The following is a 463,241-nucleotide window of genomic DNA, read 5'->3' on the forward strand; positions in this document are numbered from 1 at the left end:
GTTAGTTAACCTCTCTCAGTCTAAGTGTCCTCATCTGTAAAGTGAAAATGATATTAGTAGTTAGACCTTATAGATTATGGTAAGAACTAATAAGGTTATTCATGGCAGTGTCTGATAGAGTAAATACTCAAAAATAATTGTTGCACTATGAATATGGAAGGATGGATGGATGGGTGGATGGAGAGGTAGGTGAGTAGGTGGATGGATGGATGATGGAGTGAGTGGGTGGGTGGATGGGTTGGTGGATGGATGGATGGACGGATGGATGGATGGATGGATGGATGGATGGATGGAAGGATGGATGGGGTATGGGGAGATAGGTGGATGGAGAGGTGGGGTAGGTGGATGAAAGGGTGGATGGTGTACTGGGGGATAGGTGGATGGAGAGGTGGTTGGGTAGATGGTTGAGTGAATGGATAGATTGGTAGGTAAATGGATAAACTGAGATATTAATTGATGTATAGCTGCATTGATGATAGATACATGAACAAATGAAAAGAACCTTCTGGAAAGGATGTATCTCTCAGATCATGTTCTTTTTCAGACTGACCTTATTTCCATTTTGTGGGCTTCTATGTATTAAATTAATTAGTCCCCAAACTTAAAAAGCCACCTGGTCTTGGTTTCTGTGGAAGCCTTGTGGCCTGCTGCCATTGAATGCTGACGATTTAAAGTTCTTATTTTAGGTTCTGTCTAGACACCTCTCTAAATAGGAACTTTATGCTAATCTGCAGGTGTTACTTATGAACAGGTTATTTCTAAATAGTAGCTGGTGTATTACAAAAAAAAAAATCCAAAAGCCAATAATACTTATTGAGACCAAGGTCTCCAATGGGAGGATTTCTAGTCAATGTGTCCACTCCTCCCATACCACCTGGCTCCTGCCTGTACCCTACCCAATTACCCATGAATCGGCTATTCACAGAGGGTATCATTAATTAAATGCATTTTTTACTAATTAACTTAAGAACTGGTAAATAGGGCTTCCCTTTGGTAGTTGGAAGATGCAGCTACTGGTGCTGCTGATTAAAATGTGAAGCAAATCTGGCTGGAAACTAGCATGTAATAGATGGGAGCACTTTTGCAACATTTCTTTTAAGGTTTGTCAAATTGTATCCTACTGATATTACTAACCCCCTTTAATCAGTAAGTATAAAATTCATCTGAGAGCATAAAATATATCTGACAATGGCATACATCAAATCCCAAACTGAACATTCAAAATAAATTGTATCGAGATTTTGTCACCATCATTGATTTCTGCTTTTCAAGCTGGTTTCTAGGGCAGCCACATAAAAGTTAAATACAAGCTATCTGAGGACTCATCGGATCTCGGTAATTCATTAAAGCAACAGTGGCTTTAATAAATCTGAGCATAAAGATTGCTTCCACAGATACCCTCCACTTGGAAATGTGCCACTCATCAAAGAGGGTGGCAAAACTAATCTCATTGGTGTGTAGTAGAGGTGAGAGGTAGCTTTGGGGGGTGACTGTGGCTCTGTGGGTCCTGCTGACCATAGGCGGCTTGTAGGCAGCAGGCTGTGGGTGCAGCTGGGCTTGGTCTTCATAGTGAGCCCCCAATGACGATGAGGATCTCTGGGTTCCAGACAATTTACAAGGAGCTTCCATACTGTGACTTCTTTCATCCCATAGCAATCTGGGGGCTGGGGGTGGACAAGGCTGAGATGATGATGGTTTTCCCATTTCACAGATGAGAAACTAATATTTAGAAAGCAAAGTGATTTGCCCCAGATCTCACAGCTGGCAGAGCTGGGGCCCATGGTCTGATTGTCAAAAGCTCAAGTTCTGGGTTTAGATCTCACTTCTGTGGCATTTGTGTCCTTAGTGCTAGCATAATGAGCACTTAGTACATGTTTACCATGGTTCATAGACAATACCAGGTTGCATCCAAAAGCAAAACAAATCAGACAAGACCTGGAAGTAACCAATGGAAGTTTCGAGTCCTGCTTCACACCGGTAGAGGAAAACCTCACTCGGGTCCCGCGTTAGCCCGTCCCAGCCGAGCAGCGCCCTTCTTATTGGCATATGTTAAAAGAAACTGATGATATTTCAGTCCCTTTCAGCTGTGACTCATTATTGTAAATAGCGGTGCAATGAGAAGATGAGAAAAGCATTTAAATATACTGACTGACAGAATTTTTAGGGAAAGTGATACACACGAAGATAAAAAGCAATCAGAAAGATTTGCATAAACCCTTGTGATCTCAAAGGTCATCTATTTGGGAGTCTACTAATGGAAATATGTCTTTTTAAATTCTGGGTGATTGCTTAATTGAAAAGGAAAGAATTTAAATGAGTCAAGTCATAGGAGCAGAGTAGATTTATGTCAACTGCAGCCAAAAAAAAAAAAATGCATGTTTCTTTGAGGGGAAAATTGGTTCATTCATATACAATTTAAAATTTAGAATGGAATAGTAAATTTGGCCATTTATTAGGATTTGGTTCAGTACCTTAAAATATGTTGATATCCAAGGGCTTTCTGAATTTATTTCTAAAAGTCATTTCCTATTGCAATCTTTATTCTGTTTAGAAAAGTGGGTGGTTTTACATCCTTTAATTTATTTGAACTTTACAATGACTCTCAGAGGTTTAAGGGTTCTCATTTCCACTTTATAAAAGAGTATAACATTCTCTTATTGAGGGCAGGGATGAGAACTTTTTGTGTTTTTTTAATCCCCAGTGCCTGACTAATAGAATGTAAGTCGATGCTACAACATAACCTCCTAAATGTTCCGCTTAAGACATCAGCCTTTCAGAAGGCAGCACAGACCAGAGGGTGAAGCCTCACTGTATATACCACCAGACCTCCTTGAGTTCAAACCCCAGCTCTGCCACTTACTGTGTGACCTTTAGAATTTATTTCTTGGATCGCAGCTGATAAATAATCCCTACCTCATGGAGTTGTTATAATAATTAAATTTCAAGATGAAAATCACAGGAAGAAATACAAAGTATTTAGTAGAATGTCTGACACATATTAATGCTCAAAAACTCTAGTTTTCACTCTCTCTTGAGTATACTTAGAAATGCTAGAATAGGCATGCTATTTGACCACTGCCGAAGTTTTTATTTTAAGTATGCCTTAATTGTCTGATTGGAAATTAATGGGAAAAAACTGAGTGACTGGGGGATGCTGGATGAGGAGCATAATCCAAGAGCCTCACGTGGCGGCAAGGAATTCCTATCACTGCTGTGAAAAGTCTCTCCTCTAATTTAATGCAATGCGCCGGTATTAATAAGTGGCAGGAACCCAGTGTGAGGCTACCTGCTGCCTTTCATACTGGGTCCATTCACCTGATTACTTTCTAGGACATCATATAGACCTTTTGCCACATCAGGGGAGAAATCTGCTCATTTAATTTCCAAGTAAGGCATAATTAGCTCCGATCGTGATTCACAGCTACAGGAACCCAACAGCTTTTTCACTGCATACAGTTAAGGATATTTGCAAATGCACTGGCATTCTCTGGGACTCCCAGGTATTCAATTGTGTGCCATCAGCCCAGTTTTCCCATCATCAATGAACAATGAATGCATCCTTCGACTGTATTAGCAGAATGGTCATGTGTAATGGATACTGCTTAACTGCTGTTGATAGATGTGGGTGATGAAGGATGAGTGATAGCTGGGAGTTGGGCAAGTTGTGTAGCAGGTGAAGAGGGATCAGGAGAAAAAGGACTGGTATTTAATAAGCATCTACTCATTTTTAATGAGTATTTAATGCACCAGGGTTTGAAAGATGTGCTTTATCCTTTCAACGCCCTATGAGCCCCCTTATCAGGGCCACCAGTAACCTCTGCATTGCCTGATGCTTATTCAGCGCTCGACGCTCCATGCTTGTTTGGTCTAATAGAAAGCTTGAATGGGGGGGCTTCCCTGGCGGCACAAGCAGTTGAGCCCCACACTGCGGAGCTGTCCGCAGCCTCTGCAGCGCGGGTTCAATCCTGGCCGGTCAGCGAGAATCCCACATGGCGCAGCAGACCTCTCCTGTCTCACCTGCTGCTCCCCTTAGCGGTGTATTTCATCTGTCTGCCTGTTCTGTTCCCTGCTCTGTCTCCAGTGAATCCTCTCACCCTCCCACGCATCTGGCCTGTACCCCAGTTCTTGTATAAAAATAAATAAATCTTTTTAAAAAAAAAAGAAAAAGAAAGCTTGAACAGGGCAACCTTCACATACTGTCTGCACTTGGCTTTCAGGTTCTCACACCTACTTTACCCCTACTCACTTTCTTTATAGCTCCTCCGAATTCTCTTTTGCCCAGCCCTCTAAATGTTGGGAGACCCCAGAACTCAGTCCTTGGCAATTTCCTTCTCCATCAACACACATCCATTAGAAGCTGTCATTCCATTCAAGGCCTCTGAACTCCTAGATGCAGCCGACTTCCAAATTCACATTTTCAGCTCAAATCCATCACCTGGATTCCATGACCGCACCGCCCACTGGCTCTCTCCATTTGGGTGTCTAACACACATCTCTAAGTTAGCACACAGCCTCCCCGGATCCTGCTTCCCCAGTCAGTGGATTTTCCATTCTTGCAGTTGTTTTAATCCAACACTCAAGCATCCTGACTCCTCCTCCTCTCGCACTTGCCACGTCAGCCAAGTCTGGGGCCCTCCTTCAGCATCTCTCTCGACCCCGATTGCTCCTCTTCTTGCTTCACTCAACTTCCCTCCACCCGACCACCATCTTTCAAACCTCCATCATAACTGGCTGCTGAGAGGGCTCCCTGCCTCCATGTTGTCCCCCTGGAGTTTCCACACAGCTTCCTGGGGGAGCATTTTAAAATATAACTCATCTCCTACACTTCCTCTACCCTCGTCAGGGGTTCCCATTTCAGGATTAGAGCCAAGGACCTTCTAAGACCCTAACTTTTTCCCAGACAAGCCAAGGACCTGTTGCCTCTGGGCCTCTGCACATTTCCTTGTCTGCTTCGACCATTAGACTGTGGACCCCGGAAGGGAGGAGCCAGCTCTGCCCCTGCCCAGGTCTCTAGCATCTGATGCACGGGCTGGTATAAATAGGCACAAACCTTGGGAAGCATGTGCTTTGTACCCAGGGAAATTGAAAGCCCTTTATGCTCATCAGCTTATTTAATCTTCACTTTCAAGCTGGAAATATGAATCTTAATCTATGCAATCGAAACTGTTAGTGTGGTCACTTTACAGATGAGAAAACAGAGGTCCAGAGAAGCTAAGTGTCTTTCCCAAGGTCACAGACTTGTAGAGGCACACCGAGCACTCAACTCCAGGCAGTCTGGCTCTGGAGGCTCTGCGCCCTCCGCTGGTACTTTATCCTGCCTCTTGTAAGTGTGCCACTGGCAGATGGTGGTAGATGAATGAAAACGTGAACAGTAATGATTATCAGTATCACATATAGCTCTCCCTGCATGCCAGCTACCAGGATGCCTCAGATTAGGTTCTCTGCACTCAGACAGTTTACCAGGGAGTCCCCTAAGGAGATACTCACGTCAGGGAAAAAAGAAGTCTGATGGGGAAAGTGAGAAGTTGGCAGGCCAACTGTGTTGCCCCGATGCCTACAGAAAGCTCTGGATTAACACTCCAGGGTGGTCCTAAAAGGAAGCAGAGGGGCTGGGTTTTGCATCCAAGTCACTGGCCAAGGCTGGTCTGATGGGGCATAACCTTGCAGCAGCAGCAGCGGGCAACTGCTGGTGAGCCATGTGACTGTGAGCCTCCCGGCTGGTCTTGCCAGCTCAGGTGGGTGTGCGCATGTGCCGGAGGAGTAGCACTAGAGGGAACACTCCAGTATCCCCTGCATGGAAGAGGACTTTGCACACCATCTCATTTAACACTCCTCACCATCCCCTAATGAGTCATGCGTTCGTTAGCCTCACTTTATCAAGAGCAAAACAGAGTTTGAGAAGTTAAGCAACTTGGAACAGCTAATCCCCTAGGATGAGAGGCTGGAATTCCAGGCTGGTGTAGCTGAGGGAACATCCAAGTGAGTGGCTGGATTATTGTACCTCAGCGGCCACCCAGGCCCCTGCTCATCATGTTGTCGTTGGGGCAGTGGGTGGGAGGGGTGAGCCTCGGTCGACTGGTCTGCCCTGAGTCCCGCCTCCTTCTGTCACATCACCCCCTCCCTTGACCATGTGCCTCTGCCAAGGCCCCCAACCTTATTCCCTGTAGCTCCAGGATGGGCATGCACCAGGCCTACTCAACCAAAGGGGTATCCTGCCCTCACCAGTGCAAGACCACACTTAGTGGACGTGACAGTGTATAGCAGCTCTCTTTTTCCTCTGGGCAGCTGACGTAGAAAGATGTAAGCCTGGAGCCACCTCTAGCCAAGTTCCCCAGCCTTCTGCATGGAGAATGGCCAGTTGTCTGGGAGACAATAAGAATGAGGCCAGCAAAGAGAGATCTGAAGGCGTGATTGAGCCCCTGGAATTCTAGAGGTCCTGCATGCCCCTAGGCTTCCCAGGTTGATGAGCCAATAAATTCTCCCGGGTAGCTAAGCCATGCACTAGCAGGTCAGGGTTCAATGATGTATTAGTCCTTTTTTGCTGCATAACAAACAGTCTCAGTCTCTCCATGGCTCACAGTGACAGTCATTTCCCCCATTTATGGTGAGGTTGTGCCTGCAGTTTGGCTGGGTTTACTCTGGGTGGTGGGTGTGGTTCAGCTCTCCCTCTGGGACCCAGAGTCTGAGGCCATTGCTGGGGTACAATGTTCTCACTGCAGAGCAGAGGAGCATAAGAGGCCAAGTGAAAACATGCAATACACTGAAGACCTGCTGGCTGCATGTCTGCTAGCATTCTAGTGGCCCTGCAGGCTCCCATGGCCACACCTGGTGTCAGCTGGGCAGGTGCTCTGTCCATGTAGTGGGAGGTACTAGAAGCCACAGAACAGGTAATAGAGGAAGGGAAGGTGTTATGGCAGAATTTGGTCAGGGAAGCAGGCAGCACTCAGAGAGGAGGGAAGTTCTTTATTTATGTCAGTGGGCTTTAGATCAGTGGGCCCAGAGGAGATTTCTCTCCAAAGTCTGTGTACCGAGCAGCCAGGTTACAGCTTATTTATTGACTAAAACAAGGGGTACAGTCACCTGGAAATGCATGAATCAGGCGTTGGCGTTGAGGGTGCTTATCAATTGTTCCCTAAAACTTTCAATCTACAGGCGATGTCCCAACTTCAGCTCATCAACAAGTCAGCCTGACATTTTCCACTTCAAAGGGAGTAAGGAGTGAGGAACAGCAATCCCACCTGCCACACATAGGCCAGGGGGATGAGGAGAGGGGCTGAAAGGTACCTGAGACAGCAGAGCATCCCAGCCAGCCACACAGTAGTCAGTGAAAGTGTCATGTGGCCCAGGTCCCCAGAAAGACCAGCCTCTGTGTATTATCTGCTAGAATTACAGCAGCAGCAGCCAGACCTCAATCCCTGTTCAGAATTGCACACCTCAGGCAGGGAACCACATGCACTCAAAGAGATCAGGACCCGTCACAGGCTGCTCCCCAGGGTAGGGGGCCAGAAAGTTTAATTTCTTTTCATTTTAACGTGTTGGAATTACCAAAGGAGATGTTTAAGGTTTGATCCTGAATTTCTGGAATATTCGGTGGCCAAGTTTGCTATTATTGTCAAGAAAAAGAAGTGTAAGATCAAAGAGATGCCTCCTCACAGAGGTTGTCACCTCATATTGAGTTTGGAAGCTTCTCCCCCCAGCACAATTGGAAATAGAGCCTGTCTGTTGTTTGATGTTCTCCTCTGGTGGATAAATCAAACACCCCCATTGAATTCTTTTCCCCAAGCATTTACTGAGCATCTCCCGTGAGCATGAGCTGACTTATAAAACATCAGTATTAAGCATAGTATCACTTACGGGGTCCCCATGTGCCTGGGTCACCTGAGCAAGGCAAATCATCTCCCAGGCATGTTTGGGCCTCCCTAGTGGTGCAAGGAGTTAAGCACCGCACTGTGAAGCTGTCCACAGCCCCTGCAGCATGAGTTTGATCCCCGGCAGGCCAGGGAGATTCCCACATGGCACAGCAGACCGCTCCTGCCTCACCTGCTGCTCCCTTCAGCAGTGTACTTCGGTCAATCTGCCTATTCTGTTCCCCACTCTGTCTCTGGTGAATCCTCTCACCCCTCACATCTCTGGCCTGTACCCTGGCTCTTGTATGCGTAAATAAATAAATCTTAAAAAAAAAAAAAAAGAAAGAAAGAAAGCATGTTTGACCTGTGAACTCTGAGGTCTTCTTCTCCAGATCTAAAATCTTGAGGTCCACAAACTGGGTGATATTCTTTTCACGCTTGCTGGTAATTAAGCTTGCAGGGATGTGCAGAAAGGAAACAGGATGGAGTGAGCTCTGAGCAAGCTCAGGCTGAACAGGGATGCTCCAGTGCCATCCTCAGCTCAGTTTGTCTCTGAATCCTGTCTTTAATGTGCTGTTCACATTAACAGAGCGAATAGCAAGTTGGGTATAAAGAGGTGATACAAAATAGTAGGAAAGTGGAGGATTCCCATAGACCCGAGGCAGAGTCCCAGTCCTGCCACTTATCAGATGTATGACCTTGAGGAAGTGACCTCACCTCCCTAAGCCTCAATTCTGTTACCTGTTAAATGGAGATAATAATCATAGACTCTTCCCCTGAGGGTTGTCACAGGGGATGGAAGTTAAGCGACTAGCTTGTCTTCTGATGTAAGAACCGCTTACATCAGAATTATCGTCACTTTTCGTGATCCTAGCGCCCCCTCCAAACACACTTGCAGACAAAACTGCAGCTCATTAAGTTTAATCTGTAAAACTTCAAGAAAGAAAGGGCTTCTGCTATCGCTGAAATTTAATGAAAAATGTACAATGATGTCGTTCTGTGTTCTTCATATAAAAGCTGAACTCGATTTGTAAAAGTGTGTGCTACCTGGAACAAAAGCACTAATAATAAAAAGACTCGATAGAAATAGAAGAGTTCACTGTAGACACCCCTGGGTTAAGACAGTGACGCTCTGGCAAGTGACACATGGGCCACTGAGTTTCCCAAGGAAGCTAAGACAAGGAGAGCCAGGGCTCCTTCCTCCGGGTCTGTGCCCGGGAGCAGAGCCATGCAAGTTTGCCTGGAGGAAGGGTTTGGGGCGTCTCTAACTTTGAACAAAAGTGTTCTCTGGACTAGCCCAGGCCTGGACCAGCCCCTCTTTGGGGGAGGCATTTAAGTGCACATTTTAGTTTGATGTCTCTTCATGCCTCGCAGGACGAGGACTGGAGGGCGTGGATCTGTGTCTTTTCTATGAGCAAGGTTGCAGGCTCATCATTCCCCCAAAGCTGCTAGACTCCCAGGAAAGTGACTTTCTGCTGACCTCCCTCAGCGCCCCAAACTGAGTGGGGGAAGGATGAAGCTGTTTCTTCTTTTCCCAGCAGTTTCATTTCTTTGACACAGGACAGCTGTCTCAGACAGATGCATTCCAGCTCTCAACATCTCAGTGATTCCAAGGGTGGGGACAAAACCCGCGTGCTAGGTGCAGGCTCAGGACTGGGTGCAAGATGGCAAGATGCCTTGGCAAGGGGAAAGAGTGAACTAGCCTTCACAGCAGCACCCAAACCTCTTATTTCTTTGTTTTTCATAAAGGAAGAATTTGAGTAAGGAGCTGTTTCTGGCCCAAGGTGTGAAAGCACCATTTTGCTCCCAAGACGGCCCAGGGCAGTGCTGACCACAAGTAGCGGGACTGGTGTGGCTCTGAGCCTTGCCAGTTCCCTCTTGAACCACACACACCCCTCATTATGTGGTCTTGGGGTTCCAAATATTCAATTAAATTTTTTTTTTGTATCTCCCCAGCATTAAATAAGCAGGTGAACAAATGAAGGGCCAGTCAATTAAGCTCTAGGCAGCCACTTCACGATTTACTGGCTAGAGGCATGGGATCGCAATGAACTGAGGTTGGGTCTGAGAGCTCTGGCGTAAGGATGGATGTAATCAGACAGCCCATCCTGAATGGCAGTGAAGGCTGTGAGTTGCATCCTGTGAGGCCCACTGTGTTGGACGGTCAACACTTCAGGGCTGGAAGGATTTGGTGTTGACTCCAGAGGTAAGGGTCAAAGCCCTTTCTTATTTCTGCTACTGGCAAATTCTGAAGGACAGTAATATTGCCACATCTGCATCGTCGAGAGGCCTCAGGGTCCTCATTGCTCTGGTTGGTCAGTTGATGTTACCTCTATGACCTTGAGTGAAGGTCACACTGTTCTCTTTTGTCTGGGAGAGGAAGCGCCGGTCCTCAGAGGGCACTAGTGCATTAGTCACCATAGGAATAGAAAGAAGTAGACTAAGAGGGGAGCAAACACAGGAGTCAGGGCAGGGGTGGGGATGGGAAAAGACATTTGTGACAAAAGCTTTTCCTGCTGAAGTTAACATTGAGTTAAATAGAGGAGAGAGAGAGACAACATCATAGAGAACGGGGTCCTGAGAACCCTATTCTTGGAAAATCATGCTCTGCTCCTTCAAGTCTCATGCGCTTCTGTTAAAAAAAAGAAATTCATTTTTCCCCACCTCAGGAAGCATAGGAAACAGCTTTCATAGGATACAGATTGCAAGAATTATATATCAGTAAGAAAAGAATAAATTACCCATTTAGGGTAGGTCTATAAAGTATTTCAAGCCACTGGGGTACCATTTCATGAACCGAAAGAACTAATTTACCAGATGGGTCCCCAGGGCCTGGAAGAACTAATGCAGGGCCACAGAGGAGCGGCTCCCTCGCGACTTCACCACCAATCAGTCCCTTTGCAGGGAGAGGAGGGCCTGGGATGAAAGGGCCCCTGGGCACTTCAGCTTCAAAAGGGTGAGACTGTATCCAGGGATCAGAGAGAACCAGCCAAGGAACGAAAAGCGGGTTCTGCAGATCAGACATACCTGGGCTGGACTTACCTACGACAGGTGAGTGAGAACAAACCTTCTAAGCCAAGGTGTTTCCTGATCTGCTGAAAGGGGATAGTAACCCCTGCCTTCCATGTTGGGAGGATTCAACCCGAGTTAGTGGGATTAAATGGACAAGCACAGTGGGGACTATAAGGGATGTCCAAAGAATGGGATATGCTATTATAGCCATCACCATCATCATCCCTATCATCACCATCAGCATCCCCATCACCATCAGCATCCCCATCACTATCAGCATCACCATTACCATCATTATCTCCATCACCATCACCATCACCGTCTCCATCACCATCACCATCATCATCTCTATCACCATCATCATCTCCATCACCATCATCATCTCCATCACCATCACCATCATTGTCTCCATCACCATCACCATCATCATCTCCATCACCATCAGCATCACCATCGCCATCATCATCACCATCATCATCTCCATCACCATCATCATCTCCATCACCATCATCATCTCCATCAGCATCACCATCACCATCATCATCACCATCACCATCACCATCATCATCACCATCATCATCACCATCACCATCATCATCACCATCATCATCTCCATCACCATAACCACCATCATCTCCATCACCATCATCATCTCCATCACCATCATCATCTCCATTACCATCAGCATCACCATCACTATCAGCATCTCCATCACCATCATCATCACCATCTCCATTATCATCACCATCATCATCACCATCACCATCACCATCATCATCTCCATCACCATCATCATCTCCATCACCATCATCATCACCATCATCATCTCCATCACCATCATCACATCACCATCCCCATCATCATCTCCATTACCTGTATCTGCATCATCTCCTGAGTTTTTCCAGGTCCCAGGCACCAAACACTTCACGTGCATTGTCTCACTTAATTCTTCAACAAGTCCATGAAGTTGGTGGAAATAGTATACCATTCCACTCCTGACAGAGGTGAAGCTCAGAGAGGTGACTCGCCCATTGTCACAGAGCTAGTAAGTGGCAGTTCTGACCAACTCCAGGACATATGCATTGAAACTCCTCTTATCTTCGGAGAAGGGGGGTGGTGTCAGTGGCACGGTTAGGTGAGCAGGCTAACCATAGACAGGGGGCTTCAGTGAGAGGTGACAGGAACCTTCCCGAGACTGCTGTGGGATTCTGGAAAATAAAAAGTCACCTGACCCATGTTGACAACCAAGACATGTGGGGGGCAGAAGGTCCAGCAAGAAAGCTGGGGTTGGGCCCGTGGGCTGGGGTGTCATGAATGTTCTCTGCAGGTAGACGTGTCCCCTCAGGGTTCTGTACTTTGCTTGGCTGTGCTATTGTCCACTGTCACTCACAGACGCTGTGACAAAGCCAAGAGTCCAGAGCCCAGGCCATCACACACATTCTCTTGTAAGCCCCAAATAAATAAATATTTGGTGCCTGCACCAAATAAGCACCTCAAGCAGCCAAAGACATTCAAAGAGAGAAAAAAATGCACTTCTCTCTAGAGACAGTGCTTTATGAATATATGCTTGTGTGGTTAAGTCTATGGTTAGTATACATATTTAATATTTATGTCATACAAGGGAGCTTCTGAATAATGTGATTATGAAAGAACTATGCAAATGAGAAATACTCAGAAGGGGTTGGGCTTGTTAAATACATACACAGAGGAGAGGGGCTGACCAGCTTGCCAACCCTTTGATGGGAGGTGACTGGGGAAGGCAAAAGGAGAATGTCTTTACACTAACAACCGTGCTCTGCGTGCACGCAGATACATATGTGTGTCTACTCATAGATCCAGACGTGTGTGTGCTGTGCATTGGTGGGAGCTGCGTGGTGCAGCTGTAGAACTACACGTCGCCTGTACGCGTCATCGACAATCGTCACCCACATCCCACCTAGCAGGTCAGGCTCTTTCCCTAAGCCCCACTGTCTGCTGCCCTGTGCCTGCCTCTTCTCTCTATGCTTCTCCAAGTCCTTGCCTTCGTGACTGAGGCTGTGAGGGTGACTAGCGGTGGTGGAAGGGGAGTCTTGCTGGGAAGGGAATGGAGCTTAGCCATGGGGGTTCGCTGCCTGCACACCCTTCTGCCTTTGATGCCGGCTCCCTCCTGCTCTGCTCACCCTGAGCCCTGGACCTGGTGGCCCCATCTGAGCCAAGCTCTACCCTTTTCCCCAGAGCTCATGTTCAAGCCACTCAGCCAAAGTAAACTGTGTAAATGCACAAAAGATACAGCTCTAGATTGGCCGATTCGCCTGTGACAATTTGAATAAACAGAGCATCCATCTGCAGAAAGGGCGGGGGAGGGGGTTCCCCAGGGACTCTGGGGGGGAGGGGGTGGGTTAGACGCTGACAGACTGCATCCAGAGAGACAGGGCAAGGGAGCCTCACAGCCCACCCGAGGCTGGAAGGCCCCACATTTATGCCTTTCGCAGTGAGCTGGTGCTTTATAAACACTCGCCCATGGGCGCACCCCACCAGGCACCAGGCGTCCTGGGCAGCTCACTGCAAATGCAGATGCACAGGCACTGCCCCAGAGACTCTCGCTGGTCAGGAGCGAGATTCAGGATCCACATCTAAGAAACGTCTCCTGGGAACTCCCTATCAAGGGGTCTTCGTCCTCACGTGGAGAGACATTGGGTCAGCTGCAGTCCAGAGCTCTGCCTCGCGGAGTCTGGCAAGGGACACGTCTGAGGGAAGGGACAGTTCCAGTTGGAATCCAGGAGGCCAGAGGGCATTTCTCCTGCCTCCTGTACGCAGCCACCTGCCAGCCAGAGAGACAGTGGGGGGGGGTCACAGGGCACTGACTCCTGGGCCAAGGGTCCTTCAGACCTTGCCTTTCTCACCCTGTCCCACATGTCATCTGAACCTGGCACGGGGACATGTGGCCGCTGCCTGCAGTCTCTGCGCCAGCCAGTAACCAGGTTCTTGATTAAGTCACAGAGGAAAAATGGGCCACCTTTGGGGATACCAAGTCCTGACCGCCAGCTCATCCCTCCGGCACAGACGTGTTGAGCACTGGGGGCTGAGAAGTGGAAGAACTTGAGGCTTGGGCCTCGTGGACCTGTTAGTTCAGTTTGGCCGTCATAGGATAAACCCCTGAACCTCAGTGCTTAATCTGTCAAATGCAGAGTCCAGGTCACCCCTCTACACGATGGAATTGATGCAATCACAAGACAGGAGGGGAGGAGCTGTGCAAGTACTTGGAAAAGTAAGATGTGCCTAGAATTCCTGGGGGAGAAGAAGACAGGCAAGGGAGGGTTTCGGTGAGAAAAACCAGCATCTTCACGGCTGAAGCCGTGGGGTGGTAGGAGGAGGTGTTTGTTCAGTTACCCACAAACTCTTGGAAGCATCTGCTAAGCACCAACAGTGGAAGCAAAAAGAAGACCTGGACACAGACTGGCCTTCCTGGGGCTCTCGGGTGGGCGTCTTTGCCAAGACACCCTGTTGCATGCAGTAGAAATCACCAGATTCTAGTTCCTATTCTGAACTGCGTGGAATCCAGACAAAGGGGAATGAACAGGACTGCACTGGGGATGCTGGGACCAGGAGTTCAAAGCCCTTCATCCCAGTGACACTCACTGGGACGCTCCAGTCATACCCTTCAACCTGGATTTCAAATTTGCAAAGAAATAAACAGAACAATGATCAGTGGCAGGACGTCAATGTGGCGTGTTCAAGTTAAGGGATGAAAAGCCAGATGCCAGATTGAGCATGACCCCATGGGCTGGAGCGCCTGCATATGGAACCCGGGAGGCTTGGTGGTCGGGCCTTAGCCTGATTGTCTGTGGGGCTGGACTCGCAGCAGAAGGTGCTGGGTCACTTTGAGCGGCCTGTCTCAAGAATCCCTTCCTGCCTCTGGGTAGTTGCAACTGATGCCACTTGTTGCAACTGAAATATTCATCACACCCTCTTTTGCTGTCAAGAGCATCTCAGTGTGGACATTAAATTATAAGGTCACTATTGATGGCACGAGGTTTCTGCCCAGGACATTGCTACCAGCAGTGTGTTCAGCTCTTTCCCTGGGTTCTCACTAGGAACTGACTTCCTTTCTCTGAGCTGGGCTTTTTTGAAGATTCTTCAAGATGCCCAGGCAGGCTCTCACGGGCACCAACGAGCGCAGTTCATTTGTTCTGTTCAGAAAGCTCGGATGTTCAGCAAATCCTGGCAGAGGCTGGTGCCAGCCTGAGGGCGGGGGGCTGCTCCAGCTGTGCAGGGGGTTGGTTGACTGGGAGGGTGGGCAACTAGGAGCAGGTTGCTGTGAAGCAAACCCATTTCCTGATGCAGTTCTTAACATCAGCTTGCTGGGGTGTGAAATGGGGGTGAACTGAGAAACATGTAGAAGGAAGGACGCTGAAACAGGCACAGAACTGCCATATTCAGAGAGAGAGAGAGAGAGAGAGAGAGAGAGAGAGCTCTGAAGCTCCTCCCCCAATGGTTTGTCTCCCAAGAAACAGTCATCAATGCTCTCAGCGCCCCCAGATAGACTGGTTTATGGGGCAAACAGGCAAGGGTACTGATTCTCTGACCATGTTGTTACCTAGGGAGGTGCAACAGTGGAAGTTGGGGGGAGCAGAAAAACAGACTGGTAATGTTCGGGGTTTAAATCGAATATATTCTAGAGGGTAATTGATCTCAGACTTCCTGAGATCTGGTCCTTTTGTATGTGGGTGAGCATAAGGAGACACAGCTGGAAAAAGCTCCTTGTTTCATGTTAAAAAAAAATCTCAGAAAATTAAATTCTTTAAAGTCCTAGAAGGCACCCCAGGAGTTTCTAAAGCAAGGCTCTTGAAACCTCAATAGTTGCGTCACCATCAGGGAAGAGGCAGAGAGCCACGAGGACAGGCCCGAGGAATCTGTCTTTGCTTTTTTTTCTCCTTGTTCAATGGTTTGTTTTGTTTTGTTTTGTTTTGACTCGATTTTAAGACTCTGGTGTGTGGGAATAATCTCAGTGAGTAGGAAAATGAGTAACACTCGGTCAGTTCACTGTACAAACATGCTCACACGCATTCATTTGCAGAGCGCTTGCTCTGGGGTAGGTGGCAAGGATGCAAAGAGGAACCATACTTGAAAACATGGACCTGATTGCCCTTCTCCAGAAGCTCCCAGTGACATGGGAGAGACACATACACATAAATCGCTGCACCTTGTGATGAGCCCTGTAACAGAGGTGTCAGCTCGCAGATTTACTGCAGGACACCCCTCTCCACCCCATTTTTGGCATTTGCATACATGCCAACGTTTTTATTGAGGTGGAATTCACATAAAGCGAACAATTTAATGGCATTTAGTACCTTCATCAGCCCGTACAACCACCACCTCTGCCTAGGGACAAAACATTTTATCACTCTCCAAGTAGACCCAGAACCCATTAAGCAGCTAGACCCCTTTTTCTCTTCCCCCCACCCCCTGGCATACATGAATCTGGTTTCTGTCTCTATAAACTTGTCTGTTCTGGAGATTCCACATCAATGGAATCATTTGGTATGTGACTCCCCATGTCTGTTCCTTTCACTTAGCATGTTTCCATGTCGTAGCATGTGTGTCTTTCATTCCTTTTCGTGGCTGAATAATATTCCAATGTGTGGATATACCATCATTTGTTTGACCATTCATTTTAGGGAGGGTTGTTTCTACCTTCTGGCTACTAGAAATCATGCTTCTTTGAACATCCATGAACATGTTTGTCTGAATACCTGCTTTCAATGATCTGAGGCTCTCTTTAACTTTTTTGAGGAACCAGCAAGCTATTTTCTACAATGGCTGAACCTGAGGCTCCATCACCCTTTTCAAGACCCTCAAAGTTCTATAGTTTGATGTACCCCCTAATCTGAAGGACTTCAAAGAACGGAATCCTGGGTTACCAAGCACTCTTCCTACGTGGGTGGTCCAATGGGTCATCACGTGCACTGATGAGACTTGAGTCAGGGGTTCGGTTCCCTGCTGACCCGTCAGCTGAGTAGCATGAACACAGAGGGACATTATGTCTTCTGCACATGCTCCACTAACACTGCCCTGTCCTCCTGCAGAACCTTGTTAGTGGACACAGGGGATGGAGCTGGAGTGGGTTTTTATGGCTCCATAGAAAAGGGGTAGAAATGTAGCATCCAAGGCAGAGTGGAACTAACTTGGAGAAGGGCTCGCTTCCAGCCCTGGTTTCACTTGGTTTCTGTGAGCCTCTAGGGTAAATTGCTTAATTCCCACCCAGGGCATCTGTTTCCTTGTCTCTAAAATGGGAATAAGAATCCTTACGCCCAGGAGATGATTGAAAGGTTCAGCTGCAGAAGACGAAGAGGGCAAGATGAGGATGACAGACTAAGTTTAAAAGGGGCCTTTATTGCGTTCCCCGGGGCGAACGTCACGGACCCAAGGTGGGGGTCGGTGAAGCAGTGCTTATTGTCGGGGAAGGCAGGTTTTTATAGGATGGGAAGAGGGAACCGGGCATGCAGGTAACGAGGAACAGTTGTTTTCTGATGGGATCAGCAGGTCCTCATTCTCGCCCCTAAGTGGGCTTCCTCATTCTCGCCCTTAGGTGCGCTTCCTACCAGATGCCTTTTCGCCCTGGTAACTCTGGTTCCTGGAACACCCCATCGGGGCTTCCGCAGGGAACATTTGTCGCCAGGTCAAGGGAGCAGAATGTTGGTGCTCTGTTGCCCTGGGGTACATTGGCTGTTGTAAATTGTCCTATTTGCAGGGACTGAGCTCGCTATGGTAACAGGATGGAGTGGCTGGAATCCAGGGCCCCAGTGAAAAATGCAAAGCTTGTGGTCTGGGAGAAAGAGGAACTAGGTGGGTTTGTCAACTTCATGGCTACCTCCATTCTCCTGGGAGGAGGGAGTGGGTAAACCGAGGCAGCAGTCCCCAACACTCCTATTCCCAGCAGGAGGAGAAAAGTGTGTGTGTGTGGGGGGGGTAGATCCACTGTCCCCGTCCAGTTGTCCAGTTTTCTTTCCTAGCCTCTTCCCTCTCCTCTCCCAAAATTTGGTCCAGCTGAGGAGCTGAGGACCAGGCTCTGGAGACCCCCCCCCCAACTAGGGGCACACAGCACACCAGCAGGGTAGGGAGGCCATGCAGTGAGTGGCCCACCTGGGGAAGGCCAGAGCACTCACTGATGGCTGGGGGGACAGCGCACTTTGGGGTGGTGGAGGTGGGGTGCAGTGGGGTGGCGAGTGAGAGCTACAGCCAGTTCAGCTCCAGGCTGCACGTTTCTTACCTGCATTTTACGGAAAAGGCAAAGTGAGGACTCCTCTCTGGAGCTGGAGCACGCGCTCCCCTCCCCTGCGCTTCCTCGCCGCTCCCCTCCGGGGCCCCTTCGCCTAGCACCCCTCGCTCCCAAGCACCCACCTCCTCCCGGGCCCCAGCGCTCGGCGCGGGGCGCCAGTTCGCCAGGGCGGGGGCTGCCCCACCGCTGCGGGGAGGGGACGGAGGGCCCGCCTCGGCCCCGAAGGTCCCCACCCGGCGGCGGGGGCGCCCGCTGGGCCCACTCCGGGCGGCCTCACGCCACCCCCGCCTCCCGGGGGGTGTGTCCCCGAAGTGGGGGGGGGCCCGGAGGCCGAGGGTGCGCCCCCGCCCCCGGCCCCGGCCCCCTCCGGAGCGCGCGGCGAATGGTAGGCTCCGCGGAGAGGGTGCGGGCGGCGCGCGGGTCCTTGTGCAGCCGCGCTCGGCGCCGGGGTCTCCGCGCGCGCGGCTGCTGCTCCTCCCCCGGTCCTGCCCCCCTCTTTCTCCTCCCCCTCCCCCCGCCGCCTCGCTACCGCCCCGGCTCGGGCTGGAGGCGCCGCTGTCATTCCTGCGCCGAAGGAGCCGGCGCGGCCGGTGCCGGGGGGTCGGGGCGCGGGGAGCCGGGCCGCGGGGGACCCAACAGGTAGAGCCGGGGGCGCCCGGCCGCGCGCCCCCGCGCATCATGCAGCTCTTTGTCACCTCTCTCGCCCCCAGGCCAAAATCCTGAGCATGATGGAAGACAATAAGCAGCTCGCGCTGCGCATCGATGGGGCGGTCCAGGCGGCCAGCCAGGAGGTGACCAGCCTGCGAGCCGAGCTCACGGCCACCAACCGGCGGCTGGCGGAGCTGAGCGGCGGCCCCGGCCCGGGCCCGGGCGCCAGCGCCTCGGCGGCGGCGGACGCAGCGGCGCTGAACATGGAGAACCAGCCGCTCGGCGCGCAAGGTAGGGAGCGCCGGCGCCGCGCGAGGGAGGCCGGCGAGCTGGACCCGGCCCCGCGCTGGCCGCTGGCCGCGCACTCGGCGCCCCCCGCGCGCGGGCGGCAGCGCTTTGCCCGGGGGCCGGGGACCCTGGCCGGCCGCGGGGGTCGCCGCGGCCACCGGGCTGGGGGGGCCGGGCCGCTGTCAGGAGCGAAACCCGGGGCGCAGGGAGCGCGGGGGCGCGCGGTCACGCCGGCCCTGGCCAGCGGCGGGAGGCGCAGCAGCGGCGGGTCCCTCCGGCAGGAGGAGAAAGTGTCCTTTAGGCGCCCCAAGGCGCCCCCCGGCTCCGTGGGCAAACTTTTCGTGCCCGGCCTTAGCCCCCCAACCCTGGCAGGGGTGAATGCCGGGGCTCCCCCAGTTCCAGAAGGCGCCTCTCTTTGGAAAGCTGCTTCCGGGGAGCTCCAGGCCTTGCTGCCCAGGTTTGGGGTGCAGCCTTGAACTGGTTTGCACTTTTCTCGCGGATGCCAAGCCCCTTGTCTTGATTGCATCTGGACTTTATTTTCTCCTCATTTGCGATCGTGCAGGCTTTGGGATGTATCGATGCAACAGTAGATGCTGCCTGCTCGGCAGGGAGTTCAGGTTTCCTGCAAATATAAACAGCCAGAGCACTTTCCAGGGGGAGACCTTAGCCCCCCAAGGCTGAGTGATGGGCGCCTGCAGAAAGGAAGGTCTAGGTGGTGGGTGGCAGCGACCCTGGGCTGGAGGAGACTCTGCAATTTGGAGGACGGCAGGCGGGCTGTGGGCTGTGTTGACATTGACAGTGATGAAGCTCTGAACCCCCCTGCAAGGGTTAAAGGTGCAGGAAGCATCCAAAAAATGTAGCTTGCTTTGTGTGAGTTGAAAAGCCAAAGGGAAAGCTGGCTTGGGGCATTTTCTCTTTTGCTTTCTTCTCTCTCCTTCTTTCTTTCTTCTAATTGCCCTTTAAGAAGCAGTGTGGCCGGGTATTAATATCATTTGCATTGTAAACTAATCTGCGGAAACCCAGGGCTCCACAAAAAAAAAAAAAATCCAACCCCGGAGGGCCACTTGTATAAATATGTCACTTGAAGTATGAGGCACCAATTGTTCAGTGACTGGAAAGAATTTTCTGGACTTGTTGTCATTTCAAGAGCATCTCCTAAGTGTGGAGAGAAAAGGGTCTAGAAACGCCTCTCCGCCCTAGCAGCCTAGGTCCTGCTTACCTTCCCGGGGAAAGTGTGCTGGGGTGAGAGGTGGGACCTGAACACAAGCCGTTTTCTGCTGGATTCCGAGAGAGACCCTACCTGGGTACTTCAGGAGTCTGTTGAAAGTGGGAGAATTGGGGCAATGATTTGGTCCCGAGGTGGCATGACGTCATGGTGGGAGGGTGCTGGGAGACTGGTGTCTGTGCGTGGGTTTCTAGCGGGGCACGGGTGTCCATGCTGTGTCGCGGTGTGTGCAAGGTGGTCTTCCCTGGTAGGTGTGCAAGGTGGTCTTCCCTGGTAGCTGGGTCAGAGCAGGGAAGGTAGACCGCATGGCCGCGCTCTACTTTCTAGAAGCAGCAACTCTTCCAGCATTAAAGAAATAATAACTAAGAACTGGCATTTTGCTAAGAATCCCAAGCCATGGTGGGGTAAGGGGGAAGCTGAACAAAGCAGGTTTATTTCCTAGAGCCTGCCCCGTCCCCTGGCCCAGGAGAAGTTAAGTGGCTTTTATCTGAGTGCTGGGTCGAGCTGCCGTTGAGCACGCGAGAGACCAGTGCAGCGGAGATGACACGCAACTTGCACACGAGCTACTCAGTTGCTGGTTTCCTTGGCTTAGTGGGGCCACGGGGAGCTGTCTCCCAAATTCTCTTTTCCTAAAAACTACCAAGACTGCAGCAGTGCGAGTGGCTCTTGAATCTCTTGGTACCTTTAAAGTCACACACGCCACCAGCAGCTCCCCGTGCTCTCGGGAGCGTGACTGCCCATGTCAGCGCCTGCTGCGGGTGGGTGGGTGAGGGATGGTCTGGATGTTTCCTCTGCGAACCACTGGCATTTTTCAAAACCTTTCCTAGGGGGCACTTAGTGATTTTATAATCAGAAAATAAAACGTTAAAGGTTTTAACTCATTACTTTGTTGGTGGGCCACATGTGCTGCTACATGGATGTGAATTGAAACTGATGTGATGGTTGAAAAGAAAAGGACCCCCCCAACCTTAAGTCCAGGGGGACAGCTCTCCAGTGCTTTTACTTTATGGGGCCTCTGAGTTTTTTGGTGTCTGCTTTGGTTTGGTTTGCTCGTGACCTGCTCCCACGTTCTCCTGGGACAGCCCCTCTGCAGCCGTGCTCTGGTGGTTGCTTCTGCTCACGCCTTGTATTCTTAAAGACAAGTGCTGGGTTCCCTTGAGTTAATTTTGAAGTGTGGCGGGTTGATGTCTTCAGGTTTCTTCTCGTCACTCCTCCAAGAAGGCGCACGGAAACTCAGCTGCTGGGAGTTCCTGAGTGCCCGTCGGAAGTAGTCTTCTGTTTTCATGGTCTGTGTTGCTGTGGTTCAGTGGGCCCCAACCTTAACAGGATTTGGTGCTATAGAGTTATCACTTTTCAAATCAAGGTTTGGAATGAAATGAGTATCTTTCAAAATGCAACCGTCTAAGCCACCTTTTAACTAAAGGGCATTATGCACATACTCAATGCGAGCTAATGTACTTTTAATAATATTAGCACAATGGTTCTGGGTAAGAATCACCCTTGGCTCTCCCTGCCAAGATGTCGTAAGCTCCATTTTCAACATTTTTTTGTTTAAAAAAAAATAATTTCAGTGAATTAAACAAACCCATCACTTCCCCCATTGGGTGTTTTGTTCCAGTGATGCTAACAGTAGCGAAGCTGATGAGGGAAACTTGAGTTTTCCCAGAGGGTTAATGCAGAGTGTCATTTCAACAAAGCACTGACTCGGTTGGTGCCCTCTGGGCTGGCATGCAGCAGAGTCTAGGAAGTGAGAGCTGCTGAAATTCTGGGCTTTCGACACTTTTGCAGAATCTTCTTCGGGAATCTGTGTTGAAAGAATACCTGGCAGCCCGCCCATCTGAGCGCTCCCTGCGGCAAGTGCATCGGATAATCCTAATGAGGAGGCTGGCTTAGGGTGCAGAGAGCACCCTGGCAGGGAGGCCCGTTTCTCTGCCCCGGAGGTGCCCGTTGGGTTGGTGGGGTCAAAACTGCCTTGACAGGTGGACAGAAGGAGTCTTGGAAAGGACAGAGCCAAGCATTTGTTCCAATCCGTCTTGTTGTTGGTAGCCAGAGAACGGATTTATTTAAACTAACATTTCTAAGCTGTTTTTCCTCAGCGTAACATCTCCAGGAAAATGTGTTTTAAATGCTTGCTGTTCTTTGAGGGGAAAATATAGCAGTTTGTTTCTCTGAAAATGTTTTATCTGATGAATGACTAATATTAGATTCAATTGGCTGCTGTGCTGTGTGTAGAATAAAACAATTAAGCCCTATTGTAGTCAACTCAAATAGGTGTTAACTTTACGTTACATAAAATGCTTATGCCCAGTAGGATGTACACCTACTGCCATTACTTTGTTGGTTTCCCTTTTTTTTTTTTAATGAAATAATTGTATTTTTATGCATCTCTCTTTGGTGTTGAGAACTTACTTCTTTTGTTAGGATGGGAATGGGGAAAAGAGTCATTTTCCTACACCTTTGTGAATTTCCATAAACAGACGCAAGTTTTATTATTTTCTCCCCAGGTGTTAAAATAGGTTGTTCCTTCAGGTCTGACTGCTTTTATCTAGCGTGACTACCACACTGGCAACTCTTCGGTGAAGTGTAAATTACCTTTGGACTGAATTGAATGGTGAGCGGTCTGTGGAGACACTAGACACTGTTGCTTTGCAAAATAAGTTCTGTCTTTTGCCATCCCCTTCCCGATCCATTTTGTCTCATCTCTCGATTTCCCGAGTAGACTTTTATCTTTTTTGAAGAATGACGGTTTCCAAGTAGCTGAGGGCCTAGGACAAAAGGCAGGGGCAGTCTCTGGACCTTCTGTTAGCTTGTCCGGGTGACAGAGCTCACCCCTCTGTGCATGCCTCGATTTTCCAGCAGCGTCAGGAGACTTGCGAATTTTCCTCATCTGGTAGGTGTTGTGAGATGGGGCTTCAGAGTTCTTCCTGAAAACCAGCATGCATGGTCCCAGACCGATTACTTACAGGTCAGGACAGTGTGGCTGAAATTAGTTATTGATTGGTTTTATTTACTGTCTTTCCATTGCCTTTGGAAAATACCTTTGGAGGACCCCTTGAGTCAAGTTTCTGGTTCTGGTTAATTTCATGCATCCGATATTTCATGATTTACTGAGGTTTTTCTAAACTTCTTGGATTTTAATCAGAGTCCAAACCAATCTGATTATTATCAGAGGACCCTCGTCACCTACCCTCCCAGTGAAAGGCAAGGCATGTTTTCCCCGTTCCTTTACCACCGTCACCACCTCGCCCCCCCCCCCAAAGTGCTGGCACTTTTGAGGAATCCTGTAGGTTATAATTTGTGACTTCCTGGCCGTCAGCAAGCTTGCAGCAGATGGGCTTAGCAGGTGGGAGTCACTCGTCATAAGGCTGGCTCGCCATGCCGGTCATATGGGGTCCAGAAGGTCAAACTTGGGGTCCTGGCCATGTTCCTTACGTATTTCAGCCCTGTTTATTCCAGAGCTACATAGTGAAGGGAAGTGAAATCCACATGAATTCCTCGGCTCTTTTTTAGACCTTCTCCAGGATGGGTTTATGTGAACATTAGCACTTGGCTTCTTACCCCCTGCCATCCATCAGGCAAGAACAACCCATTCTGGCTGCTGAGGCCAGGGAATGGGTTTTTAAGTGATCTTGTAAATGAAAATTAGTCCGTACTGTTTGGGCTGGGTATTAGGGCACCTAACAAATGTATGCCACTAACAGCCGTCACTGCACTGTCTTGTCATCTGACATGCAGGCAGAGAGGGTTGGGGCAGAATCATCTGGAAAAAGAGCAGAGTGATCAGGTCGTACCTGACCATTCTGAGTAGGTAAGAGTCCCGCTAACCCATGCCACCACCTTCAGTGCCCCCTGCCAGCTGCTCCTCAGGTGGAGGAAGACCACGGAAAAGATTCTCTTCTTCTTCCCCCTGCGGTCAGATGAGACCAGAACATTCCCAGTGGTTTGATGTAACCTCAGATCTCTGAGCTGGCGTCCAGGTTGTGCTCTGTGGGCATTCCTGCCTCCCCTTGGAATCCTAAGCTGCTGGAAACATGAAAGAAGCTGAACGCACTTTTAATGAGTTTGGCAACAGCAACTGTTTGAGCAGGTGGCTTCTGCATGGTGGGAAACTATTGGTTCTAAATTTGTTGTGTGCCTTTGCTGCCTTGGCCTTACTGGACCTTTGCGTCAACTTCTGAAAAGCACCCATGCTCTTCACCCACTGATGACTTGAGACCCCTGCAAGAGAAATCAGGGAGTTGCAATAGGCAGTTATGCAAGCAAAGTGCTCCCCTGCTCCCCAGGCCTCAGTACTCCCCTTATGGTGTCAGGTGGGAGGATGAGGGGGGTGGGAGAAGGAGATGCCAGCATGAGTGCCTCTGAGGGTATGTAAAGGGCTTCCATTTCCAGTATTGTCTCCACTCCACAGATTGTTTGAACTGATGTGAATCATTAAGAGCAAAGCGCCTTCTGAAGGGAGGTGGATCCGTCCCAAGACACCGGGTGTTCTGGAACCATCGTGACCATGCCATCCTCTTCTTTTTGGTGGAAGTGAATAGTTTAATCCAGAACTCCATGAGAACTACATTCAGTGCTTTGGCAAACTTTTCAATAACAACAATAATAAGGATTTAAAACAGCAAGTGTTGAGCCCAAGGCTTAAGATGTGTAATTGCCTCCTGAGTTCAATGGGGTAGACTCAAAAGGGAAACTGAGACCTGGAGAAGATAAGTTGCTTGTCTGCCGTGTCATAGTGATGATGGCCATGGTGTGATAAGAGCAAATTGTGACACAGTCTTCATCGGGGCCAGGTCTAAGTGCTTTTATGCATTAATGCAGTTAGTCAATGCAACCAGTCCTCAAAATGACATGGGAGGTGGGTACCATTTCTGTACCCATTTTACGTATGAGAAAACCAAGGCTTGGAAATTCAGTACCAAGCCCTGGCTTCAGAGTCCACATCCTTACTCATTCCACACTGAGGTCCAGGGTCACTCAGCTAGCATGTCATGATCAAGGAATTCAGTCTCACCAGGTGTCTCTGTTACTAAGTCTGTGTTATCTCCTAAGTTAGAAACATCTTTTGATTTGTTTTGTTAGGAAGGTTGAGGGAACTAACACTCTTAATTATTATTTTCCCAAATCAGTGGTAGTTTCTGGATCCTCAATGACAAAATCTTATGGTTGAGAGTTAGAGAAGCAGCAGGTACCTCTCGCGATAGGCATGAAAGTAACCAACAGGAGGAAGTTATTGGACCCTCCTTGCAAGGTTAGCAACCCAGGGGTCACTTGTCACCATTATGAACCTGGGTTTGGGGGCTGCCTACTTCTTGGACACCATATGTATCCTCTCTCTTTGAAAGGATGATTCTAGGCAAAGTTGGAAGCTTTCTCTCCATCTAAACCCATTTTTAAGGCCTTCCCATTTCCTGATTCTTCTCCCAGTGGTCTCAGTGGCTTCCAGTGGGCTGAGACCTCACCCAGTGGATTTATTAAACCTCTTACAGATCCCTTTATCTTTGAGTTCATCAGCCTGAGCATCAGTGACACTTGGAGCAGACTAATTCTTTGTTGGGGGTGGGGGAAGGTTGTGTGCATTATAGGAAGTTTAGAGCATCCCTGTCCTCTGCCCACTAGATGCCAGTAGAACCCTCTGCACCCCAATTGTGACAACCAAAAGTGTTTCCAGAAGTTGTCACGTGTCTAATAGGCACCAAATTTGTCCCCATTTGAGGACTCCTTTATCCACCAGCCATTAGGGGAGATTCAGTTACGAGTCCCAGAACAACAGCTCCGGGTTTGTCTGGTTCTTTGCTCCATTCACAGCACCTAGAACAGTGCCTGGCACATTCCAAGAGCGCAGCAAATCCTTGCTGAATGAATGGAAGGGTGGATGAATGCACAATCACCGCATTGCAAAGTATGTGAAGTTTGGCTCAAATACAAACACAAACAAATGTAACTCAGAAAGTCGCCAGTGGTGGCCTGCTGCCCGACCACGACCCCGTACAGCTTTGTATAGTTTTCATTCATCATCTTTCCCATTTCTGCTCAAGACATCATGTTTACTCTAAAGCTGGTGTGGTGGCCATTAGAGCTAGGATTTGCCTGTCAGACTCTGTGTAATTCATCATAAACCTCAGAGCCCCACTGCACGGGATATGCTTTGTCAACACTGCAGAATCTGTAGCCAGGAAGGACTGGTGTTTAGCCAGAGGTAGGTGGCCGGGCCATGTTCAGATGTGAGAACTGCTCTTCTGCCTTGCCGTGCGCTCCCACTGGAAAGACTCAAGAAGGATGTGATCTTTCCTTTCTGGAAAAGAGAGCAGGGGCCCATGGAGGTTCTTCATAGGGGGTTGACTCATTCTTAGAAAAAGGAATGTTCAAAGATCAGAAATGGAGAACTGGAGAGACATTTAGGATAGTCCAGGAGTTTAGAAATAGCAATGGCCAGTTGGCTGAGCTTTTTCTTGGCTTTCCCGGACGCCTGATACACATTTTCTCATCTTACTTTCTTGTCACAGTGCATTAGGTAATGTCACCATCCCCATTGTCAGGATGACAGTGTTGAGGCTTAGGAAGGTTGTGATGCTTTCCTAACCTCAGAGTGGTCATCTGCTGTGAAGGGCAGGGGACTGGCTACAACATAGTTTCCACCAACCCTGGAACCTGCCAGCTTCTCCCCGGCAAGAATGTGGGGATGTGGCTGCCCAGGCACCCCCTGGAAGGCCAGTGAGGAGGGTGTGCCCTTTTGCTTACATGCCTCCCGTCCTGTCTCCCTCTTCCTCTCTTTTCTTTCTTTTCCTCTCTTCTCTATCTCCATCTATCTTGAGAGATGGGGCCCATAGATTCAGGACCACAGATTTAATAAGATATGGACTTACTTATCTCTGTGCCACAGTCTAGAAGGTGTGAGTGACATGGAAACATAATTATATTTTATAATAAAGGTCTAGACAGATATAATGGGAAAACAGACAATCAAGTGACAGATTCAGAAGCCTGCGGAGGTGAGCATGACAGCGACAATGTGTAATAACAGCGTGCTAGGAAAATACATTCATTCCACTACTAAAGGTTAAAACTGACCACAAGAGCTTATTATTAAAAAGTGCAGCTTTGGGCCTCCCCTGGTGATGCAGCAGTTGAGCTCTGGGCTGTGAAGCTGTCCGCAGCCTCTGCAGCACCAGTTCGATCCCCGGCCGCTGGCGAGGGTCCCACATGGTGCGCAGACCTCTCCTGCTGCGCCCACTGCTCCCCTCAGCAGTGTATTTCGTCAGTCTGCCTGCTCTGCTCTCCGCTCTGGCTCTGGTGAATTCTCTCACCCTCCTGCTCTTCTGACTGTGCCCAGTGCTTGTATAAATAAATAAATAAATCTTAAAAAAAAAAGTGCAGCTTTTTTGAAAGGTTGAGATTGGACACTACAGAGAATAGCTGCTGGCCAGGACCTTCTCTCTTAAGGAGAAAGAAGATATGGACGATACAGCATTTAGTCCATAAATAATAGCTTTTTTCCTCCAAGAGAACAAGAAAAGGCAGGAATTTCAGTGTGGGTACAGCCCCACATCTTTTAAAATAAGCTCACCCCTTGTGTTATCTTCCTGACCATGGCTGGGGCTTCTTGTCAATGGCAACAAATGAATCAATTCATTGTCCTTGATTAATTTGAATTGTTTTGGAAACCATTGACCATCGTGTATTTAATTGGTAAGTGCAACTTGCCAAACACAGTGGGATTGGTGCCATCTCCCACCCACACATTCTTGCCATTTGAAATTCTGTATTCACCATTTCTTGATGATAACAAGGTATGAAATTCAGACATTTGCAAAGAGCAGTCGTGGTACTAGGTGGCATGATAGATGAAGGCTGGGGAGAAGTGACCTGTGATTATATGTATATTGATTATCTTAATTAATGTGTTCCTCAAGTGGGCTGCTTTTCCTATTCCTGCCAGCTTTACCATGTAAAGTGAGAAAAAAACAAGACCATCCAGCATCGCTTTAGATTGGAGGGTTAGCAGAGAGGCCAGGCCTGGCCTGGCTGCCATGGTAGAGGTGGCCACCGATTAGCTGGCACATGATCTGATTCTCTTTGCAATTCAACATGGTACCTCCTGCTGAAACAGGGAGGTATATTTAAATCTTAGCAGAAGTCCTTTGAGAAGGATTATGATTCTATGGATGGCAGTTCAACTCAGCTGATCAACCCATGAGTTGGTTCCACCACCAGAGGTTAACTCAAAACCCACCCTTCAGTGCTTTCAATGTCATCACCACCTTGCCTTTAAAATACCTTGGTCTAGGACCCTCCGTTCACAATGTCAGCCCTCAGCCCCCTTTTCCAGGATGCCACTGTATTTATTCTGTCCTTTGCATCTGGGCGGGGGTGGGATTAAGGAAGTGCTAGTCTGTCACTGCCCCGCTCTTTGGGGTATACAAAGACATTCATAGGTGTTGTCTCCAAGTCCCTGTCATTTGGCTCCTATGGTCGAACTGAGATCCACACAGAAAACTATTTCTTAAATAAAGATTTGTGCAAGATTGTGGTGACTTCTCACTGCAGATGAGGCCAGCTGCACAATGGTGGGAGAGGTCAATATTGGGTGAGGTCTGACCCGGCCTTGCTAGACCTTCTTGTGCATGGCCAACCCTATCTGATAAGCCTGGATGGCAACACCATCCCCCGCAACTCTGTGTTCCTGAACCCCATGTGCAGGGTCCCCCTCACAGTGCAGGAAGAATCTAGCTTGACACATGCAATCCCATTTTCATACCACACCCTCTTCTCAGCCACTGGACTTCTCTCTCAATGGTCTATCTTCGTGTCTCAGTCTCTCTTCGCTGCCCTACTGAGCAACTAGAGAGGTGTTAGTCAGGGCAGAGCCACAAAGGAGAACTTCCTCTTTATTTCATTGACCCAGAACTGGAAATGACAGAGGAGACTTTTCTATATCACCATCACTTGGGCTCCTGGAATGTGAAAGCACAACTTTGTGGAGACGCATGGTCTCAGCATGAGACGTGTGTACCCTCTTTGCTTGTCAGGGTGGGATTTGGACATCACAATATAGCCACATGATTTCTCTTTCTTCACTGCCCTTCAGGGAGACTCCCTTAAACCATTTTTAGCAGGGTCTTTGGGTCGATGTCAGCCAAAGAATATTGGCTTAACTTCTCCACTGAACCTATTGGTGACGTGAGACCACGTTCTCACTTCTGCTATAACAGTCAGGGCCCTCTCTGCTTCACGTTCACACCTAGACCTTGTTCTCATGTCAGTGGAATTTCATCCACAGACCAAAGGTCAAGAGTGTGGCAGAAAACTCAGGAGAGATGAAAATAGGATCTTTTGCTGTGCATCTTTGAGGAGTGCACAGGGGCTATTAACCGGAGGCCACTCACCCTCTGTGGTTAACTCGTTCCCAAGCGGCTAATCCAGTGACTGGAAGTGTCATCTCTGTTTTAATTTTAGTGCAACCAGCAACATTTTGTTCTGGGCATCCAAATCCACTGACAGAAAAAATACAAATAACATACAATTAAACTTCATCTGAAGCTCCATTAATAATGGACTCTAGGAAAGCAGAAAGCATTTTAAAGGATCAAAACCTTTTGGAGCTTTTGGGTTTTAGATTTGTATTAGCATTAGACATGAAAGGTCCCCCCCACTGCCGCTAGAAATTGTAGTTGCAATCGTAGCTGAAAGTGCTTCTTGATTCCGCTTGGAGTTCACTGCAATCTAGCTCTTGTTGCTTGAATGATGGATCAGGGTACATATTAGCAAACTTTTTCTGTAGTGGGCCACATAGTATTTTCGGCTTGGAAGCCATGGAGTGTCTCACAAGTTCTCACACTGCTGTTGAGATACGAAAGCAGTGGTTAACCATGGTTAACCAGTGGGTAATGGATTGGTGTCCTTGGGTTCCAATAAAACTAAAACTTTTCTTTACAAAACAGGCGGCCCTTGGGTCAGTTTGCCAATGCCTAACCTGTGGGTCTCTTTTATTTGTCTTCTGACCTGTTTACACCAGAGTGGTCACCATGTGCTCAGCATACACAAGGAGCTTAATACATGGTGATTGAATGAATAGTGAATTAGATGCGAGTAATAAGACCCCTAGATTGTCATGCTAGGGGAGCAGAATCAAGAAGTTAATGACTGGGAGTATCGCAGTCAGCAGGATGGAGACATTTGGTGGCTGGAGATGAAGTCACTTGTGTTTAATCATTATCTGTGACCTTAAGAGAACTTTGAAGTCATTGGTGAGACACTTGGCACCTGAGCCTCAGTTTCCTTTCCTGTGAAATGAGAAGTCTACTTCCGTCTTCAAGATAACAGAGGTGGTGTATGGGCTTAAGGGGGTGAGGCAGGCCTGACCCCGATGTTGGCACCGTGACTTATATGCCTTGGGAACCTCCCGTTCTCCGTTTCTGAATCTGCAACATGAGGATGATAACGCTGCCACTCAAGGGTGGTTGGGAGAGTCTAATGCAGGTTTATACAGCCCAGCACTGCTGACATTCTGCGCCAGAATAATCTTTGCTGTGGGGGGCTGTCCTGGGCATCTTGGGACATTTAGCAGCACCTTGGTCTCCACCCACTAGGTGCTAGTAACACCTCAAAAATGTGGCAACCACAGATGTCTTCAGACATTGCCAAATGCTTTTCCTCATTCCCTGGGTGGGAACCACTGGTTTTGTGGACTAGCACATAGTGGGCTGGCACAAAGCTTGGCAGGTTTTGGGGGTTCAACAGCCAGAACTTGTCATTATTAATAGCACATTGTATTATTAAACTCTGAAATCTCCCATCTTGGAATGAAATGCTCTTTTTCCTCTGGTCGATTTCTGTGTCCTAAAGGCAAAATTGCGTACTTTTGCTGCAGACTTCGAGTCTCTCTCCTGCTATTTCTGTTACTTAGAGGCCACGCCCTGGGAGGAAGCAGACCTCCTGTGATGTCCTGGTGACTGTGCTTTTAACCTTTTAACACACGCATACCCTAGACATGCATTTGAGTTTATGATCAAAATCCACATAAGAAAATGTCCAGGTATCTGCCATGTGAATGGATAGGGAGGGCTAAGGGCTAAAAGCTTAACTCAGAAAGACTCACAGGCTGAGATAGCAGGTTGTACTCAGAGGATACAGATAAAGACCCCAAACAAGCACCAACCAGGTGATCACTTCCCTGGTGAGCAAGGACATGCTTCTCAGTCATTCAGGGACCCGTTCAGTAGCTTAAATGTTAGCCAGGGTGTCTCTGGTGTTCTAAGGGCTAAGTCTCAGCAGTATCACCACTACAGCCTCAGTTCCATGCCCAGCCAGGGAGCTGACCCACACAGGGCGCAGCAGACCTCTCCTGTCTCACCCACTGCTCCCCTTAGCAGTATTTGTCAGTAAATCCATCTGTTCTCTTCCACTCTGTCTCTGGTGAATCCTCTCAACCCCACACCTCTGGCCTATACCCCAATTCTTCTATGCAAAAGTAAAAAAAAAAAAAACTGAAAAAATAAACTTTATTCAAGATAGTTACTCTAAACTCAATTCTGCCTCACGACGACAGAGTCAGATTAATCTATGACTTGGGCCGTTGGCTTTAAGAAAACCAACCCTCTTTTATTTCGGCAAAAAAATGTATACAGTGACCTCCCGGCATGAATATTGGAAAGCCCCAGCTATACTCAGAATAACAGAACTGGCCCTGAGCTAGATCTCGGGCAATATGATTTGATTGGCCAACTGCCATGGCTAACTAGCGTCATCCTGCCCCATCTCCAGCTAACTCCTAAAACCCCTCAAGCATGCAATTCATCATATCATTTTCTCATTTACGCCAGCGCTGGATAATGGCCTAATCTCTCCAGCAGTATTCAGATTTATTAGAGAAGATGGCATTTACAAAATCATTTCACTGTTCCATGCAAACACCCCAAACTGGTATGTGCTTGCTTATTATAAACCTTCCTTTTAACAATGGTTTATTACCTGCAATTAAAGTCACCCGGAAGGTCCAAGTAAATGGCTTTCAATTTTTTGGTGCTTGCTTACTCTTTGGCTGCTGCACTATCTCAGACTCAGAAGCAAACATCAGGGAGAGACAGGTTTCCAGGCCCAGAAGGCCAGCCTGGCCAAGGATGAGAGCTGTCCAACGGGACACAGTCACTGGTCATGGCTGCAGCCTGGAGAACCATCTGCCAGGCGTGTGGGCTGGGCAGCTCCCTGACTGGGTTTCAAAGATCAAGCGAGAAAAATATGTGGAAAACCAAATGCGCTCTGGTCGGGAGGATCTTCCCTGCATTGTGTTTGTATCAGGGTCAGCCATCAAAGAAGACAAGGCTTGGCAGCCTCAGTCGGCTGTCATTTGGGTCCAAACCAGAGAGATGTTGCGAGTAGTGAGTAATTACTAAGAAAAGACCTCGCTGACTTTGGCTGTAATGACTTGTTTGGACAAACTAAGTGATGCCGACACAGGTACGCTCGACATATAGTGTAGTGCAGAAATCTCTGGCACCATGGACTGGATGCGTAGCCTGTTCTCTGAACACATTTCAGCTGTGTGAGGCTCACACGTTCCTTTATGATCTAGGCCTCAGTTTCACCCCCAGGGATAACTAGTCCCCATATCCCAGAGTTGCCATAAGACCACAGGAGAGGGTGTGAATGAAGTGCTGAGCACAGTGGCTGGCACTTGCTACGTCCTCCATAAATGTCGTAAATGCCTTAAAGGGGTGTCTGAAGGTGCGTGATTGTACGGCATCCCAGCAGGCACTGCGGTGGTGGGCTAGAGGGGTATGGACTCTGCCTTTTGTGTGTCAGTATACATAAAGCGTGGCTTCTGATTGAGGGGGCGCAGTGATGGGCCCTGGGGATGGCAGGACGAATAGACGCTTGCCTTCTGAACCCAAAGAGGAAAGAGCAGTGTGAGGTGGTGGGCAGCTGGAGCCTAGCAGGAGTGGATTCTGGCTGTGACTGTGCCGCTGAGAGGCTAGAGAGGAACAAACAGGGAATTTGCAGCCTCCCCAGCAGCTTGCGATGCTGACTGTGGCCAAAGATAGGGGTCAGCCTCTCCCACCTCCATCCCGCCCCCACCCCCAACGTGTAAGAGTCGCCCTAGTCTCGCTTCACAGTCAGGACATTGGGTGGGCTTTGGGTAAGACCTCTCTCAAGGTTTCCCCTTTCTGAAATCTATAACCTTAACAATATCACCAAATAAATCAATTCCACCTCAAGGAATATTTCAAAGTAAGTGATTTGCTTGAATTTGGGAAATATTGGCTTTCCTGACTTAGACATAGTGTGTGTGCTTCTAAACTCAGCAAAAGACTAGGAAAAAAATGACATGTGTTGGAGAGAAACTTGGAAACTGGGGTTCCAGGGAGTGGCAGCACCGGAGAAAATGCATTCACCTGGGTTATGGAATCACAGAGACCAGCGCCGCCCTGGGAGGGCCATTGGAGGCCATTGGCCCAGCCTCTACCTTGCAGTGGGAGAAGCTACAGCCTCAGAGCACTTTGTGGCAGAGCTCAGAGGCCTCGGGGTCCAGCACGTCCCCCGGACCCTCCTTCACCCGGGCGCTGCCCTCTCGAGTGTATAGGTAGGCCCAGGCTGCAGATCCCAGCAGAGGCCTTTGTGCATCAGAAACACGTCCCTCTGTCCCCTCAAGGAACTTCCAGTCTGAACCAGGCAAGTGGGGAAGGGAGGAGCCCTCTGGTGTGGGCTTTGTGGTTTGGTCTGGTTTCCCAGCAAGCAAGGAAGACGATTATTTGGGAGGGGGCGGGGGGAAGCACAAGCCAAATGCCCAAATTAAAGCACTAAATTTTCCTGGAGTTTATGTGCGGCGAGTACTGTAAATAAAGGTGAGGGCTGGGCCCCTCTGCCCATAAATCCGCCTCAGCCAAAGGCTCCCTCCTCTGGTTTGTTTAGGTATTCCAGCCCCTCATCCACACCTCTGGGCATTTCCAGATACAAGGGGGAGCGTTCCATTTGTCATCCTGATTGTCTTCCCCTGGGTTTCTAGGAACAGCGATCTCAGCGTTGCCTTTTGCATGAAATATGAAGCTCAGGGATAGAGCCAGGGCATTTCAACGTGGGCAGGATACACTTGGGAAGGCTGGTTTTCTGCCCTTGTGGCCTCATTTGCATTTATTTTGCTCCCAACCATTTGCGATATAGTGGTGGGTGTCCATCAAATAGCTATTAACTCTTCAGCCAGCCCCTGAGGGGGCTGTCTGGGCTGCCTCTTACAAGTTCAGGGGTAACACGGTCCATACCTCTGGTCATCCTGTTGGTGACATGAGCCACTGTGGAGGGTAGAATGCCCCATTTTGTTTCTGAATGGTCTCTCGAGGTCCCTGCACAGCAACACCCTTGATTGTATGACTGTGTTCTTGTAACTGCACTCAAGCTCTTGGGTTTAAGCACCAGTTCCGCCACCTCCCAGCCTGTCATCTTGTTGGATCGTATCACAATGCTTCCTCATTTGAATCAGGGGCCTGATAATAGTCCATACCTTCTAGGGTTTTTATAGTGATTCAGGGAGTTCACAGATGTGAAATCCTGGGCTTAGCACATTTATGCTAAGGATTTAATAAATATCAGCTGTGAGTACTTAAATCTATGCCTCAAAGCCTCCCACAGAAAACCTCTAGTACTGTAGGGTGACTTTCCTCCAGGGGTGACAACAAGATCATCTCAGGAGGTGCTAGTTTAAATTGGAATCTTGATGTTTCAAATATAATGCGCAGAATGGATGAGGCCTTAATGTCCTCATTTATTTGGTGGCTTGATCTATGGAGTTTCACATTTGGTGGTGGCAGAAGCAGCCCCCGGAGTGCCCACTGCTATCTGTGCTCACCTTAAATATGCCCAACCAAAGTCTTATCTCCGACAGCTCATGCATCATCCTTCCCGGGAGAGGGAACCCCACTGACTCGCTGACAGACCCTCACTTAATTTCTGCAGTATTTTGCCCTCTATTATTTATAGCTTGCCTGCTGATATTTCAAGCTCTCCTGTTCAGCAAAGGCCTTTGGTGGTAAGAGGGGCAGCTGGGTCCAGTGCTTGCTTCGCTGTTGTTGGACAGATTGGTTTGGCCCCCAGGATCTAGTTTGTGGGGTGCACCCTGGGGTCTGCAGAGAAACCTGGGAACATGGTCCCATTAGATTCAGGTGGCAAGTGAGGACTGCGCATGTGTGGGGTTGGGGGTGGTGTTCACGACCCCCTTCTGCCTCTCCAGCTGGTTGATGTCTTCCCATCAGCAGAATGAGGGGAACAGAGGGGATGGATTAGACCTTCATTCAGCATCTGTTTCCTGGGGCAGGCCTGGTTGGTTCACGGAACTCACGAGCTCCTGGGGTGGAGGGAAGATGGTGGAGACTGAGGACAAGGATACACAGACATTCACTGGGGGCTGCTTAGAGAGTCCAGGCACTGTCCTCAAAGCTGCATGTGTGTTTCTGTGCTTAATTCTCACACAAAGCATTATTATTAGCCCAATTTTTACAGAATAGGCAACTGACACACCAAGTGGCTGAGTGATCTCCCCATGCATAGTGAGAGCTGAGATTTGACCTCTGGCCCGGGGACCTCAGAGTCTGTATTTTTAACCACCACACACCCCCTCCTCATAGGAAAGCATACAGTTACAATGCACTGGGACAAGAACCTGACAGCAGTACCTTCAAGGCCTGTGAAAATATCCACCAAGGGACACTGCCCAGGTGGAGGTGAGGACCTTGGTGGCTGGGCCCAGTGGATACTGTGTGGAGTTGAATCTTGAAGAACAAGCAAAGGAGGTGTACGGGGTGGCTCTCGGCTACTTGGTGTAGGGCAGAAGGCACAATGTGGTTCACAGGGGAAATAGGCAGTGTTTGGGTTGAGTGCCAGCTCTGGGTGCCATGGGGGAAGTCGTGGGAGGTGAGAGAGAGAGAGAGGAGAGTAAGGATGGATGTGGAGAAGACAAAACTTGAAGATTCTTATAAAGAAATAGGAGGAATCTGGATTTTACCACATGAATGATGAAAGAGGCATTGAATTTTTTTAGTATTATTATGGGAAAATAGACATAATACAGAATTTACCAGTTTCATCACTTAAAGTATATAAGTCACTGGTATGAGGTAGACTCACAATGGTGTGAAACATCACCACCATCTAGTTTCAGAACTTTTAAATCAGCTGAAATGGAAATCCTGTGCCCATTATAGTGACTTAACTTTCCCCCTCACCCACTCCTGACACTACTAACCACTAATCTGTTTTCTGTCAATGGATTTACCTATTCTAGACATTTCATATAAGTAGACTCATATGACATGTCAGGCTTATCTCATTTAGCATAATGTTTTCAAGATTTGTCCATGTGTAGTGTGTCATCAGAATTTCATTCCTTTTCATGGCCGAGTAATAGTCCGTTACCTGGATATACCACATTTTATTCTTCCATTCATCATTTGATGGACATGTGAGTTGTTTTTAACTTTTTATTTTTTTGAATAGTGACTATAAATCATTTTGAGTTAAATTTTGTCCTCAGCTCAGCAACTTAAATCAATGTCCAATACCTGACCCTATTATCAGTTTACCCATCTGTAGAAGGGTGCGATCTATGTGTACATGTATATATAGACTCTCTGCAAACTTATACCATCTGCTTGTCTCTAAATTATAAGTGTGGGAAAAATTGGATAACTGGAAATTATTTGAAACTCTGAAAATTCTATTTAAAATCAGAGTGAAATCTTCTTCAGGCATAAAATGGGGCTGAGAAGAGCCCCCACCTCCAAGAATGTTGAGGTTATTAAGTGTGTTCTTTTACGGAAGGCACAGATAACAGTGCCGGCAGATCAGAGGTACCCCATGAATGCTGGTTATGATCATTCCTGCAATTCTCATTATTATCTCTCATTAATATTCATTATTATTATTGGCATAGCCTCTACTTTGTCCCATGATCTCTAGGCAGCAGGACACTGGGACAGGTTTCCTGAATCTTGACCAATTTGTGAGGGAGACTTGCTGGGTAGACTTTAGGCATATATTATAGAATTCCCTATTTTCCTATTCCTTCTAGAATACTCACCCTGGCATGGGACAACCCCAGGCCTGATGGTGGAGGTGGGCAGGTCAGACCTCCTCTCTGATCATTTGCAATCTAGTATCTATAGCAACAAACAAGAAGTCCAGGCTCCAAAGTAGATGGTCTGGAATTGAGCCCTTACTCCACTGTTTGCTCACTGTGTGCCCCAGACAAGTTACTTAACCTCTCTGAACCTTAGTTTCCCCATCAGTAACAGGGCACAGTACGGTGGTATCTGGCTTTGTTTGAAGTTTCATTGAAATGATGAACGCAGCAGTACTTGGTACAGTGCCTAGAACCTAATATCTTATTTTTTAAAGGGGGAAAACATATTTCCATGAATTGCATAATACAATTTGGGAAGGGAATTTCTAGGATAAGTTTTTAGCATCCTTTAAAAAGGCAAAGGAGAGAGACTATCTGGCTAAAATGAACCGTGGAAATTTTATTGGGGAACTTGTGAAGAAACAACCCTATTTTTTAGCACTAACTATGTTCCAGGAATTATGTTTTTTAGCTCTTTAATTTTTATTATACTTGATGACATACCTACCGAGTGGTGTTACTCGGATTGCTGTGATTTACTAGTGTGACTTATCCATGGATTTTAGATGAGACCAAAGCCTTGCCCAAGGTCACCCAGCTCATAAGTGGTAAGGAAAGGAATGAACTCAGAGCTGTCTCCCTCAGAATCCCCTCCAGCAGGTGCCTTGGAAGCAAACCTCAATTCCAGGTAGGTAACCCATGGCAACAAGAAGATGCTTTGGTGTTGGTCATCCAGGAGCGCTTCTCCTTCTGTAAGTAGAAAGTAAGTTTTCAGTCTGTGAGTTCACAGCACCACAAATTAAAAAGAAGCCAGCTGAGGGTGAGCAAAGCTACTGGAACACCCCCATGGGCAGGAGACTGAAATCACAGTGTTGTGGGTTCAGGTCCACCACTTACTAGCTGAGTGTGAAGCCTCAGTTTTATCTTCAAAGTGGAGACAACATAATCCCTGCGTCTTGGGGTGGTTTAAAGATCTCAGGAGGCGGAGCTGCAGGCGTGCTCCTGCGAGAACACTTGAACAGACCAAAGTTAAGCGACCGTGTCCTCTTTGTCATCACAGTTCAAGTTCAATGCACTGAGGGGTCTCCATCACCTCTGGTGTCCTTGGAGTCAGAACTTCTCTATGTGGGAACTTCCATGCTGGCCTGGAGGAGGACCCCAGGGCAGCTGGGCAGGTCCAGGCTCCCTCTCCTGGGGCATCACCCCCCAAGGGAGCTGCCAAATGAAAAGACAATTACTGAGGTGGAGGCTGGATCTTTTGTGCTCTCCTCACCAGTGCTGGGGCCAGGGCTACCCAGGTCATTTGTCATCTGCTAATGGGACTAATCAGTGGTTCCAGGGTGGGAAGAGGAGGGGTCATACTGCCCACAGCAGCCAGATCCATGCCCGCGTCATCGGGGTGACTGTGTTACAAGTGTGTGTGTGTGTGTGTGTGTGTTTTTTTTCCTCAAAAATGGATGCTGCGTTTCAGATAGGTTTCTGTTGCTTCTGAATGCAGAAAGGGCATGAGTTTAATCCTTGTGTTCATTGAAGTAGAGTATTGACTCCAACTTCTGCTGTGCCTTTTAACCACCTCTATTTTGCAAGACAATGAGCCGTGAGGAACCTCTGGGGCTTTCTCCTGGTAGCCCCCAAGTTCCCCACCTGCCCTCCCCAGGATCAAGCTCAAGTCCAGAGCCCACTTTGCTGTGGCTCCCAGGCCCAGTCTGCTCTCTTTGCTCCACTGTACTTGCTTCTGTCCAGCGTTTACCCCCAAGACTGGCTTAAGAATAAAATTTTTTCCCGGTCTCCCTTTTTAAGCACCTGAAGCACATTGGTCTTTGCTTGGGTTTGACTCATTTTGCTCTGGGGAACCAGACAGAAGATGAGAGACTAGTAGGGACAGGGAATTGCAGACCCTAAGAACCTTTGAAAGCCTTTACCCCCTGCGTAGCCAAAACAGGAACATAAAGTGCAGCGACCCAGGGACCCAACTCTCTGAGCCTCATCCATTGCAGACAGTCAGCTCCACCCCTTCTGGCACCAATCAAAGGGGCAGTTTTTGAAAAAGAGAGTGCTCATTTGCCTTCTCTCTTTCCTTGTGCACTTCTTCTAAGGATTAGATATGCTTCTCCCTTCTTTGAAACACAGCTGGCATTCAGTAAATGTTGACTGATCAAAAGTCCTTCAAGGAAGCCCTTTGTGAAGCCATCTGGGAAGGAGAAGGCCGTATTGATTTTTTTCATTGGAAAGTTTGTGTTTGCTTAATAGTTGACCCTTGTGGGTCATTTAAAAAACACAACAGATGGTAATAAGTGGCATCATTTAGTAAAATAAAGTACCTTTGAGGTTTAGTCACATAGTCACACCTATCAAAAGCACTTCACCTTTAAACCTCACCTGAAATGAAATTCAGATCTTGCATTTTTCTCTTCCTTCTGATTCATCTTATAATGGAGGTGGTAGGTCTTAGAAACCTGGCAAACCTGGATCAAATCTTGACTCTGTTACTGAAATAACCGAATGATCTTAGAAAATTTGCTTAATCTCTTTGGGTGTCAGTTTATATGTATGTATATGTTGTGTGTGAGTGGCGGGGTATGTGTGTGTGTGTGTGTGTATCCTCAAAAAATTAAAGGATTTTTGAGGATTCCACAAAATCTCCATGAACCTTGAATGCTGTGCTTTACAACTAAGGACTCAGAAAAGAGTTTGTTTACTCAGCTCTGACTGAGTCCTTGGCCTGTACAGAACGTGACCTGGTCCTATCTGCTGAGAGTTTCTACTCCAGTGGGGGAGTTTCTAGTTTTTTGCCCATTGAGTTCTGCCTTTCCCATAAATTTTGATTCTGGAGGTGGCTTAGTGACCCCAGAGCAAAGAGCTTTTCATTCCCCTCAGATTCCCCACATTCCCCCCCCTGCCCTCACCAGACATTTCCAAAAACTTCACCAGAGCATGCCAGAACATTTAGTTTTTGATGAGGCAATGTCTGGTTTTTTTAATTTAAGTATCGCAAGTAAATTACTGGTCTGCGCCAGAAACCAATATAGACAGGGCTATAGATATGCAGACAGGGCCACCGTTTCTAAGAGAACTGCATGGGCCCAGTGTGTCATCTGTCACCTGGAGGATGTCCCCACCCTCTGCTGTTGATCTTGGAAGAACTGGCCAGCAGGCCCCTACCAGGACGAGCAGGACTTCCCGGATTTTCCTCTGGAGCATGTTTTCTGCAAGTGTTGAATTGCTTTAAGCTTCTGCACACAGTTCAGAGGGTAACACCATTCATCAGACCAACAAGATGATGTAATGAAGGTAGCAGCTTCATCATGGGTGAGATTTATTCCTGATGAGCAGGGTAGCCACCCCCACTTCAGCCCCCCTCCAGTGAAACCATACCCTGTACCATTCCAGGATGCCGCTCCGATGTAATTAAAACCAGGGAAGCAATTTCGCCTTCTCCACCAGTGGAAAAATGAACAGTTGAAAAGCAGCAGACGACCAAATGGATCACTTAGGGAAGTCAAAGAGCTACCCCAAAAAAGCCCCCAAAAGAGGCTTGACTTATAATTAGCTGCTAAAAGATAGCCAGTGCTATTTCATCAATCTTTGTTGAATTAAAAAAAAAAAAACTTTAAAATTATTTTGACAAGACAGAGTTTTGAGTGAAGTTAGGGGAAGCTAAAAGCGTGCCTTTCAAATGTAATTATGTGAAATTTCAATTATCATCCTCCTTTGAAAAGCCTCTCAATTTGGCAGGCAATTAGTAGACAAGAAAGAGGGCGGAAGGCGTCCACGGTATGTAGTGTGCTGTCTTCCTGGGGACAGACACATGAGGTGTCACTGACTGTTTCCAGCTTCCTTGCAAGGGAGAGGCTGGCAAAGGCATCTGGACATTGTAGCTACTCTGCTCCCTGGAGTACCCACAGTGCTCCCTGGAGCACTCACTCTCCTCCTTGAACACCTATTGGTTGGTTTATCACCTCTCTGGGGACCTCAGAGAGTCTGAAAGATATTTGAGATGTCATTTCTTTAGCTCCAGGTGCTATTCCCCTACGAGCCAGGACCTGAGCCAACAGAGCTGGCCTAGCACAGAGCAATTCTTTTCTTCTCTATCAGACCTGGTGGAGCTGACACACGAAGGACCAGCCATTTGAGGCCTCTCCTGTGGCCCTGCTCTTCTCCTGCGGCCTGTCACATTCTATTGAATTAATGATGTTTGGCTGTCAATCAAATGGCCCCATTATTTAAATTCATCAGACTTCCAAATCTGACACATCCACTAAGTGCTGTGCTAGGGTGAAAATGTAAAGCTGCAGCCATTAGCCAGTAAAGCCAGCCATCACCGTAATAGCTTGCTTTGGTAGGCATTTAACTTGGCATTCCAGCAGAAGAGACGGTATTGATACACAGTCTCACAACAGAACCTCGTACTGGTTCACGTGCCCTCTTGGCAGGTCAGAGCCCAGAGGCCCAATGACGTGAGTGCCCACTAAGAGGGGGTCTAGGTGGGTGAAACAACTCAGAGCTGCAAGGAAAGATGAGACTGTGCCCTTCACAGATAAATGGAAGGAGTTTGAGGGCATGACATGCAGTAGAGCAAGTCAAACTACAAAGACAAGTATTGGATGTCTACCTAGCGGACAATTTGGCAAAGCAAAATACTTATAAACACTAGCAGATGCTAATAAAGTGAGGTTTGTGAGGTTAAGGGGATGGAGGAGGGCCTCCCTTGTGGCGCGGGTGGTTGAACGCAGCGCTGGGAAGCTGTCGACCACCTCTGCAGTGCGGGTTCCATCCCGGCTGGCTAGGAAGCTACCCACATGGCGCAGCAGACCTCTCCTGTCTTTCCTGCTGCTCCCCGCAGCAGTGTATTTCAGTCAGTCTGCCTGTTCTGTTCCCCACTCTGTCTCTGGTGAATCCTCTCACCCCCTGCACCTCTGGCCTGTAGCCCAGTTCTTGTATGCATAAATAAAAAATCTTTTTTAAGAAGGGGGGGAGAGGAAAGTCAAAGGGATGGGAAGGGATGGTAGTGAGGAGAAAAAGAAATGTCAACCAAATAAATGCCTGCTTAAAAAAAGACCCCAAGGGCCTCCCCGGTGGCGCAGCAGTTGGTTGAGCGCTGGGTTGTGAAGCTGTCCGCGGCCTCTGCAGCGCAGGTTCGATCCCCGGCTACTCCCCGGCCACCAGAGGAGGGTCCCACATGGCGCACAGACCTCTCCTGCCACCCGCTGCTCCCCTCAGCAGTGTACTTCGGTCCTTCTGCCTGTTCTGCTCCCCGCTCTGGCTCTGCTGAATTCTCTCACCCTCCCGCACTTCTGACTGTACCCAGTGCTTGCATAAATAAATAAATAAATAAATAAATAAATAAATAAATAAATAAATAAATAAATCTTAAAAAAAAAAGACCCCAAATACTTCTAATATGAAGCAATCACTTGTAGTCATACAATCATTTAAATAAAAAAGGTCGCAGTCCAGATGGTCAGGTGACTTGCCCGGGGACGGTGGGGTTCCTGAGATGGGCCAGGCTCAGCTCTGTCCAGGGCTGCCTTCCTGGCTGGGGGGTCTCCCCCGCCCACCCACCCTACACAGCTCCTTCCTCTTCTCCTCATCTCCTTGCCCCGAGGGGACCTCTCCTGCCAGAAACCCTCACAGCAAGTCCTCACTCAGCATCATCATAGCTTCTTGGAAACTGCAACTTCAGGCAAAATCCCCTACAACCCAATCAGTTTGACCCTAGGCTCACTGATATAAACTAGTGTTCCCTTTCTACGGCAGGTTCCTGCTCACCAAATGTCACCAAGCTTCTAAATGAAGACCTGAGGCCCTGACGGTAAACCGTGGTTTGCCTTCAGCCTTCGTTGATTCATTGACTGGCTGGCTCCAGTTTAGGGTCAAGCGTTGGCACCAGCTCAGGGTCAAGGCAGGCACCCACCTGGACGGGACCGCCTTCCATGGCAGGGCACGCACACACACTCACCTGACTGGCACCACTGACACGCCCATGAACCTCGTCGGATGTGGGAGGAAATCCAAGTAGGTGGAAATGATGCCAGCCCCGCGCAGATTCTTTTCTCATTGAAGTGATAATGAAATGACTTTGGATGAGATGAGGTTGTTGGAGGACCTGCCACAAATGGCTGTTCGAGGTCCGGGCTGGACCCAGACGCCTTGCTGTGGTTCCCAGGTGCCGCAGGGCTGCCCCCACCTGCCCTCATCTCCTTTCCTGCTCCTGCGGTGCTCCCTGGGTCTGCACACCTGCAGGCAGACTCGGCAGCCTCTCCCCAGCTCCTCCAGCTGTGCCCGCTGCTTGCAGCCGCTCACACAGAAAACCCCACTGACCCTCACTGCCACTCTGGGGGGCTTTCCAAGCTCTGTGGAGGCTGCTCCTTCCACATGCTCCCTACCAAGCAGGGGAGGGACCCATCAGAGATGAGGCAGGAGGGTGGTCAGGCCAGAGCATGCAGTGGACATGAGCTCAGAGCGAGCCAGCTGGGAGCCCGAGGAGGCATTTATTTCTGCAGAGACATGAATGATCCAACTCAGGATTTCCGAGGCTCCCTCCTCCCTCCCTTGGCATTAGGGACTTAACCTGCTCCTTTCCTGCTGCCGAGAACTCCAGGAGGCAGGAACTGCATCTGCTGTGCTCACCGGGCATCTCTAGGGCTTAGCACGCTGCCTGCTCCTAGAGGGGCCTTACAGATGTATGTGACATGGCCTCAGCCCCTCTGAACCCTCTTGGCCTCGAGCATCACTGACAAAGCAGAGGGGTAAGTGCCCCTGTTCTGTAGTGCATAGGGATCTGTATAAACCACCCCCCCCCAAAAAAAAAACAACCAACCAACTCTAAGCTATCATGCACCATAGGCGGGGCATCCAGGTGCAGGGGGGAGGCCCTCTCAGGGACAGAGGTTGTCCTCTGTCCATCAGGCCCCCACTAGTATTGGGTTCCATGTAAATAACCTGTGCATCACACAACTGGTAACAGCGAGAGCCAGATGCGTGTGGCAGTCTCTCTCAGCCACGTGCCCTTCTGCCCTCTCCTTCCCAGGAAATGGGCAGCATCCCTCCACTCCGAAGTATCTCAGGGCCTTCTCTGATGCTGTTTTCTCCCCCACGGGTGCTCAGTTCCCCATGCTGCGGGCTTCAGAGGAAGTGCGCCTGCCTGGCTCCTCTGCGTTTCGGGGAGACCTGATTGGAGGGCAGCTGTGCCCACCATGTGCACCTATGGGTGCTGTAGGTCTGTGTGAAAGGACGACCTTTGGTCAGCAGAGTCATTTTAGTTTTAATTGGCACCCGAGACAAAGCAGCCTTTCAACGCACCCGGAGCATATAGGCCGCCAGGACTTTTTCAGTGAGATTGCAGGAAATTTGCCAAGTCGTTTGGGGCCTGTAAATTAGGCCTTGTTTAAAAATTTAGATAAAGCCCAATGTGAGAGAGAAATGCTTTCATAACATTAAACGTGAATTACACTGAAAACCCCTTTCAAGTTAAATGGAACCGTTCTCTGGAAGCACAGAGACATGAAATGCTTCAAATGTCAAAAGAGTTTTCATTTATTGTCCCAAGCGCAACGCAGGCATTTTATGTGGCTTAATAGTTCAGATGCACATGTAAATGGAATGCACTTGGAGAATGCCGGCCTATTGAGGAATCTGTTTTCACAAACCTGCCTGATTATGTTTCATCTGCAGTTGTCCTACAAGGGGCAGTACCACTCGCTGTTGCAGGACCAGGAGGCCCATTCCTGACAGCACACCCTTGCTGACAGCGCACTCTTGCACCACAATCCCGTAGCAAAGGGGAAGCTTGGTCCCACTCTAACCATTCATTCTTAGAGAGATGTTTGAGTGTGGGGCCATCTGGGGGGGCCTCGTGGATCACCACTGAGAGGTGTCGGGATGGCCTTCTGTTTACTTGTCAGCAGCTGACACTGTAAGCGTTTTTCTTTCCCGGCGTTCTCTACATTGGCCTTATTTACTTTGCCCCGATGGCAGCCCCTTCTCTAGAGACTGATCCTGTGGCTGCCCTGTTGTTTCACTTACGTGTGTGTGTCCTACCCTGCACTGTCCCCCAGGAGTGTGTCTTCCAGAGCTTCCCTGCACCAATAATCCGTTCTCAGATATCTGCAGGGTATCCGAGAATTCACCTCGATTCTGCTGCTTTCTACAGAGCTAGTATCAGATTCTTCAGGCCAAGGGCTGTGTCTCCCAGACAGATGCCAGCCACAAGCTCAGGCCACCTCGCTTCTGACTAACAGGCTGTAGATCAGAGGGTCCCCGCAGCCCCCTCCTTCAGGTGCCTGTGTGAGTCCAGATGATTATCTGTGCTTCTGACCACCTGACTATAAATCAGAGGTTCCCAGGACACCCTCCTTGGGTTTGATTAATTTGCTAGGATGGCACACAGATTTCAGGAAGCCCATTTACTCACTAGGTCACCAATTTATTCAAAGTTTACTAAGTAATAGGAATCAGCAGCCAGATGGAAGAGCGTCGGGCAAGGCATGGGGGAGGCGGGCAAGGCATGGGGAAGGCATGGACCTTCCTGCCCCCCAACTGTGCATCCCTCCCCCAAGTCTTAGTGTCTTCACTAACCTGGAAGTTCTCTGAAGCCCTCTACGCTTCATTCCATAGGCTATTGGTGTGACTACCTGACTGGCTATTAGTAATTGAATTCACCCCTCCCTCGAGGTAAAAGGCATCTGGGGAGGAACTGAAAGGTCCACACTCTGTTCATGTTAGTTTCCTTGGCAACCACCCCCCATTTTAAGGTGTTTTCCGAAAGCTACCTTCATGAATACAACAAGAAACCTTTACCAATCTTAGCATTTAGGAGATCCTCAGAGGAGCTGTGAGCTAGAAGCTGTGAATGAAACTTGTTTCCTTATCAATAAAATGAGGGTCCATAACAAACCTTATCTGGAAGGCTTGCTGCAAAGATGGAATAAGATAAAGCATGTAAGTGTAAAGTCATTGTTATGACATAATTTTATTGCAAGTATACAGTGATTAACCTTTCCTGCAAATCCATTGCTTTTCTGGCAATAACCTCTAGAATTTGGTTTGGAGAACCACGTTTTTGTGGCTTTAGGCTAGAAGATGTGTAACTCTGAACCTCTTTCCTTATCCCATGTCCAGATCTTTAAGTCAAATAACTTAGTTATTCATTTAGAGGTCCAATCAGAATGAATCCAAGAGTTGCTATAAAAGCTACTAGGAAGTGATTCTCTTTGTACTAGGACCTGGGGGACAAAAAGGATGGAGCTCCTGCATCCATCTTGTCACCATGAGGTAAGAGCCTAAATCAAGTCCCTGGTCCTCAGACACTTCATTTGCATGCATCCACATATTTTTATTTTCAAGCTAGTTTACATTGGAATGTCCATCAATCACAACCAAAAAGGTCCAGTTTGATGCATCACACCCAGAGGAGCTAAACCTTGGTAAGATCCCACAGGCAGGAAGAGATGGCCCTGTTTAGGGGTGATGGAGCAGGGACACAGACTCCCTGGCTCCAGATACTGTTTCCTCCCACCCCAGGGTCCTGCTGCTGCCTCCGGAGGATCATTCTCGAGCTTCCAGCTGGCAGCTCCCGCATGCACCCAGACGTGTGACTCCAGATTGCACACATGACGACATCTCACCTCACACAGTGTACTTGAGAGCCTGCATCCTCCGTCTGCCTGGATTTCTCCCAGGAGACGATGTGGCAAAAGTTCCCAGGCAGTTGCTGCCCTCGGTTGTTGAGGAAGCTTGTCGTTGAGATGCACCTCTGTGGGTCGTGTAGCTGAATCTCTGAGCTGTTTTTGTACAGGAGGAAAGGGTAGTGATGAGTGAGATCTGGGGTTGGCCCTGTTAATATCACACCGCAAATTCCAGCAAGCAGCCCCAGGTTTTTAATAAATGTTATTTTGATTGGATTTCAAAGTTTGGAGAAGATAAAGTGACACATTTTCACAGTTCCCTGTCAAACCAAAGCGTGGCTGCCAAACTGTTAAGTTTAAAAAAGGCAGGAAAGGGAGCAACTTCTGTGAAACATCATCATAGCAATTTCACGTTTCTTGGGGGCTTTGCCCTAATTCTCATTTCCCCCATCATCATTTATAGGTTACCTCTTTTAGTGTAGCTGAGCTTTCTGGGGTCGGGTGGAATGGCAGGTAAATTATTATGATTGAAATTAAAACATAGGATTGACTTCTTTTTGCTCTATGTGACACAGAGCATCTGTCAAAACATGTTTGGAATGTATGGAGGGGGGCTTGTTTTTATATCAAAGCAAACTTTCATGAGGCATGGTATTCCTGTAGTGGCTGCTTTTAAGGGAATTCGATGTGAATCCTTCTATAAACAGATGAATCCACCTATTGGAGGAACACTCTGGTGTCTATATCAGAAAATGTTCACATGGGAAAAACTAGATTAGTGACATACAAATTGTCTTTGTTGAGAAGAGTAAGTGGAATTTCCAAAATTTGCTGAGGAAGTTGAACAAACCTCCAGCAGGAAAATCTTTCCTTTCTGTCTTTTTTTTCTTCCCCTCCCTGAAGCTACAAGTAATCCTTCACCAGCACTTTTTTTCTGATCTTTTTTGAGTGAGATAGTATCTCATTGTGACTTTGATAAGCATTTCCCAGGTAAGTGGTGATGAGCATTTTCTCATGTGCCTGCTGGCCTTCTGTATGTCTTCTTCAGAGAAGGATCTTTTTAGTTCTTTCCCCCATTTTCTGATGGGGTTGTTTTCTTTTTGTTGTGTCGTATGAGCCCTTTGTTGGTCTTTGACATCAGCCCCTTGTAGCAAGTTCTTTGACACAATACTTTCCAGATATAGATCTTGAAAGTAAATTTTAAAAGATGTCACATAGAGCAAAAAGAAGTCAATCCTGTTTTAAAATTAAATCACAGGCCTCCCTGGTGGCGCAGGTGGTTGAGCGCCACACTGTGAAGCTGTCCACAGCCTCTGCGGTGCGGGTTCTATCCCGGCCAGCTGGCGAGAATCCCACATGGTGCGGCAGACCTCTCTTGTCTCGCCCGCTGCTCCCCTCAGCAGTGTGTTTCATCAGTCTGCCTGTTCTGCTTCCCACTCCGTCTCTGCTGAATCCTCTCACCCTCCCACGCATCTGGCCTGTACCCCAGCTCTTGTATAAATAAATAAATCTTTAAAAAATTAATGAATTTAATTAAATCACGAAAGAAAACACCCACTTTCAGACTTCTGACCCCAGAACTATAAGGTGACACGTTTGTGTCCTCTTACGCAACTGTGTGTGGGTATGTGTTTAGGAATCTAACATAGACTTTCACTCTCTGAAGCATTAAAATAACACCCCAGCCTCAACTCTCACACTGTAGGAACATAATTCACTCTTTCTTTGATGATTCAGAAGATACTTTAAATTCCTACAGTGCCTTGGGGACATGGTTATGAAGATAAGTTCCCATTATATTAGTGCTGGTGCAGTGTGAGCCCAAATGGACAGAATGTAACCACTTTAAAAAATAATAAAATAATTTGGAGTGCAAAGAAGACTGCTCCAGTTGCTAACCCCAGAACCTGACAGCCAGGTGAGCCTGGGGTCCTGATTCTGCATCACACCTGCCTTGCTTCTGAGCCTGCCTTGCTCTCTGAGGCTCCTCCTGGGAGTGTCTGACCCCATGGAACCCCAGACAGCAGTAAATAAGGGGTTTGCAGAGAACGGCCCATTCTTTTCCCTCTCTTTGCCTGCCTGCCTCCTATTAATGTCACGAGGAGTTATGGGTGTGGATCTAGAAAGCAATGGATGCCATTTATTGTAATACAGCCACACATGAAACCCCGCACTTCCGCGCACGCACACTTCAGCCATTCCTTGCTCCCCAGTCCCCCCAGAGCTGTGGATCAAACACCTCCCAACTCCGTCTTTATCAAGCCTGGCTGATAAAAGATGAAAGATCACTGAGGATTTTTTTCTCTTTTGTCTTAAACATTTCCATTTCATAACCATACTCGGAGAATCTGTCTTCACTAATGGATTCTCCCTTAGCAGGAGGTTGGCTATTTAGGTGTGTGTCAGTGAGAAGGATTATGGATTCCAGTCCCTGGTGGCTGGATAGCAAAACAGGAGCCAGCTCTGGTCAGCTGTGGAGTGGGGATCCCCCGCCTGTGTTTGGTTTCTGCATCCTTAATCCTGGCTTCTTCCCCACCCCCGCAGCTTTTCTGTTACTTCCTGTTTATAGGGCCCAGCTTTGTGAGTGATATTACCTTTTATAAGGCATTGCAGGCCTGTTCTGAGTGCTCTGGCCAACGAGGTGCAGGTTTTGGAGGACAGTCATGCACAGAGAACTTCTGTCTCGTTTTTCTCCTGGGTCAGCAAACATTCACCTTATGTGCTCGCATAGAAAAAAAGTGTTTGGGAGGTAAGTGGCTCAGAAATTGGAGTACTGGGTCCCACTGCTGACGAGCATGTGGCTTTGCCTGTGATAGCCAAGTAACCTAGACAGGACCCTTACTGCAAATGTCAGCTTCCCCACTGGTGCAGTGGGGGGCGTGGGGATGGTGAGATGGTACCTACTGCATAGATCTCATAGGTGGGGGAATCAGAAGGCTAATTATTTCTTTATTTGTACTGGCTTGTGCTAAGTGTCCAGCAGATACTGGCTTTTTGTTGTCATTGATGGGGTGAGTGAGGTAAGGGATTCATTATGCACACAGTTCTGAAATGCAGAAATCCTCAGCGCAGTATCCCAGCATTGGGCTTTGAGCTAGTACCCACCTGAAGTTCAGGCACTTCACAAAGGGAGCTAGCGCTTGGGAGGGGCGCTTTCAAAGGAGACCTGCGGAGAGGCTGCCCTCCTGCCAAGGAACCAGCTGATCCTCAGGCAGGCCCCACCCAGCCCTGGCCCCTCAGGCTTCCTCATCCCTTTGTTGTGTGCCCATGGTGGGGCTCCCCCCCACACCCACCCCACACCCCCATGGCCTGGGAGGTGCATGGTATGCACTGAGCTAGAGCAGCCTGTGTAGAGCTCCTCAGTTTCCAGGGGAGATGGAAGTGGGTGGGCGGGGCCATCGCCACTGATAGGGTTGCTGCCAAGGATGGACGTGTGCTCACACTCACAGAGCACCTTCGCGTGCCAGGCCCTGCACTCCGTTCTGTACGTGTTGGAGAGGGAAATTGAGGCCCAGAAATGTCACAGCTTGCCAAGGCCCCAGGCTAGGAAATGGTGGGGAGGTGGGTGGCTTGACTCCAGGCCTGTGCTGCTGGTCAGCCCCCCTCAAATAACTCGTAGGTGTGGGTTCTCAGCGGGCCCTCCACATAGTGGTCAGGAACCTCCTTGAAGGTTGCGCCTTCCAAAGATTCAGGTCGAGGTGGTCCTGGTTGGAGGCTGGCTGTTGGAATTGTTTTCCTTTTTATATTTTTAAAATTCTTCAGGTAAACCTGGGGAACTGGGGTCAAGAACTACTGTTGTACATAAATGTTTGTGCACACCCGTGCGTGTATCACGTACATAGAAATGTACCCATATGTGAGTGTGCACATTTACCCATATGTGAGTGTGCACATACATATGCACATGTGTGTTTGTGTGTGCTTGTATTTATTTCTCAGGGTTGTAATCAAGTTGTATGAAGTGCATAGTTTTAAAGAACAGAAATGTATTTCCTCACCGTTCCAGAGGCTAATGAACCACAATCAAGGTGACAGCAGAGTTGGTCCTTTCTAGGAAATCCAAGGGCAAACCTGCCCCAGCCCGCACCCATAGCCTGTGGTGATTGCCAGCCATCCCCGGGGAGCCTTGATCTGCATACACGTCACCCTAACCAGCTGTGTCTTCACCTGGCAGCCTCCGTCCACATCTGTCTCTCTGTCCGTTCTCCACCAGTCATAAGTTTCCCCAAGGATCACATCTGCAAAGACATTATTTCTAAATAAGGTCCCATGGAGATGAATTTGGGGGGACCTTATCCAGCCCACCACGTGTGTGCATGTGTTGTGTGCATGTGTGCATGTGTGTGTGTAAATGATCTGGATGGTGTTATGACATGTCCTGCTGGGGAGACCTGTCAGGGGAAGGCTCTCCCCACAGTGAGAGACACTTGTGTGTGTTTGTGGGGGGAGAGCAATGGAAGGCGGGTTCTCTCCCAAAGATGAGGGTCACCTCTTGAATAGGTCTTGGTTCCTTCTACTTCTCCATTCTCCCCGCCCCCTGCAGTGCAGGCCACCATCCTCTGTCACCTCCATAAACAGCAGCAATCTCCCCACAATCTCCCTGCCTCCTGTATTCTGTGCTCTGCCAGCCCCTGCCCCACCCCTCCACCAGCTCATCTCCAGCGGCAGCCAGTCTTCCACAGGAGCTTACGACCCTGCAGCGGATCTCTGTCCTCCTAGGAAACTCCCTGCCCACCTCTCCACCATCACCTCGGGCTACTACATTCTGAAGTCGCTTCCGTCCCTGAAATGCACCTCTTGCATTAAGCCGGTCTTTGTAATTTCCCTCGCCCTGGAAGTTTGGACAAGCAGCACCCCAGGCCCAGGCATGCCAAGGCTGATCCCCTTAATCAGGACACTGACCCCCCCCCAGAGGTTCCAGCAGGCAGAACAGAGAGAGGAGAGGCCTCCTTCTTGGATCCCCCTTTGAGCTGAGAAGGGTAAATATTGAGGTTCCCCCAACCGCTTTCTAAGCTGGAAATGAAATGTTCAGCTGTAAAAACGTGATGCATGATACAAGCCAGCTTAATGGTTTTCTGAAACATTAAAAATTAATGCTCAACATCAACACTTTTAGTGGTCAAGTGTCCCCTATGGAGTTCAGTGACTGGAAATTGTCCCCTCTGGGGACATTGGGGACCGTGACTGTGGGTCTTTTTGGAATGGTATTAATACCCCATGGAACGGAAGCCGTTGTGGGTGAGCTCAGCCTCGATGGCACAGGCCAGAGCTGGGTAGTGCCCTCCCCTCCCATTTCTCTGCTCTCTCTGGCTGGTGGTAAATTTCTAAGACCTTTGATAACCCTGGCTTGCTTTTCCTCTGCATGCAACCCAGAGGGTCAGCCCATAGATGAGCTGGAATTGGCGAATTCATGTGACTGCTGGACACTCAGACCCATATCCTTTGATTTTGATTTTTGCCATCCAGGGCAAAGAGGTGAGGTGCACGTTCCGGACAGCTGCCTGTGGGCCCATCTCCAGCGACCCGCCTTGAATCTCACTGACTCCTGGAATTTGTAATGAATTCCCTGCTCCCCACATTCCCACCCCTATGAGGTCAGACAGAAGGGGGTGTGTGTGAAGGTCAGGGACGGACGCCACTCTAACATGCATGGTTGCTAAGCACCCCAGGTCCAGGTGGAGAGGGAGGACCACAGGCACAGCTTGGGATCTGGGCAGCCACAATGGAAGGTTGTTCAAGAAAAGCTCTGATTTTGTTGGGTCTGAAACAGCAATATTTTTTTAAAACCCAATCTGCTGCTCAACTAAGTTTAAAAACACCCCTTTATATTTTAGATAATAAAGCTCAAAATTATTCACTATATTAAATGCAGCTTAATAAAATTATGGTCTAATGAGCTGCCTAATTTGTGTTTGCCAGGTTTCAACCGTCTGGGACCTGCTGGGAAACGCTCTGATACTGTTGATTCAGTTGGAATAGGTGGAGTAGCCTCTGTGCTACTGCTGTGGGGGAGGCAACAAGTTGAGGTCTTTGTCATTCCATTAAATGGAATTTCTCTTAAATGCCTGTCCCTTTTCTTGCTGGCACGCATGCTGAACCAGGGTTCCATGGCAACCTGGGGTACCAGGGTAGCCTCTAATTGTAGCAATTAGCAGGGGGCAGGCAATCGAGAGATTCTTTATGCTTGGTTTCCATGATGGGTTTACAGTAAATCACTAACTTCTTATCTTAATACTTTCCAGAAGTGTCCATCCATTGCTTTGCAGGCAAAAACCCCAAACACTACAGCCTGATAGGAATCTTACCCTTTTGTTGCAAAGTTCAGTTCAAACAGAAAGTTCGCAACATGACTACTAATATGGTATTCAGGCTGCCCTGGGCCTTTGCACATGCTGTTTGCTCTGGGTAACTCTTTACTCTCAGGCTTCATAGCCTCACCTCTACCTCCTTTACCTTATTAGCTCCTGTTTTTGCATCATGTTTGAGATTAAATGTATCTTTGTTTGGAAAGTGTTACTGAACTGCTCTGAGTCTCTGTGCTTTGGCCAGTACATCTCCTCATTCCTTCATCCATCTCCTCATTCTGCTTATCACTGAGCTGGCCGTATTCTTATGCAGGTTCTCTCTGTAGTGGAAAAGAGGCTGGGCAAAGCCCTGAGTTCTTATTTCCTAGATGAACCACAGAACATCATGCCCAGTGGTTCCAGCAAAAGTCCTGGGTCATTTATCCATCAATGAAGAAATTCGACCATGAATCTGATGGGCCAGGCTGGGGCCATGGAGCTAAGGAGCAGAGTTAGTGCCTCTCAAATTTTATGGTATTCTCTCAGTGACAAATGGATATGACAAGGTCAGAATCAGGAGGAACACAGATTATTAACCTCAAAATTAGGAGGAATACTGGTCAGAATATATAATGAATTTTTAAAACCCAACAGTGAGAAAACAAACCCACTTTTTAAAATGAGCAAAATGCTTGAACAGACTCCTCTCCTGGAAGGATATACAGACAACAAACAAGATGTCCAACATCCTTTGGTAATTTTAATGCAATTTAAAAACATGACGAGATCCCACTATGTGCTAATCAGCATGGCTAAAATTAGGTGGATAATACTAAGTGCTGACAAGCCTAGAGCATACCTGGGTCTCCCGGGGTTGTGAAATGGCACAACCTCTATAGAAAACACTTTAGCCTTTTCTTACAAAGTTAAACATCCATCTGCCATAAATCTCAACAGTCTCACTTCTGTATATTTATCTTAGAGAAATAAAGGTTCACACAAACACCTGTGCATGAATGTTTGTGGCAGTTCTACTCATAGCCAAGTGGAACTGGAAGTGGCCCAGTGTCCTTCAACAGACACTTGGAAAAGCAAGTCGTGGTACATACATACAGTGGCAAACTGCCTTGCAATAAAGAACATGGAACTACTGGGCTGAATCTCAAAGGCATTAGGATGAGAGAAAGCCGCAGCCCTCAAAGGTTACATCCTGTACAAGGGCTTATATGGCAGTTATCAGAAGATAAAATCTTAGTGATGGAGAGTAGATTTGGGGTGACCAAGGACTAGGTATGGGGTGAGGGCAAGCCTGGAAAGGGACAGAGGGAGCTTTTTGGGTGATGGAAACATTGTTAAATATGCACAGGGACACAGTTCCTCCTGCTGAGAAGCTCTGGGCCAGCCCGTGTGTTCTGTTACTTACAACAGTTGTAAGACCTCCAGTTGGCTGTTCCTTTCTCAGAGACACAGTCACTTTCACCCTGTTCCATTGCCTCCTTGTGACAGCTGCCCAAGAACATGGCAGGTATAAGTGGGATACGCCCGAGGACAGGGCTCTTGGATTATGTGAGACTGTTTGTGAGCCTCTATTTCTTGCAGTCCTGGGCAACCACCCCCAGGTCCCCTCTTTTCTCTGTCCTCTCTTCATACTCTGTCACCCCGTTTTGTCCCCAGGTCCATTACATGACAAAGGGAGACTAAGTCCTGCACAGTTATGGGCTCCACTGAGTGGAGGGTTAAGCCCATATTGTAGTTACATCTTGAGCCTTAGGTTTTCCCTGGGCTCATTTTAAGGCTCAGAAAAGCCATTCCACTATTTAAATATAGAAGAGTAACATATTTTAATAATCATACCCCAGGGCATAGTTTTTCCTGTTGCATGAAAAAATAATGGTCAAAACAGCTCACAGCCAATTGCAAAATTATGTAAAATAATGAAAAGAAATCCAAATCCATATGCCTTCCATCATGCTAGACCACCTTTGCTGCAGTGCTGAATTTCCTTCTTCACATACCCCCCTCCTGGGATAAAGATGGGGAGTTGTTCAAGTCTTTATTTCAAAAAGACTACCTATTCCAAAGAGAAGCATAGTCCATTAACTTAGGGACCGGCAGTCAAGTCTACTGGATTGTCTTATAATCGGGGAAAGGTCAGAGAACTAGAAGTTATTTTAGGACACTGGGTTGCAAACCCCTGTTGCAAAGGCTGGCTGGTAGGTCAAAGATGGAGCAGGCTAGATGACACTACTGCGGCGAGTAAGTTAGAGAGTCTTTGCCTCATCTGAAGACTGAAGTGTCTTCTCACATCTACAGAATTGTTGTCATGTGGGAATCCGGGCCGGAGCTGTCAAATCTTATGTGCTTTTGATATAAGCTGTCAAGTTGACTCTTTATTTGGCCCCTCATGATTTGTAAGTGCTGCAGTAAATTCAGACAGAAAAGAACAAGTCTGCAGGCTAGGGATGTCCTATAGCCCACGAGATGGTGACTTCTCTACCCTGCCCTCTGCAGAGCCCTGGGGAGGAAACTTATAAGGACGTTAAATGTTGGCACTACCTCCCCACCAACCCCCACTTGCTCCCCATCTCCCAGTCCTAGTGGGTCCTTCCTTCCCAATCTTCTCCACCTCAGTTCTCTCAACAAGATGAAAATGAAGCCCTTCTCCCCTTTACTAATGGAAGTTTTCCATAAGAATCATTTTGATTTAATCTTAGCCACAGCAGCAGGCTTGTGCCAAAGGCCCACGTGGAGGAAGGAGGGTATGAATTTGCATGGATGGAGAAGTCGTGTCTGTGTAGAGATCCCCACCCACAATGCGGGGATGTAAATTGGCACAGCCACTATGGAAAACAGTATGGCAATTCCTAAAAAAATGTGAAACAGAATTATCATACAGTGCAGCATCCTACTTCTGAGTATATACCCAAAGGAAATGAAATCACACTATCTCAAAGAGATACCTACACCCCCATGTTCATAGCAGCATTATTTACTGTTAACCAAGAAGATATGGAAACCATGTAAGTGTCCTTAAATAGATGAATAGAGAAAATGTGACGTGTGTGTGTGCATTCCATTGTGTATATATACAATGTAATATTATTTAGCTGTGAAAAAGAAGGAAATCCTGCCATTTGTGACAATGTGAATTGTCATGCTAAAGGTTGTCATGCTTGAGGGTTGTTATGCTAAGTGCCATAAGCCAGACAGAGAAAGACAGATATTGTATGATCACACTTATATGTGGAATCTAGAAATACCAATCTAGAAAACAGATTGGTGGTTGCTAAAGGCAGGGGATAGCAGGTGGGGAAAATAAATAGAGGGGGTCTTAATTATATGATAAATAAGTCATTGAGATGTAGCATACACATGGTGACAATAGTTCTAATATGTACCATATATTTGAAAGTTACTAAGAGAGAAAATCTTGAATGGTTTCTCCATAAGAAAAAAATAATTGCAACTACATGAGGCAATGAACATAGATAAATTTGTTGTGATGATCATTTGGTAGCACACACATATACGAAATCATTATGTTTTATACATTATACTAATACAATGCTATATGTCAAGTGTACCTTAATAAAACTGGCCAAAAAGAACCTATGACGAAGAGACTGAAAGGAAACACAGCAAAATATTGACAGTAGTTCACTCTGCGAATGGGCGGTCATTTTTTTCCCCACCTGCTTTCTGGTATTTATCAAGTTTTTCTTGTTGTCAATGGGCTATTACTAATTTATAATGGGAAAAAAATTTTTGTGAAAGAAATCTTACATGGAGACTAAGCAAGAAACAGAAAAGTGAGAGAGAGCAAGTTGTTTAGTGGCACTTGGGGAGCATATATTTTTTTTTTTGAAAGATGCTCATGAGTTTATTTAACTTACCCCATGGTGGAGCATTTGATCTTAACCAACCTAAAGAGAAACTAGACTCACCCTCCGCAGTGCACCTGTTGGATGAGATTGTGGGAAGGAGGTTGCTTTGCAGAGAAGCTGTGCTAGATGTTTCCCCTCGGAGTGCTAAGCGGAAGGGGTGGGACTTGCCCAACATAGAGAGGAGCCCCTTCCAGTGCATTATTAGACAAGGACAGGATGGAAGGACCGAACTCTCCACACACAGGATTTCTCCTTCCCCGCATACTTAATGAGAGTTGGAGATCGGAGGCACTATTGGAAAAAGAGGAGAAATAGCAGGGCTGGCTCATAGCAAGTGCATGCCTTGTTCATGTCCCCCTAGAACTGCCCCCCCACCCAATCTGGGGGGAGTTACTAATGGTTAAGGGGGTCTGTTTGATCTTTAGTGCATGAGACTCTGCTGTTCTGAGTTAGAGAACCCCATCTACATCTTGACATTAAAAATTTGCAATGCAAGTCGTCAATAAAGGGATTTGAATGAACTCCTCAGTTCTCTCTACACCTTCAGATTTTCCAGAATGACTCCGACCCCCTCAGCAGCAGAGTGTGCCCCCACTGGTTTGCCATCAGAACCTCGCAGGACAAAGCAGAGCTAGTTACTGCAGAGCAGGCACACAGGGTTGTGATGCTGGTGGCCAGTCCTCACTCTGCAGCCCTGCAAAAGTTTGTCCTCTTCCCAGAGCTGCACAGGACAGATTCCCACCATCACTACCTACCCGCCTCCCAAGGCCCAATTGTGAGACCACTGATAGAGCATTCACTCTATGCCAGACCCACTGTTAAAATCTTTACACTTAAGAGTTGAGGAGGCATAATTGTTATTAGCACTTTATAGATGGAGAACAGAAAGAACAAGGGATTTGCTCAAGGTCACACAGCAGGCGACTGGAAGAGCTGGGATTTGAATCCACGCAGTGCTCTCCACAGTGCTTGATTTGTGGGAGGTGGTCAGTGGTTTACATTATGTCGCTGGGCCTGATTGATCCATTGCCTTAAACCAAGTTCACATTTTGCTATGACCGAGGATGTTTAATAACACGTGCAGCCCAAGAAGAAGAAAGGTCTTAGGCTTTGCCTGTTGGCACATTAGAGAAACACTCTTCCAATAAATATCTGCTTTAAAACAGACCAATCTTAAAGGCAACCAAGAAAGCTTGTTAATTAGGATTGTCTCAGTGGGTGGTTTTTAGCTCAGGGTTAGGAAGAAAGCTATGGTGTGGACCCTGATGGACTGAGATGGAGAGAAAAGGCAGAAAGCCCCATCCAGCATTGTTTTATTCTAATAATCACCATGATTCCACAGAATCCAAAGTCACCTGTCCTTTTTTGTTTGTACAATGTAATTAGTGTGAGCTGGTGGGAGGAGCAAGCAGGATAAAGTGTAGGGAGAAAAAAAACAGACTTTGTGCCAAGCACAGGGCTTGGCACCTAAATTCTATGTCACTTAATGCTCAGCTGTCCCACGAAGGGTGGATATTGTTCTCATTACTTTTATTTCACTGTTTAAAAAAAGGGACGCACAGAGAGGTTTAGTAACTTTCCCAGGGTCACATAGCACATATATGACAGAATAAGTGACAAAAATCAATATGGGTTGTGTGTGTGTGTGTGTGTGTGTGGAGAGAGAGAGAGAGAGAGAGAGAGAGAGAGAGAGTAAGTAAATAAACAGGTTTTATGGGACATCCATACTCGTATAACATTATACCAATTAGATATTAAAATTTTCAAGGAAATATTAGGCCAAATATGTATTCAAGAATTATCATGGGATCAAAAGTCCACAGAAATGCTTTTAACATTGTATTTGAGCAGCTTTTTGATTATCAAAATGCTTCCCTTCCCACGTGATATAGCTCCATTTTTTTTCACATCGTTTGAAAGATTAAAAAATCACAACTAACAGGGGCCTCCCCAGTGGCGCAACCGGTTGAGCGCAGCACTGTGAAGCTGTCCGCAGCCTCTGCAGCGCAGGTTCGATTCCCAGCCAGCCAGGGTGATTCCCACATGGCGCAGCAGACCTCTCCTGGCTCGCCCGCTGCTCCCCTCAGCAGTGTATTTCAGTAGATCTGCCTGTTCTGGTCCCCACTCTGTCTCTGGTGAATCCTCTCACTCTCCCTATACTGACCTATACCTCAGATCCTGTATAAATAAATAAAAAACTCTTAAAAAAATAAAAAGACACAGTGAAAAAAAATCACAACTAACAAAGAGTAATTTTTTTTTTAATTTTTAAATTTTTTAATGTTTTCCCTACTGCAAACAGCCACAAACCTGTTACTTTTCCCCCCACAGTCATCCCTTATGTCACACAGCAAGTATGACTTAACCCTTTCTCATACCACCTCCCTCTCAGGCTCAGAGACCTCACCCTGTTCATGTCCACTAGTTTTCATAATTCTTTGGGTTCGTCAAATTGTCCTCTATGTAAATGTCCGATGTTGGTCTTTATCATTCTGACTTGCTACACTACACACAATCCCCTCCAGTCAATTCAGTCATGTGTAAAATAACATCTGAGCAACTTCTTCCTATGTGTGAAACCGTGTGCCCAGCAGCCAGGGGTGCCTTGCCAGCCCACCCCAAAGCAGTTCTTAGCACTTAAACACCAAGGGCCCCTTCACTCTGCTGGGGGATGCGATTCCTCAGTTCGAGAACAAGTGCTTGCAAAAATCAGAGCGAGGACACAGCTGGCTGTGTGACCCCGGGGAAGTTCCTCAACCTCTCTGGGCTTCAGCTTCCCTATCAGGGAGATAGGGGTGCTGAGAATAAGCATTCAGTCCCCAGTCCCTACCCACACCTAAGGAGCAGGAGCCGGGGGAAGAGGAAAACTCAGCAGGCAAGCAGGTCCCAAGGATGAATTTCAAGGTCAGAATCAGTCCCTGTCACATTTCACATCCCACAGTATCATGAAGATAAACTCATTTGTCCTTTCAATGACCAAACGAGGCTCCCAGTGAGAGCTAAAGCACTTCCTCTAACTCCTCATTCATTTTCAGCCATGCCGGATTTGGCTTTATGAACCTTGAGGAGGAAGCTGTTGTTGAAAATGGGATGTTGTTTTCACTCGCGGCTGCAGTGTTTGGAAGAAATATTTAGACGCCCTTTGGTGGCAGGAAGTCCAACCTCCCTTTATTTTGGATGGGAGGCTGCATGCACAGGGTCGGGGAGGGAGGTGGGGGCTGCATGCACAGGAACTTCCCGTCAGTTTACTGGTTGTGATGGGGCAGGTTCTCCTTCACTCCCGAACCTGCTCTCGTCCTAACCTTTCATATCAAACAGTCTGGAGGCTTCTGTGTGACGAGCCCTGGAGGGCAGAGTTTACACCCCAAGACACCCCAACCCCTAGAACTAAAAATGCTCCTGCAAAAAAGGTAGGAATCACCTGGTACAAGCCATGAACTCAGTCTTAATGAGCGTGATCCTGTGGCATCATCAGTGAAAATAACAACATCCCCTTGATTGGGTTTATTTTCCAAAAGTTTGATTGGGCCTTTTTTTCCAAGAGAATAATTGCAGGGTTAGGGCCTCCCCAGTGGCACAGCGGTTGAGCGCTGGGTTGCAAAGCTGCCCACAGCCTCTGCAGCGCCAGTTCGATCCCCAGCCGCCGGGCGAGAGTCCCACATGGCGTGCAGACCTCTCCTGCCGCCCGCTGCTCCCCTCAGCAGTATAATTCATCACTCTTTGCCTGTTCTACTCTCCTGTTCTACTCTGGCTCTGGTGAATCCTCTGACCCTCCCGCGCCTCTGACTGAACCCAGTGCTTGTATAAATAAATAAATAAATCTTAAAAAAAAATAATAATTGCAGGGTTAAAGGGAACCATCAGAACTCAAGCATTAGAAGGAAAGACATTGGGGAATGGTTCTTAGGAGGACCCACTTAAAGGGCCAGGTTTCGGACATATCATCGTGGGGTGATATGAACAGAGGTGTTGGGCCTCCCGGTGGCACAAGGAGTTAAGACACAGCACTATGAAGCTCGCCGCAGCCACTGCAACACGAGTTCAATCCCCAGCCAGGGAGCTAACCACATGGCACAGCAGACCTCTCCTGTCTCCCCGCTGCTCCCCTCAGCAGTGTATTTCAGCAGATCTGCCTGTTCTGCTCCCCACTCTGTCTCTGGTGAATCCTCTCAACCCACACCTCTGGCCTGTACCCCAGTTCTTTTATTATAAATAAATAAATATTTTTTTAAAAAGATAAGAACAGGGGTGGGCCAGGAGGTGACAAACCTCAGCTGACAGCTGACGTGGTACCTGGATGGTTGTAGGTGCTCGATAAATATTGGTCAGGATGGAAACACCAGAACCAGGCTTTTTCAGCTACTGTGATTCCGTTTGCAGCCAGCTCATTCTTTGTGGTGGGGCACACTGCACTTACAGAAAGTTGAGCAGCATCCTTGGCCTCTCCCCAGAGAAGCCAGTAGCACCTACCCTGCCCCTCCCAGGACAAAATGAAACTGTTTCCAGACACTCCACCAAGCACTTGCCCAGCAAGTCACCATTTAACTCAGGCCAGGAGTCCTGAGATCTGGTTGCTGGTATCTGTCGACCCCAGTTAGAAAGAATCCAGAAAAAGCCAAGAGAGGCATCTCTAAAGCCCCTTAGCCTTTCCGGGACAGACATCGGGCCCCTTTTGCTGAGACAGTCATTTTGTGCTCTCTGCTACTTCAGAGGCCTGCGGAGCTTGAACTTTGCAGGCCCAAGTCACCTGTCTGGTCAGCACTCACAGAAGCCTGCAGCGGGCACAGCCAGCACTCAGTGTCACCCACCCCTGCAGGGGCTCCAGCTGCCAGAAAGAGGCTGTTTGAATGGCCCCTCCCCTCCATGAACTCAGCACTGCCCACGTGTCCATCCACAGGAGCTGGGAGACCACCCTCTCTACCAGGTCTTGGATGAAATTGGAATTATTGAGAAAACACAAGCCCAGAGCTGGGACACCCACAGACCCAGGCATGTGGGTCTCAAACTTGAGCCTGAAAAACACCTGGAGAGCCTATTAAAAGAGACTGCTAGACCCCATCCCAGATTTTGCTACTCAGCAGGTGTAAGGCAGGATTTGAGAATTTGCATTTATTACTGGTTCCTCAGAGCAGCAGCTGCTGGCCAGGGGCCCCACTTTGAGAACCCCTCCTCTGGGCCCTGACAAAGGCCCCAGCAGCTCTCCTCCACCTGGTTCCACCCCGCAGCAGAGCAGGGGAGGTCTGGGAGATTTAGAGATGCCCATCTAGCTCTTTCTGGGTTCTATACCTGAAGCAGATCCAGCAAACCAGGGCTAAGAACTCAGGGCATTGAATTAAACTGTAACTTGCTTTGCAAGTACTTTGCTGGTTCAATAAAGTGAATTTATATGCCTACCAGCTCCTTTGTTTTTTAATTATTTTTCTCATCCCCTTGATAATGTAGCGCATTTGGATGGGTTCTGGTCATTAGAGTGAATTAGTGAAATCCCTCTTTATAGGGTTTTGTTTGTTTGAGCTTAACAGAGGTGGTCTAAATCACTGGACGTCTGAGATGCCTTCTGCGCTGAGTGCTTGGATAATGCTTCATTATAAGCAGGCTTAGCTGCTGGGACAGATATAGATTAGAACAATTTGCTTCTCTGCTGATGGGGAAACTGTGACATTTTGGTGGCTCCGATACAAAGCTGTTTTTCAGGAAGGCAAAGCCTCTTACATTTCTGTTCAGTTCTAGATTATTTAGCTCCATGTGCCTGCGTGTCTGCAAGGGTGGGGGCTGTCAGGAATCACAGTGGGGTCTTCAGGAGGGAGTGAGCTACTTGTGCAGAGTGGACTGACCTGCTCTGCTTTGCCTGGGACCTTCCCAGGCTGAGCACAGAATGTGCCCTCCCCGGAATGTGCCACCCCCATCCTGGGAGATCTGGCCGGTGGGTTGGGCCAGCTAAGAGGGTGATGGTGGCAGGAACTCAGATCTCAAAATAGTAATAACATTTTCACCCACGATACACTACCACTCACAGAACAGATCATTAATCTACCTGCCTTGTTCACCCTCGACACAGTGCTAAGCAATGCCATCGGCACCATGTACAAGTGGGAAACTGAGGCTCAGGGAGATTGCCACTAACTGTCAGAGGGCTTGCTCTCAGCCGGTGAAAAGCAGAGCCAGGTCGGCGACCTAGGCTTCAAAGCCCGTGCATGTATTCTCACCTTGGTGGTGCCAGCATCATCGGGGCACCACCAAGGGTAAGAATACAAGCATGGGTCCCTCCACAGCTTCTGGTTCGGGAGGCCTGGGTGGGGGCCCATGAACGTGGCTTTCTTACAGGTGATATCAATTCTGCCATTCTAGGGATCTCAGTTGAGGGCTGTCCACTCTGCCTGTGCAGAAGAAGTGGCAGGTGTCACCTGTGCCCACCAAGTGCACTCAGAAACTGGGGTCATGAAGATTGTGGGCTCTGAGTCTTGGGCATGTTGAGGGAAGGGCCAGGCCTCTGCTGAGCCCAGTGATGCCCTCAGGATAGGTCTGAGGCCCCATGCTTTCAGGTCAAGGCGGACAGAGCCTGTGACAGTCCCTGTGCGTGGTGGCAGCCAGAGGGGGTGTGGAGCAGCTGACATCACCCATGGCCAGGACAAGCTATTCCCTCCTCTGTGAGGACAGAGGAGGCCAGCATCCCAGGGCAAAGCAGATGTACCTGGAGGATTTCTGAGACCTGTGTGAAGCAGGGTTCAGCATGCAGGGAGGCAGGGCTAGGAGGAGACATTTCAAGCCACCATCAGAATCAGGGTCACCATGCTTACAAAATCCAGAAAGGGCTGAAGTGGGGGCCATACCCTCTCAGCTCGGAGCCCAGGGGTGAGTGTTAAACATTCTCAGTGGCTCAGGGAAGATCCTGATGATGAGGACCCTGGATCATCCGTCTATAGATCATGCCTGGCACATAGTTAGCGCTCAGCTAACACAAGCAGACACTCTTGTCATTATTCCTTACTGCTCAACCAACCATGAACCTCAATCTGTGAAAAAGGAACTAAATGATAACCTAGCTCACGGGAGGGGAAGATCGGGTAATCCAGTGAAAGTAAAGCACCTGGCCCAGCGCCTGGGCACCCCTGGGCCCTAGATTAATGTTGGCTGTCATTATTATAACCTTGGTAAGTCAAAATCCTGAGAGCGTCAGATACCAACTGTAGACTTGGGGGGATATGTGTGGATGGCGGCATTTAACACGTCAGGCGCTTTGGCCCCCTAAGCAGGCTCTCGAGCCAGGTGTTGAATCTCTGCAGTAGAAGTGTAATCATGAAATAAGTCACTTAGCCCACAGTCCACTGGTAAATTCTCACCTGGCCCTTTAATCTCCTGCTTCTCTACCTTGTATTACCACCCCATGCTGTGTCAGATAATCCTGGAGTTATCCTAATTCACACAGAATGTTTAGAAACTGGCAAGAGCTTCTCCTTTACCTGCTTGAATGCTGTTAAAAATTTATGAGAGGCTCCCAGAAAAGGCAGAATCTAGCCAAAGGAATGTATTACTAATGGTGAAATTAGAGGTAGTTCTGTAAGTCACCCAGAAGAAGAGATGACATGTAACCTTGATGAAATCTAGGACCCTGTGCCTTTGTGGTGAGGTGGGGCCAGAACGGGGGAGAGAGAGTATTGGAAAATAAGGGAGTAGAAGTCGTCAGTGACCTCATCTCTTTTGCTCACCTATAAGCCCAGTACATTCTTTTCCCATTCATATCCCCCACAGGCAGCATATTTGTTGTTTCCTTTACAATCAGTGGAAACCTCTAGAATATCAACACCTTGTTGGTTCTACCTGCAAAGTAAAATTTTATAATGTTTTCTGAAAAAAGCATCCCAAAGCTGTCCCTGAATTGGATATATCATCTTAGAGAGTTTGTGGCTTTTAGAACCCCTGCTCCCTATTGGCCCTACAATAAGGTGATTTTCAAGGCAGGCCCTGGCATCTGGGAAGACTGGCAATTTCCTTTGTGGCCAGGGAAATCATTTTGAAATGGAAAAACCCCTGAATCCCAGTCCCCAACATTCTCCAAAACAATACACGTTCTTAAAAAAAAAAAAAAAAAAAAAAAAAGCCCAGCAACAGAACAACCGAGGACACAGAACCCAACGCATTTCCGTATGTTAGGAAGGTTTTCTCCCCAACTGAAGGGATGAAAGGGCATCATAATTTTGTTTTCAAATGTGTTTAAGAACCTGTTATTAAAACGGAATTAAACCCAAGTCCCAGGGCAGCAGCTCCGCCACTACCAGGAGCTAATCTTGATAATGCGATTAGTGCAGCTTCCATGGGGCTGCAAGGGAAAGAAAAAGATCCAGGCGAAGTTGGCGCTCTGCTGAGCCACCCCCAGCTGCCCTGGTCTGCACACGAGGCTGTGGCAGGGACCCCTGCTGCCAGGAGATGTCGGGGGCCTTAACCATGAGACTGGTGATAGCATTCATTAGCTGCTTCTACCTGCCAGGCAGCCTCAGCATGTCACAGGTGAGTTCTCGCTCCCACCCCGCAAGGCAGCTGTGAGTACACACACCCCAGCTTTTTCAGATGAGAAGGCTGAGAGGCCCAGCTTCCTGAAGTCACACAGCCGATAGGCCCTGAAATGCACAAGACTCAGATCTGTTGGGATTTTTTTCCTTTAAAGCCACCCCCACTCCCACCCCAAGCCAGTAACCAGGCTGCAGGGATGGAGGCTTAAGTGACCTCCAGCGAAGCAGCCGTGACCTTGCAAAGCAGATGCTCCTCATGTATATGCTGTCTTTTGCTTTGTGCTTTTTTACTTACCCAGAAAGTATAGCCCTGTCAGTACCTCTGCCCACAGAGCCTGTGGGCACATCCGCCATGGGGCCACGCTTTGGCCAGACATCTCAAATGGCCCAATAGCATCCTTGGTGAAAGGCCTAAGGGAAGAGGTTGTGTTTGCAGAGTGTTGGCTCTGTGCCAAGACCAATCTTTAACTTTTACCAGTAGGTAACAGTTCCTTTTAAATGCCAGGAAAACTCTCTGAAGGAGGTAATTCTGTTTCCTCCATTTGTAGGTGCAGAAACTGAGGCACTGAGTGTTTCTTGAATCAATGAAAGGGCAATGGATAATGGCTGGAAGGACGGGCCTAGTCTCTGATGATTTCTTCCAGAAGGTCCCTCTAACCCTTCCTGCCTGGTTTAGTCAGCTCTTTTGTCTTGGATTGTCTGCTGGGGCCCCTGGCCCTGTGAGCAAGTAACATTGCCATGATTAAAAGCAGCAAGCTACAAGCTTAATGTGTACAGGGTCAGATAATGGGTCCTGTGGTGTCTGGTGCCACTGTTTAACTCTGTTGTTTAACAGGAAAGCAGCCATAGACCACATGAAATGAATGGGCTGGCTGTGTGCCAATAAAACTTTATTTACAAAAACAGGTTATGGACCATAATTTGGTGACCCCATGAAGGGGCGCTGGGGATAGAATCACAGCTTCACCTACTAGTGGTGTGATCCTGAATGATGTTTTTTACCTACCTGATCCTCAGTGTCTTCATCCTTAAAGCCAGTCTGTAGTCAACTCTACCTTGTAGGATGAGGTGTCTGTCTCTGCACCCTTCATCAGGAAGGAGAAAGAAAGCTCCCAGGAGAGTTCGGCTTCAGCAGAGGCTTGTGCCTGGCCAGACAGACGCCATTCCCTTGAACATGACCACTCTTACCAGGTAGCCGGTGTGGACTCAACATGCAAACAAGACTTTTGGGGACCTCCGCAATGTCAGGTCACCTTGGAGCTTACCTCCCAAGGGGTGTCTCGGCCTTCCCATGAGTGTGATTTGCAGGGCAGAACAGGAGCCAGACCTGCTGGGGAGAAGGGTGTTCAGTGCATGCCTGGGCCAGGCTGCTCCTCCTTCAACTCCACGAGGATTTAAAGTCTATGCATAGCCATCTCTATTTCTCTTGATGTGAAGATCTTCATATCTCTAACCAATATTGGTCTCTCTTGGTTTCTCTTTTAGGTTTCTCTTTTAGGTTCTCTTTCAGGTTTCTCTTTTCTCTATGTATATGTGCAACTGTGCACATGTGTGTATGGGGTATGCTAACATGTGTGCACACGTGTAAGTTTATGTGTGCTGGTATATAGTGTAAATGTGTGCATGTGTATGAGTGTATGTGCATGAGTATAGATATTTCACCTGTCCTCTCTTTTTTATTTTCCTAAGAATCATGCTATTTATTGAGTACCTATATGTGCCAGGAACCAAGCTGGGTACTTTTCACCATTGTCATCAATCCTTACATAGTTTTTAACACATAGCATGTGTTGGGCCTTCTTATTCCTATTTGACAATGATAACAATGAGTCTGAGAGAGGGGGAGAACTTCTCTGTCCAAGGTCATCCAAATAAGACATGGGAAAATAGGAGCCAAGCTCAGGCCTACAGCCATGTGTTGTTTAGTGACAGGGACATGCTCTGAGAAGTGTGTTGTTGATTGTGTGAATGTCATAGAGTGTAATGACACACATGTAGACAGTCTAGCCTGTTGCATGTCTAGGCTACGTGGTAGAGCTTGTTGAGATGAGGCTCCTGTGTGGTTACCAAAGCATTGTTAAGTGACTGACTTAGCACAGAAGCTCTGTCTTCCTTTCTTGACCCATCACCTCCCTCTTTAGCCAGTGCTATGCAAAGCCAGCATTCAGGATTGCTTTTCTGATACATATTTTCAAATGGAGTATAAAATTTAAAAGGATGCTGTATTCTCTTGTTAAAAGAAAATGATTCACACCCATTAAGATGACTGCCATTAAATAAAAAACAAAAAAAAAAAACAAGAAAGTAATCAGTGTTGAAGCGGTTGTGGAGAGATTGGGACCTTGTGCACTGTTGTTGGGAATGTAAAAGGGTGTTATCACTGTGGAAAATAGTACGGCAGTTCTATATGATCCAAAACTTCCATCCCCAGGTGTTTACGCAAATGAAGTGAAAGCATAGTTTTTAAGAGGTATTTGTATACTAGCACTATTTGCAGTAGCCAAAAGGTAGAAGCAACCCAAGTGCCCATTGATGGGTGACTGGATAAATGTGGTATATCCACGCAATGGAATATTACATAGCCTGTAAAAGGAAGAACATTCTGACACAGGCTATAACATGGATGAAACTTGAGGTAGTTGTGCTAAGTAAAATAAATCAATCACAAAAGGACAAATATTGGGGCCTCCCTGGTTAAGCACAGCACTGTGAAGCTATACACAGCCTCTGCAGCACAATTTTGATCCCTGGCCAGGGAGCTGACCCACATGGCACAGCAGACCTCTCCTGTCTCACCCGCTGCTCCCCTCAGCAGTGTATTTCAGTCAGTCTGCCTGTTCCCTGCTCTGTCTCTGGTGAATCCTCTCACCACCACCCCCCACTTCTCTGGCTGGTACCCCAGCTCTTATATGCATAAATAAATAAATCTTTAAAAAAAGAAGACAAGTATTGTACTTCTAAGAGAACTTAGAGTAGTCAAATTCTATAGAGATAGAAAGTAGAAGGGTGGTTGCCTGAGCAACTGTCTTGCCACCCATTTGATCGATCTTTTGCTTTAGGGGAAAAAAATTGGTGATCCCTACCCTTATTTATGCACTGGAGTCCTCTGCTGTAAATCACTCACTATGACAAATACAAGGCAGACTCCTGACCCCACTCCAGATCTCCACTGATAGGAGGACTCAGGAATATGTATTTTCATTAAGCTCCCTGGTGATTCTGATGTCCAACATTTGAAAACCACCAGCACAAGCAATCCCTCTGCCCAGGAGCAGGATGGGCTGTGAATCCTTAGCAAGACATGTGGGGCTACCCATGTGTCCCTGTTTCTGCCCCTGCAAAGGAGGCCCAATGTACACAGACACTGCAACCAGGGGCTGTGGTTAGCACCACAGCCTATACTCCACCACGCCAGTGGCATCCAAATTCACTCCTGGGAAAAGGACAATAGGGTGTAACAATGAACAAAAGATCTGAGTGAATTGAGCAAACCTGCCTCTTTGTTATTTTCTAGCCATCTCAGTATGTTCAGTGGCTGCCCTATTTTTTTTTTAATTGCAGTGGAAATGTGTTATCACTGTTTGCTGTGCAACCTTTTCATCCCATGGAATATTTTGGCATCAAAAGAATGACATTTATCGACTTTACTGATAGAGTGATTGATGAATAAGTTATGCAATGGCTTCATTTCCTATCAAAATCAATTATTTAAGTGCTACACATTCATGTTTGCTGTTGAGAAGGCTGAGGTTGCAATAGTTAAGGCTTGGGTGCTGCTTAGGGTGGGGGTGGGGGTGGGGAGGTAGAATAGAGACAAGGTCTGGGCTGCAGGTGTGGAATCGAGGCAGACTCTGCTTGCTCATGAAACTTCTCAATGCATCATTTCCAGTACACAGCAGTACAGGTGACGACCATTCTTAACTTCCAAGGATTCAACTAGAAAAAGCCCAGAGTGTGTTTGGCACAGTGCATGCCCCCTCGTGAGACGCCTGCCCTCAGCAACTACCTTCATCCTCACTCTTCACATTCGAGTCATTTGGTTAAAGCAAATGGCCACCAGTCAGCTCCTCACACCCCACCACTGGGATCCAAAACTTCATTTTCCTCTAGCAACTTGAAGGCTACAGGAAGGGAAAGATTTGAGGAGAGAGAAATGTAGAGATTTGGAATTTGGGGAGTGGCCCTGAATTGAGATATTATATTAGTTTTCTGGGGCTGTCTTAACAGATGATCACTAGCTGGTGGCTTAAAACCTGAAGGGAGGGTCTCCCTGGTGGCGCAGCAGTTGAGCTCTGGGTTGTGAAGCTGCCCACAGCCTCTGCAGCGCCGGTTCGATCCCCGGCCGCCAGGCGAGGGTCCCACATGTCGGCAGACCTTTCCTGCCGTGCCCACTGCTCCCCTCAGCAGTGTATTTTGTCACTCTGCCTGTTCTGTTCCCCACTCTGGCTCTGGTGAATTCTCTCACCCTCCTGCGCTTCTGACTGTACCCAGTGCTTGTATAAATAAATAAATAAATAAATAAATAAATCTTTAAAAATAAAAATGAAAACCTGAAGGGAAACCTCCCATTGTTCTAGAAGCCAGAATTCAAAAATGCAGGTGTCAACAGGGGCCCCTCCAGCCTCTGGGGGAGTGTCCTTCCTGCCTCTTTCAGCCCCAGCATCCCTCCAGCCCCTGTTCCAACAAACATCTGTTTGTTCTTCAAGAACCCTCGGCTGCAGCTCTCTGGGTCTTCCCCTTTTCTTACAGGGACTCCAGCCATCCGATTTAGGGCACACCATGAATCTGAGAAGATTCCAGCTCTAGATTCTTGACTAACTACATCTACAAAGGCCCTTTCACCAGATAAGGTGCACATTCCAGGTAGATGCCTGTGGGGGATACTGGTCAACCCACTATAGGTATTAACTAAGTCACCAGCCACAACCCCCACCCCAGGACACAGGAGGAAGTAGGGGGAGCTCTTGCCTTCTGCGAGTCAGACCATCAAAGCACTTGGTCTGAGGCTTTCCTAGGACACTGGCCCTTCCCTGAGGTGGAGAGTGTGATTCTCTTGGGAGACTTGAGGAAGGGACCCATTCAGCCCGTGATCAGTGTGCCCCCAGCCCCTCAAGCTCGCAGGGGTTGAGGACAGTGGGACTGTGGCAAGAACAGCGTTGGATACTGCTCGGCTCTTCCTCTGATTATGCATTTGCGGGTCGGAATTAATCCACAACACGGGGCACTGAATAATTTGTGCCTTCCTAGGCAGGCTGGCTGTGTTTTATCTGAGCCAGACATCTGACTTTAACCCCAGGCAGATTTCCCTTCAGGTTGTAATTATTCCAGAACAAACAGAGCAAATGGGAAGGGGTTTCCCTGGGGGACAACCAGGGAGCCTCCTGCATGCGGGGATTCCCATAGAATATCTTCCAGACAGTGTCCTTAAGTTGATAGGAGGGCGGCCCGGCCATCTGCAGCCCAGCGCCTGGTGCATGTAGATGAACTCTCCAAAAAACAGAAGGAAAGAAGGAAGAAAGGAAGCAAGGAAGGAGAAAATAGGTTTCATTTCCAGATTAGATGCCGTCTCTGCAACTCTTAGGATCAAATTTCTCCTTTGACGCCAAACCAGAACAACACCCTGACTCCCTACACCCTACACATAACACCTTCAAATCCATCTTCTCCATCTTCCTTTGAAAATCAAAATCCTTTCAGCACCCGAGCTGGCACGCAGGCTGACGTGACCGATGCTCGGCTGAGAAGATCCCTGGGGGGATAGCTACTGAGTCTGGTGTTGCTTTAAATGCAGAGTTCGGGCACTCGACCCACCTTCTGCACTTCTGCATAAATTCTTTAGTTAAGAAGGAAAAGGAGGGGGAACCTTCTAGGGAACTTCTTTCTTCTAAGTAGAAGGAAGGAATGAAAACTTTCGAACATGTTCCATTCAGGCTGGTCCACGAGAACCCAGTGTCCTGCTTCAGAGCCCCCCGGGGAGTGGTCAGCGGCGCAGTGGCCGTTCCATCCTCACTGTCCCACGTGCAGCAGACCCCTCCCCGCGCCTTAGCCTCAGAGGCCCCCTCAGCCCAACCTAGATGGCCCCCTAGAGTGGAGAGAGAGAGAGAGAGAGAGAGAGTCTCTTCCTTGTCTCACAGGAGCTCTGGCCACACACGGGTCCGCCTGGACACGTCCTCCCGTGGACATGACCTATGAGAAGGGGCAAGAGAAAGATTGGGGACCCAGCATCTCAGATGAGGTCAAAAGTCTCTGGCCTGGGAGTGGGGTGCGGTGGGCGCAGGAGGGGGCTTTGTAAAGGGGATTGACGGGAGGGTGGGAGCTGTATGGGGTGCGGTCACCGCTGCCCCTGCCCCGGCCAGGGACACCCTCATTTCCTTCTCGGAGAGGACGGGTCTGGTCAGCTTCTTTGGTCTACATGGAACTGCTGGTTCTTGATTCAGCAGACACAGGACGGGCAGGACAGACCCAAAACCAGGGCCGCTGTGCCCGGGGTGTTACTGGCTTTGGCGTGTAGGTGGCAGATGTGGGCAGGGACTGAGAAATTCACCTGGCTCAGGTTTATCGGGGAGCAGTTCCTGAGAAAGGCAAGGCGTGCAGGAGGGTAGTGAGCAGGGGGTGTTAGACCTCCTCGACAGAGGCCCAGCAAAACACAGGTAGCCCAGTGGGAACCCCAGAGCAGGGACCCCCGGGCACCTCCTTGCTCTGTGCCTGAGCTGAGCACCCCAAAGAGCAAGGCAGGGACTTGGCTGAAACCTGGAGGCTGAGCTCACTTCTGTTTTGTCTCTGCCCCACCTGAGGCCCAGCATGATGTGTGATCGTGAGTTTTAACCTTCCCAACACCCCCCGCGCCCCTTTCTTTATTCATCCCCTCTCCAGTACCCATTTGCTACCTGATTTATAATTTACTCACCTTCGTCTTAGAATCCACCCCCCTGCCAGCATGCAAACTCCAGGCGGGAAGCATTTCATTCACCTGTATAGCCACAGCACCTGCGACGGTGCCTGGCTCCTAGTAGGTGCTCAAGAAATAGCCATGAATGAATGGATGTCAAGGTCTTTGGGGAAACGGGAAGGAAGTTGGTGTTGAGCTGAACGCCGGGGACAACAGGCCAATTATTTGTTAGCCTCGCCTGACACCAGCTGCTGGGCACACACCGTTGGGGTGTTCACAATCTGTAAAAGTACCCCTGTCTTTTCTTGCCTCTCAGACATTGGGGGAGGGGCTGTAGGGTTTCCCCCATGGGCACGGAGCCCGTACTGTTGTTTTTTTTTTTTTTTTTTTTTTTTAATTGAAACATCCTAAGTTCACCATGCTTGGGAAGGGATCTCTCCATAACAGAGAAAGGCGAAATGAAAATAAATGTCTCTATCTCCCTTTAATTCACTGCCTGTCTTTCCTTTTTCTTTTTCAACCTCATTTCCATTTGGAAAGTTCTTGCCCTGTATTTTCTGAAAATTGGAAAATCAGACCCTTCATTTGTGCGCCTGCTATTGCCAGAGAGGCAGCGAGGAGCTGGTTTTCAAAAGGAGTTCTTTTCAGAACCTTCCATTTCCCCATTAGCGCTGGTCTCTGAGCACCTTTGTGGAATTCTCTTCAGAGGGGAATATTACAAAAACACTTTCTAATTATTTTTGGCCTTTATTACTTTAGAGCTTCTGCAGCCTAGAAATGAACAGCCTTGCTGCGAATTTTGTCCTTTTTTTTTCCCCTTTGGGGAGACACGTCATCCCCACGGGGTTATTTATGAAGCCTGAGCTGGCAGGACACGTCAAATGCGCGTGACGTCAAAGAGGTCAAGGCCACGGGGAGAAGAGCAGCTCCGGGTTCATTTGCATTCCCCGGCGGCTCCGAACAAAAGCCCACCCCGTGCGACCACCTTCACTTCATGCTCCACTTATTTTGGCTCATTTCCTCCGAACTGAGTAGTAGATTAAATAGAAGGAAAAAAAGTCAGGTTTCTCCCCAATGTCCTCTGCCCAGCGTTGTCACCCAGGCGGTGATGTGGACAGGTCATTTCTGCAGCAAAGAAGAGAGCCTTTGAAGGCGGGGTGGCCGCCACCCCCCACCCATCTGCAGGTCAATTCCATAAGTGTCTGGCTCTTTCTGGAAGTCCGCCCGGGCTGAGGATCTTTGAAAGCCCCGTTGTCTTCGATCCCGCCCAAAGGATCAGTCCTCTTCTTTGGCTGTGCCCCATGTGTCATCTCTGTACAGATGACACAATTGCTCTCTGGCACATTTAAGCAAAGAGTTTACCAAAGACTATGAGGGATTCAGTCTCCGGGATGCCGCCGGGCAGGATCAGGCGGCTGCACAGCAGGAATGTTGCATCCGATCTGCCCGCCCGCCTCGGGATGCTGAACGGCTCCGTGGAATGCCAGGCCCGGATGCCAGGGACCAAGCGCACATCCAGGCTGCTGTCACAGTTGTCCCTGGGAGCTGTAAGCAGTGGCCATGGCCTCCCGCAGGCCAGCCTGGGCACCGTCTGCTCATCAGAGCCCAGGTCACCCTCAAGGAGGCTGGGAAAGAGCGTGTCCATCTCTTCATTGAGAAAGATGTGGGCTCCTGAAGGGGGACCCGAGGAATGACAGGTGCCCAGCAGCTTAGCCAGGCTACATCTTGAGCTTTGGCCTTGCTGTGAGCGAGAGGTTTCAGGGCACACGAAAGGATTCTCACTGCCCCTGACCTCCCGTCAGACGCAGAAGTAAGCTCAGCTGCCCTGCGGTTGCCAGGCCTGTTTGCCATCCCGAAGGTGGGTTCTGCCACCAGCTCTGCTGACCAGTGCTGGACCCCGCTGGACACAGTGCCGTGGCGACCACCCACAGCAAAGCCCCCTGGACACCCCAATGCTTTCTGAGGGGCCAGGTCAGGTGCTCTGAGCTGGTTTCCTTCTGAGGAGCAATAGACAGGCTTGCAGCGACTTGGATTATTTTGAAGAGGCAGGACTGGCGGATCACACAGAGGCGGGTGTGATAAAGCACTTGCTTGAACGAATACCTGAAATCCAGAATGTGAGGGGGGATAGGCCTGGGGAGATCATCGGGCTGGGTCAGCCCTGGGGTTCACGGTAAGGAACCTGCTGGCAAAGGTGAGGCTCACCCTGAACTCCAGAAGGGAAGGGGCACTTCCTCCACGCCAGGTGGCTTCCATGCCTCCTCGCCACCCCTGGGAGTTGCTGGCATTTTCCCCGGTGCATTTTCCCCTTGCAGCCCAGGCCGCTCCACTCACCAGGGTTCAGTGGCAGCTCCAAGTGTGAGCCAAGGACCGAGGCCAGGCATCTTGACCACTCCACTGGTTTTTGGCCAACCTTGGTGTTTTAGGGCAGTGTATCCTTTGCAGGAGAGAAATGGAAATCGCTTTATCTCTCTCTCACTGTGATTTTATCTTCAAGGCCTCGCTCACTCCCAGGGGCCCTGTGCTGGCACAGGGGTCAGTCCCATGGTGCCAGTTATGTGGACAGAGTGACTTGACTCCACTGCTTTGTGTAGCCCCTGGGGATAGCTGCTGTGTTCCTTCTTTGGGGGTGTCCTGGCTGCCGGGCTCAAAAGCCACAGGCGTCCCCAAGCTGGGCTGCAAGGTTGGCCACAGGCTGACCTGCCAAGGGAGAGGCAGCTCCAAGGGGACCCCGAAATCACATCCTCAGAGTGAGTCACAGATGCTCAGTAGCAGGAGAGGCCCAAGGGGCGGCCTCTCTCCTAGACATCTGGCAGGAGGTAACTGCAGAGGTGGGGTAAGGCACCGTTAAGGGTATGCTCTATAATCTTCCCTTCCTGTTTCACCTGTTCTTTCTTGAAGCATTGGGCCTTCTACCTGAAGATGCTCCTGGCCCCTCAGGCCCGTGCCCTCCATCCTAGCCCAGGGTCACACAGGTCCAGGGGGCAGCCTGACTCCCATCAACACGCTCTGTCATTTCTCCACTACTTCCTTTTTTCTCCTTTCTTTGCATATCTACTCTCTGTCTCCACTGTGGGAATTTAAATCTGAGTTGAACCCCCTTCTGGCTTCTGACATCATCTTCTGACCCCTCTAGGCCTGACCCACAGTAGGCACAGAGTGAATGTCTTGGAGAATGAAGGTTTCACTAAGCTCATGCCCAGTAACTGCTCCTGGCGTGTGGAATGAGGACTTTCTGGGAATAGCAAGGTTGTCCTCAGAGACACGTCTGGCCGTCTTCGATAGAACAACCTCGCCTCTCGACCCATGGATTCTTTCCATCCTCTTTTGCTGATTGTCAGTGACTTTCCCGTTGGTCTTGCACTCTGCTGTGTGGTTGGCCTCTTGAGTCTAAGCATGAAAGAACTAAAAAGGGGCAAAGAATGCAGAAGAAACAATGGAGAATCTGACTTGACATGTCGGGATGGTGGGGAGAGGTCACAGGCGCACGCAATTTGGCGCACGCAGGTAAGGCCCGAGGATGCGATGGGTTGTTCTAGGTTTCCAGTGAGTAAGAATGAGCTATTTTTTCTCCTTAGATGCTGGCAACGATCCATTTGGAATCTGTTGACTCCCCTGCTGGGGTTACTAAGCAGTGATCTTTAATTATGCTCATTCCTTTGCCTTGCAAGGCCAGGCTGAAATGATCTGCAATGTGTTGTTGGAGGCCTTCTCCAAACACAACAAACACCCTCCCGGAGACATCGACTGAGCTTGAGGAGGTCTTGAGGACTAGCCCGAGCCCTGTGTCTGCCCAGCTAAGTGACCTTAGCACTGTCCTTTCACCTCCCTGAACTCAAACCCCACCTCGGTGAAGAACTTGGTGGTACCTGCTCTGTCATTGTACAGGAAAGGTTGTGAGATCTAATAAAATAATGGAGGAGAGCCAACAGTGGAGACAATGCAAGTATCCATCATGTGATGAATGGATAAACAAAAACGTATAGTCAGACAGTGGAACATTATTTGGCAATAGAAAGGAAAAATACATGCTATGAGTGGATGAACCTAAAAACATTATGCTAAGGGAAAAAAACAGACACAAAAGCAACTTATTATAAGTCCATTCATATGAAATACCCCGGACAGGCAAAGCCACGGAGATAGAAGGCAGATTAGTAGTTGCCATGGCCAGAGAGGGGAGCATGGAGAGTGAATGCTAATAGGTTTAGGGTTTCTTTTGGGATGGATGAAAATGTTCTAGAATCCCATGGTGGTGATAGTTGTACAACTTTGTGAATACACTAAAAGCCAATGAATTAGATACTTTAAAAGGATGAGTTCTATGGTAAGAGAATGATATTTCCATACCAAAAGAAATACACGTGTGCATGTGCACGTGCACACGCACGTGAGCGCGCACACACACACACACAGAGTATATGGGAAAAGGGCTAGTGGTAAGGTTGCATGTGGTTGGAGAGTTGTCAACAGCATGGTCTTCATATTTTAACGTTTATTGACATTCAGTGCCTACTCTGTGCCTGCACTGTGATAGGAGCTTTCCATGCCTTGCTTCACATACCAGATCTTATCTTTATTTTGTAAAGAAACCTGAGAATCAGACTTGTTAAATCATGTGACCAAGGTCACAAGGCTGCTAAAAGCCCAGAACTTTCCTTTATGCCAAGTTGCTGTCTCTTGAGCTGGAGGACTTCTGAATATAATCAAATATCTTGTTTTTTCAGTTCTTAGAACTTAAAAGGGGAGACCCAAGACTCCCATTGGAGAGACAGAAATATCTCAAGGTTCAATTTATATGACCTTTCTAAGCTATAGCAATTGACTGGCCCCTGAGTGGCTTATCTATGCAATTAGCAGCTGGTCTCTTTAGCCTGGGAATTAAGAGGCGAAGCCAAGAATTCCAAGAGTGAATGACAGGTACCCCAGGGGCCCATCCCCAGGTTTGGTGTGACTGGCACCCCAGAATCTAGGGATGCTATGCCAGGGTTCCTTCCTGCAGGGGTTGAGAATCAGCTTTGCAGTTACATCATATGGAAAGGCTGCTCTCAGGCCCCAGAAATTATTGATGGGGATCTCTCAAGCCAGCTCCCATCTATGGGGACCAAGGATATGCCTTTCCAGGTCCCAAATAGTTTCAAGGTCTGCCCCAATACATCAAGACCTGCTGAGTGGTGACAGGAACTTCTAAGGACAGAACATAAAGCACTGGGGTGAGCACAAGACAGCAGTCCAGCAAGGAGACAGCCCCCAGCTTCCCAGGCATCCACATAGCTGTGTTTCATGGGAAAAACACAGATGGTACGTCAAGAAGTTGTGATAGTTGTACAACTTTGGGCTGCTCCCCATGGCCTAGGAAAGTCAACCCCAGATTTAGGGTAACATGGCAGAAAGGACCCTAAGAGTCCAGGGGCTCCAACTGAATGGACTATGTGACTTGAAGAGGCACTTCCCCTCCTGGTTAGAGTCCATGATCCACTAAAGGACTATCTTAGCTGCAAAATCAGTGGGTCATCATCCATCAGGTCTTTGCAAATGCCCTATGGATTGCCTGGTCAGGGCTAGGTGGGGGGGAATCATTACGGACGGTGATACAAAGTGATGGCATGAGGGGAGGGCCCTCATTACTCTGATTAGGACCATTATAGGAGGACACCCCAGAGAGCATGCTTCTCTGTCCTGTCACATGAGGACATGTGGGGAAGGTGGCCATCTGCAAGCCAGAATGAGTTCAGCTGCCAGCACCTTGATTTTGGACTTCTCAACCCAGAAATAAATGTGTGTTGTTCAAGCTACCCATTCCACAACAGTCTTGTTACAGCAGCCCAAACTGAGACACATAATAGTGAACAAACACCGCATTGCCTTTGTGGAGTTTAGAAGTTAGTGGGGACATAGGTATTCATCAAAGAATCTTCCAAGTATATGATTACAGATGTTGCAAGTACTGTAAAAAAGTAACAAAGATTTCTGTTATCGGTGTTCCAGACACTCTCTTGCTTTATGTTTGTACTGATTTTTTAGTTGTCATAAAACAGGCATAACATAAAATTTACCCTCTTAACTGTTTGTAAATGCACAGGTCAGTTCTGTGAAATGTGCTCATATTGTTTAACCAGCATCCGGATGTATGGGTTTTAAAATCCTCACATCTGTCCTTCAAGGATGGTACTATTAACAGCAGCACCCCCATTTTATAGACTAAGAAACTGAGATCACTCCACTGGTCAGAGGGGAGTTGGGGTTTGGACCTAGGCAGTCAGGCTGACTGTCTGTACTCCTTAGTCCTGGCCTCTGCATAAGGACGGCCTTGGTGGAGTCTTGTTGAGAATATCTAAGCAGTGGCTTGTGAGCTAAGGTTCAAGGAGGCACCTGTGTCAAGGGTGAAGGGGGCAGGACAAGGGGGAGCAGGGAGATGGCTCCACTGCAGGAGGGAATGGGCCATCTGGTCCCGGGCAGGCCAAGCAGTTCACCTGTGGTTACTTTAAGCCTGAAGGCGAAAGGTTGCTGCTCCAGACCTACTGAAGGGAAATCTCAGATGGGGTTTTGTGGGGAAGAGATGATATTTTTCATGATCTCCCTGAGTGACACTTTAAAATGTTCTTTTTTAAAAAATCACATTATAACTCACCTACAGAGAAATTCATAAGTTTTAATGTGTCCAGTTTGATGTTTTGACAAATGAATACATTCCTATAGTTCATGCCCCTGTGGAGATACTGAATATTTCTGTCACCCTAGAAAATTCTTTGTGCCCTTCTCCACGCCACCCTCCCCATAAGCAACCAGTGTTCTGAGTTCTGCCCATATAGATTAGTGTTGCCAAGTCTAGCGCGTCATAGAAATGGATCCCACAATATGCGCGCTTTTGTATCCGGCCTGCTTTCGCTCAGCAAAATAATTTTTGAGATTCATCCAAGTTGTTGCATGTTTTAATCGCCCATTCATTTTATAACTGAGGAGTAATCAATTGCCCGGATATGCCACAATTTGTTTATCTGTTCTCCTATTGATGGACATTTGGATTGTTTCCAGTTTCGGGCTGCTCTGAGTAATGCTACCGTGGACATTTATACACAAGTCTTTGTGGAATTATGTTTTCATCCCTCCCGGGTAAATATCTGGGACGGGAATGGCTGGGCTACCCCCAGTTGACTCATCACTGTGAGCCTGACACTGACATTTCAGAAACTCCAGACTGACCAGCTTGTGATGATAATCCCTTACAGCTCCAAAATCCTGGGACTCAATTTCAACTTGAGAGTGTGGCATTTGCAGTGGTTGCATTTTTTTTTTCAGTTGTGATAAAATGGACATAACATTGCATTTACCATTTTAGGTCAGTGGCATGAAACACACCCACGTTATTTTGTGACCATCATCACCCTCTGCCTCCAGAATTTCTTTCCTCTTTGCACTTAAAACTCTGTCCTCGTTAAATACAAATTCCTTATTCTGCCCAGCTCCAAGCCCCTGGCACCTGCAATTCTTTCCACTGTTTCTATGGATTTAACTTTCTATGGTATTTGTGTAAGTGGAACTGGACACTCTCCTTTCATTACTGGTGAATTTCACTTCACGTAATGTCTTCAAGCTTTCACCGTATGGTAGTCGGTACAGAATCCCTTTCCTTTATAAGGCTGAATATTATCCCATTGTATACCTAGACCTCATTTGGTTGTTACATTTTTAAATGAAGAAGAAACTCATTTTAAAAAATCCGTACAACTGTCCAACCCTGACAGTCTATAAATCCATCCCTCATCTACCCAGGACGTGTTTGACTGTACAAAAGCTCGTACTATTCTAGACCCCGGTGTCTAGAGGCAGACAACTCAACATAAGGCGGGTCCACCATCATTTTCACTATAAAAGACGGGATGCATGGGGGTGTCAGTACTAGCCTGCCCCATCAGCAGGTGCTCTGTGGTCATTAACATCCTCTCTCCATTCCTCTTTCCAGAACTATTGGTAGCAAACATCAGATCTTTCTGTTTATATTTCCCTTGGCTGTTTGAAAGGCCTATTTGTCATATCTGACCCCCTGCAACCTTCCGATCAGATGGGAGAGGGACAGCCTGTCCAACGGGTGATGGGATACAAAAGGGAGCTGAAAGCCACTTAGAGTTAGACCCCCACACCTTCCCGGGAATTGGAAGCTGCCGAGTGTCTCAGTAGTGGGAAGGAACCTGAGAAAATAGGCAGAGTTGAATTACCTGGATGCTGAGTTGCTTTGGAAGTGCAAGGACTTACAAAAGGCTGCGATTAAAAACGATCCTATTGGACAGTCCTGGCCTGTCCAGAGGAGACACATAGGTCAAAGGCACAAATTCTATTCATGGGATATTAATACAAAAATTTCTCACCCACTTTCCACTTGGGGGCATCGCTCAGCCTGAGTCCTCACCTCCTCAGACCTCTGGGACCCTGCAAGGTGCACTGCCCTCACTCTTGTGACCTGTCTGTTTTCAAGACTGTCACTCCGGGCCAGACACAGTGTTGATGCAGAAGAGGATCTCGGTTGATACTTGTCAAATAAGTGAAGGAAGAACGGATGCCACTGATTCATTAACCTCGATGGTTCACCTCGAGACACTATTAGAGCTTCCATAGCAGGAATTGTCTTCTCTTCTCCCCAGCTTACAAGCCGGCACATAGTAGGTCCTCACAGACAGGTCCCCAGGCTAATTTAGTAATTATCATGTATGCGTGTGCTCCCTCCCACCCCTGGCAAGGCAGTTATTGGGTCTTGTTATTTATTATTCTTTAGCCTCTTGGCCTCTTGCATATGCCTGGCACATAGTAGGAACTCAATAAAATGCATACTAATTGTTGAATAATATTTGAGTAGCAATTCTTTTTTCCTCACCCACTGGAGTATTTGTTTCTTTAGAAATCAGGTCAGAGGGCCTTGTTTTTCCCAATTCCCTCAAAACAGAGGCAGTGAAGCCGCCTCGGGCTGCATCTGAGCAGGTTCTGTTACTCCCACCCACATCAGGTGCCTCCGAGCTCCTCCTGTCATCTCTGCAAGGCTTCACGTGTGTCTTGCTGATGGGCCTTTTAGTGGGCATCACAGCCTCAGGAAACCTCCCAGGGTGGCAGAGTCAGTGCCACAGGGGAACTCGCTGCCACAGCTGGACAGACTGGGTTTGAGGGCACAGCTCTTTGACCTTGGGGCCAGGCTGCTCCACCCTGAGTGCCAGTTTTCCCATCTGCAAAATGCCGATAAATGATATCCACGGGGCAAGGATGGGCCGTGTGCAAGTTTGCTGTGGCTGCTGAAACAAATTGCCATAAACTTGGTGATTTAAAGCAACTCAATTTATTATCTCACAGTGCTGGAGGCCAGCGGTCTGAAGTGAGTCTAATGGGGCTAAAGAGAAGGTGCTGGCAGAGCTGTTCCCTTCTAGAGGCTTCTGGGGAGAATGTTTCCTTATGAGCGTTTCTGCCTTCTAGAGGCCACCTGCTCTCCCTGCCTTGCGGTCTCTTCCTGGGTCTTCAAAGCCAGCGGTGTAGCATTCTTGATTTCAGGCCTCTCTACCCACCACTTCCACATCGCATAGCCTCCTTGCTGACTTACTCTGCCTCCCGCTTGGAAGACCCCTTAGGCTGCATCAGAGTCCACTAGGCTAATCCAGGCTAATCTTCCCATCTCAAGATCCTGCTCTTAATCTGATCTTTATGGGCCTTTCACCATGCAAAGGCAAAGGTTCCAGGGGTTAGGCTGGGCACACCTTTGGGGGTTACTATGCAGCCTGCCACATATGGGATGGTGCACATGGTGACCTTCATATAGCTGAAGTGCCATATTGTCCTGTTCTCCATTCCCAGGGTGAAATGTACCCCTGAGGCACTCTTGGTTTGCGTCCCCCCAGAGCAAAGCCCAAGTCAAGGCTTCAAGAGCAAACAGTTCATCAAGACAGTGCCAGGACACCAGCAGGATTTCAGGGAAGTGAGAAGTGCAAGGGGCGGCCACAGGAAAGAGGGACTCCCAAGGCTCCTGTTAAGGGAGATGGGGGTTTAATCCTGCTAGGAAATTTGGGGAGCCTCTGTTGAGCCTGCCTCAGAGTTATAACCTCACAGGCAAGGGAGCGGTGTGTTCACAACCCCTCTGGTCAGTCATTGATATGAGAACCCCCATGAGCTCTGGCACTTCGGACCAGCTGTGTGGGAGGCCCGGTGGGCTTCAGTGGAAAGAGGAGACCCAGCCACATGCGGCAGTGAAGCTGGAGGTCAGCCCTGCTAGGCAAGAGGATATGAGCAGAGTCCCCCCCACTTTGCCTCCCACGGACACCCAGGACCTCTTGAGTGCTCCCGGCCAGCAGGCACTCGCACAATGCCCCGCACCTCTGCTCCCAGCATCAGCTCATTTAATTGCCAAGTGTCACTTGCAGTTATTGCTGAGCCCATCTGTCCCATCGTACAGTTATTAAATGAAACGAATTGAATGTCTAGTTATTTAATGAAACAAAGGTGAAGTCTTGACTAGAGTAAATTGCTTTGAAAAATAGACTTTTCAACTAGGTAGAGTTGAGACAGCAAAACTAGTGATGGCTCTGAGGAAGAGGCACAACATTCCAGAAGGGGGAATCGTTTCTGCCTTTGAAGAAACTTCAGTTGGAAATCCCGGATGACAAACGTGCATGTGCGTGTGTGTGCGCACATGTGTTTGGTCCTTATAACCTGGGGGGGGGGGTTATTTCCATTTATTGATTATTGGTGTAGAAAGGGAGGCCCAAGGAGGTTAAATAGATTCCTGAGGCCCCACAGTTAGTAAGTGGCATGAACTTGCCCTGCGCTGCCTCCTGCCCACCTGGATCTGGAACTCCAGGAAGACGGGCAGGACTTCCAGGCGAACCCACTTTATTCTGATCCATTTCCTGAAGCCGACACCATCCCACCTGGCTGGGAGTCTAGGGGCTTCTCCTGCCCGACTTGGGAGCTTCCTTCATGGAAAAAAGGACCATGATCTCTTTAGTCCATCTATTCTTCATTGTTGACTTTCCTGGTTTATTTTTATGTAGATCTTACATATCTGACATACCTATTTGATATTACTGATGCTGCACTGTGGGAACACCTGGAAATCGTGGCAAAGGCAGGCCTAGCCTTCGCCTTCCAGCAAAGATGACCTAGCCGAGATTCTGGGCAGTCCCTCTCAGCTCTGCCGAATGTCAGGTGTGGTGGGGAGAGAGAAGAAGGCCCTGGAACTGGTCTTGGCTTTTCAGACACGCAACAGGCGTCACACATCCCTGCAGAATCTCAGTGTCAGGGGCTTCCCTGGTGGCGCAGGTGGTTGAGCACCACACTCTGAAGCTGTCCACAGCCTCTGCAGCGCAGGTTCGATCCCGGCCAGCCGGGGAGCTACCCACATGGCATGGCAGACCTCTCCTGTCTCGCCCGCTGCGCCCCTCAGCAGTGTATTTCAGTCAGTCTGCCTGTTCTGTTATGCACTCTGTCTCTGGTGAATCCTCTCACCCTTCTGCACATCTGGCCTGTGTCCCGGTTCTTGTATAAATATATAAATTTTAAAAAAAGAAAAGAATCTCAGTCCCGGGGGCGAGGCTTCCATTTTAGTCCCGACTGCCTGCGACTGGGCTTTATCTGGAATTCTGTTTTCGGGGAAGAGGGAAAGGCTTTCATGGAAGTAGGGTTTATTAACCAAGCTCTCAGCAACCTGACTGGCTGAACTTCTTCCATTTTGTGTGAACCCTCTGCCGAGGGGACAAGGGGACAGAACTCCCCTCCAGTGCTGGCTCAACAGGAGGTGCCTGGAGACCCCCGGTCCACCCAGGTGGGGATGCTCAGTGCTGCTCTTGCCAGGCAGCTCTCGCCCCACCAAATGGAAAGTCAGTCAGCTCGCTCTGTGGCCTCCAGCCTTCCAAACAGCCTGTCTTCTTTTCATGGAGGTCTTGTTTGTTTATTGTTAAAGAAACTATCTGCCGGCCCATTGGCTGGTGAATTCAGTATCAAAATGGCAGCCGTCTGTGGGACTGGGTGGGGAGGGATGGGCCGTGTTCATTGAACATTTATTCAGAGCTTGCAGTGGGTGGGCGCTGGGCTTGGCACTGGGGGCATGGAGCTCAGACTGCCCTTTGCTGGATAAGAGAAAGGAGTCAGCAGGCTGTGGTAGATGTGTGAGGCGGTGCCCAGGGGAGTGGAGGTACCCAGGGGGAGGTGGCAGCTCTCTGCATACTCACCAACACCTCTGGGAGGTGACATCTAAGCTGAGCCAAGAAGGATGAGTCTGGATTAGCCCAGTGGAGAAGGTGACTGAGGGGCTCTAGGGAGCCCAGCAAAATGCAGAGAGAAGCAAGTCGCAGAATAGCACCTGGGAACTTCAGGGAAGTTGCTGTGACTAGGATGTAGGAGAGAAGCAGGGAAGCTGGAGACGAATTCTAACCAGCGGGTCTTTCGCTGTTGCCAGGGAGTCAAGACTTGACCCTGGAAGTAGTCACTAGCTCTACCTGCGTTTTCACGCCGTGGCAATCAGCATCCAGTCGGAGGCAGGGGACCTGGATACTCTATCTGTGTAACAGCGAGTCCTATTTCAAGAGTTTTCTGCACATTTTCATGGGGCTTAACTTGATAGGCAGATTCTGCTCTTCAATTTTAATTATGCAAACCCAAGAGGCAGAAATTATTCTCCTCATTTTCAACGTGGAGTCTGGAGTCTGTGCTGCCCCCACACCAACAGCCTTTGCCAGAGCCTGCAGTGCCCTGCTGTGGGGGGCTGGTCCCAGCTGGCGGTCACTGGGTACCTTCCCTCACTGGGCCTGGTTGCTCCTTTATTAAAAGAAAGTGCTGGACTGCGTGGGCTCTCAAGTGCCTTCAGAGGTGCTGTCCATTCTGTTCACTGTGCTTGCCCCAGTGCCAGGGAGATCAAGCACTCCCTGTAGAAGAAGAGTGCATGTGTGTGTGCCTATCACCTGCCAGGCAGCTTCTGCCCCTAGAGAAGGAACCCAGGAAATTAACCCAAGACCCCCGCCCTCGAGCACAAGTGGTAGAAACCCACAGGGAAGCACGTCTGGAATTTGGCCCAAGGAGCTGAGTAGGCAACACACTGGAACCATGTGATTCCACTTCATCTCGATGGAGGGATCTTAGCAAAGAAGGAAGCCCAGCGGGATTGCATCACCAAGGGTCCGAACGTTCACGTGGCCGTCACCAACCAAGTCATGGGTGCCTGCTTTTCTGCATGGAGAATAGCACAAATGATGTGCACACCCCCTTTTACAAGGAAGGAGGGGCTGACACATTTGGAGAAGAGCATTTTTTTAAAGTGTGCCAATCAATAAGCAAGTATAGGTACTGAGTCTTGTGGATCAGCTTTCATGAAACTTATAAATGGAGCAGGGTTCAGGACCTGGTCTGGCAAGAGACTTAACACCTACCTGCTGGTCACCAAGGCACCCGATCTCCCTACTCATGCTGGATCCTAGGGAGACCTCTCCCCTGACCCAGCTTCTCTCAGAGGAGGGGGTTCCAACAAAGCTGCGGAGGATGTTAACGGCCTGGAAATGCTTTCCAGCAGGCATCTGCACTGGAGCAAACGTGTTGTGAGTGGGGGTTAGAGGACAGCTCTGCCTGGAATTCTCCTCACAGGACCCCGTGGACCCCGCTGGAAGAACAGGGAGTTATTTTCTCAGTGAGCACCTAAAGTGAGCTAGAGGAAAGAGAAGCAGAAGCAGGCTCCTTCCAGCAGCCTCCCCAGGACACAGAGCGTGTCCCCCCAAGCAGGCCTGAGCAGATAGCAGGAGCCACAAACTGGAAGAACCCCTCCTTCCTGGCTGGTGAGCCCCGGGGGGCTGTGTTGAAGCTGGATTCACAGTGTTCAACTAGGCCAGGGGCAGAGGGCATGGTGAGACCCGCGCATGGCAGCAGACCCGCTGAGACCAGCTAGAGCGAAACAAATGCCCCGTGCAAAGCCAGGCACGTGTGTCACTGAGCAAAAGCTTATTTCATGGGGTTACTCTCCTTACACCAGTGAAATGGGTATCAAGTGCCTGCAGGCATCCAGCTTCTCTCTGGGAAACAGACACGCCAGTGGGTGGGGTTGCGGTGGGGGCGTTGTCTTCAAAGCTAAGGCAAAGTTCGTCTCCAATGCTAGACAGGGGTCCTGGACCCTGCTCCAAGCGGCAGGCAGGCCCTCTCTGGCCCAGGCGACCCGCTGCTGGGCCGCTGGGACTTCTACCTCTACCACCAGGTAAACGCTGCCGTCTCTGAACAAATGCAGAGGGGCTGCGTCTCATCCAGGAGCCCCGTCAACTCGGCGATTTCAGTCCTCACCAGGAATTATGCATCTGTGGGCCTGCTGCCATTTCTCCTTGTCTTCCCCTTCTCACGCACTTGTAATATACAAGGCCCTATAAAAACCCCAAGGCGGTGCTGTCCGCTGCCAATGAACCCAGGGCAGCGGGCTGATGCTGTTACTTGGAAGCGGGATTTAAGGAGGCCACGGAGCTAAGGCAGACGTGAGGGGAGAGCAGACCCCGCGCTTATGAATTCAGGCCCAAGAGCCGCCCGAATTCCCGAAGGTGGGTGGGAGAGAGCACCACCAGGGTCCTGTAGGTGCTCCTGGGCGTTTGGTCTCCAGTGACCACCTCCGTGATGGCAGGTCCTGCTGCTATCAGGAGGATGCTCCCTTCGTGCTTTTCCTCATTCTCCGGTTCTTTCAAATCCAGTTCTTCCCTTCCAAAGCAAAGCGGCACTCTGATTTTGGCTGAAGCCATTCACCAGAAAGGAACCGCGCCCCAAAGTCTGCACCGCAGGAGCGGAACGGGCTTTCTTTCATTCAGAGCGCTGCTGTGTGCCAGCCACAAAACCGCCTTCATAACTTGGCCTCAGACAGAACCCCAGGATCCAGAATTCATTCAAGAAGGCCGACTCCAGAGGCGACTCTGGTGCATCTTGCTTTTGTATAATTACGCTCCTCCCACTCAGGATGTACACGGTGATTTGCAGAAATGTGGGCATACCCAGGTAGGATCACTCACTCCCGATGCATTATTATTCTAATTTTGCAGTCATTTGCAGGATGAGGCCATTTGGAAAACAAGTGCATATTTTAATAGCTAATATTGGATTTACATTTATATCTCAGGTGTATAGGGATAATGATGTGGCAATTAAAGGCAAATATATAATTTTTAGTCATGACGAGGGATTACTCCGCTGACAGAACAAACGCTGACTTAGATGTTTAACTGAATGCTAATTTTTTTTAGAGCTTTGGGGATTTTTGACTATTGATGGATGGCTCACTATCTTCACATTTCAGGTGGGGGGGAAATCCCTGATTTTGCATTTTACATCAAGGCATCTGAGAAATATGTGGCCATTTCATTAGCATGCGCACAACGTGCTGATAAGTGAGCAAGTAAGACACAAGAAATATATACGATATATACTAAATCTACATCTATATCCTGTATGTATATGCAGATTGATGTCCCATACAAATATACATAGGCATGTATACAAACAAATGCAAATATACATATTTACATGGATTATGTCTATATACCTACATGATATATATTATCTGTAAATATGTCCACATAGATATATTTGCATGGATATTTATATATATATTTGTATAGTTTATGTGCCTATATATATACAGTGTGTATATGTATGTATCATATGTGTATATATACACATATATATATATAGTGTGTATATATACACACATAAATATATTCTTACAGACATCTTTCAAGGCCTATGTGGAAGAATACATAACAGAATATCAGTGGAGTTTGAATCTGGGCTTATGGGTTTTTGTCTTAATCTTCAAGCATAATCATGTCTCCTTATGGAGATTCTCCCAGGGAATGAGCCACATGGGGAGCAAGCACTGACCCAGCCCCCGAGTATTTAGTGGAGCTCCACACATTTATTCAGGTCTTGGTATCTGTTTTCATGAGTTTAGGTCTCATCAAGGGTTGTTTTTAAAAAGAATGGAAATGTGTCTCCACTTGGGTCACCCAGTGACTGCCCTTGACACGGATTTCAGAGTCCATGTCGATTTGGGATGTTAAGTGGGGGTGGTCACATCACCCCTTCCCGAGGAGCAATGCCCTTAAACTGCTTACGCCTTTGAAACACTAGATCTGGACACAAGACCCACCATCCTCCTATTGCCCCTTCCTGTCTGCAACTCCTAATAAAACAGCTCGAAGAAAACAGGAGAGAAGCTCCTTGACACTGGTCTTGGCAGTGCTCTGGGGATTTGACCCAAAGCATAGGCAACAAAAGCAAAAATAAACAAGTGGGACTACATCAAACGCAAAAGTTTCTGCATATTATGGGGGGCCATCAACACAAAGAAAAGGTGCCCTCCAGACTAGGGCATGCAAACCTCAGATCTGTCAGAAGCGCAGTATCCCAAAGACATACGTAAATCATGAATCCAGTAGCCAGAAGCCACATAACTGGGTTTTAAAAGATGAGCAGAGGACTTGAATAGATATTTTTCCAAAGAAGACATACAAAATGATCAACAGGTATGTGAAAAAATGTTCAACATCCCTCACCACCAGGGAGATGCAATTCAAAACCACAGGAGACAGCACCTCATACCTGTTAGGATGGTTTTTATCAAAAAGTTAAAAAAAAAAAATGTATTGGCAAGGATGTGGAGAGAAAAGAACCCTGGTGCCAGCTGGGCCTGTAAATTGCTACAACCATTATAGAAAACAATATAAGGAGCCTCCAAAAAGTAAAAGTAGAATTCCAGGATATACCCACTTCTGGGCATGCACCCCAAGGAAGTAAAATAACCAACTCCAACAGGGATTTCTACATTCCCATGGTCATTGCAGCCCGACTGGCAGTTGCTCAGTAGGATGACCTGAGTGTCCATCAGCAGATGACTAGACAAAAAAAATGTGATTGGGGCCTCCCTGGTGGCACAGAGGTTGAGCGCTGGGTTGCAAAGCTGCCTGCAGCCTCTGCAGTGCCAGTTCGATCCCTGGGCACCAGGTGAGGGTCCCGCATGGCGCGCAGACCTCTCCTGCTGCCCGCTGCTCCCCTCAGCAGTGTACTTCGGTCCTTCTGCCTGCTCTGCTCCCCGCTCTGGCTCTGGTGAATTCTCTCACCCCCCCGCACTTCTGACTGTACCCAGTGCTTGTATAAATAAATAAATAAATCTTAAAAAAAAAAACTAAAGGGCTTCCCCCGGTGGCGCAGCGGTTGAGCGCTGGGTTTCTAAGCTGCCCGCCGCCTCTGCAGCGCCGGTTCGATTCCCGGCTGCTCCCAGGCCACCGGAGGAGGGCCCCACATGGTGCGCAGACCTCTCCTGCCACCCGCTGCTCCCCTCAGCAGTGTACTTGGGTCCTTCTGCCTGCTCTGCTCCCCGCTCTGGCTCTGGTGAATTCTCTCACCTTCCCACGCTTCTGACTGTACCCAGTGCTTGTATAAATAAATAAATAAATCTTTAAAAAAAAAAAAAAACTAAAAAAAAAAAGTGATACGTTTTTACAATGGAATATCATTCACTCCTCAAAAAGAAGGGAATTCTGCTGTTTGTGAACCATGGTATCCAGCACACCTTACGTCAAATGAAATGAGCTAGACAGAGAAAGACTAATACTATGCAATCTGAAAAATAAGTCAAGCTCATAATAACAGAGAGTAGAACAGAAGTTACCAGGGGCTGGCACAGGGGAGATGGGGAGAGGTTGGTCAAAGATGTTGGTCTAAGGGTATAGACGCACAGTGAGGAAGTGAATTCATTCTGGAGACCTAATACACAGCCTGGAGACCTTAGTCATCCATAATAATCTATTATGGACTTGAAATCACAAGTTCTCACCACATAACCAAAGGTAACTATATGGGGTGAAGAATCTATTAATTAGTTTGATTGTTAATTTGGTGGTTAATTCACAGTATATACAAAGCTTGATGCCTCACCTTGTGTCCCTAAATACATAAATTTTTTTCTCTCTTTTTTAAAGTTTTATTTATGCATACAAGAACTGGGGTGCATGCCAGAAGTGCGGGGGATGAGAGGATTCACCCAGTGACAGAGTGGGGAACTGAACAGGCAGACTGAGTGAAATACACTGCTGAGGGGAGCAGCAGGCGAGACAGGAGAGGTCTGCTGCATCATGAGAGTAGCTCCCTGGCTGGGGATCAAACTGGTGCTGCAGTGACTGTGGATAGAGTCATAGGTTGCGTCTTAACCCCTTGTACCACCAGGGAGGCCTAATATACATACAATTTTTATCTGTCAGTCATGCCTCAGTAAAGCTGGAGGAAAAAGCACCTTGTGGGTGAGAGAGGCAGTTTTATTCTCCCAGGAATGGGAGCTGAAAGGAAAGGTAGCAGAATCAATCAATCTTTTGTCCATCCCACGAAGAAGCAGAAAGCCACGTGGTCCTCATTCTAGAAGTCAGGCTTGCAGACTGCCGTCCTGCTGACCACATGGAGAAACACCCTCCTTGGCTCCCAACTACCTCTTAGAAAAGAGTATCCTAGCATTAGAGAGGAAGCCTTCAGCCTGTTGGTTCTGGACTTGCGATGTGATATTTTTTAAAGATTTATTTATTTATTTATGCATACAAGAGCTGGGGTGCAGGCCAGAGGTGTGAGGGTGCTGAGAGGATTCACCAGAGACAGAGGGGGGAGCAGAACAGGCAGACAGACTGAAAGCACTGCTGAGGGGAGCAGCGGGCAAGACAGGGGAGGCCTGCTGTGCCTTGTGGGTCAGCTCCCAGGCCGGGGACCAAACTAGTGCTTCAGTGGCTGCTGATAGCTTCATAGTGCTGCGTCTTAACCCCTTGCACTATCAGGGAGGTCCTGCTCTATGATTTTAACCTGACCTTGGAAGGCAGCCTCAGGGATGTGATTGTTTGAATCTGGAGTCCGACCACAGCTGACCTAGACAGGGAGATTTTCTGTTTCAACAACCGGTTCCTTTTCCATTACCTTGATCTTCCCTCTGCCCCCCGAATCTGGTGGGGGGCAGGGGAAACGGTGCAGGATCTCTGCTTCTGCCAACTTGTCCCTTGCTATTCAGCAGCATCCAAAATGGTCACTTCGTTTTCAGAGGCACCTGTTTTTCTTGGGCACTTAGAAGCAAGTCCCGAAGTATGTTCCAGGAGAGGCACCTATGCTCATTTCTAGAGTCAACCTATTTCCTTATCTTGCCGTCCAGAGCTCACCTGGGTCCCCATTCAAATGGCCAAACTGGAGAATGGTAACTCTCAGAGAACCTAAGAGGCTGGCCGGTGCAGCGAAGGTGATGGTCTGCCCTTAATGGAGAAGATTTAAACCACAGCATTCAGGCTAAGTGTGATTTTTAACTCGAGGCGGTCCTGCGCTTTAGCGCCAAGTGAGGAGGAGATGGGCTATTAATCCTTTTGACATTCCCTTTGAATAGCATCATATTTCAAGCCTGTTAAGCTGTGGGGCCATTGTTTATTGGTCTCCCTCCCCAAGCAGGACCTCTGTTGTGCTGAGGCTGCAAAAGCTGCCCCGCTCTGTGCCTTTAAGACGACCATGGGCTGCGGCCCTCCGGCTGACCCTCCACCCCAAGCGCAGAGATAAACTCTGGATCCCAGCTGCCTGGGCTCGCCCATCTGTCACCGACCAAGCAAGGGTCACTGGGCCTGGTGCCCTTTTGTTGGAATGCTGAGAAAAGAAAGAAGAAAAGACACATCTGGAAAACAGAAGACAGGGAAGGGGAGGTGGTCAGACTTGCCGAGGAATCCAGAATCCCATCCTGAGCCCTCCACACCTTTGCCCTTTTTGTTCTGACCTCCCCAGCTGACCTGGTTCCATGTATTCATCGTGCACATACGTAGTGAGCATCTCCCGGTCCGCCAAGCATCACAGGGGATTGCATGTTGGGCCAAGGGAAGTTGGGGGCTGGTGAGGGGCCAGGAGTTGAAGCTACGTGGGTGGTCTGAGCTCCAAAGCCCGATGCTACCACTTACAGGCCTTGTGACTCAGGGGCAAGTCAGGCCCCCTCCTGGGGCCTCAGTTTCCTCAATATGCAAAGTGGGACCAGTGGTGGCGATAGGGCTGTCGAATAAGTCATTGCAGAGAACACCCGTAGGAAGGCTTCAGTATCCGTGGGTTTTGTCATTAGATCGTTTCTATGGTTTCTTGTATTGCAAGCATGGGGTGCACAGGGAGCATAATGCAGTGGAGTCTGCCTTATCTCAGAGTCAGGGAAGGAGGCACTGGTGGGGACAGGTAAGCTGAGGTTGGCAGAACCCCTATTCTGTCTCTCTGGGGTCACCACCCACGTGAGGGTCGCAGCTCCCCATTTCGGCTTCATTGCATCCCGTCTCTCTGCTTAGATGAGAAGGTACCTGTGGGCAAGTCGCAGACCTGGTACATCTTTCTAGCACTTTGACTGCAACGAACATGCCGTGTGGTTTTGTAGATCAGTGAGGGGCCAGTCTGTACCCCCCACACAGACTCGCAAGAAGATTTGAAGCTTTGTGTTGTCCCGGGGATAGCGCCAGCCAGGCCAGTGCTGCCCTATCATTGTCAGGTGAATTAGGGGGGGCTGAGCCCTCCACTTGGACCCTCAGCAGGAAAGACACTCCCGCACAGGCTGCCCTGCACATCGGAGGTTAAAGGAATTACGGGAAAGGAATTCAGGAAGGAAGGGGCCCAGACAGCTCTGGAATTCCACCTCTTTCCCCGGCCTCTGCCTGAGTCTTGAGCTCCATTCCCGCTGGCGGGAACTTTTAGGGGTGCTGTGACTGCCCCCCGCAGCCAGCACACACGGGTCTGGACTTAGGAGGTGTGAGTCTGCACGTTTGTTTATAGTCCTCGCTTGTTTTGGTGAATACAGTAAAAAACCTTCCAAGAGACGTGTTAGTACACACGTCATACATAATTCAGTTCTCCTTTGGCTATTAAATTAATTTTGCATGTGCCATATATTTTTTTAAAGATTTTTATTTATTTATTTATTTATTTGTTCATTTGTTTGTTTTGTTTATACAAGCACTGGGTACAGTCAGAAGCGCGGGAGGGTGAGAGAATTCACCAGAGCCAGAGCGGGGAGCAGAGCAGGCAGAAGGACCGAAGTACACTGCTGAGGGGAGCAGCGGGCGGCAGGAGAGGTCTGCGCGCCATGTGGGACCCTCCTCCGGTGGCCGGGGAGCAACCGGGGATCGAACCGGCGCCACAGAGGCTGCGGGCAGCTTCGCAACCCAGCGCTCAACCACTGCGCCACCGGGGAGGCCCTGCATGTGCCATATTTTTAAGCCGCCACCCATGCTGAGTGAGCCATGGGGACCCGAGACCTCAGAAGGCTCTGGGGACCGTTCGCCTATCACCTTCCTCCTCATCTCAGTATCTGAGCCCTCAATTCATCCTCTAAATGTGGGGGAGCACCCCATGTGTGCGAGGCAGGGAGAGCACGGGCAAAGCAACATTTGTCTCCCGCAGGTTTACCATCCCGAGCAGGGAATTCTCGTCCTGCTAAAAGACTCCTGGGGGGAGTTAGGGGGATCACCAGCTGGGATGAGTGGAGAGTGGGGAGTAGCTGGGGGAGCCTTCCAGGCATCCCCGACAGAGGAAGCAGCCTGAGCTGGCGAGAAGGTGGGAAACCACAAGGTACACAAGGGCTGATGCTGTGCAGCATAAAGGGGTAAGTGGGAGTGAATGGCCCAGCCACATGGGAGGGCCCCCACATCCCTCGCAAGGAGAGGGGCAGGAGGGATTGTGAAAAGAGTTGGCCAGGTGAGGCGTTTAGCAGTGATTCCTGCTCGCTGCATCCTCTGGCAGTTTATTTTTGGCAGCAGCATCTACACTATAGGCCACTGGTTCTCAAGCTTGATAAAACCCAGACGGCGGGGTCCCACCCCCGAGCTGCTGATTCAGCAGGTCTGGGTGGGAATGAGCACTTGCGTCCTAACAAGCTCCCAGGTGGGGTCGATCTGCTGATCTGGGGGCCAGACCTTGAGGCCAGCCAGGAGAAGGGTGTCCCCAAGAACTGGCAAGAGGAAAAGGAGGAGCAAGGAGCGAGTGGTCTGGAGCCAGGTGGGAGTGGCTGCCCCCGCCAGGGAGGCGGGGGGGCTGCGTCCTTGTCCCAGGTGATGACTTCCAGGCTGCGTCAACCCCCCCATGCAGGGTAGGAGCCTGGAAGGGGGGACACACCTGCCGGGGCTACAGTTACTCGAAGTAAGTCATCACCTCCTCCTCGTGACCGCACACGACCTCGCTGCGTCTGGAAACATAACCCGCTGCCTTTTTCGGTTATTTTAAGTCATCTCTGTTCTCTTGGAAAGTAAACGCTGCGCGCCGGAGGGTTTACTTTGGAAGTCCATTTTCTCGCGGGTTTGCAGTCTCCTCGCTCGGCTTCCGGTCACCTGGAGGCACCATCCGCAGACAGCAGCTCTGAACGGGGGGTTTCACACCTCCAAATCCCCCTTTTCATCCTCCCTCTCGCTCCCAAATTTAATGGGACCTAAAACACTTCTGCCTCCAAAAGAGTGCCGGGGTGAAGGGTCCAGAGACAAAGCTCTTTCTTGATGAAGACAGCCCCGCTCCGAACGCTGGAATGTTGGATTTTTCTGTGTTGACTCCGGTCTGGGAGGCCCAGCCAGGCTGCCCTGTGAGGGCCCTCCGGCTGCGCCCGCCCTTCCTGCGCCTGTCTGCTCCACACCCTGTCTTCTGTGACTCTCGCCAAAGGAGCAGCAGAGAAGCAATTCCCAGCATGTGGAGCCGTGGGACAAAGTAGAAATGGAGTCGGGGAGGTAGGGCTGCCAGAGAACCCAGTCCCCCTTCCCTGGAGGATGCGGCCAGACTGGCCACAGCTTGGCAGGTCCTTGAGTTTCACCTACATCTTTGCTTCTCCCAGATGACCCCCCCCTACATGCACCCCAAAGACAGTTCAGAGCATCGCACACCGCAGCTCCTGACACCTCTGAGACAGGTGTGGCTCTCAGTCTGCAAAATTGGCCTCATTTCTTTTCTTTCCTTTTTTTTTTAAAAAAAAGATTTATTTATGCATACAAGAGCTGGGGTACAGGCCAAAGGTGTGGGAGTTGAGAGGATTTACCAGAGACAGAGTGGGGAGCAGAACAGGCAGATCAACCAAGTACGCTGAGGGGAGCAGCGGGCGAGACAGGAAAGGTCTGCTCACCATGTGGGTTGCTCCCTGGCTGGCCAGGGATCGAACCCACGCTGCAGAGGCTGTGGACAGCTTCACAGGCTGTGTCTTAACCCCTTGCACAACCAGGGAGGCCCGGCCTTATTTCTTGTACACATTTTAAAGATTTTCCTGTGGCTTATTCAGCTGCACTTACAGCTTCAGCCTCGTTTTAGCCGAGCAGAGGAAATGTGCCATCAGTCCTGTCAGGCGGGGCTGGGGAGGCCGTTAATGTGCCCAGGGGTTGGGGCTGGGTGGGGGTGGGGTGGCGTGGCATCTGCTCCTGATGTCATCTCTGCACCCAGACATCTGCTGAGTCCTCCCTCATCCCATCTGGCTCGAAGCCGCAAGCCACACAGCTGCGCTGAGCTGCCCTCAGGCCAGGCAGCATGCGGTGCCCCATGGCATATGGAAGGAACTCTACTGCCCCACCCATGTGGGCCGGTTCCTATCTCAGGTCCCCACTCCAATGCCCTCTTCCCTGCAAAGGGACCCCACGTCCCCCTGTGGAATAATTCCTTGTACTTGGGAGGACACCTGCTCAGGGTCGCATTGACCATGGGCTGTCCCAGGTCAGAACCCTGTGAATGTGTGTCCACCTTCACTAAAACGTGACCTCCTGGGACCGCTGCCGGCCTGTTTTAGGTCCCTGTTCTCAGAACTCCCGTGGGCCTGGCAAAAGAGGGCGGGCAGTTTCGTGACTTAAAATTCAAAGAGAGTTCAAAGACCTGGAGTGGGCAAATCCCAGGCCTGACCGAAAATGGGAAATAAGCCCCTTTGTCTTCCCATTCATGTTCCTTGAGAAAAAGAGAAGGGGAGAGAGTATTTGGATTGACCAGGACCAGGATAAGGGCTTGACAGGTGAGGTGATGAGGCCTGCAGAAAGTGAAGAAGCCCCAGAAGCTGCTCTTCCATCGTCTGCCCAATGCTCACACCTGGGGAACAGGCCCCAGCAAGTGAGTCATGGGTGTCCCTCAACAGGATAGAGGTGAGACCCCCCTTTACCCCTAGGAAAGGGATCCAGGAAGGGCCAGGATCATGAACTGGGAGGCGACAGCTCTGCTCACCTCTGGGAGACTGTCCTTGTCGAACTTGAAAGCCAGGCCTATTTTGAGGATCTCAGGTTGGACCCAGGGAGAGTGTGGGACACGCCTGGGCCCCACGCCCCTAAGCTCACTGTGCCCCTCCCAAGCCCTTCCCAATTAACTGAAGGCTTCCAAGTGCCTGTTGGGACTCCTGTGCCACTCAAGCCAGCACTTGGCCCTGTGCTAGGCTGGGAGATTACAATGGAGAGGGAAAACAGATCGGGGTGGGGGGTTGAGGTGGCTGCTGTCTGGAGCCTAGAGTAGGGAAGGTGTGTGCCACCCCAAAACACAGCAACAAATAAATCACAACACTGTCGATTGTGAAAGCAACACCAACCATACAACAGGCACCTTGGGGGAGAGGGATGATGGGGGAAGTTTTTTTCTGTTGGGTAGGAGCTGAGAAGTGCCTGCAGTGAGCTGAACACTGAGTGACAAGGAGCCAGCTGTGTATGCTGGTAGATGTTTAACAACCATCTTTTTACAAAAATGTTCTGGTGTGCAGTGTTTGCCCATTTCCATGGTGTAAACACTCCCACCGGGGTGCATTTCAAGCAGTCGACCCTATGTCATGGGAAGAGATGTGCGTAGTTAGCTCCTGTGAGCTGGTGTGGGCCAGGCAAAGAACTGGAGAATGAGCAGTCCAGGCAGAGGAAGTAGCAAGTGCAAAGGCCCTGAGGCAGGACTCAGCAGAGTGGTCAAAGAACAGAAAGATCAGTGAGCAAGGTGTAGGAGGCTTCTGCTGAAATGAGGCCAGATCCTATGGGCCACAGGGAGAAATTGGGACTATGAAGGTCTTTGAAAACCCTAAACAGCTATGCCAGCATACTGGGGTGCTGCTAGGATACGTGACAGTAGCCACAGCAGTAACAGAGTTCGATGAGGACTGGAAGGAAAAGGACTTGCCCAAATTGTTCTTGAAAATTTGCTCCAACCTGGTAATAGGAGATTGTGCTCCCTGCCCCGCTTCCTCCCCACCCTCGCAGTGTCTGGTGGAGACACTGTTTACTGCTTGAGAGTGATGTGTCAACTGGGAAAGAAATATTGTCATGACAAATGTGTCCACACACCCACCCTCGCTAGCAAATGTCACTGGGACGGAAGTTTCGCGTGTGTCTGGCCATATCTAAGAAAGCTGCGGTGCCACTCCCAGATCCACCCAAACCAGAAAAGACCCCGGTGGTTTGCCCACACCTGTCTGTTCCCTATTTCAACAGCCCCGTAGCACCCTCCGAGTGCCACGGTTCTCACCCTTCGGGATTTCCTTGGCCAGGGAATACTCAGCTGGTGGAGCCAATCTGATCTTTTCAAGGAGGTATTGTTTATTTTTCTCCTGTCCTGCAGTGTCGGCTGTATGTAAACTGTCACTTGGCTGGTTTGTTTGTTTGCTTGTATGATTTTTATCATTTTGTTTGCCCTCACCAGGTCCTTGAGTTTAGAGATACTTTTTGAGCAGTGCCGTGAACCAGGGCATCCATATCTTGGTAGTCGAGGCTGTGATTACCTCCCTGCATATCCAGGGCCCCTGGCTTGTCATCGGGCCCTCCGATGACAATGGTGATGGTGGCAATGATGACAAGGAATATGAGTGCTTAGCACTTGGCAGGGAGTGTGACTTGGGGGCCCAACTGCCTCTTCTCGTAGGATCCTCACAGCCCCCTGGGGAGGGATGGTTCCATCACTCCCCACTGCACAGATGGGGAGTCGGGCCCAGAGGCTGCGTGACCTTCCTCAGGGCACAGCAGTGAAGGGAGACCTGAGCGTCAAGCCCCCCTGGGCCTCACTCCCTACCCAAGTTCTTGAATTCTGAAATGAAAGAGCAAATTCATAAATTGCTAAATGTTTCTCTTTCCAGTCCTGTTGCTTCTTTGTCCAGAGGCATTTTTGAAAGAGGATAAAATGAAACTGACTTTTATGAACCACCAATGGGCATTGAACTGACTCTGGGTTGTGGCAAAGTTAAACTAAAAGTCCAGCCATGGCTCTCAGCCTGCCCGTAGCCCAGAAGAACCTTCCGGGGCGGGGTTGGGGGCACAAAAGTGTCCCCCTGAGAAGGACACAGTGCTCCTTAGGGAAGCAAAAGTCACACCAAATGGGCCATTAAGGAAAGATGTTCAGCTCAGCAGAAAGAAGTGGGGGCTGGTCTTTCCTGTTAGGAGTGGATCATTGCCCCCCTGGCCAGGGTGTGGAGGCCACCGCTTCCGGGCCACAGCAGAGCAGAGCAGTCCCTGCTATTCTGGTCCTTCCCACCCAAGGCCGGGGGGAAGTCAGCAGGAAAAGGAGCTCGTCTCCAACAGTGTCAAGTCACTCATCACTGTCACCTGCAATTTCTTATTAACACAGGTTATTAACCGAGTCAGTTTTCTGCACCACAGTTTACAGAGGAGGAAACCAAGGTTCCAGAGGGTAAGACACTTGTCCAAAGCAGAGCAGGGAGTAAGAGGTGGAGTGAAAACTCAGCCCTAGAGAAATTTCTGGACTTCACAGCCCTCTCCACGCCTCCTGGGCTGTGGGAGATCATGACGATGGCTGTGATAGAATCTCCCTCCTTCAATTCCTACCACGTCCTAAACGCCAAAGGCAGAGAACATTCCAGACAACCTCTGCCTTCGTGGAATTAGTATTGAAGAGGGAAACAGATACTACACAATAGCACGTTGCAGTCAACTCCTTATTTACAACTAAGGGCCCTCAAAGAGGCCAGGTTTGCAAAGATGTTCAGAATTTCCCCGCCTCTCCCATCTCTGTGAGCCTCGCGTTCCCAGGCCAGCCTAGGCGTGAAGGACGGAGGCACGTTGGGATGGTCCCTAATAGACAAAGGCACCGAGACCAGGTCTCTAGCGGTGGTTATTTTATAGTAACTCAGAGGCTGTCAACTCAGGGTGCTTCTCCTCCCTCCCCCCTGGAATGTCTGGCCATGTCTGGGGACATAATTGTTGTCACAACTGAGGAGGGCAGGTGCTACTGGCATGGAGGGGGTGGGGCCAGAGGAGCTGCCCCTGTGGTGCACAGGAGAGCCCCCACCACAAAGAACAACCTGACCCTGAAGGTCCGTAGGCCCAAGGCTGGGAGCGCCTGCCTTAGCGGGGTGAGTCCTGACCCTCATCCCTTGGGGTCAGCTGACTTAGACCCTTTCCCGCGTCATCCCTTCCAGAACTAGTCTTGTGCTCCGGGTCTGACTGGTAACCCGTGGTTTGGGGCCAGAGCTGTGTGTTCTGGCTCCATTTTGGTACCAGCTCCATTTTGTTCTAATGGTTTGGTCCGATCCTGAGCAGGCACTGCGCCCCCTGCTGGGACACCTGCCAGGTAGATCCCTTCTCAAGAGGCCACTGATGACACCCTCAGAGCAGTAGAGAAGCTTCAAGGATCTTTGTTCTCAATTAGCTTGGTAATTGGCTCCGCGTGGAATTTCTCACCGGCAGCGTGGAATTATTAAAGGGACTTCAAAAAAAAAGGAAAAAAATACCCTAAGCAACCAGCACCTTAGCAAGGCCGCCTGGTCCATCCGGAACAACTCCAGGGTGACCACGGTGGTGCTGAGGGACCCACTGCTGTTGCTGTTTCACGGGGGTGCAGTGGCGCTCAGCTTGGGGTGACTGTGTCTGCAGATGAAGCTCTTCCCTTCACTTCAGATAATTTCTATCCTCTCGTGAGCTGCTCCTGAATGACAATCCTCGAGGACTGTGTATGAGAACAGCAGCTGCTCCCAAGTTCGGGTGCCCGGCCTCTGCGTGCTCTTCCTGTGAGGCAGGGAGGGGTGTGGGTTGCTTGGTTTTCTCGCCTTTAGGGTAGAAAGACAGAACTGCAGTAACCCCAGAGAAGTTACTGGCTCTAATTCCTGCGAGATTTGAGCACTTGCATGGGAAGAGCTAAGGGCCTTCTGGATGCTTTGCTGAGGATAAAGTTTTACAGAAACTGGCCGGGAGAGGTGATGGGATGGAGTGGTCAAGAGTACGTCCCGTGGACCCAAGAGTCAGCTTCCCAGTCAGGGGTCTGTTCCTCCTTGAGGGCTGCGCCCTGCCCCCTAGAGGTAACTTGGGGTATAACAACACGAGCAGGGGCACCTGGCAGGGCCGTGGAGGTGAGCTCTCTGCAGGTATCTCACCGTTCATCCCAGGCGGCAGTCCTCTGACATGGATTCCAGATTAGGGCCATCTGTGGGTGCAGAAACAGAGGCATAAGAAACCACTTGTGCAGGTTGCACAAGTGAGGGGCCTGGAGTCAGACCCGTGCAGTTCTGCCCAGGACACAGGGCTGCTCCTCTGCAGGCCTAGGAAGCTTGTCCTGTAGAGATCTGACCTCCAAGAGTTTGGCTCAACGGTGAATGTTTTCTGGAAAGTCCCCAACCCCAAGTCTCACCATCCCAGCAGTCGGGCGGCCCTGACCCCTTTGCCTGCGCTTGTCTCCACTCTGGTGAGAATCCTGGCCTGTGGCCGGTACAGCCTCCCTCCTCGCAGCCCCTGTACATCCTTAGTCCTTGTGCCCTTCAGGCTAAGATGCTGCCTCTGGCTGGTGCTGGTTCCGCCGCTTTGCCAGGGTCTAGCTGTGCCACACCAGGAGGGTGGTCAGAGAAGGCCAAAGACTTGCAGGGGGGAGGGGAGGCTTGCTTTTATCTCCACCGACCATGTGTCTGCAAGGGACCCTCTTCCAGCCTTCAGGATCCCCCAGACTGATGGGTCTTCCCCCTGCACCGTCTGAAAGGAGGTTGCCCCCATTTGCAAGATGAAGTGACACTTGGCATCAAAGAAAGATAGTTTGGAAATGAAGCCACCCCTCCAGTCCAGGCAGGGCTGTGGGCAGTGTGCCGTGGGGCCGTTCCCCCTAGGACGTGCCTCGTCTGAAGCCCCGGGGCCCAGAAACCGGCTGTGTGTGCAGCTTGGTGCTGGCGATTGGCAGATAAATCGGTAATGGATGTTTCCGGTCCAAGAGCACATTTTTCTCCGAGGACCATATCACCTCTTCGGGCCTAATTCAGGTTGATATTTTTCCTTTCCTCTGAAAGGCTCTGTAGCAAATGTTCAGTCGGAACCATTTTTCTGATTGAACTAAAAGTATCGCAGCTTCATTTTCTTTTCTCTTTGGGTTAAGTCGTATTTAAAAGGCCTTTCTAAAGAATGAAGCTTTATCTAATTTAAAAAGGTCCGAGTCTCCATCATGGAGGCCCAGGCCAAGACGGTTTGACAAAGATTGTTATTCCCATACATTGCCGCTGTCTCTGCCCTTTAGCTGGATGCCGGCGTGTGTTTTTAGGGCCAGATGAAAGCAGCTCCACAGAAGGTCTTTAATCAGACGGTGGCCGGCAAATACAAGGCAGTGACATGCCCCTTGGATCGCTGCAAGGTTTGATTTCTTCATCAGAAGTATTTTAAGAGCAGACTGTGGGGTTTATCCAAGTGGGACATTGGCTTCCACATGCCAATAGCTCCTGCTTTTCCTTGAGCTTAGAGAAAATGTGTGTGTGTGTGCGTGTGTACACGCAGACATATTGTGTGTGCACACAAACATAGTGTGTGTTTACAAATATTTCGGGTGCGTATGTGTGTTTGTGCTGGGGAGGGGGGGCTACCTGCCTCCCCAACCAGTGTTTCTGTCCCCAGAGCAAATGTGTAGGGCCTGGTTGTGATGCGTTCAAATTAATGAGAGCAGATTTCTCCAGATGCTTCTCCTTCAGGCTGTCTCCCCAAATCCCCACTGCCTAATCGGGAGTCCCTCAAGTCATCTTCCACACCTCCCTCTGCCTCTCTTGAGGATGTGCGAGCAGTCAAGTGGATTTTCTCCCCTCCCAATCTTTTCCCACAACTCTCTGTCCCTCTCCATTCCCCCTACCACCCACCATGGAGCCCGAGAATCCTCCCCTGGGGCTGTGGCAATGACCTCTGACCCCCACCCCCCAACCCCTTCCTCTAACCATGCTGGGTTCTCCAGTAGCCCGTCTCTGGACACTTGTTCTGGCATTTCACAGGCTGATCTGCCACCTTCCTTTCCTGCCTGCTCTGCTACCTGCTGTTAGCCCAACCCTCCCCTCCTGGTCAGCACACTGCACCGGGGGTAGGCAAGGGACTGAATGAGAACCCCTGAGCCCCCAAACACGTGTCATCCTCCACGACAGCTCTTGTCTCCATTTGCTTTCTTGAACCCCCATTCCACTGGAACTGCCACGATGGTTTTCCCCAAAGAAGAGACTCTGCCCCGGGGTCCTCACAGGGGTCCTCCAGCATCTGGTACTTGCTGGCCCCTGTGCCTCTGTTCACCCCCATATTTTCCTCTGGAAGGACTCCCCCTCCAGTCCCATCCTTTGAGACCCAGCAGGATGCTCCCTTGCCCATAGAGGGAGAGGCACCTTCCTCACCACGCGACCAGCTATCTCCGGCGTCTAGGACGTGACCCTGTCATCCTCAGGCACACACACCGGCTTGCATCGGTCTCCATGGTGTGTACCCTTGTCCCCCCCACTCACTCCATACGAACTCTTTGAGCACAGGTGATGTTACCCAGCTCTTTAGTCATTCATTCATTCATTCAGTCGGTCAGTCAGTCATTCGACAAATGCATCAGGCATGCACTCTCCCCAACAAGGTGCTGAGAGTGTGGCCACGTAAAGAAAGACATTCCTTGAGCCTCATGGGTTACACATCATAGCCAGAGAGTTTTAAATAGAAATGCATTGTGAGGAATAGAGAAAGAGCCACAGAAGAAAATCCTTTGTACCATGTGGGAGACTACAAGTCACAGAGCTTCCTGGAGAAAATGCCACCGGAGCTGAGACAGAGAGGTGGAGGGGGAGTGGGGGCAGGGGCCAGAGGGGGGATGGGGGCACAAGGGGAGCATGCTCGAGACCCCGAGACCTGCAAGGTGAGTGTGGTAGGCGTGCAGTAGGGCGGGGAGGGGGGTAGGCAGGAAAGGGCGGTGCAGGCTGCCCCCAGCACTGGGGCCTGTCCCTGGCTACTGAGGTCTCTGGCCTGCACACAGTGGGGGGCTGCGTCAATGTGCTGGATGGAGAACCACGGTAGAGATGAGCGAGGCTGGGTGTGAGTCTTATTGCAAAGGAACTGCTGCTTGCAGGTGACAGCCGAAAAGGGAGTGGCAAAGCAGCCCCGGCCACGTGTCAGGCCCAGGTTGTGTGAGGCCATGGGGCTCTAAGTGTCTGTGTTAGTTCCCTGGGGCAGCTGGGCGGATGCCTGCAAAGCAGGTGGCCCCAAACAATAGAAATCTCCCTCCAAGTTCTGGAGGCCAGGAGTCCTGCATCAAGTACGGACAGGCCTGCTCCCTGCGGTCTCGGTGAGAGGACCCCACCTGCCCCTTCCAGCTCCCGGGGCTCCTGGGCTATGTCCATGTCCCTCCTGTACCATGGCCTTCCTCCTGCCTTCACGCACCCTCACCCCGCCTCTGTGTCATCACCTCTGCCTAAGAGCACCTGTCTTTGGATTGAGGAAGTGCCCTAATCCAGCAGGGTCTCACCTCTTGCCTTACCTCAACTATATCCACAAAGATCCTCATTGCAAATAAGGTTCTGAGGTTCAGGTCAGCCATGAATTGTAGGGAGAAGAACACTATGGAACCCACTACCATGGTCCTCATAACATCTCTTTGGGACTGACGTGGAAACTGGAAACTGAGGTCCCAGAGAGGCAGCTCACTCCAGACCTCCCCGATGAACTTGGCCCAAGGAGGGGTCTGAGCAAGCGTCTTGACTCCAAAGTCGATGCTCTTGCTCTGCCTGCTCAGTTCAGGATGCAAGAACTGATGTGCTGGGCCCCAGCACATCGGGTCAGCGGCCAGGAGATGGGGAGCCCCCATGGAGCTGGCCTGCAGCACAGTAGTGACTTGACCGATCGCATTAGCTGAGCACCGAGCACCAAGTACCCAGTTTCAGCTCATGTCTCCCAGCTGTTCACATCAGGGTCTCAAGGTTGTGTTTCTTTTTAAGATTTATTTATTTATGCATACAAGAGCTGGGGTACAGGCCAGAGGTGTGGAGGGTGAGAGGATTCACCAGAGACAGAGTGGGGAGCAGAACAAGTGGATCCACTGAGATACACTGCTGAGGGGAGCAGCGGGCCAGTCAGGAGAGGTCTGCTGTGCCATGTTGGTTGCTCCCTGGCTGGGCATCGAACTCGTGCTGCAGTGGCTGTGGACAGCTTCATAAATTGCATCTTAACATCTTGCGCCACCAGGGAGGCCCAAGGTTGTGTGTGTCTCTGTAAGGAAAACCACCCTCATTTCCCCCAAGTGCCCACATTTGCCCCCCCCACCCTCCCTGTGGCCCCTCGGCCCCTCAGCCCCTTGGCACCTGGTATAGAACCCAGCTCCCCGCCCCGCCTGCTGAGAGCCTGGCAGGACTTTTCTTTTTGGAGCTTTCAGTCACTCACAATATCCTTTTGATAATACAAGGAGGAGATTGCTGACAATCTTCACAAATGCAGAATCTTGCAAGAATAATTTCCTCTGAATTATATGTGATTCTCCCTTTCTCTGTCTCCCTAACATTTAGTTTGCTTGTGGTGCTAGCTAGTAAATATTTGGTGTCTTCAGCCACTTGGTCTTCAAGCTGTGAGGGATGAGAACCGGTGGACCTGCAGGAAGGCCCAACGTGGGGATCCATCTGCTTTTGCCCATACCCAGGGAGCCACACAGGAGGCAACAGATTAGGGGGTGATTCTGCTCCTAAGTCACTGGACCTCTGGCCTTCCCTTTCTGCCTTTATCTGAGGGCTGAGGAGAGCCCCGGATCCAGAGAGGGTGTGGTGAAACCACAGGATTCCCCAGGTGGGCCTGTGAAGGGGGCTGGGTTGAAAGCTCATAGAAAGAGAAAGTTGGGAGTTTGAGGTCAACATTTCTTGGCTTTACAGACTGACTTTGGGCTGGGACTGAGGATTGTCAGCAGGTAAGAATAAGTCCCCATTTCCAAGAACAGTGGAGCCTGGGACACCCACCATCTGCCCCCAGCTGTCCCGGAGTGAACACACCCAGCTTTGCACACGCTGTCTCTGGGGCCCTCACTTTACACCGTCGAGGGGAAGCACAACTTTAGACAAAATGACACGTTATGAAGGCAGGTCCTCGAATAACGACTCTCCTTCGATGCCAACTGGGATACTTGTTTCTCATCCACATTATATCAAAAGGAGGTGGAGAGAGAAGACGGTGCTTGCGGGTTGTGCACTGGTTCTTATGGTTTTTATAGTCTTCCCTTCACTCACATCTCAAATCCTTCCTGTTTTACCTAGATGTCTCCACTTCACTTTCAAAGGCGTTTTCCTGCTCTTTGCTTTGGAGCCCTTCCAACCTGTTCACCACTGGATGGCCCCTGCCTTTCTTTACCCGACCTCCACAGAGGCAGGCACTCCTTGAGGCTAGGAGCCCTGCTGTTTTTTCCAGGAAACCAGGGCCAGGTGGGGGTTTGGTTGGTTCCTCTCTGATGGAGAATCCAGACCCAGCATGAGCGGACCCCAGGAAGCATACTTGTCCATCCCTGAGGTCCCCTGTGGTTGTGCGTTTCCTGCAAAGATGACATTTCTCCTCTGATGCAGGAGTGCAAATCAGCACCATCTTCTTTGAAAGGCACCTTGGTGATGTCTGTTCAGATTTTCAGCACATTTCTGGGATTTCAGAAATACCAAGCATACCTCAGAGATCCGTGCACAGGCCTGCCCATGGCAGCAGTGTTCCGGTAAGAGCAGATAGAAATCCTAATTGTCCGTCAATCCATCAGTAGGTTGCACTGTGTAAATGAAGACTAGCCCCTATCTGCAGCGTAACGTGAACTGGTTTAAAATGGTGACAACTGGGGCCTCCCCTGGTGGCGCAGCTGTTGAGCACTGGGCTGCAAAGCTGCCCACAGGCCTCTGCAGCACCGGTTGGATCCCTGGCCGCTTGGCGAGGGTCCCACAGGGCGCACAGACCTCTCCTGCCACGCCCGCTACTCCCCTCAGCAGTGTATTTCGTCAGTCTGCCTGTTCTGCTCCCTGCTCTGGCTCTGGTGAATTCTCTCACCCTCCCACGCTTCTGACTATACCCAGTGCTTGTATAAATAAATAAATAAATCTTTAAAAAAATAAAATAAAATAAAATGGTGACAACTGACCCATGTGGACACGGAGATTCCTCCAACCCTAACAGTGCCCAGGAAACAGAGTTAAGTTTAAAATCAGCAAGTCGTCATGTCCTTACCTTGGGGATGATTCACTTTTGTAAAATAAAATGATATATCCACTAGCGAGCAAGTCTGAGGTTATTATTAACTCTCAAACATTGTAGTAGCTTCAGTTCATTAAGCAGCTATACTATTCTATCAAATTAATATAAAAAATAGTATGAAAACCTAGAAGAATATGATCCAGGGGCCAGGGCTGTTTGGTTGGAGGAAAAGAAATACTCATTCATAGAACCTTGTTCTGTTTGTTTTCAGTGAACATGAAGAAGTGCTACCTTCCAAAACTTATATACCCAGATAGATATTTGTAGAAAAGCTGTAAGGATGTGTCCCAGATGTCTGAGGGGGCGAGTGGGGATGGGAGGCATCCACGGGAAGGAGGGGTGTGTGCAAAGGGGCAGGTGGTAACTGATGTCTCTACGGCCTGTGCTTCCAGACCACTGAAGGTCTTTTCCAATCAGCGTGACTTTTTTAGAAAATAAACATGCACAGGGATAAATTGTTTTAAGTTGTGGATTTTGGGTTCTCTGTCTCTTTAACTTTGGATGGAGGAGAATTTCGAACATGCTGAGATGAGCCTTAGTAGGATGACGCCCATGTACCCGGCACCAACCCTAACAGCCATCAGCCCTCCGCCGGTCCTGCCCGCTCCAAACCTGGATCCCTTCCCCAGCCCTGTGTGCAGCCAAAGCAAATCCCAAGCATCATTTAAGCCTCGCCTTCCTCCTCTTGACCTACTGCCCTGCTGTCACCAAGGCTCAGATCTGCTGATGCTGAACTGTTGCCATGAGATCCTAATCCTGATCTCCCCGAGTGCTGTTTGCACCTGCCCCCCACCCCACACACATGAATGTTCTTGCACACTAACCTCAGTCCTGCCTTAAAACGCTCCATCCACTGCGACAGAGGACCATGAGGGTTGCAGGTGCACTGAGATCCCCAGGTTCTCTGTGGGCAGCAGGCAGAGGTAGCCAGAGCTTGCTGACCATGGCCTCATAGAGCCTCATTAGTTTAACACAGTGAGCTGTCCAGGTTTCCTCTAAGTCCATGTGCTATGCCAGGGCAAGAGTGGGAGGCGCTGGACATTCAAATTCTGCAGCCTGGCACAAAGGCCAAACAGCCCTCAACCCATTCCTTGCCTCACTGCTATCCTCTGCACCCAGGTCTGCTTTTCCTGGTAGGACTTGTATGACCCCAGGGGTGAACTTGGGGGCCCTGTGACCTGGCTAGGACCCATCAGACTGTCCATTCTGTCCATCCTCCAACAGAGGTCTCACTGGGATGTCTTCTTCGCTGTTCCAAACACTGGGAACCCAGAAAAGATGGAAACAGACAAAACCCCTCTCCTCCTGCAGCCCAGGAAAGCGTCTGCACGCCGCACCCAATCCCGGGCAACCCCAGCTCTTGCGCCTTCGCCATTTTCTGCATTCTCCAATTTCTTTCAAAGGGACTCATTTCATTTTTACCACAAAAAAGACATTTTTCTTAAAACCACCCCAAACAGAAAGCTCACAGGGCAAGCTGGCTGTGATTAATTCTGGGTGGTGAGAATACGTACTATTATTTGCTTATTTGTTCTTTTATCGACTTTTTCATCACCCCCACCATCATTTTTTTGGCATTAAAAAGAATGAGATGGGGAAAGTGAATTCTTTGGAGTGGGCCGTGAGTCAGTGACAAAGGGAGGGATGAAAGGAAGACTTTTTTTCCTTCTTTGAGTCTACGTAGAAACCACAGCTTCTATGCCGCGCTCCAGGGCACAGATGTGACCGTGGGAAGTGAGATTATAGTCCCCTGGCTCCGTGGGGCTTTCTCTAAACCACTTTTTGTGGCCTTAATTCCACGAACACAAACAATAATTACCAGCCTAAGTAGATTACTCAGCATAGCTTAGTCGCTTCTGGGTCCCTGGATGACTCACATTATCGACTGCTCACAATTAATCTCAAAAATTAAACCGATGGCTTCTCTGGTTCCTTCTCCCGGTCGCATGCCTGGATGACACGTCTACCCATGTATGGCCTGAGCTGTTCTTTCTGCCTCGTGTTCCCATTTTTCTCCAGAACTGAAATGTTTCACTGAAACTCATTGGTTTCCGACCCAAGTCATTTGGATTTCTCTCCTCATCCCTTCTCTGCAATGTCCCCTTGGCTTCGAGAGGCTGCAGCGGAATTGGCTCTTCTGTTTATAATTCTTCCATGCTCTGCCTGGTTTTTCAATTACTCTGCAAACTCCCTCCTGTCCTTCTTTACTTTGCTTCATCAGTTTTCACTTCCTCTGTCAAGTTTGGACCAAGCTGGTGCCATAGCCCCAACCCCCTGCCTCCCGAGAGTGAGTGAGGGGAGAGAAAGGGACCGAGAAGCCGATCGCAGAGACTGATGTGATTGGAGTCGCTGCTAGTACGTGGCCGTAGGAGAGTGTTGCCCAAAAAGCAAGATGCAAATGGGGCTTTTTCCTTTACTGAGCTGATATTATCATGTACCAAAGAAGAGGAGGTCATGGGCCTCCAAATGTTAGCCTACATACAGAGCAATTTGGTGCTGGTGGGGATGCAAACTGGGGCAGCCTCTATGGAAAGCTGTGTGGAGGACCCTCAAAACACTAAAAATGGATCTACCATGTGACCCAGAGATTCCACTCTAGAAATCTACCCAGAGTACACAAAAACACTAATTGGAAAGGAAACCTGCTCTCCTATGTTTATTGCAGCACTATTTACAATAGCCAAAATATGGAAACAACCCAAATGCCCAAAAATACATGAGTGGATCAAGAAGAGGTGGAACATATACACCATGGAATATTACTCAGCCATCAAAAGAGAGAAACTCATGCCATTCGCAGCAACATGGATGGAGCTGGAAGGGAATCATGCAAAATGAAGTAAGTTACAAGGAGAAAGATAAACATCAGGTGGTCTCACTTACATGCAGAATATAGAGAAACTGAACAAAGGATCATAAAAAAAGATAAAACTTGCAAGCTGACCACAGATCTGAGGCATCCAGCAGCAGAAGAGAAGAGTGGGGGGTGGGGGGTGTCAAAATAGAAAGGTCGAGCACAAGGGACCGTGGAAATGGATCGTGGGCGCTATAGTGGTAGAAGAACTACAGGGAATGCTCCTGAGGGGAGAAATCAAGCAGTGCCCCAAAATGAACAAAGATGTGAGAAAATCAATCAACCATTAAATAAATGCAGGGCAGGTGAGGATGACTTGTGAGGCATATAGAGATAACTCACGCATGCTCTCTCTCAGTTCCTGCTGGGCACCTACGCTGTGCCAGGGGCTCTCATTTCGAATGCATTCACCAGTCTGGGACATTCTTCTGTCTCCTGTCACCACCTACTCTTCATCATGCTCCATGCAAACATCTCTTCATCAGGACCCGCCTGCCCCAGCTCTCCGTGGCAGCTTGTGCCACCTTGTGGCAATAAGACGTAGGTTTCCCTGCCTGTTCTACCTCCAGAGCCTCCCACAGGGCAGGTATGCAGGTTGTAGATACAGGAATGAATGAAGCCTCCTCACTGCTGTGCTCATATTGCTCCCATTTTACAGAGGAGGTGACTGAGGCTCAGAGAGCCTGCGGGAGCGACCTGTATCAGTGACCCAGTTACCAAGGGGGAAGCCGGGATTCAGACTCAGAAGCCCAGTGTTTCCACTTTTCATGTCGCCTGTCCTGGTGTATTCCTTGGCTCAGCACTTCCCAAGCCACAACAGGCCTTCCAGCCGCCCAGGAATCTTGTGAAAATGCAGATTCTGATTCAGCAGGTCTGAGGGGCGGAGGGGGGGCTGCATCTGCATTCCCACCAGGCTCCTGGGGATGCTGAGGCTGCGGGGCCTGAGTATCGAGAACCCAGGTACTAGCTGTCCATCAAGGGAGAGAACTGGACAGGTTTCAAGCTGGTGAGCAGCTTGAGCCCCTGGGAGGCACAGAGCACGGTCCTCTCTTGGCCTCAGCTCCGCACCAGAGCTGTGTCCAGTGTGTGTTGGCGGGAGCCGGGGAGAGCTGTCTAGACATTCAAGCAGGCAGGGGCAGGGTGGGGAGGGTCTGAATGCCAATGTCCCTCACCTGCCTCAGGCTTTGTGAATGAGGCTCCCAAAGCTTTGTTTCCCCAGGCAAGGCCACCCAGAGGAGCCTGACAGGCCTGTGACAAGCCCTTGTTTGGAGGTACCTGGACTGTTGTGGAGAAAGCAGCTCCCAGCCGGGCACTGACAGCTGGTGTTTGGGAAAAACAGATGCACACCACCAGGAAACAAGCAGAGACCGAGCACATATGGGGTCCATGGAGGCTGGCGCGGGCTCTCGTCATCACGAGACCCCTGCTCCCTGCCGGAGGAAGTGGCCCCTGGCAGATTTACTTCCAGCATCTCAGCAGATGTGTGTGTGGCCCAGGACCCTCCAGTGTCTCCCTTGGTCTTTATCGTCTTCCTGCTGGTTGCCTGGATGGCGCTGTCCACACCATCTTTCTAGCAGTTTGTCCAGTGAATCCAGGCTGGGCTGGGCTGGGCTGGGCTGGGCTGGGCTGGCCTGGGCTGCAGAAAGACCATTTGAAGCTGTGTACCGAGTGATGCTGCTTCAGGGTGTCTTTATGAGTCAGCACATGGCAGAGGCATCAAGACCACAGCCAGGAACCGCCAGGCTGCCCTGTCAGATGGCCACTTCCTCATCCATCCAGAGCCAGACCAGGAACTTGTGTGTTTGACACACATTGAAGCACACAATAAAATCTTCTTTTAAATGAACACAGGCAGATTCATGCATTCCTGAGGACACTTGTTGCAATACCTTTAGGTACAGATTGGGGAGCCCTCAGCAATCCAGGTGTCTCATGACAGGTGGTACGCAGCTCCCTGACACCAACTCCGACAATCCTTGGAGCTCTCCTGCCCGTCTCTGCCCTCTGCTGTGGGCACAGTGTTAGGTGGGGACAGGGCACCAGCCCTGCAGTTACTTCAGGCACCTGCAGGGGTCTGGGTCTTTGACAGCAAGCACATGGAAGAGACGCCAATCTGATGCTGCTCCTTCCAGTCTAACCAACTGAGTATCTACAGAAATGAGAGGCTTGACTAAGACCTCATCCCACGCACACAGAGTCCCACAATCCCACCATGCTTCCCCGCCAGGCTGCCTCCCTCTCTCCCACCATGATCAGTTCCACTAGATGCTTTTATAGAAGATGCTAGTAGGTTTTGTGAGATGTTGCATTAAGTGTCTGGTCTGTAGATTCATCCTCTCCGACACTATCTAGAGAGGTGGAGGGAGAACCCGGAATTCTGGAACTGAAAGAGGCCTGTGTTTAGACCTGTGTATTGGCTCATGAACGCGATTCTGTTGGGATGTGTTGAATATTTCATGCTTTGGATCAGGGCCTGCTCCGTTCCGTGTCCTGAAATATTCTCCTGTGCAGGACTCACTGACTCCAAGTGAAGAGCAAGAGAAAATGTTGTGAGTTTCAGATCAGAGACTGAACTGTTAATACCATTGAGACCAGGGGCAGGAAATTACCTGCCACCTGTTTTTGGATGGTTCTGGAGCCAAGACTGATTTTTACATTTTTAAATGCTTGAGAAAACCAGAAGGAGAATATCTAAATATTTCATGTCTTGAGAAAATTATAGGAGTCAAATTTCAGCGTCCATAAATTGAGCTATATTGGGACACAGCCACACTCATCTGTTTGCGTATAGCAGTTGTGACAGAGACAGTATGTGGCCGGAAAGCCCAAAATACTTACCATCTGGTCCCTATGGAAACCGTTTGCTGACCTTGCTCACAAATTACTGCTTTACCATGATAACTTGCATTTATTCGTTGATGTCTGGCTTTCTTACTATGTATCTTTCTATGTGTCTTAACTCATCTAATCCTCATAAAACATCAGGACATATACTTTTGTAATCTGCATTGTCCAAATGGGGAAACAGGCAGGTTTCCTCTGACCTCTCTTAGATCCTGCAGCTAGGAAAGGATTGAACTGGGGTCGAAGCCGAGTAGTCTGAAGGCCATCCCATTACTTCTCCTGGCCAGTTTCTGCAAAATTTTATCCTTAGCGAAAGCATCCAGAAGATCCTTAGCTCTTCCCATGCAAGTGCTCAACTCCCTCCTAGGAAGCAGAGCAAGTAACTTCTCTGGGGTTACTTGTACCCTGGGGGTACATTCCCTCCTGATTTGCCAGGAAGTGACAGAGCTGGGATTGGGGTCCAAAGATCTCTAATCACATTTTCATCCCACTGTAAGCTGAGGTCTCTCTCCCACCTGTGCACCCCACTCTCTGATGCCCATGGGCACATTGGGAGGCCCGTGCCCAGCCTAGTGGCACCCAAGGCCCTAGCAGCTGACCTCCCCATTAGCTGCGAGAAGGCCCTGGCTACTGTTCTGTTCGCTTGCCTTTGTGATGTATCACTGCATAGGAAATTTATTTCTTAACAATTTCACTTACAGCTCTTTTGACAAAATGGGGCTCTGGAGAGCTGCATCATTAGCATTGATAAACACTTTACAATACCATCATGAGCAAATGGAAATGCCTAATGAAAAGAAAAGAAACACTGCCGAGTAATTAAAGAGGCTGGTGGGTTTTTATTATTATTTTTGAGCAATTATGACTAAAAGCCCTAATCAAGCAGCACCCATTTGCCCATCCATTTTGAAGTCGATTATTTAAAAAAAAAAAAAAAAAAAAAAAAAACAAAACAGCAGCAGCAGCTTTGTCAGCTTCTGGCCAGTGGTCAAGATGCCCAGACCAGCTTGGCTGAGCAGTGGGCTAAGGGTGACCAGTTCCAGCCCTGTGATTTCTCTGTGCTCCCTTCCTGGCCCTCAGACTGTCTTTCCTCTCCCTCCTCTCTGCTCCCACCCTCCCTTCCTGTTTCTAGGAATTTTATGCTCAGGGTTAGTGCTAAGCCTTCTCCCTACACCCATCAGGCCTTGTCATAAAGACCATCCATTGATGGGCCTCCCCGGTGGTGCAACGGTTGAGCACTGGGTTGCGAAGCTGCCCACAGCCTCTGCAGCGCCGGTTCGATCCCTGGCTGCTCCCCGGCCACCGGAGGAGGGTCCCACATGGTGCGCAGACCTCTCCTGCCGCCCGCTGCTCCCCTCAGCAGCGTACTTCGGTCCTTCTGCCTGCTCTGCTCCCCGCTCTGGCTCTGGTATATTCTCTCTCCCTCCCGCGCTTCTGACTGTACCCAGTGCTTGTATAAATAAATGAATGAATGAATGAATAAATAAATAAATAAATAAATAAATAAATAAATCTTTAAAAAAAAAACAAAAAACACCATCCATTGGCAAAATAGCCACAAACAGCGGGTACAGACTCAAGGACTAGAGAGGTTGACAAACTCACAAAGGACACAAGGACACACAGCTCGTGAATAACAGTGGCTGGACTTGAACCCAGGTCCTCGGAGTGTGCTAGGGAAGGGGCGGTGAGGAACATGGCCCCTGAATCCGCTTGGCTTGAATGTGACTCCCGCTGTGCCTGGCAGTCTTAGACATGTGCCTTAATCTTGCTGATGATCATTTCCTCACCTGTCCAGGTATGATAATGGTGTATGTACTTCATGGGGGGGGGGTATGAGCCTTCAACGAGGTCACGTCTGCAAAGCACAGGATAAGTGCTCATTTGGAGGCTGACTATGGTCTCAGTTCCCAAACTGTGTGCCCCCGCACCTCAAGGTGCTGGAAGTCACTGGAGATTTTAGATTTTAAAAGAAAACATACTGACACCTGTCGAACACAAGCAAGCTACTAGCTCAAGGTAGTTCACAGTTTCAATATTAGATTCTGCAACTTTCCTTCTGATGACAGCATTTCTTTGTGAAGCTGGGATTGGGTGGTGGCTGTGGCTGGGGTTGGGCGGTGGGTTCCAGGCTGGGGGAGCTGCGGTGCTCAGCAGGCACACGCATTCCATTTGCCGTGCTTGTGATTGTTTAAGAATGAAATAAGACTCGTTTTCTTCTTTCTGTGTATCGGTAACACTTCAACTAACCGTTGTTAGGACATAAACACTCATTAAGTTTTTATCTCTATTTTATAAGCACTGTTTTGAGGGATTTCTTTTAGCCTAAAAATGCCATGAAAAAACTAACAGATGTTCTAAGAGGACCACAAAATGAGGAAAATTTGGCCACTTTGGCCCTCAGGTGCTTCCAGGGATTCCCAGTGTCCGTGGGGAATTAGTTTTCACAGTAAAGATCCCGTGAATGAGCAGAGAAACAGAGGTACGTTTCCTTCTTCGTGCTGTGATCAGCGGCCAGGAGAAGGGTCCCCAGTGTGAGATTCGGGGACAGACGTGAGGCCTCTCTTCCAAGGCGCAGCTGGGAGCAGCTCCACAGGCGGTTCAGACTTGAGAATCCACTTCCCGAGAAGAGTAGCTGAGTAGTCCCCTCTCCCCCTGAGAGGGTTTCTGGGCCCCGTAGCAGCAGAGCCTCCAGCTCCTGTTCCAGCCCCCAGACTTTCCTACAAGGGACTTCCCAGCCTCCGCATCCCGCGTGGCGGTCGGCAGCTCGAGTGTTCCCGAGCCTGCCCTGGAGTTCAGATAAAAGCAAGATGAGACACATCCCAGAGAAACTTAACTGACAAGAGAAGATGGTGTTTGTTCAAACAGCCTCGAGAATTCAGCTAATGAAATGGGGACAGGGAGCTGCCTTCTGGCCTCACTGCTCCAGGCAGAATTGAGCCCACAGTCTCCCAGCGGCCCACCTCTGCAGCATCTCATCAGCGCTCATGTTAACTGCCTTGGAAACACAGCCACGGGCCAGAGGGCAGGGCCTAGAACCTTCCAAGCTGGGCAGAGGCTCCTAGTGAGATGCCTGCATGGCTCCACTTGTTGGGGTCCCGGCAGGTCCAGCACCAGGAGCATGGCTGCAAGGGTTTGGGATCCTGCCCTCCAGAGGCATGTTTAAAGTTCAAGAGGGGGGCCCCAGGGAAAGTAGCCTGAGCCCTGGAGCTCTGTTCAGTGTCTTCTTCAGACAGAACCTTCCCTTTGCCTACTTTGCAACCCAGGCCCCCACTGCTTTGTGACCCCTGCTCGTGCAGAGCTGCGAGCCGCTCCTGCCTCCACCCAGGTACCTTTCCTCTGAGCACCTGCCCTCTGGAGGCTGAACTCAAGGGTCCTCACCTCTAAGGTCTGAGCTCAAGTCATACTCTCAGCTCTTGCTAAGCCCATGAACCTCCCTTAGCTTCCTCACCCGCAGAATGAGGATAAAATTGCATCCAGCTCAAGGCTTGTCAAACAGCCACAGGTACTGAAACCAGGCGGGGTCCTGTTCAGCTACAGGGGAGGAGTTGGCAGGTGTTGGAGGAGCCTGCACCCCCACATGATGCGGTGCCCCGTCCCAGGACCTCACTTGGACCAGCAAGGCCTGGCCCCGCGCTGCAAGGCAGGACCTCCACTGAAGGCCCCACTTCCCCAACGTTGTTTTCCCCATTGAATTCCCCAACATCGTTTCACGGTGACACTGAGGAATTCACTGATGAGAAAATAAACGATCCCTTGATTGGAGGGTCAGCTTTTGTCATACGTCCTCTTGCTTGACAACGTGAATTGAGGACCTACTGTGTGCCCCAGGGCATGTGAAGGGCTGAGCATAACCCCTAAGTGCCCATCCCACCGACAGTGTGAATGTGAGGCCTTCCTTTCAGGCGGCCTGGCCTGGCTGTGTGTCTAGCACCTCTCAGTGTCAGTCCAGTTGGCACCCCCTCTGACCACGTAGGTCACCCGAGGCCTGGCACATCCAAACATCATGAGTGCGTTGTATGAAGAAGCCACATCTGGCCTCTCACCATATGGAACAGGCCGTGCTATTGTGTGCAGAGAGGCATTTGCGTTGGAAGGGAACAGGGGAGCAGAGACAGGAGAGGGGAGAGGGAGGTTTGCCCCCTCCTTCTGGTCCGCCTTCCCAGGCCTCCACCCACGTGGGCACTTGGGCGAGACCCCGGTGCTCCCACCCACAGACCCGGATGTTGAAGCTCCGAGAACGGACCCAAGCCCAGCACGCCTAATGACCCATTTTGTGTGGCAGTGCCCCAGTTTGAGGTCCAAATACCAAAACATCGGGAAGTGGCTGCAGGGAGAAGCAGCAGGCACCGCGCAGCTACTTATCAGCCGGTTTCCATTATCCCCACCACCTGGTCCGCTTTCCAAAGCAGCCTACAAGGTAATAGCCACTCTGGCACCAAAAAGGAGAAACACCAACGATTTTAAGAGCAAGCTCCTTCTCTCGCTCTGGGTTTTATACTTTATAAAAGGTGCTTGCTGTGAAATAACCACTTACTGTCCAGGGACTTTGTGATTTGTAAGCCTTGTGCTGAAACTTGAGGTTGGCAACAAGCTCAAGAATCAAAGCATGGGGGAGGCGTGTGGAGCCTGTGCAGGTGGTTGAGGTGCTCCAAGGAGGTACATCCGGAGGAAGCACAGTCTGGAGACGCCATGGGCCAGTGAATTTCCAAGCCCATCTGTTTACCAGCAGTGTCCATTACACCGATGGACAGATGAGCCCGGGTTACAAGTGGAGATTGTCCAGGCTGGCGAGAGAAGGACTCAGGTGGAGGGTGTTTATTTCCTGTACATCAGTGTTCTCCAACTTGCCATGCCTAAAAATGGGGCAGGGGAGGCACTTATTAAAAATTAAAAATATAGTTTCTAGGGCTCCTTAACTGCTGGGGCGAGGTGGGTCTCGTGAGCACATATTTTTACCGACTTCCCCAAATGGCTTTGATGCAGATGATCTCCAAGAAGACAAGGCCATAGTCCCATTTCATTCATTCATTCATTCATTCATCCATGCAACAAGTATTTCTTGAGCACCCGCTATGAGCCAGCAATTATAAATATAATTATAAATGCTGAGGATGGAGGGAACAGGACAGGCCAGAGCCTTTGACTTCAGAGAGCTCTTCCTATGGCAGAGATGGGCCCTACAGAAGGTGGGGGAGGACATGACCACAGGAGGCTCATGTAAGAGCAGAGAAGGTGCTGAGTACCCTGGGGGGATATTGCAGGCAGAGAAAACATTGGGACCGATGTTGTGACTTTATGTTGGGGAGACCTGGACTGTCTTGATGAGGAGGTAGCAAGCTAGCAGAGCTGGGAGGAGGTGAGGGGAGTTGTGTGCACCTCTGGGGTAAATCCCAGAGACCCTGAGACCTCAAGGTGCCCCATCATGCAGGGAGGCAGGTGGTGGAGGAGCAACCAGGTGGGAACACATAAGGCATATGATCAGAGAAAGAACGGGGTACCTGGCAGGCGATACATGTCTGGTTTGTCCAGCGCGGTCCCAGTTTTAAGCTCAGAAGACCAGCTTCATGATTCATGCTTCCTTACTTTGCTCGCAAAAGTTCCCACTGGGAACAATAAAATAATTATCTGTTCCCCAGCTCTTGTGGCTATTGTAAGGACTTGGATGGTAGCAAAGTAAAAAAATCAATCCTTGGAGTGTTTGAGGAGAGGGTGTTGTGATTTCGCTGGTTATAAAGGCTCCTCTGGCTGCTGCGTGGAGGACAGACTGTGGGAAAGTGAAGGCAGAAGAAAGGAGCCCCTCGTCCGTGGCTCGGAATGGCAGATGCTGAAGCCAGTGGGACGCTGGCAGCGCAGGGGAGAGGTCTGCGGGCCTAGGTCAGGGGACCCAGGGGCTTAAAGAAGTGGGGTGATGGGATCAGATTCATGTTTTTTCAGGCACAGAGTAGGACGTACGCGGGTAGGATCATTGCTTATAATAATCCAGAGACACAAACATCTGTAATTGTGGGAAGAGGCAAGGGTGAGGAGGTGCAATAGGAAAATGGTGAAGGAGTTTGCACAGGGCTGGATATTGGGGGATGCTTGCAACCCCACTCCTGAGATCCCCCACCAGTTCTCCATGCATCTGTTGAGAGGCTTCCTGCCCGGGAGCATGTCTGTCACCCGGCACTGCAGCTCTCCAGCACGCACAGCATCCTTGGGGTTGTTACCCGTCACCTCCCTGGTTAGCTCCCTAAGCAAGGATTTCTGAAACCAGAGCTCCCCCCAGGAGGGACCACTTTGCCTCCCAGGGGCTGTTGGGTATTCGCCACAGTGCAGAGCACCCAACTCGGTTCTGATCAGCTAAAACCCAGCTCTGCAAGCAGATGGTCTCCCTTGCTGCACATGTTTCAGAGTCACCTTAGGAAAAGGCTGATTTCATTCCCTGGTCTCAAGGCACAGCAAAGCCTTAAAAATTAAAAATATAGATTCTGGGGCTCCTTAACTGTTGGTGCAAGGTGGGTCTCGTGGGCACATATTTTTACCGACTTCCCCAAATGGCTTTGATGCAGATGATCTCCAAGAAGACAAGGCCATAGTCCCATTTCATTCATTCATTCATTCATTCATCCATGCAACAAGTATTTCTTGAGCACCAGCTATGAGCTAGCAATTATAAATATAATTGCCCCAATAAGCCAGCATCCCCCTTCCCTGCCCCCCAACCAGAAGGGCTCAGGGTGCCACATGCTGCAGCAGAAATCCACAGGTTCATGCCACACCATAAGAAAAAGCCTCTTGTCTGCTTATAGAACCCCCAGAACAGATGCAGACCCTCCTGGGGTCCCCACACCGTTGCTGGTGGGCAGGCGGATGGACAGCTCAGTATTTCATGATTCTAAGGCTAATTAAGGAAAGACTCATTTTCCTGCTCTTTTGAATGCCCTGTGCCCTGGGCTCAGCCATTTTGGCCCCCTAATCCATTTAACATCTCTGTTTGAACTTCAAACATAGCAGAAGAAGGGGGAGGTGGAAGGAGTTGGAGTTTTCCATCATTTGCAAAGTCTTTGAAGCATAAGGTGAGAAACGATACATCCTTCTTCTGAACCAAGTCAGGGAGGTCAGGGCATCTCCCATGTACAACAGGGAGGGGACACTCGGATTGTGGGAGAGTTTGGGGAACTCCAGGCTTTGGAGAGAGGTGTTTGGTGGTCACAGGCGTGTGGGAATGCTCTCCCGGGAGACAGGCATCTCTCTCCCTTCCTCCCTCCCTCCCTGCCAACCACATACTCTCTCCTCCGCTCTCTTTCCTTCCAGCACCAGCACCTGATAAGGCTCGGCCCCAGGGAACAGAAGACATCCATTCGAATCGTTCCTCACTTTGCACAATCCTGGATTTAACATTTGACTCAGCAATTGGGACTCAGTTTCTTCCTTAGACCTGCATTTCTGACACAGCAGAGTGAAAATCACATGACCTATAAGGCTGACGTGGACCCAGATTCTGCCCTCTACTTGCTGTGTGACCTTCGGCAGTTTGCTTAACCTCTCTGAGACTGTTTCCTCCTTTGTGAGATTGTGGTCCCTGCTTTGTAGAGCATCATCTCTGCTTTCATGGGGATATTTTAATAAATGAAATACAGCATGTAAACCTCTTTAGGGAAGAAGGGGCTCTCATATAGAAAGCACTCAGTTCCTGGGGCTTCTGAGTTCTTGAAAAGTCCCCCACCCCACCTTCCTTCTCTTCTAGAGCTTATTAGAGGTATATAAAGTTTTTTTTAAGATTTATTTATTTATACAAGCACTGGGATACAGGCCAGAGGTGCGGGAGGTTGAGACAACTCACCAGAGACAGAGCGGGGAGCAGAACAGGCAGACTGGCCAAAAACACTGCTGAGGGGAGCAGCGGGCGAGACAGGAGAGGTCTGCCATGCCATGTGGGAATCTCCCTGGCCAGCCAGGAATCAAACCGGCGCTGCAGAGGCTGCAGACAGCTCCACAGCACTGCACTCAACCCTCTGCGCCACCGGGGAGGCCCCTATAAAGTTTTTTAATCAACTGCAGTGGTCAGGAAGCCAGGAAGGAGCCTCTTTGCCTCCCTGGATGAATGGCCACAGGTTTATGATTTATTTGTTGATTAATTGAACACTTGGAGACAATTCTGCTTCAATTACCTTATTGGCATGACAAGATATACAAGGACTGCCAATGTCAATACATTAAGACTGAGTGTACTGGGGCGACAGCCAGAGTTCACGGCTATGCCGTGTCATCTGTGCCGCGGCCCATGAGCAGCCGGGAAAGCATTTCAGCCTGATTGCTTCCTCCGCTCAGCTCCTCGGGAGAGGCAGCTCCTGGGCACATGTGCAAGGGAGGCTGAAATTGATGTGGTGCCTTGGGATCCGAGCCCATGACAGCCTCAGCCAGGGTTTCTAACAGAGGTCCACTGCGACCAACCCAACAAAAAATGGTCATTTATCATATTGAGCTGGGTGCTTTGTGGGACCCCAGGGAGAGAAGGCCAGCTCCTACCTCTCTAGTGCCAAGAACCAGAAATCACACACTAGAACCAAGGGTGACAGGTAAAATTCTGAGAGGACCCCATCCAGGATTCCCATCCTGGCGCACATGCCTGGTATAACCCCCGCCCCTCCAGGGGAGGCAGAAGCTGTGAATGAGGTAGGGTTTAATGTCAGTTGATGTTGAGTTAATTAAAAGGTGGGCCTGACCTAATCAGGTGAGCCCTTATTAGCACCTAGGCCCTTCCTAAGAATTTAGAAGGCTGAGAGGGCCTAGAGAGAGGATCATGTGGCAAGGAACTACAGGCAGCCTCTAGGGGCAAAGAGTGACCCTTGGCAAATAGTAAGAGAACAGGAGGTTTGGTCCTACATATGCAAAGAACAGAATTCTTCTAATAACTATAAGAGCTTGAAAGAGGATGTGGCATTCCAGAAAGGCATGCAGCCATGCAGCCCATTGAAGACTGGATTTCAGCCTCATAGATTCTGAGCAGAGAACCCAGTTTGGCCCTGCCCAGACCTCTGACCTGCTGCAGCCATGAGATATCTCATTTTAAGCCACTAAGTTGGTGGCTTGTTATGCTGTAATGGAGGGCACATACACCAAGCACTGTGCAGCTGCTCTCCCAGGCTTTCTCCCTCGTGGCCCTGTGGTTTCTGGCTCTGCTTGTTCCTGCACATTTTCCTCTGTTCTTTTCCTATAGATTGGATCTCCTCTCTCTGCACACTGTGGGTGAGGTCCACCCCCCACCTCCCAAATGGATCCCCATTTGAAAAATACCTGCTGCTGAAAAATACCTGCAGCTAGGTGCCAAGGCTTGTTATCAATTGCAGTCACAAGTTTGGGTTTCTTTGAAACCCACGTCTAAAATCTGAGTGTGCCTGCTTGGCTGGGCTTGATTTTTTTCTTGGGGTCAGGTGACAAGGTCAAGTTTAGCCACACCTGGCCATCTGGGTGTCATCGTAGGTGAGGTCAATGTGAGCAAGGCAAATACCCCAAAGGATCCTCTCCAGCAGGAATTGGCTAGCATTTTCTATAATGAGCTAAGAACAAATATCTTAGGCTTTGAGTGTTTTTACTCAACTCTGCCATTGTAGAAAGCAGCCTCAGATAATATGTAAACTAGTGTGTGGCTGTGTGCCAATAAAACTTTATTTACAAAAACAAGCAGTGGGCCATAGTCTGTTGGCCCTGTTCTAGAGTTCTGGTGAAAGGGACACCCTTCTTTCCAAAGTGCCAGGTTTCTAATAGCAGGGAGGTGGAAGGTAGGGGTAAAAGTGGCATCTTAGGGAGGCTCCAGGCCATTTGCCTTCACTGCTAGGGGTGGTTCTGTTTTCCCAGAGTTATCGCACTGCATCAAGAAGATGAGTGTGCCCGTCAATAAGGAATAGCCTTTTAAAAAAACAGAAAAAAAAAACAATAGTTGTTTAAAAACAGTTCATAGACAACATCAGGTTAGTTCTTAGAGAGGCAACATTTGGGTTCCAGCTCAAAGAGTAAGATTTAAATATATTTCAGAGACCCTCATCAGTTTCTCATAAAACATGTACCCAACCAAAATTTTATCCTAATTGGCTTATGTTTAATTTGCCTTGAAGAAGTTTTTATCTCAACGCACCCTCTGTGGTGGCCGAAACCGAGTCCATGTCACTTTTATTCATTCATGTGTTCCTACCTCTTCGCATCAGAGGAGCCAACGGAACAGAAGCTTGTTCACTCATTCATTGAACAACTACCATTGCCAGGGATGACGTAGGATGGTGGGTAGATATTTGTGGAATGAACTAGCACCCGCATACATGTATGACTGACAAATGAATGAAAGAACAAATGAATGAAGAAACCAAGGAGCCGTCCATCCTCCAATCCACAGCCAATTTCTTTTTCCTTTGTGCCAGTTCTGAAACAATAAGCTTTGAGATTTCTTTCCCTGTATTTTTTCTTGCCAGTTTTGCTCGCCCTCTGCCTGCTAAAACCACTACATGTCAGCTTAAATCACATTTCTTTGATTCACCCCATCTGTGGAGACGTGAGCTCTCTTGCTTTTGAATGACGATGTCATTTTTCATCTTAGCCATTGAGCACAGTTCAAAAACTAGGGCTGAGCCCCTCCTGCAGGCAGCCATGGTGGCAGAAACCAGGCATGCAGAGATGACAAAGGGCTAGCCTCTGTCCTGGAGGTCACTGGTGTTCGGTGTGTCCTGCCTGCCCAGCTGGTCAAAGCATCCAGGCTCAGAGAGGGAGCTTGCCCTTTGCAGCTGCACACAGCACCAGTACTGGTGCCCGGCATCCACTCGATGAGGGGGCATGTGAGATGTGCAGCCTTTGAGAGCTGCCCTTTGGTGCAGGCTTGTCCATGGTCGCTGGACCCCAGGTCCATAAAGTTCAGCAGCATCTACACGTCACTGTTGGATGCCATCACCAGGGGGCCGCTGCTCGGGGCTTTCCATGAAGAGGGCGGTTTGGCTGGTGGCAGGCAGCTCCAGGGAAGGACACAGAGCTGACCTGGAGGCCACAGTGGGGCATTGGAGCCTCCCTGGGCTGCCACCACCCAGCACCCCCGAGCCCCAACTCCCTCAGCCCTGCCAGAGACTGGGTCATAGGACATCCACTCAAGCCACTGAACATATCCAGGGAGACAGGAGCACACAGCACCTCATTTCATCTCCATTGGCCTGCTGTACCCCACTTGCAGCTGAGGCTCAGAGAGGTCAGGCCACTTGTTCAAGGTGACTCAGCTACAAGTGGCACAGTCTCCTCCATGCCATGCTGCCAGTGGGTTCAACTTGCCAGCTAGTTTCTCAGCATCAGGGACAGCTCAGCTTTAAAGCCAGGCCTGTGGGAGGAGGAAGAGCAAGCTGATCGCACTGTGCTGGGGCAGGTGCCTCTCAGATGGACCTCGGAGGAGACCAGGATCTGTGTGACCTACACGAATAGATACCCGTGGGTCATCGCGGCATAGCCAGTGAAAACCTCTTTGAGAGCAGCCCAAATACTTCCTGGACTTGCTTAACTGAAACAGAACAGGACAAAACCCTAAACCACAAGTGATCCCCGGGCAGAGGAGTCGTAGATTGTCACTGGCTTGGGGGACACTCAACAGTGTGGCCCAAATCTGTCTCCCCTCAGCTCTCGGTTCTGCCGTCCTCCATGTTGGCCCTGGTTTCAGACAGACTGTCTTCTGGGCCCCGTTTCGGCATCACCACGGGGAGAGGAGGCCACTTCCCCAGTAGCTCCAACAGGAGCCTGGGTAGATCTGGGACCCTTATGGTCAAGGCTTGGGCTAGGCTGACTGCCCAGCCTGGGTCAGGTGCGTGCCTGGAGGATGAAGGGCAGGGGCAATCTTAACTCACCCTCGTGGTGAAAGAATGGGTCAGGATGGTTCACTAAAGCAAGACGCAGTACCAGCAGGAGTAGCAAATGCAATCTGGATGCCCACTCCTGGCCACTGTGCGTGAGAAGCAGTGAGCATCCCCTAGGCCAGGCCCCGCCTCCCACCAGCCATGTTATTGGAGCCCCTCCTGCTTCAAGGGCAGAAACCATTCTGTGCTTTTTTTTTTTTAAGATTTATTTTATTTATACAAGTGCCAGGGTACAGGCTTGATGCGTGGGAGGGTGAGAGGATTCACGAGAGACATAGCAGGGAACAGAACAGATTGACTGCAGTACACTGCTGAGGGGAGCAGTGGGCGAGACAGGAGAGGTCTGCTCGCCATGTGGGCTGCTCCGAGGCCGGCGGGAATCGAACCGTCACTGCAGAGGCTGTGGACAGCTTCACAGTGCTGCGCTCAGCCGCCTGCACCACCAGGAAGACCCCCGTTCTGTGATTTATGGGACAAACACTTCTGGTCCTGCTGAGTGACCTCGGGCAAGTTGCTTCTGCTCTCCCAGCTTGCCTCAGTTTTGTCATCTATAAAACCATGGGATTGGGGGAAGTCACTTAATAAGGCTTCTCCACACTGAAGAGCTATGAACCCCCATTTCTATGGGTTAGAATGGAGCGGCTCTCCACGGGCACCGCTGTGGCCCTGACCATATATCTAAATGGTTGCTTAAGTCCAGGCAGCACCAACCTGGTCTTTTCCAACACCAGTGATAACAGCAGCAGCATTCATAATGGCTACAACCCTATTTTATGTGACTTCTTCGTGTTACCTGCCACTATTATCTTATTAAGTCTTGATCACAACCCAGTAAGGTAGGAACCCTTGGGCCCACTTCACAGATAAAGAAACAGAGGCATAAAGAGGCTGGCTCATAAGTGCATGGCAAGAAGGCTTTCTACCATGGCCCCAGCCACATAAGCAGCACCCATATGAAGTAGGAAAGAATCACCTGCACATAGAGGCGCCCAAGTCTCTGCCTGGTCACTGCAGTCCTGACTTCTAGCCCCTGTGCAGCCACAGCTGCGGAGGGTGGTCTGGCCCAGAGTCGAGTTCCTGACCTGGGTGCCATCCCACCTATGAGCGAGTTTCCATTATCCAGGGTAACCTGTAGTTCAAGTCTCAGCAGGTGCCAAGAGGGCTCCATAGGACCATTGACTTGCCAGTGGCCTAAACTAAAACTTCTGCCAAAAACTCAGCCCCAGCCTGACAGGGCCAGTGCCCCACAGAACCAGGAGCCCAGGGGACCCAGTGGAAGGGGAACCTGTTAGCGATGGGAGGGGAAAACCACCTCTTCCCCTTCCCGTATCAAAAGGGCTTCCCAACTGTTTTGAAATGATACGCAAGAGCGATAGCATGGTAAGGTAAATAAAGAATCCCCTGGAACAATAGTGGGGCTTTTTCTCTCTGCTGGTAGCGAAGCCAAGAGTAATTAGCACTGTGAAAATGGAAGGAAGTGATTGCTGCTCCCACAACTCTCTAATTAACAGTCACTAATAGTCATAATAAAACTCAAAGGAGGCTTTTTTAATCTCACCGTTGAGTGACTGCTTGGGACAGCAAAATGCCCCGTTTTGGGGGCCACTGCTTGTGGGGACCATAAGCCTGGATAGGTTCAGTTCTCTGATGTCATTGGGCTGGGGGAAAGCTGTGGTTAGAGATAGTGGAGCCTGAAGAGAGAGGTCTTCATCATTCGAGAATTATCCATCAGAGCTTGGTTTAGACCAGCGTGGTCCGAGGTGCTATTTTCTTGGCAGTGGCTGCTCACAGGCACTGGCACTGCACGCCTTTCTGTTGGAGCAAATCGCTTTGGTTTGGCACAAGTTGGTCCTCAAGAGCCTGCCCTGTGCAAGCCTTTCTGCTGGGTTGGTGCCTCGGAAGGAGATGCTGCTGCCCCAAAACCTCAGCCCCTGCGGCCTTGGTAAGCCAGCGCACGTGGAGCTGGGACAGAGGCTCTGCAGGAAGGATCTGAGCGGTTGTACAACATGATTCATCATGAGCTCTCCCTGGATTGATTTTCGAATGCCTTTGCGTTCACCCGGAACTAGCTTATCCAGCTCAAGATGACCCTGCATGGTGGGCCTGGGGTCAGGTGTGGGTGCAGGTTCTCTGTGGCTGAGGAATGACGTCATCTCTGCTTTAAGGTCAATCAGAATAGGTGATGTTCTCTTTATTGAAAAAAAAAAAAACTTCTTAACCTTATTGAGGAATAATTACCAAACACAACGATATATATTCAGTCCACAACATACATTGATAAATATACGTTCTGTAGGATGATGACCAAGGTCAAGATAATTAACACATCCATGCCCTCACGTGGTTAACGCTTCGTGTGTGTGTGTGTGTGTGTGTGTGTGTGTTGGTTTTTGTTTAATGGTGAGAACGCTTCAGATCTGCTCATCATGACTTCCAAGTGTACAGTGCTCTATGATTAACCATCAGCACCATGTTACACATTAGAGTCTCAGAACTTTTTTTTTTTGAAGATTTATTTATTTATTTATACAAGCGCTGGGTACAGTCAGAAGCGCGGGAGGGTGAGAGAATTCACCAGAGCCAGAGCGGGGAGCAGAGCAGGCAGAAGGACCAAAGTACACTGCTGAGGGGAGCAGCAGGCGGCAGGAGAGGTCTGCGTGCCATGCGGGACCCTCGCCCAGCAGCCGGGGATCAAACCAGCGCTGCAGAGGCTGCGGGCAGCTTCGCAACCCAGCGCTCAACCGCTGCGCGACTGGGAAGGCCCTCAGAACTCTTTTTTATATCTGAAAATGTATACACTTTGACCTACTTCACCCCACTTCCCCACCCCTGCCAACAGCAACCAGCATTCTACTATGTATTTCTATAAGGTTGGCTTTTTTTAGATTCTATATATTGGATACCAAAGAGTATTTCTCTTTCTCTTTCTGATTTACTTAATGTAGTCTTCATCCATGATCCATCCATGTTGTTGGAAATGGCAAGATTCCCTTCTTTTTCACAGCTGAATAATATTCCTCTGTGTCTGTGTCTGTGTATCTGTGAAATTATCCATTCATATAACTTAACCCTCCTAACCTTTTTTAAAATATACAATTCAGTGGCTTGAAGTACATTCACAATGTTGTGCAACCATCACCACGATCAATTTCCAGAACTTTGTCATTTTCCCAAACCCTACTACCTTTAAACAACCTTTAACTCCCCATTTCTGCCACTCCCCACCCCCCAGCAGCCCCAAGTCATCTCTATTCTACTTTCTGTCTCTATGAATTTGCCTACTGTAAATAACATGTATAAATGGGTCCTTTGATATTGGTCCTTTTGTAACTGGTTTATTCCTTTTTTTTTTAAGATTTATTTATTTATACATACAAGAGCTGGGGTAACAGCCAGAGGTGTGGGGGGTGAGAGGACTCACCAGAGACAGAGTGGGGAGCACAACAGGCAGATTGACCAAAGTCCACTGCTGAGGGGAGCAGCGGGCGAGTCAGGAGAGGTCTGCTGCGCCATGTGGGTTGCTCCCTAGCTAGCTGGGAATTGAACTCATGCTGCAGTGGCTGTGGATTGCTTCATAGGTTGCAGATTGCTTCATAGGTTGTGTCTTAACCCTTGCACCACCAGGGAGACCCCGTAACTGTTTTATTTCAAGGTCCATCCATGTTGTAGCTTGTGTCAGAATTCCCTTGCCTTTTCAAGACTGAGTAATATTCCACTGTATTGTAGGCCTCATTTGTTTATCCAGTCATGTATGGACATTGCACTCTTTGCCACTTGGTGTACCATGGTGGATGCTGTGATGACATGAAGTTACTAGCATCTGTTTGAGGCCCTGCTTTCAGATCTGTGGGATGTATATACCAAGAGTGGAATTTCTGGATCATCTAATAATTCTGTTTAACTTTCGGAAGAACTGCCAAACTGCTTTCCATAGCAGCTGCAGCATTTCTCATTCCCATGAGCAGTGCACAAAAGTTCCAATTTTCGAAATCCTTGCCAACACTTGTTATTTGCTTGCCTTTTTTTTTTTTGTTAAAGACATCCTAATGGACATGAATACATGGTGTTAGGTTTAGATTTGCCCCAGCAACAACCTTGGTTTTGTGCACTGTCCTCTGGGTTTTCCACTTGGTTATGTTCCTGATTTTCCAACAATTTCAGCTTCTGCTGGAGTAATATGGTGGAGACGTGACCAAGGAGCTGAGAAGCTCAGCTTTTAGGCATCAACTGCTGGCTTGGTAAACTGGCCCCCACTTTGTTCCCTTTTTCCTTGAACTTATTTATCAAGTCCCACCCATTTCTTCAGATTCCACTAGGGTTTTTTCCAGGAAATCATCTTGTAAAAAGTGAGTCTAAACAAACCATCATGGATACATGGGGGTGGGGGCTGGAAATCCTACTTTTTCTTCCTTTCTGACAGTTTTCAGTTCATAGGAATTCAGGGAGGAACTCAGCCCAGGAAGGAGTCCCTTGGGGAAAGTCATACTAGAGTGGAAGTCACATGGGTTGGAAGGGGTCCATAGACCAGACCCAATAACTTACTGTTGTTGTGACTTGACCTCTTTCAGTGGGGTCTGGGGAAGGAAGTTGTATGCATTTTCTAACCTCTTTGTTCCTCAGTTGCTTCATCTGTAAAAATGGGGATCATAGTTGACCCTGCTCATGTGACTTTGGAAGATTCCATGGAAAATACCTATGAGTCACCTGTAACTCTGGCTAGCATAACCCATGTTCTATAGTAAAAACTTAACTGAATCTGTTAAGGTTGATGTCTCGGCCACAACTCCTTTCCTGTGAAATGGGGATAATAACAGTTTATGCTTCAAATATTGTTTGAAGCATAGTAACTGCTCAATAAACCGAAGTCATGATGTTGCTAGTGGGATTGTGATGCCAGCCTCCAGGGCTCCTGGACAGGCAAATATTTATCTTTAGCTCAAAGGATTGCGTTGCTATCCAAACTCAGTTGATTGAGCCATAGCTTCCAAGAAGAAAGCTTTGTAAGCCTCCGATGGGCTTGTGAACTCTGTAGAAAAGACCGCTAATTTGTCGAAGAATCCCTGTCTCCAATTTCCTGGGTGACCACAGGCAAGTCATTCTTATGTCTGGACCTCAGTTTCCTGCTCTTAAAGAATTCTCTCAAGGATGGTAGATAATTAGGACCTGTGTATCACCAGTTGCTTGGCAGACCTGTCTCATTATCCCAACTTTAACCTCAGAATCCTCATCACAGTGTCATAGACTAATGACAGACAACTGACTAATGGGTTGAAACCTTGCTGATGTTCTAAATGAGAACCCCAATTCCATTATAAGCTCTTCTTCTGCACCACCATAAACCCAGTTAGACATGCTAAGATTTCTTTTAAAAATATCCCATCAGTTACAGCCACTGAATGTTTTCCCCAGGCTGAGTGCTAGAGATGCCCTCCCTAGAGCAAGAAGTGCTCTTTGGCCTCTCTTAAACCTCCTCAGGACAAGGCTTCAGCTGGGCACAAGGAGGCAACTGTGAATCAAGGAATTAGTCATAAGGGGAAGTGACAGAGGCAGATGCCCCTGCTTACTGGAGAGGAGCAGGCTGCAGGGGGTGGGGACCTACGGCTTCCCCCATAGTGGGAACCAGGTAAATTGCTCCCCTTAGTTGGTTTTTCTAGGAAGGAGCCTTCTGCCTTAGAGCTCAGGGCTATGCCTTCCCACAGAGGGACCTGCCTCCTGTTCTGGTTGAGGCTCAGCACATCTCTGACTTCATCACCTGTCTGCACCTGTAGCTTGGTCAGTCCTATGGGGACTACAGGTGATAAGATGTCATAGAACAAAGACCCACCCCACCACCAAAACAAATAGTGTGCACATAAAAACTGGGGAAATCCTAGACATTGTGCCAGTGGTTTCCTGGTTCTGAAGATGCCCCCATTGGGAGATGCTTTATTATGGATCCAGGGGGCCTCTCTGTATTATTTTTTGTTGTTGTTCAATTTTGTACAAATGTGTCATAATTTCATTATAAAAGGTTTTAAAGTGACATCCTTGAAAATGCATCAAATGCTTTCAAGGCAGTACTTGTGAGCTGTGGCCTCAGACATGAAGTCCCCTACCCCATATTGGGAGCCCTGGTGTCATTAAAGGAACATAGTCCTGCCCTGCCTTTCCAGCACTGGAACCTGTCTTGCAGACCAAGTGTTTACCTGAGCTCATAAAGGAGCAAATTCTAGGTGCTCCACATTCCAGGTGTGAACACTGAGGCCTCTGTCAGAGCAATATGTGAAAAAACTCATAACTGGATACTTTTCTTCTTTTTAAATTCGTAATGGGTTGCTCAGTAGGTTTCTATTTGAAAACAATTGCTTCCTTGATTTCTATACATGAAATACCTTTAGTAAAACCCACCCAAAACCTTGGAAATCCATTTGTCTTCCATTCCCTGTGCACAGCCTTGAGTAGCCCAAGGCCTGGGAAGAATTGATTAATTCCAAGTCTTGTTAATTACTCTTGCAATGAGGAAAACCTGTAAGCACTACTCTAAGCTCCTGAAGATGACTCCCACTTGAGCCCAAAATGCTCTGGCAGGTGGTGGACAGAGTCTGCACTTTAAAAAACATGACTTGTTGAGCTGGTTCTCACACCAGAAATAAGCAAGAGATTCTGTTGCATTAACAGCCAGACCCAGCTTAATCCCTGAGATGCCATTTTTGTTCCCTGCTAAAAATGAGCAGGGTCCAATCATGCTTTGGGCTCACATGTCATGGAAGGAGATCATTTATACTATGACCCCAGAGTCCAGCCTTTTCCTTTGGAGAGGAGATGTGTTGTGAGACTTTATGTGTTTGCTTATTTGTTTTGATCTTTATAAATAGCTCTGTTGCCTGGGGAAATGTTCATTGTACGCTAACTCTATATTCCACCACCAAAATAGAATCGCCCTTAACATGTTGATGAGCATTTCCCTAGATTCTTGCCAAGGCTTTTGACACATGTGGATATTAGTATGTGTGTGGATATAATGTATACTTTGGATTTAATATATACTTGCATGGTGTTCTGAAACCTATCTTTTTCATTTGCATTGTTCAAAGTATGAAAGTTCTTATCTTCATTATGATTGAATTTGATCATTCATCAGCATTGAACTTATGGCTGCCACATGTGCAGCATTTTGTGCTAGACACTATTCACAGAACTTCTCAGATGATCTCACTGAATCTTCATAACATCCCAGTAAGTGGGTACTACTACTGTCTTCATTTTATAGTGGAGAATACTGAAACACTGAGAAGGTATCAGACTTGCCCATGGTCAAACATCCAGGGCAGAGACTAGAATCAGGAAGTTGGTGCTACATAGAAGCTCTGCTCTTATCTCCTGGGCTACACCACTGCTCAAGCCTTCATTCAGGCCACACCGTAATCATCTGGCCCTGGGATAGCAAACACTTAGCATACAGAACACCATTCTGCCTCTTGTTTCCATAGCAGACATCACTAATTGATCACAATCACAGAACCCTATTCCTCCTTATTGTTTCCTGGCAGACATCACTAATTGATCACAATACAGAGAGCACTAATCTTCCTTGTTGCCACAGGAATGCTAGTTGATAACAAGACACAGAACACCATTTTTCCTTCTTGTTTTTCATGGCAGACATGACTAGTTAATTGTAGCACCTTCCTGAGAATCAGAAACTGGCATAGGATCCTTCTTGATAGACCATCATAGTAGCCCCTGCTGAGCCATTGGAATGGGTTTGCACATGGATGCCTGTCTGCTTTCCCTGATTCAGCTAATGCATCTCTCTCTCTCTCTATCTCTCTGTCTCTCTCTCTCTGTCTCTCTGTCTCTCTCTCTCTCTCTCTCTCTCTCTCTGTAAGCAAGGAAATAGGTCCAGAGAGAGAATTGCCTTGTTTAGGTGAGGAGCAAAGCCAAAACAGTGCTTGGTTTTCTCAGTTGTTGTGCCCACTTGCTTTCTACCCTCTGTTTCCTCAAAGCTAACAAAACAAATAACAGCTGCCCATGGGCCCATCCTCATCGGAGTTCTGCTGCAGCGTCACTGTGCATTTGTACAGCTCAGAGTGAGCCAGAGAGGAGAGGCCGCAGTGGGCCACTCTATCACAATGTGCTGTATAGAAGATGTTGCCAAATAGGATGCATTACTGATATCGATACTCTTCATTTATACAGTGACCACAGCTCCAAGGGCAGCAAATGTTAATGGCAATTGCCCAGAGTTTGCTGAGTGTCCATGATTGGAGGGCAATGAGGGAGATCCAGAAGCATATCTTCAAGTAGCCTATTGACTCAACAGGCATGTATTGGGCTTCTCTTGTTTATGCAGAGAGATTCGGTTGACACACATGAAATGATCACAAATAGCACAGGGTGGTGGAGCTTTATGTGGTTGTCTTTCTAGCCCTAGTTAGGTTTCCACTAAGAAGTAGAGAATGAAAAAAGAAATGTAGATCACGAGCATTATAAAAAGAGCAGAAGGGGAAACAGGACTTGGGTTTTGCTGAAGTGATAGGCAGGCTGATGGACCATGGCCCCCAGCTCTCCACTGCAGGAGCTGTCGTTCCATACTCCCTTCTGGGCTAAGAGACAAGAATGCCTAAGTCCCATGGAAACTTACCAGCCAGACAGGAGCAAGTGAAGGGCAAAGGGGGGGGGGCATTGTATGGGTGACTGGGGCCAAGACTTGGGGGCCAGCCTGTGAGAAATTGGTACAGGCCATGGGGATTCAGAAAGGGAAGTCAATGTGGGCTTCATCCACTAGGAAGGGTTCTTGGTGCAGGGCCCCTAATCTGGGCCTGGTAAGCCAGGCAGGTTTGGGTGGACAGAAAGCAGGACAATGATTTGTGGGGGATGCAGCGAGGAGCCAGCAGAGGGATTATGTTGCACCTAATCAGATCTAAACACAGCCTTTTAACCTTAAGTTGGTCTACAGAATTCAAACATGTGAATCCAGATATGCTAAGTTCACCCTGGTGAATGTGGATTAAGTCTGTGCCTGAAGTTCACCCTTTGTGGCACGAGGGAAAATGTCTTTTCGTGCAAGGGGAGGCAAAAGTGTGTTCGGGGGGGGGGGGGGAGAATGGGCTTTGGAACCTGGTAGATGCTCTTTCAAAAGCCAGCTCCAGCACCTGCCAGCTCTGTGACTTTACACAAATTACTCAGCCTCTCTGAACACTGCCCCTCCCCTCACTATAAAATGGGCACAATGACAGGGGGTTCCCAGATTGAAAAAATTGCATTCCACCAGGCTTGCAAAATGTCATTGTTGTCTTTGCCCCTAAATTCTCTTTCACCTTCCCTTCACCCCTCCACCCAGAGGACTATTCAAGTACAGCCCTAACTCAAGATGAAGGGAGGGAAATTGAAAGCTTTTCTGTAAAAAAAAATAATAATAAAAATACACATACATGACATTAAAAAGTCAACTTCCATGTTATGTTGGAGAGCTTTGGTTTTCATTAAGGAAGCTGGAAAGGGAGCTCCCAGGAAGTCATGGCCTCCAGAAGTAACTAACATTCATTAAGAGGGAGTCTGAGCCGATTCCCACACATTGCATGCAAGGAAATGAGATGCAGACTCCGGATTTGCATAATCGCTGCGGTTTGCTGCTCTTTTGCCACTTTGCAGGGGCACAGCCTGGGGGGGCAGCCCCTTCCTGGCCTGGACACCCTCCATGCCCAGGGCTCAGCAGGGTCCCCTTGGAATGGAGCTTTAATGACCATTCAAGGGGCAGTTAGCCTCCCATTCAGAGCAGAGGGGAAGCTCTGGCCAAGTGGGGTGAATGTTCCAGCGTCTTGGCCCCTCAGGAGAAACCTGGAGAATTAGTGGGCACACAAAGCCACCTCTTGACTGGAGCAAGCGCCTCGAAGGCTTCCAGACACCCCACTGGCTGGAGAGGAAGTTGGCTGCGCAGCTGACCTGTCCCTGGATTGTACCAAGGATGCCCTTGAACTTGGGGTGGGGGCGTGTTCTCTGTGGGGGAGAAAGAGGCCGTGAACCATCCCTTCCTACAGGGGCCCTCTCTGCCAGGGCTCGACCTTCTGCTTCCTGCTTGACCCCTGTGCTATGAGTGGAACCTTTGTGTCCCCCAGATTCCTAGGTTGAGGCGATCATCTCTAATATGATGGGACTTGGAGGTGAGGGCTTTGCAGGTAGCTGAGTTTGGATGAGGTCATGGGGCGAAACCCCATAATGGATTAGTGCCCAGATAAGAGGATGGAGCGACCCCAGCTTGCTGCTTTTCCTCCTTCTCTCTGTCATGTAAGAAAACCAGGAAGAGGGTTCTCACCAGACCCCCCCTTTGCTGGCACCATGATCTCAAACTTCCTGCCTGCAGCACTATGGAAAATTCATACTTGCTCTTTAAAATGACTCATGTATGGTAACTTGTGAGAACAGCCTGCTCTGAGTAAGAGACCACCGTTCATGCTCAGGACCAAGCCGCCAGAGCCCCTCCTGGAGGCTGGTGGTGAAAGGAAGGGCGGCTTACCCAGGTCAGCCAGGACTCGAACCTGCGTCCCTGACTCAGTGGCCCATGTTTTCCAGCGCCTGGATGGACACCCTGCTCTCCAGAGAGCCCCAGCTCTTCCTCCCCAGGGCTGCGGTGTTCTTCCCTCTCCAGCTCCCCATAGCCCGTGGTCCACCCCGGGACCAGCCCTCCTGCCTGGGTTGTCCTCACTACTAGGGAAGCAAGGACTTGAGAAAGTTACGGGAAGTTGGCTCTTGCTGCTGCTGACCCGCCTTCAGAGGAGCCGCCAGCTGGATTTGGGGTCCCTGTCCTTGCGATGAGACCAAGGCATAGGTGGGGGGGCTTGGGAAAGCACCTGCCTGGATCAGACCTGCTTGCTCCCCAGGCGAGGGCCTGACCGCCGCTCCTCTGTTCTTCATTAAAATGCAGCAAAAGTCAGCTGTGAGCTAAGAGGGGCCACAGCCTGTTTCTGGGGGCAGAGCCCCCCACCAGGGTCTGAAATGAGACCAAACAGCCCCCCTTCATCTCTCCTACCTCTCCAAACCCAGCATTGTGACTACAACAAGGGGAATTGTGGGTTTTGAATGTCTCCTTACTAAAGAGTTTGCTGAAAGAAGAACAATTAATCTCTTTATTATAACTGGCTCGGCCACATTTCAATACTGAAAAGGAAAAAATAACCTAACAAAAGCCTTTGTATTTCTGCCAGCAGAAGGGTAAGGGATAGGCTTGTCATTTTGCAGACAGTTTTGGTTAAGTGTCCTTTTACCTTTTAATCTGTGCCTCGAGGTTTCAGATATTCTGTTGCAAGAAGGAGAAATTGTCACACCTCACCTGCCTGCCAAAGACTTGGGAAACTCACTTTAGAATCCTCATGCAGAAAGAGGCTCGGAAGTTTACTGAGAAAAGATCGCAAGGCCAGTGCCACCAGCTGATCACTTATGCCCTAAGTATCACTTAGCCTTATTTTCTGCTTCCAAGGACCCCCAGGAAATGAATGGTTACAATGTGGGTTGTTCTCCAGTGTTCACAGACTATGTCCTGGGCTATCTGGGATGCGGGGGACAAAATAATGCATCCCCAAAGCCCGTGGCTAACTCGGCACCACTCTGCTGCTGGTCCTCTGTAGTGGCCCGTTTCTGAGCAATAACAGAGACACAGCGGGCTGCCGAAGCCAGGAAGATCTGAATATATGGGAAGGAAACAGGAATTACGATCTAAAGACCGGGTTTGAGTCCTGATTCTTCCTCATATTAGCCTTGTTATCTTGGGCGAATTAGCCAACCTCTCTGAACCTCAGTGTCCTCATCAATAAAATGGCGACAGAAGCACTTCAAGGAGTTTCACGGGGAAGGACAGCAAGTGGAGGGGACATGCGTCGTGTCGTAGACAGCCCATGCGGTTAGTGGTTTCATTACATGGGAGAGGGTCGAGGAAGCACAGCGTTGCTTCTCCGGGAATCTGTGTCTAGGAGGAAACACAGTCAATCCATGTCACGCTGAGGTCTTACTGGAACAATCAAAATTTCTCACTTGGGGGGCCTCCCCTGGTGGTGCAGTGGTTGAGCGCTGGGTTGTGAGGCTGCCCGCAGCCTCTGCAGCGCCAGTTCGATCCCCGGGCACTGGCGAGGGTCCCACCAAAAAAAAAAAAAAAAATTCTCACTTGGGCTCAGGAATCTTCAGATGGGATCTACCGCGAGCAGCTGCCGCATCCTGGATATGGGTTAAAAACTCATGATTTGGTAAACCCTGTCTAATCGCTTAGGTAATCACGCATCACCCTGATTCACCCTCTGTTGAAAATGGAAGGGAGAGAGGGAGCAAAACATCTGGACAGCCCAGGCTCCATTGCATTGCCTTGGGAAAGTCTGAGTGACCCGTCTCACGTCCCACTCCCTGGAGTGGTGGTTGATACCCCCACAATGTTGCCATGGTCACGTGGTGGGCCATGTGGCCTTCACCGTGCCATAACTTTAGACACAACCGTGTGACTAGTTCTGGCCAATGGGCTGGTCGCGATGGGAAACCAGCAGGAGCTGGGATCAGGTTGGGCTGTTGAATCAGCTTTGCTGCGCAGTCTTTGCTCTCACAGTCCTCATGTTCATTTGGGGGGCATTCTTGGGGAGTGTCTGGAGCTTGGAGGGTCTGTTTTGCATTGCCCATGATGATGAAAAGGTGAAGTTTTGCATTGGGTCATTTTATGTTTCTAGAAAGCAGCATTTCTCAAGCTGGGTCATTGAGTTCGGAACTGAAAGAGGAACAGGACAGAGAAAGAGCCACTGTCTCTAATCTGACCAGCCCACCTGGCCCAGGAATGAGCTCCAGGGCTACCCTTGGGCACACAGAAAACTGAAGGCAATTTCAAGAAGGCTGGCAGGACTCTCGGAGATTTGAGCTCTGGCCTGCTTGAAGCTTGTTAGACTTTAAATAAAAAGGCCCGGCGGGGGGTGGGGGGAGCACGGGTTCTATCGCACCATCACCGTGCCAAGGCCTGACATTTCTTATTTTGATAATTGATGTGGCTGAGTCGAAGCCTGTCAGTGTGAGTGCCTCGGACCGTGGCTCCGGCAATGCCGTGGCTACGTGAAGAGTGAGAAAAATCAATTTCCACTGTCCACGGAGTGTTGTTTGATTTATTACTGCAGGGAGAAGAAATTCTTTATCTCCCACCCCTGCTTGGAGAGGACTGAAACTGTATAAAAGAAACTATATCTATCCCAACTTCAGTATTTTAATAACCTTCCTTGACTATTCAGAGGACAGCGAACGCTCCCAGTTTTACGACCATCATTTGTTTTTGACTAAGCAATTATAGGCATTAAGACACAATCTGCTCCGGAGTGCGGTCAGCGTACCTGCGCTATCGTTTCACGCCACGGGAAGCACTGAGGCCTTTAATTTTTGATGACCGCTGGCTGGAGGGAGGAAACAGGGCTTTGCTCAACTGAGAGTGGGGGATGGGATTTGGCACCAGCCTGGAGAGCCAGTTCATGAACCTCCGTCCATAAGATCCAGGCTCCTAATCTGAACGATGCGTCCAGGGAGCAGACAACACTCCCCCAGCTCCAACGTTCTTAATCTTGGGCCCCACCTGTTTCTGTGTGCTTTTGCTTTCCACATGCAGAGCAGCTGCTCTCCTGAAAATCACCCTTGGCACCTGAAGCAGTTTTGCCCATGAGCACCGAGAGCTGGACTTTCCTGGAGATTAAGGACCTCATGGAAGATCGACATGGGAGCACAGGAGGCCAGCGCCCGCCTAACTCAGGACACACTCTGAGGCCCAACTTCACACTGTGAAGCCCAGCCCCTCACCGTAAGGGTATCTTTGCCTGAAATCTACCCTTTTGAGCCATCCTCTCCTGCCTGACCCCTTTTCTCACCCTGTCCACTGGAAGACTCCCTTCAAACCCCGTGCCCAGCCTCGTCTCAGGATCTGCTTCTGAAGCATCCCTCCTTAGACAGCAGACTGGTGCTTCTGGCCAAGTTCTTACAAACTATTTTATTAGCATTTATTCAGTGCTTGGTGTGCAGGGCGTGGAATTGTTAGACACACGTTATCTTTTAATGTTGGCATGAATACACAGCCTCTGGAAGCGCTTTTCACAATGACTAACACATAGCAGGAGCTCTGCAGACACTGCCCAGTCTGAACTTGGCTGGCGTGCAACATGGCTGGACCAGGGGGACCCCAGCACCCCCTCACTGCCTTCCCGGGCCCCTCCTTTCCTGCTCAGTCCTCCTCCACAGGACCCAGAATGGTCTTTCAAAATATAACCATGAAATGTACAAGACACTTTAGTGGCCACTCGATTGCACATAGAATGAAGCCCAAACTACCCAACGTGATCTACTCTAGGGATTCACAGACTTTTTTGTAAAAGGCCAGATAGTAAATATGTTAAGATTGCTCAGCCCAGCCATATAAGAGCCAAAGCAGCCATCAGCAAATAGATATGGCTGCTTTCAATAAAACTTTATTCATACAAACAGAAAGTAAGGCAGATTTGGCTTACGGACTGGTTTACAAGACAGCTAAATGGTATGGATGGACACTGCCTCCTTCACTAGCTATTGGCCTCATCCTGACCTGCTCTCTCGTGGTCTGTCTGCCCTCATTTTCTCCTGCTGGAGAATCCCAGCTCATTCTTGCATCAGGTGTCTATGCTAACTGAGCCCCTCTCTGACTGTGGGACCCAAATCCTTGAGCTTGCGTGTGCCTGGCTAGTGTTCATTTTGTATGTGTCAGCTCCAATGTCACCTCTAAGAGGTGTCCACCTGCCTGCAGGTCTCAGTGGGGCTCCCCCTTCACCCACTCTACTCTGCATTCCCCTGTGATTAATTTATTCCCCTCAATACTTGTTTGAGGTCTGTCTCTCCCTTCGGAGGGCAAGCTCCAACATTATGTAATGGTTTCCTGTAGCATCCTGCACCCATAGCACAGGGCCTGATGCCCATAAGTGCTCAACAGCAATTGTGAGTTAAATGTCCTCTGGGACACCCGCCCTGGGCTTTAAGAAGAATTTTGAGGAATGAAGAACACTGGAGTTTTAGGTTGTAAGGCAAACCCACAAAATCCCAAGTAATCTTCCTGCCTTCCTCTTTCCCTGTCAATTATCCCATTAAACGGAACATCTCCTAGGATTTGCTCCGGCAAATCCTCACTTTCCTTTTCTCGGTTGCAAGCCTAGGACTACAGACCTCCATTTACAAGGCTCCAAACACCAGGAGGAAGGTGTTCTCTGAACATGGCATTGAGATCATCCTGTTAATTAAAGAGGGATTTAGGAGTTGCTTAACACCTTGATGGCAACGTTTTCCTTCTACTCAGTTTCAGAAAGGAAACGGAAATCACCGTGCACGTGCCTGCTCCATGCACCCGAGGGCCCCCTGGCACACCCATGTTCTGCTTCTCTCTGCCCTGAGACCACCCACTTCCCTCCTGCGTTCCTTGATGCCAAGGCCCCTGATGGCTTGGATGGTGGACTCCCTGGCTCAGAGCAGCAAGCTAATTTTCATTACCGTGACTGTGACCCCCCAAAGTGATGGGGGAGTCCTCGTATTACTTAACTTGAGAGCAGTGGCTCACGATGGGGCCAACGTTGGGTGGTGAAGAGCTTTGAAAGCCTTGAAAATGCTGGTTGGTGTCGGGGCACAGGAGAAAGATCCCCCACCCCATCTTGGTTCCTCAGAAGGTAGCAGATGAGCAAATGAACATCCGAGAGATCAATGGGGGGAAAGACCGGAATTTAATGACATTTGTATGGAGAATTAACAACGTTGTCAATTCTGAAGAATAATGGAGCAGACCAGGGATATTTGTCCTGTGTTTGGGGACCTGGTGTGTCAAGGAGAGAGAGGGGGGAGGTATCATCTGACAGACAAGAAGGGAGTGAGCTCACTTACACTCTGAGAGCGAAGGTGAGGTTCCCAGGTAGAGAGGACGTGTCCCCTGACAAGCCTGCATCCAGCAGATGCCCCCCTCGAGCTGCATTAATGGAGTTTGGACACGAGCGAGTGCGGTTGCTTCTTCAATTAGGAAACAGGGCAAAGCACCGGGAGTGCCTAAGGCCTTTGCAGCTTTTAACTTTTTTTTTAAAGATTTATTTATTTATGCATACAAGAACTGGGGTACAGGCCAGAGGTGCGGGAGGTGAGAGGATTCACCAGAGACAGAGTGGGGAGCAGAACAGGTGGATGGACTGAAACACACTGCTGAGGCGGAGCAGCAGGCGAGGCAGGAGAGGTCTGCTGCGCCATGTGGGTAGCTCCCTGGTCGGGGATCGAACTCATGCTGCAGAGGCTGTGGACAGCTTCATAGCGCTATGCTTAACCCCTTGCCCCACTAGGGAGGCTGCTTTTAACTTAAAGCAAGTCATGGTATGGATTTCCTGAGACTCGCAAGGCCCCCGTTAACCTTCTATTCACATGAAGGTGACCCTGAAGAGGCCTACTCTGGCCATATTGAGAAAAATCCAGCTGACCCTTTTGGGGAGGCCAATCCCTCACAGGCCCGGAGTGGGGGGAGTTTTCCAGTGGGAGGGGCAGCCATGAGGGGGAGGAAGACAGCAGCCTGACCCCAGCCGGAGGTTGTTCTACAAGTCCCAGTGAGAAGCCGTGGGTCCTGGGGTGGCAGCAGGAAGAGGAGGAGGGAACGCACCCACGCAGGGGTCCTCCAGGTCAGTGGATCCTCAGGGAGATGGCCGGGGGCAAGAGGAGGGCGGCCTCTGCCTCAGTGCCGGGGCCCTGGCTGTGATTGAGCATCAGGAGGGGGCACGACCCCTCTGGGTCCTGGAGATTAAGATAACAGGGGCCTTTCTTGAACTTACTGCAGCGAGTTGCTCATGAACCTTTCATCTCCAATCATCTCACTTCCCCCTGCCGCTTCATTCAAACAGCCCTGCAGCACTGGAGTGGGGCTCTCCCCCCTCCCGTGGGACGCTCGGTGTTGGTCTCACGCCCCTTGGTCGTCGTGCTACTAATAAAAGCGTTAGTGAGACCAACATAGCAGTCACTGCAGGCATCCACCTTGTAGCCTCTGCTTCCAGCAGTTTCCATCTGAGGCGCGCCCCGAGGCCGGACCCCCATGAGACAAGATAAGCCCCCCTCTCTGATTCAGTCTCAGGTTGTGGTTCCCCATGTTGCCCTTCGTCTGCCTGGGCTGAAGGGTCTAGAGGATCCGCGCCCCCTGCACCTGTCGGCTCAGCCAGCAGAAGCTGTCAGAACTCGGGGTGAAGGTGGGGGGCTGTCCATTTTGCCTTTGGGTGCCCGTGTCACAGTCTATGCCCTTGAGTGACTTTCGGGAAAGCTGGAGGCTTCTCTCAGGTCCTCCCAGGTGGCAGCGAACTTTCCTCCCATCCAAACCCCCAAACCCCAGGCAGTGTGACCAAGGAGACCAGGCAGGATCACACACAGGTCGCTGTGCGCTTGGGATAAGGCTGCTGGAATCCTCTGGGCCTCAGTTTCCTTATCTGTAAAATGGGGAGCAAGCTCTTGGGGTAGTTGAATGAATTCATATTTGTGTGTGTGTCTGCGCTCCTCAGAAGAGCCCTTGGAATTTAGGAAGCACCTCAAGGATGGTGTCATGGGGCCATGAATACTTTCCTATCCCTGAGGGTCCTTTCATCCCCCTGCGCCATCCAGGCCTCTGTGGCAAGCTCAATGAAGGGATGATTGAAAGGCAAACACGGCTTGGCAGCCAGAGAGTGTGCATCGCTCTGGAGGGATTTAAAGGCTTCCTTCCCTTGAGACATTGGCTTGAATTCTAAGGGCAATAAAAACCAAGGGCCTTTTCCGTCTCTCCCCAGAGAGGCTGGGTTTGCATGACAGAGCAGAGGCATCTCTATCTCTCAGAGGGAGGAGACGCAGTTGTCCCAGCCACCCTGTAGAAGTTCTGAGTCTCATAATTTGGGGGTCCCCCTCCTATGGGGCAAACATCACCTAGGCAAGTCATGTCTGGGCTACCAATCATCACCCCATGAGGAAGAGGGGCAGGGAGAGCCAGTACTGACCCCCAAACCCTGATTCCACCGACATCAAATAGTCACAGATTTTCTCTGTCTCCTTGGGGCAGGCCTCTGGGATGAGTCTCTCCCCTCCTAGGGGCATCCCTGCCACCCTCCCACACCCGCTGGCAAGACTTCCCACCCGTCCCCAGGGCCGGCTCCTCTCCTCCCTCCAGGAACAGAGTCCAGATCTGCTGGAGCCACAGAGGGTGCCTTCTGTCAAGTTCAGTCAAAGCAGAGAGAAGTCGCTTTAACAGAGCCCATCATGACCTGGGGTCGTATTTGGGCATCAGTCCGTCCTCGCCCATTCTCCTGCTGGGTCTTTGGAGGCTCCCAAGGTGATTTTGACCTGCTGGTCCCTACTAGACAGACATTCCTGGCTGTGGGGAAGGAACGGTGGACATTTACCTAACAATAGCGGCCTCCTAGGTTCCAGGGCTGGAAATTCCCACCAGTTCTTTCAGTACCTTCTGTCTTTCCCCTGAACCAGGGCTCCGAGAGGGAAGGCCTGCTAGGGAGGACCCAATCCAGAAACAGGAGGCCCTCACAGCTGTGTTTGCAAGGCCGAAGTCGGAGAGCACAGCAGCAATAGCCCTGAACCCCACAGGGCAAGAAGAGCCCAGACTTTATTTCCCTGGAGATTTTTTTAGCTGATAGGCACAGCTGAGGTCTCGGTGCTTTCCATGTTTGCGAGCCCTCCAGTTTTGAAGTTTTATTTTTTTATGCATGCAAGAACTGGGGTGCAGTCAGAGGTGTGGCGGGAATGAGAGGGTTCCCCAGAGACAGAGTGGGGAGCAGAACAGGTGAATCTACTGAAATACACTGCTGAGGGGAGCAGCGGGCGAGACAAGAAGGGTCTGCTGTGCCCTGTGGGTCAGCTCCCTGGCTGGGAATCGAACTCATGCTGCAGTGGCAGGCGACAGCTTGATAGTGCTGAGACTTTAACCCTTGTGCCTCCAGTTTTTATTTAGCATTTTGACTCAATGCAGGTCCCATGAGCTGGACCAGGAGGCATGTCTTTCTGGGAAAACCAGGGTGGAAAAATATCTCAGAGTAGCCAGACACTGGGGGAAAAATGCCTTTGTTGGTGGCCCTGTTCTGGATGTAACTCCTGTCCACTAGTCCCTGGGACCTGGAGCCTTGGGGGACTCAGTGGACACCAGGTGGCTGGAGCAGGCTCACAATGAAAAAGCCTCAGCAATTGATGTCTGAGGGTGACCACTGGACGCAGGACCTCCTGGGCCAGACGCCGGGATTTTAATTGAACTGCCAGGTGTGGATGGCGGCCTAGAGTGATAGCCCAGGGGGAAATAAATGTCACTTTCATTCCAGAGAATATTACCAAGGTGCCCGCAAAGTTCAATTTTCCTTTCCAAGCCTTTTATTCAACCAAAGGGCCAGGCTTAGGAAAAGAAGGGCCGGCTGCTACGCCCCTTAGCCTGGGTCTCGGGTACATGAGTTTCTCCACCACAATTTAAATATTTTTTAATGGCCAGACAATAGCAAAGAACTGGAAAGGCCAAGAATCCACTCTCAGTCTGGTATGAATTTCTCTGAGCATTTTTGTAAGGAGTATGCGTTTCTGTTATAATCAGAAAAAATAAAATAAATCTGGGAGGGGGGACTGATATATACGGCTGTTTTGAAACAGAATTACTTGACACCAGAGGATCTGTGAAGGTACTAGGAAGACTAGCTTTGCCACCCACTTCTTTTTTCTTTTTTTTAAAAAGATTTATTGATTTATGCATATAAGAGCTGGGGTACAGGCCAGAGGTGTAGGGGGTGAGAGGATTCAGCAGAGACAGAGTAGGGAACAGAACAGGCAGACTGATGAAATACACTGCTGAGGGGAGCAGCGGGCGAGGCAGGAGAGGTCTGCTGCGCCATGTGGGTAGCTCCCTGGCCGAGGATTGACTCGTGTTGCAGAGGCTGCGGATAACTTCATAGTGCTGAGACTTAACCCCTTGCGCCACCCGGGAGGCCCTGCTGCCCCACTTCTGTGCCCCAGCACCACTGCACACAGTCCATGTGGCATTGGCAATGACTCTGTGCTGTTGTCTAGAAGTAGAATCACCCCATTTTATGTGTGTGTGCAAACAGGCTTGACGAATTTCAGTCCCAAGATCTGTGCTTGAAGCAACAGTCAGTATACAGAAGTTTTGTTACAGGCCTCGACCCAAAAGAGTATGTCTTTTGCCCTCTAGGGAAGAACTCACCAGGAGAGTGCCAGGTGTAGCTGAACCAGGCCAAGCTTTATTAGAGGCTCATGCATGGAGGAACCAGTGCTGGAAGGAGAATTAGCCTGGCTCCTGGGAGGGGGCTCGGAGGAGGTGTTTAACTGGTGGCCCACCCATCTTAGCTAAGGTGCTGGGTTCTCAAAATGGTGAGACAATCATTAATGAGGATCTAATGCTTTTTGTCTAGCAAAGCACATCATGGTCAGTGTGGTGGGTGAAATTGTTTGGACAGGGCTGTCAGTCCACGGTTTACACAGTCACCCGTTGACACAGAGCTTGGGACAACTGTCCTACCAACTGCAATTTCTGTTACCTCGGCTGTCTCAGGATTACCTGAGACCAGGTCCCTGGGCTAGAACACAGAGCACCTGAGATTCAAACAAATATAAGATTTCAAATAGTCTCCCTGCTCTAAGATCTCCATGCCCTCCCTATTTTTCGTGTGACACACTTAGAATGAGGGGCACAGCTTGAGTGTGTCCTGTGAAATCCTCAAGGGTAACCACCATTTCTTGTTGACCTGCCAGTCATCCTAGAGCAGCATGGAATGCCCACTCTGGTGCCCACAGCAGCCTGGTAGGGGGTGATACAGAGAGAGAGAGCTTGCTCTGTCCAGCTAGTCATAGGCCTGGGGACAGTAGGCCCACTGTGGCCAAATGGTGCAGTTGGGGATTTGGAATATGTGCACTTTCCCAATGTTTCCATCATTGGCACTCACTCCAAAACCTTCAAAAGTACCACCACATAGGATTGAGTTAGGCCCATGGGAGGCTACCTCTTCCCTAGAGCCTGGCTGAGCTCTTCACCGCTAGTTGACTCCTGCTAAAGGTTTTGAGTTCATGAACTACTAGGCAAAGAGTCCATTTGAAGGGCCAGCCCTTTCAGATTTGTCTTTGCTGCCAGTTTGCAGTGGAATGGTACGGTCTGGTCGCCACCAGCAACAGGAAGCAAAGCATCTGTGAGCCAAGGCCATTATCAGCAGTCCTCGGCCCCAATAGCCACAGCCTGCAAGTGGTAGTTGGGTTTTGATTGCACTAAGTTCATCAATACCAGACGACCTGGACTGTGGAACAGGTGACTGACAAGTGGAGGTTTGGAATCTCCCATAGAGCTGGAAGTGTATCTTGGTCTGCTTTGTACCTTTCCATGGCCCCAACACAGTGTCCTACCAGTAAGAAGTTCTTCATTTGTTCATTCATTCAGCAAATATGGATTGACCACCCACTGTCTGCTGGCAATCTTCAATATGCAGATTGCAGATGCAACTCAGTGTGCCAGGTTTGGGACATGGTTATCAGGGTGTAAGTGTAGAGTCATAACTCACTTGCTGGCCAGAGAAGGTCCCTCTGTGAACTGAGAGCTGGAGGTTAAACCAGGATACAATCAAGTGAACTTGGTGGCAGGAAGCAGAGACAGCAGACTGTGCCAAGGTCCTGAGGCAGAGGGAGCCGGGAGCAAAGAGCAAAACGGTGGGTGGAGCCAAGACCATGGGAAAGAGTGGGTGGGGGAAGCTGGACAGATGCCCTCAGCCAATCCTATGATAGGTCACGGTGGAAATTTGGACTTCAGACTAAGTAAGAAAAGGCAACCAAAGGGCTTCAATGAGAAGAGTGTGATAATTTGCATGCTAAAAGATCTTTCTAGATAAAGTGTGGAGAACAGATTAGACAAGGTCAAGAGTGGACATGCAAGCTAGTTTGCATAGTAGTGTGTGTCTAGGCAAAGGGGGGGGGGCTGTAACTTTAACAACAGAGACAGGTATAATGCCAGGTGTATGTAATACTCAACAGGCTGACTCCACATAAGTTTGTTGGCTAACGGTGTTGGAGGAAGGAGAAACTGGGTGCCCTGAGAAACTGTGAAGAGGTGGTACCATTTGCTGAGACTAACTGGATGCTCTGATTTGATCAGTGCTGTGAGGGCACAACTCTCTCTGCTGTCATCACTTAGACTAGAGTGTGAATGTCTTTCCTAGAGCAGGACAGCATACCAGGCCTGGGGTGGGGGGGCATATTAGAGGGCAAGAACAGATTTAATTTGGAGTTCAATAAAGAAACAAGCAAAGCATCTCCAAAGTCCCACTTGTACTTCTCCATTATCATCAGACCAAAGTGGTCAAAGTCAGGAAATTGAATTTTCAGAGCCGTTAGAACTTAAAAAGAACCAGGCCCCCACGTTTGAGAGAGAAACATGCCTTTTCAATCTTTCAGAAATTACTAACTGGAAGCAGCCCGCCTCCCCAACCAGAAGCAGGGATTAACTTTGAAAGGAGACAGTTTCCAGGCACTGGGGGAAGAGAGCTACGAGCCCACCAATGAGGGGAACTGCTGAACCCCAATACTCATGCATTTGACCTTACCCTTTCCACTGTGGGGAGGGGGTGCGGGGTGAGCAGAGACCCTCCTCAGAGTGCCCGAGATCACTGCCCAGAACAGCAACGTGTGCAGAAAAGGAAGCCCCAAGGAGAAAGGCTTTTAAAGATCTAACAAAGATCTAGAAACACCGCCCCGAACTCCTCTAAAAGCTGTTCCAAGGACGGGTGAGACCAAGGATATAAAATTGTGGTCTTACAGGGACGCCGTGAGAGCAGGCAGCCTCCCCAGACACTGAGGAGGGCAGGGAGGGGGGAACGTGGCTCTTTCTAAGAGGACCAAATATTTCCTCAGGGGGAGGAGACCAGGGCAGGTGGGTTCTGACTCCCTCTGGGGCTGTGAATATTCCCTCTCACCCTGCATTCGGCGTTTTTTTCTCAATGATGGAGTCCCCTTTGGTTGGGGACAAAAGTCTAGGAGGCTGACCTAACAGAGTCAGAACTCCCCCGGAGGCAGTGATGGTGCCTCGGTGTCTGTGGGGATCCCATCGCCCGACAGTCCGTCTCCGGGAATCAGATAATCCCAAGTGTGTTTGAGGACGCAGAAAGAGCGCGCATACACTGCTGGCGGGGGTGGGAAACGCAGGGGCTATTTTGGAAACATCTGGCAGCTCCAAGAAGGTCACAGCAACTGGTTGGACTTCAGCACCTCTTTGGGAGGGGGGACACGGTTCACCCCCAACCATGGCGATGACAGTCCACAAGCAGTGACACCATCCCTCCCGGGGCGGCTCATGCCCAGGCCATGACTGGCACCTGGGTGGGGGCACCTGACACCTCACTCCTTCTGTCCACATGCCCTTATCGTGTCACTGTCCTGGGGTCCTTCTTCCAGGTGGTGAAACCCAGGAGTGTTCTAGTAGCAAAGGTGGAAACGTAGGTCTCTTCCAACCCAAACTCGGGGCTTACCCAGTGTCAATTCCTTGTGTTCTCTAGACCAAGGAAGGTCAGGGACCTTCAGGGACCACTCAGTGCCAAGGTCAGAGGACGTAGCCTCCCGCCACTTCTCTCAAAAGAACATGGAGATGGAGACTATTATTGCATCTGTCTTTGGAGACACAACCTCCCATTTCCAGATGAACCTCCTTCAGGCCACAGAATTTATCACTTGTTTTTGCATCGGCTGCCGCTAGGAGGCAATGTGGGCACCTCTGCTTCCCTCTTGGGCTTTCTTGATGCCAGCAGGCTCCCAGCTCAGGGCTTTGTGGGGTGGAACCAGAAGCCTCCCAAGGGCACTCCCAGAACTTCCTGGGCCTTTGCATGTGCCACTCTCTTGGATGACAAACAGGGTTCACCCCCTCGCTGTGGGAAGCTCATGAATATATTTACCTTTGAGTGGAGGAACCATAATGGATTGGCACTGGCTCCTGACCTCAAAGCAATATTGAACAAACAAGATGTAGGTCTGCAGGGCAATTGCTTTCTTTTTGATTTCCTAGGCTGATTACTATTGATTATCTGCTGTGCACTTTGTTAATTTCCTTTTGACAGGCTCGCTTCTCTGAAAAGTTCCTGGGAAGGGGTTGGTTTTATTTTTTTTTCCCTGGGATTAAGGCGCTCTGTATTCTAAACAACCCCAAACACTCCGTGGAGAATTCATTCAACTCAACTTTCTTTTGGCGGCTGAATTTGCCAGCGACCTCTCCCAAAGTGAAGTGACAGGAAAGCTCATGGGTGAAGTTTACTCATCTTTAGAGATGAGGCAATGCGAGTGATAGATAGAATATAAATGGGCTCCTCCTCTGCTGATGCTAATTGCAGTGAGCCTGGGGTTAATGATAATTTTGCAATAACAGGTAACATTTAGTTTGTGTCAGGCTCACTGCTAAGTGCTTGACAAGCTTTGTCTCATTAATTCCTCCCAGCAAACCCACGGAGTAGGTGCTGACGGCAGCCCCACTATTGTTAAGTGTCCAGAGGAGGAGCTGTAGAACACGGGGAGACGGTGCCTGGGAGCCTTGACCACATCCTTGCTCTTTTTAGGTCTCTGCGCCGAGGTCACATCTTCAGAGTGGCCTTCCCTGACCTGTCCTTCCCCTGTCGCTCTCCCTGACAGGTACCTCCTCTGTTCGGAAATTTACGGTGTTCTGGATTACGCAGAGGTGCTAGCTGGCTGGCCTATTTATTCCTTCCTATATATTCCTATATAAGGAAAAGCTACAGGATTCTCCTAATATTCCTATTAGGAAAAAGCTAAGTTGTGTGAAAGGATTAAACCCTCCCTCACTACTGCCTGCATGATCTTCGCAAGCGGCTGAACTTACTGCAAACTCAGGGTTCTCATCTGTTAAATGGGGGTAGTGATTTAAATAGGGCTGTTGTGAGAATTAAGTGAGATGCCATAAACTTTGCAGGCCTTTCATGGTATATAGGTATGAAGCAAAAGCAAAGTACAATTCTAGAGATGAAGGCTACATAAGCAAAATGAAATATATATAGGGTGAAATATATAGATGATAGGAATATATAGGGAAGTCTTCAGCACAGCACCTGCCACATTGTCGACATTCAAAGGAAATCATTCATTTCCTTCAAATGAATGATCACCAACCAGGAGCGGATTGGGTGGTGATGTCTACTATTGACCGACTTAGCAACCGATCAGACTTTAAAGTTGTAAGTATATTCTATCTTGACTAAGAAATGGAGAAGCGGAGAAGTTCAGAGCATCTGGTGTTCTGGAAAAACAAGATATCTCCTGGTTACCTGCAGCCTGAGTTATAGGATCCCAGAGGAGGCTGCGTGGAGGGGGAAGTAGCTGAGGAGTAAATTACATCCATTAAAAGGTATAAAACCTCAAACTCAAGTACTAAGAAATCATACCCCCATTTGAAAAACTTCTTTCCCTTACGACCAGATTTTAAAGTGAATTATTGCATTTTCTAAGCATAGGGTCAACTTCAGGAGAGAATATTTACAACTACAAACATTTGTGCCTGTGCAACCTTTACACATGCAGGATCTGAATATAGATTGACCAGCTGTAGCTTGACCTTATTTATAAATGCATACGAAGATGCTGACAAAGAGGAATGGTGAAAACAGGAGGTGAACTTCTTAGTCTTCAGACAAATTCAAGATTGGATGTTATTGATGAAGCTCCCCCAGGAATATTTGGTAACCATTAAAGGCCATCAAAAGAGCAAGCGACGATACCTTTGGGCCTCAGTTTCCTCATCCATAAAATAGGAATAAAACAACCCGCTTCACAGTGTGTTCCAAGAACTAATGAGAAAAATACATGCGAACACTTAGCACAATACACACAGAGATATATGAAAACTCTAGCACATAACCAGGCTCAGAGGAAGGCAAGCTCTTGTTATTTTTTTTAGATTAATAGGAATTCAATCCCCAGAGATGAAAAGTCTTCAATAATTGTAGCCCCCATGTGGGCTGAGCCCCTGAACTCTGCTCTGTCCTTCCAGGTAGGGCTCCCCAACTTCCAGGTCTGTGTCTGGCCAAGCCCCTTTACACCTGAACCTCTGTGTCCTCATCTGTGAAACGGGCATAAAAATGGGACCTGCTGTTGAGGATTCCTGCAGCGGTGCTGTGCATAGCTGCTATTATCAGAATTACGACTACTTGGAACCCCACAGTTGTTTATAATACCAAGGAGATTTTCACCCTCTTTAGGCAAATATATTTACCTCTAAGTGGGCAGCTGTGGATGTGTTCTTCTCAGATCTTCATTGGGCTGCGCCTCCCATACAAAATTGGGCCACAGTAAAAGTGGATTCCCTTGTTTGAGTAATTAAAGAGGCTTATAAAGCAATAATAAATATACCTAGGTTTCCATGGAAACAATTATCTAATTAGATTTTTCCTTTAATCAAAGGAGTTCAAATTTAGGAACTCTTATAGTATGTTTCCTGATTAAGGCCATTTGTGGTATCCCAGAGTTGCTGGAGGAACCCCAAAGTAGAGGCAACCCCCCGACTTCATGCATATGTCCTCATTACCAAAGGCCTGGCAGTGACTTCAAAACACCTCCTTTTTCCCCAACAACCCCACTAAACTTGGTTTGCTGATACCCCTCTGCCCTCTGCCAGTCCCAGCAGAGAGCAGCACCACCAAGAACTTGAGCCTTATTTCCCTTGATAGTAGCTTCTCAAAGGACTCATGAGGAATGTCCACTGGAGGCAGCATCGCTGCCCTTAGCGTTCCCGACCTTGAAATGCATGGCACAACCCTGCCTTAGCTTGGCTGTAACATGTCGGAATGTGATGAGGCTGATATTTGGAGTTCGCCCCTCAACATAGTCGCTGCAAAATGCCATTTCCAGCACCTAATACCTGTCTGGGGAGAGATCGGAACATTTAGTTTTAATCTTAAAGGTCATGCAGGAATTCATCCTCATAATGGAGCCCAAAGCCAGGCAGAAAGGCTGAAGGAATCTCACCAACAGGGCCTTCTTTTTTCAGACAGAGCCACTGCAGAAACCAAGAGGACACATGCAGAGAGCTGATAAAGACCAACTGGCCTTTTCAAGGTGACCCTCAGAAATCAAGTGTGGCCCAACCTCTTTCTCCTCCAAGACGTCCTTTCTGCAAAACCAGGACCCTAGGCATGCATGCCTGCATTCATGCAATTATTGAACAAACACTTCTCTGTATGCCAGGTCTTGAGCTAGACTCCAGAGATAAGAGATGAAAAGTCATACTCCCTCTCCTCGAGACAAGAATTGCCAAGCCAAGGAAAAAGAAAAATGCTAAGAAATGATCCCACTGCTGTCAATTTGAGTTTAGAGGGTAAAGCACCATGGCTTGCCTCAAGAAATCAAGGAAGGCTTCATGTAGGAGGTGGGGCCTGAGCTGAGACCTTGCTGAGGGGTAGGCATTTTCTCACAAGTAGACATGATTATGGGTTTCTAGCATAGAGAAGGGTCTGGAAGCAGGGAGACCTGGCTTGGTTGAGAATATAAAGGGGGCAGAGAGACAGGAGGATGAGCGTGACACATCAGGATGTGTCCAACCTGGTGAGGTAGATAGAAAACATGCCCAAAGGTGGGGTCTTTACTGGGGGACCTCTAGGGAGGGTGTACCAGTCAGGACCCATAGGAGATATATATTAAGAGATTTGTTGTAAGGCAATACATTTAATGCAAGGAAGCCTGACATCTGCTAGGCAGGCATCAGAAGGGCAAGGTGGAATTCTCTGACATAGATCACACTGCCATTATAGGCAGAATTTCTTCTTCATCAGCAAACCTTGGCTCTTCATTTAAAGCCTTTCAGCTGATTGAATCAGGCCCACCTGCATGATCTAGAATACTCTTCTTAAAGTCAACTGATTATGGACTGTAATCACACCTAAAAAACAACTTCATGGTAATGCCTGAAAGAGTGTTTGCTTCCATAACCAAAGACTGCTGCCTAGTTAATTTCATAACACCAACCATCACAGAGGGACAGAGTTGCTCTGGAGACATGCGATCTTTGCAAGACCTCTGTCTCCCTCCCCAGATTAGAGATGAAAGACAAAGAGCAACATGCGGTCATGCAAGTGGCCAAAACTTAGGTAAGGACAGCTCTGGGATGAGCGAGAATAAAGGCCGTCTCTGTGCTGAAGTGATATCCCCAAGTCTAAGCAACAGCCTCATCAGGAAACTGGAAGCATGTACTTGCGAAAGTTTTATACAACTTGACTTCAATCCCAGCTTGACCACTTAATTTTTTTAATCTGTAAATGAATAATCCCTTAGAGGTATGTTGGGAGGCTAAGATGCAAACATTTTTCAAGCTTCTAGAAGGTGCTTAACAAGAGGCAGGGATGGTTAACTAGGATTCATTTGGTTACAAGTGGCAGGGTGCGGTGGGATCTGAATTACATAGAAAAGAAAACTCACTGGAGGAATATTGGTGGATCTCATCGAGCCCAAACCAAGTTGACAGTCAAGTCTTGGGGCAAGGGGTGGGAAGGACAGGGCAACTTCCATAGCAGAAATTTTTCAATCTTCCATCAGGAACTCTGCCATTGACCAAACTCACTACTCAATGGTGCTAGGCTGGGATGCTCTGGGTCAAGTTCTTGAGAGAAGGAGAGGCCTGAGGGGGTTGCCACAGAGAACAAAGATGGCTGCCAGGTCATACCCTGTGTGCAGAATGGACCCGTCAGGAGAGCTCCATTCTTCTAGGGCTCTGGAAAGCTGTCACCCCTCCTCAGTGGGAGCTTCATGTGCTTCCCCTCCTCAAGTGACCTTCCTGTCCTGACCATGACCAACACATCCTCATCTTTCCTCCATCTGCCCCATTGCAGACCTTACAGTCACCTCTCTAGTCGTATAGCTCAGGACTCTTTAAGTCCCAGTCTCCTCATTGCTGAAGAGAAATGAAAATATCTTTTAGAAGTGTTTTGTTTTGTCTCTTTTTTTTAAAGATTTATTTATTTAAACAAGAACTGGGGTATAGGTCAGAGGCGCAGGAGGGTGAGAGAATTCACCAGAGACAGAGTGGGGAGCAGAACAGGCAGACTGACTGAAATACACTGCTGAGGGGAGCAGCGACAGGAGAGGTCTGCCGCACCATGTGGGTATCTTTCCTGGCCAAACCTTGCTGCAGTGCTCAACCTGTTGAAGAATAAAAGTGATACATTCAGGTCTTAGCTGAATTGTTGGTATTGCCTTTGTTGTTATTACATTGTTACTAGCTTAGTAGCCACAGTGTTTCTCGTTGCTTATTGGCACTGTGAAGACACTGGCTTTAGAGCCAGCCATGCCTGGGCTGGAGCCTTGGCCTGCATTTAGGGCCCATGGGACAAGTCACTGAATACCTCTGAACTTGTTTTATCACTTACAAATGACAGGGACAATCTTGCAGGATCGTTTTAAATCAATGACATCCCCTCCTCAGAGTGTTTAGCAGAAATACCTAGACTATAGTAGGTGCTCAATTAACGGGAGTTCTAATCATCATTATAATTACAGTTCTTCTTCTTAAACCACCTATCTAGTCAAATAAGCTCCTACAGCTCCATCTTACAACCGTCTATATCTCATGTACATTCTAAGTCGAACTTCATGTGCATCTTGGACACCTGCAGTACCAGATGGTAATTATTAGTAATTCTGGCTCCTGCGCCTTGTCCCGTTGGTAACCTATAGTTAATATTTCCTGTGCTGGGCAGTACTGTCCTTGGCTTCAAGGACATCTGTCGTTTAGGGAGCGGCAATGTGATTTTGGCATTTGGCTTTGGAGAGATCCGTTCTTGACTGAAATGGGAGGTAATTTGGAGCACGCACTTCTTCAATCACACATCCCCTGGGAGCACATAGAGCTGAAACCCCACGCTGAGCCAGACCGGGCATGGTGATTGGGCACCTTGAATGAATTGCAAGAAAATTAAGCTCAAATAAGGAGGCACTGTAAGCACATTTCATTTCCATCTGCCATTTCCAGAAAAAGGCCACTGCCCTGCATCTGAATAACCTGATGCCCATCTTTAAAATGCACCCACTCCGTACCTTTGCCGACTCACTAAATCAGGATAAAGGAAAAAGAAATACCTTTGCAGACAGCGGTGCGGGAACAGTTTGCACACCCTGTAATTCTCACCTAACCCTGGCACCCTCCCCTGCGCTCCAGCAAGACAGTTAATAGGAGGATGCGGTGCTGACATCTCATATCATAATGATATTGTTACCCTAGGGAAATATGCCATGGCGAATTTTCTAGTAAACAGTGAAGTGTCATCACGAGAGCTGCGAAATTAGCCATTTCTAAGCTAACGAAGAGCATACGTTTAGGGAAGAGTCAACATTTTGAATCATGTTCTTCTGCTTATTAATTTCTGACTCTTGCTTCCGGCATCTCTGGCCTTGGACTAAATTAGGCATGCTTTGCAGACATCTTGCGACATGGCCTGTCTTTGTTCCTTTCCTGGAAGGCAGCCGGGTCCGGTGGGTAAACTCACCCCTGGAGTTCTGCTTCTCCAAGCTGAAGTCCTGCTTTGCCACTTTCTGCCCATGTGACCTTGAGCATCTTAATCATAATAACAATAATAACAGCCGCACTGTGCATGAGCACAGAGTATCCTAACCTGCACTGAGTGTTTTAAGAACTGAGCCTCTCTTGCTTCTTTTAACCCTTAAGTTAACAATACTCATTATTCTAATGAGGTCGGTGTTTTTCTTATTATTCCCATTTTATAAGTAGAAAACCAAGGCACAGCGAGACTGATAACTTGCCCAGACTCAAGCCTAGCAGGGGTCAAGCTGGCATTTGGGCCGGGACTCTTGCCTCTGGGATCCCTGTTCTCACCTAGTAGAGCTGAGCTTTTTTACTTAAGCTTCATCTTTGCCACCCATGAAGTGATGGCAGTACTAATAGTATCTGCTGCTGGGACTATTGTAGGGTTAAACTTTGAAGCAAATGCATGTAAAGTGCTTAGTACTTCCTGAAATACAGTAGTAGCTCAATTAATGTTGGCCACTCTGCCATGAACAGCTCTTTGTAGGGCCTCTGCCTTGCACAACTCTGGGGCGCCCTGGGGGCCTCTTACTCTTGGTCCTCAGAGATTGGCATGCCCTGGAGCTGTACCAGGCAACAGCCCTGTTGACCTGCATCCTTCTGCATGGCTCAGAGGGAGTAAGGCTGGATGGAGGGAGGGCTTCGGAGCCCACTGTAGCTTGGGGAAGAGCTGGCCAGGCCAGAGGCTGTGGGAGAGGGTAAAGGGAGTGAAGCAATAGATGCCTTGTTATCCATAAATCAACATTTTTAAAACACCAGCTGACCATGTCAGTGGCCCCAGAAGAAAACCAAGCCAGTCAGCAGTGCGGGCCAGGCCTCTGTGCAACACCTGTGACATAGCGTAGGAGAAAACACAGGGCCCTTAGAACTCCACCCCCAGAAATGCCGACCATCCAGTGCAGTGTCCTGCCCAAGTCATTTGTCTCCTGGTTTTATTGTCCAGGCTTTCTCCAAGGGTTTGGGTCTTGGTCCTCATCTTTCTTTAATACCTGAAGTCTAGACAGTATCTGGTACACAGAAGATAGACAGGCTTGTGTGACTGAAGTTTATTCCCTGGCTGAAAAGTGGCCCTAAACCCCTAGTCATTTGCACCTCCTGCCACCCACTTTCCAAAGGATTCTTTTGTTTCCATTCTTTGCACAAGTGACTCCTGAGAGGGAAACACCGCAACTGGGTGCTCATTGCATTTCCTGATGCATTTTGGGATGTGAAATAAAAGGACTTTTCCATCTTTACAGAAAAAAATATGACTCATATGCCATCAAACAGCGTTTTTAAAGTATCTGATTTTTTCTGTGATTTTTAGCATCGTCACAAGGTTGGGAGACCATCACCACTGATTCGAGAATAATGCTTACAGCACCCTAAAACGTGGAGGTTTGTTAACTTTAAGTACATGGCAGTTGTTTTGTTTGGAATTGTTGGCGTCATCATCCAAATGTCCTCAGTGGGTGCCGAGCTGGAAGGTCTTCCTAGGTGACCCAGAAGCCACTCTGCTTGCTCCAACCTTGTCCTGAAATGTCACATCCTCAGTCAGCTCTTTCCAAACTTGGCTCACGAGCCTGTTTGTGCTGGGATTCACAGTGCTGCTGGCTCAGAGGGGCTGAGGACCCACATGCACCCTAAAATGTGGAGGTTTGTTAACTTTAAGTACATGGCAGTTGTTTTGTTTGGAATTGTTGGCGTCATCATCCAAATGCCGTCCCCGTTAGCACATGCTCACCCGCCGCGCTGCCTGTGGCCCTGTCATCTCCATCCCTTGCCCACCTCGCATCTCCCGGGCAGAGAAAATGCCCAGCACAACCCCCTGAGGGTGCCAGCGCGGGTTCAGGCCCTGGGAGAAGACAAAAGCAGGCGGTGGCCATGGAGTGGAGCAAACTTCTGGAACATCCCAGGCCTAATCCATGCTGTCGCTGAGAGCGAACAGCTCCCCGTCTCTGCGGGCACGCTAGCCTGACGTGCCAGGGCAGGAGGACGCACGCCGGCCTTTAATCTCTGTGCGCACACAGCGTCGCCTTCAGCCATGCATTTGATCCTGTGGCAGTGGCTGCAGGATTATTGTTGTTGCCAAGTGATCTCTGGGCATGGGGGTGGGATTCGTCTTTCTTGGGGAGCAGTCAGTCGCATTAGCCCGCGTGCCTCTGTCGGTGCTGCGGGGACTTCGGTTGTCACGACTGTGACCTAATTTCAAAGCACCTGCTCAGACCCCCTTTCATCCTGCTCCCCGTTCTCATGTTCAGAGACCATTCCATACCCCGTCACCCCCAAAGCACCAGGCTGCCTTTGGCTGTGGGATTCAGGATATGAATCAGAATCGCTACCTGGTTGGAAAGATAGGTAATCCACAGGTGGCCAGCCAGCCATTCACTCATTCTTCTTTTCAGGGGTGATTTAGTGAGCACCGACTCCTACTGTGTGCCAGACTCATGTATGAAGGAAACCCAGGTGCATCGTGCCTGCCCTCAGGGATCCTGGCAGGCCTTATCGGTGAGCTCACAGGATGGCAGGAGCTCTCTGGGTGTCTCCAGGGTGCAGTGGGAGCTGAGAGATTCCCTTACCACAACCTGGAGGTCAGGGTCACTTCCAGAAGGAAAGGAACCTTGAAGAGGTTCCAACATGCATAGCTGTGGGTGCAGAAAGGGGAGCAGGTTGCCAAGCACAGGAAAGAGTGTGTGCGAAGATGTGGAGGCAGGGAGAGCAGGGAGCAGGGAGGCCAGGCACGTGGACGGGACGGGGGGTGCCGCTGGGCAGGGAGGCGGGCATGCGGCCAGCCAGGTGTGCTGCGCTCAGGAGCGGCGCCCCGCCGCCTTCCAGCAGGAGCGGGACCCAGAGGCCGTAGTGAGGCAGGGGAGGGGAGGCGAGGCCCAAGGCAGGGATCAGCAGGAGACAGCTGGAGCCGTCCCAGCAAGGAAAGATGACGGCAGCAGGTCAGGTCTCGGCTAAGTGGACAGAGGCTGGAGGAGCCCCGAGTCCCCACAGCGTGGTCCACGCCATCCTGGGGAGCACCTCCCAGCGCTCTACAGCTAACCTCTGCCTCCCTGTCTGCAGCTCGGTGGGTGAGGGCAGGGAATCTGGAGCCCGCCTGCCTGGGGTCAGATACCGGCTCTACCACCTGTTAGCTGTGTGACTCCAACAAGTTTTTAACTTTCTCGCTGCATTGTTTACCAGGCTATGAAATGGGGGTGAGGATAATGAGGGTATGTGATCATCAGAGAGAGAGAGAGAGAGAGAGAGAGAGAGAGAGAGAGAGGACTTCTGTGCCTGCCATGACTAAAGACAGGTCAGAACAAGCCCAGTTTATATTAGATGCTGGCAAGAACTTAAGGAATGAGGGACCCCTGGGCAGCCCCCAAAGAGTATCTTCTGGGTGGTCTCTCTTCTAGCAATTAAGACTTCCTGCTGCAGGCTGCCAGCCACCCCCCCAGCCTCCCCAGCCCCCCAAGCCCTCCCCCACCCCGTCAGTGCCCCGTGAACCCACGAGGCTGCAGCCTCCACCTGAGGAAATTAAAAACTGGATTGGTTTTTTCAGCGTAATCAAAAGTAATACCACAGGGCCTGACCTTTTGCTCACGAGCAGTTATATAAGTGGCATTTGCTAAAGTCTCACCTTGAGCCTCTGCTCCTCTCTCCCTCCCCTGGCTGCAGCCTGGTGGGGAAGCGGCCCCCCAGCCAGTCCCCAACAGAGTTTTCTAGGTGCCCCCTTGGGAGTGTCGCCACCAGGGGTCAGCCAGGGGATCGCCCTCTTCCTGGAAAGCCCGCGGGGGATTTCTGGCTTCAATCTAAAGCAGACAGAGGTGGGAAGTGGAAGGGATGTGGAAATCTCCAGAAATCCCATGGTGTCCAGAATGAACTTGATGCCCCTGGCCGCTGGGGCCTTGGCCACCGTCGCCATCCACCATCACACACGAACTGTCCAGAGAGAAGCACTGACCTCCCAAGCAAGGGCCTCAGCCCTCCAGAGCCTGGCTGGCCACCTCTGCCCAGCGGGTAGACCCAGGGTGGCCAGGGAGTGCTTAATAGCCGGCTCTCTCCAGGCTGGGGGAGGGGAGGCCATCTGGGATGTTCCCCAATTCCTGTGGTGTAAATGCTAAAGCTGCTAACCAATGTCCCGGGTGGCAGAGCTGAGAGGAAACACACAGTCAGCTCTGAGGAAGCAGGGGAGCCTGCCCCGGGGCACCACTGGGTGCAGCAGCCAGGAGGATCTCATGAGAAGCAGAGCATGAGGCACGTTTGCACTGGAAGGGCTGTGCAAAGGGGCTGCCTGCCGGGCACAAAGGCAGGTCCTACAGCAGGCTGGCATGAGCTGAAACCACACTGCAGTCTTTCCTGCTGTGTGTAAAGCACATAGTAGGTGCTCATCCGGCCCTTTCAGATTGGTGAAAAGCCTTTCTTATTGCTCGATTCACAGATTCACACTCCTTCCGTGGTGAAGCTTATTTTCAGGGTCAGCATCAAAGTGCATGCTCTCCCCCACCCATCAGGACCTCCGAAATGTGACCTAAATCTGCCCAACTCCTCTCCTCCCACCATCTATGGGATCTGGTTGTCATCCGCTCCTCCCCACTCATCGCTTGCCCCTCTCCCCCATGCTGATTCCACACCAGCCTCTGGCCTCCCTGGTGGCCATCCTGTGACATGGCCGGCGCTCCCCTCCAGGGCCTCTGCACATGCTGCCGGCCCCTACCTCATGTTCCACATCACTCGGTGTCTGCTCAGATGTCATCTTTCAAGAAGCCTTTTCTAAAAGAGCAGCTCCTCACCAGGACCGCATCTTCTTCGCCACTGCCTTCCTTACATGTCTCACTACCTTCTATGCCCAGGGTTGCTTATGGATGTGCTTGTGGCCTGTCCTCCTGCTCATCCCTCCACGAGTGCTGAGCTCGGCCTGGAAGGAAATCTGTCCCCTTCTCTGCAGGCCCCACCTCTTCCTCCAGTGGGAAAATGCCACATCAACTACTTTACAGCCTGTTCCCTCTCTGGCTCCTCTCCCGCACACTTCTGGAACCTCTTGGATAAGCCTGTAGGGACCATTTCTGCACATAAGCACCAAGAGGGCCTTGACTTCGCATGGACCTCTTAGCAGCGCCCTCCCCACCGGAGCCAGAGCTCTCTGCAGCTGGAGCTCAGGCCTCCTCCACTCTTAGGGAGGCCCCTGCCCTTGCCTCCACTCACATCAGCCCTCATGACACATTTCTGCCCACCTGCCCACCTGGACCAGAGACCCATGAGTGTGGGGATCTTGTCCTACCTAGCTGCGGCTCCCAGGTTCTAGAACAGAACGTGGCACATAGAAGGTGTGCGAGCAGGGTGGGGGGCTGAGATTCCTCTGTGATTCTGGGGCCTCCTGGAGAGCCCTGTTGTGTTTCTGTTGCAAAAGGGCACAGCAGCACCCGTGTGACTGCAAGTGACATGTTGCCCTATTTGGGGGCTGTCTCCCCACTGGCAAACACAGCACGGCGAAGTCTCTCAGTTGGGTGTGTCCTCCAAGCACTGCCTTTTGCCTAACACGGGCAGTCCTCACCCACTGTCACGGAAGGAAGAGAAAAGGGAAGAGCTGAGCTTAAGAAAGACATGAACTTTACAAAAAGTTACAAAAAAGGTGAAGAGGCTTCTCGATAATCCTTCATTCGGGGCCTAAATCTACCCTTGGAAGATGCTCATGGTTTATCAAGTACTCATGTGGTGCCCCCACATGCCAGGGACCCATCCAGGAGCTTGACAGACATCAATTCAGTCACTCTTCGTTGCACACCAGGAAGGGGGAGGCTATCATCTCCCCCACATTACAGATGAGGAACCGTTCTAAAGTACAAAGAGGTTGAGAAAATGCTCTGAGTCACACAGCTGGGGCTGCCGGGAGCAGGATTCAAGCACAGGCGTGTAACTTGTGTCTGTGCCCTTCTCCACGCTTGGCCCCATGGGAAGGTGCCAAAGCTCATGGAAAAGAAGCAGAAATACAGCCCCATCTTTACATTGTTTGCACCCCGAACAGCAAGTGTGCTGTCTCATGAAGTCCTTCGCTTACAAAGCAGAAGGTAGTAAGGAATCCAGCATCCAAGCAACTGTCGAAAGTCCATCTGTAAACCTCTTTCTCCCCATGCAAAAACTGATCGTCCTAGGAGATGAGTTTTATTTTCTTTAATAGAAATGGAATTAAAAAGAAATGGATTAAAAAGAAATGTGGTGGGCCTCCCCGGTGGCGCAGCAGTTGAGTGCTGGGTTGTGAAGCTGCCCGCAGCCTCTGCAGCGCCGGTTCAATCCCTGGCTGCCGTACGAGGGTCCCACATGGTGCGCAGACCTCTCCTGCCGCCCGCTGCTCCCCTCAGCAGTGTACTTCGGTCCTTCTGCCTGCTCTGCTCCCCGCTCTGGCTCTGGTGAATTCTCTCACCCTCCCGCGCTTCTGACTGTACCCAGTGCTTGTATAAATAAATAAATAGATAGATAGATAGATAGATAGATAGATAGATAGATAGATAGATAGATAGATAGATAGATAGATAGATAAACAAACAAATAAACAAACAAATAAATAAATAAATCTTAAAAAAAAAAAGAAATGTGGTATTCCATATAGTGGAATAGTCTTTAGCCACTGAAAAGAAAGACACACTTGTTTAGAGGGACAGAAGGTAACAAGAAATAAATGGTGTTTTTTTAAATCTCAGACATGTGTGGGGTTGTTCGTTACTGTGGCATCACCTCTCCTGTCCTGTCCACGGCACCCTCTTAATACTACTTCGTGTGTCATTTGCACAGTATGTGTTGAAAGCAGAGATGCAATGAAGACGAGTTGCGTTGATTTGAATTCCATCAGCAGAATGGCTGGAGGGCTGCAGGCACTGAAATGGGTATTTTCATCTCTTCTGCCCAGAAACGCTTCCTTTGAGCCACCTGTGGGAATGAGTGTGCTGCGTTCACGTTAGCCAGTTTTTAAAGCTTTCATTAACTATGATAAATTATTCAAAAAGAAGGAATACCCAAAACCTCTTTAGAATATTGACATCGTCTGGTGGTAAATGAATGGAAAAAGTACCTCCTGGTCTGAAGCTAACTTCCGTTTTAACTGTTAGGGTACCCAGTCCGGTAGTCAAGATGATGGGCAAGGGGCTGGCCAGAGTAGCTCTGCAAAGAGGGGGTGCTGTTGTCTCCCAGAGCACTGACTTAATCAGATCAGGTCATTGTTAAGAAAACAAAACCCCTGTGACAGTGGGGCTCAGGATGTAATTAACAAGCAACTAGACTTTTCTCCGGAAGCCCCTTCAGAACATTTTCCTGAAAAGTAGGCTCTAACTAAATTTAAAAAATTAATGTCCCATTTAGTTTCATTTCTGGATCTCACATGCTATTTTACAGGAAGCCTTGGAGACCCTAATCAGAGTTCCTTTCACTAAGTTCATTTTCATGTCTTCATGTGACTAATAAAAGGGTGTTAGATAATAGATGTCCCAGAAGGCCATATTGAAGTTAGAAGTAAGTATCTGACAAGTCTCTATGACATAATTCTTAGGAGACACTGTCAGGAGACCCACATATCCAGAAAACCAGTGTCCAAGCAATTCATGCTGGTGTATAAATAGCTTCTAAAAGACTTGATGTGGACAGAGGAATAGCAAATCCATGATGAGCCCCCACGAGAAGACAGCAGGGATACAGGCAGGGCCAGAATCCCAACCCTGAAATACCCAAGACTAACCCAAGGTGGCAGATCTCAAGGTTGTTGTAACTCTCAAGCCAAGAACCACATAAATAACCCAGCAATTCCATTCCTAAGTATAGACCCAAGAGAAGTGAAAACCTCTGTCAAGACACATACATAGATGTTCACAGTGACATGATTCACAATAGTCAGAGGGAGAAACAACCCAAGTGCCTCTCACTGGTGAATGGATTAAAAAGAAATGTGGTATTCCATATAGTGGAATAGTCTTTAGCCACTGAAAAGGAATGAAATACTAACATGATCTATAATGTGAGTGAACCTTAAAAGCATTATACTAAGTCAAGGAAGGCAGTCACAGAAGACTGTGTGGTGTATGATTACTTTCCTCTGAGAGGTATGGAATAGGGAAATCCATCAAGACAGAAAGCAGACTAGTGCAACCAGGGGCTGGGGTGGGGAGTATGGAGGAGTTTTGTGGGATATGAATTACATCTAAAAACACAGGAGAAAAAGTGTTGCAAAAATGGTGGTGATTAGATGAATCATTCTAACCATGCAGTAAGCAGAGGGATGTGGTGATTCCAGAACTTTGTATCAAATGTCAAGAAAGGCAGTTAACAAACTACAAGTGTGTCTTTCTTTTTTTGTAAAAGTCTAGAGAAGGTGGTCCAGGGTAGCTCTGCTCCATGAGGTTGTCCAGAGACCCAGATTCCTTCTGCCTTGTTTCTCTGCCACACATTGGTGTCTTGCTCCTTGGGTGAGGCTGACTCTCTATCCACTTTGTCACCCACAGGAGGGGTCGGGAAAAAGAAAGAGGATTCTTGAAGCAGATGTGATCTGTAAGCTCACATACCTCTGCCAGTCACTTTCCAATGGCCAAAATGTGCCCCATGGCCAAATTAGCTGCCAAAGAAGTATGAAAATAGAGCCTCTGGGCTCCCATGTGCCCAGCTGGATTGGTAGCAACAGGGACAGGAAGTAGAGGGACTATTCCATAGCACATATGAAAGGAGCTTAGAGACAAGAAGATGATCAGCCATCTTTGCTACAAGCCAGCTAGTTCAATTAAAGAACAATTAGCACAGCACATAGTAAGGACTCAATGCATGCTAGCTGTCATTTTAGGAAGAATCATTCCTAGTGGGAACAGACAAATGACTTCTCATCTCAGTATTCCAGTTAGGGAAACCAGGCCAGAACAGAGATGTGAGTACCCCAGGACCAACTCCCATGGGCCTTCTGGCCTTCAGGAAAAACCTACAGCACTCAAGAGTCTGGCCACATTTCTCCTGGGGGCTCAAGACACCACTGCTCCTTTTGTCTCAACATCTGATGCCAGTTCCTTTTGGTTTCATGACCTAGAGGGTCAGTGAGGCATAACAGGCACCCCATGGGAGGGGCACTTGATGACTGATTCCCTGCTGTGTTGATTTTTGTTGACATTTAATTATATTTCATTCTCATCAGCTGTCAGGCCAATTTCCTGACAGGCCACTGAATTACACTTGAAGCCAGGCATCCCCTGCAAATACCTTCTCATTTGGGGACTTGTCAGCTGGAAGGCCCTCAGAGGAAATAGACCCAAGTTCCCTGGGCAGGGAAAAGCTCCAGAGTCAGAGCGTAGTCAGCGGGCATCTCCCACACACCTCACTACTAGGGCACTCAGAACACATCAGACCTCATAATGGTCTGCTTCAAAGGAATCTGGACCTATTGAATTGTCTGCTGATCTGCACAAAATCACCCACATCCTAACCATTGCCACCCCTGTCCAATCTTAAGCTGTTATTGGAGTTGAGCTTGAGAAAGGCCCTCTTTTGAAGCCACACAGCAAACACTTCTGTAGCACCAATAATCTGTGTATTTTACATGGCATAATCCATGTATTTTACATGTATTTTCCTCCCTGTCTGAATTAATTCTGCTCCTGAGTTCCAGCTAGAAAACAGCCAAGGTTGAATGGAAGGAATATTTAATCCTCCCACCCACCATATTAATTGGGTCCTAATATTATCCCCATTTTGTGGATGAAGAAACTGATGCCAGCTGAGTTATATGGCATGCTCAAGGCTCCTGGACTAGGTTGTGGCAGAGCTGGGTTTGAACTCAGGTAGGCAGATTTAGCATCTGCACCCACAGCCTCTAGGCAGATGGGTGCAGAGGATATAAACTCCACCCTCATTTCATCATTGTCATTCATTCTCCTGGGCTGACCTGTGCTACTGAAGAGGGAGAGCTGGGACCTTGGTGTCAGGACTCCCTTGCAGCTAGACTTGTGCATGTGATTCACCTTTGACCATGGAGATGAATTCACATGAGGTGTGGAACATAGATATAAGGCTGAGAAGCATTCCTGCTGCCTCTACATCTCTGCTACAGGCATGTTCCTGGACACTTGCTTTCTCTGCCGTGATCTCTGTGCCTTGTGGGGCTTCAGAGGCAAGCATAGCACATCGGTTTTTCTGGTGCTGGTCCTGGCAGGCACAGTATGGTTTTGGGGGTGACAGCAGGAGGGACAGCCTCCTGAGTGTAGTGAGAAGGTGAGGTTCTGAGGCAGCAGGTGGTTTGGTGGCTCAAGTCTATAGTGTGACTTTTCATTCCTGAAAACTCTATTTCTTCACCTTTTCTACAGTTCAGTAATGCATTTTATAACCTGTTGTAAATACTTTCCTGGTAAAAGTAGGCAGAATAGTCTCTTCCCTGAACTGATTTTGGTCACATAACAATTGACCAAAATAGCATCTTCATTCCTCATAAAGCTAGTTTTGGAGAACGTGTCCAGTATCATCAGGCAAATGGCCGCCTTATTAGATGTTTTTTCTCGACCCAGACATGGGTAACACTGGCTGGAGCGGGTCACACTCCCCCAGAGCTGCCCTTCAGCTTGTAAGTTTGTGCAAGAGCAGAGGAGAATGTAAGCCTTCAGTAGACAGTTCACTCCCAAGAGAAAAGAGGGAAAAAAGGTTCGACTTTGTGATCTGTTCTTTATCTTTTATTCTGCAACCCCATAAAACATTCCTACATCTTGCTTTATCTTTTCGATATCCCTCATCATCCACTGAATTTATCTTATCCTGTTCATTTGATTGTATCAGGGTTTACTCTTTGCTTCCAGCCCTGACTCAAAGCTCTGTGGGAGCAGAAACCAGATCTGTCTCCCACATCATAGTCTCCCAAACACTATTCCCAAATCACAACAGTGGGGATTCGGCAAACACTGGTGGGGTGTGAGTCAGAGAGTTCCCCACAGAGCTCCTCTTAGGCCTCAGCTCAGGCATGCCCACTTGTCCCCAAGCCTGGATGGACACTTCCCAGCATTAGCTCACTTAGCCTTACAGATAAGGAAACTGAGGCTCAGTCCAGTAACAAACACCACCAGCAAGTGAGCGAGGCAGAATGTAAACTCAGGTCTGTCTGATTCCATGATGTGGCTTGTGGTGGATACTAGGCCACCTCCCTAGGGACACTAGGACAATTTGGAGGGGCTACTTGGGCACTGAGGTTCAGGGCTTCCCCACTGAGGAAGGACAAGCCTTCAGAGCTGGATGGATCCCGACCCACCAGCCCAAAGGGGCTGCCAGCTGTCCTGCCCAGCACACCTCCGTCCAAGCCTCCAGAGAGTTGAATTTTTTTTTTTCAAATTGGAGGAACTGTGCATCAACAGCTCTTTGGTGGCCTCCAAACTATTTCTTTTACTTTCCAGAGGGAAACCACAATCCAGAGCTCTCAGCCATTTCCTCTCTCAAAGCAGCCTGGGAAATATGGCCTGAGGATTCTTCACCTCCCCCAACCATGAAGTTGCAGGAAAACCTTGAGATGGAGCAGGAGTTTGTGGTGTTTTTCCTTCCCCACCCCCTCCCCTCACAGTAATTAGCACTTCAGTTTTCTCTTGTGGTATTTATGTGTTTAGACAACACAGTTCATTGTTTCCAAATGTTAGTCAATTCTAACTATAAATCAAGCCCCAAATCTTGAATCCCATTCAAGGGAAAACTCACAAGTTGATGCCACAAATAAATTATAAGAAGAAGGTGGGAATGTTATAAATGTAAGAGAGCAAATCAGACTCCTATGCTGGAACTGCAGCTTTGTGAGTGACTTAGCAAGTACAGTAAAGCAATTATATAAGATTTGGGAGGAGCTTAGAACCTTTGTATGTAAAAGGAAGTCCTTGAAAGTCCATAGGCCTAAGAATTAGTATTTTAGCACTTTACATTTTACACAGCCTTCTAATGGCGCATTATTTAATATCTCACAACATCCCTTTTATATAGGGAGGCCAGCTGTTTTACTAAATTTCATCAACTCTAAGACATATTTTGCTTCCATTTCTATCTCTGAGATCAGGCTGCATCTTAGAATCAAAGGCATGTCAGCTTAATGGGTAGCTTTATTTTCTTAGTGATATATAAAATAATGGTGCATGTTACAGAGTCTCAGACTTAATGAAATGCATATTTTTGTGAGTCCTGTTCCACAGGGGAGGTGGCAAACCCGAAATATTACAGACATGACCCAAGTAAACAGTGGATGGGCCGCTTAGTTACTAGTTGCTCTCTCCACTGGCCTGACCTGATCATCTCCAAGAGTTGGGGGCATTAGCGTAACAGCGTAACAGAGTTCATTAGACTCCGCATTACTCTCTATAAATGCTGAAGACTGGCATCCTTGAGCACCGTGAAGTGCCTTTGCTATTCCCATACCCCCAAGGCCCACCAAGGAACGTGTCCTTGGATTTCAAGTTGATGACTTGCCACATCAGCAGGTGGTGGCAAGGTGACTGTAATGGCACGTTGAAGGCTACATCTACTATTGGCCCCTACTGCCTGCCCCTGGCCACAGGCAAGCAGGAGACTGCGCTCTGGTCAAGCAGAGACTTCCCTGCAGACCCAGTAAAGGGCTCTAGTCCAGGCAAGGTCCATGAGCCCAAGTGTCAGCATCCGGCCCCAAGTCCATGGGCCACACCAAGGCTTCACGGGCTCCTGGAGCACATACTTCTGGAATAGCCCAAGCAGGGCTGCAGCCCCACGGGCAGCAGCAGAAGACATTATGGATGAGGTGGGTAGGGGTGCTTGAATGGATGTCACACCCACGGGGGCCAGTTCTGATGAGACTGGGTTCTCGGTGCCCTGCTCACACTCCTGCAGGTGGGCGGCACTGTTTTACTAAAACAGCTGTTTTACTAGATTTCATCAACTCTAAGACATATTTTGCTTCTGTTTCTATCTCTGAGATCAGGCTGCATCTTAGAATCAAAGGCATGTCAGCTTAATGGGTAGCTTTATTTTCTTAGTGACCTACGTAGACTTTTTTACGCAGCAGCAGCAAGACCCCAAGGTAGGGGTCTATGTCAGTCCTTGGGAGGGTGGTCTGGTGATAAAGGTAAATGTTATAGTCTTGGGTGATGTAACAGTGGAGGGAAGCCAAGCCCTCGCCCCCATGGGTGTTGGGCATGATCTGAAACACATGCTATGATGGTCTTGTCAGTCATTTGGCCTCTCCAAGTCTCAGTTTGACCCTCTTGTAGCATGGTGGTCTGGGGTATCCTGCATCCCCAAGGTGTAAAAGCTGTTAAAGAGATGTTACATGTAAGCCCTTGGCCAGCCCCCATGCAGGATGACCTGTTAGGCGTATTCTGGAGAATAATGTTAATGATAATCTTCGACCCTCAGAAGTGGGTCTTGGTTTTCTCCATTGTGACAAAGAACTGGAGACTCAGAACTGGAGATTCAGTGTTAGCAGTTGCAGATTTGGGCAGGGATGGGGTGGAGAGGAGCAAATCATTTTCTAAATATCAGAGAAATCAGAGTCATTTCAGAAATAGGGCTGAAATTAAATCTGGTGCATCTGGGAAAAAGCCAGGTCTCCATCTCCCTGCCTGTGCCCACACACCTGCCCAGTGACGCACATCTTCCAAGCAGATGGTGAAGCCTGTGCTCGTGCACCCAGGTCCACTGCATTACCAGGTAGAGAGACATTGGAGCTCTCACAAGCCCACAAACGTCCCCATGTAGGGACATGGCAAGGCAGCAAGCGCCTCATTTTTGGCATCATCATCCTGGGTTCTGGGGCCCATAATGGGGCTCTGTCACCTTTCTTGGCTCCAAGGAGCAGCTGCCAGAACTGAGGTGAGTGAACCCAGGTGCACCCTGCTTGGAGCATCTGCCCTTAGGAAGTGCCCTTCGGTGGTGTTTCTCATTCTAAACCAGGTGCCTTAGCAAGGCTGACCCAGCAGAAGGCCTGCAGCCCCCAGATTGCCCACTTCACTTCTGTTAGGGTTTAGGGGGATGAAGGGAGAAGCAGGGGTTAGGGAAGTTTAACTGACCTGTCTTCATCTCCTTTCCTTCACCTCCAATTGTCAGAAACTCCTATGTGCCAGCTACCTATCGGTTATCTGTTGCCACACAGCACATTACTACAAACAGTGGCCTAAAACACCACAGGTTAATTTATTATCTCACAGTTTCTGGGGGTCAGGCATCCAGGCATGGCTGACCTGGCTCCTCTCTCCAGGACCCCACTAGCTGATCAGAGTCGTGGCTGCATTCTCATCTGGAGGCTAAGAATCTATAGCTAAGCTCCCTCAGGCTGGTGTCAATTCATTTCCTTGTGCTGTGTGAATGAATTCCTAGCTCTTTGCCATGTGGGTTTCCTCACATGGCTGCTGACGGTATGGAGCTAGCAACGAGAATCCCTCTAGGGTGTGCAAGGAAGATGGAGTCATTCTTCAATAGGCAAGCGTGTGTGTGTGTGTGTGTGTGTGTGTACAGATTAGATATAGGTAACTAAGTATATATACATAGAGAGAGAGAGAAAAGAACAGATAAATCTAGATATCCAGATAAGTACATGTAGATAAAGTGATAGCTAAATAGAGACAAACATGGCAAGACAAACATGGTGGGCCTTGGGGGTAAGGGAATAGCAAAGGAACTTCACGGTGCCTGTATATGTGCATATGTATCTAGATAAATGATGGTAATAATTATTGATAAACAGACAGACAGACATGGTCACATCCCTTCACCCAGCGAGGCTTCTGGTCCATTGGGTGTCCTCCATTAATAGTCACTCAGTCATTCGACAAACATTCATTCAGTTGGGCCACACATTTCTGATACAAAAACAACCGGGTGCCTTTGCAAGCACCTTACTCACTAGCACAGCAAAAACATAAAATAAATAAACTACAGGATTAAGGGACTAGACTACAAGACGTTAAAATAAACTACAAAGATTACTGTGGCCCCAGGGCATGAAAGTGACAGGCACATAGTAGGCATCCACTGATGTCCGTAGACCATTGTCAGTCCGTTACCTGGCATGCCTCTCTGTCTTCTCTACTTCATAGGGTAGAAAATAAAACTCATAAAAGATGAGCTGGCCAGGAAAATCCAGAGAAAGTTTAAAAAAAAACACACTAACATCCCTGGCTGGCTTCAGAAGTTTGACGCAATCCTGCATTCCCTCCACCTCCCTTTGGAACAGAGCTATGCATTTCGAAATAGAAAAAAAAAAAAAAAAAAGACTGTAATTATTAAAATTGTGTATATAGGAGAATTTAGCCTTTCATTTGAGGTGTCCTAATGACACTTCAACAACTGCTAGGGAAGATAATAGGGTTTAGAGCAATTACACAGCCCGTCAAATACCGAACATGAGTGATTCAGATTCATGCTCGGAGCTGGAACAATTCGCAGCAGTTTTGCTCATACACAGCTGTTTCATTTAAAATATTTTGGCAGAAAATTGCAAAGTGGGCTGTGCTGGCCATCCCTGCTCTGGGAGCTTAACCCCTTCCACCACCGGTAGCATCTTTCTCTCTCCCCCCTCCACACCCTCCCCTCTTAATTATTGCTTGGTGGAGACTTTAGCAGCTTGCTAAGACGTGGCGCCTTCCCTGCAGCTCTAGAGGTTGTGTTGCTCCTAAGCCTGCCAGAAGGTTCTGTGTCTTCCTACCTCTTTGGCTGCGGCCAGTAAGTGTTATTCAGTCACTGGGGGGCCTACCCTGTCCGTGCCATGAGGGTGTATTGGTCAGAGATCCGAAAGAGATGGGCCACTCAAGCTGGGTGAATCGAGAAGAGTTCTGACTTAGTTCAAGCTGCCCTAAGAAAATTCCACAGACTGGGGCCTTAGAGAGCAGACCATTCTGGAGACTGGAAATTCTACCTTCCAGGCGCCAGCTGACTCAGCATTTGGTGAGAGACCTCTTCTCATTGTAGAAGGTCCCCTTCTTGCTATGTCTCAGCTGGTGGGGACAGAGATCATCTCTCTGCTCTCTTCTCTCGTTCCTGTTTTCCTGTCTCTTCATAGAAAGGCAGGAATCCCACTCCCGAGAGCTCCACCTTCCTTGAGCTGATTACCTCCTCCTCCTCACACAGGGGAGAAGACTTCAACCCATGAACTTGGGAGCTCACAAACATTTAGTCCATAGCATCTTGAGAGCTGCTTACAAGGGTTCAGCTTGAATCTAGAGAAGCCCACCGGGACAGCACGGCACCCCCAAAATCATGTAGCCATTTCCTTAAAATAAAAACAAACAAGCACAGTCAAGCCTTAGTTAACGATGTTTGGGTCAGTGCTGCTGGGGTCCCGGTGGGCTCAGCGCACAGTCTAGGGGTGTGACAGGCTAGACCATGCATCTGTGGAATCACACTCTGATGTTTGCACAAGGATGAAATTGCCTAGTGACACATTCCCAGTGTCCCCGTAGTTAAGTGATGTGTGACGGGGGAAAGAAAGAAAAGAGAGGAGAGCTAGAGGGAGGAACTAAGTATCCCTTGGTTCTGTTTGCGTTGGAGCATCCTGGCTGACCAGCCCTAACCCCTCCTGCTTCCTCACCAACCTCCTGGCCTAGTCCAAGGGGCCTCCAACTTGAACGTGCTCAGCAATCGCCTGGAGAAACTGTGAACACAATTTCTTGGGGCTCATCTCCAGAGGTTCAGATCCAGCAGGAGGATCAGCCAGCATGTAGATGCCATTGGAGTTCTGCTGGGTAATCCGTTCAGCCCAGCTCAGGCATTGCCCTGCTCATCTGCCAGCGCCATGTTCCCCATCATCTGGGTATGGCCAGAGGCCGAGTCTGTCTGCCAGCCTGGAAGCAGCCTGCTGAGTGGGAGGTGTCCACCAGTTCCCATTAGACCACAATTAGGTTGTCCTCACAGCGGCAAACTCAGATCCTGGGCCGAACAGCCGTGGGAACGGGGTTGGAGCACACACAACGAGCTGCCCAGAGGATCGAGTTGGATTTCTACTTTGCCCACGTAAACTGGCAGTACCTGGCCAAGTGGGCGCTATGATTGCTGAACTGGATCCCTTCAAAAGGAAGATTGGTGTCCCAGAAAGGGAGATGTTGCAGGTTTAAGCAAAGGATGGAAGTAAGAAGATGCAGGTTAGCTCTGGGGAATGGGCTCGAATGCATGGAGGATTTAGTGGGGTTTAGGCTGGGGAGGGCCTTGAGGGACAGTGAGGGGCCCTGAAAGTCGGGAGCAGGGGAGGGACATGCTCGAGACAGAGGGAGGGCAGACCGGCACAGCATGAGGAAGGGCTTTGGTGGCAACCAGGCTGGATGAGGCTGGAGAGCTCCGGGTGCTGGGGGGCCATGGCACGTTACGTAGTAGATAGTTAGAAGAAAGGGGAGCAGGTAAGGAGCAAGAACAAGGCCACAATGTGAGTATGATCCTGAGACACCAACAGAATAGAAGCCCCACTGACCCTGAAATCATCCATGGGAGCCACTGACCCCTCAAAATTTGTATGTTGCAGTCCTCATCTCCAGGACGTCTGAATGTGCTATATTTGGAGAAAGGGTTGTTTTTTTTTTTTAGATTTATTTTATTTACTTATGCATAGATGAGTTGGGGTGTAGGCCAGAGGTGCAGGGGAGTGAGAGGATTCACCAGAGACAGAGGGGGGAGCAGAACAGGCAGCTCCACTGAAATACACTGCTGAGGGGGGAAGTGGGGAGACAGGAGAGGTCTGCCGCGCCATGTGGGTATCTCCCTGGCTGGGGACCAGACTCAGGCCACAGCCATGATAGTGCTGAGACTTAACCCCCCTATGCCACCAGGGAGGCCCTGGAGACAGCATTTTTTTAAAGCAGAAATTAAGTCCACACGACGTCATCAGGGTGGGGCCCTAACAATATGACTGGTGTCCTTACAAGAATAGGAGATTTGAGCCCAGACACAGAGGGACAACCATGTAAAGTCAACACAGATGTCTTCCCCAAGCCTAGGGGAGAGGTCTTAGGGGAAACCGCCTCCCAACCTTGCTCTTGGTCAACCTTGATGAACTCCCAGGTTCCAGATCCATGAGAAAAGCCGTGTTTGATCTTTAAGCCGCACAGCCTGTGGGAATTTGCTATGGAAACCCCAGAAAACCAAGGCAGCCTCGCAGTTGAATCTCCTCCTTCCACAGATGGGAGCATTGAGCACCAGGATCCTCCGGGGCGGAGTCCAGTCTCCGGGAACTCCCAAGAGCGCCTGCTTTTTTATTATTCCATGTCGCCGGTGCTATCATGAAATATTCACCCTCTCCCTGTCTACAGTTTAGTTTGTTCAAACAATTCGCTGCCCCTAGAGCAAACCAGCCTCTGTTTGTTTTTTCTAAGTAATGATTTTCTCCTGGTGTTCTCAGATTCCGCACGCCCATGGCCAAGCACTCTTGGGCCCATTTTTCTCCATTCCCTCAAGTCCTGGTCCTCATGGCCCAGCCAGGATTGACCAAGCTGGGGAGCTTCACCTCTGACCCTTGGAGGTGGAGGTGCCGGTAGAACATTCAGGCAGAAATTTCCACGAGGTCATCACAAGGAGAGAGCCACAGCCAGGAAAGCTCTTTTCTAGAGGGAGGCGGACTTAGCCACCAGCCCAGAGCAGTGGCTTGAGATGCAGAGAGGACGTGCGGTCAGAGAGGCAAGAGGATGAGAAATAAGGAGAAAGAAAGGACTCTGGGTGTCTGCCCAGGAGTCTGGGCCTCTAGGAAGAAAATCTGCCTCTGGATCGAACAAGCAGAAGGGTATACATGGGGAAGACACTGGGATGTCGCTGAATCCGAAGAGAAGGTGGGCATTCAGAACCCAGGGCTGTGGGAACCCAAGTCTGGGGTGCTACGGGGACCCCACTCACCCCTCCCTCCATCTCTCACACCAGGGCCTGCAGGCCCTGTGCCCCGTGCGTGAGTCCTATATGCACCCCAGAGACTCTGGCTCGACAGGAAGAAGACCCATCTCCCCTCTGCCCAGACGTCCTGAAGTGGGGTGCCCCAGTGGGTGCTTTTGGAGGCTGTGTCGTATGTCAGGCATCTGGCTCGTCCCGTCTTTCCAAGCTTCCAGGCTGTCCTTGGTTCCGTCTTAGCTCCCTGCCCTCAGGGTCTCAGGATGGCTGCCCCTTGGAGACAGGGACTCTTCCTGACGGGACTGTTTTCTCCTCTCATATCGGCTTCCTGGAGCATCTCCTTCCTGTCACTGCCCATAACTGGGTCACACACGCGTCTCTGAGCCGGGAGATGGCAGGATGGAAGGATCAGCCCGCAGTCACAGGGAGAGCGGTGCTTCTAGAAAGGATTCTGCCATCTCCACCTGGAAGGCCTCCTCCTGCTCTTCCTGTTTGTCCTTAACAGTTCTAGAAAATTGCATCTCAGCTTCTGCTGCTCCTTTTTTCTCATTCCCCCATTTTATTACAATTATCCCATACTGTCTCTGGACTGTGTATAAATAAGCACCCAGAGGCGCTGCACCGGCCTCAAGCATGGAAGCGCCGTCTCTGTGTCCAGGATCTCTCATCATCCCGTTTTCCATAGCAGCAAACTGGGGCACAGAGAGGGCAAGTCACTTGCCAGGAGCACACAGCCTGTGCGGATAATATAGCGTAGGGAAGCCAGGATCAGGAAGATCACTGGGCTGGGGGCTGGAGGATGAATATTTCTCAGTGCACCAGGAAGGTAAGACCTGAGAGTGGGCAGGAGCTAAGATAAGGCAGAGCTGGGCCGAGAAGCCAGGCCCTCCACAGCTGAAGGCCGAGGACTTAATCCCCTAACTACTCCATCCCTTCTTTGCTGATCAAGCCCTGCTTGTCCATCCTGTGGGCCTGCTCCTGGGTGCCCCTCCCGCTTCAGGGCTGGTTTTCCTGCCCTGCTCCTCTCTTCCCAGGCCTCTGGGGCCACAGCCCTCACCTCTCCGTGCCCTTATCTGTTAGTCCTCTATCTCCAGCCCACAACCACCACCACCACCCAGGAGGATACTCTGTGTCCAACACTTACACATGCTGCAGGCCACACTGCAGGCTCTGTCAGCTTGATCTCCATTCCTGGGTGGCTGAATGGCTGGCCACAATGTTCAGAGAGGTTAGATAGCTCACCCAAGGCTGCACAGCAAGGAAGGGCTGATTCTGGGCTCCACTCCACACCTTTGGAAACCAATGAACACCAAGTCCCTGCCTTTAGGGTGCACACAGAAATGTTGCCAAGCAGCCCCCAACCTCCCCACCCCAAGCTGCCTCCTTTGATTGTTCCTCCCAAATTGCAAAGGCAGGAGTAGGTGACAGGAAGGGGAGATTGCCCAGCATCTGAGAACGGGAGTGTGGTAATTATCTTTTGATGCTCATAATAGGCAGGAACTGGTCTCATTGCCGGGCGCTGCGAGGCTGGCCATATGGGTTTATTTTACTGGATTTTTTGTATTGTGAAAAAAAGTTGCTGTTAAACACGGGGTGAGTCATCATCTGCTTCTGTAATTGCACCCCGGTCTGTACCACCTTTACCAACACTTCTGAAAGCCCAATTGCAATTTCTGGAAAATTCTACAGTGCTCCTTCACTGCTCCCTGGGGCGAAATGCCCTGTTCTCCGGAATCGTCACCCCCTCCTCTGCCCCTACCTCCCACATCCGTGGCTCTGTCGCTATTTCCATCCATTTCTCCCAGGAGATGTACAGTCCTTGGGGTAAGGAAAGGTTTTCTCAGCTCAGTTTCTGCAGGACCTGTTGTGTCCACATCGCCAGTGTACACCTGGGACTTGTTTGCTCACCTGTGCTTCTCCTGGCTGGGAAGCTGGGCTAGAAATAGCTTGGATGACCTTTGCTCCGATGGAGGACAAGTTAACCAGGGAAGAGTGAAGAGTGGGAGCCACACCAAATGGGGTTCAGATCCAGGCTCAGCTACTGTACGATTTGGGCTCAGCCAAGGGCCCCCCAAGTCTCAGTGTCTTTATTTTTACATGGGACTCAATTGATGGAGTTGTCCTGGAGCAAAATAAGAATTCATGAGAGACACATGCTTAGCCTTGCTTCTCCTCTGAGAAAAGGATGGGTGGACCCAGACCTGAGGACTCTGTTGTAAAAAGTAACCTTCCCTGATGCAGTCTCGGGGGGGCCACCAAGCTGGTGACCAACTTGAGAACATTCCAGAATGAGCTCTGAGAATTCTGGGGGCGGGGATTTTGTTTGTTTTGCCCTTCAGGCTGGCCTGGCAGGTGATCAAAAGGCTAAAGCAATGGTTGTTGGATTCAAGGCGGGTTGTTGGAACAGAGAGTGGGGGTTCCAGAAAAGAACCTTCTAGAAACAAACCCCACGGTCAGCGAGGAGCCACCCACCCGAGTCCTTCACAGAACGTTCACGAGGGTCTTCCTGCTGGCAAGCTGGGGTTTTCTGGGTAAAGTAGCCACAAGCCCTTGGGAAGATGGGGAACCAGTGCTGAATGGAAATGTTTTAGGATTTGTAAACCTCAACCCTTTGAAGGTGGAACAGGAGCCCCCATCTTGGATTTCACGTGTTGTCATGGGAAACAGTAGAAACGGATAGGGATGCCTTTTATTCATCCTGTGTTTGCATAAATGTTGCCTGTGTTCCCTTCTTGTCTGAGGATTAGGGTTGAATGACAAAGCTGGAAATGGAAGGCCAGTGCCTAAGCCAGAGGTACTGGCACATGTGCCATAGCTCAGCTCTCCCCTGCCCACAGCAGACATAAACAATCAATCACCACACTCTCTGCCCTCCCTGCAGTGGGCTGCCTCGTCCCAGTTCAGAACCGTGGTCACAGCATTTTCCATTAGCAAAAACTTTCCCTTTTAAAAAAGGGAAAACAAATACAAATTACAATTAAAACATGTACCACTGCACCGTGTAAATATTCAGGACCCTGGGGATCCCATTTCAATAGTCTTATTATCAGCCTATTTTATTGGAGTATAAACAATAAATACATTACAAATTATTAATGGAAAACCATGTTTAGGAATTACAGCGATTACCGATCAATCGGATGGAATAATTACTACAATCGCTGGGTAATTGGATCCTTCCTGGCCTGAGAGGGGAGTGTGTGAGCTCTGAGATTGATTCCTCCACTTGGTAGAGTCTCAAAACCAGGAAGGAAGACTGCTCTGAATCCCAGGGCAGTCAAGTCAGCAATTATAGGTGGAAGTCCTCATCCTGAGGACCCCCAAAGAGGAAGACACTGCACTGGTACTGAGGCTACAGAAACCCTGATTAAAAGGAGCTTCGGCTTCATAAGAAATGGTGTAGGGAGACCTGGATTGGGGGGCAGGTTCCAGCATCATCAGAGCCTAGCCTCTTCCCTCCCTGTTGCCATCAGAGAGGGCAGTGGTCTGTCATTTCATGGCCACAAAGATGGCTGCTAATGCTCTGTGTGTGATTTGGGGTGGGGTCAAGGATGTGTGAGGGACAGGCAGAAGGAGAGGTGGGTGTCCACGTGTGATGGTCTCAGAAGAGGCAGTATGGACCCGTCTGTGGAAGCAAGGCCAATGTAGCCTGTTTCTAGAAAGTGAGCCTGGCAAGCCTGGCAGACACCAGACACAGAGCCAACCTGAGTTTAGACTTGGTCCTGAAGGTCATGTCTACCCCAGCCCTTGTGGGTGGTAGGTACAAGACGCACCATAAGCAAGTGCACACATGAGCCTTTTTCATGGCTGTATGAATTGAGACTTGGTGAGGGAGGAAATGGTAACAGAAAGACATGGGGAGAAGTCAGTGCATGTTATTTAAAAGTCCAAGGATAGTGGGCTTCAGGCACAGGTGCATCCAGAGGCTCAAATGATGTCATCATGAATCTGTCTCTCTTTCTAGACTCTTTCTTCCTTTGTGTTGTCTTCACTCTCAGGCAGGCTCTCCTGCATCATAGCAGGTGAGTATCAGAAGTTCTGAGGCCCAATGGACAAATGGACCCCACAGAAATGAGCAGGAGTTTGAGTAAAGGTTCTAGAAGGAACTCTCTGTGGTCTGTCTTGCATGACATGGTGATCCCTGAACTGATGTCTGAGGCCAGTGGATGCTGTGCTGCAATTGGCAGCCTCAGCCAGGTCCCACCCAGGAGCCTCAGAGTGAGCCAAGAGAGAAGGCAGACATTGACATGTCATCACGCTCAGGTGCACTGCCAGCCACATCCTCCCCGACACCGTGGCCTGGATCAGGCCATGTCCTGGTCGATGTCCACCCAGTTCCTGCCCTCCTGTACCCCTTCCTGCTGACCATCTTCCAGATCCAGTGACTCACACGAGCTCCCCCACATTCACCCCTATCCTCTAGCCAGAAGGTGCTTTCCATGCTCTGGATAATTCCAGGCTCCCCCTGCTGCTGCTGCTGCCCCCAAAGGAACGCGGGACACTCCCTTCCTTCACCCTCTCCCTCACTTGGCAGAGCCCTGCCAACGCCATCTGCCTTTAAAAAGGAAAAATGCTGCAGCCTCCTTAGGTTGCATGGCGTGGTACATGGACCCGAGTGCTGTTCTGTTCAGCAGTTTCTCAGCAGCAGCCAGCATGCCCGCCACGAGGGCATCGATTGATCCTTCCTAACACAAAGCACTGCTTGTTAGCACTCTCAGTCTGACACGAGATATTGAGCCCACCTCCAAGGTTTTACAAAAATACAAATAGAGGCCCATCTGGGCTCTCCCTTATGGGAGTGTTTTGTCCACTGAGTGGGAAACTGAGACAGGGAAGTGATGGGCAGCTTTGCTGAGACCCAGTGGCCCCTACCTGTCCCTCAAGGCTATCCCCAGTTTTCCCTTCTCTGGGAAACCTTCCTGAAACCATTGCTGTGTCATTCAGGACCCATTGGGTTGCTAGTGACAGACACCCAACTCAAATAGGCATCAGCAAAATTAAGTGAATTTATTTGCACTTGAAAGTAAAAAAAACCCAAGAGTGTCTGGCTTCAGGCATGGCTGGCTCCTGGGTTTTAAAAGGTGTCAGGACTTAACTTTCTCACTCTCTCTTGCTCACTCATTTTCTCTCTCTCTCCAGCTCTGGGATTTGCTATCCTGTGTATGGATTTCACTATTTGTTCAAGATTTATTTATTTATGCATACAAGAGCAGGGGTACAGGCCAGAGATGTGGGGGGCTAGATTCACCAGACACAGAGTGGGGAACAGAACAGGCAGACCGACTGAAATACACCGCTGAGGGGAGCAGTGAGCGAGACAGTGGCCACGCCATGCGGGTTGCTCCCTGGCCAACTGGGGATCAAACTCGTGCTACAGAGACTGTAGACCGCTTCATAACGCGGTGCTCAACCCTTTGTGCCACCATGGAGGCCCTGGATTTCATTTGTAAGCCATAATAGACCCCTAGAATTTCCAAGACACATCCTGACAGCTTTGCAACTTCAACAGGAAGAGGAGGCCTCTTTCCCAAATTTTCCAGCGGCCATCCTGCAGCTGACAGCCATTGCCTTTAGTTGACTCAGCTTTGGTCATGGATCTAAGGTCTAGACCAGTCCCACCTTCTGTTTTCCCACGACCTACAAACTAATAACATTTTTCACACCTTTAAATGGTTGAAAAATATCAAAGGCAGAACAGTTATAGTGTGACATGTGACCATTAATATGAAATGCACATTTCAGTGCCCATCAAGGTTGGTTGGAACACAGCCACGCTCACTTGTTTGGGTCTTATCCATGGTTGCTCCGGTGCTGCAGTGGAAGAGTTGAGTAGCTGAGGCTGGCCTTATGTATCCTAAGGCCAGACTTATTTACGAGCTGGCCCTTTATAGAAACAGTTTGCCAACCCCTGGTTTAGACACTCGGTGTAGCCAGTAGGGTTACCTGAATTGAGTGCCAACCCTTGGGAATGGACTCAACTCCAACTAACCAACCAACCACAGGCAAAAAGCTTCCAGAAGAAAAAGGCATGGGTGCTGGGCAAACAAAACCACACTTGTCCACTCTACCCACTCTTTGGGCATGTCCCAGAAGCAGACCTGTGTGTGAGCACTCCCCCTTTAGGTGGGGGACAGGGAACCCAGGGAGCACTGGTAGGGAGAAGGGGAGAGGAGGAGGGGGGAGAGAGAGAAAGGAAGAGGAAATGTAAGGTATGAAGATAAGGTACATTTCAGGCCTCCCTGGTGGCACAGGGGTTAAAGAGACAGCGCTATCAAGCTATTGCCAGCCTCTGCAGCATGAGTTCGATCCCCAACCAGCCGGGGAGCTACCCACATGGCACAGCAGACCTCTCCTGCCTGTCTCTCTGCTGCTCCCCTCAGCAGTGTATTTCAGTAGATCTGCCTGTTCTGTTCCCCACTCTCTGGTGAATCCTCTCAGCCCCCACCCTGCACCTCTGGCTTACACCTCAGTTCTTGTATGTATAAATAAATAAATCTTTTTTAAAAAATGAATATAAGGTACTTTGTTGAGCAGTGACTGCTACAGGCGGTCAGGACTCATCCTGCTAGGGGTCTCTGGGAGACAGTGAGGGAAGAGCAAGACCGCTGGAGTGTTCATCCTCTAACCCCTACCAGCCCCCAATCACTGAGTATATGGGTTCTGTCTTTTCTGGGGGACTTTGAGACAGTTTTCTCTTCCATCCCCATTCAGTTAGTGGTTAATAAAGTCTTCTTCCTGCAGGGAAATCTGGGAGAAAGAATGAGTGATTATTGATAGCCTAACGATGAACGTTCTTTTACTTCCCCTGCCCAGAATCCTTGCTAAAAGACCCCTGAGCACATGTGTCACCACCCCAAGGCTTTGGTGATCTAGACTCATAAGCATTAGGTGAGGGCCCCATGCAGTTCATGGGTTGGCGTGCGGGTCTACCAGATGTCCGGTGTCTCAGATCCGAGAATGTCTTCAAATTGTTTCCAATCAAGAGGCTCTCTCTTGTCCCCGCAAGGAGACCTCTTCTCACCCTGCTCTTGGTCTATAACATACTTACACAAATGCAATCATATACATGTAAATGTCTTGAAAACTCATGCAAATGTAATAGAAATCAGCATTTAAACTTTATGGTTAGTTCAACAAAATTTAGTGAGTGCCTCGTGCCAGGCACTGGAGATTGAGGAGCTCCTCCAGCAACTTAGAAGCTGGTAGAACTGCCATTGTTGTAGCTGTAGAATGAAAATATAACAGTGGCTGTTGTTAGAATCCTGAATCTGGGTTGGGTGGATTCGAAAGTGCTGAGCGTTGTGCCATTTTAAAGGCACCACCCTCTGAGAAGGATCCCTAGGGTGCCGTGTGTTTCTGTCTGGTTACAGCTATTCTGGCAGCAGGTTTTAAGACAATTTGTCATCTATAGATGAGTGTGTGACACTCTCATTAAAAGTATCCATCGCTCCTGCACGGCCAGGGTTCTTGATAACTCCAAGGTGATCCCATGTGCCTACCCAGCGAATGCCAGCATTCTCGACCTGGCTTTGCGGCTGCTGGGCCTGTGGGCACAGACATATGTTGTCTTAAGGGCTGCAGTAAGGAGAGACGTTGGCGTCTGCGCCTAGCTCTAAATTGGAGAAAAACAAAAATTCACTATAAAGTTTCATATTACTACAGAGAAAACCCAGCAAGAAGGAAAGAATGAGGATCATGCTGCAGCTCCAGGGAGCACTTCTAGTCTTTAAAGTACTCTGGAGAAAACCCAATGTGGGGTGGGCGTGTAGGAGAGGGGAGGTCTCACTCGAGTCTCCTCTGAGCACTGGGGTGACCAGGCCCCGTGCTACACACATTGCCTGCATTATGTCATTCACACCCCATAACATCTTGCTGAAGTTGGGGTGATTATTCCCATGTTTAGAGGAGGAAACTAAATTACCTGCCCAAAGCAACCCCACAGTATGTGGCAGAGCTGGGATGGGCACCCAGGCCTCAACAGTAACACGTTGTTTACCGAAAGCCACCCTTCCCCAGGAGGGCAAACAGGGGCCATGCTTCGGAGGCTGCTTTTGCCCTCCAGCCCCATCCCCCTGGACTCCTTCCCAGACTTACAGGCACCCCAGGGAGTCTTCCCAGGCCTGGCATCTTCCCCCTACTGATGGCCTTCCTCCTTGGTATTGGGGGCCAGGGAACCAATCAAGGGCACTCTGGTTTTCCCTGCTGATTCATAACCAAATGAGTTTGAAAACAAGAGTTGGCAGATGGAAGCCAAAACTTTTCTTCAATTACTGGTAACCCGGGGCTGGAGGCTGAGGAATGGGAATCTAATTAGACAGGCAGACCTACCCAGGCCGCCGGGCAACCATGGGGCCCCCAAGAGACCCCCACCCCCCAAATTGGAGAGCTGCTTTGTCAGGATTAGGGTGTGGAGAGACCTATCTGCAAGGGTTCTCCTGCAGGCAGCTGGCTGCCAGAGAGGGGAAGAGGCTGAAGTTTGCAGGGAGGAAAGGGGCGGGGGAAGGGAGGAGGCCAAGAGGGTTACATAAGCCTCCAGAACCAGAGGTTTCCAGGCCAGGCCCCCAGGGCCCAAGCCACCCCACCCTGCTTTCCTCACCAGACAGACCCAAGAGTGGGCAGGACACCCCCGCAGCCCACCCTCCCTCAGGGCCCCGAAGCAGCTTGTCCTTGTGGTTCTGAGAATTTTGTTGTAAATGACTGGCAGGAGGCACAGGGCTCTCGAGGCCAAGGAGATAGCAGTTCCAGGTTCTGAGGCCCCCAGCCCTGCCCCACCTCTGGGTGTCACTGGGCTCCGAGGAAGCTCAGGCTTATTCAGCTTTTCTCCCCTGGGTGGGCCGACCCACATGCTCTTTCTGATGGAAACTGGGCTCTTCATCCCCACAGCATCCTCAAGGCCCCCGGAACCATACCTCCTGACCCCCCAACCCCAATCAGAGGGGACGGGGGCACACAGACGGGGCTGGGCGTGGATTCTCACCAGCATCACTTGTTTTTAAATGTTTCATTAGATCTATGTAATACATTGAAAAGATACTAATCATGGATTTGAACATTTCGAAGTATAATGTTGAAAAAAGACACCCACAGACCCACCCCCAAGAAACATGAGCAACCCAGCTGAGACCCAGCCCATGCCCCACCCCGGGTACCCCAGTCCTGCATCTCAGAGGCTTATCTGTTCGAATCACACATAGGGTCGCTCCTGAATTTTGTCTACCTTTTCTTTGCTTATTTTTTGCCATTGCACATACTTATAGATCTCTATGTAGTCATTATCTAATTTTTTTAAATTCCACAAAAATATTGCCTGTTACAAACACCTTATAGCTCTTTCGACATCCTCTTGCTAAAATGCATCTGTTGTTTTACATACTTGTGCTTTGTTCATTTTCACTGCTGTAAAATATTCTTCTGTGTGCCTGTAAGGTAGTTTATTTAAACATCCTACCCACGATGGAGCATTTGGGGTGGGGGGTGAGTATATAAGCAACATGGCTTTGGATGTCTTAACCCTTGGCTTTGGGACATCTTTGGGTTTACAGCTAGGAGTAGCTTTGCTGGGTTGTGAGGTGTATGGTGAACTGGAATGTCCAATTCACAGCTTGGGAAGAAGAACTACCCCCCCATCAACCCTTCACAGCTCCAAGAACCCCTTCTATAAGATGGTGCATGAGTAGGTTCCATCATCGGTATAGCCAGCTCTCCTCGGGGTCCCATGTCTTACAAGTAAGCTTAGCTCAGGCTCAGGGTTCACACTTCATCCACCAGCTTCCCTGGAAAAAAATGGACAATCTGCGCACACCCCCACTATCACCTCCTACCAGGGGGCATCCTAAGGCTCCAGGCTTCAGTTCAGCCCACAGAGCAAGTCTGTCCCGCAGCAGATGTGGATGAACACCTTGCATGAACACCTGGCATTTACTCAGTATTGATCCTCAAATGCACAGCAGAGTTCTCATGAGAAAGACTGCATAAGGTAGTGGTTAGAAGTGGGGTCTCTGGAGTGGGCTACCTCCGTGTAAACCTGAGCTTTAATAAGTGGGAGTTTACCATCACCAGGAAAACTCCTATTCATCCTTCAAGACCCAGCTGCGATATTCCACCCTGACTCTCCTTGACAGCATTTGGTGCAGAGCTCATAATCCCATCTTTCAGGTTATGTAACATGTTGATAGTTTTCATTGCTGCTGCAGCTGCTACTATCTCCTTTCTCAATTAGATTATATCTTCCAGGACACAGGTTATTTTTCTCTTCCTCATCCCTGTGTCCTTGATGGCCAGCCAAGCATAGGTTTTCAGTTTATGAAATAACGAGGCAGCGTCCATAGAGCACTGGTCTTAGAGGTAGGTCAAGGCTGCTCTGGTCTTGTGCGGGTTGCAGGCCGGTGAGGAAGGGAAGTCAGCCTGATGGCATCCATTCATCCTGTGCATTACAATAATTCCATGGGAGGAAGCGCCAAATGATCTTTGTACTGCCTCCCACCCTGGCCGGTACCTAGTCAGTCCCTCCAGGAGCTTCAGCCAGATGCCAGGCTGGGCCTCCCAACCCGCCTCCCAGCCCTTGAAATTTCTGACCCTCCTCACCACCTGGCACCACAGAAACTGACTTTCCCTCTCTGTGTTGTTCACATTGGCTGCTTCAGACCGAGAATCCCTTTTGATTCTTAATTGAGTCCAGGAGAGGCCTTGCTCGGTGATTGCCAATGTAAGTGTGCTCTGGGTGGAGGTCAATTATTTCCTCTATTTAAATAATAGCTATTGAAATGATTAGATGTCAGGGCTCTGGGAAGTCTGGGATGGGGAATCTAATCACACATAGAATTGCTAGCAAATAGTCTCATTTCAGCCTTTTCTTCCTAGTATGAGTTGCTGCTCCCTATTTTGAATGTTTGGGCCCATGTCCACCTCTCTGGAATCCGTGTCTGTGGGCGTACAGGCACAAGGAAAGAGAGACATAGGTGCACGCATTAAATTTCTCTTAACTGTGAACCTGAGGTTGAAGGCTTTCCCAGTGCCGAGGAGCGATGATGCTGCAAGACGCCTGCTGAAATTACTCTCAGCAGAGACAGGACGACTCTGGGCATGATCTTCTGAACTGTTTAACTAGGGATACCATCTTACTTTAGGCCATCCTGAAGCTGATGAGACCAACCCTCATCTAGGGGGAAAGAGCTGCACCCTCTGATCTTAGCCCACAGGCTGCCTCTTGCCCATTTGCCTCTTGTCCACTCACTAGTCCTGGTGGACACAAAGCCTCCAAATCCATGGAGGGGATTCATTTGTCCAAGTGAACTATTGTAGTATCAGAGTTTGCTGTTCTTTCTTCAGACCCATGGCTACCTGGCTGGCTAGCCTCTTCAGACTTTGCTGAGATGTCCGGTCTCAGAGAGAACCTCCCTCCCTCCCTGTTCTCTCTTTCTCTGTAGCACTTAACCACCACTCACTTAAACAGCGTCTTTTACTGGTCTATCTTTATTTTCTGCCTCACACCTATTAGAATGTAAGGCCGAAAGGAAGGGCGGGGGTGGGGAGGTTGTCTGTTTCTCGGCTGTTTTATACCCAGCACTTTAAACCGTGCCTGGCACATACTTTGTGCTTATTCACCTTTGGCCAAATGCACAAATGATACTTGGTGTCTATGCACCTGCGGTTGAACATGTGAATCAGCAGCCTGGTCTGTGCTTTCTCTTATCCCTCTAGTGGATCCATCAGTGTGGTGGTGTCTCATTTCCAGAAAAAGGTAGACACAAGGGGTCAAGCAGACCTAAATAAAGAAACCAGGAAGGGGTTACGGTCTTGTCTGCTACCAAACATGAGTCCTTGGCACCCATGGGCAGGCCTGCTCTGGTCAGTTGTGTGAGGTATCAGCCCAGCAAATGTCTCATTGTCCTTCACATATCCCCCCTAGAATTTTAGTATCTAAAAGTCATTATTGTGCTGAATGGAATTGACATCTGTTTACATTTTTCCTCCCTTCCTCATTTCCATGTGAAATCTCTTTGCCTTGATGTTGTGCTATCATTTCAGGGCGTGCTGCACAGGAGGCTCAGACGAGATGTACAATTTGCAATGGGATTTTTTTTTCTTTTGTGATTTTCTTTTTTTTTAATTTTTACTTTTATTAAAGTAATACATGCACATAATTAAAAAATCAAAGCATACTAAAAGGTTCATAATAAAAAATGCCAATCCGATGCCCACCCCTCCTGACTTCCCCGATTCTAGCTCCCCAGAGGCAATGACTTCCCACACTTTGAGTGATTTCTTTTGGCTCTCATCTCCATATTTTGAGATATATGTATATAGCTATTTTTTTGCCTTATCCATTTCAGACACTTTCTCTTGATAGCCTGTGATGGTGGCTTAAGATAGAGCTCTCTTGGGGTCCCTTCACCCACCCCTCCTTCTCCAGCCTCCCAATGTAGTTGAATCACAGTTCTTAGCTTCATTCAATGGTCAGTATTGATGTTTATTAAAACCATGTTTGCTGTAGAATTAGGGGGTACTCTGAGGCCCCCCAAAATGGCTTTCCTATTTAAATCTATGCCTATGTGGGGGGTGGTGATGAACAAGACTCAAGACAGTTGGTGGAGAGATCCAGAAAAGAGACTAGAGGTTAAGAAAAATAACCCTAAGGGACCCATTTCAGTGAGTGGTGAGAGAAGGGGCTTGAGCAGTGGAGAGGAGTAGCCTTGCAGCCATGGGGAGTGGCCTGGGGTAGAGCACCAGACCCCTGGTGGCTGTAGTCAGAATGAAATCAGGCTCCTTAGAGGAACACGCCTTTCCACTGGCCCTGAAGATGAGCCAGGTTTCAGCAAACAGCAAAGAGCATCCAGTGCCTGGCAACCATCACAGACCAAGATCCAGAAAGCAGGTTCAATTTTAGCAACCTGCCCCCCTGCCCTGTATATAGATGTCTTCCCTTTATAATCTTAAGTTGTCATTGTTTTTAAAGAAAACAATGCCCTCTCTCTGCCCTAATATACGTCTTTGTAATCACCACACCCCTCCTAGTCCTCACCTCTGCACAAACACTGTTATGTGGCTGTTGATTTCTCTGGTCTTGAGTTTGTTCGACCCAACAGTGGACTCCTAGGTGTGCGTGTGTCTCTGCCAACCTCGTGTGTGTCTCTGCCTCTGTGGCCACTCAGCCAGCTGGACAAAAACACACTGACCTTCACCACCAAGGCTTTGACCCACCTTCTCCTGGCAAGAGAATATGTTCATAGTAGCTTGGGAAAGCATTTGGAGTTTTACCCTCACTCTCAACCTGCCAGATGTGGACAGCAGACTGGCGAGGGATCCAGGCTTCTTTTCCAAAGTGTATGCTTTGAGATCTCAGCAGCAAACCCTGACCTTGAGCCTTGATTGAGCCCATTTCCACTGCAGCTTCCCTGGCCTAGATTCAGAGCCTGCTATGGGTTTGTGCAGGAGCCTGAGAGAAGCCCCTATCCCCTCACCCCCGCATGCTGGCTGCATATCTCCAGACCCACCTGCCAGGCAGGTGGCTTTGCCTCTCTGAGCCTCCATCTCCTCTTCTGTAAAATGGAGATGATAACTAGACCTGCCTCCCCTAAAGTTAAAACAGGGTGCTGTCAGTCAAGGGCCTGGATGCCAGCAGATGCCTGGAAACTTGTACTTCCCCCACTTCCCTGCTATGAACAGTGACTCCCTGAAACACACTTCACATTTTCTCTCGACTCTGCTTTACCAAACAGCATCCTTCTTGGGCTGTCAGCCTGGCTGAATATGTGCTGCAAGAAGTGTGTCTTGCCGGCATCCTTTTGGGCACAGAGTCAAAGCTTCAATGAAATTGTTCTCAATGAAGAAAATCCAAGCAGCCGTAGGATGTATTTGGTCCCATCTGAGTGGGAATCAACTCAGACAACAGAGTCCCTTTCCAATAGGGAGGAAACAGATCTTCTTCCAGTGTCTTCCTGGCTTCCACTGCACTGGCAGGACAACCCAAGCAGCTGGCAGCTTCACAGCTGGCAGCCACCCTAGTGGTTTGTCCAACATCCCACCACTGTGCCTGGCTGGCTTGTGGGTTGGGTGTGGGATAAGTGGATGGATGGATGTAAGTTTGGGTGGGTGGCTGGGTGGGTGGTTGGATGGATGGATGGATGGATGGATGGATGGATGGATTGGTAAATATATAGATGGAAAACCACAGAGTCTCAGGATGCACATTGGCATAACCAAGTCGTTGAGAAGCTCTGCAATAAAGAAGTTGTTGATTCTGGCATCCCCCAAGTAGATTATGGAGCATTTGCTCATAGAATGGTTTCAAGGGATAGAATCTGACACCCGGTATTCTAAGGGTAGTTCATGAGTTCCCACGCCAAGAGAGAAGGGAATAGGGAAATGGGGATGGGGGAGGGGAGGGAGCTCTGCACACGACAAAGGCAGTACACAAATCAAGGGAGAAAGAGAATATCACTGCTTGTTTCCAACAGACCGTGAGATACCATATATACATGTACGTGTATGTGTGGTAGAAAAGATACAGAGGTACATGCGAACATAGAGATGGAATCCCGGTGTTACTGGATTGACACAGCAAACAAATTAGGCCTCCTGTGCGCACCACGCTCTACAGTTTAAAAAGCTCCTGCCCATCCCCTGTATCACCCTAACCTGCTGGTGCATCTGGGCTGGCAGGTGACTCTCATTTAGTCACTAGTGATGACACTGACTGTGATGACAATAAGCCAGGCCACCGTTACTGACTTCATCCTGCACCAGATGACTGTGGCTCCGAGAGGCTAAGTGACTGGCTCCAGGACACACAGCCAACCAGCAGCAGGTTCTCCCCTGAACCTGGGTCTGCCTGACTCTGCAGCCCCTGCCAGCGACGGAGCTGGGTGGTCCTGCCCGGTCCTTCCTTGCCCGACACAGCAGCAGGAATGCACAGCCCCTTCTAAGTGGGCTTTTTATAACCTGCTCTATATCACAGCAAGAAGTAGGCCCGGGGAGTATAAAGCGGGTAGTGATTTTTCTCCCCCTTTCCTTTACTGCCTTTGTTTATTGAGGGACAAATCATTGCTGTTTTCGTTTGTGTTTCTAGCACAATAAAAATAAAAGATATGCTGGCAATCTGTTTAAAAGCTTATGCAATTCCAGAATTAGAGCTGTCAGATTTATGCCGCTCGCATCTCGAAGACACCGTGGGGCCCGCCTTGCCTGCCAGGGGCTGCGAACTCGTCGTGATCAACCGTCTCAGGTGGCCAGAGGTCACGGCGGAGAGGGGCCGGGCGCCTGTGGCCACTTTGCTGCACGTACCTGGCTGTGCCCAGAGCCGCAGGTCTGTCCACAGCCGTCATGGTTTCATTGTGGGGGCTGTTTTCTGGCTTCTTGCCGAAAAGGGGTCCTAGACCTGGGGAGGGCCTGCTCTTAAGGCGTCCGGATGCCCATTCCCCTCCAGCCTTGGGTATCTGTACGGCTGCATCCGGGCAGCGCCCCCGTGAGAACAGGCCCCAGGGCCCATCAGAGACACGCAGATGTGTCCGCTCATCAGCCCCCACCAGAGGGCAGCGCCACAGACTGGGGACTTTGCTCCATTCGGCACAGTGTCCCGCTGGGCCTCGGGCAGCACCTGGATGGAGAAATGAATGTCACATGCCGTCCTGTGAAGAAGTGCCCCTTCTCAACCAAACGCTGGTCCAGCAGGCATCTTCATCACGGGACTCCTTGGCAGGCTATGCCCACATGCTTCCAGAGACCCGAGAACCGCAGGGTGCAATTCTGGCATTTCACATATATCAAAGACAATTACAAACAGGATGAAGGGGCGGGAGTCACCGCCAGTGGGCTGTGCTCCTTCCTCTCTCCCTGCTCCTCTCGGCCCCGGCCCCTGCCTGCCCAGCCGTCCTCTCTCGTCTTTTCTCTTCTTAGTTGCCTTTGTCCAATCCTTGTCTCTTTCTCCCCAAGATGCTGTCACCAAGCTCAGAACTTCAGGATGCCCTGGGGTGGGGGAGAGCTGCCAGGACGAGGGGATCCCCATCTGGTTCTGCCCTCAGGCTTTAGCCTGAGTCCCATCTCTCGGTCTCAGTTTCCCCATCTGTACAATGGGGAGAGCGCATCTGCGGTCACCTCCCTGGAGGCGCCGTATGGCCTGGATGGGCACCTGTGGAGCGGGAGTCAGGGAAGTGGGGGAAATACTCACGCTAAGCAAATGCATCCCGGGTGTGAGCCACCTTGGCTTGGGTATCCAGGGGGAGGCACCCAATGTGGCAGCATGAATATCACTCTTAGTCTGGTTGCCATATCTATTAGTGAGGGGCACCCCGGGACCCCCAAGCCTTGCAAGCTCTAAATAGGTTCTGCCAAGTACTGCATAAAGACACCATATACTCTTTTTTTTTTTTTAAGGCATGTTTTATTTATTTATTTTATTTGTTTGTTTGTTTTGTTTATACAAGCACTGGGTAGAGTCAGAAGCGCGGGAGGGTGAGTGAATTCACCAGAGCCAGAGCGGGGAGCAGAGCAGGCAGAAGGACCGAAGTACACTGCTGAGGGGAGCAGCGGGCGGCAGGAGAGGTCTGCGCGCCATGTGGGACCCTCCTCCGGTGGCCGGGGAGCAGCCGGGGATCGAACTGGCGCCACAGAGGCCGTGGGCAGCTTCGCAACCCAGCGCTCAACCACTGTGCCACCGGGGAGGCCCGACACCATATACTCTTAGTGCATGAGACCTTCAACAGAGAAGAGCTTCACTGGACTTAGTGTGCATAAAGAGGAAAGAATAGAGCATCCCAATAAAACACCCAGTTACCTGTCACCTCGTGGGTAGGTGCCCAGCCAAACAGGGTTGGCCCAAAGTGGGGTCACGAGGTCCCAAATCTGCCACACATCTAAGGCACCTTCCCGTGGGGAAGGGGCAGAAGGGGCCAGGCAGGTCTGGAAGGAAAATAATAAAATCAAAACCAAGCCATTGCCAGCCTCCCCAGGGACGCTCCCCACATCTCTTCCACATCTCCCCTTCCCTGTACCCCCAGTCCCCGGTGCTAGCCCAAGGCCAAGAGCAAGCATGGCGTCTTCTTCCCAGGTCTCTCCCCGTGCTCCTCGGAGTCTTCTGTTTCTCAAGCCTTCTCTCTCCCGTCCTTTCTGGCCTCCCCTCCCCTCGGCACACCCTTCCCTGGGTGGGGCAGGGCTCAGCACCTCCCTTTTTAGATGAAACTGTTACTACAGATGTCGCCTGGCAGCGAGATCAAAACTTCCATTAGGCAGCTGCCCACACTCCGCGAGTGATTAAAACGTCGCCCTCCATCCCGCGCGCGATGCATCATCTCGCCCGCCTGGCACTTCATCAAGGCCTGTGCACGCGGCGCCACGGCCCCTTCGCCGGCTGCGGGGAGGCTGAGCTGGCAGGAGACATCTGCACGCGTGTCCCAGAGCGCCTGGGGAATATAAGCCGGGGTGACTTGGCAGGCAGCTCGAGGCCGGATGCTGCGACCCCAGGGCCCGAGAGGTCGTGGAATAGGAGCTGGGGGGCTGGGCCCCCTGGGTTCCTGCTCTCATTGTACAGACCAGCAAAGCGAGGCTGAGGCAGCCGAGCTCCCCTAGTCTGACCAATCTCAGAGAGGAGGAGGATCCGTCTAGGGCTGTCTGCATCTCCCAAGGGCCCCATCTTGTGCTGTGCACGGTGCAGAGATGCCCGCGGTGCCTGCTGAGTTGCAGCAGGTGGTGACTGCACTGAGGTTAGAGCCACGGTCTCCTGCCCCTCGTTGGAGTGTGGGTTACACCCTCGTCATTAGCTCGAATCTCCACCACCATCAACACCGTCCCGGGGTAGCAGTAGTAACCGCAGCAGCCGGCACGTACCGCGCGTCTGCTGTGCACCCAGGAGGTGCTAATACACGGAGGCATCCCCGCAGCTACCTCTACTTTAATGTCCTGTGTGTGTCCCTGGAAACCCCACTTTCTGTAAAATCATGCTCTGCAGAGATCAGGGCTTGTAGGAATAGAGCTGGGGGAGGCGGCTGCTGAGCCTGTGCCACTAGAGCACCCCCAGGAATGATAAAGATGCCCCTGTGAAGCCTCGCTGAGCTGGGCCTCTGTCTCCGTGAGGGCCCTTCTCTACATCCTGCAAGAACACGTTTAGGCTCACACTTCCTCTTTGAGATGTTGATCCCGGAGGGCCTTGGCGCCTGATAGAGACCATTTTCATCAAAATTAAAAATCGAACGCAGGCTGCACTGACGTCTTCATCCATCGTTCCCATCCGGGAGAGGCGGCCCCGGCTCCCACAGCTCCCAGGCCGCCCGAGGTGCTCGCAGAGTGAGGCGTGTGGCTCCCGAGCCCCCGACTCAGTCACTGCCTGCAGTGAAGAAAGGCACGCGAGTGGATTCTCTACCTTTGTGGATGTTAAGCTCCTCACGGGCTGCTGAAGTTTTCACTTTCATTTGAGAAAGCTTGCCCCCGAGAGCTTCAAAACATGGGGTGTGGGGCTTCCACAGCAAGCCTAAGGGGACAGGTTTATCGTCCCCAAATCAGCTGTTCCAGGAAAGAGCTGATTGAGGGCCCCGACCCGGGGACACCTGGCCCAGATGGGTGTCAGTGCGGACGTCTCCACCTGCTCTCAGAGGTCCCAGCAGGGCTGAGACACCACAGAGCTGGGGACCGGAGGCCCATGGGCCACCCTGGACTGAGGAGGCATGAAGACAGCCGAGTGTGAGGGATGGGGTGCCGGGAGTGCTTCTGGGGTGGGCTGAGTTTAAGGCCCAGAGGAGTGACAGAAGCTTAGGCCAGGATGATAAAATTGTCCCCTTAGGCTTAGCTTAGGCCAGGACGATAAAATTGTTCCCAGCCTGCTCAGAGGGTCCCCCAAGGACTCAGCCTGTAGCCTCAGTGCCGTGAGAGCCCTAGAGGGACCCCCAAAGAGACCTCCCCAGTCCTTTGGGAGGGAGCCTTCCCCATCTCACTGAGTCAGAAACTGAGGCCCGCAGGAGAAAAGAGACTTGCCCAGCAGATGCCTGAGCCTTCGTGCCGATGAATCCCGGGGTGCCCGAACAGAGGCAGGAGACTCTTGCCTGCGGTGCCCACTCAGTATCTTAGTCACCTCTCCTGGTTCCGGACAGGAAGGGAAGCCCTGTTCAGAGTGGGAGAGGCGGGTTTCCCAGCTGCTGGAGCTTGCAGGGGTCCAGCCAAGATCTCAGGAAGCCGACTTCCTGGAATAGCAACACGAGCTGGTTCTGAGGGCCACCACGTACCTGCTTGTGGCTGCTGGCTGGAAAGACAGGAGGGGGTGCCTCGTGCGGGAGCCTGGGGGACCCCAGCGCGAGGAGGTAGGGGAGGAAGCTGGCTGTTGTCATTAATTTAGGGTCCAGGGAATGTGACTCAAGAACTTCTCAGGCCCGTTAGCAGCCTGTTTCCAACCCACAAAACTGATTATGACTTTAAGAATAGAACGTTCCCCTCTGTAGCTCCCTGCCTTGGTATCTGTCTCCCTGCCACACCGGAGTTATTTTTATCTGTTGCCTATTGTTCTGGGCAGAATTATCCTTTCCTGGCCCTGCTGATAGGGAGGGTTGATTCTGCACCTCGTCTGAAGGCTTTTTCTGATTTTTGTCAACAGCACCAACAGCCCAACTCCGCCCCCAACACACACAGCCCCATCCTTGGAAGTCTCTGCTCCCCAGCTCCTGATTCCACGGTCGCCCAGTGGCATAAGGGATGGGGGTAGCCTCCACCAAGATGGGTCACTGGCATGATTGTGTGGCATTCTGGTCAACCAAGGTCTCCTTGACCTGACCTCAGCTTTGCAGCTCGGGGTGACAGCTCCTAGGTGCTGGAGACACACAACCCAGCAGAGGAGGAAGATGCCACTTTACACCTGGACTTTACACCTGGAATCCAGGTGAAACTTGCTCTACCGAGGTGACTGGTAGAGTGGGGGGTTCATAGCTCCTCTGAGGTTGGGCACCTGCACTAAGCTATCCCACCGCTTGCCTGTGCCACTGGAGCAGAAGTTTCCAGGGCAAGAGAAGAGGAAGTCTGTTCCCCCTTTTAAAAACAGGGAGTGGTTGCTTTCACTGCTACTGTCAAAGCAACTCGGTTGAGCGATTGATTTTCCAGTGAGCCACCACAGTCACGCTGCACTTACTACGAACGTCACTGACAAGGAGCACAGGAGTAATTGGAAGGTGCCATTGAGCTATGGCAGGTGGGCGATGACATGACTTACATCCTTGGGGGCTCGGGTTTAAGTTACCAAGCAGTTATTGCAAGGCCTGTGCTAGGACCTCAGATGCAGACAAACACCCCCTAGGGGGTTGGACCCAGGGGGCGTCTTGGAGGCATGGTGGCCATGGAGACTGGGCAGGAGCTGCAGAGCAGGAAAGGGCAGCTGGGAACCCTCCTCCTAGGCTGGTGCTGAGTTCACTCAGCTGCACTTCCATAGACCCCCGTCTCTGAGGAATGGTCCTTTCCTCGTGTTTCTCAAACCTTCTCTTGTGCCAGTTCTTCAGGATAAACATCAGCATCTATTTGGTGCCGGGCTCAGTCAGAGATTTTCCAATTCAATAGCAACTCAGATTTTTTTCCTGTCCTGTCATCACTGAGCTTCTCTTTGGGAAGGGAGTGAATTGGAGTTGCTTAATTAAGCAGAGAGAGCTAAGAATTGCTTTGGAAAATATCTTCAGCCACATACAGGGCTTTCTGCAGAGGACATCGATTTGTGCTCAGAACAGGAGAAATTGGACTGAAGAGCACGGGAGGGGGCTGGGGGACACGTCAGGGGAGAGAAGGGAGCCAAGAACCACAGGTTTCTGAAGTCCGACGTTGCTTCTTGGAGACGCATTTGTCTGCTTTGTAACGTGGGGGAGAAGGTTCCCTCGGAAAGCGTTAGGATCCGGGCGATCACATAGTCAAGCCCTCGGCGCACGTCGGGCCTGTCGGGGGCTACTGTTCTCTGACCAGTCTTGAATGTGAAGTGGGTGAGCACGGGGCAGGCTAGGGTGAGGGGGAGGAGGCATAGGGTACCCCCAAGAGGAAATAGACCTGGAGGAGCTTCACCGCCTCCCCTCGACTGAAAGCCCTACCCAACAGGGGGGCTGTGGGTCTTGACATTGAGGCGCTCACTGACTTGGAAGAGGACCGCTGAGGTGCTCCGGGCCTGGCTGCTGTTGCAGTCTGGAGGGTGCCCATGGCTTCATCGGCATGTGGTGGCTTTCTCCCAGTGAAATCTTTGGAGATGTTTTTGTAACAGGGTAAACCACAGGAAATTCCAGGTTCTCTTCTCCACCCCCCCCCCAACCCCCAAAGAAGGGTGGAACTGAGCAGGGAGGAGAAGCTAGAGAAGACCTGGAGAAGGGAGAAGAGCGAGAGGCGGACCTGGGGGAGGCACATGGAGCAGAGACACGTGAAGACGCTGCTCTTGCTTCTTGGCCTTGGCCTTGGCCCGGGGCTGGGGGGACGAGGAGGAGACACTTGCAAGAGACAGAGACGTGGGTGAGAGACCCAAGGGGGCTGACAGTGGCAGCCTTTATCTTGACTTGGGCTTTGACTTTGCTCTTTTCCTCCCAAGCCTGCCTGGCTCCTTCTACCCCTTTCCTATTGTTCCCCGCCGGAAGGTGCCTTAGACGTGTGGCAGGCTTTGGGGCCTCAGCGGTCCAGCTTTGGTCCAGCCCTGTTTGGCTGGACATTTACCCCCGAGGGGATGGACAACTTTGGGTGTTTAACTGGAAACTATTTTAATTCTATTCTTTCTCATCTCTTCATTGCACGTTGATTATATTAGTTATTTTCTATTGAAAGTCTTGCACACACACAAGAGTATGTTTTGTCTTGTCACAGTGGATGGCAGAACCCAATTTTAAGCAGGCAGCTTTGGGGGTCCCGGGGTGCCCCCCATCCTGCCCTGTAACATTTTGCATTTATATTTCCCCTTACGCTGTGCTCTCATCCCCTGGGAAAGTTATCCCAGATGCTTCCACTCAGAGTCCCCCGAGTGTGGGTGGACAGCAAGAGTGTTTGGCTTTATTTTTTCTTTTTCTGATCGTTTCATTGTAATGCAGTTCACACGCCACACAGCCCACCCACTGCCCATGCCCTCGCTCCGTGGCTTCAGTCCCACCCGCCCCAGGCTCAAGACCATCACCACATCGGTGTTGGGAGGCTCATCAGCCTGAGTGGGGTCCCTGCACCCGATGACCATCACGTTACCCACCAGCCCTCCAACCCCCATCCCCAGGCCCCCACTGAGCCCCCTTCTCTCTGGATGTGCCTATCTGGAAAGTGCACATGAATAGACTCGTGCAACGTTGGTCTTTCGTAACTGGCTTCTTGCGCCTGGTATCATGCTCCCAGGGTTTGCCACGCAGCAGCGGCGTGTCAGGGCTCCACGCTCTTTGAGGACAGGGTGATTCTGCCCCAGAGGGAGAGGCTGTGTTTTGTTTCTCTCCTGGTCCGCTGATGGACGTCTGGGCGTGTCCACCTTTTGGCCATTGTGGAAAGCGCTGCTGCGCGGGGTCAAGTACTGGTTCTCAGGTCAGCTCCGCTTCTGCCTGGTGAACATCGCCATGGTAACGACTGAGCAGGGACCACATTAACTAGAACGGATGACAACATACTCCAGAAGGAGACAAATTTAGAGGAAAAAGGGAAGATACCCGCGCCCGTGTTGCCCTCTTACCTGTTGGCTTGCACTGGGAGGCCTCACTGAAGAACCTTGGAACTCGCCGGGGGGCTTATCTCGTTGGGGACCTGGTCCTGTCTCATCCTGCGAAAATCTGTAAGATCAGATGATCTCTCATCTTTCTCAACTCAATGCAATGAGAATTGCCATGGAAGTCACTGGCTCATCTTTAGCTTATGGACGCTGAATTATGCTTCTGTCTTTGCCATGCTCATGCGTCCTGAGGCAAAGATTCAGGCCAGCTTTAGCAGCAGCTCCTGTCAGCTCTTTTGTCCCCCGACAGGCCTGTGAGGTGCAGGGAGTGATAATACCCCCGTGATACAGAGGAGAGATCAGAGGTAGGTGACCTGCCCAAGGTCACACGGTGGGAGGTGACAGAACTGGGATTTAAATCTAATTCTTTTTTTATTCTCAAGTCCAGGCTCTGAACCACTATCTGCATGACTGTATTCATTTTTGAAAATCCCCCTCAAATCCTTCTTGAGAAGTGGAGGAGAGAGCTAGGTCTCCTTAATCTTCAGCTTCTTTCATTCACTACTTAATTTAACCCTGATCTGATCCTAAATCTGATTATCACTCACCCACTCTGAATCTAATTAGGATGTCCTTCCAGTACTTTCTGGCCAGCAGGAGAGCCTACTATCAAAGGCCCTTATCTGTCAATATTTTTTCTCGATCGCAGCCACCATCAGTTTCTTGAGCAAATGAAGAGGGCAGGATTATTTTGTCCTTCTAGGCTTTTCTGCATGTCTTATAAAGCATTCCTGCTCTTTCTCCTTCTGCTCCCACCATCTCTCCTTAGAACATTCATGTCAACCATCAAATAGCAATAGGAGGAAGTAGTCAGGGTGGGTGGTAGGACTGTAATGTCCCAAAGCCTCACCTGGATATCCCCACCGCCCCCCTCACCCTGTCATCACTTGCCTGGTGCAGTTAGGACTGATGAGCTCGGGCGGGGTGAGGAGAATTTAATGGCATCCTCAGCAAAATCCTCAAACTCCCACTCCCCAGGCCAGAGACCTTATCTCCCCTCTCCGGGTACAACACAAACATAGCAGAATGTGATGTTTTAAATGTTTCCTCTTCTTTGTGGTCAGGGAGCAAGGCCCCCAGAGATCTTCTTCCGGTTCCGTGGGTAGCCAGTTTTTTAGTAAATATCCCGTGGACACTTCCAGAATATGAGTATGTTCTGTTTGGAACCCACACACGTAACATGCTGCCTACGCCGATGTACCTGTGCTTGGCACTCGACACGCATATCCTCAGTCGAGTTAGTTAAATGTATTTTTGGGATACATCGAAGCAAAACAACGTCTATCAGCTGAAAATATAAAGTCTTTTCTCAACTGACCGAAAATGAATTATTGGAAGACGCCAGATCTGATTGATGAAGTGTCTGTCTGCATTTTGATGCTGGGGCTGGCCGTGAAACCCTTTACTTTTATCAATTTAAGTTGCTGAGGGTTGTTTCGCCTTGATGCCTTCACGTTTGTCCCCAGTGCACGTGACTCACAAGCGCTTCCTACCCCCACTCCTGAACATGGCGGGGTTCATTCCAGCATTGCAATCCCCCGGCCACGCTGGTTGGTTCGAGGATGTGCACTTGACCCCGTCAAGCTGGAGAGGCACAGTGGGGCTTCTGTTGAAACCCCCAGACAAGAGCTGCCTGCGTGCCCGGCCAGCGTGCCCCGGAGAGGGCTGGGCGCTGGCAGCCATTTGCCACCAGAAGGCGGGAGTCCCTCCGAGCGGGGGGCCAGTGCAGGGGTGGGGAGCCAGGACTGTTAACCAGTTTGGGTTCAGTTTCTGCCATTCATAACTGAGACCCTGACAGGAGGCCACAGTGCCTACAGCCATTGAGGAACACGTGAAGAAAGAGGGCGTGCATTTGAACAAGTCACGTCCCGCCTCTCAAGGGCCTGACACTGGGGCACGAACAATACAGATCTGAAGTCAGGATGCAAATACAGCTTGGCTGCTGCTGTGATAACGTACGGACCAAGTGCAGGGAGACCCAGAAGAGGACACGCGTGACTAACCCTCTGGTCATCAGTCTGCATGGGGGCACTCGAGTTGGGGTGCACATGGCTCTCTGGGGGTGCTGCTGTGGCACAAGACTTTCCCATGCCGGTGCATTTCCGATCAATCCAACTCCTGTTCCAATCAGACCAGGTAGGGGTTTAATTGCTTTGGATTGATTTTTGCCAGTGGTACCTTCCAAACCCCCAGCCCAGGGACAAAGGGAGATTAGTCACATCAGGCAGCCTCCCTACTGACAATAGCAAAAAGCAGTCAGGGGTGAAGACGATTGAAACTGATTTTTAAATTCAGCATCCCTGAGTGTACCTAGGATATGAGCGGCTCTGAGGAACGGTGCCCGGGGCACTTCGAGTCATTAAAAACACAGCAATGATAATGGTAGAAGCTGCCGTTTGTTACATGCTCGTAATGTGCCAACGCTGCCGGAGCCCCTGACATCTGTTCCGGGATATGCTCAGTTTCGCAGACCCGACCCACGGCCAGCTTCACTAGGTATTGATCACTGGCACAATGCACGCACCTTATTGGATATTAATAATTTGAATCATCACCCCCGTGTAGAGTGTCTCATTCAATCCTCACAACCACCCCGAGACAAGTCTGTGAAGAGAGGTTACCGCCTCGCCAGGGAGGGACAAAGCTGGGAGCTTGACCTTCGGGGGTTCTGCCGCTCTGTGGGTCTATTTATGCCAGGAAGAGGCCTTAGGCTCCACTGTTAGGGCTGAGCTAGTTTTGAGGACTAGTTCTGTCCTGACACCAAGCACACCCCAGTGAGGTACACTGTTCCCACATTTGCCATCTGGAGCAGGATCCAATGGCCAACTAAAGGCACTGCTCAGGGAATGCACAGTGGGGTCATCACACAGTGGGGTCCTGTAGATGACCGTCGTACATTCTAGGCCGTGATGCATGCAGTGTGTGTGCAGGACGCTCTGAGAACCCAGGAGAAGGAGTATGTGGCTCAGCAGAGGCGCGCATTTCCAGGGAATTTTAAGGAGGACAAAGGGTCACTCTGAACTAGCCCTTGAAGGATGGGTGGAGTTCATGAGTGGGAGGCATCTTAGGGGGCACCGAGGGGTCAAAAAAGCCAGGGAGAGATTTGTGCCTGTGCAACAAACAGACTCATCTCGGCAGCAGACCCCCTGCCCCTCGGTGGGACACAGAGGTTTGATCCTTTGGGGAAGGGAGAGATGTGGTTGATGACATAGCTGCCTCATCTGGAATGTTCCAGAAACCAGTGTGCCTGTTTCCAAGACAGCTTTGAGCAGAAGTGGAGAACAGGGTCCAGTGGGCAGGGTCCTTAGCCAGCTCCCACTCTGCTGGAAATGGGAAGCTCACGCTTTAATTTTCAAGACTTCTATTGAACCCCAATAGAACTTGGGGAATCAGACTTGGGGAATCAGAGATGAATGGGGTTCAGCTGTTAACCTTTGGACTCTCACCTGTCAAAGGGAAGGCCAGACCTGTAGATGACCATCAAACAGTCTAGGCCGTGATGCATGCAGTGTGTGTGCAGGACGCTCTGAGAACCCAGGAGAAGGAGTGACTCAGCAGAGGCGTGCATTTCCGGGGAAATTTAAGGAGGACGAAGGGTCAGTTTGAACTAGCCCTTGAAGGGTGGGTGGAGTTCACGAGTGGGAGGAAGGGCACAGGCATTTCAGGCACTTGGGACTAGAAAGGCAACGTCCTACAGATTCAGAGAGGAGGTGGCGTGTCCAGAACCAGTAAATAGTGGTTATCGATGTTAAGCATCAGGAAAGAGGCAGGAGAGGGGAAGTCGGCCAGAGTCGGAGAGGGCAGGATGTTCCCTTTCCAGGGTGCCCAGCACAGAAAGGGGATCCCCTCTGACCAACAGCTCAGTGCTTCCAGGAAGTGTCAGCGAGCTGGAATCTTCCTTTGCAGGGCAGCTGTTCAACTTCTCAAAAAAGTCACTACTGAGAAGCAAGAAAGGCTGAAATTACACTGTTGGGGGCCACAGCAAAGGAGAATGGGGTCCCCAAAGGGGAAGGAAGGAGGCTTTCCAGGCAGGCAGAGCACGGCCCAAAACCCTGAAGTTGAAAGAGCTGCAGAGTCGGGCCCTCTGGTTTCTCCCCCTAATTCCCCTGGAACACTCCCTCCCCACCTCCCCCCACCCCAGCAACATCTGGCCACATCTGGTGGACCACACACTGCAGCTCTCAGAGATCAGGCCGTGAATTCAGAGTGTCAAGGGCCGTGGGTCAGCTGTCACTTTCCTCTCGGGACTTCGGTCTTCCCACGTGTGAAATGGGGGGCAGCAGCCAACCTGCAGGGCGGCTGTGGAGTTCTGATGTGCAGGTGACTTACTGCGTGGAAAAGGTCCTCCCAGGGCCCTGCTCTGTGTGTATGTGTGTGTGTGTGTGTGTCTGTGTGTGTTGACTGGGAGCTGCTGTCGTGTTAACCACACAGGGCAGTAAGAAATCCCCAGTTTCCTCAAGGGAATCATTTCCCCTCCACAATGTGTTGGCGCGTGCAACCAGAAGCTCGTCCACATCCAATGCAAGGATTCTGGGCGGTGGATTCTCTCTCTGCCCCCTGCCCTAGGTCAGGGTCTCCTTTGTCCACACGAAGCCCTGTGTCCGGAGATGCCAGAGACAGACTTTTCTAGATAAATGTGGATGAGGTGCCTTCCCAGCGTGAAAATAGATCTCTGTGGCCCTGGAGTAGCTAATGGAGATGATAATTAGAATTGCTTATTAGGACCCGTCTTCTGGAGTTCACGTGTGCCTTTAATAGAATCTACAACACATCTGCTTAGCGGGGTTGACAGATCCTCCTGATTTGGTGTATTTTAAGACAAGATCCCTGTACCCTGGCTCCTGCTGGTCTCCCTCTGTCCCGCCTCTTCCATCTGCTGCCGAGGTAGCCTCCCTTCCCTCCCAACCACTGCAGAAGCCTGGAAGCTGAGACCCGCAAACACCCTCCTTCTTGTCAAGGAAGCCCCAAGGCCTCTGAATGCACCATCCATCCAGGCCACCCTCCTCCTGACATCCAGACTGCACTAGGGTGAACAGTGTCCCCCAAAAAGTCCATGTCCTTCCGGGACACCAGGAAGCAATCTAATTTGGAAATAGGATCTTTGCAGATGTAACTAGTCCACTTAAGGTGAGGGCATATTGGAGGGAGGGGACCCTAATCCCAAATCTGGTGTCATTCTCCGAAGAACATGTGACGACTCTCAGGAAGAAGTTCATGTGGCCATGAAGGCAGAGGGTAGAAGGATGTGTCCACCAGCCAAGGCATGCCAGGGACTGCCAGTAGCATGACTGCGCACACTTAGGCCTCAGACTTCCAGCCCCCACAACAGCAGGAGACCAAATACCTGGGTGTTAAGTCACCTGTGCTAGATGCTCTATTACAGCAGCTCAGGAGACGAATCTCATGCCCTTCTTCGCCTTCTCTCAAGCCCTTTGCCAACTCACCTAGCTCTCTCCCAACTACCCGTGCCTGGGGCTCTGCCCAGTTCCTCTCCCGTCACATCCCCATGTCACCCATCCAGCCCCTGCTGAGGACCCCAGGTTTGATGACGTGCCTTCTTGGATTCTCCAGACATGGGCACAGGTTGGCGGGGGGCGCCCTAAAGAGCCCTGCACACCCCCTGCGACTCACCACACTTTGAGCTCTGTGTCCCTGACTGTCCTCACCCCCAGACAGTAGGTCAGGCGAGGGCAACGCCATTCTGGGCCCTATGCTCTGACGTGTCGCTGGGGCCTGGCACTGCCCCTGGCATTCATAAAATCTTGGGAGGATTTTGTGCAGTAGGAGTTGAGCTGAGCGAACAGCTGGGCCACTCCTGGCTACTCTGCAGGTGCCCCTCAGCCTCTGCCACCACCTCCTACGGGCACAAGCAGCCCCCTCTCTAACTTGGCCTGCAAGGGCATTGCATGGTCCCTCTCAAGCAGAGGCCACAGGAGCTGCCTCACAGGTGAACTGAAAATTCAGATGAACGACACAGGTTACTTCCATGGTGAGGGCCTGTGCAGCGCGTCCTCTGGATACCCCTCCCCCATTTCCTTGCTCGTCAATGATTGTTAATGAATTGCCTCTTTTAGAGCAGGTGACCTCAACAGAGGGCACACCTCCTGCTGTCCTTAGAACTTGGCAGAAGCCCCTGCCTCAGTCCCATCAGCTCCTGGGAGGGAAGGTCTATGCCCAGATTCCTTTGTCCCCGGAGTCTGGCATTCATTGGCATACAAGAATTTATTGACAAACAAATGAAAAAACTTGATCCTAAAATCTTATAAAAACTCAGTGAAATCAGAAGCCCCTCTCAGGCCCTTCAAGGCTCTGTGAGCGTCCAGACACCTGGCCTGAGGCTCCCAGGGTGGAATTCTCACTGGCCTGGGCCTACAGGAGATGCTGAACTAGGGCTCTTGGGATTGGCACACTGGAGAAAATCACCGTAGCCCTGGAATAGACTTAGATTTGAAAAGACAGACTGCAGGCCCTTCCCTTGTGCCCACAGGGGACATTGGAACCTGGCAATGCCCTTCCCCCAGATCCAAAGTTCAGGCTTGTTTTTCCCAGGCCGCCTTGGCTCCAGTGCTTGACCCTGGCCCAGCCAGGGCCTACGGCCACAGGGGAGCCTGCCAGGGTCAGCCCTCATCCCTAGAACATGCCACGGAACCTCCCCTTTGCTCCCCTCTCGCCTCTCCTCCCTCGAAGGCGCGTTGCTGTGCCAGTGGGGAGTGCATTGCACCCAGGCTGTGAGTGGGCGCACAGGGAAACAGACAAAAGCAGAACCTGACTTAGACCAGGGGACCAAAATAGAAAGCGTGGAGCAGCTGATTCCCCTGAGACCGGCTCCAGCCACTGCGCTGACGGAGGCGGCACATCAGCCCCGGGGTGCTCATCCACCTCCCAGACCACAAGCGGGGCCTGTTGCCTGCTCTGGGGCAGCTACCGGCATCCATGTCACAAGCACGAGGATGAACTGACAGAGTGCACAGCTGTCCCTTGGCCCGTGTGAGGTGCTGTTGCCTGTGTTGTTAGTGACAACAGCTGTTGCCCTACCAAGTGCCTTCTGTGGCAACTTTGCATGGTGTCTTTGAAGACCCTTGCGTGTTGGGCCATGGGGTAGGCTGCTGGCAGATAAGCTGGCATGGCCCTGGCCCAGGAGGACCGGTACTTGGCTCTGCATCCTCAGCTTTCCAGTGCTGTGCCAGTGACATGTAGAGGTTCTGGATTGTGCTCAGGCAGGTCCTGGTGGGGAGATGGAGAAACTATTTGCCACAGGAAGGACAGGCATAAACAGGGGCTACTTCACATAAGCATATCCAGGGATTGTCCTGACACCCCCACGGATGCTGGACCTCACCAACTGCTGCTTCACCTTGAGGTCACTGACCGAGTGCCAGGCAGTGTTCTGGCACTTTCCCTGGGATGGAGTCATTTTATAGATGAGGAAACTGAGGCAGGAGGCCCACTGAACAGACCTGGGATTCGAACCCAGGATGACTGACTCCAGAGACTGAACCAGGTGAGAACCCGCCAGCTGGCAGGCTCTGCTTGGAATTGTGCTTGGAGTTGCAAAACCCAGAATAACTGGGCAGGCCTTGGGTTTGGAGAGCCAATGGGCTCCTCTGCTGCTGGTGCAGCCTCTGCATATCCTTCCCGAAATGGGGCCATGAAGTGAAACTGAGTTAGGGGCATCTGCCTGCTGAGCTTTTCTTCCTTGCCCCTCCACCTCCCCCATGCCACCTCGGGGACCCCCATGGTGGCACTGGTGTCGATGGCATGCTGACTAGAAAGCCAGGTTCCCCTTCGCCTGTTCCTAGTAGCATCTCCAAAGGTTCTGGGAAGTGGCAACAGCCTTGACACAGCAGGTAGCTGGTTCCTGTTCCACTCACAGCTGGGCATCAAAGCCCGGGCACCGCGTTCCACCTTCCCACCATCCCCTGCTGCAGAGACCCAATTCGCTTGATCCTTCCTATTGATTTCTTCAAACCTCCACCTGCGTTTTGGACTGTCCCAGGCTTGTCCAGCCCGGGATGTTTTTTCTCACCTCTCGGAGTGAGCGCCCGGCCTTCCGTGGCCTTCCCCGCGTGAAAGCAATTCAGCCGGCCACCCCTGGGCCCGCTGGGAGCCTCGGCGCAGGGCCTGCGTGTCTGCATTCAGCACGGCGCGGCTCTGATTACAGGCTGCTGCTGGAGACTAGTCATTTTGTGAGTCATTAGGACGCGTGGCTGGGGTTTTATAATATCTTTGGACGAGTTCTGTAATTTTTATATCTTCACCTATGATAGCATTTTCAGCAAAGCTGAACACAGCGGCGGAGCTGGCAAATGTCACAGCCCCCAGACTGTTTCCAATTCAGCGTTAAAAGGGACGTCACCTCCCCATTCCAAGGACAGAAATATTGATTTTGATTGGGTTCGAGGGGGTGAAGCCAGCCCGTGTCTGCCTCTTTCGCTAATCTCTATCCCCAAGCCGTGCTTGGGGGTGATGTTTGAGTACTCACTTCTGTTCTCCTTCGTGTTGGCAAATTACAGCCTTTCAGGTGAGGCGCCTTCGTTCTGCAGAGACTGTGAGGAGCAGGTTTAATTAGCGAGCCGACCTGCTGGAAAAATCCTGCGTTATTATGAGCCTCCCTCCGCCGGGTGGCTGCCAGGCTGAGCCAATCGCCTGCCTCGGCCGCTTCCTATCTGCAGCCCCAACGGCCACCCCACATGACTTCTATTAGTCCCAAAGTATTTCCCAGAAGGGTGAGAGATGAGTAGGAAAAATCCTCTGGAGAGCAGAAAGTTCAGATAAGAGTTCAGAGCCTCCTCTTGATGGGAAATTTCAGAATCTCCCCCAAGATCGGACCTGGTCTTGGGCCCTCAGTTTTCACCCTCAGCCACCAGCAGGCAGATTCATCGAGGGCAGGTGCCAAGGTCTCAACTCTGAGAAAATTCAGGCCCTTTTCCCCAAAGTCCAAAGACCACAGGCTCTGGGGGGAGACAGGTTAGGGTCGAGTCCCAGCTTTTCTCATTTGCTGTGTCTTGGATCAAATGTCTTCACTACTCTAGTCCCCAGTTTCCTCATCTGTAAAATGGGGCTGTTGAGAATGATGCCCTCGTGGGTGACTCTGATGAGATAAGGAAGAGAGAGAAATCTGAGGCGGGCACAGTGATGGTCAGCAAGCAGCTTTCTGAAGGGACTTGCCGTGGGGCTTGTCCTTAAGGCCAAGTTGGTTTTCTCATTACCTACTGGATCTTTTCTCCCACCACCATCCCTTCTACCCCCGTGACCTTTGCTCCCTCGCCCCTCCCCCTTAGCCTCAGAAATCTCACTTCTTAGATCACTGCCCACTAGTTTATAAGTTTTTTCCTTGGTGGACCCATCCCTGTGATTCCTTGCTTTGCTCGGATACATGTAAACATCCAGTATGTGTCTGTATCTTTCCGATCTGTATGAATCTAACTCCACAAGCAAGTGTTCGAGAAAACTGAGCAGCCCACTCCCACTAGGGCGGTGAGAAATGAAGATTCAGCACAGAGAAGGGTCCCCACACCTATGGGTCACACGGCAATCCAGGTGTTTTTCCAGTGAACGAGAAGGGGCCTGGAGTCTCCTATCCACCAAGGTTCTGGCTGACCCCACTCTTTGTGCAGGCCTAGCTGCCCTCCAGAGTAAACAGCCCTCTAGCCTGAGCCTTGGTATGTGTGTGATGTCGGGTGCACCAGTGTCCAGCGTGCAGACCTCCTATGTGTGCCTACCTGCAGCCTTTTCTCTCTTCAGCTTCACCACCTCCACACCGTGCTGGCTGACACCAAACACAGATCCCTCAGACCACTCCTTCCGAGATGTAGGGAACATGCCCATCTCCTCTCTTCTAGAATGTTCCATATTGCACTATGATAGCACCACCTCTTCCCCTCCCAGCCCGTTTCCTGAGCTTTCTGACTGGGGACCAGGGTCAGGAAGGAGCTTAGCCTTCTGGTAAGCTTTATTTTTCTTTTACACACAAATCTCCCCAAGGCAAAGGGACTGAAGGGCCAGCCTTCTCTGGGTGCAGGGAAGCAGAATTGGGGAGAACTGAATAGATTACTCTGGTCTAGCATTTGATAGTCCTGAAAGCAGTCACAGATGAAGGTCTTAATAGAGCACAGCATGCCCTCTTCATCAAGGGGTCTGCGAGAGGGGAGTAAAGAGGGAGCCCCGTGGGTATCTCCTCCAGCCCCACGCCATTCTGAACCATAGCTCAGCGGCAGTCAGCCTGCGCCATCTACTTGAAAAGCAGTGTTCATGCGTGTGTGCGTGTGTGCATATGTGTGTGTCCATGCGTCCGTGCATCCATCTGTGTGTGCGTGGTCTGATGCAGTGTAACGTTCTTAATGCTTTCACGTCACTCCTTCACCAAGTCCGGGAAATGCTGGGATGACCAGGCTGGCGTCACTGCTCACCCCTGAAGTCAGGGTGGGGTGAACCCCACCAGAGGCTCATAGACTGAGAGTCGGGGAGAGAGAGGTGGGCAGGGGAAAATGGGGTGCTGTTGCCAGACAGGGGCACATGAATACTGCACAGACAGCCTGACCAGAGGCCATCGCTGGCAGATGAGTCCCTCAATCCTTGCATCAGAATATGATTTAGGGCACAGGTCTCCGGGGATGAGGCCCCTGTGGGACCCCACTTTGGAAGGAACAACGGACTCAGAGTCGGAAGGCAGACTTCAAGGCTAGCCAAGGGCTCATGCCCCCTGGAGGACCTCTCTGGGTTTGTTTCCTTGTCTACAAATGGGAAATAAAAATTACTTCATAGGACACTAATGGAGCAGCACTGTCCAGCAACTTTCCACCGTGATAAAAGTATTCTGTATCTACACTGTCCAATAGCCAGTAATCACATGTGTGTGACTAATGTGAACTAAGGAACTGAAATTTTGATTTTATTTCATTTGAATGGAGTCAAACAGTCCATGTGGCTGGCAGCAGCCATATTGTACGGTGCAGTTGTGGACTATTCCATAGTGAATGCGAAATTGCTTTGTACACTGTAGAGCACATCAAAGACTAGTCATTGCATCCCTAAAGTAAGTGATCCATGGATGGAGCTAGAGGCTGTGCAAATGAATGTAGATCAAGCTCATGGTTATTGTAACACTGACCTCAGGGAATCCCAAGACTTCCAAATAGGCCAATTGCTGGACATCTCCCTCCACACCTAGAAGGTTAATACCTTTATGTGAACCTGTGCTGACTCATAAATTATTGGATGGATGGATGGATGGATGGATGATCCATCGATCGATAGATGGATAGACAGATTTATAGATGAATGAACTCATCCACTCATTCCTGCTGTCACCTACTGTGCACTTGGCATTGTCTAGCAGTTAGGGATAGAACAATGAAGAAGACAAAGCCCTTGCCTTCGTGAAGATTCTATTCTAAAGGACATGTTTAACAAGAAAGCAAATAGCTGAAATGGTATCATGGAGTAGTAATGCTATGATGAAAAACTAGGGCAAAGAGACCCCAAGTAATGGGAGTTGCTATTTCATGCAGCGCTATTGTGGGAAGGCCTCTTTGGTAAAGCGACATTTGAGAAAACTCTGAGGGAAGTAAAATAGTGAGCCATGCAGAGATCTGGGGACAAGCAGAGAGAGAGATGGAGGGTGCTGTGGTGTGTCAGAGTGTGTCGGGAGGAATGTAAGAGGAGATGAGGTCAAGGGTGCTGCGGGGCCTTTCTGGCTATGGGAGACATCAATTTTCCTTTGAGTGAAGTAGAAAGCTGAGTCTTAAAAAGAGGAGGAAAGGGATCTGACATATATTTATGTTGTGCTGAAAATAGACAGTAGATGGGAAAAACAGAGGCAGGTAACAAATAAAGAAGCTCTTGCAAGGAATCCAGGAAAGAGATAATGCTGGCTGGGGCCAGGGAGAGAGTGGTGTAAAGCAGGACAAGATGGCGGGATTCGGGAGCTAGTTTAAGGGCAGAGCCAAAAGAACTTACTGGTGAGTTGGATGCGAAGTAGAAGAAAGAAGTCAGAGGTGACTCCAGTGGTGTCAGTTTGAGTAACTGGAAGGAAGAAGTTACCATTTGTTGGGATGGAAAAGCCTGAAGCAAGAACAAGGGTGAGGGGGTGTGGAATCAGGAATTTGGTTTGGGGCATTTGAGGTTTGAGATGTCCGCTAGAGATCCAAGAGTGCAGAACTCAAGGGAGAGGTTGAGGTTGAACATATAAATTTGGGGATCATCAGCTTAGAGCCAATATTCAAAGCTGTGGTTACACGCAAGTGAGGATGGAGACAGAAGATGCCCCAGAATTGCAGCCTGGGGCCCTCCAACATTTGGGGGTCAAAGGAGGAAGAGGATCCAACACAGGTTATTGAAATAGAGAAACAGGTCAAGTAGGAAGAAAAGCAGAAGAGAGTGAACTCTGGAGAGCTGTGTGTCAGGGAGAGAGTGACCAACAGGGTGGGGATAAAACACAGACCCTTGGGTTTAACAGTGTGGAGGCCTTTCACGACCTTGAATCGTCCAGAAAAACGTTGGCTGACTGGACCGGCTGGGTGGGGGAAATTTAACTTAGCTGCAGCATCCTTTCACCTGTGACAGCAATTAAACAGATGTTCCCTGACATCTGTTTGGATCTGGCTCGGAAGCCAGATCCAAAAACTGTCAAGTCCAGCCCTCTTCTCCCTTCTCTCAACTTTTTGCACCCAGCTCAGAAATGTTGCTGTGACCATTCTCACTGTAAGATTAGAATGTTGGCGTCTTCTGGCTTGATCACGCTCTTTCAATTACCCATAATGCTCTCAGTTGAATTGTCCCTCTTTTGAGACTTGAGAAGGGAAAGGAGAGGAAGAAAACGAAAGGACAAAACTAGCTCTGGGATTCTGAGTTTACTTAATTTTGTACTTGCGCTTGCCAAATTGATTTTGCTTTGCCAAATACCCCCACCTTTTGGGGAGAGCAGATTTGCAGAGCCATCTCCCTCTGTAGGCGGGCGTCCCCGGTGAGTCTCTTGCACTTTATAGCCGAGTGAGAGATGGTTTGAGACGTGGAGATTGGAGAGTTAGAGAGTTTATATAAAGTGTTATCTATGTTTTTATGGGTTTATTTGGTTGTGGTTATCATTCATTGCATAAGCATGGAAGCTGGAGCGTAAACAGTCTTCTTACATTATTCTTAGGTTTTAGTTTGTTTTTAATAAGAAGATCTGTTTTCTATGAGGCAGTCCATTCTAATAATTGGGAGGCATGAGGCTCAGTGGGGTTCTCTGAACTCAGCTGCTCCAGATTGGGCGAATCGAGGGTTAACCTTTCAGGAATCTGTGAGCCTCACACTTAGCTTGAAATTGACAAGGTGAGAGTATTTACACCAACACCATTGGCAGTCACACAAATCAGGGTTCCACCCACCTCCAGAACTGGTTCTGAAAAGCTTACCAGCACACCAGTGCCCATGACAGTGCTAGGAAAAAGAATTGCAGTCTCAATAATTTCCTGCTTTCCTGGGAAGGGAGATTTCAGCTGAGGTGTGACCACCACATGGACAGAGATGCCCAGGAAGGTGTGTTCCCCCGACACTTACACTACTGAGAGCCCCTGTTTCGAGCTCAGTGAGGTGACATTTAATGGCAGAGAGCTGTTCCTCCTGTGAATGGGAAGATTAAAAGCAGTCGCTTGCCAAGAAAAGGAAGAAGAAAATTTGATCTTCATAGATGTTAGGCTCTCACATCATTAGGGCCCCTGAGAGGCTGGCTGCAAAGACAAGAAACAACAGACGAGGAGATAGCTTTATGGAATTGTCAGTGTTATCAGTTTCCTGTCTCCAATCTGATCTGCACAATCCCCGCCCCTGTTGCCACCTGTCCAATTTCCGACCTTGTGGTGGCTGTGTTTATTACACGTGCAAATGCAGCCAGGATGGCATCAGTGACTGCGGCCGCTGTGGGCTCCTTACAAGGCAAGCTGGGAAGGAATGTTCAGGCAGGTGATTCAACCAGCTCTTGGCAACAGCAATAAAAGATAGTTGGGAGGATACATCTTGGGTGTGCAGGTAGAAGTCAAGACCATCAGCTCTGTGTGGGTCTTTGCAGGGGAAGCAGACATGGTTTTGGGTAGTAGTTAAACGTGGGGGGATCTGGAGCTAGATTGCATGGGTTCAAGACTAGTTCTGCCACTTACTAGCTCTGTGATCTTGAGCACATTTCTTACCTTCTCAGTTTACCTTAGTCTACCCATACATAAAATAGGATGATAACAATGATGATCATCATACCAAAAAGTGGCGTGCTTGTGAGAATTAATGAGTAACCTATGAAAAACACTCAAAACAGTGCCTGCCATGTAAAGGCTATTAATGTTAGCTATTACCATGCTCTTTCAGGCCTTTTTACAGACAGGTGTGTCTGAATTTGGACAGTCTCCTATCTGTAACTTAGGATACTACAAAGCCTTTCACACTGAAATCAGAGCTAAAGAACGCAAATAGGTCTCTGGGCAATTTGAAACTAACTTGTATTAGTCAGACATCCATGGGTTTCAGGAGAGAAAAAAAGCAACCCAAACTGTCAAGTAAAAAAAAAAAAAAAAAAGCATAGCTATGGCTTGGGTATTGAAAATACTAGGGTAGAACCTTCAGGCATGGCTGGATCTAGGAGTTTGAAAATCCCAGCATGGATAAAGGAGCTTAAGCAGTGCCACATGCACTGTCTTACACTGTCCTCCCAACCACCAATCTTGTGACTCTACTTCCCTTTGTATCCTTTGTCTTTTGGCCCCATTTTCTCCTACCAAGGAAGCCTGCCTCCACCGGCCGAGAACATGATCTTAAGTATCATTCTTCCATACAACGTTCTCAGGGGAACCGAAAGTATATTTTCTAGGAAAGTCTCGGGGAGAACTCTGATTGGCTTGCCTCTTGAGTCACATGTCTTCCCCTGATCCAATCATGATGGCCAGAGGGATGGCAGCATGGTAGAGCTGAGTCATGCCCCCATCCTGGACTGAAAGGTAAACAGTAGAAGTCGGTTCCACTAGACTAGCCCATGAGACAAGGGAGAGCCGGTCCGTGGAATGGACACACCACACACATCGTCAAGGAAGTCTACCAAGGCCTCTGAAAGCTTGGGTTCAGATCCTGGCTTTCCACTTACTAGTTGGGTCCCCAAGGACAAGGTTATTGCTCCACTCTGTGCCTCCGTTTCCTCACCTGTAACCTGGGATAATGATAGCACTTACTTCGTCAGGTTGTTGGAGGGACAAGTTAGCCGATGTAATCTGCTAGAACAGTTCATGCACTTGAGAAATAAATGACTCAAACAAATAGCCTGATAACTGAGAAATAAATGACCAATAAAAGCTGTTGCTGCTCCCCGGTGTTCACGGAGATCATGACTCTCCTCCAAATACATTCTTCCACTCATTCTTTCATTTGGAAAGTTTCCATGTTCGCCAAATGCTGGCCCCAGGTATCTCATTGGACCCTACAACAGGGTAGGACAAATAGACATCAAACCAATGTCACTCCCTGTGACTGCCTTCAGGGAGTGACAAAGTGGAAAAACCAGAAGTCTCTGCTTAAAGTCAGGCAACCTGCAGTCATGAGCTCAAACTCCGGTTCTGGCACGGACTGGCTGTGACTGCGGACAAACCAGGAGCTCTCTCTTGTCTCAACTTTCTTCTCTCCAAAATGGAATGATAATTCCTGGTGGATCTCACCCCAACTCCGCGACACCACAGGCTTTTATCACCCACAGACGTGGGCTTGTAAGACCAGACCAGGGTTTCTCATTCACGGCCCCACTGACGTTTTGGAGCTGGCGATTCTTGGGGCATCTGGGGGGCTGTCCTGTATCTTGTAGGATGATAAGCAGCATCTCTGGCCTCTACTCACTAGACGTGGCCAGTGGTGACCTGGCCAAGTATCCCCTGAGGCAATGTCCACCCACCAGCACCCACCCTGCTTGAGATCAGTGCTCTAGAAACCTCCCCTTTTTAGCTGTTGGGTTCAGGACACTGTGCCCCCGATCTTAGTTTCTCCATCTGTCAAATGGACCCAGAAGATAGCTAACCATAGGCCTGCCTGGAGCAAGGTCCCCCAATTCCAGGTCTTAGGGTGAAATCCAGCCAAGTTCTGTCTGCAGGTTGGGAGCAGGCGAGAAAGGCCATCCGAGCCTCAGGTGGATGGGGGCAGAGTCTTCCAGATGCTCATGTGGGCACAGCTGCTGAGCCCCTCCTCTGGCCCTGGGCCCCTCTTCCTGCTGAGTGTCCTTATTGGCCTCCACGTTTGTCTACTTGCCGGAGGGAGGCCTTTCCCGCCCTCATCCCACTGAGACTAGGAGAGTCAGCTGAATGTTAATGAACTTATTGGCAAATTCATGGTGGACATCGATCTGCTTCCTGGAGCCTGAAATGGCCTCACCCCCACGTGGCCTCTCAGGCCTGCGCCGCGCTTCTCAGGGACTTGGTCTTGGTTTTCTTGCAGCTCAACTTTGCTGAGAAAATGAAAAGCTTGGTCTTCTCCCTTTACAGCCTCACAAGCCGGTGCCAAGAACACGAGGTGGCCAGCCAGAGGCGCGGGGGTCAGAGGGCTCGGCTCAAGTCTCAGCTGTGTCAGGACCTGGCAGGTGACCACAGACAGGTCATCTGTCCTCGGCACCTCCGTTTCCTCCTCCATGTAACAAATAATGGCGTAAACACCCCCACTCCTGGGTGTTGGCCTTAGCGCTAAGCAAATTAATGTATACAAGGCCCTCGGCATGGCTCCTAACACAGAAAATATTCAACACATAATCCCTTATCAACGACTGTGCTTGTTCTGATGGGGAAGTCAGCGGGATTATTTATAGCTGGCACTCTGCAAACGGTTCAGCGATTTGCAGGAGGACATCATGCTCAGATGCTCTGGGCATTTGGCGTGTCCTATTCTGAGACAGGGAGTGTCGACCTTCGTCTCAGACGTGCTTGCTCTGGCTTCAGGGCCCCGAGCAGCCTGGACTCCGGGAAGTGGGCCCATTGGCTTCATTGGCTGAAAAATCCACACCACAGAAATGAGCTTCAGCCCATCCCTGGCAAGAGCGTGGGTGATAGAGCATGGTTGGAAGTAACTGGCTCTGAGAATGCTCCTGTGCCCAAGGACTGGCCTGCCCGGGACGTGCAGGCCCTGCGTTGTTATAGGCCAGGTGGTGGCCCGTGTCGGAATGGCCCCAGGGCGAGCCTCCTGATGGGGCGCCTTGTGCATGTGAACCTGCGTGTCCTCCACGAGGGAGCGCTCGCTAACGCCTTGTCATGAATGAGGAGGGTTGGAGATGGACCCGCAAGCCCAGCCTGGCAGGCCAGTGGCCCTGGCCCCTGACCACTGCGGGCAAGCTCAGCTGCGCCTGCCACAGGCACGGGGGCGGGGGCACAGGAAAGGGGCCCAGTGCCTCACTCACTTCCGAGGGGTTCATAAGGACAGCTATGAGAGCTGCCACATCTCGCCGCTTGGTGCCTGTGGGCCAAGTCCGCATCTGCAGGCAGGAAAGCTGAGCCCCGCGGGGCTGGGGCCTTACCTGGGAACACCCTCGTACACGGGTGCAGCTGGGTCTTGAACCCAGGCTCTGGATCATGAGTCGTTCTAGTCCCCATGGCTGCAGGGCCAGCCACCCAACTTAGGGTGTTTATGCTCATGAACCCTGTGGGTCAAGATTGGGGTGGCTTGTTTCGGCTCCACAGTGGCTGCCGCCTCGGCAGGGGCACTCGAATGGCTGGTGGTGACGCAAATAGCTGGACCCCTGGGCTGGGGGGTCCACTTACAACATGGCGGCTTCACTCAGGTAAAGCAATGGGCCAACTTGACTCCAAGGCCCGACTAACTGTCCGTCCCAGCACCTGCCGCCAGCATCACCTTGTCACTTGCGTTCCTTCAAGCATGGGGACCAGAACCCACAGGCCTGTGATGACCTAATCTCAGGAGTCACCTGACAGCCCCTCTCCATGTTACCCGTGAGGGGGGTCACAGATGGCCCAGGTTCAAGGGGATGGGACGTCATTTATTCTGGTCTGGAGGCTCATGGGAGGGGGTGTTGAGAGAAGGATACAACAGACGATGCCCTTGAGTAGCTCTAGTCTTGTGCGGGCAAAACAAGAATTACAGTGCGGCCTGCCTGGCCCTCTGGGGGGTACCTGAAGCCCCAGAGCTGTGGGACCCATTCCTGGAGCCCACGGAACTGCACACATGGCCTAACTGCTGTGTCCATCAGCAGCACTGCCGCGTTCTGGGAGTTACTCCTGACCAGACAAAGCCGAACATTCCCGAGAGTGAGTCCTCCCGTGATAAGAAGGGCGTTTCCAGTTGTACCGGAAAAGCCGGCATGGTGGCTGCTCACGTGGCTTCCCAGAAAACACTTCTCAACCCTTGTCACAACCAGTAGGTACAGAAACAGGTGACAGCCAACGCCATCTACACGGGAAACCCTGGGGCAGAGATGGACCTTTTTTCGAGGTTGTGGAAATCATTTGTGACTTTTTAAGACACGAGAAGGATGAGCAGGCAGGAAAGCACCTGGCCTTGGCCTCGCCTGTGCTTCATCCCACAAGAATTTATTGAGTGCTGTTTATATGCCGGGCGTTCTCCTGAGCCCTAGGGATGCAGTGATAAGCAACTCAGAGCTGCCCCTGGCCTTGGGAGCTAATAGTCTTGGGATCTTTAATGATTTCGGGGCCCTGCATGGTGTGCTCGGATTCATGTTTGGAATCTGCAGTCAAAGCACCCAGGTTTGACTTCCTGCTCAACCACATGAGCCAGAAGCCCTCACATAGGAGTCAGCAATCTCTTAGTGCTTCCTCTGAATTTGTCTCTTTGTCATTGTATATGGGAGTAGGGGTTATATTGGGGGGGGATAGGATCTGCCACACCCTTAAGTCATTCACATCCCCCTGACCCTCCTGGTTATGACTAGGATCCCCGTGTCGTCTCTTAGGCCCCCAGCTCCGATCTGTTTTGCAGAGGAGAGCGGCAGACAAGAAGGGAATGGGGTGCAGCTTGACATCTGTGGGTGACCCTGTAATCCTAGTGAGGGAGACGCTATTTGTCCCATTTCACAAATGAAGAAACTGAGCCTGGAAGAGATGGTCCCTCTCACCCAGGGATTCGTTGGTTGTAAATAACAAAGCCTAAAGCACATGCAACACTAAATACCTTTCTACTCTGCCACTGATTCAAAAAACAAAAAATAGCATTTAATGCTCTGTGTGTAAGGGAAGTGTAAAGTGTAAGGCAGTGATGTGCATATGTACATACATATACTGTCACATATATACATACATGTACTGTCACTTTCTCCAAATTGGGGGTGCCTGTTGCAAGAATCATGGAAGCCAGCCCTGAGTGTCTTGCTGGAGGTCACTTAGAGCAGCGCTTCTTAACTGCCTGTGCATGGCCATTGCCAGGGGCTTTTGTTAAAGTGAAGTAACTGAAGTGGAGCCTGAGGTTCTACATTTCTAGAAATTTCCCAGTGAGGCCCCTGCTGCTGTTGCAGAGACCAGGCTGTGTGTAGTCAGAGACTAAGCTTCCTCTTGCAGGCTGTTGCTATCTAAGAGCCTCTGAAGGATATAAGTCTTTCTCTCAGTGGGAGCAGCGGTGGTGGAAGCCATCCCCCGTGGAGGAGGGGCAGAGTGGACCCTAGGTACCAGCTGAGACCGAGCGCCATTTAACACGCAACATAAAGCCGTGCTTAGCGAGGGAGTTGGCCAGAGAGAGGAGGTCATTACCGTCCGCGGGAAAATGCCTGGGAGGCGGTGATCATCCATCAGTATCGAGTCTTCTCCGAAAAACATTTTAACAAGAAATCAAGGATCAACACAAATAACGTTACCTCCAAGTTCTCCTTCATTAACCTGGAAATGAGGAGATAATTGCCCGCTTTCTTGCTTGCATTAAGCCAGGAGTGCAGCCTGGAGAGGGCGCCTCCTCCTCTGTTCTCAATGCCCACCTCCCCCAGCCACACGCTGGCCTCTCCCCAGGTTCCCCAAAGCTCCCAGCTCTTTCTGCCTCAGGACCTTTGCACCTGCTGAGTGCATTGGCCTCTCCAACTGGTTGGCTTCTACCATCGCCGGGATCCCCCATAAGTGTCGCCACTTCCCCCAAAGAAGCATTCTGACTCCCCCAATCTAAGGCAAGTCCCCTAAAGTTCTGCCATTGTGTCCCTTCATTTTCTTCTTAGCATCCATCAAAATGGCAAATGTATTTATGCACATTTGTTTGCTTAATGCTCTCTTTTGCACTAAAATGTTATAGGTGTTCTGTCTCTTATCTTCAACCCCTCTTCCCCACACTCAGCATTTTGCCATAGTACATATTCAAGGACGCTTTCTCAAAACCCACCCGTCCATAACCATTCTTTATAACACTCCTCACTGTCTGAAATCTGTGTGCGTCTTTCAACTTCAGAACCATGGCATTCAGGGCTGGATAATTCTTTGTCATCATTGGAGACTGTCCTTTGCACTGCGGGATGTTTAGAAGCACCCCGACCTGTACCCACTAGATGTCGGGAGCCCCTCCCCCTAGTCATGACGCGAAATAGTGTCCACATTCCCAAATTGCCTGCGACCCATTCCCTGGGTCGAGAACCACTGATTACCCACTGAACCTGGAGATACACACAAACACATCTGTGCTGAAGGGTATACAAGTGCATGTGTGCTTAAAAAGATATTCCTTTGAGGGCCTCCCCTGGTGGCGCAGCGGTTGAGCGCTGGGTTGTGAGGCTGCCCGCAGCCTCTGCAGCGCCAGTTCGATCCCCGGCCACCGGCGAGGGGCCCACAAAAAAAAAAAAAAAAAAGATATTCCTTTGACATGTGTGTCTGTGTTTACTTGTTTATTATAAGCTCCATGAGGGCATGGACCTTACTTTGCTCACGACTCTATTTCCAGTCCCGACAAGATCTGGCTCCTAGGAGGTGCTCGTAAATGCCTGTTAAGTGAATGAGCAAATAAACCCCCAGCACCTCCACGCCCCAAGTGTGGCTGTGAGGATTAAGTGAGATTATGTATTGCACTTAGCATAGCACTGGGTTCAGCAGATGATCGATAAATGCTAATTCTCCTTCCCTCCTCTCTACCCACTTTCTGTTCCCTGTGCCTTAACTACCAAAGACATCTCTCATTATCCTACTCCTCTGAACCCCATGTTTGGAAAGATGTTTTTCCTAAGCTGATTAAGAGTCATTGATTCCTTTCCTCCTGCACAAGGAAGCCAAGACAGGGTTAGCCAGGCCAGGGTGCGAGTCTGCCCGTGCAGAAGCTGCGGCTCCAAATAGTGGGAATTCTATGATCCCAGTGTGCTGGGGGCCACCACTGCACCCCAGAAATTCTTATGATGCTTTCAACAATGAACTAGACCTCCGGTTGGCATGAACGGACTAGAGTTACCTCTGAGCTGATGTCTCCCAGTCCTAAACAAAGAAACTTGACATTTTCAGCTTGTCTGCCTGTGCCAGGTCATCAGGAAAAATTAATAATTTCCATTAAGCATTTTTAAATTCTTGGAAAAAAAAAGTCCTACCCCTCTCTCTCTGCCAGGACTACTATGAGGGAACCCCAGTTTGGAAACCATGGGCTTTGTGGTGGTGGCGTGAGGCAGGGGGAGGTTCTGGTGCTGTCATATCCTAGGAAACCTGGAAAGGGCATTTTTCTGGGTGCATCTATTTGATCACTTTCCTTCCCTGCTCCCAGTAATGAGCTTTCGGGCCTAATTAGAATGAAATGTGTTGTTTCCCTTCCTTCTCTGTCTCCATAATGATCTTTATCATTAGGATGGATTAGTTTCTCATGCTCCCTCTCTCTCTCATTATGGTTTCATCTTGGTGCGTGCATGCGGGTGCGTGAGTCTGTTTGCTGTGTGGACGGCAGTTGTTGAGGGGTCCTCCATTGCAAGAGAAAAGGAACAAGAAGAAAAGTGACAGAGGAGTGAATGAAAATGGCACCCCATGCCTCTTCCCTGACAGTCTCTGAGGACCGAAAGCACAATGCAGTCGTGTTTGTCCTTCCTGGCTACTGTTGCTTTAATGAGAAAGGGAAACGAAGTGGTGGGGGCATTCCTGTCATCTTCCAGCCCTGTGAGCACATTGTGCAGTCCGCAGTGAACAAGCCTCGCCTGAGCAGCCCTACGAGGCTCCCAGCCTGAGAGGCTCCAGGCACAGACTCTGCCCAGACTTGCTTTGCTCTCAGTGGAGTCTCCCAACTTCCACACCATCTCCTCTCCCTCCCCTGCTTATACTTTTTCTTCCAAATGTCAGCTGACATCTCCAGCACTGGAACCCCCAGGCTGGAGAGTCTCCAGACTGGCCCCGCCCCCTCCTGCCCCTGTACGCATGAGAGTTGACATCAAAGCCTACAAGAAGGAGAAGGGAAGTGAGTGACCCCAGAAGTCAGGTAGGAGGTGCCAATCAGTCCCCCAAATGCTAATTATCTTCAAAGCACTTTCTAGTTGTTAATGAATGAATCACTCTCAATGCACACACTGGAAGGGGGTGGTATTTACCTACTTACCTATTTAACCGGTTGCCTGTGGCTCTGTGCATTACTGATGAATTCAGGCTCCTAGGCAAAGGACCCCTTCCCTCAGACCCCCTGCCCTGGAAGTCACCATGTTATGATGAAAAGTACATGCATATCAGTTAGGATAGGACCAGTTATGCTGCAGTAACAAATGATCCCAAAATCCCAGTCACCTTCAACAATGAGGATTTATCTCTCTCACTCATGCTACATGTCCACTGCAGCTCAGAAGCAGATCTGCTCCCTGCCAGTATCCAAGCAGGTGGAGCAGCCTCTGACTAAGACAGTGGCAGGGGAAAGAGAACAGGGAAGATCATGCAGACTCTGGAAGCTTCCGCTCAGAGGGGACACATACCTGTTCAGATTTCATTGACCAGAGAAAGTCACAAAGCCAGACTCGCCATCACTAGGAGGAAAGTATCTTCCTCCCCAAGGGAGAGCAGTGACTATTTCTGAAAAATATTATAGTCTACCACGACAGGCTTGTCATTGCAAAAGCAAGCAAACAAAAATGTTTATACTGGTGATGTATTCACATCGTGAAGTATGATAAAGCAGTGAAATAGAGGCACTATAGCTTACTCAACAACACAAATGCATCTTAGAAATGGAATGAGGAACAAAAATAAGCAAGTCGCTGGAGACCTCATACACTGTGCCAGCGTTTTTTACTTCTTTATTTTATTTTTGGTGTCTACAAGTTGTGATTTTAATTCTTAATTTAGGCTGTTGAGCATGAAATACAGTAGTTATGTTGCTGTGCCCTTCCTTTACGAAGATACACAGGGAAATTAGAGCAAATATATAAATGATTAAAATAAGTATCTTCTGTATATGTAAAACCAAGAGGAGTTTTATGGGAAGGGGAATTGGTGAGGAATTCCCCCAGGTGGAACAAGCAAACCGCAAGTGGGTACAACTTCAAGGGCACCTACAAGGGGTGTGTCTTGCCCAATTAGTCCCATTACTCGTCTTCCCATGCCTTCAACATGAGACACCGTTTTTTAACTGATCAAACAAAGTGAAACTGAACCATATGTTGTTGCAAATAAATACTGATTAAGTAAGATTTTTTTTAAAAGATTCATTTATTTATTTATGCAAGCACTGGGCACAGTCAGAAGCGCGGGAGGGTGAGAGAATTCACCAGAGCCAGAGCGGGGAGCAGAGCAGGCAGAAGGACCGAAGTACACTGCTGAGGGGAGCAGCGGGCGGCAGGAGGGGTCTGCGCGCCATGTGGGACCCTCCTCCGGTGGCTGGGGAGCAGCCAGGGATCGAACCGGCGCCACAGAGGCCACGGGCAGCTTCGCAACCCAGCACTCAACTGCTGCACCACCGGGGGAGGATGTTACATTGTTAAGCGGTGATTGATAAAGTAAATGCTGAATCAGGACTTGACCCCCAGGGTCATGCCCTTTCACTGCACTAAGTGGGCACAGGCTAGGTTGGGTTTGTAGCCAGGAAGTGAGTGATGCATTGATGCAGCAGAGGTGCCTACAACCAAGGGCCCTGGGGGCCAGAACAGACACAGCAGGGGGTGCTCTGGGGCCTCCAGCTGGTGGTAGAGAGAAGCCATGTTTCCACAGGAAAGGAGACCAGGTGTGATGTTTGAAGGGAGCCTGGAGTTTGGCGGGAGCCGCAGGGCAGACTGGGAAATGGAGTGAGCTGGAAGACAGGAGCCAGGTCAGGACTGAGGCAGAAAACAATTCAAAAGCATGCTGCGTCTGTTTAAAGGAAATGGTGTCCGCACTCACCTGTTGGGCGAATAGCATCAGGCAGGACCTTTTAGGGAGTCCTCCCTCTGGCAGAAGCATCCCCAAAGAGCGCACAGTGTCCCTGCCCTGCCTGCCTCCACAATCCTCCCCAGAGGACATCTGTGGACAGTTCTACCCCAGCAGGAGGCTGGCTCATTCCTAGACCAGAGCAGGCCCCACCCACCCATCTGGAGCTGGTGGAAGTGACAGAGTTAAAGCTTCAACTTTGACCTCAGGCCCTGGGGCCCAGGAGTTGGTGAATAAACACCGCAGCTTTTTCATCCTCCCACAGCAACAGTTCTGGGGGTGAGTTAGCCCCTTAGAGGGTCCTGGAGGACTGACCGCGTGGTCAGAGCGTGAGCCCACTCTTAGTGGACCCTGCCTGTCTCCCCCTCTTTACTCCCTCCCATGCTTCCCAGGACAAAATTCCAAATAAAGTCCTTGCACCCAAATCTTTTCCTTGGGGTTGGCTTTGTAGGGAGAACCCACTGCGACAGCTCCTGGGCCTGGCATTTGTTCCAAATAACTTAACACACTTTATCTCCCAGGACCGGAAACACTGCACATCGCTGCCCTGCTTACACACATACACACACACACACACACACACACACACACGGTGAACCTCCCCTCAGTCGTGTGCAGATTTCTCTGGCACCAGAGGTTGGCGAGCAGCAGCCCCGTTGGCAAATCCAGCCCCTCCCCACCACCTGTTTTTGTGCAACCACAGCAAGAATGATTTCTTTATTTTTAAATGGTTGAAAATATCAACAGAAGACTATTTCATGACAAGGGAGATTTCTGTGAAATCCAAACCAGTTTTTAAAAAAAGAAATTGAAAGCCGTGTCCACAGATAAAGTTTTATGGGCGCCCAACCGCTCCCCTCCAGCACCTGCTGTCTAAGGCTGCTCTTCCAGCAATCACTGGGAGAGCTGAGCAGTTGGAGCCTGAAAGATTGGCTCTCTGGGGCCTCCCTGGTGGTGCAAGGGGTTAAGTCTCAGCACTACGAAGCTATGTGCAGCCACAGTGGCATGAGTTCAATCCCCAGCCAGGGAGCTACCCACATGGTGAGGGAGACCTCTCCTGTCTCCCCGCTGCTCCCCTCAGCAGTGTATTTCACTAGATCACCCTGTTCTGCTCCCCACTCTGTCTCTGGTGAATCCTCTCATCCCCCGCACCTCTGGTCTACACCCCAGCTCTTGTAATCATATATAAATCTTAAAAAAAAAAAAAAAAAGATTTGCTCTCTGGCCCTTTACAAAACAAGTTTCCCGGCCTCTGTCCTGAAAGCAGGTGTGGCGGCTATCAGACTAAGGCTGTCTGCTCCCGAGAAGGAAGACCATCCCAGATGGTAGAGTCGTGGGTGGTGGCCTCAGTGAAAGTGTTGGGGGAAATGGATGTTCTGTACAAACTCCACAAATAGGTTTTATGGACCCCACCCCCACCCCAGACCAAAGAGATCCAAGACGCCAAGGACTACAGTTCCCATAATGTCCTCATCACCGAAGGGGGGATTGCAGGGAACTGAGGATGGAGTCAAGCAGCCAGGCTTGGGATACACCCAGACATGTGGTCCTTGGGCGGCCTCGGTTTTTCTGCTGGCTTTCAGCGTGCTACTGGGGTTCCAGCTCAGCGGATCTGGTAGGATGCATTCACCAATTTATCTCTCTCTCCCTGTGTTATTCATTTCTTCATGTCCCCTTTTTTGTAAATAAACCCTTTATTACCCTTTTTGTGTGTGCCTGCAGCTGAGTCTCATTGTAAGTCCCTTTGAAGCACGCAGGTGAGGACTCACAGTCAGGACAGCCCATTTCACATTGGGGTTGGCCTGGAACAAAAGCACCTTATAAGTGAAAGCCAGCCTGTCGCCCAGTGAGGTGGGCTTGAGGGGCCTGCCCTCCCAGAGGATTAGGTGGAAACCCAAATCCAGTTGGAGGTGCTTCAGAAAGCTGGCCACGGAACCCCAGGGGGCTTCGTAGAACTTGGCGAATAACCGCTTTGTTCTTTCCAGCTCAGCAAGTTTGGTTTGGGGTAAGTGAGCGGAGTTCAGGCAACTCCACCCAGAAACAGGCTCATCTGGGCAGCTGAAATGTCTCTTTAGTGGAAGATTTAGCCTCAAGACCTCTCTGTACCCCCTCCAGAGAAAGAGATCCCCATGGTGGGAGAGGCCCCTCCTGCAGACGTGGTGGAGGGAGCCAACTGGAGGACGGCTCGCGGTCCCACAGTCGCCATCAGAGCCCCCACCCAGGGCCTGTGCTGGACAGAGAAACAGAATCTGCCAAAGCCTGACATCGTCCCAAAGCTGGAGGGCTTTTCATTTCCTTCTCCCTATATAAATAGAAGCCTGTCCCTTGCATGGAAAATACCCTCTTCCCTCACAGATGCTGAGTCACCTTTCTAGTGGTGATCTAGACCCCACACCACCCATGATCCGAGCCTTGGGCTTTACTAATATGATAAAGATATAAAGACATCAAGTCTAACATGAGTTGAAGCCAAACAGCTATATCCTCACTACCTATAAAAGCTGAACTTTTTGAAATTCCTGATAGCAACTTTAAATCTCCTCCCTGTGTGCCTGCCTTCCAAAAGCATTCGGGAAGGGTATTTTTAAAGACATCCTGTAGATCAGGATTCTGTGAATCAGAGACATCTTGGGGGCTTGAACCTCTGTATAGACATCGGGGCCCCACAGCGTCACCACCCACGGGTCTCCAGATGGGCCCAGGTATCTGCACTTTATTAAGCTAGCACTTTGGGTGTGTGTGCAGGATTAAAAAACACTAGTTTAAAATTGTATGTATCCACACGGGGCAATACTGCTGAATAAAGAAAAAGAGGGGCCTCCCTGGAGGGGTGAAGTCTCAGAACTATGAAGCTATTGGCAGCCACTGCAGCACAAGTTTGATCCCCAGCCAGGGAGCTGACCCACATGGCATAGCTGGCCTCTCCTGACTCGCCCGCTGCTCCCCTCTGCGGTGTACTTCAGTAGATCTGCCTGTTCTGTTCCCCACTCTGTCTCTGGGGAATCCTCTCACCCTCTGCACCTCTGGCCTACACCCCAGTTCTTCTACACAAAAAGAAAAAGGCTAGATTGCCTACTATCTTGACTTCTAGAACATTCTTAGTTATCGAATGATTCTCTAGGAGAGGAAAAAGTCATATATAAAATCAAGGGTAATGGGCTTTAAAGTGGCTTGTACTTTTTTCTCTTTTCTTTGACTTTCATGCAACAAGCAGATACTTCTTTAAAATGAGAAAGCAGTCTCTAAAGTTATTTTGGGTGGGGGTGGGAAGAAAGGAGACTCCTGGGCCTGCTGCAATGGGGTCTGACTGGGTGAGGTTGCAGCCTGTCTCCTGCTCTTGGACCCGACTCTCTCTGCCTGTTGGTCTGACCTGGAAGCTATTGGGGAAGTGAGGACAATTGGACATGACCCCCTTGCTGCCTCCTGCCTTTGGCCTCCGGCTTCCCCCCAGGTCTGTGTGCTGTGCAGATGCTGAGAAATGAGTGCTGGCTCAAAGAGGGTGGCCAGGCACGATAGTGACCCTGCTGTGTCTGTGCTGGTGCCCCCTGCCTAGAGGGAGCCTGAGGGCTCCAGGGAGCACCTGCCACCAGCACTACATTCTCCTGGAACTCCAGGGAGAATATCCTGGCAGAATAGAGGTCAGTCCCTGCCGGAGACTTGCCTCTGAGCCATCTCTGTGACAGGTTCTCAGATTGCCCCCCTCATGCCTCATTATGGGGGGACAAGCATGTCTTTCTTTAGAAGCCTCTGCCTCCCTCCCTCCACATACACACACCCTCCTTGTTGAACGGCTGGTACCCCACAGAACACCAGGATGTCTCTTCTCCCCCAGCAAGCCACAGGAGCCCACCCTGTGTGCTGTCTAGATAGGAACTGCAAGAGACAGAGTAGAAGGAAGGTACTAGAAGGTTGCAGAGAAATCCCAGAATGTGTCTCCAAAGCAGCCTTTTTCAGTACCTCTGTCTCTGCATGCTCGCCCACATCCTTGGCCGTGCTGGGGCGGGTGCTGATTTGTTCATCATCCTCAGACTAAAGCAGATGAGCCCAGGAAGCTTCAGCCATGGGGCAGGGAGGCTCCTGAAGGCCCAGCCATATGAAGGCCAGGACTGAGACCAAGTCACTTCACTCATCCTGAATCCCTTGCACTTATGCAGAAAACATCTCCAGGAATTTAAAAAGAGGGAGTGAGAGGAAGGAGGGAATTAGCTTTCATTTTGCCCAGGTTATTTCTCATCCATGCATCCTTTCTACAGATGCTTTAGGAGCACCCACTGGGCCAGGTGCAGTTCTAGGTGCTAGAATGTAATGAACCGAATTGGACCTGCTTCCTGCCTCAGGAGGCTGACAGTTGACAGCCAATAAGCTTACCATCGTGATTTAAAAAAAAAAAAAAATCATGACAAGAGCTACATGGGCATGGGAGAGGCATGGGCCCTTTGATAGGGAATGGCTTGGGGGCTTCCTACTGCAAGCAGAGACCTCACTGAGCATTGAAGGGGGGGTAGGATAAAAGATGCGAAGGCCCCTCCTCCTTTGCCCTCACCCTAACTTTAACTGTCTCTCTCTTGCTGTCATCCCCAGCCCCACCAGTTCCCTGCAGAGTGGCGGGACGCCGGGAAAGCACAGATGTGGAAAAGTTATTTCCAACCATATTGTGTCCAGAGTTTGTTATGATTCGGGGCCTGAGGGGGCGGGAACGCAGAGTGGGCAGAACTGTTCTGTCCCCTTAAGCTTGTGTTTAAGGTACAAGTGCTTTTAGAAAAGTCGCTTTCATGAGGGAGGCCCCCTCTGAATGCAAAAATCCCGCCCCAGCTTAGGAGCAGACAGCCTTGCTTACCGATGTGTCTCAAAAGCTGTGCAAATGACAAGCTCATTTTTAGCTGGAAAGAAGACACATCTGAAATATTGATGTGGCAGCCAGAGCCCAGCGCCAGCCCCGGCTACAAAGGGACGTGCTAAATAGTTGATGAAGAGTGTAATTAATCAGCGGTTAAGGCCCTCTGGCTGCAGGTTTTCCAGATAACTGGTCCCCAGTACCCTCCCCTGACCCAGCAGAGCTGGGGGTGCTGCCATTCAGCCCATCAGTAGCATCTGAATCAAACTGTCTCCCCAACTCCCTCCAGCCCACATGTCGCCTTCACCAGGACCCCACAGTGCTCTGCACACACCCTCCTCTTCTCTGGAACCCTGTATCCTTCTGGACCACCTGGCCCTGGCCCTCTCCTGCTCCCAGGCCTGCCTCTTCCCAGCCATGCGATGCTGGGAACATTTCTTAGCCCTTCGTGCCTCACTCTGCTCACGTGTGAGGTGAGGACATTGTAATGGTCACAGGGGCAGAGGGTCTTTGGGGAGATCTTGGTGGCGTCGAGAGTGCAGAACATTGTATGGCATGTGCTATTCACTCTGGAGATGTCAGCAGCTGAGGCCCCGTGTTCCCCTTACTCAGCCCAAGCGTCAGCTCCTGAGCCCCCGTGGCCTCCCGGTCTGAACAAGTGTCCCAGGGACTGCACTGCCACTCGGTGCTGCTTTGTGGACCTGGCCAGACTCTGAGCTTCTGAACAGAGACAGCATCATGCACCTGTGTTCCCAGTGGTTGGAATGAATGAATGAATGAATGAATGAATGAATGAATGAATGAATGAATGAGTGAAATGACGAGTCACTGAGTGAGTGAATCAACGTGCAGATTTCTCCAGGGTCTGAGAGCCTTTGCTGTCATATCAGTGATGGAGAAATCTCAGAATGTTCTACTCCTGTCATGTGGGCAGGAGGCTCAGCTCTCTGGCCCTGCTGGAGATGAGAGAGGCTTGCTAATCCAGCCAGTGTTGAAACTCAGAAGCTGCTCTCACCCCACAAGCACAGAGTCCGCACCCCAGAAACGTCAGGTACAGCCGCTCTGCTGGGCACCCCTCAGGCCGAGGTCGTCAGAGCAGCCTCAGGATCCATCCCCATCTTTGGGACTTGGCATCTGTGACTGGCCCCTCCTGGCACTTGCCCTGTTTCCTGCTTCCTCCCCCTGCCTCACCAGGTCCCTCCAATCACCCAGGCCTCTTCCCCCTATATTGGGGAAACAGGCAACCCCGAAGTCTATAGCTCTGCCGTGGCCTGTCTTTGGCCTGTCCTGGCACACAGGCACACGCTGCAGGCTCAGGACACTCAGCCAGTCAGGAAGTGCAGGCCGCCCCTGATTAGTATAAGGAACGTGCCTTCCTTGGCTGGATCTGGAGCTGTCGCAGCCTAATTAGCAAAGCCTCCAGATCAGCAGGCCCTCTCATTAACACCCATGCAATCCATGCCTCAGCTGCCGAAGCCCCCAGGCCAGCCTTCAGCAGCCTTGCCCCTGGATCACACCAAGGCTGTGGGAGTGAGGGTGACAGCCAAGAAGCACCCTTCTGTGCCCTTGTCATGAGCTGATGTACCCCAGGCAGGGCAGGGCCCATCTCCTGCAGGGTGGAGCCAGGCCTGGGGGCTTCTGGAAGTTCAGTGCAGGCCCCAGTTTCCAAGTCTTGCCAGCCCTTTCATCACAGTGCCCTTGTGCTGAGGATGCAGAAGAAACCACAGGCCTGGTGCCCGGCATATCTTCCTGTGGTCCAGGCCACCAAGCCCCCGGCCCTGACCATCACCGGTCAGCCCTGGGAATCTATATAGTTCAGCTCAGAACACCTGACGTCAGAGAATAAGAGAAAATGAAGAGATAGAAGAGGGGCAGCTGCTTTGGTTTAAGTAGCTTAAGAGAAGGTGTCTCAGAGGGGGTGACTTTTAGCTGAGACTTGAATGACAAGGAAAAGTTGGCCAGGCAACAGTCTGGGGGAAATGTGTTCTGGACAAAAGACAGTGAGTGCAAATGAGAAAGAAGACAGCTTCTGAAGGAGGCCCGGCCCTTGTGCACAGGGCTTGAAATGGGTGTGCACAGGGGGTGCTGGGTAATGAGATGAGAAGAAAGAGACAGTCAGGCGAGTGAGTGAGTGAGTGAGTGAGTGAGTGAGTGAGCAGATGCTGTCAGTATTGAAGTGACTGGGATGGTCAGGGATGCGTCTCTCATCCTTCCATCGTGGAAGTGCAGTGCCAGGTGAAGGGAGACCCATGGGCGTGGCCAGTGAGACTCAGACTGGCTCTGTGGTGCCCACATGTGGCGGAACCCTGCCTGATTATGACAAGTGACAGCTGAGTGAGCCAGGTACTCGCTGAGCTCATATCTGAACCTCTGAAGGTCACAACAACCCTGCCACGGGTTACCCCCATTTTACAGCGAGGAATCTCACACTCACGAGAGTGTTTAAATCCGTGGCCAAAGACACACCCCTTGTAAATGGTGGAGCCAGGTGCTGAGCCCCTATAGTCCGGCCCCCCAGGCATACTGCTGCAATTATTGTGGAGGGAGGGTTTGCCTTTGCACTTGGTTAGGGAGCCAAGAGGCCTGCTGTGCTGCATGATGGGCATCCCAAGTCCAGCAGAAAGCCATGCATTTGTGCTGGGCACAAAGAAGCTTGCACTCCCCAGCTCCACTGGGTGTGAGTGTCTCCAGAGCCCTGAGTACCTCGCTACAGTAGACATTTGTCGCTCCCATGGGCCACACAACATGCATTTCTCTGCTTGAAGAAGCCCCAGTTGCTTTAAGGCAAAACCTGCTCACCTCAATCAAAAGTGAAAATGCCAGCTTGTTTTCCCAGCATCCCTTGCAGCTAGGGAAGGGAGACATGTAGCCTAGTTTCCACCGATAAATGCGCCCACCTCACCCTTAGTACTGGAAGCCAGTCCCCCAAAGAGATCAGAAGTGCAAAGTAGGATTCAGTTTCCAGAGATCTTGAGCAATATTTGAGTCGTCATTCTGGGCCTGTCATCATTGCTGGCAGCAGTGTCTGTGCCCAACAGTGCCCTGGTCAGAGGGCTAGTTCCATGACTTGGTTTGTGACATTAATTTTGTTTTCACACCCTCCAAGGTTGTCCCGCCCACCCTCATGGAAATGAGTGACTTGGTCAGACAGACACACCTTTTTTGCTTAAACTTGCTAGAATTAGTTTCTAGTGCTTGCCACCAACACCTGCAACAGCAGCAACACCTGCAATCGGGCCTCATTGGGTCTGTAGAAAATGGAAGCTTGATGGTGGGGAGCAAGCTTGGGCTGAACCACGCAGGTCTAGAAATAGCTTGGAAACTTCCAGGGGCGGGACAGGGAACCACTTCATTTCTGGGCCCAAGAATGGGACTTGGGAAGACCCTCCTCAGTATCTGAGGCCACCCAGATTCATGCCTTCCCAACGGATGATATTTTTTGTGAGCTGGATTCAAGACAGAGAAAGGCAAGAACTTAACTCTCTTGACAGCTGTATCCTATGTTGCGGAAAGCTAAGGCTGGGGTATAGAGAGTTTGGAGTCAGGCTTTCCACTTACTGGCACTCACTTCACCTCTCCGGGCTCCCCTGTCATCACATGTAAAATAGGGTACAGCTATCCCAATGTTTTCATCTCTACTCAACAGCCAACTCCAGCTGGCACAGGAAATAAAGATGCTGATGGAACAATGACATTGGACTTGAAGGTGCAGGTCAACTCGATCGGTGGCTGTCTCCTTTCTCCGTGTTTCCCTGGGCTCCGCCCTCCCCTGGGCATCAGTTTCCTCCTTAGATGGAAGGTGTGATAGCTACTAAAGTTCTAGACGCCACGTCTGGTGACAATGACTTTACAGAAGAGAAGGAATTACTCCCGCCAGCCAGAGTCAAGAAAGACGTCCCTCTTATTGGTTCAAACTGGGTCACATGCCCATTCCCTCACCAACAGCGGGCACCAGGGCACTCACTTCACCCTGGTGCCACATACTGATTGGCTGAGGCCTGAATTCCTGAGCCAATCACCTGCCAGGGTTATGAGATGAGGACATGTGGCTCCAAGAGCAGTTCTCAGCCTTAGTCTTCGGTCCCCTGTACACTTCCAAAAAGCTGCGATGGTGGACTGTGTTTATCCATGTTTACCCGTTTTCGAAAGTAAAACTGAAAAGAATGGAATATTTTCATTTGTAAAATGACAAACGCATTCTACATGGTAATATAAATAAGTACTTTATGACTCATACCTGTACTATTCGAAGCACAAAAAAATTAGTGAAAAGAGTGGCATTCATTTACATTTTTGCGAGTCTCTGTGAAGTCTGGCGTGAACTAAGAGCAGAATTCTCATACTTGCGTCTCACGCAGGCTGTTGTTTGGATTGTAGTTTGCAGAGAAAAGCCAGCCCTGTGCGGATAGGTGGCTGGGAAGTGGGGGTGCTCATAGTCCCCAAGGAGGGCCCCGGGGCCCCAGCAGGCCTCAGAATACACATCAACAACCTTTTGCTTGAATTAGCCAGGGATGGCCCCCAAAACTCCAGGTCCCTGGAACCGCAAGGCAGCTACATCTTGGGAGGGGTGCGCAGGTACTGGGGAGACGCCCACGACATCCAGCCCATGGACATAATAATCGCCTCCTCCTCAGAGCTTTGTGGAAAGGGAACTAAATGAGATTATTTACCTAAAGCACTTATCACGGGGCTCCGTAGATGGTGTCTGGTGGTGGAGAAGGATCACAGGTGAGCACAGGTAGAAGCAATAATCCATTACCCGGATGAACGGACTTCTCGCTTCCTTTCCCAGGGTCCCTTCCACCCAGGCGCATCCCACTGCCTCGTCTCTGGAAGCAAAGCTGCCGTGATAACTGCACAGAGAGGGACGTGGGGGTGTTGGTCACCAAAGGGGAGGCTAAAACAAAATTGTCAAATTCAAACACTTGAGTTTCCCAGCTCAGAATGAGAGGCAGAAACCAGAGTGGGCACCAGCTGGGGATCAGAGTGAGACTCAGATGGGCTGATGGAGGCTCCCGAGAGCCGAACCGGGCAGGCAGGGCTTGCTCAGAAGGGGCCACGTGGATGGAGCAAGATTCAGTCCAGGGTCCAGAGGCCAAAGCAAAGCAGCAGGTATTCGTGTCAGGTCAGCAGGATGGGGGCGGAGACAGGAGACTGAAACTGGAGGCGTCAGGAAGTCAGCAGGACAAGAGAGAGCAGAGTGGGCTCTGGTGGTTTGGGGGAAGGAGCAAGAGGCTTTAGGTCAAAGTCAGAGCCTCAAGCTTACAGGGAACAGCTGGGTACATGAGCAGGCGAGCATGCATGAGAGAACACACACACACGCACTCACACACAGGTGCAGGCTGGGGCAGAGAGCGCGGATCAGTAAGTCCTCAGGCAGAGGGGAAGGTGTGGTGTGGCACACTTTCCAGAGAGATCCCAATTTCAAGACTAGAAACCATCCTGTCAGCATCCTGGCGGCATCTTCCAAGTTGCCCCTGGCTCCCAGGAGAGGTACCATAGCCTTCTGCTGACGACGTGTTTGGATTTGCGCCTCAGGACAGCTGGTCTCCCTGCAGACAGTGGAAGGAGGCCTGTCTGGAGATCAGGAGAGGCTGGTTCTACCTGCGGCTCTGGCCTGGGTTGCTGTGTCATTCAGGGCTGGTCACTTCTCCTCTCGGAGACTCCGATCTCCCACCTGAACGTGAGTGTAAGGGCAGGACTTGGACACGGAGCAGGTTTTCTGATCCCATGCAGACCGGGTAAAGGAGGAGTCAGAGTCCTCAGTAGTTTTGCAGGTTTTTTATTTGGGGTTCACCAGGCATATGGCAGGCAAGGGTGCTGGCTGGGGGGCTGGGAGGCTGGCAGGCCTCCCAGCCCCCAGCAAGTCTTCACTCTATCTGGGCTCTCTGGCATTCTCTGCTTCTGCTTCGGCTTCTCTTTCAGATTCTGCTGCTGCTGCTGCTGCTACTGCTGCTGCTGGCTGGGGCTGCTGGCGTCCCCCCATGACGCCGCCCTTAAAAGCAGTCTTAACTCAGCTGAATCCCATCTACCTATGCCCACACCCTATTCCAGGTGCCCGCCATCAGGCATGCATTCAGGACAAGGATCCATCATCTATCCTGATGGCGAAAGGGCAGAAAAGCCTGACATTTTCTTTACCCTACAGTGAGTCATCAGGCAGGGTCCCTGAGAACACATGCTGACTGAGGGGTTCAGGGACCATGGAATGTTCCGTTGGACCAGGTTTTCAGGTGGGACCAGGGGGCAGGTTACCTTGAGGGTTAGCGGCCCCACCTAGTGACACGTCTGCTCGCGGTCCAGGTAACTGTTTTATGAGGCTCTTCATCCAGGTGTTTGTAACCTCTGAAATGATACAGATCAGAGCCTTTGGCGTGGATGTTAGGGTCGTTGCTTCCAGTAAGTGAGGCCTGTGGACTGGAGTCTGAGTTTTGAGGACTGATTTGAAGGGAAGAAGTCGTTTTCAGTTCCAGGCAGGCTCAACTTCCTTTTCTTAAATGTGGGATTGGGGAGGCAAACGGGACCAGAATGGATGATCACCGAGCCCCTGTGATAGGCCGCGCCTCTCTTTGAGGCTTTAACATCATCCGGGACTTTCTATGCATGCAGTAGGTTTCAGCATCCTAAGGAAAGTAAAGGAAAATGGCAGGTTTTTGACCAAGATTGTGAGCAGGATTTGAAACCCCCACCCATGCGTTCCCCTCCACGCCTCTCCCCTCCCTCTAGGCCCCAGGACTCCACCACCCCTGCTCCCCCCGGGTGAAGCAGCCTGTGAAGAGGCGCTGCCCTCATTTCACTCTCCCTTTGTGACCCTGGATTTCCGTCCTGGCATTCAGAGTGGCAGGTTCCTACCGCCCTCTCCCCTCTTCCAACAAAAGCCAGAGCTCTTAATCCTGCCTTCCTGCCCACCCCCTCCATCCTCCAAAGTAATGTCTTTCTTCCCGCATGCTTCCTCCCCAGCTCTGGCCCTGTGGCTGCTTTCAAAGCAGGCCTGTGGACTTGAGCCAAGTTCAGCAGAAAGGCCTGGGATGGCAGGAAGGCAGAGCCTGGTGACCTGCGTGCCCCTGGGGTCACCAGAGTTGTCTCACCTGGATGGCTGCATCTCTGAGCTCCCCACACAGCACAGGGCTGAGGCTTGTGAAGATGCCACAAGGGGGGGAGTCACCTCGGACACTCTGGGGTCAGTATCCTCATCCCCAAGTCAAAAGTGCTTCTCCGGGAATCACCATCACCCCCCAGCCCTACTTGGCCCCCCAGGAGATAAACTGTACTTTTAAGGTGCATGTGGGGAAGGGTGAGAACTCTGGCTCACAGTCAGCTCTCCTGCTTTACATGCGTTGAAGCCACTCAGAGCTTCTGTTTGACCATCTGCAAAATGGGCGGAGGTGTAGCCACCAGCCCAGAGCTTCATCAGGAGGCCTGCTGATCTGCAGCTTTGCAGAGAGCTTAGGCCTTGGCTCATGGGGAGGACCTAGCAGGTGGCCGTCCATAGCAGGGAGACGTGCTGTGGCCAGCACAATGTCCATCTGGCTTCTTCTCTTGTCTGGAGATGGGAAGTCGCAGGGAGGAGAGGCTGTTGGCTTGATGGGTCCAGGGAAGGTTTCCTCTCCCAGGCCACAATAATTGAGCATCTATTCTGTGCCAGACACTGTCCCAAGAGCTGGGAGGCAGCGCTGACAAGCCAGAGGTGGCCCAATCCTCAAGGAGCTCCCTGGTGGAGAGAGGACAACCCAGGAGCATTGAACAAATGATTTCAGAGAAGCCCAAGCATTGTGACAAAGAGGAAACCCAGTCGTGGGCTGGAGGCCACAATGGGGGTTGGGGGAGAAGCTGCATCAGGTAGGGTGGGGTGTGGGGGAAGGGCCTACACACATGACTGACACCCGAGCAGGAAGAGGAACCCGGGCATGTGCAGGACAGGGGCACACAAGCATCTAGGGCAGAAGGAGCAGCATGTGTCAAGGCCCTGTGGTGGCAGCAGCTTGGCTTGGTCACGGGATAACCAGGAAACCAGCGAAAATGAGTGAGCGAAGCTGGAGGTGGGCAAGGATGGGGATGGAGGCGGTCGGCAGCGGCCCATGGGAAGGAGTCAGAGTCCACCCGGAAAGCCGCAGGGAGCCCGTCGGGGGTGCTGGGCAGTGGGCCACAGGTCCGACGGGTTGTGAGGCTGGCGTCGGGTGGAGACTGGGTAGAAAAGGAGCAAAATGGAGGCTGCTGCAGGTGAGGGTGGGCAGCGCTTCACCCAGGCAGGTGGCTGTGGGGACAGTTAGAAGCCGCTGGACTCTGGGAAAGCCAAAGGGACTTATTTGTGGTGAGGGAGAGGAGAAAGGGGGGTCATCCCATGCAGGTCATCCCCTGGCAGCCCAGTGTCCCAGGTCACGGTTGAAAGCGATGCCATCTCTGTGTTATTCCCATAACTCCTCTCTTTGGGGTAGCAACAGAGCAGACTGTCTCCCAGAAAGCAAGGGTTGGGCACCGATATATTTGGGGAGATCAGTGATGCCTGAGTTATTGGACATGTCCTGAAACCCCAAACCCCTCTCTTTGGAGTGTCACGTGGGTCTCCAGTGTTGACAGGGGCTCTCAGCCATCTGAACTGATAGACGATTTATGATCTACATGGTGTGCCCCCAGAGGCCACCAGCTGTGGCCCATCAGGGACCCAGGGACCCAGGGGTGCAGTTCCTGGACAGTCCTGCTGGCAGGTGAGGTATGTGCTCTTCAAATCGCAGCCTGTGCAAGATGCACCCACAGGGACTTGGGACATAAATTCTTACAGACTAGAAAATCCCCAAGTTCTGAGAACTGCAATTTTTTTTAATCTCCCATGTTGTTTCCAAAGGGCACTTAATATGCTGCTGAGCCAGAAAAATACAGGTCCTCTTTCCAGCTTTACAGACATTCTAGAAAGCGCCATGACTTGTTCTTGGTGAACATTTCAAATGTTCTTGTATGAAGCTCGGAAGGAGGAGTTGAGGCCACAGGGGCACCCACGGGAAGGAGGGCTGTGCTCACCTGGGAGCAGGGGGTGTCCACTGGGGGTGGGGATGATGAGGATGATTTTGGTCTAGAAAATTGAGGTGGTTGTTCTCGTGGACACATACAATATAAATAGTCCTTTGCTTGCTCCTCCCCCGCCACCCTCATTCTCTTACTACAGTATCCGGTTACCCACTTAGGACGCCAGGTATAGGAAATGCAAGAAAAAGAAAATGCTGACACATCTCCATGTTCATGAACTCACACGCGGGACCCGAGCTGCACTTGGCAGGGAGCGGCTGTGAAGCTCAGGTTTTGTTCAGTGGCCCAGGGCCAGCAGGGCCTAGACCACCAGTGTCCATCCCTAAAGACAGGGATGCAGGAGGTGACAGGTGAAGAAGCTATTAGCTGAGTAGAAGGACCAGTGCACCCCAGTCTGCACCGCCCTGGGCACAGGTTTGGTAAAAATTTGCCTTGTCTGAAAATTCATTTTAAAACATGATCCTTGAGACAACATTTAATTTAAAACATCACAATCCCAAGAGGTAACATCTATTGGATGCTTACTGTGGCAGATTAACCCCCGCAGGGGCGGCATTATTGTTCCATTTAACAGAGAGGGGACTCAAGCCCAGGATGGGCTTGGCAGGATTCTGTTCACTTCCCCTTGTGCCACGCACCTGGCACCCAGTAGGCACCCGCGGAACATGCTGCTCCCAGGGCTTGACTGGTGGACTGGTTAGTTCATTGGGTGATTAGCTGATTGGGCGGGTGAAGCAGCATAAGATCGTTGTAAAGAGCTCAGTCTTGGATCAGCTGACTCGGGCTCCTGGCTCAGGGCAGTGGCTTCCTATGTGGCTTTGTAGGAATGACTTCCCCCCATGTGCCTCAGTTTCCTCAGTCACAAGACAGACAGAGGAACTGCCCAGCCTCAGAGGGCTTGGGGGTGGGCTAAGGAGATAAATGTACATGCAGACCTGCCTCCTTCACCAGTCGTCGCTCCCATGCCAAGTCCCAGGTGTGAGTGCAGGTTTTCTACTCAGCTCCAAACAAGGCATCTTCCGTGCCTTGTGGAAGTGGCTTGTAGGCTGGGATGGGGGCGGCTGCCCTCCCTCCAGGCGGCAGCATAGACTCACTGTGTGCTGTAGATCACATTCCCTATTTCCAACCATCCAAGCTAAGCACATCTACCCACATGCTCCCCAGCCCCAGGGGCTGCTGTTCTCGGCCAGGCAGGAGATGCATACTGAGTAGCAAATGCCCTGCTGGCTTGTCACTGCCACCCACAAAACAGGGCCAAGTTTCAAAAGCCTGCAGTGAAGACAGAGAAGTCCCCCAGGTCCCGATCCAAAACACCCGCCGCTGAGCTGCTACCCAAACATTGATAATAAAGATGAACCAAATCCCGCGCGTGTCTGCTAAGAGACTAAGAGAATAACACACCATGTACATTCTTCTTGCCTTTATCTATCCAGTGGGACTTGAATGTGGGCGGAGGACAATGTAACAGCTGAGGGGGCTGCCCTTGAAGTACATGGATTATTTTTCTTTTTCATTCTCTCATTCCTGAGCTGGGTGACCTTCCTGATCACTTGGCTGAAGTGGATGTTAAAACTCATTTTCATTCCTTGACTTGGTTGCTATGATAGGAGTGGAGCTCACCACCCAGGAGGATGCTGGGTAATAAGGCGAAGTTAGCCTCAGAAGCCTTTCGTGAATAAAAACAGACATGTAGACCAATGGAACAGAATTGAGAGTCCAGAAATAAATCACATATACAGTCAACTAATATATGACAGAGGAGCTAAGAACATTCTGCTGAAGGACAGAGACTCTTCAATAAATGCTGCAGGAGAAACTGGCAAAAGAATGAAATCAGAGCCCTTTTTTAAGATTTATTTATTTATTTATACAAGAACCAGGGTACAGGCCAGATGTGTGGGAGGGTGAGAAGATTCACCAGAAACAGAGTGGGGAACAGAACAGGCAAACTGGCTGAAATACACTGCTGAGGGGAGCAGCGGGGAGACAGGAGAGGTCTGCTGTACCATGTGGGTATCTCCACGGCCGGCCAGGATCGAACCTGTGCTGCAGAGGCTGTGGACAGCTTCACAGCGCTGTGCTCAACCGCCTGCGCCACCAGGGGAGGCCCTCGGAGCCCTTTCTTACACCTCTCACATAAATGAATCCAAAGTGTGTTAAGAACTTTATCCATTAAGGACTTTGGTCTTGGCAATAACTTTTTGGGTTTATGAGACCAGAAACACAGGCAACAAAAGCAAAAACCATCAAGTGGGACTATGTCAAATTAAATAGCTTATGTCCAGTCAAGGAAACAACAAAATGAAAAGGCAGCCTGTCGACCGGGAGGGAATCTTTGCAAACCGTAACAAGTTAATAGTCTGAATATAAAGTGCTCAGACAACTCAACAACAAGCAGACAATCCAATTAAAAGTGGACAGAAGCAGTAGATACGAAGACATTTTTCCACTGAAGATACAAAAATGACCAACGAGTACATGAAAAGGTGTCACTATCACTAATCAAAATCACAGAATTTCCTCCACATATTCTATGTGATTCTGAACAACGATGTAAAATATATATAAATAAATTTTTTTAAAAATAAAATTAAATGGGAAAAAATCACAAAGAGATGGTACCTCACACCCATTAGAAGGGCTGTGGTTAAAAAAACAAGAAATAAGCAAGAAATAACAAATGGCAAGGCTGTGGAGAAAGGGGCACCCTCGTGCGCAGTGGAAGGCATGTACACTGGAACGGCCACTGTGCAAACAACAAGATGGAGGCTCTTCAGAAAACTGAAATTAGAATTACCATGTGATCCAGCCATTCCATTTACAGGACCATATGAGAAGGAAACAAACACACTAGTTCTGAAAGATATCTGCACCCTGTGCTCCTTGCAGCACATCATTTACAACAGCCAAGATACAGAAGCAACCCAGATGTCCTTCAGTAGATAGATGGGTAAAGAAAATGGGATAGATGTACAATGAGATCGATCTAGCCATAAAAAAGAAAAGAAAAGAAAAGAAACTCCCGCCATATGCAGCCAATGTCAATGAGTTTGGAGGACATTGTACTAAGTGAAATAAGCCAGACAGAGAAAGACAAATACCATATGGTATTACTATATACAGAATCTTTAAAAAGAAAAAAATTATAAGGCCTCCTCTGGTGGCGCAGGCAGTTGAGCGCAGCGCTATGAAGCTGTCTGCAGCCTCTGCAGCACTGGTTCGATTCCCGGCTGGCCAGGGAGGACACTCACATGGTGCGGCAGACCTCTCCTGTCTCACCCGCTGCTCCCCGAGCAGTGTATTTCAGTTGATCTGCCTATTCTGTTCCCCACTCTGTCTCTGGTGAATCTTCTCACCCTCCCACACATCTGGCCTGCACCCTGTTCTTGTATGCATGAATAAATAAATCTTAAAAAAAATAGTTATTTTTTTAAAAAATACACAATTCACAGTAGCACTGGTGATTACTCAGGGACTAAGGAATGTGGGAAATGAGGAGATGCTGGCAAAGGGCATAAACTTCCAGTCATAAGCGAAATAATCTCTGGGCTCTAGCCTACAGCACGGTGACTATAGTGACCCATAGTGGGTCTATACCTGAAAGCTGACCTTGAATGAGAATAGACCTTGAACATCTCACCTACAGAATCAGAATGGCAATTATGTGAGGTGAAGGAGGGGTTCACCACCCTTATTGTGGTAAACATTTCACAATATGTATTTGCATCAAATTATCACATCCTGTACCTTGAGTTTATACCCAGTTCTATGTCCATGAGCTCTTGGTAAAGGTGGGGATGGGGAGCAGAAAAGGAAGAAGCAAGTCCTGGCATGTGGGGGATGACTCTGGGCCAGCGCCTCAGGCTGAACTGGAGTCCCAGATTCACTGTCTAGTCCTTTCCTTTCTGCCTCACAAATTGAAAAAGTTAAGGGGACATGGCTGTATTTTTGTCAATCTCATTTGTAAAAATGATGTTTTTAAAAAGCAGAAAGTCATCAGTTGAAACATACAAGTCATTCTTAAAATTAAAAATCATTTTTTTTCACTCTCACTGGTGAGCTTGTTACGGGGCAACCCCAAAGGGGAAAGGGATGGCCTGGGTGTGGGTCCTCACCCACATTTAAAAAAACTCAACACAAGAACCAAGGGGAGGCACACACAAAAAGTTAATAAACGCTTGTTTTTTTGTAAGAGCAACGAAAAGAGGGGGAGCAGAGAGAAAGGAAGAAAGAGATTGGTCAATATGTTCTACTGGTAATGCTGTCTGAGCTGAACCCCAGGTCCATGCTGAAGGCAGGCGAAACCAAGCCCCTTCCAGCCCACATGTCCTCCCTTTCTATCAAGCACAGCTGCTTAACCACCCCCCCTTAATTCCCAGCAATCCCCCCTTCAAGAAGTCAAGAGCCATGGCAGAGTCATGGCGTGATGGAAGTTGTAGTCCTCAGCACGTGGGATCTCTTTGGCATGGAGATGGGGGTGGAGTCTGTAAAACATTAGTGGGTAGACTTCACCAGGACAAACTGTTCCCCCAACAACTGTGCCCCCAACAAGTTCATATATTTTTCGAAGATAAGCTGGAGACCCTGAATGCGTCATCACTGAAAGCAGGTGGCAATGAAATCACCCCAGGCTGCCTTCAGTTATGGAGCACCCCCTGGTCTGCAGTCCTGGGGTGGGAGGGTGTCTATGAAGAGAGATGTGGGGAAGTTGAAATATTCAATTTGGTGATTCTCCCGTTGATGGGTCCACACCCTCCCCTCCCCCACACTCCAGGGTCCACCAAAGAAATGGCCCCCAGGAAGCCCTCCGAGCTTATGACTCAGCCTGGCACTCAGCACATGGCACCGACAGCATAAGCAGCTCCAGGGAGTTTGTCCTTAGAAAAGCAGAATTTCAACCTCTACCCAGAATCTGCATTGTGAACAAGATCCCAGGAGACCCCATATGCAAGGTTAAGGCTGAGCAGCACTGTGGGGCGATGCCCTGGTGCCCTAAGAGTGCCACCTGAGTCTGAGAAAATGCTCTGGATACAGAGCCACGGGTGGATTGCTTTGCCTGGGCATGTCCTGAACCGCTTGGGGAGGAAGTATCCTCAGAGCTGAGTTGGAAGGGATGAAAGGGGATAAAAGGAAGGGGTTTAATGGAGGTAGAAAGGAGAACATTCCAGGCTGTGGAGATGGAATGAGCTAAGTCATGGAGAAGTTAAAGAATATTGGGGTGGGTGTGGGGGAGGCAGGGATGGTGGCTCTTGAAGGGCCAGTCCCAGATTCACTCACCAACTGCAAGTGGGACATGCATTTTCAACAGTTTGTCTTCGCCGATTCTCCCCTGAGTGAAGGGCACCCTTCCTGTCTCCCCACCTCTGCCAGAACTGAGGTGCCCCTGCAGAACATCCCCGGGACCCTGTTTTCATTTGGCTGTGAACTGGACTTTGCTCCATTGACCTGAGCTTCAGCTCAAGTTGATGTGTCACCAGTGTGCTGGGAACTCAGCTGCTTCCTCCTCCACCCACTTATTCTTAAGGACAACCTGCTGAGAAAGTTCTAGAGAGGCGGAATAGCAGAACAGCTATCTGATGGGGCCAGGCTACCTTCATGACTTAGTGGCAGAACTCACATCTCAAAGTCTCCACTTCTCTAAGATGGAGATAACAGTGTGTGTAGAGTCACCCTGGGGATTATATAATCACCTGGAGTTCGGCGCCCAGATGCAGCATAAATCTGTGCACACGATGCTGTTACTTTTTATTATGCCCATTGACTAGATGAGAGAAGTGAGGTTGAGCATTTGAGTTCTTCTCCAGTGTCACGTGGTTATCCAAATTCCACTGTCTGTACCAGGATCCCCCACCCCACTCTGCTCTCTCACCCCCCTTGGTTTGACTTGAGACCCCAACATTCTGCCCACAATCTCCTTCTTCAACATCATGTCCTTTGTTTGTGGGTCTGTTATTGCTGCCACACCTTTGCCTGGGTTGTTTTCCCTGCCTAGAAGGCCACCCTCCCTTCTTTCTGCCTATCCTAAGTGTACCTTTCGAAGCCAGGGCCAAATTATACCCCAACACTGGAGCGTCTGCAAATAGCCTTGGCTGGAGTGGTACCCCATCCTCACCTGGCCACCTCCCAAACACCTAAAGCTTGTTCTGCTCATCATTGCTTTCTCCCACTTTGTTTAAGGTGATGCTCAGTATGCATCTGGTGCCTAATACATGCGTGGTGAGGGAATGCCTGGTCCTGGCATCAATCGAGCTAGTTAGTCCCTGGCCACCAAATCAGCTCTGGGATTTCTGTGGCCTGTGGGTCTCCTGTCGGCTACTCCGCCCATTCTAACATTTTTCTGGTCTTGAATCACGAGTGATTCTCACGATACCTGTTCATCCTGCAGAACCTCAAGTCAGAGATCCGGGTCCTTGGCAATTACAGAAAAGGACTTGGTGCTCAGCGCTGCTAGGTCTGCTCTGGCCAGGGTGTCTTTGCATATCTTGCCCCAACTTCTGGATCATGCTCCGGGCCTGGGGCTCTGGTGTTTCTTGATTTAGCCCAGGGCTTCTCAACCTCAGCACTGCTGACATTTGGGGCCAGATCCTCCTTCCTTGCGGGGACTGCCCTGTGCGCTATAGCACAGGGCAACCCCTCTACCAACTTATGCCAAGCAAAAATGTCTCCAAATGTCCCTGGGGATCAAAATTGCCCCCAGATTGAGAACCATTGATAGCCAGGATGAGACATGGGTGACTCAGTCTGGGGAGTCTAAACAGCAGGGTTCAAAAGCCCAAAACTAGATGCAGAAGGGGCCGCGGACAAGGCTGGGCTGGTGAGAGGGTCCTGCCTTTTGTTGCTGGCGGGGGGGGGGAGTTATTTTTTGCCAGATCTTGAGAGTTTCAGAGAGAAGCCAGAAATCCTGGCTTTTATGTGAAATCCCCTGGCTCTTAATGTTGGCAACTAATATGAATTTTTGAAAAACATTGAGAGAAACAGAATCTGAGTGTGAGCCAAGTGTGGGCTGTCAGACACCAGTTTTGCAACCTTTCCCGGAGACGAAGCGTCCATCCTAGAAGGTGCAGCCGCCCTGAGCTGCAGGTCCACACTCTTTCTCTTAGGCACCCTGCACAAGCCTACATTTCACCTCTGCACCACACAAATGCCCACAAGGTCCAACTTTAACCCCTTCCTGAGACCCAATTCCAAGAAGTTGGAAGGTTCTAAATCCCCTAAGCAGAAAGGCTCTGGGAAAGACCCCAGGAATGGGGTCAAGAAGCCTGAGCTCAGCCTGGTGTTGATTTGCTGTGTGACCTCAGGCAATTACTCCCCCTCTCTGGGCTTTAGTTTCTTCCTCCATGGAATATGCGCCAGCTGAAGAAAGAGAAAGGAAGTAGAATGCATGCTCTCTGCTCCTGGAACTTGAAAGAGTAGCTGGCTTGCCCTGTCCCTGGTGGGCATTCCTGCCCAGACTGACCTGGGCAGAGGCAAGCTGACTCCACCTCTCAGCTCAGGCATCCTGTATTCAGAGCAGCAAGATCTGGGTCAGCCCTGATGGACTCTTTCCCTTGCCATGAGGCCATGCCAACCAGACACCACTCTGGATGGTGCCCGCCCTCTTGTCCTTGGCAAGGGTCACCCATTGCCCTTGCTGGTGCTGATGCAAAGCTGAATGAGAGACTGCTCCCTGCTGGGGGGTGCTCACGGCCACAGGGATGCTCAGGTGAGCCAGCCTACACCTGGCCTGTCTGCAGCCCCTCACTTTTCCAGTGGACTCTGACTTCAAGGGGCCTTGTTAGGCTGATGGGAGTGAAGAGGGTCTGGAAGATCTTTTTATCCAACCTCCTAATGATAAGGATGGGGAAACTGAGGGAGGGAAAGGGGTCCACCAAGGTCACCAAGCCAAGAGAAAAAAAATACCTGCATCTCCTGACTCGCGGACCAATGCTCCTCTGGTCCACCACATGGAGCTCTCCTGGGCATGAGCACTGGGGAGATGTAGGAGACAGACAGGAGGAGGGATGGATGGATCTGCATGAAGAGATGACTTTGCTTCTTATTAGCTGAGGCCTAGACTAGTGGCTGAAACCCCATGACTGGAGCCCAGGCCGGTCACTTACACGGGGGCGGGAGCCAGAATGGGGAACACCCTGTTCCCATGTGGGATGGAATGGGGGGCCCTCTATTCCCAGTCTTCCTGATTGTCCCAAAATAAGGCTAAATGTCTGATTTTAATTTTCGCTGTAAATGATCCTAACTTTTAAAATGTTGGCAACCAGTTTTTAAATATTTTTAGGTGGAATACTAGGAAAAGAAAACACATTAACAAGCCATTTTTGGCTCTAGGGCCACCAATTTGTCACCTCATTTCTCTTCTCGAACCCTCAGTTTACCCTGCTTTAAAAAGGGTATAATAACAGCACTCCCCCTACCAGGCCGAGGAGGGGTTCGGTGACAGGATGCCCATAGGGGCCTGTACCGCAGGTCACAGTGAATGGTAGGTATTGTTTTATTTTTATAAAAGATTTATTTATTTATGCACACAAGAACTGGGGTATAGGCCAAGGGGTGGTGGGGAGGTGGTGAGAGGATTCACCAGAGACAGAGTGGGGAACAGAATAGGTGGATCGACTGAGATACACTGCTGAGGGGAGCAGTGGGTGAGACAGGAGAGGTCTGCTGCGCCATGTGGGTAGCTCCCTGGCCGGGGATGGAACTCATGCTGCAGTGGCAGGCGATAGCTTTATAGCGCTGTGTCTTTAACCCCTGCGCCACCAGGGAGGCCAGGAACTGTTATTAATAACCATCACTGGGACAGTTTTCTTAGCGAAATGAAGGAGCATGTAACGTTTAGCAACTGGAAGCCCAGAGCTCAAGTCCCCATCTTTCCATCAACCCACAGGTTCCCGTGTGTGCTGGCTGGAGCCTGCCCCAGAGAACGCATCAAGTTTGGACCCCACCCCTGCCTTGAATTTACCAGGGCGGTGGGATTAGGCCCACCCAGCAGTCTGTGGAGCTTCACCCCAGGAATCCCTGAGTAGCCTTCCACTGCCCTCCCTCTCCACCCCCCTTGGGGAGTAACATTCCCCCTTCAAAGGTCAGGTCTTTCAAAATAAAAGGAATGCAGCTTCTTTCACATTTAGCAAAACACATTTTTGCTTGTTTGTTTTAATGAGAAACTTCGAGGGGGAGATGCCATTGCTTCCTACGTTTCTGCCTCCTGAAATCAGTTCCAAAGATATTTAAAGGACAATTCTGGGAAAAGAAGAATTTAGAGCAAATCTAATTAGTTCCCTTGGGACTCAGGACCATTGCAGATTTCTGCCCTGAGAAAACCGGACTCCAGGGCCTAAGGTTAATTCCTGATGGCCCAGTGCGGATGCTCTGCCTTCTTCCTGGGCCTGGCCCATACTGGGGCAGCTGGGCACAGTCAGGTCCGGTTCCAGCTTTGCTGGGGGCCCGTGCAGCCATGGCCCCCCTGGTCTGCTTGCGGGGTGGTGATAGGGGGCCATGCTCATTCTGCCTTAGGAGATGGAGGAGCCAGTACGCTCTGGCTGTGGGGCCCGAGTTCTGGTGGGCGGGCAGGCAGGTAAAGCCCGTAATTATGGGAAAGCAGCAGCCTCAGGCATGTGCAGACAGGCCTTCTGGAGCCCAGGCAGGTGGCCTCCTGACAAAGGAGGGCCCTGGAGTTTGGACTCTGGGCGCAGAAAGCCATCAGGGCGGGGGAGGGGCAGTTATGTAACTATGACGCCACGGCCACAGAGAAAGTGACCTTGCTGTGCTCCACTGCCTCTCTCCTCCCCACTCGGAAGGGCGGCAGGGCCCAGCAGCCCTTCCTCTAGGTGCTCAGTGGCCTCAACTCTGTCAGCATCAGGGTCCCCTGGAGGGGCAGTCGAAGCCCATAACCGTTGGCCTGCACACCACTGAGGTCAAGGGTGGGGCTGAGCATTTCCGTTTTTCATAAATGCTCAAGGATAATGCTGGTGCAGCTGGTGCAGGGGCCACACTTGACGATCCATGGCTGGAGGATACGGTTTACTGTGTGCCGCTGGGCAAGCGTCTGAACCTCTCTGGACCTCTGTTGGTTATTTTTTTCCAGAAGTTAAAGTCAGCTTTGTCTTTGAATAACTAAACCACCTCATTGTTGAGACGCCTAATTACTATTTGCAAGTAGCTCAGCGGTCTGTACACGAAAGGCTCAGACTTCTGGACAGGATTCTTAGCGTGGCTTCGACTTGCTTGTAGCCACAGTGAGAGCGGAGGCGCTCTGGAAGAGATGGGCACTTTAAGCCTTAAAGGGACAGGACGGGTCAGCATCTTGGCCTCAGGGCTCACTTGGCAAGAATCTCAAGTGGTTCACTAGCCTGGTCTTTGGGATCATTTTGTTCCCTTAGGGAAGCAGGTGGCAGAATCTCATCACAGCCCCAGGGATAAGGTATGCATGGCACAGAGAGTTACAATCAAGGTCCTATGTCATCATCAGTCATAGATCTGCCACCAACTCTCTTCTGTCATCCTAACACCCAAGTGGACTGAGAGCTTCTTGCTCACTGGGGCTCCTGTTGTCCAGCCCCACAGTATCGGGGACATGGGCCCAAATGAAATAACAAATGGCTCCTTCACTGAACAGGTGTCGAAGTCCAGCTATCTGTCTGTCTGTCGGACTCTGCAGCTGCACGGCTCTCCTACCTCTGCTCCTCACAGAACAGTCTTGGGGGGCGGGGGGGGGCAAGGATTCTTGTTCCATTTCACAGGAGTGGGAGCGGAGCCATGAGGACGGGGACTTGCCAACTTTACTAATAAGAAAGGGCAGCTGGGGGAGCGAGAGAGCAGAGTTGGTGCCGCAGGCCCTCTCGTGGCCTCTCCCGGGCCGATGAGGTATATTTTCATGTCCCTGGTGGGCCTAGGGGACGGAGGAGCATCAGAGATGGGAGGGGATGAGCTAAAGTCCTGGTGCTCCCTGGCTCGAGGACGAGGGTGAAGGAGCACAGCTGGCAGAGCAGAGCTGGCAATAGAGTTTCTCTTGGGCAGAATTTCCAGTGTTCTCGGCGGCCTGCCTCGGGCCCTCTTGGAAGCATGCTGGCACCCTGCAGGTCCCGGAGCGGGCTGGGCGGCCCCGGGGTGTCTCTCCAGAGCCCAGCACAGTGCTGGCATGTGGCTAGTGCACAGTCAGTATTTGTTGAGTCGATGAATGAATAAATGAAGACAGACTTGGTGGAAGGACTAAACTTAGCAACTATGTAGTCTTAGCTAAATCCTATCCCCTCTGTAAGCCTCGGTTTCTTCAACTGTGAAATCCAAATGATGATGATGATTATAAACAATAATGGGATAGTAGGTAAGAGATCAGGCTCTGGAGCCAGAACTGCCTGCATCTGAATCTGGATCCACTGTCTGCATGTCATGGTATAGAACTGGCCCTGAGGCTGTGTGACTTTGAGCCACCTGCTTAACCTCTCTGTACCTTGGTCTCCTCGTCGATAAAATGAGGATAGTGGTAATACTTAGAGTTGTGGGGATTAACATAAGCTAATATGTGCAAAATTCATTATTACTAATGATCTTTGACAGCAGTGATTCCATCTCTGCCATGGTAAATTAAATTGTTTTAGTAAGAAGCACTAGCACAGAGGCAGAAGTGCTTAGTAAACAGTAACTGCTCATCACGGGCACTCACGGATCCAGGACCCTCTGTGTCTCTTGCATCACATGGAGGAAGGCAGCAGAGATACAGGGTCTGCTGGGCTAGAGGTCTGGTTCCCAGATGTGGCCAATCCAGGGGTGAAGGGCCCCCAGTTGGGATATGGGAAGTACCGCGAGTGGCCACCGGGGGCAGCAGAAGCCTCTTCCTGTCCAGTGCTTTCCTCAGTCCCACCTTCAGGAGCTAACAAGGGGGGCTTGACTTCTCCACCCCAGCCCACAGGCAGGCATTCCCTGTCTCCCTGAAGTGGGATGCATTTCCCTAAAGGTCTCCCCTCACTGCTGAGGGCTAGGCTCCCAACCCTGCATTCACCAACCTTTGGAAAAGTCCCTTTGTCTCTCTAAACCTCCGTTTTCTCGTCTGGGACTTGGGGATAAGGTGGTTCAGGGGGTTGATTGAGCTAGAAAGGACAATCTGTGGGGCTCAGTCAATGACACCGGTTGCCATGGTAGCACCATGGTTAACGCACGGACTGCGTAGCCCGATTATGTGTGCGAACATGACTCCTGCCCACATCACCCATTGGCTGTGTGTCTTTGGGTGAGTAACTTGACTACTCTGTGTCTGTTTCTGTCTGTGTAAAGTGGGGGTGATCCAAGGTACTCTTAGGGTTCTTAAATGATTAAATGGAGATGTGCAGTTTTTAGAACAGAAGCTACGTAAATGTTTGCCAGTGTTATTCTTATAAACCCTGTATTTTTGACATTATTGTTTTATTCTGAGTAAGCTGCAACATTTTAACTTCCTGCAGAAACCTTCTTGCTTGACCTGAAGGATAAGGAAGGACTTTATTCTTTTGTTGCAGCTGAGAATCTAACTTGGGACCCCAGACAATTGGACTGGTGGAGCACAGAGGCCAGCTGCACTGTGAAAATGCTTTAATGCGTGGCTCTGCCCGAGGACTCTGCTAAGCTTCTGCCTCCAGGCCAGGTCCTTTGGAAGACCCCAGCGGGGATCAGGATCGTTTGGGGCCCCAGGAAGATGTCAAAGTGTAGGGGTAAGCGTGTGACAGGCCCATAAAAGTCTCCAGCCAGGAAGGGCTCACCAGGACAGATGGCAGGATGGATCCGGGGCAAAATCCTCTGTCCCCCAAGGGAAAAAGTCTAAGTCTGGAAGAAAAATCCCAGCCTAATCTTCCCTACTGCACCTGTGTCCCGAGTCCTACTGGGACAGTCGAGGGGAGATCAGCACCATCCCCACCCCAGGCCAAAGTCACTTCAGAGCTCCCAAGAATAGATGGAAGACCTCAGTCTCCATGGGGATACCAGGTACAGCTTTTCTGGGCCTGTCACTCAGCCTCCTCTAGCAGTGTCCCTCAAGTGCATTTTTTGAGAGTTTACCTGTGCCAGGTGCCCTTCAAGGATCCACAGAGGCCTCTTGTCACTGAAACCCCCGTCAGGCAGTGGCCACGATCATGTCCATCTTACAGACGAGGAAACTGATTAGCCAAAACTACTCTAATCACACACTTATGAAGGTCAGAGGCAGGACTTGAGTCTCTCTGTGTCCTCAGCCTTTTGGGTGGGCAGACGTCTGGGACACCACTTCCTGCTGTTCACATCTTCCTGGTTCCCTCCCCCACCTATCCAGAATGGGTGGGCCCCAGTGACTTGTTTTAATGCACAGAATGGGGAAAAGACAAAGGATGCCATTTCTGAGATTAGGTTACCAGGAGACAGTGGCTTCTTCCTGTGTCGTGTTCTCTTGCTCTTCCCAGAGTCCTCTGGGGGAAGCAAGCTGCTGTTTTGTGTAGCTCTGTAGCTCTATGGCAAAACTTGAGAGCAGCCTTGGGCCAATAGCCAATGAGGAACTGAGGTCGGAGCACAGCACCCCACCCCACGAGGAGCTGACTCAGGCCAGAAGTCAGCAGAGTGACCTCAGGAGTTGATCCTGCCCAGGCTGAGTCTTACGTTGACTGAGGCACTTGAGAGGGGCTGAGCAGAGGCGCCCCACCTGAGCTCCGCCTGAATTCCTGACCCACAGAAACTGAGAGAAAATAAGAGCTGGTTGTTTCAAGCCTCTTAGTTCTGGGGTGATTTGTTACGCAGCAATAGGTAACTGACATTGCTATCACCACCAGCAACACACACAAAACACAGCCACAGGAAGGAGAATAGAGGCCAACTCAAGCGTAGTGGGCAGAGCTGGAAAAACCCTTCACACCTCTGCTGAGCCAGCCCTTTCTTTGCTTTTGCTGTGAGGGTGCCCAGATGCACAGGCAGAAAGCCCCCCTGGCTACCCCTACCCCCATGATCTCATGTGAGTTGGGGGGACCTGTATCACTGCAAAGTTCTCAGACTCTCAGGAGCAGCTGGCCTGAGTTTGCAAGGCTGTTCTGGATAAAACTGTGCCTTTTCCTGGCAACTAGAGGTGCTGGCTTATCTCAGCTCCAGGTATTTGGAGCTCCAGTGAGTACTGGTTGGGGAGCTCAATGAAACCTCTTCTACAAACATTAAAGACAGCCAAGAAATAAAATACCTGAAAAATTCCTGGGGACTCAGCTATTCAGCTTCAAACAGATGTCAAATAAAGTGGGGGTCTTCTAACATGAGCTTTCTGGGTTTTGTTCCTTCAATCAAATATATCTAGGCAGTTCTGTCCTCTGATCTAAAGGAAGCTCCCCTGGGAATGAGGGGACACTGTGAGTGGGGACTGACCCCTCGGCTCCCTGTCTCTGGCCTCCTTTGTGTTTTCTTTGGTGGCGCCCTGTCAACCTGGGGTCAGGGTCATGGGGACACTGTCTGGCCTCAGAGTTCAGAACCAGAGCAGCTTCCCTGCCCTCTGGCCTGACCGCCCATCCCCTCACCCTATTCCCACTTTGCCTCTGTCTTTAATGAGCTGTCTGGAGGTCTGGGGACAGTTCTGGCTGCCGTTCCCCACCCCCAAATCCTGCTGCCCTGCAGAGGCCACCACCAGCGTACCCTGGAGAAGGACAGAGTGAGCCAGATCCCAGGCCCAGCTGTCTCCAACATCAATTCCCAGCTTCCCCCAGGGATGCTGGGAAGATCTTCTGTAAGTACGACCAACCACATAATTTGCAGGTCCTGATACAAAATGAACATGTGAGGCCCCTAGTTCAAACACAATTAAGACTCTCAAGTCTACAACAGCAGAGCGTTAACAGGGGCGGGTGTCCTGCTGAACTTTGAGCTCTGGGCAGATACAAGGATGCATGCTAAGGAACTGGCCCTGACTTGGAGTCTCCAAAACCCACCTGGTGTTACCCTTGATGAAGTTACCCTGTGACACAGGTTTTCACCTCCTCTCCTAGATGCCTGTTGCAGAACGAAGCAGAAACCTTTCCTGGGCCCAGGACTTTTCAATCAAAAACACATCTCCCACCCAAGGCAGATGCTTTTCTGGAAAACTCTAGGCTGCCATTGCTACCAGAGGCTTACCTGCTGGCAGAGATATAAGCAGGGAGATGGGGCGGGGTCCTGGAAAGGGGAGACATGGGCTGTCTGAGAACCCCCAGAAATCTGTGAAGGTGGGCCCAACTAGCTTGGGAATCCTAGTTCTGAGTGTGGGGAAAACACACACACACACACACACACACACACACACAGAGTCAGTCAGGCCAAACTTAGCTGAGTAAGAGAGCGGTGGAAATTCCCCAGGGCTGTGGGCTTGAGAATGACTTGGATTATTGAAACGCCCATAGAAAGCCCATGCAGACTTCTGAAGAGCTGCAGAGGCGACCAATGAAATGAGCACTGGTGCCAGTGGACTAAACAGAAACTTCTAGATATTTTTACATGTTTATTTCGTAGTCCGTTTTTCTCTTCTTCCTTTCCCTCTCCTCTCTCTTCTTCTCCTTCAGTTTTAAGGAGTTGTCAACATTTCAAAATTAGATTTCACATAAAAATCCATATTCCTAGTGGCTCTAAAAAAAAAAAAAAATAGAAGCTCCAACTACATTAGAGCCACATTCCCGCATGACAATGTTCTTTCTGCCCCATCTACCAGGCAAGGCAGCCTCTCCTCTGCCACTGTCCCCACCGCTCCCTAAAGGCCCCCGGCACTGAATCCAAGTAGCGAGTGCTCCCTATTCGTGTTTGTGCTGCTGTCATGGATTGAGGAGGAAAGTGAGCATCTTTAAGTGGGAAAATAGAAGGTTGCCAAGAGTTTCATGTACCTCAAGAACTATGGGAGAGAGCATGTTTCTTTGTGGAAGCAAGAGTCTCCCTGCGTGCCTAACATGCAAAGGGTGAATAAGTCAAAGGATGCAATGTCGGGCCTCCCCTGGTGGCGCAGGCGGTTGAGCGCAGCGCTGTGAAGCTGTCCGCAGCCTCTGCAGCGTGGGTTCGATCCCGGCCGGCCGGTGAGGGGCCCACATGGCGTGGCAGACCTCTCCTGCCGCCCGCTGCTCCCCTCAGCAGTGTATTTCGTCAGTCTGCCTGTTCTGTTCCCCGCTCTGTCTCTGGTGACTCCTCTTACCCTCCCGCACATCTGGTCTGTACGCTGGTTCTCGTATAAATAAATAAATAAATAAATAAATAAATCTTTAAAAAAAAAAAAAAGGATGCAATGCAATGTCAACTGATGGTGGCAGTTCGCACACAGCCCAGGCCACTCGTCTTGTCCCTGGCTGGGTCCTTGGAGAGCTCTGAAATGAGATTCCTGGACCAGATCTGGGATCCAGCAAGGGGATTCCCAGCTTCTCCTCACAGGCCAGCTCTCAGCAATCTTTCTTTTGCTCTGTTCTCCTTGTCACCCTAGCAAAGGCAGAGAAATACAGGGATTCCCAGTGTCTCTTGTCACTAGGAACGCCTCCAGTTTCCATGCCCCTTTAACCCTGTGGATAGTTTTCTTCCCCAGTTGGGGACACCACTAACATTTAGTGTCACCAGCCAGCCCTCCCCTAGGCAGTCACATTCCGGTCAGGCTCAGGTATGGGGTCCGAGGCAGCCCTGTGGACTGACACAGCCAGTCCAGTTCCTAGTCACTGGAAGGTGAGGGAGATGTAGGGGAGGGCAGAAGCCAGGAGGCCATGATGGATGAGGGCCAGGCCACAGTGGTTGCTGAGAGATGACGCTCCGTCACAGACAGGAAAGTTTTAGAGACTTGATGGGGGATGGAGGAGGAGTGAGTTGGTTCCCACAACTGGTGGGAGAGCCAGATGACCGTGACCTAGATGCCAATGACCTAGAAATTCCCAGAGGTCAGGCCTGGACCAGTGGGAGCTGTAAGTGACAGGGCCAGGTCTGGGAAGGCCGGGGTGCAAGCTATCCAGAAAGGGAAGCTGGGGATGCCAGCAAGAACGTGTGATACCGCACCTGGCTGTATAACCTCAGTTCCCCACGTGTACAAGAGGGGGAAACTGGACCTGCCTCCTGGGACTTCCAGGAGATAATTAGTCCTTCTAAAGAGAATCGTAATCCCCAGATCAAAGGGGGTGCAGAGCTGCAAACTCACTTTGCAGTGAGCTCTGCCAGCCAGCCTAGCACCCGCCCCAGCTGGTGGGTTGACATTTGCAGACCCGTGAAGGCAGCACCTCCTAAAAGGCTCGGTGGACTAGCACCTGGCCCCTTCCCCACCTCCGTGGCCCAGGTCCTCACCTCGGTGAGAACCACCTCACCTGTCCTGGCTCTCCAAGAGGGGAGTTTTTCAGTCCACAAGCAACACTGCTGAAGGAAGGTGGGAATGACGGATGCCCTTTTCTGTAGCTGGGGAAAATGAGGGTCCAGGAAGTGAGGTGCAGGCACAAGGGCCCCCCTAGATCACAGCCTCTTCCTGGGTGTGCACCATCTCAATTTTCTTCCTGCCGGCCAGGCCAGCGCGGGAGCTGTTACAGCCACTCAAATAACGAGCAGTCAGCCAGGACAGGTGAGTAAAGCTAAGCCCAGGGCTCCCACCCCTATCTGCCCTCCCCTGGCCCGTGACTGGACCTCGGCTCTTCAGCAGGGTTGGCATGAGGGTGTCGGAAGACTAGAGATGTGTGCAAACTGGGGTGCCAGGCAACGACCCTTAGACGCGCTCGCTCGGGACTTTCGGGGACCGGGGTTCAGTCCTGCGCCTTCCTGGGCACTGGTCATGTTCCTCACCCGCCGTTTCTGCAGGAGTGACCGTGTTGGGGACGCGCGGATGGCGGGAGCCCAGCGCACAAAGCAGGCCGCGGGCCGGTCTGGGCGCGACGGGCGGGGGCGGGGCCGGGGGCGGGGCCTGGTCCGGGGCGGGGCTGCGGCGGGGGCGGGGGCGGGGCCTGTCCCGGGGCGGGGCCGCGGCGGGGGCGGGGCCGCGGCGGGGGCGGGGCCGGGGGCGGGGCGAGCGGCGGGCGCTCGCCAGCCCGGAAGGCGGGGGGCGGGGCCGCGGGCGGGGGCCGCGCCCACGTGAGCGCCGCGGCGGCGGGTTCCTCGCGCGGCGGCCGCGGACGGCGGGTCCGGCCGAGGAGAGCCCGGGGCCGGCGCGCGGGCGGCCGGCGGGCGGCGGCGGCACCGGCGGCCCCGATGCGGCGGCGGCGCGGGGCGCAGTGAGCGGCGCGGGCGCGGGCCCGGCATGCGGGCGGCGGACGCGGGCAGCGCGGAGCGCGGGCGGCAGCTCGCGGCGCGGGGCGAGCCGGCGCCCTCCTGCGGGCCGGGGCCGGGGCCGGGGCCGGGGCCGGCGCGCCCCCCGGGGCCGGCCGCCTGCGAGCCGGGAGCGGACCCCGCGGGGCTGGGCGAGCGGCCCCGCGCCGGGGCCCCCTCGGCGCCAGCGGATGGCGACCGCGTCCAGCCGGGTAGGTGCGCGCGGGGCGCGGGGGGCGCGGGGCGCGCGGGGGGCGCGGGGGGTCGGGGCGCGGGGGGCGCAGCCCGGGCGGCCTCGGGGCCGGCGCGCAGGGCGCTCCCCGCCGGGGTCGCGGCGCCGCGGGTGGCAAAGTTCTCGCCGCGCGCGGAGCGGGGTGCGGGGCGGGGTGCGGGGGGCCACGCGGGGTGCAGGGGTCTCTGGCCCCGGGCGCTCCCCCGAGGGCGGCCCCCGGGCGGCCGGCCGAGCCTCCCGCGCTGTGAGTCGCGCGGCGCCTGGAGCTCCAGCTCCCGGCCGGGCCCGCCGCGCCCTTTCGGGGCGTCGTGGGACGGGGGTCAGCCCCGCGCGGAGTTGGGGCGGCCCCCTGCGGCCGCGCCTGAGCCCCCGGAGCCCAGTGGCGCGCAGAGCGAGGCTTCCCCGCCGCCCCTCCCGGGGCACGGCGCTGCCTGGCGTCTGCGGGAGCCGCGGCTCGTGCACTTGAACTTCTGGCGCAGCGGGAGGACTTGGGGCGGCCAGACACGGTGCCGGGTTTAATCCCGCATTGTGGGCTCATTCGCCCCAAACAGAGGCAACGTTTTAGGGTTAACCTGTTCCCAGTGGGTGCGCCCTTTGCATTTTGTTCTAGTCTCAGTGGCCAGCCTCCCCAGCAGCCCGGTTAGGTCGGGGGTGGGGGGTGGGAGCGGGGCTTGGGGTCCCCAGGAACCCCTACTTCCCCTTGACTCTGGGGTCAGAAGAAAGGATCTGTCATCGGGTTGAAGTTTAAGTACTTTTTCCAGGAAACTGGCGAGGAGGGCCCAGTACCAGGTTTATTATACCTTGAACACTTAGCCGTGTTCCAGTAACTTACGTGCAGTGTCTACTTAAATCTTATCACTAGCAAGGAGGCATTGTTATCTCCTTGAAGATGGGGACAAAAGGGCCAGAGGTTAATTGATTTGCTCCAGGTTCTCTGCCCTGAGCCCTTCATGGTGCTGGAATTCACCAGAATGCTGCACCCAGGCAGCCAGCCTACCAACCAGAAATACCAGGCTTATTTACCTAACAATTATGTCTTCCCTGTGAGAAAAACTCAGCAGAAAGCCCCCTTAATTCCAGTCTGCCTGTGTCGGTCTCCCTAGGAGACGGAATTCTGGGGGTTGTAGTTCCAGCCATGGAAGCTGGACTGGCCAGGCCCCCAGCTCTTGTTAGCTGAACTGCTGGGGGACCCCTGGAGTAGCCGGAGGCCTTGGGTCACCAAGGGGCTAGAAGGACACTGAGCTCCAGAAGGAGCTGGAGCTCCTGGATCCTTGGCCTGGGGGCTCAGCCAGCTGCCACCAGATCCACCTCCTCCCTATAACTTTGCACCTATATTGTAAAGCAGGGAACAGCATAGGCGCCTAGAACAAGCAAATGGGAGCACCGAGGCCCTGGCTTGCTTGCCTGCACTCAGTCTGTCTGCAGAGGGAAGATAGTGAGGGTCAGTGGCTATTTGGACACTCAGTAGCTGATGCCTGCAAAGCACTTGACCTCTTTGCAGGGGATGGTTAATGAGTGTTCGTTTCCCTCTAGGGGCGGGGTCAGTGGCCATTGACTGGGCTCCCCATTGTGCTATCTGCTCATCTCTCCCCACCTGAACTGTGTCAAGATGACATTTGTTTTGTCTGTAACATACCTAAGTGAGCCAAGGCTGACTTGTGTGTGGAAGTTGTTATTATGTAGTAAACATGTGTGGGAGATGGCTGGGTGGAGATAGAGTTGTTTACTTTGTGTCTATATGGGCTGCATTTGTGTGTTCATAACAACAATATCCCAATGACCTGGTGTAGCCAAGAAATGCCTGTGAGTTTGGCGGGGGAGGGTATTCTGGTTGCCCTGGAGGTGTGTCCCTTTGACAGAGTTCTCCTTTGCCCGAGGCATCGCCTGCGTGAGGCAGGATCCAGCTGGCAGCTAAGCCAGAAAGTTTTGCCTGCTCTTGACCCCACCTCCCCGTGTCCCTCCTCTGGTATGTGGCTCCTAGAACCACCGAATGCTGTTTGTGAGAACTTTCCCAGGACGCCGTTCATGGTCTCTGGCTGTTGGGAGGGCTGGTCTTCTGGGAGGAAATAGGAATTTTTTGGACTTAGAACCACACTCTGAAATTACTGCTGAAATAACATTTTAGTAGGGTGGTGAGATGACTTGTCCCAGAATCCTAGCACCTTGGTCCCCTGCTGAACGTGACACTCAGTCAGGGAAGCTGAAAGAGTTGCCCTGGTAGATGATGGGGGTCTGGGGTTGGCGCTCAGAGGTGTGGTGGAATCGAGACCTGGACACCCTGGTGTTGCTCGTGCCGGGCGTCCTTGGATCAGCAGGGTGACCGGCCCTGGGCCGGGGGCAGCCCAGGCCTCCAGGGTGTAGCCATGTCCAGGGGAGGGGAACCCAGGGCTGGGTCAAGAGCAGAAGGCGTAGCAATGGAATGGTTTTCGGTCTACCTCCAATCTATTTGACCTTGAGGTACTCTAACTCAGTTTCCTTATTGGTACCATGGAAACACCCTGTCTCATGGGGGGGGGGGGCATCATCCCAGAGTGAACCAGGTAGCGCTGAGGGTTCTTGGGCTGAGAGCGTGAATGGTGCTATTCTGGGCTGTCCATGCGTTCCATTGCATTTCTTGAATCTCTGCTCCTGCCAGGCACTGTTGTAGCTGCCAGGGACATGGCAGCAAACCAGACAACCGCGGCCCTGGTTTCCATGGAGCTTCTGTTTGGTGGGAGGAGATTTCCAGTAGGCAAATCTGCACAGGATGTGTCAGGGGATGGTGAATGCTTTGCAGAAGGATGAAGCCAGGTGAGGGGTTAGTGGGGCAGGCAGGTGCTATTTGGTATGAGTGGGGGGAGGGTCAGCGAGAATACCCTCGTGGATGAAGCAAGGCATATGGGTGTAAGTCCTTGAGGCAAGAGGGTGGTTCTCCCATCAGCTAAAGGAACCAAGTCATTTTGTTTAGAGTAGCTGGTAAATGAGTGTCTTTGTAGACTGGACAGCTTCTCTGTCCATATCTGAACCCTACCTGCCTCCATGGGCAGGCACCACAGCCCCCTAAGTTTTCCTCTGACCCCCAGTTGCCAAAGTCTCCTGGAGCTGTTCATGCCCTCTGCCTTCCCTTTAATCATGTGCAGGCCTCCCTTCTCCTGCTCTGCTCCCCCACATCATGTCCCTGAAGAAGGGGACCAGGGCTCTTGGGCATCTTTCTGTCCTGTCCTGACTCCCAGCGCAGCACCGGAGCCAGCCATGGTACTGACCAAAGGCCATGCCTAATCTCGTCAGTCCTCCAGTACCCGGGGAGGGGGTGGAATGAGAGAATGTGCAGTTGTTAATCCCATGCACAGATGGTGAGGCTGGTGCTCAGAGAAGTTTAGTAACTTCCCCAAGATCACACAGCTGGCATCCAATCCCAGACTGTGGGCTCCAAAGCAGGGTGGGAAGACCTTGCACAGATGCCGACAAAGGAGACCTACATTCAGTTTCAGGTTTGTGTTTTGTTGACATTTTTATCTTTCCAAGAAAGGAGATTTGTCCTCTCTTTGACATCCCTTGTTTCAAGCAATTCAAGCATGTGCTTATCTTTGTGCCTTTAGCCATTTCAGTAGTAGCCTGGCTTTGAGGTGTCCCTTCTGGAAGTGATTTCTGCCTGGAGGGGTAGGGGTGGGGGGGGACAGTAAATCTCCAAGTAGGAACTAATGCCCTTAGAGAGCTACCTGCAAGGCCTCTGAAGATTTAGTGTGAGCTTCCTTGTGGGACAGGGACCTTGGAGGACTTGGCTGCCCTGGACAATCCAGAGTGAAGTCACTAGCCTTGAAGTAAATGCAGATTAGTTTCGTTGGGAGGTGTCCGGGGGCCCAGCACCTCCACCTGTGTGACTGAGCTGCCCTTCTCCAGGATGGGCAGCTCCCCCATTGTGGGTACAGAGCCCCGGCCCTGGAATCAGACATGCCCTGTTTGAATGTGTCAGCTCTAGTTCTTACTAGCCATGTGTCCCCAGGGAAGTTACCCAGTGTCCGAGCCTCAGTTTACACATCTATAAAATGGGAGCATGTTACCCATCTTGGAGTTGTCGGGCCACGATCTGTATGGTCAGGTGGGTGGGTGTCTGTTTATCCAGAGTCCAAAGAACTTGAATGAATGTGTGTGTAAATTTAAATTTTTTTTTTTTGAAGTTTGATATATTGGGATTTGAGGAGACAGGTGATTGATTCTGAAGGACCCCTAGCTGCTTAGCTGGCCTCCGGGGTCATCAGGAGATTTCTGTAAGGATCATTATGCACTCTTTATGTTCTCTGTAATATACCAGTTGAGTTATCTGGATGATTGGCCAGGACCCCAGAAACGCAATTGGAAAAAGCATCTCAAGAGCAACGAGCGCATGTGCTCAAGGAAGAGAGTAGATGCGAGACCCTGGATCAGCCTTCCCCTCCCTGGCATGGCCAGTTGATGAAAGTGGAAGATGGGGCACCTGGCACAGGCTGAGGGTTTAGCCCCAGCAGATAGCACGCCCCACATAGCGCCCAGCTTGTCCCAGGCAGCGCCGTGGGGATGCCGCGGTTGCTGAGTCACAGGTCATAATACTCCAGAGAGGACGCAAGCTGTGGTTACCAGGTGTGTGTGTAGCTATTTTTTATGAATGTACTCGCCTTACATGCATTTCACGTTGAGCGTGTCCAATGAGTGCTTGTCGGAGAGGGGAGAAGTCGGGGTCGCCACCTGTTGCCAAGGACCACCCCTTCTGTGCCCCCTGTGGCAGCCACCATGAAGGTGGGGACTTGAGACTTTCGCTGGTCTGCTGTTTGGACGCCTTCAAGAGGGGCCAGTTAGAAGACGCTGATGGTGACAGTGTCTCGATGCCCTTCCCCAGCGACATGAGTCCAACAAGCCCTGCAGCCGCCCCCACTTTGGGAGAAATTCACAGCCAGAAACTTGTGAACGGTAGGTGGTTGGCAGTGGTGCCCCAGCTCCTGAACTGGGTGATGCTGTTCTGGGCTTAGAAGAAGGGGAGCTGATAGGTTCAGGGGTGGCGACCCTCTCTGTGCACCCTGGACCTCGGTGCTTGGCTTTGGGGACCTCTTGGGCAACACCCACCTGGTGGCCAAGCTGCAGGTGCTGACAGTCTTTTGTTGCTTTGTTGCTGCTGGGATTTGGAGGCTGGCCCGGGCTCCCAACTAGTTTGGGCTGTAACTTTATCATAGGCATTGAACGTGTTCAGCACCTTTTAATTGTACAGAAGCTTCGGAAAGCTCTCCCTGGGGGCTTGGAGAGACGTGAAAACAACAGCTGCTAGTTCCTGTACCTTATTCCCTCACCTCACAGCCAGCCTCGCCAGCGCCCTCCTAACTTTGAAGCCCTGTGCACCCCGGGCATCTATGTATCTGCGAGTCGTGGTTATATAATTCAGTTGCAGTGAGGTCCTGTTAACAGAGGAATCGTTGGCTGAGGGCTGCCTGGGAGCCAAGAGCTTTGTTACCTCTTCTGTGGATCTCCCCGCCCCTGTAAGGCAGCTGGCACCCCCGCCCCATCTTGCAGGGGAGATAGTTATCCAGGGGGGGGTAAGGGGCTGGCCAGGCCACCACGCTGCCTGCCCCAGGACCATTGCTTCTTGCCTGTGATTTTCTTCAGCTGAGAAATTCCCCCGGGGCCACCAGGGCACAGAGCAGAGGCTGCAGTGCTGGGAGCCTGGGAGTTTTCCCCCTGGCATCTTTGGCACACTGGCTTCCAATCAGCCAGGGGTAGCTGGGAGCCGGGGCCCAGGGGCCTTGAAGGCTCCCTCTGCTCCTGGAGGCTCAGCTCCACCCCTCAGCCCCAGCCAGCACCCAAAGGGGCCAGCTGACTGTGACTGGAGGCCAGACTCTGGCCCTTTGGAACCTCAAGTGCAGAGCCCAGAGGGGGAGCCTTAGCCCTAAGGATGGGGTCTGTTCACTCCCTTTACAAAGTAAGGAAACTGAGGCCCAGAGTGACAAAGGGACCATGATGTTCAATATGTATGATGGGGTCGCTTCCAGGGTCAGTGTAAAAACTCTCAAAGGCGCATGTGTGCCTTCCCTTTGCATCATTCCCTTAAATCCTGCTGAGCCTCAAAGGGAGTCTCACATTTGGGGGGTAACAGTGGCCCGGGGTGCGTGCTGGAAGCCAGGTGTCAGGCGCCTCTGGGTTTTTATCAGGTACCTCGCGAGATCCTTGATACAGGGCATCCGTGGACCAGACTTTGAGACCTCTGCTGCGTGCCTTTCTGGATTGGGTTCATTATAGAGGGAGAGACGAGGGACCACATACGCTCTGGTTGGCACACTCGCTGCGTCCTGGAATCATCCTCAGTAGCCTCTTTTCCCACCCTCCGGCTGGATAGCAGATCCACGGACATTCTAGTTAAATCTCATTTTTCTCTTTCAAATCCAATCCTGCCCTCGCCTCGACCCTCTGGGCACACGTTCTTGGAGTTTATTCGAAAAGGCACATGTGCCCCACAGGCCTGTCCGGCAGTGAGGGGTCCCCCAAGGCAGCTTTGTCTTTGCCCCGCCCTGGGCTGGTGCTGAGGGGACTCAGGAGACCACACTCTCTTCTTCAGTTCCCCAGATTCTTTAGACCTGATGCCAACCCCATGGGTGGGGCTGCTCTTCCTGGCTGCCTCCCCCGCCCCACGGGATGTTGGCCCAGATGTCGTGCTGGTGACAGGCGTGTTGGGGTGAGCAGCTTGTTTGTTTCCTCTTGGCAGCTGTCACCCTGTCCACAGCGCGTGGGGACCCTTGGGGGCTTCATATCCTGCAGGACTTTCTCAGCTCCTTCCCGCCGCGGGAGGCTGAGGACCTGGGTGACGGGGCAGGGGGCTCTGTCTTTGGCCCTCTGCTGCCTAAGGGACCAGCACAGAGCTGAGTCCTGGGGTCACTAGGCTCAAATGCAGATGTTGGGGCCCATCTCCGAGATCGACTCCACAGGTCCAGGGTAGAGCTCAGGACTTTGCCCTTTTCTTTGGCAGTGAAATAGACCAAACATGAACGTTCCTATTTTAACCATTGATACCTTTCAGTGGTGTCTTACATGCATCTGCAGCATATGCAACTACCCTCACTCTCCATTTCCAGAACATCCTCATCATCCAAGACTGAGACTGTACCCACTAGACAGCCAGTCCCCACCCCCACTCCCAGCCCGGGTCTGGTGACCCCATTCCACTGTCCCTGCATTCACCTGCTCCAGGTACCCCACAGAAACAGAACCATGCAGTATTTGGCAGACCCTACCCTTCCAACACCATCTGTCCTGCACCTGTGCTGATGCTCATGGGAGTCTCTCCATTCTCCTTTCAGAAAAAGGAGGCCCAGTCTAGCCTTTGACTTTGCAGCCTGAGGCCATCACCATCTGCATGCCCTGAATAGTCCCTGCTGCCTGTGGGCTCCAGACTGACCAAGGCTGATGGTCGTTGCTGACCCCAGAGGTGCCTCCCTCGGTGATCACTGCCCTTTTGCCAGACCGCCCTGGGATCATCCCCTTAAACCTCCCATGCCGGTGCCTTGGGACTTGCCCTGGATTCCACAGCACTAGCCCACACCTTCCTCTACCCCTTTGAGGCCCTTCTGGCTGCACCACCTGCCAAGCAGGAGTGACACTTGCGTCCTTGACATTCCTTCTACAGGGCTGGGGACTCCTTCCTGTTGGCCTGGGGCAGAAGTGGATGCAGCTAAGCTGGGCTGCCTCTTCCCGCCAGCAGGCACAAGGGGGGCTCTTTGAGTGTGGGGTAGAATTTTCTACTGGGGTAGAGTCTTTTTTTTGCACCTAGGAAAGACCCGGGAGGAACCCCTTTTTATAGAAGGGGAAACTGAGGCAGACACAGTGTGATCTCTCCGGTCAGGGATGTCTGTCAGAACTTCTGCAAATGGGGAATGTTCTAGCCTGTGCCTGCCAGTGTGGTAACCCCTGCACTTGCAGTGAACTAGTATGAGTGTAGAACTGAATCTCAGTTCTTATTTGATGGGGAGAAGCCACACGTGGCTAGAGGCAGCTGGTCCTGTACGGGCCACGAGGCTGCAGATGTTTCTAAGATCCGTCACAGCTCGTAAAGCCTGAGGTGTTTGTGTTTTCACTGTGCTCTGCCGAGGCTGCCCTGCTTCTCCACGCAGCCCCTGAATTTCCTGTGTCAGAATGACGCGGGAACTTGTTGTGGTTTTTAAGTTTCCAGACCCCGGGCTAGATCCGAACAGCAGAAATATCCAGGATGGGCCTGGGAAGTCCAGGAATCTGCATTTTAAACAAGTTACCTCCACTCCCAACGGATTCTGGCCATCTCTGAAGCTGGAGGAGGGTCAAGGCTTCCAGCACCTTCCACCTTTACTTACGAGGGTCGTCCCAGCCAGTCAGTGCCCTGGTGTCTTTGCTTCCCACCAACTCCCCCATAATCCCCTGGGGTGGGCCAGCTGCTCTCCAGATGCAGGGCCAAGACCAGCAACATCAGCCGCACCCAAGAACTTGTTGGAGATGAAAATCCTTACCCCACCCGACCTGCAGAATCAGAAACAGGGGGGTGGGCCCAGCAACCTGGGTATTAACAAGCCTCCCAGGTGATGCAGGTAGAACTACAGCTCAAAATTCATCGGTGAACATGACGTTCCTTCCACTTAAGTATTTCCCGAAATCCTCTTTGGTTCTTCTCGTTCCATCCCCCCTTCTTGCTCCCAGGACTGCTGGGCATGCTGGAGAGGAGCCATCTGCCTCACACAGCACAGGGCCCTCGGGGGCCCCCAGGGGCGGCTGTAATGGGGATGTTATGGGAGGGCAGCAGAGAGGCAGCCGGCGGCGGCCCCACCCCCATCCTGTCTCCCGCGTCCCAGGTCGTGGCCGCCTGCTCACCCCAGGCCTGGATGTCAGAGTAGCAGCGGGACAGATGGGCCCACTGACCTCACAGGAGGCAGGACCTCCGCTGCCTCCCCTGGCATCCGCTGGCTCAGAGGTAGTTGGCAGCGCCCACAGCTGTGCTGCGCAGACAGCACCTGTTTCGCATCTCCCCAGTATGCATGGAAGAGGGAACCGGCCGTGCACACTTCACCGCAGTGGAGCCATCCTGTGGGGGTCACTGAACCTCAATTTCCCTGCTCCGGGAGGTGGGCTCCACCATCCCACCCAGCTCCGCTCATAGCTGTGCCACGCCCACCCTGTCCGAGCACCTTGCCAGCGTGGCCGGTGTCTTTGGTGATCTTGTACCCTCCGGGATGCTGGTGAGGGCCGACCTGCACTTTGGGTGACCCACCTGGCCTGGTACACCACCAACTTTTTTGGTTTTTGCACTGAAAGCCCCGCATCCTGGGAAGTCCCATGGTTCCAGGCAAACCAGAATGGTCGGTCGCCTTCCTCAGTGGCTTGTGGTGTAGATAGCGATCCCCCTGCCCAACACCTGTGCCCCCAATAACTAAGGAACCCCTCTGGCTCCTAACCTGATCACGTTGACCTTCGGGCCCTGCTCTTACTCTCAGCTCATTCATGCTCTGCGCATCAGTTGACAGGCCCCAGCGGAGCTCCCTCTGTATCCAAGGGCATCTTCCCCTTTAGTCAGTTAACTGCTCGTGGGGTTAGCTGAGCTGGGTGCTCAGTGCTGAGAAGCTGAAGCAACCCTCATGGGGCTTATGTTCTGGAGGAGGGGTTTTCAGTCTGGAACCTTTAACTTGAACCAGAAGGACGCCTCCCTCTACCACCCCCCTCCCCAGACAAAGGCTCCTGGTTCATCGCCCAGTGGGTGTCCAATACCTGCTGACCTGGAATGGGTCCTGGGAACCGTAAATGACTGACACCCTCTGTGAGGCACTCAGGGTCTCCTCACTGTCCCCTGGGCCACCCAGCTCATCCCTTCCCCTGTCTCCTTCTTAGCTCTGCTATCTCAGCACCCTGTAGTACGTGCGAATTCCACCCTGTCCAGGGTCCCCAGCCCTCTGCAAAGCCTTTTTTGCCAGTTCCACCCCTTCTGTGCTTAAGCCTTGCATTGCCACAGGCGCGAGTCTTCTGGAACCTCTGGCATAGCTGAGACCAATCCTTCAAGAGCATTTCTTGAGGGTCACCCTGGGCTCCTCTCCCAAATGGGTGGGGCTGTGTGTTTGGGTGCGTGGGCAGCTGCAAGGATGTCTGAATGACCAGCAGCTCCCTTCCCCTGGCTTCCTGCCAGGCTGTTGGGGTAGACATCAGAGTCTCCCCAAAGGCCATGTGTCCCTGTGTGACTCCCTCTCCAAGGTACCTGGGCCTCACCTCGGGGGCAGAGGTCATCTAGTCCTGGAGCCAGCTCCACCTTCCTGTTTCCTGGACTACTTGCTGGGCCTGTCCACTGGGGGCAGTGAACTTGGTTTCTGAGGTGCAGCCCTGCCTCCAATTGATGGGGTCCTTTGCAGACGCTTGCTATTTGTGGTGGATGAACCAGGATTGAGAGTGGTTGTGTACTTAGAGTCTTGCTTCCCCTGCATCCCCAACATCACCGGAAACCTCCCTATCGCATCTGATATCCATGCTTGAAAAATCACGCACGGGAACCATGATGGGTGGTTTTGGCAGGGTTGCCGACACCCAACTAAATTAGCGCTACATTAATCACCCCATTTTAAAAATTATGTCACGGAGGCACAGGGAGGTTGGCACTTGCCCCAGGCCACAGAGCCAGGAAGCAGAAGAGGCAAGATGCAACTCAAGAGCCCACGTGGAGCCTGGCTAGAGCCCAAGGTGGCCACCATTCCGTGAAGCTGTCCCCTCTGTCCCACAGGAGCTCCTTCAGGCCACCTCCCTGGTTTGGGCCAGGCCTTCGTGAAGGAGGAGAGTCATGGGGCAACTCCACGTCTCCAACCAGAGGCCCAGGCGTGGGGGAGCTCAGCACAGACATCCCCAACAACAGGTTCCCTCTCTGCTCTTGGCCTTCACCTCTTAAAGATAACAGAGAGCATAGGAGGGGCTGGTGACACTCATGTTCACCTGTGAGGTAGCGCGGTGTGAGCACCTTCGTTCATGTGGGATTAGAGGCTCGGAGAGGTCCTTGCGTAGTGCCCAATAACTATGTATTAATAAAAAGACCAACTTTGTGTTGCCTGCACTTCCTGCCTTCTGCCCAGAGAGTCATGTCGTTACCAGATGACTTGAGTTGCACATGGTAGAAACACAGCTGGGATTGACTCATAAAAAGGGAAATGAATAGATCTGCATAACTGACATGATCAGAGATAGAGCTAGCTTCAGGCAGAGTTGTATCCAGGGGCTCAAATGATGTCGTCTCCCAACTTTCCTTTTGTTTACTTGGCTTTATCCTTTTGGTGGCAAGAATGTGAGTCCTGATGTAATTAAACAATATTTGTGGTTTTAGGACTGTAGTACAGAGACTCCATCATTCTTATTATTTCCAGCAAAAATCCCAGGACCGGATCTCATTGGCTTTGCTGCAATCATGTGAGAGCGCTGAACCAATGGATGGCTTGGAAGGCACTGATTGGCCAAGCCTGAGTCAGGTGCCCTTTTCTGGGGAAGATTATAGTAAGGCCTGTGGGGTGTTTCCCAGAGGAAGCTCAGAGAGAATATTCACCACTGGGAGTGGAAGCCGGAGGCAGATGCAAGAGCTGTCCCCTGCAGAATGCAAATGTTATTCCTTAAACAACTGTGCTTGTGCCTCTGGCTAGGTGTTGTGAGGTTCAAGAGGAAGCCTTAGCTGTAGACCTGGTTCATTGTATTGCAGATTTCTTGAGCACCTGCTATGGGCTGGGCCCTCCTGGTTCTACACCCCATGGAGGGACTCAGTTTTCTCTTTGGTGGCTCATTGTTTCTCCCTTTCCCCTGCCTGCTCTGTCTTCAAGGACCAACAAGACAGTTGCCACATCTCAGACTTTTTCACTGTGATCAGTAATCAGGACCCCTGATTCTCTTGATCCCTGTTTATTCTTCTTTTATCACACTTGTCCCCGGTGGGCCTGGAGGAGGACCCCCGGATCTGTTCCTTTCTGCGTTTGGGGCCTGATTAGGGTTGAATCAGCTCCCCTGTCCTCAGGTGCCTGCTCCCTCATGGGTCGGCTTAAATGTGTGCTATAATGGCCTGGCTGCCAGCCTCCTGCCGCATCCCAGATATTGCTAAGCATGCCAGGGGTGGTGGCAGCAGCTGGTGCCTAGGGCACTCCTGACAGCAACTGGCTTCTCTCAGCCTTCCCATCGGGAGTCAGATTTTCCAGGCTTAGCTTTCTCCCTGGAAAACCCTAATTGATTCCCCTGAGAGGCAACCTGGATATGTACCCAGCAGGCAGATGCTACCTCCTCACTGCAGGGCAGGCAGTGGGCAGCCCAGGAAGGTAAGAATTTGGCAAAAGGTCCCAGTCGGGTTGCCTTTGTACCCAGCGTTATTTAGAGCATAGGTGCCAGCTCCCCATTTCATTTGGGGAGGAGACTGGGCCCCCATGCTAAGACATTTACCCAGACCTGAGCTCTGAATGTGAGGACATTGGAGACCGTGTACCAGGCACTCAGAGCCACAAAGCCAGGCTGCCTGGGTCTGGATCATTCCAAGCTGCTTAACCCCTCTGAGCCTCAGCATCTCCGTCTGTGAATTGGGGCTGCTATTCCTGCAGTAGGGCTTTTGTGGGGACTAAATGAGATGACCTCTGCTCAGCGGTGCGTGACACATAGTAGGCGCTGGGTAAACATCACTTGCATTAGCGTTGTACCCAGATGAGCACCGAGTCAGACAAGGTTCAGCAGAGAGATGCTCAAGTTGAACAAGTCCACGACCTGTAAGAGAGGAGGCGCTGGGGGCAGAGGGAGGTCTTGAAGGGAGAATTCTCTGGACACAGCATCTGCTCCAGCTCTGCTCTCCTGCTCAGGCAGCATCTGGCAGCACTTTGTCAGAGACTTAGGAGTTGCGGGAAGCCCACCCTGGAGGCTCCTGGGCATGCTGCTTAATCTTTCTGAGCCTCTCGTTCCTCCTCCTGTTTAATGAGAAGGACCCAGTCCTCTCTGCAGGGCCTGGCAGAGTAAGGATGTGGTCCGGTGGGGTTGCTGCTTTACTAATCAGCTACTTTACATGAAGAATGAGATGGTGTTTGTTCAGCATGGGGTCTGCCTCGGTAATACCGGAGGTGCCTTCCTATGGGGGCTGGGGGGTGTGCTGGCGCCTGGATATCGAGAAACTGGCCCTGACTACGGTTTTTTTTAAGGTGTGTCCGAGTCCGGGTCCTGGGCTGAGCAGTGAAGACGGGAGGTGGGGGAGATGGACTTTGTGTGAGCCCCAGAGTCAGAGAGAGGAGCTGGCCTTGGGAAGTCCTAGGGCGGGATCCCCCTCATAGGCTCAGGGATGCCAGCGGTTGAGCCTCTGCCCAGCCAGGCCGTCCCACAGGGAGTCACCCTCCCAGCCAAGGCTTGCTCTGGTGTCACAGGTGTGAAAAGCAGATGCTTCCTCCAAGGAACGCAAGTCAAAGGGGGGGGGGGGGGTTGTTGTAAGGACTCCACAGCCAGGTGGGGTGGAGCCTGCCCTCTCCCCCACCCCCTTCCCTCTTCTCTCCACCCCCCAGCTCCCCGTGCTCTGCTTTGCTCCTAGGACGCGGAGCCCTGGCCCTCTCTTGAAGAAACTTCCAATCTCTTTCACGCTTGGGAGACAGAAGCAGTTTGGTCCCTGTCTAGCCGGTGATTTGGCCGGCGCTTGATCAGGTGACCGTCCTGGTCCAATCTGCTGCATCTGTGAGCGCAGCGGGGAACCTGCTTAGAGCCGCTGCCTTCAGGGACTGTGGGAAAGGGGGGAATTTAGGGAGTTTGGGGCAAGGAAGACCAATTGATGCCTTAGGTCCCGCATGGCTGTTCCTGAGCGTGAATGCCTTCAGGGCTTGGAAACTCACTTGCTACCCAGGCGGCCCCTACAGCGTTTGACTGTTTCAAGCCTGCACTCACCTTTCTATTGAGCCAAACATCAACCTCATCGCCACGTCCCTCTGGAGCCTGTGCCCTCCCATTTGAAGAGCTTAGGCACTAAATCTATCTCCTCGACATGACAGCCCCGCTGGCCCAAGACACAGCCTGTGACACGTGAATCCACCACAGACCTTCCTGGACCAGGGTCCTTTCTCTGGTGCCCTCTCCTCCCAGCCGGACAGAGCAAATGGGCTGCATGAGTGGACCGGGCTCTTGCCTCAATACCCACCCCAACCTGGTGGGCCTTGGCTCTTGGGGCCCCACAGGAGCCCTTTGTGAGGGCTGTTGGAACTGCTGGAACCAAGTCTTCCTTGTCCATCCAAGGGAGGACTGTTCCCCAGACTGAGCGGTGTCTTCCTGGCTCCCCTGATGTTTGTTTAAGAGGACTCAGCAGGAACTTAAAGATACCAGAAGCCCCCCTGGGAGCAGGCAGGGAGCGCGGAGCTAAAAACTCCATGGAATGCTATTTGGGCATGTGGAGCTGGCACAATAGCCTGCGCCAGCGCTGCGAAATGAAGATGCCCTTCTTTCCTGCAGTACTCCCTGCGCCCCCCGCCCCCATACTGACAGCTTTTAGGTCCAAAGGAACCCACAGACGTCCAGTGCCTAGTTTACAGATACCTTTTGGGGTCCACATAGTATCCGAGGCCAAAGAAACAGCGTTTGCCTCTTCACAGAGGGTCCTGTGAACATTTGCATTCAGCCAAGAGATTCCAAAAGGCAAAGGGCGGAGGTGGAGAGGAAACAATACATTAACTGCCGACCAGTTGGAAAAAGAGATTGAATTTCTCTGCCTGGAAATGTTTAACTGAGTCAGCTGCCTCCCTTCTAAGCCAGGCCAGCCTAGGTGGGGGTCTGTTTTCTTCCCCCTAGCTTCCCCCAAATTAGCTTTTTGCAGTGTGCATGCAGAGAAAATGCTAATTTGATAGGAGATTTATAGCTTTCTCCAGAGATCAGGAGCAGGAACGATTTCCTGGGCCGAGGGGTTATCCTGGGTTAATTTTCATGATTACTGTAAGGATCTGAGCTGAAAACGCTATGGCCCTGCCCCTGGGCTTTGTGGGGGCCATGCTGTCTGCTGGCCTGGAAAAGGGCCCTAAGGCTGCAGTCCCTTCTCCACTGGCCTCTTGGGTTGGGGGGTCATTGTCCTGGGCCGCATGCTGGAGAATAACCAAAGCTTGCATTGGGTCTTGGGTGCCTGGGGAGTCTGCTCTGTGCTGTCCACTGCCGGAGCTGGGGTGAGCTCTCTGGCCCAGCTGGTGATCAGCCTGCATTTTCAGAGCAGGCCTGCAGGACACAGGGCTTTTTCTTGTTACACGTGCAGTTCAGTGCAAACACTTGCTTTTAGTTAGGACACTTACTTCTTCCTTTGGCTAATTTTTTGCTCCTTTGTCCACCAAGAAAGCAGTTTTGAAGCATCCACAGACTGTGGTGTGTGTGTGTGTGTGTGTGTGTTTACATCTGTGTCCCAACAGTCCTATCTGCCTAGGTTACACACATCCTTCCTCCTTAAGCTGCCACGAGTGACCTATAGCAGGAGAAAGGCCCCTGCCTAAGGCCTGGATGTGCCAGGTTTGAAGTGTGTAGAGTGGGGAGAAGAAAGAGGACAGTGCTAGAAGTTCAGCTCAAGAGAGTAGGGCCCCAGGAGGCTGACTTGTGGGAGTGAAATATTTGGACAAAAGAAAAGCCCGTGACTGCTCCAAGCTGTTGGCAGCCAGTGACTCTGCCCTTGCTGCTGCCCCTGGGTGCTCTGGTCAAGCTGGACTCTGCTTCTGCAGCCAAACCCAGAACCTGCTAGACTAGTTGACATTATTTTCTCCCAGTTGGGATCCGAGGGACTGTGGGTCTTGGAGCACCTGTGATTGGAGAGCGCCATCCTTCCGTCCCTGCCCTGTGATTGTGCCCGGAACTGGCTTCAGCAAACAGACGCGTCTTGGGCTTGTTAGCACACGGGTCAGGGTTGTGCTTGGTGCTGGGGCCACATAATACGCGTCTCCTGTCAGGAGGCGTTCCAGAAAGACCTAGAAGGATGCCGTTTCTTGCAAGAGATTTCCTTGTGCAGGTGGGCAAGCCAGTCTTCCTCCCAGGACAACAGCCCAGAGCTGGTCACCACGGGTGACAATTCTGCATCGCCTCTTTGTGCTTATCCTTGTTTCTAAAACCCGGTGCTGGGACATGGTTGTGTGTTCTGTGCCATCGGGGCTGCCTGTGGCTCTGCATGTGCGTGGCGTGGGTGGGGAGAGGTGGCGTGCCATAGGGTTTTTTCAATTTACATTTTTCAAATAGTTTCCTCTCTGCTCTCCCAAGCGGCAGGCAGCGTGCAGAGTGGAGTAAGCGCTTGACCTTTGTGCAGTGTTGGTGGAGCCAGACAGGCGGGGGGCTGGTTTGGTGGTGAGTAGGCAGGGACCCAAACTGTGTCTCTTCATTTTCGGTGCATCAGTTAGAGGGCGGTGGGCAGCCAAATAGCCAGGGCTTCCCATCAGCCTCCAGATTAGGAGCACGTAGGTTGCTTCCCAGTTAGGAGCCTGGCTCTGGAGCCTCTCGGCAAGGAATATTCTACCTGGGGGTCTGGGCCAGGAGATTCCAGAAGGCCCTGGGGATCTAGGGACAAGGCTGCCAGGTGGGGCCTGGAGTTGGGGGCGCACTGACGAGCATGCAGCACAGTGCTCTTCCACAGGTGGTCGCTCATTTCTGCCCTCATGAAGTACTAACATCACCCCGTTCTACAGATGAGGGGCCTGAGGCACAGGCAGGTTATTACGTGCTGGGATTCAAACCCAGGCCAAATTTCCCATCATATTTTAGCCGCGTGGACCGCACTGCTTCATCAAGGTGCTCAGCAAGTACTTGTCAAAACCACAGTCTGAGCTACAGCTTCTGGGCCAGGGCCCGCCTTTCCTGCGGGAAGGGGTCCTGTCCGCAAAGCAGTAACTCAGGGACTTGGCTTGCCCTCCCCATCCTGCTCCCTCCCACCCCCAAATACCCTACATTTTTCTGTGTCTTGATTATACATCTGGTCGTAGACCACACTGCCGAAACTCCCCCAGCGCACTGCGGTTCTAATGGGCCCTGTTCCTTTTAGGCCTGAAGGGCTGTAGCCTGAGCCTGAGGGGCAGGGGCATGTCTTGTGAGCCCCCCGTTTTTCTCCTGCTTTATAGTCTCAGACTCTGAGTGCAAAGGCCTGTGGCAGTGGGATGGAGCATCCTAATGGACGGGGACCTCGGGGGACAGGATTGAATGGAGAGTCTGGCTGGGGTATGAGGGGTTGGGGTAGCTGGGGGCAGACTCATGCACCCCAGACTCCTGAGTGACCAGGCTGAGTGGAGGAACTCCTTGGGCCTGGATCATCTCCCCTTAATGAGGCCAGAAAGCCCACCCTTGTCATCTGCCCAGGGGCTGGGATGAGTAACATACAGAGTAACATGCAGAGATGAGCGCCTTTGGAAGGAAGAGATTTAGCACTGTGTTCCGCTGAGCAATGCGCCCTCTCGTCCCAGACCCCCGGCCCCGCTGCCTGGCACGTGGCTGTGTGCCTCCTGGTGTTCGGATCCGGGACTGGGTGGCCATGTGGGGCACCTGGCCTCCTAGGGATGAGCCCTGGCCTGGGCTTGAGTTTCCTCCTCTGCAAAGCAGACGTCCACCCCTCCCCCACCCAGGTGTCCAGGAGGTTGCACAGGACTGCACCCCACATGGAGAGCTCCCCTGTCCCTGGAACTTGGGGCACTGCTCCAGGCCTTCAGCTGTAGCTTGCTGAAGCCCAGTCACGCTGGAGAGGGTAAGAGTTTCCTGTGAACCAGCCCCCTGTGGCCTGGGCCTGCTCTTTCTCAGTCCGAGGTAATTTTCCAATTACCTCCATTGACTGGGAACTGGGGCGCCCTTGGAGTGTGGGAAAACGTTCTAGGCCGGAAGGGCCCTCCCCTCTGCCCCCACTCACTGGGGGGCTTGGCTTCCAGAGGGAGGCTCCAGTTTCACCTCAGGACACCAGGCTGTGATCCCGATGGCCCTCTGAAAAATCCCAGATGGCGCCTTCTGGAAAGCCCAGTGGGCTCCCCGCTGTCGGGTGCCTCCTGCCCGCTCCCCACCCCGCAGGCCCCCCAACCTGGGCTGCAGCGGTGGGAGCCTCGTTAGTGACTTTATGGCTAAACAATTTAGAAAGGCAAAAACCGTGCCGGTTTTCATAAGTGAAACATTTAAAGTATGCAAAGCATATTTTATGTCTTGGAGGGGCAGCTGCTCAGTCAGCAGCGCTGGAGGATAATCAGGAGTGAGCTCTGTGGGCTCAGCCCTGCCGGCTCCAGGCCCGTGCACCTCCCACCGGCGAGGGCGGGAGGACCCTTCTGCTCCTCCCACCGTGGGACCCGGCCCAGAGCCGCCTGCCAACACGGGGACCTGCACCCCTGCACCGTGCCCCCGGGTCTGTCTTTGAGCCTTTTCCCTATTACTCATAGAGCGTCACAGCCACCCAGGAGAGGGCTACTGTTACTATCTCCTTTCCCCACACGGGGACAGAGAAGTGGCCTGTTGGGGTCAAATAGCCGCTCATGGACACAGCCAGGACTTAGCCCAAGCAGCCCCGTCCCAGAACCGCTGTCCTTCACCGCCACTGTGGCCATGTCACGGGGGAGGAAGCTGAGGGCCGGCAGGACAGCCATCCTCAGCGGGCCTCCCGAAACCACACTCAGGCGCCGAGTCCTCCAGGTATGCCGTTTGTTTAGGCCACAGTTCTGGGCTTGGTTTAAATTTTTCTAAAGCCGGAAGTGTTCGTGACACGGATCTGAAGATGCGGGAACTTCAGACTCACCGCCGTGGGGTGGCGGCGATGTCAAGAGCCTTCTTGGGCCCCGCCGCCCACTTGTCGTCACTGCGTCATTGCTGGCATCTGCTGACACTGGGCTTGCCCTCCAGTTTCCATGCATTTAACCCCGGAGTTGACATCTGAGACTGAGTGGGAATGTTCCTGGTCGGTGGCCAGTCTGACTTCCAGGTTGTCACAGCCACTGGCCTAGCGGTCAAAGTTGTGGATTCCAGCTGCCTTTGTCCGGGCCTCAGCTTGGCTGTCTATTAAATGGAGGGAGAAGTGTCTCTCTTCGCCCAGTCTTACCGAGGGAGGTCTCACCCTCCAGGCTCTGGACCCAGGAGCATCCACTCTCAGAAGTGCTCATACAGCTTCTCCCGTATTCGGATTCTGGTAATGGGTGGAGGAGGGAGCTGAGACAGGTGTGTGCTGCTGACTCAGACTGGGGGAGGGGAGGAAACCAGGCTGGGCGCTCCCCTGCAGGGGCAGGGCCTCTGTCAAGTTGGTTCCTCCTGGTTGCCATGTGCTCTGCTGTCCCTGCATGGACGGGCAGTGTCAAAAGCTGTGGATGTATTCCTCTCCATATTTTGGAATTTTTCTTTTTTTTTTTAAACTAAAGGGTAGGGAAGAAGGAGGAGGGATGAGAATCACACTTGATGAGGACAGAGGGAAACAGGCAGTGCCATGGGTGGCTGCTGTCCCTCGCCTGGGATATGTTCCTTTAGGAACCAGGCCTTGGGGAGGGAGAAGCTTGCCACAAGCAAGTCACTGTGTCAAAGACAAACTAGAATGGAGGCCCTCACAGGGGGTGCTCACTGGTTTTGTGGTAAATTCCGCTGTCCATTTTGCTTGTCCGGTTTCTGGAGGAAGAGTGATTGCTTGGAGTACTTGTTCTCGTGTAGCTGGTGGCTTTTCAATTTGTGGGGCTGCGAAGTGCCCAGAAAACAGTCCCTGAGAGAGGCACTTGACCAGGATTTTTTTTTTTCAGTTGCAACAAACACAAAACACATCTCAAACTGGCTTCAGAATGTATTGGTTCATGTAACTGATCACCAGCTTCAGGTATGGTGTGATCCAGGACACAGGCATTTCTCAAATCAGTCTTTGTTTTATTGGTTTTCTCCTCTGGGTGGCAAGAAGGCTGGCAGCATCTCCAGCTCCATCATCACTGCCATCATTAAAGAGAGCAGAGGGGCTCCTGGTGCAGACACTGGCTCTGATTGGTTAGACAGGTGACATTTCCTCCCCAGGACCATGGGTGACCGTTTCCTCCCCAGGCGAGTGGCCATTTCCAATGGGAAATGGAGGTGCTGTGTCAAAGAAGGGGGCAGAGATGGATAGAAAGCCCTGCTACCCAAAGCAGGGGTGGGGGTAATGAACTTTGCAAAGGCCGGGTGAGCCAGCATCCCAGAGGCAGTGGTAGCTTTGAGGCTTCGCTTGTCAAGGGTGCTAAGATTCCCCCTTGCCCCCAGAGGGTGTCCCAGACAGCTGCTGTCAGCTCACCCAACACATGAACTGGCCCCAGCTTGCTGCTTCTAATCCCTGGTAGGAAATATGTTCAGCCAGGGCCAGAGGAGGCCCTGAGAAGAGGCCAGCCCTTTCGTCTCCCATCCCTCCTGCCTGAGTCAGCAGAGGGTCTGGGCTCAGCGACCTAGCAGTCATGGCTGCTGCCTCCTGGGTGAGAGAGAGATGATGGATCAGGAGGCTCATCTTCCTCCTGCAGCTAGAATCATCTGTGACTTTTGCAGCTCTCAGAAGACCGTGGCTTCCCACTGGCTGCCAGTGCCACAGGTCTAGAAAGGCTACCGGAGGCTCTCCTGTCTGGGCAGTGACATGGGACACACGCTGGCCGGGTCTCCCTCTGGGGCGACATTCCACAGCACTGAGCCTCATTCTGCTCAAGATGAGGGAGTTTTCTCAACCTCCTGGGGCCTCTGCCCTTTGGAGCCAGTGACCGTCACCCTTTCAGGACAGCGGCCCTGTCCCCATGCCAGCCGCCCGGCACACAGCCATGGCTTGTGAGGGGTGGTACGGCCTGCGGGCAGACTCCTTCCCCAGGAGGGACTCAGATCCCTAGGGTTGAGCTGGGTGGACATAGCTCTCCCATGAGAACCATGGACCCCCGAGATTTTGGAAGAGGATTCGCTTGGCACTTGGGGCCCCAAGGAGGTCTGGTTGGAAGGTGTGTTTGCAGGCCAGCAGCTGCGCTGGAACAGTCTTCCGGGAAAGACGGATTAAACAGCACCTCAAGGAAAAAACAATTACTGTGAAATATGAGAAAAAGACAAAGGCGGTATCAGCCAGGTACCTGCCATTCCCACCCCCGCCCCACCTGTTCTGGGAAGTGCCGGGCCAGGCGGCTCTCCCTGACCCGGGTGCAGCTTTAGGGTAATCTCTCAAGCCTGGGGCATTATTTGAGGATCTCCTGGTAGTTGGTGAGTGCCCTATTGCGTCCACCACCCCCAGGCTCTCAGTGTTAGGACCAATGACAAAGGTCCAGAGCATGTGGTAACCTCCAGCAAACTGTTGTCCCAGCTCTGGCCTGCCTGGGCAGGGCCTGCTTCTGTCTTGCGGGTGATTCCATGTGCAGGCACCTGGGAGGGGTGGCATAGGGTGCCCATGAGGAAGGGAAAGCAGGAATGCACCAGAATGCACCTTGAGGACTGCTTCCAGCTGCTCACATGGAGACCAGGCAGGAGTGGGGTGCCTGGGGTTGGTGGGGAGGGGGCGGCAACTGGATGGTTGCCGGGTGGGGGCAGAAGTGTTCCCCTCACCCTGTCCCAATGCCCCGGGGTGGCCGGTGCAGGCGTATCCCTGAGGCTGTTCTTCCCAGGAAGTGCTTTCAGGTTCCTCTCAGCAAACCTGTATGTTCAGGGCCAACCTGGCAGTTCCTGTCACGTACAGGGCGCTCAGGGACCTTTGGGGCTGGAAGCCCAGCTGCTGGGCTGCACAATTCCTGCTACCCTGGACTGTGGGAATCCAGGACTCCCTGTTCTCAGATGTAGTGTCACCTGGCCAAGAGGATCAGGCTCTGTGACTCGGGCCTGGCAGGCAGGGTCCCTCTCTAGGAGGGTCTGCGGGTTCGCCTTACACCCATGGGCCCTGCAAGGGAGCACCAGGGTCCCCTCGGCGGGCAGGAGAGGGTCTACACGCAGGCGAGGCGGCATCGCCAGCAAAGGCCCTGCAGCCAGACCACCTGGCTTCATCCAGCTTCATGACCTCTCTGTGCCTCAGTTTCTTGGGTCATCCTCTCCCCCCACTTAGAGAGGGTTGAGACTTAGAGCCACTACCCGAATCAGTGGCTCCCAAAGGGTTGCTGTTTCCACCGGGAGGAAGAGAATACAGAAATGCACCAAAAACTAGCCTCCTCTGGCCAGAGGTTACCCCTGCCCCAGCAGAAATGCAGCCAGAGGAGGGGCCTCACCCCACTGGCCTGGGCGAGGGGAGGGGACTGGCTTCTTTGGACACATGAACACACTCAGTCCTGTGACTGCTTAGCCTCGGGGCCTGGGGGCCCCCAAAACTCATAGTGATTTTGCATACAGGAATCCCTGTACCTCCATCTTAACATTTTAAGCCGGCCAGGAAATCCTAGTCCTCGTTTTTAGAGCAACCATCCTCCCCGTGGGCTGAGGCTACTCCAGCTGCACCAGATCTGGCCCAAACCCAGTAATACTGAGAACACTAGCAACACTAGCAACCCCGACAGCTGCCAGGGTGTCTTCCGAGGAGTCACTCCCCACCAGGAGCTCCTGGACCAGCCCACGGTCAGGAGGCTCCAGAGCCTACCGACTGCACACACCTCCCCCCTGCAGCTTGATCCCACATCCTCAGTGTCTGTGAACCTCAAGTGGGATCACCAGAGCCCCGCACAGGTAGAGGGAGGTCCAGTGAGATGAAGCCTGTGACCCAGTGTCTGGCACCCCCACGTGTACAGCAGGGCCGGCCACTGGCATCTCTGGAGTAGGGTGTGTGAACCCCAGGGGCGTGGTTAAGCACAGCCAGTGTCCTCTGGAGGTGACCTCCGTGTGGTCAGCCCGTTCACTCACTCTCCCACGGGGCGTGATGCCGGGCACATCTGGACACACAGCCCCGTGTCGGAACAGTGCTTGTCCTCAATCGTCCAAGTCATCCCCTCCTGCTGAGGCCTGCCGAGGCCGTGGGGCTGGGAGGAGGGCCTATAAAGCAGGTTATAATGGAAGTGGGTGACCGCATATTAAGATTATTTTTGTCTTGAGGTGTCACGTATGGCAGAATACCCAGGTGTTAATCATCTACTTTGAGTTGGGTGAGCCTGGACAGGCTGTCTGTCAAGATGTCCACCCGTGACAGGCAGCGAGGGACAGTCACCCCAGTCTGGACTCCATCTCCTCCGAGCCCACCTTCCCTCGCTCCCCAAATGGGGTGACTCAGCCTCCTCCCCCAGCCAGTCCCCCTGCCCGGGTCGGGAGTCCTGCAGATTGGGGCTCTGCGGTGACCGAGGCCAAGGCCTCCCTCACAACATCCGGGAGGTTCACCCTTCGCTGTAATAACGATCGTGACAAGTACACATGACCCCCATTTAGAGCCTCCGGAATGTTTCCAGTTAGATGACTGCTTTGTTTAATGTTTACCACAGGCCTGGAGACTGGTCTTGGCTCCATTTTCAGATAAGCTCAGGGGTCATCTGTCCAAAGGTCAAATAGCAAGGAAGTGGACAGGCCAAGACAGCCCCAGCTGCTGGCCCCAGACCCGCCTGTCGCCCCTCTGCCTCCGTCTGCACTGCACCCCATGCTGTGCTTGTCTGCCAGCCGAGAGCCCACAACGGTCGGGTGCTGGGCACCGGGTGCTGGGCGTCAGGCATGAGCGGAGCAGAGCTCCTGCCCTCGGGAGAGGGATAGGCTGGCTCCGCGACCACATCCTTCCTCCAAACGGTGTGGGGAGCGTGCCCTGCTGGGCACTGGGGAGCTGTGCAGGGAGTGACTGTCTCACTGTGGTGGGCTCCACCTCGGGAAACCCAGCAAGCTCAGATGCTGTGAGTGGCAGCCCTGCCTCCACTGCCGGCCACCTCGCCAGGCCTGCCTGGGCCTGGGCGCCCCTGCGTCACCGCATACTGCTGGGTGCATGGTGCAGGAGTGGACACTGGGGGCGCTGGAGTGAGACCACCCGGGTTCAAACACTGGCTCGGCTCTTTGTGACCCTGCTCAAGTTCCCCAACTTCTGCGCCTCCACTTCCCCGTCTGTCAGCTGGGGGCACTGGGTGGGGATAGGGCCTGCTTCGTGGGGTTGTTGTGAGGATTAGAGTAGTTCAGGCACATCGCATACCACCGAGCCTGGAGTGCAAAGACTGACTTCAAAAAGTGTCAATAAAGGAGGAACGTCACCGATGCAGCGTTGGGCTTGTGTAGCCCTCTGGCTCGAGAGGAGCCCCCAAACCCCCCGCCCACCCGGGGGCCTCAGAGGCCGCGTGGTCCCCCAGCGCCTCCATCAGGCAGCCTGTGGATGGAAGTGCTATGAAGTCATGGAAAGTAACTTCCTTCTCTCCCTCCTCCCCTGCCCTCGCCCTGAGAGCTCACAAAATCCAGTCTGAAAAAAGCCACAGACTCGGCTCTTTCAGGGCCAGAGCAGTGGCCACCCTTCTGCACTGGTGGACCCCCCACGGTCCCCTCCTCCTCCTGCTCCCTGGATTCCACAGCTGAGTGGCTGCAGCACAGACTGCCGAGGCCACGGTTCCTCAGCAGCTGCCTGAACCTGCACTGGGCCAGGGAGCCGGCTACAGGACTCGGACCTGGTGAGCATGGAGTTGCACCTCTCCTGGGCCAGCCGCCCACTGGCACTGCCCCAGGACTGGATGCAGGTGCAGGACTGAGCTGTGCTCCAGGAGCTGCTCTCCCTGCTTGGCATGTTTTTGGCCCTGCGCACATTGCCTCCTTGTTACAAGGTGACTGCTGCAGCTCCAGCCACCACTCCGTATTCCAGGCGAGACGTCAGGGCTGGGCAAAGTCCTCTCTCTTCAAGGGCAGGACCTCCTCCCTAACTGCCCACTCCAGAACTGGGTCCTGTGGACAGCCCTGGCTGCCGACAGGCTGAGGAATGACATATTGAGACACCAGGCACTCCTTGGTCTGCAAAACCAAAAGAGATGTGCCTGGGAAGGGCAGGGGCTGCCCTGGGATCCTTTGCCACCTCAGGGTGGGTCTGCCACACCCTTGCCCTTGAGAAGCGGCCCATAGACGCTTCTGCCTCGCCTGCCTGCCAGGAAGTCTGCACCCAGGGCGACACCTTTGATAACCAGCTGCCTCCCTGGGGAAGGGCAGCGCCGTGACCCAGGCCACACTTACTTCCAGCTTCTGTGCCCAGAGCTGCACTGAGCCCAGGACTCTTGGCACCAGGCCCTTCCACCACTGCCCACCCTGCTGCCCAAGCTCCCAGGGCACAGTGGTTGGCCACAGTGGACAGAGAGGTGCATGTTTCATCTCCCGGACAGGAAAGCTGTCCGGAGGCGGTCGCTGCTTCCTCAGGGGCTGGCTCACCACCGCAGGCTACAGGCTTCCTCTCGCCACTGAGGCTGTGGGACCATGTGCTTATCAGCCCTGTATTGCACTTTCCTCCCTTCTCTCCCTTTCCTGCCCTGGAGCCCAGCGTGGACCAGCACCCCCTGCAGTGATCAGTGGCCCTTGAGCACTGTCCAGCACTAGCTGTACGAGTGCACTTGAACTTCAGCCAGTGCAGACCGGGAAACGAATTGTTCATTTGAAGCAGTGTGACTAGTGGCCGCCCACCAAGCAGTGCAGTTCAAGACTAGAGTCAGGACCCCTGTTCCTGCCAAGGGGGAGCATTCACCCAGATTCATAAAGAGTGGGTTCTTCTAAGGGCCCAGAAAGGGACAGTAACTTGCCCAAGTCACACAGCATGGAAGGAATCTCTGTGAGGCGGAAAGCCAAGTCTTCCAGCTCCAGCCTCTTGATTCCTCCTGAGGAATGTGGTGGCCCTCCTCTGGGCTTAGGGGAGGGGCCTGTGGGCATGATGGCACACGGAGCTCACCGTGTGGACATGTTTAAGTGCCTTATACACAGCTCATTCAGTCCCACCACCCCCATTCTGCAGGGCGAGGCAGGTCTGCCATGGTCCCAGAGTCCATCAGGAGTTCCAGGTTGCCACCTCCTCTGCCCCTGACAGGTGAGGGTGTGCGACATCTGGGTGAGCACACCTAGCTGGGGCAGGTGTGGTCAGGAAGCTTGGACAAGCCTGTCTTCGCAAAGTTGTTTTTCCAGCCTGGTCTCTAAGACATGGCTCCTGCCGGTGCCACACCTCGTGTCCCGCCCTCCTTGTTCAGGGCCAACTCAAGGGTGGGGCTTAGGTGTCGGGTACACCTGTTTGAAAGGCCAACCCAGGAGCAGTCAACCTTTGCCACTGTTAACCAGGAAGGACGCCAGCCTACCTTGTTCTCGGCTCATCTACATTGGGACTGCAAGGAAGGCTGTGCCAGACTGTTCTGTGCCTGCACCACCTTCTTCGTGGCAAAACCCTTACTGGAGATGGCCCCTTTTCATTGTGCCAAAATCCCCGTGGGATGGGAGTAGGGTTGTTTGACAAAACACAGCATGCATAGTTACTTGAATTTCAAATAAACAATGGGCAACATTTTAGTATAAGTATATCCTGATTTTGCATGGGACATATTTACACTAAAAATCATTCTTGGTTTAGCTGAAATTCAAATCTAACTGCATATAGGATTTCTTTGGCTTGTTTTGCTTTGGCTTGTTTTTCTAGATCTGGCAACTCTGAATAGATGGCTGGGTGTCCCCTAGCTGTGTACGTGACAGCCGAGACCTGAGAAATGGCAGGACCCGCTCAAGGTCATGGCAGTGCCTGACCAGGGCTACACTGGAAGCCAGATCTCTTGGAATTCTCTGTCTTCTGTGTAGACACAGTAAACAACTTCAGTGACTGCCTCTTGGCAGTTTGAGGAAGCCCTAAAAAAAAAATCAAATCAAAACAAACCTGTCTTCCACCTGCATGGCAATATAAATAGAAACGGGGAGTTGTTAGCAGTCTCTCACACTTTCCTTCCAGTGCAGGTGAGTGGGAAGGAATCCTGGCAGGATAGGTGGTTGGAGAGAATTGAGAGACGAAAGTATCTTGGTCCATTAGGACTGCAATAACACAACACCGTAGCCTGGGTGACTTATACACAAGAGGAGTTTTCCCCACATTTCTGGAAGTTGGAAGTCCAAGATGAAGGTGCTGGGAGATCGGGTGTCTGTTGGAGACTCTTCTTGGTTCATAGTTTAATGTCTTCTCTCTGTCCTCATGCTGGGGAAGAGGCAGGATAGCTCTCTGCGGTCTTCTTTATAGAGGCATGAATTCTATTCATGAGGACTCCACCTTCATGACTGTATCACCTCCCAAAGGTCTCACCACCAAATACCGTCACGCTGGGGATTAGGTTTCAACATAGGAATTGAGGGGTTGCGGGGTGCAAACACTCAGTCTAGGGGCAAAAATGAAAATTCAAGCCCATGGGTATTACTTGAGACAGCGAGTCAGGTCTGAGGTCACAGAGAGGTGGTCAACGTTAAGACCTTTTATAATCTGACCCTAGTGTACCTCTTTAGTCTTCTTCCTGTTCTACCTCACCTCGTACCCATTCACTAGTCACCCAGGGACCTCTGGTTTTCTGGCCTCTCTGCCTTTGGTCCTGCTGTTCCTCCTGTTCGCTCCCTCCTATGTTCCAGAGACCCCATCTTCCAAGGCCCATTTCAAATGTCCCAAGGAGATGCAGCCCCCTCATTGCGTTCTGCCTGCTCGTGTGTGCTGCTTCTATTTGCTGGAGACTTCTTGGGACCCAGGAGCTCCCTTCTCCTTTCTGCACACCTGGACTGGGCCCACACTGTAGGCCCGAAGTGTTTGCCTGCAGTGACGGCAGGGGAGGGACCCCCAAAGCAAAGCTCCTACTTTGCGGTTTTGCTAAGAGTCTTGGACTGTCCCCAGCCTGTGTGCAAGTGGAGTGAAGTCTTAAGCAGTGAGAAGCCTCCCTGTGGACAAGCTGCTTCCCTGGGTGCAGATCTGGGGTCCTGAGACCCCTGCTTTTAGCAGGGTCTGGGAGTTCCAGCCTCAGGGCAGACCTGTCTATGTCATTCATTCCAAGGGCCCCCGTGCCTGGGGTGGAAGTGGAGTCTAGCAGGGGGAGATCTCTATAATCTCTTGCTGGGTGGATGGGTGGGTGGAGGGGGCCTTTCGCCTGGTCTCAGGGAGCTGCGCCCAGTGCTCCAGACGGTAATAAGTGCACGTCCTGACCCTGCATGTGTGCTCTCCTGGGGGTCAGCATCGAGGTCTGCTTGACCACCCACTTCCGGCACCCCCCGCGGCACCCCATCTGCTGCTGGTTAGCTGAGCAGGCCTGATGTGGCTGTCGACCAGCCTCCAGGCCCAAGCTGTTTCTGGACTCCGTGAGACAAAGTGTACCCTCTGGGGACCTTCCCAAGGCCTCCAGGCTGAGGGGCTCGTGTTCTTGGCCTTGTCCCTGGGGACTCAGCATACAAAGGGTTGGGTTTGAGTGTTATGGAAGCCTTGGCCTGTGGTGCCGCTGCTGTTACTGTTCTGGTACCCTGTTTTCCTGCACAGCCAGGTGTAAATGTGCCTCCTGTGTCCACACAACTCCTGAGGCTTGTGAGCTGTGAGCTGTGCTGCGTGCGCCTCTCTGGGCTGTTCCCATGTGTGCGACTGGGAGACGGGGTGGGGGGGGGGGGCGCTGGGGTCAGCCAGGTGTGGCTTCTTGTCCCAGCACTGCTGCCTGCTGGCCTGTGGCCTTGTGATTCACCTGCCCCCCCCTGCGTCCTCATCTACAGAATGGGAGTTGAGCGTGGCTGCCGCAGGCTTGGGAGGACTTAGTGAGATGGTGCCCACAAAGCGTAACGGGGCCTGCAGCAGGCTCCTGGTGTGATGCTGCCTCCTGCCTGCCCTCCTTCTCCCTCTTGTCCTGCCCTTTGGGGGAGGAAGATCATTGCCACTTGAGTGGCCCCTCCCTGTGCTGTGACAGCAGCCGGGGAGCCCTAGAGAGTTTGCGGGCTATGAAGGGTCCCACTGGATGTGCTCTGCAGACTGGGTGGGACCCAGGACCAGGGCTCTTCTGAATGAAGTAGGGGCTTATGTGGGGGGGTCCTTCCCCGCACATGTGCGGGGAAGGCTTTCAGGGTAGAGTGAGTAGGATAAACCCCTCTGGACACTTCCCCCCAAAAGTGAATGAGTGCGGGCAGTGTCCCATCCTCTAACGTGTGCCCTCTCCCCCAGTGCTCCTGCGGGAGGAGGTGTCCCGGCTCCAGGAGGAGGTCCACCTGCTCCGGCAGATGAAGGAGATGCTGACGAAGGACCTGGAGGAGTCCCAGGGCGGCAAGTCCTCCGAGATCCTCTCGGCCACCGAGCTCAGGGTGCAGCTGGCCCAGAAGGAGCAGGACCTAGCCAGAGCCAAAGAAGCTTTGCAGGGTGAGTGACGCATCAGCAGCCCCTCTTTCCCTCGTCTGGGGCTCGAGAGTGCCGGGGAGCCTGGGTCCAGCCTCTCTGGGGGTGTGGCCTCGACATGGGGTCTCCCAAAGTGGCCCCCTATCCCTTTGGGGATGGAATCATGGGTCTTGCAGGGCTGGGCCCTGGGGCTATTCCGTCTTGTCCTGGAGGTTGTCTGGGGCCTCCTTCCAAGGCATGAATGGAGGGAGCATCTGCTGAGCCTGGACGCTGGCCAGCAGCCGCGCCCCCTTCCCAGTTCGGTCACGTTCCTCTGGCATCTCCCCTCCAGGGCAGTGTGGGTGGGCAGCCTTCTCTGCCGGGGCACATATCTGTTCCCCAGTTGTACTCCACCGGCCACGGTGGGCTCTGGGGAAGGGGCTTGGGCCTCTTGCACTGCTGCATCAGGAGGATCCTCCCCGCCCCCTTAGAAGCACCGTGTCCAGCGCTGGGGCGCAGGGAGGAACTGGGTGACACCGTGTCATGTCATTACCACCATGTCATCATGGGCTCATCACCACCATGTGGTCAGTCTGTTGTCCTTCCGGGTGGTCTGGGACATGGGCCACCGGCATAACCAGTTCCCCTGGGTACCTCCTGTCATCACTCTGCGGGGCAGGGAGTGGCATCTCAAAGGTTACCTGAAAGGGTGACAGGCCATCTAGCAGTGCCCGGGGAACTTGGCGTGAAACATGGGACGGGGGGAGGTGGAGGGGTGAGGCTTTGGGGTCTGTCTTGAATCACATGAGCCCCCCTAGTGTTTTCAATTCTCCTTGGGGAATATGAGACAATAAAACTTGGCATCCATTTATTAGAACCGTCAATACGCTTTGAAAACTGCATTTTTGAAGCTAAAGTGTCAAAACGTTACTGCGGTTTAGAGCTGCCGTAGCAAAGACACCCCAAAAAGCCTGAATGAAGGAGTAGACTTGTCTCATCCATAACCAGGGAGTATTTCAGGCTGGTGGGTGTCTGCTGCCCTTGGCCTGGGAGAGACCCAGGGGGCTGCAGAAACCTAGGGCTGGAGCTTGATGGTGTGCCAGGCCTGACTGCAGGGGTGCTGGGAGAGCCATTTCCAGCTGGACACCCGTGTCCTGGTCACAAGTCTAACTGGGGAGAGTTAAATGAGCCAGGAAGTGCCTGGCCCCATGAGTAGAGCCACTAGTGCACATACTCCGTGATTGTCAGCTGAGAGGCGGCTGGCCCGACCTCCTGGCCTCTGCTTGGAGATGTCAGTCACCTGATCCCCACAAGGCGTGGTCCAGACTTTAGGCCCCCTCATTCCATCCAACTCGAGGTGGCTGCGTCCCGACAAGCAGCGGGATGGTCGTTTGCAGCCACCCCAAGCTTCCCGCCTGGCCTCCTACAGTCGTAAATGAGTTGCTTCCTCCCCAGCCACAGCAGGCCGTGAGTAAATTGCAGACAGATGTGGGCAGAGGAGGCTGGGGCATGAAAAGGGATTTATATGCCCATAATGAGGAGAACAGTCAGCAGCAGATGTTGGGCGACACTTGCTAACAACCAGTGTCCCTGCATTGGGAAAATGCAAAAGCCCCCGAAGACATCGACACCCGTCCACCCGCAGTCTCATCCAGAATTTTCCAGCATGTGAGAAGATTAGAAACCCAAGCAAAAGCTCAAACATCAATCCGTAGTTGCAACATCAAAGCAACAAAAATAATCAAGTTTGGGAAGAGTAGGGATCTAGAAGGTTCCTTTGTTTCTATGGAGATAAGTCTGGGGAATGTGTGGTTTAGGATTCTGGTCTCACCGGGAGCTTAGAGGCAGGAGCCCTGAACGCTGGTTTAAGGAAGAAGAGCGTCATCCTGAGTGTGAGCTCAGCCAGGGTCCCCGCAGACCCCAGGTCTACCGTGTGAGGCGCTTGTAGCTTGTGGGACCCCTTTGGGGTATCTTGATTTCCCCAGGCCCCCTCAGTTTCATTGATTTCTCAGAGAATCGAGATGTTACAGAAACGATGATAATAAAAATTCACTTCTTCCCTTTTTTAATCACTTAATGGCATGTCGAGCGTGTTTAGCATTTTCCCATAACAATAAATACTCTTTGAAAACATAATTTTTAATGAGTGCATAATGTTCTACCAAATGGAGGCACCCTCGTTTATTTCTCCATTTCCCTGTTATTGGACATTTAAGCTGTTTCCACTTTTTTCTTTGCATTTTTTTGCCATTACAGAATGGCAATTCTATATCACCGTTATATAATACCACACTCTGTGGGTGTAAATCTGGTTATTTTCTTCAGACGGCATTTCTCAAACTTGTTGGTCTCAGAACCACTCTCCACTCGTGCAGAGGCAAGAGCTGGTTTATATGGTTTGGCTCTCTTGCTGCCCGCCATCTTAGAACTTAAAACTGAGAGCAAGTCCAAGCCTTCATGTATTTTAAAATAGAAATAATAAGCCCACAAGCAAAATGATGTTTAATGAAAAAAATCACCATATTTTCTAAAACAAAGAGATTTGCATGAGAGGGCCAAGTTGTTCTACATTTTTGCAAAAACGTCCAGCTTCTTGGAAGAAGACGGCTGAGTTCTTACACCTGCTCCTTTATCGGCCTTTTGAGATTGTCATTTTGGTGGCATAGCTGGCCTCACAGGAAAACACAGTTGCGAGAGGGAGGAGATTATTCCTCGCCTTGTCAGGTAACTGTGGCTCTTTGCCATGTCGAAGTTCACCCAATAGCAACTCGTGAAGAGGCCTCTGCAGTCTGGAGTCTGAAACTTCACCTGGGAAGGTGTCTGTGTTGCTAAGGCCAGAGCGCTTGGTCTGGTTTACACTTTGAGCGGACATTGCTGCCCACCCAGGGCATTTTTTAACACCTGACCACTTCCATCGATCCCTTAGAAAATACCGGTCCTCTGATGATCTCTCTAAAATATCCCCCTTCCACAGTGTAGCCCTGTTACCGATATAAAAAAGGCACATTCGTTGTCATCACCACCCGTCCCCTCAGCAGAGGGTTTAAGTCCCGAGAAGCTGTGAGTCATAGTGGTGGATGGAGGTTGCCAAAATGCGAACGTTGCTCCAAAGCTCAAATTTTATCATTGGCAGCAAATACGGCCGGCTGCCTGGGAGGAGCAGGCGCACTCGCTTCGTCTGTGAACTCAGCTTGGTGGCTGGCCAGAGCCCGCGGCTTGTGCGTTAGTCATGCCTTCAAGTACAAACGGTGTCTGCGGAGAGGTGGCCCGTCGCGCCGCTCCAAGGGTGGTGACAGTAGAGACGGCCTTTGTGTGCAGCGGGAGTGCCGCTGTGTTTCCGTTTTATTAAGAGACAGGTACTCATGGCTCCAGCTTTCATAAAATTAATCATTTTTACCCTTTCACCAACGACACGCTTAAGTCACACTCTGATTCCCCCCCACCTGCGGGCGCGCCGTGGAGAGGACGTGAGGACTGCTCCCACGGCCACGGCTTCTGCTGGGATGTCAGCGTTTCACCCCACGTTGCTTTTGCACCAACAGTGCAAATACTAACACAGTGAAAAAGGCAGAGATTCATAGTATTTTGATGCAAAAGGCTTTTCCTGCTGGGTATCCTGCATTCCTAGAGGTGGTGGTGGCAGTTGACAGCTAGTGCTCTGGGGCACTTTCTGTGGGCCACACGTGGGAAAACTTGAGCTTGTTCGAGCCCTCAGCAAGCCCGTGAGGTGGCTGTGCGTGGGCCAGGACTCCAGGCAGTACCTGGTGAGGGCTGGGTTGGGCAGCCACACCCCTCCAGAGCCCTTAGGGATGCTGGCAGGGACGGAGGGGTTTGCTGCAGGGAGACGAGCTTGAACAAAGGCAGCGGGGCTGTCTGTGTCTGGGGGTCGGCAGGGGAACCCCATACTGAGTCTGTGCACTAGTGGGGTGTTGGAGATGGTCGTGGTCAGTCTTGGGCTGAGTGTGTAAGTTCAGGGACCACGGAGGTTCTGAGCAGGAGGAGGCAATGTGAGAAGCAGGGTGTTTAGGGTGTCCCCATGTCCCTCTCCCTCTGTCTCCTGGCCTCTGCGGCCTCGTCTCCCGTGTGTGGGCAGACACGTGGGTCTATTTGTGTTGCTCCAGGTGGGCCTCTCCCCTGCCCCCAAGCCTACTGCTGGTCACTCTTCGTCTGAGGCCCAGCTCAGCCTCGCTACCTAATGGGCTCAGGGCCCGTGCCTGGCAGGCAGCATCGTGCCCCTTCCTCCCACCAAATGTTGGCACCCTAATTCCCAGAAGCTGTGAACATGAAAGATACCATGGCAAAGGGGAGTGAAGGTTGCTAATCAGCAGTCCCCAGTGCGGGTTGTCCTGGGTGATTCTGGGGCCCAGTGTCATCACAAGTCTCCTGGAAGAGGCGGGAGGCTCAGAGGCAGAGAAGGCAGCATGATGACAGAACAGAGGTCAGGGGGGCAGTGTGAGGACTCCGCCACCAGAGAAGATAAGGAAGAGGCCGTGAGCTGAGGAATGTGGGCAAAGGCGGGAAGCTGGACTGCCCCCAGCCCCTCCTCCAGAAGGAACATAGCCCGCCCACCTTGACCTTGGCCTGACCTCCAGAACGAGAAGATAATCAATTTGTTTTGTTGTACATCACAAAATGTGTGGTCATTTGTCACTGCAACAGGAGGAAACTAATAGAGGCCTCGGCACCTTGTACTTGGCAGCCCTAGATGGGGACCCTACGACCTGAGTGCACAGCGGGGACCTCTGTGTCCTGAGGACTTACACCCTCCAGGCTCACGGCAGGGTACAGGCTGCCTGGTTAGGCAAACAAAACTGAGAGTTGCCCAGTGCGAGGGAGTAGGAACGATGCCCAAGTCTCCTCTCTTTAGCAGAAGGAATAAGGCCAGTTGAGGCCTTTTTCCTGCTTCAGCATGAGTCACCTGCCCTAGACCGAGCTCTTGGAAGGAATTCAGTTTTAGTATTTAATTTGCTCATTGAACAAATACTCCCACTTCCCCATACCAAGCCCTAGACTGCGGATCACAGGATTCAGAGGCAGGTCGGCCTCAGGCCCTACCCCCCTACCCGGGACTGAATGCATACCTGGAACCCACAACATCCTCAACCCAGTTGGCTGGCAAACACTTCACTGGCCAGCCAGACTGGTACATAAGAATCTACATCACAGACATTCCTGCTTCGATGAGTTCTAGGCTCTGGAGTTGACTTAGGCCCTGGGTGGGCGCGGGGGAGACTCCAGTGCCCACTTCATTCCCAGCAGGGCGGCCACGCCCTGGCTGCAGTGCAGATGTGGCCAGGCGTGCAGGCGGGCGTGGGGGTTGGGGGGCAGTAGGTGGCCCAAGTGGCTGTCAGGCAGGACACTGTGTCCTGGATGCCGGCGTGCTCTGCCCACTGCTTCTCTCACACACACCCTTGTCCGCACAGCGCCGCGTGGGTTCCAAGAGCGACTCGATGCTCTGGTCGCCCTTCCCACATCTGCGCTCCCTTCTTTCCTTCACTCCTTTTATTACCAAAGCCGTAGTCATGTTCCGGACATTTTATCTCCCTGGGCTGAATTTCTTTGCGTGAAGCTACCACTGTTTCTGGGTCCCCAGATCTAGCCTGATGGCCCCCAGGACGGCGGGTGGGGGCCCCCCGAGAGCCAACCCGCCTGTCCCATGGTCCTGAGTTCACTGGCGGCCACGACAGTGGATCCGCCACAGAGACCGTGTAAAGTCGAATTTCAGTGACTGAATAATCAAGTGATTGCAGCAAATTCTGTCCCTCCGGCTCCCTCGCTTTCTGTCTGGTGCTGAGCCTGATTGACAGCTGACCTCTCTTGTCTTCCCGTGGGCTCTCCCTTTGCCTCTGTGCTTTGGGAAGGCAGTGAATCCAGTCCCCTCCCGAGGGCCACCCCCCCCCCCCCGCCCCAAACAAGTGCCCTTTGCCTCTCCTTCCTCACCTTGTGCCTGAATCTCAGTGGGTTCCTCTGTGTCGATGTTCTGGTTCTGGGCATCCTTCACTTATCCTAAGGCTGAAAGGCTGGTTGTTTCAAAATACACAGGCGCCGCTTGAATTCGCCTGGCATATCTGATACTTGCTTGGAAAATGTGTACAGGAGCCCAGCTGCTTCCCTGTTCAGAACAAAGAGCACATGCACCCATTTTGCAGCTGGGGTGATGGGGGTGTGAGCATGCAGTGCTTTTCAGTGATTCACTCTCCGCCAGCATTTATTTAGCGCCTGGACTGTGCTGGGCACTCTCGTGACTGCTTTGCCTACAGGAACACATCGATCCACCCGCGCCCCTTGTTAGATGAGGCGTGTTTGTTAGCCTCAGTTTCCCCATTTACAGAATGGGGATGAGACAGCTAGGTCTTAAGGCTTCCCCACACTCCTATCTTCACATTATCCTTGGAACAACCCCAGGACTCAGGTGGAGTTCACCTGACTTTGCAGTTGGGAAAACCGAGGCTCCAAGGGGGGCATAGCGCAGACAGGTCTCAGTGTTTGAATTCCAAGTCCCATGCCTGACACAAGTCCCTTACCACTGCCTCCGTGTGTGAAGAGTAGAAATCTCTTCACTGTACTGAAATCTTATGTAGAACCTCACTCACTTAACTCATTCAACAAACATGCATTCAAGTCCTGCTGTTTGCCAGTCGTTGTTCTGGGATCTTGGGGTGTATCCATGAGCAAAACAGACCAAAAAAATCCATTCCATGTGGAGCTCACATTCTAGAAAGCTGTGCCAGTTATTTTTGCTGTGTAATAAGTTTTAGTGGGGTTGGACAATCACTTTTCTTCCATCTCATGATGTTGTATCAGGAGCTTGACAGGGCTCAGCTGGGTGATTTTTCCTCCCATGTGGTGTCTCACTGGAAGGTCCAAGATGGCTTCACACCCTTTCTTGTGCCTTGGAGGTGCCTGGGCTCAGCTGGACCAACACCCAGAGCAGCCAAGGGTGGCCCCTCTTGCACAAGGGTCAGACCTCCTGTGCGGGGACAAAGAGGGTGCCAGGAAACCACGGGGCAAGTTGCAAGGCTTCTTATGGCCTGGCTTCAGATGCCATTTAGCATCACTTCTGCCACACCTGTGGGTGACAGGCCAGCAGCCTCCCCACTGTGAAAAGATTGTGGTATGAGCAATGTTGTGTCCATCTTTGCACAAGGGAAAAGAGTGACCGTGAACAATGACGGGAGGTGTGTCAGAAGATGGCAAGCACTAGGGGGACGTAGGCATTCTAGAATAGGGGAAACTGGGACCTACCTGACTTTCACCCGGGTGCTGACTCACCTGGGAAACACCCACCCACACAAAGGCTAGTCTACAAACGGTCCCTGCAGCTGTACTGATAATAGCCCCGGATGCCCATCTGCAGGTGAATGGGCCACGCTCGGCAATAAAGCCTCAAACCGTTGGTCCATACAAGGGCTCACGGAGGGACGGAGTCCTGAAAGGGGGCGATCTTGTGGGTGGAGGGGAAGGAGGGGGGACACGTGCAGTGTGTACAGTTGATTTCAGGTCATTTATAATTGATAAATTAGTTTGTAAAAAGAGGGCAGGGTGCTGGGGGCGTTTGAGGTGGGGAGCATTTCAGAACCCCCACAGCCCACATCGCAAGGACAGCTCCTGCTTTGCCTCCCTGTCCTCCATGTGGCCTCAGCGGGTCGCAGAGGGGCCCCAGCTGGGCAGGGTCCTGGGGGCCGGGCTGGCAGCCTCCACCTGTGGTGGGGGAGTACAGGGGATGCTCCTGTGTCCCCTCCCGGCCTGTTGACGCCCCAGCCCCCTGGGTTCCCGGGCTTGCACTCCAGACCTGGCAGAGACCAGTGAGGTCCAAGGAGACGCGTGCTGTGGCCTGGGCATCTAGCCCAGCTCCCTAAATAGCGCTGACCACACAGGGCAGCCAGCAGCTGAGACAGAAGCCGCTAATAATGAGGTGAACAGGACAGGCCTTCATGTTCACAGCCCCACATGGGGACACAAAAGGAGGAGAGGCATTTTGGGGCACTGAACTAAAAATAAAAGCTCAGACTGATTTAGAAAGAAGTGCTCTAGTTCAGCTTAGGACCAGAGACTATGGCAGGGAAGAGATGAAGGTTAAAATCCGTGGCTCCAAAGTGTTTTAGAATTGGCATATGTCTGTAATGTATGTATAATGAATATAACGCGTATATATTTATTGAATGTTTTTATGGGCCGGGAATGCACCGACTATGAATTCTCTCAGATCATCATCTCCGTTTTCCAGATGAGGAAATTGAGGGACAGAAAAGTGACCTGCTGGGAAGTGGAATTTAAACCAAGGCAGGTGGCTTGGCTCGAGGCCCACGATCTGTTCTAGCCAGCTCAGTCCACGCGCCCGTGGGAGCCTGCTGCTATTGCTCGGGTGGTCAGGGCCTTTTCGCAATATATGGCTTGTGGGATGGATCTCGGGCACAGGCTGGGCCTGTAACCAGAGGCTGTGGGGCCCTCAGAGCAGGAGGTCACAGGTCAGGAGTCCAAAATTCTTCTTGCCCCCACCTCTGCAGGCCACTTGTAGGGGCAGGAGGACAAGGAGCAGGATCTCTATGACCTGAGCAGATGGGTGAAGGAGAGAGTCCTGGGGCCCTCGGTGGCTTTTCCGGCTTTTATTGGGATTTACCAGGTACACGGCAGGCAGGGGTTCCGGGGGGCTGGGAGGCTGGCAGGCCTCCCAACCTCCAGCAAGTCTTCACTCTGTCTGGGCTCTCCGGCCTTCTCTGGTTCTCTCTGCCTCTCTGCTCTGCTGGGGTCCCCGTGACGCCACCCTTATAAGCCCAGTCTTAGCCCAGGTGAATCCCTTCTACATATGCCCACACCCTACTCCAGGTGCCCGCCATCAGGCATGCATTCAGAGCCACAAGGCTCCATCATCTATCCTAATGGCGGGAGGGCAGAAAAGCCTGAAAATCACTTACCCTACACCACATCTGGAAAATTAGAGGTAGGGCTGAATGTTCTTAGAGGCCACTGTGTCCTCCACCGTGAGGAGCATGCTCAAGATAGAGGGGACATTCCTCTGGAAGTTGGAGGGACAAGGGTGGAAACAACCAGCCTTGAAATGCCAGGCAGCTGCCCAGTACAGCCCACGGGTAGTGCAGGTTCTGGGGTCACCCTGGCTGGGCCTCTGCCTGCCTCGGGGCTGCCACTCTCACCCCTGCATGCTCACAGCCTAGCAGGAGGATTCTAGGGCTGGTTCTGCCTGTCCTGCCAGCACCAGACCTCTCGCCCACCCAGTAGGGCAGACCTGAGTGCCACCCAGCCTCAGTTAAGCATGCACCTGCTGTGTGCAAGTGGGTGTCTTGAGGACGAAGTCAGAATTCCAGGCCACGTCCCTCCTGGGGGCTTCTTACTGTCTCACTACCAGCCCTGGTTGGTTCTGAAGTTTCTCCTTGGGTGGTGCATTGCCCTGGCAGAGCCTGAATCAGAATGATTTTTCTAGCTCTTTGTGGCCTAGAGCTTGTGAGGGAGAGCTCTGGGGATGCACAGGTCAAGGGGTATGACTTGGGGATGAGATTCTAATTCAGAGGCCTGCTAGAGCCGCTGGGTTCAGAGGAGAAGCTGAAGAATAGGCTGGTTCACAGTGTTCTCTCAAATGTCCTAATTATCAGAAACACCTGGCTACCTGATTGCTATGCTTGTGGGAGGTTAGAGATGCATGATCACATACGTGGGGTGGGACTGTGCTCTCCTCTTCAGATGAGGCCATGATGAGCAACCCCCTTTCACCTTCATTGGGAAGGTCTCCCATTCACACCAGTGTCCCCACGGGCGGTTGTCGTCTTTTGTTGGATTCTCTTCATCTGAGAGGGTTTCTTCTACCTACTCTTCTGGAGGTCCCCTACCTGCCTCCAGGCTCAGGGGAAGTTGCACATGATTATCGTGATTTCTAAGCGAGCTGGAGGCTCTGCTTGCCGTGGGATGGCATTGCTCCCCTGCAGGTGTGAGGCGTTCCCTTCCCATCCACGGGGTGCTCAAAGCAGCTCCTAGAAGATAAGTGATGCTGAGGCCCAGCAGCCTCCACCACTGTCCCAAGTGCATTAAGTAAGTGCAAAAGGTGATGAGTAACTTGGGGGTGTGAAGTGGAGGGAGAAGGCAGGGATCCAACACAAGAGGGCTTCACCTCTGCCACATTGCACTCCACATAGGTGCCAGATAGAGTCCGCAGAGACTTCAAACCAAACAATTAGGAGCTGCTGCTACAAGGAAGAGAAAGTGCCCCCATGGCTCTGGGCTTAGCTCAGGTTCCCAGGAAAGAAATGCAAAATGAGAGGGAGCATCCTTTACTGAATACCTGCAGTGTGCCAGCAGCCACAAGACATTCGTTTTCCCTTTTCCTCACGTGAAGGCCAGGCCCAGAGGGGCAGGCACGTGGTTGGGTGGTAGCACCTGGTCCAGGCTCCACTGGCACTTGCCCTTGGCCAAGATGCTCACCGTGTGACCCCAATGGCAGCCTGGGGGTCACAGGGGACCCCACCTATGGTTTTGAGCACTACATGAGATGATTGGTAGGAGGAGGTGAGAACAGTAAGTACCTCTTTTAGATTATTCTTCTAAGCCTTGAATGACACTATAATTTATTGTCCAAACCGGGAGAGTTTGGCTGGAGTGATAGGGCCTATTAGAAGCTGTGCAGGGACAACAGGAGCAACCAGATCTATCCCAAACAGCCAGGATATATGGCCTTGGCCACCAGTCAGGAGCTGAGTGGGTGGGCAGGTGTCAGGCAGGTCAGGGTGGGGAGCTTGGCACCAGCAAAGGTGTGGAATTTGGATGTTCGTGGTATACACAGGTGACGGTGAGGTGACCACAACGTCCATAGTTCCACCCACCCACTGGACATGAGTAACATCTCTCTACCAGCCCTGCTTCTCTTGCCCCCAAGCACACCCTCTCCTCCCTGGGTTCATCTGCAGGCTCCAGGACCACCCGCCCTCTCAGCATCATGAAGTAGGAGGGCACTGGGCCCTTCTTTACGAACTTAAGAAAGTCAGTCTTTGCTACGACCGCATCCCCACTGGTGGTAGCCAGGAGGGAGCAGAGTTGGAGCGGAAAGAGGTGAAATCGGAAGGGGAACAGGTGCACACTTGCAGAGGAACGAGAGGGTGAGATGGCCAGGCAGGGCCCGACAGCTGCTGGGAGCCTCCTGATGCATGAAAGGAGAAGGTTGCAGCTCTTGGGCCAGCTGGGTGGGCGCTGGGAAGCCCCCATGTCATGGAGGACTTGCAGAAGGCCCCCCAGGTGGAGGGAGAACCGGGAGCTATACCAGCATGTGATCCAACCGGGGGGGGGCTGGGAGGTGGGAAAGCCACAGAAGCAGTCATGGGGGTGTTGGGCTGCGAGTTCGATGATTTATTACACCCCTGGTAGCGCATTGTGAAACACGCAGTCGCCAGCTCTGAGAAGGGGGGGCTCTCGGGGTGTCCCCAGTCTGAGTACCTGTCTTCCAGGCTCCAGCAGGTCACAGCCCTGCTTCTCCTCAACCATTTCACCAGGACTCACCCCACACTGGCTGGGCACTGGAAACAGACGTCGGTCCTCGGTTGCAGCTCGGAAACTTGCGCACTGTGATACTGCCGCTGCTTATGAATATTTTAACACAAAAGCAGCAAATCCCGGAAAGTGCTGACTGCAGCTTTCCTGGGCACCTTCTGAGCTTGCTTGGTGTACCCCTGAGCCAGGGCCGCCCAAGGAGCTGTAGGGGCTCCAGCCACACCCCCGTCCCTCCTCGCCAGGGGGCCTCGGGGCCTCAAGGGGATGACCTGTCGTTCTGCTATTTTGATGTCACTTCAGGAAAGTGAAGCTCAACTCAGAATCGAAGCGAAAGAACCCACTGGGGTCGGGAGGCTCTGGTGGGGCCTGGCTGACCGTCTTTGGGAGCCGGCTGTGGGGGCAAACTGAGGAACAGGCGGTTCCGCAATACCAGGGCTGCCTGTTTTCCTCTGTACCATTTAATCACACGCACGGTGGCGGGCACCCTGCCAGGTATCAGAAACACAGATGGGCATTCGCTCCAGAAATACTGATTGATTCCCGGCCACTCGCCAGTCCAGGGCTGGGTCAGTCTCCTCTGGGCCCAGGCAGTGTGGACACGCACCAAGTGGTGAATTACAAGCCAGTAGTAAGTTTCTCAAAGAACTAAAATGGGGATGAGGAGCCGGCGATGTCTCTGGAACAGGGACTTTGAACCTCAGACTGTCGGGAAGGGAGCTCTGGGTGCGTCTGGGGCAGAGGAAGCCCAAGAAGCTGGAGGTTGAGGATAAGGCAGGGTGTGGGAGGGGAGGGCTGGGTTCAAGCAGGGCTTTGCCATCCAGTGAGGACTTTGGGTTTTATTCTGTCCTCCACAGGACCAGGATTTAAGCAGGGAAGCCTACTCAGTTGTTTGCATTTGAAGCAGCCCCTCTGATTCCAGTGTTCTGCAGAGCCTGGGGGAGGGGTGTGGGAGGCGGTGCAGCCCTCCAGCCAGACACAGGCTAATTCTCAGCACTAGCTGGCAGGTGGTGCCAGGCAGTTCCCTCTCCAGCCTGAGGGCACTGGGGAGCCATTGCAGGCTCTAGGCAGAGAATGTTGGGATCAGATTGGGGTTTAGGAGGATGGCCTGGGGTTGCAGAGTGGAAACAGGGAAACCAGCCGTGTGCTCCCTCCTGGGCCAGGGAGGCAGGAGGGAGATGGGGGCGGGTGGTGAGTTCTCTGTTCAGAGTAGCAGGAGCTGCGGGCCAGGCCTGTTGTTTCCGCCTTAAATTGGCCTCTGCCCCCGGCCCAGGGTCCTGCATGCACCATCATCCCATCTCCTCCTCCCTCTTCCTCCTCTTCTCCCCTCTACTTGTCCCTCCCTCCCCCCGCCCCCCAGCTTCCTCCACACCCCCTCTCCTGGAGGACCCCATTCCCAGGCAGAGGCAGAGTTCCCAGGGGCATCTCGGTTTCCCTCCCCACCCCAAGCTGGCTCAGCCCAGCGGGGCTGAGACTCACTTAAGGAATGAGGGCTGCCCAGTGGCTCTGCCTGCCCAGCCCTGCTGGAGGGAATTGTAATTAAAAACGGGGCGGCCTCGCACTTAGAGTAATGACATGTTGCGCTCCGCATTGCTGTCTTGGGCTCTGGTTTTTCCTGATGCAGAAAATCCAATAACCCCGGGTTACATCCAGTCCGGATGTGGTGCAATATCCGGTCAGAGGGGCGCGGCTGTCCCTGCCTGATCTCTGAGCGTTACCTGTTTGCCGGCAGCTCTCACTCAGCTGACGCCAGGTGGCCCTCGGCCTGGGTGGCGTCAGATGCACGGCTCAGCTCGGAGGCTGTGAATCGGGTCCTGTCATGGGGCAAAGGGCAGGGGTTCAGGGAAATGCCGGGTGCAGGTCACCTGTCGGGACTTCCCAGCCCAGACGTCTCTGGGCATGCTGGCACCACTGCCGGCAGGACCGCCCCCGCCAGCCCCTCCCAGCGGGTTACCGAGGCCCAGTTCCAGGTGCTGGTTGCGTTTGGGACAGCTAGTTTTCTAGAGGCTGCCCCAGTCTCCCCAGCCAGGCCCCTGGGAACCCAGCTTACATGTTCCTAACGGCTCCTCCTGGGAATACTCATTTCTGTGCTGCGGGAAATACGCAGGCTCAGTGTTTCTGTTTCTTTCTCTTCCTCCCAGGCAGCAGGCTGTCACTCTTCGGGCCTCAGAGTGTATATGCAGGAAGCACCGTGTGGGGGTTGGGATCTGGACTCTGGTTCAAATCCTGGCTCTGGTGCCTGATACCTGCAGGACCCTAGACCCATGGGCCAGCCTATAGGTATCAATTTCCCCATCTTCAAAATGGGAGAGTAATAGGAGCTCCCTGATAAGAGGGGTGTTGAGGATTGACAGATGTGGCTTCCCCCAGCTGGGAGTCCTGGGCACGAGCGACCCTCAGGATAAAATGACAGCTTCCTTTTGGCCCCTCCCTCCCACTACACCATGCAACAGACCCTTGCCATGCGACAGACCCTTCATGGAGCCATCAGAAGCAGCAGGGGCCGTTCTGGGGTGGGGACGTGCGAGCGGCCTTGTGCATTTGATCTTGAAGGTAGTGGCAGCCCCAGAATGGTAGGAAATAGAAAAAACCTGCTGTGGTGAAAGCTGACCCTCCTCCCCCAAGACCCCCGGGGAGCCTGGGCTGGCCTGGGCCTGTCTGTCCTGCTGAAGCCAGGACTCACGAGGCCTTCCCATAGGGTTCCCTGCAGGCTGTACTGCCCCATTCCAATTCCACTGGACCAGGAGCCCGGGGAGACACCGTCTGTGGGCTGTGCCCCTGTCCCCACACCTGTACTGTCAGAAAGGCTGGGCCTAGCGCACATCTTCACTCCAGCCGCTGGGAAAGCACAGCTGGATCCCGGCAGAAGGAGCTGGAGATGGGCTCTGCCTCACCAACTCTTCTTTCACTGGCTTCCCTTTCCTGGTTCAAATCCTGGCTTCAGCTTCTCGTGCAAACGGCCCCTCTCGCAGGAGGCCTCTCCTGCCCAAACCAGGCCCGTCACCTGCTTTTACTGACCTTCGTTAATTCTAGACTGGTGGCCCCAGGGGTTGGTTCTCTTGAGCCTGGGTGGTGCTTTATTAATTTTTTAATGTGTTGCCACCACTTAAAAGCCAGAAACGGTGCATATTGTGGATTTCCACCGTTGCTCAGCATTGGTCTGGCCTCTCTGGGCCTGTGCTGCCCGGGCCCACGGCCTCGAGAGTGACCTCTTAGTAGCAGCTCACGCACCTTGCAACCCCCACGCCACGACAGCCCCTTCCGGGGGGCTCCTGTAGATGCTGGCGTCTGCCCCCAACCACCGCTGTGCAGCCAACCTGAGGATGCCTGTTGGCGTCCAGTCTGCCGGTAGAGCAGGCTCAGCCCACCCGGCAGTGCCCAGCACCTTTACACATGCCATGAGACAGGCCAGCCGCCCCCGCCTCTTCTCCACCTTCCTAGTCTCCATCCCTCTCTCTTTCCCATGTACCGCCCTCCACCCAGACCACAGCGCAGTGACTCACACCTTCCCTTTTGCTGCCCAGGTCCCTTCCCTGATGGCTGGATGTTATCATACTGGGCGTGTGGCTGAGTCATCCCCCTGGGGGACCCAGCTCGGGGGGGCTGGCCACAGAATGCTGCAGGGATGGTGTGAAGGTAGGAGATGGCCAGACAGCAACCAGGACCTTCCCCTCTGAGGTCCAGGGAGAGGCGGACACACCCCCAACCGCACTCCCTGAGGTAGGGCAAAGTCTCACCACGGAGTGCTCTGTAGCCCAGCCCACCAAACCCTCAAGGGGTGCGGACCAGGCAGGGAGATGCTGTTGAGGGGCTGCTCTCCAGGGGGTCCTTTGAAGGTCTACGTGTTCCCTCTGGGCCCCCTTGCTGTGGAAACCAACCCTCCCTCCTGCCACCAGCCTCTCCCCCATGCCCCCAGGAAATGCTGAACTTCCCAGAGACTCTGCCTCTTTCGGGAGGAAGGCCTCATGGGGAGCTCTCAGCTTGGGGAGCCTCCACCTTCCAGCCCCCTTCATGTACCCTGCACCTGCCGATGTGGCCTCGCCTCCCTGATCCGTGGTCACACTGTCCTTCCCTATCCCTCAGATGTCCTAAACTCATTTGTGGGGAGCAGAGAGGCTGTGTACTTTGCTGATCCCCCAGTCTAGAATATTCTTTCCTGGCATTTCCTGTCTCCTGGAACACCTGGCACCTGAGACCTTTCATGGCCTCACCTTAATGTCACCTGCTCAGGATGATTCTGGGAACTACCTCTCCCACGGACACCTGCCTTGGTGCCCGCCCCTCCATGTCGGCCTCAGATGGTCCCCTCCTTTCCTGGAACATCCCCCGGTTCCTGCTCGTCTCTGTGTTGGGCAATTAGTGACTTGCTGTCGGGGCAGAGGGTTCAGGGACGCTTATCCCTGCTCCGTCCCCAGTGGCCAGCAGGCAGCTGGAACGTGTAGGTTGCAGTGAAATGGAGCTGGAAGTATGACTGGGTGGACCCCTGACTCGTTTGGATCTGGCCAGCTCTGCAGGCTGAGGACGGAGGATCTAGGCCTGAGCTGGGTATTGACAGCAGACCCCAAAGCCTCATGGGCTGACCTGGATTCCAGGGACCAGGGGTCCCGGGGCAGGGTGGGTGGGGGAGGAGGCTGGGCTCAAGAACAAAGGCATCAGGCAGGCCTTTTGCATTCCAGTTCAGCCACTTTTCTACTCCGTGTCTTCGGGCAAGTAACGTGACCTCTTTCAGCTCCTGCTGCTTCATCTGTGACACGGGCCTAGTCCTCTCCACGCACAGGGGCTAACAGTGAGATCGCACGTGTGAGGCATCCAGGCGTCGCCCCTGCACTGGCCATGCACGTGGTATATACTAGTATCCACGTTATCAGATGAGCCTCAATGTGAGTGGGTTGGTTTGGAATGAGGGAGACGGGAAGTAGGAATGTGGGTTTGTGCTCAGGAATGAAGTGGGGCTTGGAGACCCTCTGACTCTTTCACCCTGTCCTTGCACCCCCTCCAGAGCAGCAAGTGCCCTGGAGGCCCCTCGGCCAGCTCCAGGCAGAGTAGGAGGTGGACAGTCCCCAGCTGCTTGTTGACTGACTCAGTGACATTGTTCATAGTTTTGCAGCTAAAGGTGCTCCAAGAACTGGCCTGCATGGGTCTGGGGGTTACCTTCTGTTTGGAGGCCGAGGCCCTCTCTGTGTCAGTCCGGGGATAAGAATGTTGCTCCTTGAAACGCCTGCTTGGAAGAGAGCCCACCAGAAACAGGGACAGCTGGTGGACTGGAGACTTCGGGGGAGGCGGGTGATAATCAGGAAACTCACTTTCCTCTGGGTGTGGCATTGTTCCAGCCCAAACACTCTGCCTGAATTAGCATATGAAATCTCACAGTACCCCACAGCAGGTGCTTTTATTGGCTGCACCTTACAGATGAGGAAACTGAGGCACAGAGGTGAAGATCCCCAGCTTGGTGGAGGCAGAATTCAGAACCAGGCGGAGCTCAAGGACTTGCACTTTCCAACACCTTGCTTTGCAGGGAGCAAGTCAGCAGGGTTTCTTCCAGTTCGTGTGTGACCTGTGGTTTAGGTGATTCACCATGTCTGGCGGCTCTGTGACTTTAGGCAAGTCACTTCACCTCTCTGGACCATCATTTCACCTTTAGGATGATGGACAGAAGAATGCCTCCTTTGCAGGGCTGTTTGAAGGTAGAAAGAGGGTGCAGGCTCCCCTGGGTACCCCACACTGTTTGTTTGCACCCTTTCTCTCTAAGGTTGCAGCCTTTCTCTCTAACGTTTCCTCCCACCCCGCGCCGTCAGCCCCGGCCGTTGGCCCCTGTCCAGAGCCTGACCTTGGCCTGGAGTTCCACGAGGGCTTCGGAAATGGCTTTGGCTGCCCCGGCAGAGGGAGCTGCCCGGGCTGCCTGCAGATCAGCAGCTCTGGGCGCCCCTCATTGTTGCTTTATTTCACAAGAGCCCCGGCACTTGTTTAGCAATGAGGTGGTATTTTTAGAACTTAAAAGTAGTTCTGCTCTTCGAGGAACAAGCCTATAGATGTATCTTCAGCAGGAGCCAGGCCTGACTGGAGGTGTGTGGGTGGGCATGCTGCCCCGGGCCCCCGCCCCCTCCCTGCAGCCTCAGTGGGATGCGGGGTACCCTCAGCCTGTCCTGGGCAGCTCTGCTCCTTCCTGCCTGCTGGCCTGGGCCCTGGGGAGCTGGGGGGGCACAACAATCCCAGCCTGTAATGGGTTGGATAACAACCCCCGAAAGACACACACAGTCTAATCCCTGGAACCTGTGAATATGTTTTCTCATGTTAACAGGGCTTCCCAGACATAGTGCAGTTAAGGCTCTTGAGTGCTGGGATGGGCAGGAGGGAGGCTACCCTGGATTATCCAGCTGTCCGAGTGGTTCCACGAGGGTCCTTGTACGAGGGAATCAGGAAGGTCATGGAGAGGGAAGGAGATGGGGTGACCGAAGCAGACGGCTGAGTTGGGGAGATTTGCAGGTGCTCCGCTGCCGCCTGTGAAGATGGGGAAGGGGCTGCGCGCCAAAGAAAGCAGGTGGTGGCCTCCCAGTGCCGGGAAAGGCCTTGGGGGCTGCCAGAAGAAGCACAGTCCTGCCCTCCCCTCCTCCCGGGGCTGCAAGGTCATTGCTAGGGCTGTAGCAAGGACGACCCAGGGAGCAGGCCCAACCCGTGTTCAGATCCTGCCTGGCCGCCTTCCCCCTCGGAGCCAGTGGTGACCCGCCCGTGAAGCAGGTTCCTTCCTGGCCATTTTGGGAAGAAGCTGTGAATCTTAGTACCTGCCCCAGCCCGTGGCATGTCCTCCTCTTCAGGGGCCAGGGCCATGTCCGCAGTGGCTGTGTCTGTTCACTACTTCAAGGGGATGAGGCGTGTCCTGGAAGTCAGTCTCTGGAAAGCGCTGTTTGGGATCTGAAGGTGCTTTTAGCATTGCCCTCGCATCCCGCTTCATCCCCTGGGGTAGACTTTGAGGAGCACCCTCCCTCGCTCATGGACGGTGCAGCCACGAGCAAGTTACTCAGATCTTATGCCTCAATTTCCTCATCTGTAAAATGGGCACAATAGCAGCACCTACTGCCCAGAGTGGTGGTGAGAGCAGTGAAACAATGCAAAGTGTGGGTGCGCAAAATGCACCCACTGGGGCCATCACCTGGGTCTTCACACGTCTGGTTTTCCGTCTTGTCACTGTTAGTGGTGACCTTTCTTGCGGGCTGGGGACACAGGTGAATATGTCCAGCTCACTCCCTTGAGACCTCACAGCCTCTTGTAAGTGAGGAGGCGGTTGTGCAGGCCGGGCCAACCCTGCCCCCCAGGACACGGAGGTTCTCAGGGCAAAGACTCACCTTGTGCAGATGTGCGTCAGTTATGTAAAGTCATCTGTGGTTTTATTTAGAAAGGGCGTGATTTTAACCTGCTCTACAGTTTGGGCTTTTGCAGGTGCTGATGTCCAGACTGATTGATTGCAAACAACAGGCCGCTGTTTGCATTACTGTCCCCGGGGGCGGGCGCCATCTGTCAGAGATAGGGGGCCCCCTCCTGTACCCGGAGCTTATCCCTCTTCCCTGGGCTCCCAAGGCTCCCACAAGCCCTAGCCCTGCCCAGCCCTCCCTGTTTCCTCCTGAGTTTACATTTTAACCTGGTGTTTGCAAGGCAGCAGGCAGGAAACCAGAGGCCAGCTGACCTGAACCCCCCGCAGTGCAATGACATGTCAGTGACCTGGGTGACACTTGGCGCCCCAGGCAGGCAGGGGTCAGTGTGGCTGCAGGACCGGAGGTCTGCACTTGAGTCTGGGCCTGAGACCAAAGACAGTTCCAGGGCCTGGAGACTTGGGGGCTGCCATGCTCTGCTGAACCCACCCCTGGCCAGCCCCCGGTCCCAGTGAACTCTTCATGAATTAAGAACAAAAGCCAAACACTTCTGAGTTTACACAAGAGTTGTACCCAGCCTCTAGTTTAAACAAAAGAGGATTCCCTTGGCCGGAAATAGAGCTAGAGGTGGCTGGCCGGGCTTGGGAGGGTTAAGCTGGGTCTTCCCTAAGCTAAGTGACGGGAGGGGTCTGCTCTGCAGAGGGCGTGAGCAGGCAGGTGCTCCTCCCCAGTAACTGCCTGCCCAGTACAGATGGCCTTGTGTGCCAGGAAGAAAGATCTGGTTCGGGCAGGCCCCGACAGCTGCTGTGTGCTGTGTGGCCCCGTCTGAAGGACACGGTCATTCCCTTTTCTTCTGTGCTGTCTTGTTTCCTCAGTCCACGGAAAGGACTGCCCAGGGGTCAGCAGAATCCTATGGGTTGGCTAAAGAGCGAAGGGCATGATGGTCGCTCATTTAGCTGCAGACACTTACTGAGCACCTACTACGTGCTCTTCTAGGCCCTGTCTTCTCAGCAGGAATGAGGGGTAGGGAAGGCCGGGAAACACAGTTTAGAACCCTCCAGGGAAGGAAGGGGTGACATCACTGATAGTAGCAACACTGACTGCATCTGTTCAGTGCCTTCTAGAAGCCTAGCCCCAGCAAGGGACACTGTGTGACCTTTTGTGACCCCCTTGAGAGCTACATGGGGCAGCAGGCCCTAGCAGCAGGGGTGGGGGGTGGCAGGGCCACTGTCCTAATGTGACCTCAGGCAGGAAGCGGGAAAGGCTGTAGCACTGACCTGCAGGGGACGCTGGGAGGACTGAGTTAGCACTTGCACAATGCTTGCACCCCGTTACCGGCCTGTGCATGCCACTACCTTTACTAGCATAATTACTGCCATTCCCCCCATTGTCCTGGTGAGCTGCAGAGCCTGGGTTCAAACCTGGCCCTGCAGATCCAGCCGGTTTTTCTGAGAACAGGAATTTTGTTCCCGCAGCCCTAAGAGGCTTGGACCTTTTGGGTCGCAGGTGAGAATGTCGAGGCGCAGAGGGCACAGGGAGTGGGGAGGGTGAGCTTGGAGCCCAGGGTTTTACTGCTGCCCAGCTGCTGGGGTCTGGACCCACAGGGAGAAGGAGGGAGTTCCTGTTAGGGTGTCCTGGGGAGCACAGGGGCAGGGTGGCAGGCAGCAGCTGGGGGTGGGTGGCCTCCTGCCTGTTCCGGCCTCCTCTCAGGCTTCTGCTCGATGGGCAGGTACCTCACCTGCTGCCTTCACGCCAGATGTTTAACAGGCCCCGCAAAGTGGATAATTCCTAAGTGGAGGAGATTGTTTGGGAACAGAGCTCACTTCCCCCACATTACTGCTCGTTAACAAATCTGATTGCTACCGCCCATTAAACTCCTGGCATCGATTTGCATAAAAAGTTTTCCCCTGAGAGATTTACCACTTCCTTGCATCTCCAGGGTGCAGGAGGCTCTATACGCCCTGGCAGCTCAGGAAGGAGCAGGTGCCCGACCTCAGCGTGAAGGTGGCCCTGGGACCAGGACTGGCTGGTGGGGAGCCCCTCCTGGCAGGTCCTGGAGCAGAGGAAAAGAACTGTTTGGCTGGTGAGGCTTGCTGAGGATTCTGGAAGCTTTGTTTGTCTGAAGCTCATGGCCTAAGGAAGTGGCTGTTTGCTCTCCCGGGAGGCGCAACCCTCTTACCGTCCGCCTAGCCCATGGCCAGACCGCACCCATCCAGACTTCTCCTTGCAGAGTCTGGGACCCAGTAGTGCATCTGGCCCTGGGCTGCCACTGTGCCATTTTCCCTATTGATGAGTGGCCTGAGTTGGAGAGTCTGGGTCAGTCTCTGGACTATGCAGGCCTCAGGGAAGCCTCAGAGGAGGAGGCTTTGTCTCTCACTGGCTGTGACCAAAGGTGTCATTTAACCTTGCCATGTTTGCAGAGCACGTCTGTGTTTGCAGAACACTCCACGGAGGTTTTTTTCATGTGAGCCCTTCTGTCACCCTGTAGGAAGATCAGAGGTGATGGTCCCTGTGCAGAGTGTCACCGGGCTTCTCGCCCTGCTACCTGACTCAGTTTATTCTCCCAGGACCCATCTGCTTCCCAAGTTCAAGGTCTGTATAAGACACAGCTGTTACCCTGAGAGTCAGTCCAGGTCCACGCAGGAGCCCTGGGCAGAGACAGCAGAGCAGCAGTGGTGATGGTTGGGGACACTGAAAGGCAACAGCAGTCCCACTCCTGCCTGCCACAGTCCTGGAGGCCTTTTCTTCATCCTCATCACTTAGTACTGTTTGTTTGGGCCTTTACTAGCTCAGTTCCTGTTATTGCCCCTAGACAATCGGCCAGGAAATTCTTCACTTGTGCTTCCCTTAAGAGGTCAAATGCTTTTCTCTTTGCAGAAGTAAATAAATCCTGCGTGCTGAGTTAACAGTTTTTCAGGGAACCTGCAGGCCCCCTGCAGTAAGCTCCACACGAGGGCAGCAGGGAAACCCGAGAAGCCTGCAGCCCATCCTCCGCCCGCCCAGCTGGCCTCCTGAGCGTGTCTGCAAAGTTTTTAAACCAACCCGGGCTGCATCAGGATGATGTGAGCATGAGGCCGCACCTGTTGACACTCGCCTCCAGAACCCTGGTGGAAACGCATGCCAGTAGCATCGTGGCACCCCAGTCCCCGGGACTCAGCTGTGAGACCCTCTTGGCTCCCGCGCATCCTGAGCACCAGGAAGGAAATGCCGCCTGCCTCAGAGCAGGCAGCTGCAGAGTCACAGCCCCCGGCACCAGCGTACCTGACACCCCTTGCTCAGGCCGGCATGACTCCTGCTTTACACCCGTCTCTGATCAACCAAGTCCATGGTTAAGTTTGCTGCAGTTCAGAGGAGACAGGTGGGGAGAGCTGCCTGGGAGCTCTAGCTCTGTGGGACAGCCGTCACCGCTTAGCGAAGGAGGGGAGAGGATGAAGCGACAGAACAGGCCAACCTCATAAAGCCCTGAAGTTCAGGCCTCTCGGCAGAGGCAGAAACTGTTCTCCTCAAGCCCTGGTGGCATTTTTTTTTTATTATTATTATGGAACATTGAAGCATATGCAGAAGTCAGTAGGAGAATGCAGGGAGCCCCGTGAACCTGCCCCCGGCCTCCACGTCTGTCACCCCCTGGCTGGATTCTGTCCCCCACCTCCCCTTCTTACTGTACAGCAAACCCCAGTGGTCTATGTGACTGGGTCACTAGGAAAGATAAGGACTCTTACAACAAACATAACCTCCAAATTCTTATCACACCTAAAACATGACTAGCCAGCCATCATCATACAGATTTCCATTCAGCTCAAATCCGTAAGTTTAATTTTGTTTGTTGGAATCAAGATCCGAGTAAGAGCCACACCTTGCGATTAGTGTGTCTTTAATTGAATGAAGTCTTCATTGCTTCGTTTTGTTTTTGTTTTTTTTTTAATTACTCTTGCTAACTGCGTATGGAAGGAGGTGGTAGCTGGTGTTCCAAGGTCTCCAGTTTGCTCATCGCACCCCACAGTGCCCTTGCACATGCCCCCCTGTCCTTTGAATTCCTGTAAACTGCTGGTGCATCTAGAGACTTGATCGTTTTCTTATTTTTTTTTTCTGCAATATTCCTTCAAAGGAGCTCCTGGGTCCTCCCCTCCGGAGGAAATGCCAGCTGGCTGTCTCTTGGGGGTGGCAGCCCCAGATGCACTAACACCTGAAGTGCAGGTGGCAGGTGACAGGTGCTTGTCTGACCCTCCTTCCAGCAGTAGCTGGGATCCTTCTGTAAAGTGATTTTCTGGCAGCTTCTCTCTGGTTACTCACTCTGTTCAGTTCTTACAGAAAAGAACTTTGCCGCCTTATTTTTTTTTTAAGATTTATTTTTATTTATACAAGAACCAGGGTAAAGGCCAGAGGCGCGGGAGGGTGAGAGGATTCACCAGAGCAAAGCAGGGAGCAGAACAGGCGTACAGACGGAGGACACTGCTGAGGGGAGCAGCGGGCGAGACAGGAGAGGTCTGCCGCGCCGTGTGGGTAGCTCCTTGGCTGGCCAGGAATCGCACCCGCGCTGCAGAGGCCGTGGACAGCTTCACAGCGCTGCGCTCAACCCGCTGCGCCATCGGGGAAGCCCTTGCCGCCTTATTTACCAGTTTCCGCAATAACGAGGTAGCACCTCCCCTTTGCTCCCTGGACATAAAAGCTTAGGCCATCAGGAAACGGCTTACGCAGGTCATCCGTTAAGAGTTTGCTCCTCAAGGGTTCACCCATTTAGAAACCCCATTATGCAAGGTACTCTGCAAATGACCTGGGTATTAGGGCGTAAATGAGGATGGCACACCCTGGGCCTGGTCTTCGGAGACAGAGAGGAGGTTCATCCCACTTTGCTGAAAAAAATACTGAGCCCCAGAGATTGAGACCCATCCTGTCTATGCAGCCATTTAAGAGTAAGAGCTCAGACACTGTGCCCCTGGCGGGGGTGGGGGGGTTGTTGTTGTTGGAGGTCAGTACTCAGCTTACCTCTAATCCAGGCCTCCCAATGGGGGTTGAATATCCCCCTCCCCCCACCCCTTGCTTATAGAGTTCCTGTGAGCAGGCAAGGCACCCTCACACCCCCCATCAGTGGGCAGAGTACAGAATGCCAGCTGCCGGGATGCACTGCCTGGGAAGTGGTTACTTGCACTTTGGTCAAACCGTCTAAAATGCTGGAGAGGGCCCTGTCCTGCCTCCTTTCTGACGTCTGTCCAGTTCCTGATCATTCTCTCTCTTGCAGCCCCTATTCCCAGTTTTCATGTTCCCACGGCCTCTGTGCTCTCCCTGCCTTGGGTCACCCTGACCCAACAGTGGGGTCTCTGCCTGACTTGCATAGGCCAGATCGTGGCAACGGGTCTTGGAGAAGAGAAATCAAAATCAGCTTTATTTTCAAATGAATTGGCAAAGAGGAGATAAACGCAGACCTGCCTTAAGAGAGGGAACGAGGTTATATAGGTCTGGGGGGCCAGGGTGGAGAACAAAAGATTTACCTTTTAATGGCTGAAACCAGATTACGGGCAAAGAAATGTGGGCTTGGCTGAAGTTCATGGGCTGGTCAGGACAGTCCTTTGCTGGGGTGTGACGATCGCGGGAGTTCTGAGCGCCTCCCGGTGCACCCCTGCCTCCGGGTAGCACCCCTGCCCTGCCTTCTCAGTCCCTAACCGGCCTTGGAGCTCTGCTCAAGGTCGTTTGCCTCTGCTGCTCAGGCTGTGTCTGATAAACCGCGTCTGTAAATGCAGGCCTCAAAGAGAAAGTGAGATAAATTCTTTATTTCCTTCTGGTGTACTTTAGAATCTAAGGCCCACGTAACCGTTCAGCCTTGGTGCAGTATCACTCGAGATTCTAGGGATCTTTGTTTCCGTGCTTGCCTGGTGCTTGACTGAATGAAAGAGCAAGTAAATGAGTGAATGAACAAAACAGAATCAGACATAAGATTCTCATTTGTATGGACACATTTATTCCTGGCTTGGCCATAAATCCCTCAAAAGCAGAAATTCTGCCTCCTGTGTGGCTGGCACTGGGTATATGGGGTGGGGGCGGGGAAGGGGACCAGCGTCTTTAGAGTGGGGAGTAGGACACTGGGAAAGTAGGTGATGGGACACAGCCAGTCCGGTGCCCCCACTCCCTCCTCTGTACGAGCAAGGTCACTCCTCCTAGCACCCCCAGGCTGCTGGGTACTGCGGAGGGTCTTCCTCGCCTCAGATTGGGTCAGTTCTCAGCCGGCACTGACGATGGTGGGCCAACAGCCAGGCACTGTGTGTGTGACCCTGTGTGTGACCCCGTGATCCTCTGAGTCTTCTGGGAGGCAGGTGCCTGTCACCATCCCTATTTACAGGTGAGCAGAGATATAAAAGAAGCTAACACACACAGAGTCACCCAACTAGTAAGTAGAGAAGCTGGGGCTTGAGTGGGGTGACAGCCCAGCTGCCTGCAGGCGGAGAAAGAAGGTCCTGTTCAAAGGGACCTCACCCCTGCACCCCCAGACCTGTGCCCTCAGAGTCGAAAATTTGCCCAAAATAGATCAAGTTAAGCCCAAGTCTCTGCCATTGCTGGCCGGGATGGGGGACTGGAGGACAGTTGGCACCTCACTTCTGGGTTGATAGAGCACCCCATGTGTGGAGACATAAGCCGTGGCCTCTCAGTTCTTGCCCTGCTCCTGGACACCCCCAGCTTCTTCCAGGCTTTTGGGGCAGGATGCGACATGGGAACCGGCATCACTTAGCACCTTTGGGTCTCTAGCAAGCTAAGCCCAGGGCCCCGGGCCAGCTCCCAGCTGGGAGTGCTCCCTCCCACTTGGCATTGGGTGAAGCTCAGTGCTGAGTTGAGTCAGTGCCCCAAGCACAGCAGGTGTCCACGGAGCCGCCACCCCCGCTCCTGCAGCCACCTGTGGCCCACTTCTGCCTGCCCATCCTTCCCACGCCCCGTCCTCCCCACTCTCTCGGCCCCTCTTATAGGCACCCACAAATATTTATTGAGCACCCTCTATGTGCCTAAGGGCTGTGGGCACCCGGGAGACAAAAGGGCTGTGGGCACCCGGGAGACAAAAGCCGACTCCCCTCCCGTCAGCGGGGTGAGGGCGCAGCTAGATAATAAACAAGTGTGTGCAGAACACACATGGCGTCAGAGGGGAACGGGGCTTCGGAAAACTAGCGTGCAGGGAAGGCAGCCAGGGTGAGCGCTCCGGGGACACGCCATTTTGGAGATGAAGAGGCAAAAAAGGCCTCTCCATGAAGGTTGGTGGTGAGCGTGTTCCTACTGCTGCAGGCTCCTTGTCACGCCCTCCCAGGCCACGTCTGCCTGTGGCCAGTCGAGCTCTGCCGGGTGGGCATCTCCACTCGGTGGGCATCTCTCCAAGGGGCATCTCCAGCACAGGGATGAGCCCAGCATGTCAGCTCTGTGCTGCCTGCACAAGGGTGTGTGGGCCCCCAGGTGACCCTGGGGCATATGTCAGGAAAGTCTTCTCCCTGGAAAAGGCACGGCACTTGCTCCTTGTTTAGGGGAGTGTGGGGTGCTGTCTGAAAGCTGCTGGCAACACAAAAGGGACAGACAGTGGCACGCTTTGTGTACCTAGAGTTCGCTGTGCTTGGAGTGAGTTCTGAGGGGCCCTCTGTGAACGGGTGTGGTCAAGCCTTGATGACTTGGGGCTTCCCCCTCTTCCACAGGGATACCTGGTGAGTCTGCAAACCATTAGTATGGAGGTTCCAGGTTCCGAGCTTGCTGGGTGTGCCTGGCCAGGTCTGCCCCACTCGCCCCCCCCCCCCACCCCAGTCTGTGTTAGCAGTTTCCTGGCCACCGCGTCCCTCTGGCAGGCACAGGCCTCTCCATGGCGTGCCCACTTCATCCACTTGTGTCCACTCATGTCCACTCAGCTGCTCTGTCCTCCTGCCTGGGCAGCATCCTGGTGCCCAATCTCCTCAAGACAGGTCACCTGGCTTAAATCCCTCTTCTTGTGTATTGCTGAGGACCCCGCGAAAGATGGGTCCTCCTGGAACCTTCAGTGCAACCTTACTTGGGAAAAGGGTCTGTGCAGAGGTGGCTGTGGTCTGGTAAGGGTCTCAAGGGAGGTCATCCTGGACAGCGTCCTTGGAAGAGAAGGGAAGAACATGGAGAGGACAGGAGTGGGCAGAGGCGGAGATTGAAGCAGGGCGTCTTTTTCTGGCAACCCCCAAGCTGGAAGGATTCTTTCCTAGAGCCTCCAGAAGGAGGTAGCACTGGCACACCCACATTTCCAGTTTCTGGCCTCCAGAATGGCAAGAGAACACGTTTCTGCTTTTTTCCGGGTCCCTGGGTTGTGGTCATGGGTCAGGGCAGCCCCGGGAGACAAAGACAAGTGTCTTCTCGCTGCCGGTTAGAGAAAGCTGACTCCACTGCACAGAACCTGGCCTGCCCCTGAGCTGGCTTCCACTCCTGGGAAGTCAGGGCTGTTTGCTGCCTCAAGCCCTTTGCATTGGCTACTATCCCTTCCAGAACATTCTTCCTCTCTCAGCATGTTCAGCTTCTTCTCCGTCAATGATGTCTTGAAGAGACCTTTCCAGACCCCTCCCCCCAAACACCACTCCCCAGGGATTCCCTCCTGTTCCTGTCCTGCACAAGCTGACTTTCCTACATGTTTAAGTCATCGGTTTGTCCTGTGTCACCCTGCTCTGCAGTGTCCCCTAAAAACCCAATCAGTCTCGACAACACCAGCTCCCAGCAGCTGGTGCAGTGCCCAGCGCACAGTCAGCCCACAGTGTGCTTATGCTGCATTAGTAAATATAAGACTCTTTGTCAATAAGGGCACGGCCAAGTCCTGCTCACTTTGTTCTTGACCCTCAGGATGATTTCTTGCTTTAAAGCAATTTTTGCAGCTACCATGACCTCATTTATTTTATGCAATTGAATTCAACTCTTGATGTGCTGGGGGATACCCGATAGTCCCCATAAACCATTCATGTAAACCTTCCTCTGGGTGTGATCATTAGAACCAAAACTGGCTTCTCTTAGGAGCAGTGAGCTCTCTGTCCATGGGGGCATGCAAGTTTTTGCATATGCTGACTTGTTTGGTCATCATGATTTCCACGGACCCAGTGCAGTTTCTTCCCTCTGCTGCGCACCTCTATCCCCTCACCTGCAAATTCCCCGCCCCTCTCCCTTTTCTGGGCATCCCTCTGAGCCTTTCAGCGAGACAAATCAAAGTCCATCTGAGAAATCTGTGTACTTCCACTGACATGTATAATTTTACAGGATGAGAGTTTATCAGTCCTGAATGTATATTTAGTGACAGGCTTGGCTAATCTTTAATCTAATTACACTTATTAACATTTAAATGTATAATCATTAATATATCTGGGCATGGCGGTCTAAATATTTTATAGAGATCTTAATTACAGGAGACGTCCAGTCTTGCCATAAAATTCGTGTGCCCCGACAATTAAGGGGGTGGTGTCAGGGGCCCCGTCCAGAGTGGCAGCGAGAACCTACTATTTGCAGGGGGGCGGCAGTGGCGGGGCCTGCAGTTTTCTGGCGACACCCCAGACACAGCAGCTGACCATTAGGGAACATGAAGAAATTGGACCACACCTATTTCTTCTGGAAAGGGGAAGGGAATGAAAGATACCATCACAAAACTCAAAAATCATTTTTGCTGCCAAAAGTTCATCTGAGAATGTGGCCCAGGTCTGTAGCCTCAGCAGCTGGTTAACATTTGATGCCAGGAATAGGCCTGTCCCCCCAGACTGCACAGCTGGGTACCCACAGCCCCCAGCAGCTGTCCCCTCATAGTGGCAGCTGTTCTCACACCTTGAAGCCTTCCAAAATTAAGGCTCATCTTAGCACTTCTCAGCCCTGATTGTACCCTCGCCGCAGGGGAGGCAGATCAAGACTCCTGCTGAGTCCCACGGTCCATGATCCACGTAAACTCAGCATCCTGAGTCCGCGAGGTGGCCCAGCAGGTCCCCAAGGAGGACAGAGGCCACTGGGCTCCTCACCAATCACGCCAAGGCCAGCGTCCACCTGGCCGTGCTGCACTGGCCACCTGCTCCTGCCACTTAGCACCTGGGTCAGCCTCACTCATCTTTGCCTCAGTTTCCTCATTTGTAAACTGGGGGCATGAAGAAAACATTTGGTGAAAACGTAGAAAGCATGGAACAGTCCCTGACTCCTGGTAAACGCTGTGTAAATAACACTCAGTTGCTGCTGCTGCTGTTGTCACTGTCATATCACCACTGCCATTGTCACTGTCATCACCACCATTGTCACCACCACCACCATTTCCACATTGTCATGTCATCACCACCAGCATCACCATCACTGTCACCACCACCAGCATCACCATCACTGTCATCACCACCACCAGCATCACCACCATCATTGTCAACTGTTATCACTACCATCATCACCATCATCAGGGCTGGGAAGGCCCAGCTGCCACCATGTGACACCATCTGGGCACCTTCATGGAAGCCTCTCCTTAACCCTCACTATAGTCACATGTGGAAGATGCCTCTTTCTTTGTGCAGGAAGGAGTTGAACTTTGAACCCAGGACCAACCTCAAGGTCATGTTCCGCCCCAGGAGTCATGCAGAATTCACAACGAGGGCAGCTGCTCCCCTGGTCTATACCTAGTGCTGGGCATCCCCTGGTGAGGGCCACTTGCCCCCAGCTGACAAAAGCTGGTACGTACTGAGTATGCCCCGTGCCAGATGCCAGCTGAGGGGGATGTGTGTATAAAGCCAGTCCTAGGAGGCAGGCGTTATTTTTACAGCTTTTTATTGAACTACAACATACATACAGGAAAGGCCCAGGCTACGGCTTGGTGAATGGTCACAAAATGAACACACCTGTGTGGCACCAGCACCCAGATAACCTCCCTCCCGCTCCCCCTTCACGGGGCCAAGCAAGCTCCATCCTCTTGTCTGAGAATGACCTCATTTGGCAACATGAACCTTTAAAAATAGCCCTCATTGGGTGGGGGCGGGGGGGAGTGACTGATACTGTGTTTCCAGAAATCTCCACCCCCACCCCACCCCCAAATCTAGGGAATGTCAGTATTCAAGGCCCATCCCCTGCCACTATTTTTAGTGGTGATTCGGAGGAAGGAAGACTTTTCCTGGACTCGCCTTCAATGGCTGGAAAACAAACACCAGCCCCTTCCCACCTCCACCCTCCCACTTCCCTCGACAGGAAGTGGCGCCAGACTCCACACCCCAGGGCTTCCAGGTGAGCCGTGGGCGCTTCGGAGCCGAGGGGTGGGCTGCAGGGTGTCCCCAGCCCTGATGAGGCCATGCACAGGCTGCGCAGGCCCCCGGCCCCTGCAGCCCTTCCTATTACACTTACCACGGGTTTCTAAGTCCCAGAGGATTGGGGGGGTGGGGGGGTGGGGGGCTCTGGCTTGGCCCTTCCCATCGGAAGTGTTCCGGGCATCGGTGATTAGGCGGACTCTGCAGATGGCTGATGAAGCCACGTGTCCCCTCCTCCCATCCCCACCTTGCCCAGCCTCCAAGATGGCCCTGGACCCAGTGGTCTCACAGCCTCAGACCCCAGGCAGGGTGCCCCGTGCTCTCTGGGAAGGCTCTCACTTAGAAAACATCCCAGCCACCATTGGCAGGTTGGGATTTAGGGAGATGGTAGTTGGGGAGGAGACTGGAGGGCATGGGATGGGGTGACAGATGGGTGGCCCTTAGGGATCACTGCAGGGACTTCGTGCTCACTCTTGAATGAGGGGGAGCCATAGGAGAGGCAGGGAGGGACCCGACTTGGGGAACCCTTTCTCTCCAAGTTGATACTGACGGGAGGGTTTGGACACCAGCCAGGAGGGTTCTGTATGATGCAGACACCAGATGGTGGTGACCAGGATCAGATGATGACAGAGAAGTGGTGAGAAGCGGTCAGATTCTGGGAACTCGCTGAGGGTAGAGCTGACCTGAACAGCTCATGAGTTGGGTGTGGGGCGTGAGAGAAGTAGACTCAGGGAAGATTCTGGAGTCTGGGGCCAGAGGAACTGAGGTCACTGTGAACTGTGCGTGGGGAGACTAGGAGGGGAACACTGTTGGGGACTTGCTCTGGGAGGTGCTAATTTGCAGACACCCCACAGAGGCCTGGGGAGGCCCTTGGCTCTGGTTGGCGGTCAGGGACCAGGTCCATCTGGAGGTGGCCAGCCAGGAGGCGTCAGTACAGGGTAGGATTTAAAGCTATCTGAATAGGCGGACTCCAAAGAGTTTACTCAGGAGGTGAAAAGAGACGTGAATCTGTTTGTCTTTTTTTTTTTTTAAGATTTATTTGTACAAGAACTGGGGTACAGGCCAGAGGCGTGGGAGGGTGAGAGGATTCACCAGAGACAGGGAACAGAGCGGGGAACAGAACAGGCAGACTGACGAAATACACTGCTGAGGGGAGCAGTGGGCAAGACAGGAGGGGTCTGCTCGCCCTGTGGGTTGCTCCGAGACTGGCGGGGGTGGGGATTGAACCGGCACTGCAGAGTCTGCGGACAGCTTCATAGTGCCGCACTCAACCGCCTGTGCTGCCAGGGAGGCGCTGTTCAGCATCATTTTCAGTAAGGGGGTTGAGGTGAAAACCACAGCAAAATACTGTCTCATACCGTGAGAATGGCACCTGTTCAAAAGGCTCCCAACCACAAATCCTCAGAGAACAAGGACACTGTTACACCGTTGATTAGAATGTAAACGGGTGCAGTCATTTTGGGAAATGATCAAGAACTGCTTTAAAAAGCTAAGAATGGCAATACCATATGACCTGGTCATTCCACTCGGGCATCTAGCAAAAGGACAGGAAATCGTCGACTCAAAAAACGAAATGTTCCACAGCATTTATTACAAGATTATCTACAATAGTGAGAGTGCAGACACAACCGGAGGGCCACAGATAGAGACTGGGTTAAGAAGGTGTGGTATAGCCACACGATGGAATACTATATAGCCATAAAGAATGATGAAATGTTTCCATTTACAGCAAAATGGAAGGAGCTCAAGGGGATTATAGGCATTGAAGCAAGTCAGGATGACAAAGACAAATATTGGACATTTTCTTATATGCATGAATAGAAGACAAGAAGTAATGATGGATGGGTTGATAAAGTGATATAACTAAACTAGCAGATACTCAAACAAATAAGGTTTCTGAGGTTCAGAGGAAGGAGAGAGGGATAAAGGACAAAAAAAGTGTGAGGGATGGATGGGGGCTGGGCGGGGTGGGGGCAGATCTGGAAGAACACATATATCTATAGCCAAGAAAAAATTAGATCTCTATAAAACTATCAGTAAAATTTCTATCAACCAAGAAAAGGATCAAATGGAATCTGATGTATATAACAGTCTTCACATAGACAGCTGTGGAAACAATATAGATCAATGAGTAAGCTGGGAGGCAGGGTGAGCCTGACCAGGACTTGGTGGGGAAGAGGGTGGAGGCCTTGACTGCTGAGGTCAGAGGTGAGGAGAGGTGGGCAAAGGCCGAGACAAGCAGCCAGAGACGAAACCAGGAAGGCGGGTAAGGAAGGCGTCACCTGTGCCAATGGGGCACCACAGATAAGGATGAGGTCTCAGGGAGCCAGTGGGGGTGGGGGGCAGAAAGGGAGGCGCGCGGGTGCATAATCTTTTAGAGAAGTTCTCCAAAAGGAGGAAGAAAAGTGGAATATATAGCCAGGAGGCAAAGCAGGCCCAGCGCAGGTTTTCTGTTCAAGATGTGGGAATCTTGTATTCCTGGGACGCTGGGAATATCCCAGTACAGGGTCCGGCCGGGTGCAGGGAGCGTGGTGCCCAGTGCAGATCTGCTCACAGGGACCCCTGGCTGGGCAGGGGGAGCCAGCAGGGATGGCACAGTGGTGACCAGGCTGCAGGCAGGGGACCCCCAGGGGGTAACTGGTCACTGCACACCCAGATACTGGGTCTCACCTGGGTGGGTTCACCCCGGCCCTGAGCACCTTCCAATTCTATAGGTGCACAGTCTAGATGCTGAGGATACAGGAGTGACCAGGGCCCACCAGATCCCTGTCCCCGGAAAGCTTGTGTTGCTGGTTGGGCGGGGAGGGGAGGTATCATAAGTAAACTCAGTATCCCTTCACTTGCCTTTATCCATTGAGGGAAATAAAGCCTAAATCTGTGTTCTCACCTTTAAACGTGCAGGTGGAGTTTTAGTGCCGCCATGTCAGCAACATGAAGGGACTGGTTTCCCATCAGTTTAGACAATTGCTCCTCACTCATGGTTACATGGGGTTGACCTTGGTTTCTTGGCACGTGGTGGTAACTGGCGCAGCACTGAGCCAGCCGCAGCTCACCACACCACTCTCAAACATGCCAGCTCTGATCAGTCAGCGACGGCATCCGCATCCCCAGCGGCAGCAGATCTGGAATCTGCTACTGTCCTCCCACGCCGTGGCAGACATCCCCAATCAACCCATGGTCCTCGCGGGCCTGGTTGACTAGTCATGTCTGCATGACTACAGAACTGGGAGCGCAGGCGCTGTGTTCCAGGTGTTTGCTTTTCCTACTCCAGCAGGAGGTTCGACAGGTTGAACTTTCTAGGCTGCACTGGCAGAGGGACTCTGAGGACCATGGGCCTGAACATCTAAAGGATTGGTCTTAAGTGCTAGTTCTCCCGCTCACTGGCAGTGTCAGCTGGTTGACCCACTTCACCTTGGAGGGAAAAGAAAAAGGGAGTTTGCATTCGTGGGGAACAGAGCCCCTCTCCCCCCGCCAGGCCAGTCCCTGGCCTCCCAGCCAGGTCACTGTGCTACCAGGTCCAGCTCAGCAGGTGCAGTTGCTACTTGTCCAAGTCCTTGTTTGACTTTCCTTTCTTACCTGAGTGACACATGATGGGGCAAGAGCCCGTGGACCTTTGTAAAGGAGGTTGAACCCTGACCCGTTCTGAACTCGCCTGGCTCATCTTCCAAACAGGAAAAACCAAACTAAACCGGTGCTTGCTTGTCCCGGGGCCATAAGTCTGTGGGCCTTTCACCTGCCACCTGAGGGGCTTCAGTTTCCTCCTCCCACCTTGGAACCCAGCCTGTCACCCACAGAACCTGTATCTCTGAGGCCTCCTGGAGCCTGACCTCACGCCCGGCAGCCAGGGCGCGTGGGAAGACAGGACGGGAGGCTGACGTTTAGTGAGCACGTCCTGACTGCCTCCCGCCAAGCCCCCAGCGGGGCCGTGTCACCCACGCCTTGCAGGGCGGGAGGAACCTGCTCGGGGACCGTGCCTCCAGCTGACGAGGGGTAAATCCCACTGGACTCTGAAGCTGTGTCTTTCTGAGGTTCTTCTTCCCAAAATGCTCACGGTCTGCATTTCACATTGACGTGGAGGTCCGTTCAGAGATGGCTGAACCTTCCCCTGCCACAGCTGAGGAAACCGAGGCCTCATTAAGCTTTGACAGGTGGACTCCACCTCTGCTGCTTTTCCCCTGCAGGAGATCTACAATCCCCTTTCCCTCGCTGGGCCTCAGTTTACCATCTGCAAGGGAAGTTGAGCTGAAGGAACTCGGAGAACTTGCCAGGCCCTTCTGGCTGGTTGAATGGAAGAGAAAAGGGGGGACCCCTGCTGGCAGCGGCTGGGATAGTCAGACCCAGGCTAAGGTCCCCTCCCCACCATTTGTTAGGGCCGCACCAGGCTGGAAAGTTTTACAAGGGCTCTTGGCCTCGGACCATTCAGACCCAGCCCTGCAGCCAGATCAGACTGATGGGAAATGTGATGGGGAGACTGGGGATCCTGGGCATTGGGGGAGCAGGGTGTTGGGGGGTGTGGCCATGGCTGATACAGAGGATTCCTTAAGAACTGCTGAGACACACACGCACGCGCACACACACACACTCACTCCTTCTAGCAGGCACGGAGCAGTCATGGGGTATGCACAAGAATGTCAAACCGCCTTTGAAGGAAACCTCAGCCAGCCCCGTGGGGCTGTGAGGCAGTTGCCGAAAGAGCATTTTTCTGCAGCGGAAGTAACTGGGGTGCATTTGGGGACCATCGCTGGTTCCATGGTTTGATGCAGGTTGTGCTGCTCACAACAAAGTATCTTTTCCCAGTAGGTCTGATGCAGGTGTGGGGGGGGGGGTCAAGGTCAGACCTCATGGAGGCCAGTCAAGGATCAGCAGCTTGAGCTGTGAGGTCTTGCTGAGGGGCCTCAGTTTCCTCCTCTAAATGCAGGGGCAGCCCCACCCCCGCTCAGGGTCCCAAGGAGCAGGTGAGGCCCACCAGGTGTGCAGGGTTGGGTGGGGGTTGGTGACTTTGGAGGCAGCTGAGCAGCCAGGTGGGTGCCAGGAGCCGAGGGGCACTGCCATTTAGGACTTGGCAAGTTCCTTTGTCTCCCAGGGTGCCATTTCCTTGTCTTATGTGGAACGACTTCATAAAGTGATATGAGGATTAAGTGACAAGAACCCATAGGGGCCCCAGACAGGGCTGACACGTGTGCAATGTCCCTCTTGAAATTGTCTTAGTATCTAGCAAACAGGCAGAGAAGTGACCCTCACGTGGTCTCAGAGCAGGGGTCAAACCCAGATGCCCGGACCCCAGACAGCACCCGGTCGGGCACCCTGTGTGGGGTTGAGCCCTGGCAGGTGTGCGAATGGTCTCTCACCTTTCGAGATGGTCAGGGCAAAGTCTCCTAGGGCCTTGGAGGCCAGAGGAAGCTCGCAGAGCCAACGCACTCACGCTGGGGACACTGAGGCTCAGAGGGGGGCGGGCCGGGAGTCTGGTCTCTCACTCCCCAGCGAGGGTCTCCTGTGTGTGTTGCCTTCGTGGGTTAGAAGAAACCCTCGCGTGCCCAGAGTGCCCTGTAGATCCCCCCTTTCCAGGCCCACAACCCCCCAAAGCTCGGAGTCAAGAATCAGCCTGTCCTGCCCTCCTCGTAGCTGTGGCCTCGCAGCACCGGCCTTGAGGAGAGGTCAGCTCTGCCCAGGGAGGAGGTGAGGGACAACTGCACAGCCCCTCTCTGGTCCCACCTTCACAGAGGTTAAGCAGGGCTGGTGGGGCCACCCTGTCCCCCATCTGGGCCAGGGGCTGTGGCAGCCTCGGCCAGGAAGGGGTTTGCTGCGGAGAAGCCCTCCCCAGAAACCTGAGCAAAGGCGCATCCTCAGAGAACTGAGGCGGGGTCACACCTCTGTCAGGTGTGCCCCTATCAGGCCTGCCGCCTTCTCTGAGTCGGAAAACTCAGCCCTCCCCGCACAGCCTCCCCTGTACCCAGAGCCCCTGCATTCCCGGAGCCTGGCAGGTTGCTTCCGTGATCCTGCAGGGCCCGGTGTGACATCACCGTCTCCATGGCAGCGTTCGGTGGCCTGGCTGCTGGCAAGGCTGCCTGGCGAGGCCATGTGGCTGGGAAAGCGAACAGGGCTGTGGGAAGCCACGGCCAACCCCGGACTCCTGCGGCTGGGCCCTGAGAGACAGCGTGCCGCGCGGGCCTGGGCTCAGTGGCGTTGGGAAGGCTGAGAACACCACAACAGGCTCCCGGCGGAGAAGCAGCTCGGCTGTGACGAAGGAACAGGACGACGTGTCCCTTGTGCCTTCTTCATGGCCGTGTGTGTGCCGTCCAGTTGTTTCTAGGGGCCTGTCGTGCCAAGCTCCTTGTTTATTAAGGAGTTTTGAGACAGGCGCCTTTCTGGGGGGCCCCATCTGATGGGGGCAGCACAGTACCGCGCTGTTTGGAAAGGTGCAGGCTCTGTGGGAGACATCCCCACTTCCCTCCCTCTAGCCCTGAGAGGAGCCCCCAAGGCAGCCAGGTCTGCCCCTCTGAGGGGTTCTTGAGCAGGTATGGACATGTCTGCTCTGTTAGGCCAGACAGACCACCCAAGCTTGCTTGCACCCCAGTTCTGTGGGGGCCTTGCTCCTTGTTTCTAAGTGACCTTTCCTTGGTTTCATCCCCAGAGACTCAGCTGGTGTGTTCTGGGTCTGCAGCCTGGGGAGCCTGAGGGAGGAAGCATGAAGACAGGCCTTTTGCGGTGGGCAGCCGCACGGCCTTGCTGTGTCAGTGAGGAACTCAGGCTGCACGTAACTGGAATCCCATGAACAGTGGGGTTTGTTTATCTCCTGTCATAAGGAGTCCTGGGCTGGCTGGTGCCATAAGGGGTCCAGGTCCCTCTGTCTCCTATACTCAGCTTGTATCTCCATCCCCATGCTCACAAAACAGCTGCTGTGCCTCAGGCCATCACATCCACGTTCCCAGTAGGAAAACACTGGTGGGGGAGAGTTGTAATGTACTGTGACCTGCTTGGAAAGGTGCAGGCTATGTGGAAGTGCGTTCAGGAAGCATTGGATTTTTCAGTAGACTTCAGAGTGCATCACAGTGGCCAGAACTGTCACGTGCCCCTTCTAGTTGCCAGGGAGCTTGGGAAGTTAGCTGAGCACACACAAAATCGAGGTTCTCTTAGTAGGGAGGAGGCTAGATAGAGATCAGTGTCATCCAGGTGTGTCGGCCACACAAAAGGTAGGGACTGTGTCAAGTTCATACCTGTGTCCCTCCCAGCCACTTGGCACACAGGGGCACTTAGTGGAAAAGTTTGGGGGTGCGCTCGCTCTTCTCTTAGGGGGGCTACTAATCTGATGACAAGTTTGCCCTTGTTCTCAGGAAGCCCCCGGTCAAGTAGAGGAGGCGTAGCTCCCGGCCCACCACCAAGAGCACGGATACATGGAGACGTGAGCTGCTTACACACTCCCACGGCGGTGGGCGGGCCGGTAGCTCGCAGCCTCTGCAGCGCGTGCCAGGACAGAGCAGTGAGACGCCCCGGAGGCCAGCAAGAGGATGCCCCTCTCCAAGGCCAACTGGTCAAAGGGAAGAAAGGCCTAGGAATGCTCTGAAGGGGAGGCAGTGCCCCCCTCAGAGCCCCCAGTCACCCAGAGCAAAGTCTGGAATTCGGTTTTCATCCCAGTGGGCTGATGAGGCAAATCAGAGCCCAAGGGAGTTACATTTCCAACCAAAGGGCAAAGACATGACTCCCCAGGGGAGCATGTGTGCTCCGGGGGAGGGGGTCTGCCCCAGGCTCCCCTGGGAAGTCCCAGTGGTAGCTTTGCTTGGGCCAGTGGCCTGACAGGAGACTCTCCCCTCACCAGTGTTTGCCTTGGTTCCCATGCCCACCCTCCTGAGACCTAGAGCCAGCTCTGCCCTCGCTGGCCCTGCGGCCTTCCCGCCTCTACAGTGCGGTGATCAGAATCGCTCACCTCTCCTGGGTGCAGCCAGACGTACTGAACATGTGCAATGGAAATTCCACTCCCTCCGCTGACAGCTGAGCTCCTGCACTTCTGGAGATTCTTTCTGGCCAGGTTACATCTTCACATGCTGGGTTTTCTTAAAATGAGGTTCACCAGTAATGTGGCCACACCATCCTGGTATAGGGCACAGCCAGCTCTGCCCCTGCCCTCCCCCAGGCTCTGCTGTCCTGGCCCTTTAAGGTTCCAGCCCAGCAGGCCTGGAATTCAGCCCTGTGACCTAAGTTGCTCCTCAGCCAAGCTGACCAGGAAGAGAAGGCCCAGCTGTGGGAGTCAGGGAAGCTCAAAGCTGGAATTTAAAGGGCTGCTAGAGACCGGGGTTCCCCACTGCTTGGGTCTCCCCATGGCTCCTTGCACAGGATGACCTGACTCCAGCCAGCCTGCCTCCACCCTTTTGCCCCAGAGGAGGCGGGGCAAAGGGCAGGAGGATGAAGAAGGACCCCCCCGCAGGGACCAAAGGAACCAGCTTATATTGGGCACCGGGCCAGGAGTCCAGGATCCTTAGTTCTTCTGCCCAGCCTCAGCAGAGACACATTCACTGGCTGTTTGCAGGGGGAACACTGAGGATGGGGTGGGGGGCACAGCCACAGGCCCACCCCACATCTAGCCCTCAGCTCGTCATGGGGCCAGGCCCTCTGAGGGCTTCGCCATGGAGGCAGCTTAGAGAGGGTGACGTGTGTGGGCTTTGGCGTCAAGTGTGGCTGTGTGACTTTGGGCAAATGGCTTAACCACTCTGTGCCTACTCAGGATAAAGGCTTCCAGAACTGAAGAGTTGTTCTGCTTCACTTGCCCAGCCTCCACAATTCCAGGCACAAGGAGCCCTTGAGTTGGGGGTGAGCCTCACAGAACCCCTCGGTGGTGGTCTGCAGGCAGGGGAAGATTTCGGGGGCCTCTGGAGGAATCACAGTGCCTTGCCAGGAGATGGGCATGTGACACTGTGTGTGTGTGTGTGTGTGTAACAGCTTTATTAAGATATAACTCATAACCACACAATTCACCCATTTATAGTGTACACTTGAGTGGTTTTTATTATATTCCCAGAGTTGCACATCCATCACCACAGTCAATATTGGAACATTTCATCACCTCATGAAGAAAGTCGGTGCCCTTCTAGCCGCACCGTGCATCTGAGCCCTGCTTCCCATCTGCATAGATTTCCCTCTGTGAGTGCATCATGGAGAAGGAACCCCACATAGGGAGAACTTTCATAACTGGCTTCGTTGACTCAGCATTTATTCTCCAGGTCCGTGTATGCTGAGCTCGAATCGTTGCTTCTCTCTTTGGCTGATGAAATAGTCCATTGTATGGACAGTGACTCCATTTTTTAAAATTCATTCTTCTGTTGATGGATGTCTGAACTGCTTCACCTAGATGGGGAACTTCTGGGTCAGAGAGGAATCTCTCAACTTTAATCACTTGAAAAACCATCAGGCTGATTTCCACCACGACTGTACCCCTTTCCGTTCCCACCAGCAGGTCCCATGGCTATGCCAACATTTAGTACTGTCTTCTTTTTATTTTAGCCATTCTGGGGAGCATGAAATGGAATCTCATGGTGGTTTGGACTTGCATTTTCCTGATGACAGTGACATCAAGTACTTTTTCATGCAGTTATTGGCCATGTCCCGGAGAAAGGTCTATTCAGGTCTTTTGGCTTATTTTTCGCTGGGTTATCTTGTCTTTTTACTACTGAGCTGTAAGAGTTCTTTCTATATTCTAGGTACAGGTCTTGATCAGATACATGGTTTACAAATATTTTCTCCCACTCCCTGGGTTATCTTTTTACTTTCTGGATGGTGTCTTTTTGAAGCAAAAAGATTGTCATAGGGATGAGGTCCAGTTTGTCTGTCTTTTCTTATGTTGGTCATACTCAGGGTGTCACATCTGGCTGTACGTTTTTGATCAGTCATTTCCCTGTGGAGACAATGGGGAAGGGATGGCATGAGGGCTAAGCTGAGCCATGGATGGGTCAGTGGCCCCTGGGGAGTCAGGGACGTCATCAGTTCCCTGTCCTCAGGGGTCAGGCACTCACCAGGCCTCACTAACCGATGCAGGCTGAGAAAGACATTCAATCAAGGACTTGCACCCCTGAGCAGATCATTAAAACTGAAAAGTGAGTTTAGGCCCCTTGAGACAGGGGCCCTGGGTTCAAGTCCTGGGAATGCCTCTCAGTGATGTAGAGCTTGGGAGAGAAACGTCATCTTTCTCAAGTTTCTCATCTCTAGAAAGATGTTTCCTCCTGTGGGGAAAGTGGATAGAGGTGGTGCCCCTTCTTCCATCCGGGCATCTGGAGGAGGCAGCCAGGAGCTCAGGCACTGACGGGCTCTTGTGTTCCCCAGCCATGAAAGCCGACCGGAAGCGCCTGAAGGGAGAGAAGACCGACCTGGTGAGCCAGATGCAGCAGCTGTATGCCACGCTGGAGAGCCGCGAGGAGCAGCTCCGGGACTTCATTCGCAACTACGAGCAGCACCGCAAGGTCAGGCCGTCACCCCTTTGCGGTCCCTTTCCTTCCCCTCCCCTCACCTGCAGGCCCAGGTCTGGCCTCCGGAACCCCCAGAACACAGACACGCTGCTCATGTCACACTGGGCTCATTTGGGAAGGCCCACACACACCTGGCGCAGGTGTAGAACTCCTAGCACAACTCCTGCTGGGGTGGGGTGGGTCGGACGGCGTCCCTGCCTCCTGGATAACAAGCCTAGATGGCTTAGCCCAGTCGGCAACAGTGGATTTGGGGTTTAACTGACCCAAGTTCGATCCCAGCTCCTCCTGTGTATGCCCTCAGGCATCTCTCTTCCCCTCCAGAGCTTCCTCAGTTCCATGGCGCAGACTTGGCAGAGCTGTGATAGGCTGTTTGAGACAGTAAGACAATGAGCTCGGCAGGGCACATAGCAAGTGCTCGGTGAATGTTAGCTGTGTGTCTTATTAGTAACACCTTAACAAAAGTGGAGAGGGACTGGGAAGCATCTGGAACGCAGGGAGAGAGTCTAGGAAGACTTCCCAGAGGAGGTGACACATGCACTGTGCGCTGTGAGGTGAGTAGGCATTGATGGTCAAATGACTGAGGAATTTCTTCAAGAAATAAAGTCTAGCGTATGTGGGGTGGACGTACCAAGAAAGGTACGGAAACCAAAAGAAAAAGCCATCCCCCCAACCAGGCAGGTCTAGGGCGCCACAGGGCTGCAAGAACAGCTGGGACCTTCTGATGTGCAGAAACTTTTTCGAGGACGTGAGCCCCGATGATGAGCTGTGACCAAGGTCCCCAGGTACAGGGGAGTGGGCATTTCTGGCAGCTGGAAACATCTTTGGCCGTGAGGTTTGAGTGGCTCTCGGGACGGAGGATGGCCAGGTGGCCACGTGCCTTTGCGGGGGTGGCTTCTCAGCGGGACCTCAGACGCCAGATTCTCAGAGACCTAATGTGAATGTGAATGCTCAGGCACACAGTCCACTTCCCAGTGCCCCTCCCAGCGCTGGCCTCCGAGCCTGGCCTCCCACGTACGCCTCAGTCCAAGTTCAGAGGAACAAATGAGTTATTTCCACTGTTGACTGTTCACAAGCCGCCCAAGGCAGGGGACAGAGAAGGGGTCATGGCCGTCCCCACAAGGTGTGGGTGGCTTGCTGGACATTCCAGCAGCCACCCCCGGGTTTGAGAGCTGTCACTTGGCCGTGTCTTTTAATGGGGCTTGTGCTCATAACCGTGCTCTTGCTTGGGAATGGAATTCCCCAGGGGAGCCACTGTCCCAGCGCCTCTCCATTGGAGTCACAGGTACCGGGGGGCATTCCCCACGTCCAGCCAGAGTGGAGCTGGAGCAGCAGAAGCTTTGTAACTGGGGTGGCCGTGGGCAGCCCTTGGTGCCACAGCTGAGCTGCAGGTGTCACTGTTACAGAAAGAATCCCAGTGCCCACAGCACCTTCAAAGTCACTCAAGAACATGGAGTTTGGAAAATATCAACCTACTTTTTTAAAATTTACTGTCTTAAATTACTACCCTCTACTTGCAAAAGCCGGCATCATGGCACCCTGGTCGCTAGTGCTTGATTTTTCACCCTTACTAGACCTAACCTCACCTCACAGGTGGCAGGACTGAGGCTGGGAAGGGTCAGATGACTGAGTGGCTTGTTTAGAGTTAATCTGGAGAAGCAAATCCACATGCCCTGGTTTATTCTGCTCCCGCCAAGATCTTGCAATTGGCTTGCAAAAATAACTTGCATCTTACGTACGAGGCAAATGTCCCCATGATCAGGATTAATGGAGCTTCAGGTTCCCCCACTCACCTTGGACCCAGCCACTCAGCCTGCTGTGGCCCATCCAGCAACTCCCAGGAGCCCTGAGGGCTCACGAGCATCAGAGCCAGTGGCTGCAAAGAAATGGAAAGACAAAGAAACGATCCCGAGGGTCCTCCTAGACCTTCCTCCTAATTTGGGACTTGCGGTAAGCAGCTCCCAACACCAGCCCACTCTGAAGGATGGTCCTTACGTGGTTGTTCACTTCCACACGCTTCACTTCCCAGGCCCCTGCAGGAGCTGAGCTGCTTGGGCCTGGGAGTGGGTGCTCAGATGCCCAGGGGCGACACCCATCTGGAGGGGTGCCGGGAAGTGCTGAGTTGTCCATCCTGTGGCTCAGGGCCCACCTGTCACTCTACACTGAGTCTTGCTTCCTGAGCCTGAGGAGGTAGTTTAGCCTGTGACTTTGTTATGGGGTCATCTGGCACTCTCTGCTTGTGTTACCAGCTTCTCGCCACCTTCACTCTGGGATGTGGCCACAAAGGAGGTGGTCTGGGTTCAGGGGAGCTCAGTAATGTGTCCAGAGCCCCCTCTGCTTGCAATGGGCGGAGCTGGGACCCAACACCCAGGCATCCGGACCCCACGATGCCGGTGTCAGCCTTGCCCCCACTGCCCATGCTGGGACATGCAGGCTGGCGACACAGGGCCAGGCTGCCTGCACTGTCATCCGGTGACCTTCAGCGGCAGCCTGGCAGCTGTGTGACTGCCGGGCTGCTGTCTGGGACCTAGCATGTCCTGCAAACTGAAGTGCAAGGGGTCCCACTCCTGGGGGCAGGGGCTTGGGTCTGGTTTGCGCTTGCTGACAGCATTTGTGAACACTGGCTGAATGGCCAAGGTCAGGCTCCAGTACAGCAGCAGGGCAGGGTAGGGGCGCTGCCATCCAAGCTGGGCCAGGGGAAGGGCTCCCAGCAAATGAGCCTGCGGTGTGCCCGGTGCCCTGCTGAGTGCTCTGTGGAAGCGCTCCTTCAGGCTGCCAGGAGCCCTTGAGCTCAGTGGGGTGCTCTCCCCGTTTTTCAGAGGAGGAAACTGAGGCACAGAGAGTCTTTGCACATCACCATTGCAAAGCCACAGGACCCTCCCTGGCCGTCCATTCTCTGGCCAGGCCTTGGGCAACCGGCTTGTGAGGCAAAGCAGGACACTGTTCGCCCCAGGGCCCCAGGGCCCCAGGGGGACCTTGAGTTTGGCCTTTCAGCCGCAGAGGGTCTTTCTGTCCCAGGAAGGACGCCTGCATTCTGGAACTCAGTTCCTGCCATCTGCTCCAGCCCGTGGCCAGTACTCTGAGCCTCTCTCCCACCACCTCAAAACGAACAGCTCAAGCCAGGGGGGCTGCCTGGAGGCGGGCCCTCGGCACTGGCAGAGGCTGTGCTGCGTTCAGACACAGCAGCGAGTTGGGGGTTCAGCCTGTTCCCTCAGCAGCTGTGACCTTGGGGTGCTAGCCATGCTGACGGGGCTGAGGTATCTCCTGCTCTGTCCCTGTTGTCAGCAAACAACAAAGTCCCAAATCAACTCCCGACCCTAACTTGTCAGACTCCCGGAAGTCATTCCATCTTTATGACAATTCTTTCAAACAAGTAATAGCGGCCCCTCCCCATTTTAATATGGAGAAACCAAAACAATGGGTGACACTCATTCCCTCATATAGTCACTGAAAAAAGTGCAGCATCTGCTATGGGCTCACCCTGGGCCAGTCTCCCTCCTGGAGCAGAGTCAGACTTTCCTCCCCAGAGCTGTGGCACCCCGCCACGGGCTGGGGCCTCCCCACATCCTCTGTGGCGGGGACCCGAGGAGGCCCCACTCCCTCGTGGTAACGCCCTGCGCGCCCCCTAACCCCTCCAGGAAAGCGAGGACGCAGTCAAAGCCCTGGCGAAGGAGAAGGACCTGCTGGAGCGTGAGAAGTGGGAGCTGCGCCGCCAGGCCAAGGAGGCCACGGACCACGCGGCGGCCCTGCGCTCCCAGCTGGACCTCAAGGACAACCGGATGAAAGAGCTGGAGGCCGAGCTGGCCATGGTGAGACCCCTGCCCGCCCCGGGGCTCTCTGGGCGTCCTCAGCCGGGGTCCCGAGGTGGAGCAGAGCGGGGTCCCCTGGAGGGGGCCTGGTTAGGGCGGGGGGCTGGGGATGGTGAGACCCCACCAGCCCGAGGCACTGCCTTCCAGCCACCTGGGCGGGAGAGGAGGGTAGCAGATGTGGGGTGCTGGGAGACCACCCACTCCCACGCCTCCGCAGTCCCAGGCTGCTGTTAAGTTTAAAAAAGGAAGAATAATGCTCAGCGAAATAAGCCAGAAAGAAAAAGAAAAATACCGGATGGTCTCACTCATAGCAGGAAACTAGAAAACCTAAATAAGGGACCAGGAAAATGACTAATTAATACAAAGTAAAAATCAAAAGCAACAAGCAACTATAAGCCAAACACACACTACGGGGGCTGGGGAGGCTGGGAGAGGAAGGACTAGGGTCAAAATAAGGGGGCTGCAATTGTATGGGGAATAGAATCAAAATGAAAATGCAGACTTTGTGCAAAAATGAAAAGTGATGTAAGAATTATATAAAATAAATATTAAGAATAAATAAATAAATATATATTTAAAAAAAAGAAGGAACTGTATCAAAATGTCAGTGACAGTTCTGAGTCGTGGGATTTCAAGTGACTTTACCCAGCCCCTGCCCGCCACCCTCCCCCCTCCACCTCCTACCATTTCCGATGCATCTGTAGTAAAACTGTTTCTTGGCTCAACAAGGAAAAATTACATGTTTTTCTAATCAAAAGCAAGCTTCAAAGTCCTTCCAAACACCTTCCATGGAGACACCCATCCCACGTGTGGGGCAGCTCTCCCCCGACCCTCTCCCCCGGCCCCCACTGCTGGCCCAGGAGGCCCCCCCAGAGCCCGAGTCTGCTGTCCCTACTCCCGGGTGACCACAGCCACTCCCTGAACTTCTCTGGACTTCAGTGCCCCTTAACTGGAGCAGGGTGGGAGGGAGAGTTTCAATGCCACCTGCCTTCCCCATGGGGTGACTGGGCAACCTCGGGAACCTCATGGCTGGGAGGAGAGTGCAGGGACGGCTGTGGGGTGGGTGTGCTCTCCTGCAGAGCATGATGCCAACCAACTGTGGTTACAGTGGTGGGGTCTGGCTTCAAGTCTAGCCCCCATTGCTTCCTAGCTGTGTGACCTCAGTTTACCTCTCTGGACCATAATTGCATATGCTCCAAGGGCTCTTGGGGGCAGGTCAGGATCCCCGGGTCCTTCCTGAGTCTCCTTGTCCAATGCTGACCCCTAGTGGTGAGAGCTGCCGGCAGGAAATGCCGCTGCCAGGAGCCCTCTCAGATGCTTCCCACCAGTGGGGTCCGGGTGCTGGCGGGGGGCTGCCTTCTGCAGCCCAGACACCTTTCAAGTGGCACACTTGGGTGGGGGGGAGGGCGTGCAGGGTCAGGCAAGGTCCCTGTTCTCCCAGGCCTTCCAAGTGCCCTCTGCACAGACAGATGTGAGGCACTAGCCTCAAGCATCCTGGAGGACTCCAGGGCCTTTCAGTATTGGGATCCAGCGCCCCTCTGCTCCCACGCTCACCGTGCCCAGACCCTCAGCCGATTTCAGTTCTGGCCAACAAAACCAGGCTCTTGCCTCCTCCTGTAAGCATCAGACCCCTCTGCTAGCATGAGCCCTTAGGGTGAATGTTTGCAACTCAGGGTGATGGATTTGTTGTAGTGTCTTCCCTGGGGCTCAGAGGGAAGGGGCTTTACTAATTGCCATGGCAACCCCAGTGTTGCTGGGGTCCCACCTAACTGGGGGTACCTTCCAGGGCTGCCGTTAACGGAATGTCACAACCTGAAGGCCTCCGGGGCTGCCTGCTCCAGGCGATGTGTACCCAGCTGTGCACTCTTAGAGAAATCACACAACCTCTCTGAACTTCTGGCGTCTCCTCTGTCAAGCACAGATAGTCCCGTGCCCCCTGTCGGAGACCTGGGGCGCCTGCGCTGAGCACATGGGGGCGATCGTCACCCCACTTGGGAGGCAGGGCTGGCACACTCAGCCTCCCCCTACTGTGGGGAATTACATTCTGGGGTCTGGCATTGGAAAGGGAGTGACTTCACAGACTTGTGGGGTGTCTGAGCTGGAGGGACCCCTTAAAGTCGCTGGACCCCCGGCTCGTCATTTTACAGATGGAAAAACATGCTCAGAGGAGGCGGCGGCTTGTGTAAAGGACTCAGCTGGTCAGTGTGATGTGGGTGTAGCAGGCTCTCGACAGGGACTGTCCACTCTCAGCTGGAATCTTTCTCAAGACACCAGCTTTGCCAGGAGGCACCTGGGGTCTTAGACAAGGTATAGAAAGTTCTGGAGTTCGGAGAGATGAGACGAGGTTTTTCGTTTTCTCTGCGTTTATATTGGGGAAAGTTAGCACTCGGGGGTGACTCTCCATCTGTAGCATCGAGGTTCTCTGGAGACCCCAGTGCAAGGCCCTAGGGCCCCTCCCTGTGTCTGTGCCCCTCTACCCTGGCATGAGCCTGGGGAGCCAGCTGGGAAGCAGAGACTGGGATGAAGAGTGTGCGTTAATATATTTCTAAAATAATTTGAGATTGCTTCTAACAAAACCCCATCTGCCCGGGGTGGGGCATGGGGGATACAGGAGAGAGCTGCCTGCCCTGACCCCGAGCTGCCCTCGCCCTGGGCTTCCTGAGTTCCCCTCATTCTCGTGGTGTGGCCCTGACAGCCAGGTGGGGGACCTGCCCTGTCCCCAGCCTGCATCATGTAGCACCTGTGATGGGAGGTCACAGGTCGAATTTGAGGGCAGCATGGGTGATGGGAGCCAAGGGGCGGTTTCTTACCCTCTCACTGCAACCCAGCTGGTCCTTGGCAAAAGTAAAAGCATGCTGGGGCCCTGGGAGTCCTCAGGCGAGGCCTGGGGTGCAGTGCCCCTTACTGATGGGCACACAGCACAAAGCCGAGCCCCTGGCACAGAGGCCAGGTGCTCACGGCCAGGCAGGCTGCCGAGCAGTCCCCTGGTCACGTCACCTCCTCCTGTCTCCCCATCTCTCGCCAGGCCAAGCAGTCCTTAGCGACGCTGACCAAGGACGTGCCCAAGCGGCACTCACTCGCCATGCCGGGCGAGACGGTGCTCAACGGCAACCAGGAGTGGGTGGTGCAGGCGGACCTCCCGCTGACCGCAGCCATCCGGCAGAGCCAACAGACCCTCTACCACTCGCACCCCCCCCACCCTGCAGACCGGCAAGGTGAGTCCTGCCCCGGGCCCCAGCCAGCAGCTGTGGGGGGGGCTTCTTAGGAGACTCTCTGGCCAGCGGGGGAGGCAGCCTGTTTATTCCACACTATGGCAGCTTAGGGGAGCCGGGGGCAGAGACCAGGAGCTCCTATTACTGAGAAGCCTAAGAGATGGAGCTCAGGCAAAGCTGGATCCAGAGGTTCAGTTAATATCTGGGCCTGTCTTTCTGTCTCCCTCTCTCAGCCCCGCCTGCCTCCATTTGGCCTCATCTTTAATTCATCTCTTTCCAGAAGCAAACAGTCTCCAGAAGTTCCAGGCTTTTAATTAAGGCCCTTACAGGCCCAAGTTTTGAGAAAGAGAAACTTTCTCTCTGTGTCCATGTCTAATCTCAATAGACTCTGACTGGCCTGATCACATGCCTCCCCAGACCACCACTGTGTCCAGGGAGTGGGCATGCTGAGCGGCCAGCCTGGATCACGACTGGGCATCCTAGACAGGGGAGGGGGGCAGGGAAGCTCCTTGACTGACAGCTCCACACAGTCACAGGGGGACTGACCTGACTGTTTTAGATGGTCTCCATGTACCTGGTGGGGGAGAGGCCCAGCCTCTGGGTAGTGTCTGCACCCACTGCCCACCCAGCTCTGTTCTCTGTCCTCCCTGTGAGTGGTGGCTGCCTCTGTGTGACGGGTGCAGGTTAGAGACAGGTGCCTGGTCTCTGGAGCCCACAGGTCCTGCCATCACCTGCCTGTGAACTCAGCCTCTGACTCCAGGCCACCTCGCTGCTCTGTCAGACCCCCTGGCCCCTGGTGGCCAGGACTGTCTCCCTACTGCAGCCCCACCGCTCATGTGCCCACCCAGAGTAGGCCCTCGGTCAGTTGGGCTGGACAGAAGTGTTTTTTTCCCCTCCCTCGCAGACAGGAAGGAACAGCTGGAGGATTTGGGGGGCTTCTGGGCTGTGCCTTCCGAGCTGAGCTAGGCACTGCGTGCTCTGGGCCTGATGTGGGGACGGCACAGGCTGACTTCGTAGATGTGAACACAGCATTATTCCAGGGAGTGATAAGTGCAGGCAGAGAAATCTGCAGCAAGCAGGGGCATTGGTGGGGAACACAGACAGCGGGGTGGGGGGCCAGGGGGCAGCTGGCCAAGGAGGCCTGCGGGACGGCTGAGACCTGAATGAGAGGAGGCCCGACAGGCAGCGGGGCCAGCAGTGCCAGAGGCAGGAAGGGGTGGGGGGCACTGTCAGAGGCCGGGGTGGCTCGGCTCAGTGAGGGGCGGCTGACTGGCGGGTGGTCAGGGCCCCATCCGATCTGGCCTCTCCTTCCATTCTCGGGGTGACCCAGTGGCTGGCTCTCGCCACAGGGCGAGGAGTAGAGGGAGGGCGCCGTGGTCTCCGGGGACAGCCAGCGATGCCCTAGCCGCGCGGGTGGCAGTAGGGTGGAGAGAAGTGGCCGGGCTTGGGTTTGGGTTTGGGGGGGCTGCTGATGAGTGGGGGTGGAGGGCAGGGGGAGGGGGGGCCAGTGGTGGCTTCCAGGCGGAGTGCTTGGGAGGCTGGTGTTGCCCGGCAGCCAGCATTGTGCCGGGCCTGGGGAGTGTCGGGGGCAGGGGGAGTACAGCTGGTGAGGTCCCTGGAAATGCCACCCAGTTGCCTGCGCCCTAGTGGGGAGAGTCTGGTGGGCTCCAGAGGCTGTGGGTGCTGCTCCCCAGCAGCTGCTCTGTGACGGGTGGGGCTGAGGAATAAAGGGGTAGGAGGCTAGACAAGCCTCTTCTCTGCACCAGCCTTCTCCTCTGTGTCGTGGGGGCCTCGGGGGTGCTCCCTGCAAGGCGGTCAGGGTGGGGGCGCGCTCTCCACCCCACACTTACCCGCTGTCCCTGCTTCGCAGCGGTCAGGGTGAGCCCCTGCCACTCGCGGCAGCCCTCCGTTATCTCCGACGCGTCCGCCGCGGAAGGCGACCGGTCGTCCACGCCCAGCGACATCAACTCCCCGCGACACCGGACGCACTCCCTCTGCAACGTAAGGCCAGCAGCCGCGGGGCCTGGGCCGGGGGCCCTGCCCGGAATCCCAGGGGCGGGCTGGAGGGGTGAAGACGTACCCGCTGTTTCCTCTCGTCCACCCAGGGAGCACTCTGGCGAAGGCATTTCCTGTTCTGTTCTTTCCTTTTGCGAGAAGAGATGGCTGTGGGGAGAGAAAGAGAGGAGGCCCGTTTGCTCCTTGTATCCGGGAGGGCAAGGAAAGTCCAGAGGAAGGCGGGCCCGGGTCGGCCGAGGGGTCTGTGTGCCCCGGGTCCCCTTGGGGGGGGGCCGTGTCCAGGACCCTGGGCCTCCCCTCCCAGACACGGCCCTGACGGCACCACCTCAGTCCCCTGTGGGGCCGGCACTGTCCTCCGCACAGGAAAGAACTGGGCTGTTCTGAGTTCAGGAGCTTGGGCGCGCACGGCTTCCAGAGAGGAGCCCCATAAACTCGTCCTGAGTCTGTTGCTTATTTAATCAAACGCTTGTTGCTTGCATACTGAGAGCAGCCACCAAGAGGCACATGTCCCTGGTCAGCTAACTCTTGCTGATCCGTAGGGCAGATAGACGGGCTCCCCAGGAGTGAGGGGTGAACACAGGTGGGTCAAGTGACTAGGCCAGGAGGAAGCCATGTTGGGGCTCTGTCACAAAACCTGGGGGGGTCAGAGTGTGGGGCCACTTTTCAGGCTTGTTCCATCATGGGGCTGACCATAGGGAGGACCCCCCACCCCCGCCATGGTCTGAAGACAGAGACAGGGAGAGTTAGGTCTCCAGATGTCTGGAAGGCTTTCTCTCAAAAACTCTGTTAATGTGACTTTATTAACCAGAGAGAAAGCTCATAAAAAAGAAATGAGGTGAACAGAGAGGGAAAGAAAGACCAAATAACCTTTATTTACCAATGATATGATTATCTACCTGGAAACTCAAGAGAATAACCTGAAAAGCCATTAGCACTAATAATAAGCAAGTACATACGCCACCGGTTGAAAATCAATTTATAAAAAGCAATAGCTTTCCTACATATGAGTTATGATCACGGAAACTTTTTTTTTTTCCCATCTACACTAGCAATGAGAAGGGCTTATAAAAATAGCTAAGGTTAAGCTTAAAATACATTGCCTGGTCCTGGTGCCCTGGGCAGCCCTGATCGGGATGGGGAGAGGGATCTGGGAATGTCTGCCTCGGGGGTGGGGCAGGCTCCCCATGATGGAGGCAGGGCTGTCCCTAACTCCCAGGCCCTGCTGAGGTTTTGTTTTTATTTTTTAATTAGGGCTTTAAGGAAGCCATTTGTGCCAAGACAGAGACCTGCTGACAAAGGCTGTCTTGACTGACAGGACTGAGGCTAGCCCCCAGAGGGGACACTGGCATCTGCTCTGTGGTTCTGAGGGTGCATATGGAGTTATACCCACAGCCAGCCAGCAGTGCCCTTCGTTACTGAGTGGGGAGGAGCGGCCCAGGCAGGGGCCAGATGCCCCTGCAGAGCAGTGCCCTTTGCAGATGAGAACCCCTTCCCAAGGGGCCCTATTTTCTCTTCTGGTGGTGGGCCCAAGTGCTGTAGGAAAACCCATTCTGCTGAAAGGGTTCAGCAAAGACCTCTTGAATCACCTTTGGCACAGGCCTAGCCTGTCTCCAGCTTGGTCTTGAGACATTCCTGCTGCTACCAGTGGTGGGTCTAGCCCGTTGATCTCCAGGCTCACTCTATACAGGGCCCTGCCGCCAAGATTCGGGCACTTTAATAAGACAGTTATCCACATCAGTGGGCTCTGGCTGCATTCTCTTTGCCATAAACTTGGCAAAAATGGGCTAATCCAGAGTAGACCTATCTTAGCTGCCCGCCAGTGGATGCTGTTGGCAAACCTTGAGCTGGCATGAAAGACTAAACAACCATATGTTCCACCCCTGCCCTCCCTCACCACTTTCATCCCACATCTCAGCAGATGTGCACATAGGTAGGCCAGGAAGAGCCTGAAAATAGCTCCAGGTAACCCTCTGTTCTCAGGTATCTGACCTGGCACCAATAAGAACAGCCTAGGCTGAATTAAGGACCTCTCATACTCTGGCTACTCGTTTAGAGCAGAGGAGAGGAACTCAGCACAGGGACGTTGGAGAGGGCTGATTGGCACTGGCCCAAGTGACACATATTGAATAATTTTCTTTCTTCAAGGGCATTTTGCCTGCAATTCTGTGAACAACCATCAGGGGTCTCCCCAGTAATGACTTTTGTGATCCAAATGATCTTGTGACCCCACGCAGGATAACTTATTCTGGGATGTAGTGAAGGCTTTGTACACCCAGGAGTAGGAGAACTCAGCCAGCAGGAACCAGACAGTCCTTGTAATCAGCTCCACGATACACTGTCTAGAGTCTTTATATCCGTAAATCAGGCTAATGACTCCTGCCTGCCCACGCCACCCCCCCCATAAGAAAGTGACTGTGTTGCTTGTAAGGAAAGCTAGAGACTACATTGCCTCCTGAGTTTTTCTGGCTTCACATTCTTTATTATTGTGCTTTTCTCTATAAAATTATATTTCTTTAAGAAAAGGACCCAGTAAAACCAACCTCCAGTCCTAACTCAGTGTACCAATTGGGGCTGGAACTCAGATGCCTTTAAGTGACTGAAACGTTGGCCAGAGGATATTGGGGGACAAGAGGCCAGAGCAGGCAAAGGCAGAGGGCCTCAGGTCAGAACCCCTAGTCTAAGAAACATCTCTGCCACGTGAACCCCAGGTTCCATCACTGCGCCATCTGGGAGTGTCTGCTTCAGTGGGTTGAGGACAGGCTCCCCATGATGGAGGCAGAGCTGTCCCTAAGGGATGCCTTCCTTTCACGGAAGGTCCCCACGGGCCACCTCTGCTCTCCTGTGTGTGTCTCTGCTATTTCATCTTCCCCTTCTCCTTTGGCTACAGGGCGACAGTCCCGGCCCAGTTCAGAAGAACCTGCACAATCCCATTGTACAGGTAGGTGCATCCTCCCTCACTACTCAGGACCTTCCCCTTCCCCCAGCTTCACCACGACTTCATCCCTTGTCCCCCCGGACCCTTGATATCACCATTTCCAAACTTGGGCACCCAAGGCAGAGGAGCCAGGCCACATCACCCAAATCACACATGGGTTGGTACCTGAGCCAGGCTTAGTACCTGGGCCAGCCCTTCCATGTCCCCTTCCACACCTATACACCTACTGAGTACATCTTCCATCTTCCTGCCCAGGTGAGTCTCCTGACACCAAAGGCTGGTGACCCAGGCCATGGATTCTTGGGGTCCCCTTTGCTGCAGGGAAATTTCCTAAATTTATTTTTAATATTTTCACACAACATCAGACTAAGGAGGCTGCAGGGAGAAAACCAGCATGAACGGGAAGCTCAGAAGGGATCTTGGGATCAGTCTCTAGCCTGGGGGTTACCACCTGTTGGTCTATGCACCACACACCTGCATCAGGGTCCTCCAGGGTCAGGTATTCAAATGCAGATTTCTGGGCCCTTCATCTAGGAGATTCTCACCCACCAGATGTGGAGTATGGCCTGGAACTCAGGAAATTCTGATGTGTTTGGGAAACCATTAGTCTAGTCTAATTCTACCTTTTTGACAGAGAATGGCACCCCATCTGCATGAAGCACTTAACTGTTTGCAAAGTTCTGCAGACACCACACATGCCCAGACCCCTGTAGTCACCCAACAGGACTATCCCGTCATCGTCATCGTCATCGTCATTGTTCTTAGCCCCACATCACCCATGAAGGCACTGGGCTCAGAGGAGCTAGGGCTCTCCCTGGCCCCAGGGGCCTGACACAATCAGGACTGGAACCCAGGCCCCAGGCCCCCGCTCTCCTGTGTGTGGCCAGTCCTGCCCCTTACTTAGAGGCTTAAGGTCCTTGCTCAGCTGAGACGTCAAGCTCAGGTTGGCTTCTACCTCTTTCTGGAGCTTTCAGGCCCCTTTCCCCAGTCACTGGGATGGGTCGGGGAGCCCTTGCTGCAGTGCCCTGCAGGCCGGGCACCAGCCCCAGAGAAGCACAAGGGGTGTGGGCACACAGAAGCCACCCTCTGGGCATTTCCATCCTCACTTTAGTGACCTCCTGTGCCCATCACCATGAGTCCTGCTATGTCCCTGAGGCCTGAGGGCTTCCCTAGCTGAGCCACCTTCCCTCAGCATCCTCAACCCCTGGGGTGGGCATGGGGGGTCCCCACTCCCTCCACCCCATCACCGCCTTGCCCAGTCCCCAGCTCAACTTGGCCTTGTTCTTCTCCCCTCCCTGTGTTCCCCGGGCCCGACCATTCAGTCACTAGAGGATCTTGAAGACCAAAAACGGAAAAAGAAGAAAGAGAAGATGGGATTTGGCTCCATCTCCCGAGTCTTCGCCAGAGGGAAGCAGCGGAAGTCCCTCGACCCCGGCCTCTTTGATGGTACCGCCCCTGATTATTACATTGAGGAGGACGCAGACTGGTGATGCCACCTCCCCCGCCCGCCAAAGGCGGGTGTCTGTGCGTGTGGCCGTGCGTGCGAGCGTGGGGGCGCGGGGGGCACGGGGGCGCGTGCGCCTGGGCGCGTGGGTGCGGGTGGCCAGGCCCGGAGGAGCAGACGCGCGTGTGCCCCCTCCCCGCGTCCACCTCTGTAACTGATGTACATACTACAAACGTGTGTGACTCTGTCAACTGTTGTCTTTGGGGCGATACAGCTGTGTTGTTAACCTCAGTTTGTTTTTTTTGTTGTTTTTTGGTTTGTTTTTTTTTTTCAATGTTTGTTCTTTATTTTTTCCTTATTGTTTGGTTCGTTGGGTTGTCCCCCGCCCCACTTTTCCCCTTCCCTCCTCCTTTTTATGAAACTTGAAAACTTGAAGGACTGCTGTGTATTTGTAAATAACAAAATTATTGTGCACTCTGTGCTTGTAAATGTCCCTTGTCCAAACTGCTACTTTCGGAGCCCGTCTCCCCAAGAATGTGGTCTGTTTTTGATGTGTCCCTCCCTCCCACCCTCTCCCAGTGTGAACGCGTGGGACCAGACCCTGACTCGGGGCGCAGCGCCCAAGTCACTTTAACCACCCATTGCCACCGTCATCAGGGTAAGGTCCGCCCTCCGCAAGGACTTTGGAGCCCAGGCCGAGCGCCTTTTCCGGGCTGGGTTTGTCAGAGATCAAATGGGCTCTTTTTAACAGCCTGCCAGTTTTTAAATTGCGTTGCCGTTTCTTTCTTGATGGAGAAAAAAGAAGAAGAAAATTGTTTCGTTTAATTTATTTGCACAAATGCAGAAAACTTATTCTATCTAAATTATTGCATAAATATGGGGATGTCTATTTTTCCACGGGGCGGGCGGGAGGTGGGTGTTTCTGTCGACTTGTCTGTTCTATTCTCACGCTGCTGCCAGACTGTGCAAGGTCGAGTTTGGGGTGACCAGAACCCAGGGACCATTGGCTTTCAAAGCTTGCTCGTTCTGTTCTTCCTTCTCTCCCCTCCCCCCCAAATTCTTCCGCCCCTGCATGGAAGTGTGTCCACCTGGCTTCCAGAGCTCTCCCCGGCCTCACTCGCTCTCCATTTATTTATCTGAACTAGAGGTCACTGACCTCGGTGGGTGCCGTGCCCACTGCAGTGGTCACCTTCTCTCGGGTCTGACTTTGAGAGAGGTTGAGCCCCGGGCGAGCTGGCCGACCCCTCACCATAGGGCATGACCGCAGGCCTGAGTAGGCTCCTCTCTGCACCTGTGTCCTTCTCATCTTTGGTCTGCACCAAGGTCAGGAGTCATGCGGGGAGGTGCCCCACTCCAGGGGAGTGCTATGGGGTCACAGCATCCAGCACCACCCCCTTGCTTTCTGGTTGGTTCCTTCAGCCACACTTAAAAGAATTCGGGATCCCAGGGGCCCCCACCTCCCACTTGTCACTGCAGCCTGAGCCCGCTCATCCCGGGAAAGAAGGGCAGGTGGGAACATTTGGGGAGCAGTGTGGGCCCACAGGGAGGCCTCACCAGCAAAGGAACCATGTGTTTTGTGACGCTGGGTCATGGAGGAGACATGAGCTGCTCAGCCAGGTGCTCCCCGGAACTAAAACTCCATCTCCCTTTTCTCTTGACCTGTGAATCCGTCCCCGCTCTCTCTCCATCTTAACCACTAACACAGCTCCATTACACCACCCTCTAAACAACCAGAGTTGTGTTTCCACTCACAGCGACACGTTGGGCTCTTAAAGAGAAACGAGATTTTAAGATGCTGGGGCGTCTCTCTCAGAATGGATAGGATACTTCGTCCAAAGTCTCTAAAGCAGAGAGGCCCCGGCGCCTTCCCCGCAGACCCGGTGGGGGTGGGAAGCAGGTGAGGAGCTAGCAGGCACCCTTTTCCCTTGGCTAAGCTGTTTGACGAGCCTGGCCGGGAGGGAGAGCAGCCAGAGCTGCATCTCTCTCTGCAGAGAGAGATCTAGAAAATACTTCCTCCCCCACCCCCTCCCAAACTGGTGAATTTTAATTTTTTTGGTTGATTTTTATGGTTTTCCCTTTACTTTTGAGAAACTAAGATCACAACCACTCCTGGTAATGATTTAGTAGTTCCTTTTCATTTCAGTTTTTTGTAAATTAGGAGATAATTCTAAGAGTTACTAAGGATGATTTATTTAAGAGAACTACGTCACATAGCGAATGAGTTATGGGTAACATTAGATGAAATAACCTTTCCCGTGGGAAAGGTTTCTGGAAGGCATGGATGCAAATATAAAATATTAAAAAAAAATCTAAATAAAGCTTATTTTAAAATATTATCGAATTCTATGTTATTTGATTGCTTCTCTCTGGCTCTGGCGGGAGGCTGCGCCCTGCTGGGAGGCAGAGCCCCCATAACCTGTTCATGGAATCCCACGCTGGGTCCCCAGGGGCTGCCGGGAGGGGCCGAGGAAAGCTGGCTGGATTCTGGGCCCGAGGAGGGGCTGAGGCCAGGCTGGCCTCCCAGAGGCATGTCCCCTTGGCCGGCCTGACTAATTTGGAAGAGCTGTGGGCTTCCAGGGCTGCCCCTGGTCTTAGCGCATCTCTAAGCCGGGGGCCCTGCCCAACCCCAGCCAGCAGCCCCCCATCAGCTTTCATCTGCCTCCTTCCCCTCCCGGCTCCTTGCACAGGCCCAGCTACGAGTTTGGGGTATGTTGCTTCCTGCAGATGCCAGGGGGTCTCTGCCTAGCCCCAGCTTCCTCCTTCCCTGGGCACAAAGTGGCATTTAAGAGAGATGGAGGGAGTCACAGCGCAGACCTGGCTTTTCCAGGCCTTCCACTATGAAACTCCAGTGTGGCCCCAGAAGAGGCCACAGATACCCCAATCCCTGAGTGTAGCCCAGGCCCTCAGCCTCCACCTCCCAATTTAAGTCCTCTCCAGCAATAAAACTGATGGAAACTGGCCTGCTAAGTCCCCTGTCATTTCTGCTGGAAGAAACCCCAAAGCTCTTCGATGCAGAGCACATGGAAATCCGGGGCTAGTGAGGATGGAGGTGGAAGCAGGCTCCTGAGTTGATCGCTGCAAGGGACTTAAGAGCATCCACCCTGGCAGTTCTCCACCTGGCCACACCTTAGACTCACCAGGGAGCTTTCAAAAACACGACTAATGCCAGGCCACCACCCTGAGTTCCTGACTCGGGGTGTTGGTAAACCTTCCCCAGAGATTCTAATGTGCATGCAGGACTGAGGACGTCAGGGCTGATCCCAGGAGGGCAAGTGTTCCAATCACGTGCCCCTGCCCCACCTCTCAGGCCTCATGCAGACATCACCAATCAATTTAAGCCCTGTCCACCCAGCCCCAAAGGCCTCACTTTATAAACTTCTGAAAGCCACTGCCAATAAGGAGAAAGCCAGTTTGCCATGCCCAAATTCACCCAGCCCCCTACCCAGAACAGATGGGGAAAACTTTGGACCAGAGATGAGTGATTTGATCGAGATCCTACCTAGCCTGTGAACTCAAGGACCGGGTACATCTTGTTCAAATCACTGTAGTTCTAGTCAAAAACCACACTACCTCCTTTGTTGAAAGAATTTCTTCTGAGACTTGGCCCCAAGTGATCCAGTTTCAAGTGGTGGACATTGGAGTAAGCCTGTCCAGGGAATGCAGGGCCCATGCACAGCTGCACAGGTTGTGCACTGCATCACTCCAGCAGGCACCCCCTGGGTTGTGCAGTGCACAGCCTGCATGGCCATACTTGGTCGCTCTTCTGCGTGTCTTCCACCTTTGCTGGTAAGCTCCAGCAGGTGTCACCTAATAATAGTAATAACAATAATAATAATAATATCATCTAACACGTATTAAGCACTTACCATGGGCCAGTGTCTGTGCTGCGTACTTTACGTGTATTAACTCGGTTAACCTTCCAGCGGCTTGCATTATGGATGATAAAAACAGGTTAAACAAATCACCTAGGGCCATGAAGCTGGTAATGAGCAGAATTAGCTTCACACCTGGGGAGGCGGGCTGCAGAGCTCATCCAGAACCACCCAACCCTCTGGGTAGAGAGGACTGCTGAGGAGCAGGTAGGCACCTCCCATGCTCTGCCCAAAAGCCTGGTTTGAACCTTGCCTCACCGCCCCCAGTCCTTCTTGTAGCCTCTGGCATAGCCTAACACAGCGTTGCCTTTGAGACTGAGCCTTTTATCCCCAAGCCCTGAGCCCCCACCCCACCCCAGAGCAGAGTGGAAAGGAGCTGTGTCCGTTGCAGACAGGACCACCCTGCTTGGCCTGCGTTTGAACTCCTCGCTGCACCTTCCCCTCCTGGCTCCTTGCACAGGCCCAGCTACGAGTTTGGGGTATGCATCCTGGTGGGGGGTGGTCCCTCCCTGCCCCAGGTGGAGCCTGGCCCAGGCACCGCCCCAACCAGTGCCCGAGGGTGTTGAGCTGCTGCTCACCCCCTGGGTGCCTGAATCAGGGCTAGCAGGCAGCACCTCTGGGTGTCCTTAATCCCTTAACAGGACCTTTAGAAACTCAAGCAGCCCTCTCACCAAAAACCTGCATTTTCACAAAAAGTGTTGCACAGACTCCCCAGCTCATCTGCTCTGGACAAATGTCTCTTCAGATTTTCTGGTCAGGTTTGGTGGGGCAAACAGACCATGGTCCCGCCTCCTACCAACTCTGTTTTTCAGTGAAAGAAGCATAGAGATGATAAAGTAGCAAGAGAACCCACATATATTAACTTTAGCTTAGAACAGGTAGAGTCATAATTTTGTATTATGGGAAAAAGCCCTGTAAACTCATAGTAGCTGAGGGGTTGGCCTGGACCGTGTGGTAGAAGTTGCTTGGCACAGCGGGTCACTACAGGCAAAGTGAGGGTGTCAGTTGGCTATGACAGCGGTGTGTAGCTAATTCCTTCTGACCCATCAGCATAGTTACTAGAAAATTAATATGCCACCCTGCACTCCAGTGGGTCACCCCAACAAACTGAACCGCTAAGGAAATGATCCCAAGGGGACATCATTAAGAAGCAAGAACAGCAACAACTGGGAACCCTGACTTACTCTCCCTGGAAATGGCAGGACTGGAGGTCACCTAGTGTGTGTCCCTGGAGCCCCAGACACTGCAGGCAGTTTGCAGCGGTGACCTTGTCAGGCTTGTGAATCAGACTCCTTAAAAAACGCTGGCTGCTCTTTGCATTTGGGTTTCCGGTTCTGGGACTGATTGCATTCTTGCCGGCTTACCAGTAAGCACCAGTTAATTGCACCAAAATGAGAGAATCCTTCAAATTGCATGCAGTGTTCCACTGGGAGGAGGCTGGCAGTCCCGAGGGGGCCAGGCCTGCAGAGTCCCCCCAGCTCTGGTCTGGCATCGTTTTCAAGCAAGTTGTTCAACCCCAGAGCCTCAGTGTCCTCACTTGTGAAAGGGGGTACTAACCCTCCCCTCATAGGCTAAGAAATGAGAGCTGGGGGTTTGGAGCCTGGAAATGACAGGACTCTGTGGTTTGAGTTTGAGCGGAGTTAAGTGTCGAGGCAGGAAAAAAGTGGAGAAGCAGCTGGACATGGGTCATCTGCCCAGAGGTGACTCAACCAAAACTTGTCCCTGGAGATAGAATTGGGGCCTCGGGCCATGTGAGCCTGACATTTTTCCAGCTGGGGACACCAGTCTTAGAGCCCAAAGTCAGTTTCCGTGTGGCTTTGTGAGAGAATGAGCACTTGTTGGTACAGGGAGGGGCGAGGCGTTGGCCCTGAGAATCTACCAGCCCTTATCAGTGTCTGTCCTTCTGCAGTCCAAGTAGAGACTCTCTCCGCTGGGACAAGCAGGGGGAGATTTAGAAGCAATGAGGTGCCCAAGGCTGGGATCCTGGAGCAGAAGTCCCAAGGCCCACCCCATGGTGGCACATTTATAAGGTGACGAGTGTCAGAGCCCAGAGCTGGCGAGGCGTGCCTGGAAGGTACTCACTCACGTAATCCAACAGCCCTCGCCCCATTTTGCAGATGAGCAAACCCAGGCACAGAAAGGTGAAGGTCTTTCCCTAAATCGCATGGTTGGGAAGAGACAAATCTGGATTCAACTCCAGCGACTCGAGTCCAACTGTGCTACAGTCTCTGATCAGCACCAGGTGCCTCCCCAGGGCCAATGGGTCGGCAGGAAGCTTCAGAGAACTTGAGAAAATCCCACTAGCCATCTTTTGGGGACTCGCGTTCTTCACCCAATAGAGCAGGGGGTAGGGAGGGAGTTAGAATAATGAGGGGTTTGCAAACTATGTTCTATGGAACCCTAGGGGGTTCCTCAGACATCCCTCAAGGGGTTGGCATGGCTGGTGAAAGAACCAGCAAGCAGATCTCCATTTACCCCCGTAGCCAGCAGCACTGCTCTCACCTGTTACACACTGGTCCCCCAACTAAGAGTCCATTTGAAGGATCCCACCAATGGAAAAAAGAATGAGAGGAAAATGAAAGAGAGGAGGTTTGAGAACCATGCCTAGGTCAGAAGGTCTAAAATCTGACCAAGCCTTGGTCTGAAGGAGGAGTTCCCAGGCCCCATCCCAGGCCCACTTCATCCCAAGGTTTAGGGGCGAGGCTCTGTGACCTGTGTTTATTGAACAAGCTCCCAGTGTGGGCTCAACAGATAGAGGTTAGACAATGCAGAGGTGAGAACAGCTCCCTGCTGTGGCTGTTAGGGCAGAGTTGCTATTGGGAAGCTTCCAGAAGGAAACTTCACAAGGCAGGTTAAGGCCTCCTTCCAGGGATAGCTCCTGGATCCCCAGGTGAGTGAGAAACACACCTGAACAGGACTCCAGGCAGTCCCCCAGGCAGCACGCTGCCAGGATCCCTGCTTGGCCTTCCTGAGCAGAGAACAGGGACTGGCAGCCTGCGCGCAGAATCCCTAGGAGGGTCACAGAGAGGTGCCCCAACTTCCTGAGAAGCACATAGGCAGGAAGCAGCAGTGACAGGCTTCTGGAAGCCTGCACCTGGAGGGCCAGAAAACCTCCCCAGATGAACCACGATGCTCACCCAGGCCCCCCGCAAGCCACAGCCCTTCCACAGGCAGCCTGGGCTCATGGCTAAGAGTAGGTTCTGGGCAAACTCCCTGGCTTCAAACCAGCCCCGACACTTGCTGCCTGGCAGTCTTAGCAAGTCTCTGAATTTTTCTGGGCCTCCATTCCCTCACCTGTTCAGCAGGGCCAGGAGCTACGGCGTCAGAGGGCAGCTGCGAGGATGAAATGGGGTAAGACATAGCAAAGGCTCAGCTTGGGCATCAGCTTTGTTAGCCACGGTGCTGATGATAATGATGAAGGTCGTGAGCTCGTGTCACCTCTCCCAGCCCCCTGAGGTAGACAGAACAGGCCCTTGGGTACAGACGCAAAGACAGGCCCAGGTAAGTTCAGCAGCTCGCCCAAGCTGTTAAAGCCAGCCCAGACTGGGGACCAGAGGAAGCAAGAGTTTCAAGAGCTGAGGGGCTCTCTGGGGCCCCTCACCCAGGCTCCTCCATTGCAGAAGGGAGGGGACCAGCCCACAGACAAGCACGGTGACTGGCTGAGCTGGCTCTGGGGCCCAGGGCTCCAGAGTCTCAGGCCAGTGCTGCGAGCTGTGGCAGACCACAAGCCTCAGCTGGGAAAAGTAATCCCTGGTCAGTATGCTTTGGAAACAATCCATAGAGCCTGCAGCCCTGGGGGATGGCGCCACTCAGCCCAGCAAGGCTCTGACAAGGTCTGCAGTGAAGAAAACCTTTCCCTTATCCGCCTCATGTTTCCCAAACTTGCGTGACCACAGGACCCTGCCTTTTCATCTGGTTCCACAGAGCACCCTAAAGGAAGCACCAGGGCAGCTGGTCCCAGTATTCCGCATTCGGAGGTGCTAAGGCAGTGGCTTCTTGGAGGCTGGGGGAGGTGACACAAGCCCACGGCCTTCATCATTATCATGAGCACCGTGGCTAACAAGGCTGATGCCCAAGCTGAGCCTTTGCTATTCTTACCCCATTTCATCCTCGCAGCTGCCCTCTGATGCCGTAGCTCCTGGCCCTGCTGAACAGGAGGGAACGGAGGCCCTGACCAGCTCAGGGACTTGCTGAAATACCAGGTGGCAAGTGTCGGGGCTGGTTTGAAGCCAGGGACTTTGCCCACATTCTAATATCCTTCAGTCGGGGAAGGACCTGGGACTCATGCAGGACCCCAGATGCCTTCGGAAGTGAGGTGTGCTGGGGCAAGGCTGGGGAAGTCTGGCCCCCTCTCTAGCTGAGCATCCCCTTGGCTCAGATGAAACCTGAGTTGGGGTGCAGCGTCTGCACAAAGGTCCCCACAAGGTGGCTGAGAAATGCAGGGTCGGGATTTATTTTGGGCTGTTCCAGGTCTCGGTGTAGACAGATGGAGGGCGAGATGAGGGGCCTGTGGCGGGGAGAGGAAGAGGCAGGCCATCCTGCAGGACGTTGTCCCCACCTGCCCTGTCACCCCATCAGCTCTGGGCTGCCTAATTGCTTTCTCAGGGACAGGCCAGCACTGTCTGAGTCACATCCAAGTTGGCTCCACGCCTGCACTGCACCGGCTTCCTTCCTTCTTAGGAGGCTGGATCCCGGGGGTGGCATGGAGCCGAGGTCAGGGCTCGTGGGCCATGGAGGGCAGAAGTGACAGCTGTCACTGCAGAGCTGGGGCTGTGGGTCAAGATGCTCTGCATGCCGGAGGGAACTTGGGGCCCTCTCCAAATAAAGGGTCAGAGGGCACAGGCTGGGTCACCAATTGCAGCTCGGGTGGGCGAGTCAGTTCCTGTGACTCTGTGTGTGTGTGTGTGTGTGTGTGTGCAAGAAACACACTCATGTAAGTGACAACCTGAACCAGGTGGGATCGATTAATCAATACTAGGAGGGCCTTGGGAGCCAGACCTGGGGTTTGAGCCCAGAGTTAACTCTCAGCTATGTAGCCATGAGCCTCAGTTTCCCCCTCTGTAAAATGCAGATCGAAGAGCCCTTCTCGCAGAGCTACTAGAGTGAAATAGTAACTAGCAGACATGCCTGGCATATGGCAGCTGCCCATCTGGGGCGAGAGGGAGTACAGGTGGGCATCCGGCCGCATCTGGGCCAGGCTGTGCCCTCCATCCACAGCTGAAGGGCATTTCTGACTCGACTTTCCTCATCTGTGAAATGGGCCTCTGGGGCCCTGTGCCCCTCCCAGGGAGAATGCAGGGAGCTCACATCCCCAGCAGCAAAGGAGCACACATTGCCATGGTGAGAGTCAGCCTTCCCCCAGAGCGGGTCACTTCGCAGCAAGACCCCTGGAAGCACCACAGGGCCAGTGCTATGCTAGACCATGCGTACCTCAAATCCAGAAGTTAGGGGGCAGGGGAAGCTGGGGAAGTGGGTGGTCAAGGGTGCCAGCTGCAGGGTCACACATACCTAAGCCTAAAGGAAGCAGCCCCTGCTAGGTTCCAGTGTTTCCAGAGCCCCTGATATTTCAAAAGAAACAAAAATGGCATGTAATATATTCTTTATGTGGGCAACCATGTTTTTTAACTGTAGTGTCCTGTGGGGGACTATTCCATGACCCCCCTTTGATTCTGGGCCATGGACTCTGCCTCCAGCCATTATGCACTGTTCCAGCTCTGGTCTGGCTGCTCACCTTCTCCATCAGAGTCTGAGGAGCTGCGTGCCCCAGGTGCCCTTGGCAATTCAGCACCAACCCCCTTCACCAAAGACCACCCCACTCTTCTGTCCCCAGACAGGCGGGCAGCAGGGGCCACTCTCAGTTCTGGACCCAGTGCTGTGTTCCCAGGGACCCTCCTCACCCCCAGGGACCCACATCACCATGGCAAGAGCTGGTCTGGGGTCAGCCTGCCCACAGCCTGAAAAGCCCAGCCTTGTGGATCAACCACTTCTCATGGAATTTGCCAGACTCTGGGGACTGCTTCACCTTCAGGTGAAGCTGCTGATGGCCTGAAGAAAAGGTGACTCCATATTCTCCCAGAAATCCCATGAGGACATGTGGCAAGCCAGAGGCCTGGGATAGAGAGAGGATGACAGGCTAAGAAATGAAGGCAAAGGCTGACTTGGGGTGAGGGACCGTGATGAAAGCTGGAAAAGGCGAGTATAACGTGACTTGCTGACATTTACTGAATGACTACTGTGCCCAAGTAGGGCTTTCGTGTACACTCACTCAGTCATCCAACAAACACTAGCCACTTCCTTTGTGCTAGGCCTTGAGCTGAGGACTGAGAATGCAGATGCAAATGATGAGGTGACATCAATTATCAATGATGTACTCATCAAAATCACATGAGACGTGTAGGAGAGTCTCAACCTACAGATGAGGAAACTGAAGCTCAGAGAGGCAACATAAATTGCCCAAGAAGTAAATAACCTAACAAGGGTAAGAACCAGGGACCAACAGATGACTGCACTACCTCACTTTCTTGGAAGGTAACAGTGGAGCTGATAAAAACCACGAGCCACTAGAATAAGGCTTAGTTCTCTGATTTCCAGAATTCTAGCGCTAGAGGGAAGTGGGAGGGGGTGTCGTGATTTAAGGAGTAAAGGAGAGAGGCTTATTTCACAAAATGGGTAAAACCTCCCAGGGTCCTTGGTGCGCAGCTGGGCCGGCCATCCCAGCAGTCTGGAGGAGGGGTCAGCCGGCATCGAGCAGGTCCTGGCTGCCCCTGCTGGTGCAGAAGTGGCTGGGGTGGGGGTTCAGGACACCTTCTTGGAAACAGCTGACGAGCACCAGCTCCCTCCCGGGACTTCCTAGAGGTTTCTAAGTTGTAAGAATGTCTCTTCCTTGACCTCCCCAAACCTCTCTCTTTGTTTTGAACCAAATTAAGTAAATACTGCTCACAGACACCTTGGCGGTTTCTGGATTGCTCTTCGTGCAACAAAAGTTAAAGTTGCTCACCACTTCATGGGAAATTTCCAGGAGGCAGTTACCAAATGTTTTTTTTTTTTTTTAAAGATTTATTTATTGATACAAGCACTGGGTACAGTCAGAAGCACAGGAGGGTGAGAGAGTTCACTAGAGCCAGAGCGGGAACAGAACAGGCAGACTGATGAAATGCACTGCTGAGGGGAGCAGCGGGTGGCAGGAGAGGTCTACGCGCCATGTGGGACCCTCGCCTGACGGCCGGGGATCGAACCGGCGCTGCAGAGGCTGCGGGCAGCTTCGCAACCCAGAGCTCAACCGCTGAGCCACTGGGAAGGCCCTAGTTACCAAACATTTTGAGGGAGGTGGCACGTTGGGGTTGTAACCATGGTCTAGGATGATGATCCCTTTGAAGGCATTGCCTCCAAAAGACACACCTGAGCCACAGGTGGACCAGAGGTGGTCCCCTGGCCCGGGGAGTGAATAGACAGGGCCTCACAGTGCTGACGGAGCTCATGACTTAGGGCAGCAGGCTGCACTAAGTCAGACAGAACCTGAGGTGTCTGAGGCCCCTGGGGGAGCTGGGAGGGTGGGGGAAGGCAAGAAGTGAGACTGAAAACCCAGCAGTGAGCCTGGACCCTCTGGCCAGCCCCCAGCATTGCTCCAAGACCAGTGAGGACACAGCCAGCTGACCCCTCCTTAGCAAAAAGGAAGGCAGAGCACCCAGCAAGACTCTTAGAAGAACAAGGATGAATTAAAGACCCTTTGATAAAAGTTATAAGAGCTTATTATCAAAATACTTTTAATCAAAGGAAATTTTAATTCCTGCTCTTTAGGAATAAGAATTAGTGCAGAAAGGCCTGAGACACAAGAAGAAATGAACAAAGAAATTGTTAAACATGTAGGTAAATTATTGAAATCAGATAGTAGCTGCATAAAATAATCATAATGGCAATATCTAAATCATGGGTTTTTTAAAAAGACAGAACTGAAATACTGGACATGGCAATTAGCATGTAAGTCAGGAAGAGTGTTCCAAATTGATAGGTTTTAATAACTTTTTTTAAAAGATTTTATTTATTTATACATATAAGAACTGGGGCACAGGCCAGAGGTGTGGGGGGGTGAGAGGATTCACCAGAGACAGAGTGGGGAACAGAGCAGGCAAGTTGACTGAAATGCACCGCTGAGGGGAGCAGTGGGCGAGACAGGAGAGGTCTGCTGCGCCATGTGGGTAGCTCCCTGGCTGGGGATTAAACTTGTGCTGCAGTGGCTGTGGCAAGCTTCATAGGTTGCATCTTAAGCCCTTGTGCCACCAGGGAGGCCCCGAATTGATAGGTTTTAAATAACTCTTACTGTTTGGGAGAGGGCATTAGAGCTTGATTAACACTAGGTTTTAAGTTAAGTATGCAGAGTCCATTTGCAAAGGTAGTTACTAATAGGTGTTCTAGAATGTGAGTGAGAAGTGGAATCATCTGGGGGTGGGGGCGGAGGCTTCCTGAAACCAGGATGAAGAGGCTCCGCTCCCAGAGTTTCTATTTGAGTTCTAGAACCACTGCACCAAACAGAAATTACAAGCTGAGGGGAGAGAAAACGAGCAAACAAAAACAGCTCCCCTCTAGACCAGTCTGTGCTGTAGAAATATGCAGATCAAAAACTTAATTTTATATTTTCTAGCGGCCACATTAAAAAGTAAACAGAAACAGGTAAAATTAATTCTAGGAATAGATTTTACTTAATCCAATAGGCTCAAAATATCATCATTCCATATGTGACCAGCATAAAAATGATTGCGGTTTGGGCCTTCCCTGGTGGCGCAGCAGTTGAGCGCAGCCTCTGCCGCACCAGTTCGATCTCCAGCTACTGGTGAGGGTCCCACAAAAAAAAAAAAAAAAAGAAAAGATTGAGGTCATTTGCATTCTTTTGTTTGCACTAAGTCTTCACCATCCAGTCTTTATTTTATACTTTCCACACTTAATTGGACATCACCGGCACTCAGTATCCACATGTGGCCTGTCACCCACTGGATAAGCAGGTCCAGGGTGTCAGGGACCTGAGCTGAGTGGCCCTGAGGGCCACTGTGTGCCAGGCAATAAGCGGAGCCCACCCTCACACAGACCTGCTGGGTCTATATCAACCCCACTCCTGATGGGGAGAGCAAGGCTGAGAATATCTCCTCCCCAAGAACATCTGGTTGGTGAGCAGCAGAGCTGGGATTCAAACCCAGGTCTTTCATATTCCATGCCAATCTCAGAACCTCTAGGCCAGAAGTTTTGTAAAATGTTTTCTGAACAGACCAGACAGTCACTCTTTTAGGATTTGTGAAGCAATCCCTCAGCCCACCACTGTGCCAGGAAAGCAGCTGTAGGCAATATCAAGCAAATGAACATGACTTTGTGTCAATAAAACTTTATTTAGAAAACAGGCAGAGGGCCAGCTTTGGTCCCAGGCCACCATTTGCCATAGTTACTTGGGCTGGGCTGTGAGGACCACTTTGGAGGAATTGTCATCACTGACGGTAACACCCAGGGGCACACATGCATGTGTGTGGTGGAGGAGGGCCCCAGAGTCCTCAGACTCCCCAGGGGCCTAGCTGGACCCTAACTCCCAGCCCTCTGCTGGGAGGCCTGGCTATAAACATGAGTTATTCCCCTCTCAGGGCTGAGACAGAGGGGGCATAAAAACCAGGACTGATGGAATCCTGGACATAAAACCCGGTAATTACTGGTACAACCCCAAATATTCCCTCCTCAGTCCTTCTGCAGCAGTGTCTCCTTGGCATTCAGTCCTGGCCGGTTGGGGGATGCGGGGTGCGGGGCGGGGGGGGCATGAATAACTCTTCTCAGGAGCCGAAAAGTGTGGTTTGCTCAGACAGCCCAGCTTGGCCTCTGGCTCTCCTGGAGCCTGGACTCCATGAACAATGTGAACTGAAAGCAATTCCCTCACAGGCCTGAGGCCTACCAGCCATAGACAGCCGCGCATGGACACTGACTCCCCGAGCTCAGAGCTCAGTTGCTTCTTCTCTTTGTCCACTAAGCCGCCACCCCTGCACCCCTCTCCAGCCACTCTCTCCTTCTGCCTCTTTATCTTTCCGTCCTTTTCTGAGGCACACTTTCCCACTCCCGAAGGCATGCTTTGAGTCTCTCCTCAAGTCTCCCCCGTTCCCTCTTCCTCCTGCCTCTCTCCCCTCCCCCCGCTGCTTTATCTCCCTCACCCAGGCAGACATAGCCAACCCACCCATGACCCATGGGGCACAGACAGACAGCTCCACCCCTCACCTCACAGACAGCCTCACCCCCACGGGACAGGCTGGTGTCCAGCTGGGACAATGCATTTCTGCCCAGAGAAATTTGACAGCAAGGGGCCGGGTTGCCCCATCAGCGCCTGAACTCTTCTCAAGCCGCATTTACCCCAGGGGAGCAGAGGGGCTGAAGTAATGTCGCTGTGGTCCTCCTTGTCCCCAAAAGCGCCTGAGCTCCTGCAGAAGGAGCTCCCGTTACCAGTAGGAGTCTCCCACGTCTGAGGGTCAACCACAGCTCCACATTCAAAATTTACAGTCCCCACACGGACCTGAGGTAGCTATTGGTTTTACACCCATTTTACAGATGAGTAAATTGAGGCTTCAAATGTAAAGAATTTTTCCCTAACCCTAGTTCTGTTCGACCACAAAACCCAGTGTCTTTCCACACGCCAGGTCCAAATCAAATGGACAACAAAGGGTGTGTCTGGGAATCCTGGGTCCCCAGGTTTGGCCTCACGTCATCTCTCAGCTTTCCCGAGGCACCTACAGAGACAGGGCTCAGTCACGGGAGCGAGAAGGGTTTCTTGGTTCTCTCCAACCCAAGGAGGACCCCCAGGCTGGGGGCCTGGAGCCACCCCTGTTTCGGACAGCATTGGAAAGACTTCCCTGCAGGCCAAACCCATCTCAGGGGGCCTGGTACCAGCAGAAGGGACAAGTGCAGTTCGGGCCTGAGTCCCGGGCAGGCAGCCCTGCCCCCAAGCAGGAACTTGGAGCCCTGACACAGGCAGATGCTGTCTCTGAGTTCCTGGTGCCTGGTGTTCAGCCAGGGGACCTGCGCAGAGGGCCCTTTCGTCAGTTCATTCCCCCGTGGGGGTCAGGGGAGAACAAGGCCTCTCTACCCCTGTCTGGCACTGCCAGATGAGCCCCTCATCACCCACCATCACTCAGAGCAAACCAGGGGTGCAGGCAGGAGCAGGGAGCAGTTATGCCAGTGTGCAGAGGTGCAAACACCTGCCCCCACAAGTTAGGTCACCCCCAGAGCACTGCTGGCCAGGGGTGTCCTCCAGGTACCAGCTGGGACTCTACACACTCAGGGGTGCACTTCACACACACATATAATTACGCCCCGACCTGTTATCCTAGAGATAACATCTACGTTTATCCACCTAGTGCTGTGTACAGATGTGCGTATACACACACACGTGTGCATTTTATATATGTGTTACATGTAATTTTTTGAACGTGGCTGGGATCACACTTGTCTTGTTCTTTTTTCATGTGGCAGTCGATTGTGAGCACCGTCCATATCCAAACTGTTCTCCCGGGACAGAGTTTTTATTAATTGAACATGTTCCAACACGCCAGAGGGACATCAGTCATTCCGACACATTTCCATCAATACCCATTTATGCTGCTTCCTATTTTCTAATTTTTCCAATTTGTTTTTTTTTGGGGGGGGTTATGAATGTATCTGTGGATTATGGAACTTGGAGGCGACTCAAAATGCAGGAGAGGAAAGTCACCTCCTTCTTCTCCAACTCCGTCTATGAAACAGACGCGGGTGAACTTCATGCCGTCGGCTGAGCGGTGTCCAGCTTGATGGATGAGCTTCCCCCGCCTCGTGAGGCTGATGTAGGGCAGCGTCAGCAGGGACAATTCTCTCTTTTTTTAAGATTTATTTATTTGTGCATATAAGAGCTGGGGTGTAGGCCAGAGGTGGGGGTGGGGAGAGGATTCACCAGAGACAGGGTGGGGACCAGAACAGGTGGATTGACTGAAATACACTTCTGAGGGGAGCAGCGGGGAGACACACCTGCCGCGCCATGTGGGTAGCTCCCTGGCCAGAGATTGAACTCGTGCTGCAGAGGCTGCGGACAGCTTCACGGTGCTGTGCTTAACCCCTTGCGCCACCGGGGAGGCCCGGCAGGGACATTTCTAGTCAGGCCTATTTTCGAAGCTGTGTCATTGCGTGTGTTACCGAGGTGATCTGTTTGGGGTTTTAGTGAACCCTGCCTTAGATGAAACAGGTGTTTTGCTGGCCTGGGCTGCGTCTGTGCCACCTGAGTGCCCACCACGATGGAAGAAGAAGTGGAAACAGTGGTGGACGTGGGTTCCTTTCTCTTGAGGCTCACTCCATGCATCTGAGCTTGGGCTCCATGCATCTGAAGAAAATAAATCACCCAGCACCCCAAAGATGACCAGCCACTGTGATGTTTATGCCAGTGAATGTGGGGGACGCTGGTGCCCACTGACAGGAGGGGGTGCATCCTGGGGCATCTGTTCAAGGAATCCTGCGCAGTCTCAAGTTTGTGCCACCTCCTGAGGCAGAAGCACCCCCCCCCCATAGTGAAGGAGACAGCATCTTAGAAAACGGAAGATGTTGTGTGAGCGTGGGTCTGTGTGTGTCCCCTGGACTATTTAACTAAACAGCAACAGCTGCTCCCTGGATGGCGTGGGATTTGGGGTGATTTTCACTTTCTGGTTTATTTTTATTCTTTTCTGGTTTAGGCTTGTATAATTCTTTGGAAGGGACATTGAATACTTTGGGGGGGGGGGCAGCAAAGTAAACCAAAAGCCATTTTGATATTGAGAAGAAGAAATGCATGGGAGAGGACATCCTGTGCCCCAGGAGTGCAGACTCAAAGGGTGCAGCCTGCCCAGTTCCTGCCCCCCCAACCCTGCCTGCCCCCACCCCCAGCATGGCTGCCTGGGCTTGTGTGTTGCAGACTCCGATAGCCAGTGCAGCCCCACGCGGCAGAGCCTCAGCCTGTCCGAGGGCGAGGAGCAGATGGATCGGCTGCAGCAGGTGGAGCTGGTCAGGACCACCCCCATGTCCCACTGGAAGGCCGGCACCGTCCAAGCCTGGCTAGAGGTGGTCATGGCCATGCCCATGTACGTGAAGGCCTGCGCGGAGAACGTGAAGAGTGGCAAGGTAGGAGCCCTCCAGGACCCCTGTGGAAATACCCTCTCCCCTCTGGGAGTTTTGCCCATGGCTGCCCCTCGCTGCCCCCGAGGTTAGGAGGAGATACCATGCAGGAGCCCGCTGACCTGGGTTCAGGCTCCAGAGTCCCCACTCGATCATGGTGCCTCCCCAGCAAGGTGCATAACCCTTCTGAGTTCCAGTTTCCTCGTCCTTTCAACGAGACTACCTGGCTGAGGGGAGGCGGGCCTCCATGCGAGAGTTCCTGCAGCAATGCAGGACCCCAGAGACCTCCCAAGTGCTGCCCTGACTTCATGGAAGATTGGTTGGGGGGAGGTAGAAAGCCAGCCCTGCCCGGCATACCCCAGGGCTCAGCACAGCCAACAGCAGGTCCCCAGCCTCCCTTCCAGGCGCTCAGCCTCCACCTTCTGGGCGCAGGTGCTGCTGAGTCTGAGCGACGAGGACCTGGAGCTGGGCCTGGGCGTGTGCAGCTCTCTGCACCGGCGCAAGCTGCGGCTGGCCATCGAGGACTACCGCGACGCAGAGGCGGGCCGGAGGTGAGCGGGCGCCCATCCGAGACCGCGGGCCCCACAGGTGGGGGAGCAGGCCTCAGAGGTGGGCCCGGTGAGCGGGATGATGAAAAGCGTCCAGGGCTCCTCTGGCCGCCAGGTAAACCCAGGTAGCTCTGGCCAGCTCTTCCCAAAGAGAGATGTTGCTGCAGGGAGCAAGAGCGTTCCCCAGATGCCCTACGATTCCCTCAATGTACCCATCAGGAGGGCTTTAGGTCGCCCTAGAACGCCTCCACCTGGGGGGCCAGCGGCAATGAATCTGGGAATTATGCCAAAATGCCTGCCTCCTTGCTCGGGAACCCCCAGCTCTGACTGCTCCAGGGAGAGGAAAGACAGCAGGGGCAGGGGCAGGCAGGAATGGACAGGGAAGATGGAGGGGCACCCGGCTTACCCTAGCAACCCGGCAGGCGCCCGGCCAGGTGGAGGGCTGGCTTTTAGTTGCTCTGCGTAAGCAGGGGGAGGGGGGGGATGGCTTTTTACTCTCTTGAGTGCTCTTTCCTCTAACCCTGTGCGGAAACGTATTTATCATCCATCCAAATAAACAAATAAAAAAACAAAACACCTGGCACTTGGGAGCTACTTAATCTACCAGTTCAGCAGGGTGTCCTTTGGCAGGCACACCTGGAGCAGCCGAGGTCCCCCAGAGAGACTCTCTCCCCACCAACACCCAGCCTGGCCTGCTGGGCAGAACTTGGGGGGGGAGGGTCCTTCATTCACCAAGCAGCCACAGGAAAAAGGGACAGCCCCCCACACGCACACCAGCCCTGGGGGTTCAGAGGACGAGGAGGAAGGAGCACTGTGAAACTGTCGCTTTCTCTTGTGCATAATTATCTCCTTCACCGGTTTCCCCATCATTTTTTGTGCAGTTAATTAATCAAACCTGGTGGTGTGTGCTATTATTTGCAGAAGCAGCTTGGTGGATTAAAAAAAAGGGGGTTGGGTAGGAAATCAGGCTGGCTTGCAAGCAGGGAAACCGAATCTCTGTGCGTCCTGGAGAGGGCCTGGCCCAGGTGCCTGGGAGGCAGGACAGCAGGTGAGATGGGCCAGGGCCGCAGGCGGCAACTCCGAGTAGGAGGGGGCACCTGGTCAGCGATAAGGAGGCAGCGCTGGGTGGGGGCTGCAGGGCAGAGGAGTGGGTGAGGGGTGCACCCAATACAGGAACTGAGCATCCCCTCCTGAACCCTCCCCCCGAGGCTCTCACTATCCTCCCACCCCTCATCCCACACTGCTGTGTTCATTGAACAGGTGGGTCTGCCTGCTGCACCCCTCAAAAATGTGGAGGTCACTGTCCATGTTCCCCCAAAGCCTGGCTGATGCAGAGAACTGAAACTCTAGGGGGCCGGGAAAGGGATGGATTTAAATGAGCAGCCAGATGTGAAGGGATGTGATGACTGTGGTCAGCAGGGCCATCTCCAAGGATCTCAGGGCCGGCGTTAGACACCCGCAGGGGCTGGTTCCTGGAGCGAGCCGGGGCCTTTATTTGAGGGCTCCATTCCCTGGGGAAATCCGGCCTGTCTCTGACTCAGTTTCTCCACCTGTGAAGTAAAGAGGGTTACATAAGGACAGCGGTTGTTCACTTTTTGGGGGATCATGGCCCCTTGGAGAATCTACCCAAAACTTTGGACACTTTCCCCAGGAAAAAATATGTATGTTGCATTCTGGGACCCTCTGGCCACCCATGAAGTTCTTAGGGACCCAGGGTAAGCACCCCCGTGAGGTTGTCTTCAAGGACACATACCGCATGACCTTGGGCATGACCTTGCCCTCTCTCAGGCTGGTTCCCCTAAACTCTAAAGCAGCCACAGCAGAGCCCAGCAGCCCTGCAGCCATCACCAGTCACTCTGTGGACAAAGCTTCACCAGCCCCACCTCAGCAGGACCAAGTTCTTAGGACAGGCCCAAAGTCACCCCAGGCTCCAACCCATTCCAAAGTCTTCCAACCATCTCAGGTCGCCTTTGTGTTTAAAAACAGAGACAGCGATGAGGCCCCTGCTACTATGATTTCTAGGACCCCCGGGTGAGCCAGACCCAGTGCTAAGGGTTTTACCTTCTCTCATCCCTTTGGTCCTCAAAGCTCCAGAAAAGCATGGTTCTCCCCACTTTACAGATGAGGAAACTGAGGCACAGTAGTGCAAGATCGGGGGGCTGAGGGTGATGGAGTCAGAAGGGCATCATTTTCTTGTTAAAGAATAATCCAGCCGGTGGCTTAATTCTGTGCCCAAACCCCAATGTCAGGGTCGATATGGCCTCGGTGCGCGGAGGGGCAGTGTCAAATTTTAGAAAACATCTGAATTTCCCTTCGTCATGGTGCTTTACTCAAGCAGGATGCTTATAACAGAGAGTCGCCAGGAGGGGGCGCCCTGGGACCAGAGGATGGGGGCCCAGCAGGAGCGCTGCCCACTGGCCTGCAGATGGGCTTGGCTGGTTATAAATGGGCCTCTCTCAAGTGGGTTCTACGAGCTGTGCCCTCCACCCACCCCTGCACCCCACCTTGTGTGGCTTCACGGCTTTGCTCCAGGCCAGAGAGGAGGGGGTACTTGCCCAGTATCGACAGCCTGGGCCCAGGGGCCTCGGATGCAGAGGCCCTGAGCTGGCGCTGTGGCCCAGGAGAGAGCACAGAGGCAGGGTAGCATCTCCCTGGAGCAGCAGGGTGGAACCAACCCTGGGGGACTTCACAGGGGTCTGCTGGGGGCTTCGTCGTCCCGGAAGGGAGCTTGTGCTGGGTTGGAAGGTCCCAGTTAGGAGGTCCGTCCCGGCAGCCTCCTGGTGGACTGAAAGCCACAGTTCTTACCCCAGGCTTCTCCTTCTCCCAGGCATTCGATTCTGGAACAAAAGTTGCTGAGCCTTAGCTCTGAGCTGACGCGGGCCCTGGGCCTCTAGGTAACCACATCTGCTCCCACCCTCTGGAGCTGAAGGTCCAGTGGGCAGCTGGCCAGATGTGCAGCCCCGGCCCAGCGCGGCGAGGCCGAAGGCTTCGGCTGTGGGTGTTAAGCAGAAGGGGGTGGGCGAGGAACAGGCCTTGAGACAAGGAGGCCTGGGGTCCTGGTCAGCGGTGGGGTAGGAGCAGGGAAGGCGGCCGGGATCACCCCCATCCCCCAGTCCTTGCGGTGGGTCTGGGGTGTAAGTCAGCCCAGAGCACGCAGGCCCTGAGCCCAGACCAGCGGAGCCTCGGGCTGCCCGGGTGGTCAGCGCCGGGAAGGGAACCTGGGAACAGAGAGCGCGCGGGGCGCCATGTTAGCAGGAAAGTGAGCAAGTTGGGAGAGTGCAGCCCTGGATGTGGGGGTGCGGAGGAGGAAGGACCCACACCAGGGGCAAAGGAACTCAGAGCTTCCTGGATGCCCCCCACCACCTCCCACACCCCCATACCCCCATCCCCCCCTGGGCCAAGCAAGGACGTCCATGACTTCTCTCCTGCAAAAGGAACCACCAGAGAGTTTTCTTGTTTTGTGTGTTTAAAGTTACCCTGTTCTTCTCTCCCTCTTTCACTCCCTCCTTTTCATGCGCTGAGCGCCCCCACGCCAGGTTCATCAGCTCTAAGTCTTTATTCTTTACTGCTGCTCTAGGGGTTACAACAGACACACTTAGCTTCTAAGAAGGTCACACGACTTCACCCAGGGTGCCCAGGCCTGTTCTCCTGCCTCCCTGCTCCTGTTAGCAGAGGGGAGACTCTCCATGCTACAGGCTCCGTGAAACATAAGTAAATCGCTTTCTTTCAACTGTTGCCCAGACCTTTTAAGGAGATTCGCAAACGAGAGCAACATTTGCTTAGATAGTGGCCACTTCCAGGCATCGTTATTCTTTAAGAAAAAAATTGTGTGTGTGTCTTAAAATACACATAACATAAAAGGTAATGGTCACGCGCCTCTTAACCATTTTTCAGTGCACGATTTAGTGGTATTAAATATGTTGACATGGTTATGCACGCATCACCACCCTCTTCCCTGGAACTCTAAATCTTGTAAAATGAACACTCTGTACCCATTAAACAATAGCCCTACTCTTACCTCTTCCCAGCCCCTGGCAAACACCATTCTATTTTCTGTCTCTATGATTTTTATGACTCTCAGCTAAGTGGAATCATGTGGTATTTGTCTTTTTGTGCCTGACTTATTTCACTTCACATGAAGTCCTCAAGACTCCCCCATGCTGTGGCCCATGACAGGATTCCCCTCCTTTTTTCAGACTGAGTAATATTCCATTGTTCGACTAGACCACATTTCATCGATTCTTCTGTCCTTGGAACACTTGGATTGCTCCCGGGTTTTAGCTTTTGTGCATCGAACTGCTGTAAACATGGTTTATATCAAAATATCTCACCAAGGTCCTGGTGAGTATATACCCAGAAGTGGAACTGCTGGAGCACATGATAATTATATTTTTAGTTTTTGAGGGTCCACCATACGGTCTCCCACAGTGGCTATGCCATTTTACATTCCCACCAACAGGCACCAGAGTTCCAATTGCTCCACATCCTCACCGGCACTGGTTGTTTCTGTTTTATTGGGTTTTTTCCCCTTTTCTCCAGCAGCCAACCCGATCAGTGTGAGCTGGTACCTCCCTGTAGTTTGGGTTCGTGTTTCCCTGGCAACAGTGATGCTGAGCATCTTCTCATGCACTTACTGGCTGTTCCTACATCTTCTCTGGAGAAATGTCTATTCAGTCCTTTGCCCATTTCTGGATGTTGGACTTTCTGTTGGAATTTTAGCTGTTTTCATCTTTACGCTTCAGTATAACCCAAAATCCCATGTTATTATTTTCTCTCCCTTTAAGGAAATTTTCTTTAACATTCTTGTAGTCATTCCTCTGATGATGAAATCTCTCCATGTTTCTTGTTAAAACATCTTTATTTCCTCTCTCATTTTTTTTTTAAGATTTTTAAGAGCTGTTTTAATTTCGTTACCAACTGGTTGAATTCTTTTCCCCGTCCAACACCCAGATCGGCCCAGGAAAGATACTTGAATGAGACTGGGGCACTGGAGGGTTTATTCCTTGGCTGGGAGTGGAGAAGAAATGCTCGAAAGATCTCCCAGAACTGGGGAGAGGCAGAGACTTCTACCAGAAAAACAGAAGGGGAAGTGACTCAAGATTCCACATCAGCAAGATTTTAGAGAAATAGACGGGAGGGTCCTGGGACGGCACTCGAGCCCCTTCTTCTTCCCAGCGAGGTCCTGCGGGATCCGCCCTGGTGCTGGCGGGCGTGCATCTCATGGCGGCTCAAGCCTTGTCTTACACCGACGCCTGGTCTCCCATGGTTTCATCTGCAAATAGATCAACGAGGACAGGGAGAGGCTGAGGGACTATGGTGGCCAAGCCCACCGACAGTTTCCCAGCAAAATTTTGAAAGTGCAGGATTTCCTAGGTGCCCCCTGTCCCCCACGGCCACAGGCGCCCCCTTATCAATGTCCCCAGCAGAGGGAACCTTTGTTCCAGCGAGGAAGCCACACGGACACGCCACAGGCGCAAAGTAAATGGTTCATATTGGGTCCCTCCCGCTGTTGGGCCTTCTGTGGGTTTGGACGGATGTAGAGTCACTCACATGCTGCATCAGGCTGGACAGTCTCACTGCCTGTGAACCCTTGAGCTCCATTCATTCAGCCCTCCTGAACCCCAGCCCCCAGCAGCCTGTACCCCTAGCCCCCAGCAGCCTAGACCCGCAGCCCACAGCAGCCTGCAACTCCAGCGCCCCAGCAGCCTACACCCCCAGCAGCCTGCACCCCAGCCTCCCAGCAGCCTATACCCCCAGTAGCCTATACCCCCAGCAGCCTGCACCCCCAGCAGCCTGCACCCCCAGCAGCCTGCACCCCCAGAAGCCTGTACCACCAGCACCCCAGCAGCCTACACGCCCAGCCCCCAGCAGCCTACATCCCCAGCCGCAAGCGGCCTGCACCCCCAGCCCCCCAGCAGTTTGTACCCCCAGCCCCCAGCAGCCTGCTTCCCCAGCCCCTGGCAACCTGCACCCCCAGCCCTCAGCAGCCTGCTTCCCCAGCCCCTGGCAGCCTGCACCTGCAGCCCCTGGCAGCTGACCGCATCACTGTCTCTGTAGTGTTTTCAGAATTCCATAGAGTAGGAACACACGGCACATAGCCTTTTCAGATTGGTCTCTCTCACTTAGTAAATGCACTGAAGGTTCCTCCACTGGGAGGTGTTAGCAGAGGGGTGACGTGACCTGATGGGTGCTTTTAAAAGGCCACCGGGAAGCCCTGGGGACCGTGGGTTAGAAGGGCAGGGAAAAGGCCAGAGGCAGAAACCCGCGGCAGAGATGGCTGTACCCTGAACCCCGAAGCGGAGAGAAGGGACAGACACACCAGTGGAAAGACGGGGAGAAACCATGCCCTAGGCAGCTGGCAGGGCCCCTGGCAACACAGGCCCCGCATCCTCACTGTTAGTGACCAGCATTGCCCGGGGCAGCACCTGCCGCAGCCTCCCCTCCTCCACGGGAGTCACCTGGAATGTGTGCCCACATCCTGACTCTGGCAGAGTGAATGGCAGCTGGACAGGGCAGGGAGGGGAGGGCTGATCCAGGGGTGGCAGGGGTGGGGACCAGCTGGGTGAGGGGATACCTTAGATGCCCTTGAGCGCAGGCACACTTTGGCAGGAGTTACCTTCACCAGGGCAGTTAGCCAGAGGCTGGAGCTCGGAAGAGAGGGCAGGGAGATGCCAATTTGAGAGCCCTCATCAGCAGACAACGTGGGAGCCAGGAAGAGGGTGTCCCCCAGAGGTGGGAGGGGGTGGGGCCTGAGTCAGGAGGGTGGTTGCCCGTTCATGCCATGGTGCCAGAGGGCGCGGGGGTCTGTGGCCCAGCGAGAGGGGGGAAGGGCAGGAGGAGGCCGCCGGGGCCACCAGTGTTGGGCAGCGTGGTCAGCTCTGGTTGTGCTGGGATAAGGACAGCAGGATCCAGAAGCATGAAGACCTGGGAGGCGGGAAGTCCAGGGGGCCGGGAGGGAGCAGTGGAGAGTAGAAAGGAGGAAGCTGAGCCAGGTGAGTGTCCAGCTATGGTGGACGAGAGGGGCGCCCCAATAGAGAGGTGCTCAGGGAGGAAGCCGCCACCACGCCCCAGCTGAGACGCGGGCGGGGGGCGTTGGGGGTGGGCATTCCTTCTGGGAAGAAAGGACCCCAGGGCGGGGAGAGGAGCGGCATCGCTGGGTAAGCCCCTCATTTCCCTTACACATCCCGACCCCTTCTCGTCCCGGGCGGCTCCACTCAGACAACCCCGCTCTCTGCCCCCTGCCCGCACCACCTCTGCTCTCTGCCGGCACCACCTCTCCTGGTTTCTGCAGCCCTGGCAGGTGGGGCGCGCCGTCCGCGTTCCTTGTGCGAGGCCGCCCCCGTGTGGTGAGCAGGGGAATGATGGCCGAAGGGCCTCCCTCCCTCGCCAGAAACGTATTCTTTGTGTACCTACTATGTGCGTGACTCTGGGGTAAGCTCTGTGCGGGAGGCAGAGAAACTGGCGGTGAGGGGAGGGGACTTGGAGTAGCAAAGTCCAAGATGGGGAACTGAGTCCAAGGTGTGCCAGCCTGGGGCTCTGGGCAACCTGAGCTCCCCGGTTTGTGGAGGAAGAGAGACAGCCGGGCCAAGGCTTCCTGGGCCTCAAAGTCTCTGTTGAGCCCCTCTGTCGAGCGTGGGGGTGCCGGGCTCCCCAACAGTGCCATCTCTCCCGCACCTCCTCTTCTCTCCCCGTCTCCGCTCTTTGCCTCTTTCTTCCCGGTTCACCCCTGCTCCTGTCTATCTCCGGGCTTCCCTCCCTGCCCCACCTTTGTATTTTGGTTTTTTTTAAGATTTATTTATTTATGCATACAAAAGCTGGGGTACAGGCCAGAGGTGCAGGGGGTGAGAGGATCCACCAGAGACAGAGTGGGGAGCAGAACAGGTGCATCTACTGAAATATCCCACTGAGGGGAGCAGCGGGCGAGACAGGAGAGGTCTGCTGCGCCATGTGGGTATCTCCCTGGTGGGCTGGGGATCGAACTCGTGCTGCAGAGGCTGTGGAGTGCTTCCTAGTGCTTAACCCCTTGCGCCGCCAGGGAGGCCCTCCCGCCTTTGCTTTCCCCTTCTCTTCATCTCTGCCTCCGTCTCTGCCTGTTGTTCGGCTCCTACCGCCCCTCCCACTCACCCTCTCCGGCGGTGTCTCCCACCAGCCTGTCCAGAGCCGCCGACCTGGACCATCACTGGGTGGCCAAGGCCTGGCTGAACGACATCGGCCTGTCCCAGTACTCCCAGGCCTTTCAGAACCACCTGGTGGACGGGCGGATGCTGAACTCCCTGATGAAGCGGGACCTGGAGAAGCACCTGAACGTGTCCAAGAAGTTCCACCAGGTCAGCATCCTGCTGGGGATCGAGCTGCTGTACCAAGTGAACTTCAGCAGGGAGGTGAGCACCAGGGTGCAGGAGTGAGGGGCACCTTCCCTGCCCTCCTTTACCCTGTGGCATTCACAGTCTGCCCTTCCACCCCACCCCACCGCCCACGCCACCATCGGCAGGCGCACAGCTGCGATCCGTCCAAGCAGGAACCGTGCATCCAGCAGTTCCTCCACCCCGACCCCAACAACTGCATGTTGAGCATGGTCTGGGGGAAACGGTGAACCCCTACCCCCCAAAACTTCCGGCTTATCTGGAAGAAGCACAAAGGAACCTGGTGGCCATGGAAAAATGTTCCGATAAGAGAAACCCGGGATTTTATGAAAATCCATAGGAGGAGTTTCCACAGAGATCAGGGGGTGGGGGTGGGGTTTCCCAGGGATAGGGACAGTGAGCTGAGTCCTGACTGAGCCCTTCGGCATCTAATCAGTAGAAGGCAGGACGGGGAGCGGCCCAGTGGAGAGAACGGCGTGGGCACAGGCCCAGAGACAGACCTGTGGCCGCAGAGGGGCCTGGCGTTGGGTGTGTGACCCAGTGCCAGGAACACAGCAGGCAGCTGTGGGGTGTGTTAGGCCCACACCCCCTTGAATCTGAGCCCTGCCGAGCTGAGAGTGCAGAGCCTCAGCCTCTCCCCAGTGCTCCCCAGTGGGCGGGGCCCTGTGGGGTGACTTTGTGGCACAAGCAATCCAGGGGCAGGAGAGGGGGCTCCCCGGCCTCTCAAACAGCCACTGCAGGGCCCTGGGCCCAGGAGTTGACAGCAGCCCTGGCCCCTGGGGTCCCCCACCTGGTGAAGGAGGCAAATGTGGCAGGCGTAAAAAATGGGCCTGGAGGCTTCAGGTTGTGGAGGCCATGGGAATCCCTGGTGTAGGGTCTGTCTGTCCACCACAGGCCAGGACCACTCTGTCTGGGACCAGCCCCCTGAGGGAAGCTTGTAAAAGGTGCCAGCTGACCCCCTGCAGGGCTTTGTTGTGGGGGGGGGTGTACCCGGATGATGCTCACTACCTCAAGGCTGGATGGACCCAGGAGACTTGGCATCCAAGTCTCATCCACTCATCGTCGGGTGTCTCTCAACAAAAATGCTTGGGCATATGCTAGGCAGCTTCCCTCCAGCCCCTCACCCCCAGACACAGGCCTCTCTGCCCCCAGGCTCTCCCCACCCCACCCCAGGAAGGCGGCTCTTCCTTGAAGGAAAGGCCGAGGCACGGATGGCCCTGGAGCAGCCTTGGCTGACCCCCAAACTCTCCCACAGGCCTTGTCTGAGCCATGGAGCCTTCTTGCTTCCTGTGGCAGGGAACGGGGTCTCGCGTGCGGCCCTTGCCCCAGCCGACCCCTATCTCCCTCCCCACAGGCCCTTCAGGAGCGCCGGGCCCGTTGCGAGACACAGAACATAGACCCGGTGGTCTGGACCAATCAGCGGGTGCTCAAGTGGGTGCGGGATATTGACCTGAAGGTGAGTGATGTCTCGTGGCGACGTGTGGCGGCGGGATGAAAATGGGTTCCTCGGAGTCCACGTCCAGAATAAGGAGAAGCCTAGAGGGACGGCACCAAGAAAGTGCAGCCCAGCTCCAAGGGCAGTCTCGGTTTTATTTAGAATCAGAAAATGAGAAGATCAAAGAAGCAAGCAGGCAAATGGGGGACGCACAGGCGTATGGGGGACGCGTAACCAGCGGCGCCAGCCAAGGTGGAGAAGTCGGGAGGAAGCCAAGGAAAGTCTCAGTGTCTGTGCTACTCTCGCCATGACACCTATTGCTGTTTCTGCACATGCTGTTTTCAGCATGTAGGGGTCCTCATACCAGGGCTCTTGCCCTGAGAGGTTCCCTATCAACTTCCCCTGTTTCTGCACCCTGAGAGGCACAGAACAGTCGAAGCAAAGGATAACCAAGGCAAAGACACACAATAGTTGAGGCACATAGTAGTACAAGCTCCCACAGAGGGTGATGGTACGTCGGGTGGGGGTGGAGGTTGGTACATGCAAATCCACGCTCGGGTGCATGAGGCATCCCTGCCCAGGCTGCCAGAGTGACAGAGGCTGTCACCCCCCCATGGTCTGACCCTCATTCAGGTCCCAGCAAATGACATGCTTCTCCTTTGGGGAGTGAGGTGCTGAGCCGTGCTGAGCATGTGTGGGGTAGAATCCAGGTTCATCTTCTCATTCAACAAGTATTTATGGGTTCCCTGCCAAGGTCTGGGGGTATCTCAGTGACAAAACAGCCTCAGTTGCTGCCTTCGTGGCCCTAAGAGTGAGGTGAGGCCCCCTCACTATTAAACTAAATGGTCCCAGTAAAAGAATTTTAAAGGAATAAAAATTAGGGCCTCCCTGGTGGCACAAGGGGTTGAGCACCACGCTGTGAAGCTGTCCACACCCTCTGCAGCATGAGTTCGATCCCAGCCAGCCAGGGAGATACCCACATGGCGAGGCAGACCTCTCCTGTCTTGCCCGCTGCTCCCCTCAGCAGTGTATTTTGTCAGTCTGCCTGTTCTGTTCCCCGCTCTGTCTCTGGTGGATACTCTCACCCCCCGCATCTCTGGCCTGTACCCCAGCTCTCATATGCATAAATAAATTAATCTTTAAAAAATTTTAAAAAGAAATAAAAATTAAAAAATAAATTAAATGGTCCCAGAAGACCAAGGTCTTGCTGTTGGGGGCGCATCCCCACTAGGAACTGACCCTTCAGGTCAGTAGGGAAATGCCCTTGGACTAACCAGCCTCGTGCCTTTGTGCTCAGGAGTACGCGGACAACCTCACCAATAGCGGGGTCCATGGTGCGGTGCTCGTGCTGGAGCCCACGTTCAATGCCGAGGCCATGGCCACCGCCCTGGGCATCCCCAGCGGGAAGCACATCCTCCGGAGACACCTGGCAGAGGAGATGAGCGCCATCTTCCATCCAGCCAAGTGAGTGTCCAAACCATGGGTAGGGCAATGTCCTTGGGCCCCTTGGCGGATAACTGAGCTTGTCTGAGGTAGCTTAAAAGATGTTAGAAGGTCCATTTCTCTGAAAGGCCACTTCCAGGATGACCCAGCTGAGGCTCACAGCTCCCTCCTGGCTGGCTCCTGTCTGCCCATGGGCCAGAGCCTACTGCCCTGTGTCAGGTTTCCAGGGAGCTTATGGGTCATTGTCATAGTCATTTACGGGACGCCAGGTCGGCTCCAAAGCAAAATCTTCACCACGTGGACTTTATTGGGGTCCCACTTTGCCGATGTAGAAAGGAGGTTTTACAGACCTGAAGTGACCTTTTCAAGGTCATGCAGCCAGTGAACAGGAGAGCCAGGCTTTTGACCACCTGCCTGGCTAAAACTGCTGCAGCAATTCTGGACATAACTCACATGGATTTGGGGAGTCTGATGGGGCCCCAACTGGGTCCCAAGAAAGACTGGAGCCCCCCAGAGACAGCAGTTTGCCCCAGATCCAAGCCAGAAAGCGGGCAGGTGGGAGGACTAAGTTCAGGTCCTGGCTCGGGACCAGGCTTCTTGCCCCAGCTCACCCTCCGTGGCATCTGTGTTCTGACACAGGGCCTGGCAATCTTCTCTATAAAAGGCCAACTAAATAGTGCTTAGGAAACTTATGGTCTGTGTCAAAAGTTTACAGCTCTATCATTACAGCTAGAAAGCAGCCAGAGAGGCCACAAACAAAGTGGCATGGCCAGGCTCCAGGCAAACTCGATGCAGACCAGGCAGCTGCCTGGTTCAGCCCCAGGCTGTAGTTTGCCAAATCCTGTCCCAACAGAACTCTCATGGGGGGCATAACGGGGTAACTTCAGGAGATGGGGGGCAGTGCTTAGGGGGATGCAGATGTCATATGCCAAATGGGTTTTTTTTCTGATGTTCTCAAGTCACACCCACTTAGCTAAAATTGGGGGTCTCCCCTCAAGTCTTCCTTTTCCTGATAAAACTTGCAGGATCCTGGAGGGCTCAGAGCCAGGCTTTGGCCTCGAGGACAGGTCAGATCTTGGCCTTGTCACTTTCCACTGTGTGATCTGGCAAATCACTTCATCTCGCTGCCTGTTTTCCTCACCCGCTAGCAGCCCGTCCCCCAGGCAGCTGGGAGGGCTCCAAGTGTGAGGTGCTTAGCACAGGGCGGCATGTGGGGGTCCTCTGTCCCCCAGCTGCCGTGGTCACTGTCACCAGTATAAGTGTGTGCCTGCCCCTGGAGGGCAGTAGCTGACTGGGCCTCTCTGACCCCTCCAATGCGTCTCTCCCCAGCTCCGCTGGCATCCGAGAGGCTGAGCGTTTCGGGACGCCCCCAGGAAGGGCCTCCAGCATCACCCGGGCGGGGAAAGAGGAGAACAGCAGCAGCATCAAGTACAAGGCTGGCCGGGTAAGTCACGCCCACATTCTCTTTGGGACCTGCCCCTTGTAAGGGCGACTAGTCCCCTGTGCCCATGTTTGTGGCCAGTGGAGGATCCCGTGGGCTGGCTCTCAGATGCAGCAGGAGAAGGGCCCCGGAAGCCAGCTCCAAGGCACCTGCCAGGTGCTCCAGGCACAAGGCGAGGCTCAGGGCAGTGCATCTCACCTGCCTGCCTCAGAATCACCTGGGCTGTTGCTTGAAGGGCAGATTCTGGGATCTACCTGAGCCTCCCGATGCAAAGGGCCTCTTGGGTAAGCTGGAACCCAGCCTTCAGCCAAGTTGCCCAGAAGGTGCCAGAGCACCCCAAACTCCAACAACCACTGACTTAGCTCTTGGACTCTAGGGACCTCCCAGCAGCGGCAGCTGTGCCCAAATGCCTGATCTCCTGGACCCCAGCCCCAATCCCCCCACTCCCTGTGCACGTCCCTAAGTGCGTGGGCACAGGGGGCAGCACTGGCTAATCCAACAGGCCCCCCCTTCATTCAGCAAACATGTTGGGGGGATTGACTGTGTTCTAGGTACATCCTAAGCATGGGCATGCCAACATGAATGCGGGCCACTTCCCTGACCTTTAAATGCTCTCAGCCCAGAAAGTTCCTTCTCACTGGGGTGATATCACCTCCAAACGAGTGAGAATAGCTCTGGAGGGAGGGGTCCCCCAAAAGCCTTCCTGGTTTGTGTATAAAGAGCAGACCCCAGAGCGGATGCACGGTGTGTCTGGCTGTGAGCGTTCTGCGGGGGGAGTGTGATCCAGGGGGAGAGGGCTGAGGGGGCAACAGTGAAGACAAGGCTGAGGAACATGGGGCTGGAAGGAAAGCCCAGCCAGGAAGTGGCTGATGAGAACCGCGCCGGGCGGGCATCGCAGAGGTCAGTTCACGGGAGACGGACATTCCTGAGAGCCTGCGGGATGACGGGAGCGCTGCCTCGGCCGGCAGCTGGCTGTGTCTTTGCAGAGGGGATTTTGACTCAACACCCCCAGGAGCCAGGAACCACTCTCCCCCCTTCACAGCCAGGAAAACGGGCTGATCCAAGGTCACGCCACTGAGAAGTGGCAAAGCAGGCCTCTGAACCCCAGTTTGTGAGTCTCTAAAACCCACACTCTTGGCCCCCACCAGGAGATGCTAGAATATTCCTTTCTGACTGGGGAGTGCAGTCAGATCTCACGCCCGTGCTGGAACGTTCTCAGCTGTCCTCCCGCCGGAGAGAAGGGGTGGGGGGCGCTGGCGGGTCGTCGGACGGTCCGTCCTCGCCCTTGGTAGCCAAGAGGCTCCTTCCAGCGGGGGACATCATGGTTTGTCCTTCATGTCCCCCCACAAGGCCCCCTCTGTTCCCTGAGCAGGGGGTATCGTGAGCGTGCGGGAGCGCAGAGAGGTTAGACGGTCGCTCGAGGTCACACGGGAGTCAGACTTGGGGGCTCCGTGTTTCCCAGACCTGAGAACATTCCATTGTTTCCCTCCCTCTTCCTCTCGTGCCCCCCTCTTCAGCTGCCCCTGGGGAAGATAGGCAGGGGCTTCAGCAGCAAAGACCCCGACTTCCACGACGACTACGGCTCTCTTCAAAACGAAGACTGTGGCGACGACGACCTCCAGGGCCGGCCGGAGCAGTGCCGGCTGGACAGCTACAACGGCCTGGAGGTCACCAACGTGTGAGGAGCCCTCGCCCCGCCGGACCCGCTCAGAGAGACCCACTGTACATAGTGACCTGAGGCGGGGTGCCTCTGCTTCCCGGCAGGCCCCTCAGACCGCGGCCGGCCAGACGGGAGCACCAGGTCTGCCTGCACCGGCAAGGGTCCTTCGCAGCGGCCACCCCTCCAGAGCCCAGGCCCCACCTCAGTGACTGTCAGCGTCGAGGATCCCAGGTGGTCCCCGAAGCCTTGAACTGAGCAGCCAGGGGGAAAGAGGCCCTGAGTGCCCCTAAACACCCTCCCAGTCAGAGCAGGGGGGTCTCCAATCAGACGAGCCGGGGCTGGGGAGGGACCGTGCAGAGCGAGCAAAGCCTGGGCCGCCCGTCGACGCGTGGCTCCTCCCGGCAGCCGGCTGGGGTCTGGGTCCCGCGCCCACGCCCCCCACCCCGTGACGGGGAACTTGGGTTCTGACTAGGGTCATTGAGTCTCTCTTGAGAGAATGCAAAATGGGGAGGTCATTTCCTTCCCCCCAATAGCGTGGGCCCCAAGAGAGTGCACATGTTGAGGAGCTGTTTGACCCTCCTCTTGGGAGCTGCTGCCCTGGGTAGGGGGCGGTGGGTGGTTCCTGCCGGGGTGAGGCGCCACTTCCCAGGAAATGCAGGAAGCAGGATGTTGTGACGAGCATGTCAGGGGGGGACTGAGCTGGGGCCAGGACAGCCCTACCAGGTGTGGCAGTGGGTCTGGGATGGGGTGATGGAGACACCTCGCTGTGATGTCTCAGCACACCGAAACCTAGGTGTGCTCCACACGGCCTGGTCGAGATCGATGGCCCAGATCAGAGTCTCTGAGGTGGCAGAGGGACCTTCCAGCCCTTTTCTTGACTCTGCGCCGTTTTGCTGTGTGACCTTTTCCCAGTGGCCTCACCTCTCTGTGCCTCAACATCTTCCTCTGTAATACTTGTGGTTCCCCCCCTCCCAGGACCTTGTGAGGATTAACACTTGCTAATGTCTGTAACACTTTGTAACCTCTCAGGAGACAGGTGGGAAGTTAGGGATGGGAAGGGGGCATCTAATTTCCCTCTCACCACACAGAAATGACATTGCCCTGGTTTTCCAGCTTGGTTTTGGTCGGAGCAGTGTGCAAAAGGAGAACAAGAAAGGTTTACTATTCCAACTCTCGAGAGCCCCCAAGGGTTTGACCAAGAGGAGAGAGAAATCCCACATGCACACCTTGAGGACCAGCTTTGACTCGGGTGTTCAGACTCAAGTTAACTGACCTGGAGGGATGATTGGGGCAGGACACAGTAGTCCTGCGTTCTCCTTACACCTCAGGCCTCGAAGCACTTCAGGTGTTGGGGCCACGATGCTTATTTCCATTGAAGCCACTTGCATGAAAGGTTTGACTTTCCAAGATGCACAGCATGTGTCCACCTCCGAGAACTGTCCAAGCCCATGTTCTTCATCCGACACACTGTCTCGCCTCCTGGGAAAAGCTTCAACCCAGCACCATGCGCTTGAGGATCTCTGCTCCCTGTGCAGGAGACCGTAAGCTGCTCTCGACCGCAGGGGCACAGCCTTCCTTGCCACCGGAAGCCATGTGCTCACACGTGGACACTGAATGCCTGGCCGCCTGGAGACACAGTCCTGAGGTGCTGAGGGAGGAAGTCTGGTACCGGATTTGGCTTTGCAGAAGGTTCTGAGCCAACCTCTGTGATTGAGTCAGCCACACACAGGGCCTGACACTACAGAACCCACAGCCCAAGGGGAGAGTAACCCCCTGCCATCGGCTGCTGCTGAGCCTGCTCTCAGGCTGGGTGACCCAGGACCCCAGGACCTGCCTCTTGGGAGGTGGTGCCCACGGGTGAGGAAGATGGCAGGAGGGTGCCTGGAAGCGGGTCTGTTATTTGAACCAACGGCCACCTGAGTTGTCAGCCATGAAGCTCACGTCTCCTGACCCCATCCCACTGAGGACAAGCTGGGCGAGTGGACAGTGGGGAGAGGGCACTGGCAGTGACGGCATGGCCCGAAACATTGGCAGCATTGGGTTGGCAGGTCTGGGACAGCCTGGAATGTTCCTTCTGGTGCTCCCCCTGCTGGCAGTTTGGCCAACTTTGACGCTGGCTTTTCAACACGAGGACTAGTGGCTAATAAGAGAACATCCTTCACGCCCAGTCACATGAGGTGAGCTTTGTCTGCTTCCAGCGGGGCAAGAGCAGGGGTGCAGAGAGACTTGGCAGAGATCGGCAGAGGCTGGCAGAGCAGGAACCATCTGGGCCATGTCTTGTCCTGGTCCCGCGGGTGACACACATCTGGCTGTAGGACACCCCTAAGTGCTTCTGTGGATGGTGGTATCGCCTGTGTCTACAAGGCCTTGGGAAGGGGTGGAAAGGTGGGGACAGGGCAGGTGTAGAAGCTGGGGGCCATCAGTGGGGACCTGCCCAGCGGACCCTCAGCTTTCTGGGCCCAGAGCTGCTGAAAGGCCCCTTTGTCCTTGGCTGAGCAGAGTCTTTCCCCCAGATCTGTGCTGTTAGCATCGCAGTTAGCGCCCCGGCCTGCAGGAGGCAGGAGACACCACGTGAGAACATGGGCCAGGGGCTGGAGAGAGGGTGGAGAGGAACAGGGGGTCTGCACCACCCAGCCGGCAGTGGAAGACCCCAAATGTTGAGGTCACCCAACAGGGCTGGGTCCAGCAGAGTGGGATGGTATGACCAGATGTGGCTGCAGGGCCCACATAACCCTATTTCTCCAAGCCCAGGGCTCCCACCCAAACCCCATGTTGTGGCCACCATCACATCCACTCTGCTCTTTGAGGCCCTGGCAGGCTCCTGGCAGGTGAGTGGCGGGGGCAAGGATCTGACTGGAAGAGTGCCTTTGATGTGATCTTCTAGAATTTCCTGAGCCCAAACACAAAGGCAGTTGGCTGCACAGGAAACCAGTTGGGCATGAGCAAAGATGGTGTCCCTGGCCCTTAGTTGCTGGTCGAGTCTGGAATGTCTCCCCCAACGTGATTTTAACACTGTAACACAAATAATAAACACTACTGCACAGTGGCCTCTTTCTGTGCCTGTTCTTATTGTGTTTCCCCAGCAGCCGCTCCGAGAATGGAGATTGTAAACCCATTTCACAGATGGAGAAACTGAGGGTAGACAGGCTAAGGGGCTTGCCCAGCCCCATAAAGCTAAGAAGTCATGGGAGAGGAATTCAAAACCCAGTCATGTGTCTCCAAACCCCAGGCTTGTCCCCACCCCGCCCCCACTGTACACTCCCTGCGGTCCCTCCACCCACCTTCTAAGAGCACCCACCTTCTAAGGGCAGGTGGCATCACCCACAGTGGTGCTCTGTCCTGGTGGAAAAGCCTGGGTCTGCTCTCCCCTTGTGGGGCACTGCCTTCTCTCTGAGACCCCACTGGCACCTGACAGGTCACCCTCCCTTAGGGTCATTTTTCACCATGTCACACCCCACCCCTGGGAATTTATATTTTCCAGTTGCTGGGAGAGATCTTGGGTGTTGTCTGAGTTGGCTCAGGCTGCCATAACAAAATGCTGAAGGTGTCTGTTTTAAGCCTTGCTGGTTGCAGGAGGTACTGCTGGCTTCCGAGGGCCCAGAGCAACCTCAGAGGAAACACCCGTGTGAATGCAGGAATCCACTCGATGCACACATACCTGGCAGAGCGGCTTCCTGGGCTGATTTCCCACCGCCCGGGCCCCCTGGCATTTAGGGACGGAGCAAAGGGAAGATCCTCGCCCGATGGAGGGCTGGACCCCAAGGCAGGGTTGAGGGGAGATTGCTCTGGAGTCACTAGGCATCAACATGTCCCCAGGGGAGGGGACTGAATTCTCACCATAGCCACTGAGATGGTGTCTGTTTGTCTGAAAGCTCACTGTGTGTCCAGGGCTGTGCACAAGTATCTCGCTTAATCCAGAAGCCATCCCGAGAGGCACAGGCTACTACCAACTCCCTTTCACTGCTGAGAGTCACAGTTGGATGTGGTTTTGCCAACTTCACCCCCCAGCAACTCTTTCAGGCAGCGTAGGGTAAATGAATTAGGCTTTTTACACCACGGGCCTGTCACTGGCACCTGTAGCCGATTGTCTTAAGGCAGAAGGCGCGTGGGCGCAGGGCACGCGGGCCTGATTGTGGACACCTGGAGCATGGGTGCGCGTGCATGTGTAAGTGTGCACACCTGAGCCTGGAGGAGGGGCTAGAAGGGCAGCATCAGTCTGAGGCAAGATAAACAGAGGAGGCAGCCAGAGAAATACTGAGAGAGAAAGCTGCTCTGCCCCTGGTTCGGCATGAGAGGCCTGTAAAAAGCTACGGAAGGCTCCAAAATCATCTTTTCATCTGCAAGAACTAAAGATGAACCTACCCAGCCTGGGGTGGCTGCTAAGCCGATAGGATGGCTTTTCCCACCTGACAGATGGGGAAACAGAGGCACAGGGAGATTACACAGCTTCCCGGGACCCTGAGCCGGTGAGTAGGAGCTGGGATCTTGGCAGGGCTGGATGGCTCTGCGGAGCCTGGGCTGGGGCCAGCCCCTGAGGCAGGCCAGCCACACCCAGCTGTTTAGAGTAGAAAATTCCTGAAGCCAGATGTTCCCAGGGCAGGAGAGCCTCCTCATCGCTGAGGGCCGCATTAGTGGAAGCCGAATCCACTCCCTCCACCTGCTAGAAAATTGCTCTGTAAATTACAGGTTTAAAGGTAAAGACAGCCCTGAGAGCACCTGGCTTACAGCAAGGTAATAATTTAGGGACTGGAACAGTCTGGTTGAGTGAGGACTTATAATAACTAATCCCACACCACGCCTCCGTCATCTCCATTTTATTGGGAAAAAAAAAGAGAAGAAAAGAAAAAGAAACAAACAGGAAGTGGCAGACCCTTGTCCAGGGCCTCACAGCAAATTAGTGACAGGTCCTGGCAGCAGCTGACTCACCAGGCCGCCTCCCCAGAGTCTCCACGGGCTTCCCTCTGTGTGTCCTTCCTTCCTCTTCTTAGAAGGACCCCAGTTCTGTTGGACCAGGCCAGCCCTTAGTTTGACCTCATTTTATCTTAATTGTTGTGTTGAAGGGCCTGCCTGCAAGTCTAGTCCCATTTTAGGTACTGGGGGGTTAGGACTTCAATACATGGATTGAATAGGGACACACTTTAGTCCACTACGCTCTCCTTACCCCAGCATGCACGCATGCACACAGACACGCAGACACGCAGACACACATCTGCATTCACGCCACCTGCTAAGTCAACTTAAATTGGGCTTCAGTCTCATGGTCCTAAAAGAGTCCCAGGAACGCGACCCACCATGCCTGGGGTGGTCTCTCCCAAGGTGAACCCTGTCCCTTCTCCCATCTCCTACACATGTGTGTGCCAGCCACAGTGCAGTTCAAGTCCTCCAGCTGTGTCACACACAGCAATGGAGGGGGAGGATCCTAAATTCTGTTTTTTTAAGCCTACCCAGCTTCCTAGTTAGAGATGCCCCTTCTCACCCCACCACCATCTGAACGCCTAAGGAATGTGGTCCCTCTTGGCTTCCTGACAGGGTGTCCACAGCACTCCATCCAGGCCACGTTCTCCCTCGGGCTCAGCTCACAGCACAGGTCAGTCCAGAGCCAAGAGGACGGAGCTGAGGCCACTCTGACCACATGGAGCCCGAGAACACCAGGAGAGGGGCACGGGGCATGTTCCAGGGAGAGCTGCAGGCCACACCAAGCCTCAAGGGGCCTTGACACACACCTAACAGGAAAGAAGCTGCTGTGAAGAGAACCCCAAAATCAGCTGGGGCAAAGGTGCAGGAAGTAAGGGCCAGGTGGGCAGGGGAGAAGGTGGGGTCCTTCCCTCCCCCACTGCAGCCACCGTGGCTGTGGCTTCACAACCTTGGAACTCAGTGAATGCCAGTGTCAAGGTCATCCGCAGCTTCAGACCGGCTCCCTGAACAGGGCATGCCCTCCCCAGAGATACCCTCTCAGTTAACAAGAGTATGGGGGTCATGGGGTGCAGTCTGCATTCATGGGAAAGCAACTTGCAGCATCTCCAAGGCCAGCCTCCACCCACAAGCAGAAAGGTCCCCTGGGGCTGGGTTCCCCAAGACACCCTATTTCTGCCATGCCCACGAGCTGCTCTTTAAGTATTGGCTTCACCGCTTCATCTATTTGGGCTGCTCTACCAAGTGCCATCGACAGGAGCTTGGCTTATTTCTCATAGTTCTAGAGGCTGGAAGTCCCTGATCGGGGGGGCCAGCGTGTCTGAGCTCTGGTGAGGCCCCTCTTCCAGGCAATCATCTTCTCACATAGCCCCACGTTGTGGAAGGGGTGAGGGGGGTCTCTGGGGTCTCTTTCCCAAGGTCACTGATCCCATCACCAGGGCCCCTTACGGTGAGCTAAGCCCCTGCCAGCCCACCTCCAAGCCATCACACTGGGGTTAAGGTTTCAACCTGTAAATTTGGGAGAGGAAGACATAAGTGTTTTTTTCGTGACACTTAATATTTTTATATTTTAACTTGACTCAGATCTGACATTGCTACCTACGTCTCTACACTCACAGGCCAGAGATACTGGCTTTATCTTTGTTAATACATGGCATGCATATATAGGTGTATACATATAGGTGCAAAGTGTGCACGTGCATACACACCAAGTGTATATGTGGTGAATACTCAAATAGCTATTGTGGCACATGCACGTCTGTGTATCCCCTGTGATCTGAACACACACGTGAGGGTGTGAGTGCCAGGCAGGGAGCCAGGCCTCTACAGCCCAGACTTCTCACCTGTCACCTGCCTGCAGGCTTCTGGGCAGTGAACATGCTCCCTCTTGAGTAGGTTCACACTGGTCCTAGCCTGAGTGGGGTGAAGGTGTTGGCTTCACAGACGGCCTGCATGGACGGTCCCCAGCCACTCTTGCACACGAGAGCCTGACCTGGTATTTTTACACAGTGCCCGTAACTCCTTCCCCAAACAGTTCCTGCCCACCCATGTACAGAACTTCAAGGCTTCTCCAAGTCCCTCAGTTCTTCGTCATGGTCTTCTCTCTTCTCCCCTCCCAATCTCCTCCTGCTCTGGGCACTCCCTTTATCAATATTTCCCTGAAAGTTGAAACAGTGTTCCCACAGGTCTGAGCAGTAGAACTGTTGATACAGGACCCACTTTCTAAGTGCTTTATGCAAGACCTTGTTGAGTCCTTGCAATAACCCCAACAGGCACTGTTATCTCCCCATTAGAGAAGCAGAAAATAAGACATCAGCCCAATGTCATACAGCTGGTAGTAGCAAAAGTAAATCCCAGAAGCTTTTAAACACTATATGATAACCTCCCTTCACCTAGACACTATGCTTCTAGTAATATGACCATACTGCACCAGCTTTTTTTTTAAATTCACATCCCACCATTGATTTATTTCTCTTGTGGACAGTTGAGTCAGTGCTGTGCAGGTCAAGCTTTCTATGGGAGTTTCTGGAGAAGTCTTGTTAAGAATTCAGATTCTCAGATCTCATGCCAAACCCTAGTCCAACTCCTAGGGAGTTTGGAGATAAGAGCTAGGAACCCACCTTATAAAGCTAAACTGCAGATGTCCAAGCCTCAGAGTTTCTTATGCCCTATGTGTTGTGTGGGACTCGAGCATCTGTATTTTTGAAAATCTTCTGGGGTGGTTCTGTGTCACAGCCAGGGCATGGGACTGCTCACCGGCCAGAAATAGCCACCTCCAGCCTAGCCTGTTCTCTGACCACTACACAGCCAAGTCCCACTACTTGCCACTAGATGGCGAAATCCCATGGCCCTCACCATCCCCACCCAGCTCGGCCCAGAAAGGAGCCAACCAGCCCAAACCACCCAGACCCACCTCCCCGCCTCTCAGCTCCAGGTGAGCAGGGCCCCCTATGATCCCTGCCCCTCTCTGCAGCAGGAAGAGGGTGGCTCTTGATGGAGACCTAGCTTCTGTTTCTGTTTGTCCCATGGAAGTCAAGAAACAGCTTCCGTGGGACAGGCAAAATGTGGAAGCTGGCCGCAGGGCAAGTGGGGAGAAGACCAGTGGACCCAGCCAGCCTCCCCCAGCCTGGGGGTGGGGAACCCGGTGCTGGCAGTGCTGACGGTGACAGGAGAGCTCAGGAAAGGGGCCGATGCTGATCACGAGGCCCCTGAGGCCTCCATTGATCCCACTCCCGCGTGAGGCTCCAGCTGCTTCCACTCTGAGGGGCGGGGTGGAGGGCCTCCGAGGACAGGGCTCCCGGGTGGAGGCAGCTGGGGACCAGCTGGGCATATTCAAGGACCAATGTCCCCAGGGGGAGGGCTGTAAACACAGCCCCGGGGGATCCTGTGCATGCCGGAGTCGGACAGCACCTCGTCCAGCTGCCCGCCGCCTCCTAGCGTCCCTGCAGCCTTCCCCCGCCCAGCTTGCCACGCAGCGCCCTCCCTCTGGGAGCAGAAACCAAGGGCCGTCAGCCTCAGGGCTGTGGGCCTGGGGACCCTCAGGGCACACACACATACATGGGTGCAAGGAGTCTGTGGTGGGCAGGTGAAAGGGTCCCCGAGACCTCTACGTCTCACCCCAGAGCTGTGACTAGATTTCCGCTCATGGCCAAGGAGAGCTGACGTTGCTGACGGAGTGCATCAGCTGACAGAGTGAGGAGATGGATCGCCCTAGTTTCCCATTGTTTGGATGGGCCCAAAACAATCACGCGGGGCCTTGGCAGGGGAGGGGAGGTGGAAGAGGAGACTGTGGAAGAACGCGGCAGAGAGGGATGTGAGAAGAAGCCTCAACCACCGCGGCCATGAGGGAGAGGGCTGGAGCCGAGGGCTGTGTTCAGAGACACGAGGAATGGGTTCCCCCGCGGCCTCCAGGGGAACCAGGCCCTGCCCACGCTGGGCCCTCAGCCCGCGGGCCGTGGCAGACCCCTGGCCCGCACACTGTCCGCGCTCACGCCGGCGCTGCGGCCAGCTCGGGCAGGTGGTCACGGACGCTGGTCCACGGAGCACTGTCGAGCCTCCGCTCCGGGCACAAGGCCGGAAACCGCCCCGCTTTCCAGAGCAGGCCCAGAGGAGGCGAGTGATGGGTGAGTTTCACCCCGACGGGGGAGTGGACGGGCGGGCCTCTGACTCTGTTCTGCCTGACTCCAGACTGTGTCCCTTCCAGTGCCCGTGGGCGCACGGCAGTGGGCCAGCTCCTGCGTGCCGGACAGGGTCAGCGCCTGTGGACATGCCCCGGGCCACCCCCTCCCCGCCCCCTCAAGTGTGAATTGCTCCTCAGAGCAGAACAAGGTGAAAGTGGGGGGACATTTCTCCTGCGTTTTGGTTATCAATGGCTCTACCCGCCCTACTCTCCGCCCTCTCTTCTCTCCCCCGCCTGCCTCTCTCTCTCTCTCTAATTCCTGTAACAACCACAGGGACAAGGCCCAGGGGCACCCAAGATGACTCAGCCCCTGTGGGCACCTTGGCTGCAGCTGAAGGCTGAGGGGGTCCATCGGCAGGCTGGACACAGCTCAGCCCAGAGGCTGGGGGGTCGAACAGAGGACTACCCAAGCTCACCTGGGGGTTGAGGGAGTCCACCAGTAGCCTGGAGGTTGAGGGGGTAGGTGACAGACTGTCTATGGCTCAGCCTCAAGGCTGAGGGTGTTGACCAACATCCAGCTCAGCTCAGCCTGGGGGCAGAGGGAGTTGACTAGAGGACTATCCAAGATCAGCCTGGGGGCTGAAGGGGTTCAACAGCAACCAGTTCCAGCTCAGCCTGGAGGCTGAGGGGGTCCAGAGGCAGGCCGGCACCATCTCAAGCTGGAGGCTGAGGGGGTTGGGCGGCAGGCTGGCCACAGCTCAGCCTGGAGACTGAAGGGGTCTCTGAGAGAACTAACCAAGCTCACTCTGGGGGCTGAGGGTATCCACCAGCATCTGCCTCCAGCGAAGCCTGGAGGCTGAGGTGGTCTAGCAGCAGGTCGGCCCTGGCTCAGCTGAAGGCTGAGGGGGTCGATCAAAGGCCAGCCTGGGCTCAGCCTGAAGGCTGAGAAAGTCAAGCCGCAGGCCGGCCATGGCTCAGACTAAGGCTGAGGGGGTCGACCAGAGGACTGCCCAAGCTCAGCCTGGGGGCTGTTATTCATCGCAGCCCTCAGGCCAGCAGGTGCACCCAAGCCTGTCACCTGCTGCCAGGAGCATCCTTATGTTTGTTTGTTTGTTTTTTAAAGATTTATTTATGCATACAAGAGCTGGGGTACAGGCCAGAGGTGCAGGGGGTGAGAGGATTCACCAGAGACAGAGTGGGGAGCAGAACAGGCAGACTGACTGAAACACACTGCTGAGGGGAGCAGCGGGCGAGACAGGAGAGGTCTGCTGTGCCATGTGGGTTGCTCCCTGGCAGGCCGGGGATTGAACTCGTGCTGCAAAGTTTTCGGATTGCTTCACAGTGTGGTTAATGCTTAACCCCTTGCGCCAATAGGGAGGCCCACATCCTTATCTGTTAGGGTACTCGACCCAGTGGAAAGCGGGGTCTTCACTCAGGGTCCTCAAGCTATAAGGCTGAGGGGGTCCATCATCAGGAATGAACCCAGGGATCACCTGGACAGCTTTTATAAACACAGCTGCCCCACCCCAGGTACCCTGAGCTAAGTGGTTCTTAGCCTTGGAGGCAAGGTAGAAGCACCTGTTTCTTAAAACCTAATGCTGGGTCCCACCCCCAGAGATTCCTATTCATTTGGTCTGGGGTGGGGCCTAACTATTCTTTAAAGGTGATCCTAACATGCAACTAAGACTGGACACCACTGATTTTTAAAGTCAAGCTCCCCCACCCCTCCATGTCAGTTTCCCAAGGCACTTTGACAGGTGCATCTAACCTACTTCCCAGTCATCCTCTCTCTACTGCTAAGATTAGAACAATCACTAAAGCAATCCTGGCCACCATTATTGTTTTTGTTGTTATTAATATCATCATTTGTATTTGGTCACACCTCCAACTTTAGCCCACCTGTGCCCACATCTCAGGTGTGGGGATGCCCAGCTTGAGTGTCGCAAGGGAGCTAGCCAATCAGAGTTGTGTTCCATCCCCCTACCTGCCCCCAGAAATTTGTTTAGCAATGAGCATGTGACCCAATCAGAACCAAAAAGATTCCATTCTAAGACATGTTGAAATTGTTGGTCAAGGGAATCACCCTCTTGTCTCATTTATCTGGAAGGATGTCAGCCGAGAACACCCAGAGCCACCATGGAGTGAGGCTGCCTGAGATTAAGACAGCACAGAAAGAATTAAAGCCAAAAGATGGAGAGAGACCTTATTTGACATTATTGGATGCCCTGGATCCAACCAGACCTGAGCCCGGTAATAGTTCTGGCCTTTACATTTCCCTTTCTGCTTAAGTCGATTTGAGTTTTGAATGTAGTTTTCTATCACTGGCAAATGACAAAGAGCTCCTGTTACATCACCTAAGGCCTAAGCTTGAACTATACCCAAATCCCCTTGAACTATCCCCTTGAACTATACCCATACTGGTCACCAGTCTGGAAAGTGCCATCTGCCCCTGAGCTCCTGCTGGTGACTGGAGCATTGCAGCCTGGTTACAAGTTTCCCAGGTACACTTATTCTCCTGTCCGGCTACCTTATTCTTCATTGTTGTGCTGCACCAACATGTCAGGAGCCCTATTGATCATTTTAGATCAGATGGCCACTGCCCCAGTTATACCAGCATGAAGGGGGCTCTGAAGATGCTGAACTTTCTGTGCTAAAATTGAGAAAGTCCCAGACAAACCAGAATGCGTGGCTCATCCTGTTCAGATTTTCTGTGGATCGGAACTAGAAATTGCTAGAACCATCAGGCATGGGGTTTGACAGCAAACACAGCTGGGGCTGCTTCCCTTGAGGCCGAACTCACCCAGTGGGAGGGGAGATAGTACAGACCCTTCCTCCTGAAGCCTGACTGTAGCCAGTGCCCACGAAAGCTTTGAGATGGCACTTCTGAGAAGGCAGGCAGGGTGAGTCCATAGGAACATCCTTCCCCCAGAGGGGAACCTCACTTCCTTGCAAGGGTCCTCACTTTAGGGTTGGAAAATTTAAGGTGTGAGAAATAAGTAGATCTGTGCATAGAGATTTTGGCACAGCACCTCATGATCTGTGACCCCTAAGTACAGATGACAGTTGACGCCCCTGCTTAGAACAATGACTGTCTGCTTTTCCAATGAGCGCTGATTTTATGGTGCCTCATGTACTGGACCTTATTCTAAATGCTTGGAAGATATCACCTCATTTCATCTTCATGATAACCTTGGGAGATAGGTATTGCCATATCCCCATTTGACAGGACAGGAAAAAACCTCATGGAGATGGAATCCATTGACCCTTATTCTGAAAAGTCAACTTTATTCTGAAGTCAACCTTCCCTTCAGGCCTGACCATAGTTTAGTTGGTCAACAAACATTTAAATGAGCACCTGCTAGGTGCCAGGCCCTGCTCCAGACACTGAGCCAGATAGTCCCAGTTGTCCTGGAGTTCAGAGTCTAGTGCAAAGGAAAGCATTTAAAAAGAAGTCAATGACAGAAATGAGTTCTACACAGTTTTTCCATCAGGGAATTTACTGGAAGAAGATTTCAAGGCACCAGTGACTGGATAAGCCTGCTGAATTGAGATCCAGGTGGGAAGCTTCTGATTGGCTAGGGCTGGATGTGCTACAGTCCACCGGCAGCGATTTCTTCTTCATCAGATTTGGCTCAGCTCTGCTCTTACAAGGATGACCTTGTACTTGGAACTCAATGGCCTTGGCCAAGTGCATCTGCTTTGCATTTAAGATGGCCCTATTAGGGCTACTATCAACTGCCTAGAAAGTCTTGGAAGTGCTGTCTTCAAAGCTTCACCAGGACATGTCCCCCGCCATCCCCATTGTCTCTGCCTGGCCAGGCCCCATCATCTCTCACTGGATTATTATCACAGCCTCTTAAATGGTGTCCCTGCTCCTATCCTTGTCCCCCTACATTCTTCACACAGCAGCCAGCTCTCTCAGAATCATTAAGTCAAGTCTTGTCATGCCTCTAAAGGAAATTCTTTGAAGACTGTGCCTCTTATTCTGAGTATAAGCCAAAGTCCTTATAGTTACTTACTCAGCCTTGCCCCTTCACCTCTCTGACCTCATCTTACCTCACTCCAGCCAAACAGTCCTCCTCAATGCTCCCTGAACACCCAGGGAGGGCCTGCCTCAGGGCCTTTGCACTTGCTGTTCCCCTGCCCCAAACACTGCCCCCATCTTGGAGCCCTGACATCTGAATGCCACCTTCTGGGTGAGACCTTCCATGATCACTGTTCAACAATCCAACCCTCCCTGTCCCCCTGGTCTCCTGCATGCCCCAGTCTCCTCCCTGCTTTGTTTTACTGTATGATACTTATATTTACCCAGTTTGATACATTTTACTTATTTATTGATTGACCCACTTCCCCCAAAAGGGTACAAATTATATGAGGGCAGGAACCCTCCTCTGTTTCACTCCTGTTGTATTCCCAGAGGTCAAAACTGTACCTGACACATAGTAGGGGGTCATTAAGGTTTACTGGAAGTTAAATAGAGTAAATCTAGTAGCTGACAGCCAAGAATCATGAAAGACTCAAAACTTTCAGGACACAGTTTCAATTTAACTCAATAGCCCTGGGGCAGATCAATGAATAGACTCCCTTCCTCCTAATTTACAGATGAGGTTACTAGAGGCGAGGACTGTGTTCCTGGTTCTGTCATTTGCCAACTGTGGGGCTTTGGGCAAGTCGTTCCTCTGGGCATCAGGGTTCCATCTGCAAATGGGAAGAACTAGGTGGTCTCTGAGGTCTACTGTACCTTCAAGATAAAAACAGACACTGTCAAGAGGGGCCAGAAAGGAACTTTCTGCCCAGAGTTGGAAAATCTGTCATGCCAGCTATCATTGCCAGCTGAAGATCAGATGACATTTTTGAAAGGAGGAAATGTTATTGGCAAGTGACTGACATCTTTTCACGTCTTCTGAATGAGCCGTGGGAGCATGGACTCTCTCCTCTGTGATTCTCAGATGCTCAAACTGGCAGTGGGAGACCTTCCTGAGTGGGATGAGGGCAGTGAGGGAAACACACTACTTCCCTTTCCTGTATCTTCGAACATTTTCTTTTTTATTTAAAGATTTACTTATGCATACAAGAGCTGGGGTACAGGCCAGAGATGGGGGAGGTGAGAAGATCCACCAGAGACAGAACAGGGAACAGAACAGGCAGACTGACTGAAATACACTGCTGAGGGGAGCAGCAGGCGAGATAGGCGAGGTCTGCCTCACCATGTGGGTTTCTCTCTGGCCAGTCGGGGATCGAACTCGTGCTGCAGAGGCTGTGGATTGCTTCATAGTGCAGTGCTTAACCCCTTGCGCCACCAGGGAGGTCCTCTCTTCGAGCATTTTCAAATAGAATGTCCAAAATGCCTGGAACCACTCCAGGGTGTATGGCTGACAGAAATGAAAGCACCAAAGCTGGTGGGAAAATGTTCAAAGCGGCTTTATTCACAACAGCCCCAAACTAGAACCAACCCAAAGTCTACCAACAGGACAAAAACATACATTCCCACTTTATGGTGAATAGTCATGTGTCACTTAACCACTGGGATATGCTCTGCTAGATGTATGATTAGGTGCTTTCGTCCCTGTGCAAACGTCATGTTAATCACACAAACCTGTTTGGTCCAACCAGCCACAGACCTAGGCTATATGGTATAGTCTACCGGGACCACCGTCATATATGGAGTCTGTTATTGACCAGAGCATCAATGCTTGACTCTATTCATATCGTGGAATACTATACAGTGGTGAAGAAGAAGCGGGAAGCATAATGGGCAAAATACCTGCAGGAATCTCCCAGACACAATGTTAAATGGCAGAAGCCAGACACAGAAGAATCCATACCATGTTCTGTTTATTTGAACTTCAAAAATAGGCAAAAACTAATTAATGGCCATGAAAATTCAAACTGAGCTGTTTTGGGAATCTTAACTGGAAAAGACTGTAGGAAACCTTCATTCACTGGCCCTGGGACTGCTCTGGATTTGGATCTGGGTGGTGGCCACACGGCCACATACTCACGTAAACACTCAGGGAACTGTCCACTTCAGTGTGTCACACCTCACTGAGTATAAATGATGCCTCATAAAAAGCAGTAAAAAGCCTGGAGCCTGAAGCAAGTTCCAGCTCAGGGAGCCCCCCACACCGTTCATCCTCGGGGGATTTCCTCCTCCCTGACTGCCCACAAGGTCACTGTCTCAGCACATCTGACCGAGGCTTCCTCCTTCTGCAGCTGGATCCCTAGAATCGAGAAGGACAGAGGCACAGCTGCTTCTGGCTCCAGACCGCTTGTGCCGCACCCCCTTCTTACCCTCCTCACCCCAAGGCCTCTGAGTGGGCCCAGAACAGTTACATTCACAGGGAGAGATTTTCTCTACCACCCGGTCTGCTTTACAGGGTGACTTTTCTTGAGTCAGACCCTGCTTGCAGCATTTCACTCATGTCACCGGGTCAGGACTATTACTAATCCTTTTCATAGGCGAGGAAGCCGAGGCTGCAGTGGTTAAGTGGCTCACCAAAGATGCTGGCATCAGGATTTGCCAGGATTTGAACCCAGGAAGCCCATCAGCAGGGCCATTTTTCTGAGCCCCAAGCTAGATGACCTTGTAGACATATGATTCTAAATATAAGTGCCTGGCAGCGACAGAGGCCTGATGGGACAGAGGGCACTGTAAGGTGAGAAACGGTTGTTTCTAACAGGAAAATATCACAATCTCAATACAAATTTCTAAACTTTGAATTATATTGAGTTAACAAATCACTAAAATCCTTCCCCTTTTCTGGCCAAACTGAAGAGCAGTTAGCACCGTGGTGACTTCCAGGCTAAGATGCCAGCCCTGGAGAAAGCCCAGGGCATGGGGTGGGCCTGTATGGGGCGCTTGAGGGGGTTTATCTGCAATCCCTCATTGTTCCCAGAAGACTGGCTGCAGGAAGCCTCAGGGCAGAGCCCTGGATGGGCAGGGGACTGGCTGGAGAGATGGTGTTTGGGGTGACTCCCCCAAGTGATGATAAAGGGCCCCTTCATGCTCATGGTCTCAAGGCCCACCCTTTGACATGAGACTCCCAAGGGACCCCAGGGTGGTGCTCGCAGGGAACCCAGACACCCCTCTAGACTCTGCATTATAATTTGATTTTTAGAAATGGCTCTGTCCCGCTCGCAAGGCAGACAGCGACTGATTTAGACACTGACAGCGGCCAGCGTCTCTTACTCTTGCCTGTAACTGGATTTACCAGGGCTCTGACTCAACCTCTCTGCTCGACCTTCCATTTTATCCCTGCTCTTCTCCAGGGAGTCATATCTCCTGGCCATCTTGACGCTCAAGCTGCAGTTGAAGTGGCTGCTGAGGGTCAACATACTTCACATTATCAATAATCCACTTCCTGTCAGGTACAGTCATCCTGCCCACCAGGTAGGAAACAGTTGGGCCCTAGGAAAAGTTCAACCAATGGCCTTTCACCTTCACCTAGATCAGGTTTCTGATTGGTCCTTGCTCTGTGCAGAGGGCAGGGACCTGGGAACCCAGGAAGCAGAAAAAGTGGCCCTGAAATAAAGCCCAGCCTTTGCGGGAAGCGAGTGCTTGAAAGGATGGACTTGGGGTTGCAGTCCTAGTTCTCACCTCTCACCAGCTGTTGACTTCAGGTAAACACTTCATCTCTCTGAATTTCATCTCTCCCATTTCCAATTTTGGCTTGAAATGAGATAATGCATGTGAAGAGCTCAGCACAGCGCCTGGCATGTAGAAAGATGATGAGGAGTGACATTTTGAATTAACTGCTGTGTTTTTCATCCCCAGTTTTTAAAAATTGATTCGAGATCCTCTCCACCCCTAAAATTCAGACAACTGATATCATAGACCTCCAGGAAGGGGATGACACAGCAGAAAAAGAATCAGAGACCTGGCTCTTGGATATTGCAAGTCTAGATTCCAGGGAGACAGAAAGGACTGATGAATACAGACATCGGAATAGACTCTGATTCTGGCCTAGTGAGGCTTCCTGTCCCTTAAGACCAAATAGGGGTTTCCCAGATCAGGAGATAGAGGGAAAGTCTGAAAGGGAGCAGAGGAAATGAAGAACAAGTGTCCTGGGCTGCATCCCACCGTGCCCTTTCCCATGTGGAGCCAGGGAGGGCAGCAAGACCTACACTCATTTTTTTTTAAAAAAGATTTATTTATTTATACAAGCACTGGGTACAGTCAGAAGCGCAGGAGGGTGAGAGGATTCATCAGAACCAGAGCTGGGAGCATAACAGGCAGACTGATGAAGTACACTGCCGAGGGGAGCAGCGGGCACGGCAGGAGAGGTCTGTGCTCCATGTGGGACCCTCGCCAGCAGCCTGGGATCGAACTGGCGCTGCAGAGGCTGTGGGCAGCTTCGCAGCCCAGCGCTCAACCGCTGCACCACCAGGGGAGGCCCACGACCTACACTCATTGACCATTTGATATATCTGGGTCAGTGAGTCTGGGACAGCTCCATCGAGTTTCTCTGCACCCTAGCAAGGAGCAGGAAGAGAAAAACAACACCCCAATACTCAAAATCAGCTCAGAAATGAGAAAGAGTAAGGGTTACCAACTCAAATGTCCCAGGGCCAGGCAGGTTTTGTAAAAAGGTGAATCTAGGTTGATGGGTAATAGGGAATGGTGGGGACTGTGGCAAACACACAAGAACAAAACCACTAAAGGTGCAGTTACTACACAGTGCCTGGTATGTGCACTGCCTGGTATGTATAGTGCCTGTACCCACAGGATTGCTGCCCTAGTGGGCTGTGCGCCCAGAGCAACCTTCTTCAGATATTTAGACTCTTTTGTTAAAATGACCATTTCAAATTGGCAACCAATATTTTTTAACTATAATGGACAAAGTAAAATATATTTGTGGACTGCATGTGAACCAGATGCAGTAGTGCCTTTTTGTTTTGGGACCCACCACACTGTGGGAGTTGGGGTGAGGGACCACTGAACATGAAGTTGCAGTGACCAGCAGCCAGCCTGGGTGACATCTGCCCCAGATACCTTCCAGGTGTGTGTGTCCAGGTGTATTGTGGGGGGCGGCACTTCATAAGACACTCAGAATTCAGATGCAATCTCAACAGAGGTGGGAGGCGAGTGTTAACGCCACCTAGCAGAATAGGGGCTGGTAAGATATGTTAGCCTGAGTCATGGAAAAATAGTTATGTTTCCTGCCAGCCTGAGTTTGCAATCTGATTCTCTTACCTCTGCTGGGGAAGTGGGGAATTTAACTCTTTTTATGCTGCACCTGTTTTGGGAATTCTTTTTTTCCTTATGCCCCTCTGTATATATTTATTTGGGTTATGTATTATTTGGGTTAAAATCTTTATTTTGAAATAATGACAGATTCACGTGAAATTGCAAAAAACAAATTTTTGACAGGGAGGTCTTATGCAAACTTCACCCAGCCTGCCCACAGGGCTACCATCTTGTGTCACCCTCGTCCATGGTCACAGCCAGGACATTGACACTGATGCTATCCAGAGAGCTGACTCTGAGTTTAAAGCTCATGTGTATTCATTTGAGTCTCTGTGTGTGCGTGTAGTTCTGTGCAGTTTCATCACATGTGAACTCATGGTCAGCACCTGGGATCTACCGAGATCCAAACAAGATCCAATCAGCACTGACTACCTGCCATGTACACATCCAGGGATCCGGTTGTAGCAGTGAACAAAACTTAATGTCCTGTCCTTTATGTATTATCCCCAGTGCACATCTGGGTAAACTGAGGCTCAGGGAAGCTATTTGACTTGCTCATGGTCACACAGGTTGGGGATGGCCGAAGCAGGACTTGAACCCAGGTCTTCTGACCTCCAGGGCCCTGCTTTTCTGATAGTATTCTGCTGTCTGTCCTCACTGGTGTCACTTTCAGAGCAAAAAGCACCAGCTGAGGAGCGTGTGCATCCTGTCTCAAGCAGTGGTTCTCCATTGCAGTTAACTTCCCTCCACCCCCAGGGGCATTTGACAATGTCTGGAGTCATTTTTGGTTGTCACAGCGAGGGGGGGGGGTGCTACTGGCACTTCGAGGGTGGAATCCAGGGTGCTGGTTAACATCCTACAGTGCACAGGACAGTCCTCCAACAAGAATGACCTGTCCCAGGCCTCCCTGGGGTTAAGCACAGCACTATGAAGCTATCCGCAGCCTCTGCAGAAGGAGTTAGATCCCCGGCGGGCCAGGGAGCAACCCACATGGCGCAGCAGACCTCTCCTGTCTCGCCTGCTGCTCCCCTCAGCAGTGTATTTCAGTCATCCTGCCTGTTCTGCTCCCCACTCTGTCTCTAGTGACTCCTCTCACCCCCCTCCGCACACCTCTGGCCTGTACCCCAGTTCTTATATGCATAAATAAATAAATCTTTTAAAAAAATGACCTGTCCCAAATATCCACAGTGCTGAGCTTGCAAGCCTCTGGTCAGAGAGCCAGAGTCACAGACAAAGACAAGAGCTCCCCAGACAGCACAGTGTCCTACTGAACTTCCACCCAAGTAGACACATTTCGTGACAGGTAAGGGTGGAGCAGGTAGAGAGCTGCTTGGGGCCTGACAGAGGGCCATTAGGCGGTGAGTACAAAGATGCACCACCCTACCAGCCCCGGGCGACTATTCTGCAGGAGCTGAAGGTGCAGGGACGACTTGATGGCAGAAGACAGACTGGTGAGTTACTGGAAAGAGGCTGCAGAAAGTACGGGTATATCACACCTCTGCTCCATGTGTCCTCATCAGTCCTTATCGATCTTTCCAGAAGACCCTCGTTCACCAACTTCCCTCCTGCAGAAATATGCAGAAGAAGAGAACTGCCTTTTGAGGCCTTTTGAGGAACAGCAGGGAAGTGGGTACGACCTTCCGTCCAGACAGTGACACGTGCAAGAAACATAACTTCAGTTTCCAAAACTAGACTTAGTTTCTATTTCAAGTCCCCATTCTACTGGTTGGAAGAGAATTGTAATTGTCTACATTTCTTGCTTGGAGAGGGCAGCTCAGAAAGTACCAAGACCAGGCCAGCTGCAGCTGTAGCCTGATGTTCCCGGGCATCAGCTGAGATGGCTCCATTTCTATCTTCTAGATGTCAGACATGCCCTCCTAGGCCTCCCAGAAACCCGTCTCCTGCAAGTCTCCTTTTGGAAGCCCCGAACCTGCCTTCTCTCTCTTTCTTCTTTCAGCTGCTTCGGCCACTTCTTGGGCTCACAGTAGACATCAGCGGAGCCCAGCAGACCTCTGCATGGCGGTCTACCCTTCTGCCAGCCACTCCATGTGGGCATCCTGCCCACTCCTGTGTGGGGCTGGAGAGGGGCAGACATTCTCCTGGGCTCACCCCCAACCAATGCTCACTCATGAAACCAGCCCTAGACCACTGCTTTGCCACCGCCTCCTCTCCAAGGCCCTCATTGTCATAACCCTTCCACACTCCCTGCCGTACCTGGACCCCCAGCCCAGGACTCTTCACCTTCTCTGGGTCAGAGAAAATGGCTCTTGAGTCTCACACTGTTTCTCCAATGAGGGCAAAAATTTCAAAGCTTTTCTTAGGATGCTTTTGTTGCAAGAAACAGAAATTCATCAGACTAGTTTAAGCAAGAAAAGTGGAAAAACAGTTGGAAAAACAGGGATCATGCTCAGCACAAAGAATTGGAGTGTAGGCAGCTCTCTGCTGCTCTCTCTGAGCCAGGATTTCCTGGCTCAATGGGTGAACCCAACATAGCACCTCCCTGGATTTGAGGGTGCCTGCTGGAGACTACTAACAGCCTTTGATCTCTTCCTACTGCTGGCCGAGCCTCCACTTGGCTCAGGTGTTTATGCTGACCCCAAGTGACTTGGGGTGGCACCTAAGAGTCTACACCACTTTCCAGGACCCTGGGCTGTGATGGATTTGGGAGTGGACTTTTGATCTAGTTTTGGGAAGGGAGATGCCCAGGAAGTTTTCCGGGAGCCTCTGGAAAGTTTGCACCAATGCCAGAAAGGGGGTGCACAGGAAGAGAGAGTGACAGCATGGATGAGGGAGTGATGAGTAAGGATGCTGAGCAAATCAGAAGGCCCCACCCAATTGCAAAGTCTTGTGTGACCTTGTCAAGGAGCACGGAGAATGGGCTAGAGGGAAGCGCTTGCCAGCAAGACAGCACTTAGGAAGTGGCTGGATGAATCACACTGATTGGACCCAGAGGAAGGTTCTGCAGGACAGGCACAAGGAATACGGGGTGATAAGGAGGTGAACAGCTGGTTGTCGGTGTTCAACGGTCTCAAGAACCTGCCCCCTAAGGCCACCATGTCCTCCTGGGCTTCATTCTGGGCACTCAGAGAGAGACGTGTTCTTCTTAAATTAAAAGTTTTCAGGAAATGGGATGAAGACGGTTTCATTTAGACTAATGGCCCAACTCCCCAGCTTCGCTTTATACTATATGAGCGTGACGTCTCAGCCACATAGGGCTGATTCAGCCTTCGGAGAGGCTGGGTCCGTCTGTTGCAGGACATACCTGCATACAAGACGCATCCTTTCCTGCTGACTAATGTGAACACTCTGGACCCGGCCAGGTTACACGCACACAGGCGTCTGTGATTTACTGCTGAGTTTTGCAAGAGTCACACAGGGAAGACATCACTCAGCTCCTCAAGGGTTTAGAAGTGAGCCCTCAAAAAGAGTGCAAGGGAAGAGGGGCTCAGCAAGGAAAAAGAGAGAGGCAGTTGGGGGAAGCCTACAGCAGAAAGGGGGGGCACGGGGCAGACAATACTCCTGGCAGACAATACTGGGGGTTCCTGAGCTAAAATTAAGGTGTCAGCGGAACTGTGCTCCCTCTGGAAGGTCGAGGGGAGAACCCATTCCTGATCTTTTTTCAGCTTTTAGAAGCTGCCCATCTTCCTTGGCTGATGGGTCCCTTTAGCAACCCCATCACGCTGACCTCCGCTTCCCTGGTCCCTTCTCCTTCCCTGAGCCTCATCCCCCTGCCTCTCTCTTATAAGAACCCCATGACTACATTGGTTCCACCAAGATAATTTCCCCATCTCAAGAACCTTAATCACATCGGCAAAGTCCCTTTTGCCATGTAAGGGGATATATTCACAATTCTGGGGACCAGGACATGAACAATGGGCAGCCATTACTCTGGTACCACCTGCGTTCCTAGCATAGGGGTACAAACAAGAGTACACCTCCATCCAGCTCCTGGCTCCACCATTGGCCAGCAGATCCAGGTCTATAACTGCTCTGAGTTTTAGTTAGTCTCACCTGAGAAATCAGAGTAATAGAAGGCTTTATTATTCTATTATTCTTCTAAATCGAATAATGGCCTCCCTGGTGGGGCAGGGGTTAAAGACACAGTGCTATCAAGCTATCGCCAGCCACTGCAGCATGAGTTCCATCCCCGGCCAGGGATCTACCCACATGGCACAGCAGACCTCTCCTGTCTCACCCACTGCTCCCCTCAGCAGTGTATTTCAGTCAGTCTGCCTGTTCTGTTCCCCACTCTGTCTCTGGTGAATCCTCTCACCCCCTGCATCTCTGGCCTGCACCCCAGTTCTTGTATGCATAAATAAATAAATCTTTTTTTTAAAAATCGAATAACACAACAGATGCAGAGTTTGTGAAACAAGTGGCTCAATAAGTGGTAACTCATCTTCCTTCCTGCTAACAGGTCACAGAAATTCCACCATTTGGGATTTATTTCTTTGGCTCTTTCCTCAAGTACACATCTCAAGTCCTTGTCAGCTGACACCTAGTGGGGTAAGTTGGCAGTTTAATTAAGTCAGGCTCCTCAATGGGACCTGGAGAGGTGGGCAGGTTCAGAGAAACTGATTAAGCAGAAGGAGTGGGCACTAGAAGGAGAAACACACTTCCCTTGCCAGCTGCTCAGCTTTGCCTGCGGCTCTGCTTTGGCTGAGACTTTCTCCAGCCTCTCCCCAAATTAACCAGGGTGAGCCTGCCTAATAGGAACACGCTGAAGATGAGCTGGGAGATAAGAGAAGACCTGCCCAGTTGGGTTTGCAAAAGAGTGGGGCGGATCCTGGCATGGAAAAGTACTGAGGCCCTTTGCCTCAGGTGCTGGAGCTGCAATCTGAAATGATGATCCCAGACAGACCTCTGCAAGTCAGCCTTGCAGACTGAAATGAAAACCAGATTCCTGGTCTTATCAGAGAGTTACGTGACTGTTTCCCATCATTTGTTTGGAGCCTGGAAGCTTCCCAAACAAACTCCCTAAGTTTTGCCATGGAACTCACCATTTGCAAATGGAAGCTTGTTATTACCGGTATCTGCCTGCACAAAGGGCTTCTCCCCTTTGCTAAAATGATGTTATTTGGGGCTTTCATTCACCCAGCCAAGATTTAATAAGCACCTACAGGGGGCCAGGCAAAGCCCGAGGGGCTCAGGGGTCCCTGTACTCAGGAGAGCAGACTTGGAAAGAATTACACCCTTCAGAGAGTGGGACAAAGGTGACATCCTCCTGAAGAGCAGACAGAGAAGCAGGGGAAACTGATCAGGTGGAAAGAATATGCAGGCTGACCAGGAATTCTGCAGCAGGGAGACACAGGCTCTGGCGCTCACCCACTTGAATCTGCTCCACATACTCCCCAGCTGTGTGATCTTGGGCAAATGACCTCGCTTCTTTAAGGCTCAGCTGGCTCTTCTGTAGGGTGGCATCACCAATAACCTTCTCCAGGGTTGTTGTGAGGTTAAAGGGGATGGACAGGTAAGGCCTATGGTAGGGACGTGAGGACACCAGCCTCCTAATAAACTGTCACTGTGCAAGTTAAAAAAGCAACAATTAAAATAATACCCACTGGTGCCAAATCTGTAGGGACACACGTGGGGACCATGTGTACCCACAGATTCTACAGTTTGGAAGTGAACTTGACTGCAGTCACCACCAGGGTGTCTAATTTCCGTCCTGGGGGCAGGTTCCCGGTAGGAGGCGCCTTCTGTCCTCAGCTCATTTCCCTGAACCTCGGCCAGCTGCCGTTTGGCTTTCCCCAGAGTTTGAACTTCAAAGGGCTGGACACTCAGATGAGAAGGGCACCCGGGCCTGACCTCTCTTGGAATTAAAACAAAACAAATCCGGAGGCGGGTGACTTCCTTCTGTGTTTACATTGCCTGTGTTAGGGGCTCCGCCTGAGACCAGCCTATCCTAGCTGGGTCAGAGCGGCCAGGTTCCGGGCTACCCTCCAGGTAGGGCCACCCTCCAGGTAGGGCCAGAGGCGTGCTGGCAGGTAAGCAAGGCCGGGAGAAGCAAGGCTCACCCTCCCCAGAGCCAGTCCTTGGGACAGCAGCCTGGGCAGACTAGGGCCACCACCTGCCATCTGGTGCCCAGGACAACAACGGGTGCTTTAATGGGAAAGTTCTCTGCAACCCCAGGAAGGGGTCCCCCGAATCCTCTACTAGGGGTACAGGCAACCGGAATGGGCTCAGTCCCAGTCATGCTACCGGAGGGCACCCAGGGGACCTGGAATAGGTGGGGAGCCGGCGAAGGCATGAGCTGACACGCTTTTTAAAAACTCGCTTCCTCCTTTCCGACCTCCGCCCATCAGTCACCTCGCAGGGCACCGGCCCGGGCGGCACAGGCAGGACCCAGAGCCCCGCGCCCCCCGCGGCGGGAGAGGGAGGCCGAGGCCTCCTGGGGTACCGGCCGCGGGAAGGAGCAGCAGGCGCAGCGGGCGGCCCGGTGACCGCCAGGCCAGGGAAAGGCGCGGCGGTGGGGTCCCCAGAGCTCGACCTCGGCCGGCGCTGGGTCTGGAAGGGGGGGTCTGTGTCTCGGCACCCCCAATTCAAGTTCAGTTCCGCGTTCCCAGGGGGAGGGTCCTCGAGACTCTGCCCCCCACGCGCACCCCCGCGTCCGCGACCCCGCCGGGCAGGAGCGGGCGCCCACCCTGCGCGCTGGGGGGCGGGGCGGGGCGGGGCGGGGGGCGGCCGGGGGGCGGCGCCTCCCGGGCCCGAGGGAGCTCTCCGGGGCGCCGCCCTCCGCTCCAGCCGCGCCTCCTCCCGCGAGCCGGCGCTCGCGGCCGCGCTGCTGCGTCCCCAGCCCGGTCGGGGAGCGGGCGGCGCCCCCCCAGCCGCGCCTCCTCCGTCCAGCTCCCCAGAGCCCCGGCCCGGGACCCCAGCCCGGGAGGAGGAACCCCGCGAGGGGGGCCGGGGTCTCCAGGCCCGCAGCCCCAGGCGCCCCACCGAGCCCCAGCGCGCCCGCCGCGCCCCGGTGAGTCCGCGCCCCGCGTTCCCGCCCCGCGCCCCGCGCCCCGCGCCCTGCGCCCCCGCCCCGCAGCGCCGGCCGGGGGGCCGCTGATGCCCCGCGGGGTGGGGGTGGGGTGGGGCTCGAGAACCGTCCGGTCCGTTCGCCCGCGCGTCCGTGAGCGCCCGCCGGGCCTGCCTCGGGGGGCTCTGCCCCTCGCCTCCGGGCCGCGCGCGGGGTCCCCTGTCCGGGGGTGGGGGGGCGGGCGGGCCTCGGGCCAGGGCGGGCACCGCGCCGGCAGGTTTCCAGCCTTCGCCGAGAGGACTCTCCCCCGGTGCTGAGGGCACAGCCCCCCCAGGTCCCCGAAACTGCCCTGGAGCCACCCGCAGGGCCCCCCCTACCCCCCGCGGTCCCCTCCCCTGCCTGGCCCCCGAGACTCTCCGGGAACGCGCCGGTGCGCGGGGTGTGCGCTTCGGCTCAGAAGCACAAAGGTGAGGGCTTGGGCGCGAGCAACGTGGGGTGGTCCTCGGGTTTCTTCGTGGTATAATGGGGGCGTCAGCCTCCCGGGGCGAGGGGACCCTAGAAATCCAGACCAGACCGGGTCCGCGCCCCGACGCGTGTGGCCCCGCGAGCCTGCTCCTCCCTCCCCCGGCGGGGCGCGGGAAGACGGGGCGTCCCGATGGCTCCCCAGCCCCGCCCGGCCCCCCTGAACCGCCGGGCACCCGGGCGGCGCGCAGAGGCTGGGGGGCCGCGCCCCCGGGGGGGCTGGCCGCGCGGGGGGTCCGGGCGCCGCGGAGCCGGTGGGCGGAGCCGCGTGGGCCCCGAGGGCGCGGAGAGAAAGTGCCCTCCCCTCCGGGGCAGGTGCTGACTGTGGCTCTGGGCAGGGGGGCGGCTCCGGGCGCTGGCGGCGTCCCCTGCTGGGCACCTGTCGCTCGGTTCTCGACCCGGCTTGGCCGACTGGGCCACATGGCGCTGGGAGGGAGCCCGTCCCGGAGAAAGGGCAGGAGAGGGTGCCGGGGCCTCCTGTGCTGTGGTTGCCTGAGCTGTCAGCGCCGGCTGGTGCCTGGGCACGGAGGTGGGAAGGAATGTGCTGGTAGATGGTGCTTGTGTGTGTGTTTCGGATCAGGAGCAGAAGGTGAGGGCTGGGCGTGAGCAACGTGGAGTGGTCCTCAGGTTTCTCCGTTGTAATACGGGGGAGCTAGCCTCCCTGCGCGAGGGGGACCCTCAGCTGGTCCTAGGGAGGGCCTGCCTACCCCAGGGGTACAGGGACCCAGGGCTGGGGAGCCCCCAGCCAGGGGAGAGGCAGAGGTGGGGAATGTCCCGTGTCACCGAGAGGTGTTATGCTCAGGCCCCACCACTGGCTGGCCTCGCGGCCCCTGTGGCTGGTGTATCTCGCCCGCTGGACCTTGGTTCCTTCATCTGTGAAATCAGAATGATCACCTCCTAGGGCCTAGCGGGAGCGGGTCCTCAGTAATAAGAGCTGCTGCAGGCTTAGGGGAGAATGCAGGACTGGAAAGAACTGGTAAGAAAAGAAAGGTAGATGGGGCCTCCCTGGTGGCGCAAGGGGTTAAGACGCAACCTATGAAGCTATTTGCAGCCTCTGTAGCACGAGTTGGATCCCCAGCCAGGGAGCTACCCACACGGCGCAGCGGACCTCTCCTGACTCCCCGCTGCACCCCTCAGCAGTGTATTTCGTCAGTCTGCCTGTTCTGTTCCCCACTCTGTCTCTGGTGAATCCCCTCACCCCACACCTCTGGCCTGCACCCCAGTTCTTGTATGCATAAATAAATAAATCTTTGAAAAAAGAGAAAGAAAAGAAAGGTAGAGTTTCCAACTGTGAATGGGAGGCCCTTGCAGAGAGGGGGGTGGGGGGAAGGGAGTCTGGGCAGATGGAACAGGGCAGGGAAAGGCACTGAATCGTGAAGGTGCAGAGGATGTGCTGGGCTAGGAGGAGGTGCTCAGGTAGTGGAGGGCGGGTTTGGGGCAGAGCTGGACTGGATGGGTGGGGACCAGGGCATTGCAGGTGGGACTTTATCAGGTTGATGAACTATTCAACACAAGCAGAGCAGGTGCCTTCTGGTGCTGTGCTAGGTGCTCGGCATGGATCACTGAACAAGAAAAACAGATGCCATTCTAGTTCCGTAAGCCGGGAAGTCATCTGATCCTGTTGTTACATTGGGAAGATAAATCTGGAATGGAAGTTGGACAGTTTGGGGAAGGCTGCTAGGAGTGGGGAGACTGGCCTGTGGCTTGGTGGGGGTATAGAAAGGGGGCTGGGTTGGAGCCCCATATTGGCGGCACAGATTCACATGAGGTCTCAACATGTGGCCGCAGTCAAGGGTGAGGCTGGATTCAGTGTGAGGCTCAAGCTACCCACTCACCCACCAGAGAGGAGTGGTCTAGGGTCTTGGTGGGTCCAAGTGGCCCAGCTCTGGCTTTCGGACTCTCTGGCTCCAGAAATCACGAGGCCTAGCAGTCCTCTGTGTGCAGCTGCCATCACAGCCAGCAGCCCATCTCCTGTTGACATTTGTTCTGGGCAGCCTGCCCCTTTGGGGGCTTCTGTTTTATTAGGTCAGGGTAACTCTCCTCCTCCCTCTCTGGACCTGTCAGTCAAACTCTCAGGACTTGGGCTGCAAGAGCCTGGGGTGAGAGGAGCTTGGGCTCTGGATATTTCTTCTCCCACAGTTCCAGACTACAGTGGAATTCAAGGGACTGAGAAGTTTTCTCCCTAAGTGCCAGGAAAGTTCCAGAAGCTCAGCTGTCTTCTGACATGGAGACATGGTAAAGGGTCTCCTTTGGCTGCTGGCTTTTGCTTTCGCTTTTGTTGTGTCTGTTCGGAGCTGGGAAGAGGCCTTCCTGCCGTTGACAGCTGTGAATGCCCTTCTCCGTGTCAGAGGCCTCCCGTGATTGGGGCTGAGCCATGTTTGGCTTTATTTGCCTCAGGAGAACCCTCGTTATCTCAAGTGGAGGGAACCACTCTCATTTGACAAACTTGGAGAAAAGAGGTTCGCCCCAAGGTGAGCAGCTAGTAAGCAGCAGAACTGGGACTAGCACCTAGCCCTGCTGACCCCTCCAGGGCCCTCAGTTTTATCCAAGGCCTGACCAATGGGACACACCCTTGTTTTAGGCCCCAGAGTAAGATTTGGTGGTTTCTCAACATCTCAGTCTTGTCCACCTTTTCTTGGAGACTTGCTCAACCCCACCTGCCCAGGTGGCCCAGCTGAGCCTGGAATGTTTATTTCCTCCTTTCTTCTGGATGGAGCCCTTGCTGGACTGGCAACTCCTCCTGGGAGCTCTGGCTCCTCAGAGAAACAGGTCAAGGATTTGGTTTCCTTGCTTCAGGCCTCACTGCCCTGCCCCTCCCAGGACACTGGCCAGAGTAGCTCCCTGAGGGTCTCTTCTAAGCTCTCCCAGTGGCTGTGGCCTCGGACTGACTCCTTCCTCCTTCCTTCCCTGAGCCCCAACCAGTATCTCACCAGCTGGGCCTTTCCAGCAAGTGTTGTTTACTTGAGCTGAGCACCCCAGTTCTGCTCCTCTCTTGGCCTAGATTTATCAGACTGAGCAGCTATGAGACCTGAATGATGGCTCCTTTAGCTCCTAGAATAATAGAGCCAGAAAGACCTCGGGCATCTGACCAACTAATGGGGAAACTGAGGCACAGGGGCTTGCCTGAGATCGGAGTCAGAGCTAGAGCCCAGCTTCCCTGTTCTGTCATTATTTTAAGGATAATTCTTGGAAAAAAACAAACCAAACCAGACCACTCCTCCTCCTCAAGAGCCCTTGTCTCTCTGTCCTCCACGCTGCTGGGAATGTGGGGGACATCCACAGTGACAAGCCCAGGAGGGGTACATGCTGAGGTCCCTGAAAACTGGGGGTGCCCTTTGAGGAGTATGTACCTTGACATTTTCGGGTTCTGTCAGTTCAGGCTGGGAGGCAGCAAGCAAGAGGTGACACTTGTGTGTCGCCAACCCATACTTTATAACGTGCCTCCGAGTGGACAGGCTCTTAAAGTTGTTTTCTCCCCCAGATGATAAAACAAGTCCCAGTTCATGGTATTGTAGGAAAACTTGGAAGGAAAGCGTCTTGACACACCAGCCACCAGGGTGAACATTGTGCATTCTATTCAGATTTTTTGTTTTCTGGCTCGCTCTGCTCTTTCACATCCTGGTTTCTCAATTCATCCCCATAATGTGTTTCCCATGTGACACATTGTTCACACTGTTCTGATTGCCTGTCATAGGGTCCGCCATCCGATGACTGAAAGGTCAGGCTGCGTCAGATCCCCCTGCTTAATGTCCTGCAGGTCACTCCAGGGCCACCTCTCTGCACCCTGGTGTTTGGGGAAGGGCTGCATGGACAGAATTTAAAGCAAACCCCGGTTCCCGGGGAGTCTCTAACAAGCGCAGCGAGTCAGCCCTCTTGGGTGGAATGGGTGTGACCCAAGATCGCACAGCCTGTGGGAGAAAACTGTGTTCCTTTTCCTTCTCATTTTCTTGCTGTGTTGATTTTGCTCCCACTGCACCATCTCCACCCCCGACCCCAGATCTCCCTGGGATTAGGTCTTGGGGTGGCAAGTGCGGATGCCTGGAAAAATCACTCTTTGGCTTGCTCGTCCCCAAGCCCTGCCTCTTAGAGAACAGGTGTTCAAAGGCAAAGGTGTGCAGAGAATCTGTTACCTGCTCAGGTGACCCAAGGCACCTGGAGGACAGGTCCCAGGTATGGCACCTCCTCTAGCAGGATCGTAGCTTCATCAATGCATGGGAATTATCAGCACTGGAAGCCTCCTCTCCAGTTGTCTGGGCTGATGTTTACAGATGCAGGCAGCGTCTCATTAGCGGTTTTTAGGTCCGTTAAGTGGTTTTTCCACAGATTTTTAAAAAGCCAAATAGAAGAGAGTAGACTAGAAAACAGCATGTCTCCGGTCGTGAGAGTATTCTTTAGTAAATCTTTCATCTCAGTTATCTGTGGGCGCTAAGTCACCAAATTAATTATCTTGCCAACTGTGCGGTAAGAACCTTGGGCAAAACTACTTGGGTCCACTGCTTTTTATTTCTTCTTTCTTTTTTTTTTTTTTTAATGGGAAATTTGGATTCCTTGGCTGGGTCCCAGAAGCAACTCACGAGTTTGCAAGGCCAGAGCTGAGCGATGGGAGGCAGGGCCAGCTGGCAGGAAACTGCTTACAAAATGCTCCTGATCGGGGCTTCTAATGATCCCTTTAAAACAAATTTGCGGCTTTAAAAATAAAACTAGGGCCTCCCTGGTGGCGCAAGGGGTTAAGACACAACCTATGAAGCAATCCACAGCTACTGCAGCACAAGTTCAATCCCCGGCCAGGGAGCAACCCACATGGCACAGCAGACCTCTCCTGTCTCGCCCACTGCTCCCCTCAGCAGTGTATTTCAGTCAATCTGCCTGTTCTGCTCCCCGCTCTGTCTCTGGTGGATCCTCCCACCCCCCACACGTCTGGCCTGTACCCCAGTTCTTGTATTTTAAAAAAATAAAATAAAATAAAAATAAACAGCAAGTGGGAACTGCAACTGGTCTAACCTCTCTCATTCTTAGAAAATGAAATGGAGGCCAGAAAACAGAGGCTGTGGGTTCTCAGGCCTCACAGGGAGGAGGGTCCCCTGTCACATCAACAACTGTCCAAATGGGGTGCTGGAGTCAGTAACGGGCAGATGTCACCCAAAACTTGCACCTGCTGGGGTCCACAACCCACCCTGATATGTGCCCTGGGCACTGACCTTTGCACAAAACCCGTAACTGTCACGCCGGCAGGGCAGTTTGTATTGCCCCCCTGCACAGAATGCTCACTTGTTCAATGCCAGCTTGTAAGACACCTGATTGGTTGCGTGTCCAGGCATTTCTTTTTCTTTTTTTGAATGTCACCATAGGGTCTCCCTGGTGGCACAGGGGTTAAAGTCTCAGCACAATCAAGCTAGCACCAGCTACTGTGGCAGGAGTTTGATCCCCAGCCAGGGAGCTACCCACATGGCGCAGCAGACCTCTCCTGTCTCCCCGCTGCTCCCTTCAGCAGTGTATTTCAGTGGATCCACCTGTTCTGCTCCCCACTCTGTCTCTGGTGAATCCTCTGACTCCCCACACCTCTGGCCTGTACCCCAGCTCTTATATGCATAAATAAATAAATCTAAAAAAAATGATTTTGGAAGCGAGACCCATTCATCCAGCCAATGTTCCTGGAGTTATCTCTGCAGGTCAGGTGTTCTGGGGGTGGGGGTAGGAGGGAGGTCAATATGGGCCCCACTCTCCTGGAATCTTTGCCCCCTCTCACTGTCAGGTGGAGTCCAGGCCAATTTCCTTCATTTTCAAACCCCTAAAGACTGGCCTCTTTAGAGTTCAGACTCAGTTTACCTTTCCAGACCCATTCTTGTGGCCCCAGGCCCTCCCCCCACCCAAATGCAACCTTCACAAGAGCAGGGAACCACTTCCCTCCTCCACCTCCCTCTGACCCCGCCCATAGCCATGAACTTTGACATTTAAGTGTCTTTCTGCTCCTTCTGCTTTTCCTGCCTGGGTCGGAAATACAACTTTAAAATACAACTTTTACATTAATTTTTAAAAGTTGCAAAAATAAGACCAAAATGAAAAGTTGGCAGCTACTCTTTCCTAACCAGTGTAAGAAACTCACAGCCCTGCTAACCGAACCCCAGACTTAATTTGGAGGTCACCAGCTTCCCCACTGGCACGTTTCTGCTCCAGAATCCAGTCCAAGACTCGACATTCATGTAGTTGGCATGTCGCCTTCATCTCTGCTGGCTGTGCCGGTTTCCTTTCTTTCTTTTTTTTTTTTAAGATTTTATTTATTTTTGTATAGAAGAACTGGGGTACAGGCCAGAGGTGCTGGGGGTGAGACGATTCACCAGAGACAGAGTGGGGAGCAGAACAGGCAGACTGACTGAAATATGCTGCTGAGGGGAGCAGCGGGGGAGACAGGAGAGTTCTGCTGCTTCCTGGCTGGGGATCGAACGCAGGCCACAGCAGTGATAGTGCTGAGACTTAATCCCTAGGCCACCAGGGAAGATCTGGTCTGTGACAGTTTCTTAGCATTCCTTTGAATTTTGTGACCTTGAGAATTTTGAAGAATACTGGTCAGTAGATGTTCTTCCACTTGGATTTGTCTGCTGGGGCATGGGGTTTGGGGGGAGCATTACCCCTCATTGCGTCATGCTGACTTGCATCGCACCAGCCAGACTTGCTGGGGATGTGAACCCTGATGACATGGTGGCGACGGGTTCAGCTCAGTTTCTCCATTGCAAAGTTACTAAAACCCCTTTTTGGAAACAATTTTAAAGCAAGATAGTAAAAGGTAAAAGTAGGAAGAAATCATGGAAGTAATTGCTAGGTTCAGCTCCCCAAATTTCAAAACTTTGATACAGCCGGTGATCAATGATAAATGGAGCGGTGCTGGTAACACATTGCAGCCCCAGAGCTGGTATCTGATCACACAGATGTGTAGTTTCTGAACCACCCCAGGAACAGAACAAAGAAGAAACACTGCTGCCTCATAAGATCATGAGAAAAAAGAAAACAATATTCAGCCTCATTCTATGAAAAGATAGGCCAATCAAAATAATACTTTCACATGTACAATTTTAAAGGCTTGGAAAGTTTTTAAAATTTAAGTTGAACAAAGAAAGCTAATAATGGCAGTGGCATTTTCATGAGCTCACATATGGGAGAGTGAATTGGAGAACTGTCATCTGAAAATGTACGTCAAGAGTTTCTGTTTCAATACTAGGACTGGATCCCGAGGAAACATGATTATGTCAGGAGTCTGTTTCAACACTGTTTTTTTTTTTTTTTAATAGCAATAAAATGAGAAACTAACTACATATCTGGCAATAGAGGATTGGTTCTATAAATTGTGGGTTCCCCCATAATTGAGCAATACTGGAATATTCCTCAATCGCTAAAGATGCTGGTATAGAAATAAATACTGGCACATTTTTAAAAGTTGGGTCACAAACCATATTGCAGTAAGATATCATTTTCATCATTGAAAAACAGTGTGTTTATTTACATAACATGCAAGAATGTCAGGACAGCTGTGTGGATATTAATCAGCAATTTTGGATGGTGGGGTAATGGGTGATTTTAATTTTCTTTTTGCCAATCTAGACTTACTAATTTTTGTTGAATAAACATGCATTGTTTTATAACAAAAGAAAATATTTGTTTTTAAAACTCTGGTGGGGTTGTGGCAGACCCCAAGGCTTACCCTGCTGCGTAAGGTGGCCCTTGAGCCCCTCAGGGCTTTGCATGTACCAGCCACTTCTCCCTGTGGTCCTTTATAAGTTTTAATTTGAGCTTCTGGGCCTCCCTTTCTGGATTTGAAGATGAGACACTAGAAAGGCTGAAGCCACAGCAGCTCACTCATCTGCAGCTTTGAAAACTTGGCTGTTATACCTGGAATGTCTGTCCCTCTGCAAATCCATACATTGATCTCTGAGTCCCAATGTGATGGTATTTGAAGGTGGGGCTTTGGGAGGTAATTGGAGTCAGATCAAGTCAGGAGGGGACGGTTCTGATGGGCATAATGCCCTTAGAGGAAGCGGAAGAGAGCGATCACCAGTCAAAGGCCATGAGAGAACACAGTCTCCGAGCCGGAGGTCAAAGGCCATGGGAGAACACAGTCTACAAGCCGGAGGTGGGCTCAGCCACACCAGGTCTTGATAATGAACTTCTAACCCCCAGAACTTTGAGAAATCAATGTCTGCTGCTTCAACCTCCCCTGGTCTATGGCATTTGACGAGGCTACCACCCCCAGCACTTCAGATATTTTTTTTTTTAAAGATTTATTTATTTATTTATATAAGCACTGGGTACAGTCAGAAGCGCGGAGGGTGAGAGAATTCACCAGAGCCAGAGCGGGGAGCAGAGCAGGCAGACTGATGGAATACACTGCTGAGGGGAGCAGCGGGCTCAGCAGGAGAGGTCTGTCACACCATATGGGACCCTCACTGGTGGCCAGGGATCGAACCGGCGCTGAAGAGGCTGCGGGCAGCTTCGCGGCCCAGCACTCAACTGCTGCACCACCAGGGAAGGCCATTTTTTAATTTGCCAACAGTACAATTCACCCTTTTACATGAACAAGTTTTGACAAATACATCAATTGTGTAATCACCACCGCAGTCAACATATAAAAACATTTAATCAGTCCCCAGATAACTTCGGGGTGCTCTTTGTGGTCAGCCCCTCTTCTACCCCGGTCCTTAGTGGCCACAGGTTTTGCCTTCTCCAGGGGGTCATATAAATGGAATCTGGGTCCGGCTTCCTTTACTCAGCCTAACGCATTTCAGTTCCTCTACGTTGCCCTCACACCACTAGACAAATGTACCACGATGGACTTAGCCCTTCACCGATTGAGGGATATCTGGATCATTTCTGGTTTTTTGTGATTTGAACTAAAGCCTCTGTCACCTTCATGTGAAGGTTTTAGGATGAATATAAGTTGTTTGTTTTTCTTGGGCAAATACTGAGAGTGGATCTGAGTTTCATGCCAATGATCCAGGGAGAGCGAGCACCTACTGTGTGCTGCTCACAGAGCCAGAAAGAAGCTCTACCTGCCTGGCTTCAGGCAATCCTCACCGAAGTCTAGGAAGTCATGGGCTTTATAGGTGACCCACAGAAAAGGCAATTTCGTGCCATTTGACATAATAAATGCGGAACTGCTCTCTTTGATGTTGGGGGACAGGCGCTGTTAAGCCTCCACTGCGTGTCCTCTCCCCACACACCCACCCCAGACCATGTACCCATATTCATAATCTCTAACCCAACCCAGAGGCAGCTTGCTGGGGTGTACCCCCAAACTTCCATTGGAAAGTTTTGCCCAGTCCCTATCCCAGCCCCCTGACTGTGTGGGCACCTAATGAAATATTCATCACACCCTCCCCTCCAGTTTGAGGCTTTAATGACCAGTAGAAACATTCCTCATCTCTCCCTGAGTGATGCCTGGCCTCTTCCAGCTGATGTGGGTTCTGCCTGCTAGATAGTAAGTTGACCCTCTCCCCACTGGTGACCTCTCCTTGTCCCCGTGTTACAGGAATGGAGGTAACAATGGGTTATGTGTAGTTCTTAACTTTAAAAAAACTTGATGAACTCTCTTTTATGTTAGGAACTTTGTTTAATCAAGGCATTTTTTTAACATGGGTTAGAAATGAAAATCAAACCACGTAAAAGGGTAGCCATGAAAAAAGGAAATTGCCCCCTTGTCTCAGATCCCTGTTTTATTTTTTTTTGCCAGAGGTGACCACAGTTCAGGATTTCTTGCATATGCTTTAGAAATTTCCTGTGCATGTCACGATGCCTTTAAATGCTATTTTTAGATGTTCTCTTGGTAATCAAAGCAATAAAGTAATACAGTTGTCAGGATCGTTATAAAATGGTGAGTAATTTCAAACTTGTAGTAACTTATGACAAGGTTCTCAGATTACCTCCACCTTAAAGATCAAACCTTTCATCTCTGCTTTTTACAGTGGAAGATCAGTAGTTCTCAGGGAGTCTCAAAGGGGTCCCCCATGTGCCACAATAAAGGGGGGATGAACCATGACTCTTAGATACAAGAGAAGAAACAAACTTGTATGATAAACAATAGATAAGTGAGGCCTCCCCGGTGGCGCAGCGGTTGAGCGCTGGCTTGCGAAGCTGCCTGCAGCCTCTGCAGCACCGGTTTGATCCCCACATGGTGTGCAGACCTCTCCTGCCGCCTGCTGCTCCCCTCAGCAGTATGTTTCGTCAGTCTGCCTGTTCTGTTCCCCGCTCTGGCTCAGGTGAATTTTCTCACCCTCCCGCGCTTCTGACTGTATCCAGTGCTTGGATAAATAAATAAATCTTAAAAAAAAAAAATAGATAACTGCGTGATTAGCTGATCAGTACAAGTTCCAAATTTATGGATCAATGGATCTTAGTTTCATGGTTGGAAACCGATGGGGTCACTGATGGAACAGTTTTGTCTTAAGCTAAGGAGACTGGCCAGGTCATGCCAACAGAGATGAAGTTCCATGAAGTCTGTCAGTCCTGAGAGTTTGTACTGATTGATCGCACATGGAGAAGTATGTCAACAGCTTTCGAACACGTCATGCTCTTCCCCAAAATGAAGTGGCCCACTTACTGGGAACTCCTCATAGAGAGGAACCAACCAATCCACTTCTTCCCCGAGGACTGCAGGCTGAAAATTATTCAAAAGAGTTCAGGGAAATTCATAGGGGGCAGAGTCACATCCCGTTGATGAAAGTCAGCATGGATGTTGGGAAATAGCCTTCATAGGTCAGTGTCTTTCTTGGAATGGGGGGTGAGGGGTGGGTGGGAACAATCAAATCTTTTCATCATCCTTGTTTTGGGGTGGCCCTGGAGCAGACAGCTAGATCCTGGGTGGGCTGGATGAAGAGAGGGTCTCACCTTACAAGTTAGTCTAGGTATTAGTTTAAATTTACATAGCAGTGTTGCCAGACACTATTCTAAGCATTTTGTGTATATTAACTCCATAACTCATCCATCCTCATGCAAGTTCTATGACATGGGGAAACTGAGGCAGGAGCATGCTAGCTATTGTGCAAACAACCCCACATTTTCAGGACCTGAGATAAGATACTCTGGCCGCAATTTTATGTGTTGAGTGGGGAAGGTAGGGTCTTTGCTCCACACAGTCAGTCATTCAGGGACCCAGATTTCTGCCATCTTCAGCACAAGTTTCCAAGGGCTTGGTGAATTAATAACACTGACCACAGCTAGTAAGTAGTGGAGCTGGGTTTGAAGCCAAGCAATCTGGTTCCAGAATCTGTATTCTTAATAAAAAGTGCTGACTTTTAAGTAGATTTACCTGGTGTGTAAATTCAGGACTTGGGAAATAGGAAGACAACAAGATTCTGGAGAACATTTGCTCCGTGTGCCAAGGAATCAAGCTCTTCTTTGTATGGAGTGACATGGATAAATCTGAGACATTTTTACTTTGTCTGCAGTACATAAAAATGAAAGCCCCCCCACCCTACCCCTGCCTCCCCAGATTTGCAACTAAAATTAATGTGCATCACCTACTTTGCTGCCTAGCACCTGCTTGGGTTCTTCCCACAGATCTCATCCCTCCACAGTCTTCCATGCCCTGCTCCTTGAAGGGAGGGGGGTTTGCTTATTCCAGCACCCTGGTTGTGACATTGCTCTCTAGTTAAATTGTCTTCTCATGGAAACAATGCAAATGTCCAGCAATAGGGACTGAAACATAGAGCATGCCACCTCCCATGGGCCATTAAAAATGGTGGCCATAGAGAAACTTTTGAAAGAAATGGAGAAACGATTCTAATCTGTTACAAACCTGAACCATTTTTTATTTTTAAAAATGCCCCAAAAATGTTCCATTTGAATATTTACCGTTTTTAAATTTCTTACAGATGAACATAGATGGTCTTGTGTGAAAGTAGCAGTGTCAGGTTCAATGCCAGCCCTAATTCTCTGGTGACTTGGGCAACTGCTTTGTTTCTCTAAAAGGGAAAATCATGTGGGCATTAAATTAGCAAAGTGTAAGCAGTACTTAGTGCACAGAAGATGCTCAATACCTTTTTTGGGGTGCTGTTACTATCAAAACTATTTTTTAAATCTATTTCCACTCAGTGTCCTGGGGATATGGCGTGTTGGTTAAGAGTGTAGATGCTGGATTCTGACTGTCGGGGTTCCACATCTGTTAAATAGGGAGGATAATAACGCCACCCTCAGATGTGGGGTGAGGATGAAATGACAGCACTTTGGATGCCTCAGTAGGTTGTCTTTTATTAAACTCACTGTCATACACATTTCAGAAATTCACCTTCCCTAAAATCAACTCTCCTAAAGTGAATAGCTCAGCACTACCGGGTATGTTCACCATCTTGTGCATCCACCACCTTTGTCTAGCCCCAAAACTTTTAGACATCCCCAAAAGAATCACCATACCCATGAGGCAGTGACTCCCCACTCCCTTTTCCCCATCCCTGGCATCTGCTAACCTGCTTTTGGGATATAAATGGAGTCACATGTAGCTTCAGGCTCATAAAGATTTTTTTTAACCATTTTAACCCACTTCAGTGGCATTGAGCACATTCAAGATGTTGTGTCACTTCACCACTGTCTTTTTTTTTTTAAAGATTTATATATTTATGCATACAAGAGCTGGGGTACAGGCCAGAGGCACAGGGCGGCAGTGAGAGGACTCACCAGAGACAGAGCAGGGAACAGAACAGGCAGACTGACTGAAATACACTGCTGAGGGGAGCAGTGGTTGAGTCAGGAGAGGTCTGCTGCGCCATGTGGGTTGCTCCCTGGCTCGCAGGGAATCAAACTCGTGCTGCAGTGGCTGCGGATTGCTTCATGTGTCTTAACCCTTGCGCCCTCGGGGAGGCCCTCAGCACTGTTTTTTTGCAGAACTGTTACATCATCCCAAACAGGAATGGAGTGGGCCTTTTTTGTTTGTTTTTTTGTTTGTTTCATTTAATTTTATATATTTTTTAACATCATTTTTCATTTTTGCACAATGTATGCATTTTCATCTTGATTATAGTCCCCATATAATTCCCACCCCCCTTGTTTTGATCCTACCCCCTCCTCCCCACCCTGTAGTGTGTCTTTTTAAATGTGTCCATGAGTGGCTCTTCACTTTATGGCGCATTAGAAGCTCCCGCAGGGCTGGTTAGAGCAATGATGGCTGGGTGCTCCTCCAGAATTTCCAACTCAGCAGCTCAGAGATGGGGTGAGAATTTGTGTTCTAACAAGCCCCCAGCAATACCAGGAGCCCCACTTGGGGTACTGCCTTAAATTGGAAGGTCCCAGGAGCAAGTGGACCATGATCTCATTCAAGTGAGTCAAGGGAAGCAGAGCTGCCGTGACCTATGCGATATGGAATTAAGGGTAAAAACTTGATCTTACACACTATGTGGGGTGGTGGCAGAGGAGGAGGAGGAAAGGTAGCTAAGGAGCCAGCGGCCATCCCTGTCTGAGTGGCAAGGTGGGGAGCGTGGTGGAGATATCTAGGAGCAGCCATTGATGGTGGGGGGTTCCCCGGCCAAGTGTCTATGGGATCAGCAGTCGGGAGGAGGAGATTGGAGACTGCAGGACAAGCTCGAACCTGCTGGACCCCATGTCACCACATCCACCTATGACAACCTCAAGAATGTAATGGCTGCTACTTTACTGCCACCCTTCAAATGTCCCACAAATTCCTCTGTTGGCCAATTGTGGTCCAGAACCAGAGAGGACAGAGGATGTGAGGAAAGCTGTTCTAACTTAACCTGGTCAACACAGCATAAGCGACCCCAAGATCTTTGCCAACCCTTGTCATGGAGTTTCTCCCTGCACCCAGTGCTGGCTTCTGGGGCCCAACTAGGGTTTCCCCCAGCCTCCCTGTGTAACTTTCCAGCTGGCAGAGACGTGACCCACTCCACAATCCTCTGCTCAGATCATCAATCAGCTGGATCAGAACCTTTTGGGGAAATAGGAAAGGCAGATTCCCAGGCCACAGACCAGGCCATTGAGACAGACTCTGACGGCAGGGCCCAGGAACCTGGGTTTTTTACACACTCTCTAGTTGATTCAGATGCCATCTACATTTGGAATTCCTGGCTTAAGAGCAGAGAGTGGGCTCAGGGGCCACACAGATGTGGGGTCACATTCTGGTTCTGTACTTAACAGCTTTTTGATCTTGGGCAAGTGACTTACCTTTTCTGACCCAGTGCTGTTTACTGTTCTGTCCCTGGGAACACCACCTGCCTTCCTATGGCATATAAAATATTATGGCACCTAACAGCAGTCATTGTGCTGAGTAAACCGGGGGCATCAGATGGGCCCAGAATCTTCTTTTGGTCTTTGGGAACTTGGGGCCTGCCCCGATCATATTCTCTCACAGATTGTTTCCCTGACATGATGGGAACAAGACTTGCTTTTCTTGTCTCCGTTCACACTCCAGGCATTGTTTCATAAACATACCATTTGCTTGTTTCTTCTTTAGGAGTATTTTATATAGGTTCCTTCTTTAAAAACTTTTTTTTTTCCTTTTACTCCATCAAGACTACCCCAACTTCCCACCCTGCTTTATCCAAAACCCTCCTTCTGAAGCCTGGGGTCTTGGACGTGTGTGCCACGAATGTCTCCATAGCCACCTTCTCTTTTGTCTGACATTTTGACATCCAGGGGAATTGTGGAGGTCTGCCTGGCACAGCAAACCACACGTGTGAAAACCCACCTCTCCCCATGCCAAAGCCCAGCCCTCTGGGCCAGGCAATTTGGTAAATGGAGTGTTGACTCTGAAATACGCTTTTAAAGAAGCTGTTATTCCCAAAGCTGGCAAAGGCAATGAGAAAGAAAACAGGGTTTTGCATTTCAGCTGCAAGGAGGGTGGGGTGGGAAGGATGATTTTAATGGTCAGAAATTAGGGAGGTGATGGCTTTTGAGAACAGCTATCAGCATGAGGCAGAAGCTCGAGACAAGTGTGCATGGGGCAGCTCTGGATGAAACTCAGGGCTCTGCTCCTTATGCACACTTCTATAGCCTTCACTGATAGGACCCACCATTTTACTATATCAGCCGGAAGGCTGAGATTTTCATGCTTTAGACCTCTATGATCATGATTTGTTGGGATTTCCCCATCTGGGAATGCTGCCTGTCTTTATCAACTCAGACTCAGGCTGCCATAACAAATACCATAGACTGGGGCCTTAGACAACAGAAACTTATTTTCTCACTGTTCTGGAAGCTGGGAAGTTCAAAATCAACGTCCTGCATGTTCAGATTCTAAGATTTGCAGACGACCACCTTCTCACCATGTGTTCTCTTGGCCTTTCCTTGGTGTGTGTGTGTGTGTGTGCAAGAGAGAGGCAGCAAGCACTCTAGTTAATCCACTTAAAAGGACGCTAATCTCATCAGACCATGATCTAACCCAACTTACCTCCCCAAAACCCCATCTCCAAATACCATCACTTGGTAGGATTTTCATCATTGCTTCCTCTGCAATCAAATCCATCACGAGTTCATCTCTATTTGTCGACTCTGACCTGCATTAAGGCAGTAACCTCTTAACTAGCTCCTTGCTGCCCTGCCCATTTTCCAGGGTTGTTTCTGCCTCAGGGCCTTTGGACTCACCACCACCTTTGCCTGGGAATCTCCTACCTCCCATCCTGCCTGGCTGCTGCATGGCTGCTCTCAGCTGGAATGTCGCCCTCGCTGAGAGCAGGTCCTTGTGTCACTTTGTCTCAAGACCACCCGCTGCCTTTACTCTGGTTCCCCTTCTGAGCAGATCTTGTCACTCCATCCTTTCACTTGCCTATCTCTGAGCAGATCTTGTCACTCCATCCTTTCACTTGCTTGTCTCTCTCAGTAAAAGAAAAGCTTCGTGAGAACAGGCCTTTGCCTTGTTTGCTCACTCCTCTGTCCTCCGGCAGAGCTTTCAAGAGTTGCTCAATAAGCAAGTGTTTGTTGAATGAATGAGTGAAATTAGCAGAGATTTGTTGAGACATGGTGATGTGCACAGTTGCCTTAATAGAGTCCAAAAAAAATGCTGAAATGCCCAGAGGGGTGATAACAACACAGGTATTAAGTCCTGCCTGCCTAACTTCAAATTTAGTTGGAGAGATAAGATAGGAACAAAAATTTACCCCCTCTGACTTCTTCAGTGACTGAGAGCAGCTGTAGTACAAATAAACTTCACGGAGGTCCAGAGAGGTGCTGCTTGCTGGTCATAGAGGATGTCTCAGAGATGGGCAGTGACAGCTGAAGTGAGGGGAGGTTTGGCTTCATGGTTCCTGGTGGGAGGAGAGGAAGCCAAGGCAGGGAGACTGGACAGTGGATAGACCCAAGCACCAGAGTTGTGATGTCAGAACTGTTTCCTGCACTTGAATATGTCCCTGATGTTGCCCAGATCTTTATCCTGGGAGAGAGAGGGTTTTTATCCACCCTGGTATCATTGGTATATTGGTATCATTGGTACATTGGTACCATTGGTATCATTGGTACATTGGTATCATTGGTACATTGAACCCTGCGCAGTCGGGGGTCCAAGAACACTGACATAGGTTGTAGGGTTGGAGGGGGTGTCCAGACCCTCCTGGAAGAGTTGGCTTCTGTCCTGTAGGCTCTGAAAAATTCCTCTGAAGTCTGGATTAATGCAAGTGGCAAAAGAGTTCATATCTGGGTTTAGGGGCTAAGAAATCCATGGAGAGGCTACTTATAATAATTATCAAAATGAACCAGGCCTGAGAAGTAGGAGGGGGATGGATCTGGGTGGAATCACTGAAAAGAAAGACTTTGGGAAAGAATAAACCAGTCAACTGGGTGTGGAAGTAGACAGGGGTTGCAGATACACATGTCTTAAAGGAGCTACCACGGGATGGTAAGGAAAGAGCCCAGCCAGACTGGAGGCAGCAGGGAGTGGTGGTGATTGCGGCAAAGTGGAAGGCAGGCCCCTTCCATGTGATACAGCTATGACTCAGCACCAGCAGCTTGTTACCTGTAAGAATTTGGGCTGGATTACCAGGGTCACCGGATTTTCAAGTTTCATATGTGAGATCACCCCATATTCTCAATATTGGCAACTATTCCATATTACATAAAATAAATAATACTTTACAAATCAATTAAGATACTTATATGAGTCAGGCAGAGCCTCATGCTGCCAGTTTGAGACTTGGGAGTGTGTCTGCGTTAGAGGTGGAGTAAGGAGGAGAGAGAATGCCCAAGGTCGCTGAGATTTCAAGCTCGGGTCACCGGGGAGGATGGTCAGCTCTTGCAGTGTCATTGGAGGGGAGAGAAGCGGGAAGGGACAGTCGTAGTCACATGGATGGTCAGATGACACAGTAGGACACAGACTGAAGAGACGGCTCGTTCTGTGGAAGCAGCTGACTTGCGGAGGTGGTTGGTTGGAGATGGATGGACGGCCTGTTGGTGCGGTTGACTGGTGATGGGTGTGGAAGCGGTTGGCCTGAGACCCTCTGGGCTCCTGCAAAGGGTTTACTGTGTTTGGGATCTTTGGGGTGTCTGGTGGCCTCTTTTCTTTCTTTTTTGCTTCAGATTGTCTGATCTGCACCCTGGCAGGAAACAAACAGAACAGCACTGATGTTAGAGCCTTAGAGACAAGGGTTCCAGTCCTGGCTCCGCCCTTGCTGTCAGGGACATGGGGGTGCATCCCACTGGCCCCCTTTACTGGGGCTGTGTCAGGTGGGTGAGAATGCGGACCCAGGTAGATTAGGACAGGGTGTCCCCAGGCTGGAGCCCATACCTGATTGTTAAAATTGTTGTCTTGAGGCAACTTTCTTCCCCACGGGGCCCTGGGCCTTCTCACCTAAAATCAGGGGCTCAGATGGGATGAACCAGGGCCTTCCTGATAGCAGTCACCCCCAGGGCTTCACGGTCCCCACCTTGTGCCAATGTGTGTGGGTGACACCGGGACAGCAGCATCCCTAGAGCCGGACATCTCTCCACACCCCTCCTCTGTGCGACAACATCCTTTGGAGGTGATAATCATGGAATGAAACGGACCAGCTTCCCTGGGACCACATTTTGCAATTTCTTAGCAAAAGCCCTCATCTCCCCGCCCACACTCTGATCTCATGTTGTCATTTAAAACAACCAATGAAAATTCCGAGTCGTCCCACAGAGAAGGGCCCCAGGTCTCATGCTGCTGACAGTCGCCATGTCCATTTTGATGTTTAACTACCGCAAGAGGCAAGACCAGGGGCCAGAGCTCCAGCCATTCATACCCTGAAGAACTGAATTGCCCCGTGGCTGCGAAGGGAGCCAGCTGTACCAGCAGGGCTTCTCCCAGCTCATACCCACATACACGGCACCGTTCCTGGTGGGACAGGCAGGAAAACAGCCAAGTCTGAAGCTCACATGTAGGTAAGACTCAGAGAAACTGCAGCAATTATTCAGAACCGTGACAATGGACAATGGCCGGACAATGGCTGGTGCACCGTGAGATGAAAAATATTGGCTTTTGGCTGGGTTCATGGCCATTTCTAGATTCTCTGCAGACAGTGTGGCCCCTGTGTCTGGGACAGATGTTCCACACCGGGGTCCAGTGTCCGCCCCGGCTGCTGACCGCATTGGCAGAGGCCTCAAACTTACCCATGTTCCTGGGCTGGGGAAGGAGGCATTGCTCGGTGGATGCAGCCGGCAGCTCGCCCCCAGACACCCCAAACATCCCTCGCGGCTAGAGGGTACCTGCAGAATAGCCACTAGCTGCCTCTCTGTTCAGGCGAGCCCCAGAACACCTGAGATCAGGATGTTCTCAAGGATCTTGTCCTTAAGGGCTGACGGTCTCTGCAAGAGGTGCGGGCTGCTCAGGAGATACAACGAATCCACACCGTTTGTGATAACATTTCTGGAGCACTCAGTGTAGACCAGCACTGGTTACACCAAGTTACCCATGTACCCTGGTGGTTCCTCCAAAGCCCACCGTCATGCACTAAGGAGATTCTAGTATGATGCCCCTTCACAAAGCTGAGGCTCCCGGTGACGTCACTGGCTCCCCTCCCTCACACGGGGCTGTGCCTGGCTCTGCTCATCTGCACAGAGCCATACAAGGGGGTACATTCAGAACCCCTGGGAGGAGATTGACTGGACTTAGACTTGGAGGAGGGAGAACATAGCAGGAGGGAAACAGGCCGTTAGCCAGTGCCTGAGAGCCAGGCGCCTCCTTCCTGGCCCTGTGGTTGAGGGTATTTCCCCCACGTCAGCTGTCACCAGCTGGATCCCCAAACCTCCAGTGGAAGCAAGATCAAGTCCTAGTGCCATGTCAGTGATAAAGTGTGAAGCGTGCCTGGCTCCATGATAAATGCACTCCCCACTCGAGCCCACAGCTTCCTCCTGGCAACTCCATTAAAGAAACACCCTTTACTGTACGCTTTTATGGCTCAGCTGAAAAACTGGCTCAAGTTCATCCAACCAGGAAGTGGCTGGGAGCTCAACCCAGGGCCTCCTCACCCGGACCCAGCCCGAAAATGCGCCCCTTGCTCTGGGCCTCAGGACTCTGCAGGGCTGACCCCACAGACCACGTGAAGCTCTCGTGGCTGGAATTCCCCAGCCAGTGCTGCCGGGAGGCAATCTTGGTGGAGGATGAATTGGTCCCTTTTATTTGTCCCTGACTCACTTCTGGCTATGGCTCATAAAGCCTTACCTGGCCTTCTGGCTCCTTCCACCTGCCCATCCCTGCATCCTGCCTTTCTGGCCCCCAGGTCCCTCCTGGGTCCACACCGTGGCATGACTTTTGTGAGTCAGCATTATTGCTCTGGGAGCTTGCTGGGCTCCACCCCAGAGTCTGATTCTGCAACTGTGTAGAGGGGGGCCCCAGAATCTGCACTTCTAGCAAGCCCCACGCTACCCCTGCAAAGTCGGGCATGCAGGGGTCCTTGGCCAACCTTGGGTCTCAAGTCTCTGCCCCGCCCCTTCCCCCCACCTCCTGACCCCCGTGCTGCTCTGCCAACAGCAGCCACTCCTTGTTCACACCTCAGGTTGTTTAATTCTTACTCCGGCATCTTGAGGCCCTACTAGTGTCCCCATTTTATAGATGATGAAAACGAGGCTCAGAAAGATGAAACCAATTCCCTAAGGCCACCCAGACAGACCTGAATTTTAATGCCCACTGACTAACCACCTGCTTAGCTGCCTCTGCAAACTTGGATCAGCGCCCCTGGAGCTCCCTGGAGGGAAGGCTGTGATGGATGCGTTTTCATTGGTGCATTCAATCTGGAGACCATAGGGAAGGAGGCACGAAACTGTCAAACCCTTGGCAATCGGAATATTCCCTGAGTTCTCTCCTCCACAGTCTCAACAGCTGACGTCACCTGTCAGAACTGACCTCCCAGAGTCTGTCCAGCTTTCAAAGCCACATGTGATCCAAAATGTGCAGACATTGGCGAGGAAGATTAATTCCACCGGGACCCAGTGCAGACCCCGTAATCTCCAGGGTCCCCCCTGGGTTAGAGGGCTTAAGAGAGCAAACAGGGGCACCCACCCCAAGCAGCTTCAGCAGCCACAGGTGAAGAGGCCCAGCCCAAGCTTCTGCCTGCTGCCCCATGCTGCTCCTGGCAATCCTCGAGAGAGGGGCAAACATCAGCCCACGCAGAGACGCACACGCCAGCTGTGCTCGACAGAACAGAGCAGGTGACCAGGTAAAGCAGAAGCCTGCCCAGCAGGTGACCAGATAAACCAGCCATGACGTTTGCACACGACAGGCCGCTGCTCAGCCAGGGAGAGGGAGTATAGGCCCCTTATAGGCAGCGCCTGGCTGGGCAGGACAAGGCGGCCACAATAGCAGAAACTTAGAGGTCTAGAACCTGAAAAACCACCTCCAGGTGGGCGGCCGCCAGCGTGGGTGAGGGGTGGGGGGTGGCTGGAGAGGGAACACGCAGGGACGCTTTCTGGGGTGATGGGAAAGGCTGAGCTCTCGATCTGGGTGATGGTTGCACAAGAGTTCATGGTTGTCAAGATGCAGCCACTGTGAGCTCTGTTTTATACTTTAGGTAAACAAGTAAGTAAAAGAACAGCTGGTCCCTTCCCAGCACGGACAGCTCAGATCAGCAGGCCTGGGCTGGGGTTGGGGGCACCTGCATTTTCAACAAATGTCCCAGTATTGACCTGCGGCCTGGAGCAGGCTCCCCCAGGCCAGATTCACGAAACTCTCTTCTGGCCAAGTTGAGTCTTTGAAGACGATAAGTATTTACTGTTAGTGTGTTTTGAAGCATAAACCTAACGGGGTCAAAGTCTGAGGCTGATCACAGACAAGACCGGCTCTAAGCCACAGACAAAGCGCCCTCAGTCCCAGGCGGATCCTGGCCCCGTGCCGGGCATCACAGGGTCTGCTGCGCCGCGCACAGAGGCAGGACTCCATGTGGGGTGAGGGCACAGCTCTTAGGCCCCTCTGCCTCCTGTCTCCCTGGCCACCCTCCAGGTAATAATGTTCTGGCCTGTGCCAAATTGCCTTTGTGTGGTGGACACGGCTGGTTGTGCTGTGTATACAAAGAATTATATATATTGTGCAGCTCAGCCGAGGCTCCAGTCCCCACATCTCCACAATTGGCTGTGTGTCTTTGTGCAATAACCTGACGTCTCTGAGCTCCTTGCCTGTAGAATTCAGAAGCCACATGGCCCTAATTCTTTCTTCACAGGTGCCTTGAGCATGGAAAGCATTTAGTAGACACTGACTATTATTGCCATAATTACCTAATTTAATACAGGTAATAACCTTATGGGTTAAGTAGTCTTCTCCCCATTTTACAGAATAAAAACTGAGACTCAGTGGGGTGAATTTCCTGGCCCAAAGTGGCACAGGTAGAAAACAGAGGAGCTGGAATTGAAACTTGGGTTTCACACTTCTGACACTTGGGGATGGAGGTCACCATCGAAGACCCTCATGTTCTGGAGTGAGAATCCCTTGCTGGTTGAGAAGGAGAGGTGTCAGCAATGTGTACTGGTCCCAACAGGGGGTTCGGACCTCGTCTGGAGGTGGCTGTGCCAATACCACCTTAAAAGACGATCCTGAGATGCAGTGAGTCAGCAGGTGGGCATCTGTGATAACCTCCCAGCTAGTGACCCAGCTGGGGGCTGGGCTGCGTGGGTGGGAGGCTTTTCTGCAAGCCTTGGAGGGAGTGAGGCGTCTCCAGGGCAACCTGCAGCCACGGGTGCAGCCCCCAGCCAGGGAACCCAAGGTCTTTAACTAAACCCTCTGTGGCTTCTCTCATTTTAAGAACCCCAAGGCTTCCTTCCAGGCTTCATTCCCTAATTATCATGTTTGTCCCTTGGAAGCAGCTGGGGGCTCCCAGTTTCTGTGGTGCAGAAATAAACAGCAGGCTCAGAGCAGGGGTAGCACTATATGGATTTCTCAAGCTGCTCCATCTCCTTTGGGTTGAAAGCAAAAATAAAAGGTGAACCATCACACCAGGATGCCCCGCTGCCTGCAAAAAACCCCAAGAGGGGTGTTTATGTGGGATCTCACCAGGGTGTGGTACAAGCAGAGCGTTAGGTAACATGGCCAGCAGGTCACATCTAGATTCAAGTCCCTGCTCTTGCCTGTGTGACCTTCGGTCTACCTCTCTGTGCCTCAGTTTCCTAGACACCATTGCAGCCGCCACTTCGAGGGGCTGCTGTGTGATCAAGCAGTGAGGGGCTTAGCACAGTGCAGGGCACACTGGTGCGAGCTAATGCAGCTCCATGTGCAGGGATCACCCCTCAGGTTTCCCCGAGGATTAAATTAAGAGTGAGAACTACCAAAGAGAGCCTGGCACAGTGCTTAAAAAATGAGCGATTGTGCTAGATGTGATGACATGTGGTCCCAGCTCCCTGAGAAGCTGGTGGAGCAGGATTGTAAGTGCCTCCCCCCAACCCAGTGTCCCCTAGCAGCAGTGGTGGTAGGACCTGGTACAGCCCCAAACAGGAGGGAGGCAGGAGGCGGTTGACTCTCCTTGGAGGGAGGGAGAGGACAGACAGGAAGGCCCCAGGGAGAAAGCTTCACTCTCCAAAGATGAGCAGCAACTTAACTGCTGGGTGAGGGTGAGGGTGAAAGCGAGCCCCACAGAGGGCACAGAAGTGCCTGCTGCCTCTTAGCTGGAGTGACCCTGTGCCTTCCCCATCGAGCTTGTTTCTGGACTCAGGTCTGGAAGTGAGTTTATAGCAACAGCCTTTGAGAACACTTGGAAAGACAGACCTTGCTTTAGTGGGTTCTGAATACAAAGATGTCATTTATCCAGAAAGCACGTGGAGGGATAGTTATTCCCCAACAGCAGAATCCTTTATTTTGTAGAAGTGTTCGTGGGAAATTCTTTGTAATTCAAGCACCACTTGCGCTTGTAAATGCTGTTTGATTTGCAAATAGAGAGCAGGGCAGTGCTGTGTGACAGATACTGTCATGGCCCCCATGACCCCCACCCAGCCCCAGTGGAACCCCTACTCTGCTGTGACCAGCTTAGAGACCCCGGGCCATGCCTGTGCTTCTGTTTGCCCATCCATGCAGTGGGTTTCTTACATAACACCCATCTGACTTCATCAGTTTCACGGAGAATAAACAAGATAATCCATGTAAAGAATATTTACCACCAGAGTTTTAGGACATAGTCTATGTGGCTATTATGAATTCAAAAATATCTGCAGGGCCTCACCTGGCGCCTGGACTCTGTCTGCCCTGTACCTGCCTTTGTGGAACTTACTGGGGTGTGGGATATGGAGAGACAGGCCAAACTTTGCCTAACCCAACAAGAGGATCACAAATTGTGGTCACACCTGTGCCTCAAGCCTGAGAGGTGCTAAGAGAGAAAATTACACGAGGAAGCTACTTTCAGATGTTTGCAAGGCTCCCACGATCGATCGATCGATCGATCGTGACCTCTAAGGCAGTGACAATGGGCGGTGAGGCTGGGGCACAGGGTGGGGCTGGGCCTCCCCTGCGGGAATGCAGGTTCTGATCCAGCAGGTCCAGAGTTGATCTGAATTCTGCTTCTCTCCCTGGCACCTTGGCTGCTGAGGCTGCCAGTCCCAGACCACCCTGAGTGGGCGGGAGGGAAGCCAGGTCCAGATGGCAGAGCACCTGAAAACAGGTGGGGAGTTTGGATTTTATTTTCAGGGCATAGGGAGCCAGGCAGCATGGCTGGAGGACACTTTTAGAAGTGCACGTTGGCTGCTATGTGGGCAAGATCTGCTGCTACCAGGGCAGCAGCAGGGAGACTAGGTAGGAGGCCGATGCGGTCAGTCGCTCAGGTGATGAGAGGCAGGAAGCAGGTTTACTTGCGATCCTTGGACAAGAAGAACTGGCAGCACTTGCTGAGATGCTGAATATAGATAACCTGAATAATCTTAATATATAATCTTAATATAAATTAGCATTTGTGCATCTTTAAAAAATATCTTAACTGTAATGTAGAGCAGGGGTTCTTAGCCAGGGGTGTCACCCTGCCCCAGGGGCCGTCTGGCAGTGTCTGGAGACATTTCTGGCTATCCCAGATGGGATCAAGTGGCTGCTGGCATCTAGTTGGTAGAGACCAGGCACGCTGCTAACCAGGTGCAGGGTGCACGGGACCCACACCCCAACGGTAGCCTCTGTGACCAATTTGCTGCCCAGCCGCCAGGAGGTGTTCAGGGCATGATGGGATTCCTGTAAACAGTCACCCCGAAGGGTGCTAAGGAAATTGCCAGCATGGGGGCATCTGTTTGTTTTTCAGTGTCTCCAGACACTGAAGGTACCTGCCCTTCATGGGGCCAGTAATAGGGCCCAGGAGGTGAGTGAGTGGCCTAAAACCTCTATAAATCATGACATACTTTCTTCTCCAAAGAGCTTCTTAAAAAGTGTGTATCTGAATGCAGGCAGCCTCTCTAAAGGGGACTAATAGGAAATAGGAGAACGTCAATGCTGGCAGAAACTTTGGGAAATCTAGTTCGACCCAACCTGTCATTTCACAGATGAGCAAACAGAGACCCAAAACCATAACTGGGAAAATCCTTTCCTAGTCAATAGGGCCTTCTTATTTTACTGGGATTTTAATTTTATATTTTTAATGCAATGCGCTATCACAGCTTATATTTCTGATTCTTGTTCTCCATCACATCCATCTAGGAGGCCAGGTACGATGTCTACTCAGGGGACATAGTTCAGCCTCGTCTTCCTAAATGCTGCACGCAGACCCCGCCAGAGGTGACAAATGTGTCATCATTTCACAGCAAAAATTGGAACACTGAGGACTCTGTATTAATTTCCCCCCAAATTGAAATCGCTTTCGTCTTAAGGGTATGTCCTAACTCCAAGACTTCCTCTTGCTGTTTTCCTGTTATACTGACCTTCCTGAAAGATGGCCATCTTAGAGGGGAGAACTTTGCTTGGCTTTGGGGTTTTTCTAATGCCCTTGCTTGATAGAAGAGACAATCAGTCCTCAAAAAATAGGAGGTGCAGGTTTAAATCTCGCTTCGCCACCGAGGGAGGGCCGTGGCAGAGGCCTGTGTGGCCCGCAGCCAGACAGGCTGTGATGCTGGCCCAGGTCAGCAGGAGGTGGGGGATGCTTTTGCCCCAGAGCCCAGCTCACTTGTTGACTCTCTGTGCTCAATCAAACACAAACTCAGGGAGGGTGGTACACAGCCTGGCAACCCCACTCTGGGCCTACTGTGTACACAAACCATATGCCGGGCCGTCCCCTGCCACAGCTGCCGGGTCAACACAGACTGTTTGACCAGAGAGGCAGCAGCCGCCCAGTGGGACCATGAGGCCCAGCACGGGATGGACCCTCCCTTCCAAAACAACTCCCCCGACCCCAACAGTCTGCCGCTCTGCACCCCAGTAGCCTCCCCGCCACTTCCCATGTTGATCTTATTTCCCTGGGTCCTTCCACTCTGCTCTGGTGTCTTTCTACTCGAGTGTCTTCACACTGACCCCTCCAGCCTTCTTTGGGTTGTTGGTGCCTCTGTTGTGCCTCTCCGACCTTCTCCCCTAGTTGTCTTGTCTCCTGGTGTTCTCGTCTCGCGTGCCCTGTTCGTGCACCATGGAGGATGCGGACAGAACACTTGCTGTCGGCCTCCACGCCCCGCCCCTTACCTGGCCCCCAGGTAGAGAGGCAGCGTCCCCTGGCGTGTCCGTCTGTCAGTGCTTCACCTTCTTCCTTCCTTCCCCGGGTGTGTCAGTTCGCTGAATGCCCTTTATCACCTTGGCAATGACGCTTTTGAGGACAGGCTGTTTCTTCCTCCCTCTGATTCCTACTGACCGCCCCAGCCATTCCCACCCCATGATTTGTGGTAGTGTCCAGGGGGTGGCGTGTTCCGGGGTGGTGGCCTGGGGGAGCCACTTCCAGCCTGCAACTGCGTCCACTGTTGTTTTTAGCCATTTTTCAAAAAATTTTCTAAATCAGGCAAGATGACCTGGACAGGTCCACACGGCAGAACCAGTGGCTCACCCTGCAGGTCCCCGGGGTCTGCTGGTGCCCCTGGCGTCCCCCCCACTCTTGTCTCACTTCCTCTGTGCTGGCTCCCACCTCCGGCAGCCTCTCCTCTTGCAGAACCACCGGCGGGTGGATGGTGGGGGGCGGCCACCAGCACTGGCTCCTGCCTGTCCTCCAGCAAACCCAGCTGGGAAGGGGTCCGGCAGGGAAGGACCTTGGCTGCTCCCCACACTGGGGTTTCCTCAGCAGTCAAGGGCTCAGTCTCGTGGCCCTGCCTTTTGGTAATAGGAAAACCTGATTGGTCAGGTCCAGCCACGCCCCATCTTAGAGCCAGGCTTAGGACCCCTCACCCCGAAGTTGAGCACCAGGGTGGCAAGGCGGCACCCCAAGCCCAGCACAACCTGCACCCCCAGAGCCAGATTCCAAGGGAGCCTGCAGAGACTGATGTTGAGAAGCGTCCCTCGGTGCCCTGTTGGGGATGTTCCTATTAACACTGGCTTTTTGAAAAGGACAGCAAACCTGTAGGTGCCTGGCCCTGGGTGGCTCCTCTGAGATGCTGTTGCCAAGGCCCCCAGCACCTGTGGGTGTAGTTCCCGTTTGTGGAGTGAATACAGAGGGAGCAGTGAGCCAGAGTTTGGCAGAGAGCCCACCTCACCTGGCGGCACCCCCACCCCCACCCCGGGCCAGCCCGAGGGGGCCCTCAGGAGGAGCCGTGGACCAGATCATCACCATTGCTGCTGTCCTGACTCCTGTGACTGCCTGGCCGTTGTTACTGTCAGCCTAGAAGTTCTCCTGGCGCAGGAAGCAGCCTTGACCCTTGCTAACCCTCACCCGCTCTGGCTACCTTGGCTTCCGTAATTTCATTCTTGCCCAAAAGGTGTGGAGCTGTAACTCCTCAGCTGATCTTTAGATCTGATCACCACCTCCACCCCCACCCCCCACCCCCCGGGGAGTTTCGAGGATCAGACCCTATGGGTATTTTTAGAACATCCTGCTGCCTAGGCCTCCCGTGGGGCAGACATGCTGCTGTGCAGCTCCTGGCCTAAGGGGACGGGCACATAACTGGGACACCCACAGGTGCACCAGAGACTGTGACACCCGTTGTGGGATTTCTGGGCCAGTGATCTAGGTCTGAAGGTGGATGGCACCATTTTCCAGCCAATGGTCTCTGTCCCTCTCCCCTCCTCTTAAGTGGAAATGAGGGAGTAGCCAGGGAGTGTTTTGATGATTGGGGTTACAAAAATGCGTGCAGAAGTGTCCAGCTCTGTGCCGGCCCAGGAAGGGCTCATAGTGGGGGTGTGGGGGGACAGGGATTGTGGCAGCTCAGAGTGGGCAGGGCTTGGAGCAGGAGACAGGGCCTCAAACATGTCCTATATCCAGGGCCATCTGAAACTCTGGGGTCCTGAGGGGAGAAAACCAGAGTGAGGTTTCTTATCCTGGGGGACAGTCTGTGGAAGGCCAGTGAACCCCTGAAATTGTACAGGATTGTGCCGAAGACCCTTGTAATAGGCTGAGTGATGGAATGATTCAGGAATACTGCACCACCCCCAAAACAGCCACGTCCCAACCCCAGAACCTGTGACTGTGTTTCCTTATAAGGTAAAGGGCCTTTGCAGGTGTGACAGGATCTTGAGATGGGGCTTATCCTGGATTATCAGGTCATTCAGGTGGGATGATGTAGCCACAAAAGGCTCTGTAAGAAGGAGCTTCCGAATCAGAGAGTGGAACGTAACTATGAAAGCAGAGACTAGAATGAAGGTTTTTGAAGCCTGGGGAGGGAGCCAGGAGCCAAGGAATGAAGACAACTTCTAGAAGCTGAAGAGGCAAAGAGACAGATTATCTCCTGAATGCTCCCCAGAAGGTCACAGTCCTGCTGACACCCTGATTTTAGACTTCTGACCTGAAGGACTGTGTGGATTGAATGAATTTGTGTTGCCACTAAGTTTGTGGTCATTGTTACAGCGACAACAGGAGACGAACACAGCCCTTTTAAGGGTTGCATTTGGCAGTGTTTGTGAGATTTCTACCTGATGCCCTGTCACTGGTCTGGAGCATCCCACTTGGACCCCAGGTTCCCCCGGTGGGTATTACTGCAGCCACCTTCCCCCCTTCTCAGGCCTCTGTTTTCCTTTGTAGCACATCTGAGATTGGATGTGGTTTTTACCAAGAGTTTCCTCTCTGGAAAGACTGTGAGAAGCCCCACAGGAGAGCCCATTCTGTCACTCTGGGGGTGCCTGAATCTCAGAGGAGGCCTCCTGGGTCCTTAGTCACACCTGCTGCCAGCTCTGGACCCTCCCTCCCCAGGCTGCTCCCCTTGTCTGAACGGGGACACTGCAGTCCCACAGCCCAAGGCCTGTAGACATTGCATTTGGAGATGAACCTCACAGGAGCTGCCTCACCCAGGTTTACCCATCACAGCCCCAAGACAGAAGAAACTTCTGGCCCCCACAGCTCTCTAGGTTTCCCACACACACAACAGCAACTGGGTCTGCTGGTTCCGTGCCAGGCCTGGCATAGACTCTCACACTGGATCCCCAATGGCATCTTCCTTTTATAGCTTCTTCAGACAAGAAGCCAGGGTCATGTGCATTGCCACGGCTGCTTAGAATTAAACAAAGGTCCACCAGTCTCCAAAACCCATGTGTTTTCCACGACTCCACTATGTCGTGCTATTCATTCATTTAACCAACACTTACGAAGCTCCTCCTGCATGTGCCAGGCTAGTTTCAGGACCGAGAGAAAGTGAAGAAAACAAGCAATTCACACCCTGGGAGCTGCCATTCAATAAATACAGAATGCAAGCCCCACCTGTGACTTGGAATGTCCTGGTGAGCACGTTTTTTTTTTAAAGGACAGAGATACAGGAAAAATTAATTCTAAACGTGTATTTGAGTCAATGTAATCAGGAGGATGTCATTTGGGCAGGGAATTCATTTGAAATGTTAATGCGATACTTTTTGTCCTACTGTGTCTTTGAAGCCTGGTGTGTTTGTGACACTTTACGGGACATCTCCCTGGGACAAACACACTTCAAGAGCTGGGTGGCCACACACGTGGCTGGTGGCAGTTGGGATGGACGCTCTGGCTACTCACGCATATAGCAATTCCCAGGGCGCATCCTGCCGCCACCCCTGGGCGCGATGGGTGTCGTATCACCCAGTGGTGCTCAGTGGCCATCAGGCAGACAAGGCGCTGGCCTCAGCTCAGAAGGTTGAGTTAACACAGCCCGCAGCTTGTGCCAGTCACAGGTCCTTGTCTGGACACTCTCTTGCTTATTATTGTTATTGCTTTCTTCATGTTTTCTCCCTGCCCCATCCGTTTTTCCTTCCCTGAGGGTGGAGGCCTCCCACCCCCCCCCCATAGGCTTAGAACGTCCTGATTGGCCAGGCCCAGAGCTTGTGCCCGCCCCCAGAGCAGAGTGGGGGCTGGGGGTGTGGGCTCCACATCCCCTGTGGCTGATGGCAGGATTTGCGCCCTGGGGTTTGCAGGACAAAGGGCCTCATTGGCTGACTGTCAGTTGGAGGCCACCTCAGATCCCTGCCAAGTGGGTCTCATCCTGTTCCTGACATCAGGTGTTCAAGAAGTCGAGTTTATTGGTAAAAGGTTAGCAAGGAGGCAGGAGATAAACTAAATCTACCTCCCCAGCTAAGAAAGGGAATGAAGTCACATGGGTTTTCCCCACCAAGGTTGAGAACAAAGGAGTTAAATTGTATGGGCTGAAAAGGGGATGAGGGCAAGAAATGTGGGCTTGACTGTGGTTCATTGGTGAGTCACGGGGGCTAGCCAGAGAGCTCCCCTCCGAGAGCCGGAGTTCTACTCTCCACTGGTGCCCCCGCTCTGAGGGTGGCCCCTTCTTTCTCTGGGTTCTCTGTTCCCCGCCATCTTGGAGCTCAGCTCCATTGTCAGTAAGCCTCCATCTTTGCTGCCCCTGTGAATATGAGCCTCAAAGATAAAGATAAGTTTTTCTTTCTTTCACCCCTTCAGGTTGTTAGAGCCTATGACCCACTTAAACCCTCTAGCCCCAGAGTCACCCCCAAATGACCACTCTGCTCTCTCAAAGTCAGCAAGCAAAAGTGTGTCTCCCCACATGGCGGGCTTTGCAGCCAATCACCTTCATCCTGTCACCTGTGCCTCATTTTCTTGGGTCCTTGTCAACCTCGAGCAGAAGGCTCCCCCGGGGCATGACCACCAGAAAGTGGGGACCATGGGGTGACCCTCTCTCTGGTTAATCTTTCCCTAGTGGCAGGGGGAAGGCAGAGGCAGAGCGATCTCCTGCAAGTCTTTGGGCAACTCCCCAGTTCCCTCACCTGTAAAATGGGACAATACTAGCTGCTCTTGGGGTTCTTGTGATGGCTGAGTAGGCCCACTGAGGTAAAGCTCTTGGCACAGTCCTTGGCCTAGCTGTTAGTCTTATAAATAAGAATAAAGCCATTGTTAGTACTCACCCAGCTGGGCTGGTTCCCACAACAGGAAGCCCTAAGTCACAGTAGATTCAATAAAGTAAACCTTCATGCAAACAGAATCCAGAGTTCCTCAGCCCAAGCTGGGAGGGCAGCTCTGTGGTCACCGGAAACCCAGGTCCTCATAGCACTGCCTCATGCTTCAGCAGAGCTGCTCACGTCCAGCCCTCATGTCCTTATCACAGCCAATGGGAAGCAGGAAGGGGAAGACAATAAATAAAATAAGACCTATCCACCATGCAAGGGCTTTCTCAATGTCGCTCTGCACAAGTGCTTGTTTCCACCTATAGCCCATGGGCTGGGCCTTAGCCCAGGAGGCTGGGCAATGCTGACTTTATTCTAGAAAGGCACGGGAATCCATGCATTGTGCGTTTCCTTACCATGGAGGAACGAAGAGTGGACATTGAGAGCCAAAGCAGGCAGACAGAACCCCCTGCTGAGATGACCAGGCTTCTGAGTGAGCACCATCTCCTCCTCCTCTGCCTCACCCTCCAGCACAGGTAGGAGAAGCTGAGCGTGGCAGTGACCCCTCACCTCAGCTGTCTCGGCACATCTCTGAAGAGTGCATGGCCTTTCCTGTTCCCAGGAGACTTCAAAACCTGGGGAACGGGTGGCAGTGAGCATGGCCCAGCAACAGGCTGGGGGGATCCAAGCACTTTCTTCCCAGCTATGCCTGTGCTGGCACTAAATCCCCAGCACCCTACATTTAAGGTGGATAATTAATGGGGCTAATTCATCCCTCAACCTTGTGAGGCTGACACTGTCTATCTTAATGGCCACTGGACAGAAGGGATTTTCAGTCCAACCCTTGCACAGACTGTGCCTTGACCTCTCTGTAAAGTGGGGGACACAGTAGCAAACTGCTGGGAGCAACAGAGAAGATGTTAGAAAGTTTTGGCAACACCGTGTTGATATATAAACACTTGAGTCCAGGGTGGGTCTTGTTTTATTTCCCAGCATGAAATGGGAGCCAGCCCCACCAAAGCCAGCCCCTTCCATGGGCTGCTATTCCCCTCCCCTCTCCTGCAGGCCTCACCGCAGTTTAACCTCAATTACAGTTTTATAATTAAACTTCTCAGAGTCAATGGTTTACAATATGTCCAGATGTGTATCAGGCTGCAGGGGGCTGGGTGACTCAGCCCGGGGAAGTTGGCTCTTAGGAAGAGGAAGTGACGTGAAGGAAACAAGGAATTCTACCTCCTGACCACAGACACCGAGGGAGGAAGCTTTCCAAGGAGTGGGGTCCAGGGGGGCGGGGGGCAGGGGAGCGCGCTGGCCTTGAAGTCAGACATATCCCCCTTGAATCTCTGCTGTGCTGTGTCCACTGTGTGACTCAGAACAGGCTTCTTCTCGAGCTTCTGTTTCCTCATCTGTGAAACAGGGATGATTCAAAACCCTTTCTCATTTGAGTTCTTCAGAAATTTAGACTTTATTATTATTGTTATTTGATAATAAGGCAGATATTTAAAATACAGTTATATTAAGTAAAATGCACAATAAAATATTAATTAGATAAAATATAATGTTTATTTTAAAAACAATAAAAGAAATCAGGAAGAACAGTTGCATGTAAAGCACATTGTACAGTATGTGGCCCTCGGTAAGCGTTTGGGAGAATGTTCCAAGATACAACAAACTGTTGGAGAAGGAATTGGGTGTAGCCAGTGCTTCCTGAAAATCAGAAGCAGAGGGGGCCAAGGGCTTAAGAAAGCAGCTCTGGCTGAAATGCTTCAAGAAGGGATGGAAAGTAGAAAGTCGAGAAGGTCTGGTGAGGGTGGGGCCGGCTCCTGAGCTCAGCTTTATCCCAAAACGGTGCTTGGCAGGAGGTTTGGGAAATGCGACTATGGGGGCAGCATCGCTGTGGCTAAAAAAGAAAATGTCCGGATATGGTTAGAATAAATGTGCTTGAGCTGCCTCCTCATCGCCAGAAGCCAGGCAAGTCTAGGGCAGGCCTGGGAACGAGGAAGGCTTTGCTTCTGCAGCATTTTCCATGGTGAAGCTCTGTCTCCTCCATGCACCTCTCCTCTGGGTTAAAAACCCCCCAGTAAGGACCAGGGCAAGTAAACGTCTGCCTCGCTTTACCCTCAGGACTTGGGCACTGTAGTTTTGAGCCAGCAGGTGAGCGAAGTGCCTGCCATACAGGCTGAGAATGTCTTTATCGCGGCTTTTATCCCAGCAAAGTTAGAGCAAACTTGACTCACTCACAGAAGCCTGGGTTAAAGTGTAAACCCAGTAGAGGAGGGGCAAGTGGCCCAGCCTCCCTCCCATCTGGCCCCACTGGGAATGGGTGCAAAATTCACTCTGTGATTGGTTCTGTCAGGACAAAGGCCTGTGCCTGGTTGAACCAACCAGCAGGTGAATAAACAGGCTGTGTCAGTCGGTGCTATCGGGAGGTGTGAACCCGTCCCTGCAGCAGCTGACGCCCCCAAACTTGGTAACTGCAAACACACAAGATTACTCCCTTGTGGTTTTGGGGGGTCAGAAGTCCCTAGTCAGTTTCCCCGGTGAAAGGCAGTGCGCGGCTGTGGGCGGACCGGTTCCTTCTGGAAGCTCCAGCGGGTTTCTTGCCTGTTCCAGCTTCAGACGCCTTGCGCGCCAAGCTTCTGTGCCTCCTCTCCTTCCCTCGCCCAGCTCTGCTCTCTCCTTTCACCCTCTGGCCTCCTTCAAAGGACTCTTGGAATTAAGTTGGATCCACCTGGATAATCCCAGCTAATCTCGCCATTGCAAGAGCCTTAACCACACCCAAAAATTCTCTTTTGCCATGTAAAGCACTAGTCACAAATTCCAGGGATTAGGATCTGGAGATTGTTGGGGGGCATCATTCACCTACCACCTGCCTTTCCCCAGGTTCTGGGTGATACATGAAAAACAGCCTGAACTGAACCCAGACTATCCTCTGCTCCTCATAGAATGACCTGGCATTAGCCCCTCACCCCTTTCAGGCCTCCTTAACAACAGAGGATGGCTCCTTGCCTGCCTTCAAGGTGCGCTGACAGCTGGCACTGCCAGCTGCTTCCACCAGGCCCTGGAACAGGTGCTCACTTCCTGATTTTTCAGCCTTGTTGTCCCTGGAAACCGCTAACAGGATCCTGTCTCAAGACCTTTGTTCTGTTGTCCCCTCTGCTGGGACTGTCCTCACCACAGCCACAGGTCCCCTCCTGCACCTCCTTCAGATCTTTGCTTATGTATCTCTCTCTTGGTGACTGTCCTGAGCAGCGTATTTCAATTCCTCCTGGCTCCCCTACTACCCAATCAGCACCACCGATTTCTTCTAGTTTGTATCACCAACTACCTATAGAACTTTCTCTATGAGGCCAGCTGTCTGTGAGCTCATGAGGCGAGGGCCTCTGTCTGCTTGGGTCATCCCTCTGTCCCCAGCACCTGCAGCAGGCCCTGGCATAAAGCATGTGCCCGCTGAACACTTTCTTGACCAGATGAATAAGTACAGTACCTGTACCTCAAAACTTTGAGGCCGTAATGCAGACCCCAGCAAGGCAGACCCCAGCACCATTCCCCTCTGACAGATGGCACAGCTGAGGCTGAGGGAGGTGAGAATTCACTTCTCTGGGTGACCGTTGATAGCGGAACAGCCTGGTCCAGAGTCCACGCTGGCAAGGCTCACGTCTTGGTGGGTAGGGTTGATACCTGAAAACAATCTTGGTGGTCCCTGATCCTGTAAGTTCTTCCTCTGCCCTCTACTTTCTGTGCAAAACTATCTCTTGGGAGATATATGCAGTTTATTGCAGTACTGTTTACAAAATCCTATACTGGGCACAACCAAAGTGCCCATCAGCTGGTGAATAGACAAAGAAGGGGTGGTAGCTATACACAATGGAATACTATTTAGCTATCAAAAAGATGAAATCTTGCTATTTGCAACCACATGGTTGGACCTGCATGATATTATGCCTCGTGAAATAGGCCAGACAAATGACATGAAACATAAACAAAACTTTTGACGTACAAGGCCAATTCGTGGTGATCAGAGAGGGTGGGAGATGTGGATGAGGGTGGTTACACTGGATGAGGGTGGTTACACTGGAACAGTAGGTCAATGTCAAGGTGAAGGGTAGAATGGACTTCAGTAGTGACTTCATATAGTAGATACTCTTGTTCATTCTCCATGAGCACCTGAAGTCTACATAATGTTATCATGTAATGTCACGTCAGTAAAAAAAAAAAAAAATTTAACTTGCTTTTTAAAAATGCATTTTGGAGAGGAGGAACCAAACAAAGCAAGTCAGTGCCCCCAAAAGGCCGGCAGCACAAGACAAAAGCGATGTCCAAATGCACCCAGTTCACGAGGGCCTGACTGGCTTCCAGTGATGAGCAGCAGCGAGTAGCATGCAGCCTCCCCACCAGGCCCCCCAGTCTAGCTGAGTCCAGAGGCAGCACTTCTGGTCGGGGAAGGTCGGCTGTGACAGCTCACTTCATCTTCCTCCCAGGCCTCGGTGGCAGGACTTAGGGCCTCCCTTCAGCACAGACGTTCTGCCCTGTCTGGTCTCAGCTCACCAGACCTGGCAGAAAGGTGAGTTTTTGTCCCCTGGTGGATGCAGAAGCTCTGAACAAGGAGTGGGGGGGGGGGGGGGCACCGTGTGCTAAGGTGTGAGACCTGGGGCAAGTTTCTCACCCTCTCTGTGCCTGGGTGTGTTTAATGATGACGTGGCCAGGTAGGGTTAATCGTACCCCATATGGCAGAAAAAAAACAAGCTCACCCGTGTCAGGCACTTAGTATGAGCCTGGCAGGCAGTGGCCAAGAAACAGAAGCAGATATTTCTGTTGTTGCCCATGCTGGGGCGCAGGGCCAGGAGGCCAGGTGGTGGGCAGCACCTGTGCCCAGCCTGGCCTGCCAGCATGGGAGCCCATTGGGGGCTGATTCCCAGAGCCGGAGAAGGGTCAAGGTGTCAGACTCGCTCACTTTGAGCTGACCGCGACCGGAGCTCTGGCTGCGGCCCTGCCTTCCACAGGCCCCAGACTGTCCTGGCGGGGAAGCAGGCGGAGATGTCACTTTTTTCCCAAGAAGTGTTGAATGTGACTTACATCCCTTGGGACTGGGTCCCAGTGCCAGGCATCTAAGTCAGGTCCATGCCAGGCTCTGGCTTAGAGAAGACACAATATCGTGCTTTCAAAGTAAAGAGACTGGTTCTTTAACTTGCTCCTTCTGTTTTGGCTCCTGGAGTCTTCTGAAGGAATGTGTCTTCCTTAATTTCGCCGGTGCCTGAATGCATTAGCAAGGAGCCTGGGGATGTTGGATCTTGTCAAATTCACCCATGTCTTGTGTTGGGGGTCAGGAAACAGCCTCTTTTCTCTGCTCGCAGCAGAGTGTTCTGGAGATGGCCCGTCTCCCTTCTCTGTGCAATGTCTCAGGCTGAGTCCTTCCCACGAAATACTGTGATCTCCTCCTACCCACAAACTCTGCCCAAGGAAGGTCTACATTCGCCTCAAAGCCCTGCAGAGCTGCTTCCACACCTCCTTCCGCTCCATCCACACCACCCACCCCCCTTCAAATTCAATGTCGCTCCTGGGGTAGGCTCAGCACACCTGCCCAGGCTCAGCTGCGTCGTGGTTCAAGGCTCAGTTTTACAGTCAATAGAACTTCTCCCTGCCTAGCACTGGCTGTGTGACCCCGGAGAAGGGACTTTACCTTTCAGGACCCCGGTATCCTGGTCTGCCACTAAGAACCAATAACTGTCAACAAACTGTGCAGGGACTGGTCTCAGCAGCACCTGGCACAGGTTGGCATTCGGCACACTGTGTTCCCGCTGATCCTGACATCCTGCTGGACTTGTGTCCGTTCACTCATCTGCGTCCCCCCCAAAGCCCTTGGCACACAGTAGAGACCCAGGAGTTGTTGGATTCAAATTCTCTAAAAAAAAATTTTTAAAGAAAGGCCAACCTGTCGCCCCTCTTGCTTTGGAGGGTGGCCCACGGGGACCCAGCCCTGAGAGCTGGTGAGGTGCAAGGGATGGGCATGACTACCAAGTCAGCCGCATTTGGTGGTGAACCTTGGCTCTGCTGCTTGCAGCTGTGTGACCCAGGGCAAGTCACTTAACCTCTCTGAAACTCAGAAGTAATGGGGCTAATCACGCCTTGAAGGGTGGGGCTGAGGACTGGATGCATTGCGGAAGGGTGCCTGGCTCTCGGCTCAACTGCTGCTGCCTTCCTCACTGCTCCTGCTGGCACTTTGACTGCTCCTGCTAGTATCCTTTTTCTGCCTGCAGATTTAGTCACGTCCTTCCTTTTTTTTCCCCCCCCCAGCTTCTCCCTGGCTCAGCCAGCCCTTCTTCCCTCTCTTCCCTCTTGTGACTCATTTGCAAAGGGCTTTTCATTTTCCCTGCGTGTGTATGCACTACCAGAACCTGTTCTAAAAGAACAGGAACCTGATGCCTTTGACCTCGGTTCCCCGGGAGGTGACCTGAAACTCCCTCCGGAGCAGCGGAGCAGCGTGATGGCTCACAACCTCCCTCTGGCCCCCACCCCAACCCCCAATCATGGGACTGAGACTCGGTGACAAAAGTGACTGTGGATTGAAACTCAGCCGAGAGAGGCCCTGCTGAATCCCTCCTTTGTGATGGAAGTAGTGCGGCCTGGCTCCCTGCAAGTGAGACCAGGCATCCCTTTCCCAGTTATGCAGCTTGGCAGGAGGAGGTTGGGGTGCAGGGAGAATGGTCAAGGAGCCTCTTTGTGGCGGGGGCTGGCCTTGCTACCAGACACCTCCGCTGGCCGAGAGCTCCTCGCAGTGTCTCCTCTGGACCTGACGTTTCTGGAACCGAACCGTGCCATGGGGGGCCGTAAGCTAAGCTCCATGGCCATGTGAGGGTCTCGCGGTCAGGTTGCTGGCTTCTGACCTGGTTCCACAGGATTTCTGGGGTTCGGCGGGAAGGAGCCAAGGGAAGGCTTGACCATCAGCATTTGGAACCCTGTGCTCTGTGTCAGCCAGAGCAGCGCTACTTTCTGCTGTTTGATTTTATTGAAACCACTGTCTTTGCATTAGATTCCCGGGCTGCAGTCCAGGCGTGGGCTGGCAGTGATGACCCCACTTGGGTCTCAGCGAGATGGAACTTTCTGGTGTCCAGAACTCTGACTTCTCTGAGCGTGGCCCCTTCCCCTAATGCTCCCCTCCTCCCGGGGAAATCCTTTGTGGCTCTGGTTGGTCACGGATGTGCATGGGGCACAGGCAGGCTGCCCCGTGGGAGGAGCGAGACTCAGGTCACCTGCTGGCTTCTACCTGGGAAGACCAGGGAGCAACAGAAACCCCCTCCCACCCCTGAACCCCACTTCCCCTGGGACATTACTAGAGTTACCTTCTCGGGTCAGAGTGTGGATCATCCAATCTTTCCCATGTTCCCAGCACATCATTTGCCTACACAGACAAGATTTGGGTATCCAGACACTCTGGAGAGCTGATTCTATCTAACCCTCTCCCCCTCTGTGCCAACCTTAACCTGAGAATTTTTCCTAATATGAGACATTAGCTAAGCTTTTTAACTTGCCAGATAGTTGTTCATTCCACTGACAATAGTTAAGTGCTTGTTAGGTTCCCCGCACACTGTGCTGTGCTGGCGCGGGGCACAGGAACCAGGCAAACAGGAATTTTCTTTCAGGGAGTTTACATGCCAGTGGGGAAGTCAGGGAACCAAGAAGAAAGCAAAACCAAGACTGTTACAGGTTGTGAAGTAATGTCACCTATCTGTGGGAAGGAATGGCATCAGGAACTAAGCATGGGGCCCCAGAGTAGCTGGGTGAGGGAGGGGGCATTGCACAGAATGGGCAGGAAAACCTTGCTGAGGTCACATTTGAACTGAGTGAGAGAAGTAAAGAAGGAGTCAAACAAAAGAGAAAGGTAGAAGAGAGATTCAGAAGGCAAGAACAGCAAGTGCAAAGGCCCTGTGGCAGGACCCGCATGTGCGTGATGTGACAGAGAAATAAAACAGAAGCCACTCAAGATTAGGGAGCCAATAAGGTCTGAGGGAGAGGCACGAGCAGATTCCAATCTGGTGGTGATAGCAAAGGAATTTGAATTTATGCTGTCATGGAAAGACTGATTATTTTGAGAAATTCCTATCATAAATTATATCAGCCAATCTACAAAGTTTATAGAAGACAATTGTGAAGTTTAAGGATTAATACAAAAGGCAAACATCCACGTATCCTTCTCTGTTGCCCTCCCCAGCTACTAACATTCCTCACTCCTCCAGGGAGATAGCTATTAGATTGAATTGCAGTTTATAATCTTTGCATTTCTTCCTAATGTTACTGTCAGATACGGCTTAACAGCAGGGATAGGGTCAGAGAAATGCATCATTAGGCAATTTCATCATTGTTCAGATGCCATAGAGTGTGGTTACACAGACCTAGATGGTCTAGCCTACTACACACCTAGGCTGCATGGTGTGAGCTATTGGGACCACCTGTGATCCCTTAGTGACCAAAATGTTACCTAGCAACATACAGATATACAAAATATAGCCACATATTGTTTGGTTTTGCCTGGGTCATATCAATAGAATCATGCTGTGTGCATACTTCTACAATTTGTTCTTCTGTTAACTGTCACATTTTTCAGAGTAGTCCTATTGGTACATATAGCTGCAGGTTTTTTTCATTTTCACTGCTGCATAGTATTCCACTGGAGAATGCTGTCTTGGCTCATCCTTTACCCTGGGGTATGACATTCTAATGTTGTTTTCTAATGATGAACCATCTCTCCCCATACTCTTGACATAAATCCAACTTGTAGGTGATTTATATATTTTAAGCATGGTTAGATTTCACTTGTTGATATTTTGTTTAGGAGTTGTGTTTCTGAGCTGGCTGTTCAGATTAGCCTGTCATTTTCCTTTCTTGCCTTGCTCTATTCTGGTTTTGGTATCAAGGTTATACATTCCTCACAGTGTTTTCTCTGGAACACTTGTGTCAGATGAATAAACCAGGGAGGGTTTAGTAAATGTTACTACATGTTGTCATCCTGCACAACCCATTATTCTTGTACAAAATCTTGGCCTCTTTTGGTACAATGTTCTTTGCACGTTCCTACCCCAAACCCTCCCCTCCCCTCCAGAAAAACAAAGGAAATGTATGTCCCCCACCACCACGAACACCTCAAATAGTCATGCTCACAGCTTACTTAACCTTTCTGGATTTTCACAGGTGGGTCCTGAATGCAGGATTTTAGCATGAAGTGTCGTCACAGCTTTCCTGAGCCGCCCCAGCTAACAACAGGTCGGTGCCACTTCTAGCTACTAACATTTTTTCTCAAAAACCCAGATGTATGGTGTGTCACTTATCCCTTCAGGCCCCCTTGAACATGAGCAGAAATGGGTCCAACTCTGGGGTCCAGAGGTGAGTCTGGTCCAGCTGGGACCCCAGGCTGCCCACCATGCCTGCTCTGAGTTAGGGACATCTTGGGAGCCACATGATCCAAATCCTCTAAGTACAAAATTAGCTTCTTTCCATATTTTTGAAAGGGAAAGAACACCATACTAAATATAACATGGGTCAACAAGCCAGAAAGGAGCTGAATGGCCAAAGCTGTACCCCAGGGAGCTGGTCCCAACCCTGGCTGACCGTCGACACCTGGTCTCTGGAGGGAGGGCGGTGTTGATGGAGAATTCAAAACTACTGTTGGACACATCACCCGGCATGAACCCTCAAACTAAAACCTTCATTTTATTGCCTTATTTGAAAAGCAACACATTAACCCTTCCATGCCTTCCAATTCTCTTTCTCTCCACCAGAAAATGAAAATAAATATCACTCTAACCCCATCACACGGAGAAAACTATGAACATCTTGGCATAAACAATTGGAGTGTTTTGAAATTTAACACATTACAGAGTGTTTCTCCTTTTTTTTTTTTTGTCATTAGCAACCTCTGAGGAGCATTTTTTGGCATTAATTTTACAGTGTTCCCTACCCCCTCAATTTTAATAATGCAGATATACTGTATACTATTCTGTATAGATTGGTATCTGTGTACTGCGAAAAGACACAAACCATTGTAATAGCTGAGATTTTTTTTTACACCATCCCAAAGAACCAATTTTTGCCCCACTTGAGTGATCTCTCTCCAACGAGAATGCTTTAAACAATATTTGATAACAAACCTTCCCTTAAGAGCTTACTGTATCCTGGTCGCGTGCTGCTTAGGTGCTTTATATATGTTTGCCTGCTTACTTATCACAAGTCCCCTATAAAGTGAAGACTAGAAAGCCCTATCTCCATTTTACAGTTGTGGGACCTGAGGCACAGAGAGGTTAAGTCACTTGCCCAAGGTCACACAGCCAGGAAGGTACACAACAAAGTCCTGCGCCCAGCCACCTGGCTGCAAAGTTCACTTAATCACTGAACTATGTTGCCTAGCAACCATACATTTTGATCACAAAATATTCAAAATACAGAAAGAGAGGAAAAGGTACACTTCTCAAGTCCAACCTCCCCCATCTTCAGAAGCAATTATTGGTTCAAGTTTAGAAGGTGCTCCTCATCTGGGAATTTTACATATGTGTTTGTAGATATGAAAATATATTGCCTCTTATTTTAACACAAGCAGGATCTTTTAGTCTTCTTTCCTCTATACCTAATGGACATATCTGTGTATAGAATTTTATTAAAATTAGAATCACACTCCACATGTTCTTTTAACCTTGTTGTTTGACTTTAAAATGTGGCATTAGGGGCCTCCCTGGTGGCGCAGCAGTTGAGCACTGGGTTGCGAGGCTGCCCGCAGCCTCTGCAGCGCTGGTTCAATCCCCAGCCACCGGGCGAAGGTCCCACATGGTGCTCAGGCCTCCCCTGCCGCCCGCTGCTCCCCTCAGCAGTGTACTTTGGTCCTTCCGCCTGCTCTGCTCCCCGCTCTGGCTCTGGTGAATTCTCTCACCCTCCCGCGCTTCTGACTGTACCCAGAGCTTGGATAAATAAATAAATTTTTTTAAAAATGTGGCATTAGCTGCTTTGAGACCATATTTTTGTAAGTGTGTGAGCCATGTTTCTCTAACCAGATCCAGACGACTGGTTACAGAAGTGGTTTCTAGTTTCTCACGCCTATAAAGCTATGAAGAATAACTTTACTTTGTGCATAATTTTTCTTTGCATATAGAACTGCAGAACCAAAGCATATAAAATGGTCTGCAAATGCCTAACACCCTTACCCACCAGGCCACTATCACCTGCTTTTGATCCTTGGCAAGATTTTCATCTCTGCCTATAATTCTCACCTGGAGTCTGTTTCACTGACTTGACAATGGTAGGCCAAGTTTGAACTGAGAATGAACAAGAGCAGAGCAGTAGGGCGATCCAGTGTTCGAATCACAGATTTAAAAGCATGGTGTCAGCCCCCCAGGCATGCAGCCTATCTGGCAGGCCCTTAGGGAATTTTCCCCCTCATCTGCTTCCACGCTGAGCCATGTCTGGATCCACTTGCAGAACCAATGCATTTCTAGGGCTGCCTAGACCTTAGTCCGTCCCTTCACTGGCCGTGAGTGACAGTGCGAGAAACATAGGCTGTGGGCCCCGGGGACTCTTCCCAGCTGTTCCCACTGCGAGCATCCCCATAAGGATCCCTGTTTGGTGCCCTGCATGCCATACAGTGCAGATGCACACACACGTACATGTTCCTTACTGTGTGCACATGCATGTGTGCATGCAGCACATCCTGGGCACATTATGACAAGTGACACATTCCCCAGCCACCTCCTTCCACAGCCCCTGTGCTTTCTCCCCACTTTCCCAGTATTCTCTGTGGGCAGTTCTTCTGCTGGCTTGGAAGCCCCACGAATTCTAACTCGCTCACCACTGTCTCTTCCGGGGCCCATTTGCTGCTTTGCAGATGCACAAGAATTGTTTGTTGAGTTAAAAAAAGAAGACCCCGACTTCAAGCCGGTAAAGGATGTTATCCCAAATATTTTTAGAGTATTTTCTAACAAAGTGGACAGTTTCCCATGCAGCCCATTGTTTGATGAAAAAATATCTCCACAGCATCAAATTTCAAGTGGCCTGCTTCGCTGTTCCTTTGGAAAGATCAGAAAGAATGCCGTATCGAAAGCAGGGCTTTGCCCATCTAAACAACTGTAAAGTTTCACAATTTTGCAAAGGCGCTGTTGCTGGAATAACATACTGAGGAGAGGCAGCAAGGAGTCTTTCTCACTTTCCCTCCTGGGCCTCAAAGGGTCCTGAGCTAAGCCCCTCCGGTGACTTGCTTGTCGGGTTCGCTCTCCCTGCACACACGCAGTCCTGTGCCCCCAAGCTGCCAGCAGCTCCTTTTGCATGAGGTTTCTGAGCTGCTTCCTGGGAACCAGGTCTTTCATCCATCTGGGGACAGCAGCTAAGAGGAGGTATGTGCAGGCTCTGCCTTTTTAAGAAAGGGACACTCCCTATGGCTGCGGAGAAGCTTCTCTTGCAGGATCCACTTCATTCCATGGGTTCCACAGACTTTTTGGAGTCCCCGCTGTGTTCCAGGCTCAGGGATGACTATGTGGTCCCAAATGAGAGAGATTTGCTATAGTAGTTGCTGGGGGGCTTGTGGGAGCACAAGAAGGGTTGGCTGAGTTGGGTGATGAGGGAGCTGCAGAAATGCTGGAGGTGTGTGCAAGGCAGGACAAGAGGTGTGTGGGAGAGGCAGGGCCAGGGTGAGTCAGCCATGAGCATCTTCCTAAGGAGGCTGGGTTTTCTGCTGTAGGAAACGGGGAGCCATGGAGAGTGGTGAGCAGACCGCAGTAGGCTGTCTGGACTGGGACTGTCACTGAGCGATGCCCCTGGCCCAGGCAGTTCTGTGACAGCTGAGGATCCCAGCTCCTGTCACCATCGTTGAGGGAGAGTTGAGATGCACATGCTTTGTTAAATTCCAAAATGCTTTACGGACCCAGGGTGCTGAGCGTTCTGGCCTCCTTCAGGGAAAGGTCTGGCTTTTCCTTTTCGGGTGGGGTGGGCAGATCTGTGTCCTTCTGCAGCTCACAGAGGAGCGCCGGCACGTAAGACATCTGGAATGCAGCAGAGGCGAGCCCAGCACTGCTCCCAGCTCCTCCAAGAGTGCAGCGCGGTGACAACAAGAGCATCTTGCATCAGAACTGAATGTCCCTCTCCTCTCTCTGCTCTCCTTCCAGACCTCTCAGCCGCAGCTGTCCCCCCAGGATGCCTCACATTTGCCTGAAGCCGTCCCTCGAGAACCCAGCTGCTGTTTTACTGGCGTGGTGCTAGGGGTTTTGTTTAGTGCATTTAAGGACTGCTTGCTGCTGCTGCTGCTGCTGCTTCTTATTTATTTTCTTTCTTTGAGCTGGCTGTGCCCTGTCTCTGGCACGATGGCCCACTCCAAGGCCAACGGCTCGCACTATGCACTGACGGCCATCGGCCTGGGCATGCTGGTCCTCGGGGTCATCATGGCCATGTGGAACCTGGTACCCGGGTTCAGCACCACAGAAAAGCCCACTGCTCAGGGGAACAACAAGACTGACATCGGCAGCGGCATTCTCAAGAGCAAGACCTTCTCTGTGGCCTATGTCCTGGTGGGGGCCGGGGTCATGCTGCTGCTGCTGTCCATCTGCCTGAGCATCCGGGACAAGAGGAAGCAGCAGCAGAGCGACGAGATGGCGCACATCCAGCGGCAGGCGGGGGCTGAGCCGCACCCCCAGGAGGACAGGTGAGGACCTGCCCCAACCTGGGGATGGACACGTGCTGCCAGCGTGCACACACACGCACACACACACACACACGCATGCATGCAGGGTTCGGCCATGAGGATATTTTACTCTAGGAGGCAGTACCTTCCCACTTCCTCCCATAAGGCTCTGCAAACAGTTTATATACTCACAAATAACTTTATACTTCCATCACAGTCTCCCCAGAAAATGGGTTAGTTGGATAACAGGTGTACCAAGATTTTGACACCCCCAGGGAAAGTGGCACAGACTTGGGGTGCCAGAGCCCTCAGATTGGCTGCCTCCCCATTCACCCTTACTGTATATATGTACTTTGCATTCAAAAGCTTGGGGATAGTGTCTGTTGGACCCAAAAAGCTGTGATCAAGTTTAAGAGAGAAATGATGCATGGAGGAGCACATGATAAAGGTTGACACCCCATTATAAAAAGAGCCCTTGCAAATGCATATGAAGGATAAACACGCTGGTGGGAAATTGAACAAAGGATAATGACAAGCCTTTGGGGGATGATCAAGCAATAGATGCTCAGCCTCTTAGTCACAATGCCGACAAAGGGAGTGTTGTTATTCTTTGCCTGTCACCTTGGCCCAGACAGCCCCGGGGCTAGAGAGCTGGAGGGCTTGGGGCTGCTGCCTGAGGGTTGATGGACAGAACCGTTCTGAAGGGAGTTTCTCCTTTAGATGCCCACGGCTTCTGCCCCCAGGAGCTCATCCTTGGGAGACAGTCACACACGTGCAAAGGCATTTATGCCGCTACATTTAGCAGAGCACTCTTAGGGAAGCAAAAACTGAGCAACACCCCATCCCTAAAATATGGATCATCCGGCTCCTGACACACTGTGCGGGTAGGGAGATGAAATTGGTTAGTGTGTGCAATTTATTTACAACAGTTCCCGGTTTCTGACAAATGCTTAAAAGTGTTGGCTTTTATGTTAGCACCGCAGGTTCGGGGCTGGCTTTGGGGGACCCCGCGCCGACACAGGATTTGGCGTCGTGTCTGTGGCTCTCCATGGCGAGGGCGCGCGCTAACCCGGTGTCTGTGCTTGCGTGCAGCCAGGAGGAGGTGGAGGATGTCTCCACGCGGTACTACGTGCCCAGCTACGAGGAGGTGATGAGCACTCACTCCTCGGAGCTGAGGGGCCGGGACCAGAACCCCAGGATGAGCATCTCGCTCCCATCCTACGAGTCCTTGACCGGGCTGGACGAGAACACCCCCACGGCGCGCCCCGACGCCGAGACCAGCCGGGGCAGCGCGCCCGACAGGCAGAACTCCAAGCTGGCCAAGCGCCTGAAGCCGCTCAAAGTGCGGAGGATTAAATCTGAGAAGCTGCACCTCAAAGACTTTAGGATCAACCTCCCGGACAAAAATATCCCTCCTCCCTCCATCGAGCCCTTGACACCCCCGCCACAGTACGACGAGGTCCAGGACAAGGCCCCCGACTCGCGGCCCCCTGACTGAGCCTCCCTCCACAGAATGTTCCCTCCTGCCGCTCACCCTCCGCACCCACAGGCCCCCCACGAAGCCTCTGCGGCCACAGTTGAGAAGCGGAGGGGCAGGGGAGGCACACTGAGCGTGAGGGTGGGGCCGGGGTGAGGGTGCTGGGTTCTGAGCCCCTCGGTGTCCACAGAATCCCACGCTGGAGAGAGAAGCCAGCCGCAGGGGGACCCCGGGGCTGTGGCCCCTTAGGGGTACAGAGGCACCATCTTCCCCCTTGTCGTTCCTCAACCTAAGTGGTGGCCGCCACAGGCCTCCCTCCAGCTGGGAAAAGAAACCCAGGGACTGGTTGAGGCGTGGTTTGGTTTTGCTCCCCAGGACTGCTGTGCCTTTGCTTTATCACCCCGCCCCAGCTGTGGGCAGTGACCCCGCTCTGTGGGAAGCACGGGCCACGGTGTGGATGCAGTGAGACTGGAGGCCCGAGGAACAGGGGAGGCAGCGGTTCTTTGGAGGCCCAAGGCTCACGGTGGCAACTAGTGTCCTAGGCAACACGGGTGCACTTTGCTAGTCTCTCCCGGGTCATGGTGGAAAAGGAAAGCTGTGTGAGCCGTTCTGTTCCTTCTAAAATGCCATGCAACTGAGCTTTTTATAATAAAATATTTTATATGTCGTACACGTGGGTCCTGAGTCACTTTGGCACTGTCTGGCTGAGGGAGAATGATCAGCAGTAATGGGGTGATGAACACTCAGTGTCTGCCGGGCACTGTGCTAGGCACTTCACGGGCGTTACCCCACTCCATCAGTGCCTGTGCTGCTCCTGGAGGCTCAGGTAATAAAGTGCCCCATGTCTGCCACACCAATTGTAAGAGGCAGAGCTGGGATTTGAACCCAGGCCTTTGGGCCCCAGGGCCTGAGTTCTTAAATACTACCGTGCCACTCAAGGTGACTTCAACTGGGGACTCGGGTTTCCATCCACTCATATGCTGAAGAAGTCCTGGTGGGTTAGATGGCATCTCCGACATCCCTCTCCTGAGAACTGGCCAGGAGGGGCTTCCCTGGTGGTGCAAGGGGTTAAGCACCGCAATATGAAGCAATCCGCAGGCCTCTGCAGCACGAGTTCGATTCCCGGCCGGCCAAGAAGCAACCCACATGGTGCAGCAGACCTCTCCTGTCTCGCCCGCTGCTCCCCTCTGCAGTGTACTTCAGTCAATCTGCCTGTTCTGCTCCCCACTCTGTCTCTGGTGAATCCTCTCACCCCCTGCATCTCTGGCCTGTACCCCAGCTCTTGTATGCATAAATAAATAAATAAATCTTTAAAAAAAAAAAAAACAACTGGCCGGAAGGGAACGGGGGGGGGGGGGTCCCCAGGACCAGCTGCTGGTGGTACTGGGTGGCATGGAGAGGGCTGGGTGATCCCGTGAGCCAGGAAAGCAGTTCAGCTAATGAGACATGCCCAGGGGACCACAGACTGCTGGGCTGGGCCCAACGAGAGGAAGCCCAGTCAGGGCTCAGGGCTGGAGGGTGGAGTGAAAGGGGAGACAGACCTGACCCTGAGCTGCCTTCCTGCAGGGCCGGCGAGGAGCAGCCTGCTGGAGTCTGCCAGCTAGGAGCGTGGCTGCAAGAGTAAACTGGGGCCCCAGATGTTTCCTGAAAAGCTCCCATGGGCGCAGAGGGCAGCAGTTGGGAAGGGAATCACCTTGTCTGGGATTGGTAGCAGTGGCTGAAGGTCTCACCTTTCGCTTTCCCAGTGCAAATCCAACTACAGAGTAGGGAGCACAACGGCCTGGCAGCCCGGGGCCCAGTGGTCCCAGCCAGAGGTTCTCCAGGTAGTTCATCCACACCCTGGGCTTCTGTTACTCTTTGTGCTTCTTCCCATGGGAGGGCTAGAAGGGACAGAGGCTAGAGAAGAAGGGGAATAACAAAGTCCCAAATGTTGCAAGGTTGCAACTTGTCGCTGAGAAATGACTTTCTTAAAGGGCTCTCTCAACATTTATGTTATAATTAATAATATGTTCATAAAATACCGTTGTAACAATAAAAAATAAATAAAAGAGCTTTCAACCTGACCTCTTGCCATCTTTTTGAGGTGTCTGCCCAGCCTAGGCCCTCCCAAGGAGAGAAAAAGGTTGGGGGCATGTAGACTAAATGGTAAACACCCCCCCAAAGATACCAGACTCTAATCTCTGCAGCCTGAGAATGTTGCCTTATATGGTGAAGTTTTTGCAGATGTGATTCAGTTCAGAATTTTGAGATGAGAATATTATCGGGGACTATCCGGGTGGACCTGGATGGTGGTTCCATCCACAGAGGTACTTATAAGTGGGGGTGGGGGGGACTGCATACCAAAAGGGGGGCGGCGGGTCAGAGACCAGCCCTCCTCCCTGAACACCTCCCTTCCTGGTGGGTGCTGTGGAAATGGCATGAGGACCTTATTTGTTTTGGAGGGGAAATGATCAAGAAGAATGCTACATGACTCAGAATAAATCATAGCACTCAGCATGTAAGAGACGGATGGTAGGTTCACCTCTGTCGGAAAGGGAGGCTGAGAGAACGCTGCCTGGGGATGCCAGGTGCAGCTGGAGTCCTGAGTACTTCCCGGAGAGGCAAGGAAGCTACCTGCAACATTCAAATCACCTGTCAGAGCAGGGGTCACCCTGCTCTTCTAAGTTCCCCAAGGCACACTTGTCCTGTTTGCTCATTGGTTTAAGCTTATTAGTGCTCTGTTGACTACCCCCCAAATTTGTTTTTAAGCTGAAAAGATAAAAAATCAGAAGAATATTCCTAGTCTTTTCCTTTCCTCTCCATCATGTTTTTATTCTTAAGATAAATTAAAGGGCATAGATGGGGAAGAAAATTCGAGAAGCCACCCTCCTACCCTAGGTGGGTCCTAAATGCCCTCAGGGCTGTGAAAGAGCAGAAAGAATTCCCACCCAGCACCCCCACCCACTCCTGCCCACAGAAGGAGGAATGTCAGCAACCTTAGGGAGTCCTGGAGGCCACCCTCTCAGGTCACAGCTGATTGGGCCACAGGTATGAGTCCACCTGATCCAGGAGAACCAATCAGAAGTTGAGCTGGGCCACCCCCACCCCCACAGGGACTGGTCCTGGAAGAGCTAAGAGTCTGCCAGGATGGCTGGTCTCAGGGGCTGGGGGCGCACTGCAAGGGGTGGCTGGCCCCGGGGGAGCTGGTCTGCAGAGGAGATGCAGGGACGCCAAGAGGCAGATGTGAGTTGAGACCGCAGAGGCGGCTGGGTCCTGATGGTGACTTTCTGGTCCTCCATCCTTTTCCCTCAGGAAACCCCGCTGTCCTTCTGCCCTTGGGTCCTATGAGAAATGCCACGTCCTTCCAGTAAGTCCCCCTTTTTAGCATTAACCATGAATTATGCGGAAGCCCTTGAGGCCAGCCCTGCCAAGGAGTCAGAAGCAGTGCTGGCGCCTGGGTGGGGTGGGGGCTCCACCTGTTCTCAGTTTTGATTTTTCCTTTTCTCAGACTACGGTTCTCACAAAGTGGAGCCAGGAGCAGATGATAGAGGCAAGGGATTGCATTGGAGCAGAATGTGACTGCATGGGAAAGTGCTACCTGGGGTGGAGGGGTATGGTATGTGTGTGGGGGGTGTGTGTGTGTGTGTGTCTGAGCCAGCCAGCTCCATCAACAAATACTTATCGAGCTCTTACTAAATGCTAGGCACTGTGCTCGGCTCTGGGGACACAGCAGTGAAGCTCAAGCCTGCTCTCTGTGGACAGGGGTCTGCTTAGGCAGCGTTTCCCACTGTGGGTTGCTTGGCCTTGGGCAACAATGAGCATGGTCATTTGGAATTGGTTACTTGAACCGGGTCCAATGAACTTGAAGGCCACCGAGGAACAGTGTGCACGGAGAGAACTGGCCTGCAAGAAGAGACAAATGAAGGCGCGGTGGATGGAGGAAACAGCCCTCCCCAGAGGAGCCAGCTCAGCTGCTTTGTACTTCCTGGCCTGGGCCTCCTCGGCCTGGCCTCACTGCTGCTCTGTGGGTCCATAGGATGCGCTCACTGCCTTCAATCAAGTCCTAAAAATTGGAGTGGGTTTCTGTTATTTGATGCCAAATATCCTGAGACAACTTGGTTCTGGATGGACAAATGTGAAGCCAGAATAAATCTGCAGGAACACAGCCAGGGCAACAATGGGACACGCAGGATCACTGGAAATGAACAGATCGATTGAACCACAGGCTGTAGAGGGCAGTGCCAGGAGAGCCCTTCTGAGGATTAATGGGCTCATTTGTTATCTTGAAAGCCCCAACAAGACCATTTAGCTCCTAGGACAAATCAGGCTGGGACCGGAGTGCAGAGTTACGAGGGCCAGTCCCCGTTCTATTTGCAAAACCAGAGGGCAGGAGATGGGTTTTCTAGAAGGGAGGACTTTCTGGTTTGGATTAGTCTGTTTGTTTCATGTTAAAGAAAATAAGATGAAAAAATGTGGGAAACATGGGGAAAATAATCCAAAATTGAAAAAGTTGTAATAATTGTCCAGAGGACTTGGGTCCTTGGCAGACCATGAATAGAAACCAGCAGGCTTGGGAGAGTTAGAACCACAGCCAACCAAACCCAGAGAAATAAGTGTTGATTTACACCTGGGCTGGTGTCGGCTTAGTGATGGTGAAGAGCAAGGCTCAGAGTCAGATAACCTAGATTTGTGCCACCCGCTGGCTGCCCTGTGGTCTTGGGCAAATCACTGGTCATTTCTGTGCCTGGATTGATGTCTCCATAAAACAGGAGCAATTACAGTCCATAAAATTGAGGGCTGTGGGCACACACCTGGCACACTGTAACCACACTCTGTTAGTTGCTGTTGTTATTTTTATTTTCTTCTTGTTAGTTTCCCGGGCAGGGGCCTCTCCTGTACACCTGTGTGGGAAGCACTGGCTCAGTAGCTCTTGGACTGCTTAGGTTCTGGGTGGCTTTCCCTCCCTGTTTATTAGATTCATTTATTCTTAGCAATCAGAGGACAAGATGATCTGAGTTTGCATTTACCGATCAAGAAGTTCAGAAAGAAGCAGAGGGTAGGAGGGTGAGGACCACACAAAAAAAGCCTGGGAGCCAAAAAAAATCCAACCATATCAAGGTTGAAACCAATCAGAGATTTACAGCTTCTGTTCATGTGCCAGTTTATTCAGGTCTGACCTGGAGTCTTTCATCAATGTAAGTGAAAAACATTCCAAACATGATGGAGTTATTCAGAGCTGGGAGTCCTCCCATTCCTAGCACTGATTTCATCCTGGCACTGCCAGTTTCAAGAAATATGAACTTGGGCAAGTAATTTGACCCTCGGAGCCTTGATTTTTTCCCCAGCCAATGGAGGTTACTACCTTTGAAGCAGGTGCCTGGGGAAGCACAGGTAAGAGCCCAGAGAACACGAGGGCTCCGTGACAGCTGTGGCTAGAACACAGGCTCCTGATGGAGCAGGTGAAGACCCAAGCCCTTCTCCGAGCACCAGCCTCACTCACACTCACCTCTGAACATGTTCTGGGAAATTTCACCAGGCGCCAGGAGTCATTTGTGAAGAATCTACGCAGAAGTCTACTCCCAGAAAGTGGCAGCAGAGCCCCATAAACTAGGCCAGTTAGGGCCACACTGGGGTCAGCTGGAGCAAGGCTCAAATCCTCAGTTCTCCATTAGCTTCCTTGTGTGGCTTCAATCACAGATGACCCCAGCACCTGAGAGCCAGGTGAAGACCAAGCTCACGTGTCCAGGACCAGCCAGACACAGAGCCTCCAGCTCATAGACCACTGAGTCCCTGTTTCCACTCCCCAACAGGGAAGCTGGTGTTTTTGGAGCTCTTGCCACCTGTTTGGATGGCCGTCTATGAGACACCGCCAGATCACTCAGAAGGACCTTTCACATCCAATCAACAAACACAAGATGTTCCTGATGTCTTGTGGCAATGCAGTTAGCCCAGAAAAGTTACCCCAGAGTGCCAGCAGCTGGGATGGTAAGTGATAGCGAACCCTGGCACATCAATCTCAGATTCTCCAATAATCAATGAGAGCAGCAGTCAGGAACCAGCTCTCTCAGGACACTGCCGAGCAAGCCAGCCAAGTGAGGGAGGGAAAGACACTCAACTGTGAGCACACAATAGTTGGATGCATATTTATCCAGAAAAGCTGCTGGTGAGAACCAGGTACAGGCACCCAGAAGCCTTTCAAATGCAGACCCTTGGATAGGGCCCACCAGGCTGCCCATCATGTGTGTCCATCGACACCAACACCCAGGGAACAAGCAGACCCCGGAACTCTGTGCATTGGAACAAGACAAGCAGATAGGCTTCACACCAACCAGATGGGCTTCACACTAATGCAAACCAACCAGCCCCAAATGCAATGTGTGACCAAACAGGGGCAGCTCCCACTGACATGGTTAAGCATCTGTGTCGAGGCCAGATGTGGCACTTCCACCTTAGATCAGTGGGTGCCCCCCAGCATTGATTTTGCTCCCCAGTGGGGCTGGGGAGCAACTGGCCAGGTCACAATTAGCTGCTACTGGCACCTAGTAAGCCAGGGAGCGGCTGAACATCCTGGAATACAGTTGAAGAACTACCTGTCTCAGGTGTAAGAGCACCTGAGAACTACCTGTCTCAGGTGTAAGAGCACCCAGGTTGAGAAATCCTGTCCCTGGTGGAAGAAGATCCAGGGGCTCTGGTCATAGAGCCTAGCCGCTGAGTGTCAGCACCATCAAAAAATAAGCAAGAGGACCTCCCTGGTGGTGCAAGAGGTTAGAATACAACCTATGAAACTGTCCGCAGCCACTGCAGCACGAGTTCAATCCCCGGCAGCTAGGGAGCAACCTACATGGCACAGCAGACCTCGCCTGTCTTGCCCGCTACTCCCCTCAGCAGTGGATTTCAGTCAGTCTGCCTGTTCTGTTCCCCACTCTGTCTCTGGTGAATCCTCTAACCCCCCACACCTCTGGTCTATATCCCAATTCTTGTATGCATAAACAAATAAATCTTTAAAAAAAAAAAAAACCACAGGAGACAGACATCTTGGAGATCAGCTGAGTGTGGTACTTATCGTTAAAGATAAGTACCACATAACTCATTTTTACCTAAATTGCTTTCCTATCGCTTGCCAATCCAGAATCATGAATCTAATTCTCCATGCCCGGTCCCCACGCTGTATGTTAGGGCTGGGATTTATTAACTGTAATATCAAGGATGTGGGAAAGATAATGGTCAGTTATACAAGCTCAAAGAGATCATGAGAAATTTTAGATTATTTAAAAGCATACTTGGAACTGATGGAGGATATGTAACAATATAAAACAACTAGAATACGATTTGGGAAGCAAAAATGATGGCATGACCTTTTCTCCGCTCGCTGTCTTTCTTCCCAGAAAAAGCAGCGTTAAAGAATACAGCATGCAGGCCTCCTTGATGGCGCAGGGGTTATAGTCAGCACAATCAAGCTACCGGCAGCCACTGCAGCATGAATTCGATCCCCAGCCAGGGAGCTACCCACATGGTGCAGAAGACCTCTCCTGTCTTGCCCGCTGCTCCCCTCAGCAGTGTATTTCAATAGATCCACCTGTTCTGCTCCCCACTCTGTCTCTGGTGAATCCTCTTTCCCCTCCCACACACACCTCTGACCTACACCCCAGTTCTTATATGCATAAATAAAAAGTAAATCTTTTTTTTTAAATGTTTTTTTTAATTTTTTTTTAAGATTAATTTTTATTTATTTATTTATACAAGCACTGGGTACAGTCAGAAGCATGGGAGGGTGAGAGAATTCACCAGAGCGGGGAGCAGAGCAGGCAGAAGGACCAAAGTACACTGCTGAGGGGAGCAGCGGGCGGCAGGAGAGGTCTGCGCGCCATGTGGGACCCTCCTCCGGTGGCCGGGGAGCAGCCGGGGATCGAACCGGCGCCGCAGAGGCCGCGGGCAGCTTCGCAACCCAGCGCTCAACCGCTGCGCCAGCGGGTAGGCCCAATAAAAAGTAAATCTTAAAAAAAAAGAATACAGTATGCTCTGCAAAGATAAAGAGATTGGGAGGAGTGACAACTCTAAACCAAGAAAATGTTCTAAGTATTTATCCTTGAGATGTCTAATTTCAGAATGCAGTCAAGAAAAATCATTACCACCTACATCAACAAAACACAAAAGAAATAACACAATAATTTAATAGTGAAATTTTTCTGTTACTTTTGGATAAAATATGACAACCTGTGAATATGTGTTTGTAAGAGAAATTGGTGAATTCTTGATAGAAACAAGTGAGCTAATACACCTGCCATATCTAATCCCTGCTTCTACCAAAGTTGAGACCAAAAATAGACCAAAAAATTCAATTTTTGTTTCTGACAAATTAGTTGCCTCTTAAAAATCAGGCACCAAGAACTAGCCCAAAGTTCGATGACTTTTTGAATAAAAAAGGACGCACCATTCTGGCAGCTGCCAAAGGTAAATTCATTTTAGCACCAGCTGGGATTTTCACAATCAGCACGAAAGCAGCCGAGAAAACAATTCAGGAATATATATCTTATAGGGGAAGATATGAGCAGAAGCAGCAATAATTTTAATGACTTTGAAAGGGAATGCTGGGGCCTCCCTGGAGGCAGAAGGGGTTAAGATGCAATCTATGAAGCGATCCACAGCCACTGCAGCACGAGTTCAATCCCGGGCCAGGGAGGTGACCCACATGGCACAGCAGACCTCTCCTGACTCCCCGCTGCTCCCCTCAGCAGGGTATTTCAGTAGATTCACCTGTTCTGTTCCCCACTCTGTCTCTGGTGAATCCTTTCACCCCCCCACACCTCTGGCCTGTACCCCAGTTCTTGTATGCATAAATAAATAAATCCTTTTTTAAATAAATAAACTGCTTTTTAAGATAAAACTTGATTTTGATGTTTATTTCCCAAGTTAAAAAAAAAGCTAAGACCTAGAATTTTTCCACTGACCTGCAAGCAATAAAAAATGACCATTAATCTTCCCTTAAGCCAATAATAGAAAGGTCTCTAGAGGCAAAATAGGAGCCAGAAATAAAATGGAAGGGAAAAGGGTGGAAGAACATGGAAAGGCTACACTCTATGCGTGTGTCTAAACCAAACTGCCCCGTCCTCCTAATTCACATATAGTTGAATTCTCAGAGGGGTGTATTTTTGTGCAGCCTTTCACTGAATAAACATTAAATTCAACAGAATAAGATTATGTCCATGATTGCTTCAAGTCAAGCTTTCTCAGCCTTGGGACTCTTGGCCTTTGAAGCAGGAATGTCCTCTGCATTTGGAGGATGTTTAGCTGTGTCCCTGGTCTCCACCTGCATGGCCACGGCACTTTCCATGTATGACAATCAAAAATGTCTCCAGACATTGTCAATGTCACCAGCCATCCTGTCCGTGAAGAGGCAAAACAGCTCAGATTGAAAACTACTGTTAGGTCTGGGGGCTGGGGGAGGTGGGGAATGCAGTGTGGGGAAGTAGAGTAATATTATCACCTGCTTGGCAATTTCCATATTTGGAAACTGAAGATGCTAATAAGACTGGGAGAGTCAAATGAGTAAGATATACATGAAGATGCTCCAAAAAGGGTCTCTCTGGTGGCGCAAGGGGTTAAGTCTCAGCACTATCAAGTTATCGTCAGCCATTGCAGCACGAGTTCGATCCCCAGCCAGGGGAGCTGACCCACATGACACAGCAGACCTCTCCTGTCTCACCTGCTGCTCCCCTCAGCAGTATACTTCAGTCAAATCCACTTGTTCTGCTCCCTACTCTGTCTCTGGTGAATCCTCTCACCCCCAGCACCTCTGGCCTGCACCCCAGCTTTTGTGTGCATAGATAAAAATAAATCTTTAATAAATAAATAAATAAAGATGCTCCAAAAAGCAGATCTTTGAGTAGGAATGTTTCTAGAGCAACTCTTGCCCAACTTGCTTGTACAAGAAAGAAAAACAGAGACAGAAAGATGTTTGCCTAAAGACCACACCACTTTGATGCAAACATAGAGAGTGATCATTAAATATTGCCTGGTTTCCACTCAGAAAAACAAAGGGCGTGGGCGCCAACCTCCATGGCCTCCTGAGGTGACAGAGTGCAAGCGTCAGATCAAATGGTGACTTCGGTGGGTGAAACACACCAAAGTATTCCATGTATTCTTAAACCACAAGCTCTTAATGACATTTTTAAAAGCTCATTTGTCACTTTGGCAGTTGCTTCGTCCTCTGAATATTGACAGAAAAAAGAAAAGGATCTTTCATTTGCTACTTTTCCTGGACAAACCAATGAACAAATAAAGAGTTGAAGGAAAGTTCTTCTTCATACAAGAATTCCGAATAGTAACTACCAAAGGCGTAGCAGTCAGGAAAATCACAACTCTGCAAACCCAAAGGAAGCAGTGATTCTAGGGTGTGATGCTTGGAATATGCTAGACCTGTCAGGTAAATCATCATTGATAAGAATAAATGTGTCCACTGATGGATGAGCAGGTGAACAAAATGTCATATGCATATACAACGGAATATTCTACCTTTATAAAGGAAGGGAACTCTGACACCAGCTACAACATGGAGGAATCTTGAGGACATTATGCTAAGTGAAATGTCACCCCAGGTTAAGAATGTACCTCCCACCCCATCACCAGTGACCCCTGACATCCTGTTGAGCACTCAGCCCTTCTGCTGGGATCATAATTACGCAGCAACATTCCTGTCTCTAGCTCCTTGACAATGATCCAAACTCAGCCCCACATTAAAAGGAATGAACTTTGAGACTTCAGTTTCAAACAACAATCAGCTCTTAGGAGAAGTCAGAAAGCCTGGTGAAAGATGAGGATTTGGGTGAGGGAACAGAAAGAAAAGGACAATTGTTCTGGGGAGAAGAGAAGGTCTATGTTGAAGGCAGTGAGGAAGGAGGGAAAATGGACATATTTAGACCAAATGAGATGATTCAGAGGAAACCTGAGAAGAAATGTCTAGGGAGGCACAAGGTTGATCTGCTTGGGAAAGAAGATAAAAGCCATGTGATGGGAAGGACCCTCCCCGCCCCCAAGTGCTCAAAACAGGAGCACCGTTCCAACAAAAGAGTGCAGTGGCGCAGGTGCTACAAAACCTCCTGAAAACAAGAAAGACAGTGACAGGGGATGAGGTCATCTCCTGCTAGATTAACTGGGAGGCTTTCTGTTGATTGAAAAAGGTTTTCTCAAAAAGTGGGGCTCATGCCAGCTTGCCACTGATGCTGACAGAAACACAGGGTCACCAAGTCCTTCTGGAATTTTCTGTACAACAAGCACACACAGGGGAGCCCTGGGAAGCCAGGCAGTCGCCAGATGTGCTGGAGGAGCCACCGCAGGTAAAAGGTCAGCTTATGAGCTACCCCCAGGCAAGTGCTGGTTTTCTCCTCCTTTGAACTGTTACACGCCAAGGGCCCTTATTCATGCCTCCTTCCCAGAGGACTATTTCTTTTCTTTTTTTTTTTAAGATTGATTGATTGATTGATTGATTGATTGATTGATTGATTGATTTATACAAGCAATGGGTACAGTCAGAAGCGGGGGAGGGTGAGAGAATTCACCAGAGCCAGAGCGGGGAGCAGAGCAGGCAGAAGGACCGAAGTACACTGCTGAGGGGAGCAGCGGGCGGCAGGAGAGGTCTGCGCACCATGTGGGACCCTCCTCCGGTGGCTGGGGAGCAGCTGGGGATCAAACCGGCGCTGCAGAGGCTGCAGCAGCTTCGCAACCCAGCGCTCAACCACTGCGCCACCAGGGAAGCCCCAGAGGACTATTTCTTTATGTAATAAAATAACTAAGCCAGACTGGAGCCAATCTTACACTTTGCTGGGGAGAAATCAGGTTAAGGTTCTGGGCCTTCTTCCCAGTAAAAGACACACAGGCTCAGACCCATGAAAGTCCCCCTTTCAGCTGTTCCCAGCCTTCCTGAGACCTGTCTCCTGACCCACAGCTCCTAAACTCATCCATCGAAGCCAACCACAGGTTCTGTTGCAGCCACCAAGGATACATCAGTGAACAGGATAAGGAGCCTTGCATCACGGATGAAGCATGGAGTAGCCCACTTCAACTCCCATCCCTCAAATGATCAGAAAGCCTGGAGACATGGCCTGTGAATATGCTGATCGTGACCTGCCACCAAATTACAAAAGCTGCCATCCCAAGAAACCCTCAGGGGAGGTGATATTTAACATCATGTGCTCTGACTGGAACCCTCCTACTCAGCTGAGGGAGGGTAGATGGTACCAGCACTTTGGGAAGAAGTTTGGCAGAATCTTCTAAAGCTAGACATATGGACATCCTATGGGCCACTGCTCGATTCCCAGGCCTATTCACGGGAGAGAAGGTGCAGGTGTGTAGCAGAGAAGACACAGTGGTCCCCAGCTAGACCCTTGTTCACAACTCCATGTGGTCCCCTCCCCTTCAGGGTTGGTGGTGTTATAGGACAGGGAGAGGGGCAGCCCAAACCCCGCAAACCTGCCTATTCTAAATGGGTTCTGCCATCCGCCGCATCAACACAAAACATATGACACTTTAATGGGAAGGAACTTTAATAAAACTAGGAAACAATACAGGTAAGGCAAAGAGTCTATTTTCTAAATGAAGCACCCAAAGTTACCCGTCCCCTCGTGGGTAAAACTCCATCCATATGGGATTGGCCCAGAACAAGGCCCCAAAGCCTGCTACAAGTCTAAAGCATCTTCCGGTGGGGACCCACAGAAAAGGGTCACAAACAACCGGACAAGCCCGGAAGGAAAAGAGCAAAATCAACATCAAGATAAAAACTGCCATGGTCACCTCCCCACGGGTCTCACCCACATCTGTGTCACCCAGTCCACGACCAAAAGACAAGCGCAGTTTCTTTACGTGTCTCTAGGCTCCATGCGCCTCCTCCAGGTCTCCTTCTGGCTCCATCCTGCTCCTTCCTTCCTCAGTCTCTTCTTCTGCTTCTCCTCTTCCTGCTCAGCTCCACCCTCCCTTGGGTGGGGCAGGGAACCTCCCCCTTTCCTGGGGACCACCCTGTTACAATCCCCCCTTTTAATTTTTATTCCACCATATCTATGGTGGCACAGATCTCAGGGTGTAGTCTTAGGAGACAGTCTTTTTTCAGGGTTTGGCTAACGTCTCCAGATTTTTTTTTGGCTTAAACTGATGAACTATTTTTCCTGGAGTGGAGGACTTTTTGCTTTCCACAATGCACAAATACCTGGAGAGACTGGTTTTCTTTCACACTGGAACCTGACAAAATGTTCATCTGAGACTGCATCCCAACCTCCATATATTCGATCTTCATCACCATGGAAATGGTGGCAACAAGTGAAAGGGGGGAATTGTTAGGGGGAAAAGGATGTCCCAAAGCAAATTCCATACAGGCTTTGTGGACTCCACCCCCACCCCAGGTCAAAGCCAAAGACACTGGGAACTCCAAATCCCATCCCCACCAAAGGGAAGGGTGGCTGGGACCTGAGGGTGGGGTTAAGCAGCCAGGTGGATACAAAAGGCAGACACGTGGGCTTTGGGGGCTCTCCATTTTTGGGCTCTCCTCCAGCTCGCAGCGTCCAGTCAGCTCTGAGAGTGACTTTGGGTTTCCAGGTCGTCGGATCGGGTAGGACACATTAAAGACTTTATTTCCCTATTTTCTCCCTGAGTTGTACATTTTCCTTATTTCTTTTTCTCTTGTAAATAAACCTTTTATTAACCCTTTTGCGTGTCTGTAGTAGAGTATTCATAAGTCCCTTTAAAGCGCGCGGGTGAGGACCCACAGCCAGGAACCCGTTTAATATCGGGGTTGCTCTATAACAGTGGGACCTTACTCCAATCACTAGAATGTTTCAGAAGTGACAGAATATCATTTCTGTGATGATGTTACATAAGGTCGTAACTTACATCTTGCCAGGAGACCCTCTATTTTTTTTAAAGATTTATTTATTTATGCACACAGAGCTGGGGTACAGGCCAGAGGTGGGGGGACATAGGAGGATTCACCAGAAACAGAGTGGGGAACAGAACAGACAGATGAATTGAAGTACACTGCTGAGAGGAGCAGCAGGCAAGTCAGGAGAGGTCTGCTGGGCCATGTGGGTAGCTCTCTGGCTGGGAATCGAACTCATGCGCTTCAAAGGTTGCATCTTAATACCTTGCGCCACCAAGGAGGCCCAGGAGACCCTTTTTTGATACTCATTGACTTTGATGAACAAGTCCACTTCAGGAGCAGTCCATGTGGCAAGAAATGAGGGGGCCTCGGCCTAACAACCAGAGGGTTGGTGCGACCCTCAGTCCAGCAACCCTTTAGGATCTTTCCAACAAACACACCAACTTGAAAGTGGATCCCGCCCCAGCCAGTGGATCCCAAACCTCAGCCTCAGCCTCAGCCGACCTCTTGATTACTGCCTGGGAGAAACCTTGGACAGACCACCAGCTGAGTGGTGCTGGACTCCTGACCTACAGAAACAGTGGGCTGTTAACTCTTTGTCATTGTTTGTTATACAGGAACCCATAACAAATCCGATGGAACTCACCAATGACAGTGACCGAAACACAGCCACAGCAGACAACATGGTCAAGATCTCGCAAAGTGTTGAGCAAAAGAAACCAGCTCAAAAGGGAAATCTGTATGATCCCATTTCTATGAAGTTCAAAGGTGGGTAGAACTAATTTATGCTGTTGGAAGTCAGGGGAGTGGGTGGGTGGGTAATGGCTTAGAAGGTAACATGGGGAGACTTTTAGGGGAGTTGACAAAGTTATTCTTCTTCACCTGGTTTCTGGTTAGGTGCGCAATACCATGAAAATTCTTCAGCTGTACACTTAATGATCTATACACTATTCAATATGGATGTTATTTTTTGATTAAAAATTTACAAAAACTAGGGCAAGTTACTTGAATTTTCTGTGCCCCTTTTTGTAAAATGGGTTAGGCTAAGAATTAAATAAAATTGTGCATGGTTGCATGGTACAGTAGCTGGTATCTAACAAGCCTTGATAAATATTAGTTGGTTTTGTTAACCACACTCGTAAAGTTTCATTGTTACTTAAAAAAGAGTAGAGGTTTGTTTGCCCAGATGCCTGGAAGTAGGATTTATGGAGTTGTCTGGCAGGCACCACCCCATGGAGACCAGCTGAGGAATCCCCTCTGAGGTTGCCAGGGGAGGGAGCTCAGCCTGTCTCTGCTATCCACTCCCAGGAAGGTCCCAGTGCAACTGGCTATTTGCAAGGAACCTTTCTAAAGTCAGGTGTGCTCTGGGTTGGGACTGAGTCTTGATGCAAATCCAAGTTTCCCCCAGGGTGTTTGTCACCTGGATTGAGATCGGGTTGTGCTCCCATATCATCAGCAAAACAAACAAGACACTAATCATCGCTAACCATTCTAGAGCAATTCCACTGTGCCTGGCACGATTCGGCATTTTACAGATTACCCATTTAATCCTTACCATCCGTGCAATTGTCTCCAAAGCCCAAGGAGCCACGGGGAATTGACTTTGAAAACCCATCTGCAAGGAAAATGGAGATCCCAAACCAGCAATGGAAGAGTCCATTTGAGGAAAAACTGCATGTTTTCCAGTCTCCTGCCAGAAGTTGGGATGGGGAGAGGAGAGGACCTCAGAAGAAGGTCTGAGTCATCAGTTGTTCTTTCTGTGGTTTGAATTTACTTTTCTTTGTGATGAGGAAACTTGTGATTTACTCTCAAAGCCACTTTCAAATGTATCAAGCAGCAATGCTAATTATCATCCTCTTTCGTACTTTACACCCCTAGAACTTATTTATCATATAATCAAAAGTTGTACCATCTTCCTCCAGTTCCCTCCCACACACCTCCTCCCTCGAATCTGATCTCTTTTTCTATGAGTCCTTTTTTAATGTCTTCGATTCCGCAGATAAGTGATAATGATGGAGGACAAAGATAGAAAAAAAGGAGGCACCACAAGAACAGAAATCTTGTTCACACAAGGAGGTGGGGGCAGAAGAGATTAGCATAACCATCCACACTAGTATCCTGAGGCCGGGTCTAAAGATACTGGAGATTGAGGGCCTTCCCGGTGGCACAGTGGTTGAGTGCTGGGCTGCGAAGCTGCCCACAGCCTCTGTAGCTCCGGTTTGATCCCCAGCCTCTGGTGAGGGTCCCACATAGCACGCAGACCTCTCCTGCCACGCCTGCTGTTCCCCTCAGCAGTGTACTTCGTCAGTCTGCCTGTTCTGTTCCCCACTCTGGCTCTGGTGAATCCTCTCACCCTCCTGTGCTTCTGACTGTACCCAGTGCTGAAAGAAAGAAAGAAAGAAAGAAAGAAAGAAAGAAAGAAAGAAAGAAAGAAAGAAAGAAAGAAAGAAAGAAAGAAAGAAAGAAAGAAAGAAAGAAAGAAAGAAAGAAAGAAAGAAAGAAAGAAAGAAAGAAAGAAAGAAAGAAAGAAAGAAAGAAAGAAAGAAAGAAAGAAAAAGAAAGAAAGAAAGAGAGAAAGAGAGAAAGAGAGAAAGAGAGAAAGAGAGAAAGAAAGAAAGAAAGAAAGAAAGAAAGAAAGAGAGAAAGAAAGAAAGAAAGAAAGAAAGAAAGAAAGAAAGAAAGAAAGAAAGAAAGAAAGAAAGAAAGAAAGAAAGAAAGAAAGAAAGAAAGAAAGAAAGAAAGAAAGAAAGAAAGAAAGAAAGAAAGAAAGAAAGAAAGAAAGAAAGAAAGAAAGAAAGAAAGAAAGAAAGAAAGAAAGAAAGAAAGAAAGAAAGAAAGAAAGAAAAGAAAGAAAGAAAGAAAGAGAGATTGAGCCCATTGTAGAATCTCTGGTCCTTTTCAAATTCTGCATCATTATCCAAAATTACCAACCAACTTACAGCTCACAAGGAGGGACCCGTCCCGAACAGAAGAAGACTGTATCAGTTCAGTCTCTGCACAGGCCCGGGGCAGCACTCCCACTGCCCACCTGTGACTATACAGGTGCCCCTTTCCACCAACTGTCTCTCTCTGCAGGGCAGCAGCCTTCCTGCCTGCCCGTGACCTGTCGAGGTCGCCCACCTGCAACCATGCAGGCCCCTCTTAGCAAACCTGTCCTTTCTGGGGCAGCTCTTCCTGCCTGCTTGTGTCTATGCAAGTGTCTTTTACTATCCTCTGTCCCTTTCCCTAATAAACCTGCCCTTTAAATATAACTACTGTCTCTGTCTCGTGGAGAAACTCACCTGGGAAACTTGCCCGTGTGTCGCTGGGAGGGAAGCTCTGGTGACACCTTTCCAAGAGTGAACCTGTTACGGAGCAGCCCCAATAGAAGACATCCTTTTCCCCCTAACAAACCCAAGGACCCCGCACTCCAAACCCACAGACTCCAACAATGACAATAATATCATACTCTATTTATCTCTGTCTGACTTATTTCACTTGGCATAATGCCCTCAAGATCCATCCATGTTGTCACCAATAGTAGGATGTCTTTTCCTTCTTTCTTTTTTTTTTAAAGGTTTGTTTATGCATACAAGAGCTGGGGAACAGGGTAGAGATGTGGGGGGGTGAGAGAATTCACCAAAGACAGAGTGGGGAGCAGAACAGGCAGACTGACTGAAGTACACTGCTGAGGGGAGCAGCGGGCGAGACAGGAGAGGTCTGCTGCGCCATGCGGTTTCTCCCTGGCCGGCCGGGTACCGAACTCATGCTGCAGAGGATTCAGATTGCTTCATAGTGTGGTGCTTAGCCCCTTGAGTAGGATGTCTTTTCCATTGGCTGTAGATGCCCGCCTTCATCCACACATCCACTGATGAACACTTAGGTGACTCCTTGTCTTGGCTAGTGTACACCATGCTGCCAAGCACATAGGTGCAGATAGCTTTCTTCATACATGTTTATGTATTTTTATTCATTACCATATTGTTGATTATTGTTCCTTTATAATGCAGTTTAAAACCAGGTAACACGATGTCTCCATTTTTGTTTTTCTATCTCAAGATTACTTTAGTTATTAGGAGTCTCTTATGTTCCATATAAATGTTATTATTTATTGTCCTATTTCCTTTTAACAGGAGTTGCATTAAATCTATATATTGCTTTTGGTAAAATAGTCATTTTCATGTCATTTTATCTCATGTCTCATAAACATAGGATGTAATCCCAGCTCTTTATGTCTTGTCTATGGTTTTTAATAGTGTCTTAGAGTTTTTGTCATATAAATCCTTCACCTACTTCACTGAATTTATTCCTAGGTATTTAATTCTTTTTGATGCAATTGTAAATGGGATTATTTTCTTAATTTCTTTTTTCTTCTTACTCATTATTTGCACACAGGACTGCAGCCGATTTTTGTGTATTATTTTGTAGCCTGCCACCTTACTGTAGTCATTTATAATTTCTAGTATTTTCCAGGGCAGGGTCTTTAGAATTTCCAATCATATTATCTGCAAATGATAATAGTTTCACCTTTTTTCTAATCTGATTCCTCTTATGTCTCGGAGTTGTCCAATTGCTCCAACTAAATTCTAGTACCCGATTAAACAGAAGTGGTGACTGGAAGTCCTTGTCTTGTCCCTGATCTTGAAAGAAAAGCGTCAGTTTCTCACTGTTAAAAATGCGATATTGGCTGTATATTGGTAGTATATTGCCTCTATTATGTTGAAGTATATACCATCTCTACCCATTTTATTAAGAACTTTTTGCATAAATGAGTGCAGATATCTTTCAAGTTAGTGTCTAAGTTTCTTCTGATACATTTCCAGAGGTGAAATCACTGGGCCACATGGTAGTTCTATTTTTGACTTTTTGAGGGATCACCATGCAGCTTTCCCTAGTGGCTGCACCAATTTACATTCCCACCAACAGTGCACAAGGGTTTCCTTCATGCCCCACCCTCCCCAACACCTGCTACATCTTGTCTTGTTGATAGTTGCTGTTCTAATGGGTGTGAGGTGATACCTCACTGTGCTTCTGATTTGGTTACCCTAATAATTAGCAGTGTTGAGTGCCTACTCATATAGCTGCGGGCCATCTGGATACCTTCAAAAAAGAAATCTGTCAGTCCTTTGCCCATTTTTGAAATTAGATTGTTTGGGTTTTGCGCTTGAGTTGAATGAATTCTTCACATGTTTTGGATACTAACCCCTTAGCAGAGACATGGTCTGCACTCTCTCTTAGGGTCAGGTTATTGGTGGACTGTGGAGCTTCTAGAGGGCCCTCTGCTCTCCCATCTGTCACCCTACTCAACAGCTTGGCTGCTTCTGCTCATCCCATGGTCCCTTTCTCTCTTCCTCCTGTTCCCACTCTTTTCCTGGCTCTCTCTTACCCTACACAGTCTAATCAAGTCTCCCTACCTCTCCCAGTGGCAGGAAGGAGCAAGGAGGGCTGGGCCTGAGGCCAGCATTCTTCTCATACTAGAAAGCAAGGAGAAAAGGACAACCAACAGGCGTGTCTGGCAGGGGCACGGGGCTGGCTCTTCCCAGTCGGGGGCAGCCCAGGGAAGGTGCTGGGGTGAGAGGGGTTTCTCAGGAACAGAGGGCCTACACGAGGGAAGCACAGGGTCTGGGGCCCAGCCTGCTCACTCTCTTGGCCTTGGTCCATTTCCCCTCATGCCTCAGGCAGCACCAGGCTTATGGGGCACATAGGAGCCCCACCTGCTTGGAGGTGAGGGAAGCAGGTGTCTTGCGGTTGTGACATCTGCCACCTATAGTCCCCAGGGGAAATACCTACCCTGCTACACTCGCCCAGATTCAGTCCTGCCAGATTTTCTGGCTGTGCTCCCCTGGGCACATTCCACTCTGTCTCTGAGCCTTATTTTCCTGCTAAAATGGGAGTGATTGAATTGGAATGACATCACAGCTGGCATTTCTGCAGCTGCTCTGGGGCACCCTGTGTTCTGGGGTCTCACGCACCTGCCACCCAGGATTATTGTGAGGATTAAATGGGACACCCACGCAAAGGCCTGAGAGACCAGGAGTTGGGGAAAGCCCTGTTAAAGTCACTCAGCCTGCTGTGATGAGGGGAGCTACCCACCTAGGGCCCCCCACACCGGCTATTCCGGTGTCCACATGCAGTGTGGTCTTGGCAGCCCCCAAACCTCGATAAGGTGGATCTATGGCGGGTTCCACCCCAGAACCCAAATCATCTAGAACCCTCTACTTTTAATTTGGGGGAGGTGTCTTTAATAGTCTGTCATTGCTTAGTTGCAAGGGGCTAAGGAGAGGGGCAGCTGCAGAAGGCGAGGCTCGGCCATCAGCACAGGCCAGGAAATGAGTCCAAAAAGCCAAAAGTCCCGGGGCTTTTTACTCTGTTTTTGAAATTTAAATGGGTTCCATGGAACAGGGTTTCAAACATTTTATGCACCCTTTGAGATAACACCTCCTGGAGGATTTGACAGTCATGATTTGCTTGTTTCTGCTGGGGGAGCGGAGGGCCTGCTCTGGGTTTCTCCACTGAGAGATGGACTAACCTACACATTTGCCCTCCAGAAGCCAACAGGGATGTGACTGCTCCTGCTCACGTCACACTGGGGTTTGTTAGGGACGGCCTGGCAGTAAGTCAGAAGCCCGACACAGGAGCGTGGATGTGGAGCGTGAGGATGGGGGTGCTCAGGCCTCCTGTGGGGCCCACTGCCTAAGCGGCTGACTGGGGAAAACATGCCCTGGGGCGAGGTCCTGCTCCTTTCTCCCCCACCCCCTTCCTTTGCTGTTCTAGATACAGGTGATAAAGCAGTGAACAAAACAGAAAAAATTTCCTGCCCTCATGGAGCTCATATTCTTGGGGTGGAAGGAGGTAAGAAGTGGGGCCCAGGAAGACAGACAACAAATAGATAAATAAATGGTAGGTTAGATGACAATAAATGGTAAGAAGAAAGGAAGAGGGGTAGAGTATTAGTTTTAATTTTGCTTTGGTTGCACGCGTTCATTCTTTTATTTACTCTTTCGCTTATCGGGTTTGTTTGTTTATCAAGATGATGGTTTTACAGGTAGGGGCACACCCCTTCACATTGTATGTTACCACGGCACACCCACAGCCAAAGCACCAATAATCCTCCATGTAGTCCATTGAGCCCCTTTTGCTCCACACTCCCTCCCTGCAGTCAGATTTCGATGGTTTGTTTCAATTTGGTTTTAAAACTATAAAACCATTTTAAACAGAGTGATACTTGATTGAAAATTCAAAGGGGTGAAGGAGATTCCTGGGAGAAGTGACTTCAAGGGAGAAGAAAGAGTGAGTGCAAAGGTCCTGGGGTAGGAATATGCGTAGGGAGCTGAGCCTGGCCCTCCCCGTTCCTGGGAAGCTACCCCAGCCTTTATGGTCACTCCCCTCACCTTACAGTGGGCCTTTCAGGAAACTGACCCAGGTGAAGCTTCCAGGCTGCACGAGAGCCTAGAAGAGATTTCTAGGGGCAGGGTCTGGGGAAGGTCTCTGTGTTGCAAATGCACCTTCCTAGACCCTGCTCCAGCTTAATCAGAATGTCCCAGGCCTGTGCCTGGGAATCTGCATTTCTGCGAGCCTCTAGGTATGTCTGAGCACCTTTGCCACATACACACCCCAAATTGATTCCCATGACTTCTCTTGTATTTCCTCCTAATTGCCTAAGTAGAGCTGTCGTATTTCATTAATCTTTGAAAATGTTTTGACTTTTCCTTGAGGCACCTGTCAGCCAGTGGAATAAGGCTTCTCTGCAGAGTTCACTAAGCTGCAGCTCTGCTCCCAGAAGGAGGGGCCTGGGGGTGTGGGGAGCTAGGGGGATTTGCATGCCTACTCAACACTCTCCATCTCCCCAGGTCCTGCGCCCATGGATGAGGGGCATCAAAAGAGCAGTAACTGATCCTGGTCAACTCCGGGGTCACAGTCTAACACTATGGGGGGACTTGAGATGTTTGCAGAGCTTTAGACAGGAGAGTCAGGTTGTGGATTTGGATACATCCTTCCCCAGCACATGGAAGACTACCTTCCTCTTTCAGAATTGTTCATCTCATCCCACCCTCCTGCCTCCCCTGGGCCCCAGAAGTGGTGGCCCAACTCCCCAGCTTACTCTATTTTCTGATCGGGGCAGAGGTACTAATCTCCCAGCTCCTCCTGCAGTCAGCTCCACCCCCCTTCCAGCCCTCCCCATGGCCCCTCAAAGCACCCAGCCTGGAGTAAAGGGTAGTGTTGTGCCCGAGGTCAGCAGACTCGGCGAGCATAGCCTCCAAGAACCCAAAGACAGCTGATGCAAACACAAAAGGGAGTTTATTTCAGACTCGAGGCCGGGTTCACGGCACCTACCAACGCAGTGGCAGATACCGAGACCCCCGAACAAAGGAAGCAGGGGTCTTTTAATAAGGTCAAATTATGCTGGCAGTTACTCATTGGCTACAAGGATGCCTTCTCCAACTTGGCCCGGCTGTCATTCTAAGCTGACTGGCCGGGCCAAGATGCAGCTCCAACCTGCAGCTCCAGTGACAGCAAGTTCGCCCTCATTGGTGACCGGAGTGTAAGGGTGGAGTGAGGGTCCAAACTGTCTCTGGAATGCAGTCTTCTCCCAGCAAAACCTAACATTCTAAAATGGCAGTTACACAAAGCAATGGCTAAGAATACTCATGCTTGGTTCCACAGGTAGCAGGAAGGATCCTTGAGTCAAATCCTCTGCTCCTTCCTCCCAAACGCCTGGAGCTACTTCTGCGGCCTCCGAGCCTCGGTCTCCCCGTCTGTGAAGTGGGGCTGGGGAGCCCTAGACAGCAGGTGGCTGGGCCTGCCAGGTGGCTGCGGGAGGGAAGGCTCTACCCGCGCGGATGCTCCCCGCGCCGCCCAGGCCACGCCCCTCACCTGCCCGGCCGGCCCCGTTGCCCGGGCGACGCGCGTACACAGGCCGGGCGGGCGCGCGGTGCGGGCAGCCGGCTGGAGACTCCGCGGGAGGCGGCCGGGCGGCCTCGCCCGGGAGCGGGCCGGGTGCCTGCCGAGCCGGCCAGGCTCTGGGCTGAGTCGGCCGAGGACCGAGCGTGGGCCTCCTCCTCCCGCCAGGTGAGCGCCCCCGAGGGGGGGCCCCGCTGCGAAGTCCGAGGTTGAAGGGTGGGGTGCCCTGGCCCTATCCGGCGCTGGAACCCATCTCCCGCCCAGGCTGCACCCTCTTGGAGACCCGGGGTGCAGCCAGCCCCCCCTAACCCCCGGACCTCAACTTCTCCCCTGAGATAGCCGAGAGAGAGCCTCAGACCCTCAGAGGTACCCATTCTTGATGGCCTGCGGGGTAGAGCTGGAATTTGAAATCAGGCACCCCTGGTTCCCTGATTTGCGATTTGCGGGTCGCTCCCACCCAGTGTTCACAGCACACTGCGTCCTGCCCTGCCCTTCCTGGAGGCCTTGCAACGCTCCAGAGAAAATGTGCTGCTATCACCCGACCCCCTGGCCCATATGACCCATTCCGAAGTGGCCACGGGGCTACAGTGATTGAAGCTCCTTGGCTAGCAGGACAGCTGGAGTCAGCTCGTTTTGAGTAAGAACGAATTGACAGAGTTTTACACGTTCACGTTACTTTCTACTCTCTTTTCAGCCAGGGGAGTGACTGCGCAGAGTGAAATTAAGGTGGAGGAATAGTGTCCCACCAGACAGCTGAAGAAATAGAATTTAAGTTTCAAAAAAGGCACTTGGGCTAGACGCTGAAGGGGAAAACGAAAGGCAGTTGCTGGCAAAGAGGACCAGCCAGCCAGGGGCACTGATGATTTGATGGCAGGAGAACATGGTACTTTTGAAAGAGGAAATGTCTTTTCCCCTAGGTTAATAAT

The 463,241-nt window shown here is 51.8% G+C and overlaps 2 protein-coding genes across 3 annotated transcripts; both read left to right on the forward strand.

The window, feature by feature from the left end:
- Positions 1 to 18,735: 18,735 nt before the first annotated feature.
- On the forward strand, positions 18,736 to 368,028 carry KAZN (kazrin, periplakin interacting protein; the record flags this gene model as incomplete). 2 transcript variants are annotated; one of them, XM_084242125.1, is made up of 15 exons in its annotated part: positions 18,736 to 19,056; positions 282,042 to 282,233; positions 322,561 to 322,697; positions 326,339 to 326,509; positions 329,535 to 329,724; positions 331,592 to 331,722; positions 334,625 to 334,675; positions 335,995 to 336,118; positions 352,917 to 353,122; positions 353,549 to 353,667; positions 361,814 to 362,045; positions 363,382 to 363,483; positions 364,760 to 364,926; positions 366,235 to 366,349; positions 367,864 to 368,028. In XM_084242125.1, the coding sequence occupies 15 exons, from the start codon at positions 18,843 to 18,845 to the stop codon at positions 368,026 to 368,028; spliced, it is 2,316 nt and encodes a 771-aa protein (XP_084098251.1). The 2 variants fall into 2 exon arrangements, with proteins under 2 accessions (XP_084098251.1, XP_084098252.1); XM_084242126.1 differs by lacking the exons at positions 18,736 to 19,056; positions 352,917 to 353,122; positions 353,549 to 353,667; ... (3 more) ...; positions 366,235 to 366,349; positions 367,864 to 368,028 and adding an exon at positions 252,842 to 253,061 and having other exon boundaries at positions 335,995 to 336,162.
- Positions 368,029 to 437,801: 69,773 nt separating this feature from the next.
- On the forward strand, positions 437,802 to 439,616 carry TMEM51 (transmembrane protein 51; the record flags this gene model as incomplete). Its single annotated transcript, XM_084243413.1, has 2 exons — positions 437,802 to 438,139; positions 439,211 to 439,616. The coding sequence occupies 2 exons, from the start codon at positions 437,802 to 437,804 to the stop codon at positions 439,614 to 439,616; spliced, it is 744 nt and encodes a 247-aa protein (XP_084099539.1).
- Between the last annotated feature and the right edge of the window lie 23,625 nt (positions 439,617 to 463,241).

Source organism: Talpa europaea, assembly GCF_964194135.1.
Source record: "Talpa europaea genome assembly, chromosome: 9".
Classification (NCBI taxonomy): Eukaryota; Metazoa; Chordata; class Mammalia; order Eulipotyphla; family Talpidae; genus Talpa; species Talpa europaea.